At 41.2% G+C, this 575,046-nt stretch overlaps 1 protein-coding gene and 1 non-coding gene across 4 annotated transcripts; both read right to left on the reverse strand.

Annotated features, from left to right (window-relative positions):
• Positions 1–555: 555 nt before the first annotated feature.
• Positions 556–468,419, reverse strand: SLC35F1 (solute carrier family 35 member F1). Of its 3 annotated transcripts, none has more exons than XM_088840587.1 (8): positions 468,195–468,419; positions 194,994–195,169; positions 112,926–113,053; positions 84,467–84,626; positions 77,333–77,489; positions 75,080–75,132; positions 66,549–66,703; positions 556–644 (listed from the first exon to the last, which is right to left on the reverse strand). In XM_088840587.1, the coding sequence occupies exons 1-8, from the start codon at positions 468,359–468,361 to the stop codon at positions 639–641; spliced, it is 1,002 nt and encodes a 333-aa protein (XP_088696713.1). In that variant the 5' UTR covers positions 468,362–468,419; the 3' UTR covers positions 556–638. The 3 variants fall into 3 exon arrangements, with proteins under 3 accessions (XP_088696713.1, XP_055289602.1, XP_055289603.1); XM_055433627.2 differs by lacking the exon at positions 556–644 and adding an exon at positions 25,103–28,424; XM_055433628.2 differs by lacking the exons at positions 556–644; positions 468,195–468,419 and adding exons at positions 25,103–28,424; positions 204,777–205,142.
• A 25,173-nt stretch (positions 468,420–493,592) lies between these two features.
• Positions 493,593–493,665, reverse strand: TRNAE-CUC (transfer RNA glutamic acid (anticodon CUC)). The gene has a single exon. It is a non-coding gene; the product is annotated as a tRNA-Glu (tRNA).
• Between the last annotated feature and the right edge of the window lie 81,381 nt (positions 493,666–575,046).

Here is a 575,046-nt window from a genome sequence, read left to right on the forward strand (position 1 = left end):
TTCATGTATGGATGTGAGAGTTGGATCATAAAGTAAGCTGAGTGCCGAAGAATTGATGCTTCTGAACTGTGGTATTGGAGAAGACTCTTGAGAGTCCCTTGGACTGCAGGAGGATCCAACCAGTCCATCCTAAAGGAAATCAGTCCTGAATATTCATTGGAAGGACTGATGCTGAAGCTGAAACTCCAATACTTTGGCCACCTAATGTGAAGAACTGGCTCATTGGAAAACACCCTGATGCTAGGAAAGATTGAAGGCAGGAGGAAAAGGGGATGACAGAAGATGAGACAGTAGGATGACATCACGGACTCAAGTGGCAAGAATTTGAGTAAGCTCTGGGAGTTGGTGATGGACAGGGAAGCCTGACATGCTATAGTCCATGGGGTCGCAAAGAGTCGGACACAACTGAGTGACTGAACTGAGCTGACTGGGAACACTATTTCCTGGATCTTTTTGTCATGGTGCTTCAAGGCACTGTGTGTTGCCAATGACACAGAAAAGGGAAGAAGTGCATTTTCAATATCATTCTGAGGCCATTGTCCAGACTCCACTTACCTTGTGTTACTCTTGCAGTGGGTGTCTCACAGCAGGCAGCCAGTGGGAATTGTGAATCTAGGGGAGGAGCTGGTGCATTCTTCTCAGTCCTGGAACACAGGGGCAGACACCGTGAGACAGGTCAGGTGTGGGAGGGGCTGTGTGACTCCCACAGTAGACCAGTGGCAATGCCTGGTGGCCGTGGACTGCAGCTCCTCCATTCACTGGCCGAGAGAGCTCTGTCAAGCCGTGGGGTCTTTGGATGTCTCTTTTTCCCTCTCTCTACAGTAAAGATGAAAATTACCTGCCTTTTATCTTTTGGAACTATGATTTTCTCCAGGCATATGCCCAGGAGTGGGATTGCTGGGTCATTTCTCTTTTCACTTTCACACATTGGAGAAGGAAATGGCAACCCACTCCAGTGTTCTTGCCTGGAGAATCCTAGGGATGGCGGAGCCTGGTCGGCTGCCATCTATGGGGTCGCACAGAGTTGGACACGACTGAAGCGACTTAGCAGCAGCAACAGCAGCATGGTGGCTGTATTTTTAGTTTTGTAAGGAACCTCCATACTATTCTCCACAGTGGCTGTATCAGTTTACATTTCCACCACCATGCACCCCAATGTTCATTGTAGTGGTATTTATAACAAACCAGGACATGGAAGCAACCTAAGCGTCCATCAACAGAGGACTGGATAAAGATGTGGTACACATATATGGTGAAATATAACTCAGCCATAAAAAAGGAAGAAGATTGTGTCATTTGCAGAGGCATGGATGTACCTAGAGACTGTCATACAAGAGTGAAGTGGGTCAGAAAGAGAAAAACAAATACTGTGTGTTAATGCAGATATGTGGAATCTAGAAAAACGGTACAGGCAAACTTATTTGCAAAGCAGAAATAGAGACACAGACACAGAGAAGAAACATACGGACACCAAGAATAGAAGAAGAGGGTGGGACGAACTGGGAGATTGGGACTCACACACACACACACATATGAACTACTGTGTATAAAATAGATGACTAATGAGAACATACTGTATAGCTCAGGGAACTCTAATCAATGCTCTGTGGTGACCTAAATGGGAAGGAAATCCAAAAAAAGAGGGAATATATGTATCAGTGATTCCCAGGTTGTGCAGTGGCAAAGAATCCACTTGCAATGCAGGCGATGAAGGAGACATGGGTATGATCCCTGGGTCGGGAAGAGCTCCTGGAGAAGGAAATTGCAGTCCACTCCAGTATTCTTGTTCGAGAATCGCATAGGCAGAGGAGCCTGGCAAGCCAGTCCATGGGGTCACAAAGAGTTGGACACGGCTGAGCACAGCACCCTCGAACTCAGAGCCTGAGGGGACTGGTGCTGAAGATGGCTACAAATAGGCCCATGAGAAAGGAAAAAAAGAGGGACCATTGGGCCCTGGGATAGAAGGAGGAAAGCACCATTGTCCCCCCTCAGAATGGGCCTGGTAGCAGCCATTCAACCTACACAGAGAGCAGCCCATCTGCAGACTTCCTTTCCATGTCTGTTTTCCATCTCATTGCCCCGAAGGCAATTGGGTCTAATGTGAAAAATGTGGTCAGAGCTGGTGTCGCTGGACAGGAAGAGGCATCATTTTCACCAAGTCTGTGTGGGTGTGGAGATGGCAGAGGGTACCAGAACAGAGTTTGGGACCAAACTGTGTAAGTTTTACTAGCCAAGTTTATCAAAGAGTTATCTAACATTTCCTCTGAAAAATGGGGATGAAGGTACTATCTACCTTGTAGGGTTGTTATGAGGATTAAATGAGTTAAAAATTGAAGAACATTGAAGATATTGCCTGGAACATAGTAAGTGCCATGTAAATATTTATAACTGAAGAAGTTTATAGCAATTGTGAGTATGTGCATGCTAAGTCACTTCAGTCGTGTCTGACTCTTTGCAACCCTATGGACCGTAGCCCACCAAGCTCTTTTGTCCATGGTATTCTCCAGACAATAATACTGGAGTGGGTTGCCATGCCTTCCTCCAGGGCATCTTCCTGACCCAGGGATCAAACCTGCAACTCTTAATGTCTCCTGCATTGGCAGACTTGTTCTTTATCACTAGGCCACCTCGGAAGCCCATGTGAGTATAATACTATTACCCACCTGCAACCTTGGTTCTTTGGAGGAAGTTAGGGTGGAGACACTCACTAATGCACTCATGTTTCTGATTACACAGGATGTGGTTTTCAGAATCTGTAAAGATAGTGAATCATCTTTAAATAAAGATGGAGTGTGCGTGATTCACTGGTAAACAGTTAAGGTGTTTCCGAAACATGGAAACAGAAAAGGGAGAAGGATAGCTCTGTCAAGTGATAATGAACCAGACAGTTATAAAAAAACACAGAGGGCTTTCAAAAGGCAGTAAAGAAGAAAACACAGAAGAGGATTAATGAGAGGGAAGGATCAATGAGAGGAAGGATCAGTGAGTGGTCATGGCAGCTGGGAGAAGGAGTTGTTCGGCAAAGTGGCTTAAACCACTTTTGGACCCCGCAAGACAGAGCTGCACTCATGAGACGGTGGCATACACAGCAAGGAAGGCTTTCCCCCGCTTCCCTTCTCAACTCCCTGCCACGATGCCTTGATATTTTTAGCCTGTGGGGTTGGGATGATGAATGCCCAAGTGGAAATAGCGTTGGAAGGAGATTTTTCTTGGCAAAATGGCAGCAAAGGCTGCCAAGTATTTTCTAAGATGTAAACAAATCATCCACCTTCGTTGGGGAAAGATTAGCACGTTATTCCCGAGTCAGTGTAGGATTTTCACCTGCTTGCATTTGCAAGGCAAATTCCCCGCTATCATCATAAGCATTTACAACCATTAAGCAATCTATTACTCAGAGAAATCATTGGTGTCCCAGCTGCTAGAATCAAATAATTGGGCAGAAATTAGGAAATAAAAATTGCCTTCTCAATATGAACAAGTCGGAAGGCTACACTAGAGGTGGTACTAGTTTGTGGGTCTGAATTTTCTCTTGATTATGCAGCCAAGAGTACCTTGATGTATCTCTGCTTTTACAATTATGAGAGAAAGATGTGGGATTAAATGATATTTGAGATTCCTTCTTGCTCTGAATCCTACAATTCTAGGCTACTCTGAGAAGAAAGCAGCTCTGTCTTTATGATAAAAACCTTCCAGAATTTCTGCACCTCTTCTCCTCCCTTTTGAGATGTCCCTTTCCACCAGAAAGGTTATTGCTGAACCACAAAAGAAGGCATGATTCTTGGCCTCCGGAGAAGAAGAATTCAATCTGGGGCCAGTGGTGAGGCTTAATCGCTCAGACATTTTGTGTAATCAAGTTTTATTAAAGTATAAAAGAGAGAAAACTGCTGACATAGACATCAGGACGGGGCAGAAAGTATGCCCCCACCATTAGTCTTTAGCTGGATGTTATATAGTTACTAGTAGTCTGCTAATTAGAGAAAGTAAATTTCTCAAAACTCAGAGAATGGCACCAGGCCCCTCACCCACAACATGCATTTTGAGATAACATATGGCACCTGGCGAGTCATCCTGGGCTATAAAGCGATTGCCATGAATCTTGAAGAAAGGCAGGTTTCCAGTTAGTTTCATTAACATAGATTAGGAGAACAATGTATGAGTAAAACAAACAGGTTTGTCAAGTCAGTTCTGAGTCTATGGTGGAACGAACTTGAAGAAAGACATTTCAGTTCAGTTCAGTCGCTCAGTCGTGTCCGACTTTTTGCGATCCCATGAATCACAGCACGTCAGGCCTCCCTGTCCATCACCAACTCCTGGAGTCCACCCAAACTCATGTCCATTGAGTTGGTGATGTCATCCAACAGTATCATCCTCTGTTGTCCCCTTCTCCGCCTGCCCTCAAACTTTCCCAGCATCAGGGTCTTTTCAAATGAGTCAGCTCTTCGCATCAAGTGGCCAAAGTATTGGAGTTTCAGCTTCAACATCAGTCCTTCCAATGAACACCCAGGACTGATCTCCTTTAGGATGGACTGGTTGGATCTCCTTGCACTCCAAGGGACTCTCAAGAGTTTTCTCCAATACCACAGTTCAAAAGCATCAGTTCTTCAGGGCTCAGCTTTCTTTACAGTCCAAATCGCATGTCCATACATGACCACTGGGAAAACCATAGCCTTGACTAGATGGACCTTTGTTGGCAAAGTAAAGTATCTGCTTTTTAATATGCTATCTAGGGTCTGGAATATCTCCACTGGAGAAAGGATAGTCTACCCACTCCAGTATTCTTGGGCTTCCCTTGTGGCTCAGCTGGTAAAGAATCTGCCTGCAATGTGGGAGACCTGGGTTCGATCCCTGGGTTGGGAAGATCACCTGGAGAAGGGGATGGCTACCCACTCCAGTATTCTGGCCTGAAGAAAGACAGAGTCTAGGGTAAAACATCTGGTCCCATCACTTCACGGGAAATAGATGGAGAAACAGTGGAAACAGTGTCAGACTTTATTTTTCTGGGCTCCAAAATCACTGTGGATGCTGATTGCAGCCATGAAATTCAAAGACGCTTACTCCTTGGAAGGAAAGTTATGACCAACCTAGATACCATATTAAAAAGCAGAGACATTACTTCGCCAACCAAGGTCTATCTAGTCAAGGCTATGGTTTTTCCAGTGGTCATGTATGGATGTGAGAGCTGGACTGTGAAGAAAGCTGATCACCGAAGAATTGATGCTTTTGAACTGTGGTGCTGGAGAAGACTCTTGAAAGTCCCTTGGACTGCAAGGAGATCTAATTAGTCCATTCTAAAGGAGGTCAGTCCTGGGTGTTCATTGGAAGGACTGATGCTAAAGCTGAAACTCCAATACTTTGGCCACCTCATGCGAAGAGTTGACTCACTGGAAAAGACTCTAATGCTGGGAGGGATTGGGGGGGGGCAGGAGAAGAAGGGGATGACAGAGAATGAGATGGTTGGATGACATCACCGACTCAATGGACATGAGTTTGGGTGAACTCCGGGAGTTGGTGATGGACAGGGAGGCCTGGCGTGCTGTGATTCATGGGGTCGCAAAGACTCAGACACGACTGAGTGACTGAACTGAACTGAGAGTAAAACGTAGTTCATGAACATAGCTTAAGACAAACATTTCCATAAGAAAAACACGTTGGTTAGCTCAAGGTTTGAGAAAAGTTAAGTTCAGGTGGAACCAGTGTCATTATGGCAACACAGAACTTTAAGAAAAACCTCTTTTTAAATTTGTATAGAGAAGGGGAAAAAATATAACACTAGTAGTTTCTTTCCTCCTGCCACTTAGAGATAAAACAATGTCTGACACTTGCAGCCTATTTCCTCCACTTGGAGACCCCTGGCCTTCCTGCCTGTTACTCTCTCAATACCTTGCTGATTTCCATGATGGTGTGTGGACTCTTCCTCTCACCAGACCTCACAAGCTTGCCATGCTCTGGAATGTTCCCTGTTTGACATACTATCTCCATTTCTCTTAACTTCAGCTCAGCCCCAGCTCACCTGTCTTGCAGTTCCCTTCCCCAGAGTCATACTCTTGGCTAAATAGCTTTAAAAAATTATGTATGCAGAAAAGATTTCTCTTTTAGCAGAAGATATCTGACTTTCAGTATGGGCTTAACCCAAAGGAATGGTAGGGATTTCAGAGGCCACACATGATGGGGGAATAGCTTACTCCCAGAAACTTCAGGAATCCCAAATCACACTCATAACCATTTGCCAAAGTGTGAAGTCTACTTGTATGTTCAGGGAGTTCTACTGAAGAACCATATATCAATCACAGATATTTGTATTTTAAAAATTATTTATTTATTTATGGCTCTCCTGGATATTCATTGCTGAGTGCAGGCTTTCTTTAGTTGCTGGGCATGTACTTCTCATTGCGGTGGCTTCTCTTGCTGTGGAGAATGGGCTCTAGAGATCATGGGCTTCAGTAATTTTGGTGCCCTTGCCCAGCTGCCCTGTGGCATATGGAATCCTCCTGGATCTGGAATCGAACCCATGTGCCTGCACTGCCAGGTGGACTCCCAACCACTGAACCGCCAGGGAAATCCCAGATATTTCCATTCTATTGTTCTAGACTCTAGCTGGGTGAGAGGTATATGACAAAGGTAAATAGAAGCTTAAGTTTCAGTAGAGCTACAGAATTTTTTGATCTTAAAGGATAACTTTACAAATTTTTTTATTGTGGAAAAATATACATAATACACATAACATAAAATTTATCATTTTAACCATTTTCAAGTGAAAAATTCAGTAGCATTAGGTATATTCACACTGTTGTGACAGCAGTTTTATCCACAATTACTTATTTATTGGAAGCCATAAGTTTGAGTATGTAAAAGTAAGTTATAGTTCACACCATGGAGAGCTTAGCTTGTAGGGTTGACTTAACTGAACAAATAAACAAGATGTAAATTGGTCTAGAATTTTGAGTCAGTCTGTCTGCCTTCCTACCTTCCTTCTTTTCCTTTCTCTCTCTCTTCCTCCACTCCCACTCTGTTCCTAAAATGGTCTCAAGTGGATTATGAAACTACATACAATATAACAGGGTGAAGTAAATGAAAAACTGCTGGGGAACATAAGGGTCGGAAAGTGAGATGAAGCCATGTGTTAGGTTAGTTCAGAAGATGCATGCCTACGAGTCCTACAAACATGTTAGATAGAGACTTCAAAGTTTATTCTAACCCCCCAGAGCCAGTTTAGCAGAGGAATTTGATCCATTACAAGATTCACTGTATCCTGCCTGGGACATCCAAACATAAACAGGTGCTCAAAAGCACACAGCTTTTCTTGTTACCGAGATCAGAGGAAAGTTCTCCCGTGGGTTGTAATGGAGAGGGTGTGTGCGGTATAACGAACCACATCCATCCATACCATCTACACAGCACTGAATTACTATAGACTTATTAATAATCTTCAATGCAGACTAATGGCAGTGCCCGAAAGGTGGATTCAGTTAAAAAAAAAAACAAAAACATGGTTTCTTTGTTTGACTCTCTACTGACCGGGCCTAATAGAGGGATGGATTTTAGTGGGTCTATGGTGGACTGAGGTGTTGGTATGCATTGTCTTTAAGGTGGTCTCAGATAGCTGGGGTACCCGGACACATCCCCAAGTTGAATGCTTGTACTTCAACAACCACTTCTATTTACCTCAGATACCTTGCAAAAGTGATCACAGTCCATGGGCCTACAACACGAGAAAAGCAGGGAAGTACAATTTAAGGTTACTCTAGTTTGTGATGAGGAAGCCCCATCACCTATATCTAAGAGACTGCTGGGTTCTGAATATGTAAGTGGGAAGTGTGCTGTGCTAGTCCCAAAGAGGTATTAAACATAAACTAAAAGGAGGAGAACCAAATCACATGGCATTTTAGCTCAATGGACCAATCTATTTCTTCTCATCTTGAATCTCAGTAGAAGTGCTATCATGGTTTAAGTTCTCAGTTCAGTTCAGTCACTCAGTCATGTCCGACTCTTTGCAACCCCATGGAGGCTTCCCTGTCCATCACCAACTCCCAGAGCTTACTCAAACTCATATCCATGAAGTCGGTGATGCATCCAACAATTTCATCCTATGTCGTCTCCTTCTCCTCCCGCCTTCAATCTTTCCCAGCATCAGCATCTTTTCCAATGAGTCACTTCTTCCCATCAGGTGGCCAAAGTATTGGAGTTTCACCTTCAGCATCAGTCCTTCCAATGAATATTCAGGACTGATTTCCTTTCGGATTGACTGGTTTGATCTCCTTGCAGTCCAAGGGACTCTCAAGAGTCTTCTCCAATACCAAAGCTCAAAAAGCATCAATTCTTCAGCGATCAGCTTACTTTATGGTCCAACTGTCACATCCGTACATGATTACTGGAAAAACCATAGCTTTCAAGAGATGGGCCTTTGTCAGCAAAGTGATGTCTCTGCTTTTTAATATGTTGTCTAGGTTGGTCATAACTTTTCTCCCAAGGAGCAAGTGTCTTTTAATTTCATGGCTGCAGTCACCATCTGCAGTGATTTTGGAGTCTAAGGAAATAAAGTCTGTCACTGTTTTCATTGTTTCCCCATCTATTTGCCATGAAGTGATGGGAACAGATGCCATGATCTTAGTTTTCCGAATGTTGAATTTTAAGCCAACTTTTACATTCTCCTCTTTTACTTTTATCAAGAGGCTCTTTAATTCCTCTTCGCTTTCTTCCATAACAGTGGTGTTATCTGCATATCTGAGGTTATTGATATTTCTCCCAGCAGTCTTGATTCCAGCTTGTGCTGCATCCAGCCCGACATTTTGCATGATGTACTCTGCATATAAGTTAAATAAGCGGGGTGACAATATACAGCCTTGACGTACTCCTTTCCCAATTTGAACCAGTCTGTTGTTCCATGTCCAGTTCTAACTGTTGCTTCTTGACCTGCACACAGATGTCTCAGGAGGCAGGTCAGGTGGTCTGGTATTCCCATCTCTTTCAGAATTTGCCACAGTTTATTGTGATCCACACAGTCAAAGATTTTGGCATAGTCAATAAAGAAAAAGTTGATGTTTTTCTGGAACTCTCTTGTTACTTTGATCATCCAACGGATGTTGGCAATTTGATCTCTGGTTCCTCTGCCTTTTCTAAATCCAGCTTGAATATCTGGAAGTTCACAGTTCACGTATTACTGAAGCCTGGCTTGGAGAATTTTTTGAGCATTACTTTGCCAGCGTGTGAGATGAGTGCCATTGTGCCATAGTTTGAGCATTTTTTGACGTTGCCTTTCTTTGGGTTTGGAATGAAAACTAACCTTTTCCAGTCCTGTGGCCACTGCTGAGTTTTCCAAATTTGCTGGCATATTGATTGCAGCACTTTCACAGCATCATCTTTTAGGATTTGAAATAGCTCAACTGGAATTCCATCACCTCCACTAGCTTTGTATGTAGTGATGCTTTCTAAGGCCCACTTGATTTCGCATTTCAGGATGTCTGGCTCTAGGTGGGTGATCATACCATCATGGTAATCTGGGTTATGAAGATCTTTTCAGTATAATTCTTTTGTATATCTTACCACCTCTTCTTAATATCTTCTGCTTCTGTTAGGTCCATACCATTTCTGTCCTTTATTGAGCCCATCATTGCATGAAATATTCCCTTGGTATCTCTAATTTTCTTGAAGAGCTCTCTAGTCTTTCCCATTCTGTTGTTTTCCTCTATTTCTTTGCATTGATCACTGAGGAAGACTTTCTTATCTGTCCTTGCTATTCTTTGGAACTCTGCATTCAAATGGGTATATCTTTCCTTTTCTCCTTTGCATTTAGCTTCTCTTCTTTTCTCAGCTATTTGTAAGGCTTCCTCAGACAACCATTTTGCTTTTTTGCATTTATTTTTCTTGGGGATGGTCTTAATCATTGCCTCTTGTACAATGCCACGAACCTCTTTCTACAGTTCTTCAGGCACTCTATTAGAGCTAATCCCTTAAATCTATTTGTCACTCCCACTGTATAATTCTAAGGGATTTGATTTAGGTCATACCTGAATGATCTAGTGGTTTTCCCTACTTTCTTCAATTTCAGTCTGAATTTGGCAATAAGGAGTTCATGATCTGAACCTCAGTCAGCTCCCAGTCTTGTTTTTTGCTGACTATATAGAGCTTCTCCATCTTTGGCTGCAAAGAATATAATCAACCTGATTTCGGTATTGACCATCTGGTGATGTTCATGTGTAGAATCGTCTCTTGTGTTGTTGGAAGAGGGTGTTTGCTATGACCAGTGTGCTCTCTTGGCAAAACTCTGTTAGCTTTTGACCTGCTTCGTTTTGTACTCCAAGGCCTAATTTGACTGTTACTCTAGGTATCTCTTGACTTTCTACTTTTGCATTCCATTCCCTTATAATGAAAAGGCCACAGAGACTGAGCCAGAACTGTGTTTGAGTGTCTCCTGTGGAGGTATGGGTCAGCAGTGTCCTGCCACAGGGGCAAGGGCTCTGGGTGCAGCAGACCCGGGTATGACATAAGCCCTTTTGGAGGAGGTCGCCATTAACCCCACCACAGACCCACCAGAAGTTACACAGGACTGGGGAAACAGACTCTTGGAGGGCACAAACAGTCTTGTGTGCACCAGGACCCAAGAGAAAGGAGCAGTGACCCCACAAGAGACTGAGCCAGACTTGCCCAGGAGTGTCCAGAAGTCTCTGGTGGAGGCGTGGGTCAGTGGTGGCCTGCTGCAGGGTCGGGGCCACTGAGTGTGACAGTGTATGCCTGGGACCTTTTGAAGGAGGTCACCATTATCTTCATTACCTCCACCACAGTTTGGCCTCAGGTCAAACAACAGGGAGGGAACATAATTCTGTCCATCAACAGAAAACTGGATTAAAGATTTACTGAGCATGGCCCCACCCATCAGAATAAGACCCAGTTTCCCCCTCAGTCAGTCTCTCCCATCAGGAAGCTTCCATAAGCCTCTTATCCTTATCCATCTGAGGGCAGACAGAAAGAAAACCACAATCACAGAAAACTAATCAAACTGATCACATGGACCACAGCCTTGTCTAATTCAATGAAACTATGAGCCACGCCAGGTAGGGCCACCCAAGATGGATGGGTCATGGCAGAGAGTTCTGACAAAATGGACCCATTGGAGAAGAGAATGGCAAACCATGTCAGCATTCTTGCCTTGAGAACCCCATGAACAGTATAAAAAGCCAAAAACATAGGACACTGAAAGATGAACTTCCCAGGTCAGTAGGTGCCCAATATGCTACTGGAGATCAATGGAGAAATAACTCCAGAAAGAATGAAGAGATGGAGCCAAAGCAACAACAACACCCAGTTGTGGATGTGACTGGTGATGGAAGTAAAGTCTGATACTATAAAGAGCAATATTTTATAGGAACCTGGAATGTTAGGTCCACGAATCAAGGCAAATTGGAAGTGGTCAAACAGGAGATGACAAGAGTGAACATTGACATTTTAGGAATCATCGAACTAAAATGGACTGGAATGGGTGAATTTAATTCAGATGACCATTATATCTACTACTGTGGGGAAGACTCCCTTAGAATAAATGGAGTAGGCCTCAGTAAACAAAAGAGTCTGAAATGCAGTACTTGGATTGCAATCTCAAAAACGACAGAATGATCTCTGTTCATTTAAGTTGAAGTTGAATGGATCTACGAAGACCTACAAGACCTTCTAGAACTAACACCCATGGGACTGAAAGCTAAAGAAAAGTTTATGTCTCCAGAAAGTAATACAGAGGTCAGCCAACCATGCCTGACATACCTAACCATAATACACAGGCCAAAGAAATCTAACCTTGTAATAGGTCAAGAAGTATTTGAAATAGAACACTTAGTTAGCCAATAGATTTGTAATTTATGGACTTTAAAAAAATTAGATACCTTCTACTCTGGATTTAACTTGAGAGATTCACATCCACAGAGTTGATAAAGGCAAAACAAACAATCAAAATTAGGGTCCACATTGACAGTGGTCCTTAAACACCTCTAGGGGGCAGAAACTCATCCTGCAGAAGATCATGGTCAGTTTATGCTTAGTGACTGAGTGAAAAATCCTGGCCTGGAGAGCAAGCATCCCAAGAATCTGATGGTGTTTAGAACATGCTACCCCCAAAATATGGCACCTCGGTGTACTGAGTATTTCAAGTTGGAGGAATTTGAGGAATGGCAGGTGCAGGAAAGGCTTTCTGATTTTCCCCTGAAGTGAGTCATAAAACCCTCCTGCGAGAGCTGCCCTCCACTCTTCAGCAAACCCAGCATAGAAACACTCTGGTTGAACCAGTTTCTGGGTCTTCATTTTCTTATAAAGGTTCCCGTATCATGTAAAACTTCGATAAATTTGTCTGTTTTTCTCTTGTTAATCTGTCTTTCGTAATAGGGGTCCCTGAAGAAAACTTAGAAGCATAGAGAAAAAAGATATTTTTCCTCCCCTACAAATTATAACATGCAGCTATTGGCTGTAATTTGTAACGCTGGAAGAGCAACCCTCCCAAATATGAATTTAGACCTTTACTTCTAGGAACTTTCCTGCCATATTTACAAATATAACCCAGGCTACATATCTCCAGTTGATGGCTCCCTTTTCCCATGGTCTTCTCCTCTGTTTCTCTCTCTGTCTTCTCTTCTGTCTCTTATAAGGACATTTGTCACTGGATTAAGGGCCTCCCCAGGTAATCCAAGATGATTTTCTCTCAAGATCTTTAATTATATCTGCAAAGACCCTTTTCTCAAATCAGATCACATTCCCAGGTTCTGGTTGGCTGTATCTTTCAGAGGGCTTCCCAGGTGGCGCTAGGGGTAAAGAACCCACCTGCCAATGCAAGAGATGTAAGAGACAAGAACAAGTTCTATCCCTGGATCGGGAAGATCCCCTGGAGGAGGGGATGGCAACCCACTCCAGTATTCTTGCCTGGAGAATCCCATGGACAGAGAAGCCTGGCGGGCTATGGTCCACAGGGTCACAAATAGTCAGATGTAACTCAAGTGACAGCGCACACACATCTTTTGGAGGGACCACTATTTAACCCACCACAGCACCAGTTCGTCCCCTAGACCTAGGCCTCCAAGTCAACACTGAGCAGTGTCTGTTGGTGCCTAAGCTGATCTCCAGGCTAAGACTCATTGGTTGCTTGGATTCAAGGGCAGCTCCCAGAGGCTGTTCTTCTGCCTCTCTCTGCAGTCTCTGCTGCGTGGAAGGGTCAGGGAGGCAAAGCACTGGGAGCAGCATAGCTCATCCTGTCTTCATTCCCAACAGAGGTTTTTCATGCTCAACTTCCTGCAATGCAGCAAAGAAAGGAAAGCTCCTTATGTCCCAGTTTTTCTAAAGATACTCATTTCTGCTATTATTCACAGCCTTGAAAATTTCTCTTTAGTTCTTATTTCTATGACTGTTTCTTTTAGAGGATCTCCATGTTTATGATGGGAAGAAATTCACTTGGTATCTCAGGTGTTTTAGAATTTAATTCCAAACTTCCACTATTATTTCGTTTCACATTGTTTATAAGTCCAGTTTCTTTTTGACTTTTCAGCATGATAATGATACTGGCTTTCCTTCTCCTCGATTCCTGGGTCATGTTTTTTCTAATATTGAAACTAACTCTTAAAGAATGAGATTGACTGTAATGTGCATCCATATCCATTTTTTTTCCCAGAGTAAATTGCAATAGCCAATGTCTTACCATGCAATATCAAGTGTTTCTTATTCTTTCAGGAGGCAGAAGAGGATGTGGAAATAAATTATCATCAGCTCTTGACTATGGACCGCCTGCATTTCCCTGGTCTCTAGAAACTGTCAGGGGTGGCTTGAAGGAGGGAGAGGAATCAAAATGACCTTCAGCCAACTTGGCCCCTTGTGAGGCTCTCTGGAAAAATATTTGGGGAGGAAAAGCCTGGAATCATCGACTAACATGAAGTGTTTAGCATGTTCTGTGAATTTCACTCCTTCTGAGCTGTTCAGAACCCATCTGTTAGATGACAGTAAGGCATCATTTTGATAATCTAATTTTGAAAGTTTCTGAAAGACTCTAACATCAGAATGTGGGGAAATTATGAAGGACATTAGAAATTTTGAAAGTTTTGTCTGTTATTTATTTCCACGCATTCCTGGTTCACATGGGTCTTCCCAGGTGGCACTAGTGGTAAAGAACCAGCCTGCCAATGCTGGAGATGAAAGAGACGGGGGTTGGATCCCAGAATCATGAAGATCCCCTGGAGGAGGGCATGGCAACCCACTCCAGTATTCTTGCCTGGAGAATCCCATGGACAGAGGAGCCTGGCGGGCTACTGCTCAGATTGCTGCAAAGACTTGGATACGACTGAGGCTACTCAGCAGGCACGCAGGCACTGGTTCACTTGAGACTTGTTACTTTTATTTTTCTTCTGGAAGATCATTGTTTCCTGGCATGAAGTCAGAGTCTCTGGGGCTAACACTAAGGAATCACAAAAGTAATGAAAGTGCTTTTTAAAATTCACTTTTTAGAATTTTTATTTTTTTCAGAACCTTGTTTTTCAATAGGAGGGTGTGTTTATTTCATAATGAAAATCCAGCTGACAAACCCTCAACTACTTTTCCTCCATACTGCTAAAAGGTAGTCAAATTCAGTTCCTATAACTAGAAAATCTTGTTTCTCTGAGCTTTTTTTCTTCAGACTTTGTCACTGAGAGAAAGATTCAGGCCCAGCCTAATGGATATCAAACTGTCTATGGCAGGAGTGTAATGACTGGTCTTGAAAGAACATGCATGTTTCAGACATTGTTGTTTCCAGAAGGTATACTGTGCTGAGTGTCAAGGGAATCTGAAAGAGCTATTCAATAAGGATATTTCATATTATGTTCAAGAAAACTCCTAGCTATTTCAGTAAAATTTTACATTTTTTAAATTCAAAACTAAGTTGCAAGTTTAATATTGACAGGGTTCAGAACTTGCTACCCCAGAACATGCACGTTGATATGTTGAGTATTTTAAGCTGAAGGTGTATGAGATAAAGTCCGGAAGCAGGAGAGTCTGTCTGACCTCCCCCTGTGCTTCTCCCTCCTGTGAGACGTGCCCTCCTCACACCCCGGGGACAGAAACATGCTCATCTCTAAGATGGAGAGTGAAAAGTCCAAATAAATGGGACTTAGTAAGTTTCCCCAGCTTATTACATGTAGCTCATACCTCCTTTGTCCTACCATAATTCTCTACAACTGTCCACTCTTGGCCTAATCTAGCCTGAAAACACTCAGGTTTAACCATTTCTTTAATTCTTCATTTCTTGAGGAAGTCTCCCATGTCACGTAAAACTTACGTTAAATAAACTTCTATTCTTTTCTCTTGTTACCATGTCTTCATCAGTTTAACTTTCAGACTCAGCCAGGGACCCAAGGGAGTCAAGGAAAAGTTTTTCTTCCCCTATAATATCAAAGGTTAGTTCATGTTTTATTAAACAAATATTTGAGTTCATTGCCACCAGGCCCAAGATAAATAATTTTTTCTTTTTCTTTTTTTGAGTTAATGTTCTAGCTGAATCATTTCTCTAAGAGACAGTGTTCATCACCATTGTTGTCTAACTTCATATTTTCACACAGGAATTTTTACCACTTCCCTGAAGGCTGTTTTCTTTTTGTCCAGACTTGGATAAATGATCATGGATCCACAGTCCAAATCACTCATTCACTTTCCTATGTATCTGTGAAGGGGTTGAATACTTTTGAAAACAGTATTTCTCGTTTAAAAAAAAAAATTCTTCCCAGTGATTGTAAGTCAGGTTTTGTTTACAAAGGTCATACCAGGAGCATAAATGCTATTAAAATTCTGCCTCAGAGAATTAGAAACCTTCCCAATGAATTTCTTCCTCCTTAATCTGCTCACCTGATGTGAAGAGCCGACTCACCGGAAAAGACCCTGGTGCTGGGAAAGATTGGAGGCAGGAGAAGGAGATGACAGAGGACGAGATGGTTGGATGGCATCACCGACCTAATGGACGTGAAAGTGAATTCGCTCAGTCCTGTCCGACTCTTTGCGACCCTGTGGACTGTAACCTACCAGGCTCTTCCGTCCGTGGGATTCTCCAGGCAAGAGTACTGGAGTGGGTTGCCATTTCCTTCTCCAGGGATCTTCTTCCCAACTAAGGGATGGAACCCGGGTCTCCTGCATTGGAGGCAGACTCTTTAACCTCTGAGCCACCAGGGAAGCCAGTAAATCCAGGAGATGGTGAAGGACGGGAGAGCCTGGCATACTGTTGCAAAGTGTCATATACGACTTGGTGACTGAACAACACTAACCTGCTCAGAGCCCGTTTACGTTTGCCTCAAACAAGAACAACTACCTAATATTCTTTCTAGCCTTACAGAGTTTATACTTCAGGAGAGAATATGGTAATACAAGTACAACAAGATGTTAAATAGCAAGAGGTGTGATGAGAAACTAAACCAGGATAATAGAAGGATAAGACTGGGGTGAGGATGATCAAGGCAGGCCCTTCAGGGAGACAGCATATGAGGGGAAATCTTAAGGACAAGCACATCCAACAGATGGACATGAGGGCCTCGCGGTAGGAATAGGCTTGGTCAATTGGAGAAAGAGACAGGGTGTGGTGAGTGATGGGAGTAGGAAAACAGCGCTTGTAAAGCTTGGCAGGATCCAGGTCTGGTGAGTCTTGAGAACTATGCAAGGCAGTTGAGTTTTATTCTAACAGCTAATGGGAGAGAATAGAGGGATTTATGCAGAGAAATAACAGGAGGTAATTTACATTTTAAAAAGATTTGGCTGCACTGAGTCTTAGCTGGCACATGTGATCTTTCAGTGTGGCTTCTCTCTAGTTGTGTGCACTGGCTCTAGAGCTCGTGGGCTTAGCAGTTGTCCTGCAGCAAGTGGGATCTTAATTCCCAGACTAGGGATCAAACTTGCATGCCATGCATTGGAAGGCAGATTCTTAACCACTGGACCGCCAGGGACAGCCTGTAATTTACATTTCTAAAAGATTTCTTTAAGAGGGTTATAGAGAGAGATGGGAGAGCACTTGGATGGCAGTCTCCTCAGCAGAGGCTAGAGAGGGAGGGTGCTTGGACTGGGGCGGCAGGAGTAGCTGTGTTGAGGGGTCAGATTCAGAACACAAGTCATAGGATTTGACAAGATTTCCCGGTAGGGTGGTCGCGAATGTGGTGAAAGAACAAAATCGAGGCTGTCTCTGGGGTGTTTGGTTTGAGTAACTGGGGAGATGATGGGCTAATGAGATGCACAAGACTGGAGGAGAAGCATATTTGGGAAAACTAAGAGTTCTGTTGTGGACAAGTTAGATTGGAGAGTGTCAACCAAGAAATGATGAAGGCTGAAAATAAGAAAAAGAGTTTGTTTGCTGCCTTAAGAATTGAAATTCAGGAGGCACTTATTTGAAAAGTAACTCAAATTTGTTCTGAGAAAAATAGGAAATCGTGGGGTTTATAAAGGCAACTGACAAAGACGTTCCAGAGACACTACACAGGTTATTTTTACAGAACTATGATTGGTGCAGGCACTCAGTCACTTGGAAGCAGACTGGTTGCTAAGCTGTGATTTCTAAAGAGTAAATTAAAAAAAAAAAAAAAGTTCCAGAGGGCTTAGGAAGGCCAAGTCAAAAGTTTCTGTTGCATCCAAAGTAGATATAAGTTTCATATCCCTAATGGCCTCCTGGATTCATTCTAGATCCTGTGACATAAGTGACTCCATGTTGTTGTTAATCGTTCACAAGAGGCTCAGTGGATGCCCATGTGGAGGCATGGAGCAGGGAAGAAGAGATCTGGGGTAGGGCTGCAAAAGTGAGTTTTTAGCTTGAAGCTGGTGTTTAAAGCCATGTGAGTGAGTGCAGATAAAAAGGAGAAGCAAGCTAAAGGCAGAGCCGTGGGCAGCTCCAAGAAAAGGCTTTGTGGACGAGAAGGAGGATTCAGTGAAAGACACCAAAAAAGAGTGGCCTGTGAGCTGCGGGGATGCCAGGCTAGTGTGGTCCGCAAACTTAAAGTGAGAGAAGCATTTCAGGAAGAAGGGCATGGTGGGCTGTGTCAGGTCTCTGGAGAGGAGGGGCAGGAGGGGTACAGATAAGATGCCCCCCTGGGAGACGTGGGGGGCCTGCTGCCTTGGCAGGTAGGATGAGGCCTTTGGAGGAGAAGTCAAGGGCATTGCCCCTGATCTCACCCCCTTTCCACCTCCAGGGTGAGCTAGTATTTCTTCTGGTTTTGTTTATTCTTTTCTTCAGACCAGTGTTGCTGTTGGGATTACACAGGGTGAATCTGCCTGTCACCCATGTCCATATCAAAGGAGAGTCATGAATGTGGTTGGCACTGGTTTCTTAGGCTCACCAATTTCATCATTACAATGCAATCCATTCTCTATTTGGCTACAGAGTCACTTCATTCTTCCCCACGTGCTTCTGTTTACCGGATGCTTGTGAGTAGCTCCTCAAAGGCAGGATGAACTTGAACCCTTTTCTGATTTTCTTAAGAGACCTTGAGATATGACACTTATCAGTGAGCTTCATCTTCCCCTTGAAGATATTGCACTAATTACTGTAGCTTCAACATTATTCCCCAAGTATTGGGACAGTCTCCATCCATTGTCAATAACAGAGGACCAGGGATTGATTTTATAAAGGGAGCAACAGGGCTTCCCTTACAGATGCAAATAAAAAAGCTGGATTTCACCTGTTTGGGGGCTTTCATTTGTCTAACTTTAAAAGGCATTCAGGGGAACCCTGTCCTAAGCACAGCTCTAGTTGTATCCAGGAAGAAAGAATGTATTGTAACTACTTTGTTCTCAGGCATTGTCTCATTCTGAACCACATATGCCATGGGATGCTGGACAAAATCAATGTCTTTGGTCTTATTATTAGCTGCCCTTGGGCTTCCCAGAGAAATCTTGGAGGGCTGAATTCACAGCTTTGGTGGAGATTCACAGCTGGAATAAGATGTTCAAGCAAGGAACACGAAGAGGAATACATCCCTTTAATGTAAAAGTAGACTAGATCGAGTTGCAAAGGAGGAGAAAGGATTTTCAAATTTCCTTTCCTGGAGAAAACCACCATCTCAAGCTCGTAACAGGACATAATCTTAAAGCAAGTGGCTGAAAGGTGGTCTGGAGTTCCCATGTGGAACGTGGAGGTTTTGGAATCCCCTCTGGTGAGTTCAAATAGGAGCTTTATCTGGAGCAACCCTGGACTCATAGAAGGTGACCTAGATTACTTCATTTAATTTAGATTCTCTTACCATGTCTTGAGTTGGCCTCCTTGTAGGCACAGTTTTGCTGGCACCTGCTTTGCCACATTGTCTGAACATGTGAGATGAACTGCGTCTATCAAAAATCCTGTCTACAGCTGTCCATTTACTGCAAGTGGGTCAGTCAAGGGCAAAACCTGGGCTGGCGCGAAACATCTGACTTTAACTGAAACTTTCACTTAGTTAGATTCAGGGGACCTGAATTTATTGCCTTATTTTTTTATATATCATCTCCAACATTAATACTTTTATTTATTACTCTGTTCTTTAAGGATAAAGTATGTAAGAAAAAAAAAAAAGCTTTTAGTTCCTTGTAATCAGGATAGCAATGCATTATTTGTGATACATTATTATCTCCACATTATCTACTTGGTCATAACTTCCTCTCAAGGCTGTTACCTTGAGAACATTATGAATAAAAGAAGAGTGTAAAAAAAATTTTTTTTTAAATGCTGCTAGTGAGAATGCATTAAAGTAGCTAATAATCCCAATTGAAGAGAATAAGACTGACTCTGCAGGATGGATTGTATGAACCAACTCCACCAGCAGTAAAGCATTTCACAGTGTTTTACTAATGTGGGAATCTTGACGTATGGTGTTGACAGGTAAGGATGTTAGAAAAAGATAATAATCTTTAATTTAAAAAAACCATGATTTGATTTTAAAATCACTGTTATTTAGGACCCAGAATATTTTCATTTAATGACTATGCAGTGTGATAAAAAAATCCAATTCTATTCTATTTTTTAGAAATCAAATGTGCATACAGCCAAGACAGTATCTGAGATACTATCATTCCTGCTGTGTAGTTTTGTCCTTTTCTTAAATAATTTTGAAGGCAAAAGATCAAATACAATTGAATGCTAAAGTGAAGAAAACTATTTTCCTGAAATGCTCAAAGAAGGAATGCTCTGCAAGAATGAATTAGTGAAGCAGAAAGACCAAGCTGAGTAGATAGTAAGAGGTGTGGACACTGTGGTGAGGCCAAAACCCAGATACTGGCACAATCACATTAGAAGTAGATGGGAATTACATTGTACCCTGAACAAGAAGGGCTTCCCAGGTGGTGTTAGTGGTAAAGAACCCACCTGCCAAAGCAGGAGACTTAAGAGATGTGGGTTTGATTCCTGGGTCAGGTCGATCCCCTGGAGTAGGGCAGGGCAACCCACTCCAGTATTCTTGCCTGGAGAATCCCATGAACAGAGGAACGTGGCAGGCTACAGTTCCCCAGGGGCACAAAGAGTCAGACACGACTGTATTGATTTAGCATGCACCTCATTCTAAAAAAGAAATTCTACTTTTTCATGATAATGTAAATAATAAAACTTGCATTAGTACATAAAAGTCTTCCTTTACAATGTCGAGAAGCAAGGAAAGGAGACTGCGTTATGAACAGAAGCATTCCATTCAATAGACCACAGAAGAAATAGCAGAGGGGTGTTTTCACCTTGTTAACCCAGGAGTAGAGGGTGGTGGCCCTACAGAGCTCTGAGTGTTCTAAAGAGACTCTGGTGCCTCAGGACAGGCAGGGGCAAATTTTGCTTCAAAAATTTTTGAATCTCCAATTACCATGATTTCTTGTTCAATAGCTTTTATTTCCCTACATCTTTGCATCCCAGGGGCCACTGGACTGAGTGGTTTATATTGTGCCAATAAGGAGGGAAATAGCAGCTCCTCCACCTCCAAGTCAAGTTAGGTCTCTACTCAGTGCAGGTAGCTGTCTTCCCAAGGGTGGTGGCCTCACTAGTGACACTGACCTGCCACAGGTCTTTGGAGATTAGACAGTGGTGGCTAGTGGGTGTCTGGGAATAAGAAATCCCCCTATGGAAGCAGTGAGCTCTCAACTCTGACACAGCTGTTGCAGATGGTTTTGGGAGTCTCACTCACAGGCAAAGTCAGTCCCAAGGAACCCTCTTACACTTGTGTGCTGAATAGGAGTTGCAGAGGGAGAATTTCCCATCTGTGTATTCGCCTGGATGGATTCAATGCAAAGGCAGACAGTCAAGCTTGGGTATGTACTGGGTGCTTTTCCTTTCTTTTCCCTTTGGGACCCCACTTTCAGAGTTGGTTGGAAGTAGGAATCCTAAGAATTATTTATCCAAGCTGCCAAACAAGCTGCCCGGCGTGTTAATGGGAAGGATTTGCACTGATCTCTGATCCAGGTCTCCGGTGATCACAAAGCAGCCTCCTGAATGGAAGTACTGCACATTGTTGTTACCTACAGGATCGTGCCAGTGATGAACACGGCTATAGCTTCTCCAGGCTAAATGTCTTTTCTTCAGCTAGATTATCTCCACCCTTAGGTGTCGTAACATGACTTGAGATTCTGAACGGAGTGATCACCAATATTCTCGCTGGCTCTCAAGTTCTGTGTCTAAGCTTGTGACTGAAGTGAAAATGAATGTCACAGTTGTTTGGAGGGCATAATTATGAATTGAAAATTGAATGCCAAGTGAAGTCTCAGTGTTCAACTAGGACACAACGCTCCTCGCATGAAGTTGTCCTCTATTCCTGACAATTTTCCTTTTAATTAAAATGCAGCCTGATAGGCAGAATCATGGGGCCCATGAAGCACTTATGTGATTCACTCAACCATTTATATGCATGTATGACCTATTTAGCTTTTAAAATCCTATTCAGTGCCCCAAAAACGACATCAGAGAATTCAAACCAAAGCTCGCAGGGAGTCCCATAATGAGACTGTTTTGATTATTCCAGTGATTAGCCCATTTCTTCCCTCTTTAGTAATTTCATTTAGAAAACTAGTCATTTTAAGAACAACTAGATTTTCTTTATTGCTTTTCTAGTTTACTGTGAAATTGGCAAGTGGCCAACCATCTGTGAAACTGCAATCATCACTATTACTTAAACTTTATCAAACCTCTTGAGGTACTATGAAAGTAATTCTCCTTGCCTACAAAGACAAGGCCAAGAAAGGCAGGAATGAGACCTCACATTGCACAAAAGTAGGTATCACCCTATGTTTCCATCTTTTAGCCCCAAATCCCAGACATGGAGTTTGTGGACACTGCTGGGGGAAATGTCGGGTGCAGGAGGCTTTCGAGCCGCTGCCAAGAGGCCATGCACGCATTTATCTGCCATTCACCATTTCTTGAAATGATGGGTGTGTTGCCCTTGAATGTAATTTACTTCTGAATTATTCGTATCCTTTAGCCTTGCATATTTCTCTCTTGTTCTTTTACATTTTTACACATTTGGCAAGGACACAGTGGAGAAGATGTTCAAGAAATTACCACGGGAACTCCTCTCACTTCACTGCCCCTGGCCACAGATGTTTCCAAGGAGGAAGGCTGAACCCTAAGGTGAGAACCTAGGCCACGTCGGCTCTCCAGGAGTAAGAATCCAATAACGTTATCACCGCTGTAGGCAGGCGGTCATCCCGACGTTTTCCCTCAGACAGCGACATCTAGTGGCCGAGAGTCATAGCCATCTATGGTGCTGCCAAAGTTCCCAGGGGCAGGGAGGTAATGGTGGATGCCTCTTAACAGCCAGTGTAACCACACAGCCAGGTTCTTCTGCAACAGACTGGGTCTATGGACCTGTTGTCCAGGCATAATTATTAAAACTGCCTGCTTGACGGACTGGATAATGAATTACACAGCCTACTTACTGCCTGATTGTAGTGCTCTGATCTATTCAGTGACAGGATACATTTTTAGCTAGAGTCATCACTGTGGGATAATGAGTTTGGGAAGATTACTCCCCATTGTGTAAAGTAATATTTATTGTTATCCATTCTGAAATTATCCTTCAAGCATTATGGGATGGTTCCCAGCTCTAATGTTGAAGCCTGGTGAGCAAGCTCATTTTCATGCTTTTGTAGATTTATCTACACCAGGCCTTTGTCTACCCAGATGGACGCCCCTAATTTTAGTCTATCCCCAGGGACTGCCTCCCTCTGATCATTAGTTTCCCTTGTTAATCAGGCTGCAGTAGTGTTTGGAGGAGACTCGCCTGGCTGTCTAAAAAGTGACACGCAATGCCTTGTCCTTTCAGGCACTAATGAAAGGCCATCTGGTAGGTGTGGGGCTTTCCAGCTGTATTATAATTTTTTTTGAATTAAACATTTCTGACCACATAGAGAAAAAAGGGCAGAGACTGAGTAGGTGGCCCATAGTGAACCCTCTGTTTATGTATGCAGGAAAAAAAAGAGAAAAAAAGAAATCAAAGTAAAAAGGAAGAGAAGAAAAAAAGAACAGTGAACATAATTAAGAAGCAATGTTATGAATTCAAAGACACTATTTGCAAGGGAAAAACGAGCTTCACTGTGTTGTTTTTTATCCCAAAGTCAACCTGAAGGAACAGCCTAACATTTTAAAGGTTTGTTAAAAAATTCAAGGGTGATTTAAGTGAATCTCATAATTTCTGCTTTTCCAGGAATAGGAATTTTACCAAAAAAAAAGTACTTAACAGAAGTAGAAGGAAACAGGGGACCATTTTGTAATACATATCTCACCCTTGTACTTTCTGTTTGTGATTTAGGAGTAAGATTCCATTAAAAAAAAAAAAAAAAGATGTATGAGAGACTTCCCTGTTTTACATGGGGAACCTGAAAAGAGATTAGCTGGAGCTGATTCCAGTCCCGCCTTACTGCAGATGTTACAATCTGTCTTCCTATGAAACATCAGAGAATGTAACACTTAACAGGTCCTGTACTGAATCTGACATGTTTCTCTTTCTCTTCATGCTAATCATCACAAAAACCATTCAAGTACAGCCTTATCCTCCCTTTGTAAGAACTTCCAAGCATTTAGGAAACCGAGTTCCTTCTCTTAAAATTATAATTCATTGGGAACACAATCTAAACATGACATACATGTTTATTGTGTATACTATTTGGACTCTAATCATTTTGAATTGCTGGACATTTAGACACAGACTAGATTGAAGTTCAACTGTATTTCATCTTTGATCAAAGAGTTTACTAAATAAAAATAAACCATATTTTACAGAAAGAGTTATATTCCTCAAGGAAAAAGCTATTTTTAAACTGAGTCACATTGTTTTTGTTAAGTGCTGTTTCGTACTATACTATTTATAGAAGCATATCACAATGGATCTCTACTTAAGAGTCCTTTATAAAGGCTCTATGCAACTGTTCCTTTTTTCCTGCAAAATGAGTTTTTCTTTTAAAAAGATTTTAAATATATAACACGGACATACAGTCTTTCAGCTCATTTAATTTTTGAGATCTGATTATGAACATAAATGACAAAAAAGTGTAAATGTATATACCATCATCTCTAAGTATTTAAGAGTTATTGGATGACTACAGTTAGTGGTGGAGAAGGACATGGCAACCCACTCCAGTATTCTTGCCTGGGAAATCCCATGGACAGAGGAGCCTAGCAGGCTACACAGTCCATGGGGTCACAAGAGTGGGACATGACTTAGCGACTAAACAGCAACAACACTTAGTGGAGAAGTAACCATGACAATACTGGGTAAGTTCAGAGCAGAAACATAAACAGCCCTGCTTTATAAATGTTGTGCTCTTTCTTTATGCCTGGCATTGTGCCCAAGGCAGCGTACAAAGGACTTTCTTCTTTATTAGAAACGGTTTCTTGAGGGTCAATTTATAATTGCCCTACATATGTTTTAAATGTGGGTTTAGAGGTTGTAGCCTCTGTCTCCTTAAGTACCCATCAAATAATTAATTTTGCAAATTACAAGCATGTTTAATTTGGCTTTTTGAAGCTACAGCTCTGAGACCAACTGTGCCCTTCCTAATTTGGAAATATTTTCTCATTTTTATTTTGACATGTACCCTGCTATCTACTTTCGTTGCTATTTCTAGCATCCCATGAGAGCTGCTTCCCCGGTTGTCATAGAGCAGACAAACACTCAAGAAAACCAAGAACTTGGTGCTTTCATAAAGCATTTATTTTTATTTGAAAACATTATACAGGCATTACATTGCCACAGCCAGTCCATAGGGGAGCATGCAAATATAAAAAATGGAGAGTTTGTTCAACTTATTGGTGTCAATTTCCTTTTTTGGTTCATATTTTCCATTTGCAGTGTTGGGATTAGTGTGCTTTGTTATTTATGTGGCTTGACAGTAGAATCCTACCCATGGGGTAAAAATCTGTACTGGTAGCTAGCTGGGGACTACTAAGTGGTTACAAATCAAAAACAAACCCAAACGAACAATACTACACGCTTGTCAAAAGGTTAATAGCACAAGTTAGCAATATCTAAACTAAACATTGAACATTTTCATGGGACACAGTGGTACAAATTTTTCCATTGCTTGGTCTACCTGGTTGTGTATTTCAGAGTGTGGAGCTGTGGGAAGGTGTGACCAAGGTGAGTGCTAGCCCCAGTGCAAGTTGTCATGGAGTAAGTGAGGCCCACCACTTATCTCGAGCGAGATTTAGGAGAGCTATGGTTCCCTTACCCAACCAAATTCTATACAAATTTCTAAAGTCTCATTTGTGGAAGAGAGAGTTATGGTAGATTGAAAAGCTGAAATTCTTGCTGGTGTCTACTGAGGTTATGAAATTCCAGAAACTCAAACAGCTAGAGTTAATGACATCCTACTCCCATTTCCTACCCCATTCCCAAAGGGTTGATGTCTTAACACAGAAAAAGAGTTTGTTTCTTGCTATTGTCTTTTTTTCCCCCAAAAGGCCAATCTGGAACTCCTGATTCATGGGATGACTCTCGGACAATTCGAGTATGTTATCAGCCTTTCTAAATGGAGAAGAACCAACTCAGTGAGGCACCCCAGTGACATGAAAGACATGGGATGATAAAGGGCATACAGTGAATTCACCTTAACATTCACACTTGGTTTCCGTACAATTTGGAGTCAATTAAAATATCCTAGAAAACAATTCACATGGCAACCTGTAGCCATCCATTGATTGCAAACCTTTTTGAAATTAAAAAAAAAATCGCAGCCACTGAGTTGACTTAGAAATACTTTCATCCACTTATTTCTCTTAGGATTTTACTAAGTGTCTACAAATTAGTGTCATAAAAATGAACAAAAAAAGATGTAAATATTTGGCTGAAAATAAATACTAAAAATGCAATAAATCAAACAAATTATGCAAACCAAAGGAATGTAAACACAAAAATAAAACCACAGTCTTTAAAGGTCTTCAGATCTGAATGGACAAAATAGTCAGAGAAAGGTATTTAATTGGTTTGACAGGTAGCAGAGAGCAAACATTGGCAAAGTTCTTTTGATTTGATACAGCTTTAATGTTGATTTTTTTCACCAGAAATAAAACAGGCTTTTAAGCGGGCTGAATGGAGATGAGCATAAAATTTGCATATCAGGAACGATAACTTGTCGGCTCCAGCTCTGAGGCAGGACTACTGTCCCCAGGGTAGAGGGCAGACAGAGGTGCCCCATGGGTGCTGACTGACAGCGTGGGACACTTTTGCAGGTCTATTTAGGACTTGTTCAGGCTAGTACGGGAATCCGGACTAAGCTGCAATCTGTTCTCTACCTTACAGAGACCCCACTGGACTTTTGCTTTGCTTACTTAACTTGAACTGATTTGAATTGCCCAAAGTTTCATAAACATTTGTTTTCCCTTTACAAATCCTGTAACTCTATCGAGGATCTTTCTGAATGATACTGAAGCCAGCCAAACATAAAGACTATTGCATGTACTGATGGGGAGAAAGAGAATCTCCTGTAAATCACAGAGTTCTGTGGTGTTTCTTGATTTTCTGCATTTGAAGAAAGAGCTACTGTAAAGGCAACAAAATTAGATTAGTGACAGAGCCCTCAAAGCTTTATCAGGACCCTGGAATATTCTCTGTATCCATGAATGCTGTGTTGATACATTCTGCTATCGAATGGATGCCAAATATGACCAAAAATGCCAGACTTTTCATTGGTGAGATTTTTACTACTACACAATAGCCGTATCAGATGAGCTGTTGTCAGAGACTTTGCCACAGCAGCACCCTGACTTTGTTGGGAGGCCAGACAACCAATGATATCCCACAATCAAGATGATTTCCATGCCGGTATATTTCAAAAAGGGTGTCACACAAAAGGGCAGAGGACCATGGCTTTTTCCAATGCCTTGATTGATCTCCATATTATCACTAAAGAAATCTAGGGGGAAAAGGAAAATTAATTTTTTTTTTTGGAAGAGGGAACATAGGAAGGGGCAGAAAGATTTTTTTGAAAAAAAGATATTACCCTAAGCACAAGTGATATTACTCTGGGGTTTCCCATAAGCCACAGAAATGGAACATTCCTTATCCTGTTATTACAGGGACTTGATTAGCAGAATCATGTGTTGCAACAGAAAGGCAATGGCCTGGAGAAATCCGAGGTTGAAATATAAAAAGGCTAAAATGTTTGTTTTATATCTATTCCTAGAATAGAGAATTATATGGTCAGTTGCCACTCCCCACAAGGGTCACAGCACGAAATACATATTGAGCAGGCGATCCAACAGGTAACAGAGGGAACCATGAGCCCCCAGGTGCCTAGGATAAGGAAGCGTCACAGGGTGGGGCTCCTGTGGCATGCAGCACTCAGAGAAGGTGCACAAAAATAAAGTGTGATTCTTAAAAAGTGACTTGCCATAGAAAAGTGGGGGTGATGCTAACTACATGTGGGTCTGGCGAGAGTTCCCATCAGGAGTACAAAACCTCCTCCTGAAACTCACTATCATAACAGTAACCATAATCATATAAACAGTAATACTTGCTTTTGATTCAAACATTTTCACAGTAATTAACGTGGACGGGGGTGGTGGTGTGTGTGTGTGTGACCAGGATACACACTAGGTAGGCATCCCTCCAGGTGGATCAGAGCCTGCATCTCCAGGGATGTTTAGTGTGTGCCTCTTACAGGCTTTCGGATTTGCTACCTTGCAGTCCACCTCTGTAAACCGCACCTAATAAATACCTTTCTCTATGTACAAAACAGAGATGACGGGCGGACACACAGCCGTGGAGGTGTCCTCAGTGGTCAGGGAGGGTGTCATCCTAGGCCACGCGCACATGGGGCTCGTCTTCGGTCTCCTGGCCCAGGCTGGTGTAGGTGACCGAAGGCTCCACCTGAGCTGTGGCTGGTAAGTCCACGACGGGTCCCGAAGGGTTGCGGAACTGCTTGTAAACCCGGGGGTCCTGGGCTATGTACGTGGAGGTGGACGAGTACAGCACCAGCCCGAGGAGGATGGTGAAGAAAGACAGGAGATACAGTCCTGAAAACTGAACAACACAACAGCCAAGTCACTTAGCAGCCAGAGCCGAACTAGGTACACAGGCGTGAGAGGGAGAGAGACAGTGGGGCCGTTTTCTCTTGTGACAGGCAGCTTGATGCGTCCCCCAATGATCTTGATGGAAGATGAATGTTCTCTTCTACCCTGGCTTGGCCTTAATGATTCTCCTTATCTTTTTCCTTGATTCTGTGGCTGACACAGAGGAACATTTAGCTAATTGTCTCTAAAGCACCAGGCCGAGTTACCTGATGTGGGAGAGCTAGTTAATCACGAATTGAAATACATCAAGTTAAAAGCAAAAAACTCTCCAGGATCACTCAATAAAGAGTCGGTTGTTTGTGGCTTCATTAAACACAGAAGAAATATAGATACACCACTTAAGGTTGTAATGAAGCCATAAATGCCAAGTCCCTCACTGACACAGCGGCGGCAGGCACTTTCGTTTCACCTAAATCCAATTCAGACACTATTTGTCTTCTGAGTAGGAATTGTTATTGACTTTGGTAACTGTCTTTGCAAGATTAGATTATCCTTGGATAGAAAGAAATAGTATACCCTTTCATTCTGGCGCCACTAATCTAAAACCAAAACCAAACATGAATGAATATAGAGTGTTGTGTTTCTAAACTACTGCTTGACAACTCAGAGTTTTATGGGGAAAAAGAAAGAAAATATTGGTGTATACAACTTCTCTGAGAATTTGCATATTTTTTTTTAAAAAAAACTGTACCTTCTGGGCCTTCTTGAGTAGTTATTATGGAATTACTTGAGTGGTCAGTGGGAGAGAGGGAGGTAACACTATGAGTGTTGCCATGGCAACAGTGTGAGTGTCGCCATTTCTGTGGTTTCACGCATTCATTCACTCCTTCGTTCATCCACTAGTTTCTCCTGTGCCTTCTCTGTGTCAAACATGCAACTATGTGCTGAGGAAACAGAAACGAAAACATATTGTCCTTCCTACCAAAGACTGAATAGCCTCAGTGGAGAACCAGAGGTACAGATAGAAAAAAATCATACAATGCGCTTATGGCATGCTGGTTCTCATTGTAGCTGACGGCTGTTGTCCCAGTCTTGACCACATCCTGCATCGGTTACCCAGTCCAAGCTCGCTCTGCTCATTGCACTATAGGCTAATAAATCCGGGTGTTGAGATCTTGAAGCAAGGAATACAGCTTTGGAGAGCCAGCTGACCCAGAAGATGGCAGGCTAATGGCTTGAAATAACCATCTTGTCAGAGCCTGGATGCCAGGTTCTTCTATGGATCAGAGACGGAGGGGAGAGGCTAGGACACAAAGTAAAAATGACCATTTAATTCTTGCAAATGTCTCCTAGAATGGCAAGCCTCAGGCAGGGGGATGTGAGTTTCACTTCCTTACAGTCATTTCACTGGTGGTATGAAATGGAATATCTGCTATTCTATCAACAAACAAAGATGCCACAGCTATCTGCAATTACAGCTCTCCAAATGTGAACTTCTGAGCCACTCCAGTAAGCAGCAGATGAGGGGTGCAATTTCCCACACAAAGAACTCATGAAAGTCACAGTCCTTCACAGGTGGGTAGGGTCAGGCTGTCTCCCTGTGAACCAAACAAAGGCATCCTAGCCTAAGGGCCAGGAGGAGGAGGGGCAGGCAGAGCTCCCCGAGGCAGGCCTTAAGTATGCCTATAATAACAAAAGCAGCAAAATAAGAGTTAAAGTCACAGAAGCAGATCCAGTATGGATTTAAAATTAACCCTTCCCGGAAACTTCCAAACTCATTCTATGAGGCCACCATCACCCTAATCCCAAAACCTGGTAAAGACCTCACAGAAAAGAAAACTACAGGCCAATATCACTGATGAACATAGATGCAAAAATCCTTAACAAAATTCTAGCAATCAGAATCCAACAACACATTAAGAAGATCATACATCACGACCAAGTGGGCTTTATCCCAGGAATGCAAGGATTCTTCAATATCTGCAAATCAATCAACGTAATACACCACATTAACAAGCTGAAAAATAAAAATCATATGATTATCTCAATAGATGCAGAGAAAGCCTTCGACAAAATGCAACATCCATTTATGATAAAAACCCTCCAGAAAGTGGGAATAGAAGGGACATACCTCAACATAATAAAAGCTGTATATGACAAACCCACAGCAAACATTATCCTCAATGGTGAAAAACTGAAAGCATTTCCCCTAAAGTCAGGAACAAGACAAGGGTGCCCACTCTCACCACTACTATTCAACATAGTTCTGGAAGTTTTGGCTACAGCAATCAGAGCAGAAAAAGACATAAAAGGAATCCAAATTGGAAAAGAAGAAGTAAAACTTTCACTGTTCGCTGATGACATGATCCTCTACACAGAAAACCCTAAAGACTCTACCAGAAAACTACTAGAGCTAATCAATGAATACAGTAAGGTTGCAGGATATAAAATCAACACACAGAAATCCCTTGCATTCCTATACACTAATAATGAGAAAATAGAAAGAGAAATTAAGGAAACTATTCCATTCACTGTTGCAACGAAAAGAATTAAATACTTAGGAATATATCTACCTAAGGAAACAAAAGACTTGTACATAGAAAACTATAGAACACTAGTGAAAGTAATCAAAGAGGACACTCATAGATGGAGAAATATACCGTGTTCGTGGATTGGAAGAATAAATATTGTAAAAATGAGTATACTACCCAAAGTAATTTATACATTCAATGCAATCCTTATCAAGCTACCAATGATATTTTTCACAGAACTAGAACAAATAATCTCACAATTTGTATGGAAATACAAAAAACCTCGAATAGCCAAAGCAATCTTGAGGAAGAAGAATGGAACTGGGGGAATTAACCTGCTGGACTTCAGGCTCTACTACAAAGCCACAGTCATCAAGACAGTATGGTACTGGCATAAAGACAGAAATATAGATCAATGGAACAAAATAGAAAGCCCAGAGATAAATCCACGCACCTATGGACACCTTATCTTTGACAAAGGAGGCAAGAATATAAAATGGAGAAAAGACAGTCTCTTTAACAAGTGGTGCTGGGAAAACCGGTCAGCCACTTGTAAAAGAATGAAACTAGAACACTTCCTAACACCATATACCAAAATAAACTCAAAATGGATTAGAGAGCTAAATGTAAGACCAGAGTCTATAAAACTCCTAGAGGAGAACGTAGGCAAAACACTCTCCGACATAAATCACAGCAGGATCCTCCAAGACCCACCTCCCAGAATATTGGAAATAAAAGCAAAAATAAACAAATGGGACCTAATTAAAATCAAAAACTTCTGCACAGCAAAGGAAACTATAAGCAAGGTGAAAAGACAGCCTTCAGAATGGGAGAAAATAATAGCAAATGAAGCAACTGATAAAGGATTAATCTCCAAAATATACAAGCAGCTCCTGCAGCTCAATTCCAGCAAAATAAATGACCCAATCAAAAAATGGGCCAAAAACTAAACAGACATTTCTCTAAAGAAGACATAAAGATGGCTAACAAACACATGAAAAAATGCTCAACATCCCTCATAATCAGAGAAATGCAAATCCAAACCACAATGAGATACATTTCACACCAGTCAGAATGGCTGCTATCCAAAAGTCTACATGCAATAAATGCTGGAGAGGGTGTGGAGAGAAGGGAACCCTCTTACACTGTTGGTAGGAATGCAAACTAGTACAGCCACTATGGAGAACAGTGTGGAGATTCCTCAAAAAACTGGAAATAGAACTGCCATATGATCCAGCAATCACACTCTGGCACATACACACCGAGGAAACCAGAATTGAAAGAGACACATGTACTCCAATGTTCACTGCAGCACTGTTTATAATAGCCAGGACATGGAAGCAACCTAGATGTCCATCTGCAGACGAATGGGTAAGAAAGCTTTGGTACATATACACAATGGAGTATTACTCAGCCATTAAAAAGAATGCATTTCAATCAGTTCTAATGAGATGGGTGAAACTGGAGCCTATTATACAGAGTGAAGTAAGCCAGAAAGAAAAACACCAATACAGTATACTAACGCATATATATGGAATTTAGAAAGATGAAAATGATAACCCTGTATACGAGATAGCAAAAGAGACACAGATGTATAGAACAGTCTTTGGGACTCTGTGGGAGAGGGTGAGGGTGGAATGATTTGGGAGAATGGCATTGAAACATGTATGTTGTCATATGTGAAACGAATCACCAGTTCAGGGTCGATGCATGTTACAGGATGCTTGGGGCTGGTGTGCGGGGATGACCCAGAGGGAGGATAAAGGGAGGAGGGAGGTGGGAGCGGGGTTCAGGAGGGGGAACTCTTGTACACCCGGGGCGGATTCATGTAAATGTATGGCAAAACCAACCAATATAATATTGTAAAATAGCCTCCAATAAAAAAAAAGTACTCTCAAAAAAGAAAGAAAGGAAGAAAATTTTAAAAAAACAAATAAATAAAAGGAAGGAGAAAAAAAATAAAATTAACCCTTCCCAATTACACATCCCTTCCGAATTACACCTGACCTGCCTCTTGAGAAACCTGTATGCAGGTCAGGAAGCAACAGTCAGAACTGTACATGGAACAAGAGACTGGCTCCAAATAGGAAAAGGAGTACATCAAGGTTGTATATTGTCACCCTGCTTATTTAACTTATATGCAGAGTACATCATGAGGAATGCTGGGCTGGAAGAATCACGAGCTGGAATCAAGATTTCTGGGAGAAATATCAATAACCTCAGATATGCAGATGACACCACCCTTATGGCAGAAAGTGAAGAGGAACTAAAAAGCCTCTTGATGAAAATGAAAGAGGAGAGTGAAAAGGTTGGCTTGAAGCTCAACATTCAGAAAACCAAGGTCATGGCATCTGGTCCCATCACTTCATGGGAAACAGATGGGGAAACAGTGGAAATAGTGTCAGACTTTATTTTGGGGGGCTCCAAAATCACTGTGGATGCTGATTGCAGCCATGAAATTAAAAGACGCTTACTCCTTGGAAGGAAAGTTATGACCAACCTAGACAGTATATTAAAAAGCAGAGACATTACTTTGCCAACAAAGGTCCGTCTAGTCAAGGCTATGGTTTTTTCCGTGGTCATGTATGGATGTGAGAGTTGGACTGTGAAGAAAGCTGATCATCAAAGAATTGATGCTTTTGAACTGTGGTGCTGGAGAAGACTCTTGAGAGTCCCTTGGACTGCAAGGAGATCCAACCAGTCCATTCTAAAGGAGATCAATCCTGGGTGTTCATTGGAAGGACTGATGCTAAAGCTTAAACTCCAATACTTTGGCCATCTCATGCGATGAGCTGACTTACTGGAAAAGACTTTGATGCTGGGAAGGACTGGGGGCAGAAGGAGAAGGGGACGACAGAGAATGAGATGGCTGAATGGCATCACCGACTTGATGGACATGAGTTTGCGTGAACTCCGGGAGTTGGTGATGGATAGGGAGGCCTGGCGTGCTGTGATTCATGGGGTCGCAAAGAGTCGGACACGACTGAGCGACTGAACTTAACTGAATTACACATCCATTTGGAAAAAAGAATCAATTTGATTTTCCTTTTGGGGGGAGGGGTACCAATTACTTTATTTGAGGGAATGGTACTAAGGAAAGAACTTAAGTAGACATTTTGGTACAACTTATAGAAAAGTTGCAGTACAAATATGCATGTACTGCCTTGGTGACCAGGGACATCATCCCTGTGGCTGTAGGAAGCCAGGCTGAGGAGGTTTGGCTTTCATTATCACTGTTTCCCAGGGTGTGCTTGTCAAAGAGATACTCTGCCATGCCAGATGTGACTTTCCTATTTTATTTTTTCATGCTCATAGTCTAAAACAACCAGATTCCTTATGGCTCAGATGTTAAAGAATCTGCCCGAAATGCAGGAGACCCAGGTTTGATCCCTGGGTCGAGAAGAGTCCCTGGAAAAGGGAATGGCTACCCACTCCAGTATCCTTGCCTGGAGAATTCCATGGACAGAGGTGTCTGGTGGGCCAGTCTGGTTGTCTATGGGGTCACAAAGAATCAGACACTACTGAGTGACTAATACTCTCACTTTACTGAAACTAGGAGAAACTGGTAAAAAAAAAAAAATAAATTGGAAGCTGGAGGAAAATAGGAAAAGGATCCAGAGAGTCTATAAAGTTGCAATGTTATAATAAAGAGTTATAAGATGGCTCTGTGGTGTGTGTGCTCAGTTTTCTGATTCTTTGGGATCCCATGGACTGTAGCCTGCCAGGTTCCTCTGTCTATAGAATTTTCCAGGCAAGAATACTGGAGGGGGTTGCCATTTCCTACTCCAGGGGATTGTCCCGACTCAAAGATCGAACCGACATCTCTTGTGTCACCTGCATTGGCAGGAGGATTCTTTACCACTACGCCGCAATGTTCAATAATAGGAAAGGCCGTTTTGAAAGTGGCAGATAGAAAAATTATTTGTGTGGTTAAAAGTCCTTGCTGTAATATTTTGTTGTTTACCTTACTCTCTCTCTTAGCACCAGCAAGGTAGTTAAGACTAAAGATCACTTTTTGATTTTTTTCCAGAGCCCACATCACTGCCTTTAATTCCTTTATCAATCAGAGTCATATGATAATTCCTTTATCAATTACAGAAAATATGATAATACTTCCTCAGATGGCTTGTTTACTGGATTCAGCTTATAACAACTTCAGTTCAGTTCAGTTCAGGTGGTCAGTCATGTCCGACTCTTTGTGATCCCATGAATCGCAGGACGCCAGGCCTCCCTGTCCATCACCAACTCCCAGAGTTCACTCAAACTCATGTCCACAGAGTTGGTGATGCCATCCAGGCATCTCATCCTCTGTCGTCCCTGTCTCCTCCTGCCCCCAATCACTCCCAGCATCAAAGTCTTTTCCAGTGAGTCAACTCTTCGCATGAGGTGGCCAAAGTATTGGAGTTTCAGCTTTAGCATCAGTCCTTCCAATGAACACCCAGGATTGATCTCCCTTAGGATGGACTGGTTGGACCTCCTTACACTCCAAGGGACTCTCAAGAGTCCTCTCCAGCACCACAGTTCAAAAGCATCAATTCTTCGGAGATCAGCTTTCTTCACAGTCCAACTCTCACATACATGACCACCGGAAGAACCATAGCCTTGACTAGATGGACCTTTGTTGGCAAAGTAATGTCTCTGCTTTTTAATATACTATCTAGGTTGGTCATAACTTTCCTTCCAAGGAGTAAGTGTCTTTTAATTTCATGGCTTCAATCACCATCTGCAGTGATTTTGGAGCCCCCAAAAATAAAGTCTGACACTGTTTCCACTGTTTCCCCATCTATTTCCCATGAAGTGATGGGACCGGGTGCCATGATCTTAGTTTTCTGAATGTTGAGCTTTAAGCCAACTTTTTCACTCTCCTCTTTCATTTTCATCAAGAGGCTTTTTAGTTCTTCTTCACTTTCTGCCATAAGGGTGGTGTCATCTGCATATCTTAGGTTATTGATGTTTCTCCCAGGAATCTTGATTCCAGCTTGTGCTTCTTCCAGCCCAGCATTCCTCATGATGTACTCTGCATATAAGTTAAATAAGCAGGGTGACAAAATACAGCCTTGATGTATTCCTTTTCCTATTTGGAACCAGTCTGTTGTTCCATGTCCAGTTCTAACTGTTGCTTCCTGACCTGCATATCGGTTTCTCAAGAGGCAGGTCAGGTGGTCTGGTATTCCCATCTCTCTAAGAATTTTCCACAGATTATTGTGATCCACACAGTCAAAGGCTTTGGCATACTCAATAAAGCAGAAATAGATGTTTTTCTGGAACGCTCTTGCTTTTTCCATCATCCAGCGGATGTTGACAATTTGATCTCTGGTTCCTCTGCCTTTTCTAAAACCAGCTTGAACATCTGGAAGTTCCCGGTTCATTTATTGCTGAAGCCTGGCTTGGAGAATTTTGAGCGTGACTTTACTAGCGTGTGAGAGGAGTGCAATTGTGCGGTAGTTTGAGCATTCTTTGGCATTGCCTTTCTTTGGGATTGGATTGAAAACTGACCTTTTCCAGTCCTGTGGCTACTGCTGAGTTTTCCAAATTTGTTGGCATATTGAGTGCAGCACTTTCACAGCATCATCTTTTAGGATTTGAAATAGCTCAACTGGAATTCCATCACCTCCACTAGCTTTGTTTGTAGTGATGCTTTCAAAGGCCCACTTGACTTCACATTCCAGGATGTCTGGCTCAAGGTGAGTGATCACACCATAGTGATTATCTTGGTCGTGATGATCTTTTTTTGTACAGTTCTTCTGTGTGTAACAGCTTCACTAAACTTCATTAATTCAATTTTTCTGAATGAAAATATTCTTTTTCTTTATGAATTTGTTTAGAAAATAAGATGGTAGCAAAACAATATGCAGGTCAAGAAGAAACAGAAACCATGGACTGGTTCCAAATTGGGAAAGGAGTACTTCAAGCCTGTATATTGTCACCCTGCTTATTTAACTTATATGCAAAGTATATCATGCAAAATGCTAGGCTGGATGAAGCTCAAGCTGGAATCAAGACTGCCGAGAGAAATATCAATAACCTCAGATATGTAGATGACACCACACATATGGCAGAAAGTGAAGAGAAACTAAAAAGCCTCTTAATGATGGTGAAGAGGAGAGTGAAAAAGCTTGTTTAAAACCCAGCATTCAAAAAAGTAAGACCATGACATCTGGCCCCATCACTTCATGGCAAACAGATGCAGAAACAATGGAAACACTGACAGACTTTTTTCCTTGGGTTCCAAAATCACTGCGATGGTGACTGTAGCCATGAAATTAAAAGATACTTGCTCTTTGGAAGAAAAGCTATGACAAACCTAGACAGCATATTAAATAGCAGAGATACTACTTTGTTGACAAAGGTCCATCTACTCAAAGCTACGGTTTTTCCAGTAGTCATGCACGGATATGAGAGTTGGACCATAAAGTAGCTGACTGCCAGAGAATTGATGCTTTTGAACTGTGGTGTTGGAGAACATTCTTGAAAGTCCTTTGGACTGCAAGGAGATGCAACCAGTCAATCCTAAAGGAAATCAGTCCTGAATATTCATTGGAAGGACTGATGCAGAAGCGGACACTCCAATACTTTGGCCAAAGATGCGATGAGTTGACTCATTGGAAAAGACCCTGATGCTGGGAAAGATTGAAGGCAAGAGGAGAAGGGGATGACAGAGGATAAGATGGTTGGATGGCATCACTGACTCAAAGGACATGAGTTTGAGCAAGCTCTGGAAGTTGGTGATGGACAGGGAAGCCTGACATGCTGCAGTCCATGGGGTCGCAAAGAGTTGGACAGGACTGAGTGACTGCAGAGCTTCATCCTTTACTTGAAACTTTCCCAGATATCTCAGAAGATAAAGAATCTGCTTGTAATGCAGGAGACCCAGTTTGATCCCTGAGTTGGGAAGATCCCCTGGAGAAGGGAATGGCTACCCACTCCAGTATTCTTGCCTGGAGAATTCCATGGACAGAGGAGCCTAGTGGCCTACAGTCCGTGGGATTGCAGAGTCGGACACAACTGAGTGACTAACATTTTCACTTCACTTTCAACAAATAAAATGAGCTTGTTCCTAACAGTAGCAACATTTCAAATATTTTGATACTGACTTTCATTTTCAAAAAACCCTCATGCATCTCCAGTTTCAAGTGAGAAACTTGCAAGGGAGGTTTTGGGTGTGAGGCTGCCTCTGTTGCAGCAGATGTAGGCAGTGAGATTAAGAATGGGGCTCTGAGCTTAGAATTGCATTCTATCCACAAACCATATTCAAATCCTAGTTCCACTCCTCTCTTGTTACTTTGGACAAGTTTCTTTCCAGGTCCAAGTTCCTCAGTACAGTGGGGATAATAATTGGACCTACTATATAGAGTGGTTATAAGGATAAAATTAGGTAAAGCATGTGAAGCACTTATCCTAGTGCCTACATCACAGTGAGGATTCAATCTACATTGACTCCATTGTTAATATTATTCAATCTACACTGTCTCCATTGTTATCATCAATGACTGTATGTATTAGTGTTACCATATTTTTATATAATCATTGATTAAATTGCCTTTGTTTTATAGGCAGGACTACAGGACTGTGTCCTTCTTGACCAGTGTCAAGTGCAGAGTCTGGCATAGTGTGTGTGTTGTGAGTCATGTCCGACTCTTTGCAACCCCGTGGACTATAGCCCCAGGTTCCTCTGTTCATGGAATTCTCCAGGCAAGAATACTGAAGTGGGTTGCCATTTCCATATCTATTAAGTTTTATTTGCTCTTTGTTTACAGTTTGAATGAATTAATGCATTTAACTGAAGTTTCATACTAAAGAAAGAAACAATTCAAAAATCAGCCTGTACCAAAAGTGGATTTCAAATGTTTTAGCTTTCAACTCAATCCAACATTACTTCTCATACATAAAATGCTAAACAGAGACTCCTTGAAAGAGAAGTTGCAGTAATGATCCTTAATCATTGACCCCAAAAGTCATCATCTTCAAACCTGTCATCAATTAGGGGAGAGTGATAAGATGATGAATTGGGAGGGGCAATGCAGAAGGCAAGAGACTGGCAGAAGATTGTAGACTGCTGATCAGAGAGCTGACAGAGGAAGTTTCACAACTTGAGGTGAACAGTCTTTGGCAACTGAAATAATGTAGGGACAGGAAAGGATCTGATACAGGGTATGAGAAAGGTTTGGATTTCTCTCAATTTCTGATTTTGGTTCCTATATACTGACTTGATTAACATGATAAAGATTTTTATAGCCATTTTTTGTAAAACTAATGTCTTTGCCAGTGTTAAAAAAAATACTACTTGAACCAATCACTTTTGAGACATGGAACTATTAAATTGAATGATAAGTCCAATATAAAGAGTTTTTTTGGACACAGCTTTCAAATGGCAACACATATCTTACTTCCAATGTATTTCTATTTAATTCAAACAGAATTCACACTAAAATAGTTCAAAATACAGACAGAAAGGAATTTTATATGTCAGAGGTGTCTTGGAAGTCATCAAGAGGTTTTATTAATAGTCAGGAGAGAAAGTTTTCATTTAACACACAAGCTCAAAAAGGGATCAAAAAGGAAAGGATTATGATTAATCTGGATAAATATTGAATGTTAAAAAGAATTACAAAAAGGTTTGGTATTTTAAAAGGTAAGAAAAAGTTTCCTTTTCTTTTTTTCTTTATAGGTTGATTTTACCCCTATTAGGGGTACCTAATAGGATGACCCTCAGTTCTGGATGATGTACTTATCCTGAAAGAGTGTTAGTTTGTTTGTTTTTAAAAGCAGTCAAACAAACAAAAAGTCTGCATATTCTAGGCTGCTTTACTTGTTAACTTCAAAGAAATACTCATGCCTACTTCCCGGAAAGCCATCTCCCAGTGACAGATACGGTGAGTTTCAGGTGGAGGTTTGCTGCTTTCTGTGTGAATATGGGCTGCTGTTTGCAGTACACTCTGTAAGCCTCTCCAAGGTCAATCGTGGCCCATCAGAAGATACTGTGGTCCACATATGAGCATCAGAAAAGCTACTGTTTGCCTGCATTTTATCTGACTTGTAATTTTGAGAAGTTGCACAAGGATGCACCCTTTTTCACCACCATACTGCACATGCTGCTGACTTTCCTCTTGCCTTTTTCTATTTTGATAGGTCTCTTTGCTAACAAGGATCAGACAGTATTCGCTGTACATAAGGAGAATATCTGTGGTGTTGCTGAAAGCAATTTGACTGGAATAAGCCATTGTCCAGAACAGGTGCCTTGGAAGACTGGTGCCTTGGAAGACTGGTGATAAGGCTACACACACCTCTCTATCTTCAACTAGAGATGAAATCTCGCTTTTAGAAAATCACTTGTTAGCTAATGGGACATCTGGGCTTCCCTGGTGGTTCTGTGTTAATAAAACTGCCTGCCAAGGCAGGAGAAGTGAGTTTGATCCCTGGGTCAGGAAGATCCCCTAAAGAAGGAAATGGCAACCCACTCCAGTATCTTGCCTGAAAAATCCCATGGACAGAGGAGCCAGCGGGCAGTCCATAGGGTCGCAAAGAGTTGAACACAACTGAGCGACTAAAACACCAACAACAATGGGACATTCAGCGCATCAGTTAGGGACAGGCCACATTTTCATTTTAGTTTTAGTATTAAACATCTAAGTTGAGGTTTAATAATCAAATGACTTTAATGGGCCTAAAATCTATACCAATAGAAAACCACATGGTTTGAAAGCCATTTCAATGTACTTTTACAAATATACTGACTAGATTGTGGGAGGAAGAGGACAATTTTTAAGGAGGCATTCTTTTTATATTGACTGAAAGATGGCAGGGGTGAGCAGAGAGGAACATGGGCAACCCTCAGAGAGGTGTGCAGTAGGATATGCAGTGACCATGGGCTAACGCTCTACTTTTACTGGATGTGTGTACCAACTACCTCCAGGAGGACCTGGTTTTTCCTTCCTTCCTTGAGCATGAACGTCAAAAGATGTCTTTTACAATGTATGCCTCTTTGGAACATGGCTTTAACAAGGTTCCTGATGTTGGGCTCTGATTGTTTTTGTTCAATGACCCCACTTGGTCCTATTAATGATCAGAACTAATTGTGATTTAATAGGTAATGAAAAGCTAAAAGATTCTCTTAGCTCTTAAAGAGAGATATATGGTAGTTTTGTCTCCAAAAGCACAAAGATTCAACAGAAATAGAAAGGATCACTTGTGAGAGGTAGAGGAAAGACCTGGAAAAGAACAGTTGTTGGTGGTTTATTAGGAATGTGGGGTTCAGGGGAATGAGACTTGCAGCTCCTGCAGCTATCTGAGAAAAAGGAAAGATTTAGATTTAAATCCAATTTAGGTCTAACTTACAGAGGTGACTGTAGCTCAGATCATGAAATCCTTATTGCCAAATTCACACTTAAATTGAAGAAAGTGGGGAAAACCACTAGACCATTCAGGCATGACCTAAATCAAATCCCTTATGATTATACAGTGGAAGTGAGAAATAGATTTAAGGGATTAGATTTGATAGACAGAGTGCCTCATGAACTATGGACCGAGGTTTCTGACATTGTACAGGAGACAGGGATCAAGACCATCCCAAAGAAAAAGAAATGCAAAAAGCAAAATGGCTGTCTGAAGAGGCCTTACAAATAGCTATGAAAAGAAAAGACGTAAAAAGCAAAGGAGAAAAGGAAAAATATATGCATTGGAATGCAGAGTTCCAAAGAATAACAAGGAGAGATAAGAAAGCCTTCCTCAGCGATCAAAGCAAAGAAATAGAGGGAAACAATACAATGGGAAAGACTAGAGATCCCTTCAATAAAATTAGAGATTCCAAGGGAGCATTCATGCAAGGATGGGCTCAATAAAGGACAGAAATGGTAGGGACCTAACAGAAGCAGAAGATATTAAGAAGAGGTGGCAAGAATACACAGAAGAACCGTACAAAAAAGATCTTCATGACCCAGATAATCACAATGATGTGATCACTCACCTAGTGTCAGATATCTTGGAATGTGAAGTCAAGTGGGCCTTAGGAAGCATCACTACGAACAAAGCTAGTGGAGGTGATGGAATTCCAGTTGAGCTATTTCAAATCCTAAAAGATGATGCTGTGAAAGTGTTGTACTGAATATGTCAGCAAATTTGGGGAACTCAGCAGTGGCCACAGGACTGGAAAAGGTCAGTTTTCATTCCAATCCCAAAGAAAGGCAATGTCAAAGAATACTCAAACTGCTGCACAATTGCACTCATCTCACACGCTAGTAAAGTCATGCTCAAAATTCTCCAAGCCAGGCTTCAGCAATACATGAACCGTGAACTTCCAGATGTTCAAGCTGGTTTTAGAAAAGGCAGAGGAATCAGATCAAATTGCCAACATCCTCTGGATCATGGAAAAAGCAACAGCATTCCAGAAAAACATCTATTTCTGTTTCACTGACTATGCCAAAGCCTTTGACTGTGTGGATCACAATAAACTGTGGAAAATTCTGAAAGAGATGGGAATACCAGACCACCTGACCTGCCTCTTGAGAAACCTGTATACACGTCAGGAAGCAACAGTTAGAACTGGACATGGAACAACAGACTGGTTCCAAATTGGGAAAGGAGTACATCAAGGATGCATATTGTCACCCTGCTTATTTAACTTATATTCAGAGTGCATCATCAAGAACGCTGGGCTGGAAGAAGCACAAGCTGGAATCAAGATTGCCAGGAGAAATGTCAGTAACCTCAGATACGCAGATGACACCACCCTTATGGCAGAAAGTGAAGAACTAAAGAGCCTCTTGATGAAAGTGAAAGAGGAGAATGAAAAAGTTGGCTTAAAGCTCAACATTCAGAAAACTAAGATCATGGCATCCAGTCCCATCATGGCAAATAGATGGGGAAACAGTGGAAACAGTGTCAGACTTTATTTTGGGGGGCTCCAAAATCACTCCAGATGGTGACTGCAGCCACGAAATTAAAAGACGCTTACTCCTTGGAAGGGAAGTTATGACCAATCTAGACACATATTAAAAAGCAGAGACATTACTTTGCCTACAAAAGTCCGTCTAGTCAAGGATATGGTTTTTCCAGTGGTCATGTATGGATGTGAGAGTTGGACTGTGAAGAAAGCTGATCGCCGAAGAATTGATGCTTTTGAACTGTGGTGCTGGAGAAGACTCTTGAGAGTCCCTTGGACTGCAAGGAGATCCAACCAGTCCATCCCTAGGGAGACCAGTCCTGGGTGTTCACTGGAAGGACTGATGTTGAAGCTGAAACTCCAATACTTTGGCCACCTCATGCGATGAGTTGACTCACTGGAAAAGACCCTGATGCTGGGAGGGATTGGGGGCAGGAGGAGAAGGGGATGACAGAGGATGAGATGGTTGGATGGCATCACCAACTCAATGGGCATGAGTATGGGTAAACTCTGGGAGTTGGTGATGGACAGGGAGGCCTTGTGTGCTGCAGTTCATGGGGTCGAAAGTTGGACACGACTGAGTGACTGAACTGAACTGATAGAACTGAGGAAGCTTAGTGAAAATACAAGTGGAAAGAGGGAGAAAATAAGGTCCAGTTACAAAGACAAAAGATATAGGAAAAAAAATTTCTCAGTAGCTAGGGGGAAACAGGAATGAAAAACTTGGATTAGCCATCCCCCCATATAATTCTTTTCTATATTCACTGAGCATGTATTTTTTTCCTCTTTGTCTCAGTTTGAGTATGTACACACACAACACACATTCCTCGGAGCCACTATGGCTGACCTGATAGGTCCTGCCTTGTGAACTTTAAAAAAATTTTTTTTTTACTTTATTTTTATGATATAAAATATTTAATTAAAATCACAAAAGGCAAAAAATGAATGAAACATAAAAATAGGAACAAAAATCAAGGGCAAGGAATAGAAAATAGCAACAAACATGGCAGACAACAATTCAATTATATCAATAATCACTTTAAACATCAATGATCCAAATACATTCTGAACTTTTCTTGAGAGAAGCTGAGAGGCCTGAGAGAACATCATCCCTGAAGGCTTCTCATGTATGGCAGATGAGCAAAGGATAACACTTCCAAGCCTCCTGTGGTTCCAAGGCTACATATGAAGAGTGGAGGAAGGAAATAAAAAGTCAGTCAGTCAATTCAGTTCCTCAGTTGTGTCTAACTCTTTGTGACCTCATGGACTGCAGCACGCCAGGCTCTCCTGTCCATCACCAACTCCCGGAGTTCACTTAAACTCATGTCCATCGAGTCGGTGACACCATTCAACCATCTCCTCTGTCGTTCCCTTCTCTTCCCCCCTTCAATCTTTCCCAGCATCAGGGTCTTTTCAGATGAGTCAGCTCTTCGCATCAGGTGGCCAAAGATTTGGAGTTTCAGCTTCAACATCAGTCCTTCCAATGAACACCCAGGATTGATCTCCCTGAGGATGGACTGGTTGGATCTCCTTGCAGTCCAAGGGACTCTCAAGAGTCTTCTCCAGCACCACAGTTCAAAAGCATCAATTCTTCGGCACTCAGCTTTCTTTATAGTCCAATTCTCACATCCATACATGTCTACTGAAAAAACCATAGCTTTGACTAGACAGACATTGTTGGCAAAGTCATGTCTCTGCTTTTTAATATGCTGCCTAGATTGGTCATAACTTTTCTTCCAAGGAGCAAGTGTCTTTTAATTTCATGGTTGCAATCACCATCTGCAGTGGTTTTGGAGCCCCCCAGAATAAAGTCTGTCACTGTTTCCATTGTTTCCCCGTCTATTTGTCATGAAGTGATGGGACCAGATGCCATGATCTTAGGTTTCTGAATGTTGAGCTTCAAGCCAACTTTTTCACTCTCCTCTTTCACTTTCATCAAGAGGCTCTTTAGTTCTTCTTCACTTTCTGCCATAAGGGTGGTGTCATCTGCATATCTGAGGTTATTGATGTCTCTCCCAGGAATCTTGATTCCAGCTTGTGCTTCTTCCAGCCCAGCGTTCCTCATGATGTACTCTGCATATAAGTTAAATAAGCAGGGTGACAATATACAGCCTTGATGTACTCCTTTCCCAATTTGGAGCCAGTCTGTTGTTCCATGTCCAGTTCTAACTGTTGCTTCTTGACCTGTGTACAGATTTCTCAGGAGGTAGGTCAGGTAGTCTGGTATTCCCATCTCTTTAAGAATTTTCTACACTTTCTCATGATCCACACAGTCAAAGGCTTTGGCATAGTCAATAAAGCAGAAATAGATGTTTTTCTGGAATGCTGTTGCTTTTTTGGTGGTCCAGCGGATATTGGCAATTTGATCTCTGGTTCCTCTGCCTTTTCTAAATCAAGCTTGAACATCTGAACACGGTTCATGTACTGTTGAAGACTGGCTCAGAGAATTTGAGCATTACTTTGCTAGCATGTGAGATAAGTTCAATTGTGTGGTAGTGAGCATTCATAGCTCAAGGACATTACTGGTAAAACTTCAAAAGACAAGTTGCCTTGACCAAACAAAGGGGCTCTAGTGGATATGAGCCTATCATGGAAACATGAGTACGGTTAAGAGTTGAAATGGTTTGTCAACTGCGTAAGGAAGCTGCTCAGAAATGAATTCAAGGGTATTTCTAGGTCTTAGACACGGTTTCTGACATGGAGGTATTTCAGCTACACAAAGAATATGTGGCCACAATAATCATATCCTCTTTAGTTCTTATTCCTCTTTCAAAGAGATATAGATGTAACCTTTCCACATTAAAAAAAATTTTTTAATTGAATTTTTAAAAAACTTGTTTTTTGGGGGCCACACCATGAGGCATCTGGAATTTTAGTTCCCTGACAAGGGATTGAACCCACATCCCCTGCTCTGGAAGAATGGAGCCTTAACCCCTGGACCACCAGGAAAGCCCCCACTTTTCACATTTTAAACTCTTAATTAGAAAATACCTAGGATGGTAGACTCTGGGAATCTGCAAATTTAGCCGTTCCTTTAGAAGTCAATGCAACCATGGATAAATGGAATGATGGAGGTTACACACACAGGCTGGTAAAGGTGAGGTTTAATAGCTGCTGGGAAGAATTTCTGTGTATGGAGACTGGCCTGGCATTTCCAGCAGCAAGTTATGCCTGGGAAGAATTAGAGTTTTCATTAAATTTGTGAAACTGTCCTGAATGTCCTGCACATAAAGCACGGGCTCCTCTCCTAGCACTACCACTCTCTGTGATATGAAATGCATATAAAAAGATAAAGCTACTGGCACATCTAATTGAGCTCTCTAGACCAAAATACATAAATAAATAAATGAGCCCAATACTATTTCAAACAGAACCAGATTTCATAGTTCGGAGATCTTCGGTACCAGGGTAGTTTAAAGATTTATCAGTGACAAAGCTGGGCAAAATACCAATCAAAAGAATGAATCATAATTAAAGATAACGCTGCTGACGTGGAATTTTTAAGTCCCAATATTATGCATAGGTAAAATTGGGTTTTATAACTAAATTGCCTGAGGAGCCCAAGGTCTTAAGTCCCAACTTGAAATGTGGTTTGAAAGGGGGACACGGAGGACCACAGCTGACCTTCTGAGTGTCCTGGAGCAGGAAGGAGAGGATGGATTATCAATGACAACACGTCTCTTAGCAGCTGTGTGAATCTCAGGGGTCTATAGACCACACCTTGAACCTGGGAGTGGAATGGTGGGGAGAGAACCAGAGGCAGCTGGCCATTGCTGGGCAGGCTGCAAACTGTGTCCTCACTGGGATCCTGTGACAAAAGGCCCTGCCTGGTTCTGATCTATTGCTCCTGAGCCTGATCCAGCTGCTATTCAGGGCAAGGAAACTAGACAGACCTGCCTCCACAGAAACGCCAACATAAACACGCTGGTACTTGACCTCCTAATTTTGGCTCTGCCCTAACCTAACAAGATCACTTTTATTATTATTAAGGGCACTAAAAATGCAAAAGTTCTGCTTCTGGGTTTACTGAGCTGGAGATAAACTGCCCACAAACGCCCGAGCTTTTTCAGATTCTTCAGATCTGCCTCATTATTGCTTTGTCTCCTACTCTTGTCTCCTTTTATTTCTCCTCTTCTTCTTTTTTCTTCATTTTTTTAAAGGAAAAAAAAAAGGGCTAAATTTCTCTGGCTACATTTTGCAATATTTTTTATTCTAAGTCATAGTACAGAAAATATTAAATGTGGCATGGCGCACGACAGACACCAAAATTGGTTGTTTTTAGGGACTAAGAATACTGACCTCCAAGCCTGGTTCCACATGCTTTCTCCAATTGGGAGAAAAGAAATAATCCCAAATTCATGCTAATCTAATCAAGACAGAAAATAAGTTAATAAGTGCCTTAGTTAAAATGCCAAATGTTCTTTCAATCCATATCAGAAAACTAAGATATCACTAAGGTTTAAATATTTGGGAAACAAACTTACCCTCAAAGAATCTTATTGTTAAGGAGAGAAGCAGCAGCCAGGGCCCTTGCCTCTCCAAGGTCTGAGGCTGTCACTCATGGCAAGCCTATACCCCCACTGTAATCTGAGTTCAGTTTATGATGCCTTCTATTTGGTTTGCAAAACCAATTCATTTGGCAGTGTAATCTGTGCAGCCAATCACGTCTAAGGCCAATAAGGGTTCTTTTACACGCAAATCTCTTCCCCTGTGGGTAATTTCACACATGAGTACAGCAATAAGGAGCTAAAAATGGATTCCTGCCACTATCTCTTATATAACAAACAGACATTTTCACTTGGTTTGATGAAGTGATAGAAATCCTCGTTCACGCAGATTTCTATTATCTGCAGTCCAGCAAAAGAAGATCATCATAGCCAAGTTGGAAGTGGAATAAAAGGGGCAATAGTCTGTGGGTAATTGGACCATAAAGAAGGCTGAGCACCAAAGAATTGATGCTTTCGAACTATAATGCTGGAGAAGACTCTTGAGCCTCCCTTGGACAGCAAGGAGATCAACCAGTCAATCCTAAAGGAAATCAACCCTGAATATTCATTGAAAGGACTGATGCTGAAGTCCCAATACTTTAGCCACCTGATGCAAAGAGCCAAGTCATTGGAAACGACCCTGATGCTGGGAAAGATGGAAGGCAAAAGGAGAAGAGGGTAGCAGAGGATGAGATGGTTAGATAGCATCATCGACTCAGTGGACATGAATTTGAGCAAACTCTGGGGGATAGCGGAGGACAGGGCAGCCTGGTATGCTACAGTCCACGGGGGTCACAAAGAGTGGAACATGACTTAGGGACTGAAGAGCAACAAGGTTGTGGGAATGTTTAATTATAGGCTCTGTTACAACAAAGCTGTTTGACGGCTCATTAGGTCACCCCACCAGGTAAAGAACCACAGGGTCAGCTGAGATACTTGCTGAAACAAGTGGAATACAGAATGGATATTGGAAGAAGGTAGTTATAAGTTCCAGCTACAGTAATGCAATCAGTTACAGAAATAAGGACAGTAATTGTCATGAGTATTTACTCCTTATTTCATTTTAAATACGCTTGTCTCTGTGTGTGTGTCTGTATAAAATATTTTTGTTTTCTCCCTTCCCTTATCCCCTTATCAGATAAGATGTGTTGACTTTACATCTTAGTATTTAACTAACAGGATATCAAGAAGAGTGAACATTCCCCAAGTTGTTTGCATCCTCCTCTAGGGAAAAGGTTAGTGTGTTTTCAGTTGTGTGCAGGCTAGTTGTGTCACGTTGGGCAAAAGTATGACTTTGTTATTGTCTTTATGTTGAGATTACGTATGATTAAAGGAGATGTGTGTATATGGGGGCCAAGTTGAGAAGACACAGACTTGTGATAGTTAATTTTTACATGTCAGCTTGGCTAAGCCATAGTATCTAGATGTTGGTCAAACATCAGTCTAGACGTTGCTGTGAAGATATTTTCTAGATGGAATTAACATTTAAATTAGTAGACACTGATTAAAGTAGATTAACCCCCTTTATATGGATAGACTTCTTTCAGTCAGTTGATGTCTTGAGAGAAAAGACTGAGGTCACTGAGGAAGTAGAAATTGTATCTTTCGACTCAACCTACAACACCGACTCTTCCCCGGGACTCCAGCTTGCCAGCCTGCTCTTTAGATTTCAAGCTTGCCAACCTCTACAATGGCATGTGCCTCTTCCTTAAAATAAATCTATCTCTGTATCTCTCTAAATAGGAAGGTAGACAGAGAGGAATATGCAGAGATAGAAAGAAGGATAGATCCACAAACACACACAGACATCCTATTGTTTCCATTTCTCTGGAAAACCCCAATACAATTAACAATGCAAAAATTTGTTATACTTGAGAGTTGGACTGTGAAGAAAGCTGATCGCCGAAGAATTGATGCTTTTGAACTGTGGTGCTGGAGAAGACTCTTGAGAGTCCCTTGGACTGCAGGGAGATCCAACCAGTCCATTCTAAAGGAGATCAATCCTGGGTGTTCACTGGAAGGACTGATGCTAAAGCTGAAACTCCAATACTTTGGCCACCTCATGCGAAGAGTTGACTCACTGGAAAAGAGTCTTATGCTAGGAGGGATTGGGGGTGGGAGGAGACGGGGACGACAGAGAATGAGATGGCTGGATGGCAACACCGACTCGATGGACATGAGTTTGAGTGAACTCCAGGAGTTGGTGATGGACAGGGAGGCCTGGCGTGCTGTGGTTCATGGGGTCTCAAAGAGTTGGACACGACTGAGCGACTGAACTGAACTGAACTGAAAGGTCTAGATGCTGATGTGAATTTTTATAACAATTTATTCCCATGGTAAATTTTATAAATGGAGTGTTTAATGATATTTTCCAGGCAATATCAGGGCTCCCTGCTGGCTCAGTGATAAAGAATCCAGGTGCAATGCAAGAGATATGGGTTTGATCCCTGGGTTGGGAAGATCCCCTGGAGAAGGAAATGGCAACCTACTCTACTATTCTCACCTGGGAAACCCCATGGATAGAAGAGCCTGGTGGGTTACAATTTGGGGGGACGCAAGAGTCAGACATAACTTAGCAACTAAACCATCACTGCCAGGCAATATCAAGTGGCGATTCACAGTATGAGCTCTAGAGTCAGAATGTAGGGGTTTGCATATCTGTTTGACACTTCCTTGCTATGGTCTTGGACAAATTCTTTACTTCTCCACACCTCTGAGTTCTCATCAGTTAATGAAGGATAATAATAGTACCTCCCTGTTGTGAGCATTAAATTAAACACATATATAAAGCTTTTGGTGCAGTGCTTGGCACACAGCAAATGTTCAATAAATGTCAGCTATATTGTTATCTTTACATCAGAGGGAGTAAATGCTAAATCAAAGATAGATATAAAAACCTTCTTCAGTAGCTCTTTCTGAAAAGTTCAACAGGAATCAAGTTGAACTGCAAATGCATTTATAGAATTGGCAACTAAAAAGACGAGTGTGACAATCAATCCATATGGATAGAAGGCTTTTTTGGCAATGAAAATAATAACCCCCTGGCTTATAAGTTCAGTGTCTGGACTTATTTAAGTTTTCCTACAACGGTGATTACATAAGTCCTTATAAATTCCTATTCTGCTTTACCTTGTTTATTAATTGTGAGCAACTACTCCCCATTGACACAAATCATGTTTGAGCAGCCGTGAGTATGTGTAAGTTTAGCAGTTCACTTTGCTTCCTTATTATGTTAAGCTTTAAAGTGAACCCCAAATAACATCCACATCCTAATCCCTGGAATCTGTGACTCTTGGTTACCCTATTTGGAGAAAGGGTCTTTGCAGATGTGTTTGAGGATTTTGAGATGATAGATTAGCCTGGGTGCTATGGACTAAATTGTGCACTACCCCCCACCCCCAACAAATTTGTGTATTGAAGCCATGACCCTCAATGTGTCTGTATTCCAAGATGGGGCTTCTATTACGGTAAAAAGTGAAAGTGAAAGTCACTCAGTCGTGTCTGACTCTTTGCAACCCCATGGACTATAGTCTATGGAATTCTCCAGGCCAGAATACTGGAGCAGGTAGCCATTCCCTTCTCAGTTAAATGCAGTCATAAAGAAGAATTAGCGTCCATATGAGAAGTGATCAGAGAACTCTCTCTCACTGCCCCTACTCCTCCCACGTGTACACAGAGAGGAAAGGCGATGTAAGATGTGAGAAAGCAGTCATCTGTAAGCCAGGAAGAGAGCCCTCACCAGAAAGTGGACCCTGCTGGACCCTGATCTGGGACTTTCAGCCTTCAAAAGTGTGACAATAATTTTGCTGTTTTCTAAGCCTGTGGTATTTTGTCTGGTGGCTAGAGCATAGTAATACATACAAGTTATTCAGGTGGGCCATAAATACAATCACATGTATCTTATAAGAGGGAGCAGAGGGAGATTTCAGACTCACAGAGAAGAAGGGGATATGAAGACAGAGGAACAAGAGATTTGAAGATGCTGGCCTTAAAGACTGGAGTGACAGAGCCACAGGCCAAGGAATGCTGCCAGCCAGAGAAGCTAGACAGGAACACATTCTCCCCCAGAGCCTCAAGTTGGAACTTGGCTCTGCTGAACCTCAGTCTTGCCCTCAGGAAGCTGATTTTGAACATCAGACCCCAGAACTGTGAGAGAATAAATGTTTGTTTTAAGCCACCGAAGTTTGCAGTAATCTGTTACAGTAGTCCTAGGAAACTAACAGAGTCACTAATTAATTATTCATTTAATAACTGAGCTTAACTGTGATCTGAGATCCTAATTATTGCCTCACCATCCATCTATTCAAGAAATGCTTACTGAGTTCCTATTATGTGTCATGTGCTGGGAATGCGGTGACAAATACTATAAAATGGATATCACTCTGTTCTCAGTTTCCAGTCTGTTGTGGGAGACAGATTAAAACTAAGTTGAAGGAATTAATCTGCAATACAACTTTGGGAAATACTGGTGTTCCTGCAGAAACTCTTATATATTCTGGCTCCCCCACTTCCTCCTCAGAACAGTTTTCTCAGCATTTATCTGAGAGACTGTTTGCCAGACTTGAAGTCCTAAGAAAGTCTGCCAAATAAAATATAACTCTCAACTTTTAGGTTGTACCTCTTTTTTTTTCAACTGACAGAGCCATAGGACATAGGCATTCAGGAAAGTTATCATTTGACCTTTAAGTTGACCTTAGAGGTCAGGAGGAAACCTAAATTTTGCTCAAAATGCAATAAGAAAGACGTATTAAATGGTATTCAGAAGAAGAGAGCATGGTCTTGTTGGTATTTTAAAAGAAACACCCTGGCTTCCGGTGGGCCATTATCTGTAGAGTATGTCAACTAAAAAAAAAGCACAACCTAAAAGTTTAGAATTATATTTTATTTGGCAGACAAAACTGAGGATTGAGGCCTGGGATGCAGCTTCTCAGACTGCTCCAAGGGACTGCTCCAAAGAGGTAAGACAGGAGTCAGACACATAGGAGTGTGTGAAAAAAAGACCAGGTTGTCAGAACACCAAAAGATTACTATCAATTAAAGAAAAACAGACCTCTCAAGTCAAGGAATTTAGCACTTTTCTATTAATGGGAAGATGCAAGAGTATGGGCTCACTGAAATCTGCGTCTCCTCAGGGGGCAACATCAGGAATGGCTGCAGTGGTTGCATCCTGTTTCTGTCCTGAATTCCCTCAGGGCTCACTGTAAAGTGGGGTGGCTGTAAAGTGGCTGTAAAGTGGGGGCTGTAAAGTGATGGCTGCAACAGCCTTTGTTTGTGGGTGTGGCAGGTAGCATGTTTCATTGACAAGAGGAATCAGCGGAAGCAGAAAGACCAAGAGGCTACTGAAACGGCCTAAGTGAGAAATGGTTGTGTTCTGAACCAAGATGATGGCAGTGGAAACAGAAGGGACTCTATTTTGGAGGAGGATGGGCAGAATTTGTTGACGGAGTAAAGAAAGCCAGGGAGTGAAGAAAGAACTTGAGAATCTCAGTTATTGAAGCTGACTGTTCTGAGAGTATGTGATTCTCTTCTAAGCATGTCTCATGGTACTTTTATCCTCCTATTGTCGAGCATCATCTTTGTAAACAGAGAGGATTTACTCTAAACATCTATAGTGCTACTATACACCATGCGGTGTTGCAGGTAAAATTCCTGCCAACATTTAATCTATAAAGTTATCTCATTTCTCCCTTAGTCTACTTTCTTGCCACCTGAGAAGTGTTCTAAGAGGAGAACCATATTTAAGAAAGTATGCATGGGTGTGTGCAAAGTCACTTCAGTCATGTCAGACTCTCTGCGACCCTATGGATCGTAGCACGCCAGGCTCCTCTGTCCATGGGATTCTCCAGGCAAGAATACTGGAGTGGGTTGCCATGCCCTCTTCCAGGGGATCTTCCCAACCCAAGGATCAAACATGCATTTCTTACATCTCCTGCATTGGCAGCTGGGTTCTTTACCACTAGCACCACTTGGGAAGCTGTAGGAAACTATAATTCAAAACAATTATAAATTAAGATTTATAGTTACCAAGCAAAGCTGAAGTCTACTTTCTCCAAAGTATTTTCATGTATATCATCTCATTTGATTTTCAGAAAACTAGTCCCTCAGAGAAGCATGGAGCTCCATGATGAACAACTTGGAGCTGAGGAAGCGGGAGGTGTGAGAAGCTTTAGTAGAGAACCTGGGGTTCCATCTTGCAGTGACAGCTGACACAGTGCCCAGAGGTCTTGACATTCCACCCAATTCTCTTCCCATCTAACTGCACTGCAATGGTTAACTGCATTGCAACATAAATCTTTTTGTTTCTTCCACTCCGTATATCCAAGCTTCTAGGTTAATGAATTTAATAAATACATAAAGCATTTATGTACGAGAAGATGCAAGAGTCTTGATCACTGAAATCATTCATATCTCTTAATTCAACATATCTTAGAACAAGTTTAATAGATCATTGATGAATTTGGAAGCTGTTCTTTCTCAATTCAAAGAAATGAACAATCATCAAGAAATATCCCAGCTGCAGGAGGGGGAAATCTCTTGACAAAATGAAAAATGAACTTTCCTGCAACTGTATTGGGCTTCCCGGATGGCTCAGTGCTAAAGAATTTGCCTGACAATGCAGGAGATGTGGGTTCAATCCCTGGGTTGGGAAGATCCCCTCAAGAAGGAAATGGCGACCCACTCCAGTATTCTTGCCTTGAAAATCCCATGGGCAGAGGAGCCTGGTGGGCTAAAGTCCATGGGGTTGCAGAGAGGTGGACATGAGCAATCACACACTACCATATTGGAATTCCTCATTCCCTTCTCTCACTTGCACCTGGTGGAGGCAGGAGAGGCAGAAAAATGAAATAAATTTATCATAAAGAATATCTGGATGTGGCAACTGTCAAGGAAGAGATCTTTGATGGTTTTAATGGCTAATCAATTTTTTTTCTAAATAAGGAGGTTGGTACTGTTGACTGAAAGAAAATGCACTGCCTATAAGTTGAGACTTATGTTTTATTTGGTGAAATTTTCCGAGGACTTAAGCCCAAGAGAAAGGTCCTCAGGCAGCTATAAAAGGGAGTGTTCTGAAAAGTAAGGGAGCAACCAGGATATAGAGGCATTTTGCAAAAACAAATTGGGTAAACATCAAAAGATTTCTGCTAATTAAATAAAAAATAAACATCTCAGGTTAATGAATTTAATAAATACATAAAGCATTTATGTACGAGAAGATGCAAGAGTCTTGGTCACTGAAATCATTCCTTTGACATGCTCATTAACTATCTAGGGTCAGTATCCTGTTTTTCTCCATTCTGAATCCCCTTGAGGTACACAGTCTTGACTACAGTGGCTGATAGCTTGATGGCTGCAACATTCTTTGTTCACTGATAAGGCAGGTAACATTATTCATCCACATAACCTGATAAACAGCTGCCACCTTCTCTTACAGAGCCCTCAAAACTCACTTTTCAATTCCAAAATATCACTGAGAAGTATCGGCAGTATGGAAGAATATTTGGTTATTTCATCAGAAAATCTTATATAATTATTATTACATTTTCCCAGAATTGCATAATACTTGAAATCCATCAAGTGCTTATAAAAAATGTGACAGACATTTAACACTTGTTCTTTTTCCGCCTTTTAAAAAAATTAATTTATTTTTTATTGAAGGAAGATTGCTTTACAGAATTTTGCTGTTTTCTGTCAAACCTCAAGATGAATCAGCCATAGGTATACATATATCCCCTCCCTTTTGAAACTCCCTCCCATCTCCCTTCCCATCCCACCCCATTTTTCCCCTTTTAATTTAAACTTTGTACCTATTATTGGACATGTATACACTGCTATATTTAAAATGGACTCTGCTTGGATGGGAGGGAAGTCCAGGGGGAAATGGATATATGTGTATATATAGATGACTGAATTCCTTTGCTGTTCATGTGAAACTATCATAACATTGCTTGTTCATTGGCTATACCCCATTACAAAATTAAAGTTTTTAAAAATTAAGTTGTCTAAGATGTTGATTGCAGCCAGGAAATTAAAAGACGCTTACTCTTTGGAAGGAAAGTTATGACCAACCTTGATAATATATTAAAAAGCAGAGACATTACTTTGCCAACAAAGGTCCGTCTAGTCAAGGCTATGGTTTTTCCCGTGATCATGTATGGATGTGAGAGTTGGACTGTGAAGAAAGCTGATTGCCGAAGAATTGATGCTTTTGAACTGTGGTGTTGGAGAAGACTCTTGAGAGTCCCTTGTACCACAAGGAGATCCAACCAGTCCATTCTAAGGGAGATCGATCCTGGGTGTTCATTGGAAGGACTGATGCTAAAGCTGAAACTGCAATACTTTGGCCACCTCATGCGACGAGTTGACTCACTGGAAAAGACTCTGATGCTAGGAAAGGTTGGGGGCGGGAGGAGAAGGGGACGACAGAGAATGAGATGGCTGGATGGCATCACTGACTCTGTGGACATGAGTTTGGGTGAACTCTGGGAGTTGGTGATGGACAGGGAGGCCTGGCGTGCTGTGATTCATGGGGTCGCGGAGAGTCGGACACGACTGAGCGACTGAACTGAACTGAACCTTTAATGTTTTTTTGTAGAAGTAAGCCTGCACGCACGTGCGTAAGTTGCTTCAGTCGTGTTCGGCTCTTTGTGACGCTATGGACTGTAGCCTGCCAGGCTCCTCTCTCCATGGGATTCTCCAGGTAAGAGTACTGAAGTGGTTTGCTAGGCCCTTCTCTAAGGGATCTTCCAGACCCAGGGATCAACCCGCATCCCTTGAGTGTCCTGCATTGGCAGGCAGTTTCTTTACCACTAGTGCCACCTGGGAAGCCCAGAAGTAAGTCTATCATTGAATAAATAACTGCAAACACCTACCATGCCAGGCACTGTCCCAGACATCAGGGATGCAGCAGAGAAGGAGATGTGCATGGCCCCTGTCATGGGAGCTCAGTACTTACTTCCAACATAAGGTGGGACTTTGATTTAAAGTTGGGACTGGTTAGTGCACAAAGACAACACCAATACAATCCATAACCGCTGAGACTCCCAGAGCAATGGGAGACAGCTCCACGCCTGCTCAAAAGTGCCTGGTTCCATGAAACATAAAGAAGGAACCACATGTGACACTAGTAGCCAAAATTCACATTCAAGTTGTACTGAGTTACATTGCTAAAGGCCTGCAGAATGGTTTATAATGTATTTATTAAAGAAAAAAAAGTCTGAAATATATTTAAATAAGGAAGAAACTACATGTGTGACTAAGTTAGTGTTTGGCAATGTAAGAGTGAAGAGTTTTAGTTTTGTACAAAGAATGAAGTAAACAGAAACAGAGAAACCATTTAATTTGCCGTACATGTTTGTCAATTAACACCGAGAATAAGCCACTTATTAATATCAACATCTAATCAGTGTCTCATTGCAATTTTGTCCCATTTTTCAATAGCACTTTTGCAGTGACTATAGTCTACCTTCTTTAAGGTACCTGACGACCATCTACTGGAAAATATTCCTCATAAATGGACAAATTTCACTGTGGGCAGCCTGGACAACTGTGCATGCCAGTTTCCTGATATGAACAGTGATGAAACTGAGCCAAATAAGAGATTAATCAGGATAAGGAATTCAGAAAAGAAGAGCCGGCATTTCAGAGACTGGTGGCATAGCAAATGTAGTAAGTATGGAAATACTGCGTAGAGACTACATTGACAGAAATTAGCTATTAAAATAATTACAATATAAAAACAGTGAACAGAAGTCAGGAAATAAAGAAAGGATACCATGGATTATCTCTTACAGAGGGAAGTAAATAAAAACTCTCAAAACTTTAAGGATAGTCTTTTTTAAAAATCTCCCATCTATGGTAGCCCCTAAAGATGTGTAGAGTGATGTTTCAGCTTTAGTCAAGACAATGTCTGAGCCAATCTTTGTTCTTTATCTTAGTAAACTGATGCTCTGATTTCTGTGATCCATCCATGAGAGGTGGATCCATACAGGTCTGCTGACAAAATCAGGTGTCTGAGAATGCAGGAGGGGGCCATGGTATGCACCATGATGACAAACGCACCCCACACATTCTCCTGGAAGACAGCTAGCTGGTTTTTCCTGGCTATGCTCCAGTCCAACCACAAGCCTTTCCATTTGAAACTTCTGCATCACTATTAGCTCATTCTGTTCTTCCTTACAGCTTGTCCTGATGAGACAAGTTCAAAATATCTGCTTGTGATGTGGAGTTTATGAACAGATTCGTGTAGCAGGAATTTTGACTTCTGGTTACAATTTTGGATCTCCCTTACAATTTATCCCCAACTTCTCTAATCCTTTCAATATTTCTGGTAAATGGAAATAGCAAATATGCCAGAGACTGGCTATTTGCATACTAAACCACTTTTACTTTCTTCCCACACAAATAGTTTGACTACATTTCCCAGCCTCCCTTGCAATAAGAGTGTGGCCACATGACCGAGTTCCGGCCAATAGAATGAGGAGGAAGTTATGTAGCCCATAAAGTCTCTAGGCTATCTCACAGAGAGCCCTGAAGAGGACTGCAAGAGCCTAGCCCAGGAGCCCGCAAATTTTTTCTTAAGGGGCCAGACAGTAAATATTTTAGGATTGTCTCATACAGACCCTGTCACAACTCCTCAGTGCTGCTGTTATAGGCCAAAAGCAGCTATGAATAACATACAAAGAAATGGACATGGATATAGTCCAATAAAATTATATTTACAAAAATGGGAGGCTGGCTCACAGTTCATAGTTTTTGATCCTTGCTCCAGAGGATGGCAGAGCCACAAGATGGAAGGAACCTGGGTTCCTGAATGGCTGCCTGGTGAGCACTCCCTCCCACCCATGAAAGCACTTACTCTAATTCAGCAATATAGAAACGTCAGGAGACACTAAACTGAGTTTTTGGGCAGGCGGAAACCAAGTCTAAACATTCATTGCTCTCACTATTTGCTATTTCATGTGAAACACTTTGAGGCCTCAGTGATGCTGGTTTCTCCAATTCTCTACTCACCAGTCATAGTTAAAAAAAATACGAAGTCATAAAGGCTGTGTCGGTTTTTAAATCTACCATTTGCAATTGCATCAGGGATAATGAACTTAAAATTCACAGCCTTTTAAGATGCTGTTCTTACAAAAAGAAATATAACTGGTCACATATGTGGGTATTTTTCTAAATAAGATGTGCAGTATTGCTTTATGCTTATTGGCTGCAATGGGCTGGTGCTGCCTGCCCCGGCTTTGCAAGTGCAGTTCCATGACTGAAATTGCTTACTGTCGCCAAGGATCAACAGGGCTGCTTGGCTGCAGATTCAGATCCATGGCTAATGAAAGATTCCACTCTTGATGCAATCTCTGCAAACTCTGGCACTGAAACTCAGATGTTAAGGATGCTTGAAATTGCTGGTCTATTCAAGTTTCAGTAGTTTGGAATCTCATCCTTTGCATTAATCCGCCTGGTGATTTTTTGGTGTTCTTGTCACCTTTATTTATAAATAAAGAGTTAAGAACTGAAACAGTGCTTGGATCATAGCAGGCATAGAATACATAAACATTTGCTGAATGAAGTTCTTTTAAACTTAGTGCATAACAATATATTATTAAATTAGCCCTACATTCAGAGTTATTAAACTTTTCTCTCCAAGTCTCCTATAACAACAACAACAAAACCAGTAAGAGAAACTGGCACATGTTGGGGGGTAATTTTTAGTGGCTGACAGAGAGGGTCATTGAATCAGGGAGCTTGACACCTGTCCTCATAGGATGTAATCTGGATTGTTTGAATAGTCAGTTGACGATGTAAGAAACTTTTCTGATTATTTGTCAAAAATAACTCATGGCAGTTACAAAAAATTAAGCTGGTTTAAAAATGAGACTAAAACATACCGATAAAGTTCTAAACGTGTTTAAAAATGAGATTAAAAATGTGTTTAAAATGAGACTAAAACATACAGATAAACTTCTAAATGTGATTCATAGGAATCACATTACCCAGAATAAAGTGACCTTCTTGGATAAATGATTTTGAAAACTCTCCCTTTTTCAGTAGTGAATTTTTGGGTGGTATAAACATCTTCCTGATGTAAGTGTGTAAGTTTTATGAAGCCCTTACCTTCCTAAAATATTACCCTTGCACTAGAACCACCTGTGGCTTCATGCGGTTCCATTTGGGGAATGAAGTAAGCCAGTGGACTAAGTGGAGTATTTTTAAAGGGGACTTAGACTTTACAGTGTTCATTTTTTTTCTCTATCAGTTTTTATTTATTTTGATAAAGCTACAAAAATAGTCACCTCTTATGAAGCTACTCTCCAGTTTAACCATTATAGCAATTCTGTGGCAATATTAAGCCTTGATAAGATAATAGCAAAATGAAGTGAAGTAAGCCATTTTCTATTTTAAATATCAGACAAAAGGGAACATCCTGTATGTTCAACACTGGCTAGTTTTTTCCCTGAAGAATGTTCAGTACATAACGGCATATCATGAAAGAAGGATTGATATTTTAACATTTGAATTTTTTAAATTTATGGGTATCATATAAAAATTCTACTGTAATGAAAGAATCAAGGAAGTCAGTTGAAAATGACTAATATAATATTTTTTTAAAATTTTATGCATGAGACCCAATTCTGCCTTTTCAGATAAGGAATAAGAGAAATCTCAAAAAAAATTGTTTAAAGCTACATATCCAGTTACAAAATCTGACTGTTTAAGAGCAGCATCCTAAAAATGGAATGAGAGAGAGATTACTAATCCTGAACTATACTTTCACTCAGAGAAATACATCACCACTGGTCACCATTCAAAAATTATGTAATGCCTTCAAAAGCTCCCTAAGGAAAGTCTAATCACCGTGAAGTTTGGAGAGAATAAATAACTGGCTCAAAAACACTTAAATAATAAAGAGAAACCATGAGTTAAATCTAGGCTCCTTTGGCTTTGCAGCCCAAGCTCATTTTGCCACACCAGACTGCTGAACTCATGCTTGACACAGCAGACACTGAAGTAATCTTCCCACCCAATTCATTTTCTCACACCTAATGTAGTGTTTTATTTCTTAAAGTCACATATCAGCAGGCAACATAACTACTTTAAAAAGCAGCTGGGAAATTCAGCAAAGCACAGTGTGTATAGATAGGTGGAGGGTGGCTTCACTGCCCAGAATCGGCTTCTGAAGAGCACATTCACATGTCCCAGGTGGTCCAGCTTGAAGCCAATGTACCCTTATTTGTCTTGGGGTAAGTTATTAAAGGCCTCCTGCGGCAGGCAGAATCATGGTCAAAATGTTCACATCCTAATCCCTGAAAGCTGTGAATATATTACCTTACGTGGTAAAAGGGGCTTTGCATATGTGATGAAGTTAAGCATTTTGAGATGGTGACATTATTCTGGATTATCTGGGTGGGTCCAGTATAATCACTTGAGTCCTTATAAGGGACACAGGAATGGCAGAGTCAGATCTGAAGATGCTACAGTGCTGGATTTGAAGATGGAGGAAGGGGCCACGAGCCAAGGAATGCAGGTAACCTCCAGAAGCTGGAAAGGACAAGGAAACAGATTCTCCCCTAGAGTCTCCAGAAACCACACAGCTCTGCTAACTCTAGATTTCAACCCAGTGAGACTTCTGACATTCATTGAAGTAAAACTGTTAGTTGCTCAGTCATGTCCGGCTCTTTGTGACCACATGGACTGTAACCTGCCAGGCTCCTCTGTCCGTAGAATTCGCCAGGCAAGAACACTGGAGTAGGTTGCCATTCCCTTCTCCAGGGGATCTTCCCGATCTAGGGATCAAATGTAGGTCTCCTGCACTGCAGGCAGATTCTTTACTGTCTGAGCCACCAGGGAAGTCTCTGACCTCTAGTACTGTAAGCTAATAAATCTATGTTGTTTTTAGCTACTAAGTACATGCTAATTTGTTATAGCCATCATAGGGATACTCCTTCAATTTCAAAAGTGTTTTTGTGTTCAGTAAATAAAGGGATAGAGTTCATAACTGGTCAAGCTTTGACCTTGAAAAGCTATGACACCATCAACTTGAAAACTTCCCATGTGAATCTCTTCCTAGGTTTGGTTTTAGGGAATCTCTGAGGTCCAGCAGAGCTCATCTCCTGTAATTTCCAAGGATTGCTATGGAGTTACTGTTCTGGATTCCATAGTGTTGGTGTAATAAAGAAGAGAAACATGACCACTTCTCAAAAGTCTCATAAAATTAGAGTCTGAAAGAGCTCTACACCATGCAGACAGCCTAATTCAGAATTAAGTCCTTTGCTTTCTTGAGATGTGAGACTTTATTGCCCAGTCAGCACAAGAGACAGAGAAGCTGCAGACGGTGGACTGGTGGGCGGGGAAGGGAATGGATTTTTTCCAAGAATGGAAAGCAAGAAAAAAGCAAATAATCAATGTAGGGCAGGAGAGCTTCATTTAATTATTTAGTTCTGCCTGGGTAAGCAACATCTGTGAGCAAAAAGCCCTCCTCTCTCAACTGGTAGATATTTATGACCGGACCAGAGGTTGTTCAAAGACATCATGATGAGCTGAAAGAATAAACTTTAACTGCAGACTGTAGTAAAACTAAATGAGATCCCAGAGGTCACAGGTTAATCGTCAGAACTGAAGAATGAGTCCCCTCCACAGCAACCATCTTACATTCTTTTTTTTTTTTTAATTGGAGGCTAATTGCTTTACAATACTGTGGTGGGTTTTGCCATTCATTGACATGAATCAGCCATGGGCGTACATGTGTTCCCCATCCTGAACCCCCCTCCCACCCATCTCATATTCTTGTCCCACTTCCTCCAGTGAGGGGAACTCCCAAGACAGTTTATTCCACTTTCAGATGACTAACTGTTAACAAGGTCTCTTTCTGTTTCACTATAATCTTATAACCTTCACCCTCTGGTCCTGGTGCCACCTGCTTGCAGCCACATACAGTAATTCTGAACAAGTGACTCTCAATTCTGGTCACACACCAAGATCAATTGTTGTTCAGTCACTCAGTCATGTCTAACTCTTTGTGACCCATGGACTGCAGACCGCCAGACTTTCCTGTCCTTCACTATCTCCCAGAGTTCGCTCAAACTCATGTCCATGGAGTTGGTGATGTCATCCAACCATCTCAATTGGGGAGGGTCTTAAAAAATCTAATGCCCACGGTGCACTGCCAACCGCCAAAATATAGAATCAATGAGTGGGATCCAAACATCAGTATTTAAAAACCTCTCCAGGTGATTCCAATGTGTAATCAAGGTTGAGGGGTACTACTTTAAGCTCTCTTCAACACTACACTCTAAATAAAGACACCCTGACCTGAAATGAATCTTCTCTTCCTTAAGACTGTGACTTTCAACCATCTCCTTAGGGCAGACACTGTGAGGCAACGGGCAGTCATTACTAAACCCTGGAGAGGAGTGGTATCCGAAACCACCTGGGAAGACTTGGTGGCCCAAAGGCCATGGTGGGCTTGAACTGGTTCCTTTCGTGGTTTTAAAGTACGTGTGTATGTGTGCTAAGATGCTTCGGTCGTGTCTGGCTCTTTGAGACCCTATGGACTGTAGCCCAACAGGCTCCTCTGTCCATGGGATTCTCTAGGCAAGAATACTTGGGAGTGGGCTGCTATGCCCTCCTCCAGGGGATCTTCCCAACCCAGGGATTGAACCCGCATCTCTTAAGTCTCCTGCATTGGCAGGTGGGTTCTTTCCCACTAGCGCCACGTGGGAAGCCCCTTAAAGGTATAACAGATCAATTGGAACTCATCAATATTAAAAACTTTTGTGCTTCCAAGGACACTAACAAGAAAATGAAAAGATAGCCACAGAGTGGGAGAACCATAGGCCCATAATTGTATTCTTGGGTGTTTATTTCAGAGAAATGAAAACTGTTCACACAAGAAGTTATACATGAGTGTTCACAGCAGCTTTATATGTAATAGCCTCAAACAGAAAAAAACCCAGTCTTTCACTGAATTGGTGGTTAAATAAACTTCGGTATAACCATGCCATGGAATAGTACTCAGCAATAAAATAGAATGAGCTACTGGTATAGACATCTGGATGAATCTTCAGATGATTACGCTGAAAAATTATGCTGTGAAAAGAGTCGATCTCCAAAGGTTACATACTGTATTATTCCATTTACATGCCACTCTCGAAGTGACAAATTTTGAGAAATGGAGAATAAATTAGTGGTTTCAAGGTGTTAATGAGATGAGTGAGCACTAAGTAGGCATGGTTATAAAAAAGCAATAAGGACACTTGTGGGGATGGAAATGTTCTGTTTGTTAACTGGGTCAGTGTTAATATCCTGATACTATATCACAGTTTTGCAAGATGTCACCAATGAGTGAAACTAGATAAAGGGTAAATGGGAATTCTTGTATTATTTCTTAAAACTTGCAGATTCAAAATTGTGAATCTATAACTTTGTCTTGAAAGTTTGACTTTTAAAAAAACAACAGGAATGAATTTTAAGAGAAAACACCTATTGTGTTGAACCAATTTTGCCTTAAGGGAATTTATCTGTTAAACTGTAACCAAATACATGTGTATAGTGCAAAGCATTATTTTAAGAATTAAAAAACTTCTTTGACTCCTCCAAATTGGTGAATCTAGGAATATCATTTTCAGATAATACAGGTTCCCTTCTGATGGAATGATGAGAGGTACTACATGACTTCTTCCCCTGAGTTACTTCTCCTAAGTTAGCAGTAACATAAATGGTAAGTGGAGAAGATGGACTTGGAAGAACTAGAATTTACCTGGTTCATCAGCCTTCTCAGTTCCTGATGTTTATGTAGAGAGCCCCAAGTCTAACCAGATGAAGTGAAGTGTGAGGAGTGACAGACTCAAACAGGCACAAACACTATTCAGGTACCCCTTTCAGGAATTTGTTCTCACATTCAGAGAACATCAGCCTCACTGGCAGCAGACTCCCCTGGAAGATTGCCAGATGCTGATTCTGTGGCCCCGGGGCTACGGACCAGGAATCTGCATTTTTAGCAGTTTCCCCTGGTGAAAGCAGACTTTCTGAGCACTGCCATGAGGGATGCTGAGAGCTGAGCTGGATCTGGACTGCCCAAGAGCTGACCACAGTCCTGCATAAAAACAGTTTGCTTCAGTCATCTTCCTTTAAGGACGATGAAAGGGATTCTTCTAGTTCAAGAGTTTATAAAGAGGATTACAGGAAGAAGTGCTGAGATTGGAACTCATGGTGAGGAATGGATTAGATGTGGATGCTTAGTTGTAGAGGAGAGAAGAAAAACAGCAGCCACTGTGCTGTGCTGGTGAGACCCCAGCTTGGGGGTTGCTTGGGGGTGATTCTGAGAGAAAGAAGTCCTCCCAGCACTGTGGTGGGGAGCAGTGGGAGGAACATGCTGTGATTTTGCTTTTTACCCTTATGAGGACCAGGGCGCACTGATCGCACCATGCAGAGAAAACGAATTACCAACAATGTATCAATGCTATCCAACAATACACAGTTTCTTGAAGCTGTCATTGTTGCCTCAAGGCTGGGCAGAAGGTTCCATGTAGAGCAGAGACTCAGCTTTTTCTATCTGCTGCCACGGCCACTTTCTCCGCCTCTCCTCTTCCAGATCTGCTTCTGGTCCTCCCAGCTGCCAACCTTGTTGGTGACCTCCTTTCCATCTGTGTCTGCTCTTGCTGGTCTGTTTCTTGGCTATGATTTGCCTTAGCACGGTAATATTTCTGATGATTTGCTTCTGCTGCTTTGCCTCCAGACCTCTCAAGTATATACTCGCTCCAGCTCAACACTTCTCTGGGAACCTCCCAACCCAGTGTGAACTGATTGAAGATGCCCCGCCAACTAAGATGCCCCCTCTGCTGGCCAAACCCATGAGAAGATGATATTAATTATAATGACACTGATGAGGCACTTGGCTAGAAGTGGCCATAGCAATGCCTCTTTCCTTCTGCCTCTTCTTTCCTTTTGTCTGTCCTAGTTTGGTCTTATGTGTTGGATATCCATGCATGCTTGCTAAGTCACTTCAGTCGAGTCCTACTCTTTGTGAACCGATGGATTGTAGACCACCAGGCTCCTCTGTCCATGGGATTCTTCAGGTAAGAGTATTGGAATGGGTTGCCATTTTCTTCCCCAGGGGATCTTCCCAACCCAGGGATCAAACCCAAGTTTCTTACATCTCGTGCACTGGCAGGCAGGTTCTTTAAAACTAGCGCCACCTGGGAAGCCCTTGGATATCCCATACTTGTCCATTTTCACACTTGTCATAATCCCCACTGACTAATTATTGGACTAGTTAAGGAATGGCAAGTGGGTCTGTTCTCATATACCAGTTCTAGTCAGTTGTGAATGAATCAGTTAGTATAGCATTTAAAAGACAGCATCTGATAGCCTAGCTCGGGGGACCATAACCAGTCAGTCATGCCTGTCTTGGTTGAGGATACGGGTAGAGTCTTACACTTGAAGAGAGTGCTATCTTTGGACTAAATGATTTCTTCTTTCCTTTAGGGCTGATATATTAACTGCAACAGCTTCATAGTATCTCTTTGCATTCCTTTACTGAAACCCTAGTCTTTCAATAAAGAAACTATTTTGAATGCATTAGCATTTTCCATTCATATTTACTATGAAAATATATGCAAAATATAAACTGCAGGAATTGTGTCTTTTCTCCAAAGAGAATAAACTCCTCAGGTGCCTTTGGCAGAATCCATTTGGCAGTTATAGTTTGGGAACTGGATGTCTTCCAAGCTTCAGGTTGGAAAAGGAGTAAGCTTCTGGGGTGAACGATGTCAGAAAACGATGTCCCCCATTATTTGCAAGCCCTTCCCTCTATGGCTGTTTCTTATCTTTCATTATCAAATGTCATAGTTACTAGTCTCTCATAACAAAATGTTGCCTCTGTCTTATGTGAATGAAAGTTGCTCATTTGTGTCCAACTGTTTGCAACCCCATAGACTAGCCCAATAGGTTCCTCTGTCCGTGGAATTCTCTAGGCAAGAATACTGGAGTAGGTTGCCATTTCCTTCTCCAGGGGATCTTCCCAACCCAGGGATGGAACTCAGGTCTCCTGCATTGCAGGCAGCTGCTTTTCCATCTGAGACACTTGGAATGTAAACACCCAGGTCATGGGGGTCAGCACACAGAAGTGCCATCCTTCTTGATGCAAAATTGCAGAATTAGGGCAATTCCACTGCAGAGCATTCCTACCTATACGTGTTCTTTCCTACAGAGTATCATCTTCAGACAGGAGCAGTGACTCAACGTACCTTGTAATGGAAGAGAAACAACCCGCAGAACAAGCTGTACAGGTCTGCGGTGAGCAGGGAGAGGTTGACCGACGTGGCGCTGGTTTTCCTTATGACCACGGGCATGAAGCTGTAGAGACCAAACATGCAGGCACTAAAGCCGACGTAGAGCAGTCCTGGAGGGAGAGGAAAGACAGGTGACATCACAGCCTCCTCCGGGGCCTCGGGGGAGCCACAGTGGGTGAAGGGAGGGGAACAGCACCCCCCTCCATCTCACTCTCACACAGGAGTTTTTCTTTCACTCTATCAGCTGATGTTTTCTATTGGGTAATACATAGCTAAAACATAAAATAGGAAGTGAAAACGTGCATGTGGAACAAGAACTATATGCTTCTCACACACATCTGATGTTTCCCCTCTGCCGTGAAGGAGAGTGGCTACGATCAGAAATAGCGTCAAGGCTTCTAAATTTTATTTCTGGTTGTGCTGTAATTACTTCCTTGTACCCATGTCTTTTAAAACTTTTTCACTTCTTCTTTATTTGCAACATAGGAACAAAACTACTTGGTACCATGCATTGCTCACAACAGTGAATAACTGCCTAATCCTTAAAATGAAAGCGCTTACATGTCAAAGAGATGTGGACTAAGTCACAGTACTGAACTAAAGTCCTAACTGTGTGACCTTGGATAGATCACTTCACATGAGCTGTCAGTTTCTTCCAGATTTCTGAATCCTGCTTAGCACTACTCCTGAAACCAGAGTCCGATTCCACCATCACTTTCCCTAGCATATGTGGGCTCTCACACATAGGCTCTGCTCTTTTATAAATCAGTAAATTGCAGATCATCAAATAATTAAGTTTTGCAAAACAGAAAGATGAAAAAAAATGTCCTTTTGCTACACGATTAGTCCCTCAAACTCTGAAATTCTCTCTCTCGCTCTAATTATAACTCAATACACAATTGTTAATACTAACCCCATAAGTACATAATTTTGTTCAGTCCAAAACAGATTATGCCTTAATCTAGGGTTTGGTTCATCATTTCCTCGATGTTGATACAACACAAATGTGGAAAAATTATGCTTATTTCTCTACCTTAAAAGAATAAAGCATAGAATAAGCACAAGTATTACAACTCAGTGGATCTTTGGGCATTTTTATATAATATTAAATAAAAGATACAACCTATCCAAGGGAACCTTGATGACATGTCTGGTTTAGGCTATAGGCAGATCACTTTCTTTGAATCCTGTGAATTTTGGAAGATTTGGGAGGTACTGAATACCCAGTCCCTTTGACCATGAAGAACAGGGATCCCTCCAAAGAGAAATTTGGTTTTCCCATATGGAAAGTATTTAAGGTCACAAATTATTATTCTACATGTTTCTGATATTAAGTTTAAGGATAGCCATGTCCCATCCATATAAAAATATTAAGTAAGCAAACTCAGTACAACAGCCCCCTCTAGTGTGGTGGAAATGCCCTCAGAGGAAACTAGAATAATCACTTTTCTATTAATTGTTCAGTAAATTATACAAGTCCTCTTGTGGAAATTCTGTCACAGTCGTCAGATGGCTTTTGACTCTCTGTCTGAAGTTTTAATTCCCTAAATTGGTCAGTTTTCCTGTACTTGGGTTTCATGCTATTTATAATTCATTTTCCTTTTAAACAAGTTACTAAAAAGGCAATATTAAATAACCTATTATTAATACATGAAAAGACATAAAAATTAATTCAGTATTCCTTTAAGGAATCTGAGATGAACAGACTAGACCAGGGATAAGATATACCCTTAAATTAATCAACTAAAAGTAATCAAACTTGATTAAAATATAGTCCAGGAACCAGGCCCTCCCCCACCACTTTTTAAAATTTACATTATACACGACTGGGTTAGGAAGTTCAACAATCCTACCCTCCCATCACCTGACTAGTGTTGATATACTGTGAACTCTCACATGTGAGATCTGATGATGTATGTTCAATCATTCAACCATGTATTCACGGCGTACCTACTGTGTTCTGGGAACTCTGCTATGGGCTAGCATGCAATGGAAACAAGGATAGACAAGAAACTTAGAACTGATGTTATGCTAGGAAGCAAGAAAAGGGCTGCTTATGGGGACTTACAGGGGTAGTGCTTTTGGAAAGGTGGAAGCAGCATTGACCTTAAATGCTGAAGGACTAGAAGGAGATGGCCAGGGGAAAAGTAATTTAGGCAGGGAGACCTACAAATGAAAAGACCTTAATGGTTTACAGGAGCTGCAGGAGGCCAGAGTACCTGAGCAGGATGAGCAGACCGAGGCAGTGATAAGACAGGAGACTGGAAAGTTAGGCAGGGGTGGACTATGTGGGGCCTTGTAGGTCTTGGAAGGAAGTCAACATCTTGTTCTAGGTGTAATGGGAAGCCACTGAGGAATCTGTAGCAGAAGGCTAACTTGTAGTCTGATCTACCTTTCTAAAAGATGGCTTTAGATATGCATGGAGAAGGGACTGAAGGAGAGAAGTTCAGAGGAAACCAGTGAGGAGTACAGGGTCTCAGTCCAGGCAAGAGATGCTGGTGGCTTTTGCTCGGAGTGGCAGTGGACATGAAGGGAAGTGGCCGGTTTATGAAGGTTCAACATGCCCTGCTGGTAGACTGGATGTGTTGTTGTTGCTGTTTAGTTGCTAAGTTGTGACTGTTTTGTGACCCCACAGCCTGCCAGGCTCCTCTATCCATGGGATTTCCCAGCAAGAATACTGGCATGGGTTGCCATTTCCTACTCCAAGGGATCTTCCTGATCCAGAGATTGAACCCAAGTCTTCTGCATTGCATTGCAAAGTCTTGCAGGCAACTCTTCACCGCTGAGCCACTGGGGTAGCCTAAAATCTTTCTACTCAATTTTACAACCTTTCAGAATAGTTGTTCAGAACCACTTGTGTTCTCCCAAGACTTTCCTGGTGGTCCAGACTGGATGTAAGTAGTGAGAAAAAGGACAGCATCAGAGATACCCATGGGTTCATCTGGTGGTGGTGGTTTGGTCACTAAGTTGGTGTCCGACTCTTGCGACCCCGTGGACTGTAGCCTGACAGGCTCCTCTGTCCATGGGATTCTCCAGGCAAGAATAACTGGAGTGGGTTGCCATTTCCTTCTCCAGGGGATCTTCTCAACCTGGGAGTCGAGCCTGGGTCTCCTGCACTGTAGCAGTGCAGTTCTTTACGAACTGACCTACAATGGGTTCATGTGGATTCTGGCTAATTAGAAACTGACACTGAATTATGACACCATTTACTGAGTTGCAGAGAACTGAGGAGGAGGACCAGGTTTTCAGGGGAAATAAAAAGCTCCATTTTGAACATGTTAAGTTTGAGATGCTTGTGCATCATCCAAAAAGATTTGTCTGGTAGGGAGTGGATTTATAATTGGTAGCTCAGAGAGAAGAGTGTCTTTCCAAGCAAACTGATGAGCCAAGGAGTGGAGGAAAACAGACACATAGCAGAGTTCACTCTACTCATCAGGCTACTTTGAGATTTTCCAAGCGTAAATACTTAAACATCCTAAACTTATTCTTTAAAAATGCAGAAATTAAATTTAGGGGGATGGGAGTAAAATACAAACACCATCACATTTAATCACTTTGCTGGGTCAACCATCGGTTCTGTGTATGGATATCCAGTCAGCCAAATTAACACAAGATTGAGAGTGGGCATGTTGTGTTGCTGCAGTGTGCTGCTTTTTTGCTCTCAGATAAAAAATTAACTAGCTAATGGACATTAGCGATGCATCCAAAGGCCCAACTTGCTGTCCTTATGGGATTTTTCAAGCACTCGATCGACATGATCAAACAAACTGAATTACTTTTGACTGATAAACACATGGTGGGTACAATAACTACCTTTTCAGGCAAAGTATATGTATGATCGTTTCTTTTTGGAAATGTTTTCTCTCTCACTAAAGACAGGATTTGGTAACTCGTGTCCTCATATGCTAAAGAGATTTAAGCCAGAGAAACTAGGAAGAATACCATCAGCTAAGACTGACTAAGTACTTGTTATGTGTCACGTACTTTATGTACATTAATCTCCACAACAGTATAACACTATTGCTATTGTTACCCTCTTTACACACATGAGGCAATAGGCTCATTGAGTGTATTGGTTAATAAACACAGTCCACAGCAGGTTCAACAGAAGAAATACAATATGGGGTGCAAGTTATAAAGGAGTTTGAATGGGCAATGGGGAAAGATGGATGGTCAGACAACCCAGACATTAGCAATGGCAGTAAATTATTCATATCCCTGAGGCCAGAGAGGTCCAGGGAGAAGGCCATGTTATCAGAGGTCAGAAGTCAGGGAGGCCCAGCAAAGGTGTAATCAGAAGACACTCGGCCACTTCTAGAAACTTGACCTGAAACAGGGAGACATATCCTGGTCTCTTGCTTTCTCTCCTCCAATCTCCTTCTTCTGCCTCCCAGTGGCCAGTCTGCTGCTGCTGCTAAGTCACTTCAGTCGTGTCTGACTCTGTGTGACCCCAAAGACAGCATCCTACCAGGCTCCCATGTCCCTAGGATTCTCCAGGCAAGAACACTGGAGTGGGTTGCCATTTCCTTCTCCAATGCATGAAAGTGAAAAGTGAAAGTGAAGTCACTCAGTCACGTCCGACTCTTAGCGACCCCATGGACTGCAGCCCACCAGGCTCCTCTGTCCATGGGATTTTCCAGACAAGAGTACTGGAGTGGGGTGCCATTGCCTTCTCTGACTGGCCAATCTAGCAGAAGTCAATTAACATGCCAGCCTGGGAGGCACTGTTTGCATGGGTCAGTCTCTGCAGTGCAGAGCAGAGTAAGGGTAAGAAACAAATCTGTGAGTAGATAGGCAAAAGACAAGCTCACCTTCAGGTCACTCAGGCTGCCTGACTTTAAATTCTGAGTGCATACCACTAACCTATATTGTTTAATTATTATGAATTGTTTAATTATTGTGAAGAGAAATAGGACTTGGATGAAGCATTCTATTTATTTGACTGTAATGAGCATCTCATTTCATATGGGATACATACAGAATGCATTGTTATGCATGATATATCATGTGATATGGGATATATGTGTTTATTTGTAATGGATATTGTATATACATCTATATAGTATATGTCTGTGTTTGCTGCATATATTTTATCTCATCATTTTCTTTGGGATCCCACTGGTATTCTTTCACTTTCCTTTGACTAGACTAGATTTTTTAAAATATTTTTAATTCTTAAAAATAAAGGTGAGGTAAGATGATATCAGGACATATGTACTAAGGTGCCAGGCTGCAGGGCTGGCTCAGAGGGTGCAATTAGTCCCACCACAGGCAGCCAAGAGCCCAGTGAAGCAGCCTTAGTTCCCCAGCCTCCAGTTCAGCATCAGCAAAAAGAAAGGCTCTACTATTCTTAATGATATTTAAGGATTTTTTCTGCTTTGTGGTCCCATCACTGCATCTTCAGGGAAAGGTCAAACCTCTTCTGGCCTCCAGGACAAAATCAAAACCAAAGCAATCTTCGCTCATGGCAAGAAAAGTGAAGCCCCAGGGGCTTCCCTTGTAGCTCAGTCGGTAAAGAATCTGCCTGCAATGCAGGAATCTGCCTGCAGTGCAGGAGACTTAGGTTCAATTCCTGGGTCTGGAAGATCCCCTGGAGAAGGAAATGACAACCCACTCCAGTATTGTTGCCTGGAGAATCCCATGGACAGAGGAGCCGGGCAGGCTACAGTCCATGGGGTCGCAAGAGTCAGACATGACTTAGCAGCTAAAGCACCACCACCACCAGCACGCCACAAATCGCTTCTGGGTGACCCACCTCTCGCGTTCCCTTCCTTTGACAGTGGACTTGCACATCAGCTAACACTTGTCCTTCAACACAATGGCAAATGGGATAAAGGGAATGCTTAAGCTAATTATTAGATTTTGCATACACCTGCTCCACTGGAGACCATGTTAGCTCTATAAAGTCCTACATTTCACTTTAGTTTCATGATTACATAACCAGCCCCATTCTTTCTGTTCAGTAGAGTAAAATAAGGAAATAAAAACAAACAGCATCAAAGACTGTTATCTTCGTGCTTTTAATTACTCTTTGTATCTTGCAATTGGTCAATGTTATGACAAAATATCAGAAGCTGTTAAAAAATGCTTTCCGAATCCAGAAAATATAAAACATGTTTATTACCCCATTTGATCCATAGAACAAAAAATGCTTTTACTTTGGTAACATGGCAACCATAGGAGCTGTGCAAGAGACTGTGATGGGATCACTGGTCAGAGATAAAGAGAGTCTTGGATCTTGGTCTGTCAACTGAGGCATACTGATCAGAGCTTGGCACTCTAGGGTGACTTCCTACGGCATGTGGGTAGGCCTTGATGGGAAGTCCATCCCCCTGGGTATCTCTCTGCCTCCAGGGCCCATGAGTTGAAGTAGCTGCTATGCCATCTCCTGGTTTCCCAGAAAGAAAAGTGAAAGCCAAGCCGAAGCCCCGTGCCCTGTTTCCACTGTTTTCCCTTTTGTCTACATTTTTGTAAGCTGAGAGACAGCACGACAAGCCCGTCTCCTTGGCTTGCCATTCATTCATTCGCTCATTTAAAAATCACTTGTTCGTTAAATTTTATGTGCCTAGAACTGAACTAAGCACTAGAAGCTCGTAGTAGGTCGGGATGAGGTAGGAGGACAAAGATGACCCTTATCCGTGCTTCAGAAAGAAAAGATGAACGTTTGGTTCCTTTTCTAGACCATTTGAGACTCATTTCCAATCAGGAAAATGAAACAAATGGCTTTATAATGTGTTCCTTCTACACGGCCCTTCATCATCTTGGACCACAGGGAACTGACAGTTTCATGGCAATACGAGAGCTCAATGTGCTCTGATGACACATTTAACTAACACTGAATTATAACAGAGCCTTGGTGGACATGCACGTGGCATCTGCATAATTGGAGGACAAATTATTTTTTATTAGTGCTACTACTATTAATATAAAATTAATTTATACTCATGGACCACTGCATGTGAAATGTTACCAAGCACAGCTAACACTCTGGCTCTGAGACTCACAGAGGCCACGAGGCTGTAACCTGCAGCTGGCTTCCCTTCTCAGCCGCCTTCCTCTCCTCCCTACAATCCCTTCTCTTTATTGACTTTCATTTAATTGTGTCTTTTTACAGCAAAACTCGAGAGAAATTAAACGGCCGGACTGTGACAGACACAAGGGCTGGGGAGCCCTTGAAGTCACTAGAGAGACCCCCAGGGGAGTGGGGCATAGTTCTGAAGTGCCTGCTGTGTCTTCAGAGGGAATCTGTCAGCAGCAAGTCAACCCTGGAAGCTTCAGGGTCAGAGGCAGGTAAATGGTGCAGGGAACTTTATGTCTCTGTTCTTGTTCAGAGAAGCAGAATTTGACAGGAGCCATTCCCTTGTAGCTCAGTCGGTAAAGGATCTGCCTGCAATGCAGGAGACCTGAGTTCGTATTCCTGGGTCGGGAAGATCCCCTGGAGACGGAAATGGCAACCCACTCCAGTATTCTTGCCTGGAGAATCACCATGGACAGAGGAGCCTGGAGGACTACAGTCCATGGGGTCATAAGAGTCAGACATGACTTAGCAACTAAACCACCACCACCATCACCATTAGTTCTATGAAAGTGCATATAAGCTGGGATGGCTCGAACAGTACGCTTCAGAGTGGCAAACCACCTGTATTTTCACTTCCCATTTGCATTCATTGGGCACACATTTTCCAAGCACCCCCATAAGCCAACCTCCGTGCTCAGTGCTGGAACCCAAGTGTCTCGTTACAGACACTGGGGTGAGGTTTCAGGGCTCCTTCCCTGACATTTGAGGGTGGGAAATGTCACTCCCTTCCAAAGTTTGCTGAGTGATCATTATCAGAGCATCACCTAGTATCTTAACTCTTTGTCCTAATTTTTTTTTTTTTTAAGAGAAAAGTGACTTTCGAAACAAGTGGCACATAGCTGCCCTGGATGACTGTAAAGGAGCTCAAAGTGTGTCTGGAATTTTCCACTGAGTCCATTTGGAGATCAATTAACCATGTCTTTTGAGCAAACTGCTCCCTTCCGAAAAGGTTTTTATGGGTTCAGAATGCCCATTACATTGCTTTCTTTTGTACCTTTTTGTTAAGTTCAGTACTTTTTTCCTTTAGTAAAGTGTCACTTTTTAATGATCTCATCAGTTTTGTGTTTCTCAGCTAGAGCAAATTGCTGTCATTTGTGTCCCCCCAGCATCTCGGGGCATTTTTCTTTCTGGTTGGTCCTTAACCTAAAAACACACGTCTGTGTCTACACTAATGGCATCTTGACGATGATAATTGGCAGAGGCTCAATTAAGAAACATTATGAATCATACAGTTCAGTCTCCTCTAGTGGGTGAGAGTCCCCAAACTGACAAGGGTGGTTTCATTTTCTTTTGTCCCTTGCAGTCTAAGTCCTTTCCTGGTCAGTGCCCCACCACCACCCCAGTCACTCTCCAAAGGTTATTTTCCTGGGTTACTAAAAACAGCATCTCAGGTGAGCAAACCCCTTACCTATTTGCCAGTCCCAGGGCACCTTCAGCAGCTCCTTGTGCTCCATTATTGCTCTGCGGGTTGAAAGAAAGCAGAGCTGATGAGCAACGCGGCCAGCTTTTGTTGTTGTTGTTGTTCACTAACCAGATTTCTACAAATCGCGAAGCTATCAATTGAATTCCAAAAATAACTTTGGATCACACAGAGGCTAGTTTCATTAGGTAGCTCAGCCCAAGCTGGGTTCCTGCAGACCCACCACCGTCCTTCTCATCCAGTCTGCCTCCTAGCTTTCACTTCTCGCTCAGATGCTTTCTCAAAAGTACATGGCGAGGTTTGAAAATTTCTAGGCTTGCAGGTTTCATCAGTTTTCTGATTGAGCACTCTCCAGGGCCGTGTTTCTCAAACTTAAATGTACAAAAATACCACCTGGAGAGGGTGTTAAAAAAGGTTTCCTGGGGACCTCCCTGGGGGTCCAGTGGTTAACAATCTGCCTTGTAATGCAAGGGATGCAAGTTCAATCCCTGGCCAGAGAATTAAGATCCCACATGCAACTGAGCCTGTGCGCCACAAGGAAGAACCAATGCAGCCAAAATTAAAATAAATAATAAATCCCAAAAATGTCTGGAAAAAAAAAAACAGTTTCCTGGGCCCCATCCCTCCAGAGGCTGATTCAGTAGATCAGAGTAGGGCCCTCGGATGTGCATTTCTGACAAGTTCCCACATGCTGCTAGTTCTGCTGGTCAGAGAATTACACTCTGAGACCCACTGTTCTGAAAGAGGACCAGGAGGGGAGGATGGCACCCTCCACCTGCGTCACTTTGGTTTTATTGCTCCCGTAAGGTAACCTATTTGCCAAACACACTCGTACGCCTCTTCCACGATTTTGGCGGCAGTGTCTCTGAAGAGCTCCATCAGTTCTAATGGTCTATAACTGAAGCAAATGAGTGTTAGATTTCCGAAGATACTTTTTTTTTTGATTCAAGAATAATAATCCATAAAATGAGCCATCCATCTACAAAATGTTGGTTACGAACAGCTGAACTAGGCAATTTCTTTTCTTCTTACAAAGCTGAAGTGCCAAATTTAGAAACTTTAAAATGCCATCATGCTTTCAAAATGAATCCCAAATAAATCTGTCTCAGAGAGTCTTCCCATCTCCTGGCCCTGTTTGCTATGGAGTTCCCCACCTGTATCTCAGGACACCAAAATTTGGAGAATTCTTGGAAAGAGCCTATTTGCAAAACGGATTTAAAGTGATGCCAAAATAGCCTCCTTAAATAATTTCAGACACAGATGCAATGACAAAGAACCTGCTTGTAGAAAGTGATGTAGTGAAAATCAGAATTACTCGTTTTGCAGATAGGATTTGCTGAAATTAGACAAGAGGATATATTATGCTCCTTTATCTCTTACGTGAAGCTAAAATACATGGCCTTTGTTGATGAAAAATTAGGTTTTGCTTGACACTTATTCCATAGCAGCTTCTGAGCCCTAGTCAGTGATGACATATACTCCACTGCCAGAATTACTGAAAGCTCATTGTTTCTGACTTTTTGATGCTTAGTGAATGCCTGTGTTATATCTTGACCCATTTAAGGAAAATGGAAACACTAAGTTTCTAGTTTCTAAGAGATGAATTTTTGTTGTTGCTGATGTGTTTTTTTTTTTTTTTTTTTTGGCTGAGTGATGAGGCTTGAGAGATCTTATTCCCCAACCAGAGATTGAACACTGGCCATGGCAGTAAAAGTCCTAACTACTGGACTGCCAGGAAATTCCCTAAGAAATGAATTTGAAATGTGGTTTGCTCATGCAAACCCATGAGCAATAAAAGAACAATTATAAAAGGACAAATTTAAACTCTAAGTTTTCTAGTTGTGGTTACTAGTAAAAGACTAGTATACTAGTTGTCACTAGTAAACAGAATGCTGCTTTTTGGAAGTGAATCAAATCATGGCATTTACACTTCATTTTCCTATTTCTTTAAGTATTAATAAAACCTTATTGGCTGGTTTGGGAGAATCAATGTACTTTTAATGCTTTCTTATAAGTTATCTTCAAAGTTCATTACATAAATTCACTAAAAATTCATTTAGTTTGGAAGAAATTTATTAATAAAGATACTGAGTTTTCAGATTTCATGTGGGAGGTTGGTGACAGGTTTCTAACTCTGATTTTTAAAAAATAAAGAGAGCAGCCATAATCTAAGTGAAAAACATTTAAAAAATAAGCTCTAAGAGTGTCAACTGCTTGAATTTCTTGTTATTTTTTACTCACAACTGAATTCCACTGAAAAATGCCCCGAAGAGTCCAATCATTCCCAGGAATTCCACTCGGCTCAGAGTTCGGATGATGTATTCTTCCCAGACGTTAGAGATACCATACAGCGTGGCTCCTCCTAAGACCAGGAGATCCCCCACCAGCTTATTTTCCCCTAGGAACAGCAAAAGAAAAAGAAAGCTTTATTAAACCCTAACAAGATTTTGGCCCCAGCAAAATCAGCTTCCTGTGCTTATACTGAGGCTTCCCTGGTGGCTCAGACTGTAAAGAATCTGCTTGCAATGAGGGAGACCCGGGTTTGATCCCAGGGTTGGGAGGATCCCCTGGTGAAGGAAATAGCTACCCACTCCAATATTCTTGCCTGGAAAATTCATGGACAGAGGAGACTGGCCATCTCAAAGAGTCAAACACAGCTGAGGAACTAACACGCATGATTAGTCTATTCTGACATTTTTATAGAAGTTCTGTATTTTGCCTGCTGAGATTAAGTCTGTTTATGTGTGCTTCAGATATGTTGTGATGTAAAAAGGTTGCTATGTCTACCCAATAAAAATTCTTCCCTAGCTAAGAAAGGGACTAGTTTCTTCTGGATTGTACTGTCTCTGAAGAGTCCCATGTCTTCTGTCCATGGGTTGAAAAGTCCATAGTCTGAAATGGACTATGGGTTGAAATTTTCAACTCCCCTAAAGTAAGCAACAGAAGAGTGAAAATAAATGTAATTAATTATCACATCAATATTTTTCTTCTTTCATAAAAAGTATCTGTTTGTTCTAAAGTCAATTTTGGCTAGTTTTGGTTTATGTCCAATCTCTCATAAAATATGTACACAACTATTTCCTATAATTAGGCCAACTCTTTCTACTCCAGGAAGTGTGAAGCCAAGGAAGGAGAGTGGGAATCAGCAGCCAGAGGCCTCATAGTAAGTTTATACCCAAGGGGTCTTCAACTCTGACCTGTGACCGGCTCATAGGTCACAGGTCATAGGGTGCTCAGTAGATGTGAAGTTCTGGGGCAGAAGAGGTGCAAGCTGGGGAGGGGACTCTGTCCACCAAGATTCTAAAGGAGAGACTCACCCTAGAGTAGCCTTGCATTCCCAGCTTAGCTGGAAAAATCTAAAAGCGCAGAACCAGATTATCTCTCTATAGTTGGGAGCACTGTGCATGCTCCACAAAGAAGTTCCACATAAAATTATCTGGGTGGGGTTTGGGGAGAGATCTCATGCCTCTGTGGTCACCTCCAGGGATATTTACTCTAATTAGTGTCAATTTTTCTGAGACAAGTTCAACTCCTAGGAAAGATTGGAGAGAGAGAAGATAGCCTGAAAGGCCAGAGAGCTTGCTGGGGTCACTCTCAAGGGAATGGAGCTGAGAGTCTGGATCAGCAAGGGCTGGCAGCCCTCACTGGGCTCCTGGAGGGCAGATGACCCAAGAATGTGATGAGGTTCCAAGGAACCTCAGGGCTGTGTCCTGGGTGTGTTTTCTGGGGAAATTACTGTTTCTGTTACACAGTAACCTGATTAATCTCTTTTTAAAATTTATTTTCTATTTTTTTTAACATCCAAAGCATTTTGTATTGGGGTAGAGCTGATTAACAATGTTGTGATATATGTGGTGTATATATATATATATATATATATATATATATATGCATATATACACAAAGGAATATTCAGTTCAGTTCAGTTCAGTGGCTCAGTCATGTCTGACTCTCCACGACCCCATGAATCACAGCACGCCAGGCCTCCCTGTCCATCACCAACTCCCGGAGTTCACTCAAACTCATGTCCACAGAGTCGGTGATGCCATCCAGCCATCTCATTCTCTGTCGTCCCCTTCTCTTCCCACCCCCAACCTTTCCCAGCATCAGAGTCTCTTCCAGTGAGTCAACTCGTCACATGAGGTGGCCAAAGTATTGCAGTTTCAGCTTTAGCATCAGTCCTTCCAATGAACACCCAGGATTGATCTCCTTTAGAATGGACTGGTTGGATCTCCCTGCAGTATAAGGGACTCTCAAGAGTCTTCTCTAACACCACAGTTCAAAAGCATCAATTCTTCGGCGATCAGCTTTCTTCACAGTCCAACTCTCACATCCATACATGACCACAGGAAAAACCATAGCCTTGACTAGACGGACCTTTGTTGGCAAAGTAATGTCTCGGCTTTTTAATGGAATATTACTCAGCCATTAAAAAGAATGAAATAAGGCCATTTGCAGCAACATTGATGGACCTAGAGACTGTCTCCCGAGTAGAGTAAGCCAGACAGAGGAGAAATGTCATATGACATTCCTTATATGTGGAATCTAAAAATAAATGATACAAATGAACTTACAAAACAGAATAATCTTTTTTATGTGTCAACTAGAAAATCATGACAGAACTCATAATTTTAAGGAGTTCATTTGAGGAATAACAATAAGATAAAAAGCATACATTACTAAGATTATAAAATTATAATGAACATGATTCAGTCACTTTTCAATAAGAAATCATTTCAGAATCTTGTGGTGACATGGGGCCATTACTATGAATCTCAATTATTGTTTTATTAGTGAAGTGTGGAAATGCTGCTTGATAGAATTCTTGGTTAATGAAATTAATTTTATATGTATGGATTCAGGAAAGTTAAATTATAATGAAATATTTTAATAGAAATTAGAGAAACATCAGTCCAGCTTTTCAAAGTCTTAAAATGAGGCTGCACTGTTTCAATGAATAGTCCCACCAATCTTTTTCAAACTCCACATTCATTTCATTATGGTCTATTCTGTTAAGCCTTTGACTATGTGGCATCTACTCCCCAGTACTTTGAATTTTTCAGTCATAACTTTTGTTAATAATGATACAATGATTTGTAACTGCAAGTTCAGAAGTATTTCCTAAGTTATTGGGGACAAAATGATTAAATACTATCTATTAATATTTTACCAGTAAATATATTTATCAGTTTTTAAATCATTTGACAGGAGATACTTACACATAGAGCATGTGTGAAATTTTAGATGATTAAATATAATTGAACTAAACAGGACATGATTTTATCTAACCATATCATAAATGAAGTGTTTGATATAATACAATTTGTAGTTAACTGGAAATTATAACATGCCCTGTCAATGCAATAGATATTTAACATGGTTGAGTCAGTTTTTCTGAATGTTCACAGGGAAAAGTATATCTAGCAAATGTGTCATTTATGGGTGAAACCACAATGAGTGATAATGTTTTGCAGATTTGGGGTAAATGGACACACTTGAAATTATGAGAAGTCCGTTCAAGCCCATGTCTTCTTTGTCTCCTCTGAATTTCACACTCTTGTACCTGTGAGAGTCTGAGTAAGCTCCAGGAATTGGTGATGGACAGGGAAGCCTGGCGTACTGCAGTCCACGGGGACGCAGAGTCGGACATGACTGTGACGGAACTGAACTGAACTGTACCTGTGTGTGGCCCTCACTGCATTCTGCTTCATGTCTGTTATTTGTCACCTTGCATGTCTTCCCTTCTCCCTGTTTCCTTCCACAATATGGTTGAAGGGTCTACTGTGACTTACTGGGTTTTATATTCTGTGTGGTCCCTAGCACAGATTCTGGCGCATTGTAAGTCCTCAATAAATGCTTGAATGAGTTGAGCTGACAGAAAAGTTCTTTCTTTTTCCATCCCATGGTAGAGACGTTGAGTGGCGCCATCTTTCAGTTCAGGTAGACATGGATTCTAATTGCATTTCTATCACTTAATACTTGTTGAACATGGGCAAGCTACAGTCTTTCTGACTTGAGTTTCCTTATTTGAAAATGAGGTTATGGTGAGGATACTGTACAATAATGTCAATAAGATTTTAAAATGCAAAATAATGTAAAATGCCTGGTATATCATCTGGCACTTATTAAGTGTTCACTAAATGGTGGTTAAAAAGAGTGAATCAATCATTCTCTTTGAATCACCACCTGTCAGTTTGGATTGGCCATTTCTCATTTTGGATTGCTTCTTGGTTCTAAACAACCTAGTCATAACTGCTTTGCAGAATTTGTTTTCCTTATTAAAGTTTTCATTCAGTACTAGGAACACTATTTTTGGAGGGATACTTGTGTCTGTGTAGTAGAGAGAAAAGAGGGAATGTTATTTAAAATCACTACTTACCATTAGTTCAAGAATAAGTGGTGAATTATAGATAGCATCACTGTCACAATGGATATGAATTTGAGCAAACTCCAGGAGATAGTGGAGGACAGAAGAGCCTGGCGTGCTGCAGTCCATGGGGTGGCAAACTAGCGACTGAACAACAACATAGTATTCTAGAGTGTTGAAAGACTAGTAAAGAAATGTATGAAAATGAAGCCATCTCGTGAACATTTATGAGTTTTAAATGGAACCAATTGCTTTGTTTCTCTAAGACTCACTTGGCTTTAGCACAGAAAGTCATTCATCCTAATTTACTACAATAGTACAATTGAACAATTTTTTACAAGAGTCACAATTATGGAAAAATAAGTATTAAGTGGTGTAGCAGAACGATTTCACATCCTACGACACAATTTTGTAGTGGTGTGCCCTTACACAAGTTTCTCATCTTCCCTGAGTCATGATTTCTTCAACTGTAAAAGTCAGAATAAAAATACTTTCTTTGCCTAATTAGGAGGATAAAATGAGGATGCATAGGAAAGTACTTGGCACCAATAAAACTATCACCTTCTAAACTTATGATTAATTATCTAATTCTTTGAAAATATTTTTTCTCTTTTGAAATAAATATCTGGTAATAAAGAAAAGTATCATTATGTTATCTAACATCTTTGATAAGTGAACTATAAGATGCAATATAAATGTACTGTGATAGAAAGGAGATATTTTGAAGAGTAAGAAATACATTTTATGATAAGGATCTATTTTAATTGAGTTTTAATCTTAAACCTATTATTTTCTAACCTTCCCTTTTATTATATATTCATATGTTTTCCAAGGAAAGTAGAAATATCATGGAGAAACTTCTTTGGCCTTTTTACTAAGTCATTTTTACACCCTCCAACACCTATCACATTCTCAAGAGCCACTTTCTCACGTCTTTCCCGCGGGTATCAGTAAATGCAGAGCTGGTCTCTTAGAGGAGGCTTGTGAGGCTAGAGGAAGGTGGCAAAGAATGAACGCACATACTAGGCCCCCTGAGGTTCTCTGACAAACTTGGGAAAGACATCTCCTTTGAGTTCAGCCTGGGACCACCTGTAGTAGATGATCAGTTGTTCCCAAGACAAGCCTAGAACTGGAATGTGTTTCTGTTTCCGTCCCACTGTAGACCATTCCACAGGCTCCAAGGCAGTCTCCATGGCCAATATCAAGAGCTCTTGAGGACTGACCTACTGTATAGTACAGAGACCTCTGCTCAGGGTTATGTGTCAGCTTGGTGCGAGGGGAGTTTGGGGGGGAATGGATACATGCTACATGTATGGCTGAGCCCCTTTGCTGTGCACCAGAAACTGTTACAACATTGTTCATTGGTTATACCCCAATACAAAATCAAAGGTTTAAAAAATAAAAAGGTAACAGATCAAGTCAAGAAAAAAAGTCCTTGAGGACAAAATTTTAAAACTCCCAAGCTAAGGAGAACCATGGACTAGAAATAGAAAAGGGTCTAAGTCAGTCATCCTCTTTTCCTGCAAAAAGCTATTGATAGAATGATGATGATTTATATCGAGTTGAATGCCTGATTCAAGTTCTTGTGAGTGCTTGAAGGATTTTACAAAAGTTCTGGCCCTGGCTAATTAATGCAATTTAACCAACTCTTACAGTTTGGGTAACCAATGGAACATTTTTGATAATGATGCACACAAGGCTTATATTGTCTTCAAAACCAGTGTGTTATTTTCTTTTTTCAGAATATTTCATATGATAGCTTAAATTACTGCCTAATTTAATATTTTTAGAGACATAAGCATACTTGGGCACTATTATATGAGTATGGATGGTATTCGACAATGATAAAATTCAATTTTGTTAAAACTGGCCCTTCATATGTTACAACAGGAACGAGCTATAGGCCTTAAACAGTCACACCAACAGATAAAACACTGCTCCTGCACGTTTCATTCTTTTAAAAAATGACCACTTTAGAAAGACTCCCAAATGGACTTACTTTCTTTTCCTTAAATAGTACTAGTACTCCTTTTCTAACACTTCACTTGAAAAAAAAAAACAAAAAAACTTTTTTTTACAGGATTAGTGAATACAACCTAGGGAAATCAATTCAAGTCAGTTTAACATTCAGGTGTAAATGCTTAGATTTATCATGACAATTGTCTTCCTTGACTATGAGGCAAAATGATGGCCAGGGTCAATGGGGAGGGTTCAGCAGAGCAAAATTTTCATAAATAAGAGCACCAGCTGCTTAGTCAGTGCTTACACAGTTCAAGCAAAGCTGAGAAAAGGTAATTCAATTGTGACTTTATGACAACTAGCCACGTTGTATCAGACAAAAATAGTGTTTCATTGGTTCAAAGAGATGATCTACATTGGGATCATGATGGGAACAGAGCAAAAACTAGCCTTTTTACATAATACCTATCGATATCCCATTGAACACTATTTCATGGAACTGAATCTGGGAAGGAGATTGAACTTCACTCTCCCTCATAAAAATATCAAATATTCCTAATCTAGTCTTCGAAGTTTAAGTAACCACTTGTAGGCCTATATGACTAGCTTCACCCAGTAACTTGAAAGCTCAGTCTTTCTCTGACCTGGGAGAGAAGGGATAGGCAGGTGGGGGGTGGGGATGGTCACGGTGGCTCAGGAATGGCCTGACCCACTGAAACTGTCTCTAACAGCTGGTCTGGGGCAGGCAGCTTTAGCCTCCAGCACATGCTCCAAGTGGGTCATGACTCCCAGCTTTAAATACAGTCTGAATGTTTCTGAATTCCTATAGAATGGGCATGAAAGCTGTGTTTTGCTTCCTTTGTTCACTCAGGAAACATATCTGAAGCACCTCCTTTATGCCACTCTCCTGGGTATAAGGGAACAAACACGAGTAGGACACAGACACTAGGGCGCCCAGGTTCCTGGTTTGCAACATGAGCCACAAACGTCCCATGTCTTGCCTTGGGCTCACCCACAGCGGCAAGTAACCTGGCGGACTGGAGACTCACCTGCTCCCTGGTGCCTGCCCACGAGCACGTCCGCGCCCGCCATGCAGCCCATCCCCAGGATGCAGACAACGATGCCGATGAAATGCACAGCCTTGTACCGGATCAGCAGGAAGAACCAGGAGAGCAAGATCACCACTGGGATCACAAAGCAGTCCAGGAGCTATGGCAGGGAGGGAGGGAAACAACAGTAGGGAGTTCAGAGGGAAGCTTTCCATACAACGGAAACTGTTGGAAAAATGACTTCTCTCTGCAGAGAGGACATTTTCCCTGAATCTGAGTTTTGGGGAAGACCCAGAACTGATGCAATTAAAACAGACTCTGAAACAAATGACATGAACTTTACTTAAACCCAAGCCTTGAAGAAAAGCAGAGAAGGCGAATCAATAAGTCAGACTGGTGGTGAAGATTCTCCTGCCCCTATGGTGTCAGGGCAGCTCAGCTTTCATCTTCCTTAGCACCCAGGCTGACTCCATGGAGACACTCAAACTTGGAGAGAATAGACGGAGCCATTTTAGATGGTCCCAGAACTCCGGAAGCAGATGTGGGAATGGGAGGTGAAGGGGCAGTGGTCTTATACTAGTCTATAAACTATTAGGATCTAGACAGAAGTTGAACTTAATTTCTCCCAGAGCTTTCTCCCCACTACCAATAAAAATTACTTTAATCTGTTTAAATCTGTCACTCTTTATAGGAAAACAAAACCAAAATAAAAATATTAGCCTCAAAAGTTTACAAATACTTAAAAAATACTGTAAAAAAAGTAAAAAAGGAGAGAGAGAAAAGAAAGCAGAGTATTAAGAAATCTTTGATTTCATTTCTTCTATATTTTGCACAAATAGTGAGATTCCATCTGACAAGGAAATCCTAAGAGATGGTGGAGAGTTTGTCCCTGATCATGTAGTAAGAGAACATGATGAGATGAGAAGACCCCTGTGTCGGGAGCCAAAAGACCTGAATTTGACTACTAGATCCTTACTTCGAGCAGTATGACCTTGGGCAAACCACAAACTCAGGAAACCTCAATTTCCTATTAGTATAAGTGAAGACTATCTCTAAAGATCATTGTGAAGTTTGAAAATAACCCATGTGAAACCATTTTTAAAATTCTGAGGGCCCCAATTCCAGTCTATGCCCTGCTTTCAAACATGATGCTCTGGACTCCACAGAACTGGTTGTCTCCACCACGTTCTGGTAAGATGCAATGACCTCTGGACACTCCATGAGAGGCAGGGTCTCCGTTAGACTCATGGATGGCCCCCAGGACTCCAGACTCCATGTACTAAACAAGAAAAATGAGGAAATGGTGATCCGGTCTCATGGCCCAGTACAGCTCCTCTGCTGGAATTCTAAACAGGTCACCCTACCAGTAGCTAGACCCAGGGCAGTGGTCACGAATACCCCTTCCCTTTTACTGTCTATATCCCATGGATCACAAACCAACAGTCCTTCCCTCTTACTGTCTACATCCTGTGGATCGCCAAATTCTGCCAGCTCATCTTCTAAACAACCTCAAATCTACTCTTACCACTTCTGCCACGTAGACCGGACCAGCATCCTCTCCCATTGGAGCAAGCCCTTCCTTCCCACCTCAGGGTTTTCACTCATGCATCTCCTTCCTTCTGGAATGCTCAACCAATTCCTGAAGACCTGCCTCCTTCTTCAGACCCACACCTATATACTGCCTCCTCAAACAACCGCTAGGGTCCCTAGGCTAGGGCAGGTTCTAGTCAATGATTACCTTGCATTCTATACCTTTCCTTTACAGTGTCAATTATAATAATTCATAATTAATATGGAATTGTTGCCATAATGTCTGACTTCCCCACTAGTCTGGAGGTCCCTGAGAGCAGGACTACATTTCTAGCACCCAGAGTTCTGCTGGGCTCATGAGATGCATCCAATAATAGTTACTGAACAAATACATACAAGATTTATAATAATCAGTAACATCAAAATGGACTCTCCAAGATTCATTAAAAAGGTTGAAAAATGTTTGTATATTTCCTAAGCACCCCTGACCATCAGAATAGCTTTTTGGCACTGTAAACAATACTTGGGATCCTCACTGTCCATAAAGCTTTTTGTGACCTGGACAGATCCTCATGCTTTTCTGTGTTGCAGTCATCTCCTCTGCAGAATGGAGAAAGCAGTCAGAAGAGTAAGCTGTCCCTGAGGTTACTGGGAAATGATAATGCTGAGCTGTACCACGATGGACTAGGGGCTGAGCCCAGAGGTCACAGAACTCAGGGAGGGGATGAATACAGGGATGAAAGCTGGTAGGTTGGCACTCCAGTATACGGTCCCTCATTGCACAGTTAATTGTCAAGTTAATGATAACTACTTGATGTGATAAAATCAAGGCAAGTTTTACAATTGGCCTCAAATACCATTTATGAGGAAATTTGAGTTTGACAGTGAAAACTCTTCACTGGGCATAAAACAGTTGGTGTTTTGCTTTAGAAATTAAACACAATTGACTCAACAGTTAAAATATCTAGCTGCATGCTGCACAACTGGGATTTTATTATCTGGCTGGAAGCCCTCAGTCAGTGAAGCTGAAGGCTTCCATGCTTGAATGATGGAATCATTCAAGGCCACCATCCAGTCTTTTAGGAGGGCTCAAGTGAGCTTTTCTCGTTCTCAGTGTCATCAGAAATCCCAAAGCACTCGATTAGTCTTGGCATCTGTTCCCTTAATGAGCTGAGCTGAAATATCTGTACTTGTGTCAGTTGGTCCTATGGGTAGGGAGGACTTTTAGGAAGAAGAGAAGACAAAAGAATACTACAGTACATGCCAGGGTTTCTGGGACATTTCAGCTGGGAACCTTGGTGCCTAGCATACAGTAGGGATCAATAATGGGTGACTAATGACCCAAAGGATGGTTAGGCATTTGGTATCACTGACTGTCGGAAGGAACATTAGAGGTAATCCAGGCTGCTTCCGGCACTGGGAGTAGGACAGTTCTTCATTTTGCAGGACAGCCCCATGCTCTCTGCAGAGCATTTAGCATCCCTGGGCTCTGATCACTAAAAATGTTGTTGTTCAGTCTCTCAGTCTTATCCAACTCTTTGTGACCCCATGGACTGGGGTCCATTCTTCCCTGTCCTTCATCTCCCAGAGTTTGCTCAAACTCATGCTCATTGAGTCAGCCACCCAACCTCCTTATCCCCTTCTCCTTCCGCCTTTAATCCTTCCCAGCATCAGGGTCTTTTCCAATGAGTGGGCTCTTCACATCAGGTGGCCAAAGCACTGGAGCTTCAGTTTCAGCATCAGTCCTTCTAATGAATATTCAGGGTTGATTTCCTTTAGGATCGACTGGTTTGATCTCCTGCAGTCCAAGGCACTCTCAACAGTCTTCTCCAACACTACGGTTCAAAAACATCAATTCTTTGGCACTTAGCCTTTTTCATTGTCCAGCTCTCACATCCATACATGACAACTGGAAAAACCACAGCTTTTACTGTATGATCCTTTGTAGGCAAAATAATGTCTCTGCTTTTTGATATGCTGTCTGGATTTGTCATAGCTTTTCTTCCAAGGAGCAAGGGTCTTTCAATTTCATAGCTTCAATCACTGTCCACAGTGATTTTGGAGCCCAAGAAAATAAAATCTGTCATTGTTTCCATTGTTTTCCCATCTATGTGCCATGAAGTGATGGGACCAGATGCCATGATCTTAGTTTTCTGAATGTTGAATGATTCAGTTTTCTGAATGATTCTTAGTCTTCTGAATGAGTTTTAAGCCAGCCTTTTCACTCTCCTCTTTCACCTTCATCAAGAGGCTCTTTAATTCCTCTTCACTTTCTTTCATAAGGGTGGTATCATTATGGCAGAAATGTTGAGCAGCTAGTTGCAATTTTGGTATTCTTGCAGGAGATGAGCACAGGTCTTCTGCTCTGCCATCTTGATGCTCATGGAAAAGTGGAGACCACTAAAAATAAGTGCTCCTAAAAAAAAATTGTTCCCATACAGGTGGCACTAGTGGTAAAGAACCCACCTGCAGATGCAGGAGACATAAGAGAAGCAAGTTTGATCTCTGGGTGGGAGAGTTGACACATGGCAGTCCACTCCAGTGTTCTTCCTGGAGAATCCCATGGACAGAGGAGCCTGGCAGGCTACAATCCATAGGGTCACAAAGAGTTGGACATGACTGAAGTGACTTAGCACACAGCACACATTTACAAGCGTCCCTTGGAGGCAGTATCTCCCGTTTATAATCACAGAATCCTTTATTTAAAAACAGGTTTTAGAAGTTTCAACAAGTGAAGTGGTGTGCTCAAGGTCACTCAAATAGCTGATACCAGGGACAATCCTGTCCTGATTTTTTAAACTATATTTTAATGAAGGTTAGTGACAGAAACTGCTACAGGTGGGAGATCACACCACTGTATCTATAACTAGAGAGAGAAAAATAGATACATTTGGGAGCTGCTGTTAGTAAACAGGATATTATTTTTTAGCGATTTTTGTCTCCAACTTTTCCCCTGTGGCTTTATCGCATAAAACATACTGACAAAATAATTTTCCAATAGATTTCTGGCAGCTTAACTCCTTAGCAAAGTGGTTGTTAGAGTAAGAATAGAGAGCAGCATTGTAACATATGCTCACGACTGGGACTGTTAAAGCAGAAAAAGAAGTGAAAAACTAGTAGATTTACCTTTCTTTGCATACATTTCTATATCCAAAAGGAAATTATAAAATATCAGCACCAAAAAATAAACAAATGAATACTATTTCATAATCATCTTACAACTATGAAAAATCTCAAAGAACGTGAAGAACTTTAGAAAGAGAAATTCATTACCTCTTAGATTTATATAGTATCATTCCCCTCTAAAGATACAAGCTAGTTTTGCTCTTCTATGTCAGTAATCCTTAAGTGATACCTGCCAGTGAGGTCTACGACCCCAAGTTATCTGATTCTATTGATGAGGTACTGAGGCACACCATGCTTAGTGGCTGAGACAAATTCTCTGAAAGTCATTACGATAATACCAGGGTTATTATTTGAGCTTGGTAGTCTTAAATATTTCCTTAGGATAGATTTCTTGCTGGAAACTAGAGAGTTAAAGTTTGAGTTTCCCTTGTGGCTCAGATGATAAAGAATCTTACTACAATGTAGGTGGTCTGTGTTTGAACCGTGGGTTGGAAAGATCGCCTGGAGAAGGGAATGGCTACCCACTCCAGTATTCTTGCCTGGAGAATTCAATGGACAGAGGAGCCTGGCGGGCTACAGTCCATGGGATCACAGAGTCTGACATGACTGAGTGACTAACACACACACACAAAGTATACATTTTAAAAAACTATGGATGCATATTGCCTTTTTCTCCCAGGAAATTAGCGGCTACTTCAGTTCAGTTCAGCCACTCAGTCGTGTCTGACTCTTTGCGACCCCATGGACTGAAGCACGCCAGGCTTCCCTGTCCATCAGCAACACCCGGAGTTTGCTCAAACTCATATCCATCAAGTCAGTGATGCCATCCAAATATCTCATCCTCTGACATCCCCTTCTCCTCCTGCCTTCAATCTTTCCCAGCATCAGGGTCTTTTCCAGTGAGTCAGTTCTTCACATCAGGTGGCCAAAGTATTGGAGCTTCAGTTTCAGCATCAGTCCTTCCAATGAATATTCAGGACTGATCTCCTTCAGGATGGACTCCTTATTTGTTTTACTTACTTGTCGACTTACTACTTAAGTGGCTACTTACTTGTCCACAATTATCAGACAAATACAAACTAAGATGAAAGAATTGCTTTGCAAATTAAAAATAGGTATTCCCAGTTTGCACTTATAGATGTAAAAACTCAGCATGGCTTGTAACTTATCATCAAAATATGACCCTTAAATATCTTCAGAAAAGCTGAGAATAGCATTATGTTTTCACTCTGATAAAATGTCTATATTTAGAGGCTGTATTTTGGGTCTAAATTGCTCCATGTGCTGTTTTCTTCTTTAATGTTGGATGCTTGTGGTCATGTCTCCTCACCTTTGGATTCTATGTGGCAGAAAATAATAGCTTGATCAATTTGGAACGGTCAATTTTGTAGGTAAAAAAATGGCAATTTCAGTATTGACAATTTCACATAGTTCCCCTAAGAGATGCAAGGAACCAAGTAGAGATGAGACCCCCCCCCCCACTGTATTACCTTTAGACTTGGATTACAGAAGCAGTGCTGCCTATCTCCCACTCCAATTTTAATTTAGCCTAAAATTTCTTATGGGCTTCCCAGGTGACTCAGTGGGTAGAGAATCCACCTCCAACGAGGGGACACAGGAGACTTGGGTTTAGTCCTTGGGACGGGAAGTCCCCTGGAGGAGGGCATGGCAATCCACTCTAGTATCCTTGCCTGAAGAATCCCATGTACAGAGGAGTCTGGTGGGCGACAGTCCATGGGGGTCGCAAAGAGTTGGACATGACTGAAGCGACTGAGCATGCGTGCAAACTTTCTCGGGCAGATATCCTGGCGTAAAGGGTCCTCAAGTCTGGGACCCTGTCTCAGAGGTCCCTCCAGCAAAGAACGGTTGTTACCAATCCATAAAGAAGGCAAAAATGAAACAGTTTGAAGACAGCTTGTTTCCTCCTTTTTGTTTACCTTTAAGGCATAACAACACCACCAACTGGTAAAGTCCCCCATTGGATACTGAATTAGCTATTTCCCATCTGGGTTGGAGCAAGCCTTCTTGGGCAGAGAGGGCAGAGAGGAAGAGATTTCTTCCAGTGTCCCAGTATTGGCAGGGAATGGATGTCTCCCCTGTTCTCCTGGGTGGTATGATGGGGAGAAGAGCAAAGTCCCTCGACATTCCTTCACTACCACCACTTGGTTTGGGTGACATCTATCTTCATATAAAAGTTCTTGATTGAAAATCTACACATTATAGTATTAGGCGTAAAAACCTCTGGAAGAAGAAAATCAGCATCTATACAAATAAAATGTTCATAATGGCTATCTTTGAATAGGATCACTGAGTCTTCACACACACACACCCAAATTCTCTGTGGTTTCCAAATTTCCTCTCGTGTGCATATAGTACTTTCAAAATACATAAAACAACACCTGTTATGAGACTGTAAAAAATCTACGAGACTCAGATTAGTCTTTCTCTAAGGAAGCAAATGGTTTTAAAAAACAAAAAGTCATACAGAAATGCCCCAATACCCAACTGCTCCCATTCCAGGAGAGCATAATGAGGAGGTGACCTCATCCCTCTTTCTAATTCTCTCTGCCCAAAAGAGACTCCTCTGCCCGCCTTCAGCTCCTCATTAACGCTCCCCTCCGGCGATGCACAGGGCTCCGCGCTCTGCACATGGCCCAGCTGTCAGAGGCTAAACCTGAGGCAACTGGTAGGTGATTCCAGGAAAGAGAACATTTCCTCTCTCTCTGTCTCTGCTCCTAATTGGCAATCCTCCCATGTTTCTAAAAGTGATGTATATTATAAATTCATCTCTGGTGAGTAAAACTGAATCGTTAACAGGGAAGGATCTTAAAAAAGACAAACTTCAGTAACAGACACAACCAAAGTCCTCTTTTAGCTGACAGTCCAGCTGAAGAGAGCGGAATATAATTTGGGAAATGCACACTCACACGCAGTCAAGAACCATTTGATTCAGGGGCCTCGACATGCAGCCAGGCCAGAAGCATTTGAAAACTCAAATACAGTTCCAGGGAGCAGTATTTTTCATCTGGAACAGACTTCTCTGGTAGATACCCTGACCCCCTTCACCCACACCAGATTTTTTTTCTTTCCAGGACTATTGTATTCATAATATCTCGACCCTCACTAACCCCAAAACTTAGGACTTAATGTTTAGGTTTTACTGCCTTAAAATGTCCATAATGGATGAAGCCATGTTTCCGTCAAGTTGCCCAGGAGATCTGAACTAATAAAACATGTCATTATGACGACTATATGACAGTCGTTTTCCGGCAAATGTCCTATTTTCAGAATTTAGAAAGAGATTTTCACCAAACTATCTTTCTTGTTTCTATTGATAAGGATTTCAATGTGTGAATTTTACGTTTCTTTGTGTAATTCACCAGAACTTCCTACTTGTTAAAATATCTTATTTTACATTTTGGGCTTCAACTCTTAAAGACGAAAGACACTGCCACGCACTAAAAATCTGGGTGACCACTAGAGCATCTCTTTTGTTCAGGCATAGTCCCAATTCTTTGAGACTCCATGGACTGTAGCCTGTCAGACTCTTCTGTCCATGGAATTCTCTAGGCAAGAATACTGGACTGGGTAGCCATCTCCAGGGGATCTTCCCAACCTAGGGATCAAACCCTGGTCTCCTGCATTGCAGGCAGATTCATTTCTGTTTGAGCCACCAGGGAAGCCTGCATCTTCTGGTGGTCACCTAAAAATCTGGGACAAGCACCTAAAGATATAGGTAATTAGGAAGACACATGCTCTCTAGCTCTGCTGCATGGAAATCTTTCTTGGGTGAGAGTGGCGCTTTCCCACAGGAAAAACTCCCACAAGTGAGCATCACTAGAGCTTTAATCAGGTTTAAAAACAAGCTCTGACTGTCAAACTGGATTCTAAAAGCAGAAAGCAAGGAATTAACATTTCCTAAATGCCTACCATATACCATAGATATAAGGCCAGTTTTTCTTTTTCCCCATTTTACAGAGGAGGAAACAGAGTGCTAAAGATAACAGGTAACTTACTTGAAGCCCCATAAGAGTCAGAGCCAGAATGTGGTCCCAGGTCTGCCCTTCTCACACAGACTGAGCTTAAGCAGTCCAGGTCTAGGTGCAGTGCTGTGTTGAGTCGCTCAGTTGTGTCCGACTCTTGGTGACTCCATGGACTCTGTCCATGGAGATTATTCAGGCAAGAATACCGGAGAGGGTTGCCATGTCCTCCTCCAAGGGATCATCTCAACCCAGGGATCAAACCCAGGTCTCCTGCATTGCAGGCCGATTTTTTACCATCTGAGCCACCAGGGAAGCCCTCTAGGTGAAGTAGAAAGTACATAAGATCCAGTTCTTATAACAACAGTCTAGGCTGGCTCAGCCTCAACTTGATCGAGCAGGTTTGCATGCTCTCTCTATGTTGAGAGTACTCTAGGAGAGAGGCAGACTCCTAGAGTACTGAAAAAATAATCACTAGTTGTCTGCATTTTTCATACGAAAGAAGGTGAAGGGTATAAGAAAAGTGTATGAGAATCAGAACTGTTTCATTTTAGTGATGGGTTTCTGATACTGTGTAGCTATCTTGAGTGCTTTTGGAGAAGTGCTTGCCTTAAGTCATTCAAGCACTATGAACTCGTATTTCTTATTTATGGAATTCATGAACATAAAAACGTGGACAATAACATTAAAGAAAGTACACATTTCAAAGCACATATTGAAGGAAATGAACGTTTTCTGATAAAATATTAATTTCCCATTAATTTTGCATTACTTGTGATTCTTCCCAGCATTAAAACAGCAGGGAGAAACAATTTCAAAGCTAGAGGAAAGAATCTTGTACCTTTTGTGGTCTATCTCTAGGTCTAATTCAACTATTCCAGGTTTTATTTAGAAAAAGGTGAAGTCAGATTTTCATTACCTTATACTGGCCACTTGAACTGCAAGGAGATCCAACCAGTCCATTCTAAGGGAGATTAGTCCTGAGTGTTCACTGGAAGGACTGATTCTAAAGCTGAAACTCCAATACTTTGGCCACCTGATGCGAAGAGTTGACTCACTGGGAAAGACCCTGATGCTGGGAGGGATTGGGGGCAGGAGGAGAAGGGGACGACAGATGAGATGGCTGGATGGCATCACCGACTCGATGGACATGAGTTTGAGTGAGCTCCGGGAGTTGGTGATGGACAGGGAGGCCTGGAGTGCTACGATTCATGGGGTTGCAAAGAGTCGGACACGACTGAGCAACTGAACTGAACTGATACTTGTTACTGGGCTTCCTTGGTGGCTCAGACGGTAAAGAAGCTGCCTGCAATGCAGGAGACTCGGATTTCATCCCTGGGTTGGGAAGATCCCCCTGGAGATGGGAATGGCTACCCACTCCAGTATTCTTGCCTGGAGAATTCCACCAGAGGAGCCTGGTGGGCTACAGTCAGCAGGTATTTATTTACTGCTTACTGCATGCTCAGCATTGCTACAGGTGCTGGGCATGACCCAAACACTCTATATGGAGATTCAAGTAGACAGTTGTCAATAAACACCTGGGTCTTTCCTCCAGTTCACAGGCAGTGTCTTCCCCCAGGGGCCTGTCTGGCACTGAAGGAGATTCTGCCCTCGGTTCTTCAGGACCTTCCCTCCCTGCGTTCCTCCTGGGTCTTCATCCCTCCCTCGCTGCTGCCTGTTTTTCTTCACCATACAGACATGCCCCAGTCCCACCCTCAATGCCCAATTGCTCTGTAGCTATTTATCTTTCCCTCTTCACAGCCAGGCTTCCTGAAAAATTAATCTACAGTCTGTTTGTTGTATCTGGGCCCCATCCTTTCCTCAAGCTGAATCGATCCTGACAACGGCCTTTGCCATGATGACCAAAGTTTCACTGCAATTTCACTTTGAACTAACCCTTTCTGCAGCATTTGGCATTATTAACTACTGTGTCCTTGAGTCCCCTTCTTTCCTGTTTCTTGTCCCTCTTCCCTCTCTGGCACCTCCGTCTGACTTCTTGTGGACTCATTTTATTGTTTCTGTCCCTCGTCATTGGTGTGTTTGAGGTTCAGTCCTTAGCTCTCCCATTTCCATTTTCTAGGTACCCTTTGGTTCTCACCCAACCTTGACTTCCTTTCCTGCCAAACTGCTTGAGAAGAGTTGAATTCATCCATGGTCTCCATCTCTTTGAAATCCATTCAACCCCTCAACTCAGGGCAGTCTGGGTTCTGTTCCCCAAACACCATCAAAATTGCTCAGAAACACATCCCCGGTTTCTGAACCGGGCAGAGACATCGCAGTCCTTCCCTTACTCAGCACAGCATCTGACGTTCTCTCCTCCGCTGGCTCTCACCTGCCACGCCTGCCTCTGCCTCCCACTTCATCTCTCGTGCCTCATGTGTTCCTGGTCTGTGGGCCCCTAGATGTACTCTTCCTTCTCAAACGCTATACTCAGGACTTTGCACAGTATCTCATCTCAACTCTCCACATTTACCCTGCAAGAGTTCACCTATTTGTTCTGGCTTGAAAAGTCGTGTCTATACTGGTGACTCCCAGATCTGCATCTCCAATCTGGATCCACCTCTACACTCCAGAGCCATGCAACCTCCTGATGATCAGGTGTGGAGGTACCAGGAATGCCTACCACTCAGCATGGCTCACCCAGGTGCCCAGACTGCTCCTCCCTCACCTGAGTCTTCCCTGGGTGAATGGAACCACCAGGAACTTAGCATGTCTGGCGTTAGAGGGTCACTCCTTTCCTCTTGAGATAACAGTCTTGGCTTGCTTCCAGATTCTCCCCTTAGCACATTGGCCCCTTCTCAACCTACTTTCTTCCATTTATACTCACTCAGTCCACCGGTGATCTAATCGGACCATGACCTTCTATCGGAAATGACTCCAGATCCATAACTCCAATCCCACCTCTCTCCTGAACCAGAGACATAAACCCAGTTGCCTCTACTGAACTCTGCTTGGATGCTCACAGGAAGCTCAGACCTGCACAGCCAGACAGAACCCTTGACTTTCTGATCCACATCAGCTAGTCTCCAGTCTTGTTCAACTCATCACATGACACAACCTAGCAGCTCAGGCCATCAATTAAAGCATCATTTTTAACTTTTCCTTTTCTCTCAGACTTTCCCCATGACTCTTCCTTTTCTCCCAAACTTTCCCCATTCCTCCATTTAAACATTTAGAAAATCCTGATGGCTTTATCTTATCAACGCACCCGACTACCCCTAACCACCTCCATAGTTGGCTTCAAGTCCCCATTACCCATCAACTTCCTGTCTTTTTTTTTTTTTGCCACCTGCTTGACATGCAGAATCTTAGTTCCCAGACCAAAGACTGAACCCAAACACCCTGCAGTTGAAGCTCAGAGTTTTAACCACTGGATTGCCCAGGGAACTTCCCCCACCCCCACCATCAGCTTTCAGTTGTGGCCTCCTGACTTCTAAACAAATTCATTCTTCCTCCTATGTAATCAATCCTCCATGAGCAGCTACAGCCACAGCGACCTCAAAATACAAATCAGTTCATGTCAGTCCTCTGCTCTGAACACACTAATGATTGTCCTCAGAACAAAGCCAAACTCCTTTCCTTGACTTACACAGTCTTCTAGCATCTGGCCCCTCCCTCCTTCTCAGTGTCATCTCTTAACTACTATTAAATGCATTCATTCCTTCCATTTCTTAAATATGCATGCTCAGGACTGTCACCCTGGTACTGTTCCCCCCATATCTTTACATATCTCACTCCCCTGCATTCTAGAGGGAGAGACAGAGAATAAAAACTAAGTGTGACTTGGCAGGGAAGCATCAGGAGGGTAAGAGTCCTGTCTTATTCATGTCGAGCATCATGGAAAAGTGTATATAATATGTGCTATGCTCTGCTAACTTGCTTCAGTCGTGTCTGACTTTGCGACTTTATGGACTGTACCCCACCAGCCTCCTCTGTTCGTGGGATTCTCCAGGCAAGAGTACTGGAGTGGGCTGCCATGCCTTCCTTCAGGGGATCTTCCCAACCCAGGGATCGAACCCAGGTCTCTTACATTTCTTGCATTGGCAGTTGGGTTCTTTACTACTAGTGTCACCTGGGAAGCCCCATACTTATAATATAGGCTCAATAAATATTTGCAAAATATTTGAGTGACTAAAACAGATTGATCCTTCTTTTTCACCCACACATTAAATAAGTCACCAAGTCCTGTCTGTTTAGCCGCCTAAATATCTCTAGAATCTCTTGTCCTGTCCTGTCTGCCCCTTCCTCATTAGGACACGTGACTCTTTCTAAACTGTACATCTTGTCATGACATTCCTACACTAGCTACATTCAAGGTTAAGCCCCAACTCTCTGATGTGGCTTATAAGTCCCTTTGTGATTTGTCACCAGTTACCCCTTCATTCTCTTCTTTGACTATGTCCTTCTTCAAAACGCCTCCAAACTAAGACATTTTTAGTTCCTTAAGATGCTATGGTCTTCTCGTGTCTATTTCTCCCTGGCTCACTCAGTCTTCTTTCAGAGCTCAGACACTACTTCCTCCAGGAAGCTCTCTCTGATTTCCTAAGTAGAGATTAGACACTCCCTTCAGGGTCTCCCGGATAAAGAAATGGCCACCCACTCCAGTATTCTCGCCTAGAGAATCCCATGGACAGAGGAGCCTGGTGGGCTCCAGTCCATGGGCTCACAAAGAGTCAGACACGACTGAAGAGACTTAGCACAGCACATCAGGGTCTCCCACGGACCTCTGCATTATCAAATTGTACTTATCATGCTAAAACACAAGCACCTTCCATAAGGAGACGACTTCTCCTCCCTTGCACTCAGGTACCTCCTGCAGCTGGGACGGTGCTTAGTATACAGTAGGGTCCCTTAGGTAGTTTGTTAATTCCTTCCAAAATATTTATGGAGCATCTTTCAGATGCCAGCTGCTACACTGGGAAATAAAAAATCTAGGTAATAAAAAAAATCCCCCCCTCATGGGGGTTTGTAATCTTGCGTAAGAAGAGACAAACAAGGAATATATATTGTATGTCAATAATAAGAACTATGGAGAAAAAGAAAACAGAGGGGAGGGAGTGTTGAACGGGGCAGGATATTTCGATGTTTAACCAGTGGTCAGGGAAGAACTCGCTGACCCCTGAGCAAAGTCCAGAGGTGCTTATTCCATTTGCAGATAGTAAATGTTGAATGAAAGAATAAATTGTGAGTGAATAATTTTGATTTATCTGAGTCACTTAGGGGAGATTTGTTGCCGCTGAGGTAAAGGGTACTGTCTAAAGCTGCGATCTGACCTGATTTCAGTCAAGAGGAGCTGCAGCTGAGAGTCCTGTGCAGTTGCTAGTTGCCTCATCATTCTCTGGCCCAGATGGTATCTCAACTCCTAATCTGGTCACGAAGCCCCCTAACTTGATGGCCCCAGAAAATGCACAGGCACACTCTGTCTTCTGGTTCAAGGGCTCTTGAATTGGAAATGGCCCCAGCCTCGAAGACAGAAACAAGAGGGAAGACAGGAAGAAAAGGGACAAAAATAAATCCTGCTATTTTCTCATATGTTGGTGTTTTTATGAATTCTCATTGTCTGAGTCTTAAAAAGTCTGACAGCTTTAAGACTGCACCCTTCAGTCTGAAAGTGGCTCACAGGATTTTACTGACTCATGATTTACTAACAAACACATCCCTCCAAATGCATTGCCAAAGGAAGTAGGCTATGCATGCTTTTCCTTTAAGGGCAAGGCTGTGCTCTCACTTTAACCATCATTACAGGTAAATTTTGTACAGTGATTGAGTCAAAATGAGAAGTTCTCTAAAAGCAAGCAGGGGAATATGCTCAGGTGCATCTACGCATGACAGACAGCACCGAAGTGCTTCTCTAAGGAGCCCATCTAGGTGGCATTGAGGGCACTCTTTTCTCAAAGGATGAAAACACCAACACAGATGGGCAAGAGAAGCCTGCTTCGGCTTCCAAGCTCAGGCTCTTTTTGGAGAAAGCCCTGCAAAGTTCAACACCTTCAAATATGCTTGGGAGTGGGGGTGGGGGAGGAAGTAAATATTATCTCCAGCTGTATTTGTTTCCTATTGCGGCTGTAACAAATGACCATACATGCAGTGGCTTAAAACAATACAGATTCATTATCTTACAGTTCTGGTGATGATATCCCTCTAACAATAGAAAGTGAAGAGGAACTAAAGAGTCTCTCGAGGGTGAAAGAGGAAAAAGCTGGCCTGAAACTCAACATTCAAAAAACGAAGATCATGGCATCTGATCCCATCACTTCATTTCAAACAGAAGCAGAAAAAGTGGAAACAGTGACAGATTTTATTTTCTTGAGCTCCAAAATCACTGAGGACAGTGACTGCAGCCATGAAATTAAGACGCTTGCTCCCTGGAAGGAAAGCTATGACAGCATATTAAAAAGCAGAGATATCACTTTCCTGACAAAGGTCCATATAGTCAAAGCTATATGACTACTGTTTTCTCTAGTAGTCATGTACAGATGTGAGAGGCAGACCATGAGGAAGGCTGAGCACCAAAGAATTGACATTGCCTTTGAACTGTGATGCTGCGGTGAGTTCCTTGGACTGCCAGGAGATCAAACTAGTCAATCCTCAAGGAAATGAACCCTGAATATTCACTGAAAGGACTAATGCTGAAGCTAAAGCTCCAATCCTTGGCCACCTGGTGGTCAAAGAGCTGACTCATTGCAAAAGACCCTGATGTTAGGAAAGATTGAGGGCAGGGGAAAAAGGGGTGAGGAGGATGAGATGGTTGGACAGCATCACCAACTCAACGGGCATGAATTTGAGCAAACTTTGGAAGACAGTGGAGGACAGGGGAGCCTGGCATGCTGCAGTCCATCGGTTCACAAAGAGTCAGACATGACTTAGAGACTGAACAACACAGTTCTGAAGATCAGAAATACTAAAACAAAGGCAACGCCTGGCTTGTGTTCTCTCTGGAGACACTAGAGCAGAATCCCTTTCCCTGCCTTTTTTCTGGTCCTGGCTTCTGGTGGCTGCCTGCATGTCTCAGTTTGTGTCTCCTTCCTCCGTCTTCAAAGATAGGATTGTAGCATCTTCAAATCTCTCTCACTCTTTGACCTTTGATTCCACTGTCACAACTCCTCGCATCCCTGACCTCTGCTCCTTTCTTCAAAGAACTTCTGTGATTATGATGGGGCCACTCAGATAATTTGTAATAACCACATCATCCTAACTTCATTCATTTAATCACACCTGCAGAGTCCCCTTTGTGTTAAAACAGTGTAACATATTGTAAAGTAATGTATTTATGTATTACAGGGATTAGAACATCAATATCTTTGTGGGGCCTTTATTCTGCCACTATACCAGTTATGTTCATGCATAATGAAAAGTGTGTTTTGAAAATAATGAGGATTTTTTTTTAAGGAAAAGAAAATTGCTGCTTATTGAGCAGGGTGTGCAGTTGTTTACATACCTAATCTTCTTTAACACACTGGGATTCATTCATCTGAACATGGTTGTCATTCAAGGTAGTCATTCTGAAGGTCATGGGTGTATTTTAACGAAGTTCTTGTTGCTCAAGAACAGTTGGAACTCTTTGAAATTGCCTTCAGAGCACTCACTAGAATATCTTTAATGGAAGCAACTGCTCATTCTTTGAGATCAAGATTTATTTTTTGGAAAGAAGCAAAACACTAGATTAAGCTAGATAATACTTTCTAGACCCAAAAGGAGGATAAATTATTAAAGAAACCTGCATAACTCAAGATTGACTCTGACGGTTTTAAAAGAGAAATTATAACATGTTTTGAACACTGAGAGTCACATCAGAATAAGTATATAATAATAAAAGATAAGCACTTTGAATATTGATTTGAATGTATAAAGTTTTGCTATTTAATAGACTACTTTGTTTACATTGTGTACAGTAAAATATCATTATGTCAAGGACAGTTTTATTTGAAAAGTAAAGAGGATTTTTATATAAACAGATGTTTCTAATGAAACTATTTGGAGTTTGCTTACTCTTAACTCTCATGTTATGTTGCCTAATTATGGAAGCTATTTGTTACAAACTAGCTCTTTTCAAGCCCATTATCTTTCATATTGTGTTCTCTAATTAAATCTTTTATAGGCTATAGTATCGTGCTTTAAAATGATCCAAAACTAGATCATTGGTTTAAAAAAAATCCTCAAGTCCTGTGCCCAACCCAGGAAATCACTGACTTTCTCTTTCATCTGACTAATGATCTTTAAAATTTCAGGATCCACGTATGAGAAAATTATCAGTGATGTTATTTATAGAATTTTGCTTCAAGAAAGTTGGGAAGGATGACTTAAAACCATGATTCTAAATTCTTATGAAAAAATTTCTTATCTATAAAAATCACTTAAAAGGCCAAATGAATACATTCAGCCAATGAACATACCCTAACTGGCAAGATCTTAAAGCATGACTAATCGGAACATTCTGACTTTAGAAAATTTTAAATTAGCTTTTATCAAGGCTTATAAGTCATACGTTTCTGAAGTAAGAAAAATCTGAGTTTTAAAGTTGTTTTGCCATTAGAAAACTTGTGCACAATGCTAAACTTTCTTTCTATCTTGGTTTCTGTCTTCCCACACACACATGAATTCCTTACCATTGATTAAAAGTGCCCGTTCATACAGTCATTTGCCCACAGTTCTACCAGCTGTATTCTGTATCCACCATTCACGTTCAGAAGGTCTCAGGCAGGCAGTGGTTAACAGATGAACCACTGAGCATAAAGCAGCTTTGAGGGCAGCCAAGGCTGGACCTCCTGTGTCTTCTCAGCTGCTCTGTTCATCCTCATCCACCAAATATACCAGGCTGGGCAATCTGGCCACTAGCTCTGAAAAACATGAATATTTGTGTGTGGTGTAATACTGGACTATTGGGCTTCCCTGGTGGCTCAGTTGTAAAGGATTCGCTTGCCAATGCAGAAGACGTGGGTTCAGGCCCTGGATAGGGAGTATCTGGAGAAGGAAATGGCAACACACTCAAGGACTCTTGCCTTAAAAACCCCATGAACAGAAGAGCCTGGCGGGCTATAGTCCATGGGGTCGCAAAGAGTCGGCACACGACTAAGCGACCACCAACAACAATATTGGGCTATAGGAGTGCTTCACTTTTCACAGTCTCGGTATATGGGAAGAATACCTGAGGAAACAACTATGACTTATTACTCAGAGCACAACATGATTTTTCAGTTTACAAGAAATACTCCGTACATGTCCAAGTATGTTAAAAATATAAATTATTCATAGAAAGTTATTTGGAGGTTATTACTTCAGGAACATGTTCACTGCTGAAAAGGGGTACCATTGTACCATAGGAGAAATTTTTCTTGATTTTACACGTCAAGCAACAGCATTCCAGGGCTTTAAGGTTTGTTTAGCCTCTGGTACTGTGAAAACGTTCCAAATAGGATATTACCATATTTTCTTGTACAATTCCCCTTGATATTTTCACTCTCGAACAGAGCGGGTTAGGAGAACTTTGTTTGTACCTAGCAGCAATCTCATTAATCTTTATGGGATTTCACCTCTGCTGACTGGCAAATGGTCCCATCTGAGGTAACAGAGTCATCAGTCAGTGGCAAAGCTAATTGGAATGTGGATTTCCATAAACTTCTCCTTGGGTCTCAAGCAGGTTCTTTCCCCTAGATCGCTTTGCACGCAACTGTGAATTTTTTCATTGCTCTTCTTAAATTTTCTGTACAAGAGTAAGAGGGTAAGAGAGGATGGAGTGGTTTAGGCAACGTGTCTCTTTTAAACTTTTTTTTTCCTTAAACTGGATCAATGGACAGAATATGTGAAGTGAAAAATATGGGAGTAAAAAGAACTGGCATTTAATGAGCATCTACTACATTATGGAGGCGTTGCTAAAGCAGGGGCATCACTGATTGACTGACTGGCTGTCACATGGATCTCAGACAAGTCTGAGAATGTTAGGAGAGCAGAGACAGGTCTATTTATAGGAAAGACAGAGGAAATGTACAGAGAAAGGTGCTAGAGTCTGCTTAGGAGATGATGGCAGGATCAGGCAACACCAGGTGTTATTGTTCGTTGCATTATTTTTGCTTTAGAGCTGGTAGAGAAACATGGACTATAGGATGTTATATTTGCACACCCGCAACCACAGCAGGAGACTGGTTTTTAAACTTTTTTAAAATTTATTTTTAATTGGAGGATACATTGCTTAACAATGTTGTGCTGGTTTCCACCATACGACAGCATCAATAGTTGTTAAGTACACAAATGTCCCCTCCCTCTGGAACCTCGATTTGCAAATAAGAGGGGAAAGTCATGTCCCGAGAGAGAGAGAACAAACACGTGAGGTATTTCACTATTTTAGAATCCTCTACATAAGCCAGGGGGCTGACAATCATCAGGGATTCCAGTTGTCTAGTTTTACTGTTAGAGTCATGTTGTCAGTAAAGCCCACTGAAATGTGTCCTCCAGAGTCTTTCCTGAAAACCAGTGGATTCAGTCATTCCACCTCTGTAATCCCACAGTATTTTCTGTAGAGATCCATTTTGCTGCCTTTCGTGTAGTTTGTTTACAGATCTTTCTTCTAGTAAATGCTTTTGAACTGTGGTGTTGGAGAAGACTCTTGAGAGTCCCTTGGACTGCAAGGAGATCCAACCAGTCCATCCTAAAGGAGATCAGTCCTGGGTGTTCATTGGAAGGACTGCTGTTGAGGCTGAAACTCCAATATTTCGGCCCCCTCGTTCAAAGAGCTGACTCATTGGAAAAGACCCTGATGCTGGGAAAGATTGAGGGCAGGAAGAGAAGGGGACGACAGAGGATGAGATGGTTGGATGGCATCATTGACTCGATGGACATGGGTTTGGGTGAACTCTGGGAGTTGGTGATGGACAGGGAGGCCTGGCGTGCTGCGGTTTATGTGGTCGTAAACAGTCAGACACGATTGAGCGACTGAACTGAACTGAACTTCCAGTAAAATAGGATAAGATGTTTTGGAAATTTACTTTTCCCTCTTAAATTAGCCCCATCCACCTTCTAACTGTAAAACTGAGCCATGAGGAACTCAAGGGCAGGTGATTACAGAACAGAGAGGTCACTGATGAAAATGGTGGCTCAGTGGTAAAGAGCCCACCTGCCAGTGCAGGAGACGCAGGAGACGCGGGTTTGATCCCTGGGTTGGGATCCCTGGAGTAGGGAATGGCTACCCACTCCAGTATTCTTTATCTTTGGTAAATAAGTTTATTTATTTTAATTGCCACTCCAGTATTCTTACCTGGAAAATCCCATGGACAGAGGAGCCTGGCAGGCTACAGGCCATGGGGTTGCAAAGAGTCCGACATGACTGAGCACACAGCATGCAGGAGGTCACTGACGAGCTTTTAAACACAAAACGAATTCTCCTGATGCCTTTAGCAAGGAAGGGTCTAGAGAGTCAGGCGTGTGGAAGGAGAAGGGGTTCAAAATTCTATAATCTTCCTCCAACCTATCAGAATCCATACTACCAACTCCACTAGAGTTTTCTCCAGAATGTGGAAGGTTGCTGTTTCCTCTCTTAGTGCTGAGCCAGGAGGGCAGGTGTCCCAAACGGAGGGTGTGAGATGAAGAAGTCCACGCTAGAGTGAATGAGGGAGAGAGCGCTTGCCCTGCCCACCTGTGGAGATGGCCAGAGGAGAAGAAATTGACAGAGGAGAAATGGGTGCTGGATCATCTGTGCCCAGAGGGCCCCTCTCCAAACAGAGAGGGAGAAACAATGCTAGACAGTTCGATAGGAAACTGGAAGCAAAGCATCAGTTTCCTTTAGGGCAGCACCACACCAACTTGAAGAGGCCACACTGAGAATAAGCAGAGGTGGAATGTCATCGGTAGGAAACTCTGGCTCCCCAGCACCCTTCTCAAACCCTGTTTTGCCAGAAGTCAGAGTGCTCTGTGAAGAGGTGCAGGCTGGCTGACCTGGGGTGGGACAGGGGTTTCTCTGTGGCAGGAACCACCATGGCTGGAGACCAGACGCATTCACAGCCAGATACCCGGAGGTCCACAGCATCAAAGAGAATCAGGGGAGGCTCGAGAATGGGGGAGAGAGCAACAGAGGCCAGCAGAAGGCCAGGCACAGAACTGAGCCTCAGATCCACATCCAACCCAGCAAGTGCACACTTAACAACCGGCCGACTGCCCGAGGGTGGACCGCAGTCAAAGGACCAACAAGAGACCAAAGGTCACCCGAGAGACCCACGTGCCTTCTCAGAAATGCACAAGGGAGAGAGGAATTCCAAAAGCCTGAGCGTTTGCCCAAAAGCAACTAAAATATCCAAACAAAGCTTTTAAACTGGAAGAAACTGGCAAGTTTTACATCTAACCAGAATTTTCCCTCCATCCACTGTTATTTAGCTACCTCGAGGATACTTAGAAAAGGTTCACTATGAAGATTAGGGAACTCACCTGCTAATGCAGGAGATATAAGAGACACGAGTTTGATCCCTGGGTCGGATTCCCTGGAGGAACACGCATGGCAACCCACTCTAGTATTCTTACCTGGAGAATCCCATGCACAGAAGAGCCAGGCGGGCTACAGTCCATAGGGTCACAAAGAGTCAGACACAACTGAAGCGAACTGCACACATGCACACATGCACGCACAATTACTTTGAACATCTAAGCAGAGCATGAATGAATCTGCACCCGCAACACTTGGACTTCTTGAGAGCGAGGACAGTTTTGTCATCATCTTTACATCCCCAGAGCATGGTAGAATACTAAGATGTTTTAGAGTTCCATACTTGGGTCTTATATCAATAAATGCACTTCCTGACAGTAAAACTATTAAAGGTGACTTGTGCAGCTTGCCCAAAAGCTGGTCTTTAGAAATGAATCCTTTTATTCTTTAAACTTTTTATTGTATTTCATGCATTTTTGACATCTATATGTACATGATCTTGTGAAGAAGACAAAAATGAACTGTTTCCACATTTATTCAATACATCAGACATTTTTTCAGCACTTATTGTATATCAGGTACACAGGTCACACCTCAAGGACCTTACAGACTTAAAGGAGAAAGGAAATATAATATGTGAACAACTACCAAATAAAGTAGAAAGTGACAGTTACAATAAGGAAGACGAAGATGAAGAAGCAGAGTCAAGAGAGGACCTAATGCATGTTTCACTGTGAGCCTGGCTGTTGTGGCATGAAGCGGGAGGAAGGGAGAGAGATGCTCTCCTTACTTGCCAATGGAATTACCTGATGGCATCGGGGGACCAGCCCACTCGACCAGGGTAGAATATGAAAGCTCCCTTACTTGCCAATGGAATTACCTGATGGCATCGGGGGACCAGCCCACTCGACCAGGGTCAGTGGAGGTAGAATATGAACGCTCCCTTCATTAGAAGGCAGTTTGAAAGAACACATTTAAAGACAGGTTTAGGGATGGACATCGTATGGAACTAAAGACTGAAGGTAGTTTTAGCATGTCCTTCAATAATGTACAAGGGGCTCTCCCCGACATTAGGACAAAAGGCTGATCAAAAACTGTGCCACAACCAATGAAATGTTTCGATTTAGACTGCTACATATTTAAGTTATTTTTCCAATCATGAGAATAGGAAGTCTGGGTCTAAGAAATCTGTGAGTCAGAGTATCATGTTCCCTTTGGGGGTAAGAATGTTGCTTTTGAATGCTTTGCCTTTAAATGCACTTTAAAATAGCTCTTGAATAGTCATTAAACTGCCATACTCCTGCATCGGGGACAGGTAGAAACAGTGAGGATAAAGAAGGAAATACAGTCTTAAAAGCTGAGCTCATAATCGTAAACTCAAGCCCACGGGACATGTTTCTAATGTGCACAGGCGTGCTTTCTCTCTGCTCATCCACGGAGGTGGGAATTCAGGTTGGCTACAAATAAAAAGTCTATTTTGTGGCTTTCTCTCATGCGCCACAACTTCTTGACTATAGGACCACAGTTACACAAATCTCAGGGTGACAAGTACCTCTTTCCTGTGTCTGCACTGCGCTGAAGGCATGTTTTTCCTACCATCCTTCCACACTGTATTCTAATTGCTAACACAGCTGTCTATCATCCCACGGTACGGCTCGGGTGTGATCAGTGTCTGTGTCCCCAGCATCTAGCCACAGTGTTGGCATTTTTTTAATCAATAAAGGAATCTGTATGCCAAATCTATTCATTTGGCTTAAACTTTAGATTCCAGAGAGACATAAGAAGGTACAAACTACCCAGCCTCTCTATCACATACAACTTAATTCTTAGCCTACTGAAAATTCACAAAGAGGACCTAGAAAGAACTGAGACCTACAAAAAGCCATTGGTTTGGTAAAAAACTGTTGCGTGAGTATAGTGTAGTACGTTGTGCACGCAACACACGTAGATTGCACAATGAGTCCTAGGGTCAATGCACGCTGACCAGTGTATCACACTGCACACTGGAGAAGCTGGCTTTCATTCAGTATTAACCTCAGCTAACACACCCAAGGAGAGGATTGGGGCAGGAGGAAAATAACCAGGACTAGAAGGATTTCTTTCTTGTTCTTTGCTCATGGAAAACTGCTTAAAATTGTGAAGAGCTTGGACACATGCACTGTGTGAGGGAAAGGTTGTGTCGGAGATGCAGCCTTCTCAGCAATGGTTAGCAAGAGAAATGGAGATTGTTTCCCATGTGAGTTAATTTTAATTACCAAACTATCCTGTTTAAAGGGACCTTTTTTCTTATTTCACAGATATACTAGTTTCATCTGTTTGCATTTTAGTACTACACGGCTGAAGAAAGATGAATCATCTTTGGGTGAGAAGTTGTAAAGCTGGTATTTCTACTGAAATGGTTCATATAGTACAGTTATAAAAATAGCACAGCTTTTAGAATTTATCCAAATGTCATTGCTAATCTGTCTCAAAGTCATAATCTATTCCTTCTCTACAAGTCAAGAGATACAAATCCATAAATGTGTCTTTAGACTAAAACCCTTATAAATCCAATATGATGGTGTTACCATTTCTCGTTTGACTTTCTAATAAAGAAAACAGCTTGATTTCTTCACTTCAATGTCCATCTTTCATCATCTTTTTCCTGAATAAATGTTATCTCTTGCCATTGCTAACTTTCTTTATTTTCTTACTATAAAGGCAAACTGAAACATCTTTTTAAAAGCACAATGAAATATCACTGCATATCTCTTAGAATGACTAAAATAAAAAATAATGATAGTACTAAATGCTAGTGAGAGCAGGGAGAATTGGACCTCTGCTACACTGCTGGTGTGAGTGTAAAAGCGCGCAGCCACTCTGGACAGCTGTTCAACTGTTTCTAAAACCAAATAAATAGTCATTTCCCACATGATCCAGAAATTGCACTTCTGATCAGTCATCCCAGAGAAATGAGATCTTATGTTAATATAACACCTGCATATGAATGTCTTACTAGCTTTAAATGTAAAATCCCAAAGTTGGAAACAAAAGTCCTTCAACAGGTGATGGTTAAACAAACTCTGATATATTTATACCACTGAATACTACTCAAACTATGGATATATGCCATGATATTGATGGACTTAAGGGCATTATAGATTGTTGGACCATAAAGAGGACAGAGTGCCAAAGAACTGATGCTTTCAAACTACAGTGCTGGAGGAGACTCTTGAGAGTCCCTCAGACAGCAAGGAGATCAAACCAGTCAATCCTAAAGGAAATCAACCCTGATACTTATTGGAAGCACTGATGCTAAAGCTGAAGCTTTTATACTTTGACCACCTGATGCGAAAAACTGACTCACTGGAAAAAACAAACAAACAAACAAACAAATCCTGATGCTGGGAAAGACTGAAGGCAGAGGGAGGAAAGTGCGGCAGAAGATGAGATGGTTGGACGGCATCGTTGATTCGATGGACACTAACTTGGGCAAACTCTGGGAGATGGTGAGGGACAGGAAAGCCTGGCGTGCTGCAGTCCATGGGGTCACAAAGAGTCAGACATGATGTAGGGACTGAACAACAACAGGACATTATGCTTAGTGAAAAATGCCAATCTCTAAAGGCTAAAAAACTAGCATCATGGCATCCAGTTCCATCACTTCATGGCAAATAAAGGGGGAAAAGTGGAAGCAGCGATAGATTTTACTTTATTGGGCTCCAAAATCATTGCAGATGGTAAATGCAGCCATGAATTAAAAGATCTTGCTCCTTGGAAGGAAAGCTCTGACAAACCTAGACAGTATACTAAAAAGTAAAGAGATCACTTTGCCAACAAAGGTCTGTGTAGTCAAAACTATGGTTTTTCCAGTAGTCGTGTAGGGATGTGAGAGTTGGATAATAAAGAAGGCTGAGCGCTGAAGAACTGATGCTTTCTAATTATGGTGCTGGAGAAAACTCTTGAGTCCCTCAGACTGCAAGGAAACAAACCAGTCAATTCTAAAGGAAATAAACCCTGAACATTCATTGGAAAGGAAAGACAGATGCTGAAGCTGAAGCTCCAATACTTTGACCACCTGATACAAAGAGCTGACTCACTGAAAAAGACTTTGATGCTGGGAAAGATTGAGGGCAGGAAGAGAAGGGAGCAACAGAAGATGAGGTTGTTAGATAGCATCGCTGACTTACTAGACATGAATCTGAGCAAACTCCGGGAGATAGTAAAGGACAGAGGAGCCTGGTGTGCTACGGTCCAATAGGGTCACAAAGAGTTGGTCATGACTTAGCAATTCAATGACAACAAAAAGGTTAAATACCATAAAACTTCATTCTATGCATATTCTCCAGTTCACAAAATCACATCGGTGGAGAATAGTGTAGTGGTCGCTAGGGATAGGAACGAGGCTGGTGGAATGGGTGTCACTTCACAGGGGTTGCATGAGGGATTTCCTTTGTGGTAATGGAACAGTCCTGTATCCTGACTGTGATATTGGTTACATCAACCTACACGTGGATCAAACTGGGGACAGCTACAGAGAAGCCTGGTGGGTTACAGTCCATGGAGTCACAAAGAGTTGGACATGACTGAGTGACTAACACACACACACACACACGCACACACACAAGTGAAGAAAAAGAGATGAAAACTGTATCAGGTCTGTAGTCTAGTTAACAGTATTGTACCAATGTCAATATCCTGGTTTTGACATTATATGACAGTCATACAAAATGTCACCATTGAGAAAAAGCTGTGTGAACAGTTCAAAGCATCCTATGAAGTTCTGCAGGTCCCTGTGAGCTTAGAATCATTTCAGGAATATGTATTTTCCTCTCATGTTTCATGTACCAATTGCTTGTGACATTCACTCCTAAATTTGGTGGATGAACTGAAAGGGCAGCAGGATAAAACATGGAGAGGCTCTTCATCGCTGTTTCTAAGAGTCAGAAAACAAAAGTATTTGGTGTTCTGCCAGCTAGTAATGAGGACTGTCTTGTAGAAGCAGAAGTGCCTATAAAAATGGTGGCAGGGTCACATTCTATCATCTCTTTCCTCAGAAAATTTCATGGCTCTCTTACTTACAAAATTAAGCCAGACTTTTCATCCTGGCATTAAAGGCCTCCTCTTGTATGACCCCAACTTAACTTTCCAGCTCTGTCTTTCTTTATTCCCTCGTGAGCACCCGTTGCTTCAAGCTGTTCTCTGCACCACAGCCTGACTGCCTTTAAAACTCCAAAGTGGCTTCCCAGGGCACTTGGCTTATAGACTCAAACCTTTGTGCTGGCCGTCAAGACCTGTGGACGCTGGCCCCCGCCTCCCACCCCAGCCCCTTTTGTTTGCCACTCTTCTTCACTCTCCTCGCCCAGTCACAAGTCCTTGCTCACAACCTCATCCTCACCATGGTCCTTCTCCCCACAGAGCCTTGGGCATGCAGTCTTCTTTGCTTGCATCTCTTTCTTTCCCAATTAATCTTCCACTTCTCTCACAAATCTCACTCCATCAGCAATCCCTTAGAAAACGTTCCCCCCCCCTCCCCACTTTCCAGTTTAGGTCAGGTCATTCTGACAAATGTCCTTGTAGAACTGTGTTGATTTCTTTTAAAACCTTTATCCCTGACTATAACGATGTTGTTGCTGTTTAGTCGCTAAGGTGTCAAACTCTTCTGTGACCCTACGGACTGTAGCCCACCAGGCTCCTCTGTCCATGGGATTTTCCAGGCAAGAATACTGGAGTGCGTTGCCATTTCCTTCTCCAGGGGATCTTCCTAACCCAGGGATTGAACCCATGTCTCCTGCTTGGCAGGTCGATTCTTAACTGCTGAGACAATATATCCATTCACTTGGTTATTTGACCAAAGTTGCCTTTCCCATTTCCTGGAAGCTCCATAAGAATACAGAAAGTATCTATTCTGTTCTTTTGCTCACAGGTGTTCCCTCCCTAATACACTAACTTGAACACAGAAGTATTCAGTACTTATTTTTGAAGTGACCAAATGAATCAAACTGGAATAATTATTCTCCAATCATATTCCTCAGGTTTCCTGCCCCTAAGCTTTTGAAATACAAAATAGTACCAACATGGTTCCAAGAGCAAACGCCTTTTCTTTTGACCATTTATTATTATTTAATAGTTTTTTTTTTTTGTAGGAAGCAAAATGGTTCTAAAATTGTTAGATTCAACTTACTTTTTTACTTCCCCCATCCCTTGCTCAGTAAGTTATAATGAAGAGAAATGTATATCGGTAGCATTATTATTTTCTGCCTTTCTACAGAGATAAACTTTTTATAGAATGCTGCATTAAACGGGGTGTGAGACAGTTAATTTGAGAGAGGCGTTGGATGGATCAATGGTTGTGTATAACATGGGTTGAACAAAACACTTGAGGACAAGGGGAGCATTGTTAAAAACGTTGTCACTGTCCACAAAAGGAAACCGAAAAAAAAACATTTGTATAAATCCCCACCGAACTTAAGCAACCAGTAATTGGTTGTGAATTTTCAATGCTTAACAAAGAAAACAAAGGTCAACTGGATTTCCAAAGGGAGAAGTTTCCTTTTCATGCTCCCAAGCCAATTTGTGGAGAAGGCAATGGCAACCCACTCCAGTGTTCTTGCCTGGAGAATCCCAGGGACGGGGGAGCCTGTTGGGCTTCCGTCTATGGGGTCACACAGAGTCGGACACGACTGAAGTGACTTAGCAGCAGTAGCAAGCCGATTTGTAAGTTTCGATCCTGCACTAATGGGCCCAGTTCCAACATGAAGCCAGTGTCCGTCTTTTTTCTCCCACTATATATACCGGTATAGACGTTCCAGGGGACTCCACATGTGGGTGGAGAATGGCTGGGAATTTCTGTGCCCCAAAACACTGGAAATCAATGCAACTTAATTAAGTTCTTTAAATATTTTTGAGTGTCTATTATGTGCTGGGTTTCGTATGAGGTGCTAGAGATTCAAAGGTGAAGAAGATATCCTTCTTGCTGTGAAAGAACTCACAGCTTGGTGGAATAGGCGGAAATAGTCAAACAGCATTCCTAGGTAAGTCTGACTATGAAGACAGAGCTTTGAAACGTAGTGCTGGGAGCCTATGAGAGAGACCGAGGGTGTGTCATCACTGCGGGGCTTCTGGTGGTGGGTGGGACCTCGGCTGGGTTTGCAGCACTGTGGCTGTTTTCCCAGCACCCATCCACCTCACCTCTCCCTTAATGGGTAACAGTGGTTCTGGTGGTATACTAAAATCAAAGAAGAAAGAGATGTCCAATTACATGTGAATTAAGAAAAATTAAAAGAACACAGAAAGGTTAAGTTAATTTTTATACATTTGATTTCCTTCTCATTGCAAAATCTACAGACTAGTATTCAGATTCCCAAGTGACTAAACTGAAAGCAAACTACATCTATAAAATGATACGGAAAATAAGAAGAAAACAGAGCCGAGGTACCTGGATACTGGTCAGAGTCGTGTACTGGTAAGCCTTGACCACCAGATAGTTTGCTTCCAAGTCTATCAGTCCCAGGATCATGTATTTCCACCATCTTCGTCGTAAAATTGCCAGGAGGTTTTCCTCTCCTGCATTACAAAGTTAAAAAGAAATGGATTATGTTCTGAACACACTGAGAAACTATTTAGAGGATGCACCAACTCTGTGGACATGAGTCTGAGTGTACTCCAGGAGTTGGTGATGGACAGGGAGGCCTGGCATGCTGTGCTTCATGGGGTCGCGGAGAGTCGGACACGACTGAGCAACTGAACTGAACTGAACTAAACTGGATGACATCACCAACTCAATGGATGTGAGTTTGAGGAAACTCTGGGAGACGGTGAAGGACAGGGAAGCCTGGCATGCTGCAGTCCATAGGGTCACAAAGAGTTGGACATGACTTAGCAACTGAGCAACAAAAAAGCAATATAGTACATGTATATATTTTTTACCATACCTTATCAAATGTTTAATTAAACAAATACATGAGCGTGTTGAAGAATGATGTTTTTACTTAGTTTACTAGACTTTATGGTAGATTTCAGCCCTTCAAATTAGCTCCTATCCCAGAATAAGACAGGTTTTTAGTTCACGATGTGAACTAATTTTCTCATGAACATTTGAAAAAAAATTAGGTCAAGAAAAATGAAAAGGAAAAGTATTCAGAAAGGCTGCATAAACACATGAAATCCAAATCATCCTAAATGTCTGGATTGTGGTAAACTAGACAAAAACAGAAAGAACTGGTCAAGCGGAGAAAAGCCTGTGCTCTGCTGCAGATCTATAGTCAGGCTCCAGGATGCTACGAGGAGGGCTTGCTCAGCTCTGAACCTTCCATTCAGGTGGTGTGTGGGTGATGGGAAGACAGAGGAAGCTGGGGGTCACTCATGGACGAAGAAGAGTGCCATGGGCCTTGGCTTCAATGCTGCCGGCAACTGCAATCTTCACATCTTGCTTAAGCTGGTGGCATCAAAACAGTCTTTGAGCTGCTTAGTTCATCATCCTTATTCTTACATACTTCAGGCCTGAAACATAACTTTTCTTAAAGTAGGGCAATATGTTATTAATAATTATAGCTTTATGGGGCCAACTTGTGAGGTATTCTTAGAAGATGTGGAATATGCAAAAACCCTGAGTGAATGATGATTCTTGATACCAAAGAAACAATCTGAATATTTGGCCCACAGTATGCTTTCTCTTTGACTTCTTTGGTGGCTTAGTGGTAGAAAATCCTCCTGGCAGTGCAGGAGACGCAGGTTCAATCCCTGGATTGGGAACATGCAGAAGGAAATGACAACCTGCTCCTGTATTCTTACCTGGGACAGAGGAGCCTGGCAGGCTACAGTCCATGAGGTAGCAAAGGAGTCAGACATGACTTAGCTACTCATTAACAACAACAACATGCTTTCTCTTGCTTTTCTATGTGTGACCTTCCCTACATGGACTATTCTTATTCCAGCCTTCAAATGAAGAAGCAGCCTAGACTCTACTACCAGGAAGCCTTCCTGGATCTCTCACTTTGATCTTCCAAGAGTCAGTTGGGTATCCTTGCTATGGGTTCCTTTAACAGTCTTTCTTATGCCCAGATACAGTATTAACTCCCTGTATTATAATGGTCTGTTTTCTTGACTCTGTTACTCATTAGATTATTAATAATTTGAAGACAGTGGCACTGTCTCGGTCATCAGTCTAAGACCCAACTGTGCATGGTGAGTAGTCAATAAATAAGACAGTATCTATGAACACATTTCATGTTTAATTATCTCAGTAATGTTAAATAACACTGAAATTGAAATTTTTAATTTTTAACATATGTATACTATAAACATTCATGCTCCAGACAATGAAGATTGCTTTCTAGTTAGACTGTAGATAATAGCTGACATAAATTAATTTGGTGACCATTTTATGCATTAATACTCCATAGATAGGACATAAAAAGGTCAATGGCATATTGAGCCACAAAGCTGCAGTTCTAAGGTCACAAGTCATTGTCCCAGTTAATTTATACGATGAACAGAGAATTGCTAAACTCAGAGCACACCGGCCACATTTCAATATGTGACATTGAAAATCTAGGTCACCGTGCTGTTTGTTTCACCAATCAATACATATTCAAAGTGATAAAGATCCAAAGGGATGATTCGTTTCTTGCTGTTCTGGTGAAGAAGTTTGCAAGCAAAACACTAAACAAATGCTCCCAATTGTTTCATTTGAGCACCTGAAAATGTGCAACATGCTTGCTTAGCAAAATTATCCAGAAAGTCAAGAAAGCACTTTTTATTTTTTGCTGAGCAAAAAATGCAGCCCTTAAAAGGATTGCTTAGGGATTTATCTACATGACTGTCATTAACACTGATGAACGATAGGTCATTAAAATTCTTTCTAGAATAATGAAGATACATTCTGAAGAGCCTTTGTGCCAAAGTGCTTTGTAAACCTCATGAAATGGGGCCATCCATAAAAACACTAGCACAATTGGTAGTATATTAACATTTTGAAGAAAAAAGAATTTAAAAAAATTAACTGGGAGGAGTAATATAATCTATGGGTGGAAACTTTAGAATTATAATTTGGCATTTAAATGGGTCCTGTTATTATTTTATTATCAATATGTTCAAATATAAATAAAAAGCACAGAGAATAATACGATAAGGTAATCTTCAACCTGATTTAATCAGTGTTAAATGCTGCCATGTTTGTTTCAGAATTTTTTTATTTTGAGAAAGGAAATGCTGAGGTGATGAAACTGAAGTCCCCTTTGTGCTCCTGCCAGATTCCATTCCCTTCCCTCTTTCTTAAATTTCCATCTTGATACTGTTGTGTATCCTTCAAGTTCATGTTTCTGTTATACATTTTCTACACATGTATGCATTTCTTAAATAATTTTATGTATTTATTTTGGCTGTGCTGGGTCTTCGTTGCTGTCAGACTTTCCTCTAGTTGCAGTGAGTAGGCGCTACTGTCCACTTGTGGTGCGTGGGCTTCTCACTGTGCTGGCTTCTCCAGCCGCGGCTCCCAGGCTTTAGAGAACAGGCTCACCAGTTGCCGCGCACAGGCTTAGTTGCTACACCGCGTGTGGGATCTTCCTGGACCAGGGATCCAACCTGTGTCTCCTGCCCTGACAGGTGGATTCTTTACTGCTGAGCCTCTGGGAAAGCCCTACATATGCGTGTATTTAAGTGAAAGTTTATTGTATGTACTGTACATGTCATCCTTCTAGGGTTCTTTAAACTCAACATTTTTCTAGAAATATATCCCTATCTTATATGTAGAGAATAAATGTAACATCTTTCAAATATATATATATAATCATATATAATAATATCATATATAATATATATGATCCTATAAATGACATATATAATCATATGTAATAATAATAGATGTATAATCACAGTTTATGAATATGCCACAATTTATCCAGTTTCCCACCAATAGACACCTAAGTTGCTTTCAATTTTTCTCTGAAGAACATCCTTGTACATATGCATCTCTATAATTGGCTTAAGAGTTTAATTTTGTTTTCATTCTTTTTTTAAAGAAATGTGGAGTATGCGAGTGTTCACAAATGTGTAAAACATAGTTAAAGGTACCCTCCTAATTAAGTAATGTAGCATTCTGGCAGCAATAATTATGGCAATAATTGAGAATAGACAGAAATTATTAAACAGTCTTGGTCATATGAGTCATACCTTATTTCACTGAGCATCAACAGAATGATCAATGTGTTTTTATTTTTCATTTTTATAACAAATATTATACTAAATATCAGGTAGTGTCTATGTGCTTTACTTAATCCTTATAATAACCCTGTATAGTAGGTATTTCTATTAATTTTATTTACAGATGACAAAGCTGGGACCTGGAGGAGTTAAGTCACTTGCTGGAAAATTCAAACAGATGAGCCAGAATTTGAACTCATGACAATCTGGCATTAAGTTTCATAGTTATTGGTACTGCACTATTTTGCCTCACTAGTTTGTAATTATGGCAATGTCCCCAGGAGTCATTCATTTCTCATTAAAGGAGCTATCATGACCTGTTTGTCCAAACTTTCCTGCAGGGTGACCTGCGGCCAACTCCAGGGAAGTGCCCGTCACCTTGAAGCCGACATGCATGGCGCCCCCTGGCCTTGCCGAAGCCCAGCGGCCCAGCCCCGTGTCCACCCCCGAAGCTGCTTTGGGAAGTGCATGTGTCCCGTCACCATCAGTTCAGTGCCAAAATGTTGACGCCTCCCTGTCTAAATGCACGACAGTTTCCCTTGTGAAATGTAAAATAAGGCTTTAAATCAAATTTATGACTTAACAAAGTCTAATGATAAAAATTACTGTTACATGCTGTCCTGCTAGTTGAAGCCTCGGGCATAATAACAATGGTCGCACATCGAGTGGGGAGAGCGTGGCGGTGGTTAATAAATGCGAATGAAGGAAGAGGAAACCCCTGTGCAAAGAACTGCCACGTTCACGGCAGCGACTGGAAAACAGCAGGGCCTTGATTCATAGGACTCTTGCTCACCCCCAGTGGTGGTCTGAGCAGAGAATAAAAGGACTGCAAGACAGCACCCGAGGTGAATTCAGCAAAGGGAACAAAAAGCTTCATTATTCTCAGGGCTGCATTTTCATTAAGGGCCTTCATGGGTGGTGTGATCCTGCATGGTGTTTTTCAGGAAGAACAGAACTCAGCACTCACTGCACAGAGGGTCCACAGCAAGAGTGAAGCCCCTGCACAGGGGGAGAGACCCTTGCGTGAATAAACCCCTCCTCGGCTCACGGCTTGAAGCCATAATGCCATCTTCCTTTACCAGAACTCCAGGGGACAAGGTTAAATATTCATCAGTGAATTTGAAAAAAAGGAACGACTGACGATGGAAGTTTTAATTACTCACCTTTAAAAGATGAAATTTAGTATTAGGATGTAGAATTCAAAACCATTCTCTTTCCTCAGAAAAGTGAACCAAATAAATGTGCTAATAATAAGGTAATGGAAAAGGTTCACAAAAAGAACTGTAACCAATTGCACCTCATATTGTGACTCCGAGGGTAGGGATGGACTATAAAAAAAGACAAATAATGAATATTTAAAATTGCTTTGTATAGTGTCATTCATTTTTATTATTAGAGTCAGAGAATGAGATTAAGAAGAGCACAGAAGGCCATCCTTTACTGTTTTAGCTTAATAGCAAACAGACCTTGGTTTGGCCTCTGATGTACATTAGTAGTATAAGCTGGTTAACGGCTCTGAACCTTGATTCCTCTATTGTAAAATGGGGACTGTCACAAAAATTTAATAGGGCATTGTAGATTGAAAGCGGTATGAGTGTCATATTTAAGCTAATATCTAACGCCAGGTATGTGCACAAGATGAGCTAGCAAGTAATGGGGTCCTGGAATCCCTGAATCCTTGACCAGTCACACAGCACACACGTGCTCAGCAAGTGTGACGGGGACTGCGTGGAGGAACTCTCTTCATGTCTCATTAAGGCTGTGGTCGCACATCCTCTGTCTCTTACTCTTGTGATTGTGATGGATCACACTGCCGCCAGCATACGATGCTTGTTTGTCCAGACTAGAGGCAGGCTGAGGGTATGTCCTTGACCTTGATGCCTCTCCCCAGGGCCAGATCCTCGTCATGGCCCTCTGGATCTCACTACTTGATCTGGGAATGGAGGCCGTGGGAACATACCCTTCCCTTGAACTAGACCTGACTTTGTTTCCTGCGATGCTAGTCTGCCTTTCCAGAGTGGGAGTCTCTCAGGAGGTGTTTCCAAGGTGTTCCAAGGTGACCACATTGTCTGCCCGTGACAAGCAAAACACAGAAGAGGAAACCACACCAAAGGATTCAAAGAAAGCCAAGAGGAGAAGAGACACGGCCTCGGTTCCCACTTAACTCTTTCCACAGCCCTCTCACTCAAGCTCCCACTTAATCTGCACGTCCCAGGCTAAATGCTCCCTCTCGTGTGAAGCTTCCCCAGGTTCTCTGCTTACCGCTCAGCACTTACGTCTCTTTTTCACGTATCCTCAACTATGCCTAGCAGAGTGATTTAGACAAATTATTACTCAATGTAAGACCTTGTTATCAAGGTAAGATATCTGAATAACACTCTTAAAATCTATTCAATCATCTGGCTGTTTTTCAGAAATGCCTAACAAAGGTTTGGAAAAATGTCTAAAAGCAACTAAAAATGAATCATAATCACATAAGGTTCTGGTGGCCGTGACTTTAAAAGTCACACGTGTATAAAAATGATTGTATACAGGATAGGTTTTTTAACAGTAAGTTTATTTTTTTCAAAGTTACCTTTTTGCATCAACGAGTAAAACAAAGTATTCTAGCTCCAGTTACAAACACAAACCTTTCTGATGTAAGAACATGTACACATGGTGATATGAAAATCTCAACTTCTCAACATGTATCTTTCTATGTATATTACCCTTTTAAACATGAAACAGAGCTCTTAAATCTTAGAAACCTTTTTTTTCTGTTTTTTTTTAAAGCTGTCATCTTTTCTGAAGCTGAGACACACAATTTTATGTGGCATACATATACCCTCAATTCAGTTCAGTTCAGTTCAGTCGCTCAGTCGTGTCCGACTCTCCGCGACCCCATGAATCACAGCACGCCAGGCCTCCCTGTCCACCACCACCTCCCGGAGTTCACTCAAACTCATGTCCACAGAGTCGGTGATGCCATCCAGCCATCTCATTCTCAGTCGTCCCCTTTTCCTCCCGCCCCCAACCTTTCCCAGCATCAGAGTCTTTTCCAGTGAGTCAACTCGTCGCATGAGGTGGCCAAAGTATTGCAGTTTCAGCTTTAGCATCAGTCCTTCCAGTGAACACCCAGAATCGATCTCCCTTAGAATGGACTGGTTGGATGGATCTCCTTGCAGTACAAGGGACTCTCAAGAGTCTTCTCCAACACCACAGTTCAAAAGCATCAATTCTTCGGAGATCAGCTTTTTTCACAGTCCAACTCTCACATCCATACATGACCACGGGAAAAACCATAGCCTTGACTAGACGGATTTTGTTGGCAAAGTAATGTCTCTGCTTTTAAATATATTATCAAGGTTGGTCATAACTTTCCTTCCAAGGAGTAAGCGTCTTTTAATTTCATGGCTGTAATCAGCATCTGCAGTGATTTTGCAGCCCAAATGTTTTCTATTTCAAAGGATGTAGGGTATACCCTACATCCTTTGAAATAGAAAACATTCCTGTATTCTTGATATGTCATAGGAGAAAAAACACAATTGCTAACATTTTCTTCTTCATAATAATATAAGGCAGTATGAGTGTGCCTTATACTGATAGGAAGCCTACTTAGATTTTACCATAAAGGCTATTACAACAAATGGATCAATAAAGAGCTTTTCTGAAAGTTTGGGACATCTAAAACCACATACACGAAAACTGCACACTGACTATTAAACTCTGTTGACTACAATCTAGATGTTACAAGTTGCTCTACCTCTTAAATCCAAACAACTCCCCCAAAGTCCATTCAGAATTAAAAAACTATATATACATTTAAAGCATCCATTTAATATTCTTAGAACACACTGTAAAGAGTACAACCACTTGCATAGCTAAACACTGTTTAAGTACATGGCTAAGTACTGATCACTGGAAGAGAAACCTGAAAATATTAAAGATGTTCAGTTGTTGTATGATCAAATACAAACCAATATTATTGTCCCATGAACAATATTATTGTCCCATTATTGTCACATAGAAGGCTTTGGGTCACGCCTAGTGACTGGAGACTCAGATCTAGTGGGCTAGAGACTCTGCCAAATGGGCAGTCAATCATGCCTACATAATGGAGCTCCAATTAAAACCCAAACACAGAGGTTCCAGTGAGTTTCCATGATGGGCGATATATTGTCACACACTGGTTTTGGGAAAGTAACATGTCTTGTCTCCATTGGCAGATGACCATGGAAGCCCTGGATTTGGTACTTCTTTAGGACTCTGTCCCTTGGTTTATTCTAAATTGTATCTTTTTCCTGTAATAACTATAACCATGAATGTAAGAGCTTTCAGGGAGTTCTGTGAGGCATAGTAAATTTCAGAAACTGGCAGTGGTTTGGGGGACCACAGTTCCATCTGTGAACTTGCAATTGGCCTCAGGAGTGAGGGTGTTCTTGTGTGGACTCTAAACTTTCTCGTTTGGACTAAACTCTCACACTGGTATGAGATAAGCGTAGTGTTGAGGCCATGCCCCTAAAACTTTGCACTCGGTTTTCCTCAAACACAACTAAAGTTGTCCCTCAACTTGCTCAAGAACTTGAGTACAGTATTTGGCACATCTCAACAAAACCAGAATCCAGAATTCAAATTAAGGTCTGAATTCAAATTAAAGCGAGTGTCCTTTCCAGGTGATTTTAAACAATGTATGTGATTAGTTGTGGTCTTGAAAGAGTATTACAACTTTGCACTTTCAACCTACATTTTCCATCATTATAAAGATGTCACTTACAATGGGAAATACTGTTCATCAGCTAAAAATGGTTAATGATACTTTGACTGTATGTGTGTGGGGGGAGAGGAGATAGTGGATGCTTTGAAATTATTTAAAGCAGTCATAATGAAATGATGGACAAATATAAAACTATTTTCCTGTGGTGAGTCCACAGAGAGGAAAATGCATTTGTCCTTTTTAATGACAAGACTATTTTCCTTTTCTTCATCCCATTTTGTGAAAAGTGACCCTATTTGCCTTCTGAAGGTTTCCTGTAATTGGCTCTGATGTCTCCCGACATTAGCAGATGAATCTGTCAGCTCTGTGAATTTTGTTTTGAACAAAGAGCTGTGTAGTGGCTAATGACACACGATGTGAGGGGGAGAGGCCAGAGCAGCCTTGCCTCCGGACTCCTGCCACTTGCTGAGCATATTCAAAAGACAGCATGACAGAAGGTGCCAGGCTGAACTCTCGAGAGCTGACCTTGAGCTCTGACACGAGAGCATCTGTCATGATGGACACGTAGGTTAGACCCAACATGGGAAATTAGCAAGGGGAGCATCAGTGGGCCAGAAGCCTGGCTAAGCAGAAAGCTGGCGGCCTCCCCTTTCCTGTCCGTGCTCCCATCTCCCATCCCAAATGTCAAGCACAGATCTACCAAGGCCACTTCTGCTACCTGACATTTATTTTTCATTGAAAACCATTTGTCAGGACAAGGCCAGAGGCACCATATACTTACTCTCTCATTTAACTGCCACGCTCTATTCTAGGTTAAAAGCGTGGCATCAGAGAGACCTGTGTTAATGTACTGACTCTGTCACTTAACCAGCTGTGTCACCTTGAGAAAGTTTACTCATTTACAAAAGGGAAAGAACACTACTTAGTTGAAAGTGTTGCTGTACCAATTAAATGAGAAACTGTATGTAACGTTTCTGGCTTCCAGTAAATACTTGGTGAATGACAGTTTTGCTATTAACAGCCTTATGAAGAAGCTATTTTTCAGATCATGAAATCAGGTTTTGAAGTAGTTTAAGCAATTTGTCCAAGGTCTGTCCTGATTTTTACTGCAAAGCATTCACTATTCTAAGAAAGATGCTTTTTGTTTACAAGGTATGTTTAATGCAACAAATCAGAAATGTTTTTTATTTATATAATCTTTCTGAAATTACGTTCTTCTGAGCAATGCAATATGGTATGCAATGTATACTGTAAAAATACATAAAATACACATACATATATTTTGAAATATATTGCCATCTGAAAATATTGAAGAATATATTCATGGAATTAAAGAATTTCCACTCTACTAACCTAATGGAAATGAGCACCATAGTACCCAGATTATCATCTTAAAAGTTTCCACCAAAAGAAATAATAATCTTGGAGAAACGCTCGATTGCAGATCTGGGTCAGGAAATGTAATACAAGTCAAACCTGGGACATTTCCTTATACAAAAGAGCAAGGAAGCAATAAAAACTACTTGAGTTGTGTCAGAAGGACTCAGAGGCCAAATTGAAATGTCTTTCATATAAAAATAACGGAAATGGATTGAAATGCATTAGATACATTTAAATCCATGAGTTCATAAAGAATCCAAAAGCAACAGCAATAACAAGAATCACAACCAAACAAATTTAAAAAACTAACTGGTCACTATTAGAAGATAGCAGTAAACCAACTCATTATTTTGAAGATTGGTAAAGGGAAAGAATCAAGTTTTCTGCTTAAGGATTCTTATATGAACAATGCCACTAGGCAACTAATATTTAGTAGATGAAGGGAGATTGTTCTTTATGGTACTACTCTAGCTAATGAAGAGGAAATAGGAGAATTAGAATACCATTATTTTTGTACTCTCTAATGAACTAATGGATATATGCCTTGAAGGTTAACCTACTGGCATTTTAAAGAAAGAGGCAATGAATGTTTTATGTACTTCCAGATAGAGGAACAAAACACTCCCTATGGAAAAAAAGAAGAAACCAAACCTGATCGAGTCTCAGGATATAACTATATCAATTTCTCAAATATAGAGGTCACAAAAGTATGTGTTGTCACTTCTATATTTAAAATGAATGACCAGCAAGGACCTACTGTGTAGCACATGGAACTCTGCTCAGTGTTATGTGGCAGCCTGGATGGGAAGGGAGTTTGGATCCATGTATATGTTAGCTGAATCCCTTCACTGTTCACCTGAAACTATCACAACATTGTCAATCAGCTATCAGTTCAGTTCAGTTCAGTCACTCAGTCGTATCTGACTCTTTGCGACCCCATTAATCACAGCATGTCAGGCCTCCATATTCATCACCAACTCCCGGAGTTCACCCAAACTCACATCCATCGAGTCGGTGATGCCATCCAGCCATCTCATCCTTTGTTGTCCCTTTCTCCTCCTGCCCCCAATCCCTCCCAGCATCAGGGTCTTTTCCAATGAGTCAACTCTTTGCGTCAGGTGGCCAAAGTATTGGAGTTTCAGCCTCAGCATCAGTCCTTCTAATGAACACCCAAGACTGGTCTCCTTTAGGATGGACTGGTTGGACCTCCTTGCAGTCCAAGGGACTCCAAAACCACAGTTCAAAAACATCAATTCTTTGGCGCTCAGCTTCCTTCACAGTCCAACTCTCACATCCATACATGACCACTGGAAAAACCAGAGCCTTGACTAGACGGACCTCTGTTGACAAAGTAATATCTCTGCTTTTTAATATGCTATCTAGGTTGGTCATAACTTTCCTTCCAAGGAGTAAGCGTCTTTTAATTTCATGGCTGCAATCACCATCTACAGTGATTTTGGAGCCCAAAAAAATAAAGTGTGACATATTTTCCACTGTTTCCCCACCTATTTCTCATTACGTGATGGGACCAGATGCCATAATCTTAGTTTTCTGAATGTTGAGCTTTAAGCCAACTTTTTCACTCTCCTCTTTCACTTTCAACAAGAGGCTTTTTAGTTCCTCTTCACTTTCTGCCATATGTGTCATTTGCATATCTGAGGTTATTGATATACCCCAATACAAAACAAAAAGTTAAACACTTTTAAATTGCTCTAGAAAGATTCAATTAGCAAAAGTCCATATTGAAGGCAGAAAGAGAAGGGGACGACAGAGGATGAGATGGTTGGATGGCATCACCAACTCATTGGACATGAGTTGAGTAAACTCCGGGAGTTGGTGATGGACAGGGAGGTCTGGTGTGCTGCAGTCCATGGGGTCGCAAAGAGTCAGACACGACTGAGCGACTGAACTGAACTGATACTGTGGCATATACTGTAGGAGAGTTTACTCAGTTTGGCCTGGAGGATGGCAGGGACAGCAGCAACTGAGAATTTGTCACAAATGCAGACTCTCAGGCCAACCTGAGACTCAGAATCAACATTTGATCAATTTCCCAGGCAATTTTATGCATCATAGTTTGAGAAGCAGTGACTGTGTGGGCCACATGATTCTCAAACAAATAAATTGCAGTTAGAATGAAGTCTGTAGTTTAAAAGAACTCATGAAAAATATCACCCACATGCAATTTGCAGACATTATTTGCATCCTGATGCAAACAAACTGTGTATCTGTTAGACCATTAGAAACGTGAACACTGACAGGATATTTGGAATTATTGTTAATTTTACATATGCTCATGATATCATGCTTAAGTTATTTGTAAGCTTTTATCTTTTGGAAACACACACTGAAATTGACAGTTAGAGATGAACTGATATAATATCTGAGATTTAATTTAAAATCATACAGGAAGTGGGAAGTGGCAGGAGTTAAGGATAAAATAAGCCTGACTATAAGTTGAAATTTGTTGAAGCTGATATACTAGCTCATAGGTGTTCATTATACTATTCTGTCTACTTTCCTATACGTTTGAAAATGTTCATAATAAGAAAGTTATAAAGAGAAGTTCCACTGTGAAGAGAGTTTAGCTGGTAGACTAGCACTGGCTGAATGTCTGATTATCAATGGTGTCTGGGTGCCTGCAGCCCTTTAAAGCATGTTACTGGTGTAGTCATATTCCCCTTACAGTGTCTTTGAGTTACACGTGGTAATCCTCTTTGACAGTCAGAGAATGCAGAAGTTGGAATTCTGTGTCTCTCATGTCCTCATTTCAGTCTTGGAGGTCAAAAAGAACACTTGGTGACCCACCCAGCTGAAGTTCTGACAAGCACTTAATAGCTAGCTAAGCTTGTTCTCTTCCCTGCATCTGTGTTTGTGGCAGTGACACCCTTGTGCTAGTGGCCAAGATGTTCCCTGGCCTTGTTGCTTCCTTTACAGACAAAGTCTGTCTTTGTTTGGACCCCAAAAGCCCTCCAAGAGGATCTTTTGTTGGTACAACATAGCATCTGTTGGAGAAGGCAATGGCACCCCACTCCAGTACTCTTGCCTGGAAAATCCCATGGACAGAGGACCCTGGTAGGCTGCAGTCCATGGGGTCGCTAAGAGTCGGACACGACTGAGCGACTTCACTCTCACTTTTCCCTTTCAAGCATTGGAGAAGGAAATGGCAACCCACTCCACTCTTCTTGCCTGGAGAATCCCAGGGACGGGGGAGCAGGTGGGCTTCCATCTATGGGGTCACACAGAGTCGGACACGACTGAAGTGACTTAGCAGCAGCAGCGGCTGTACCAACCACTGAAGCTCTGTCAAGTTACAGATGGAGAAGTCTCTCAGGGTCGGGGGCGCTGTGTTCAGGCAGACAGATGTTGTAAGAGTGGAGCCCCTGAGTGCAGTAACACCAGACATAATTTTAAGAGATGGCATGATCTGAATCGTGACTAACAAGAACCAGGGGAGGAAACAATGGCAAAAAATAATCTAATGTCTATACCAAGCAAAGCCTCCTGTGTTGTTTGGCAAACACATTCAGAGCCACAGATATCAATCAGTTATTTCAGGTCACAGTGCAGGGAGGCTCCAGACTATGTCACCGTCCTTAACCTCAGACACAGGTCTGGAATAAGCCATTTGACAAGGCTAAAATATTTAGACGCCAAAAAACAAAACAGGATAGCCAGTGATTCATTTGTTTCTGTGTGCGTGCAAAGTCGTCGCTTCAGTCGTGTCTGACACTTTGCGACCCTATGGACTGTAGCCCACCAGGATCCTCAGTCCACGGGATTCTCAAGGCAAGAATACTGGAACGGGTTACCATGCCCTCCTCCAGGGATCTTCCTGACCTAGGGATCAAACCTGAGTCTCCTGCATTGCAGGCAGATTCTTTACCGCTGAGCTACCAGGGAAGCCCTCAGTCGTTTCTAAGATTATATAAATGTTTACTTCTTGATGAAATTGGATTTTTGCCATTTCTACCCCCTACATCCCCCCCACCCTGCCAGCTTTTCTAATCTGGCTCTTAACCTTGAGTGCACAGTGGAATCACTTAGGGAGCTTTTAAAATTGCCAGTTTCTGGGCTCTACCTCAATAATTCTCCTTACTCAGCAGGTCTGGGTAGGACCCAGGAATCTGCGTTTTAAAATGCTTCCCAGAGACTTCAGTGCTGCTTGTCATTGATTCCATTACATGTTGGCAATCTTGATCTAAACTAATATATAAACTGACCTATTCTTCCCTGAGGCATTTAATCTCCTGGGCTGACTACCTGATCAGCTGGTGACTAGAACCAACTGACAGGCTGGCTGATGTCTGTTTTAAATCTATCAACACCAAGGGGATGGAGGGGCTATTAATGGACACATGGAGCTTTGTCCTAAACCCTATCTTCTAAAAGAAAGAGCCCCAATTTCACCCACCTTGGCTTTTCCTCTGAATTCTTACAGGCCTTATGCATAGTTCTGTTGATTTGGGAACTTATATCATTTCTCATATTTTTAAATTTTGCAAGTGTGTATTTTTCCTGTCCTGAGATAGTATTAAACTTAAGGAAAGCAAAGCCTCCATTTTATACTTTTTTTTTCTGCTACATACCTTATTGTCTGCTTGACAAATATTTACTTTCTATTACAAACCAATCCAGAAATATATATATTATAGCACTATTCCATAGGACCTAAAACCTCTGTCTTGCTTATCTTCTATTACATTTTAGGATGATTTTAACTTTCCACAAATTTATTCATTTATTTATTGTGTGTCAACTATGGCACTAGTGAATCAGCTTGTATGCACTGCCAATGTTGATAAAACCTCATAATCCAAGTTAAAATTCATAGACATGTATACTTCTGAGGAAAAGGTCAATTTTACAATATTTTTTTCAAAACTACACAACAAATACAAACCCTAATGACTCCATACTAATTGTCTTGCTTGAAAACTGTTTCTGTTCTTGGATATGTGTCCACCCAATGAATGTAAACCTCTGAGAATTAAAAGAATAGTGTCTATGAATGTGTTCCAGAAATCACAGGCTATGCAATAGTTTTTAATACGGTGTTCTATTGGGACTTCCTAGGACATCAAGAAATAGCAAGAGCTTAAAAGTGAGTAAAAGAAAACTTCTCAGATTTCCAACCAGTAGTCTGGATCAGAAGGAGGAAGCATAGGCTAAAATTAGCCTCCCTAGTGTAAATCTGGAAGATAGTTCATTCAAGTAGTCCGTATTCACTCAAGTAGTCCCATCAACCTTGCTTTCTTCACTTTTCAAATCTTGAATCATATTCAAGACCAAAGGTGACGTCATCATCCTCCACACCCACCAAACCCAGTCTATTTTTAGATCTGACTTCAACGGAAACAGACACATCTTTTGTGAAGGTTATGGAGGTTGTCTGAAGGCTGCCTGAAGGTTTTGGGTATTCACTGCGCTGGGACATGAAGATGCTAACACAGCTAACCCCTCCGGAGGAAACTTGACCTTGAACAGGCGCAGTGTCAAAGGGCATTTAGAGTGTTTCTTCCCACTGGTCTTCTGAGTGCACCAGGCCAGTAAGCACCCTTCCTCCATTCTCCTTACTTAACCATTTTGCTGAGAGGCCTCTGCCACTCACATTTCTTCCTTGATAATGGAAACTTAGACCCGCCAACAGACTGATATAACCGCACCCAAATCCCAAGACTAGCATTCTACTTGAGAATAAAGCTTGGGCCATCTGTCTAGTCTGTGGACCTGCTGTCTGTACCCTGCCATCTGTCCTACAAGCTCCATCCAGGGCAGGAAAAACTAGACTTTTCTCTTGTCATCTCCGTGCTGCTCCAAGCATGAAGCTGACTTTAGCAAGTAAACAGATAAATAAATAATGCTTCAGGAAAGCAATAGAAAGAAAAATTTCCAAGAGAGGAATTTATTAAACTGACCTTGCAGTATCCTACAAGAGTTTAAATTAAGGTCCATTGTGATGTCACTGCTGTATTTTTGAACCTGAGGTCAGGAATGGAAAAAGCAGATGGGCACAGTTTCAGCAAGGAATATTTCAAATGCTGAGTTAGGATGAGATGATTCTTTTTCAGTAGTCATTTTTTTCTCCGTGTAGTAAAATATACATAAATTGACCATTTTAACTGTTTTAAGTGTACAGTTTTGTGGCATTAAGTACATTCACATTGTTGTGTAACCATCACCACCTCCAGAATTTTTTCATCACCCCATTCTTAAACTCCACCCCTGTTTAACAGTGATTCCCCACTTCCTTCTTCCACTGGCCACTGGTAATCATTGTTCTATTTCCTGTCTTTATGTATTCGACTACTTAGGTTCCTCATATAAATAGAATCATACATTACTTGTTCTTTTGTGTATGGCTTATTTCATTCAGCATAACATTTCAAGGTTCATCCCTGTTGTATTAATAGAAAGTACCCGAATGCCATTCCTTTTGAAGGCTGAGTAATATTTCATTACATGTATGTTCCACACTTTATCCATTCATCTCAGTGGACCCTTGGGTTGGGTCCACTTTTGGCTATTGTGAATAATGCTGCTGTGAACATTGGTTACAAGTATATGCTCAAGTCCCTGCTTTCAATTCTTTTGGATATATACGAGGAAGTGGAATAGAGGTAATGATTTTTCATAAATTCTCGACTCGTTAATCAAGTTATGTAATGAAGAAGCTATTACAGAGAACTCTTTTCGCGATTGTTTTGGCCCTTCTTTGTAGTCATCAACATTGGGTCTTTGAAATCACTGGGTCCTCAAGCCAGTTAGACAATCATTCAATTTTTATCACTTTGGAATCTAACTCAGTTTAAGAGCAGTCTATGTAAATGAGGATAGGCATGAGAGTGGGACTTACACATTATTACATTCAAGTTCTATAGGAATCCTGGATAGCTGTTATTTTGGGATTAAACTAAAGTTCACATATAAAATCACTTCACCCTTTATAAAATTTGAAATTTTGCAATTCTATATCCCTATGGAACCTCTGAAATCATGACTGTAATAAAGTGGTACTGTGTTAGTATTTCAAACTCTTCAAATAAAGACCATAAGGAAATCAATCCTACATTGTAAGTATATGATTGACAGTAAATGAATAATCTTCATCAATTCTTATAAGGACTTTCTTGTAAATAAACCACTATAGAAGCCTCTGACCCAATTAATTTCAACCATTTCCTGACTTTTAACTCTGCCAACATAAAACAATTAGAAAGCCCCCTGTTTCTTTTCTTCAACATTGTTTTCTAGAGATACTTACCTTCTTTACCTCCCATAAAACTTTTTAGTAGTAAAAATGATAAAATAAGAGTTCTAAAGACTATGGGATCTAGAATAATAACTGTGCATGCCAAACATCCAAAATCTTTCAATTCTTGAAATGAACAGTGTTTATATCCCTATGGAAAAAAAATTATGATATGAAATACACTTTAACATCTGTTACTTTTAAGTGATATGTCACTTTTAAGTGACAACCAAATTTCTTTGATAGGTGAGTGAGGAATCAAAAGTCCTTGTTTCTAACTCGGAATACACCGCATTCACACTGCTGTGATAATCAAGCTTTGCTGCTGCCTGTAATATTTGTCTAATATACTCTGAAATCCTGGAGCTTCTGACTGACAGAGTCATCACAAGCTAGAAAGTTGAAAAAATCTCAAATAAACAGGCCATTCTGAGTTAAAAATATTAACTGTATCACACAAAAATTTGGTATATTAGGCAAATAAATCAAGACACCTCACCTTGCTCAGTCTATCAGATCATTTCTGCCACTTCCCATTATAGGAGAAGCTCGTCAGCCTGGTTCCTATTGTGGCAAGAATTCACACTAAAATACTCATGAGTTCCTCTACCCTTCTGGCCCACCATTGTCTTGGTGTATCTGTTCCTAGCAACAAGACCATCTTATCTATGCAGGCAAATAACCTTTAATACATATTAGTTGAAAGTATTTCTTGGTCTTTCTTTTTTTAAAACTTTCAAAAATACCCTTTTGTCACATACATTTTAAACTGTATCTTTTTTTGACATATAAAACAATAAGCGAAGATTCACTGTGCAGTTTTCAAATCTCTCCTGCTTTATCTACCTCAATACCTTGCAGTCTGGCCAAATATAGAAATCCCTAAGGAACGGAACACATCTGAATGCCAATGGACACTGTGGCTGACGGTTTTTTTCCTGGCTTTTCAGTGACACCCACCATGTAGTACACCTTGAGTCAAGGACACCGGTGGCCAGACCCTGGAGGAACGCTAAGGCTCTCCTTTGCCTCCTGATTCTAGGGAAAATAGTTTAAGTAAGCTCCCTGGGGAGAGATTTTTGGACACATTTTGTTCACCAAATACTGAAGCTGTACCTTTCACTTACAATTTCAAGATGAGAGAGAAGGAACAAAAACTAAAGAACAAAAGTCACACATTCATAAAAAGAACTAAGGATGTTATTGCTTCTCTGTTTCCGCTCCCCTCCCCTCACTCCCCGTTTATACTTCTGTATTTTCTTTCTCTCTCACACACACAGGCAGTTTGCCATTTTTTGTCTCTCTGTAATTGCTTAGGGGTTTTTCCATCACATCGAACCTCGTTGCTCAGGGAAAAGGGAGCACAGACAAGGTGCAAAAGCATGTGGAAAGCCATTGAATTAGCTGAGGGAGCCAATCCAGGATCATCCTTCAAGGGCAGCGCACTTGTGAGTGTCATGTTTCAACATTTACCTTCAGAGGGAGTAAGCTGTATATGCTGTGGATTCAAACTCCTTTTGATGCCCCAGAAGATTTATGCATGTATGATGGATTCAATATTCAAGACCTCAGTCAATGGACACACATGGAACTTCTACTGAAGGTACAGACCTTGCAGGACAGTCTGCCTCATCAGTACCCTTCAAATTCCTCTCCTCTCACCTAGAGCACATATCAATTCTCTTTGCTTTCACTGATGAATTTGACCTTTCTAATTAGCTCTATGAAAAACACAAACTGTATTTGGATTCTGCCCCTTCTTCCAAAACTCATCCACCATCCCCTCTCTAGGCAGGGCAGAGGTGTGATTCTTTGACTTCTGATAGACAGCTTTCAGCTTACCATTCTTCACCTTGCTTCCCCCACTGCTGGCATCGGCAACAATAATTTGTATGTTCCATCCACTGTCATTGTGTGGAAGGAAAATAAAAATGAAGTTGGTTTTGCCAGGAGAGCTTTCTAAATGGAGCTGAGAGGCCACTGCAGAAGTGTGACTTATGCACATCTTGTCCGGGATGGAATCTGACCTTTTGGTGACTTATTGTCCTAATGAAGGCATCCAGAATATCTGCCAGAAATTCAAGATACTTATCAGACCCTTATCCTAAAATAACTTGTGACAGCTGATATACCTATTGAGTTCTTAACCTAAAATAACTTGTGACAGTCTATCTACTTATCAGACCCTTATCTTAAAACAATTTGTGACTGCCATGCATTATAGACAAATATTTCCTTTCTTGTATCAGAGTATAGCCTCATGGCTCTTGCCTTTAAAGCAAATTTTTTGGTTATGCCACGTGGCATGCAGGATCTTAATTCCCCAGCCAGGTATCGAACCTGTGCCCCCTGCAGCTCGAGTGGCCCATTGGGCCACCAGGGAAGTCTCACAGCTTTTGCCTTTTTAAGCCCCTGATTCTTTCTCTTCCCCAGAGCACTTAGTTTTACCCTAATCCATGTCTCCCAAATGCAATTCTTCCCAAATAAACTCTTTCCCTATTTGCAGCTTTCTGTGTTTCTCGACACCTATTATATCAGCTTAAAGTTCCTGTGGCATCTGCAGTGGAGAGACACCCCAGATGATGGTTTTCCACTGGATTTCCAGCCCAAGTATGATCCAATTTATCCACTTGGAATATCGATATTATAGAGAGATACTGGGAAAGCATAAAAAATGATGATGTACAGTCATGAAGAAATGGATAGAAGACACTTTGAGTGTAATCAGCAATTTTCCAGAAAATAGTGCAGAGCCAGACAAGGAGCTACTCTGAAGGTCTCCACCTACATGTCTCATGCAGGCTGGGCCTATGTACTGTGCAGCAGTGAACACTCCCCCGGTGTAAAGTCTCTGTCCTATACTGGTATTCTTTACTATACATAATAAATGTGCTACCCAAAAGAGTCAATGCAAAGGGATTTAAAAAAAATAGCATCACATTTTGTATCTTTGAGAAAGGGACCTACAATGAATCACTTTTTTAAAAAGAAATAATTCCTTTTTAAAGTGTCAATCACACTCTCATTTAATCTTTCATAAGTTGTGATTTTCTTGTTATGTTTTCATAGAGTGAAGCCCACCCACATGTAAGTTCATAACAACTGGAATAATTTCATATCATGTGCCTATTGAAAATATCTCTACATTGAGGCATGCCTAAGCCCATATGTACTGTTTACAAGAAGGACTTTTAAGTTCTAAAGCCACAAGATCATTTTGAAAAGGACTAAGACCCTGATGCTGGGAAAGACTGAGGGCAGGAGGAGAAGGGGACGACAGGGGATGAGATGGCTGAATGGCATTACCGACTCGATGGACATGTGTTTGAGTAGACTCCGGGAGTTGGTGATGGACAGGGAGGCCTGGTGTGCTGCAGTCCATGGGATCACAAGGAGTCAGACACGACTGAATGACTGAACTGAACTTAACTGATGCCTTATATACCTTTGTTATTTCCTATTGTACCAAATATAGTGTCTTATACATAGCAGTCAAGTAACACATATGTGTTGAAAGATGAAGGAATGTATCAAGCATCTTGAATCATAGATAGCAGTGGACTTGAAAAAATTTTTGGTTTTGACAAAATAAAAATACAGAAAAACAGTTGGCAGCATCAACATTATCGATAATGAAAAAATGGTAATTTTTAACATTTCCCAAATTACCTTCAAAACTATTTTAAGAACACAATCAAATAAAAACATTCCATATAAAGTTGAAGTCTTCACTTTCTTTCATGCCCAACACTATTTCTCCCATCCTCAGAAGGAAAAATAGGGAATTTATGAATTGCCTTCCAATCCATTTTTGTTTTTATACACATGTACATGCATATGCATACATACCCATAAATATCATAACTTAGTAAGAGTTATATAAAATTTAGAATACTGGTATCATACTCGAGTTACTCTGTATATCAATTTGCAACTTACTCATTTTCTATTCAACATTATATTTGTGAATTATCCATGTTTCATACAAATAAACCTGGGCATTTTTTCTGCTGAACAGCATGCTATATTTTATTTATTCATTCCCCTCGTTCTTAGACTCACAGACTGTTTTCAACATTTGTTACTATAAATAATGCTGCAATGAGCATGGATCTATGCCTGTGTCAAACTTTCCAGTTCCCAAGTTTACTGGTTCATGGAAAATGCATATTTTTTACATTCCTAGCTATAGCCTAATAATTTCCAAAATGTACCAATTTACACTCCACTTGCAGTGTGCTAGAGTTTTCCTTCTTCCCATCCTTGCCATATGAACCACACACATCTCACACGCTCATCTCTCAACAGACAAGGAGGATAAGCTCTCATCAAATTTATGTTTTGTGATCAAGACAATGAAAATCAATAATCCTTAAATGATGGCTAGTACAGTTTCCATAATTGCAACATGCTGTAGACTTGCTGATTTTAACACGGTGGGTTTTTTTTTTAATTGGAGTATAGTCGATTTATAAGATTGTGTTACTTTCCACTGTATGCAAAGTGAATATATATGTATATATATATATATATATCCACACTTTTTTAGATTCCTTTCCCATATACGTCATTGCACAGTATTGAGTAGAGTTCCCTGCTATACGTCCTTATTGTGCTAAGTCACTTCAGTTGTGTCCAATTCTTTGAGGTCCTATGGACTGCAGCCCACCAGTCTCCTCTGTCCATGGGATTCTCCAGGCAAGGATACTGGTTGGGTTGCCATGTCCTTCTCCAGGGGATCTTCCTGATCCAGGGATCAAACCTGTGTCTCTTATGTCTCCTACATTGGCAGGTGGGTTCTTTACCACTAGTCCCACCTGAGAAGCCCCAGGTCCTTACTAGTTATCTATTTTATATATAGTAGTGTGTGTATGACAGTCCCAATCTTCCAGTTTATCTCTTCCATCCAACACAGTGGGTTCTAATAAAGAGGTAGTAATTCTTCACTTTGGCCACCTCATGCGATGAGTTGACTCACTGGAAAAGACTCTGATGCTGGGAGGGATTGGGGGTGGGAGGAGAAGGGGACGACAGAGGATGAGATGGCTGGATGGCATCACCAACTCGATGGACATGAGTTTGAGTGAACTCCGGGAGTTGGTGATGGACAGGGAGGCCTGGCGTGCTGTGATTCATGGGGTCGCAAAGAGTCGGACGCGACTGAGCGACTGAACTGAACTGATGTCACATGCCCAGCTCTTGGTCAAAGGAAGACAGGGTGCCTTAAGGAAAGTTACACAGAGAATACATACATAGGAGAAGAGCTTATTCTCTGAAAGAAAAATAAGGCATACTCTAGCTAAAACAGAGGAGACTGGTGCAAAATAGCAAAGAGCTGCCACACGCAGTGGGCGGAACAAATATAGATCTTTAATGTCTACTATATGCCAAGAATGACCATCACAGTCAGGGCACCATGCTCCAGGAGGCTCCCACAAAGCTGCTGAGCCTGCAGACTATAGCTTGAGTGGGTCTGTGTGATTCTACCACTTGCAACACCTCATGGCACAGCCAGTGACCCCCCCAAGTATCCAAAAGTGTATGTTGTAAACAAGTGCATCTTTAAAACTGAGTGCACTCATGCCTTGCTCTGCAATGCTTTCCTCCTGTTAGACTTCCAATTCCTGCTAATGGTGTCAACAACGTCTCAAGCCCCAGAATCACCTTTGATGTTTCCCTCTTTCTCAGCTTGTCAGTTTGAATCCCTGCTCATTCTCTTTCTCTGCTTTCTCTTCGGCAATCACCACCTCTCTAACCTCCTGTGCTGATTCAAGTTAAGTCTTTTTATAGTTTCTCACCTAAACTATTATACTAGTCTCCTGGCTGATCTCCCCAGCTCTCTTTCTGAACCACTGGCTCCGCTATATAACAGCACTAGATTTACCCTTCCTGAATACACTGAGCAAAGAGCAGGACAAATCAAGGCAAGAGGGTGGTTTCATGTTGGGACAGAAAATGTCACGTGTCTACTGGCATTTACCTTTTCGGCTGCTCAATATTCATACATCCTTACATATTTTCTTGGCTTCCTTATATTTACACCCAAATAAAATTCACTCACTCTCCTCTTACAAAGGGAAACAACTAATGTCTCGTCCAGCTAAGGTCTTTTCTCGAGTGCTGAAATCACTGTTGCCAGCATTACACTTGGAATACACACTTGGTGGTGGCAGTTTAGTGCCTAAGTCGTGTCTGACTCTTGTGACCCCATGGACTGTAGCCCGCCAGGCTCTTCTGTCCATGGGATTCTCCAGGCAAGAATACTGAAGTGGGTTGCTACTTCCTTCTCCAGGGAATCTTCCCAACCCAGGAATCGAACCTGGGTCTCCTACATTGCAGGCAGATTCTTTACTGACTGAGCTACGTTAGAGCCGAGTCAAAAATTCCAGAGCAACAAGCAACCTCTCAGTACCTCTTAAAGGTCTGGCAACCTTCCTTTGAAAGACAGCTGACCACCCCTAACACGCTGACTTACACCATGAGGGAGAGCGAGAATAGGAAAACCATACAAGAGCCCTCACTTGAAACAGTGGAGAACTTTCTGCTTTGGTATCCAGATACTTCTGTTCAATCAGTGTAGCTGACTGCACTTCTGCCCTGGGAGGCACCTCTTGACCCTTGCCCTCCATAGTCCTCGGTTCTTCCCTCGGGGAGAACGTTTTTGTCCATTTTGCTCTGTGGCCACATTGGATGGACACATAAGGGAGGATACTTCCGTGATCTGTGTCTCGTGAGTAACCCCCTTCCTGGGACTGGTGGATGGCTGGAGGGTCAGACTATCAAGAATCAGGGCAGCGTGACATCCTTGCTTTTGTCATCAGGGCTGCAGACGGAATGTGGTATCTCCACCTCTTCCTCCTGTTTTCGTTGTGTCTTTTCACAACACACCTCAAAGCCCAATGTCCCAGGAGACAATGTCCCACTGGCTCCATTTTGGTCATACATCCACCCTTTCCCTCAAGTAAGAAATGGGGTTTCCAGAGACTCACAAGGCCTGGGTAGGAGGTGGAGGTACGACCTTCTGAGAAAAGTTGGGCTTCTGCTGAAACAGACTGAATGGATGCTGGTTGAGTACAAACAACAATGCTCACCCCGGAAGGCCGTATGATACATGGTTCTGGTTCTTTTAGAATCTGTGGATGCCTCCATATTGCATTCAGTGTGAGAAAATCAACAGTTAATACCCAAACCTGAGAATTATTTAGGTAATGTATCAACTAAGTTCTCACACTCCTTTCCACCTAGCTCTGCACGGTTCTGGCAAAGGTCAGACAAGGAATTTATAACAATGATGACCTGTTAATACTATGTGAGCTCCTAGCCCTGCAGGAATAAGCAACATGAACATATTAAAATGCCGTAGTCAGCATAACCCGAACTTGGCACCACTTCTCCTCCTCACGGTCCGTATGTTCTGGAGTTGTTCTTCAATTGATCAAATGTTAAGAACTGACATTTCATAATGATTTATGACAGTCACCTGCCCCTTCGGGGTCGCATTTATTTATTCATTCAGCAAATATTTATTGAGTGACTGATAAGATCGCACTACACTTATGGTTTATTGCAGGCACACAATGACTCTTTGATGAATTAATGACTGCAACGTGGGCAGTGTGAAATGAACTAGACTTAGGTCTTGCAAAAGATCTCATTTCACATTGCCCACATTGCAGGTATTAATTCATCAAAGTGTCATCTCTCTTCACACGTAATACCAGCTCATGCACAGCTGTAATTCAGGTAGAGTTTGGAGGCTAAAACTGAGGTAGATTTCTTAATCACAAGCAGAGAAAAGGCTCATTGGATAATGGATAGTACCCAGGGCAGGGCTTCCCAGGTGGTGCAGTGGTAAAAAAATATATCAATGCAGGAGGCTCAAGAGATGAGGGTTCAATTCCTGCATCAGGAAACTCCCCCAGAGGAGGAAATGGCAACCCACTTGAGGATGGACAGAGGAGCCTGGTGGGCTACAGTCCATGGGGTCATGAAGAGTCAGACATGACTGAGCATCCAGGGAAATCCAGAGTGAAAAGATGTAGAAATGGACAATTAGGTCCTAACACATAATTTGAGCCAGGTCAAGCTATTCAATACATAAAGCCAGCACTACCCTTCAGTTTCTCCAGCCTTTTTTAAAAATTTCTTTTAGTTTTATTCAAGCAAATTGGAATGACAAGGCTCTCAACTGGTAAGTATTCTAAACAGAGTTTTCATAGATCAGGTGTTAAAACCTTAACATGGAAAAATGTCTTTAATAGAAAATGAGGGACATGAACAATTTTAGTAAATCAGGTGGATAATTTTTAATTGCTAAAAATTATTGGAGAGTAACAGTAATAATCACTAAGCAGATCTGAGTTTAATTGTAAGAGAAGCACTGATAACTTGGCAGAAAACTTGGCCTGCCACTTTCTCCATTTTCAGCTAACCTGCGCGAGGTGGAAAAGCACATATTTGCATAATAAAATATGTTCCTTTTGTTCTTTTACTTGCTCCAACTAAATGTCTTAGAATGCCCTGCTATTGTTTCCACAGTTACAGAGAAGAGAGGTAACTTCCTTTTTTCATTAATCTTTATTGGCATATAGTTGCTTCACAATGCTGTGTTAGTTTCTGCTGTACAGTAAAGTGAATCAGCCATACGTTTACACATATCCTTTCATTTTTGGATTTTCTTCCCCTTCAGGTCACCACAGGAGACAACTAATTCACTTTTTACAGGCCACTAAAATGATCACTGCCATTACTAAGTTAATTTAGAAAAGCAAAAGTACAGATAAAACCTTTAAAAAAAAGGTTGATAATTGAAAAAAATACTAATCCCTGTTCACCAGGGTAATCAAATTACCTTAAATTATCTCTAAAGAATTTATAAACTCAAACTTGTGGTGTTTCTGGTTCTATGAGAGTCCAGCAATGTCCTATCAATATGGTCATTCTGGGAACCTAAATACTTAATAACCCAACTATAAAGGTAAGATTTACTACATCTACTTGTTAGAATATTTAATGGTTATTTTTTTAAAAGCCACTTTTAGAAAGGCTTTGTAAAACAATGTAAAATGATGAAATATTAAATGTACAAAAATCAGATGTGAAAACTGTAAACACAGTATGACTTCAATTATGTAAAATAAAAGCACAAAAGTTAAGTATAAAAAGGCTCTAAAAATGATGCCAAAATACTAACAGATGTGTTTGTGATCGGCACAGTGGGTGTTTTTTCTTTCTGGTTACAAGTATTCTCCTACTTTTCTTTAATAGGCATGAATTGATTTCATATTAAAAAGCACTTATTATTACATAAAAAAACTTGTGCACTCCAAATAATAAAAGGGTTACTTTAAAATAAATTCCTCTTCACAAGTTTGAACTCTGATAATTTTAAAAAGATTTATAAAGAAATCAGAGAATGATTTAATCTACCAACCAATAAATGTCTTGGTCAAAGGAAATTGCAAAGTCATTTGTCATTATTTTATGAGCATTCCTCACATTCAGGGGTAGGTTCTCATTTCATTATCCAGTGCTTCTGGATTAGAGAGAGAAAATTACTTTCCAGGGTCACATGAGTGGAACATAAAGAACTGGAGACCTCATCACAACCTGGCAAAGTGGAGGGTATAGGGAGATCATACAGGACGTGCTTAATTGTGTGCATGTGTGCATGCATGCGTGTGAGCATGTGTGTGTGTGTGTGTGTGCGCGCACACACACATACGCACACGTGCTCATCCTTCCCTTGATACCTTCACTTTTTTTCTAAGGACTTTATTGCCCTTCTTTAGGGGCCCTGGGCAGAAATCATCACCCTGATCCAAAAAGGTAAAAGTAAAGAATTGCTATTATCCCTTAAACTTAAGGGATTCCATTCATCCAGGTGGCTAATTCTATTAAATATTTAAATGTTAGTGGTATTTATGTCTAACAATTGGGGGGTTCAATTACGGGAATTTGAGGTGATGGTTAGCAGGCAATTTAGATGCAGGGGGTGAGGCAGGCTAGTTTCTTGCCCCGAAATGAGACTACCTTTCCAATTTGGAAAAACAAAGAACAGCTTCCGTTTTCATTAGGTACCTAGGAAGTTTCTGTTGACATTGTCTTTCAACTTTCTTTCTCTTTTGAACTTTACCTGTCCCTCCCCATCTGTGGGCCATCACCCCAACCCAAATTTCTACCCATATTAATGACCGCCATTTGCCTTTGAGCAGAACAGTAAATTTCACGTGTCTAGAGAAATGTAACCTTTGTGGTTTCTATACATGTATCTTCCCTAGAGGCTCATGTGGCAAAGAATCTGCGTGCAATGTGGGAGACCGAGGTTCAGTCCCTGGGTGAGGAAGATCCCCTGGAGAAGGGAATGGCTACCTACTCCAATATTCTTGCCTGGAGAATTCCATGAACAGAGGAGCCTGGTGGGCTACAGTCCACAGCATCGCAAAGAGTTTTACATGACCAAGCGACTAACATTTTCACTTTTTAAACTTCATACAAGTATCTTAGGTGCCTAGAACTCCAGGAATGGACTATAAATCATATTCAGCAGAAAATACCTCCTAAGTCTTACAAGTCATTACATATGAATATTTTAAAAGAAATTACTGCCTAAAATCAGTCAACTAACCAGTCAATAAAATTCTGACTCATTTAACTGATTTATTTTAAATATGCCTTTTTATTCTAACATAACTTAGGAATATTAATTTTGGTGAATTGACCCAATCTTTTCTCCTACAAAAGGCGGCAAATGTTCCCTGAGGTTCCCTCAGAGGTCTGTGCTCACATTCCCTTGTCATATATTCCTCCTTCCTTCTACAGGATGCTTATGCCTAGACTTATCCTTTATGGAAACACAGATCTAAGCATTTTTCTTACTTTACCCATTTATTTTACCTAAAGGATACTTCCTCTTCTGTTTCTCAATCAAGAGTCTTATTTAAAAGTGAAGGTGAGCACATGCCAAAACTTGTTATATGAATTGCTTTCAATTTTTAAAAATTTTTTAAAGAAAATAAGACAAATTGTTCAGAATATCAACTTCTTGGCTGCAACAAGTGATTAAATCCTGAGTCTTCTAAGTGCTAAGAGATTATATAGGGAAAATAAACATTTCTGTGCAAAAGCTGTGATCCTGCCAGATATGGTACAGATAATTCAGTTTGCCTTTTGGTCCCCTGAAAAGGATGGAAGTGCCGGGAGCCAGCGAGGGAAATCCTACCCATGGCAAAGGTCAACTGGGGAAGAGGCCTGACGGGCAAAGGCTAATCAGGACTCGAGGAACCCCCTGGACTTACCTGAGCATCTACCCCAAAGAAAACTGGAGTCTGACTGCCTTACTATCTTACGCCTCTTATCAAGTCCTCTAATACTTACGGGGGCTTCCCCCCAACCACCTTTCTCTGAAAACATTAATTCAGAGCTGTAGTTTAAAAGTTCTCCTTGGCTTAATAGGAGTGTTCCAATCCAAGCCCCTCTGATAGCTTTCTAACTTGCATGACAAGTTTGTCCGGGCTCTTACAACTATGAGTGTGACTGTTTATAGCCTCCCAGCCATGCAAGGACAGAAAGCCTAATATTCTAAAATACAGGAATCTGTTGAAGAAGTTAAAATCATTAGAATAGTACTAAAAAAGATTTCATTGTTGAATCAATGCTTGCTGCAGTTTCCTCTATCTATTGTATCCTTGGAAATATATTAATCACATATAGAGAATATAAGTAGTAGCCTTTGATTTAACCACATCAGATCTTAAGTTAATAAATTCCTTTCTTGCAGCTCACTACACCGGTGCCTTATAGGAATGTAACTTTGTTATGTGTCTAGCACCTAACTTTAGGAAAGTCACCTTAAAAGAATATAAGCCTTTTACTTGCTAACTAACCTATTGTTAGGAGAGAGGGCCATAAAACTGTTAGCAGGCCCCCTGGCCAGAAGATGATGTAAACCACCTAAAACTTTTATCACGAGACACACAAAAATAAGCCCTGATCCTGATAAGGGTCAAGACTGCTGACCCCACGTGATTTTGGCGTGACTCTATACCTCCCTCTTTCTGTTTCTAAAGCAGCACTGGAAAATAAAGTTTTGGGCCTTGCTCACTGAAGCTTGGTCTCCCCGTGTCATTCTTTCTCTTTTTCCGTCCTTTTCTCTATTCTCCTTTTTCTGGTTGAGATCCTTGGAGCGCTGGGCCCTCTGCGTTTACTTATCTGCCTGGGCTTCTAAGACCCACTCGAGGGGGTGCCCTGGTGGGGTGCCTCCAGTGATTCGAGAGGGCGCCTGCGGCCTACGTAAACAGAGCAAACCCCGTGCTGGGGTTTTATTGGTTTCCAGCATAAACCAAGGAATCATCAGCCCCTGTCTCTCTCTTTCTCTCTCTCTCTCTCTGACGCCGACGCCGTTCATCCCGAGGATACCCTGGGCCATATCGAGGCTGGTCCCCGATATGGAAGATATTCGGTTTGTTTACCAGCCAGCCTCTGTGACATAAAGAGTGGGAATGTCTCATCTCTTGTGGCCCTGCATGATTGATTGCAAGATTCTCAAACCGTGCTGGATTTTTTTTTTCTGTTTAAAAACATATAGAAATATAAGGTTAGAGTAGTCACATCATTCTTTGAGAATCCAGAAATGTTTTCTATAGCTTTGCTTAGAATGAGAATTCACAAATTCAAATTTTGATTTCATGTAAAAAGTTTTGTCTGTTGATGATGCCCTCCCACTGGGATAAGCCACAGATCATGGAAATAAGCTAAGAGAGGGATGGGTATGGTCCCTAAGTGCTTTCTACAAAATTGGCCCCTTATCAAAATTTTTTCTAAAGATGTTAACATAATGGCTAAGAGGATGACAAAAAAATTGTTAAAGGATACAGTGTGAAATCCAAGTCATCAAATAGGCAGAGAAAGGAATCAAAGAGTCGTAGATTTTTCTTTTTTATTGTGGCAAAAGTATTCTTGCCTGGAAAATTCCATGCAAAGAGGACCCTGGTGGGCTACAGTCCATGGGGTCACAAAGAGTCAAACACAACTGAGTGACTAACACACACACAAATACATGTAACATAAAATTAACAATTGTAACCATTTGTAATTGTATGATTCATTGCATTAAATATATTTACAATTCGTGCAGCCACGTGCTCTATATTACAAACTTTGTCATCATCCCCAGCATAAACTCTGTATCCATTGAATAGTAACTCCTCATTCTCCCTGCCCCCAACCCCTGGCAACTTCTATTCTGCTTTCTGCCTCTACAAATTTGCCTATTCTAGGTACCTCAGTTCCGTCTATGGGGTCACACATGACTGAAGTGACTTAGCAGCAGTGTAAGTGGAATCATATAATATGTGGCCTTTATGTCTGGTTTGTTTCACTTAGCATAATGTTTCCAAGGTCCACCCATGCTTTGGTATGTAGCATAATTTCATTTCTTTATGACTGAATAATATTCTATTGTGTGTATATATGTATATATATATATATATACACACATGACACTTTGTTTATTCATCAGTTGATGGACACTTGTTTCTACTTCTGGTTCTTGTGAATAATGCTACTGCTTTCAATTCTCTTGGATATATACCTCAGAAGTGGAAGAGCTAAGTCATACAGTAGTTCTAGATTTAAATTCTGCAGGAACTGCTCAATTGTTTTTCACAGTGACTACACCATTTTACTTTCCTATTAGCAATGCATGAGGATACCAATTTACCTATATCCTTGACAACGCTTATTTTGTTTTCTGTTTATTATATTCATTCTAGTAGATAAAATGAGATAACTAATCTAAGTTTTCATTTGCATTTCCCTAACAACCAATGGTATTCACTTTTTATGTATTTATTGACTGCTTATTTTCTTTCGATAAATATTTATTCAAGTTCTTTGCTCACTTCTGAATTGGATTTTTGTGTCATTTTTGTAGGTGGTTGTTTTTTAACGTGTTGCTTTACCCCTAACCAACAGCACAGGCACTGTCTTCTATCTACCTGAAGCCACCCATTAGCTTACACGCTACTTTAGAACTGCACACAGGTTTGCAGTGTCCTATGACCTTCCTTCCCAGCACTGTACGGTCTTTATGGAAAATGGGGAGTGCAGGTACACGTGCAGCAGGAAAGAAGGGGAACATCTTCAGGGGGGCCTGGATGTTGCAGGAGCCAAAAAATCTGACAAAGGAAGTAGAGATGAGAGGCAAGCATCCTTTTCACTCCACTGTGGCTTTCTTGCAACCAGGGTCATGTCATACTATCCATGGGATCCATTGCTTTTTGGATCTTCTTGCTGTTTTTCCTTGGTTCTAAAAGAGCCTTAATTTTTAATGGACCTAATCAGCTGGTGAATGGATGATGTGATGGAAAGTTTCTTCTCAATCTGGATTTCAAAAGTAGACAAAGGGGTCTGTGGTAGACAGTGGTAGGTTATTACAACGGTGGTCCCCAGTATCACGCCTTCCTAGGAGCACATCCTTGCACAGTCCCATCCACACTAGCTCTGGAGCAGCCAGGGGTCTGCCTTGGGTCATTAGCAAACATGACACAAGTAGAAGTCTGAATAGCACTTGTGCGTTCAGGTTTGCTCTTTTCAGGCTGTGGCTGGAAACTTGAGTTTGCCATGTGAACAAGCCCAAGTCCACCTACTGGAGAAACCATGGAGGAAAACAGAGTTGCTCCAACCAACAACCAGACGTGAGTGGAACCGTCTTAGATGGTCTAGCTTCTGTGGGGTCTTCGGGCACCTGCAGTCACACGATCAAGCACAGGTGAGCCTGGCCCAAGTCACTACTAACCCACAGAATCATGAGCAACAGCAGAATCATTGTTTTAAGCCAAAGTTTTGAGATAGTTTCTTATTCAGGAATGATAACTGGCACAGTCTTGCATTCACTATATTTAAAGAGTTACAAATCAATAAGAAATGGCCAAAACTCCAAAGAAAAATGGACAAGGCTTGAATAGGCATTTTACACATTTCACAAAAAAAGATAAATATAAACATACAAATAACCAATAGACATATGAAAAAGTGTTCAATCTTCATTATGCATCAGGGAAATGCAAATTAAAATGATACTGAGATCTTCAACAGATGACTAAAATTAAAAAGAAAGAAATAATTAAGTGTTGGTGAAGATCTAGATTGATAGTGATTCTCTTAGATTGTTGGTTTCCTGTGGGAGTGGAAATTGACACAATTACTTGGGAAACCTGCCTGTTTGTATTTACTAAAGATGAATATATACTTAGATAAGGCTCTGGAATTTCTGTTGAGTATCTACCCACAGGTGCTATTATATGTTTAACAACTACCCTTCTGGGAACAATAAAAAGAACAAGAAATAAAAGCCCCAATTTGTAGCAGTTGTTTATTTCCATCATATAAATATTCTCATTGTGTGATTTTAAGCTACAGCCTGACATCAGTGAGCACAAAATGGGAACAAATGGGAACAACTGGCTTTGTGAGCTGGTACAAGCTCGTTCCAGCTATTTCAAATCTTGAAAGATGATGCTGTGAAAGTGCTGCACTCAATATGCCAGCGAATTTGGAAAACTCAGCAGTAGCCACAGGACTGGAAAAGGTCAGTCTTCATTCCAATCCCAAAGAAAGGCAATGCCAAAGAATGCTCAAACTACTGCACAATTGCACTCATCTCACACGCTAGTAAAGTCATGCTCAAAATTCTCCAAGCCAGGCTTCAGCAATATGTGAACCGTGAACTCCCAGATGTTCAAGCAGGTTTTAGAAAAGGCAGAGGCACCAGAGATCAAATTGCCAACATCCGCTGGATCATGGAAAAAGCAAGAGAGTTCCAAAAAAACATCTATTTCTGCTTCTTTGACTATGCCAAAGCCTTTGACTGTGTGGATCACAATAAACTGTGGAAAATTCTGAAAGAGATGGGAATACCAGACCACCTGACCTGCCTCTTGAGAAACCTGTATGCAGGTCAGGAAGCAACAGTCAGAACTGGACATGGAACAACAGACTGGTTCCAAATAGGAAAAGGAGTGCGTCAAGGCTGTATATTGTCACCTTGCTTATTTAACTTATATGCAGAGTACATCATGAGGAACGCTGGGCTGGAAGAAGCACAAGCTGGAATCAAGATTGCTGGGAGAAATATCAATAACCTCAGATATGCAGATGACACCACCCTTATGGCAGAAAGTGAAGAGGAACTCAAAAGCCTCTTGATGAAAGTGAAAGAGGAGAGTGAATAGGTTGGCTTGAAGCTCAACATTCAGAAAACAAAGATCATGGCATCTGGTCCCATCACTTCATGGGAAATAGATGGAAAAACAGTGGAAACAGTGTCAAACTTTATTTTGGGGGGCTCCAAAATCACTGCAGATGCTGATTGCAGCCATGAAATTAAAAGACACTTGCTCCTTGGAAGGAAAGTTATGGCCAACCTTGATAGTATATTAAAAAGCAGAGACATTACTTTGCCAACAAAGGTCCGTCTAGTCAAGGCTATGGTTTTTCCCGTGGTCATGTATGGATGTGAGCATTGGACTGTGAAGAAAGCTGATCGCCGAAGAATTGATGCTTTTGAACTATGGTGTTGGAGAAGACTCTTGAGAGTCCCTTGGACTGCAAGGAGATCCAACCAGTCCATTCTAGAGGAGATCAATCCTGGGTGTTCATTGGAAGGACTGATGCTAAAGCTGAAACTCCAATACTTTGGCCACCTCATGTGACGAGTTGACTCACTGGAAAAGACTCTGATGCTGGGAAAGGTTGGGGGCAGGAGGAGAAGGGGACATCAGAGAATGAGATGGCTGGATGGCATCACTGACTCTGTGGACATGAGTTTGAGTGAACTCCGGGAGTTGGCGATGGAAAGGGAGGCCTGCGTGCTGTGATTCATGGGGTCGCAAAGAGTCGGACACGACTGAGCGACTCGACTAAACTGAACTGAACTGAACAAGCTAGTTCCAGAACACCAATGTATATACTCAACAGAGAGAGAAATAGGTACAAGAAAGCTTATAGCAGCAAAATACCTGAATGCCCATAGACAGTGGAATAAATTGTGGTGAATCCACACATTGAAAAACAATTTAGCATTAAGAAGGAATGAACTACAACTATATACAACAAATATGAATGTATTTTATAAATATAATGTTGACTGAAAGCAGTCAGACATAAAAGAGTATAAATGTTAATGATTCCATTTATACAAAGTTAAAAACCAGGTAAGATTAATTTATGTTGTTAGGATTGTGCTTAACTTTGAGAAGAGAACAGAGACTAAAAAAGTTATGATTTGAGTGGGGCTTCTGCTCTGGAAAGTGGGTAATACTCTGTTTCTTCATTTAGATGCTGATTACAGAGCTATGTAATACATTTGGAAAAATTCTTATAATTTACTGACTATTCTCTATGTATGTTATATGTCAACAAAGGATCAGAAAAGAAGAAAAAATGCTGCCCACTCAACAGATTCAATAGCTTCATGATAAGTCTATTTAGTAAGTAAACCACCTCTGAAGGCACATATAAGCTCAAGCCTAAAAGCTCTTAAATAGTTCAGAAAGACAAAAATAGAAGTTTTCTAGTGGTCATGAATCCAGAGAAGACGCTTTATTTGCCCAACTGTTATTATAAGGCAGGGGATGTTTTTTGAAGGGAAAATTTATCATCTCTGATTCCAAAGTAAGATGCTTCTGGGAATTCCCAGCGAGGTGACAGCAAAGCCTGCCATCTTTCCCCTGATCCAGGAAGCCTCCTGGATCTTGCACCTGCCTGTCTCTGCCTTGGCGTCCGGTCCCACCAGTTCCCTGGCTTTCAATGCTGCAGAAACACAGGTCTTCCCGCAGTTCCTCAAGTCCACCCACCCCTCTCCCTACCCTCCACCGCCTCACCTTCGTGTCTGCTGCTCCCTCTGCTGGGATCCTGTCCCCATGACTTGCTACTTCTCTCTCTCCCTCTTTTTCTTGCTTTTGGTCCATCTCAGCATCACTTCCTCAACACCTCTTCGAACCATCTGGTGTAAAATAGGCCCTCCATCATTATTAATCTCTATATGATATTCTTGTTTCTTTCTTTCATGGCATACACTACTTGTAGCAATTATCTTGATGACCTGTCTTCCTCACTAGCATATATGTGCCTTCTATGAAGGCAGAGTCTTTGTCAGTCCCATTCATGGCTATATTTCCTGAATGCTTGCACATTCAGTGTTGCAGAAATGCCTATTTGTTACATAAATAAATGAAGTCAGGAGTGGCTCTAAATTAATAGGAAAGAAACCAGGTCAAGGTGGAACACAGCAGACAAACAGCATGTGCTCCCTTAATATGGTTTCCAATGGACAATTTAGATTAGATGGGTACTCAGCTAGGAGTTGGAGAAAGAAATGGCAACCCACTCCAGTACCCTTGTCTGGAAAATCCCATGGACAGAGGAGCCTGGTAGGCTACAGTCCATGGGGTCGCAAAGAGTTGGACACAACTGAGTGACTTCACTCATTTCACTCACTCAGCTAGAAGTAACAGGGAGTTTGCAGTTATTTCTCCTCTAACGTCTCTCTGGGGACAGACTTGACTATAAGTCTTGGCAGGAAACAGATATGTCCCTCCCAAAGGCATGATTCCCTCCCCTTCACAGAGCAAGGTGTCCCTACAATAGCCTTGGACGCTTGTCTATTGCAAACAGAGACCTCACAGGGAGATGTTTAGAGGAGCCCTCCCAAAAGATGGGAGCATGTGAGAAAAGAAAGAGACTAGTATAAGCCACTTACAGAAGAGGCTGTGAGAATCTTCACTCTGTAAGCTCCTGCCTTGAGTTTTGGAGAGGCAGCTCCAAGGTCAGGCATCTCTCTGGCATTTGGTGTTCATTCTTTCACATGGCCCTTGACAGCAGAGGCTAACACAGGAGGACACAACTGCTCAAATGGGCTGTGCTTCACTTAAGGGACCCGCTACCCTGAATCCTGTGAATCTCAGAAAAAAGGTGGAGGAGGGCATGGAGACATGGCCCAGCTTAGGAGTGAAGAACAGGCATGAGCCAGAGAACTCCGAGCCCTGCCATGAAGGCTTGGCCACTGTGTGAGAGCAGCTGGGCTGACTTGTGCTGAACACAGTTTGCCAGAAATCAGTTAGCCACAGGTAGGAACAATGGCCTCTCTTTCCTCAAGGAAGTTGGTTCAGACTTTTTACTTCCTTGGGTTTTTATGCACAATTGTAATCAAAATCATTGATACCTCTACTTAGAACACTCTTCACCTACATTCTTTCATAGCTAGAATTTACCATTCAGGTCTCAGCTCAAATGTCATCTCCTCATTGAGGCCTCATTGAGGACTCAACCTACAGGAGCGTTTCCAGTCTCACATAAGCCACTCCATCACACAAGCCTATCTAATGACCTTCATAACATCTGTTATAACATGAAATCTATCTGTGTGATTTGTTTCTGCAGTTGTTTGTCCCCATTTACCAGATCATAAATTCCACAAGAACAGGAACTTTGTCATCATCATCACTTCAGTGTTTAAAACATCCAAAGAGCTCAATAAATTTATTCATTAAAATACTGGAGATTTAAAAAGTCATTCCATAATGTAAAATGGTACAGTCACTTTGGAAAAGTCTGACAGTTCTTCAAAAGATTACACATAAGTTACCAAATGACCCAGAATTCCACTCCTAGGTATATATCAAAGAGAAAAGAAAAACTTGTATATGGACATTTATAGCATAATTATGCATAATATACAAAAAGTAGAAACAATCCAAATTTTTATCATCTGATGAAGAGATAAAATATGATATATCCATATAGTGGAATATCATTTGGCAATAAAAAGGAATAAAGTGCTGACATATACTGTAAAATGGATGAAACTTTAAAATATTATGATCGATGAAGAAGCCATTCACAAAGACCCATATTATATTATTCCATTTTTCTATAAAATGTTCAATAGGCATGCCTATAGAGACAGAAAATTAGTATGTGTTTAGGGCTAGAGAGGTTGGCTGGAAGTGAGGAGTGATTGCTAATGGGTATAGGATTTCTTTGGGGGTGATGAAAATGTTCTAAAATTGACTATGGTGATGGCTATAAACCACTGAGTATATACTAGAAACCACTGAACCATATACTTTGAGTGAATTGGATGATAAATAAATTCTTATGTCAAAAAGCTAGTATTAGAAGTGTATGTTTAATAAAAAATATTTAACAATAAAAACTATCATAAAATCACTCAACCATACATGATACCTGAAAGTATTCATTCATTCAATCTTCCAATATGTATTCATCAGATGCTTTGCAGCAGGCTCATGGCAAAATGAGGGAGATATGCAGATGAACAACTATGATCTCTACTTTCAAGAACAAATAATCTACTGACTACTGTTTGCAGTTTTTGTGCCAACTCCCCACCTTATTTCTCATTCTGTAGGAGAAACCTGATTACAAAAAATGAGGTGGAGACTGCTATTTGTTGACTAAAATCTGCATCTTCTTTTTTCTCAGATTACATTTCCTAGCTTCCCTTGCAGTTGGGTGACCTTGTAACTAAGGGTTAGCTAAGAGTTTGTAAGGCTAAGGAACAGATCTTCCAAGTCGGATACATAACATCTTCTGCCTGCTCCTACAGGCATTTCCTCCCTTCCTTCAATGGAACGAAAATAAGCAAGCTGATCTTGGAAGCCACATGTTGCAAATGGCAAAGTCTTCACCAACTTGAGCCCCTGAATGACTCTGTGGAGGCAAACTTCCCAAGCTGACCCATAACGTCACTCTTATGCTAGGAAGAAACACACCACTAACACTAAAGCAAAGCTTAGTGTTACCCTAACAAACTCACTGGGGTATAATAATAAGATAGAAACACTGTAGGCTGTGAGGCCCTTTTCAATCCCTTAAAAATCTGGGCTTATATTACATTGATACTAAGTGATCATTTTATCAAGCTTTAATTAGACATGTGTTATTGCCTTTATTGAGGAGGGCATGGCAACCCACACAAGTATTCTTGCCTCGAGAATCCTCATGGTCAGAGGAGCCTGGTGGGCTGCTGTCCATGGGATCGCACAGAGTCGGACACGACTGAGCAGCTAAGCACAGCACAGCACATTGCCTTTATTACTTAACCCTGGTTTGGTTTTTTTCTGTTCCTTGAAACTCCCGCTATTCCTTGAAACTCCTGCAACCAGGTATCTGGAGTGACACTGGTATGGGAGAAGGTAGTTGTGCTTAAATACTGTGGTCCAGGTAGGTGATGCTAAAATATAAAGGCAAACAAACAAAATGCAATGGTATTCATAATTATCTAGAAAACACTGGGTTGATCCCCTAGCAAAAGCAGTGCCTCATCTAGCCTCCTTCATTTTTCTTCCTGATTTATTTTCCCACTATACCTTTCATTTTTTCCTGTTTTTTGACTAACCTTGATAGTAATTTAAACTCGTTTCCATTCATTTTATTATACTAGATGGTAAAAGACACTTAGGGGCAGATTTTAACTCAGGGATTGAAAACAAACTTTGATATTTGTTCAAATAAGCCCACTTTAGGAAGGCCAAGTTGCCATGAAAATATCATCAAGCATTTGAGAAAACAAGCAAACAGGGAAATGAACAAACAATAACAACTGTCCCAATGTCTATTCATTTGTGGGAAAAATTGAAAATCATTTCCCATTATAATTCCTTCACTTACTGCCAAGACCCAAATTCTTCCACCTGCACAGAAACAAGAGATTATAAAATTATGTAAACATGGGCAATTCTGCTTTTTGAATTACTTTTCCCACAGGTCACCAGGTGTTTAGCTCTGTGTTCTAACCATTGGGGGCTTCCCAAGTGGCTCAGCGGTAAAGAATCCACCTGCAATGCAGAAGACGCAGGAGACACGGGTTGGATCTCTGGGTCGGGAAGGTCCCTGGAGGAGGACATGGCAACCCACTCTAGTATTCTTGCATGGGAGAATTGCATGGGCAGAAGAGCCTGATGGGCTGAGGTCCAAGGGGTAACAAAGAGCCGGACACGACTGAAGCAACTTAGCACACACAACCATCAGAGGGTCAAGGGAAGAGGAGAAGGAACCTGGGAGAAAAAAAACATGGCCAGGACAACTGGCACCAAGGTTCCAGCTCTGGACACACTGACCAGAGTCCCTGTGCCTGAGACTTCCCAACAATAAATAAAGATTGAAAAGAGCAGCCAGGGATAGCTTTCAGCTAACACCAAAGAAGATGCCCAGAAAAAGCATGGGGGGAAATGAAAACTGATGCAGAAAATAGAGAAGATCATATCTGGTCCACACTCAAGGGCTTTGCTGCCGCTCTGGAGCTCTTATTGTTCACAGGACTTTCAAAACAGAAGGTTGACAGTACTTCCCTGGCGGTCCAGTGGTTAAGACTCTGTGCTTCCGATGGGTTTGATCCCTTGTCAGGGAACTAAGATCCTACAGGCTGCCCGGTGCAGGCAAAAAGGGAAAATTAAAAAAACAAACAAAATAGAAGGCTGTCGAAGCTACAGTTCCAGAGTGCTATGAAAGAGATGTTAGATGAGAAAGAGACAGGAATCTGAAGGGATGAGTTTTATGAGGTTTTAAAAAGTCATGATCTCCATCACAAATTGAAGCTTTTTATAAAAGCTGAGTAAGTTTTCCTGTGATCTGGGGGACCTAGCACTCACCTACACTGCTGGTGGGAGTGTGGATGGTACAATCTTTCTAGAGGACAATTTGGCACTATGTGTCAACCGCCTTAAAATACTAGCTAATTCTCCATCACTTCAGTTGTAAGGGATTCCCTGGTGGCTCAGACGGGTAAAGCGTCTGCCTGCAATGCAGGAGACCAGGGTTTGATTCCTGGGTCGGGAAGGTCCCCTGGAGAAGGAAATGGCAACCCACTCCAGTACTCTTGCCTGGAAAATCCCACGGATGGAGGAGGCTGGTGGGCTACAGTCCAATGGGTCGCAAAAAGTCGGACACGACTGAGCACCTTCACTTTTACTTTCAGTTGCAAACTCTGTGCTCTCTGATCGAGGTATTACATTTCTAGCAATTTATCCTAAATTTTAAAATGAAAGAAAACAGGGTTTTCTTGTTGGAATTTTCACAGTACAGTGCATTATATGGAAAATATGACATAACAGTGTGATTGTAGGGAAAAGTTTAGAGATTTTGAAACTTATTAGGTGTTCTGGTTATCCGTCTATCATTATCTGTGCTATTTAAGGGTACTATTTCACAATTCTGGAGAGAAGTTCACGTGTAAAAAACAAATAGTAATGCAAATAATTCCTGTTTATAAAAATACAAATCGTGTCTGGTGGAAAACAACTGATTATTTCACTGTGGATGCCGACCATTTTTTTTTTTTACCAGTTTTGCATCTATTTGTAAGTTTATTTCAGTATTCTTTATCTAACTCTAAACATCTGAGATAATTTGAGGTTTTTTAAACTGGTTGTAATAACTTCCTGGTTCTTCATTAATTAATGAGATAAAATCTTTGACATACATTTGTTTTAAACTTGTGTGGGAGTCATGATTTTACCCTCTTTAAAATGCACCCTTTACTATGGAGATTAGTTAAATATGGAGATTATATGATACATTCATATAATGGGATGCAACATAGTCTTAAAAGTTGTTGCTACAAAAGAACATTTGATACAGAAACAACAAGGCAAGCTGCAGAACTAATGTACAGTATATAAACACAGAACACGGGTTCTTCTCATATAAAAATGAAAATATACATATGTATAGATGGGGTTCAGGACACGCTACCCCAAAATAAAAATTTAAATATTTTTTTAAATTAAAAAAAAAAGAGGAGAAGGGGACAGCAGAGGATGAGATGGTTGGATGCCATCACCGATTCAAAGGACATGAGTTTGAGCAAACTGTGGGAGATGGTGAGGGACAGGGAATTCTGGCGTGCTGCAGTTCGTGGAGTCACAAAGAGTCGGACACAACTTAGCGACTAAACAACAACCACCTCAAAATATGGCACCTTGGTATTTTAAATATTTTAAGCTGATGGAGTTGAGAAAATAGCAGAAGCAGAAAGATCTTTCTGACACTCCCCGGCCGTCCTCCCCAGAAGCAGTCCTAAGACCCTCCTGTGACAGGTACCCTGACTGTACCCAGAGGAAAGGAGCCTCCTTAGCTCCAGGATGGAAGTGCTCAAAGAAGACTGAATACATAGGCCTTGCTAAACCTCCCCTTCGTCACTACACTTAGCTCCTATTCTTGCCCTATAATATTTCTCCACAACCTTCCACTCTTCACCAAACCTAGAATAAAACCACTCAACTCAGTTGTTTCTTCAGGTCTTCATTTCTTTATGAAGGCTCATGTAAAACTTGTATTGCAAGTGAAAGTATTAGTCTTTCAGTTTGCAACCCCATGGACTATAGCCTACCAGGCTCCTCTGTCTATGGGATTCTCCAGGCAAGAATAATGGAGTGGGTTGCTGTGCTCTTCTCCAGGGGATCTTCCCAATCCAGGGATATAGAACCTGCGTCTCTTGCATTGCAGGCAGATTCTTTACCATCTGAGCCACTAGAGAAGCTCCAGAAACTTGCTTTAAAGAAATTCACAGGCTTTTCTCCTATTAATCTGTCTCTGTCAATTTAATTTCCAGACCAACCGAGGGACCCTAAGAGGACTGAGGAAAAGTTTTTCCTTTCCTACTAAATATGTATGTGCGTGTATAAACATAAATGTGACAAAAGTGTTAATCGCTCAGTCGTGCCTGACTTTTTGCGACCCCATGGACTGCAGCCCACCAGGTTCCTCTGTCCATGAGATTTTCCAGGCAAGGATACTGGATTGGGTTGCCATTTCCTTCTCCAGGGGATCTTCCCAACCCAGGGATTGAACCCTGGTCTCCTGCACTGCAGGCAAATTCTTTACCGACTGAGCTACAAGGGAAGCCAGGTATATATTTCAGTTCTGGGGTAATATACATCAAGATAATAACAGGGATTATCTCTGGAAATGAAAGTAGAAGTATTTCATTCTTCTATACATGTATTTTCTTGTTTTTTTGAAATTACACTTTTACACCAAAAAACTGCATTTTAAAAAATGCAGTGGGATGGGCCAGACCATGTTTATCTTGTGCTGATTTATTTTCAGATTTAAAAACTCAATCCCTCATGTGTACATTTGCTCGGACAGTCCAGGTTTCTGCTTGATGTTGCCATATGAATAACAAGGGCCCCTTTCATTCTTTAAACTGTCCCAGTTTGAAATAAAAACAATTTATGATAATTTTACTTCTGTGATATAAGACCAGAAGATTTGAAGCATGTCATTCCTGACTGCAGGAAGTAAGCAGTATAAAGAGAAATTAGAATATCTGTAAGTAATTTCATAATTCATCAGTTCAAAATCTGAATTTTACCTAATCCAGAAAGATATTCTTGCAAAAAACACAGGATGCTTGCTTTCACAGATTGCACAATTGAATTCCAAGCTGATTTAATTGTCTGAATAAATGGGGCGAATGATCACAGCATTTCCTGCCATTTACATCTACTAACATTTACACTGGAGCAGAGTCCTCAAGTCAATTGAATATCTTAGCAGGAAAAGTGTTCCAGAAGAAAAATACCTATGATATAAAAACTGCTCTTAATAAAAGAAAAAAATTTTTTCCTGTGTAAATTTTACATAACTGCAAACAACGTACAGATTTTAGGACAGAGAAGAGACTTCAGATGTAAAGCAGCATTTATCTTGTCGGCACAGAGATTACAGTGATGCCTTTACAAATCCACCGCCAACTCCATCTGAGGCTCTCCCAGCGGGGAACCAGCCGGTTCAGAAAGTGAGCTTTTCAAATGTAAAGCAGGTTTTTTTTTTTCTTCCCTCTGCCTTCTTCCCTCTGAAAGGAGACAACTTAAAGTCTTAAAATTTCCACCCTGAATTGTTACAAAGCCATTTGTAAGGCCTGGGTACAGTCTGGACCTTAGACTATGGTCTTAATTCTGGTTGAAGCAGTACAAGGCGGGAGATCGATTTTTATAAGCTCAGAGTTGTATATTTTCCAGAATCCTCTTTCACCATATTAATATTACAGTGGAATCAGATAGGGAAACTTTTCCTTTATCTGAGAGATAGTGGAGTTGGTCTGATCCTCTGCTTTCTAAGCTAGATGTGGGAAACTTCATAATAAAGTAAAACCTCCTTTTGTTCATGTATTTTGTCATTAAGGCAGCACAAAGACTCCCTGAATTTTTTAAAAAGAGAAATATTCTAACATTATTAATTTTTCATATCATTTGGTTTCTAGACACTTGGAGAATCAAAGATATATCTTAGGTTATCTAATGAAAAAAAAAAGGAAGGGAGGGAGGGAGGCAGAGAGGGAAGGGAAGAAGTTTGAAAAGGAAAAGAAAAAAGAGAAAAAATGGGAGGGGCAAATAGCTGATTAAATCACTAAGCAAAATAACTAAGGCAGGCTGAGAAATTTTTTACACGCCACTGAGTTACCGTGCTCCGATAAATCACTGAAGGGATTTCAACCAGAAGCATAGTTTTTCTTGCTCTGTGATTGTCTTTGGCTGGACTTTAGTCAATGAAGACAGCTTGAAAGACAGTGGAAGCACAACAAATATAAAAGGAATTTTCATGAAGCAGAAGTGCCATCCCCAGGAAAGATTTAATTATTTTGTGGAAAGCCCAGCTGGGGTCCACAGCAGCAGATCTATCTCCCCTGAATCTGTGAGCCTGGGTCAAGTTCTAAGTGTTACTGGAGCATCACGGCTTAAGTTAAAGACAGTTGCACATAATGAAGCAACTGAGCCAGTATTAAATGCTTTGGTAAGAGCTGAGCTTTCAATGACTTATGTGAATTAAAGACTCTGTGCTGTGGTTCCAGAGGTGCTGGGCAATAGGGATTTATCCCGTTATCCTTGAAACAACTCTGTCTCTGGCCAACAGGGACTGGTGTCAGCGCCTTCCCAGTGTGGAGCTGGCGGATGATTTATAGGCCAAGAGGGAGAAGAGTGTCTCACTGCCTGTAACAAAGACTATTTTCAACTCTCTCAGTTGAGAAAATTCCTCTTTCTGGCTCAGACATCATGTAGATTAATACGCTTCCTAAAATTGCAGTGACTCATTAGGCTCTGTGCTTGGAATGGGCGGCAAGCTTTATTTGCACTTCTCTCTTCGAGAGGGCCGTTTCATCCCACAGCCTCCAGAGAAGTCCCTTCAGCCACCCACACACCAGACAACCAGAGGAAAACTGATTAAGGGGCTGTCAAGGAAAAAAACCCAAACAGAGAGAAGTGTAAACTCCTTTATGATTGAGAAGGCTTTCGTGACCAAAAGGTGAACTAGTGCAGAAAAAAATTCAGCTTCTTTTGGTCGTTGGATCTTTTTCACGGTATATGCTCAGAGAACTGCCTTTATGAGTTGGTTACAGTTTTCAGGCCTCTTCCCCCCCGCCCTTACATTTGGGGGAAGGGGGTTTGGCATTAATTGGAACACCTGTCAGTCTCAGCAAAGGTGGTGAAGAGAGACATGGAAACAAATACAGGCCCTGAGAATGAGAGCGCTCCATCTCAGAGAAAAGCAATTTCAGCCTTGGCTCTTCAGGGATGAAGAGAGAAGAGAGGTAATGTTCACATGTCTGCCTTGTACAGAGTGTTGGCACATAAATGATCTCATTTAACAGGTTTGACTCAGTGACAGAGAGCGGGGCCCATGAGCAAATCCCAACCTGTGCTCATCAGGGAAACATGAGATCTTTCCCAAAGACAGCTGGTTGAGATGGAAAGAGAGAGACAGCTGGGCACAGTAATGCGACCGATAGGAGAAAAAAGGGGAAATGTTGAGAGGGAAACGAGATTCTAGAGAAAATACTTGCTCAGCCACACCCAGCTTGAGAAGGTGCCCAAAGCCCTGGGAAGCTGGCTTTGGTTCCAGTTGTCCAGGAAACTCATCAAAAGTCCTCAGCAGTTCACCAGACAGGAAAAGTTGTATTTGGGGAGTGGGGAGAGCGCCCCAAGCTCATCATTTCCCTGGGGATAGATCTCTGTAGCCTCCTTTAGAGAATGTGGGCTGTCCGTCTCATTCACCTCTCCAGCCCTGGTACCTAGCTGGGCACCAGCAAAGAAAAGCAGTTCAATAAATGCTTATTGAATCAGTGCCATGAATAATTGAGCATAACACTTATCTGTCATTTGAAAAATTGGGGCAGACTCTCTCACAGTAAATTTACTCAATAGGAATGGCTAAAAAAGAGAAAACTGGAGACTGGGAAGAGGGAAGAAAGATGCAGTGACTTACAGGGTATGCTAGAAATAAATGGGCTTGCAAAGTGGTTTGGGGGCTTTGGATAGGATAGAGGCTGAAGGAAAGCATATTTTGATGCCCTGGAATTGTACTCCTGAGAACTGAGCTGGATTTAAATGAGGGGTGTTGGTCTTTTATTTCTGTTCACATGTATTGAGTGCCCTTTTCTGTGTGGGGCTTGAGGCTACGACAGAAAAAACTCTTCTTTTCTCCTCTCCTGGCATTCACATTCTAGATGTGAAGACTAACAAGACATATGCATCAAAAATAACTCTATATAGCCAAGATACAAGGTGGTGATGGTGGGTGTGTATGGTGTGTGTAATGTGTGTTTTTGTGTGTTGTGTATATGTGAGGTGTGTGTGTGTTTCTGTGTGTGTTAGAAAAGGCATCCCTGGCTCTGGACAGGTTGGCTCTGGGAGGCCAAGGAGTTCCATGACTATGTCTTCTGTGTTATGTCCCCTCGAATGAGACCATTGACAATAAAACTTAAGCCTCTTGACTTTGTACATGGTGGGAAAATGGCAGAATAGTCATATAAACACATCAAATCTTTTTTTGAAGGAGAGAACAAAGCAGAGTTGAATAAAAATATATATATATTTTTTTCCGGCAGGGAGAAGGATTTGAATCTATTCATTTTAGACACATTTTAGACATATTGCGTATGTCGAGTCCTAATACGCAATAGACTGTGTGTCTGTTGTAAATGAACGAGAGATCCTCCTTGATATCCTAGAACTTGAAACTTACAAACTTAGACCAGGGCTCACAAACTCAAGTGCCCACGGGCTGAGTAAACGGTGAGATGGTGGCCACCTGGAGATGTCCGTCGTGTCGAGGTGTGGGGGGTGAGCCACAGCAGCTCACTTCCTGGGACTGTTGCTGTTGGCCACGCAGACCCTCTGCTGCCAGTTTGTTCCTTCTGTGTTAGACAATTTTAGTAAACCATGACAAAAAGAATCATCAGGGTACTACCTGAAGCCCTAAAGGGGGTCCTCTACACTAAGTAGAGAATGCCTCCCTGAAGCATCTACATCAAAGTTACCATATGCACGAGAGAATGTCTTGTATTATTTGATTTTCTTTTCATGTTGACTTTTGTGGCTAGAATCTGTTTTGTGTTTTCCCTTCCTCCTCCTATTCCTTCCACTTATTCAAACTGAGAGCGGAGTTTCTATTTCATTACCTCAGAGAAAATATGACAGGGCCAATGCAGAATTAGCTTGCAAATATTTCTGGCTTTTATTTTCCCAAAGCTTCATACCTTAGGAGTAATTAGCAGATGAGGTAAAAAGAAGAAAAGATTTTCCAGTATATGCAGAACCTTGGATATCCACAGGACAAAATACCACTAATTTCATGCCCCAAGCAAGAAAGAAACACCTCCCAGGGTGGGAAGAGGTATGGGAAGGAAAGAAGAAACCATAATGGGCTTCAGAGCAGTAGGGATCCCAGCCTGGGATCCAGCCACTGCTGGTTCTTCTAGACAGAGGGGTCTGTAGACAGCTTAAAGGATACAGCTGTATCCCCAGGACAGCATCGGGAGCAGCTGGGAGCTGGTAAGAAGGGGCCATTCAGACAAGTAACTCAGTGGAGACTACATCTCCTGGTTACCCATGACTATAGAACCTCTGTACCATCCCTGACCTTGGAAAATATTTTGGAACCATGGCACAGCTCTAATGGGAGAGGAGAGCCCCAAGGGCAACTGAGGGAAGGTTTTCTTCCTCCTCATCGGTGGGCAGCTAAGGTAAAAATAGAGTGAGTTACAAAAGGTATGAAGACGTGTTATGTCCTCCAAATCTGAGGATGGGGCCTGAAACTGAAACCCACTAGAATTTTCAGTTACAGGCATCACACACTAACGTGTCCATGTTTTCATATTAAGTCGTTTGGAAATCTTCTTTTTGTGTGTGTGTGTGTGTGTCATACATCTTATTTAATTTACTTCTTTCCACATAGCTTTCACATTTCCATACTGAGATGGCAAAACCAGTTTTTGAAATGCACCATTGGAAACAAAATACAGATATGGAACGTAATATTCTTTTTTTGCCACTAAAGACAGTTCCTGCTGCTCCCTCCCTAAAACTTCAGCTGAAGGGTATTCTTGTCCTTTGAGGGACTGGGACGCAGGAGGAGTGGAGTTGGGGCATTTGTCGCCTTCTCAGAGCGAGGTCTCTGGATGTTGGTGAGAGAAGGCTTCACATGGTATATTATTCGCCTTTAACAGAGTCATTAAGAAGGATTCCATGCTGTGGTGAAGCTCGGGCACCCCTCAGACTGCATTTCCAGAAATTCTGACCCATGCATGGTAGGGTCAGGTACTGCATCATCTAGAAACACTTTTGAAAGCCATGTTCTTAATAAGTATTTTAGGACAAAGGCACAACAGTACTGCCATAGGCAAACCCTCCTATGCGGAGGTCCTCTCATGGTATATGGTACATGTTATATTGTGATCTGCTTTCGGCCTTTGTCAGGAAAATATCACATCCTAAAAAATTACTAGAAACTTCTCTTTTCTACGTGACCCAGAGGAATCTGAACCAATAATGAAGGTGAACCTCGTGCTGATGTGTGTGCAATTCCATAAGGTCTTTGCTGGAAGATTCACTCTCCCAAGATGGGTGTAGAGAGAGACAAATTTTTCTCTGTTCCTTGATACTGAAAGATTAGGGAAAAGAATGAAAGTTCAAAGAGAATATTTTTACCTCTTGCTTATAAGAAAAACATAAAATAAATGATTAAAAAAATCACACAAAAGAAAACAAACAGTAAAAGATCATAGTAGGAAGAAAGATGGATTTACAGTAATTTGCAAAATACTTCTATTAATTTTCAATTACTTGCAGAATAGGTTGTAGACCATAGGCCTACAGAGCCCTATTCCAGGAAGGCATCTCTAGAGAGTTTGGCTCTTCTTGAACTAACTAGATTGGGATTCTAGGTGACAAGAACTTGTTGGGAAGCACATGCTTTGGGTTCCAGGGACATATTTTAAAATGGGTGTTTTTTGATAGCCATTGTTATGTACCTGTCTCTACTCATAGTGTTGTCATTTCACAGGATCCATCCAATTTTTCTCTAAAAAGCAATTTCCTCTTTCATGCAGGTCTTAGCACTAAGAAAAATTTTGTTCTGACACTGTCACCCTCTGTCATCAATAATGGTTCTCAAATATCCAGGTGGAATTTACCTCTAATCTTAACTTTGAAGAGTGGAATTTTAACTTAAATTGTGACCACAAAACACACAAACACATGCTATCCAATCATTTGCTATCTATCACTATCTGTCATGGGTTTTAAAGCCACCAAATAAGCTTCAGAAAATAAAAGTCTTCACTGCTGGTGGTATTCAAGATATCTGGGGGGACCACAATTGATTGCAGCAACCTGAGCCATATAATTTCTCTTATTTTGAAACAGATTTTGAGAGAGGTGTTTTAAGTTTGAGAGTCAGACCAAAGAGAAATCCTTCCACGGAAAACATTTCCAAAAAGCAAGAATATGTGTTACGTCACTCATTTGAACAGAAGAACCACGAGAATCACCTAAGTTTTATGCAAATGGTCTTTAAGGATTAAATTTGGTCACAAAAGAGCAGAGCCAATAATAATAAATTACCAAATAATAATAAATAACCAAATTATTTTACATTACAGGGCTTTGATAAGTATAAAAGTATAATTTTGCTTCAAATGTTTTTATGCATATATTTATATATGAAAATAATGTCATTTCATAACAATAAATAATATAGAATGTCTACATCCATTTACCTCTTGTTTTCAAATTGCTTTTTTATGCCAGGATTTATTAATTCCTTGGGTTTATTTTATACTCTACTGAATTTCTTAATCCCCCAAAAAAGATAAGGAAAGAGACAGTAAAGGATATGTAGAGAAAATAATAAAATAGAAAACAAAGACATAAAGAGAGTATCATCCAAGTCAAAAGTTGTTTCTTTAAAAAACAATAGCAAACATATTTTACAATAATTCTTGATCTATCAGTTACTGAAAGCCACCTTAAAAATCTCCCATGTTGATGGATCAATTTTTATCTTATCTATTTTTAATCTATATCACTCAGTGCAGTTTAGTCACTCAGCCGTGTCTGACTCTTTGTGACCCTATGAACTGCAGCACGCCGGGCCTCCTTGTCCATCACCAACTCCCAGAGTCCACCCAAACCCATGTCCATTAAGTTGGTGATGCCATCCAACCATCTCATCCTCTGTCGTCCCATTCTCCTTCTGCCCTCAATCTTTCCCAGCATCAGTGTCTTTAACAATGAGTCAACTCTTCACATGAGTTGGCCAAAGTATTGGAGTTTCAGCTTCAACATCAGTCCTTCCAATGAACACCCTGGACTGATTTCCTTTAGGATGGACTGGTTGGATCTTCTCGCAGTCCAAGGGACTCTCAAGAGTCTTCTCGAACACCACAGTTCAAAAGCATCAATTCTTCTGAATTTATTCTAGGTCTTTGGTCCTACAGTCCATATTTGCTACATTCTAGGCTTTTACTTTTAAATTCATACAAGTGACCCATTAAAACCCATTTTCTAAAATCAGCCTCTAAACCACCAGGATGGTAAAGAACCTGTCTGCCAATGCAGAAGACATGAGAGACTTGCATTCAATTACTTAGTTGGGAAGATTCCCTGGAGGACGAAATGACAACCCAGTACAGTATCCTTTCCTGGAGAATATCATTGACAGAGGAGCATGGTGGGCTACAGTCATGGAGTTGCAAAAGTCAGACACAACTGAAGTGAACCAGCATGCAGCAGGAGGGTAAACAGCACAAGTGTATCAGACGGGTTGCTGGCTGACAACTGTGTCTGCCCTCTACAAATTCCCACAAATTTCCTGTAAGGTCAATTACACTGAACAAAGAAGAAAAAGTAAAAGTGTTAGTCACTCAGTCGTGTCCGAAAAGACTCTTCAGCTCAGTTCAGTTCAGTCCGTCAGTCGTGTCCGACTCTTTGTGACCCCATGAATCACAGCACACCAGGCCTCCCTGTCCATCATCAACTCCCGGAGTCCACCCAAACCCATGTCTATTAAGTTGGTGATGCCATCCAGCCATCTCATTCTCTGTCGTCCCCTTCTCCTCCTGCCCCCAATCCCTCCCAGCATCAGAGTCTTTTCCAGTGAGTCAACTCGTAGCATGAGGTGGCCAAAGTATCGGAGTTTCAGCTTTAGCATCAGTCCTTCCAATGAACACCCAGGATTGATCTCCTTTAGAATGGACTGAGTGGATGTCCTTGCAGTCCAAGGGACTCTCAAGAGTCTTCTCCAACACCACAGTTCAAAAGCATCAATTCTTTGGCGAACAGCTTTCTTCACCACTCTTATGGCAGAAAGTGAAGAGGAACTAAAAAGCCTCTTGACTGAAAGTGAAAGAGAAGAGTGAAAAAGTTGGCTTGAAGCTCAACATTCAGAAAACTAAGATCATGGCATCTGGTCCCATCACTTCATGGGAAATAGATGGGGAAATAGTGGAAACAGTGTCAGACTTTATTTTTTGGAGCTCCAAAATCACTGCGGATGCTGATTGCAGCCATGAAATTAAAAGACACTTACTCCTTGGAAGAAAAGTTATGACCAACCTAGATAGTATATTAAAAAGCAGAGACATTACTTTGCCAACCAAGGTCCGTCTAGTCAAGGCTATGGTTTTTCCCGTGGTCATGTATGGATGTGAGAGTTGGACTGTGAAGAAAGCTGAAAAGACTCTTATAACACTGTAAATCATAATCTTAGAGGTGCTGTTCTGGGAAAGATTTCTCAGAATATATGTCCTATGTCATGTTTACAAATTTAAAAAAGAAAAAGAAAGAAATCCTAATGTGGCCATTCTGAAAAGTATTCATTGTCTGGATTCTAGTAACATAAAAAGACATGTAGGCCCACCTTGCCAAAATACACTAAATAGAAGAGAAAAGACTAATTTATTTATAGGCTATAGAATTCTTGAGGGCTTTTCCAGGTGGCGCAGTGATAAAGAAACCACCTTCCAATGCAGGAGACACAGGAGACATGGGTTCGATCCCTGAGTCAGGAAGATCCCCTGGAGAAGGAAATGGCAACCCACCCCAATTTTCTTGCCTGGAAAATTCCATGGACAGAAGAGTCTGGTGGGCTACATCCATGGGATCACAAAGAGTTGGACATGATTGAGCACACACACACAGAATTCTTGAAGGTTAACCCATTCAACTATATCAATAGTATATCAATAGTAAAATTACCTCTTCACCTCCCCAAGGCTAAGAGGACAGGCTCTGATTACAGCTCTGAACACTAGATATACATTTAGAGGGGAAGTATAGAGTTACCTTTGTCCTGAAAACCTCTGAAATAAGCCTTACTCCTGTCTGTTTCTCCTTAGTCCCCAGGTATGGAAGGGCTATAAATGAATTTAACAACCACAACAAAAAAATTAGTTTAATCTCTGTCTAGAAAAGAGATGAATCCATTGGGTCACACAAGTTCCGCATTATAAAGTCTTCATTAAAATCTCTAGTAATGTGGAAGTAGTCTTTATATGGCTCCTCATAAAAATATCCTTAAGGGTTATTTTCAAAACTAGTTTGCTGTTTACCCAAGTTCAGTTTTAAGAGACTGCATTTCTGAACCACCATGGGCAAATCTGATTTTGTGTCAATCACAGACATGGGCTTTTAGAGCACAAATCTACTCGCTGAGGTACTGAAAAATCCTGGAAACAAGATAAGAGAGTTATCTTTGGGATAAATGTTACATCTGTCTTGTGATTGTCTGGGTTTCTTTATCAGTCCTGTCGTCTCTTCTAGTCGACTGTGATTAGGATGGTGTCCTCAATGAAGCTCAGTGCAGGGAATTTTCTTCGTTTCCAGGGTACAGTGGAATAAAAAGGTATCTGGTTTTACCTCATATGATTCTCCTTAAGCTACTTTTGATCCTTCTTTTATAAGCAAATGTTAGGTAATAGGCATCACGAGAAATAACATGCCAAAATTCACTTTCACTGTTAAAAAAATAATTCTAAAAGTAAATTCTTGTAACTAAGATGGTCAGCTGAATTGCACACAAACATAAAAGGACATGAAAGCTCTTTAAAAAAAATAGCTGTAGACACAATGAGGTACTATCTCATGCTGGTTAGAATGGCTGCTATCAAAAAGTCTACAAACAATAAATGCTGGAGAGGGTGTGGAGAAAAGGGAACCCTCTTACACTGTTGGTGGGAATGCAAACTACTACAGCCACTATGGAGAACAGTGTGGAGATTCCTTAAAAAACTGGAAATAGAACTGCCATACGACCCAGCAATCCCATTGCTGGGCATACACACCGAGGAAACCAGAATTGAAAGAGACACATGTACCCCAATGTTCATCGCAGCACTGTTTACAATAGCCAGGACATGGAAGCAACCTAGATGTCCACTTGCAGATGAATGGATAAGAAAATTATGGTACATATACACAATGGAGTATTACTCAGCTATTAAAAAGAACACATTTGAATCAGTTCTGATGAGGTGGATGAAACTGGAGCCTATTACACAGAGTAAAGAAAGTCAGAAAGAAAAACACCAATACAGTATATTAATGCATTTATATATAATTTAGAAAGATGGTAATGATGACCCTATATGCGAGACAGCAAGAGAGACACAGATGTGAAGTACAGACTTTTGGACTCTGGGAGAAAGCAAGGGTGAGACCATTTGAGAGAATAGCACTGAAACATGTATATTACCATATGTCAAATAGATGACCAGTCCAAGTTTGATGCCTGAAACAGGGCACTCAAAGCTGGTGCACTGAGACAATCCTGAGGGATGGGATGGGGAGGGAGGTGGGAAGGGGGTTCGGCATGGGGGACATATGTACATCCATGGCTGATTCGTGTCAATGTATGGCAAAAACCAGCACAATATTGTAAAGTAATTGGCCTCCAATTAAAATAAATAAATTTTTTTAAAAAGTAGCTGTAGAAACAGAAGGTCAAAATATATCCTTCCACACATGGGCCAACGGCTGGCTGTAAAAACAGGGCATTCTAACGAGAGAGGTGTGGAGGACGTGAGGCAGAGGGCTCCAGGTGAAGAATGGCGGCGGTTGGTAAGAGGACAGAAGAGCTGACATCCTCCAGAGGAGGGTCTAAAATCCACATCAGCAAGTCTTAGGAGGTGTTGATGTTTAGTGGGGCAGACATTCTAGAGGTTGGAACAGAAAGGACAGGAAGTGGTGATGGGGATCGGGATCACTGTGGTTTTCATTTTAGGGGTTACTGGAGTTGCAAGGTTGGAAAAGTTACTGTTGTAGGAGTGGTAGCATCCATACCTTACCAAAGTGAGCAGGGGAGAGTTCAACGTCCACCCAGCCCAGGACTGCAAGAAAAAAAGAGGTTTAACAGTGGGACATGGGAAGTAAAGAAGTAAATAGGAATAGGGACTGGCTTGATAGCACGTAATCAAGACATTGGGTTTCCCTCATAGCTCAGTGGGAAAGAATCCACCTGCCAATGCAGGAGATGAGGGTTCCATCCCTGGGTCAGGAAGATTCCCTGGAGAAGGAAATGGAATCTGGTCCAGCATTCTTGCCTGAAATATCTCATGGACAGAGGAGCTTGGCAGGCTACAGTCCATGGGGTTGTAAAAGAGTCAGATACCACTTAGCAACAAAACAAGACCAACAACACCCAACACACTGTCTTCTGGTCAAAGGCCAGTGTGGTCTATGTACCCATTCCCAAGCAGGCAGAGACCATTCTTCTCAGGGTTCATGGTAGATGTCAAAGAGACTTGGAAACTACAGTAACAAATTAAAAAATCACTCTCTAGAGATAATCAGAGGTTGGGAGTAGGTGGATGAAGAATTACTATTGTTTAACAGGTACACGGGGCTTCTGTTTGAGATGAAAAGGTCTGGAAATAAATAGTGATGGTGATGGCACAACAGCTGAATGTACTTAATGCCACTGAATTATACACTTTAAAATGGTTAAAGTGATAAACCCATGTTATATATTCTTCACCAAAATGAAAAGACCATTGCCTAGAGCAACGGAATGATTAATGAGGAAGATTCTAATTGAAGTAGGAATAGTGATTATTAAAAAAAAGACTGAGAATTATCTGAAATCTATAACCAATCTGCCACAGATCAATGAGGGGTTTAGAGGACAGTAAGAGAAAAGACTGGTCTGGATTAGAACAGAGATCATTCGCTGTCAAAGGTTTGGGCATTTTCCCATTTAAACTCAAGAGGAAAATTCTTAAAGAAATTCCAATCATCCTTTTCATTTTGAGTTTCCACAACGGACCATACAACTATCCCATTCTCTAGCTATAAGAGGCATAGAAGGGCTTACCTCCTTTACTTTCATTCAAGTAATTTACTTACATTCAGGTAAAATTTTGATTTAACAGGAGAAATGTAACAAAGTAAAATTTGCTTAAGACAGTGAAAGGATAGGGAGGCTTACTCAGAAAAGATGAACTTCTGTCAGTTATCCTATATTTAACAGTATCTAATGTACAGCTTCCATTTTTAGGAACGATGGAGAGATCAAAGAAGGTGTGCAATGAAAGCTTTGATAAGCATAGAAAAAAGGACCTATGAAGCAAGTTCTAAAATGTGTGCAGTAGTCTTTAATCAAAGATGGAAAGGTTTTAGTGATTTAATATGACTTAACGTGACTTTGAGGGATACAAGAGATAATTAGAAACAAGTGGGTTTATAACACAGTGGCAGAAATTCTGGTCAGGTATAAGAAAAAAAAACTTTAACAAGTTAAAAGTTATGGAAGTAGATGCTTGGGAAAATTCTTTTCTACAATAAGGACATAGGAATATGTAAGAAAATAAATCACTTTTTCATTTGGCATTATTTAGGTGCAGTGAGCTTTGAGTACAAAAGAGATCAAGTGCAGGTTAAAATTTTATTAAAAGCGTATTATTTAGAAAGAAGGAAGTGATTACTCTTTTCATTCTGAAGAGAGGGAAGTGGGCTTTTCTCTCTCAAAGGGAAAAGGAACAAATGGAAGATGATAAGAAATCAGAATAGAGGAAGGTTAACTTTTGAGGAACTGGAGAGATTTAGTCTAGAGAAAAATGTACAGGAAGTATGTTTCAAATAGTGCAAGAAGAACTTAATATTCTATTGCTGTTGTTGTTCAGTTGCTAAGTCATGTCTGACTCTTTGCAACCCCATGGACTGTAGCACGCCAGACCTCCCTGTCCCTTGCTATCTCCCAGAGTTTGCCCAAGTTCATGTCCACTGAGTTGGTGATGATATCCAATTATCTCATCCTTTGCCTATCTCTTCTCCTTTTGCCTTCAATCTTTCCCAGGAACAGGTTCTTTTCCAATGAGTCCCATGATATTCTTTCGGGCCACCCAAAATAGATTTCAGATAAAAGGGATCAGTGAAAAGGAAACAGGTTTTGATTCATCTTAAGGAAGAAATTTAATGGTCAGAGCTACCCAAAGATGGGATGAATTTCCTTGAATATAATGAGCTCAAAATAGTTAAGTATAAAAGATGTGGTACATACAGTGCTGTTGTTCAGTCACTGTCATTTCTCTTTGTGACCCCAAGGACTGCAGCATGCCAGGTTCCTCTGTCCTCTACCATCTCCCGGAGTTTGCATATATACAATGGGATATTATTCAGCCATAAAAAGGAACGGATTTAGGTCATTTGAGTGATGTCAGTGGACCTAGAGTCTGTCATTCAGAGTGAAGTAAGTCAGAAAGAAAAAAACAAAGATGGTGCATATATATGGAATCTAGAAAAATGGTACTGATGAAACTATTTGCAAGGCAGGAATGGAGATACAGAAGTAGAGAAAGGACTTGTGGACACAATGGGGGATGGAGAGGGTGGGACGAATTGAAAGAGTGGCACTGACATATGTCACTGCTGTGTGTAAAATAGATACCTAGTGGGAAGCTGCTGTATAAGCCAGGGAGCTCAGTTCAGTGCTCCGTGATGACCTAGAGGGGTGGGATGAGGGTGTGGGAGGCAGGCCCACGGGGCAGGGGCTACACATATAGCTAATTCACTGTCATACAGCAGAAACTAACACAACATTGTAAAGCAATCATACTCCAACAAAAATTTTTTTTAAAATACTTAAGTATACTCTGAGTCCCTGGATATTGAAGAAGTAGAGATTCTACAGTTGGAGTAGGTGACTCTTAAAGTTATCCATCAATACTTTTTTGTCCTTTAACAGCTTCACAATGAAAATGGTGAAAGTGAGGCTGCTTCATGTCATCAAACTGGAAGACATCGGAGTAATAACATGCGGAGTTAACAGAGTAAACTTGGAAGGAGGAAACCACATCTAACTTTTGCTTTCTTTTGTAACTCAGATAGGGCTTCCTAGGTGGTGCTAGCGGTAAAGAACTCGCCTGCCAATACAGGAGACTTAAGAGACTTGGGTTCAATCCCTGGGTTGAGAAGATCCCCTGGAGAAGGGCACGGCAATCCACTCCAATATTCTTGCCTGGAAAATCCCATGGACAGAGGAGCCTGGCAGGCTACACATTCACAGGGTCACAAAGAGTTGTACACAACTGAAGTGACTTCCCATATACACATGCGTAACTCGGATAATTACCTAAGTGTTGTTGTGGTAAACTCATTGGAAAATTTTAGTCTTTCTGATTTTATTTTTTAGTTAGAAAGAAATAAAATATTTCAAACTTGCACATTTAAGGTATTGAACTTCTTATTTTTATTGCCAATGAGGATTTACTTTAATAAAGAAGGGTTGACAAGGATGCTTGTTATGACTTTTCCCAACTCAAGTCTAAAAAACAAATCAAGGAAAGTGAGCCACATTGAGCTTTCCAGCAGATCTTGTATATCATTTCAGATTTGTCAACTTGAATCTGTGCTGTAAAAAGTCACTTCAGTCGTGTCAGACTCTTTGATATTCTATGGACTATTGCCCGCCAGGCTCCTCTGTCCATAAGATTCGCCTGGCAAGACTACCTGAGTGGACTGTCATTTCCTCCTCCAGAGGATCTCCCTGACCCAGGGATTGGACATAGTCTCTTATGTCTTCTGCATCGGCAGGCAGGTTCTTTACCACTAACGCCACATGGGAAGCCCAAATTTGAGTCTGTAGGAGGTAAGAAATCAGGGATTTTACTTTCCATACTTCTTACTGATTAAATTTCTATAAGACATTCATTGTTTTTATGATAAAAATAAACTGCAAAAATTAAAACATTTAAAGTTTGGCATTGCCGATGATATATCCCCAAACACAACAAATACAACAAGGTAAAGGCAGAGCTGACTGTGGTGTGACAGGTCTGGATCCAGTTTTGGCCCTGCTTCTTAATCAGTATATGCCTTTTATTTGCCTTCACTTTAAAAAGATAAAGTGAAAAAGATATAGAGACTTATAAGATAACAGGTTTTTGTTTTTTTTTTTTCCAGCACCTTAAAAAAGTTGGTCCATTTCCTTCTTGCATCTATTGTTTCTAGCAAGAGATGTTTTTCCCTTTTTGTAATGCATATTCTTTGTTTTGCCGCTTTTAAGATTTTCTCTTCTTTGGTCTTCCACAGTTTGACTATGATATAACCAGGTGTAGCTTTCTTTGGATTTATCCATTTGGAATTTCCTGAGCATCTTGGATCTATTTGATGTCGTTCAGGAAATTTGAAAAGTTCTCAGCTGTGATCTCTTCAAATATTTATTCTGCCCCGTTGTCTCTCTTCTCTTCATCTGGAGTCCAATTACATGGATAGTGGATGATTTCATTTTGTCCAGATAGTCAGTCTACTCTGTTTTTCTTTCTTCTTGTTTTCACTCATTTTCCCCTGTTCCATCTGGATATTGTCACTCAGCTATGTTCAAGTTCCCAGATTCTTTCCTTCTCTTCATCTGGAGTCCAATTACATGGATAGTGGATGATTTCATTTTGTCCAGATAGTCTACTCTGTTTTTCTTTCTTCTTGTTTTCACTCCTTTTCCCCTGTTCCATCTGGATATTGTTACTCAGCTATGTTCAAGTTCCCAGATTCTTTCCTTCACTTAATTCTGCAATCTTCACTCCTTATTTTGATTTTTTAAAAAAATCTCTAGCATTCCCACTTGACTATTTTTAAAGTAGTTTCCTGGTCTCTGATGAAAATCTCTATATCTTCATGAAATTGTTTACCTCTTCCACTAGATTTTTATCATACTTATTATTAACTTCTTGTCTGATAATTCCAGTATTGGTGACATCACTTCATGTCACTTTTATGACATCTGTGAGTCTGCTTCTATTGATTATTTTCTCTCTTGACCATGTGTGACATTTTTCTTCTTCACTTGTTCAGTGATTTTTTATTGTATCTGGACATTTTCTATGAAATAACAGTAGAGACTGAACTAAGTAATATTTACCTTCCAAAAGAGGATGTCCTTTTATGTCAGGCTACTTCTTTAGGGGGTTGAGACAATCTGACCAGTGGGAGTTGGCTTTCTTGTACCTTTAGTTTGACTTCATTCACTGCTGACTTCAAATGTTTGCAAGCAAGATCGCTACTACTCTTCTTCAAGACTTGGGGTCTGAGTACGGGCAAGGTTTTAGAGCTCTCTGCACTTTGTAACCAAGCAACCAACTATCTGAATCATTAAAAATATATCTTTGCATTATAGCTCAGCAGACTATTGTTCAGGTTGCTGGGGAATTATCTTTGCAATCCAGGAATGTAATAGGCTTTCTGCATTACAAAAAATTCTCTCTGTATGGAATGTCTCAGAGATTTCCCTCAGCTATCTTGCAGTGCCTCCAAGACCTACCTGGATGGTGATTGTATATAGTGCCTCAAGTTCATTTCTCTTAGTTCACCTGTACTGCTCCCTCCAACTTCAAAGGATAGCTGCTATGCCCCTGGTGAGGCTCCACAAATCTGAGGAATCTCTTTTAGCTCTCTTGCTACACCCATGTATACTACATGCCCAGCACTAGGCACAGATCCATGAAATACAGTTTGCAGGTACACACAGACCTTCTCTGTGTCCTGTGTCCAAGAACCTCTGAGGTCCTTGAGAAATAACCAGTTCACATGTGGCTAGTAAAACCTAAAGTTTTGGCTACTTTTTTCTTATCTCTCTGTGGAGTCCTTCTCTTGTAACTCTGCCATGAATGAGAGAGGCTGTGAGTTTTTTCTTTACAGTTCAATTCAGTTCAATCGCTCAGTTGTGTCTGACTCTTTGCGACCCCATAAATCACAGCACGCCAGGCCTCCCTGTCCATCACCAACTCCCAGAGTTCACTCAAACTCATGTCCATCGAGTTGGTGATGCCATCCAGCCATCTCATTCTCTGTCGTCCCCTTCTCCTCCCGCCCCCAATCCTTCCCAGCATCAGAGTCTTTTCCAGTGAGTCAACTCATCGCATGAGGTGGCCAAAGTATTGGAGTTTCGGCTTTAGCATCAGTCCTTCCAATGAACACCCAGGATTGTTCTGTAGAATGGACTGGTTGGATCTCCTTGCAGTCCAAGGGACTCTCAAGAGTCTTCTCCAGCACCACAGTTCAAAAGCATCAATTCTTCAGCGATCAGCTTTCTTCACAGTCCAACTCTCACATCCATACATGACCACTGGAAAAACCATAGCCTTGACTAGACGGACCTTTGTTGGCAAAGTAATGTCTCTGTTTTTTAATATACTATCTGCTACTGCTAAGTCATTTCAGTCGTGTACGACTCTGTGTGACCCCACAGACGGCAGTCCATATAGATATACTATCTATAGATATACTATCCTAGATATACTATCTAGGTTGGTCATAACTTTCCTTACAAGGAGTAAGAGTCTTTTCATTTCATGGCTGCAATCAGCATCTGCAGTGATTCAGGAACCCAAAAACATAAAGTCTGACACTGTTTCCACTGTTTCCCCACCTATTTGCCATGAAGAGATGGGATCAGATGCCATGATCTTTGTTTTCTGAATGTTGAGCCTCAAGCCAACATTTTCACTCTCCTCTTTCACTTTCATCAAAGGGTTTTTAGTTCTTCTTCACTTTCTGCCATAAGGGTGGTGTCATCTGCATATCTGAAGTTATTGATATTTCTCCCGGCAGTCTTGACTCCAGCTTGTGCTTCTTCCAGCCCAGCGTTCCTCATGATGTACTCTGCATATAAGTTAAATAAGCAGGGTGACAATATACAACCTTGACGTACTCCTTTTCCTATTTGGAACCAGTCTGTTGTTCCATGTCCAGTTCTAACTGTTGCTTCCTGACCTGCATACAAGTTTCTCAGGAGGCAGGTCAGGTGATCTGGTATTCCCATCTCTTTCAGAATTTTCCACAGTTTATTGTGATCCACACAGTCAAAAGCTTTGGCATAGTCAATGAAGCAGAAATAGATGTTTTTCTGGAACTCTTGTTTTCTCCATGATCCAGCAGATGTTGTCAATTTGATCTCTGGTTCCTCTGCCTTTTCTAAAACCTGCTTGAACATCTGGAAGTTCACGGTTCACATATTGCTGAAGCCTGGCTTGGAGAATTTTGAGCATGACTTTACTAGCGAGTGAAATGAGTGCAATTGTGCGGTAGTTTGAGCATTCTTTGGCATTGCCTTTCTTTGGGATTGGAATGAAGACTGATCTTTTCCAGTCCTCGGCCACTGCTGAGTTTTCCAAATTTGCTGGCATGTTGAGTGCAGCACTTTCACAGCATCATTCAGAAAAGACGGATTTTCTGGAGTTTATACATTTAGGTCTCTTTTCTTTCTTAGATTTCTGGTAAGTTCATAAAAACAGTGATGAGTGTGTGTGTATGCATGTGTCTGTGTTTGTATTGTTGTTGCTGTTAGCAGAGTGATACTCATGGTCTTTTGTGACTTCAGTTCAGTTCAGTTCAGTTCAGTCGCTCAGTCGTGTCCAACTCTCCGCGACCCCATGAATCACAGCACAGCAGGCCTCCCTGTCCATCACCAACTCCCGGAGTTCACTCGTAGCTATTTACTTTTTGAGAAGTTAATATCTCAAAGTCCCAGTTTCATTACCCATAAAATGACTTAAATGATGGTTACAAGGCCTATAGATGATGTACTTGTGTTACATATTCTTATTTCCTTTCTATTTCCCCTTTGGTGGCACTTGAAACCACCCAAGCATAGCTTGGTCATAAAATGTAACAAACTCATTGTGCACTATTTTTTTTCTTTCTCCCTCATTGAAGTGTGCTATTCTCTATCAGTGATTATCCATGTTGGATGAACTGGCATTTTACCTATTGCTTCAGAAAAATCTTACTCATCTTGGAATATACCAGCTTTATTCAGAGCCAGGAGCAAATAAAAAGGTCAACCCTAAAAAAGTCACATACAATTGAATACTGTCTCTTAAATATCAGCTAGATTGACATTTTAATAAACCTTGGAGTATACAAAGTGATCAATATATATTAGTAAACAATTTTTTATTTTAAAGTCATCCCCTTTTTTTTCAGGAATGAAATCTGAGTCACAGAGATATTAAGTTGACCTGCTTAAGGAAAGAACATAATCCTAGTAGAGACTATCCTTGAAAGTGATTTGACTGTCCTGAATCCCACAGCAGTCAACCAAACCATTCTGCTAATTTATACTAATTTTGGATTCCTGGAACCTACTTTCATGCCACATTCACTATTTTTTACAGAAGAGATAAGAAACATATATACTAAACTCACTTCCTTTCTTTGGCTTAAACATTAATAAAAATGCCACAAGAATTAAGAGAACCATATGTAAATGACACTGAGCTATAGAAACAGACAGCTTCTATTTAGTGATGGGCATATTCCTGCATTAATATTGGCTAAAATGTCTGTATTTCTCTGATCCATTCTTCCCAGACATATTAACACCAGTAAACCTCCTCTGGAATACAATATCCAAATGCTAGAAAATGCTCATGGGTTATCCCTCATATTCTGCTTTCTAAGCAAAAATAATCTTTTGTTTTTTGAATGGAGATTTTGATTAAGGGTTTCCCTGGTGGCTCAGAGGGTAAAGAATTTTCCCTCAGTGCGGAAGGCCTGGGTTCGATCCCTGGGTCAGGAAGATCCCCTGGAGCAGGGAATGGCTACCCAGTCCAGGATTCTTGCCTGGAAAATTCCATGGACAGAGGAGTCTGGCTGGCTACGGTCCAAGGGTCACAAAGAGTTGGACATGACTGAGCGACTAACACTTTCACCCTTTTCACTTCTCATTAAATCACAGCTAAAATACCTCCTTGGAAGGAAAGTTATGACCAACCTAGATAGCATATTAAAAAGCAGAGACATTACTTTGCCAACCAAAGTCCGCCTAGTCAAGGCTATGGTTTTTCCCGTGGTCATGTATAGATGTGATCATGTATAGATGTGAGAGTTGGACTGTGAAGAAAGCTGATCGCCGAAGAATTGATGCTTTTGAACTGTGGTGCTGGAGAAGACTCTTGAGAGTCCCTTGGACTGCAAGGAGATCCAACCAGTCTATTCTAGAGGAGATCAATCCTGGGTGTTCATTGGAAGGACTGATGCTAAAGCTGAAACTCCAATACTTTGGCCACCTCATGCGACAAGTTGACTCACTGGAAAAGAGTCTGATGTTGGGAAGGATTGGGGGCAGGAGGAGAAGGGGACGACAGAGAATGAGATGGCTGGATGGCATCACTGACTCGATGGACATGAGTTTGAGTGAACTCCGGGAGTTGGTGATGGACAGGGAGGCCTGGCGTGCTGTGATTCATGGGGTCGCAAAGAGTCGGACACGACTGAGCGTTGAACTGAACTGAACTGAACTGAAAATGACTCAGTTTACATGATGCCCTAAAGGATTATTACTGATGTAATTTATGTGATCACAAGCTGTGTTTACAGCTATAAAGAAAGCTAGGCTTGAGTAGTATTAATAGACCTACTAATTACATTACTATAAAAGGTTTATGGATGATATCAATTTCTATATTATTACTCCAATACTGTGGTGGTGGCATTCTTCCAGAAGCAGGTATCACAGGGCCCGTTTGTCCTCCCTTCTTTGCAATAATTCACGAGGACATGAAAACAAGAGACTGAGTTAAAGACAGAAGGAAAGTAGGCCACTGGGACTTACTCTTATACCAAGAACAGACTGTGGAGGGACCTTTATCATTTCATACTTTTACTCTAGGGTTTAAAAGTTATTTCATCTTTCCCATAAACATACGAAAGCACGCTCATCCACTGGTAATTGAGGAAATGAAATTTAAAGTATTCTCCTTTAAGAATGAAAAAAAAAACTTACTGATAATATCAAGTGTCAATAAATAAGTGGGAAAAGAGAGACTCTTAAATACCGTTAGTACACTTTTGAACTGGTATCACCTTTTAGAGGTGACAGATTCAGTAATATGTATCAATATTCAAAATGCCCTTGGCTCTCACTTGTATTTAAAGATATACTGACAACATTGTTTCCCACAAATAAATGGAATAATGCAAAATTGGAGTCAATCGGTATCACCATAAATTGTGAATTTATCAATACTATTGTAACAATTAAAAGTGAGAAGGTAAATGTACTTGTACTGAGATGGAAAATTTTCCAGGATATATTATTAAGTGAAAAAAACAAGTTTCAGGACAATATGTACAGTTCCTCACATTTACATGAAAAACACATTATAACTATGTATGTGAATGCATATGCATAAAAAAATTCTGTGAAAGGTGAAAAACAAAACTTTAACAAAGATTTCCTTGGAAGAAGAGAGTGGCATCTATGTGATGGGTGGGAAGCACTATCTCTCTCTTTTTTTTTTTAATATTATTTCTTTACTTACATTGTTTATGAATGCTTATAATATTTATATTCATGTATTACTTGAATACATGAATAAATACAAATAAATTTTGTAAATGTTTCTAACATTATCACCTCAAATACAGTCTCAGAGTCTTTTGAGTTTTCATGGCTTCTTCTTAGTATTTCACAGCTTTTATGAAGTAGGCATCTGCCTTAGATGTAATCCAACAAAAATCTTTGGTCAGAATATTTGTTATTAAGGAGATCTTCCAGTTTATTTTAACTGTCAGCCAAAATGAACCGATTTTAACTGGAATTTCTATATTAGGAGATGAACTGAATTCTTATTTTTTTGGAGTGGGGGGAGCCATGCAGCTTATGGGATCTTAGTTCCCAATTGAACTCAAACCACAGCAGTGAAAGAGCCAAGTCTTAACCACTGGACCACCAGGGAATTCTTTGAGTTATAAGTGATAATGCTGTGTGTGGAACACAGTAGGAACCAGTTATTTCTTTTGAAACTAGTACCTAAAATATTGAGTTTATTTATTTTTTTAAATATGAAGATCAGCATCTCCCACTCTAAAGTCCAAGACAACTTGGCTTGCACTTTAGAAGACACCCTATTCAGTGAACAAAAAAATTAGTTATTATATCTCTGGCCTCCTTTCCTCAAGGAGTGGGCTAATTAGAAAGCAGAAATTGCAACACTGTAGTATCTTGATTTTTAGTCTCTTTGAATTCTTATTAAAAGACTGTATTTTAGTTCATAAAATGAAGATGGGAAGAAAAAATGCTGATTTCAATGGATATAGAAAATAATCACCTTCTATTAACAAGTTCTTCCCCCAGTTGTTTTAAAACTTCTGATATCAATAAAAAAATCACACAAAAAAACAAGAGTTTACATGATTATCCTAAGCCTGGTTGACTGCTGCACTTTAATTTAGTACAAATAAAATTTTAAGGGAGGGATACATAGCTCAGTTGGTAAAGAATCTGCCTGGAATGCAGGAGACCTGGGTTCGATTCCTGGTTTGGGAAGATCCGCTGGAGAAGGAAATGGCAATCCACTCCAGTATTCTTGCCTGGAGAATCCCATGGAGAGAGGAGCCTGGTGGGCTGTAGTCCATGGGGTCGCAAGAATCGGATGCTAGCGACTAAACCACTACCACCGCCACGACAGTGATGAAGACGTGGCAGAGACAGGCAGAGAGCTGTTCGGGGGTTGTGGCAGAGGTCCAGCAGAGAAGGGATGAGTGGCCAGGGCTGGTGGGGATGGAAAGAGGGCATCTGAAGGAGTCTCGCCTGGCGTCTGGTACCCAGTAAGTTCAAGAAATATTTGTGAAATTTAACTGAATATATTCAGTCAATATATTCTACCATCAAATGAAACTTCAACCCCAGGGATGACAGGATGGGTGTGTTTAAACTTTAACCTTGGGAGCTGCGTAGATGCACATAGGATACCTGTGGTTGGAGATGCTTGCTAACGGGGAATATTCTTTTCTGGTTTTCACATGAAGCCGTGAATAAATAGATTTAAATCAGGGATTTTGGCACAAGATTAAGAGGATGCAATAATGATTTCTTCAAAGGAATCATAATCATTGCTGTGTTTAGTTGGATATATATCTGTGCTGCTGCTGCTACTGCTGCTAAGTCACTTCAGTCGTGTCTGACTCTGTGTGACCCCATAGATGGAAGCCCACCAGGCTCCGCCGTCCCTGGGATTCTCCAGGCAAGAACACTGGAGTGGGCTGCCATTTCCTTCTCCATATATCTGTGCTACTTTCTGGAAATGAATTGGGACTACTGCAAACTGTACATACTATAACTCTGTAGAATACTACCAAACAGTAACCTAACAATCTGAAAGTGATGTGGTTAATATGTGTTGAATGGAGCACATCACACACTAAGAAAATGAGATGAGCTAGTTGGTTGAAAGCAAGAGGTTGATGTTATGTCCTCTGTCCCCCTCTTCCACAAACACTAAAGATCCCAGTGAGTGGCTGGCAGCTTTTTTCCTCAGTCAGGTACTGGGATAAAGCCTGTGAACTCTGATATCCTACACTGTCTTATTACATTTCATAACATTAAATTGTTGTGATTTCTATTTTATGGGGGTTGTTAGAAACTTGGAAGCAGCTTAAATTCATATACCAGTAGTGCTAAAGGTACATTCCCCAGAACCAGAAAGGTAAAGGCCTCTTAAAAAGGATAAAGCCAGGAAAGTAAAGGACTATTTGCCACCCCACAGAGGGGTCACTTAAGTCAGGTAAAAAGATGTAAATCTGTGATAAACTGCCTGTAAGAGGAGAAGAGACCTTTGAGGGCCTTGGAAGTCACTAATAATAATGAAAATACCAAGTGCTCTAGCTCATAGAAGCCTAGCAGCCAGGAGGTTTCCACAGCCAAGTCTAAATAAAGGAAGTGAATGATGTCTGTGCTGTGTCCTCCCAGGAGGCAGAGTGGTGGTGGTGGCGGGGAGAGGGGAGGGTAGTGCAGGGACCCGGGAACAGCAGTGGCTCTTTTTGATGTAAAGTCAGGGTCCTAGAGCAAGGGGAGTGCATGATCAAGGAAAGGGCAAGGGAAGACCGTGAAACAGCAATGGATTGATTTTAACTGCTTGTACTGAATCCTTCTGCTGTGAATAACTGCGAAAGGGTGGCTGGATGGAGTGATAAAATGGATGGTAGAGAAGTGAATTCTTTTGTAATGGAGACTTGGTGGAGATAAGGGGAAGGGAGGCCCCCAGGTCTGTACCTTTGCAATGAAAGAGACTCTTTACCCTCCTCTCGTCTGTGAGCTCAGAAGAGGGTGTGAGAAGAGAGATCTTCTTCACTCAGGTACACTTCACACCTGGTAGTACAGCACCTTACAGAAAGAGGCCCTCAAAAACTGTTTGCTGGGACTTCTCTGGAGGTCCAGTGCTTAAAATTCCATGCTTCCAATGCAGGGGACACAGGTTTGATTCCTGATCAGGGAACTAAGCTCTCACATGCTGCACACATGTGCAGGCCAAAAAAAAAAAAAGAGGTATTGCAGACTTAATGAATGAAATTAAGGAAGGAATTAATACACAAAAGAGGAATTAAGTGATTCAGGAATGTAAGATAAATTTAGATATTGTTGTTGTTCAGTTGCTCAATGGTTTCTGACTCTGCGACTCCATGAACTACAGCACTCCAGGCTTCCTTGTCCTTCACTATCTCCCAGAGTCTGCTCAAACTCATGTCCAGTGAGTCGATGATGCCATCCACCTTCTCATTCTCTGTTGCCCCCTTCTCCTTTTGCCTTCAATCTTTCCCAGCATCAGGTCTTTTCCAATGAGTCAGCTCTTTGCATCAGGTGGCCAAAGTACTGGAGTTTCAGCTTCAGCATCGGTCCTTCCCATGAATATTCAGGATTGATTTCCTATAGGATTGACTGGTTTGATCTCATTGCTGTCCAAGGGACTCTCAAGAGTCTTCTCCAGCACCACAATTCAAAAGCATCAATTCCTCGGCATTCAGCCTTCTTTATGGTCCAACTCTCACATGACAGTTGAATAGATGTGATCAGGTCAGAGTGTTCTAGAAGTTTCTGTATAAACTAATCATGGGCAGAACTAAAACTATAAACCTCTGTAGGCCAGGGAAAGTCCACCTCCTTGGCTTGTACATCCTGTTCATTCCTTCAGTTAAGAGGCACTGAGTATGGGAACTGACTATCACTGACTTTCCCGTCAGGAATCTAAATCAGTTAACATATCTGATGCCAAAACAAGAGAAATCAGGGATTGAGACCTATTAGGTTTCCATATAGTAAATAACTTAGTTTTGAACAGTACTGAGGCTTCTGTATTTATGCCACTTATATAAGCTCTGCCTACACATTCCTCTGTGAAAAAGAAGTTACCAAGTTCCTTAACTTTATTTTTAGAAGTCGAGTTCTTTGCTTGCTCCTAAATGATCTAACTTACTTTCTTTTAGCCTGACAAAAGTTTAAAATCAATAGTTTGCTTAAAGCTGTGCTAAAATGGTGTGAGTTTAACACAGCACAGCTGGAAACTGTGACCTCAGTGAATGACATTCACTAAGCCCAAAGTTGAAATTGCTTGTAGGCATAGAACTTGCTGCTTTGAATTTGGTGAGGCCCCCCAGTTGTCCACTGAGTTTGTTCTTCCTGCTGAAAGATGGCCGAGCAATGGCTCCAGGTTCCATGATAGCCTCCCCGCTTCTGAGCTGGAAAACGACACGCTGGTGGCCACTTCTCTGGCTGTGTAGCCCCCAGTTTTTTGTGCTTTCTGGGTGTTTTGCAACTCTTTTTCATCTTGTGTTACTTTTATTTTTTCCGATCTCCACCCTGATTTTATTTTTCAACTTAAAAATAATATTCTTACCCTGTCAAAAAAATGGGAGTGACGGTCCTTTTAGTGAGCTCATATGAGGAAAATTATTTTCCCTGCAGTAGGTCATTAGTAATACTGGATCTCTGCTTATAGACTTCTCACTACGGTTTTCCTTGAAATAGCCTTAAAAGGGTTGTACTGCTCACTGATTATTCCACATAACTCACAGAGCTTTGGCATCTTTACTATAAAAGAGTGACCCAACTCACCCCCTAGGAATGCCTACTTTTGTAATGATAGGGTCTGCTGAAGCATGTACGGCCTTGGCCCTAAGAAGTGACTGCTTGATGGAAATTATCAGGGACAGAAACGCCATCTTCTCCTGGTTTTGGCCAAACCGCACTGTTATTTCCTTAACTTCTCTAGCCAGTATGTGCCTCAGTCAAACAGCCCAAATGGGAAGGTAATTTTCTCAGCTGCTTTTTGCTTTGCTTTCTGTATGTGTGTTCAATTAGCTGCAGTTCACAGATGCATTCTATGTGTTATGGAAGAAAAAACATTGGAAAAAATGTAGTCAAGCTTGGTTTACAACATACTTGATCTTGATTGGTGTCCTTGTGCTCTGAGCCTTTTCTTGAACAAAGGATAGATACTTGGAGTGGTTCTTCACAGATGTGGCATAAACATAATCTGGATCTTCTCTGTAGGGTCTGAATTTGTAATGACAGTTCTGCCTCAGTCCAGTGAATGGGGAGGAGGATAATAATATTCTCCTCTCCACTGCCTCCAATTTGTCTATCATTTTTGACTGCATGAGAAGGAAAGTGCTGGGTGAAAAGAGGAAACAGGAGAAGAGATAGGAAACACACAGGAAAACCACTGGGAGAGAAAAGGTGGGAAGTGATTCTATCCTGATATTTCACAGGCATATTCAAAGCTCTAGAATAAAATAAGCACTCATTTCTGGGGCAGGCATCTGCCAAGGGAATTGTCTTTTCTGCTCTTTCCTTCGGCAATCCTCCCACTGCTTCCAATCTCTCGTAGTTTGGACCATTTGATTGCAGTTATGCCTCAGAGTTGAAGCGGGGACTCTGTCTCCTTCTAAGCAGACTCTGGGGGCCCATGGTCTCTCTCAATGTGGCTTCCTCAAGCAGTAGGAGCCCTGTTCTGCATGCTGGGGGAGGAGGACTTGGGCTCAAGCATTTTAGAATTAGTCCTGCACCAGTGTAATAATTATATCAATGAATTCCCTCACTCACTATGGACACCATAGGGATAAGAAAGTATCTAAAATGTCTTTCCTTTTGGATCTCTCTATGAATCATACCAGTGCCTGCTCTGACATCCAATGACAAGTTAAGGACAACATAAGTGGTGGGGATATGACTCATGAATTTCAAGGTCCTCATGATAGAACAGATTCAAATTAAGGGGTACATGTGTAAAATCCCACTTTCTGGGGAGGAAATTACTCATTTATTAAGCAAATCTAATACCAATGATGGCAGATTATATTTGTTGAATGCTTTCTCTATGTCTGACACTGTGCTGGAAATTTCCCACATATATGACCTCATTTGGTCCACACGGAAACTGAAGGCAGCTACTATTATTATCCCGACTTATGAAAGGAAGAAATACAATACAAGCAAGTTAAACCAGGATGACTCAATGGTTCTTGAATTTTGATTGAACTGAGAAACAGAAAAAGTCTAGATCCTAATTATCTAAAGTTAGATTTAGATTTAGTGAACTTAAGTAATAATTTATGAATATGATTCTTAAGGGGAGACTTTTTCTTACACGTGACTAATTAGGCAGTTAAAGGTAAAAGAATGTAATATTCATGCTCTTTCATACAATGAAGTGTCAAACAGTAAAAAAAAAAAAAAAACTGGCAAAAATATAAACTCTGATCATTTTTCCTCTTATTTAGAAGTCATTTTCTTTATGTTTTTCCTTTTATAGGTCACTGAAGGGGCCTAGTCACTCCAACTTGTAGTTAGAACCCACCATTTGCAAGAATCACATATAAATTTGGTGAGTTACACATTCTTCCTGGTTCTCAAAAACTCAGAAGCGGAAACCAATGAAATCAGACACTCAAAAAATGCACGGACAGGGAACTCTGATCTAAAGATAATCATAAGACAATTCTACTCCTGGGAAAGAAAAAAAAAAAGTCCTCTTCATTGTTTTATTTTCTCCCCCTGCAAATTTCCTGCAGCCGACTGCAATAGTGTCTGCAAGATGGCTAACTGCTGAGTCTTTGATTTAATGAAAACTTTGGGAAAGCAATTCAATTCACTGCAGGGACTGCTTTGTTCTTCCATTATGATTCTTTTTTAATGAGAAAGATGATTGTAAGGATAAACTCTATTCCTCTGAATTTTTACACTAATTACATACAAAGCACTGTTTTGGCAGAAGGGGACTTATCTCCTTGAGGCAATATAGTTATCATCTTGTAACCACCCTTCAATCTCCCACAAGAATGCTGGAGCTCCGTGCCAGGAATGAGTATCGCTCTGTGCCAGCTCGCAGCATGGAGAGATGAACGCCTAAAGATTTCCAGAATTAACAGTCAACACAGACTCTGGCTAAAACAGGGAGACAATCCCTCCCTCCCAACTCATACAGTGTTTGGAAGCGAAGAAGCAGAAGGGTGTCTGTTAATGAAGTATTTGGCATGAGGAATGAGGGAGGGTCTTGCATATGTATGTCATTTTCCTTCCATCTAGAAGTCACTGATCGTGCTAAGTCATATTGAAAGTTCTGGCTGACGTATCACTTTATTTGAGAGTCAGTCACTTTCACACAAATAGAACATGCACTCTTAGATACTGTAAGTTTGATGAAGACTGTGGGAGACTTGATTCAGTGCAGACTGTCCCTGTAAGCACTGCGTGTGTATTAAATATATGTACTTTTACACTAGTTAATGGATCGTGAGCTTGATAAATAATAATTCGTGTCCCACTAGCAAGTTCTTTAGAGTAGGTACATTTTCTGGAGTAGAGGGGAAACTGTACTCATTCTTGCAGTCTGAAAGCATGCCGCAACGAAGGAGGACATTTTAATGGCCTTTCCTAATATCCGTAAGTGAGGGAAAAGCTACCCAGTGGGAACTCGAGTCCAGTGATATGCAGTTTCATCATGGCAGCCACGGGGTGAGAGTAGGCGGTCAATTCTTTCTCTTTTTTTCCCCCTTTGGTCAGGTATATTAAAGAATAATTTGTATGTGATAAAATTCACTTCTTTTAGTGTATAATTTGAAGAGTTCTGACCAACATATATAGTCATGTAACCTCTAAGCAATCAAGACATATAGAACATTTCCATTAGCTCCAAAGTTCCCTTGTGTCCCTTTGCAGTCAGTCACCCCCGCCCCCTGGTTCCCCACTCCAGCAATCATTGATCTACTTCCCGACCTTAAAGTTTTGCCTTTTCCAGAACTTCACATTACTATGCATTACGTAGTTATACAATGTATATGGTCCCATGTCTGCCTTCTTGCACATAGCATAATACTTTTGATTAATTACAAAAGTAATTAATACACATAAGTAATTAATACACATTAATAAGAGATTAATACACATAATTGCATGTATCAATAACATTGTCCTTCTATGGCAGAGTCATACTCTATTGTGGGAATTTACCACAATCCTTTCACGAGCTGATGAGCCCTTGGGTTGTTTATAGTTTTACCTTATGAATAAAACTGCAATGGACATTTGCACATAATATTTGTGGATATTATGTTTTCATTTCTCTTGGAAGAACAAGAGTGATGGGTCATATGGTAAGTGGGTATTTAACTTTATAAAGAAAGCACTAAGCCATTTTCCAAACTGTCCATATCATTTTGCATTTCCAGCAGCAGTATATGAGAGTTCCAGTTGCTTCACATACTGAGGAGCCATTTTGCTACAACTGGATTTTTATTTTCTCCTGTGATCTTCACTAACTATTTCCCAGCGTGGTTTGCAGAGGAGCCCCCACCCTTATCCCCTGCCCACCTTCTCTTCTCCCTTCCCTAGCAACACAAGTAAAATTCCCAGGGAGTATCCACTAAGGTTCATTTCAAAAGTCATTGAAGTACAACCTTTCTATTCTATTCTATTCTAAAACTTTCCAACATGTAAACATAAATACAACCTGACAATGAAGAGAAATGGAGGTCTGCCAAGTAGTTTCCCACAAGGAAGATGATTTAAGAGGCTCCAGTGAGTATTACCTCACCAGACTTAGGTAAGTGACAGTAATATTTCCCTCAGGACTCACAAGGGAGTTCTAATTCAGTATTTACATTTGCCAAATCCTTCCTTATCCAACTCTCTAAGAATCCCTTCTCCTCCATAATTTAGTCAAAGTTACCTACAGAATTGGAAACTGAACAAGCTATGTATGAGCAGAACTCAGGCTTCTATATACAGATGGCCAAGAAAAACATGAAAAGATGCTTAACATATTTAATGCTTAATGTCATGTTTAATATCACCTCACACTGGTCAGAATGGCCATAATCAAAAAGTCTACAAACAATAAATGCTGGAGAGGATGTGGAAAAAAAGGGAACTTTCCCACTGTTGGTGGGAATGTAAATTGATACAGCTACTATGGAGAACAGTATGTAGGTTCCTTAAAACACTAAAAATATACCTATCATATGATCCAGCAATCCCACTCCTAGGCATATATCTAGAGAAAACCATAATTTGAAAAGATACATGCACCCCAATGTTTGTGGCAGCACTATTTACAATAGCCAGGACATGGAAGCAATGAAAATGGCCATCAACAGAGGAACGGATAAAGAAGATATGGTACATATATACAATGGACTATCAGTCAGTCATAAGAAAGAATAATGCCATTTACAGCAACATGGATAAACCTAGAGATTATCATACTAAGTAAGTCAGTCAAAGACAAATATCATATGATATCACTTACGTGTAGAATCTAAAAAAAAAAACAAAAACAATACAATGAACTTATTTACAAAACAGAAACAGACTCACAAACCCTGAAAACAAATTTATGGTTACCAAAACGGAAACATGGGGTGAAGGATAAATTAGAAGGTTGGGATCAACAAATACATACAACTATATATAAAATTGTTGGAGAAGGCAATGGCAAGCCACTCCAGTACTCTTGCCTAGAAAATCCCATGTACGGGAGAGCCTGGTGGGTTGCAGTCCATGGGGTCGCTACGAGTCTGACGTGGCTGAGCGACTTCACTTTCACTTTTCACTTTCACACATTGGAGAAGGAAATGGCAACCCACTCCAGTGTTCTTGCCTGGAGAATCCCAGGGACGGGGGAGCCTGGTGGGCTTCCGTCTATGGGGTCACGCAGAGTTGGACACGACTGAAGTGACTTAGCAGCAGCATATATAAAATAGATAATCAACAAGGACCTACTGTATATCACAGGGGACTCTACTCAATATTCTGTGATAACCTATATGGGAAAATAATCTGAAAATGAATGGATATATATATATATACATACATATATCAGTTCAGTTCAGTCACTCAGTCGCGTCCAACTCTTTGTGACCCCATGGACTGAGGCACGCCAGGCCTCCCTGTCCATCATCAACTCCCGGAGTTTACTCAAACTCATGTCCATTGAGTCGGTGATACCATCCAACCATCTCATCCTCTGTTTTCCCTTTCTCCTCCCATCAACAATCTTTCCCAGCATTAGGGTCTTTTCAAATAAGTCAGTTCTTTGCATCAGGTGGCCAAAATATTGGAGTTTCAGCTTCAACATCAGTCCTTCCACTGAATACTCAGGACTGATTTCCTTTAGGATGGACTGGTTGGATCTCCTTGCAGTCAGTCCAAGGGACTCCTTGCAGTCAGTCCAAGGGACTCTCAAGAGTCTTCACCAACACCACAGTTCAAAAGCATCAGTTCTTTATAGCTCAGCTTTCTTTATAGTCCAACTCTCACATCCTACGTGACTACTGGAAAAACCATAGCTTTGACTAGATGGGCCTTTGTTGGCAAAGTAATGTCTCTGCTTTTTAATATGCTGTCTCAGTTCAGTACAGTTTAGTCACTCAGTTGTGTCCAACCCTTTGCGACCCCATGAACCGCAGCACGCCAGGTCTCCCTGTCCATCACCAACTACTGGAGTTTACCCAAACTCAAGTCCATTGAGTCGGTGATGCCATCTAACCATCTCATCCTCTGTCGTCCCCTTCTCCTCATGCCTTCAATATTTCCCAACATCAGGGTCTATTCAAATGAGTCAGTTCTTCGCATCAGGTGGCCAAAATATTGGAGTTTCAGCTTCAACATCAGTCCTTCCAATGAACACCCAGGACTGATTTCCTTTAGGATGGACTGGTTGCAGTCCAAGGGACTCTCAAGAGTCTTTTCCAACACCACAGTTCAAAAGCATCAATTCTTCTGCACTCAGTTTTCTTTATAGTCCAACTCTCACATCCACACATGACTACTGGAAAAACCATAGCCTTGACTAGACAGGCCTTTGTTGACAAAGTAATGTCTCTGCTTTTTAATATGCTGTCTAGGTTGGTCATAACTTTCCTTCCAAGAAGCAACAGTCTTTTAATTTCATTGCTGCAGTCACCATGTGCAGTGTTTATGGAGCCCCCAACAATAAAGTCTGTCACTGTTTCCATTGTTTCCCCATCTATTTGCCAGGAAGTGATATATATCACTTTGCCATACAATGGAAACTAATACAACATTGTAAATCAACTATACTCTCATATAAAATGAAAAATTTAAAACAAGAATTCAGGCTTCTGCTCTGAGAAAATCCTGGATCCCACTTTACCTCTTTTTCCTGTTCTGTCCTGTGTCTTGGACTTCCTATGGTAAGCACCAAAGAAAATTCCAACAAAGGCATGGGGCAAAGGTTCAAAGAGGCAGAGCTGTACAAACAGAAGTGGGGAGGTGAGATCTTCGGGGGACTCCAGTGTCTGACATACTGTGAAATACTGGACACCTAAGTTCCCCAGACACTGTTGCGGTTTTCATAAATGCCTATATTATTTTGTATGAAGTTCTAAATTTCTTTTAATTAGACAGGTATTTTTAATTTTGCAACATTGGTAATTGAGAAATTAGCTTACGTAATTATAAGAAGGATAGTGTTTCTGCAGGGAGCACATACGAAGCCTGTCTTACATTGGAAGCGGCAACTATCATCTTCCAGTTAGTGGAAGACGAGAATGGAACTAATTAGTTTAACTTCTGAGAATGTTCTTATAGAGTCTAGACTACTGGGCCATGAGCTGCATGTAGCTGTAGTGTATAGACAAGACTGTCATCTTTATATATTTCTCTCGCCAATCTGGCTAATCCAGTGCTTGTTGTTGCCCAGCTGCTAAGTCCTACCTGACTCTTTGGACTCTATAGACTGCCACATGCCAGGCTTCTCTGTCCTCAACTATCTCTTGGAGTCTGCTCAAATTCATGTCCATTGAGTCAGTGATGCTATCTAACTATCTTATCCTCTGTTGCCCCTTTCTCCTTTTGCCTTCAATCTTTCCCAGCATCAGGGTCTTTTCTAATGAGTCATCACGTCAGTGCTCTGGAAGGAAAAAGAAGACAGTGGGCAGAGGGGACCAGGAGAGGGTGAGTGCTCCATAGGCCTGAGCCAAATTCATTTCATCAGCCTCTCCACTGACAACTGAAATTAGAACCTAGACTTCCCGGAAATCTGTCTTAACGGTATTTAGTGTTCAAACCAAGAGTATTTCTCTTGAAGAACATGACATGAATTTACATTTCTGTCTTCTCTTTGGAAAAATTCAGACTACACACAGTGATATATTTGAGTGTGCTGTTAGTACTACTAGTAACTTGCTTCATTTTTCACACTCACACAAAGAAATATATAAAAGATTCAACAAATATTTTAATGTCTATGTAAGAATTTGCTAGAATTCATGCAATACTCATCAAACTGTTTCTAGCTACAAGCTTGTCTTTTATTCAGAACTAGAAGAGCTTATAAAAACCTCTCTCAGTGAAAAAGCAAAACTTGCAGAACCAGTCACCAGGAATATCTCTAATGATGCCCAATAGTGGCAAACTTTCTTCTCTTTCCAGGGTCTGTATCCAAAATGAAGCAGGCACTTCTGGTTCTATTCATGTTTTCATTACAGATACCCATTCTTTCCCCATCATCATGACATGAAGAGGAAACTAAGGGATGTAAATGTTTTCTTTTCACCCTCAACATCCTGCTCTTGCCTTGCAATCCTTACCTCCCTCATCACTGAGCAGCTTGTTGATGGGAAAACAAAAAGAAATTGGAGAGGAAAGAACTCAGAAAAATTGGCAGAAGAAAAGGAAGAAGGAATTATTGACTATTTAAAACTCCTATGGTTTATATGGATAACCAACAAGGACATACCATATAGCACACAGAACTCTGCTCAGTGTTATATGACAGCACGATAGGAGAAGGGTTTGGAGGAGAATGGATACATGTGTATGTATGGCTGAATCCCTTCACTGTTCACCTGAACTATTATGGCATTCTTAATTGGTTACACCCCAACACAAAACGAAAAGTCTAAAAGCTGAAAAAAATTTGTGCGGTTTATATATATTCAGAAGTTAAAAACTGCCAAGAGAAGAATCGTGGATAGCTATTGTTTAAGAACTACTGAAAGTGATTCTGGGAGGAAGCAGGATTCATATAATAACTGATAAAAGAAGCTTATGGAAAAAGTTTGATGACATAATTTTTCTTCAGAAGAAATGTATCTTGTTTCACCTATGTTTTAAAAGTTGCTCACATTTCTAGTTTCTACATCACAAATGCAAGAACTGTATGGTCTTCAGTTGTTCAAATGTGTGTGTTTAGTTGCTAAGTTATGTCCAACTCCATGACCCCATGGACTGTAGTTTGCCAGGTTCCTCCGTCCATGGGATTTCCCAGGCAAGTATACTGGAGTGGGTTGCTGTTTCCTTCTCCAGGGGATCTTCCCCACCTAGGGACTGAACCTGTGTCTCCTGCATTGGCAGGGAGAGTCTTTTCTGCTGAATCACCAGGGAAGAAGCCCTTAGTTGTTCATAGTCTGCTTTTTGTGTTTTTCTGTTTCCTGATTTCAGCTAGTATTACATAGGATTTTAAGAAAAAAGGATACACGAGGAAGAGGCTTCAAATCCATAAGTTTTGGCAGCATTACACTTTCTTAGTCATTTACCTGTGAGATAATATGCACATAGTTCTCTGCCCCTGGTTCTTGGCATAGAACCCTTGCAATTTCCTAAGTGATAAAAGCACTAGTGGCCTTCCCTGGTGGCTCAGTTGGTAACAAATCTGCCTGCAATGCAGGTGACCCTGGTTCAATTCCTGGGTTGGGAAGATCCCCTGGAGAAGGGATAGGCTACCCACTCCAGTATTCTTGGGCTTCCGTGGTGGGTCTACTGGTGAAGAATCCACCTGCATTGAGGGAGACTTGGTTTTGATCCCTGGGTTGGGAAGATCCCCTGGAGGAGGGCATGGTAACCCACTCCAGTATTCTTGCCTGGAGAATCCTAATGGATAGAGGAGCCTGGCAGACTGTAGTCCATGGGGTTGCAAAGAGTTGGACATGACTAAGCAACTAAGCACACATGCAAGAGCACTAGGAACATATTTTGTTCTATTTGGTCTTTGACCCTTGCTCCTGACACAGAGCTCCTATATCCCTTACAATTTCCAGGGAGATAGGAATTTTTTTCTTCTAATGAGTTGACTCTTGGTGGGCTCCTGGATGGGGCTGAAATATCAAGCTATGATTAGAAACTGGACTTTTCAGCCCTGCCTTCCCATTTTCCAGAGAGAGGAGAAGGGCTGGAAATGAAGTTAATGATCATGTCTACCTATTGAAGTCTCCATAAAAATTCCAAAAGCATGCAGTTTGGAGAATGCTGGGGTTGGTGAACATGTGACATGGAGGTTCTGAGACAGCTGTGCTAGAAACCACGCCCCCTTCCACCTACCTTGCCCTACTCACTTCTTCCATCCAAAAATACATCATATCCTTTTGTAATAAACTAGTAAACTTTAAGTAAGCTCTTTTCCTGAGTCCTGTGAGACACTCTAGTAAATTAACTAAATACCAGGAGGGTTGGTGGCAACTTCTGACCTATAGCAGGTAGGATAGAAGCACCAGTAATAACTTTCATCCACCTCCCGACAGAACTGTCAGAACTGTCAGAACATTGTAAGACACTCAGCTGGTGCCACAGAACTGCAGGGTGTGGGAAAGCCTCACACATCTGGTGTCAGAGAACTGCAGTGTGAGGGTAAAGGAGAAACACAAGAGGAAGAATACATTCTCCTTTACAGTTCCTCAAGCCCCACCTTGCCCATGTAGCCTGTGTTTGAATTGCAGGCATTACTTCAATCAACGGGTATATTTTAACTGTCAGAGTAGTTTCCCCAAAGTGGTTACAGCTAACTAAGTAACAGCTACCTAAATTTTATCCAAATTCTCAAATTTGATACAATCTTATTAGAACTAGTTTTTTGAAGTACATTTTTTCTACAGTGCTGTATTAATGAGGCTCTTTATGATAAATAGCAAGATGTTTAAAAATTTTAGAACCATCTGGAATAACAAAAACAACAACCGAGCTCCAATAAAGAAGGGCGAGCTTTAAAACCTGTTCTACAATATGCAATTTTAGGAGGACAGTCTTGGTAGGAATCAGTTTTTGGTTTTCTACAAATTTTGTAGGAATCAATTAATAACCAGGGGCAAATTCAAAACTCCAGCTTGAACTGGAGTTACACTGAAACTTACACTGGAGTCTGTTGCTTCAGAGTCTTTGATCATAGGTTCAATGCAAATTTGATGAAAAGAATTCACTTCAACTCAGAAGTCAAATTTCTATAAGACTTTGTAATGACATGGCCCTTAATGCTCTTGAAAGGCTTCTTGCATTTATCACATTGTGTTTACATGTGACAATCATACATTTTATGATTAAAGTGATAAAGATTGTTAGTTCTTGAGTCTAACCCCTTGCTGTTCTGTGGCCTAAGGTGGTATCAAATGACTAGAGTGGCCCTGCAGGATCAGTGTCGTCTGTGCTGGAAGAATTGAGAAGGCTGCATCTTGTTAAACCCTAACCTGCAGCCCTCCCAGGAGATTAGACAGGGAGCACCGGGAATGGAGGAGGAAATGTGGCCAAGACAGTGGTTCCCTCACACACACCACACTTTCCACCCTCTCCTCTTTGCTCTGTTCATCCCCTCTCACATCTTGAGGTGCATAATGAAAGAGATTATTATGTTGCTAGAACATAGCACTGAATCAGCCTATACAAAATTAATGTAATTACTATGTTGATTTCCAGATGTTAGCTTAATGCCGGTCTATTAACACTTCTAAAGATAAAGCTCAAAACAAACAAACATTCTGAGTAAACACCCAAATGAAGACATGCCAGCAAGTTTAGTGATAATCTGAGGCCATGGCAGATATCTCTGGATGGGGCATTTTAGAAGTTGATTCTCTCCATCATCAACCGTAATGACAGAATATTCTCAGGTCCTTTTCAGTCTGTTTCTTCCAAAGAGCCTCTGAATTCCTTGCTGCTTCTAGCCCCTGGCCTCTTTCCAGTCACCCCTCTGCCCTGCCCCCATGCCCATCCACTCTCGGCACCACATACAGCCATACCCTCTTGACCTCACTGCTGTGCGTCACTGGACCTCTCACCCAGGGCTGGTTTCTTATCCAGGGTTTTGAAATTCAAGGGGAAAAACCCTCCTTTTACTCAAACATGTCTCCCTCCCCACTTCCTTCCTCCCCTGGACTCCACATGGGTGGGCAGGGTGGGCCATGAAGGTGCCCAGCCTGGCCTCAGAGGGACGCCTACTCTTCTAGTTCCTACAGCATGTTCCTGATGCCAGGGGAGCCTCCGATTTCTCACTGATAAACTTTCGGATAATAATTCCTATTTCCTTGGTTTGAAGGAATAAAAGAGGTAATTCACATACATAGTGGCTGGCACATTATAAAGTCTCAATAAAATGTATTATTGTTAACTTTGGGTCTCTTTCTACAGTTAATTTTTTTTTAAGCTTTTATGTCTCTACCTGTAACTGTGAAATTATTCTGTTTCTTAGAATGGCTTACTTTTATTTTTTTCCCTGATGAGAGTTTTTGTTAAATCTCTGGGCTCCTAGAAAGCAAGAGTGACAAGAACCTGAAAACTAACTGCAGTTCATCATTTTATAGTCTAGAGCAGGGGATCCCTAGTCTCTGGGATCCAATACCTGGCAGTCTGAGATGGAGTTGATATAACAACAGAAATAAAGTGCACAATAAATGTCATGCACCTGAATCATCCCAAAACTATTCCCCAAGCAACTGTTGAGATAATGCATTTGTAGTGTTCAAAATCATACTGAGGAAATGTAGCTGAGACTCAGTCTCTTAACTTTCATAGCCTGAGGTTTTATTTGAAATTTTTTTCTTTAACTATGTTTACCCATGTTGAATTTTAAAAAACAAACACCAATAACACCAATTTTTGAGAAGTAAATGAAATTAGCTTCTCTAATACCTTAGACAATCCCAAGTTAAACTGGAAGTCAGTCCTAACTTGTTCATTTGTATTCTTCTTCTAAGATGAAATCTAGTCCTGGCCAAATCATTATAAAAAAGCAATATTATTCTGGATTACAATCCAAATAAGGAAATGTAAAAATACAATGCTGAGATATGATTTGTGACAAAGTTTCAAAAAAGTATGACTATTAGGATTACTGTATACAGCTATTCATGTATCTTTATTCATTATTAAGGTATATAATTATCTTCAAACCTATTATGGTTACTTTTCAGCGCATATTTTATAGTCGATAGCTACAGCTAATAATAGCAACATTATTGGCTATTTCTGGGCCATAGATAAGAGTGTTTATACCAGATTCAATGGTATAATCATATGTCTCTGAAATATACCCTCCAGAGATATACCACAAGGATTTCAACTGCAACTGCCCTTTAATAAGTTTTTCCTGCCTCAAGTCTTGAAGGATTTGTTCCATTGCCTTAGCTATTTTAAGTTTAGACAGAACATCTCACATGACTGTGGTAGCTGCTTTTTCTTTCTTTTCCCCTTTGTTATTACTAGAATTGTTTGTGTTTACTATTTTTATCTTCCTTTCCCAAAGACATATATTTGTCTGCAATCCCCTTGGATTTCTCAGGGCTAGCAGGTATTAGGGACAGCTTCATCAGGACTGTTTCAGGTTCCAGGGGAGCTGTCTATTTAGATTCACTGAGGGGTACAAGAAATGCTAACTGGAATTCAAGTAGTAAGCAACTGTACTTTTCAGCCTATACATGCATTTCTTACTTCCCGTTGAGTTCACATAATTCATGCTTCTTTGTGATTTATTCATTCATTTTGTTTGCCACATTATCACAAAGCAGAAGAGTGAGATTTGGGGTTTTGAATTGTATTATGATGCTGTAAGTGAAAAAAGTTAATCTGGTCATAGCTCATCACTCTTGAAGATACTGGTAAAAGAGAAACAGGTTTGGCATGCTTACCTTGTCTGACAGCTAGTGTGGTGGTATAGACCAAGAAGAGAAGAATGTAATTGAGGAAACTCTGGAAGACTGGTGTATTGGCATGGAAATCTTCTGACAGGTACTTGCTGGTCAAGCTAATTCCACAAATAAGGAGGGATAACACCTGGCCTAGAGCCACAGAGATTAACATCTCCCTGAGAAATAAAAAGAAACATAGTAAAGATCAGCAGGAAGTCCAATAGAACAATCACTTAAAATTTACTGAGTACTTATGCCATTCACTAGGCTACATGCAATAAACAGTGATTCTTTTAGTTCATCACAGCAATCCTACTGGGAAGGTGCAGTCATTACTGGGGTTGTGCAAAGGAAGGGGGCTTCCAGGTGGTGACAGTGGTGAAGAACCTGCCAGCCAACGCAGGAGACATGAGACACCGGTTGGATCCCTGGGTTGGGAAGATCCTATGGAAGGGCACACGGCAACTCACTCCCATATTCTTACCCTAAGAATCCCATGGACAGAAGAGCCTGGTGGGCTATAGTCCACTGGGTCGCAAAGAGTGAGACACGTCTAGAGTGACTTAGCATGCATGCAGAGGAAGAAACCAAAGTTTAGAAAGGTTAAGGAATTTGCTTACAGTCACATAATCAGTGACAAAGTTGGGAGTTGAGATCAAATCTCTCCAAGTGTTCCGGGCTTCTTCCCACTTCCCCTAGAGCTCCAGGGGAAATTAACGTTTTCCTGTTGCCACCATGGCATGAACAAATGTTCAGAAACCTGAGAGAGAACCCAAACACTGACCAGGAGGGACCATATTCCAACCTTGTCCTAAGGTTCTCATATCAAAAAGGGGAGACTCTTCTCTTTCATAGACTGAAATCTTGGCTCCAAGGACACTTAGAAGTAAATGTAAATCTAGGAGTATCTCCTCTCCATTCCCAGATTTTGAATCTCAGTTTGCTCTAACGAACACTATTAAGCACTAGTCTCTGCTCTCCTCTGCTCAAGTCGCAGTTGCTGATACATTAAAACTCTTATTCATAAAGGAAATTTAGTAGCTGAGGGGTGTAGTAAGAGATTTCAAATTTTGTAAATATTTTCAATGGCATTTTTATACGCACTGACTGTAAAGACTTCTCTAGCCGAGATTACCAGCAAGAGTCAGAGTTCACTTCGCATACAAATAAAATGCTCATGTGGGCTCTGTGGTCACATACACCTGTATCCTCTGACACAAGACGAATCCCTGGCTTCAGCAAAGCAGACTTCTGCTCTCACCAAGAGTCTCATCTGACTTTCCAGGTTTATTTATTTAGAGAAAAAGCAACATCGAATAAGCAAAGAGTCATATTTCTAAACAAAGAAACATTAGTTAGAGCATCTGCAGCATTATGTATTTCCTTCCCCATGGTGTACGTGAATCCATCTTTCGGGAAGGGAGTCTCCTGCACAGGGTCCTGGGTAGATACCTTTTTTGTGTTCCAATAAAACTTTAGTTACCAAAACAGGAGGTGAGCAGATGTGACACATGGGCCAGAGTTTTCTGACCCGGTATAGACTCTGGGCCTCAGCTGGGTAGATAACCTTGGTGGTATCTTTTAAAAAAAATGGCAAGTCCATCACTCATTCCATTTGCTTCCATGAGGAGGAAACACTGGCAAGGCATGTGGGCTCATGAAAAAGACTCTCCACAGGTTAGCTTGAAATCTATTGGTAGAGGCGCCTTGATAGATTGGTAGACTGCTCTGTTTCCAAGTACCGGCCCTGATTTCTCAATCCAGTCTTTATAAAGGAGTCAGAGATATTTTTAGACATATACGTTTTAAATCCTCCTGTACAGATGATACCCCATAGATGGCATCCTATAGAATGCAGTGAGCTATAAGGCCTATGTTACACTATCTAAAAAGATAGCTGCCAACACTGCCTCACATCTTTCTACACTCAAGCTGCTCCTCCCAAAGGGAGGTGGGTTCTATTTTCCTTTTCAGGAAGCTGAGCTTGTCTCGTGACTTACTTTGACCAACAGAAAGTAGAGGGAGAGATGTCAAGTGACTTCTGGGCCTAAGTCTTAAGAAGCTCTGTGGCTTCCATTTTCTGCCCTCCTAGGATACAACTTCCACGTACAGAACCCCGAGTTAGACCACTGAATACTGAGAGGCTGTGAGAAAAGGAAAGAGAGACCCAGCCAACCACTGCCGCCACAGCTAAGGCACCAGACACGTGCATGAGGATCGTGAATCCTCTGGCCCCCGTGGAGTGGTGCAAATCTGCGTCACGTGGAGCAGAGATCAACCTTCCCCAGAGATTGCTGCCCAACTGGAGAACTGTGAGAAAAAAATCAGTGGCAGTGCTTTCAGAGCATGAAGTTTTGGGTGGTTTGTTAAACAGCAGCAGCAGCTACTGAAACAAGGCCTTCGATGTCCCCTCTACCCTCTACTCCTACCACTGTGGAGCCCTGCCTCCTGCTTCCCCCATTTTATTCCCCCACAGAGCCAGGGCTCCAGCCCTACAGAGCTACTCGCACTTCAACAATGAGTCACGGTCTCTGCGTCAGCGTGTCTTCTCATGTGTTATTATTTCCAGAGTGTTCATCCCAACTTGTCAGTCTGACTCTCATTCACATTTGGCCCACATGTTATGTTATTCCCTTTAAGAAGTATTCTCTGCCCTCTCTTTCCCTGGGATGTATCTCCTTTACTTCTGTATCATTGTTCTATAATGACTGCTTTTACTGAGAAGTTGGTACAATGCTTTTCACTCTGTCTACAGCTGGGCAATGCCATTCAAAGGAAGTAGAAAATGAACACTTCAAAGACAGTAGGTAAAACTAGGCAACACCAAATGGTTTTGTTGAAATGAAAGGATGACTTTTTTTTAAGGCAGAAGTAAAGAGAAGTACCAGAATCAACTCAAGAGTTTTTAAGCCAGCCTAGGAAGTGTGATCAGAGAAGGCAATGGCACCCCACTCCAGTAGTCTTGCCTGGAAAATCCCATGGATGGAGAAGCCTGGTAGGCTGCAGTCCATGGGGTCGCTAAAAGTCGGACACAACTGAGCGACTTCACTTTTACTTTTCCCTTTCATGCATTGGAGAAGGAAATGGCAACCCACTCCAGTGTTCTTGCCTAGAGAATCCCAGGGACGGGGGAGCCTGGTGGGCTGCCGTCTGTGGGGTCGCACAGAGTCGGACATGACTGAAGCAACTTAGCAGCAGCAGCAGGAAGTATGATATCCATTAACAAAAATAGGAGTTGCAGGACTTCCTTGATGGTCCAGTGGCTAAGACTCCATTCTCCCAATGCAGGGGGTCTCGGTTAGATCCCTGGTCAGGGAACTAGGTCTCACATGCCACAACTAAAGATTCCACATGCCACAACTAAAGATTCCACATGCCACAGCTAAAGATCCTACATGACACAATGAAGATAGAAGATTCCTCATGCTGCAGCTAAGACCTGGTACAGGCAAATAAATTTTTAAAAAATGAATTGCAAAAAAATCATGATAAGGAGTTGTCTTTAGTGTAAAGATAATAAACATTTTTGGTATATTGAATCTGAGCTGCCAAATGAACTTCCAAATGATCCAGGAGTATTAGCATTCTGGGATCAGAGTTGAATAGGGAGGTCAACAAGGAAAAACATATGAAGTTATACACATAAACGTGGTGGCTAAAGCATTAGAAATGGATGCTATTACCACGGAAGGAAGGAGAGAAAATAGGAAGACCAAGGAAAAATCCTTAAAGAACCCCCAGGTTGGGTCTAGGGAAGAAACTAGAGGCATATCATTGGAGTTAGAAGCAGTCAGACCGGTGCTCTGTGAGGTGGGATGGGGTGGGAGGCGGGAAGGAGGTTCAGACAGAGGGGATTATGCATACCTATGGCTGATTCATGTTGATATATGGCAGAAACCAATACAATATTGTAAGGCAATTGTCCCCTGATTAAAAAAATTAAAAAATAAGCAGTTAGAAGTCTAAAGGGAAGACCACGATAGTTCTTAGTGTCAAGGAAACCAAGGGAATAGAGGCTTTTGTGGAAGAAACAGATGTACTATTGAATGTTGCTTAAAGGGCAGGATGAATGAGGACTGATAGGACATGATTTGAAAGTCACCATCAGCCTTTGTAAACCACTTTTGAGTGAAGAATACCAGAGCAACAGGGGTATCATGGAAAAGAAGGGAACGGAGAACTTCACAGAAGCACTGCTGGTAAAGAACCTGCCTGCCAACGCAGGAGACATAAGAAACACAGGTTCGATCGCTGGGTTAGGAAGATCCCCTGGAAGAGGGTATGGCAAGCCACTCCAGTATTCTTGCCTAGAGAATCCCATACACAGAGGAGTCTGGAGGGCTACAGTCCATAGGGTTGCAAAGAGTCAGACACGACTGAAGGGACTTAGTACACATACACACACACAGTTAGTGATACTAACTGGACAGGAAGTGATGAGAAACAAAGATGCTAACTTTGAAGAATTTTAAAGAATTCAAAGAATTATTTGCATAAGTTTGATCTAGTCACCACATAACGTAAAATGACAGTTAAAATAATAATGTGTAAAATTATTAAAAAATAATTTAGAGTGGATTCATGATTATCCTCCTCATTGAGTCATTCTTATTTGCATAATAACTTACATCCTTAATATGAGCTGTAGGGGAGAGCTACAACTCATATACCAGGGAGTGGGTACTGGCGCTGTGTATGTCTACTAGAGGATGCTGTGTATGGAGTGTGTCTCCTTGGGAAAGAAGGTCAACAACTATGGCTAGGACACAGTCATTCCTACACCTGCTTAAGCTACAACCATGGTATTTGAAACCTTGGCAATATCTTGAAAAAATCAGGCCATAAAAAACGACAGATTAATTACATAAAAGAATAAGATTTTAGACCTTCTAATGTGTATGTGCCAACACACTATAAAACAGCCTTCACATGCCATGCTCTATATATGCAAAGATGAATAAGACATAGTCCTTGTCACTGGGGAACTACTAAACCAAGATTTTGGAGCTTAGTTTCCAAGTAACTTACTATAAAATAGATGAAATAGAAATAACAATTCATATTTAATAAGTCCTTACTACATGCCAAGTCCTAGGCTTGGCATTTATACATACTGTTTTATTTAATCCTCACAAGAACCTTATAAGGCAGATATTGTCATGGTTCCATTTCATAGATAAGTAAACTGATGCACACAGAGGTGAGTAACCAGCCCAAGGTCACAGAGCTAGCAGGGGGAAGAGTCTGGATGGAAACTAAGTTGTATGATTCCAAATCCCAACTTACTAACAACTATGCCGCACCACTGTTATGCTGCCCTCACAAAGGGCACAGAGCACAGTGCTCAACCTGAGTGGCTGGCTTCGGGAAATATTCTGGGGCAGGTGAAGATAAAATAAGTCAGCCCAACTGACTGATTAAAGCTCTTCCACCAAAACATCTGTAATGTGTGCCTTTCAACAGGGGTCAACACAAGCCAATTCTTGTTTCCTCAGTCAAACAAAACAGCAAATCTACTGTATTCAATTTTTCCTTTTAATTAGTGGCCATGCTGTTCAGGTGCAGAAGATATGATTTGATAAAAATGCAAATTACGGTTTTATCCATCATGCCAATCAACATGACTTGCAAAACAAGGAGGAAAGGAAGGGACCTTTTATCAGATTAGTTCACCAATCCCTTTCCACGTGGAGGGAGCTCAATACTGTCACTACTGCAGTCTCCAAATCCATACTAAGTTACTAGAGTCACCAAAGCAAAATAAATAGGCAAATACATAAGAATACAAGTAAACCTAGATGTCGACACTCTGCGAATCCCAGTGCCCGCCCCCTCCACTGGCCCCATCGTCTTCCTCTCATGAAATTCTCTTCTGTCTTTTTTTAGCACAGAATGAATACTTCTGGGGATCTGTTTCTCAGAATGTCCTCTTACCAGCTTCTATGATTTAGGATCTCTTCACTTCATTTACTGTCACCTTAGCCCTCCTAACAATTTTTTCTCTGTACTATCCACTAGAGGAGATATGTGGTCCCTTCACCTAACTCTTCATAATTTTAAGGCACCATCATCTCCAGAAAGCCTCCCCTTGGCCACCCCTTGCTCACTAAAGCTGAGTTAAGTGTCTTCATCTGTATATTCCTAACTCTACTTGTGCTTCCCATTCTGTATAACTCATGAGCTTCTGAAATGCATTCTAATCATTTCTATATTCCTGGTTGCCTTGAGGACTGCTGAATGGGAAGGAGCTGCTGCTGCTGCTAAGTCGCTTCAGTCGTGTCCGACTCTTCTGCGATCCCATGGACTGTAGCTTGCCAGGCTCCTCTGTCCATGGGGTTTTCCAGGTAGGAGTACTGGAGTGGGTTGCCATTTCCTTCTCCAGGGGATCTTCCTGGCCCAGGGATCAAACCCACATTTCCTGCTTTGGCAGGCGGATTCTTTACCACTGAGCCACCTAGGGAAGCCCCAGGAAGGAGATAGATAATAAATACAGAAGACTGAATGAGCAAATTCACAAGTGAACAAATATCTATAAATGAAAAAGATCAGAAGAGTTGAAAGATGGCTGTTTATCTTATCTTGAAAAACTATTAGCTCCAAAAGACAAAAATACCTCATTTTTACTGTATTCCATCTGCCAGTTGGACAGTGAGATTAATAAACTCTTTTCTGCACAAGCCTGGTAAGGTGTTATCTTGCAAAAATAATGCTAAATATGGTGCGGGGTGGAATTTTGCACTGGGAGATGTTAGTTATTCACGTAGTTTATAGAATAGCACACCAGATGCATTCTAACATAGAATATAGAGTTCCTATAATTTTAGCAGCAGAAATGGAGAAGAGACTATGATACGCATTTTCTCGTCTTTGTTTATGCATTTAAAAGGACATCCTATCCACTTTAAATTCAGAATGACTAGACAATGAAAAATGCATGAGTCTCAGGAAAAACAGTGCTGTTGGAAGCTGAATACCTGTTATAATAGAGCTTGTATTCATAAAGACTGACATAAACCATTACCAAAAGCACTCTGTTCTGTTAAAGAAATAGACATTAGAATCTTGTGAATAAACCTGTGTTTTACAAAGTCAATATTCAAAATAATAAGATTTAAAATAAAACATAAGTTGAATCTCATTTTCTTACCTTAGAAGAATACATTAAAGAATACATTTCTTTAAAAAGGTATGAAAAATTTCAACACAGAGTTACATAAACATATTGCTTTGTAATTCTTGGCATGAGAATGAAACAATTATGTCATCATCTTGAATGCGAGCACATCCATCTTTATGTAGAGACATCATCATTCTGTTAACTATTCTCAGGCAAATCATGTAAGATCTGAGTCAGCATATGAACTCAGATATACAAACATAAGAACACTTACACTGTCTTGATGAAACACAATACCATTTGACCATGGGATGAATGTGTTCTACTGTGTTCTTTGACTAAATTCCTGTTTTCAGAAGTTAAGACATTGGCTTCTTGAAGCTCTTTGCTGAAAGGATTTACTCCTTTTGAGTATTAATTAGACTTCGCTGTAAGGAGATTTTTAGGCATGAAGCAAATACACATCTCCAGAGAATTAACATTAACTGGTGTTTCTTTGCCTCAGATTCTGCATTTGTGGAATTTAACTTATTCTCTGGTTCTGTCATGTCAGTTTTTTTGTTTTTGTTTTTTAGAAGAAACCAAGTAAGCACGAGCTAGAATCAAGACTGCAGGGAGAAATATCAATAACCTTAGATATGCAGATGACACCACCCTTATAGCAGAAAGCAAAGACGAACTAAAGAGCCTCTTCATGAAAATTAAAGAGGAGAGTAAAAGCTGGCGTAAAACTCAACATTCAAAAAAACTAAGATCATGGCATCTGGTCCCATCACTTCATGGCAAATAGATGGGAAACAATGGAAACAGTGACAGACTTTATTTTCTTGGGCTCCAAAATCACTGCAGATGGTGACTGCAGCCATGAAATTAAAAGACGCTTGCTCCTTGGAAGAAAAGCTATGAAAAACCTAGACAGCATTTTAAAAAGCAGAGATGCTACTTTGCCGACAAAGGTCTGTAGAGTTAAAGTTATGATTTTTTCCAGTAGTCGTGTATGGATGTGAGAGTTGGACCATAAAGAAAGCTGAGCACCAAAGAATTGATGCTTTTGAACTGTGGTGTTGGAGAAGACTCTTGAGAGTCCCTTGGACTGACTGCAAGGAGATCCAACCAGTCAATCCTAAAGGAGATCAGTCCTGAATATTAACTGGAAAGACTGAAGCTGAAGTTCCAATATTTTGGCCACCTGATGTGAAGAACTGACTCATTGGAAAAGACCCTGATGCTGGGAAAGACTGAAGGCCAGAGGAGAAGAGGACAACAGAGGATGAGATGGCTGGATGGCATCACTAACTCTATGGACATGAGTTTGAGCAAGCTCCAGGAGTTGGTGATGGACGGGGAGGCCTGGCGTGCTGCAATCCATGGGGTCACAAAGAGTTGGACACGACTGAGCGACTGAACTGAACTGAGATAAACCGTAAGGAAACCCTCATAAACGATCTTTCACTGACTCCGTGAGGTAGCAAGTATAGGAGGCATTTGAAGCTCTAGTGTAAGAGGATGAGTCAGAGACATGCGTGTGCATTAGATGCTGTGTGTCTAGAGAAGTGTGTAGAAGAGCGGAAAGCACAAAACAGGAAAGTGAAGCCCCTGGCTCTTGAGTTCCGCTGATTAAGATCCATGATCTCATGCATCTCCAACTCAGGGCTTGGATTCCTTTGTGCAAAGTAAGGGTATTTTAACTGATGAGTGTGTGATATGACTTGTGCTTGTGGGCATGCCAAGTCTCTTTAGCTGCGATCGACTATTTGTGATCTCATGGACTGTAGGCCGCCAGCCTCCTCTGTCCGTAGGATTCTCCAGGCAAGAATACTGGAGTGGGTTGCCATTCCCTTCTCGAGGGTATCTTCCTGACCCAGGGATTGAACCCGTATCCCTTATATCTCCTGCTTTGGCAGGTAGGTTCCTTTTTTACTAGTGTCACCTGGGAAGCCCTGAGACACTTATGTCCTCCTTCAAATCCTCTTGGTCTCATTATGTCCAAGGTCTCTCTCACTACCCTAGCTGCAGGGGTGGCTGCCATGAAAGACTATGAATAAACTGCAACCAACACTATTTCTGTGTGTCTTGTGCCTCCTACCCTGGAGATTCCAGGTTGATGCTGAGGGCCAGACCTTGTAGGAACCAATTTTGTGCCCACTCACCAGGGATTGGGAGGTGAGAGGGAATTATTGCACTTGAGCAATAGTAAACTAAAGCACAGTGCTTCGTGATAACCTAGAGAGGTGGGATGGGTACGAGGTGGGAGGGAGGTTTGAGAAGGAGGGAATATAAGTATACCTATGGCTGATTCAAGTTGATGTATGGCAGAGACTAACACAATATTATAAAGCAATTATCCTTCAATTAAAAAATTAAAAAAAAAATACCCTGTAAACTAAAGCACACAGACAGATCCTCCTTTCTCCTCCCCTCCTCCCAGGCAGACCATCCCTAGAAGCAATCACTTCTGCAAGCTCTCTGAAGATGGTCCTGGCTGACAAGGCGCTTTGTTAGGTATTCAGTGCCCCAGTACTGTCTCTCTCTCCTTCCCCTCCTTACTCCTGCCCCCTGGATTGCAGTCCTTAATAAAGTAACAGCACTTAAACCTCTGCTTTCTGGGGAACTCAGGCTAAGATAATCAGCTTTACATTTCCTTCGACTCTGTAATTGTGACTTACTTGCAGAAGACGCTGATGTGTACGAAATTCGTATCTTCGATCTTAAAGTCTATTCCTTTCGTGTATTTGATTAAACTCTTCGGGTAGCTGAGTTACCAGCCATGTTTACTCGTTTATTATGCACACACTCTGTGGGTTTGGGGATTAGCTGCAGAGAAACAGATCAGTCAATAGCATTTGCCAAGGCCTGCTGGGTACAGGGTATGAGAAAGGAATGCCTGGTCCCTGCCTCCAACAGGCACAGAAGGGCATGGAGCATAAACAAATGAAACTATCTGAATAAAGAACATAAAAATACCTATGGACTCCAGTAAGTCTATATAAAACTGGACTCCAGTAAGTCTATATAAAAGCTATTGCAAATAATTTGTCTTCAAAACTGGGCAAAGCAAATATGGAAAAAGTTTCACGAAGAGCATAGTTTTGAGACTTTTTCTAGGGGGTGGGTGTTTTAAATAATGGAAGAGGGGTACTTTTGTTAGTTTGAACTTGGCATGCTATCTCAGGAAAAAGAAGACTGCTGTTTCAGAAGCTGCTACATCAAATCACTGGGCTGGCTGGTAAGAATTCTGATAATAGTAGAGATGGAACGAGAGAAGTAAGAAGCAGAGGAACCTAAAGTGTAGGGCAGAGTTTTAATTCAGTAAGAATTGTTCTCTGGAATTTCTGAGCAAGGAATATGAAGCAAGATCCTGTCATAACATTCCCAAATTTTTCTGCTCATTCCATTAGTCAGAACCAAATCCTGCTTATATTACGGTGGGAAAGTTTCAATGAGGAGAAAGATTGGAAAGCCAGATGCTTCTGTAAGTTTGGCTCTCTGAAACGCCATAGTTCCATGGTACATTCACCCCGACCCAGTGTGACAGGCCTATCTTTACTTTCATCTCAACACTGCAAAGCTGCAGGCTTTTAATTTTTGCTCCTTCAAATCTTCAGCAGAGCTTTTTATGCACCTCTCAATACAGCTTGGGACGGGGGAGCCTGGTGGGCTGCCGTCTATGGGGTCGCATAGAGTTGGACACGACTGAAGCAACTTAGCAGCAGCAGCAATACAGCTCAGTTGGTAAAGAATCCACCTGCAATGCAGGAGATCATGGTTCAATTCCTGGGTAGGAAAGATCCACTGGAGAAGGGATAGGCTACCCACTCCAGTATTCTGGGGCTTCCCTGGTGGCTCAACTGGTAAAGAATATACCTGCAATGCAGGATTTTTGGTTTGATCTGGTTTTGATCTCTGCGTTGGGAAGATCCCCTAGAGAAGGGAAAGGCTACCCACTTCAGTATTCTGGTTTGGAGAATTCCATGGACTACAGTCCACGAGGTCGCAAAGAGTCGGACATGACTGAGCAACTTTCACTTTCAACATAATTTGCAGACTGTGCTTTAGTCTCTTACCATCTTGTTCTTCTGGTATAATACAGCCATCCTTACAGTGATAAAAAGAAGAGGAATTTATCCAGAAGTATAAGGATTTTGATCATTCATTAACAAGTAAGAAATAGCAACTGAGGTGCATTAAATAATTATTGGAGAAGGCAATGGTAACCAACTCCAGTACTCTTGCCTGGAAAATCTCATGGATGGAGGAGCCTGGTGGGCTGCAGTCCATGGGGTCGCCAAGAGTCGGCCACAACTGGGCGACTTCACTTTCACGTTTCACTTTCATGCACTGGAGAAGGAAATGACAAGCCACTCCAGTGTTCTTGCCTAGAGAATCCCAGGGACGGGGGAGCCTGGTGGGCTTTAATGGCATTTTAAAAATGATGGGTGGTATGACACTTAACTTCCTTTCCTCCCCCTAAATTTGGAAAGGTTATTTTCATGTTATGGTTGCTTAATTTTTTAATTGCTTGCTAACAATGTGTCAGGTAATATCTTAAGGCACACTGTATACGGAGAGCAAAGCCCATCCTTAATAAAACTAGAAGAAATGCATATTTTTTATTGTCTTGACAATCACAAATTGCAGCTAATATTTTTATTACATGTGATTCATTTCACTGTGTTTATTTTAGTTGGCCACATAGCTGATGGAGAAAGGTCAAATTAAGAATAAGAGAAATTTCAATTGAACACCATTTTTGGTTATTTATGATACACTGTGGTATTATCTCTGACTCTCAAATTTTGTGTGGGAATCATTTATAAGTCAACAATCCTCTTTGGGAAGCTTTGTTACTGAGATAATACAACTGCTAAATCCTTTAATCAGACTCACATTAACTGGGTGAAGTCAGGGACTACCATGAACCCCATCTGTCAGAAGAACATTTACTCCTCTATCAAAGAATCTCATATACCTTAAACTTTAAGGTGACCTTAAAAACGTCAACCATCCAAAGAAGTCAGCGACGAGAGACCACAGTTTGCATGACTCCACTTATATGACTTGTCCAGAATTGGAAAATCTACAGACAGGTAGCAGATTATTTGCTGTCAAGGGTTAGGGGGATGGGGAGATGAGAAGGTAATAATTAAAGGGTAAGGGGATTCTTTTCAAGATGGTGAAATGTTCTAAAATTGACTATGGTGTTAGTCACACATATCTGTCTACAAAATATTAATATTCTAAAAAAAAATTGAATTGTACACTTTAAATAGATAAATTGTATGCTATGTGAATTATATCTTAATAAGTTCAGTTCAGTTGCTCAGTCGTGTCCGACTCTTTGCGACCCCATGAATCACAGCACCCCAGGCCTCCCTGTCCATCACCAACTCCCGGAGTTCACTCAAACTCATGTCCATCGAGTTGGTGATGCCATCCAGGCATCTCATTCTTTGTCGTCCCCGTCTCCTCCCGCCCCCAATCCCTCCCAGCATCAGACTCTTTTCCAGTGAGTCAACTCGTTGCATGAGGTGGCCAAAATATTGGAGTTTCAGCTTTAGCATCAGTCCTTCCAATGAACACCGAGGATTGATCTCCTTTAGAATGGACTGGTTGGATCTCCTTGCAGTCCAAGGGACTCTTAAGAGTCTTCTCCAGCACCACAGTTCAAAAGCATCAATTCTTCGGTGATCAGCCTTCTTCACAGTCCAACTCTCACATCCATACATGACCACGGGAAAAACCATAGCCTTGACTAGATGGACCCTGGTTGGCAAAGTAATGTCTCTGCTTTTTAATATATTATCAAGGTTGGTCATAACTTTCCTTCCAAGGAGTAAGCGTCTTTTAATTTCATGGCTTCAGTCAGCATCTGCAGTGATTTTGGAGCCCAAAAAAATAAAGTCTGACACTGCTTCCACTGTTTCCCCATCTATTTCCCATGAAGTGATGGGACCAGATGCCATGATCTTTGTTTTCTGAAAGTTGAGCTTCAAGCCAACCTTTTCACTCTCCTCTTTCATTTTCATCAAGAGGCTTTTGAGTTCCTCTTCGCTTTCTGCCATAAGGGTGGTGTCATCTGCATATCTGAGGTTATTGATATTTCTCCCGGCAATATTGATTCCAGCTTGTGCTTCTTCCAGCCCAGCGTTCCTCATGATGTACTCTGCATATAAGTTAAATAAGCAGGGTGACAATATACAACCTTGAAAATAAAGCTGTTACTAAAAAGAATGAAAAAGGAAAAAGGAAGAGAGGAGGAAATAAAGCAGATAAGGAGAAAAAGATAAAGGAAAGAAAAAAAAAAACTTATACAGCAGATAAAAAAATGACCTAATGCAACCATCTAATTGACAAATTGAGAAACTCTACCAGGGTCAATTTGAATGTTAAAAATTAGTCAAACTTAATTATTTTTCCCCCACCAAATATAAATTAATGATGATATATTCTTCCTGGGTCCCAGGGGATCAACTTATATTTTCTTTTAGATGTGTATTCTCACTTTGGAGACAATGCACTTAAAAGATGGTTTTAATCCTTAGTTTTAAGGTAAAAACGTTTGTCATCTTCCTTCAGAGAACCTGCATGGTGTCATAAAATATATGAAAAAAGTATATGCTTTGTAATGCAAAGTGTACCTTAAAAGTATGTGCTTTTTAATATCATATAAAAAAGTTTATGTTTTGAAATGAATTTGGATCTTGACTCTACACTAACTAGTTGGGACTCATGTTTTTCATCTTTAAAATAGGGATAATATCCATAATACTATCACGAGGACTAAATGAGACAGTTGACATAAACTGCTTTCTACAGTACCTGGCTCATAAGAAATACTCAGAATAATAGCTCTTATTACATTTTAGCACACTTTGTAAGTACCAAATGTTCTTATGAATTACTTAAATCTATATGATTGCACTACGATACACTGAGAAAAAAAGTAGAGAAAATATTGCTAACATGCATCCCAGATTTATTTTTTCAAGTTCTGAATAATTAATTTATTCCTAAATATAGAAATTTTAAAGGATTACTGCTCTTCAGAAATTGGGGAAGAGGAGAAAACAAACAAGAAGAAACAGAAAAATGAACAAAAAAGAATGAAAAATATTTAAGGAATTTTACCTGACATGACTACTATGAAACTAACAGATCTTAGTTTTAAACAGGAATTTCTGACTTGAATTCTTACACTTCCTAACATCTTGGAGAATAAGAAATAAATTTCTGTATTTTTAGGCTAACTGTGTTGATGTCTTCTTTCTTAAAGTACTTTGACATTTTTCATTACAAAATGCTTTTAACTTTGCATTTTGAATTATGTTAGTGAACCCTGAGGCCAAATGGCAAACATTTAACTTTAAAATCTATTGAATAAATAAAAACAAAGAAAGTACACAAGTAGACTGGTGACTCACTTTCTTTAAAAATAAAGACCCATGTCAAACTCCAATATTTTATCACATATTTACCAAATTTGTATGCATGAAATGTAGTGTATTTTAAAGAGAGTAAATTGGGAAAATTAGATTCCACTAAGTGCTGAACTTCTTCACATACAATTAAAACCTGCTTGAAAAATGTATGATCAACTGAGATCATCAATTATGCCTTTTACTTGGAAGAACTTGCAGGGAACTCAGGATAAATAAATAGGGAAGCCATGCCTCATTTTTGAAGACAAATATATCTGGCTTTTGCTTTCAAGTCATAAAAGGATTCTCTGGGTGGAGACTGGCTGACATTTTCCCACCTCATTCTTTACATCAAAAGATGACTCCAACTGTCCCATCACAAGGATCTGGTAAAAATGCAGTAATTTCTTCTCAGTTCTCCTGACATACTACCTTGAAAAACAACTAAAAATTACATCAAAATCCAATGTTTGCAACATAAACTGGACAAAATTCATTCTAGAGGAAAAGGTATTCTGCAAGAACGAACACTATTAACCATAATTAAATATTATATACTTAAGAAATCTGACCTGTTGAAGTTTCTACTGTAGGGATGATTCTAAAAAAAAAAAAAAAAAAAAAACTATCAGTGCCACTTCTGCTTCAGGGTTAAAGAGGAAATGGCAATTAGAAGATCAGAAGGAAGGGATGTCCACAAATGGGAAATACCAAAAGGTTCTCAGCTGCCATTAAGATGGAAGAGGACAGAAGGACAGACCGGGGTGAGAAGTAGTGCAGAGACCTCCTGAGACCAAGCAATCGAAGGAGGATTTTTAAATTTTTAAGACTTGAGGTAGGAGTGGGGCTAATGGAAAATGAGAAAATAAGAATATTAAATTTTTTTTTTTTTTGAAATGAACAGAGGAAAATTTATGCGTCGAACCTGGACTGGTCACTTATGATAATATACATGCTACAGTTCCATTCTCCCCAATCATTCCACCTTCACCCTCTCCCACAGAATCCCAAAGACTGTTCTAAATGCCTATGTCTCTTTTGCAGTCTCTTATACAGGGTTCAGGTTACCATTTTTCTAAATTCCATATATATGCGTTAATATACGGTATTGATGTTCTTCAAGAATATTAAATTGAGGAATTTGGTCAAAGACAAGTTCGAGCTAAGTCACTTCAGTGATGTCTGACTCTCTGCAACCCTATGGACTCTAGCCCACCAGGCTCCTCTGTCCATGGGATTCTTCAGGCAAGAATACTGGAGTGGGTTATCTTTTCCTCCTCCAGGGGATCTTCCTGACCCAGGGATTGAACCCTTATCTCTTCTGTCTTCAGCATTGGCAGGCAGGTTCTTTATTACTAGCGCCCCCTAGGAAAGCCATTCAAAGACAACTCAGGATGTTCATGAGGTACAGAATATTTCAACTTTTTAAAAGGTACCAAGACTAAGCATTATGGTAAACGCGTCAAGCCAAACAGAAATACCAGGCAGATTACAAGCCAATGGTGCCATATTGTTTTTGTTCTGAGTGTTTTTATTCCCACTAAATTCATGTTCTATATAACAGAGATCAGTTTATTCTTGTAAGTGGAGTGGCTGCCGAAGTGAAGACTGAAAACCAGTCTCTGACCCTCAAGGCGTGTTCTTTAAGAACAAGGAGGAAAAGAAAAATGAAGGGCCACTTAGGTAAACATAAACTGTACACTCACCATTCTCCTCCTTGAGCTCACTGAGAAGTGCTGTTGAAGTCATGAGGTGTGCTCTGAGACAACCGACTTCATGAAATCCAGTCCCCAGAGTAGGAAGGGGTAGGGCGAGGTCCCTTCCTAACCTTCACCATGGCTTCAATGATGTGTGACCCTTTTACAATGAGGACTTCTGGGGGAAGAGTCATTCACTATCTCCAACAGAAACCATTTACAAACCACCTTTCCTTCCTTTTCAAGATTTAGGTAAATCCAAGCAATTTCAGATCTTTCACACATTTCACCTAGCTCACCTGTGTCACCTAGTAAAGCCTGCAGTGATGATTCTAAAGTGTCCAAGGAACAGAGCACATCCTATGAGTATGCAGCAAAATACCAAAGGAGACAAGGCTAAGATACTGTCTTTCCAATTCTTTTTAAAAAGGGAATGCCTTCATTTATTATTTTTTTTTAAAGTTCTACTAACAGGGAAATTATGTAAAACTTCAAGAGCTAAAAACAAACATTCCAATTTTAATTCTAACTTATTTTTGCTATAGGTGTATTTCCTACTCCCCCCCAACCCCATTTCTTTCAGCCTAACTTCTTGAAACCACCTAATGCTCCTTAGATAAAAGCTTCTGGATTCCAAGGGACAGTAAAGACTTGGAAAATATGCATCCTGGTAGCCCAATGTCTTTGGATATGCATGACAGCCTGAGACATATAGATAGAGAGACAGATATGATATATATATATGATAAAGTCGCCACAGTCGTGTCCAACTCTGTGACCCTATGGACTGTAGCCTGCCAGGCTCCCCTGTCCATGGGGTTTCCCAGGCAACAATACTGGAGTGGGTTGCCATTTCCTCCTCCAGGGGATTGTCCCTGACCCAGGGATCAAACTTGCATTTAAAATGTCTCCTGCATTGGCAGGAGAATTCTTTACCGCTAGTGCCACCTGGGATAAATGTGTGTGTATCTGTGTGTGTATACAGTTGTCCACTGAGGCCACTTAGGTTGTTTCCATATTGTGGCTATCTTGAATAATGCTGTAATGAACATGGAGTGCAGATATATCTTTGAGATACTGATTTCAATTCTTTTGAATATGTACTCAGTGTGGGATTGCTGGATCATATTGTGAAAGTGAAGTTGCTCAGTCGTGTCCGACCCTTAGCGACCCCACGGACTGCAGCCTACCAGGCTCCTCCGTCCATGGGATTTTCTAGGCAAGAGTACTGGAGTGGCTTGCCATTGCCTTCTCCGATGGCGATACTAACTAACAGCAATAAAGATGACAGTAAACACTGTTAGTGATAAGTACTTGTTATGCACTTACTACAGGGCCCGCCACTGTGCTAAACGCCTATAGATGTAACTCCTCTAATCCCCAGAAGTACCTCATAAGCTATTAATAGGTACTATCAGCCACACTCTACAGAGGAGGAAACCGAGGTTAAGTGACTTGCCCTGGGTCTCCAACCAGAAAGTGAAGAACCGCACTGAACCCCAGGTGGGCCAGCTCCGGGTGGGGTGGGGGTGCTCAACCACTGCATGCTGCCTCTCCAAGTGCAAACAGGCAACAGCAGGAACTAATCAAGCCCTGAACCATCCTCCCTCCTGTTTGTGTAACAGTCTCTGGTTAGACTTTCAAAGACAAGTGCAAACCTGAGATGTTATAAAGAAGAGCCTTTAAATGTACCTCGATGAAAGGCAGTTTTGCACACTGGTTAGGCTGCTCAGGGAGATTCTGGACTCTTGCCATTTCCAGCTCTGTCACCTTGGGCGAGTTATCTAACCTCTGTGCCCTATTTTCTCAGCTACATATTGTAGTTCCATTTTTAATTTCTTGAGGAGCCTCCACATTGTCATATGGTTTTCCAAAATGAAGGTACCAAGTTATATTCCTATCAACAGTGTACAAGAGTTCCCTTTTCTCTACATCCTTTCCGACACTTGTAATCTCTTATCTTTTTGATAATACACATTCAAACAGGTGTGAGGTGCTAGCTACCTCATTACGCTTTGATTTGCATTTCCTCCGTGATTAATAATGGTGAGCATGTTTTCATATGCCTACTGACCATTTGCATGTCTTCTTCAGAAAAGTGTCTATTCGGGTCTTTTGGACATTGTTTTAAAATTGGTTTTCACTTTTGTTTACTATTGAGTTATATGAGTTCCTTATATATTTTGGCTATTAATCCCCTTTTCCAGATACACAATCTGCAAATGTTTTCTCCCATTCTGCAGATTGCATTTTTCATTTTGTTGACTGTTTCCTTTATTGTGCAGAAGCTTTTTAGTGTGATGTAGTCCCACTTGTTTATTTTTGCTTCTGTTGCCTGTGCTTTTGGATTGACACCTTAAAGATTCGATAGTGACTGTGAAGGTGACTTGAATAGAGTCTGAATATCATTTTTTTCCTTTATTGATCTATTTGTGTGTGTGTGTGTAAAGGAAAACAAGGGAGGGGCTAAATAGGTCTCTGTTTCGGAAGTATAGTGAACTGATACCTCAAGAACCTGTCTTCCCAGTGCACACGCTGCCAAAGAGATTAAATTCAAATGAGTTGCGTGTGGCATGCATAATGATGGACACGTTCTGTTTCCCTTAGTGCTCCTGAGGACCAGTTAGTTTATGCATGAAATAGATTATTGTGGATAGGCTACTGCAGGGCTAAACAACTCCACTGCATCTTTAAAGTAAAAATAGCAAATAAAATGAATCAAGGTGCAACATCTACAATGATGTATGCATTCTACTGAATTTAACTGAATTCTAATTAAATTACTTGGAGCAAGATACATTAGATTATTTTTCAAGCATGTTTTAGATAAACCTATGTGAGAGTTGGACTGTGAAGAAAGCTGATCGCCGAAGAATTGAAGCTTTTGAACTGTGGTGCTGGAGAAGACTCTTGAGAGTCCCTTGGACTGCAGGAGATCCAACCAGTCCAACTAAAGGAGATCAATCCTGGGTGTTCATTGGAAGGACTGATGCTCAAGCTGAAACTCCAATACTTTGGCCACCTCATGCAACGAGTTGACTCACTGGAAAAGAGTCTGATGTTAGGAGGGATTGGGGGTGGGAGGAGACAGGGACGACAGAGAATGAGATGGGTGGATGGCATCACCGACTCGATGGACATGAGTTTGAGTGAACTCTGGGAGTTGGTGATGGACAGGGAGGCCTGGCGTGCTGTGGTTCATGGGGTCACAAAGAGTCGGACACGACTGAGCGAATGAACTGAATGAAGTTCTATGAGTAAGAAAGGCAGAATGGGCTTTGTTTAATGACTCAGTTGTTGATATATTCCCTTAGAGGGAATAAGAGGTCAGACTGACCTTGGGTCCTTTATTTCTTGAGTAAGACAGATATTACTTTAACTTCAGAAAGACTGGCTAAAAAGAGACTAGGGTTTACTTTATGTTGATAGTGAAATAACTTATTAAGGCGTTTAGATATATGGGTTTCCCCCAATATTTTTTCCTCTCAGCCTTTGAGTTCTCTGGCATAAGAACTCTTGGGAAGGAAAACAGAGGGCTAACTTGTTTCTTGAATCCCCTGGAGTGGATTGTATCAGCGGTAAGGAAGGCAGACTGCTAAAGAGAGGAGAGCATAGAAGTATCAAGCTGAGGGAAGAGTCCTCAAGACTAGGGTTGATTCTACAAATGAAGTGGACCCAGCGCTAGCCCCTGGGGAAGGGCCACTCTGGGGAGGGGAAGAGTGCAGACATCTGGGTGAACTGGCTTGGTAAACCATCAAGGGAAGTTTTGGTAAACCATCAAGGGAAGCTATATCCCAGGAACCAGGGCTCCTAGACTGAATTGATTCTTGTGCCCACAGTAGCATAAAACTCACAAAGCTCTGGGATTCCAAGGGACAGTGCAGGCTTGGAAAATCTGTATACTGGTAGTCCAGTGTATTCTGACATGCATGAGAGCCTGAGTCATCTATGTGGCCCTAAAGGAATGGATGGGATTATAAGCAGTGGGATGTTAGGGTTTGGGGTGAATTGTGAATGAGAAAAGGGAACCCCTCCTCTAAATGGCTGAGATAATTTTCTCTGAGTCCAGAGTCAAGAAACTTGGAGTCAGATTTAATTTGTTTTGTGGAACTTTGTGGAAGAGAAGGTCTCAATTTCTTCCACTCTTGGGAAACTTTACTTCCATTTTGGTTAGCTAAGAAGTCATTCACAAGCAAAGAACTTTGCTTCCCTAAAATGCCCTCTTTTCCTCCTTTTTTGGAAATGCTTGAAACTTATTTATGGGAAAGGATTACAGTTTCTTTAACTTTGGGAGACAGTGACAAGTAAAGACTGAGAGGATGGGGAAGGGACAGAAAAGAAAGGTTCATAAAGCCAAAAGACACTTAAATTAGGTGCTCAAGGATGAATGAGGAGCAGACAGGATCATGGGTAATAATGGCTAGAAAAACAGAGATATTCATATGACAGTTACTCATTTTTCTAAAACAACATATAAAATTAAAGGAGAATGGGTTAAGAACCTGTGAATATTACCTAGCCATGAATGGATGGATGTTGCTAACCTACATTCCAGCTCCATAGTCAATCTGAGGAAGGTGTGAAATGAAGCCTTCTGAAAAACAGAACATGATGGCTTCTGTGATACATATTTCACAAAATGTTTTCTTATGGAGTGTGCTCTTCTGTACATTCCCAATGCTATTGGAGCTGGGTCAGGGAGAGAGATGAGAGACGCAAGTTTTCTCACTAACTCACCCTTTCATGTTCGGCACACAAACCTTCGGTTCAGTTGACAATCTCAGAACACATCTGCAAGAATTTTCCCATGTGGTATTAATGGAAATCCCTGGAGTAGGAAATGGCAACCCACTCCAGTATTCTTAACTGGAAAATCCCATGGCCAGAGGAGCCTGATGGGCTACAGTCCATGGGGTCGCAAAGAGTCAAACACGACTGAGCACTCACGCAGTTGTGGAAATATTTATTGAAAGTATATGAGTGGAAGTAGAGCAAGACTTCTGAACTGCTTTGGGGTTTTCTAAGAACAAAAAGGGGAGGGATGAAAGTAGACGGGCTAATGAGAGAAACAAGGCTCCATCCTCTACTAGTGCAAAAATTCCTTCAAGATACAAACACTGTGATTCAACTATAATAAAATTAGAAACTAGAAGGAAAAAACGTTTCATTCCCATCAAGGCATGCATGTTAGCATAGAGACCTAAAAGCCTCAAATAGAGACACTCAGATAGATCAGAGGGTATTTTTTAATGAGCTTTGTTAAATGCTTCAGCACTATGGGGACAATTCTGTATCTACATCTTCAAAGATGAAACAAATACAGACATAGAACAGTGTGTTTAATGGGTTAATAACTATAGATTACACACAGGACAAGGATAAGGAGACATCTGAATTCTTCACAAATATTCTCAGGAAAATGTAGACTATTGTTAACAACAGGAGAATTATTAAAAAAAAAAAAAAAAAGGCCAACTTATAGCCCAGCGTAGCCAGCTAAGGGCAGGAAGTGGGGAAGAGATACGACCTGCTCACAAAATGGCATTGTGGGAGACACTGTAAGAGAGACAGTCTTTATACGGTGGTGTCTATTTGTCAAAGCCAATTCCTGCATTCAACGTGATGGCAATGACCTAAGGTCATTAGAACCTTAGGGGTTCTGATTCTCTGAATCATGGTCTTCCCTACAGCCCTACACAGAGTGGGAACCCAGGCAGCCCAGCCTGTTACAGGACCACTGGCAGAAGTGAGTATCCGGCTTCTGGGCCCATGAGGAAGATTTAATTCACCTCCCAACTATGGGAGACAGATGGTCGGCACCTGATGCTATTTTCCCTCTACAGAAACACTTGGAAGAGAATTAGTAAGGGAGTTGTGTTGGAGAGAAAGTGAATTTTGTACAGTGTATTTAGTTGTAGTGTCAGAAACTGCCCAAATGCGCTGTCCAAGCTCCAACTTCCCTTCACTCAATGGGCAGCAAAGGTCTTCAGAGGGTTTAAAAGCCAGCAGGTGTTTAATCTGGGCATGAAGAGATAGATGCTGAAGTCCAATTGGACTGTAAGCCAAGGGGGAAGTTCTGCTGGCCGGCAGAGCAACTGAGCCAAATGAAGAGTTTGGGCAGGTCCCACGCAACGACCAGCACAGATGGCTGGTACCAAACGCCTAAATAGTTCCAAAGGTGGAGATTTCACAGTGCTTCCATCCTCCCCTTTATTCCATATATGCCCTTCTGTCAAACAACATATACACTATTTCTGCTGTGGAAACATAATAGAGAGTTCAGGTAGCAATTGACATTTCTTGAATAGTATTTTAAAGAAAATGCTATGATTGACAGAGTTTATAAGCTGGAGAATAATTTTGAAGACTAGAAGGATTTTTAACTTTTCAGTTTATTATCATGCCAGTAATTAAGAGCCATACTTGAAACGTGGCTATTTTGAGTTTTAAATGCTCTCTGGTAAACTGGTATCCTGAGCACACTTATAGAATAAAGGCTGGGGTATGGGGCAGGACACTGCTCAAAGTGCCTAGCGTGGCCCATAGTTATATACATCACAGAGACACAGACGTAGAGAACAAACACATGTATACCAAGGGGGAATGGTGGGAGAATGGGATAAATTGGGAGATTAGGATTGACATATATACACTATTGATATCATGTATAAAACAGGTAACAATGAGAACCTACTGTATAGCCCAGGGAACTCAATGCTCTGTGGTGATCTAAATGGGAAGGAACCTCCCTTTCAAAAGGGTAAATCTGTATATCAGTCAGTCAATTCAGTCGCTCCGTCGTGTCCAACTCTTTGCGACCCCATGGACTGCAGCATGCCAGGCCTCCCTGTCCATCACCAACTCCCGGAGTTCACTCAAACTCATGTCCATTGAGTCAGTGATGTCATCCAACCATCTCATCCTTCGTCCTCTTCTCCTCCTGCCTTCAGTCCTTCTCAGCATCAGGGTCTTTTCCAACGAGTCAGCTCTTTGTATCAGGTGGCCAAAATATTGGAGTTTCAGCTTCAACATCAGTCCTTCCAATGAATATTCAGGACTGATCTCCTTTAGGATGGACTGGTTGAATCTCCTTGCAGTCCAAGGGACTCTCAAGAGTCTTCTCCAACACCATAGTTCAAAAGCATCAATTCTTCAGCTCTCAGCTTTCTTTATAGTCGAACTCTCACATCCATACATGACTACTGGAAAAACCATAGCCTTGACTAGATGGACCTTTGTTGGTAAAGTAATGTCTCTGCTTTTTAACATGCTGCCTAGGTTGGTCATAACTTTCCTTCCAAGGAGTAAGCATCTTTTAATTTCATGGCTGCAGTCACCATATACAGAGATTTTGGAGCCCCCCAAAAATAAAGTCTGACACTGTTTCTCCATCTATTTGCCATGAAGTGATGGGACCAGATGCCATGATCTTAGTTTTCTGAATGTTGAGCTTTAAGCCAACTTTTTCACTCTCCACTTTCACTTTCATCAACAGGCTCTTTAGTTCGTCTTCACTTACACACATACACACACACACACACGGATGATATAGCTCATTCACTTTGCTATACAGCAGAAACTAATACAACATTGTTAAGCAACTTTTGGACTTCCCTGGTGGCTCAAGCGGTAAAGAATCCACCTGCAATGCAGAAGACCTTGGTTTGCTCCCTGGGTTGGGAAGATTCCCTGGAGAGGGGAATGGCTTCCCACTCCAGTATTCTAGCTGGAGAATTCCATGGGCAGAGGAGCCTGGCGAGCTACAGTCCATGGAGTCACAAGGAGTCAGACATGACTGAGCGATTAACACACGTACACACACAAGCAACTATACTCCAATAAAAATTAATTTTAAAAAAAGAGACACGTTTGTGAAGTGATGGGGACTTTTACTGTTTAAATGGAAAGGAGAGGGGGAAAAACAAAATACACATCATAGGAAAGGGGCATTGTTTCCTCATAAGACCATAGAGAAATAACACTCTTGTCTTGATCTGTTCCTACTTGAGCTTCTCCATCTACTGATTTAGCCTTTGTATATGTAACTTCTATTACAAAGTAAGTTTTTGGAAGTCAAGATTCAAATTTTAATCCCTGGCTGAAAAGAATGAAAGGCAAAACTTGGAGAAGTGGAAGAAAGACAAGCAGGAGAAGAAAGAAGAGGAGGGAGGAGAGGAAGGGAGAGGGGGAAGTAGACCGGCTCCTGACGTTACTCCTGCTGCTCTATGGACGGAAGCAACGGCAGGTTTCTAAAACTGCAGTTCTGAGCCACTCTTCATGTGGGCACATCTTGGAGGGCATTTCTTTTGTGTGTCATTAGATCCTTCTAGTCCCTGGCTGCACACCCCAAGAGATGCCTACCTCACAGGGTCAAACTCAGAAAGCAGAGATAAATAGAATGTTGCTGCCCACATCAGGTCACCTTGCTCTATGTCTCTGTTTCAAATCATCTTGGGAAAGCTTTTCAACTTATAAAAAAAAATAAACATGGCATAACTCTTAAAAAAATTCACCTTGGGACTGTATTTATTAAACTCTGTATCATGTGGCCTCATTCTGGGACTCAGCACTATTTACTGACCAGCCTTCATCAACCATCTGCTGCTGTGAGCAGCTCATTTGCAGACCAACACGTTTCTCTTGGCTCTCATGCTCCCAAAATGCTGAATCAGAGCTGGAAACAGCCAAAAACATTCCTAATCCCCTGTCTCCAACTGGACTTGACAGATGACAAAGCAAGTGTCCCAAAGGCTGGGAGGAGAATTTCATAGTGAGCAATGAGATAACACATTATAAAATGCAGCCAAACTATTTTCCTCTCTGAAGCAAGACCTTGATCCTGTCTAACAATGTATTCTTCTTTAAGGCTCAATGACTGTCTTAAGCAGTTCACCTTTGAACATGGTATCAAGGGCTGTTTTCCTTTTTCGAGTGATGCAGTAATCTATTCCTCTTACTGATATATCTTTATTAACTTCAGCTTTTATAAGGCTTTGAATTTTGTTTTAAAGATCATTTATTTATTTGTTTATGACTGCGCTGGGTCTCAATTGCTGTGTGCAGGCTTCTCTCTAGCTAAAGAGCACAGGCTCTGTTACTCTGAGGCACATGGGATCCTAGTTCCCTGACCTGGGATGGAATCCACGTCCCCTGCATTGGAAGGTGGACTCCCATCCAGTGGGCCACCAGGGAAATCCCAAGGATTGCATTTTTAAATGTGGGTTGTGCTTCATCATCTACAGAAAGGAGATAGATAGATGGACGACACGTGACACATTGAGATTGCCTTGGTGGTCTCAGAAACTTAGAAAACAGAGCTATCAAGACCTGAGAAAGGGGTGGACAGGTGTTAACCAAGAAGGCTGTCCAGGGACAGAAAGGCCAATGACTCAAAGATGCAGAGCCCTAGATTTTTCAACAGGACCATGCTACGCATCTCCCAGGCATCAGGTGAGAACCACAGCAACATGGTCCTAGTTCCAGAGACTGTGATAAGCGAGGTCAGAGCAGATGTGCGTAATCACCTCTAGGAGTTACGTGATCTACCAGTAAATTGAAGAATCCCTTATTTTTGACATTTAGAAAATATATAAGCATCAACAACACCAATAACAAAATAATGTTCTAGATCTCTGCATTATAAGGTAAAGAGGGAAAAAAATAAAAATGCTTTTTCCTTGAGAGTTGAACGCTGTTTTCTGTAAATTTAACTCCAAAATGGAAATCAAGAGAAAACATTCTCCTCTCTGGTAACTCGGCATGTTGAAATGTTTCTTTGCAGTAAAAATTGGTCTATTTTATTCTATCAGTATGATTAACCTTTCTATAAACTTCTTCTAGGTGGAAATTCTTTTTTTCCTAGCCAGATATGTTGCCATTTACACACCTAAAAGATAGCTTTAGTAAAAAGGAATGACATTTTTTAAGAACCTAAAAATAGTTCTGTCACTTAATTTTGAAAAAAATAAACCTTCTAAGTCAAGGCAAGAGTTTTCTGCTCATTCATTTCAGTGATAATGCACGCTTTTGCAGCTGGGTTTTATCTTTTTTTTTTTTTCTTTCGTCTCTTTTTTTCTTTGCCATCAGGAGGTCTTGCCTACAGAGTTCTTTGGAACAGATCCTGCCCCCGCATCCAAAGGCAAATCACAGATTACCAGTTCTAGGAAAACATCATTTCAAGTGTAATGTAGAGATTTCTTGTTCAGATCAATGGTATAGCTACTGGATCTGTCCTTTGTAGAGATTCAAGTCCATTCTAGTCATGTGTGTGTGCGTGCTAAGTCACTTCAGTTGTATCCAACTCTTTGCGACCCCATGGACAGTAGCCCGCCAGACTCCTCTGTCCATGGGATTCTCCAGGCAAGAATATTGGCATTGGTTGCCATGCCATCCTCCAGGGGATCTTCCTGACCCAGGGATCAAACCTGCATCTCTTACATTTTTTGCATTGGCAGGCAGGTTCTTTACCACTAGCGCCACCTGGGAAGCCCCTATTCTAGTTATATTCAGATGCAAAACCCCCAAAGTGTATGGAGCTCTATGTCAACCTTTCTTCCCTCCACAGCAGGAACCACCTTCAGTCCCACAGGCCACTCTCAGGCCTTTTATCCCACCTCCATGCCTTCCTTTAGAGGCAGCATGGGCTCCTGTGTTGTCTTGACCACGCAAGAATTTCTGCTAATCCTGTTGATGCCAAGGAGATAGTGAAGTAATATGCCTCTCTTCTCCATTTCAAAATGTAGTGATAAAGGGAGTAGGGCAGAACTCAATAAAAGAAATGGTATAATAGTAGGACTTGACAAATTAGTGGAAGACAAGGTTGAGAGTTGGGGATTCCCAGGTGGCTGAGTGGTAAAGAATCTACCTGCCAAACAGGAGACGTGGGTTCGATCCCTGGGTCAGGAAGATCCTCTGGACAAGAAAATGGCAACCCAGTCCAGTATTCTTGCCTGGGAAACCCCAAGGACAGAAGAGCTTGGTGGGCTACAGTCCACGGAGTTGCAGAGATGGACACGACTCAGTGAGCAAACAGCAGCAGGGTTGAGAGCAGTCCTCCACATACCGCTCACATCACACCCTCTGCGCAAACATCTTGGAGTCGTCTGTGTGCCACAGAATGAAAGAGAATTAAATGTCTCTACTCAATTACTCTTTACTGAAAGAAACAAGTCATTTTGGATATTTCGGTTCTTATACAGCGATAATAAAATCACATCGCTAACTTTTAAGCACTTCAAAGGCATGCCACTCCAGTACTTTTGCCTAGAAAATCCCATGGACAGAGGAGCCTGGTGGGCTGCAGTCCATGGAGTCACTACGAGTCTTCACTTTCACTTTCACTTTCATGCATTGGAGAAGGAAATGGCAACCCACTCCAGTGTTCTTGCCTGGAAAATCCCAGGGACGGGGGAGCCTGGTGGGCTGCCGTCTATGCGGTTGCACAGAGTCGGACACGACTGAAGCGACTTAGCAGCAAGCACTTACTATGTACCAGGCACTAATCACACAATAAGCCCATAAGATAGTTAACTTCATCCTCTCCATTTTATAGGTGAAGAAACTGAGACACAAAGTGGTCAAGTGTCTGCCCTGATCACAAAGCTAGCAAGAAACAGAAATGTTAACTAAACAGTCAAATTCCAACTCCTGGATCCTTAGCCACAAACTATATGGCCATCCACAGACACATCACACAAGTGCTCACCAACCTATGTTACACTGCTTACCTGCATCTCTATCTTTTTTTTACTTCATTACTTTTCTTTTTCATATATTCTGCACCCACTAAATCTTCAATGTTATGATTTTTAGATCACTCTGTCCTGCTTAAGATTCTTCAAATAACAACTTTCCAAGAGCAAGGCCCAATCTTTTGAATTATTTACTAAATCTGTTTATCTAGTTTTTGAGGTCCTTACAAAATAGCATTCCTATAAAAGATGGATTATGTATCTGACACTTATGGAGTTTATGGAGTTTTCTTACAAGATTTAACTATATTTATGTGGTGTTACTTATTTCCTGAAAAGCTTATTTAAAAAAACAAAATCATTAGTTTTAGTATGACAATGAAATAATTCATCAGTAGGGTGATACACATTATTTATATCAGTATATAAATATATTGTAAATACTGATATTTTATATCAGTATTATATTTCCATGTGTGTAGTATATGATATTATAGCACAGAATATTAATATAACATAGCATAAATTCAACTGTTTTTGATTGCCAGAATGCAAAATTTAGTCACTGCATCAGTATGAGAAACTTTCATCAACTTATACTCATGAAAGTAGAAAAGGTTGAAAGCACCCATGTTTTAAAAAGGGGGCAAAACATGTCCTGCATTGCTGACAGTTTTATATACTCAGGTACAACTATATTCATATTCTTTGATGCTTCCAATAATCTATTTGAGACTGTATTATAAGGAAGTCATCCAAAAAGAAGGACAAACTAGACTTGTATCAGGATTATTATTCATAAAGACAAAAATTTGGAAATGACCTAAATGTTATTATAACTTAATGGTTCATTAAGTCACAGGGCATCAGTCTGATTGACTGGTAGGCAGCAGTTTTATACTACTGCCAAAAGATTACAGAGATATAAAAATGTTTAAAAAATAATGCCAAGTGAAAAACATTGTAATAAAAAGTGTTTAAAACCTCACAAAATTATTTTGTGCATATCAACAGAGTGATTTGCCTCTTTTCTGCTTTCCTTATATGTCATGGATTTGATGGGATGAATTAAAAAATTCTTACTAGTGGATATATCCTCCTCTATTAAGTTAATTGCAAAGTTACTCAAAATTGCAGGAAAAAAATATTATTGATGAAAGATGCATGTGTTTGAGGAAAGCAAAATACTGGAGCAATCAGCACCTATGCCAACTATGCCTAATCTCTGACTTTAGTAGGACAGTGACACTTTCACACTCCTGGTGTGATGGCAATGTTTGCTACCTTTCCATGATAAACATTCTATTAAGTTTAAACAGAAGATTGTAAAGTAACCAGAAATAATTGCATAAAAAAATTCTTATAGAAAACATAAAATATTTATAAAATCTCTATACTTTCCCTTTCCTTTGCTTGCTTTAGTTCTGTTACTTTCAATGATTTGTGATCTCTGAGCCCCTTACTGTAGTCTGCCTCAAATCCTTTCTGAATGCAGCACAGTGTAAATAGGTAAGAAATAATAATAACACTTCCTGCATATAAAGTACAGGCCATTCTCTGCAGGCAAAACTGTACATAAAACTGAAAAAATAACTTACTGCCGTAAGGAATATATCTTTCCACACTTTTCAACATTTGGTATCATATAATGTGATTGGCCAAGGATTGTGCCTTTGGTGTGAACCACCCAAAAAAGCTATGACCAACCTAGACAGCATATTAAAAAGCAGGGACATTATTTTGCCAACAAAGGTCCATGTAGTCAAAGCTATGGCTTTTCCAGTAGTCATGTATGGATGTCAGAGTTGGACCATAAAGAAAGCTGAGCACCGAAGAATTGATGATTTTGAATTGTGGTGTTGGAGAAGACTCTTGAAAGTCCCTTGGACTGCAAGGAGATCCAACCAGTCCATCCTACAGGAGATCAGTCCTGAATATTCATTGGAAGGACTGATGCTGAATCTGAAACTCCAATACTTTGGCCACCTGATGCGAAGAACTGACTCATTTGAAAAGACCCTGATGCTGGGAAAGATTGAGGGCAGGAGAAGGGGACGACAGAGGATGAGATGGTTAGATGGCATCACTTACTCGATGGACATGAGTTTGAGCAAGCTTCAGGAGTAGGTGATGCATCTCATGCTGGTCAGAATGGCTGCTATCAAACTACAAACAATAAATGCTGGAGAGGGTGCAGAGAAAAGGGAACTCTCTTACACTGTTGGTGGGAATGCCAACTAGTACAGCCACTATAGAGAACAGTGTGGAGATTCCTTAAACTGGAACTAGAACTGCCATACGACCCAGCAATCCCACTGCTGGGCATGAACACCGAGAAAACCAGAATTGAAAGAGACACGTGTACCTCAATGTTCATCTCAGCACCGTTTACAATAGCAGGACATGGAAGCAACCTAGATGTCCACTGGCAGATGAATGGGTAAGGAAGCTGTGGTACATATATACAGTGGAATATTACTCAGCTATTAAGAAGAATGCATTTGAATCCGTTCTAATGAGGGGGATGAAACTGGAGCCTATCTTACAGAGTGAAGTTAAGTCAGAAGGAAAAACACCAATACAGTGTATTAATGCATATATATGGAATTTAGAAAGATGGTAACAATGACCCTATATACGAGGCAGCAAAAGAGACACAGACGTAAAGAACAGATTTTTAGACTCTGTGGGAGAAGGTGACGGTGGGATGATTTGAGAGAATGGCATTGAAACATGTATATTATCATCTGTGAAACAGATCACCAGTCCAGGTTTGATGCATGAGACAGAGCGCTCAGGGCTGGTGCACTGGGATGACCCTGAGGGATGGGATGGGAAGGAAGGTGGGAGGGGGGTTCAGGATGGGGAACACACGTACACCCATGGCTGACTCACGTCAATGTATGGCAAAAACCTCTACAATACTGTAAAGCAATTAGTTCAGTTCAGTTCAGTTCAGTAGCTCAGTCGTGTCTGACTCTCCACGACCCCATGAATCACAGCACGCCAGGCCTCCCTGTCCATCACCAACTCCTGGAGTTCACTCAAACTCATGTCCACAGAGTCAGTGATGCCATCCAGCCATCTCATTCTCCGTCGTCCCCTTCTCCTCCCGCCCCCAACCCTTCCCAGCATCAGAGTCTTTTCCAGTGAGTCAACTCGTCGCATGAGGTGGCCAAAGTATTGCAGTTTCAGTTTTAGCATCAGTCTTTCCAATGAACACCTAGGATTGATCTCCTTTAGAATGGACTGGTTGGATCTGCTTGCAGTCCAAGGGACTCTCAAGAGTCTTCTGCAACACCACAGTTCAAAAGCATCAATTCGGCTCCGGCGGCGCAGACGCAAGAGACGCCCGGCTCCGGCGGCGCAGACGCAAGAGACGCCCGGCTCCAGCTCAACCGACCACGTGCAGAATCGTGGCTGAGATGAGCTACCCCGTGCCCAGGGTTAGGGCGGTGGCCGAGAGGAGCTGTACCACGTTCAGGAGGCGGTGGCTGCTTGGGCACCAGAGGGCCGAGAGGAACTGATCCACATTCAAAACAGGAGGGGCGGCCTTGAGGAGATACCCCTCGTCCAAGGTAAGGTACAGCGGCTGCACCTTGCTGGAGCAGCTGGGAAGAGATACTCCACGACCAAGTGGAATATAAGAATCCAGTGTTCTGGGGAGGAAGGAACAAGATGGCGGAGGGATAAGATGGCAAGACCACTTTCTCCCCCACAAATTCATCAAAAGAACATTTGAACGCGGAGTAAATTCCACAAAACAACTTCTGAATACTGGCAGAGGACATCAGGCTCCCAGAAAAGCAGCCCATTGTCTTCTAAAGGAGAGAGAAGAAATCCAGCTCCACCCTCCAGAACACCGACACATGCTTCCCTAACCAGGGAACCCGGACAAGTCACCCGTCCAACCCCACACACAGCAAAGAAACTACGTAATAAAGAGAACTCCACAAACTGCAAGAAGAGGGAAAGGCCACCCCAAGCAAAGCAATACAAGCAAGATGAAGAGGCAGAGAAATACCCAGCAAGTAAAGGAACAAGATAATTGCCCACCAACACAAACAAAAGAAGAAGATATAGGGAATTTACCTGATAAAGAATTTCAAATTTTGATGGTGAAAATGATTCAAAATCTTGAAAGCAAACTGGAGTTACAGATAAATAACCTGGAGAAAAGGATTGAGAAGATGGAAGAAAGATTTAATAAGGACTTAGAAGAAATAAAAAAGAGTCAATATACAATGAATAATCCAATAGATGAGATCAGAAACACTCTGGAGGGAACAAACAGTAGAATAACAGAGGGAGAAGACAGGATAAGCGAACTAGAAATAGAATTGTAGAAATAAATGAAACAGAGAGGAAAAAAGAAAAACGAATTAAAAGAAATGAGGACAATATTAGAGACCTCTGGGACAATGTTAAACGCTCCAACATTCGAATCATAGGAGTCCCAGAAGAAGAAGACAAAAAGAAAGACCATGAGAGAATACTTGAGGAGATAATAGTTGAAAACTTCCCTAAAATGGGGAAAGAAAGAATCACCCAAGTCCAAGAAACCCAGAGAGTCCCCAATAGGATAAACCCAAGGCGAAATACTCCAAGACACATATTAATCAAATTAACAAAGATCAAACACAAAGAACAAATATTAAAAGCAGCAAGGAAAAAGAAGCAAATAACACATAAGGGAATTCCCATAAGGATAACAGCTGATCTTTCAACAGAAACTCTTCAGGCCAGAAGGGAGTGGCAAGACATACTTAAAGTGATGAAAGAAAATACCCTACAGCCCAGATTACTATACCCAGCAAGGATCTCATTCAAATATGAAGGAGAAATCAAAAGCTTTACAGACAAGCAAAAGCTGAGGGAATTCAGCATCACCAAACCAGCTCTCCACCAAATGCTAAAGGATCTTCTATAGACAGGAAACACAGAAAGAGTGTATAAACTTGAACCCAAAGCAATAAAGAAAATGGCTACGGGATCGTACTTATCAATAATTACCTTAAACGTAAATGGGTTGAAATTTTCAAAAAGGCTAGGAAACAATTCTCATAGCCATCAATAGTTCAGTGTTGAGTTCATGAATAGTTTTTAAAGTTTGGGACAAACTGTAGTATTTGCTATTTGAAGTACTATTCGTAATTGGCATATTACGATGTAACATTGGTCTTCATTTCCAACTTAAAACGCCTAAAAATGCCTAACAGGTTTTTAGATTTGTGAATTTTAGTTGAAATGTATTTTACGATGTTACTAAACCTGCAGAAATATTGAAATATTTCAGAGAACTTATTCACTGTACATTTAATTTATTTATAAAAGTTATGAACTGTAAAAAAAAAGAAAAAAAGCATCAATTCTTCGGTGATCAGCTTTCTTCACAGTCCAACTCTCACATCCATACATGACCATGGGAAAAACCATAGCCTTGACTAGGCGGACCTTTGATGGCAAAGTAATGTCTCTGCTTTTTAATATACTATTTAGGTTGGTCATAACTTTCCTTCCAAGGAGTAAGCGTCTTTTAATTTCATGGCTGCAATCAGCATCTGCAGTGATTTTGGAGCCCCAAAAAATAAAGTCTGACACTGTCTCCACTGTTTTTCCATCTATTTCCCATGAAGTGATGGGACCAGATGCCATGATCTTTGTTTTCTGAATGTTGAGCTTCAAGCCAACCTTTTCACTCTCCTCTTTCACTTTCATCAAGAGGCTTTTGAGTTCCTCTTCACTTTCTGCCATAAGGGTAGTGTCATCTGCATATCTGAGGTTATTGATATTTCTCCCAGCAATCTTGATTCCAGCTTGTGTTTCTTCCAGCCCAGCATTCCTCATGATGTTCTCTGCATATAAGTTAAATAAGCAAGGTGACAATATACAGCCTTGACGCACTTCTTTTCCTATTTGGAACCAGTCTGTTGTTCCATGTACAGTTCTGACTGTAGCTTCCTGACCTGCATACAGGTTTCTCAAGAGGCAGGTCAGGAGGTCTGGTATTCCCATCTCTTGCAGAATGTTCCACAGTTTATTGTGATCCACACAGTCAACGGCTTTGGCATAGTCAATGAAGCAGAAATAGATGTTTTTCTGGAACTCTCTTGCTTTCTCCATGATCCAGCGGATGTTGGCAATTTGATCTCTGGTGCCTCTGCCTTTTCTAAAACCTGCTTGAACTTCTGGGAGTTCACGGTTTACATATTGCTGAAGCCTGGCTTGGAGAATTTTGAGCATGACTTTACTCGCCTGTGAGATGAGTGCAACTGTGCGGTAGTTTGAGCATTCTTTGGCATTGCCTTTCTTTGGGATTGGAATGAAGACTGACCTTTTCCAGTCCTGTGGCCACTGCTGAGTTTTCCAAATCTGCTGGCATACCGAGTGCAACACTTTCACAGCATCATCTTTCAAGACTTGAAATAGCTCAACTGGAATTCCATCACCTCCACAAGCTTTGTTCGTAGTGATGCTTTCTAAGGCCCACTTGACTTCACATTCCAAGAATTCTGGCTCTAGGTCAGTGATCACGTTATCGTGACTATCTTAGCCTCCAATTAATATAAATAAATAATTTTTTTTTTTTAAAAGGAGTTGGTGATGGACAGGGAAGCCTGGCGTGCTGTAGTCCATTGGGTTGCAAAGAGTCAGACCTGGCTGAGTGGCTGAACTGAACTGAACTGAATACCCTGTTGTTGGATTAATGGCTTCTTAGAAAGGCTCAGCATTCTGTAACAAAACAAACTCTCCATTGGTTTCTGAGAAGGGAACCATCTTTATTTCGCAGATAAAGAAACTGAAGCACACATTTACTAAGAAGCCTGTCTAGACTAATAGTAAGACCTAAAATTTATTGAAATAATTCTATGTGACAGGCATTGCATAGCACTTTACAGGTACTGAGTTGCTTAATTTTCACAACCACCCACTGAGGAAGGTGCTACTGTTAATTTCAGTATGCAGGTGAAGAAGTCAATAAAGGGAGGTTATTATTTGCTGCAGGTTCAAGGTAGGAAGATAAATAGTTCAAATTGCTCATAACAGAATGCTTAAAAAGTTCTAGAATTATAAAGTGTTTCAAAAATATCATGTAGTTTAGAAACCATAACCTACAGTATGTATCAGTTCAGTTCAGTTCAGTTCAGTTCAGTCGCTCAGTTGTGTCCGACTCTCCGCGACCCATGAATCACAGCACGCCAGGCCTCCCTGTCCATCACCAACTCCCGGAGTTCACTCAAACTCATGTCCACAGAGTCGGTGATGCCATCCAGCCATCTCATCCTCGGTCGTCCCCTTCTCCTCCTGCCCCCAACCCTTCCCAGCATCAGAGTCTTTTAAGTGAGTCAACTCGTCGCATGAGGTGGCCAAAGTATTGCAGTCTCACCTTTAGCATCAGTCCTTCCAATGAACACCCAGGACTGATCTCCTCTAGAATGGACTGGTTGGATCTCCTTGCAGTCCAAGGGACTCTCAAGAGTCTTCTCCAACACCACAGTTCAAAAGCATCAATTCTTCGGCGATCAGCTTTCTTCACAGTCCAATTCTCACATCCATACATGACCACGGGAAAAACCATAGCCTTGACTAGACGGACCTTTGATGGCAAAGTAATGTCTCTGCTTTTTAATATACTATTTAGGTTGGTCATAACTTTCCTTCCAAGGAGTAAGCGTCTTTTAATTTCATGGCTGCAATCAGCATCTGCAGTGATTTTGGAGCCCCCAAAAATAAAGTCTGACACTGTCTCCACTGTTTTTCCATCTATTTCCCATGAAGTGATGGGACCAGATGCCATGATCTTTGTTTTCTGAATGTTGAGCTTCAAGCCAACCTTTTCACTCTCCTCTTTCACTTTCATCAAGAGGCTTTTGAGTTCCTCTTCACTTTCTGCCATAAGGGTAGTGTCATCTGCATAGCTGAGGTTATTGATATTTCTCCCGGCAATCTTGATTCCAGCTTGTGCTTCTTCCAGCCCAGCGTTTCTCATGATGTACTCTGCATATAAGTTAAATAAACAAGGTGACAATATACAGCCTTGACGCACTCCTTTTCCTATTTGGAACCAGTCTGTTGTTCCATGTACAGTTCTGACTGTTGCTTCCTGACCTGCATACAGGTTTCTCAAGAGGCAGGTCAGGAGGTCTGGTATTCCCATCTCTTTCAGAATTCTCCACAGTTTACTGTGATCCACACAGTCAAAGGCTTTGGCATAGTCAATGAAGCAGAAATAGATGCTCTTCTGGAACTCTCTTGCTTTCTCCATGATCCAGCGGATGTTGGCAATTTGATCTCTGGTGCTTCTGCCTTTTCTAAAGCCTGCTTGAACATCTGGGAGTTCACGGTTCACATATTGCTGAAGCCTGGCTTGGAGAATTTTGAGCATCACTTTGCTAGCGTGTGAGATGAGTGCAATTGTGTGGTAGTTTGAGCATTCTTTGGCATTCCCTTTCTTTGGGATTGGAATGAAGACTGACCTTTTCCAGTCCTGTGTATAAGGGGATGGAAAGTTTGGAAAATTCATGGTGATACATCTAAGGCAAGCTCACAAGGAGAAATAAATTTAGGAAACTTACCTAATATTCTTCTATTCAGTAGAGAAATTTCCCAAACATCATACAACTCTTCTAGCTATTAGATTCCGCCCCATATCTTGCAGTATAGGATCCTATATTTACATGCATTATATGTAAATCTTCTCTTAAATACGTAGATTGTTCCTTTGTCAGCACTGACTTAATAGTCATCATATTTATCATCAAAATTAAGGCGGGGACTTTCATTTCCCTACTTTCTTTCCTATCTCTAATATCCCAGTTCCAGTCCATTTGCAGCAGATCCTACTGATTTGATTTCCAAAACATCTCTCAAGGCCACCCCTTATTCCCACCACCTCAGCAAATACCCTGATCCAAGCCACCAACCTTTCCCATCTAGACTCTGGGAATGCCACCAACCTCCCTGCTCCCATCATCCTCTCTCCACTCTCTTCAACCTCTCTTTTTTTTTTTCTTTTTGACATTTCTTTTTCTTTTTATTGGAGGATAATTACTTTTCATGGGTGTGAGGGTTGGATCATAAAGAAGACACAGTGCCGAAGAATTGGAGCTTTCAAACTGTGGTGCTGGAGAAGACTCTTAATAGTCCCTTGGACTCCAAGGAGATCAAACCAGCCAATCCTAAAGGAAATTAATCCTAAATATTCATTGAAAGGACTGATGCTGAAGCTGAAACTCCAATATGTTGGCCACCTGATGCAAAGAGTTGACTCACTGGAAAAGACTCGGAAGCTAGAAAAAATTGAGGGCAAGAGGTGAAGGGGGCAACAGAGGATGAGATGGTTGGATGGTATCACTGACTCAATGGACATGAGTTTGATCAAACTTCTGTAAATAGTGATGGACAGAGAAGCCTGGTATGCTGCTTGCAGTTCATGGCGTCACAGAGTCGGACATGACTTAGCAACTGAACAACGACAACAATTGATTTACAATATTGTGTTGGCCTCTCCCATACATCAACATGAATCAGCCACAGGTATACACACACCCCCTCCCTCCTGAACGCCCCTCCCATCTCCTACCTCATCACACCCCTCTGGGTTGCCACAGAGCACCGGGCTGAGCTCCCTGTGTCACTTGCTATTTATTTTACATATGGTACTTTGCCAACTAAGGTCCATCTAGTCAAGGCTATGGTTTTTCCAGTGGTCATGTATGGATGTGAGAGTTGGACTGTGAAGAAAGCTGATCGCCGAAGAATTGATGCTTTTGAACTGTGGTGCTGGAGAAGGCTCTTGAGAGTCCCTTGGACTGCAAGGAGATCCAACCAGTCCATTCTAAAGGAGATCAATCCTGGGTGTTCATTGGAAGGACTGATGCTGAAGCTGAAACTGCAATACTTTGGCCACCTCATGCGACGAGTTGACTCACTGGAAAAGACTCTGATGCTGGGAGGGATTGGGGGCGGGAGGAGAAGGGGACAAAAGAGGATGAGATGGCTGGATGGCATCACCGACTCTGTGGACATGAGTTTGTGTGAACTCTGGGAGTTGGTGATGGACAGGGAGGCCTGGCGTGCTGTGATTCATGGGGTCTCAAAGAGTCAGACACGACTGAGCGACTGAACTGAACTGAACTGAACTGAATGTATATGTTTCCATGCTATTTTCTCAATTCTTCCCTATAATACAGCTAAAGGAATCTTTAGGAAATGCAAACCACAATACGTTAACCCTTACACCTAACAAGCCTTTGATGCTCTGATTCCTCCTCCATTCTCACTCTGCTCCAGCCACTCTGGTCCCTGGATAGTGCCTCGGCCTTTACACCTTCTTTCTATTCCTATTGCTCAGAACATGCTCGCCCTGCTATTCTCGCCTTCATAAACCATCCCACGCAGCACCTCCTCAGAGAAGCCATTTTTCATCTCCTCCACCTAACCTGAGACTCTTTATTATTATTCTTTACCACCACTTACACTGATTTCCTTTACAGCACTAATCAAAGTCCGTAATTATTTGACTTACTCATTTGCTCACTTATTCTTCATGTATCTTCCCAACTAGACTTGGCTCTGTGAGGAAAGAGACTAGGCATCGGCTATGCACACTGTATCTTGCCTGTCCAGTTCCTTGCCCCTTACACGGAGACTGTTAATAAACAGTGGAAGAATGGATCAATAACAATCTAGTGAAATATTGGAAAGGGAGCAATAAGTGTGTTGAGCAGGTATTGCTTCATCATTTTCATGAAATACCCAAAGTTAAAACACTGACATTCAAAGATTTTTTTTTAAGTAACCTAATACAGCACTTATTATATGGCAGGCTCTTTTCTAAGTGCTTTGTATGAGTTTCTTCATCTAATCCTAACAACAGGCCTCTAAAGTGAGTGCTACTTGTGTCCTTTTTTTTAATGGATAAGACACCAGGTCCAGAAAAGAGAATCACTGCTCGTTAGTTAGTGAATGGAACATCACGGCTATCATCTTTAAAGGCTTAATGACTAACTATTCGGCCTTTCAAGGTAAAACTCCAACTGTATACCGTCCTGAATTTATCTTCTTAAAATGTTCTGATCTCATATTATTTCTAACTCAGGCAGGGTTTCCATGGCCAAATGCTAGCAAGAAATGTCTACTGCCCTAGAAATTAAGCCAAACAAGCTGGAAGAAAGAATAGAGATTATCCACATGGGCAGTAGCCCAAAAGCCACTCCAGGCCGTGGAACTGCCAGTCCTCCTCCTTCACTGGGGTGACTGGCTGAGAGTTGCTGTAATAATATTAATAAGGTCAGGTATTCAATATGCATTTTCTCCAAAATCTCATCAAAATCACAGATGTCATCTGGCTCGGCTTGCTCATCTCTGGTGCATTGGCAAACCCTTCCTCTTAGAAAGACGGAAAAGTAGAACCAGCTTGGGGTTCCATTTATGAGACTACTTGAGCACTGTGTTAGTGGGTTCTCATATTTTATGAATGCTAACAAAAAAGAGGAACTCTGGAGGAGTTCCTATGAAGCTTAATTCACACTGCCCAGGGAAGTCCATGAACACTCAAGTGAAAGTGAAGTAAAAGTCACTCAGTCATGACCAACTCTTTGCAACCCCATGGACTGTAGTCCATGGAATTCTCCAGGCCAGAATACTGGAGTGAGTAGCCTTTCCCTTCTTCAGGGGATCTTCCCAACCCAGGGATCTAACCCTGGTCTTCCTCATCGCAGGCAGATTCTTTACCAGCTAAGCCACAAGAGAACATTCAAGAGATGCTCACAAATAAACGGGTCAATTGGAGTCTAGTTCTTACTTCACATAAAACCTTCTCAAGGACAAATCATTTGCTCATTTTCACCTTTTAGAAAAATGTCAGTGAATAACTATATATCATATGTAAACTTATTAAATCTACAGTAAGTACGACAAACAAATTAGCTTTTAAAATATTCAAATTATATATATATGTAAATGTGTATATATATGTAGCCATATAAATACATACATATACACACATATACATTTGGTATCTTTGCCCAAATAATGTGTAAAGTTAAGATAGCATGGCGGGAAAAATGCTACACTCCCCATAACAAGAGATTTTAGTGAATAGTTTTAATCAATTTCAATAATCAGAAACAAAACCCAAGTGCTTAATTCTGAAAATACCCTTTTTTTCTATAAATAAATATGTTCTTTATTTTTGTTTTAACACACACACACATGCCTGCAAGTGTCTACTTATATATCTGTATATCTGAAGACACAGAAATTTGTGCAAATACTTTCTTCTACTTTCGAGATTCTAGAATATGGGAATATATATGGGAAGTTGAGCAGCAAGACACCCTTCCAGCATTTCTTTTGTCCATGGCTCCTGGTTGATCAAGTTTTGCTTGATTATAGTTTACTATTCATTCATTCTGTTGCTGTCTATTTTGCACATGGTGAAGAATACTGAGCTGCAGAAAGAAAGAGGTCAGGCACCATAAAGAATAGCATTTATAATTGTAACTGACAGTCATTTTTATAGTTAGGTTTTTAGTGGCACCCTGAGAATACATGGCATTTCTTATTGTGTGCTGAGACTAGATTTGAATAGATGCACTTGGGTGCTACCTAAGAGAAAGGGAGGAAAGGCATGTAAATAAGGATGTGGGTCTTTCATTAGGTTTAGAATCTTGAGATACCATTTCACACCAGTCAGAATGGCTGCTATCCAAAAGTCTACATGCAATAAATGCTGGAGAGGATGTGGAGAGAAAGGAACCCTCTTACACTGTTGGTGGGAATGCAAACTAGTACAGCCACTATGGAGAACAGTGTGGAGATTCCTCAAAAAATTGGAAATAGAACTGCCATATGATCCAGCAATCGCACTCCTGGGCATACACACCGAGGAAACCAGAATTGAAAGAGACACGTGTACTCCAATGTTCATTGCAGCACTGTTTATAATAGCCAGGACATGGAAGCAACCTAGATGTCCACCTGCAGACGAATGGATAAGAAAGCTTTGGTACATATACACAATGGAGTATTATTCAGCCATTAAAAAGAATACATTTGAATCAGTTCTAATGAGGTGGATGAAACTGGAGCCTATTATACAGAGTGAAGTAAGCCAGAAAGAAAAACACCAATACAGTATACTAACACATATATATGGAATTTAGAAAAATGCAAATGATAACCCTGTATACGAGACAGCAAAAGAGACACAGATGTATAGAACAGTCTTTGGGACTCTATGGGAGAGGGTGAGGGTGGGATGATTTGGGAGAATGCCATTGAAACACGTATGTTGTCATATGTGAAACGAATCACTAGTTCAGGGTCAATGCATGTTATAGGATGCTCGGGGCTGGCATGCGGGGATGACCCAGAGGGAGGATAAAGGGAGGAGGGAGGTGGGAGGGGGGTTCAGGAGGGGGAACTTATGTAAACCTGGGGCAAATTCATATCAATGTATGGCAAAACCAACCAATATAATATTGTAAAATAATTTGCCTCCAATAAAAAATAAATTAACTACAAAAAAAAAAAAAAAAGTGGTCTGACAGGTGACCTTGGGATGTCACCTGAAGCAGATCAAGTCAGCCTGGACTTGGGCTCATTTACAACACAGAGGTCTGAGCCCTCAGATAAGGGGAAGGCAGTGGAGGATTTTGTGCTTCCTTCCAGTGTGGGTATAACTGTTAATATTTTATTTCTCTCCTCTTTGAGGAGAGATAGGGATATGCAGGTCTAATACCATAGAGGGGATTCTTGGACTGGAGAGTGCCATTCAGAGAAAGAGAATGATTATCCCAGAATTTTCACGATTTTATCTTTTAAACCAAATCCAACAGATTTAACAGTTCTTGCCTTTTAGACTAGAGAGTAATTATACACTAATTTAAGATTGTGAGATCTCAAGAGATTGGGTGAGCTTAAGAATCACACAGTCCACCTCTTTCATTTTAGAGTCGAGGAAAATAAAACTCAGAGAGGCTAAGTGGATAATTCAAGGTCACAACTTCCTAGTGGCAAAGCCAAGCCTAGAGCCCAGATCCTCTGATTCTTAATCCAGATATCATTCCTTTACGTCTTCCAGAGTTCTTGGTCCCTGAGAAAATCAGAAATCCCCTAAGACTACAAATCCCTCAAGAGACAAATTCCACTCAAAATGCAGCTTTCTTCAGGTCTGTGATTTGGATTTCTGTTCAAGATGCATAAGTAAGGAAGTGTTAGTTGCTCAGTCATGTCCAACTCTCTGCAACTCCATAGACTGTAGCCCACCAGACTCTTCTATCCATGGGATTCTCCAGGAAAGAATACTGGAGTGGGTTGCCATGCCCTTCTCCAGGGGATCTTCCCAATTCAGGAATTGAACCCACATCTCTTAACATCTCCTGCATTGACAAACGCGTTCTTTACCACTAGCGACACCTGGGAAGCCCATTACAGAGGCCAATTTGCTGCGTGTAGAATGGATCAGTTACAACCACACCACTTCCCAAGACAGTGGTAGGCTTGGCCAATCACTGCTTAACCTGAGCTGACTAAACAGGCCCCCAAAGGTAAGATTACAAAGGGTTCCTTAGTCCATCTAAAAGTGAATGCTTCCAGAATCATCATTTTGACCCAGAGTTTCTAGAAACTCTCACCAATGGAACAAACACATACCTTCAGTTCAAGACAGTTGTTCTGAAGAATAGCGGGATGTTTTGACAATGGTAGGAGTTCATTAAAGGCTGCAAGATGTCAATTCAGAAATGCTTTTCATTTAAGTCTGAGGTTGTCATTCTGTTCAAGGAACACTAAGGGCTGCAAAGATCCCCTGAATCCACTGGCATTTTCCAAAGCTTCAGCTCAAAAAACAGCAAGGCACAAAAGGATCTCACTTTTTAAAAGTGCACACAGGCAATTTCTTTCCTTGTAATTTATTAAATATCTTATCTGTTAGTGTAGAACCCATCTCCATGGTAACTGTAAAAAAATATGTCATTTGGTATTGAATTTCTAGAAATAGTTTTATAATACCCACTAAATATTTTACCTTGGACTGTCAATTCTACCAAACAACAGTTAAGTGGTGAAGTAAAAGTCTAAGTTTTTCATTGAATTTTCCGGTTAATAAAGGCAAAAATGAGACTGTGTGTGTGTGTTAGACACCCGATTATTTTTCTTTAAATCTTCTGAGTAACTGCCTTACCCTCATTTTAATTGAACCCGGAGACGTAGCCAGAAAAGTGTTTCTCTTGGGGTTCTAACTTTAGTTTGTAGATAGGTATTTATTATACAAAATAAATGGAACATATAACAAGCAAAAAAGGGTGGGTATTGAGAATAAATCTTATTCAAACTACCAATTACCCACCATCTCATCACTGAAAATGAAAGCTGATCTTTTTTCCAGCTCTTAGATGACTTTGTTGCTGCCAACTAGCTGTCTAATTTCCTTCTCTCCAACTGGGGTCTCTATTTCTATCTAACTTCCTGCTTTTACCCCATAGCCTTGGACTCCCCAGTAGTTGATGAATGTTCCAAAATTTTCAGTGTTCTTTCCTGTGCTGTAGCCATTGCTGAGCCTCTATTAGGTGTTGGGTATCTTTTTTTTAAGCCAGCTCTTTATTATTTGGACGCCAATCAGCCAGGGACTGAATTAACTTCACTCTAGCTCTCTCTCTTTCTCCATTTCTTTTCTGCAGCCTGCCTTTTGGCCAGAGCATGGCTTGTTAGCTCCTTCATGAGAGAGTAAGGGGCAGGGGTAGGGTAGGTATAAAAGCCTGGAGACTCAAATAAGCTCGTTTTGTCATTTGCTGGCAGCTCTGGTTAAAAGTTTGGCAAGGGAGTATATTAAAAGCATACAATGAAAGTAAACTTGATCGTGTACCTCTCATTTACCCGGGCTCTTCCAGGCTCCCAGTGCTGGGGTTAAATTGGAAGCTGGCAGAACTGCACTTGATGTCTTATATTATGGAAGTGAAAATAAACTTTTTCTGACTTGGCAAAAGCTTGTTTCATGAGCAGCTTTACTTGGTACTGAGTCCTTTCCAATTAGCAAGCACAGGGCAATCGGCCATTGGAAATCAAGCTACCAGGCACTTTGTCACAGGCTCCCCACAGCTGAGTTTCAATGTACTAGCTGACAATGGAGTTTACGTTATTCTATTTCAATTTTTTTTTCTGAATTAAAAAAAGAAAAAAAGAGATGAGGGTACTGGAGTAAAGATGCTCTTATATATTAAACACGTAAAAATTCTGTGCTAAATTCTTCAATTAGAATAAATCATTATATCAGTATTTTGCCTCATTTGAGATATAAAAATAAAATTTCACTGGGCCATGAACTACCTTCTAAAAATAAAGGTACACTTCATTTTTATCAGTTTCCCATTTTCTGAGGGCAACTTTAATTTGAAAGAAAATATAACTTTGAAATGGAGGAATCTTTTTCTTGAAGGATTTGATGACAACGTTGGATTCTGAAAGACAATAACAGCTACTCAAACATAAAGTGTCAGAGGAACTTATTCTGATATCCCCAGTTGTACTATTAGTGCATCACCGACTCGATGGACATGAGTTTGAGTGAACTCCAGGAGTAGGTGATGGACAGGGAGGCCTGGCGTGCTGTGATTCATGGGGTCGCAAAGAGTCGGACACGACTGAGCGACTGAACTAACTAACTAACTAATTTTTACTTTACTGATACCTAAAAATCTGAGGATTGCATTTTCCCTTAAGTGTCCCACAGTGTGTCTAAGAGCCTTGCCCTCGACTGACCAAAAGACAAAAGGGAAAGAACATAGGAGAGCATAGCAAAGATAAATCTAGATACAAAGAAGGACTTCATACCTTTGACGGGAATATTAAGCATCAGAACATATCTCTAAGGAATGGCAGGACTAATGTCTTTAAAGACAAAATAATTTCTCATTTTTACAAATAACTTAAATGTGATTCTGTGCAATGAGCAAGGAGAGGGTGGCTCACTGAACTCATCCTCAAGGAGGCGGTATCTATACAGTGGCAAAGAATCTGGCCAGACAGTGCTGGGTTTAAATCCTTGTTCTGCAACTTACTAGATATGTCACCTTGATCAACACACATAACACTCACGGGCTTCAGTTCTCTCAACTATAAAATAAGGGTCATGATGTCACACATGGTTTTGTGAATATTAAATTAGATCAGTATTACTAAGGCCTTACCATGGTGTCTGTATCATCATGTATTTTCTAGAGGTAATAGTTAATTTTATTAAGGTCCCTTTCAACTTTCTAAAAATAGAGTGGTGTCACAGATTCTAATTTATGCCTCTGAATAGCTTCCCTGAATGAATAATAAAATAAAGCAGTGAATATCTCTGCATTAATGCTCATCATGGTCAATCGGGGTGTATGATGTGTGTGTCTGTGCATGTGTGCGTGTGTGTGTGTGTGCGCTCAGTCATGTCTGCCTCTTTGCAATGCTATGGAATGTAGCATTGGAATATAGCTACGGAATATAGCCTCCTCTGTCCATGAGATTTCCCAGGCAAGAATACTGGAGTGGGTTGCCATTTCCTCCTTTGGGGCATCTTCCCGACCCGGGGTAGAACCCACATCTCCTGAGGCTCCTGCAGTGCAGGCAGATTCTGCACCAAATCAGGGGATACACATAAGAAATAGGTGATAAAGCAAATCTATTTTTGCCTAATTCTTGGCTTTTTGATAGCTCATAACATTAAACTTCTTTGCATCGTTATTATTTTTATCTATTTTTGAATTGGTGCTCTACTTTAAAAAAAGCTTTGAGATCACTTAAAATTTATACATATGTATATATATATTATATTTTTGACAAAACAAACATTTAAACACAGGATTTAAAGGACAGCCGTTTAAAAAAAAAGAAAGAAAAGGTCATTATGCCAAGAACTAGAGACAATCATTGAGCTACTACAGTTAAGACTTAAGTTTAGGGAGCCCCCTGGTGGTCCACCGGTTAAGTCTCCACTTTCCAAAGCAAAGGGTGTGGGTTCAATCCCTGGTCGAGGAACTAACGTCCCACATGTTTCAGGGTGCAGCCGAAACCTAAAAAAATAAAGTGATTCTGCTATTTAAAAATTAAACTTTAAAAAAGACAAGTATAATATTGAGATTCCTGGCAGCCAAAGCAAAGGGCCTCTTTTATTGTTAAATTCTTAAGAGTCTTAACAGAATTAATTCTGTGTCTCTTCAGTGTTGAATCTTGTGAGGGGTTGTCAAGCCTTTCGTGAGGCTTCAGCTCACCCATCACTCTCCGCCATCAACTTTTTCCCATTCCCGTCTTTACTTCCAAAGTACAATGAAATAAGCATTTGAGATTGTGTTTGTTATTCTGATTTATCTCAAGAAAAGATGAAAACCTCCTGTATGCAGAAAACCTAACTCAACAAACTTATAAGGTCTGAACTATGTGCAAAAAAAGGTTGGTAAACCATAGGATAATACGTCCAAATGTTTCCCTTCTAAATTTAAATCGATAGATATAAAGGGAGTTCCTTACATTTGAGGGTATTGTAACCATGAGCATGCATATGTGAGGGAACTGTTTAACTGCTTTTAATACAAAGTAAGTTCTCAATTTCTTCTTGAATGAGTTAAATTTGGTTCTATATGATGAGCAGGTGGTTGGCTGAAGTGAGGTTTAAAGAGGTGGTAATTGTACATTGGAAGGACTGATGCTAAAGCTGAAGCTGCAATACTTTGGCCACCTCATGTGACGAGCTGACTCACTGGAAAAGACTCTGATGCTGAGAAAGGTTGGGGGCGGGAGGAGAAGGGGACGACCGAGAGTGAGATGGCGGGATGGCATCACCGACTCTGTGGACATGAGTTTGAGTGAACTCTGGGATTTGGTGATGGACAGGGAGGCCTGGCGTGCTGTGATTCATGGGGTCGCGGAGAGTCGGACACGACTGAGTGACTGAACTGAATTGAACTGAACTGAACTGAATTGTACAAAAGCAAGCAGATTTTCAGGAATGATCCAGATAGTGCAGGTTTCATAAGCCTGGTCTTGGCTAACTATTTGTAGCATCAATGCTTGTCACCAGACATGAAAGTTTTTTAAAAAATTCTTTTTTGCTCTGGATACAATTCTTCACATTCTTAAGAATTTCCAAGTAGCTCATCAAATTGTACCAACTGTCTATTCCATGCCAGGCACTGTGCACTGTGGGAGACCATCTGCATGTTTATCCCTGGTGTCAAGTTAGCCCAGAAGAAAAGAGGAGACGCTCTGAAATTTAGGGTATATCAGATCCAACCTGAACCTAGTGGCTGGAGTAGTCCTTTGTGCTGTGGCCAAAACCTGCTCCTTTTTCATGCCACTTGTCTTTTCTGGTTTCCATTTCAACAATTATCTTTTTCAGTATATAATCTTATTATTTTCACAAAAACTATCATAATTTTTGACCCCCTAATTTGTTTTATCTCTTTTATCTCCATCTGTTATTTACTCTATTATTATGCTCTGTACTGCAAAATCTAAGTTATTTATGCAATTTGAATTTGGTATCTACAAAAGTTCAGCTACAGTGATCTGAATGTCCCTCAAAAAATGTGTGCCTGTTATTTCATCTTGAAAAAAACAAGCACAATATTTTTCAGAGAAAATTTCTATTTCTTGGTAAACTGCCAAGATTATTGAGATTATGTTGGGTAATTCTCATGGGTACCTCACAATATACACAATGGAGCTGAATAAATATTATGTGGCAATGACTCCTAGTACAAAATTATTATGTAATAGCATATATTGTATTATTTGCATTTCTAGATATTTATCAAATAAGAATGAAAACATGATGCACAAAAACATATATGAGAATAACCATAAAATCATTATTTATAATAGCAAAAAAGAAAACAACTTTAATCTTCCTCAAGTGTTAAGTAAATAAAAAAATTGTTCTATCTCTATACCACAGAACAAAACTCTGCAATAAAGTAGTATGAGATATTAATACAACAATGTAGAAATCTTTAAATAATATCTAAAATAAAAAAATACTGTCATTGCTAAATTATTTTACAACATCTGGTACATAAGCATTCTCTTTTAAATCTTTAAAAGAGAATGCTTGTGCTATAATCCTTTTCTTCTAACATAAGGTTTAATGACCATGTTAAACTCTCTGTGCTTTGAGATCTATCACCACATAGCTTTGAAATATCTCTCACTTCAATATGTCTAAAAATTTCCTTATGTTACTTTGGAGGAACTTCTATCCAAAAAAAGGAATAGTTTAATGTCTCTTAGCTCAAGAGAAACCCATGCCTGGATCCTGTAGCAAAAATAAATGAATAAATAAAAATGCAAGCCATATCTATTCATGGAAGCTGCCATTTTCATCACAGGCTCTTGCGTCTGCACCCTACCAGGGGTATCAGTACATCATTGATGTGCAGTACACACCATTTAGTACACTGTGCAGCCAACCTGGGCAAGGAGGCTCATTAGCTCCCAGCTCTGCTCCTTCCTGAAGTGAATTCTCCTCTGTTTATCCACCAGATTTGTTAATTCCTCCACATAAATAAAATAAAAGGCATTCATGAGAACTCAGAGACTCCTGAATTCTTTAAAACAATTTTTTGAAGACAAATAATCCAATTTAAAAATTGGCACAAAATTTGAACAGACACAGCACAAGATAGACGAATGGCCAAGAAAGGTATAAAAAGATGCTCTACATCACTAGTCATCAGAGAAATTAAAATTAAAGCCACAATGAAATCCCACTACACCTCTACTAGAGTGGCTCAAGTTATAATAACTGATGACACCAAGTGTTAATGAGGATTCAGAGGAACTGGAATGCTCACAGGCTGCTGATATGAATACAAAATAGACAGTATAGCCACTTTGAAAAATATCATAAGGTTAAACAGACATCTCCCTGAGTGAAGCAGCAATTTGCATTTCTAGATATTTATCCAATAGGAATGAAAATAATGCACAAAAGTATATATTAGAATGTTCATAGAAGCATTCTTTATAACAGCAAATAAAGAAAATTATCCTTCAATAAAAAATTAATTAATTAAAAAAAGAAAACTTTAACCTCACTCAAGTGGCAAATAAATAAAAAATTTGTTCTATATCTATACTACAGAACAATACTCAGCAACAAAGAAGTAAGAGATATTGATACATGGAACAACATGGATGAATCTCAAAAACATGCTAAGAGAAAGAAGTCAGACACAAGTTAAGAACTCACTGAATGACTTCATTTATATGAAATTCCAGAAAAGGCAGAACTATAGTGACAGAGCAGATGGACAGCTATTTCCAACTGGGGGATTTCAAGGGGGAATTTTCTGCAAAGGTACAAAGAATCTTTAGGGTGTGCAACCATTCTGCAGATTGATTCTGGTATCAAACTGTACATTAACACTGACTGATTTGCTGTATGTGAATAATAATGTAAAACTTTTATTCTAGACTGCTGTTTTGACTCATCCTATTTATCAGAAACCGATAAAACTGACTCCAAGTTATTGACCCTTGTTACTAAGAAAATCAACTCTGATAATCTCAGACACCCTCTTAGTTCAGCACTGTTCCCTTGACATGCCCCATTCCTTTTCTTTTTCCTTCTGCTTTCAGAATGCAGTTGCTGCAAATATCCATGTGTTATTTTTTTCTCTCTTTGATCTATGTCATAAGCAACAAGGACAGTGTTCTCGGAGAAGCAAGCTATTCCACAAAAATGTGTATCCTCTCACTCAGGAAAATGTAGTAACAATTCTTTACAAGACTCTTTTTTGGAAATGTTTGTATTGATGAAGGTTATGATATTTAGAATCAAATTTATGCAAACAGGGGCTTCCACCAATGCAGGTCTTCCTGGTTGGGAAGACCCCTGGACAAGGAAATGGCAACCTACTCCAGGATTCTTGCCCAAGAAATCCCATGGACAGAGGAGCCTGGTGGCCTACAGTCCATGGAGTCACGAAGAGCTGGATACGACTTAGCAACTGAACACTAACAACATCTGCTTTTTAAAAAAAATCATGGGTCAAAAAATCTAGGCTGCACAAGGAATGAGCTAGTGGTCACAGACCACTTGGCATGAGCAAGTTTGAGAAATTGGTCACAAAGAGCAGAAAGTAAGAAAACAGTAAATGTTGCAGGGTCTCAACAGGGTCACCTCCCTTTAAGAACATTATTGCAAACACAACAGGAAGCAAGCAAGTTGAAAAGGGGAAATTGAAGTGACAGAGAGAAAGAAAATGAGAGGATGTAGTGTAGGTCCCTGTACATGAAATAAAGTCACTGGATGGTTTCCATCTTTTCAGTAAAACGGGATGCAAAGTCTTTTGAAAAGAAGGGGAAGAAAATGAGACTGAGAGTTTAAAGAAACATGGAGTGGAAAACAGATGAATGAGGAGATGTTTGAACAGACACAAGTGTCAACATAAAATTAAACATCTTGGATGGGTTGTCCATATGTCCTGTGTCTCTCCTGGTGGCTCCCATACAAAGAAAGCAGACAGCAGGTGATCTAGGTCTGAGAGTAAGGTTTAGTCCAGTCTTAGTGAAAAATCTAGGGAGAAAAGAGAATTTCAACTCCAGAAAAGAGCAGCATGAATGTAGCAAACACTAAAGACCCAGGGAAGCTGGATGGTTTAATGATGTGGGTAAAGCAGAAGATGCTTGGAGGGCTTGATAAAGAACAGAAAGGGAACAATCTCATCAATAACCCACATTTGATGGTATTTACCAATGCTTTTTATAAACATGATTTTATTTAATTACTACAATAACTCTGTTGTTGTTCAGTCACTCAGTCATGTCTGGCTCTCTGAGAAAGCATGGACTTCAGCACACCGGGTTTCCTGGTTCTTCACTATCTCCCGGCGTTTGCTCAAACTCATGCCCATCGAGTCAATACCCTATCTCCTAACTTTCAGATTAGTACTGATGAGGCTCTTCATTAGGCTCCTAAATAGGCTTAGAGACTCTCATGGCACCTAGGTCACCAGGCTCATATGATGAGGTTGGGATATGAAGCAGGTCTTCTATACCAAACAATCCTTCTCTTTCTTTGAACTCGACTGTCTTTTCTGGGTGTAGAGAGAGAAGCAGCAAGCGTCCTGTGACAGAGACTGTCATGTTCCTTGCCACAGCCTCAGCACCCAGCAATATTCACCAGCACAGAGCAGAGATTCAATGAACACAAGTGAACTGGGTAATTTACAAGAAAAACTGTTCTGGAAAGCATCTTGAAAACCACAGAAATATAAATGAATTAACCACCTCAAGCCACTCTTCCCTTGTAAAACATAAACCATCACACTCCTTTTTACCTCCACACTCTTCATTCTTTTCATTGGTTGCATTTTTTTAGTTGCACTGTTTGACACACACACCTTAAAATGTTCTCCTTTTGCTTTTAAAATAATGAGTCTTCAAAACTGTAACATATTAAAGCAATTTAGAATGGATCAACATAATAATGTATTTATCTTTTCCACTTGTTAGATGCTAAAGAACTATTTAAATACTATAAATTGTCAAGTCATTTTCATTTTGGTGTGTGTTGCTTACTCTATGAATCTCTGCTGCTGCTGCTGCTGCTGAGTCGCTTCAGTCGTGTCCGACTCTGTGCGACCCCATAGACGTCAGCCCACCAGGCTCCTCCGTCCCTGGGATTCTCCAGGCAAGAACACTGGAGTGGGTTGCCATTTCCTTCTCCACTATGAATCTCAGATGATTGTAAATATGACTTGAATCATATTACACTTATAGACATTATATTCCAACAATATGTATAGAATGCCCCCAGAAGGAAGGCTTCATTTCTATACATTTCTTCAAGATTTTCATTAACTTCAAAGTTGCAAAATGTTGACCACACTTGTACTCATTTTACAATCCAGTGGTCTTCAAACTGGGCTATGTGTCCCCACAGAAACTGTACAAAGCTTTGCAAGTACAGTCGGTTTGAAGACAACCCATTTGCAGAATATTAGCTTCCCTGTGTATGCTCCTCAGTGGATCTGCCTAAGACCTATGATTGAACAGTCAAGCAAGAGCTCCCTTCTCATCTCTTGTAAAATCTTCTTTCTCCCAGTTTACAACAGAAATGAATACCTCTCACAAATCCTGCATTTCAGTACGGCCAAGGGGACTTGAGGTATAAACAGAACTTGGGGACACTACACAGAGGGACAGTTTGAAACACAGTGTCCTCCAAGCCTTCTTTCATCAAGACATCAGATCTCTCAGTTGCATGAATTTATTTCAAGTATAAAAAGAAAATTTCCATGTATCTCCAACAGTTCAGCATTATATAGTCAAGTAAAGAAAAAGATATGGAAGGTAAGCTAATGCTTAATATTTGTTTTTCATTCAGACTTGAACAATAAACCTTTTACTTTTAAACATTTTTCATATTAACACTTTTATTGCATGCGTGCTGACTTGCTTCTGTCGTGTCTGACTCTTTGCAACCCTATGGACTGTAGCCCGCCAGGCTCTTCTGTCCATGGGATTCTCTAGGCAAGAATATTGGAGTGGGTTGCCATGCCCTTCTTCAGGGGATCTTCCCAACCCAGGGACTGAACCTCTATCTCTTATGTTTTGGGGATTGGCAAGCAGATTCTTCACCACTAGCACAACCTGGGAAGCCTAACACTTTTATTAACCTTAGCCAGATATTTCCTGGATATGATAAATCCATATTCATTTTTTACTTGGGTACAAGTCACCTTGCTCTGTCATTTTGTCAATCAGTTATTTGATAATTTATTCCTTACTACCATTTTTAAATTTATATTAAGTTAATAGAGTTATTTTGTGGTTAGGTGAAAATGCAAGAAGAAAACTTCAGAGGTTAGATTAAGAATTACCTGCACTGTCTTAGGGTCAGAGACACCTAGTGTGGTGCAAAGAGCCCCCCCTACTGGCCAGTTTCAGTATCTGTAGAATGTACTATTTACCTTAAGGACTGGTGGTGCAGCCCCAAAGAAAAAACTGATGTTAAATGTTGTGTGGATTGCAAAATACTATGAATAAAAGTATTTACATTCTCAAATAAATAGAAGAGAGTAAGATGTGATCATTAAAACCACCGCTTTGTCCTTGATTCCTCTTTCACCTGACTTTTTTTCCCTATTGGTACTACTAATTTTCCTTCTACTTCCATTTGTCAATCAACATATGCCAATTGCACACCTGCTCAGTGCACTTTCTTCCTCTCTAGCAACTTTAGAGCCTTATCTTCCTCTACAAATCTTCCTTTTATCTCCTTTCCTCCAGGTAGGTGATGGCTAGCTTTGACATCCCGAGCATAAATCTTTCTTCCTGGGGCACTGCGACAAGCTCAGCAGTGTATAATTAGGGATACAGCTGCACCCAAGAGGCTTGGCTGGACCAACCACAAGGTCTGGAACAAAGTTGTGTCTTGGAACACAATAAACAATGACCTTGATGAAGATGCTTAGGTCAAGGCTAGTCTCTTCAATTGCATAGGAGGAGAAGGGGACGACAGAGGATAAGATGGTTGGATGGCATCACCGACTCAATGGACATGAGTTTGAGCAAGTTCTGGGAGTTGGTGATGGACAGGGAAGTCTGATGTGCTGTAGTTCATGGGGTTGCAAAGAGTCAGACAGGACTGAGTGGCTGAACTATTATTCCCTGGTGGCTCAGATGGCAAAGCATCTGCCTGCAGTAAGGGAGACCTGGGTTCAATCCCTGGATTGGGAAGATTCCCTGGAGGGGGAAATGGCAACCCATTCTGGTATTCTTGCCTGGAGAATTCCATGGACAGAGGAGGCTGGTGAGCTATACAGTCCATGGGGTCGCAAAGAGTCAGACATGACTGAGCGACTGATCTTTTCCTTATTACACCTCTGTTTCATGAAAGTGGTGATATCTTAGTGGTGTTTTTCTAAACAGTCATTTTAGTCTTTCATGGTTAAAAATGTAATTCCATACAATGGCGCTGATAGTGTACTGTAATTATATGGAAATGGACTTCTAGTTATGACCCATCTTTTGATTAGAGGACAGCAAAGCACCTGCCAGAAAACAGAGCACATTGTAAATACTATTAGTTCCTGTTTTATGTCAATGCAGAACTGTGCTGGAAATAAAATCAGCTGATTGATGCTCGCCATTATCTGAAGCAGAAGCAGAGAGAGTCCCTCAGAGAGAATTGTGAGTTTAAGAGTCAACTAATAACTGAAGGCATCTGTTTCGGAAGAATAGTCTGGATCCTAACTTAGAAGTCTCTAAAATAAGTGCCAAGTGGCTTCCACATATTCTTGTTGTTAGATGTGCATGGCTATTAAATGCAGCAAATTGTGTGTCGCTTAAGCTACTCTACTTTTTAAAAAGGCAATCATTGTTCCACTGAATGAAGACAGTGGATATATTAAATAAACTATTTCCTCCCAACCCAGTGGTCATGATTCAATTTCATACAACAGGATGGCCTGTTTCAATACCTGAATCCTGTAAGCTGTGGAATGGAAAGGAAAAGCTATGAGGGAAAGACTTCAACAGTTGGTGTGAAAGGAGTGAGACCATGAATCACTGGAAGAAAATTAGGAGGCCAGACATCTTTGAGGCAAACCTGAAGAACACAAGTAATGGCAATATTTAAGAAATATAAGAAACCAGGAGAAAATAAACATGGTAATTCACTTGTGGGCTAAAATACTCCAACAATACTGACTAAACATAGGAAGCAAACCTGAAACATTATTGTGATGATGATGAAGTATTTATAGAGGGAAGGTAAGGTGTAATGGGTAAGTATTGGGCTCTGGAGTCCAGCGCAGCCAAATTGAAGCCTCAACTTTGCCACTTAGCAGCCTTGGCTAAGTTCTGCAGCAGCTTCTCTGAGATGTGGCTTCCCCATCAGAAGATCAGGGATGAAACTAGTACCTACGTCTTACAAAAACTAAATGATATAAGTATATAAAAGGGCTTAATGTAAGTTAGCTAATAGTAGTATTTTTACGTCATTATTTGTAGTATTAGGTATCACACTCTGCTGAGTAGAAACAAGCAAACAAGTCATTGAACACTGCAAATACATCATTTAACAGATGACACTCGAACTACGAAATATTAACAGTTATGGAACAGAAGAGAGACAACATATTTTAAGTAAGTAAAAAAATTATACAATATTATTAAAGCTGTTAATAACCTGGGCTGAGTCACTAAGGCAAGTTATGACATCTCCCTTCCCATGTATCTTTAAAAGTAGCCCAACTCTGATGTTTCTGGCATAGTTTCTGAGTTCTCTCCTGTCAGAAAGTGAGAGGATGGATCTACCAGTCTCTCAATGTTCCTTACAGGTTCTTTTCCTATTTCTTTGTGTGTGTGTGTGTGTGTGTATGTGTGTGAGCACGCGCACATTTGTCTCCCTAAGGATATCCTGATGATCAGTGCATTTCTTCTTAGGGATTTAGAAAGGTTTACATTGTTACATCTCAATAGAGGATTAGTTTCTTATGCCTCAGAATTACTATCTTCCTTCAATAAATAAATTGCTGAATATCTCCCATGTGTGGATTACTGGTATTCTATTTACCAATACACTATCCTGCATGATTTATTCCTACTCTAAGACGAAGTAACTTAGAATAATTCCTCTTTCTAATACACACTTCTCTCAAACTATTTTAGATCACCTTTAGTTTTTGTTTTTTCCCCCAAGAAAGGCTTGTATATTCTCCCAGTTCTTACATTCTATGTGCTAGATGTTGAAACCCTAATGAGATTTCATATCCAACTTAAGTGTGATCCTGAGCATTGTTTACTTAGAACACGGTACTTTCCTTTCAAGGTAGTGCAGAGAGAAAGTTTATGTATGAGCCTTGAACAGAATGCTGTCATACCTCTGGCGCTGGAAAGAATAAAGACAAGGGTTGTTTAGGAAAGATCCGTAGACGCATCAGTCAATGCTCTTGGAATTCTAAGAGCTAGCATTCCCACAGTCACTCACTCCTGCTTGCTTAGATTGTGGCCGAGGGCGTGGCACAGTCACCCATTTGGTGAAATTTGGCCATCCAAATTTCTCCATATGCTCCGCATCTGTTTATATCATCCATTTTCATTGGTGTAGGTAAGCCTCTTTAATCCAATTACTTCAAATATTCAGATTTTGTTATAAGGCTTTGCTTTACTTTTTCTTATCTGAATCTCATCTTTCCTCTGATATGTGAGTCTCATCTTTTCTCTCTTGTGATACTCCTACAATGAGAAGTTATTCCTACATGTGAAGTTCCATCTTAAATTAATCCATTCCTTTGACATTCTTCTTCATTAACTTTCACTGTGTTTTCTCAGTTTCTCTGACTTGAAATTCTGATAATATACCCAGCAGAAATACCTTCAAAGAAGCACAGGCTAAAGGACTTGAGAATGATTCAAAACAAAGAAAAGTAATAAGTATTACAATTTAATCTTATGAGAAGTTTAATTTTCCCAGCATGAGAAAATGATACATCCATAAAATGTCACTGTAACACAAGAAGCTAAACTCATTTCTCTGTCTGCAGCTTGATAAAAAAATTTTAATAGATAGTAACTGATTGATAGTTTTCAGCGTGGGGAAAACACAGTAAGAATGGAATCCAAAACAATTCCCCAACCCACGCTCTCATAATAACATGGTGCAAAAACAGACAAGGTATTTTAGGGAGACAACTGCTCTTGAGAAAAGATTTTCAAGCAATTCCCTTTGCTTTAATCATACATCCAAGGTGTTTTTACATATGTACGTTAAAAAGCACCTGCAAGCAGACTCCTAGCACTTTTAGCCTTTTGGGGGGTCTTCACCATCTATTATATATCATTGTTTTAAGCACTAGATCATAGCAACAAGCAAGACAGGCTCCATCCCCATCCTTACTGAACTTGCCATGTATTAGGGGAACCAGGAATAAATGATAAGCAAATAACATTAATTTCAGTTGATGATGAATGCTATAAAGAAAATGATATAAAGTGATGGTGGTGGTAAAAAGGCATTTTTGTGGAGGCTGAATGAAGAGAAGGACCATGTGTGGCAGAGGGAACGCACAGCCTGGTGGGTCCAAAGGGCTGCACACAGGGTAGTCAGTGAGCACGGAAAATGAGGAGCAGTGGCAGAACATAAAATGTGAGAGGGAGGCATAGCCCCTCTGTCAGAGAAACGACTTTGAATTTTATTCTCATCACAATAGGAATATTTCCACAGAGTTTTCAACAGGGGGCGTGATCTTGTAGTAAATGAGCTTATTTAAACTTTACAACAATTAGTCTACTTGTTAGTGTGTAGGGGTGGATTATAAGAGATCAAAAGAAACAACCAGTAAGACCAATTAGACAGCTCCCACTCCAGTACATGGAAGAGAGATGTCGCAGTGAAATTGAGCAGCGATCAGACTTAGCTCAACAGTGGATATAAAGCCAACAAGACTTGCTGATGGATCGCACGGCTGAGAAAGAAACCAAGGAACAAGGATGTCTGAGGACGTTGCCACGAGCAACTGGGTGGATGGCGGTGCCATCCAGAAAAAGAAAAATGAGAGTACATCATTGGGTTGGTATGGCGAGAGGAATCAAGATTTCTCTTGAGTTTACGTTCCTGTTGAAAGCAAAACACGGACTGCAATGAGAGACCAAGGAGAACTGACAGCTGTGATTTCTAGAGAAAACAGAAGGATCATTTACAAAGCTTGGGTGAAGGGGTCATTATTAGTTTTACAAAGGGTCTGCTCTCCTAGCCTACAGGAGGTGGCGCGGGGAGAGGATGTGTACTGAGTCATCACTTTTCAGACTTGATAACATCAGTCTTATCAAGACCTAGTTGCTGGCTCATGGCTGCTACTTTGTCCTTAAAGTACAAAGAAGAGAGATGGCATAACTGAGATTTGAGAAGACTGGAGATAATTTGAAATATTTATTGTGGCGTTTGGGAGAATGAATAGAAAAAGGAGGAGGTCTGTCAGGTAGCACTGAGGGTCTCTTTGAGGTTACAGCCCATGAATAGGTGGTCATATTATCTACTTTGATGTGTGATTCTTCTTTATCAGCACTGTACTGGCCAGAAATAGGCATGAACTAAGTATTAAAGTGTGTGCCTCTAGCGTTCAATCTCTTATCTAATGAGGGTTAATGAAAATACAGAGAAGAAAGGAAGTTAATGGTATCAGCTAGAGTCCTATTAGAAAAATAGACCTTTGAATCTAAGATAGTTAAGGATGCTATTCAAAGACACGTGGGCAAGGAGTAAAGAGGTCAGTGACCTGGAGGGAATGATGAAGTGGGAAGAACGTCAAAGAATGGGCACAGTGTGAGTAGTGGAGCAAACAAACGAGAACAAGAGGTTTCAGACAGAATGTAGAAGGTCAGAGCTATTTATGATGCCACTAAGTCCAGGGTGTGAGAGTTGGACTGTGAAGAAAGCTGATCGCCGAAGAATTGATGCTTTTGAACCGTGGTGTTGGAGAAGACTCTTGAGAGTCCCTTGGACTGCAAGGAGATCCAACCAGTCCATTCTAAAGGAGATCAATCCTGGGTGTTCATTGGAAGGACTGATGCTAAAGCTGAAACTGCAATACTTTGGCCACTTCATGCGACGAGTTGACTCACTGGAAAAGACTCTGATGCTGGGAAAGGTTGGGGGCGGGAGGAGAAGGGGACGACAGAGAATGAGATGGCTGGATGGCATCACCGACTCTGTGGACATGAGCTTGAGTGAACTCCAGGAGTTGGTGATGGACAGGGAGGCCTGGCGTGCTGTGATTCATGGGGTCGCAGAGAGTCGGACACGACTGAGCGACTGAACTGAATTGAACTGAACTAAAGTCCAGGGTAGACATAGGGTTCATTTCTAAGATGACAGAATGTCAAGGAAGAGGAGATTCACAGGTGAAGGATTTGAAGTCCATGGTGTTAAACGGGTCATCACTTATGTGGATACTGAAATTGCCCATCGAGGCCTTCTTGGAGATGGAGATGGAGACTGTAACACAATTATCCAAGTCTGCTATGGTTGAGCAGGATTAGGGAGGAGAAAACAGCAAGAAGGCGGGGGGAATCAGAGAATGGCATATTCACAAGAGAAGGGGTTAGGTTACAGTCGGATGTAACAAAGCAAACAGAGCACCTGAGCTGCTGCCTTACCCCAAAGAACCACAGATGCAAAATAATACTCAGCTACCCTTTGAGCAAAGTGGTGTCCTCAAGAGAAAGCCAGGCAGAGTGGAGGGAAGGCTTGGAGAACAGGTTGTGGAAATATGAGAGTGAAGGAGCAGCTCTGGAGGGTACAACAGAAGGACTCAAGAAGGGGAAGGAGCAAGGAGGTCCCTGTTGAAGACAAGGACGCTTAGAACACCACAGTCGTAGAGACTAGAGGGGCTGGACTTGAAGGGGAGCAGTCATTCTATGGGCTTAACACAGAGAAGACAGAACAGGTAGATTCAGTCTCAAGGATCTTTTTCCCTTGAAAGGGCACTAGGCAAATGGCTGGAGAGCACTGGGGTTTGTGTTACATTGGTCCAAAGCTTTGCAGCTCCTGCCTTCAGGAGCTATAGTGAGACTTTGCAGAATGATATATTTTCTTTATTTTCAGTTCTTTATTCATTAAGAAAAATCATCTTAGTCAGGGCCTTATGATTTCTCCCTTCTATGTATTTGCTTACAGAACAAAGTCTACAGCAGCTGAGCTTGAGAAATGAACCACAAACAACGAAAACAATGTTACTAAAACTTACAAAATTCCCCATATGTGAAGGAAGAAAGTAGCTAACATTTACTGAGCCCTTATCATGTATCTGACACTGTGCTTCATGCATTACCTGAAACTCATGAGAATCCTATGCTCCTGACCTTAGTATTTACATGTCATGGATGCTGTAAGGATGAGGGAGGTTAAATAATCTGCCCAAGAACTTACAGCCAATAGATGGTGAAGCCAAGATCTGATCCTGGGCAGTCTTATTCTAGAGCACTATGCCATATTACCTCTGAACCATGCCAGACATACAATCTAATCTCTAAATATACTTTGGAGTATTTAAATACAAGTACTTCAATAATGTTGAAAAAAAGGGGGTTTCAAGACTTTCTACTCCAAAATATGGCACACTGACATATTTAATGTTTTATGACAAAGGAGTTTCAGAAAACAGTAGAGAAAAGAAGGGCACTAATTCCCTGCCCACTGCCCTCCCCCACTGCCACCTCCTTGCCCTTCTCCCTTTTAACATAAAACCCTCCTGTTGAGAGGTGTCCTCCCTGGACCTAAAGGAAAGACACAGCCTCAAGATAAAGGGACTCCGAGAAGAACCCAACAAACAGGCCTTGCTCAGTTTCCCCAGTTTACTCCACCTCCCTCACACCCTGTGGCTGATCATACTGCTACATGACTGTGTCATGTGTGTGTTCAGTCGCTCAGTCATGTCCAGCTCTTTGCACCTCCACAGACTGCAGCCTGCCAGGCTCCTCTGCCCATGGAATTTTCCAGGCAAGAATACTGGAGTGGGTTGCCATTTCTTACTCCAGGGGATCTTCCCAACCCAGGGATTGAACCCATGTCTCTTGAGTCTCCGACATTGGCAGGTGGATTCTTTACCATTAGCACCACCTGGGAAGCCCACACGATTGCTGACTCTTCATCAATCCAAGCACAAATATCTCAGGTCTGTTTCTTTCATTTCCTTATGAGGCTTCAGTGTCAGGGAGAACTTATATTAAATAAATGTGATGCTTTTCTCTTGTTAATTTGAATTTGGAAATTCAAGGCAGGAAAAGACTCTTCTTGCCTTTGCTTAGCCGGTCCTTACAGAAGAAAGGAGAAAAGTCCAATATGATTCTGAACCAGCATGCATGGTGTTTAAAAGGCTACCTGGCCAGGAAGGAATACGCAGTATTTCTTCCGTGTGTCGAGATTTTCAGAGTAAGTTTACTAGGAGGCATCTGCTGATAAAACTAGTCATCTACTTTGAACTCTGAGGCTTTTTAAAGCGGCATTATTGGTTAAAAATAACTTCTGGCAGAACTAAATGATGGAAAACTAAAATGTTTGGTATAAAACGTTCAGTGTAAAAACCATTTCCAGGCTGCTGAACAATCATTTGAGTGTGGACAAGCTTCACTTGTAAACAAAGCGAGCTCAGATGCGCTGGGACATGACCTCTCTCTTCAAAGACCTGCTCTCTCTTGCAGAAGGACAGGAAAGGGTAGAGAGGCGCTGCTCACAGCTCTGGATAAGCTGTCTCCCTTCCCAGAGACAGGTGATGTTTCCCTGTGTGGTGACTCCCCTGCCATTTCTGGGGCAGCATGTTTGGCAAGTGGATTGAAAAGTGATCCCTACGACTTCCCAGACCTGGGATGGAGGGCAGCAGTCTGGGTGGGCACAATCTTGGGGAGGGGGCTGCTCCACCCACTTGACATGCAGACAGAATCAGCCTTCTGCTTGGGCAGCAGGCATCAGCGCAGGAGAGCCAGAGGGCATGCTGCCAACCAACAGATGAATGTTCTCAGCTGGACCTCACGACCCCGATACAGCAGGTCACTAAGTTGACAGCTCATAAGATAAACTAGGCATTGTGATAGTGTGATTTATGATAAGAAATATGTAGTTAGTCTCCATTCTTGATTCTCAGCACAGAGCTCCTAAATCCTTTGCAACTTCCTAAGAGACATTACTTTGCCAACAAAGGTCCATCTAGTCAAGGCTATGGTTTTTCCCGTGGTCATGTATGGATGTGAGAGTTGGACTGTGAAGAAAGCTGACTGCTGAAGAATTGATGCTTTTGAACTGTGGTGTTGGAGAAGACTCCTGAGAGTCCCTTGGACTGCAAGGAGATCCAACCAGTCCATCCTAAAGGCGATCAGTCCTGGGTGTTCACTGGAAGGACTGATGCTGAAGCTGAAACTCCAGTACTTTGGCCACCTCATGCGACGAGTTGACTCACTGGAAAAGTGTCTGATGCTAGGAAGGATTGAGGGTGGGAGGAGACGGGGATGACAGAGAATGAGATGGCTGGATGGCATCACCGACTCGATGGACATTAGTTTGGGTGAACTCCAGGAGTTGGTGATAGACAGGGAGGCCTGGCATGCTGTGATTCATGGGGTCGCAAAGAGTCAGACACGACTGGGCGACTGAACTGAACTGAACTGAACTGAAGGGATAAGAACTACAGAGTTATGTAGCACCTGGACAGGAGGGGAGTTTGGGGGAGAATGGATATGTGTGTGTGTATGGCTGAGTTTGTTTGCTGTTCACCTGAAACTATCACGACATTGTTAATTGGCTATACTTTAATTATGAAATAAAGGTTAAGAGTTGACTCACTGGAAAAGACTCTGATGCTGGGAGGGATTGGGGGCAGGAGGAGAAGGGGACGACAGAGAATGAGATGGCTGGATGGCATCACTGACTCGATGGACGTGAGTTTGAGTGAACTCCGGGAGTTGGTGATGGACAGGGAGGCCTGGCATGCTGTGATTCATGGGGTCGCGAAGAGTCGGACACGACTAAGCAACTGAACTGAACTTAACTGAAAGGGGCACCTTTTGTTTCCAGCTCCTGAAATAGCTCCAGAGCAATAAAGGTGAAATGAGGGATTTTTGTTATCCATAACTAGCTCCTTTCAACCACATCTGAGTTTATGTTAATGAGGTGACTTCTGAAAAGCCCTTAAGGATGGGGGCTGGCTACCAGGTTGTCAGGGGAGCCAATCACATGATTAGAGAACTGGAAATTTCAGTCCCATCCCTGACCTCTGGGGAGGGGAGGGAGGCTGGAAGATTGAGTTCCATCACCAACTGGCAATGATTTAATCAATCATAGAAAGTTTTAGAGAAAGGGGTTTGGAGAGCTTCAGGACTGCTGAACACATGGAGGTGCCGGGAGGGTGGTGCACACACAGACGGCAGGGGTGCTCCAAGGCCCTTCCCCACCCCTGACCTATGAGTCTCTTCCATCTAGGTGTTCATCTCTTTTACCATATCTTTTTATAGTAAACTGGTAAACATTCTGTGACCTTCTCTAGCACATTACCAAACCCAATAAAGGGGCTGTAGGAATCCTGATTTACAGCTGGTTGGTAGGAAGTATAGGTGACAACTTGGAACTTGCAATTAACATCCAAAGTCAGGGCCTTGTTGTGGGACAGAGATCGTAATGAAATTGAATCCCCCTAAAACCGAAATCCTTTGCCGAGTTCATGATTAACTTTTCTATCCAAAACTTCATTCCCTTTCTTTTCCTGCCCCTGTTCCCCTCAGGATTGTGGAATATTGAAGGAAAAAAGGGGATGGAAACAGTAGGACCCTCTGGGGACCTCCCACTTATAGAAACTCCTCTGTGCCCCCCATTTCTTGTTTGTAGATAAAAGCTTTAGTGTTCTAGGCCTTCCATGAGTTCCAATGAGCAGACTCAACAGTTACTAATTAGGGAAGTGAAGGAATGCAGAAACAAAGGAAAAGCAGTTAAGCAAGAAAAGTAATGACAGATCAAATATATATATGTGTATATATATATGTATACACTCAGTGATAAAATAGAGTGCTAGTTCCTCCTCAAGCAATATACGTAACAATCTGATTCTTATCTTTGAATTATTTTGCAGATAAGAAATTTGTCTGCCAGGTAGGGGTGGTGACTACATGCTGACCACAAGCACATAGACCTCAGGCTGGTTGAAACGAGAAGCATAACGACTAAGATCCCAGAAACACCACCTTGTTACCGCACCACCATCCAGTCAAAAAGAAGTCTACAAGCTGCAACCCTCACCCCAAAAGTTGCCTTTAAAATCCTCCCCTGACAGACAGTGAGTTGCCCGTCCTCCTTGCCTGGCAGCCTACAAATAAATGCTGTACTCCCCTTCACTACAGCCAGGTGTCAGTAGATCAGCTTTGCTGTGTCGTAGGCAAGCAGACTGCAGTTTGGCTTGGAAATGTTAGTTTGTGGATCTGATGCTAACACAAGGTAGATAGTATAAGAACTGAGTTGAATTGTAGGACACCCAGCTGGTGTCACAGAATTGCCTGATGTGTGGAACACCTTTCCAGACATTAGGTGTCAGAAGTGTGGTAGCAGTATTTGGGTAAAAGAAAATACACATCTGTTTTTCTAAGATATGCATCAACTTTTAAAGTCAATGATAACTTTTTGTGGCTTTAATTTTGCATTAGAAACTCATTAACTTGATATTCAATGTATTATTCTTAGGAGGGGGGCATCTACTGTGTTTCAGAAACTACAGATATGTTCACTTATTTAATCCTGAAAATCACCTTGGGATATAGACCTAAAGATTATCTCAATTTTACAGATGGGTAAATGGAGGTTCAGATTGGTAGAATAAACTGCCCTAGACTATTGAGCACCGAACAGGGGTACAAATGTAGGTCTAGGCAGATACAGAAGTCCATTTTCTTTTCACTGCCCCGGCATCATAGCCAGCTGTGTTAAATGGGAGTTTTCAAGACCTGCTCCTTTCAGGGAAACACTTCTTTTCCTGCCAAGCACTGGTTTTACCTCTGGCTGATGGGGCAGACCTAGGGAAGGAGAATTCAAAGAGGACAGGAGGCATCAAGCCTCAGATCCCACGGGTGAGTTCCTGAGGCACAGCAGTGGCTGCTTTCTCTTAATGTGAAGCAACTGACTTCAGCACCGCTTGTGCCATGACATAAAAGTTTCACTCAGATTCCACTGACATTTCTAATCCTCGCCCAGAGCTGTCACATTACAAACAAGCTGGTTGTAATTATTACAATATTAACCCATTCTTTTTTCTTAAAAAAAAAAAAAAAGGCGGAAAAAGTACTTGCTGTACATTGCTATCGGGTACCAGTTTATGTTGCTTAACCCAGAAGCACTGGACCTAAAGGGAGGAGTTTTAATAGTTTAAAAGCTGCCATAGTGACCATAAAATCCCATCTCTCTCAGATGTCTAGTTAGCGAGTGAAGAATAAAGACAGCACGGCTTCCCAGGCGGCACTAGTGGTAAAGAAACTGCTGGCTGATGCTGCAGACACAAGAGATGCGGGTTCAATCCCTGGGTTGGGAATATTCCCCGGAGGAGGGAATAGCAACCCACTCCAGTATTCTTCCCTGGAGAATCCCCATGGACGGAGAAGCCTGGCAGGTTACCGTCCATGGGGTCACAAAGAGTTTGACATGACTGAAGTGACTTAGCTCATTCACTTGCTTGCCAGTGAGAAGGCAAATCGATCAACATTACAAATGTCCACGATACTCAGATGTGTATATTCAGGCAAAATTAAACATTCCTTCACCTCTTCCTCCTTCCTAGTGGAAATCCTGATTCTATTCTTCAGATCTGATGGACTTCAGTTTCCGAGAAAAGAGAGCTGAACATAATAGGAAATCCCATGTTTTGAGTGAGCTAGAAACATGTGTGTAATGTGCATATTTTTTTATAACAGCCAGCCCTTTAAAATAAAAGGCTCCATCCATGCGTAACAGGCTTCCCTTCAGAGCTCACCCCTGCTTTTATTTATGTACCTCCTTACTATTTTCTCATCTGCTTGTTCTTATTTGTAGAGACAGATATTAATGGTGTACAGGCGGATTTTCATGGAAGATTGCCTCTTCTGATGTTTTACCCTCCCCGTCCCCCTTCCATCCCTCATTATTTTTCATTCTAGAGGTCTCCTGGAATCAGAACAGCTCGCTCGCTCTCTCTCCCTATTATCTGCAAGTACCTCAGTACAGTCTTTAGTTCCCAGATGTCCATTCTTTCAAAGACAGACTTGGTTAACTCTGGCATTTTCTCATTTACATGTGAACCAACCCCAATTCACAAGCACTGTAATTTACATGTGGGGTGTATAAAAGCTTCACAACTGTGGAGTTCTGTGGCCCTCAATTCACACAGCAGACACTCGCTGTCTTGCTAAGGAGTTTGTTTGGTTTGTCTGTGAGCTAGTTCACTGCAAATTGCTCCAGGGCTGTGGCACCAGCAGCCGCCGCAGCTTAGAGCTCTCTGGCTTTCTCCCAATTTAGACCCCCTCTCCAGTGTTACTTTTTCTGACTTAGTGCTTATTTGCAGAAATTCCAGGAGAAAATTCTTCCCCTTTCTATGACAGCGAGACGACTGCCTGGCCCAGAAATGGTGCTGCTGACCTAAAAAAATGCCATGAAAGTCACATCGGAGTAGGCAGCCCCATTCCACCACCTTGCTGGGCTCTGCTTCCATGTATTAAAGAATCTAGCTGGCCTTTGTCTCCAGTCCTGGGAGGCAATCTTTAAACCTTTGGAATTTCCCAAGTAAATGGGAGTGTGTTTGATATGCATGGTGGGTCCCTGGACCACACCTGAGAGTTCATGCTGAGGATGTGGTTCAAGCACGGAGCCTGGCCACACCAGAAAGACCAATCATGTCCAGGCTTTGAGCCCCTGATATCAGCGCTAACTCCATGGAGGGGAGAGGGGTTCGGGATTGGGTTCAGCCAGTGGCTGGTGATTCAATCTGTCATGTCTGCATCAGGAAGCATCAATAACAACTAGGTGAGCTGCCACGGTCGGTCGTGCTCTGAGTATTCTTACACTTTGATATGCGGAAGGAAACACATCCCAAAGATGATGGAAGCTTTTCATCTGAAACCCTCTTGGACTTCTCCCTATGTGCCTCTTCTTTTGGCTGGTTCTAATGTGTATGCTTTTGCTATAAAAATTTTTTAATCATTAGGTAGAGCACTTTCTTGAGTTCTGTGAGTCATTCCAGCAAATTAACAAGCCTGAGGGAGTTCATAGGGACCCCCTCATCTGGAGCCAGTCTGAAGTGAAGGTGGCTGTGGGACCCCCTTAACTAGGCCAGGCTGGTGTCTGAAGTGATAGCAGTCTTGTGGAATATGGTGCCCTTAACCTTGAGTTTGACTAATTCTGGGTAACTGTCTCAGTGGTCTATTTGGTTCAATACTTAAGAACAATTTTGTTAAGGTTCATGAAAGGCTCCAGCTCGGGTGATAAATACAAAATGGTCTGATATAATAGTTCAAAAAAAAGTCCAGGCTTTTGCCTTGGTACAAATCCTGTCTCTGTTACTTATACCTTGAGTGACCTTGGGCGAGTTATCTAAACCCTCTGTGCCTCAGGCACTTAATTTTATAAAGAGTATGATAGTAACAACTCCTACCGTACTGGACTGTAGTGAGGATAACTGTGTTATGCATGCAAAACGCACCAGGTTACTTATCACACTCAAACTAATACATTGCTTTTTCTATTAAAAATAACAAAGGAGCAAAAATATACCAATAGTTTTTAGACATTTAACCAAAGGTTGTTTCCATTGCCATTTTGAGAGCATGAGAGGAATAAGGATGGATACCTCTTTAATCCATCCAGGTGTGACCGGAACCCTAGCTATGTCCACTGCAGGCTGTACAAGGTGGGGATCCCCAGGGGCAGGTGGCACTGACAGTCTTGGTTCACAGCTGACCTGAGATATGCCCTTGGTCACCAGATCATTTCAGCCTGAGGTCACTGCCTCTAGTTCCCTGAGCAGGCAAGTCCATTCATATGAGAGACTGCATGACAGCATTTCAGTTCCAAGAATCAGCAGTCAGCACTAAGGGATTCTGGTGGTGGTTGAGGAAGAGCAGAGAGGTAGGCTGTCTCCTTGGTTATATGTCTTCCCTATTGGACAGCTGTCATATCTAGATCAGTAGTTCTCAAAACAGAGTCCCCCGGCTAATAGCATGAGACCCCACATATCAGAAGAGACCAATAACCTCTCTAAACAAGGCTTCCAAAAGATTCTGCTGCTCAAGTTTAAGAACCACTGCTCTTAGTGATTTTGTCAGAATATATGAGGCTGCCCTCAGATCGGAAAATCTTGGTCTGTCTGAGTGGCACTGCCACCCTCATCACCATCTTGCTGAAATCTCCCCTCTAACCTCTAGGGGATACGGTTCTGTCCCTCACACCATGAGCCTAATTCCCAGTGACCTCCTCTTCATCTAACTTCTCCAGCACCATTGCATTTCCCGATGCTGTCTTCTCCGTGGCCCTTATCACACCATCATCCATCATTCACAGGCAGTCCTGGAGGCGTGCACAAAGCAGGAACCCTAGAGAAGAAGCCAAGCCCGTGCTGAGAAAATAAAGGGACCTGGGTGGGGGAGGGAGGAACACACTGAGAAGGGGATGCCCCTTCCTTCTATTCTTCATATATTTTATTAATGAAATATAAGAATAAATATTGTCTTGTTTGATTTCTCCTTTGCCCTGATTAGTAAAAATAAAATTCCACCTCTAATCATTTTATCCAAAGGCATATTATGAGATACATTAGTTTAGTCATCAAATCAGGAATACATTGGAGAAGATACAGTCACTGGGGACTTCTCCCTTGAATGGAGAGCCATTCAAAGACGCTGCCTAAATAAAAAGAGGGAAGTATGCAAAAATACACAATATGGGAGTTAGGGAAAGAAGCAAAAAGTCATTAGAAGTGTAAAGAAAGGGAAGCTGATAGGAAAACAGCAGGTCTCCCTGTGTGGGGTGCTCTAATGATCTTTACTTCCAGCATACAGAGCACAAGGCCTACTGGCTGAAGGAACTGGATTGCCAGTGGAAAAATTGGATGATGAAAAACGCACTGGCTCTACCATCAGGAGACCTTGATTCTGATTTGGAAAAATGGGAGCAGTTGTTATCCAGTGGCAACTGGAAGCAGCTGTATGAATTTTAAAATCATCAAGACATAGCCTTAGCTTAGGTTTTCTTAATTTAGGCAAAGGATAATAGCCTTGTTGGGGACTTCCCAGGTGGTTCACTGGTAAAGAATCCTCCTGCTATACAGGAGACATGGGTTCAATCCCTGGATTGGGAAGATCCCCTGGAGAAGGAAATGGCAACCTGCTTCAATATTCTTGCCCGGGAAGTCCCATAGATAGAGAAGCCTAGCTGGCTGTATAGTTCATGGGGTTGCCAAAGAGTTGGACATGGCTTAGTGACTAAAACAACAGCCTTATATACCTCATAATATTATTGTGAAGATCAAAAATAGACATGGATATGAAAGTGCTGGACAACTTCCTATTATGAAGCAATAACATGAACCCCAGGAACACAGAGATTTTTGACTGATTCATTTGTTGCATCCTCAGCATCTAGAACCCTGTTGGCATATAATAGAGTATAGATACTTATGGAATGAACTGAAGTACTCTTGTTACTAATGAAGGGTATTGGCATTAGTGTGAATTTTCCATTCACACTGTGTGAGGTCAGAGCACACAGGGAACAAAGAGCCATAGTAATCTTATTTTTAGAAAGAAGACACCGGTATTTGGAAATAAACCTATTTATAAAAATTCTCCAAGCCAGGCTTCAGCAATATGTGAACCGTGAACTTCAGGATGTTCAAGCACATTTTAGAAAAGGCAGAGGAACCAGTGATCAAATTGCCAACATCCGCTGGATCATGCAGAAAGCAAGAGAGTTCCAGAAAAACATCTATTTCGGCTTCATTGACTATACCAAAGACTTTGACTGTGTGGATCACAATAAACTGTGGAACATTCTGAAAGAGATGGGAATCCAAGACCACCTGACCTGCCTCTTGAGAAACCTGTATGCAGGTCAGGAAGCAACAGTTAGAACTGGACATGGAACAAAAGACTAGTTCCAAATAGGAAAAGAAGTGAGTCAAGGTTGTATATTGTCACCCTGCTTATTTAACTTATATGCAGAGTGCATCATGAGGAACGCTGGGCTGGAAGAAGTACAAGCTGGAATCAAGATTGCTGGGAGAAATATCAATAACCTCAGATATGCAGATGACACCACCCTTATGGCAGAGAGTGAAGAGGAACTCAAAGGCCTCTTGATGAAAGTGAAAGAGGAGAGTGAAAAGGTTGGCTTGAAACTCAACATTCAGAAAACAAAGATCATGGCATCTGGTCCCATCACTTCATGGGAAATACAAGGGGAAACAGTAGAAACAGTGTCAGACTTTATTTTTGGGGGCTCCAAAATCACTGCAGATGCTGACTGCAGCCATGAAATTAAAAGACGCTTACTCCTTGGAAGGAAAGTTATGACCAACCTTGATAGCATATTAAAAAGCAGAGACATTACTTTGCCAACAAAGGTCTGTCTAGTCAAGGCTATGGTTTTTCCCGTGGTCATGTATGGATGTGAGAGTTGGACTGTGAAGAAAGCTGATCGCTGAAGAATTGATGCTTTTGAACTGTGGTGCTGGAGAAGACTCTTGAGAGTCCCTTGGACTGCAAGGAGATCCAACCAGTCCATTCTAAAGGAGATCAATCCTGGGTGTTCACTGGAAGGACTGATGCTAAAGCTGAAACTCCAATACTTTGGCCACCTCATGCAACGAGTTGACTCACTGGAAAAGAGTCTGATGCTGGGCGGGATTGGGGGCGGGAGGAGACGGGGACAAAAGAGAATGAGATGGCTGGATGGCATCACTAGCTCTATGGACATGAGTTTGCGTGAACTCCGGGAGTTGGTGATGGACAGGGAGGCCTGGCGTGCTGTGATTTATGGGGTGGCAAAGAGTCAGACACGACTGAGCGACTGAACTGAACTGAACTGACTGATAAATAGATGTGCGAACACCAGGAATTCCTAGACCACACCTATTCACTTAGAAAGACTGAAAACTTTATTCTAGAATAACTGCTAGATAACTGGTAATCATGGGACGATTATTACCGATTTAAGCTCAGTGCTGTTTTTAATGGAGAAGGCAATGGCACCCCACTCCAGTACTCTAGCCTGGAAAATACCATGGATGGAGGAGCCTGGTGGGCTGCAGTCCATGGGGTCACTAAGAGTTGGACACGACTGAGCGACTTCACTTTCACTTTTCACTTTCATGCATTGGAGAGGGAAATGGCAACCCACTCCAGTGTTCTTGCCTGGAGAATCCCAGGAACAGAGCCTGGTGGGCTGCTGTCTATGGGGTCGCACAGAGTTGGACACGACAGAAGCGACTTAGCAGCAGCAGCAGCAGCAGTTGTTTTTAATGGATTAGTGTCCTTTGTTTAATCTGTACAAAGATGACCACTGGGGCCTTATTAACTGCTGCAGCTAGTATCAGCAACAAGATAATTCTCTAAACGAGATTTGAGATTGAATATTCTCTCCTGTACAAAGCAATCTTCATAGAAAAAATATCGCTATCAGACTCAGTCAGGCTGTAACCTCGGACATCCCGCTGGTGACTGCTGACATTTAGACCAAATGGCTTCCATCGCCCTTGGGTCCAAAAGGAAAAGAGGCAGAGATATACGCACACCCCTGAGATATAACTTATTGGGAACCTTCTAAAAGAGAAGAAAACACGAAGCCTTTAATGCTCTGGCTCGGGACAAGTGGAAACGGGGTGGAGATGTTTTAAAAGGAAGGGAAAACCCCACTTGCCTCAGCCCCTCCATCTCTCCTTAGAAGCCCGCCTTCCTCCCTTGCTCTCTCTCCTCCTCATTCTGCCTCCTGCCCCTCCTTCCTTCCCTCCCTCCCTCCTGCCCTTCCTTCTTTCCTTCCACCTTCCTGCCTGCCTTCCTTCGTTCCACATTGATGAAGCTGTCCTGAAGGTAGTACAGTGTGGTCCAGGCTTAGGATAAAAGGAAGCTGGGACGTATGAAGCCACAGAGGGATGTGGGGTCCCGTGAGGGAGAACCATCTGAGTCAGCCTCAGAGTGTACCCTTACCCTGGGGCAACTGGAAGCAGTTGTATGAATTTTAAGAGAAGTGATCGCTTTGACTTTTCGAAGAAGCATCTGGGCTGCAACGAAAAACACAGAGAGAAGGGTAAAGAGAGGAAAAGGGGCCAGTTAAGAACAAAGTGAGAGATTTCTGAGATCCTGAACTAAAAAGAAGATAAAGAGATGCAGCAATTGCAAAACAGGCGGATTTGACAGAACAGTATGACCAGTTCTGTGTAGAACAAAAGAGAGAGGGAGTATTCTGCTTGAGCACAGAAATACAGACACAGGAGAAAAAGAAGCAGAATGGAGGTAGGGGAGAATGATACCATGAACAGTAGAACACATTTCCAATCACGGTTCTGCATTTTCCAGTAATGTTACCGCATGTCTACAGTTAGACGTTGAACAAACAGTTGAAAAGGAAAGTGAGTGATGTATCTTCCTTAGTTCACTGACAGTTTCTCAGTAAGAAAGTTCTAGAATGAAGAAAACTAGAGATGAAGTGTGATCCTGCACAGTCAACACAGGATTTTGAGAAACAACAAAGGCACATCTACTCTGCATTCTAAAGAGATTTTACAACAGTGCCTGGGTGACCAGGGGCTGTTCAGTGTGGAACCAGTCAAAGCTGAAGATCCAAGCACTTTGGAAACTCAGCCAAGAGAACTATGATTATTTATTTATAGCCTTGCCTTTTCCAAAAAAGAATTGCAGTAGTTAAAAGAGGCACCACGTCCACAAAGCCTTGTTTTACAAGTGGTTTTATTCCTTGTAACTTATATTCACTGCCTTCTGCCTTAACTAAAGAAACCTTATATATTCAGCTATAGGGTGTAAATTCTTAGGACAACATTTTAGGCTTACCTAAAAATATCTATGTCCATGGTATTAGCATGTATTAACATTTCATTATTTATTCAGTGTTTACCAACTGCAAATCTCAGTCCTGAATCAGCAACTCTCTTCACTGAAGGAAGAGGTTGAGTTTGGGACAGAGAAAGCTCAGAGAAAGAGGTTTTAGCAGCAATGTTCCAGTCTTTTATTGATTCAGTTCCTTCCTTTCCCCACTCCTGAGAGAGCACACGTGACCATGCCTCTCCCATGGCCTACATTCATATTTTCTTCTGTCAAAGTAAAATGAGTAAACTGGGGACCCAGGTCTAGGGTTTGGCACTGAATTGGTAATGATGAAGATCGGCTATGGAGCCATCTTAACCCTAAACACAAATGCTGAACTGTGTGTCCGTGACCTTCATCCGGTCCACAACTCCATTCCACACTCCTGGCCTTTCTACCTTTTCCTGCTTCTACTTCCTTCTTTCCTTCCTGCTGCTGCTGCTGCTGCCAAGTCGCTCCAGTCGTGTCCAACTCTGTGCGACCCCATAGACGGCAGCCCACTAGGCTCCTCTGTCCCTGGGATTCTCCAGGCAAGAACACTGGAGTGGGTTGCCATTTCCTTCTCCAATGCATGAAAGGGAAAAGTGAAAGTGAAGTCGCTCAGTCATGTCTGACTCTTAGCGACCCCATGGACTGCAGCCTACCAGGCTCCTCTGTCCTTGGGATTTTCCAGGCAAGAGTATTGGAGTGGGGTGCCATTGCCTTCTCCTCTTTCCTTCCTAGTTGCTTCTTTTTAACTCCAGCTCTCCATTTGCTCCTCCATATCAGCCTTCTATCAGCTTTGTTTCTTCTTGAGCCCCTGGGAAACTTACTGGTCATGTTTCGTTTGATGTTCCTTTTCCCTATGCCTCAAAGTTTTAGGCCCACTTTAGGCACTTATGCACACAGGGAGTTCAGCTTGGTGCTCTGTGATGACCTGGAGAGGTGGGAAGGGGAGGTGGGGTGGAAGGGAGATTCAAGAGGGAGGGGATATATGTATACACATAGCTAGCTGATTGACTTCAGAGTACAACATAAACTAACACAACAAGGTAAAGCAACTATATTCCAATAAAACTCAAACAAACAAATATGTAAGACTGAGTCAGATAAAAAGAAAAAAACCTGCACAGTACTTATTAATCACCAATCCCCATAGCTGTTTATCCAATGACAAATGGGCAGAAGAATACTAATAGCAAGTTTTTTAAAGCAAGTTCAGTTCAGTTCAGTTCAGTTCAGTCGCTCAGTCGTTTCCGACTCTCCGCGACCCCATGAATCACAGCACACCAGGCCTCCCTGTCCATCACCAACTCCCGGAGGTCACTCAAACTCACGTCCATCGAGTCGGTGATGCCATCCAGCCATCTCATTCTCTGTCGTCCCCTTCTCCTCCTGCCCCCAATCCCTCCCAGCATCAGAGTCTTTTCCAGTGAGTCAACTCTTCACATGAGGTGGCCAAAACATTCATCAAATACACTGTCCAATTTAATATGTACAATCACCCCATTGGGAAGAATCTACCACCTCCATTTCACAGATAAAGAACATGAGACTTTGCCAATGTGATAATGTGTCCCTGTTTACACAGCTAACCTCTAACCCCTGCTCCCTCATCCTTTGCCCAAAACCATGCTCTTTTTTCAATGAAGTATTCAGTGAACAGAACAAAGAGCATAAATTCAGATTAATGACAGATCTTTTGAGGGCATTAAGTGTTACCAAATAACTGTACCCTATTTCCCTGAAAAAACTGCTTTCTCTCTCTCCTTAAATTTTCAACACCACTTTCTCTGCTTTCTTCACTCTCAGCTAACAAACTTTGCTTCACATTTCACTGGAAAAATGAAAGCACTCTTGTAAGATCTGCATGGTTTACTTATCGTGTCCTTTACACACCTCAGGTATTTGGTCCTGTACATGCAGTCTTCCCTGGGCTTCCCTTGTGGCTCATCTGATAAAGAATCCGCCTGCAATCAGGAGACCTGGGTTTAATCCTTGGGTTGGGAAGATGCCCTGGAGAAGGGAAAGAATACCCACTCCAGTATTCTGGCCTGGAGAATTCCACGGACTGTACAGTCCATGGATTTGCAAAGAGTCGGACATGACTGAGCAACTTTCACTTCACTTCATGTGGTCTTCCCTAATGTTTGTATGGAAGGACATTCCCTGCTCTTATCAATGGCCAACTTTCCCTCCCTGTCCTGGACACCATCTTCTCTCACTTACTGGATGATTTTGCTCTTGAGAATATCCCTGCTCTCTGCTTTGCATCTTGATTTTCTCTCTGGATCATTCTCAACAGCACAGATGCATGCTATAACTGCCACCTTGAAAACACAACTGCAATGAAAGGCAACCCCTCCAAGCTATCACATGATTTCCCTCAAGTCCTCTAGAGGAAAACTTCAAAGACTCGGCTCCCCTCCACGCACCCACTGCAGGCTTTTGTCCCCACCTCTTCACTGAAAGTGCTATTGTCAAGTATAGCCACGGCCTTTGTCTTGTCAAACATAGTAGTCAGTTACCAGTCTTCTACTGACTCATCTTCTTAGTACTTCATCCCCCTGGCTTCCAGGATACCATCTTCTCCTGGTTTTCTCCTGCTTCACTGGATGTTCTTCCTGTGTGCTCACGAAAGACTAATGGGCCTTAGGTTTTGTTTCTTAGACTTCTCCTCTATGTCACTCGCTTGGTAACTCATCCAGGAGCCTTAATGACCAACTAGACATCATCACTTAGTTGGATATTAGCCATCTCACATTAACCAGTTCCAGACTAAATTCTGAATTTCTCCATCACCTCCATCTAAACCTGTTACTCATTTGGGTTAAAGACCCAATTCACTCATCCAGTTAAGACTAATCCACCCAATTACTTAAGGGTGAAGAATTCAAGTCACAACCTGTCATCTTTTACTTCTTTTTCTTTTTTCATCTCCCAAATCCAATCTCCTACCAAGTTCCATCAGTTCCTCCTTCAAACAGTATTCCATCTCTAGCCACTTCTGACCAGCCTTCTCGCTTGCACCCTAGTCCAGTCCCACCATCTCCTTTTGCCTGGACAACTGCAGTTATCTCCTGTTCAGTCTTTCTCCTTCCATGTGTGCCCTCCAGAGTCCACTCTCCACACAGTAGTCAGAGGGAAGATTTTAGAAACCAATTCTGTCAATCCCATTCTTATTTAAAACTCTGCTTTTCCATAGAATTAAACCAAAGTCCGTATGATACAGAAGGCAACACTTGATCTGGATTCTGCCAATTTTTCGTCTCCTCACACTTCAGACTCCAGCCCCACCTGCCTTCTAATCCAATCTTCAACTTTTCCAAGTCCATTCTTTCCTCGAGGTTTCACATATGCTGTTCCTTCTTTGGCATGCAGATTTTCCTCCAGGTATGTATCCTGTTGGCTCTTTATGTTTCATCATTGAAACTTCTGCTCAATTGTTATTTTTCTGGAGAGGCCTTTCCTGATATTTCATTTTAAAGTAGCATCTTACCACTTCAGCTTTATTTCCAGCACAGCTTTTATTACTATATGAATTTACACATAATCATTATTTAATAAGTTATTGTCTGTTTCTTTCCACCATGACATAAGCTCAACAAGGGCAGGGATTCTATCTCATCACCACTGCATCCATCATAGGCATTCAAAACCCATTTGTCATCAGTAAATGACAATACTGTCCTAGAAGAATTCACTTGGAACATCCTGGCTGGTTAAACAGGGGACACCATGAGTTTTCATAATGCCAAATGTTTCTAAAATTTATATACAACTTTGGGGTTAAAATATGCCAGCAGTTGTCCTAGAGAGATGCAATCCCTGCCAGGATTTTAATAACTATCTGGGTATCTTTGAGATCTAAACACCCACTCTCAGTCTCACATCAGAGTTAGTTCCTACTGCTCAAAGGCATGCAGAATTCAGACAGATTTTAAAGCATTCCAACTGATCAATCTGTTTCCAAGACATTACCAGCTGCTGCTTTAATCATTTATGGGACCATTACAGCTTTTAGGCTTCAAGTCAAGAATTGAGGCATTGTTTTTTGTTTTGGGAAATTGGCTTATGGACGAAGGACTTTCCTTCCCATTTTGCAAAGTCAAATTGCAGGCTGATGATTATCTGGGAGAGAACTATTAACAGAACACTCTGTAATCCACAGATGCCCCCCTAGGATCTAAATCTAGGGTAGGAGATTAATCTTTCACTGGAATTACAGGCATAAAAACATGTCCACAAGTCTTCCAAGTGTCTGTCTTTGAGCCAGTACTATTGCCCCCCCACCAAAAAAGTATATGTCAGGGAGCAGCTTGAGGCTTCTGCATGTATTGTTGATTTTGTTTTTTCACCTGGAGAATCTGCATTCAGTTCAGTTCAGTTCAGTCGCTCAGTCATTTCCGACTCTTTGAGACCCCATGAACCACAGCACGCCAGGCCTCCCTGTCCGTCACCAACTCCTGGAGTTCACCCAAACTCATGTCCATCGAGTTGGTGATGCCATCCAACCATCTCATTCTCTGTCGTCCCCTTCTCCTCCCGCCCCCAATCCCTCCCAGCATCAGAGTCTTTTCCAGTGAGTCAGCTCGTCGCATGAGGTGGCCAAAGTATTGGAGTTTCAGCTTCAATATGAGTCCTTCCAATGAACACCCAGGACTGATCTCCTTTAGAATGGACTGGTTGGATCTCCTTGCAGTCCAAGGGATCCTCAAGAGTCTTCTCCAACACCACAGTTCAATAGCATCAATTCTTCAGTGCTCAGCTTTCTTCAAGGTCAAACTCTCACATCCATACATGACCACTGGAAAAAACACAGTCTTGACTAGATGGACCTTTGTTGGCAAAGTAATGTCTCTGCTTTTTAACATGCTGTCTAGGTTGGTCATAACTTTCCTTCCAAGGAGTAAACGTCTTTTAATTTCATGGCTGCAATCACCATCTGCAGTGATTTTGGTCCAAAAAATAAAGTCTGACACTGTTTCCACTATTTCTCCATCTATATGCCATGAAGTTTTGGGACCAGATGCCATGATCTTAGTTTTCTGAATGTTGAGCTTTAAGCCAACTTTTTCACTCTGCTCTTTCACTTTCATCAAGAGACCTTTTAGTTCCCCTTCACTTTCTGCCATAAGGGTGGTGTCATCTGCATATCTGAGGTTATTGATATTTCTCCTGGCAATCCTGATTCCAGCTTGTGCTTCTTCCAGCCCAGCGTTGTTTACTATTACCACCACCCTGTTTTCCTGAGTGATATGCACACATAATATCACAAAAATGAGCAAAAGGATATAGAAATTAATGGTAGTGTTTAATGGCAAGAAAGTACTTTGGCTAATGAGTACCTAATGAGTAATGTCAAATGGGCCCAAGATGGTGGATCACTTATCTAAATGGTCAGCCCACGCTCTTTTGCTTTTTTTAGGCTTTGGGCACACAATAGAATGAGCCTTCTCATGGCTGCTTTTTTGGAACTCCAGAGACGGATAAAGTAAAACATTCTCAAGCAGCAGCTACAGTGAGACTCCTCACAACAGAACCGTTAAATTTCTCCATAACTCTGGCCCTCACCTCTAGTCCTTTCCATCTCAGTAAATGGTAACTCTGATCACTGAATGCTCAGACCAGTGTTCCGGGGACCCTTTCCATTCTACCCCTTCTTTCCCACACCCCTGTCTCTAATCCATCAGCAGGTCCTTCAGTTCTATCTCCCGGTCCTAGACAACCTCATTTCTTTCCTGGGTTTCTACAAGAGCTTATCAACCAATTTCTCTACTTCCACTCTGGCCCCCCAGATGTGCAATATTTGGTAGATCCATCTCTCTCTAACCCCCAGGGATGCTGCCAGTTCACAGGGTATCTTTACAAAAGCTGCAAAAAACAGTGTCCCTCGGGGTGGATGAAACTCTACAGATGCAGAGTTTGATAAATGTACGGTACTTTCATGCTAATTAGAAAAAGCCTTCCTTTCTGTGGGTTGACATAGCTGCATGCCGGAATGCATGAACTGATGAGGCTTAATCAGACTGGCTTCAGCGGCATTATCCCTTTGGCTGATGTCCTTGCTCAGTGCACAACATGCGCAACCAAACATAGTAGCTTTGCCGCTACTACCACCACAAACATTATTCTCTTTCAAGACATTCTATTTATTTCCAGGACAAAATGTATTGCAAGTGGTGCTCATTAATATTTTAATATGTAAAAGGTGACTGGGTGAAACGCAGTGGGAAAAAGAGGCTAAGAGATAAACTAGGAGGAAAGCTGCCTAATTGCTAGATTCAACAATTCTTTCAAACGAGCTCTTTCCGAGACAATACTTTTGTGACTGTGATCTGATAGTAACTTGCACAACTGATGACAGTGACCCTCTGTGGCCTGCCTTGCGTTATCTACTATTTATTGTAACAGGTGTCAGGGATGGAACATTTATAAACCATTGCCCCGTTCACCAAGGAACTATATTTTAATATAAGTACCTAGAAAAAATGTTGATAAAAGGGTAAGCCATCATTAATAATACATCTGAAACTCGTGCTAGGAACAAACAGTACTTTGGTAGTTCAGAAGGTGAGATCACCATGAAAAATTTATGGAAAGACATACATTTAATTAGGCTAAATAAGCAGCCATTAAAAATAACTATTAAGATAATCCAATGATTATTTTCTTCCTATCAATGATTTTTTATATAGTTCTTTTGAAAATATTTGTAACTATAAAATATAATTTTACAATTTGTTGCTTCAAATGCTAGTCTAAATCTATGATAAAATTCAAACCTATGTAATATTTGTTGAGTGGTTGCTGGGTACAAACCACATGCTTGGTGCTTTAGGGTGAATAAAGATGAATATGGTATCAGAATATTTCTACCAGATGCTCATCATCCTATATGAGCAAGAAGCATGCCTGCTAAGTCACTTCGGTCATGTTTGACTTTGCAACCCTACAGACTCTAGCCTGCCGAGCTCCTTTGTCCATGGGAATCTCCAGGCAAGAATACTGGAGGGGGTTTCCATTCCCTTCTCCAGGGGATCTTTCCGACCCAAGGACCCACCCTGGGTCTTCTGCACTCCAAGCAGATTCTTTACCACTGAGCCATCTTGGAAGCCCATGAGCAAGAAGGACTAGCTGCAAATCACACTAACACAATAGAAAAAGTAAATAACTATAAATGTTACCATACAGACAGGAGACTATGGCAACAGAGAGCAGGAAAACAGTGGGTGGTATCTGAGTTGAGCTTGATGGATAGGATTTTGATAGACGGAATTAGGGCAAAAGCATGTGTGCATGTTCAGTAACATCAATTGTGTCTGACTCTTTGCAACCCTATAGACTGTAGCCTGCCAGGCTCCTCTGCCCATGGGATTCTCCAGGCAAGAATACTGGAGTGGGTTGCCATTCCCTCCTCCAGGGGATCTTCCCAACTAAGGGATTGAACCTACATCTCCTGCGGCTCCTGCATTGCAAGCATAATCTTTGCAGCTTAGCCAAAGGGGAAGCCCTGAATGAAGGCACAGAAGGCATGTGTTCAGGCTGCTTTCTAGAAAGGAAGAGGAGAGTTAAATGAATTCAGTCCTGACACACTGGGCTGAGCCTTCTCAAAAGCAGATCAACAGAGATGAACTTAACATTTTGCTGACATTGCATTTATGAAAGGTAAACAGAAAGGAAAAATAACAACAACAACAAACAAGTACCATGGACCTAATTCTCATCTGTTAATGCCAACTAACAGAAGAACTGTAAAAAAAGATCTTCACGACCAAGATAATCACGATGGCATGATCACTCACCTAGAGCCAGACATCTTGGAATGTGAAGTCAAGTGGGCCTTTGAAAGCATCACTACGAACAAAGCTAGTGGAGGTGATGGAATTCCAGTTGAGCTATTTCAAATACTGAAAGATGATGCTATGAAAGTGCTGCACTCAATATGCCAGCAAATTTGGAAAACTCAGCAGTGGCCACAGGACTGGAAAAGGTCAGTTTTCATTCCAATCCCAAAGAAAGGCAATGCCAAAGAATGCTCAAACTACCGCACAATTGCACTCATCTCACACGCTAGTAAAGTCATGCTCAAAATTCTCCAAGCCAGACTTCAGCAATACGTGAACCATGAACTTCCAGATGTTCAAGCAGGTTTTAGAAAAGGCAGAGGCACCAGAGATCAAATTGCCAACATCCGCTGGATCATGGAGAAAGCAAGAGAGTTCCAGAAAAACATCTACTTCTGTTTCATTGACCATGCCAAAGACTTTGACTGTGTGGATCACAATAAACTGTGGAACATTCTGAAAGAGATGGGAATACCAGACCACCTTACCTGCCTCCTGAGAAACCTGTATGCAGGTCAGGAAGCAACAGTTAGAACTGGACATGGAGCAACAGACTGGTTCCAAATAAGAAAAGGAGTACGTCAAGGTTGTATATTGTCACCCTGCTCATTTAACTTTTATGCAGAATACATCATGAGGAACGCTGGGCTGGAAGAAGCACAAGCTGGAATCAAGATTGCCGGGAGAAATATCAATAACCTCAGATATGCAGATGACACCACCCTTATGGCAGAAAGTGAAGAGGAACTGAAAAAAGCCTCTTGGTGAAAGTGAAAGAGGAGAGTGAAAAGGTTGGCTTGAGGCTCAACATTCAGAAAACAAAGATCATGGCATCTGGTCCCATCACTTCATGGGAAATAGATGGAAAAACAGTGGAAACAGTGTCAGACTTTATGTTTTTGGGCTCCAAAATCACTGCGGATGCTGACTGCAGCCATGAAATTAAAAGATGCTTACTCCTTGGAAGGAAAGTTATGACCAACCTAGACAGCATATTAAAAAGCAGAGACATTACTTTGCCAACCAAGGTCCATCTAGTCAAGGCTATGGTTTTTCCCGTGGTCATGTACGGATGTGAGAGTTGGACTGTGAAGAAAGTTGATCGCCGAAGAATTGATGCTTTTGAACTGTGGTGCTGGAGAAGACTCTTGAGAGTCCCTTGGACTGCGAGGAGATCCAACCAGTCCATTCTAAAGGAGGTCGATCCTGGGTGTTCATTGGAAGGACTGATGCTAAAGCTGAAACTCCAATACTTTGGCCACCTCATGCGACGAGCTTACTCACTGGAAATGATTCTGATGCTGGGAGAGATTGGGGGCAGGAGGAGAAGGGGCCGACAGAGAATGAGATGGCTGGATGGCATCCCCGACTCGATGGACATGAGTTTGAGTGAACTCCGGGAGTTGGTGATGGACAGGGAGGCCTGGCGTGCTGTGATTCATGGGGTGGCAAAGAGTCGGACACGACTGAGCGACTGAACTGAACTGAATGCCAACTAAAGTGAAGAGAAGCTTGTTAGGGGCTGAACTGTGTCTCCCCTGCCCCGCCATTCGTTTGTTTGAGTGCTAATCCCTAACAACTCAGCAAGTGACTGAATTTGGATATTGGGTGCTTAAATGGGTAATGAAATTAAAATTAGTTCATTAACGGGAGGAAAATCCAATCTGACTGGTATTCTCCTAAGAGGAGAAAATTTGGACATAGATGGTGACAGAGGGGAGACCACATGAAGACACAGGGAGAAGATGGCCATCTAAAAGCCAAGGAGAGATGAATCCCAGTCGGGTTCTGGGCAGGACCGCCACGGCGTAGCGGGCCGGCTGCAGCTGGGAGGTGGAGGACCCTCGCTCGGTGCTCCATCCGGGGCTGGGCCCTGGGGGCAGTTTTAAACCAGAGAAATGATATGTATTCCCAGTACATTCTAAGTGGCCAATAGCAATGTCTGTAAATGCATCAGTGTTCCCAGGAAAAGTGTTTGTGTGTTCTTGTAGTACCAGGTGCTTCGACAGGAACTGATGACCCTCAATGATGTGGCTGGGGACTTCAGGGACAAGTGGGTTACCTGGACACTCTTTAAAGAGTCTTCTTCAGGGATACCACCCAGCACAGATACAAGAATGGGCTCTCAAAGGGATTTCGAAACCAAGTATAATCTCCCAGCTGGAGCAGAAAGAAGAAGCATGGGTCCTACCACTGCAAAATTTTGAGGCAAGGAAGATCCTGAGGGAAAGTCACACAGGCCGGTGGGATCTTTGCTCCCTGACCACGGATCCAACCTATGCTTCCTGCATTGGAAGGCAAAGTCTTAACCACTGGACTACAAAGAAAGTCCTACAATATGTGTTTTAATAAGCCCTCCAGGTGATTATTATGCAAGCCCAAGTTTGAGAACGACAGCTTTAAAAGATGGCTCTTCTACTAAAGGCAGCCACAGTACTATTATTGTTCCTACAAAAATTTAACAGGATTTTGTAATACTCCAAATACTAATACAAATACTGCAATCAGTGTTCACACTTCCCTAATTATCTAATTTTTTTTTAATTTTTATTTTTAATTTATATGCCTTTTGGTCGTGCTGCATGGTTTTCAGGATCTCAGTTCCCTGACCAGGGATTGAACCCCAGGCAGAGTCCTAACCCCTGGACTGGCAGGGAAATCCCTGTTTTTATTTTTCAGTTTGTTTGAATCAAAATCCAGATAAGATCTTTGCCTTCACTTGGTTGATATGTTCCTTACAGAAGCCTTCCCTCTTCTCTCTCTCCTTTCCTTGTATTTCATTTGTTGGGAATAAAAAAAACAAACCTGTCCTATAAGTGTCAAAAAAAATAAAATAAAAAAATAAAAGCCGAGGAGAGAAGCTGCAGAAAAACAACCCTGTGAACTCCTTGATTTTGACTTCTAGCCTCCAGAACTATAAGAAAATACACTCCCATTGTTTAAGCACTCCTCGGTCTGCAGGACCTTGTGTGGCAGCTCTAGCAAACTAATACAGGGCTGTAGCATCTCAGAGTTTCTGAGCATAGGGAGAAGGGAGAACAGTGAGACAGGCAGACCAGGTGTTACAGACAGGCTTTTATAGACGGCAGTTAAGTTCACAGTAGAGGCAGGCATGACACATTTTCTAAGACCATACAGTTCTGTGAGCCTGATGAGGAAGAAGCGGAAGAGACAGCAAAGAAACTGCATGGGCAAGCTCCACCTTGCCGCACCCCCTGCCCACTCCTGAGCCTGTATTTTAAAAGATATGTATGAAATACACACAGAAAGACATACAATCAAGGAAAGGTTTGTGACAAGTGCAAACTAGTCAGAAACCTGAGAAAGACCAGGAGGAATTGAGGCATCTAAAAATAAAACAGGGACTTCCCTTGTGGTCCAGTGGTTAAGAATCCCCTTCCAATGCAGGGGATGTGGGCTCAATCCCTGGTGGGGGAACTAAGATCCCACATGCCACAACAAAGAGCTTGAGGACTGCAACAAAGGATTCTGTGTGCCGCAACTAAGAGTCAGCGCAGTCAAAAATACATAAATAAATAACTCATTTAAAAAATAAATACATAAAAATAAAACATTAGAGCTGATGCCCCCAAACTAAGGGAGGCTGGAGCCCAGGCTAGGCAGATGCTTTCATGTGTCCAAACAGTAGCTGTACAGCAGAACCTTCTGTTCACCTCCTGCTTCGGTCTTTGTCAGCGAGGAGCTTCCATGGAAGAGACAGGAATGATTCTTGGTAAGATGAAATTGTCAAGGAAGGGAGGTGATGGATGATAAAAGAGCATGTGCTGCTCTACGACAGTTCAAGTATAAATCACATCTGGAGGTGACTGCAGAACTTGCCAATGGATGGCAGAACTGCTGACATTGACCTCTGAGAGAGCACAGAAAATGGAAGAGGGAGTCATGACAGGAGATGGGCATATGCTGACCCGACTGTCACCAAAAAGGAAGAAAAAGGGGTCAGCAAACTATGAACTGAACAGTTTGACAGCAGTCTTAGAAGAAATTTCCCAACTGGGTGGATTATGAGCATTTAAGAATGGGAAATTTGATCTTTAGCATAGATGTACCACAGAAAAAATTAAGAATTGTAGAATTTCAGGATTGGAAAGATCCTTCAGGGTGACTTAGCCCCTAAGTCCATCAAATGCTTAAGTTTCCACAAGTTTTGTGACTCAGCTTACATTTGAACACCTCCAGTGGTTAGAAACCCATTGCCTTTCAAGGCAACTCATTCACACAATCATAATGGACATAATTATATGAATTCATCCAGGGAAGTTATAAGATCAGTATATTAGTATTCAGCATGACATATTAGATAGCATATTAAAAAGAACAGACATCACTTTGCTGACAAAGGTCCATATAGTCAAAGCTATGGTTTTTCTAAGAGTCACATATGGATGTGAGAGTTGGGACCATAAAGAAGACTGACTGCCAAAGAACTGATGCTTTCAAACTGCGGTGCTGGAGAGAACTCTTGAGAGTCCCTTGGAGAGAAAGAAGATCAAATCAATCAATCCTAAAGGAAATAAACCCTGAATAATCTTTGGAAGGACTGATGCTGAAGCTGAAGCTCCAATACTTTGGCCACCTGATGCGAAGAGCTGACTCATTGGAAAAGACCCTGATGCTGGGAAAGACTGAGGGCAGGAGGTGAAGGGGATGACAGAGGATGAGATGGTTGGATGGCATCACTGACTCAATGGACATGCGTCTGAGCAAATTCCAGGAGATACTGAAGGACAGGGGATTCTGGAGTGCTACAGAGTACATCATGAGGAACGCTGGGCTGGAAGAAGCACAAGCTGGAATCAAGATTGCCGGGAGAAATATCAATAACCTCAGATATGCAGATGACACTACCCTTATGGCAGAAAGTGAAGAGGAACTCAAAAGGCTCTTGATGAAAGTGAAAGAGGAGAGTGAAAAGGTTGGCTTGAAGCTCAACATTCAGAAAACAAAGATCATGGCATCTGGTCCCATCACTTCATGGGAAATAGATGGAAAAACAGTGGAAACAGTGTCAGACTTTGTTTTTTTGGGCTCCAAAATCACTGCAGATGCTGATTGCAGCCATGAAATTAAAAGACGCTTGCTCCTTGGAAGGAAAGTTATGACAAACCTTGATAGTATATTAAAAAGCAGAGACATTACTTTGCCAACCAAGGTCCGTCTAGTCAAGGCAATGGTTTTTCCCGTGGTCATGTATGGATGTGAGAGTTGGACTGTGAAGAAGGCTGACCGCCGAAGAATCGATGCTTTTGAACTGTGGTGTTGGAGAAGACTCTTGAGAGTCCCTTATACTGCAAGGAGATCCAACCAGTCCATTCTAGAGGAGATCAATCCTGGATGTTCATTGGAGGGACTGATGCTAAAGCTGAAACTGCAATACTTTGGCCACCTCATGCGACGAGTTGACTCACTGGAAAAGACTCTGATGCTGGGAAAGGTTGGGGGCGGGAGGAGAAGGGAACGACGGAGAATGAGATGGCTGGATGGCATCACCGACTCTGTGGACATGAGTTTGAGTGAACTCCGGGAGTTGGTGATGGACAGGGAGGCCTGGCGTGCTGTGATTCATGGGGTCGCGGAGAGTCGGACACGACTGAGCGACTGAACTGAACTGAACTGAACTGAACAGTCCATGGGGTGGCAAAGAGTCAGACACAACTTAGCAACTGAACAACATCTTCTGTAATAGAAGTTGTTATGTAATGAATGTGTCCCTCCAAAATTCTTATGTTGAAGCTTTAATCCGCAATGAGAATGTATTAAGAGGCGGGGACTTTGGAAGATAATTCATTAAGATGAAGTCATGAGGGTAGAGCTCCCAAGATGGAATTAGCTGTTTTATAATAAGAGGAAGAGACATCAGAGCTCCCTTGCCACCATGGGAAGATATAGCAAAAAGGCAGCTGTCTACAAGCCGAAAAGAAAGCTTTCATCAGAATATAAAGCATTCACAAGAAAATATGGTGTTTAAGTAATTCTTTTTTTTTTTAATTTATTTTATTGGAGGCAAATTACCTTACATTAATATATTGGTTGGTTTTGCCATACATTGACATGAATCCGCCCCGGGTGTACATGTGCTCTCCCTCCCGATTAAGTAATTCTGTATCTCTTTCTGTAAAGAGAAAAACAGTACACATTAGAAAATACAGTGGGAATTCAAGAAATTCAGAGAACGGCTTTGTATTGTTTAGAATCTTTTAGAAATGTCTGTAAATGTATATGTGTAAAACTGCAGCTAAAATAAGAATCAACATCTATGACACCTTTTAAAGTATCTATTGCAGCTAAATATGAAAAACTAAATATGGTTTTAGACAAGGCAGAGGAACCAGAGATCAAATTGCCAACATCTGCTGAATCATCGTAAAAGCAAGAGAGTTCCAGAAAAACATCTATTTCTGCTTTCTTGACTATGCCAAAGCCTTTGATTGTGTGGATCACAAGAAACTGTGGAAAATTCTGAAAGAGATGGGAATACCAGGCCACCTGACCTGCCTCTTGAGAAACCTGTATGCAGGTCAGGAAGCAACAGTTAGAGCTGGACATGGGACAACAGACTGGTTCCAAATAGGAACAGGAGTACGTCAAGGCTGTATATTGTCACCCTGCTTATTTAACTTATATGCAGAGTACATCATGAGAAACACTGGGCTGGAGGAAGCATAAGCTGGAATCAAGATTGCTGGGAGAAATATCAATAACCTCAGATATGCAGATGACACCACCCTTACGGCAGAAAGAGAAGAGGAACTAAAGAGCCTCTTGATGAAAGTGAAAGAGGAGAGTGAAAAAGTTGGCTTAAGGCTCAACATTCAGAAAACTAAGATCATGGTATCCGGCCCCATCACTTCATGGGAAATAAATGGGGAAACAGTGGAAACAGTGTCAGACTTTATTTTTCTGGGCTCCAAAATCACTGCAGATGGTGACTGCAGCCATGAAATTAAAAGACACTTACTTCTTGAAAGGAAAGTTATGACCAACTTAGATAGCACAGATATTACTTTGCCAACAAAGGTCCATTTAGTCAAGGCTATGGTTTTTCCAGAGGTCATTTATGAATGTGAGAGTCGGACTGTGAAGAAAGCTGAGCGCTGAAGAATTGATGCTTTTGAACTGTGGGGTTGCAGAAGACTCTTGAGAGTCCCTTGGACTGCAAGGAGATCCAACCAGTCCATTCTAAAGGATATCAGTCCTGGGTGTTCACTGGAAGGCCTAATGTTGAATCTGAAACTCCAATAGTTTGGCCACCTGATGCAAAGAGCTGATGCATTTGAAAAAACCCTGATGCTGGGAAAGATTGAAGGCAGGAGGAGAAGGGAAGGACAGAGGATGAGATGGTTGGATGGCATCACCAACTCAATGGACATGAGTATGGTTAAACTCCGGGAGTTGGTGATGGACAGGGTGGCCTGGCATACTGTGGTCCATGGGGTTGCAAAGAGTCAGACACAACTGAGCAACTGAACTGAACTGAACTGATGGAAAACAAGTTGGGAAAGTATGTATGATTTATGTGGCTGAATTCCTTCATGTAATTTAAGAACTTTAAATTCCTTCTTTTTTTTCTTTCACACAGTTACAGGTCAAGGATAAAGGAAGAAAGGAAAGGGCCTGGGATCAAGAAGTTGAGCTTTGAAGCCGGACATAACTGTGCTGGAATCCTGGTTTTTATCAGCTGTGTGACCTGGGCAAGTTACTTAAACTGTCTAATGCTCAGCTTCTTCAGATACACAAAGGGGAAATCAAAGTATCTACTGCATCTGGATGTTATGAAATTAAATACACATACAAAGGACACCTATAACACAGCTAGTGCTCAAAAGACATTATCATTATGCAACCACATGTGAAGAGGCAGAAATGGCCAAAGCTCTAAAACCCATCCAAATAACCTCAGTGTAATTGGTGAAACCTTACAACAGCAGAGTGTTTGTATTCGTGGAGCTGAGAAAGATGCCTTTCATAACTTGAAGTGTCAATAATAACTGCCCTTAAATGATGCTAATTAGTTATAGCTGAATTGCAAATTATTGTTGATCTGTGCCAGAAGCCAAACATATACTGCCAAGAACCAATCAAGATCAACCACAGAACATTTTTAAAGGACACATCGTACAACAGAGAACCAAATACTAAATTATTTTTTGACCTTGACTTCTTAACAGTGACATGAGAGCATCACTCGATTTAGTAATATGGATCCCCTTAATTATTTGCTTTTAATATCAAAGGGAAGTACTTCAGGGGTGATTTTAATGATTTTTGAATTGAAAATATTTTCCTCATTTCTTTCCTTATAAGCATAACTAAATAGATTTTGGAAAGCTGTGGGCGTCTTAAGTTCAAGGTCATATTCTCAACAGAGGAACACATTTGCATGCAAATATATTGCAATAGCAAAATCCTTATTACTTTACCAGTTAGGTCAGCCCGTTTATCTTGGAAAGGTTTATAAAGTGTCTTTTTGTGTATCCGTCTACACATTTGTATACTTCATCAATTCAGTTTGATAATATTAAATGCGGGAAAATTTGGTTTCCATTTCAGCCACACATCCTTCCCAATGGACCATTAACTACATATAACCCAAAAAGAAACTTATTCTCCTTGCCCCAGGAATATCAGATGAGTGACTCCCCACAGACTACAAAATTGAGCAAATTCTAGAGCTTGGGACAGGCAAAGCAAAATCATTCAGTTTGTTTTCTAGAGGACAGTTGTTGGCTTTTCCCTGCCCAATAATTCTTTCCCCTTCCCTTCTTTGGGGAGTCAGTGTATTTCACTTTCAGGGTCCTGGGGGACATGCTTGTATCCCCAACTCCAAAGCAGATGTGTCACAGGCTGACCACTTGGCCACTTTCCTTCCCCAGGCCAGCAGGACAAATTCAGGGATGGGCCAATGATTCAGGCAAGGCCCTTCAGTGCCTTCCTGGAAATCTGAACTATGGATACCACAAGAGGGAGAGAGACACTCTTTCCTTTTGGATTACTTAGTGGAGTAAGTTTGAGACTGTCAGTCGACTGTCCTTGTCATTTGTAAAGTGCTTGCTTGAGAATGAAGCTAACAGAAAAACAGAGATGAAAGACAAAGAGAGTTCTACCACTTTTTGAGTTTCTGGACTCAGCTGTCCTAATTTTTGACCTCCCCTATATGTAAAAACAAACAAACAAAAAACTCCTTGCTGTTTGGAGTCGAGTTTCTGTTACCTGTAACCAAAAGACACCTGACCACAATTAAGGAAAGGCCAGACTTTACAGTTTTATCTTAATATTCAGTGCTTCTTTAATCTCTTAACTTCAAATTCTCCTCTTCTTTCATGGATAAACTCCAGGCCCTATTTGTTCCTATTGTTTTCTAAAACAGTTCCCCAAATTCTTCAAATTTCAGCAACTTCTATCACTAATTACTGGCATCTTATACATATAGTTTAAATAAGACATTTCCTAATGTCTTGATCAAGAATAAACTAAGCTTTTTTCTTATCTGTACAGAATGGTTTAGATCAGGGAATCTCACCTAGGACTGGCATATGAACCAGAAATATCTATTCTGTTTTTAAGAAAATTATGATTGCCTAAAACTAAGATCAAAAGCCTCTTGATGAAAGTGAAAGAGGACAGTGAAAAGGTTGGCTTGAAGCTCAACATTCAGAAAACAAAGATCATGGCATCTGGTCCCATCACTTCATGGGAAATAGATGGAAAAACAGTGGAAACAAGTGTCAGACTTTATTTTTTGGGGCTCCAAAATCACTGGAGATACTGATTGCAGCCATGAAATTAAAAGACGCTTGCTCCTTGGAAGGAAAGTTATGACCAACCTTGATAGTATATTAAAAAGCAGAGACATTACTTTGCCAACCAAGGTCCGTCTAGTCAAGGCAATGGTTTTTCCCGTGGTCATGTATGGATGTGAGAGTTGGACTGTAAAGAAAGCTGATCGCCGAAGAATCGATGCTTTTGAACTGTGGTGTTGGAGAAGACTCTTGAGAGTCCCTTATACTGCAAGGAGATCCAACCAGTCCATTCTAAAGGAGATCAATCCTGGATGTCCATTGGAAGGACTGATGCTAAAGCTGAAACTGCAATACTTTGGCGACCTCATGCGAAGAGTTGACTCACTGGAGGAGACTCTGATGCTGGAAAAGGTTGGGGGCGGGAGGAGAAGGGGACGACGGAGAATAAGATGGCTGGATGGCATCACCGACTCTGTGGACATGAGTTTGAGTGAACTCCGGGAGTTGGTGATGGACAGGGAGGCCTGGTGTGCTGTGATTCATGGGGTCGCGGAGAGTCGGACACGACTGAGCGACTGAACTGAACTGAACTGAACTGAAAACTAAGATCATGGCATCTGGTCCCATCACTTCATGGGAAATAGATGGGGAAACAGTGTCAGACTTTATTTTGGGGGGCTCCAAAATCACTGCAGATGGTGATTGCAGCCATGAAATTAAAAGACGTTTACTCCTAGGAAGGAAAGTTATGACCAACCTAGACAGCATATTAAAGAGCAGAGACATTACTTTGCCAACCAAGGTCTGTCTAGTCAAGGCTATGGTTTTTCCAGTGGTCATGTCTGGATGTGAGAGTTGGACTGTGAAGAAAGCTGAGTGCCGAAGAATTGATCTTTTTGAACTGTGGTGTTGGAGAAGACTCTTGAGAGTCCCTTGGACTGCAAGGAGATCCAACCAGTCCATCCTAAAGGAGATCAGATCTGGGTGTTCATTGGAAGGACTGATGATGAAACTGAAACTCCAATACTCATGTGAAGAGTTGACTCATTGGAAAAGACCCTGATGCTGGGAGGGATTGGGGGAAGGAGGAGAAGGGACGACAGAGGATGAGATGGCTGGATGGCATCACCGACTCAATGGACATGAGTTTGGGTAAACTCCGGGAGTTGGTGATGGACAGGGAGGCCTGGCGTGCTGCAATTCATTGTGTCGCAGGGTCGGACACAACTGAGCGACTGAACTGAAATGAAGACCCCAATCTCAATAAGCTATCTCTAAAGTTCAGAGATTGAGGTCCTGAAATGTATTTTTAAAAGCTTTGTGTTTCATATATGCTGCTGCTGCTGCTAAGTCACTTCAGTCGTGTCCGACTCTGTGTGACCCCATAGACGGAAGCCCACCAGGCTCCCCCGTCCCTGGGATTCTCCAGGCAAGAACACTGGAGTAGGTTGCCATTTCATATATAGCCCTGGCTTTATAATCACCTGTAACTATTTTAGACAGGTACCTTCTTTAAAAAAGAAAAATGGATGAAGTCAATGAGCCCTAAATCCAGTTAATCATCAGTATCATGGTGACTTCTTTAAAAAAAAAAAAAATTCTTAAGACAAATTCATAGAGATTTCAATCTAATGGGTCTTTTAGAAACTTTAATAGTGACCTGGGTGATTCTGATGACCATTCAGATATAAGAACTACTGGATTAAATGACAGAACTACTGATTCAACCCTCATGAATCTGTGTTCACAGTCATTTTGCAGACACGGAGCAAAGAGCCTGTGAAGGGGTAACACAGGCTGAGAGTTCCTGAGATCTGGGCGGCTCTGGCCCGATCAGCATTTATCTGTACAGTGACACGCTGAGCACGGACAAGCCGTGCTAAGGATCCAGCCAGGTCACGCCGTCCACAAAACAAAAACAGGTCTGGCTGTCTTTGTTTTTGTTGTTCAGTCACTCAATTGTGCCCAACTCTTTGCGACCCTGCGAACTGCAGCACACCAGGCTTCCTTGTCCTTCACTATCTCCTGGACTTTGCTCAAACTCATGTCCACTGACTCAGTGATGCCATCCAACCATCTCGTCCTCTGTCATCCCCTTCTCCTCCTTCCTTGAATCTTTCCCAGCATCAGGGTCTTTTCCAATGGGTTGGCTCTTCACATCAGGTGGCCAAAGTACTGGAGTTTCAGCTTCAGCATCAGTCCTTCCAATGAATATCCTGGGCTGATTTCCTTTAGGATTGACTGATTTGATCTCCTTGCTGTCCAAGGGACTCTCAAGAGTCTTCTCCGGCACCATAATACGAAAGCATCAGTTCTTTAGCACTCAGCCTTCGTTATGGTGCAACTCACATCCGTACATGACTACTGGATCAATCATAGCTTTGACTATATGGACCTTTGTCAGCAAAGTGATGTCTCTGCTTTATAATAAGCTGGCAGTCTTAAAGGAAATATAAGCTGAAAGCCAGCAGAAGCTCACAACTGTAGGTTTCATCATTCTAGTCTTTTCTCTGTATGCATTCTTGTGCGGGCACAAGTGTCGCTCTAACATCTCTACAAAGTGTATCCTAAATTTAAATGCTACTTCGGTGAGAAATTAGACTTTCTATTACTGAAAACTTCAGTAGCTCCCTGGACCAAATGGAAGTAAATCAGAGTAAAAGAGAGGATAAACAGCAGATTCTTTCTGAATCTCTGAGCTTGTGAAATTATCCATGATGAAATGGTGGCACTGAAGGAAGACCTTGGCTTACCAACTTCTCATATACAATGAATGAGCAAAAGGGGCTGGAAGTTCCTATTCCTAGGCAGACATTGGCAAAAATCAGCGGAATGGCACTGATGTGCTCTGAAGAACTGTTGATTTCTTCATTACCTTTTTCTCTCCTCACTGTCTGTTAACAGCCTTCCCTGCCTTACTGCCTTACTCTCCAAACTGAGGACAATGGAAATGCTGCCCAGGACCACTCACTGTTTCCTAGCAAGGGATGCATATTAGCTCTGTATACGCTAGAAACCTAAGCACACGAGGAAGGACTCCCGCTGTCTTCCCAATCTCTATTTCAATCAATCTGGAAGAGCTCCTGCATATGCAACAAGCACTTTCCTTTTCTTTTAAACCTGACTTAGCCTCTAATAGCTCAATTAAGTCACAGCAAAGCCATTAGAAATCAATAATCACACAAAACAATAGTCTGAACTTACTTCTGTAGTTCTTTTTACTATGCTGCCAATTTATTTTTCTTTAACTCTATCACATTACTGTAAGATATATGTATTAAAGCTTTAGCTAGGCTGTATTCTGATGTGACAATACTCACCATATCTGAAAACAGACCTACATGCATATGCTAATACGCCATTTAAAGCCTCTCTCCAGAACTCAGCAAGTCAAACGTGATCCCACTGGCCCCATACAGCAGTATGACATCACCAAATCAGAACCGAGCTTGTAAGACACAGGAGCAGAGCACAGGAGAGACACTAACCAGAAACTGGCCACATCAGTGGTGTTACTAAGTAATGGTGACAGCAGTTTTGATACTTATCACTGATGTATTTTTTCCTACCCTGCCATTTCTCCATTTACTGAACAGACGGCACTTAGTATACTTCAGAATTCAGTCAATACCATAAAGAGGAAAGATGTTAGAGCACAGCTTTAAGTTTCAGGCTAAATTTTTGAATGTTCAGAATGATACAACAGATTTGAAAGCCTGATTCTGTTAAAAAGAAGAGGCTTTCTAAATTCCAAAAGAGTTGCTTTACATATTAAAAGCTAAGTTTGAGATGTACATGCTTTACTGTAAGTCTTTTTTTTTATTTTTATTTTTATTGGAGGCTAATTATTTTACAATATTACATTGGTTGGTTTTGCCACACATTGACATGAATCTGCCCCGGGTGTACGTGAGTTCCCCCTCCTGAACCCCCCTCCCACTTCCCTCTTCCCCTTATCCTCCCTCTGGGTCATCCCCGCATACCAGCCCCGAGCATCCTGTAACATGCATCGACGCTGAGCTGGCAATTCGTTTCACATATGATAATATACATGTTTCAATGCCATTCTTCCAAACCATCCCACCCTCACCCTCTCCCACAGAGTCCCAAAGACTGTTCTATACATCTGTGTCTCTTTTGCTGTCTCGTATACAGGGTTATCATTTGCATATTTCTAAATTCCATATATATGCATTAGTATATTATATTGGTGTTTTTCTTTCTGGCTTCCTTCACTCTGTATAATAGGCTCCAGTTTCATCCACCTCATTAGAACTGATTCAAATGCAGTCTTTTTAATGGCTGAGTAATACTCCATCGTGTATATGTACCAAAGCTTTCTTATCCATTCGTCTGCAGATGGACATCTAGGTTGCTTCCATGTCCTGGCTATTATAAACAGTGCTGCAATGAACATTGGAGTACATGTGTCTCTTTCATTGTGGTTTCCTTGGTGTGTATTTCCAGGAGTGCGATTGCTGGGTCATATGGCAGTTCTATTTCCAGTTTTTTGAGGAATCTCCACACTGTTCTCCATAGTGGCTGTACTAGTTTGCATTCCCACCAACAGTGTAAGAGGGTTCCCTTCTCTCCACACCCTCTCCAGCATCTACTGCATGTAGACTTTTGGATAGCAGCCATTCTGACTGGTGTGAAATGGTATCTCATTGTGGTTTTGATTTGCATCTCTCTGATTATGAGGGATGTTGAGCATTTTTACATGTGAAAAATAAATGACCCAATCAAAAAATGGGCCAAAGAACTAAACAGACATTTCTCCAAAGAAGGCTTTACTGTAAGTCTTAACAAAGAAGGTCCGAGGATATGATGCAGGAAAAATTCTTGACAACAAGCAGTGGAAACAGAAAGCCCTCTGGTACTGAGGAACAAGACAAAGAGAGAAGGTGAAGATCAAGTGATGAGTGAGTGCCTAGGCTCACCTCCTCTCACAGCTGAAACCTCAAACCAGAGAGGCTGGAAGGAATCGCAGAGCATGGAAGTTGTTCCTTTATCCAGTGAATATTGTGCATCAACATTTAAGTCCCCAGTTCAGCCAGCACCAGTGAAGTACCACAGAAAAACAGCCAGGCCCACAGACTTGAGGACAGTCTCCCAAAGTCCTGCCTACCTCAGTGAAGTATGGAGGAAGAAGGTAAAAGTTCTCAGATCTCCAAAATTTGGTGATACCAAAAATCACTAAGATAAAAAGTAGACCCATCTCCAGCAATTCCACTCCTGGGTATATACCTAAAATAACTGAAAGCGGGGACTTAAATAGATACTTATACACTCCGGTTCATAGTAGCATTCTTCACAATACCTAAAATGCAGAAATAATTCAAATATCTATCAACAGATGAATAGGTAAATAAAATGTGGTATATACAAACAATGGAATAATATTTAGCCATAAAAAGAGATGAAATTCTGACACATGCTACCACTGGAGATACCATGCTAAGCAAAACAAACCAAACGCAGAAGGACAAATGTTATTTGATCTCACTTATATGAGGTACCTAGAAGAGCAAATGCATAGGGACAGAACATAGAAGTTACTAGGATCCAGTGGGGAGAGGAGAATGGGAATAATTATTTAAAAGGTGCAGAATTTATGTTTGAGATGGTGATAAAATTCTGGAAGTGAATAATGGGGATGGTTGCACAACACTGCAAGTGAACTCAATGCCGTTGAACTGTAGATTTGAAAATTGGTAAATTTTACATTATGTGTATTTTACCACTATAAAAAAATTGTTAAGTGGACCCTTAGTGGCCTGGCCAAAAGACTAGTAGTTACATAGTGTTCAAAGGTCATGGCAGAGACAATAGATTTCAGTGGTGAATGCCCATAAGTCATGCCAACAAACCAGCCCCAAACACCCATGACTTAAGCTGCTCATTGTTCAGGTTGCTGAAGAGCATTTTCATGGAGGCCAGCGAAGACTCAAAAGCCAGCAATAGGGCCAGAGGGACATTAGATGTCTCCCTATCAAGCTGCACCATGCTAAAAGGATACACAGGCTTCCTCCTGCACCCTGACACCACCTTGGGTTGAAGAAGCGCTGAAAGGAAGGGAAAAATGTGATAGAAAAAGGAAAAGAGTTCTGACAGAGCTGCTAAGCGCTGAATTGATTATTACCAAGTGATAAAGTTTTAACCAAGATTGTGTTAACTGAAAAAATTCAGTGTAATCCACCACCAGAATAATAAAGCTTCAAGGGGCTTTATTATAATATCAGTTTTATGATAAGATCAGCTTTATGATAAATCAGTTGTATAAATTTATCTATCTCTCTATCTATGCGAGTACCAGTCTCCTACAGAACCTGGTACGTGAGGCCTCAGTCTGACATATCAATAGGGTACATATTATTATTCCCTTCCTCCAATTTTCCAATGCATTCTTCTAAAAATTCTTACAATATTTTGTTGTTGTTCAGTCGCTCAGTCGTGTCTGACACTTTGTGACCCCATGAACTGCAGCACACCAGGCTTCCTTGTTGTTTACTATCTCCTGGAGCTTGCTAAAACTCATGTCCATTGAGTCGGTGATGCCATCCAACCATCTTGTCCTCTGTCGTCCCCTTCTCCTCTTGCCTTCCATCTTTCCCAGCATCAGAGTCTTTTTAATGAGTCAGCTCTTTGCATTAGATGGCCAAAGTATTGGAGCTTTGGCTTCAGCATTAGTCGTTCCAATGAATATTCAGGATTGATTTCCTTTAGGACTGACTGGTTGGATTTCCTTGCATTCCAAGGGACTCCTAAGAGTCTTCTCCAACACCACAGTTCAAAAGCATCAATTCTTTGGTGCTCAGCTTGCTTTATAATCCAACTTTCACATTCATACATGACTACTGGAAAAACCATAGCTTTGAATGAAACTTTGTCAGCAAAGTAACATTACAATATTAAACAACACAAATAAGACAGGTGAATCTGCTCCTGTTTCTGAATTGCTGCCCACAAATTCTACCCATTCTTCTTTTTATTAGTGTCCTCCAAGGATACTTTCCATCTCTTTGTTCCTTTACTACATTTAACTTCAGCTGTCCCTAGATTAGGACATACCTTTGGCCTTACATTCTTCCTATTAACTTTGGATAGAAATACAGAAAGAATGAATATTGGGCCTTTCTCTCATCCATGAATTTTAAAAGTACTCCACTGATTATGCCAGGCCTTTAAAGAGACATTACTGAAACGAGACACCATTTTAAAAAGAAGAAGAAAAGAAAAAAACTTTCCACTACTTTAGTTTTTGCAGGACATCAATTAATGAAAGACAACTGCCTTCTGACAATTTTTTTTTTTAACCTCAAGAGGCAGAACTTAAATTGACTACCACTGCAGGCTTAACCCTCTACTGAGAAAAACTTAGTGAGACAGAAAATTAAAACACAGCCTGCCTAGGTGAAAAATTGTGTAAGTAATACATTTATGACTGGATATAAAGATCTTTATACTGTAATGTCTTGCTGTTTCAGAGTTTTCTGGGAATTCTCTCCCTCTACTACTAAATGTAGTTAATTTATTTCCCAGTCTGCTGATTCTGCCTGTCACAGGACTCTCCAGGGGTAGCTGTATGCTCTAAATTGCCTTTGATATGCTGACAAAGCTTCAAAATAAAACTGTCTTAAGTCCTCAATCGGTCGTCCAGCATTTAGATTATATACTGCTTTGTTGAAGCTGAACTCTTATTATCACGTTCTACATTTACTATGAGTAAACTAAAGTCCCCAAAGTTTTATAAGATCTTCTATTGCTGCTGTTGCTGCTAAGTCATTTTAGTCATGTCCGACTCTGTGCAACCGCATAGATGGCAGCCCACCAGGTCCTCTGTCCCTAAAATTCTCCAGGCAAAAATACTGAAGTGATTTATAAAATCAATTAGACAAAAATATTTCTGCAAAAAATTGACAGAATTTTATCCATTCCATTTCCAGCAGTGACTCTATAAACTTCTGGCTGAAATTCTCAAAGGGCATCGTGCTCTCTCTCTTACAGATGAGTCAAACAGTTATGTCTATTTTTAGGCTTGGCAAAGTGATATGTTGGAAAACAGCAACATGACAACAGAGTTCAAGAGTTCCATGCGGCTCCTCTCCTGTTCAGTGCGTTCCCATCTACCTGTAACCTCGACCCACACACAGTCTCCCTGCAGAGCCTTCCCGGGACAACACTGCCTGAGCGCTCCTGGCCCTGCGCACTCTACACTGTATGTTTTTGAGTGTCTAACTTGTTGGTACCATTGCCTGGTTGCAGTGAAGAAAATGTTAGCATTTTATTTACAACCACTGAAAACTGGAAGATGTCAGTTTTCCAAAGACTAATCCATCAGCAAGATTTCAATTTTCAATTTAAAAATAAAGCATTTGGAAACACCAACATAGGTGAAGGAAGGAAAGGGCGCTTGAAAAATCATTCTAAAGTAAACAAAAAATGATTGCACAAAAATAGGCAAGAAGGTTTCAGAAAGAGAAAAGAGCTCATTCTGTATATAATAAATATGGTAAAGCTTGTAAGCCTGTAGTAACAAAAACAGTGTACCTATAGTTATATATTGTAGATAATAACAGTACACAATAAAGTGTGCGTGCTCAGTTGCTCAGCTGACTCTTTGAGACCCCATGGACTATAGCCTGCCAGGCTCCTCTGTCCATGGGATTGTGAAGGCAAGAATACTAGAGTGGATTGCCACTTCCTACTCCAGTGGGAAGTTGCCTACTTCCTATTCCTACTCCAAGGGATCTTTCTGATCCAGGGATCAAGCCCGCATCTCTTGGGTCTCCTACAGTGGCAAGCAGGTTCTTTACCACTGCGCTACCTGGGAAGTGAATAGGAGGAATAAGGAATACATTTCCAAAATTGAACAATTTTCTTTAGAAAAGTTTCAGAACCAAAAGAAAAAGAAAAGCTATAGAGAAAGTAGCTGGAAGGTCCATTCATAAAACTTATATTCTACTTACATGAACTTAATGCACATGTTTTTAACAACTATTCTTGGATTATTCACAAAAATCTCAATAAAGACATCATTTTAAACTCACCGTGAAGATATGAATTATTTAGCAAACAGTGTTGGAAACAACTGGCGAAAGTTCCCACCTCACACCTTAGATTAAAGGTTAGTTCTTACTGCATTAAATATTTCAGTGTAAAACCTGAGCATAAAAATACCATAAGAAAATACAGAAAACTACTTATATAATTTGGAAGTGGGAAACGTTTTCTAACCATAACACAAAAAGCCAAATCTATAAAGCATAAATCATAAACTGAAATAAGTACAGAGGCCAAACAGATAACATAAATGAGCAATTATCAGACTAGATAAAATCATTCTGCTTTTAGAAAAAAATTATATTCTCTTGCACATAAGAAAGTCATAAGCATGTATGTATAACATATGTTTTTAAGTCTATATACATTTAAGAACCACAATCAACTCCAAACAGCAACCAGGTTATTTCCAAAAGAAAAGTGATAATAGGTCAAAAATACTGTATTTGCATACCTCAACGACTAATGTGCAAACAAAAATACAGATGCAGTTTTAAATATTATATTTGTCAGGGGTTACTGCTATTTGTGCATCAGATTATAATATTTATCCCCTTAATATTTGCATTAGGCTCCCAGTGCATCTTGGTTTGCAGTTATGAAATGTTCTAGAAAAAAACTGGATGTGTGACCACAAAACCTGATGGACTATTTTGTAATGCTAAAAAGGTGCCAATATAAAATTAATTACAGCTTTTCTTTTGGAAACAACACTAGTTTCCATTTATCATGTAGATTTAAGCCCTTATTGGATTGCTATTAATATACTATGGCAATGCATGCAAAACCACTGGAGAAACTGAAACTCCTCTGAAGCAGAATTAGAAGTGAGAAATGTTCTGAGTCCCAGGGTTTTATTTTCTGACCATTTATATTCTTACCAACATAAAAAAGATCCTGACTGCAGGTTCAAGAATTCAACTAATTCAACCAAACTCTTACAGATTCAACATTCTCACTAAATAAGTACCATGTTGTAAAACCGAACATGCTTCCTCATCATTCATTCAGAAGGCAAACAGGGACAATGGGCTACAAGAGCACTGTATAGGAAAGGAAAGCTTTGGCACTTAGGTAGACCCTCTGCCCCACCCCACCTATCTACTTCTTAAATCTCAAAGTAACTGGATAATTAACAAATCACTCCTCTGTACTGTTGAGCCACCAGAACCTCAAACTTGGTTTCAATTATGAAGAAGATATGAACTGAGAAAAAGAGATTGCTAAATGACAAATGGTATCAGGTAAGTCAAGCTGATGATGCACTTCTGAGGAGGGCATGCCTGGGTACAGAGGTTTTTACAGAGCTGCTCCAACAGTCAGGCTAATTCAGTCAACTCTCCATCCGGCGAACATGACTCTATTGAGTTACACAACCTGAATGACCCTATTTCTTTCCCACAGGTAGGAATGGTATCTGTGCAAGCTTAAGATGATTGTAGTGAATTTGAAAGAAGCGTGACTGCCATGCGTTTGCCTTAAGGCTGTACACATATCAGGGAACACAAAGGATATACTTAGAGGCTGCAGTAGAAACAGGACTAGACCCAAGTTTCCCAATGTATGGTACAATGCTCATTCTTTACTGCAAGGCATAATTATAAAAACATGCTACAATAAGTGAAAAAAAAGATAGTCTATGAGGAAAAGCTAAAGGATATGGATTTACATGATCAGCAGGAAACATTTTTCAATTTTGACAAACAGCTCTTTCCTGAACTTGCTGACATCAGAACAATAAAATAGTGGGCCGTATTTCTTTCCTTAAATTTTAATATGATAAGTGATTTTTGTGTCATTCACATTATAAATCAATTTTAAATGTATGGGCCAATTTAACAACAAAAGGCTAGTTTGTCTTAGGTTAAATAAATAATTAGGTTGTAAATGGTGTTCTTAAAATACAACATAAGGCTGCAAGTAAAAATATACATTATTCATTATTCATTATTTAAATAATAAGGCAGGAAATTCCTTTTTAATATTGACACTGAAAATAATACTAACATATGTCTGTCCAAATATATGATATAAATTTAGTATTTATATATGATATAAATTCATGAATAAACCTCATTTTAATTTTAGGTTATATAGCTAAATATATGGAATTTTGTAACTGATTTACTCATATCTAAATTTATGAAAAAGCATTTTATTTATTCTTTGTTCCTTGCAATTTATGTAAAGTGAATAGATACTTTAACAATAAATAACAGTAAATAATCATCAAGTGCTAACTATGCGCCAAGCATAATACTCAGCTCTTTACAAACATTATCTTATTTTAATCATCATTGTCACCATTTGAGGTGGTTGTTATAAGCACACTCAATTTAAAGATAGGTAACTGTGAAGACGGAGAAGGCAATGGCAAGCCACTCCAGTACTCTTGCCTAGAAAATCCCATGGACAGAGGAGCCTGGTGGGCTGCAGTCCATGGGGTCACTACTAGTTGGACACGACTGAGCGACTTCACTTTCACTTTTCACTTTCATGCACTGGAGAAGGAAATGGCAACCCACTCCAGTGTTCTTGCCTGGAGAATCCCAGGGACGGCGGGGCCTGGTGGGCTGCCGTCTATGGGGTCGCACAGAGTCGGACATGACTGAAGCGACTTAGCAGCAGCAGCAGCAACTGTGAAGAAAGCTGATCGCCAAAGAATTGATGCTTTTGAACTGTGGTGTTGGAGAAGACTCTTGAGAGTCCCTTGGAGTGCAAGGAGATCCGACCAGTCCATTCTAAAGGAGATCAATCCTGGGTGTTCATTGGAAGGACTGATGCTAAAGCTGAAACCAATACTTTGGACACCTCATGCGACAAGCTGACTCACTGGAAAAGACTCTGATGCTAGGAAAGGTTGGGGGCGGGAGGAGAAGGGGACGACAGAGAATGAGATGGCTGGATGGCATCACCGACTCTGTGGACATGAGTTTGAGTGAACTCCGGGAGTTGGTGATGGACAGGGAGGCCTGGCGTGTTGTGATTCATGGGGTCGCGGAGAGTTGGACATGACTGAGCGACTGAACTGAACTGAACTGAACTTTGGTGAGTTTCAATCACTTTCAAAGGTCATTTCAAAGCTAGTAAAATCTAAGCTGTCTGACTACAAAGGCAGAATTCTTAAACTCTAGGGTACATTTTAGTTTTTTCCATAGAGAATAAGGGCTTCCCAGGTGGCTCAGGGGTAAAGAATCCTCCTGCCACTGCAGGAGATGCAGGTTTGACCCCCAGAGTAGAAAAAGGCAACCCACTCCAGTAGTCTTGCCTAGGAAATCCCATGGACAAAGGAGGCTGGCAGACTACAGTCAATGGATTAGCAAAGAATCAGACAGGACTTAGTGACTGAGCACACACACACATAGAGAATAAAATTCAAGGTGCAATTAAGTGCTTCTATTTCATGTCTCCATCTTCTCTGAGCCACTATCTATCAATGTGCTCTCCTCACCTTAGGTCAGTGGTTCAAAGATATTAGCAAAAATCCTCCTGAGAATCTTATCAAAAACAGAGCCTAAGACTGCGTTAAACATGAAGACTTGACCAGTGCAGCAAAAACCAGAGAGAAGCAACCCTGATTAAGGCTGAAAGATGGTGGGATAAGAAAAAGAAAAAAAAAAACCTCTTAATAGAATGTCTGACATGATGAAATTCTGTGAAAAAAAAAGGTAAAGATATCATAATAGGGAAAGAAATAAAGAAGAGTAATTAGAAACTCCAGAAAAGCAAGAGATTATACAGACAGGAAATGTTATCATAGTACACTACTGTGTGGGCAGTATTTACAAATATTGCTATTGTGACCAACAGCCATGGTGTAAGCAGTAATAATCAGTTTTTTAAAACAGAAAGTAATATCACCATATTGAGCAGTTGGGAGGTGGAAGATGAGTTAGTGTATAAAAATCTAAGTCTTTGTCTACCATAACAAGAAGTTAGTAGATGTTTACAATTTTCTTAAAATAGCAAAGGGGAAAGGCAATTTATTTAGAGAAATTGAATAAGTATCAGAAGAAACAGTTATAGCAATTTAAAAGAAATTACTTGGGAAGCAGGACTGAGTACCTGTGGTGAAGTAGGAATATGGTGCAATAGGATGCAACTGTAAACATTTGAGGGCTTCCCTCGTGGCCCAGTGGTTAAGAATCTGCCTGCCAATGCAGGAGACAGGGGTTGATCTCTGATCCAGGAAGATCCCACATTCACTGCGGTGGAGCAATGAAGTCCGTGCACCACATCTGTTGAACCTGGGCTCTGCAGCCCAGGAGCCACAGCTACTGAGCCCATGTGACGTAACCACTGAAGACCAAGCACCCTCCAGCCTGTGCTTGGAAACAAGAGAACCCCGCTCCGTGAGAAGCCTCTGCACTACAACTAGAAGGTAGCCCCACTCTCCCAAACTAGAGAAAAGCCCATGCAGCAATGAAGACACAGCACAGTCAAAAAATAAAATAAGTACATAAGTATTTAAAAAAATTTTTGATACTATTCAATTTTTAAAATATATACACACATGTGTGTGGGCAGGCATGTGCATGGACACCCTTTTCTCATGAGACTTGATGAGTTGCGGTATTTAACTCCTATCCAAGAGTATAGGGCTGACTGTCATTGATTAAAGTAGATTCCAGCTCCCTGACGCAAGATTTATGTTCCCATACCTACTCTGCCACAGAAGAAACATAAATGCCAGTCGGAAGTAAAACTCATTTGAAAAGATTTAGTGTAAGCTGCCTTTTCTCTGAAATTTGTCCTTACCTCTCTCTGAAGAGAGAAGTGGTTTTTTTCTTAAATCCTATTTTAGATTTCCTTAGCTTTTACTGCATAATTTATAATGCATCAATTAAGTTGTTCTTAATTAAATGAACATTCTTGCATAAATGATCTCATTTTGAGTAAGCAGCTAAATATGGGAAATCTGTTTTTTCAGACATAGAAGTAAGTGCTTTACATTGGGTACACTGTACTTTTTCCATCATTCAGAACTAGTAAATAAGTATAATTATTTCTGCTGCAAAGAATAGTTTAACAGCTAAATATTAGCTAGAGAAGCCAACAATGAGACTGGCTAATCATTGCTATGCCAATCTTTTGCTTTATTTTCATATGTATCTCATAAAGCTGTCAAAGTTGAGTGGCAAGCTGGAACTTGGAGAAAATGAGTCTTACTAGCCCAGGTGGTTTCAGTAGAAAGGGAATGTTAATAGAAAACATCTTATCTCTTTGGACCTGATCCTAAATACATTCCAAGGGGAAGGAGGCTGACAATAAAGGTATTAAATTAGACATCTTATTCCCCTCTCTCTCCCTTTCTTCTTCCATGACCCCTATCCGATTCGATGGACATGAGTTTGAGCAAGCTCCCAGAGTTGGTGACGGACAGGGAAGCCTGGTGTGCTGCAGTCCATGGGATCACTGAGAGTCAGACACGACTGAGCGACTGAACTGACTGACTGACTGATCCCTCCCTCTCCCCTCTTCCTCTTCTTTCTTTTCCCTTTTCTTCTTCTCCTCCCCCTCTTCCAAGGATATACTGGTCTTCAGGTGAAGAGCCACAAAAACTTTCATAATGTCCTTGGCCATTCTTAAGATGGAATCTGAGGATGTTGTCAAGACTAGGTTTGACATGTCTTACAAGGCAATTTTAAGGTTACTTTGACACGATGGGGAAATTATCAAAAACACGAGTGGGATCAAAGGAAGAGCTGCATATGATGCAAGTGAGATGACTAATTAATATCCACAAGTATTAAATGGCCTCAAGTATATATGATAAGTGACCACAAGTAAATACAAGTACTTTATGTACATGTACTTGAAATCATGACTAAAAACCTTGTCAAAGGGAAACTATTTTATAACATCCTTGTTCCTCTTATCTAGAGTAAGTCCCCTACATATGAACCTTCAAGATTCAAACTTACAAAGCTGCATACGGTCATTCCCATGTCCAGTCATGTAAGTTGGTTCACGTGTCTGGCATATATTGTCACATGCATGCATCCACTACAAGCGGCTGTGCTTTTGTGTACTTTGCTGTTTATAGGGTACAGTAGTACACTATCGTTATTTCAAGACCAGGATGTCTGGAAGCAAGTGCAGATGCATCAGTGATGTAGCTGGTACTGCAAAAGAACCGAAGTGATTCGTGACACAGGAAACACCAAGGGAATTTTCTTTATTTGAGGAGGTGCTGTTAGAAGTGAGGCACAGGGCCTGAACGTAGAACGGTACACGAAGGCTGAAGCAGCCATTCATGAATGGACAAGCGAAGGCATGCTCTCATCTTTGAAAGCTCACAACTTAAAGACTATGTTAGGGGACTTGGGCTTCCCCAGTGACTCGGCTGTAAAGAATCTGCCTGCAATGCAGGAGACCTGGGTTCAGTCCCTGGGTCAGGAAGATCCCCTGAAGGAGGTAATGGCAGCCCACTCCAGTATTCCTGCCTGGAGAATCTCATGGACTGAGGAGCCTGGCAGGCTACACAGTCCATAGCGTCGCAAAGAGTCGGACACGACTGAAGCGACTGAGCATGCACACACATGTCGGGGACTTGCTGTACTGGCTGAGCTGCACTCTCATGTGGAGCCTAAATTAGGGAGAAATGATTTCCAAGCTCACTTAGGTTGTGGGCAGAATTCATTTTCTTGTGATGTGTGGCTGAGGACACTGGCTTCTTACTGACTACCAGCTGGAGCTTGCCTTCAGGTGCCAGAAACCACCGGCAGTTCCCTGCCACTTATAGTTCAAGCAGTGATAAAAGAGGAAATTTCGTCTTTGTCCTTTAGATGTTCTGTTGACATCAAATAATGGAGACTTTCTTTTTGAAGATGCTGTGAATATATATTTCAACTGAGTTGCCCAGTCATTAAATGATTTAAATATTATAAATAAGCCAAATCCCAATGTTATAAAAATATTACTCTCAAAGCCTGTAACACTCTGCTGGATAAGACTCTCCAGGGTGTTTGCTAAAAGTGCACTTTCTAGGGCTCCACCCCATTCCCCCCAGGTTTCTTATTCAGTAAGTCTTCATGTTTAACAAGCACACCAGCTGAATCTAATTCAGATAATATAAGGATCACACTTTGGCAACCACTACTCCACAGGACATAAAGAAAAATAAACACATGTAGGTTTAAATGTCTTATTTTTGATAACAAACAAAATCTTCTAACAAAGCTGTAAAATTACATACAAGAGGAAAAAAATCCTTCAGTTACATTAGTGATGTTTCTTCTACTTCCAAAATCAGGCAAAAATGAATAGCTCAAATTAATAACATGAGTTGACAAAACAAAGATATTCTATGATGATAAATCACTATCTAATATTTATTATTCTGAATTATAACAATAAAATTCCACTAAATTGAATTAGCTAAAAAATGTCAACCAGGTTTATGTAAATCTTCCAATATGGAATCAGTTCGATCTTTTCTTTGCTCAATAGCAATACTTTTATTTTAAAAATTTTCTATTTCCTATTCAGAATGTCCTTTTGTTGTGAGCAGGGCCTGACTGAAGAAACACAATACAATATAAATCTGACAATCACTAAACATCAATGGCCCAAAAACCCTATAAAATCACGTTTGAAATTAATCCAGCTCTGTCTTTGAGTACCTCTTAATTTTTCTAGAAGATTACAGATTATTGGAATATAAATTCATGTTTAGTTTACTATCCTATACTGAAATATCTGAAGCAAGATATTTTTTTTCTGCTCTGCTTACCCGGGGATCTCTATGTGATACATGTAGTGGATACAGCACTAACCTAGAAGCTAGATGCACAGCTTCGATCTCTTTCTATCCCATTATCAGTCTCTAGTGAAGGATCATGCGGTAATTTAGGATTCTTCCCCATGGTAAATCCAACTAATTCAGGTAATATGGTGACCTTCCTCTCACTTTCACCCCAAATTAAATTAGCTGAGTGATTGTTCCCTAATACACCAATCAGTGGTGGAACCTTTCATTCCGTTTCCTGTGCTTTGAGTTATTCAATTCAGCACATCTAGATCAAGTAGCCAATAAGTACTAGACACTGAGGGGGATGGAAAATATACAGAAGATAGCACCCCTAAGCAACCAGGAAGAGAGAAAAGACATGACAACAGATAAGCAATATGTATGTGGGATAATGTAGGAAGTGGTAAATTCCTCAGAGCCGTTACAAAATTCAGAAAACAAGCTCAGAATCTGGCTTTATTATTTTTTCATAGAAAACTGGGTCTGAAATTTCTAGGCACTCTAGGGGTCTGACAAAATTCAAGGAGACCTGAGTCCTGCTAACAGAAGTTTTGCTCACTGGGTCAGCCAAAACCCAGCTCGGGTCACTCACATTTGTCTTTGACTCGCCCTCCTGTCGGCTGCACAACGGATGAGTGCTGTTTGACTGCCAGTTGCCCAGGTATACGGGGACCCTAGACAACTCTAGGTGTGATGGCTTCAGTAGATGTGCTGTGGTTTTGAATGTATCGACTACTATCTAGGTCAGGCTATGATGCAAAAGTAACCCCCCCAATTCTACAAGAGCCATTAAATTAAAATGATCAAAACCTGTAAAAAAGCTATTGAGTGTGCTTCCTCCAGCCTTGGCAGACATTTTCTTTGCATGATTTAATCATGGCACAATTATTACACAAAAGTGACATTTTTTTATAAAGTTGATATTAAGTTTTCAATAAAATTATTCCAAAATCATCCCAAGTTTCTTTTTAGATATTTGCTGAATACATCATCTGATCTCAGAGTGGAATCAAAAATACTGGAAGCATGAGACCACTGGATGGATAGTGAAAGATGAACGTTACGTGCATCAGTCACTTACAACAGCTGCTGCTGCTAAGTCGCTTCAGTCGTATCCGACTCTGTGCGACCCCACAGACGGCAGCCCACAGGATCCCCCGTCTAATCCTCAGTCGTTGTTTTGAGGAGAAGGAAGAATGACTTCATTGAGTGAGAACACTGCAGGCAGCAGCACACAAAGCTTGGATATAGGGGTGAGCTGGTGTGGGTGTGGTGGACGGCTTTTGACCCATTTCTGAATTTCAGAAACAATCAGCCTTTCATACAATGAATAACTGAGAAGTATGTCAAAAATACAGAGAAAAAAACGCACACATATTACATAATTTCCTTTAGGGACACTTTGCCTATTTGTCTGGTTCTGGATCCTTAACTACAGAATACTCCCAAAGGGGAGTCTTGAAAGGCAGTGAACTGGTGTAAGGATGGTAGCATTCACAGAAAGGAAAGAAATGAAATCTTTTTGCTAATTAAAATTTTCTCTCCTCTGTTTTCAAAATCTTCTATAATGGAGTAATAAACTTTACTCCACTGAAAACTTACAGTAGAAAAAATTTAGAATATTTCTGTGGACATTTGATGACAAACTAAATATGAAAAATGTATGGGAAGCTATAAGATAAACAAGAAAATTTATGGGAAGTTTCACCCAAAATAGATTCTGTTTCCTCCACTCCTGACTATAGACTGTAGCTCTCCAATCTTTTGGTGACTATGTGACAATATGACATGAAAATTTAGCTGCTTTTTAACTTACAATAGCCAAGACATAGAAGCAGCCTTCCAAGATGAACATGGAAGTGTCCATCAAGAGAAGAAGAATGGATAAAGAAGGTGTGGTGTGTGTATATATATATGTATGTGTGTGCAGGAATATCATATAGGAATATCACTCAGCCATAAAAAAGAATGAGATAATGCTATTTACAGCAACATAAATGGAACTAGAGAATATGATATTGCTTATATGTGGAATTTTGAAAAAATGACACAAATTATTTTATTTACAAAACAGAAGTAGACTCACAGATATAGAAAACAAACCTGGTTGCCAAAGGGAAAGAGGGAGGGAGGGATAAATTAGGAGTTTAGGATTAAAATATACACACTACCACATAAAAAATAGATGACCAAAAAGGACCTATTATATAGCAGAAGGGAACTATACTCAATATCTTGTAATAACCTATAATGAAAAAGAATCTAGAAAAGAATATATATATTCTGTGTGTATGTGTATGCATAAGGATCATTTTGCTCTTCACCTGAAACTAACACAACTTTGTAGATCAACTATATTTCAATAAAATTTTGAAAAATTAGCTGTTTTTTTTCTAAAACATAAACATGAGAAACAGGAGAGTTATAAGACATACCATACCCCCAAAATCCATGCATTAAAAGATAAAATGCTTTTTAAAAACACCCTAAGTCCCCTAAAAATTATTACATCTTGCTGTAAATTTTTTAATTAAGGAAAGTGTCAAATAGTATTGATGCAGTGAAACTTTAGGGGTCTGTGGGGTTTTTTTCTCACTTCTTATCAATTATTTGACACCATAAACAATCAATAATTTTATTAATTAAAATCAGAACATCTTTTATGTGATTTTTATGGGGTGAGGTTTTTCTTTCAGTACATTTTCATTTAGAACTGCTGTTTTGTATAAAAATCATAATATTCATGTTTAAAATATATTTTTAATTTTCAAAAATCTCATTCTGATTTTCCTATTAGATAAAGAGTTCAAGGGCTCTATTATCAGTTTTTAAAGGACATATTTTGCTCAGCTTAATGCAGTCAGTTGAGTATTTTGTTAGGCCAGTAAACTTGAAATAGAGACAAATAACAGGCATCACACAATTTCATTTAAATCTGTCTCTTTTTTAGATTTCATTCTGAGTATATGTGACCTCAGGAAATAATAGCCAATCAGCCCTCTGTTAACACTGACAAGAGATTTGGTTTCTTATAACTTTAAAGGTATTTTAACTGAAGTTTGGGCACGTTTTTGAAGTGACAAATTCTACAGACATTTAATCATTGGTAGGAAGCTCAGTCTTCAAAAAACACTCTCAGTTGTACAGATAGATTCTTTATTTCTAGGTACTTTTTCTAAAAATAAGAAAAGATTATGGATTTATTGGAAAACTATGAAGAGAAGTCCTAAGTCATACATACCATTAATAACGACATAAAAGACATAACAAATACATATACATACATAAATGTAATTATGTGTGTGTATGTATATAATATGTCTATGACTGCATCTTTATCTTTATATCTATACATAAATTGGTCTTAGGACAATCATCAAGCACTCAGTTTTTTAATGACGGCATTTGTTTAAAGCTATCAAGTAAGCTATCTTCAGGAGTTTATTCTTGATCTGGAATTCAGAAAAAGAAGCAAAACCCATCAAGAAAAAGCAATTTTAGAAGGATAAAAATTGGGGCCAAACAGGTTGTACAATCTATTTCCTCTAAAATAACCAACAGAAGGTCTGGCAGCCTGTCTTAAGTTATCAGCAGCTTCCCTTCATTAAATCTAATTGCTATGCTGTGACCATTCCAATTGATGGATACAAAAAGCAATTTCAAGTCCATGATGGTGGCCTCCAGCCTCTTTAGGGAGTAGATTTGGTCCATCCTGCTCCTTTTCATGTTCTCCTTAGTATGGGAAGGCAGTCGAGATTACTAATGCCTGTCCATTCTGTTACCATCACTTGGCCTAAACTTGTCGATAAGTCTATCAAGAAGACTTGCAGGATACCTGGAACTGTGAAATGCAAATAATTTTACTAGAGAGAGGGAAGAAGAAGAAGAAAAGTGAAAGAATGAACAAACGAGCGAGTGGCAGAACTACGGCGCCTGAGCTTGTGCTTAAGGACCACACACACTGCATTGTTCCAGCCTGGCTCAATCTCTTATTCTCTGTTCAACAATGGACAAGCCACTTAATTTACATGTCTGTAAAATGTGGAACAGAGGAGCACCTGTCTTCTTGTGAAAAGTAGGTGAGTTAATCCATGTTAGTTGCTGTCTCTGTTTTACTGAAAATCTTCAATTCAAGCTGGCAAAATTATACAGAATTTTGTCTTATTTCACAAAAATTTAGTAATTTAGTCTTTCTGTGATGCATTCATACGTTCACCTGTTTCATATTGTCTGATTTTAAGCCTCTTTTGCTTATGCAAGTTGACAAAATCTTATAAAGTGAGTCAAATGCTTAAGGTTTCTAAATATTTCAAGTAAATTTAAATAATAAATAACACTAGCCACTGCAAAGTAACAGGGAATGTGGATATCCTTTGTGTAGTGGTAGAGCAACAATTTTAAAATCATTTTAAAAATACATTATCATTGAATTTATCATTTAAAAGAAAACAATGACATCAGATATAGACTTGGATTTATACTCCCTAAAAATAGAAAATGTTATACATGATTAAACTCATTCATTAAAAGCCTGTCTACATGTATGCTGTGTTGAAGCAAAATACTTTATATGTTAAAATGTTCTAATAATATTTATCATTGATCAAGTGCCTACTATGGGGCAGGCACTTTATATTTGGCATTTTATCAATCTTCACAGTAACCCAATGGCACAGACACTATTCCCTGTTTACAGAAACAGAGAGGTTAAATCATACAGCTGCTAAGAAGGGGAGAACATGTGCAAGCTCAAGTTTAAAGTACTTGTTTTTCTTTGTTATGTTATTTGGTTTTTATCCTTATAATTTAAGATATTTCTCTCTAACCAAATATCATTATCTGTTCTGTTCTGTTCTGTTCTGTTCAGTCGCTCAGTCGTGTCCGACTCTTTGCGACCCCGTGGACTGTAGCCTACCAGGCTTCTCCGTCCATTATCTAGTCTTGTATAATTATATGCTTACCTCCCCTTTCAAATGTAAAGTATTTAAGAGTATAAACAATGTCTTTAATATGCAGCCCTAATGCTTATTTTCTAAACCTTATAGTACACAGTACAATGTTTTTTTCTTCCATGTCTCTAAACATGATATCCTTAGCATACAAGCATGCATGCTCAGTCACTACAATCGTGTCCAACTCTGCGATCCTGTGGACTGTAGCCTGTCAGGCTCCTCTGTCCATGGGATTCTCCAAGCAAGAATACTGGAGTGAGTTGCCATGCCCTCCTCCAAGGGATCCTCCCAATTCAGGGATTGAACCTGGATCTCCTGCATTGCAGGCAGATTCTTTACTGCTGAGCCACTGGGGAAGCTGATATCCTAAGACTAGTAATGCACTGATATCCTTAGACTGGCAGTGCATCTTTCAATCATTTGCCCCTGTGATTGTCATTAAGGCTCGCTACATAAGCTGGGTTTCTTCCTCTGGTATGGGGTAGAATTTTGTAACCCTTGGCTTGCTTAAGAGCGGTGTGCCCATAGTGGAAATGATGATTGTAAAACCAGCACATGACTCTCCATATTCTTTTTCTCCCTGCCTCAGCACTTGTGAAATCGTGGGTGAAGATGGCACCTACCACACCTGGGTTTCTGAGTAATTATGGTGCCAACTTGTAATGGACATGTTGAGGGAGCAGGATCCAAACATGGTTACTGTGAGCAACTGAGAATTTTGGAGTTGAATGTTAACACAGCAGAAACTAGCTTGTACTGACTGATACAGCATCTTAGAATCTCATCAAAAAGGTATTTACCTTAAGATTCCAATTTAACATCAGTTCGGTTCAGTTCAGTCACTCAGTCGTGTCCGACTCTTTGTGACCCCATGAATCACAGCACGCCAGGCCTCCCTGTCCATCACCAACTCCCGGAGTTCACTCAAACTCATGTCCATCGAGTCGGTGATGCCATCCAGCCATCTCATTCTCTGTCGTCCCCGTCTCCTCCCACCCCCAATCCCACCCAGCATCAGACTCTTTTCCAGTGAGTCAACTCGTCGCATGAGGTGGCCAAAGTATTGCAGTTTCAGCTTTAGCATCAGTCCTTCCAATGAACACCCAGGACTGATCTCCTTTAGAATGGACTGGTTGGATCTCCTTGCAGTCAAAGGGACTCTCAAGAGTCTTCTCCAACACCACAGTTCAAAAGCATCGATTCTTCGGCGATCAGCTTTCTTCACAGTCCAACTCTCACATCCATACATGACCACGGGAAAAACCATAGCCTTGACTAGACGGACCTTTGTCGGCAAAGTAATGTCTCTGCTTTTTAATATGCTTTCGAGGTTGGTCATAACTTTCCTTCCAAGGAGTAACCAATTTAACATAGAAGAGAATAAAGGACAGAAATTTTACCATAGTCTTTCATAAGTATTTGCAGTGCGAGAGTCCACAGAGTCACCCTTCACCTTCCTTAGGTTGTATTCTTCAGGCATTTCCCCGTTTTGTGCCACTGAGGCATAAGCATGAGGGTGAGGTTGGGAAGACACTGTGGACATTATACAGAAGCCATTCTCCTAAATAACATGATCTACTAGTTTCGTTGTTGTTGTAAGTGAATCTAAGGTTGACTCAAGTCCCAGCTAAGGGACATTCTCTATTCTGTTGCAGTGAGTATGACCGGTAACTCAAATGCGTGGAGTGAACTTTTCCTGGACTCAGTGATTAAATATTGTGGTGTATGCCTTCTCACATCCTGAATAACTAATTAAATTATATTCTTATAACTATGAATTGCAATAAATCATCTCACCAAGGTTAACTTCGTGACGTCTTTCATTATCCGAAGAATATTTTTAAATCCCCACAAATAATTTCAGTGAGAAATGAAATATTTTGTTATATCTTGAAAAGGTGATGAATAGCTTTTGGTACTGACAGTGAATTTCTCCAGATTCTATGTTCTGAAGTTGAGGTTTTCATTATATTTTCATTGTACTGAAACTAAATGAAAGCTGATCTTATTATAGAAAAAGAATTGTGTTCTATTTTAAGAACAGTTCTTGTAATTCCAATTTATTGTAACATCAGAGGCCAACAGGAAAACAGCAAAGTAAAGGTTTATTAGAAAGAAAAATATGATTATCAAGTCAAATAGCACTTCTAATAAGTTGACTATTTCAAGCTTCTTAGAGATCTCACAATAAAAGTTGCTTTGGAAAGTCCTAATACCTTGATGAATAATGTATTCTCTAAAAGAATACTTTTAACTTTATTTATACATTCCCCACCTTGTTTCATAAAAATCTCAAGGTGGCCTGCAGGAATGTATGCAGAGCAATGGGATTTAAAAAAAAAGAAATGAAGAAATGGGGTCTATGAAATACAAATGTATGGAAATAAGACAAGAATCAGACTAGCTGACAAGTTAAAACAATAATTTATAAGATGCACAGGCCCTATGTAATAAGCCACTATATATATATATATATATATTTATATATATATATATCCCGATTTAACAAGTCATTAGCTTCTAAACAACAGACATTCACACCTCAAATGTCTCTTCCTCCTGTGGTACACAGTTGTCTCCATGTCTCAGATTTTCCTGTGAAGAATCATTAACTTGTTTTACCAACACAATGTACTGGACACAACAACCAGACCTCTTCCACTCTTGATTTTTCCCAGAACCTTCAGGATTGAAATTTTTCCAGTACTCTACTTCCACCATAGCAACCTCTCACCATGTTTCAAAACCTCATTTAACAAAACATGGAGATTAAGGCAATAGCTTTTTGGCAAGTTAAACGCATATTAAATTAAGAAAAGGAATTTTTTTCTTTTTACTATACTTTGTTAGATGGTTAGTTACAACTTCACCTTTCAGCCTTACAACTCATCAGCTAGAATCCCACACTGTACAGCGTTCTCCTTAGAATTCCATAGCATCCCCTCCTCCTGCTAGGGGTGATCAAGGTCACTGCTGTCGTCAGAAGGATCCTCTAGGATTGGCACAAGTGTGATTTTATCCAGGTAGGATCTCATGTCCGTGTGGTCCCACCACCATCTAATCTCACTATCAAAGCCCATATTAAAGAACTTGAATGGTAAGTTACAAACATCTCTAACATGACACTGGTACAACAGTGCTGTAAATACTAATCAGACTAATTCAGTGCCTAATTTTATTTGCTCCTGCTAAATGGCTCATGCGATATGGCAACCTTAAAGGCAGCCTTCTCATACACTCTGGAGTTTAAATTTACACGAGGCAGAGGTAATCACTCCCAAATGCAATATCTCATTATCACCAAATCTATATGTGGAGAAAAAATCAGGACTGGCACACTTTGCACCTTTAATTTCTTACTACCCTGATTTGCTTGTTCTTTTTAAACTGCTATGACCAACAAGGTAAAAAGATTAAAGTTGTCCTGCTTGTCAGTGCTGCCAAACATGTTTTATAAACAAAACAAGGACAAAGCACTCCTTTTATTTTTGTTTTCCATTTCTCAAATGCAAAACTGGAACAATATAAAGACCAATTCTCTACTACCCTGGGGCATTAATCATCAAGACAGTGATCATCAAGCTCAAGGAAATTCCCATAAAAGCCTTTGTATAAATACAAACCATTTTTTTCTTCCACACTTGAACACACATACTCTTCTTAGGTTCACTGAACTAGAATACAAGGTATCAACTTCACCATTGATTATGATAGAGTTGCCTGTGGTTATTGTCTGTCTGAGAATGCAACCATATTTGAGTTGCAAAACTGACCTCTATCAAGCCTTTATAGATTGATTTAGTGTGGCTGAATATTCATAGATTCAAAGCGCCATCCAGAATATGAAAGAGGACTGCCTTCCTCTGGGAATTTATGATCAATTGAACAAAAATATGAAAATGACTTCTTTTATGTTTTGTTAATCTGAAATATTAAATAGAAGCTATGAGATTAGCACCGCTTTTCAGATGTATATCAATGTATCCATACTGAGTCAGGATTTATTTCTTAAGAGAAACAGTATTAATTTTTCATGAAAGAAGAAGGATGTTATAGCTAAAAGGGTGTAAAATGAACAAAACTGTTTAAGAATGCCACAAAAAGAAAATTATATATTTAAACTATATTTTAAGCAAAAGACATTTTAATAATAAAATAAACCCAAAATAATTTTGCATGTTAGAGATAACAGGTATAATATTAGTACTACTTAACATTTTCTGAGTTGACAGAAAACCCTTAAAACCTTGTTGCCCAATAAGAGGTAGCGCTCAGACCCCCTCTTTAAAGTGTTCTTAAGCCAGCACCTTAGGAATTTCTCCAGACTCCACCTGCACTGGAGGTTCCTGGTAATCTTGTCCTGTTTTGATGAAAATCAGAAATCTGAGGTTTCCCCTCATACTACCCTCTACTCCAGTATTCTTGCCTGGGAAATCCCATGGACTGAGGAACCAGGCGGGCTACAGTCCATGGGATCACAAGAGTTGGACATGACTTAGTGACTAAACCACCACCACACTACCACCACCCAGGTCCCATCCTTCAGATCAGCTCCTCAGTTCCATCTGGGCTTTTGGTTCCATCAGGTCTAGTTTCCTGGTCTCCCCTGCCTCCTTACTCTGCAAATTTCATAGAGAAGAGCTAACCCACGCCTTACCCTTAAGCTCCTTCCCATTTAGAAAGAGACTCTAGACAGAAATGAAAAGGCTGAGAACTGAGAACACACTCAGAAGATTAAGACCCATTTTGAGATCTTTAATCTCAAGGACAGTCCCAGGGATGAGGCTGCTGAGGAGGAGCTAAGTCATTCCAAAGAAAAAGTCATACAGATTCTCCTTTTTCTGGAAGCCACAAAAGTGGTTTCTCATAGGTGTGCCTCTGGCCCTGACTTCTGACTATGAACCAAAGTCTAGCCTTTCACGGATGCAAAGGCAAACTTGACCCTTGTTTGGAACCATCCCTCAGCCCACTTAGTTTGGTCACAGGTGTTGGTCAATAACCAAGGTACTGCTCCCTGCAGGGGCCTTCTTATCCAAGCTCGTTTTTTGGCTCAAGTCTCATCCATCACTTGCCTCTAACTTCGCTCACAAACTACAGCTCTGGCTCCAACGCTGGATGATAGGATGCTTTACCACCCAGCCTCAAGGCAACATTTCCAAGAATAACTTATTGGATTGAAGATGTCTCCCAGCATTTTACAAGATAACCAAGCATTATCACGATTCATGCTGTTATTTCCAATTCAATTTGAAAAATATAAAAAACTGTAGTCACTTTAAAAATAGATCCCTTCCTAAATGACAGTTCCTCTTAGAGTACACATGACAGGCCAACAGCAATGACTCTCAGAGGCATTCAATATCAAAGAGACTTTTCTTCCAAATGTTCACTATCCAGGTTCCTTAAATCAAAAGCTGACTACACAAAAAAGTTACCAACAATGACAAACAATGCTTGTATTGTAAACATTTAATCAATGAAGCCATTGATAAACCAACCAGAACTACATTACGATGCTTCATGGCTCATTGTTTAACCACAACGGCATCAAGAATACAAAATTTAAAGTAGAATCTAGTAACAAACATACCTCCAAACACCAATAAAGTAACATCTACTAATACTCCAAACTAGATGTTAACATCCAAACACTCTTTAAATACCCAGACGTATTCATCAATTGATCGAGAAGAATGGAAGATTGACTCACATGGCTAACCCAGCAGTGGGTTTCTCGCATACAGTTGGAAAAATGGAGCGTGCCAGCATGTTAAACCTGCTACCCATCAGTTCTAACAGACTAGGGTGAATCAGTGTCAGAGAGGAAATGAAGTGCCAGGTAATGTGAAATATCACCAGGGGGACAACTCCTGCAAAAATCTGCGTCATCTCTGATGCCAAGATGGCATGAAAAAAAGAATGCAAGACTCGGAAAAATGATCACCTCTCTCTAATCTCAGGATGTAATTGTGCCAAAAAGAGGGAATTATATTCCCAGATGGAAAACAATCTTTGTTATCCCTAAGTAAAACATTTCAATCACACAGTCAAAAACGTTCTTTAAAGGATTCTGAAATTGTAGTATGATATGTGAGTAAGGCAGTATCCTTTTTATTTCTGTTCACACAATGGACAGACACTTATTGCAGAGAATTCTATCACCATGCTGTCTTCCCCTGGCCAAATAAATTCTGTTCCCAGGGCTCCCTCTCTCTGAATGCCTCATTGTCTAGAAAGTGCTTTTTCTGCCCCCAAAGTCTTGCTTATTGCCTACCACTTGGAAAAAGTTATGATGACAGCTAGAAAGAAATCAAGACTCCAAAAGAGAACTCAAGGCATGGAAGTCAAGTCTCCAAAGATAAGGAAGGAGAAATGTTCAACAAACACAGGGAGTCATTCTCAGTCTTACTAATTATCAAAGAAATGTACATTAAAATAACAATGGAGTACTGTTGAGCATATATTAAAGTAGGAAAAAGGGAAAATTCTCAGTGCTATCAATATGGCATAACAGAAATATAACACTGTAAAAATAATGATGTATTAACTAGATTTTACTATTTTGGAACGTTATATGGTATTGTATATCCAGAATCATAAAAGTGTTTTCATATTTTGACCCAGTAATTAGAAAACTTATCCTAAAAAACTCTCAATCATAAAAATAATACTTGCATGAAGATGTTTATTACACATTCATCCGTTCTTCTCCTGAGTTCAGTAAATCATTACTTTTATGACCACTGCTTTAAACTCTTTATCAAGTACATTGCTTCTCTCCATTTCATTTAGTTCCTTTTCTGAGATCTTGTCTTGTTCTTTCGATTGGAACATATTCCTCTGTCTCCTCATCTTGACTAATTTTCTGTTTGTTTCTATGCTGCAGGAGACCAGGGTTCGATCCCTGGGTTGGGAAGATCCCCTGGAGGAGGGCACTGCAACCCACTCCGGTATTCTTGCCTGGAGAATTCCATGGACAGAGGAGCCTGGCGGGCGACAGTGCATAGGATCGCCAAGAGTTGAACACGAATGAGTGACTAACACACATGCACACAGCTGTATCAGCTCTCTCTCCTCATCTTGAAGAAATGGTCTTATTAAGAGATGCCCCATGGGGCTCAAAAGCGCAGTCCTGCCTGTCCACCAGAGCCAGGAGCTCAGAGGCTGGCCCCTCTGTGGGCTATGTGCACCCTACTCTCAGGGCAGGGTTGCAGCTGCCGTCCGGCACTGGCAGACAGAGCTGAGCTCCACTGGCGGTGAGACCCAGTTAAGGTGAGCTAAAAGGTTAGATGGAAAATTCCAAATTGGTGCCCAACAGCAACGATACTGGCAAGGTAGCCTGAGATGACATAACTGGCTCCTGCCAGTGTCTCAGTCCCCAGGGAAGCATCTTACCCGGTTCCTGCCCCTCCAGCACACACTGCAAAGTCAATATGTGGGTCCCCTTCATTAACGGTCTGCACACGTCTCAATCTGGTGCTTTTGCACTGATATGGGAGACTAGTGAGTCTGTGCATGAGCCCTTTGAGAACAGGATTTCTGTTCTCTGCAGTTCTATAGTTTTCCTGGTCATATGTCCTATTGGTTTTCAAAGGCAGGTGTTTGAGGGGGGCTCATCTTTCCTGAGCAGGATCTAGTTGTTGGGAGTGCCTAATGTGGAGCTCAAATCCTTTGCTCTTCAGGGAAAAGATTTGTATCTTTGTGGTTTCTCCCAGTTGTGGCTGGCCACAGCTGGAGTATGCTTTTTTCTTCCCTCATAGTGGCCATATTCCTGCCTTTCCTGCATGTCTTGATGCTGTCCAGGTTCTTTTCATCTAGTTTTCAAATGGAATTATTCCACATGTAGTGGTAGATTTATTGTGTCTGTGGGAGGAGGTGAGTTCAGGGTTTTCCAATGTTGTTGTCTTGAACTGTCTCATGCACGCCTGCATGTTCATGTGTGCTAAGTTGCTTCACTCGTGTCCAACTCTTTGGGACCCAATGGGACCCACCAGGCTCTTCTGTCCATGGGATTCTCCAGGCCTGAATAGGGGAGTGGGTTGCCCTGCCCTTCTCCAGGGGATCTTCTTGGCCCAGGGATCAAATCTACATCTCCTGTGTCTCCTGCATTGGAGTGGTAGTTACCACTACCTGGGATGCTCTCTCTCTGATAGTAACTATTTTTGTGCACCATTGATTTAGACAAGGTGCTTTGAGAAAAGGAAAAACATTCTTTTTGAACATAACAGAGTTTATGGTAAAGATTATGTCATCTAAATGTTCTCCTCCCTGCAAATACAAAATAGGAAAGGAATTTCTTTATTTTCTGAAAAAGATGTTAGTTGATATTCTGTACTAACCCAGGATAAACCAGTTTCTCATAAAATTCTAATTCTTGTGCCTGCCTCATATAATAAAAAGAACATTAATATTTAAATCCTTGGGTTTTTCATAACTATTCTCTTAAATAAGAAAAAACAATATACAGAAATAACTATAGACATTAATATATTTAATTGATAATAAACTTTTCCCTTAAACTTTATCTTTGTTTTTCTCACTGGTCAGATATGGAAATGATTTGAAAAGGAGACAATACTTGATAATGCTAGCTAATAACTTATATTAAATTCTCTACTGGTTTCCACTTATCGAGAAACATATTTTTCAGACTTCTTTTAAATTTACTCTTCAAGTACTTCCCACCTATAACTAACTTTGTTTTGGAGCATCCTTGTTCAATAGTAACTAGATACTGAATTTATTCACACAGCAGAAACTGAGGTAGTAATAGTTCAGACTCAACGATTTTGTTTCACTGCCTTAGCCTCCTGTTAGCATTTAGGGAATTCTGTTTTCTTTTTTTTAATTAAATTCTATTTTTTATTCTTTTCCATTTTAAATTCTGTTTTAATTATTTTAATGGTTTGAAATTGTGTGTGAACAGCATCTGGGGGAGGTAAAGTTGCATCTTGCACCATGGATTGTTTACAGGTAGTGTTCAGCACCAAATGTCTTTCATATTTACCAAATGGTAAGGGACAGAGGGAGGTAGTTGCACGTCATCTCTCCAAGCATCATATCTAGACTTGGGAAGGCTTGCTCTACTAGACAAATGGCCTCAGGCAGTATGTGAAACTGGACTTCCCAGATGACTCAGCGGTAAAGAATCTGCCTGTCAATACAGGAGACACAGGAGACGTGGGTTCTATCTCTGGGTCAGGAAGGTCCCCTGGAGGAGGAAACGGCAACCCGCTCCAGTATTCTTCCTTGGAGAATCCAATGGACAGAGGATCCTGGGGGCGCTACAGTCCGTAGGGTTGCAAAGAGCCAGACGTGAGTTAACACGAGCATGTACACACAATGCGTGAAATGAGAGGAGGCAGGGTCGATCTCCAGGAGTCACGAAGTATGGCAGACTGGAGACAGCCTGGGAGTGATGGGCTCTTGATAAAACTAGGAAGGCGGTTTGGATCCAAATCATGGCAAAGCAAAACGTTAGTGCTTGGTCCTGGACGAGAAGTATACTGAGACCATATATTTAGTTCCTGATCATCAACACTCTGTTCTCCTTGGCACCGTGATAAGCATCAAGATTATTTTCTCACATAAAACCTTCCCCGGCAAGACAAGCCATTAACACCCCAAATCGGCTGGCAAGCCACACTCAGAATCCTTCCCACACACCTCCATGATGATTCTGGCTCTTCCTGAGGTCTTCCTTCTCTACACCCCTATCACACTTTATGTTGTTTCAACCATAACTCTCAGCTCTTAATATCTGCCATCTATTATTCCTCATTTTTCCCATGTGTTATCTGGTTCCTCACCAATTCTGTGAATTACAAGGGACTGAGTATGGCTATATGATCAGCGAATGGCAAATTTGTACTTATTAATTTTTCTTCTAAAGACAACAGTTGGAAAATTCTCTTATTTATCTTTCTTTTTAAAACACACACCACATCACACTCATTACAATGTATAATTAGAAAATTACTCAATTATTCAGTGAGGTACTGCGCAACAGTCAAGTGCAAAGCTGTCAACAGGGCTGACTCTACAATGGGTCCTTGGAAAGAATCAATGCATATTAAATAGAGGAACAAAAGGAAACATACTTGAAGCTTCTTTTTTTGGAAAATTAAATAATACGTTTCTAAGAGAAACAGATTCATAATGATAATTAAATGGGTACAATTATTAAATAGGCAAAGCTTTTATAATAGTAAGATGTTGACAAACCAGACAATTAGGAAACTTAAAGTACATTTTAAATCCAGATTGCACAAATTCTTCACAAAAACAATCCCTTTAATGAAACGTGTACACTATTTTCTATAACTTAATTTGATAGTAGAAGGGGAAAATCTTCTAGATGTCAATGGACTCATCTGTTAAGTTTGTTACAGAACGAGGGATTGCCCTTTCACAGAGGTTCCATCGCTCAAGACATTTTCTTCATCCTCCAGCTGATCCTCAGTTTGATGCCTTTTCACTCTGCTTAGGATGTGGGCCAAGCTCCAGAAACAAGTTCCATAGTAATGACCTGGCTGACCCCATCCTCTCCTTCAGCTCCTGGTCCCTAAGCCCCTGGTCCAACTAGGATTCAATAGGGAATTTTTTTCAGTTTCTCAAGCCTTATGGTTTTCTCCAGCCCTCTAAATCCATTCTGTTCTATGGCTAAATGACTCTTTCTTTCCTTTCTTCCTCTGACTGGATAATTTCTGTTCTTCCTCAGCCTTAAGAAGTCTTCCCTGGTCCTGTGCCTTCCTCTCACACTCAAGGTTAGCTGCGTGTGTGCGAAATTGCTTCAGTCGTGTCCAACTCTCTATGACCCTATGAACTGTAGCCTGCCCAGGCTCCTCTGTCCATGGGATTTTCAAGGCAAGAATACTGCAGTGGGTTGCCATGCCCTCCTCCAGGGAATCTTCCTGACCCAGGATCAAACCCACATCTCTTTAGTCTCCTGCATTGACAGGCGGGTTCTTTACCACTCGAGCCCCCTGGAAAGCCCCAAGGTTAGCTGCTCCCCGCTTTCAGGCCTTCAGTATCTCTGGACTTCTATCACTGCACTGTTGCACTGTAATGCAATTGTCAGGCTTTTTGTTTTGTTCTGGTTTTTTACCTTTATCCCCTCAATACATGGAGAATTCTTTGAAAACAGCTACCATCTTGTTTATTGGTATGATTTCCAGTGCAGGTTGTAATTCTTAATTTTTAGAATTACTCACAGATAAGGTTTCTGAAGTTTGTAAACTTGTATTATTGTAAGAATGGACGTTGTGGTGGAAGACACCATGTGTATTTGCTAATAAAGTCCAGGAAAAAAAGAAACATTTGCTTTCAAAGAGGCACAGCTCAGTCTTTGAAGAATTCTTTATGAAGTCTGTCAGCCAACTTTATTTTTAATTGAAAAGAGTAAAAAGACAACTACAAAAAGTTCATATCTGCTAAATATTGCTCAAATGCTTCAAGTAAAACCTAATACTCTAGAAACACTTAGTAATTCCAGCCATTCCTCAAGGGCTCAAAGCCAATACAGAGAACACCAAATTTATGAGATGAATGCACAGATTTTATGTCTACAAACATAATTCCCTTTTTGAATTGAAGAGGATGTTATAAATTCTTTGTGTCTAACATTTGTAAAGATAAGAACAATAGAAGAAAAACTGCCACAACCCACCTTGACATGTCTATAATAGAACCACCCATCAGGCTGAATTGATGGGAGAGCAAAACAGCAGAGAGTTTCAGGAACTAAAATAGAACATTTTTTTGGGGGGGTGGCGGCAAAGCTTCTTGCCTTCCTGTATTCAGCTGAAAAAGTATGTGTGTAATAATTATTAGAATTTCTGAGAACGTATCTTTTCCTTTTTTTTTTTCAAAACTTCCTTATGAAAACTTGTTCAAGTCTCCAGATTTAGTTTAATAAGTGCCTTTTCTTCTAGGTCCCAGTTACTCTTGTATGCATGAAATACCTTGAGACTAAAACTAATGTCAGAGAAAAGTGTTTTTCAGCACTGAACTTTTATTTTGAAAACCATTTCATCACAGGATCACAGATTGAAGTGATCTAAAATCTTCAGTTCAGTTTTACATGGGACAAAGTCAGCTGCTGGTGGGACTTTGGTTTGCCCCTCCCCGTGAGCTTTAAGTCTGGGTGCAATCAGTGAAATTCAGGGCAATGAGCTGCAGGGGCTCAGCCAATTGGATTTACATCCTGGTTCCATTAACAGTTATTGGACAAGTCATAAACTATGTGTACCTCCATTTCCTCATCTAAAATGTGGGTCATGATGGCAGCCATCTCGTTTTTGTTCCTTTGAGAACTAAATAATACAACTCTTGGAAAACAGCATTAGATACTATCCAGATGACCAGTGGGCAAATATGGCCTATGGACATCTTTTATTTGATCATTTCAGGTAATAAGAAATTGGCTTAGTGGCCAATTTAAAAATCGAGGAATTTCCCACAAAAAGTAAGATTTCTGGCTTCTTGAAAAAGCAAAAGGTCAGGTAGCAGATACTGTCGGTGACCACCAATACACCCACTGCGTCTGCTATGGCTTACAGGGGCAATTCCCTTATTAACCAAAAGCTCCCCACTTCAAGCTATCTCCCTGCCTACAGTTATCATTGCCAGCCTCACAGTCCTCAAGAGGATGATTCTGGGTCATGCCATAAGCAGTCTCTCAGAAGGTTCTCAAGGCTGATTAAACCTCGGTTGCCCACATGCATTAATACACTTTAAAAAACAAAATTTTATTTTTTACAGCAGCTTTAAGTTCACAGCAAAATTGAGCAGAAACTGCAGCAAATTCCCTTACCCTCCCTGCCCCCACACGTGCAGAGCCGCCCCTTCTATCTATCAACACCCCCACCGGAGTGGTACCTTTGTTAAAATCAGTGAGCCTATACTAACAGATCATTATCATCCAAGTCTATAGCTTACACAGTGTTCACACTCCACGGTTTGTTTTCTCTGAGTCTGGACAAACATATATATATTACTAACAACATGTGTCCATCATTACAGCATCACACAGAGTAGTCTCCTCACCCTACAAAACCTTCTGTGTTAATGCATCTTTTATTAGCTTTCATCCCTCTCAGCTGCACTTCCCCTTTTCCTCACTATGCTTCCTGGGACCCACTCCCAAATAAACTAATAGCACCCAAATTCTGCTTCCCAGGTGGAGCAGTGATAAAGAATCACCTGCCAATACAAGAGACACAGGAGATGCAGGTTCAATTCCTGGGTTGGGGAGATGCCCTGGAGGAGGAAATGGCAACCCACTCCAGTATTCTTGCCTGCAGAATCCCATGGACAGAGCAGCCTGGCCAGTTATAGTCCACGGAGTCCCAAAGAGTTGGACACGACTGTGTGACTGGGCACACACACACACCCAAATTCTAATCTCAGGATCTGCTTCTGGACAGATCATGATCCTCTCTTCTAGATCAGCAACGCCTGGAGCTAATAAGCAGATGCAGCCCCCAGCTCCTCACAGACCCCACCACTCACACTACCCTGCACAAGCACTTTCCCTTGGCCCAGTGTGTCCACACAAATGACCTGCCTGTCTGTGGACCGCTGAGCATGCAATCCAAGAGCCAGACCAGCCCCTTAGTTTCACAGAGAAAGCCACTGAACACTAACAGAAGCAATGACTTGCCCAATTAGATAGAATATCAATCTGGGCTAGAACCCAAAATCTATGGCTCCAAGTCCTGGGCTCTCAGATGGCCCATCTTCCCTGAAGCAGATGCCACTTATCATCAGCTTAAGAAATTCCTGTTTCCTTGTTTATTAATATTTTCTTGTCTTCGTCAATTCCAATGCCCTCCTCTTCACTTGGATTTCAAGTGGATGAAGCTTGGGATTCCAGAGGAGAGAATATTCCTAGGCAGGAGAGGCTTCACGACTGAGCACCCACAGTCACCTCCCCACCCCTGCACTCCTGAGGGGATGCTGCTGATTCAAGCAGAAGAAAAGAGAAGGGTCAGATGGCAGCCCCAGAGACAGGACAGTGAGAGAGCAGATGAAGCTCTGGGAACCTGGAGGACAAAAGAGGGAGGAAAATGGATAGAAATTCTTTCCAATGAGATTAGAAAATCTAATTTGACTTCCTTCCTGTCTCAGAAATCCAACTGCAATAGAAAAATGTGGATAAAATCAATCTTGATATATCTTCAAATTGGAAAATTTGAGTCAGAGATCCTAGATAGAGGCCAAGTTCTATTCTCTAAATTGCTGTGTGACCTTTGGCAAGTAGCATTAACTCTCTGGGACTTTGTTTCCTCATCTGACAGATGGGTATAACGTTAATCCCTGCTTACTGGCTCTACTAACTCCAATCATATGTGAAGTACTCACAATATTCTAGGCACTATACTGGGAGCTTTATGTATATCTTCTGATTTATTCTCAATTTTGAGATTGGTTGTTATTGCTCTCATTTCTCCGATAAGGAAACTGAAGCTCGAAGGCTTAGCCACATACCCGCAGTCACAGCTGTGAAGGCTGTACCTGAAATTCAAGCCCAAGTTGATCAACTTCACAGCCTGTGCCCAGATCTCCATGCTGCTCTTTGAAAAAGCACTTTGTAATGAGTACTAACATTAAGAACCTCACATTTGAAGTATCATTAATCAATTTGAGAATAGACAGGAATGCAAAGGAGTCTCATTAATAGAACTGGTATTGGTTTCATGGTACCATGAAATTTTAGCCACTATCACATTTTGGTCACTTATTGGTGACATGCCACAGTTCAGTTCAGTTGCTTAGTTGTGTCTGACTCTTTGTGACTCCATGGACTGCAGCATACCAGGTTTCCCTGTCTATCACCAACTCCTGGAGCTTACTCAAACTCAAATCCATCAAGTTGGTGATGCCATCCAACCATCTCATCCTCTGCTGTCCCCTTTTCCTTCTGCCTTCAATCTTTCCCAGCATCAGGGTCTTTGCCAATGTGTCAGTTCTTCGCATCAGGTGGCCAAAGTATTGGATTTTCAGCTTCAGCATCAGTCCTTCCAATGAATATTCAGGATTGATTTCCTTTAGGATTGACTGGTTTGATCTCCTTGCAGTCCACGGGGCTCTCAAGAGTCTTTTCCAACACCACAGTTCAAAAGCATCAATTCTTCGGTGCTCAGCTTTCTTTATAATCCAACTCTCACATCCACACATGACTAGTGGAAAAACCATAGCTTTGACTAGATGGACCTTTGTCAGCAAAGTAATGGCTCTGCTTTTTAATATGCTGTCTAGGTTGAGAAGGCAATGGCTGGCCACTCCAGTACTCTTGCCTAGAAAATTCCATGGATGGAGGAGCCTGGTAGGCTGCAGTCCGTGGGGTCGCTAAGGGTCGGACACGACTGAGCGACTTCACTTTCACTTTTCACTTTCACACATTGAGAAGGAAATGGCAACCCACTCCAGTGTTCTTGCCTGGAGAATCCCAGGGATAGGGGAGCCTGGTGGGCTTCCGTCTATGGGGTCACACAGAGTCGGACACGACTGAAGTGACTTAGCAGCTTAGCAGCAGGTTGGTCATAGCTTTTCTTCCAAGGAGCAAGCGTCTTTTAATTTCATGGCTGCAATCACCATCTGCAGTGATTTTGGAGCCCAAGATAATAAAGTCTGTCACTGTTTCTACTGTTTCCCCATCTATTTGCCATGAAGTAATGGGACTGGATGCCACTACAAACAAAGCTAGTGGAGGCGATGGAATTATAGTCGAGCTGTTTCAAATCCTAAAAGACGATGTTGTTAAAGTGCTACACTCAATATGCCAGCACATTTGGAAAACTCTGCAGTGGCCGCAAGACTGGAAGAGGTCAGTTTTCATACCAATCCCAAAGAAGGACATGCCACAGTCATTACTGAATTTTGAGGAGAGTCAGATTGGAGACAAATCACATTTTACTTTGCAATGAACAGTGTATGAGAAGGTATTAAGTTAGTCCTAGTGTTAAAGATGTTATACTTTGCTTACAAAGCCAGTACACTTTCCAAAAGCACATGGGTCTGTAGATTCCTGCAGTATTGTAGGAAAATGCTCACAGACGTCTTTAAATGCCTATGCATTTGAAGTATTTGGCTTCAGATAATTCAGGTACTTTATAAAATAGCAGGTGAATGATTATCTTGTTGAGTCACAATGTCATGAAAAAAGTATCCTGTCCAACCACCTATTTTCTCATCCACTAACTGACCTGAGTATCAATCCCAGATAAAACAGATACCTGGGAAATGAACAAAGAATGACAATGTCAAGAGAATGAGAAAAATGAATCAGGCCATATGATTATAGCATCCTTCTGCAGTTCCTCCAATATATGTCTCACTAGAATAATGGAGAATCCCAGGGACGGGGGAGCCTGGTGGGCTTCCGTCTATGGGGTCACACAGAGTCGGATACGACTGAAGTGACTTAGCAGCAGCAGCAGCAGAATAAAATCATCAGCATCATCTCTAAGTATATATCTAGGCTGTTGGGGGTGGGCCCCATGCACTGAGACATTGCCCCTTCATCCTCCTTTTAGAAGCTCATATACACCCAGGCAGGAAATACCCAGTGAATTCCAAAGACATAGGAGTCAAGTGTGAGGGTTTTTGTGCAAACATGATTGGGAAGAGGAGGAATGTGAGAGGGGACTTCAGAAATAAAGACAAATAGCTGTGGGAGCTAAATGTCCAAAAGTAAATTTCTGGACTTCAAAGCTTCTCTATCAGTTCAGTTCAGTACACATCCATCAAGAGCTTCCTATAAGGCAGGCTCTGTGCTGTGCCCTTGCTACCCCTCGAGCCATAAGCAGCATCTATCTAGTGAACTCGATCTTAGACCTTCTTAACTCAGACAACTGACAAATTGCTATGTTTATAGCTCGCAGCCTAGGAACTATCACTTTCTTGTATGTTTTTCCTTCCTGGTGGCAAAGCATATCTTATTTCAAAATCTCTCGATGACGAGTGATGCAACCTATGATGGAAGACCCAATTCCAAAATGTGAAATTTCACCAGTTCTAATGTCACAAAGCCAATCCTTTGAGAGCAAATATGTCAGACAAGGAGTCGGTTCTCTGACAATTCATATTTTGCCTTGGAAAGAAATTGCATAACAAATAATTTGGAATTATTTTCTTGAAAAACTTTCTTCCTATCTAGTAGTGCATGCAAGACTTCATCTTGAAGTATTTATTTAAAACATATTGCTGTACTTTATAATAGTACAAAATTTATCACATGAAGGATGTTCACAAGCTTTCTTTCTCCAATAGCTCCTAGCTCCCTCTCTTTCTTCCAAAATTAGAAGGAGAACATCTTGTGGAAAGAAAGGTTGATTCTGCTTCATGATAAAGTGCCGAGAAAGAAAAGGGTGATACTGAGGAATAAAAAGAATTTAATTGAATGGGGAAGAGAAGAGTTTTGGGTGTGAAGAGAATGGACAAAAGGAGAAAGAGGATTTTTTTAAATGCAGTTGTGAGCTGTGTTGCTTTTCCCCCCTTCAAAAAAACCTGAGTAATTCTCAACTATCTGGGCTATTAAGGGTCAATTATTTTGGCTCTTCAGCTGTGCATCTGACCACACTGCCCACGAAGGCTGCACCAGGTGTGTCTGAAAGAGAAGCAAATGTTCGGGGTCTCCTGTCACAGCCTCTCAGCTGTTGGTGACTCAGAAAACACCGTCACTGATCCAACAGGAAAAGCCCTGGAGAAGAATTTCAGGCCACTCTCAAGGATGTAAAGAGTTCAGAAATGGAAGGAAAGGAAAGAACTGTTTAGAGACAAGAAGAATGATGGGAAGGCCAGGTGGCAGGGAAGGACATGAGAGGCAAAGGAGAGGAGGCCTGGACTGCAGCCCTAAATGTGGAGCCGAGGTTCCTCACACCCCGGAACAGCCCATCATGGCGATGGATGACGGGCAGAACGGAAGCTGCATGAGTCTCCTGTGCGTGAAGCATCGGGACCAAACTGAAGGGAACGCTGCTTTGTGGCTGCCCAAGGGCTTCCCTGTCACATCTGGGCAGGTGACAGGCCTGCACCCGGCGGGGGGCATCCTGGCAGCCCACAGCTTGTGGCCGGCTGCTGCATTCAGGGCAATCAGGAGAGCACGGACCATCCTCACTGCCCTCGTCTGTCAGTAATCACCACGGACTTGTCAAAACCAAGGGGAACAGGTCAAGCCTGTACACACAATGGAGAAAATCAGATTCTCCCCAAAGGCCTCTTGTAAAAGCAATTCTGAAAGCAGTGACAGGGGGGAAAAACAATTTTTTTCTGTCGACCTCAACAAAGGACTTTAGGATATTTCTTCACAATGCCTTTCTGGAAGAGCTGACAAAGGTCAGAAAGTGAAATTTATAAAAGTTCCAGAGCTGTACAACACATTTGAAGAAGTTTCAGAACAAAAGGAGGATTGAGTGTAAGCGAATATGTCTAACACCCTTGATTTCAGGTTTAGATAGAAATACCAATTAAATATGAAAACCTCTATGTTCATTCACTAATCTGTTAAATGGGGGCTTCCCTGGTGGCTCAGTGATGAAGAATCCGCTTGCAATTCAGGAGACCAGGGTTCGATCCCTGGTTCAGGAAGATCCCCTGGAGAAGGGAATGGCAACCCACTCCAGTATTCTTGCCTGGAGAATCCCATGAACAGAGGAGCCTAGCAGGTTATAGTCCATGGGGTGACAAAGAGTTGGACACAACTGAGCTACTAACACTTTCACTTCACTTTCTATCTGTTAAATATTTAATAATGTTTATACCTCTAGATACCAGGTAAACAGTTGAAAATAAGATAGACATGATCCCTCCCTCTTTTTTACCTGAAACCTTGAAGAGGTGCCATTTACATGCCACACAAAGCCATCACCTTCTCCTATACAAATCATACAAATCATAAAAAGAGTCCATTTAAGGAAAATACAAAGGCCCATTCAGAGTTCTCCTCTGTGAAAGAGCTGCTGATAAGACTCACTCTGTTTTCCTATCTCTTCTTTTAATTTATTTTTGATTGCAATATAATTGTTTCACAATGTTGTGTTAGTTTCTGCTGTATGACAATGTGAGTCATCTATATGTATATGTGCATCCCCTCCCTTTTGGGCCTTCCACCCATCCCCAACACCCTACCCCTCTAGGTCATCACAGAGCACCTAGCTGAGCTCTCCGTGCTGTATACCAGCTTCCGACTAGCTAGCTATTTTACACATTCACCCACTCTTTCTAATTCAAGAGTGAAGGTAGACACAAGTAGAAACCCAGGCTGGCACTTAACCAGTGAGCTTAGTTAATGTTCTGTTAGTGCTTAAAGGTCCAAAATAATAGGTAAGCAACTTGTAAGAAAGAGTCATCAATGTTACAATTCTATTTATTCTTTAAAATATGTATTTATTGAGCACCTCTTAGGAACAGGCCATGTGTGTATTGCTAAAGAGCATGCTGGAAAGTGAAATACATGTTCTCTCATGGCCACCATTCTGCCTACTGACTTAAGTCATCCTTATCCGTAGAACACTAACCACGCAGCATACATCACAGCAGACGCCAAGTACCAATTGAGCTGCAAACAAAATAAGCAACATGGGTATCTTGAGTATACTGCAGAAACTGCCAACATAACCTTTCCAAATGAAACTAATTATTTCTCCTTTTACCATGCTCCTCCTCTGTTTTCTATTTCAGTTAATGAAGGCAACTTTCACCCAAGCCAGCCTTCCAAAGCTTGCCTTTTCCCAAATGTTCCACATTTCAGTTGGTCACCAACACTGGTAGTTTCTAAGACAGAACTGTCCCTCAAGTCAGCCCCTCCTGTTCATTTTTTCTGTCACCTACATTCAGGAGCTTATCATCATCCATTTAGACTCTTCCACCAGACCAACATGACCTACCATCTTCTTTCTCTCCCTGTCTCAGAGCGTCCTCCATACTGCCAGCAGGTAACATTCTCCACATCTCTTTCCCCTGTAGCTCTGAAGTCTAAACTCCATGACGAGGCACGGGAGGCTCTGTACGACCTCCTGCAACTCAGTGCCCAAGTGTTTGGTGATTTCCATCACTGATCGGACCCACAATGTCTACTCCTCACATTCTGATGTCTCTGCATATTCACACACGGTCTGAAATAGCCTTCCTCAACTTCTGCTCACAAACTCCTCCTCATCCTTTGAATCTCTACTCAAGTAGAAGTAGTCGCTCTTCTTCTGCGCCCCCAGTCAACATGTTTCATTCTCATCAGTCATGGCATTCATCACGCTTAATCATAATTATCTGCTCATATGGCTATCATCTTCACTCAATAATGGGCTTTGCAATGGCAGGGATAATGTCTTACTTTGTATTTCTAATGCTTACCACAGTGCTTGATACATAGTGAATGTTCAATGAATAACATGGCAAGTTCTCAAAATATGAGTGGATGGATGTATAGGAAAGGGGAAAAGAAATAAATCCTATCAGAGCAGTCAGGAAAGACAAACTCATGAAACTCAGTAAACCTCAATAAATAAATTAAAGAATAAATTAAAAGGATACTATACTTATATACATCATAACCATGTGACTGAAGATTAAAAATAAACAAAAACTCTTGAAATTAGCTAAAGAAAATAAAATATTATATAAAGGAAGCATTCAGATAATTATGGAATTCTCATCAGAAACTATGGAGGTCAAAAGACAGTATGACAACATCTTTTAAGTGTTAAAAGGAAAAAGCTGCCAAACCAAAATTCTATATTCAAAAAATATATCATTCAGGGATAAAGGCAAGATAAAGACTTCTAGAAAACCCTAAGGAATCTAAAACAGAAATCTATTATACCTAATCAGTTGAGACAGGTTGCATAATATAATATCAATAAACAACAATCATTTTTTCTATACACTAGAAAAGAATAATCCAAAGATGAAATTAAGAAAATAATTCCATTTACAATAGATTCAAAAAGGGATAAACTTAACAAAAGAAAACACATGTAGGTTGAAAACTACAAAGCAATGTTGAAAGAAATTAAAGATCTAAGAAAATGGAAACACACCCCATGTTCTTTGATTGGAAGACATAATATCGTTAAAATGCTGCTGCTGCTGCTGCTAAGTCACTTCAGTCGTGTCCAACTCTGCGTGACCCCATAGACGGAAGCCCACCAGGCTCCCCCGTCCCTCATTAAAATGCAGTACTCCCCAAATCAATCTACAGAGTCAACACAATCCTGACCAAAGAAAGACATTTTTAGATAAAGAAAAACTGAAACAAATTTTGTCCTGAGTTCTGTTTTACAAGAAATGCTAAAGAAAGTTATTCAGACTGAAGAGAAAAATAGTATTAGAAGGAAACTTGGTTCTTCAATAACAATAATAACAAAAAAAAATTAGAAATTGAGAACTGTCTAGAAATATATTAAAGACTGGATTTCTTCACTTAAATTCTTTAAAATGATCTGCTTTACGTAAAAACTGAAACATTTTCCAATGGGTTTTCAAGTGTAGATTTAATACATATGACAACCATAATATTAAAAACATAGCAAAAGGGCATGGTCATGGGATCTATCTGACAGCAAGATTTCTATATTTTACCTGAAGTGGTACAATATTAACTCTAAGTAAACTGAAAAAATTTTAAGCAGTATAGCAAAAAATCAGAACATAGTTTAAAATTAAGTACCAAAACACACTCAAATAATCCAAAAGAAGGCAAAAAAGGGAACAAAAGAACCAAAAACAGAGTGATTAAAAAAAAATGGTAAAGCAATATCCAAAAAATACCTAATATTATGTTAAATGCTAATGCTCTAAAGTCCCTAATTAATAGGCAGAGACTGACAAAAAGTGGATAAAAAGCAAGACTCAACTAGATATCCTAAAAAAAAGCCATACTTTAAAAAGTAAAACAGAAAGATTGAATAAAAATGGATGGCAAAATATAATAAGCAAAAATTAATTATATGAAGACTATAGATGGTATATTCAGTTCAGTTCAGTTACTCAGTCGTGTCCGACTCTTTGCAACCCCATGAATCACAGCACGCCAGGCCTCCCTGTCCTTCACCAACTCCCGGAGTTCACTCAAACTCATGTCCATCGAGTCGGTGATGCCATCCAGCCATCTCATTCTCTGTCGTCCCCGTCTCCTCCCACCCCCAATCCCTCCCAGCATCAGATTCTTTTCCAGTGAGTCAACTCGTCGCATGAGGTGGCCAAAGTATTGCAGTTTCAGCTTTAGCATCAGTCCTTCCAATGAACACCCAGGATCGATCTCCTTTAGAATGGACTGGTTGGATCTCCTTGCATTCCAAGGGACTCTCAAGAGTCTTCTCCAGCACCACACTTCAAAAGCATCAATTCTTCAGCAATCAGCTTTCTTCACAGAAATGAAGCAGGGCAAAGGCTAATAGAGTTTTGCCAAGAGAACACACTGGTCATAGCAAACACCCTCTCCCAGATGGTATATTAATATCAGGTAAAATAGACAGCAAAACAAAATGCGCTTCCAGATATAAGGAGAAACATTTCATGATGATAAAAAAATTCATCCAGAAAAACAATTATAAACGTATTTGTGCTTGAAAATAGAGGTTCAAAATACACAAAACAAAGATTAACAGAATTAAAGTGAGAATCAAGTCACTCCAAAAAAATCACACTTAAAATTCATCTCTCAGCAACTAATAGACACCCCCCGTAAAAAAATCAGCAAAGACCTGAACAACACTATTAAAAAACTTGACCTTACTGACGTTTGTAGAATAGAACATCCTACAACTGCAGAACACACCCTATTTTTCAAGTGCACATGAGAATTTACCAAGATAGGCCATAAACGAGGTTTCACCACAAGTCTCCAGAAATTTAAAATAAATATACAAATATATTCTCTGTTCACAACTGAATTGAATCAGAAATTGCTAGTATTAAGGCACTGAAGAAAACCTTCACTGTCTGATAATTAAACCACATTTCTTAATAATATATGCATGATGATCACAAAGGACAGCATAAAATACTTTTAACTGAGTGACAATAAAAACCAAAATATATCAAAATTTGTGGGATATAGCTAAAGTAGTGCTTTTAAGAAAACAGAAATGCTAGTATTGGACAAGAAGAGAAAACTAAAATTAATAACTTAAGGTTCAACCTTAAGAAGCTAGAAAAATAAAAGCAAAGTAAACTCGAGAATGAAGGATATAACAAAGGTAAAAGCAGAAATAAATAGAACAGAAAACAAAAGAGAAAATGAACAAGGCTAGAAATTCATCCTTTAAAAAGATCAACAAAATTGACCAATTTCCAGCTACACTGATTAAGGAAAAAGAGAGAGCACAGAAAGCTCTAATAGGAAAGACTTATCAACACATATCTTATAGACATTCTAAGATAATAAGAAACTACTAAGAACAATTTTATGCCAACACAACTTAGATGAAATGGACAAATTTCTTGAAAGGGAAGCTGACACAAAAGAAACGGAAACTGAATCGCCTTGTTTCTATTAAAGAAACTGAACTCCTTATCAAAATTGCTCCCCAAAGAGAACTTCAGGTCCAAGTGGTTTTACTACTAAATTCTAAGAAACATTCAAGAAAGAAATAATACCAATCTTATACAAACTTTTGCAATTAGGAGCATGAGATACTGCTCAACTTGTTTTACAAGGTCAGTATAACCCAACACAAAATCCAAGTAAGAAGATTATAAATTATATCTTAATGAAGTAGTAAAATTTTTCTAAAACGTAGAGTCCTATTATTTTTATAATCCTGTAACAGTCTTGGACTACACACATGTGACTTTCGTTACAGAAGAGCCTCCAAGGACCCGATTATAATACAGCCTCCGGTAAAACATATAGTATAACATGTACTCTCTGGGTAATTTTTATAATGATTTTGTTCTATAGCAGAGAAAATACAACCTGCAGGTCAAATTCAGCTCAGGTTCATTTTTTTTTTTTTTGGTAATGCCTGCAGGCTAAGAATGATTCTTACATTTTAAAAGTGTTGTTTAAAAAAAAAAAAAGAAGTGACAGCATCTACATGTGGCCCGCAAAACCTAAGATATTTACTCTTTGACCTTTACACACAAAGTTTGCTATCCTTGTTAGAGTAACAAGCTTATGACAGGAAGTAAGTTTATCATTCTGCTCTCAGGAGGTGAGGGTAGCCAACAGTGCTTAGAGACCAGGACACCTGCCAGCCCTCCTGTCTTCTTCCCTACACTGAGCTTCCGCTCCCTATTGACTCATTCATTCATTCAACAAATAAGCGCATGTTCAGTCATATCCGACTCTTTGCAAACCTATGGACTGTAGTCCACCAGTCTCCTCTGTCCATGGGAATTCAGAGTTGGATATGACTGAGCGACAAACACTTTCACTTCACTTTCACATACATACACCATATTACTATATTTATCAGTTGTTAGTTTTGTTACTTTTATTTTTCACTTTTTTCCTTTCATTCTCCCCTCCAGCCTGCGCACCCCATTTTCTTTTTCTTAGTCAACTGACAGCAACTTTCAAACATCAACTCACTTCACACCTAAATCCTCAAGCATACATACCCTAAGAAAAAGGATATTCTCCTAGAAAAATCTCCATCTCATTATCAAACTCAAGAAGTTTAACATGATACAATATTATTAGCTTCTCTACCATGCATTTCCCAATAATTATTCATAATTATTTAATTTTTCCCAATTGCCCTAACTATATTGTGCATGTGTGTGTGTATTGTAAGTCCAAGATCCATTTAATAATCACATGTTGCATTTAGTTGTCAAGTCTCTTTAGTTTCTGAGCTAGTGCTCAGTCATTTCTGACTCTTTGTACCCCTTTGGACCAGCCAGGCTCCTCTGTCCATGGGATTCTCCAGGCAAGAATAATGGAATGGGTTACCATCTCCTTCTCCAGGGGAATCTTTCCAACCCAGGGATCAAACCCATGTCTCCTGTGTCTCCTGCATTGCAGGCAGATTCTCTACCCACTGAGCCATCGGGGAAGCCCAAATATGTCAGTTCAGTTCAGTTGTTCAGTCATGTCTGACTCTTTGCGACCCCATGGACTGCAGCACACCAGGCCTCCCTGTCCATCACCAGCTCCTGGAGTTCATTCAAACTCATGTCCATTGAGTCAGTGATGCCATCCAACCATCTCATCCTCTGTCGTCCCCTTCTCCTCCTGCCTTCAATTTTTCCCAGCATGAGGGTCTTTTCAGATGAGTCAATTCTTCGCATGAGGTGGCCAAATTATTGGAGTTTCAGCATCAGCATCAGTCCTTCCAATGAATATTCAGGACTGATTTCCTTTGTGTAGGGCCAGTCCTATTATTTATCAGTCACTACACCATTATATCTGCAATATAATGATGTACCAGATAAGCACACCTGCCCTCAATGTATCCACAGTTTCTACAGAAGAGGTCTCAGTGTTTATTCAATGAATGATTCAACAGTCCCAGCCCTGTCTTACCAGAGTCATGGGAGCAACAAGGATTAGATACGCCCATCTTTTTGCTGCTGGGGCTTACTTTACACTATGCACTGGATGTCATGCTTCTCTGAACCTGACATTTCTCATCATTATAATAAAAAGGTAATAATACATTTTAAAATAAAAGATGAAAAAATTAATGTGAATGTATACAGATACAAATATATTATTGTAGCCTTATCTTCCTCAATTCAGTGTCTCAAAATAGTCAGTCCTTCTCCCAAATGGAAGCTCCTTTGTAAATCTCACATTTAAAATAAAACTAACACAGTTGAACACTAGGGAAATATAATGCTGAGGAGGTCTTGTTAATGCATCCAAAAATAACATGCTATTTTAAAGTTAATGTAAAAATCTCAAGATCCAAAGGATATGCATCTTAATGTGCTAAAAAGCATTAGCTAACATTTACTTTGCCACTGATAATTATTTGGGTTCTAAATCCAGAAGGTGTAAGAAAGATTGTCAGAAAGAGTCAAGGGCAGCATTAATATGGCAGCATTAATATGGCAGCATTAATAAAAAATAAAATATAATTCAACAAAATGCAACTGAGAATATTTTTCTGGATAAAGTGGTAGAATCAATTATTTATTTAATGAAATAAAAAAATTTGGTGATCCATCAGAGGGAGTACATATTTGAGAGTGCTGAATGAGATGACCATGTTTATAAGGCAACATGGTGACCAAAATAACCAGAATGACTTGGAACTGGAGAAAAAAACACCAAAAAGAGAAACAAGACTAATGGCACATCACCTGCAAACTTCAGTTCCCAGTGGATAAATTCCAAAAGAAAAAAAAGCTAAATAGGAACAATTATAAGACTTAAGAACTTAATTCAAGGGAAGGGATTTTAAACTATGAAAAATACAGATTGAAAGAGTGAAGGTCAAGGAACTGAGTTGGCACCTGAAAGGTGTTTAATAAGTAAAGTCCTTTAAAGCCAATAGCTTTTCTATGTTATAGGAGAGCATGATGATAAATCACAGCCTAGGGAAAAGAAGTAGACTGAATAATATCAAAGAGTGTTTAAAGATACCCACAATAACCTTCCTAACAATCATTTTTATTACATTGGAGTCACTGGGAATTGTTACTGGGAGAGAAATATCCTATATTGCATATAAATTAATTGTATAAGGTCTGATCCCTGTTATTACTTTATAGACAAAGAGGGGAAGAGAAAAAGCAAAGGGAGGGATGGAAAGAGTAGGGGATATTTGAAGTTGCGGCATCTATTTCTACTCCACTTCACTGAGGCAGGAGCTTGTGACACCCTGATAAGTCCAGCCCCAGTAAATGATTAATGCTTATCATAGGACCTCAACAATTCTCTCCTTTTTGAGGACATCCTTAGCCAGACTGCAGTATCCTCTACTTAGCTTCTACTTGTTTCTCCAAAGCTGCACAAAATCACACCCTACTCAGAATAGATTAGAGCAGAAAGCATTCTGGCCAAGGCTCCTCCTATGGCCATGAGCCACTAGCCAAGATGAGAAGCAGCAAGGTAAGATACTGACCTGCTGACAGTGATGGGAAACACAGAACAAAAACCCCAGGCTAGAATATCCCACGTCAATGTCCCAGGCCCAGGAATTGCACACCATCAAAGCATTGCCTAAAATAATATCAGACACACATCTCTGACCATATCTTCGCCCACTCTCCCCTTCCAATTTGACTGTCCTTGTCACTCTGCAAACGTGTTAGACTGCTCTAGCCTCTGCAGCACTGCACTTGGAATGTGATTCCCCCAGAGGGAAGCATGGTTTGCTTTCTCACCTCCTCCTAATTTTTAATGTCATCCTTCCCTGAACACCCTTAAAATGGACTTCTTCCATATTCCATATACCCTTTCTCTACTTTTATCCAAAATACTTTTCACACTAAATGTCCACTAAAAAGTTTATTGACTTATTTTCTCTCTCCCCTCACTGGAAGAAAGGAGAGGGAGAAGGATGCAAAACCCAGTAAGTAGCAAAAGTTGGATAGTATAATCCTCTTCTTTAGAGCTCAGTCATGCACATTAACTAAGTGGTAAAGAATCCACTTGCCAACGCAGGAGATTTGGGTTCGATCCTTGGTGGGGGAAGATCCCCTGGAGAAGGAAATGGCAACCCACTCCAGTATTCTTGCCTGGAGAATCCCATGGACAGAGGAGCCTGGTAGGCTACAGTTCATGGGGTCACAAAAGAGTCAGACATGATTTAGAGACCAAACAACAATTCCCATTAGTATCTTGAAGGCTGCCAAGTATCACTAAAAAAAAATTAATCCTTTTCAGTAAAGAAATATTTTTAACTTTGTTAAACTTTTGTAAACAAACTATTTAGTCTTGTAGCATTGATTAATAGCTATCAGAACACACAAGCTGGGGAACACAGGTAAGAGATGGTGCCCCTGTTCACTTTCTCTTTCCTTCAAGGAAAAATGACCAAAGTCATTCTTCTAAATTAATATAATTGTCTTTTGTAGACCCTTACTCTTCTTGATCACTACCCTGTGTATCGAAAGCACTTCCTCAAGCATCTCCATCTATCTAATTACCACCTGCTCTGTTTCCTCTGCTAGTTCTCAATCTTTCGTTGTTTTCTCAGTGGTTTCTGATCCACTCTTCTATTTTTAACTAGATACACTTCAAAAGTTAAAGTTTCTTCTTCTGCTCTTCTTGTCCTCAGCTTGATCTTTTATTTTCACTCTTCACAGCTGTAATGATCTCATGACTCTAAACTAAATCCCAAATTATATTTCCAAAGACCAATTTAGACGGGGCCAATTGCTATCTTTTGCAAAAGAGCATAGTTTAAAAATCCAGCATCTTCATCCTCTTAAATTGGATTTTCATCCCCACCCCTCCCATTTCTGCCCCCTAGACATACCATTTTCCCTGTCGACAAAACTTTGAATGTTGGCTCTATCTTTACTATTTTCTCTTTCTTCTCTATATTCTTTCCCACCCCCACTATTCAGTGTTCTCACTCTTTCCATGGTTACTGTGTCCTTCTGGCCCCTCTCCATTCCCTATCCTGCTTTTCTTCCCCCTGTGGAATACAACCACAACCTGACCAACCCCTGCCTCAGTTGGGTGGCTCCACTATGATCCTTTCTAATTTGTCCTGTGTATGCAAGCCAGACTCCTTGAAATATAAGCTTCTCTCCCTCACCTAAATGCCTACTCCTCTGTGTTAACCATCTCAATTTCTCTTTGTATTCCACAGTCATGACCATCCCTCCAACTACTTATTTTCACTGATCTCACTAGACTCTTTCCAGAGCCTTTGAGTCTTTTGAAAAAGACTAAAAATGAAAGATAGAAAAAGTTTACAAATAAAGTCTCACTGATATTTACTACAGTGGAAAAGAAGAAAAAACAATACAAGAGATGGGAAACAGAGACATTTACCTCTGAAGGTGTGTTGTCTGCCAGTCCTTACATTACAATCAAATTATCATATGAGTTAACAGAATGGAGCCGGCCATAGTATACAAGAAAATTTAAAAGTCAGGCATATATTTTGGGGTTTGCCTTTGAATATGAAATCTGAGAATTAAAAAAAATATGAACATAAAACTGTAACTTTGTACCACATTAAACAACACTGAATCATAATGGACACAAAACTAAGTGTAATTCTACACCTAAAAGTAAAACTTCTAAAAGAAACAACAGGAAAAAATCTTTGTGATGTCTTTGAGTTGGGCAAAAAACTATCATAAAAGACATAAAAAGTGTGGGCCATAAAAGAAAATACATAAATTTGACTTTATCAAATCAAAAACTTTTGCTCTTTGAAAGATAATTATCATGTGACTAAAAAGACAAGCTACATACAGACTTGAAAGAAAAATTGCAACACACATATGTGATAAACAGCTTATGCCCAGATTACATGAAGAACTCCTACAATCCAATCAATAAGAAGATTTTTAGGTGGGGGAGGGGACAAAAGATTTGACAGTTATTTTGCCATAAAGGAGAAACAGGTGGTCAATAAGCACATGAGAAGATATTTATTATTATTAACTTATTAGGAAAGTGAGATACCACTAGTGAAATCGCTCAGTTGTGTCCGACTCTGCAACCTGGTGGACTGTAGCCCACCAGGCTCCTCCTTCCATGGGATTCTCCAGGCAAGAGTACTGGAGTGGGTTGCCTTTTCCTTCTCCAGGGGATCTTCCCAACCCAGGGATCTAACCCAGGTCTCCCGCATCGCGGACAGATGCAGGCAGACGCTTTAACCTCTGAGCCAACAGGGAAGCCCAACAGAGATACCACTACACACCAATAAGAAGGGTGAAAATTAAAAAGGCTCACTATCTCCAGTACTGGTGACAATGTGGAGTAACTAGAACTTTCATGCAACTGCTGCTGAGACTATAAAAAGCTACTACTTTTGTGCAACAGTTTGACAGTTTCCTACCAAGTTGAACAAATATTTGCCATATGATACAGCAATCCCATGCTGAGGTATTTATCACAGATGGGGAAAAAAAAAAAAAGAGATACATCCTTTTAAAGGCCTGCTCATGAATGCTTCTAGCAGCTTTTATATAACTGCCAAAACCTGGAAACAACCCAAATGTTGACCAGCTGTGTTGAATGGATAAACAAATAAAATGGAATACTCCCATGATAAAAAGGAATAAACTGTTGACATATGCACCAATAAGAACAAATCTCAATGCATTATTCTGAGTACAAGAAACCAGACACAAAAGGCTACATACTGTATGATTCTATACATATTCTATTTATTTCATTCTGGACAAAAGCAAAGACAGAAATCTAACCAGCAGTTGCCAGGGTCTGGCAGTGGGACTGACTACCATAGGGCACCAGAAAGTCTCCGCAGTGGGTGAATGCACTCTCTCTCTTCCCGCTGCGGTGGTTACACAACTGAATACTTTTGTCAAAACTCGCTGAGCTTCATACCTAAAAAGGGTGAATTTCACTGCATATAAGCTGTACCTCAATAAACCTGGCTTTTTAAAAAAATAATCAAGATGTTTTAAAAACCAGAAAAAAGAAGGTAATTTTTTTAAAATTTTTCTCATCCCAGCCTCCTTGCTAACTTCTGTCCCCAACCATCTTCATACTGAAAATATTTCTCAGTATCAGCTTAATGAAACATCTTTAAATCTTTTGAATGGCAAAATCAACGTTCAGAGTGGTTCTAAAAGTTACCTGTGGCAAACAAAATAGGAGTAAAAATTTTAAACTATAAAATTTCCACAACTCTGGGATTCACAACAGGGTATTCACAAAACAAGAAATTGAGCAGAACCTCAAATGTGATGTCAACATTCTTACTAAAACATCCTGAAGTCAGAATGACTTTTTCCTTTAACAAAAAGTCTTAAGCTAAACGTGAGCTCCGGAGAAGGCAATGGCAAGCCACTCCAGTACTATTGCCTAGAAAATCCCATGGATGGAGGAGCCTGGTAGGCTGCAGTCCGTGGGGTCGCTAAGGGTCGGACACGACTGAGCAACTTCACTTTCACTTTTCACTTTCACACATTGGAGAAGGAAATGGCAACCCACTCCAGTGTTCTTGCCTGGAGAATCCCAGGGACGGGGGAGCCTGGTGGACTTCCGTCTATGGGGTCGCACAGAGTTGGACACGACTGAAGTGACTTAGCAGCAAACGTGAGCTCCATCTATAAATGAAGTATAGCCACCCACTGTAAATTCACAATGAAAATAACCAGCAGTTCCAGTCACACTTTACTACTTGCCTGTCCCTGTAGTGACCATTATTTTCCCACCTCCAAGTACTGTTTGCTGTGTTCTGTGCACAGGTTGTGCTGTTCTTCCCATTTCGTCACATCTGAATCCTCGCTGTCCTTCAGGGTCCATTTCATGCTCTAAAAAGTTCAAGGTCCTTTTGAACATCCTCTTGATCAGTGGTGTGCTCTGCCTTTTGTGAACTGCCTGGCATCTCTCTTACAATTCCCCAGTTTCTGCATCAGACTTATGTGGGTACTGACATAATTGGTCTACTGGATCGCAAGCTGATGGATGTTGGAGCCTTGTGTGAGTCATCCTCAAACTTCCCACAGCACCTAGTACAGTGTCTTGAAGTAACAGGCACCCAGTAAACGTTTGTTGAATGACTGAATATTAAGAGTAGGTTGCATTTGATGTGATTGCAGAAAATGTGGTGCAAACACAGAAAATGGTCCACTTGAATTTTTTATTGACCTCTGTTTTGTGTCAAGGCAATAGACTTATTCTTATATAAGATATATTCTGGTGTCTTCTGAAAGTATAACACACTTATTTGAAAACTATCAGATAAAATATATACAAATTCAATGGAAAGAGTTCCCAAAAGCGAAAGCTAAAACACTTTGAGCAGCAAATGAAATAAAGTTGCTTGGGAATGTAACTAAAATTATAAAATATATATCCATGCTGACATAAATATATGATTGAATAAATAGAGGGAAGAGAACAATCTCCCATTGCAGAGGAATTCTAAATAACTTATACAGATCTGCTGCTATCAAAGAGGTGGAACTTAATCCCCACTCCTTATACAGGCTAAAGTGACTTCCTTCCAAAGAATATTGTATGAAAATGGGAGAGGGAGAAAGCTGACAATTACCACCTCAGCCAACTGATCAAGACTAAAATCAATGGTAAGTCAAGTTGAGAGTATGTATCTTTGACACAGTGTGATAGGAATGGCACGTTTCCTTCGCTAAACACATAATCCCAGTCCAAACATGAGAAAAACATCAGACAAATCTCAGTAAGTAACCTTGCACAAAATACCTGACCAATGCTCCTCAAAACTGTCAAGGTCATTAGAAACAAGGAAGGTATGAGAAACTGTCAGAGCCAGGAGGAGCCCAAAGAGACATGACAACTATGAGTACAAAAAACGTGTTCTCCAGCAGAGGACTTTGGAAAAGAAAACCAAGAAAATGGTGTTTAGTTCATATTAATGCATAATCATTGGTTTGTTAATTATAACATACTAGCGTAGAATGTTAACCATGAGGGAACTTAACTCTGTACTGTCCTTGAAAATTGCCTGTAAAGCTACAACTGTATAAAATGTAGCTTATTTTTTAAAAAATACACAAGTTTCAAATGTTAATAAGTTATACTCAAACAAAAAAATATTTCTAGGCAATAACGATCTAAGTAATATCACATGAGATTCACCCTGTAGAGAAACACTTCCCTGGACATACTGTAGTCCAGGATAAAAAGTGGCAGATAAAGTTTATGAAAACAAATTAGCTTAATACTTCTAATATCTATTCTAAAATTGTTTTATTTATAATTCAAAAATAATTGCTTCATTATTGCATATGATGTCCTTTAAGTTCACAAAGAAATGTGATTTTATACTGAAAGCAATACTGAAAAATGCATGACGTTATTTACAGAAATTCATTCTGTGGTAAGCTTTATCTAAAATAAATTCCACTTAAGGAGATCATTGATTTCTCTTTAATCCTTCCCCCTCTCACATAATGGGCTTCTCTGGTGGCTCAGATGGTAAAGAATCTGCCTGCAATGCAGGAGACTTGGGATCAATCCCTAGGTTGGAAGATCCCTTGGAGAAGGGAATGGCAACTCACTCCTGTATTCTTGACTCGAGAATCCCATGGACAGAGGAGCCTGGTGGGCTACAGTCCATGGGGTCAGACACAACTGAGTGACTAACACTTTGACTTTCTTCCAAATAATGGGACATTATATTTTGCTCTTAGAAAGAAAAGAAAGCTTCATGTCCTTAATCACAAACATCCTTACAAGACAAATTAGAAAGAAATTTGAAATTGGTAAGATCTTAGTCTTTTCCATTGTTGAAACTATCATCTGTTTACAAAAATCTTAACGAGCTTCCTGAATAAATTATTATCAATATTCGAGATACCGTGGTAGAAGGAACTGGGGGAGGGTTGTTTTCCCTGTAGTTAGTTGCTGTTTAGGACGGAAGATAACAGAGCATGTTGGGATATTGTAAGAGTTCCTCTAGTGTCTCTCAAGTCAATACCTTCCAGCTGACTGATGTGAAGCAAATCACAGCTCTGGGTCTCAGATTCCTCATTTATAAAATGAAAAGATTATAATTAACAATCACTTATCTCTAAATTCATTCTAGCTAAAAAAAAAAAAAAAAACTAAAGTCTGAGTATAATTTCACATTTGCCTTTCAAATAAGGATGGCGAGCCTGACTCCCAGGAACCCCACACCCTCTCAAGGGCAGGCTCTTTGAAATTAAGGGATATAGGGATGGGAGTTTATGTGTCTGCAATAGAAATTGTGCTGCAGAAACTAGGACTCATTGGGACCAGCATACTTAACTCAACTTTGATTTCAAAATTTGTTTCATGCATTGGTGGTTCAGTGGTAGAATTCTCACCTCCCCAAATTGTTTTTTTTGTTCCCTGGACTCTTCAAAAATGCTAGAGAGTAACCCCTCTTTCTTCAGCACAAGCAAGCCAGCATTCAGGTAGATTCATAGAGAAGGGAAAGAATGAAGAAGAAAGCTTCATATCTTCCAGAGAAAATAGAGGACTTGAGGAAAATTGTGCTTAAAATGATAACATTCAAATTAATGTTGCTTGAGAACTCATCGGGGCTGTCACAGAGCAGACACACAGTGATATAGGGCTTGAGGCCAGAGAGATCAGCTTTTCCATTTAAATAGGCAGAGATAAATAGTGAGGGTCAGCCCCCAAATATATCATGCCAGCAAACTTCCTCCATGTCCACAACCTCCTTAGCATCCATCACTTTTATTACCGTAGTTATTTATAGGTTTGACAAAAGAAGAGGAAGGAAAAGGATGTTCAAAGAGAAATATCCAGATTTTCACAGTGACTGTGTTCTCCTCAGTCTGTATAGTTTCCCCATTGCCAGGCCAGCTTCTTGAGCATGTGACGTGCACAGAAGGGCCCCCGGGTTGGCTCAATGCTTTCTCGCCACCATCTTGCATTTCATAATTTTTGAAGAAGGAGCTCAATATTTTCACTTTGCATGGTGTCCAGAAAAATATGTCGCTGGTCCTGACTACTGCCTTTTCAGACACCTTATCTTGATCTTCAGAAATTTCTACCTACACTTCTTTTCCTTACATAGAGCAGAGGCATTTTACTGCATACCTAACTGTCAGGGCTGATCCATGGAATTCTCCTGCCTATACAGTTTTCCCCCACTATCCCAAAGTAGAGGACTCCCATGAAAACTTTAGTAAGCCGAACTGGCATAAAGCAAAGAAGCAATTACCTTAGGTCATACCTTGCTAACAGATGCACAGATAGATTGAGATAAAGCCCAGATACAGACACAGTTCAAGGCTATGGTGCCAGGATGCTGAGATGCTGAGCGTAGTTCCCAGGGAAGGAGTTTGGTGGTGCCCGCCTCCCTGCTCAGGGTGTGCGCTGTCTCTATAACAGCTCATTGCAAAACAAGCACTAAAAGCAATTTTTGCTTTCTTCCTTTTTTGGTCAAAGCAAAAACCCTTTCAGGTTTCCTTCAGTTATCAAAAGCAGGTACTAACATAGTCTTTTGTGAAAGCAAAGTGGTATAAAGTGAACTTTCAGAAAAGTAGAGCATACCCATATACATTACAGCTTACCATTACTAGAAAAAATTGCTCAACTCAGTAGACTTGAGCCACCCACGTTCGTATTTTCCACTCTCTGCCCAACACTCTCCATTGTCCCACATTTCCCAGTCATCTATCTGTTCCCTTCACTCTCAACAACAACTTTACCAATTTCCTTAAAACCCTATCAAGCCTTTTATCCTCAGGTGAGACCTTCTCCTCTTCCTTCACTGATGTCCTGTAAATCTCTCAGATTCAACATTACCCAAGAGCAATCTTCATCCTCCCCATCTAAGTCTGCTCCTGTTTCAGGGACTATCATGGTTTTATTCTGCATTGCCCAAACAAGAAACTTGATAGTCATCTTCGACTCTTCTCCACATCAAAATTATTTCCAAGTTTTTCCATCTTAACATTTTTTGGATCTGTTCACATTTGTCCATCCATTTGCCATTGCTTTAATTAATACACCCATAACTATTTTCCTGGTTTACCATAACATCCTAGCTGGTCCCCATGTTTCCAGTCTAAATTTTCTTCCTGATCACCAAATGTATTTTTATGCTATAGTCTCAAAGATTTTGTAATAAAAATCTGATCATATTCTGTGATGTACTGAAAAAAAAAACCTGCCACACATTCTTCCCACTCCTGTCTGTATGACCATTGGCAAAGCAGTTCAGGCAATGCTCCTCAAAAGTGGAATCTATTTCTTTTCCTCCTGGATTGTGGGCCAGGCTTGTGACTTTGCTTTGACCAACAGAACGTGGGAGAAGTGTGATATGTGAGCGTTCTGAACTCATATCTCCAGAGGCCCTAGGGCCCTGCAGATTCCTGACATCACTCAGCATGCTCTGCACTGGCTGTTGAAGAAATGTCTCCCTGTATAACTATAGTGCTAGATGAAAAGTTGCACTGGTTCACCCGTTCCTAAAACAGTTCTCCCTTTTCAAAATCCCACATACAGTATCCCAGACCAGGACCATATGAGTTATCTTTGATCCTTTTCTCCTTTACCTTCCAATTCAATTTCTCTAAAATCTCATCCCTGCTTATTTCTAAAAGGTCCCTGAGCTGTCCTTTCCCCTCAATCCCCAGCGTCATGCTCTCCCCTGAGTCTAGATCCCTCACTGAATTACAGAGCAATGCCTTGGCTAGACTCTAAGCTCTAGTTTTGTGCCCTCCAAATATTTTAAGTTATAACATTCAGACTAACTTTCTTAACAAGTTTCCTTTTATTTCTCTCACACACACAAGTCATAATAATTCCGTATTTCCCATCTCATCAAGTCAATACACTTTTTGTCACTTTCAAGGGCTCTCCTATAATTTCTACCCTCAAGTCTATCAGTCTACCCAAACTTATTTCCTAAGCGGGGAGGGGAAGTGGAAGGGAGGTCCAGGAGAGAGGGAATCTATGTATACATACAGCTGATTCTTGTTGTTGTACAGCAGAAACTAACACATTGTAAAGCAATTATACTCCAATAAATAAATAAAAGGACTTCCCTGATGGTCCAGCAACTGACTCTGTGCTTTCAGTGCAAGGAGTGCAGGTTCAATCCCTGGTCAGGGAACTAAGATCCCACAAACCGCACAACCAAAACTAAATTAATTGAAAAAATAGAAAAAGAACAGGCCCAAAATGAAACAAACACAAATTTATTTCCGAGTAGTATTCCTTTGTGTGTCACCTCTTCATCACACAGTTGAATTCTCTCAGCTACACAGAAAGTGCTCAGCAGTAACCCCCTGCCCTGAGTCAGTCATGGACACTCATTCATCTATGCTTTGCCTTCTGCTAATCTGTTCTTCTGGAACCAACTCAAGTTCTACCTTTGTCAACTCCCTGGATCCTAAATCAAAGACAAGATGCTAATCCTTGCTTTGCCCAAAGTAGCTGTTTGAAGCCAGATTAATGACTTCTGTTTTCACAACTGTACTCTTAGGGGATTGAAGCTTCCAGCTGGAATATTTGAAAATTCACTAATACTTCCAAGGCTCTAATCCAGATCCAGCCCATTCTCCCCGGGCTTGCCCTTCTCCACCCTTGGCAAGCACTTGTGTTTCAAATATTTCCTTTGTAATCATATTCCTTCACTCTCCAATCACCTAGGACATTTTAGGGGTTGGGCACCATGTCATATTCTCATCAGGTAACCTGTGATGGCCTCACCCATAATTCACAATCTAACTAGTAGTTATGAGCAAATACCACACAGACCTTGCAGCCTATAAGAGGTGACTGGTGCTTACTTTTAGTTCAGTATAATAAGTGCAGCATACTATATCCTAATAATCAGGTCTCTGAGAAAGAGGGTATAACTGGAGGCACCATGATTATGGCTAGTTTATAAGGAGAAGAAACATCTCCTTTCACTGACTGTTCAAATGTACAAGAGGCCAGTCTCTGATATTGTTCCAGATGCTGTGACATTTGTCTAACACTTTTTAAAACACTCTTCACTGAAAAAAAAATTACAGTGATTTAGAGCCATCATGATAAAAGGTACAACACAAGCAGAAGGAATGTTTGGTTAAAATGATTTTTCACTGAAGACAAATAGCAACCAAATGGAACAACATCTCCACCATCTAACTATTAACATTACAGAAAAGTAGACCTATATTTTTCTCACTAGTGTTGCCCAAGGGGTTTAATCTGAAGAAAGGGAGTTAAAATGGATGTTATTAGAGTCACTGAGGATAATATATTACTCTATTATATAATATAAAACAAGGACTACCGGAAAGATATAAGGTATTACCCAATTTGGGTCTGAAAACTAAAAAACAATATTAAATTGTTAGAAGTTTCTCTCCCTCCTCCCTCTTCTCCAATCCATAATATAGCTACAAAAATGTTTCATCACATAGAAGGGTGTTAAATATCCACTGATAATTTAATTGAATACAACTATCCAGAGTAAAAAGAAATCTTTAACTTTCTTCAACTATCAATTTTCTGTATTAATATATTATTAATCTTTATTTATACTTATACAGAAGATGCATTCACATGATCAGACCACAAACACGTTTCATTATGTCACTGAAAATACCACATAAAGATTTTTTTACCTATTGTATAAAATATGTATGTACATATGGATAAAAGGACGTACTGACAATGTAAAATACCAAATATAACATATATTGAAGTAGATTCTAATATCAAGGTTTATTTAAATCTAGTCCCAGGAATTACTAAATCTTGGTTAGTTTCACATTATGGAAACCATGTTACAAATTTATACATGCAAAGCATTAAAACCACCATTTTTCAGGGTAAAAGAAAAATTTACCCTATGTGGAAAAAAGTTGCTATGTGGAAGCAGCAAATCCATTGATCTTGTTTGACCCAACACATTCAACTTAAAGAACTGAAATCGTTTTGACTGATTTTGAGTCTACTGTGATCATCCTCATCAAGCGCTATTGTCACAAAGCAAACTGGCATTCTCAGCCTGACATATGAATTGGAATTTCCTCAAACTGTCCAAGTTAAGAAAGTTAGGAAAGGTCAAACTAGAATGTGCATAGCACGGCCCAACAATACAAATTTGGACACCATGCAGCTGCGACCAGTTCCATTAGCCACACATCACCAGTCAGCTCCGTGGGGTCAACAGAGGAGCATGTGATTTTTCAGATGAGATTTTTCTACATAATATCACTCATTATAGTTATTCTTAAGAGAAAGATTCAAAGATGCCTATAAAACCTTATGCCTAAATCCCAAACATAAAACTCTTAGCTTACATCGAAAGGCAGATCTTTTCAAAGTTTTATTTATTTATTTATTTATTTATGGCTCTGTTGGGGCTTTGTTGCTGCACACGGGCTTTCTCTAGTTGCAGTGAGCAGGGACTATTCTCTAGTTGTGGTGCGCAGGCTTCTCATTGCAGTGGCTTCCCTTGTTGCAGAGCACAGGCTCTAGGGTGAGAGGGCTTTCAGTAGTGGCGGCATGTGGGCTCAGTATTTGCGGCTCCCAAGCTCGAGAGCACAAGCTCAGTAGTTGTGGCGCATGGGCTCAGTTGCTCCGAGGCCTGTGGGATCCTCATGGACCAGGGGTCCAACCTGTGTCTCCTGCACTGGCAGGCAGATTCTTTACCACGGAGCCACCAGGGAAGCCCAAAGGGCATATTTAAAATATCCCTATCTAAAGTAGTTTGGCATTAACAAAAATAATAATAACAAAAACAAAGACGTGTAGAATTTGCCCATCTACAAAGTGCTTTGGACTCTGGATAAAGCAATCACACCTACAAAGGAATCATTTACTCTGGTAATAACCCTGTAAGGTAAAAACCGTTATGCCCATTTTCAAATGATAAAGAGATGCTTAGAGAAATCGAGGGATTTATGGATCTGTTAAGTGACAGTGATAAAATTCCTCTCTTGATTGCAAGTCTAATACTCCTTCCACTTAAAGAATCCAGATTCTGATAATGACTACTTGGGAGACACGGAATGAATTGCTACTGTGACACTTTGGGTAAGAACTGAGGAGCTGTAAAAAGCAGTGTAGAGTAACGATAAGGCCCCTTGACTTCTCCGCATGTTTTAAAAAACTGATCTTATATCAAGTTGCCCTTTACTACAGTGCAGTCCCTCGCTTATTACGATGATCTTAGAAAACAAAATTAAAAGGAAACTTAACTTCGAGCACTTTATTTAATGAGCAGAGCTTACATAAGTACGCAGAAATAATACCCTGGAGCTACTTTATACAAGAGCCACAAAAGATCTACCACAGATGAGTGACAGAAACATAATTAGTATGAGTTCACGCAGTGGCCAAGTTGCTATTATTTAGAAGAGCCCTCTCTGCAAGTTGAACTTTTGCTACCAGTCACCAGCAAGTGAAGACCAAGAATAGAGGATCCTGCTGTGAATTCTGGGGGAGCATTGCTAAGAGGTCTCTAATGAGAAGCCACATTCCTATACTGGCTGGACTATGACTCCATAATGTGACCAAAAAAAAAAAAAAAGACAAAGGAGTACAGTTGTTTCTTGGGAAATTTCACAGCAATGCAAAGGCACCCAGTCTAGTAGGGGCTGACTGGCCCCTCCATCTACCCTCCAGATTGCATCCTGTTTGCAGTGTTACGCCAGGCTCAGCAAGGGCCCCAGGGATTCATCCTGTTGAGTCCATTGAATGTGGCCTGTGCCTATGTGACATGACATTCAAACACTGCGAGTTTATGTCAGTGTTAGAGGGAACCCAAATAAGCAAACGCCGAAGAAGTGATGCTTTTGAACAGTGGTGCTGGAGAAGACCCTTGGACAGCAAGGAGATCAAGCCAGTCAATCCTAAAGGAAACCAACTCTGAATATTCACTGGAAGGACTGATGCTGAAGCTCCAACACTTTGGCCACCTGATGCAAAGAGCTGACTCATTAGAAAAGACCCTGAATCTGGGAAAGACTGAAGGCAGGAGGAGAAGGGGACAACAGAGGATGAGATGGTTGGATGGCATCATCTACTTGATGCACGTGAGTTTGAGCAAACTCCAGGAGATACTGAAGGACAGGGAAGCCTGGCACGCTGCAGTCCATGGGGTGGCAAAGGGTCAGATACTACTTAGTGACTTAACAACTACAACTAAGCAAGATATTAATTCTATTTTTCCCTCTCCTAGACCGGATCTCAAAGCTATTTAACTTTTTCAGAAACAGCCAAAGGAGTAGAAGACAGGAGAGTCCACAGATTCTATTCTGGAAGCAATCCTGTGGGTTTCCAGGTTTAGCATAGGGGTGGGGAGACCCAGTCAGCACAATCCCCTCAGTATCTTAAAAGTCAGCTTCACATGAAGGAAAAACAACCTTGCAAATTTCACTGCAAGAGTCATCTAGAGGGATTTCCCTGGTGGTCCGGTGGCTAAGATTCCACGCCTGCAATGCAGGGGCCTGGGTTCGATTCCTGGTCAGGGAACCAGATCCCTCATGCCACATGTGTGGCGACTAAGATCCAGTGCAACCAAATAAATAAATATTTTTAAAAAAGAGTAGTCCCGAAGTTTAGGGTATTCTTTTTGTTGTTAATGGTGGTGGTAGAAGCTTTGAGGGGAGATTGTAGGGAAGAGGTGCGATGGCCTGGAGCAGTCCTTTTAGAAAATATTCATTCGAAGGCATGTCTTTTAACCTTGAAAGCAGCATGTGAGTCAAAAAAATCTCTTGGATAAGAAGAACCCAGGATACCAGTAAAGAATCTAGTGCTGATTAATTCAAGCATTAAGCAAACATTAACTACCCAACATGGTACAGGCACTGATTCCGCTGAATCATTTTCACACAATAGCTTGGAACCTCCATAAAAACAGAAGTTCTTGAACAAAGAATATTTGCAGTTTAACCCTAAAATGTTGATTTAAGAAATGAATTCTGTTCAGTCTAAAAGGAATAAGACACAAATCATTCTCTTTCCCTCCTACCTTTGCTGATGACCGAGGCTGGACAAAATAATGTTTTTAAAAATGTTTAAAAGCTTACAGAATTCAGATTTTTTTGTCTATGGGAAACGATATTACATAATGAATGATTTTTTTCTGTATTCAGCATGAAATAGTAAATATTAGGGATGCTTTTTACCCCAACGACTGAAATGACACAAAAGCAGCATGAGTGTTGATGGTTGTAGCTATAAAAACACTCACTCAAGACGGGCTATAGTCCCTGGGGTTGCAAAGAGTCAGACATGACTGAGCGACTAACACTTGGGAATTCAGGTTGTATATAAAGAAAAAGGCTTGAATTTAGGAAACTAAGTGTAAAGAGAAAACATTGAGACCACAAGCTTAATTGGAGTAAATGAGTGAAAAGTAAGAAGAGTGAGAAGTGCAAGTCAGCCTATGGATCAACCAGGACATGAAAAGACTCTTGTTTTAGAGTGGGAAGGAATTTCTAATTGGTCTAAGCCTGATCTACCTAATTATCATACACCAGCTAACTGATAAGGTGAATCTCAGAGGGTGGCTGGTGCTTAAGGCTCTTAAGATGTCCTCGTGCTTGTTCTTAGTCCGTTTTTATCATGTCTGTGATTTTTTTTATTGGAGGCTAATTATTTTACAATAATATATTGGTTGGTTTTGCCATACATTGACATGAATCTGCCTCAGGTGTACATGAGTTCCCCCTCCTGAACCCCCCTCCCACCTCCCTCCTCCCCTTATCTTCCCTCTGGGTCATCCCCGTGCACCAGCCCCGAGCATCCTGTAACATGCATCGACCCTGAACTGGTGATTCATTTCACATATGATAATATACGTGTTTCAATGCCATTCTCCCAAATCATCCCACCCTCACCCTCTCCCACAGAGTCCCAAAGACTGTTCTATACATCTGTGTCTCTTTTGCTGTCTCGTATACAGGGTTATCATTTCCATCTTTCTAAATTCCATATATATGCGTTAGTATACTGTATTGGTGTTTTTCTTTCCGGCTTACTTCACTCTGTATTATAGGCTCTAGTTTCATCCACCTCATTAGAACTGATTCAAATGCATTCTTTTTAATGGCTGAGTAATACTCCATTTGGAGAAGGAAATGGTAACCCACTCCAGTATTCTTGCCTGGAGAATCCCATGGATGGAGAAGCCTCGTAGGCTACAGTCCATGGGGTCGCAAAGAGTCGGACACGACTGAGTGACTGAACAGAATACTCCATTGTGTAAATGTACCAAAGCTTTCTTATCCATTCGTCTGCAGATGGACATCTAGGTTGCTTCCATGTCCTGGCTATTATAAACAGTGCTGCGATGAACACTGGAGTACACGTGTCTCTTTCAATTCTGGTTTCCTCGGTGTGTACGCCCAGGAGTGCGATTGCTGGATCATATGGCAGTTCTATTTCCAGTTTTTTGAGGAATCTCCACACTGTTCTCCATAGTGGCCGTACTAGTTTGCATTCCCACCAACAGTGTAAGAGGGTTCCCTTCTCTCCACACCCTCTCCAGCATTTATTGCATGTAGACTTTTGGGTAGCAGCCATTCTGACTGGCGTAAAATGGTTATCTCATTGTGGTTTTGATTTGCATTTCTCTGATTATGAGGGATGTTGAGCATTTTTTCACGTGTTTGTTAGCCATCTGTATGTCTTCTTTGGAGAAATGTCTGTTTAGTTCTTTGGCCCATTTTTTGATTGGGTCGTTTATTTTTCTGGAATTGAGCTGCAGGAGTTGCAGGGACCCACCATTTCTCATAGGCAATTATTAAGAGCTCAAATTAAGAGGAATTTCCACGAATTCCTCCCAAACTACTCCAACTCACAAAGAGTACATTCCTACCCTGAATCCTGAGAGCCCTCAAGCCATAGTGCGTGTTTCGGGGTCTTCATAATAGTAGGTAACATTTACTGAGCATCCACTCTGCATTAATGTGTTGTATACAATGCTTTATCTTGATCATACCTACAAGGGGCTTTGCTAATGGCTCAGTGGGTAAAGAACCCGCCCACAATGCAAGAAACACAGGACATGTGGGTTTGATCCCGGGGTGGGGAAGATCTCCTGGAGAAGGAAATGGCAACCCACTTCAGTATTCTTGCCTGGGAAATCCCATGGACAGAGGAGCCTGGCGGGCTACAAGCCATGGAATCACAAAAAGTCAGACACGACTGAGTGGCTAAGCATGCATGCACACACATTGCTTGGTTAGTAGTATTACAGTTACATGGTAGTAGTATTACATGGTTAGTAGTATTATGTTCATTTCACAAGTGAGGTAAATGAAACTCAGAGCTCAACTAACTTACTTAATATTTTCTTAGTTAATAAACGTTGATTCAAAGGATGCCACTTTTACACTAAGCAGCAATATCAGTCTTATTCTGTAGTCATTTTTGTCTTATAAGTCTAGACTATAAATTGCTCTTGTTCTCAATTCATGTAACACCAAACACAGTGTTAGGTGTATTGTGGATGCCTAACTATTTATATACACAATATATAATGTGACTGGAAAACCTCTACATAAGTGCAAAACAAATAATTCAATTTAATTTCACTTCGATGTTCAAATAGTTGGATGGATTTGCATATGGCCAATATAATAAATAAAGACTACAGGATGGTGAAACAACAGAATCAGTCAATTCAAAGAGAAAAAAATAGCAGAGTGGTTCTAAGATATCACATGAATCAAAGATGGATCCTGTTTTGTAATATTTGTTCATTTGTTTGTTTTTAGATTCCACGTGTAAGTGCATACACAATACTTGTCTTTCTCTGACTTATTTCACTTAGTATAATACTCTTCAGGTCCATCCATGTTGTTGCAAATAGCAAGATTTTGTTCTTTATTATGGCTAAGATTCCATTGTGTGTGAATGTACACCGCATCTTCTTTATCATTCATCTGTTGATGGATACCTAGGTTGCTCCCAAATCTTAGCTGGAATGGGTGAATTTAACTCAGATGACCATTATATCTACTACTGTGGGCAGGAATCCCTTAGAAGAAATAGAGTAGCCATCATGGTCAACAGAAGAGTCCGAAATGCAGTACTTGGATGCAATCTCAAAAACGACAGAATGATCTCTGTTCGTTTCCAAGGCAAACCATTCAGTATTACAGTAATCCAAGTCCATGCCCCAACCAGTAATGCTGAAGAAGCCGAAGGTGAACGGTTCTATGAAGACCTACAAGACCTTTTAGAACTAACACCCAAAAAAGATGTCCTTTTCATTATAGGGGACTGGAATGCAAAAGTAGGAAGTCAAGAAACACCTGGAGTAACAGGCAAATTTGGCCTTGGAGCACGGAATGAAGCAGGGCAAAGGCTAATAGAGTTTTGCCAAGATAACGCACTGGTCATAGCAAACACCCTCTTCCAACAACACAAGAGAAGACTCTACACATGGACATCACCAGATGGTCAACACTGAAATCAGATTGATTATATTCTTTGCAGCCAAAGATGAAGAACTCTATACAGTCAGCAAAAACAAGACCAGGAGCTGACTGTGGCTCAGATCATGAACTCCTTATTGCCAAATGCAGACTTAAATTGAAGAAAGTAGGGAAAACCACTAGACCATTCAGATATGACCTAAATCAAATCCCTTATGATTATACAGTGGAAGTGAGAAATAGATTTAAGGGACTAGATCTGATAGATAGAGTGCCTGATGAACTCTGGACGGAGGTTCGTGACATTGTACAGGAGACAGGGACCAAGACCATCCCCATGGAAAAGAAATGCAAAAAAGCAAAATGGCTGTCTGAGGAGGCCTTACAAATAGCTGTGAAAAGAAGAGAAGCGAAAAGCAAAGGAGAAAAGGAAAGATATAAGCATCTGAATGCAGAGTTCCAAAGAATAGCAAGGAGAGATAAGAAAGCCTTCCTCAGCAATCAGTGCAAAGAAATAGAGGAAAACAACAGAATAGGAAAAACAAGAGATCTCTTCAAGAAAATTAGAGATTCCAAGGGAACATTTCATGCAAAGATGGGCTCGATCAAGGACAGAAATGGTATGGACCTAATAGAAGCAGAAGATATTAAGAAGAGGTGGCAAGAATACACAGAAGAACTGTACAAAAAAGATCTTCACAATGAAGATAATCACGATGGCATGATCACTCACCTGGAGCCAGACATCTTGGAATGTGAAGTCAAGTGGGCCTCAGAGAACATCACTACGAACAAAGCTAGTGGAGGTGATGGAATTCCAATTGAGCTATTTCAAATCCTGAAAGATGATGCTGTGAAAGTGCTGCACTCAATATGCCAGCAAATTTGGAAAACTCAGCAGTGGCCACAGGACTGGAAAAGGTCAGTTTTCATTCCAATCCCAAAGAAAGGCAATGCCAAAGAATGCTCAAACTACCGCACAATTGCACTCATCTCACACTCTAGTAAAGTCATGCTCAAAATTCTCCGAGCCAGGCTTCAGCAATGTGTGAACCGTGAACTTCCAGATGTTCAAGCAGGTTTTAGAAAAGGCAGAGGCACCAGAGATCAAATTGCCAACATCCGCTGGATCATGGAGAAAGCAAGAGAGTTCCAGAAAAACATCTATTTCTGCTTCATTGACTATGCCAAAGCCTTTGACTGTGTGGATCACAATAAACTGTGGAACATTCTGAAAGAGATGGGAATACCAGACCACCTGACCTGTCTCTTGAGAAACCTGTATGCAGGTCAGGAAACAACAGTCAGAACTGGACATGGAACAACAGACTGGATCCAAATAGGAAAAGGAGTACGTCAAGGTTGTATACTGTCACCCTGCTTATTTAACTTATATGCAGAGTACATCATGAGGAATGCTGGGCTGGAAGAAGCACAAGCTGGAATCAAGATTGCCGGGAGAAATATCAATAACCTCAGATATGCAGATGACACCACCCTTATGGCAGAAAGTGAAGAGGAACTCAAAGGCCTCTTGATGAAAGTGAAAGAGGAGAGTGAAAAGGTTGGCTTGAAGCTCAACATTCAGAAAACAAAGATCATGGCATCTGGTCCCATCACTTCATGGGAAATAGATGGGGAACAGTGGAAACAGTGTCAGACTTTATTTTTGGGGGCTCCAAAATCACTGCAGATGCTGATTGCAGCCATGAAATTAAAAGATGCTTACTTCTTGGAAGGGAAGTTATGACCAGCCTAGATAGCATATTAAAAAGCAGAGACATTACTTTGCCAACCAAGGTCCGTCTAGTCAAGGCAATGGTTTTTCCCATGGTCATGTATGGATGTGAGAGATGGACTGTGAAGAAAGCTGATCGCCAAAGAATTGATGCTTTTGAACTGTGGTGTTGAAGAATACTCTTGAGAGTCCCTTGGACTGCAAGGAGATCCAACCAGTCCATTCTAAAGGAGATTGATCCTGGGTGTTCATTGGAAGGACTGATGCTAAAGCTGAAACTCCAATACTTTGGCCACCTCATGAGACGAGTTGACTCACTGGAAAAGAGTCTGATGCTAGGAGGGATTGGGGGTGGGAGGAGAAGGGCACGACAGAGAATGAGATGGCTGGATGTCATCACCGACTCGATAGACATGAGTTTGAGTGAACTCCGGGAGTTGGTGATGGACAGGGAGGCCTGGCGTGCTGTGATTCATGAGGTCGCAAAGAGTCGGACACGACTGAGCGACTGAACTGAACTGAAATCTTAGCTACTATAAATAATGCCGCCAAGAGCATCAGGGTGCATGAATCTCTTTAAATTAGTGTTCTCATTTTCCTCAGCTATGTAGCCAAGAGTGAAATTGCTAGATTATGTGGTACTTCTATTTTCAGCCTTGAGGAACCTCCATGCTGTTTTTCCAGATCGGCTGCACCAATTTACATTTCCACTAACAGTGCAAGAGGGTTCCTTTTCTCCACATCCTCATTAACACTTGGTACTTCTTGTCTTTCTGACGGTAGTCATTCTGGCAGATGTGAGGTGGTACCTCACTGTGGTTTTGATTTCCATTTCCCTGATGATCAGTGATGTTGAGGATCTTTTCACGTGCCTGTTGGCCAACTGTATTTCTTCTCCGGAAAAATCCTATCCAGGTCTTCTGACCAGTTTTTAATTGGATTATCTGTTATTGCTGGAGTTTTGTTTTGTTTTTTTATATTGAGTTTTGCAAAACAGAAACAGACTCACAGATACAGAGAACAAACCAGTAGTTGCCAGAGGTGAGGGAGATGAAGGGAATTAAGAGGCACACAGTTCCAATTATACAATAAATACTACAGGGCTACAAAGTACAGCACAGAGAATACAGTCAATGATATTATAATAAGTTTGTATGGTGTGTAATCTATAAAAATATAAAATCATTATGTTGTACCCCTGAAACAAATAAAATATTATGTCAACACCACTTCAGTTTAAAAAAATACTGATTCTGTGAGATTTTCTCATCTCAGCTGCCTATGCTGAACCTGGTCTCCTAATTGCATCTCTCCTGAGTATTAGCATAGCCTCACAGAAGGTGTGGGAGGTACTGAAAAAGAGAAATCACCTTCTTATTTACAGCCATATCCACCCCAGAAAATAATTACACAAATTTACTTTTAAAACACCTTTATTGATTTGGCTGACTTGAAAATATTACGCTTTTCCTTTACTCAGGGTAAAGGAAATATGCCTCCTCTGGGGGAAATTCAGGCTAAATAGAAATTATGATATCTCACCCCATCTGACCTTGTAATTCATACACTACAGATCAATGTTTAAAGGCCTGCTGCCCACTCCCCAAGAATGTCATATACACAGAAAGCTGGCACCTGGATAAGCTTCAAAGTCCCCACATGGGCACTGGGGTGAGCTCATCACATCAGGCTAAAAACCAGCCTTTGTTCACTGTGTCACATCTTGCCTTAGTAGGAGATGGCTTCCTCACAATCACGTCCATTCATGAGGGGAGAGCGCCGGGGTCCACGCTGAACAGCTCTCCATTGAGCTGCAGAAAACGGGGAAATAGCTGCCGTGTTTTCCCAGTGATGTTATTAATATTTAAGTGCTGTTTTCCGGGGGGCGAGGGGGAAGCATAAGAACCCGGCTCTAAGAAGGCTCTGACCTGTTTTCATGATCAGTGCTGCAGCAATGAACTAATTGCTCGAAAAGAAAAATAAATCACATCCATAGAAATTCCAAGTAACCACCAGAGAAGGCAAGCTTTAGCAAAAGATACTGCTTGCAAAACTTGAAGCTACCACTGAGGATGACATAAGATTTTAGATTTTAGAGAGCTTAACAGTTTGTAGTATTATAGAAGCACTTGTTTCTCTTTGGGTGGTTGAACATGTTATTAATGAAGGATGAAGTTAAGTAATAACACTGGTAAAATAGCACGTGTCTTTAGATGGAGAGCTCTTGCTGTATCTCTCCATTCTCACTGAATCACAGAAAGAAAATAAAGTGACGTGTAATCTCACTTCAGGGAGGTTAAGTGATGTGCCAGGAACTGCTTAGGAAGTTGGCAAGTAAAAATATGGACTGAAGCAGCAGGCTCCTTTAATAACTCAGGGTCCATACACCAAACTTGGCATCTCAGCCCAGGTTTCACAGTCAGGACTAAACTGACAACAGCTTGCTAATCCTTCCTGCGCCACCACCATGAAGACTCTCACACTCATGTATCCAAAGGGTCTTTTCCTTCCTTTTAGTTTATTTTGTTTTCTTACAATCATTTATTGCCCCCACATGCTATCTCCTGTGATAGGTCCAAGCTCAGAGCAAAGATCAATGAAATGACAGTTGCTAATGTAGCTCTAGTAAGAACCTGCTGGCCAATGCAGGAGACATAAAGAGACGCAGTTCGCCCCTGGGTGGGAAAGCTCCCTTGGAGGAGGGTGTGGCAACTCATTCCTGTTTTCTTTCCTGGACAGTCCCATGGACAGAGGAGCCTGGCAGGCTACAGTTCAAGGGGTCACAAAGAAGACAGGACTGAAGCGACTTAGCACACACACACAAGTTTATTAAAAAGCAAGAAGTATCACAAGTCTCATTAAATAAATCAGCATATATTTTCCTTTTTCCTCTCCTTATCTTTTGCCTCCTGCTTCTCCCTTTCTATCTTGGTCACTGATGTTTCAAGTAATAGGGTATCAGTTAAGATAATGTTAAGACACTTACAACAAGATGCTTTAATCCTTTCTTTCCGGATTTCTTTCCTTTTCTTAAAAGTCTATGCAACTTTTGTTAACAACATTAAAATAATTATCTTTTTTAAAGGATATGATACATATAAGGTGTTCATTTTGAAAATTCAGAGTACTTTTTTTCTCTTTCTGATGGGCCTAGAAGAAGCACAGACAAATAAAGATGTATGATATCTCTCACCCCTCCACCCCATGCTTTTTCTCTCTATTAAGAGTTTCTCGACCACAGCGCTATGGATATTTTGGACCAGGTAGTTCTGTGTTGTACAGGCTGTCCTGTGTATTGTAGGGTGTTTTGTATCATCCCCAGCCACTACCCACTAGGTGCCAATAGCAATCTCTACCCCCCAGGTTGTTTCAACCAAAAATGTCTTCAGTCCCAAAATGTCCCCCGACCCCAGGGGGGATTCAGGGAGCAGAATCAGCCTCAGTGGAGAAACACTCATCTAAATGATATTGCCTGGATGTCTGAGTGTTTGTATGAGTTGGAAAGGAAAGGAAGTTATTTTGAGTTTTTGTGCGTGTCACAGGTATGGATGGATGAAACTGGGAATCAGTAAGGTGAGAGATTATTTTTTTAATAATATCTACTCACCTTACATTGGCCTTGAGAGAACTGCTATGAACACCATAATACTGGTTAAAGAATTTTGAGTTTCTTGGGGGAAAAATAAAACAATAATAAAAAGCACTGAGGAGTAATATTTTCTACCCAAGTCCATTTTATGAACGGACTGAGTCGAACAGAACCATATGCTTCTTCTACCTCTTGCATGTGTTAATATGCCAACATTTTTTGGTATCGACTTAATGATAGGGACTAATAAGACAGTAAAAAAAAAAATGAGGATAAGCTACATTGTTGGAATATAATAAAACCACTTTTATTTTCCCTTATCTTTATCACAAGGCTGTATTCTTCAGCTCTGGAAATATATTCAAGAGCATTTTATAAACAACTAATTAATCCTTGCAGCACATTAATATTGAAAGACTCAGTATCATCTTTACTGAAGAGGCCGATGTGAAAGCAAGTGGCACTACCATTCTGAAAAAATACAAACTAATAAGAGGCTCTTGAAAAGATTTTTGTGTCAAGACATCACTAAATCTTGGATTCATTATTAGGTCCAGGATATAGAAACCTTCTTGGACCATAAAGGAAAATTTGTTGTGTCAGATTCCAGAATTTTAGCACACTGAACACTAAACTTCCTCTATTTGCTAGGAAAATTAAATTTAGTTAGGGAGGATATTTTCTAGTCAATTCCCACTTATACATCTGCATCTTATTTTTAAAAGAATCCCAAATGACAATAAAAGTATCACATATACAGGTGGTTTCCATCTTCAGAGGCCAACTGTAAACTAAGCAGTCAAGAAATGTCCAGGTGGTAACTTTCCTTGCATGCAAATTTCCTTCTAAGTAGAACAACAAAATTCCTTTATCTGGAAGCCAGATGCCTGAGACTAGGAAAATTTACTCTGAAGGAGGCATAGGTGGAACATAAATCTAAGAGAAAATATCTGAAAATACAGTTGGACAGATTTGGACAAAAAAAAAAAATCTTTAAAGAAAATGAGAATAAAATTTATACTAAGGAGCTGAGGTTGTCATTTTGAAAGTCATTTTACTGAATGAATAGTTATATGCACACGAGAAAATGGCAACAAAGGACGGAAGAGTAGAGGGTGTTAGCGTATTTTACAGAGCTGCAGCCACAAGAGGACTGCACTTAGAGAATTCAAATCTGCCTCGCCCTAATTAACTCTGTGACCCTAGGCAAAAGGGCCCAACTGCATTAGTGTGGGGCACAGAAATGAGAAGAGCAGATAAGAGATTCTGAGTTTCTTCACGCCTACTTTATTTTTTTAAAACAATTTCACTTAGCTGCCTCCAGATTCAAAAAGAGGGAGATATGCGACAAGGCTGGACAAGTTGGCACTTTGGAATTTCATTACTAATGCACCTCTGCCCACAGCCTGATCTCAGGTAGCTTTCATTCCTTGATGGGCTATCATTGCACTATCTGGACAATAAACAGAAAGTCTAATTTTAGAGAATAAAAGAATAAAATGATCTTTAGGACCTCTTCAGCCTGTCTAACCCCTCAGTCCCCTCTTCTTGAAGGCAGGAGCCAGGTCTGTTTTGTTCTTTGTCATATCCTGGGCATGAGCACCATGCCTTGCACACGATAGGCACTCAGAAAATATTTGCAGAATAAATGAACAATTCTGTGCTTTACATACAACACAATATAGCTCTTTAACTTGATTCGTTGGCTGTTAAGTGACTATGCCTATTTGTTGTTGTCATTGTTTAGTTGCTCATTCACGTACAACTCTTTTGCAGCCCCATGGACTGTAGCCCAACAGGCTCCCCTGACCACAGGATTCTCCAGGCAAGAATACTAGAGTGGGTTGCCATTTCCTTCTCCAGGGGATCTTCACAACACAGAGATTGAACCCGAGTCCCTTGCATCTCCTGCATTGCAGGGGAAATCTTAACCGTTGAGCCACCAAGGAAGCTATTAAATAACTATACCTACAGGAAATGATAAATGGCACTTCAGTACAGCTCATAACACATAGGTGGCAGGCATGTAGGATCTTAGTTCCCTGACCAGGGTTCAAACCCGTGCCTCCTGCATTACAAGCACGGAGTCTTGACCACTGCCAGGGAAGTCCTGACAACACATCTTCTTAAGGGTGATCAGTAGTTTAAGTTTTACAATGTGGCATGTTCAGTAATTATCAGAGTGCCATCTGAAATTCTTCATATAAGTCTTTGGTTCCTATTAACCGAGATGAAAACATTAGCAGAAGAGCTAAATTCTGAGGAAAACTACAAAGCCAACTCCAGAGGGAATTTGGACAGTGAAAGCAAAATATTAAAGATTGTTATTCCCCACAGAAACAGGCACACTTTTTAAACTGAGGCTGTTACCATCTGCAGTTGTCACTGGCCATCTGCTTAGGTCTAATCAGGTCTGTCACTAGCATTAAATATAAGTTTAAATTCTGCTCCTCTTAAGTAAATTCCAGAAAAGGTTCCCTTATCCTTTTCTGAACTGTGAGCTAAATTTTTATCCTTGGACTTTTTCAGCAGAACATGAAAATGCTCTCATAAGGTCAAGGCGATGGCCCATCCAGCCCAGCCTCCGGTGAATGCCAAATAAGGGTAGCAGTCTTGTAATTAACCTTCTCACAGTCTAGCCTCTGCTTCATTTTTACAAGTCTAACTTGGAACTAAATTAAATCTTGACCTTAACATATCAATGTCATACATGGGTATTGTAGGCAAAATATTAAAGCACCCACCAGAATACTGGCTTCCTGGCATGTACACCCATCTCTTCCCATGAGTGCATGTGACTGTGATGGGACAGTCACTCCCCTTAGGTTACAGTTACATGTGTATCATAGCAGAACAGAAGGGATTAGAAGTCAGAGAGACGCACCCCAGCTGTCTTAGAAGAAAGCAAATATCCATGCTGTGAAAAGGTCTATGGAGACTATAGGGAGTGGAGCCAGTCTCTAATTGCTGCAAGTGGTCCCTTCGGCCAACAGCTAACAATAAACAAGGACATCAATCCTGTCTTGTGGGAACTGAATTCTCAATCATACTCTGAGAAGAGGACTCTGCAGGTGATAACTTCAGCCTGATCTAGTGAAACCCTGAGCAGGGGACCCAGTTAACACATACCTGAACTACTGACCACAGAAATGTAAGATAATAAATGAGTACTGTTTTTAAGTCACTAAATTTATGGTCGTGTATTACATAGCAATATAATACAATAGGTAAAGAATCAGAAACACATTATAAACTCATGAGAATGAGTAAAGTTATAGGGGGGAGTTACATTCGGTGTACAATAGGAGAAAGGATGAGCTCCAGTTTACAATGGCTAAAGTGGCCTTTTGCACCAATAACAAATGGTATTACTCTAGAGTCACTACAAGCATGGGGGTCATAGCTGGTGGCTGGCCCAGCACAGGGTGCAGCACATAATACATGGTCAATGCACATGTGCTGTTGAATTAATAAATGTTGAATAAATAAGTTTATTAATAAATAAAAACTTCCCAGGTGGCACAGTTGGTAAAGAATCCACCTGTTGCTGCAGGAGACACAAGAGGCATGGGTTCAATCTCTGGGTCTGGCTGATCCCTTGGAGTAGAAAATGGCAACCCACTGCAGTATTTGGAAGGACTGAGGGTGAAGCTGAAGCTCCAATACTTTGGCCACCTGATGCGAAGAGCTGACTCATTGGAAAAAACCCTGATGCTGGGAAAGTCTGAAGGGAAAAAAGAGAAGGGGGCAGCAGAGGATGAAATGGTTAGATGGCATCACCCACTCAATGGACGTGAATCTGAGCAAACTCCAGGAGATAGTGAAGGACAGGGAAGCCTGGCGTGCTGCAGTGCATGGAGTCGCAAAGAGTCAGACACAACTTAGCGACAGAACAGCAACAATAAATAAAATGTCTCAAGAATTAAGCAAATAATGAACATATTTTTTGACAATTCAGTATACACTTCATAAATCTGCAGTGTCTTAAAGTTATTATCATGTTATCATACATGAAACAGAGTGGTTAAAGATCTATTCATCTCAGGAGTTACTTCTGGGGATGAATTGAGGGGGAGGTGGGTATGGAAGAAAATTTACTTTTTATTGTGTATACTTCATATCCTTGGAAATTTTCACAATTAAGTGTCAAATTTTTAATAATAATAGATATACTTTAACAATAAGAAAGTTCTATCTAAGAGCATGCCTGGAATCAAACACTTTATAAGATTTACAATTTCAAGAGGAAAATCTTTTCATTCTACTCTCACCATTTGGCCAGACATTTATAGTGCTGAGCCAGTCGTTGGGTCTGGACAGCATATCTGTGTGTGGGCCTCTTTTACAAACTGCTCTATGGATGCAAAGAAGCCATATCCTAAAAAAAAAAATTACACCCAAAGTGATTATAACAATAATTATAATTTTTTGAGCCTACTATGAGGTAGGCATTATGCTGAGACTTGATGGATTATCTCACAAATTTTCCCCTCAAGGAGCTTAAAATTTGAAGAAATCAAATATAATTGTAAAATAACTTTAATAATTAACACTTTCAGGCAGCATCTATGGGTCAGGATGGGCCAGGTATGTATACGGCAGAAGCAGCAACTGAAATTGAGAGGAAGTAGAAATGGAAACCCACTCCAGTGTTCTTGCTTGGAGAATCCCAGGGACGGGGGAGCCTGGTGGGCTTCCATCTATGGGGTCACACAGAGTCGGACACGACTGAAGTGACTTAGCAGCAGCAGCAGCAGCAGTGATTCCTACAGAGGGGACACAAAGGTGGCTTGGTGACAGAGCTGGGAGGAACACAGCAAGCTAACCCTGGCCAGATGAGAGGGTGAGTCTGGGGAGAAGGGAAGTTGAGGGTAGATGATTCGTTGGTTGTTGCTGTACCACGGGCTTGGGGAGTCAAGGGAGGAGGTTTACAGTTCATTCCAACACAAGTTGGAATTTATTTATTTATTTATTATATTTGGCAGAATACCATAAGTCAAAGAAAGATGATAAAGCTTTCTGAAGCCCAAGTGATTTAAGTCGATGAACTTGCCCGGGGTTAAGATAGTGAACAAACTGGAGGGGAGGGGAGGCAGGGAGTGCATTTAGAGGAACCTCACAGTGGACCCTGCACAGGAAAAGTGAAAAGGTTAGTCCCTCGGTCGTGTCCGACTCTTTGCGACCCCAGTCCAGGCTCCTCTGTCCGTGAGATTCTCCAGGCAAGAAAACTGGAGTGGGTTGCCATTTCCGTCTCCAGGGGATCTTCCTGACCCAGGGATCAAACTTGGGTCTCCCGCACTGCAGACAGATTCATTACCATCTGAGCCCCCAGGGAAGACTCAGGAAAGATGAGACTAAAATGGGGCAAAAATACCTGGTCTAGAGACTCCATGAAGAACAAATTCAAAGCAGAATTAGTGAACGGTTTAGAAAACAGCAGCGGTAATATACACACTGTGATATATAGACAATTGATACTACGTATAAAATAGACAACTAATAACCTACTGTATAACTCAGGGCATTCTACTCCATGCTCTGTGGTGCCTAAATGGTAAGGAAATCCAATAGAGAGGGAATATACACTTTACTGTACAGCAGAAACTAGCACAACATTACTAAGCAACTACATTTCAATAAAAATTGATTTTTAAAAAAAGACAGTTCAGTTCAGTTCAGTCGCTCAGTCGTGTCCGACTCTCCGCGACCCCATGAATCACAGCACGCCAGGCCTCCCTGTCCATCACCAACTCCCGGAGTTCACTCAAACTCATGTCCACAGAGTCAGTGATGCCATCCAGCCATCTCATTCTCCGTCGTCCCCTTCTCCTCCCGCCCCCAACCTTTCCCAGCATCAGAGTCTTTTCCAGTGAGTCAACTCGTCGCATGAGGTGGCCAAAGTATTGGAGTTTCAGCTTTAGCATCAGTCCCTCCAATGAACACCCAGGATTGATCTCCTTTAGAATGGACTGGTTGGATCTCCTTGCAGTATAAGGGACTCTCAAGAGTCTTCTCCAACACCACAGTTCAAAAGCATCGATTCTTCGGGGATCAGCTTTCTTCACAGTCCAATGCTCACATCCATACATGACCACGGGAAAAACCATAGCCTTGACTAGACGGACCTTGGTTGGCAAAGTAATGTCTCTGCTTTTTAATATACTATCAAGGTTGGTCATAACTTTCCTTCCAAGGAGTAAGCGTCTTTTAATTTCATGGCTGCAATCAGCATCTGCAGTGATTTTGGAGCCCCCAAAAATAAAGTCTGACACTGTTTCCACTGTTTTTCCATCTATTTCCCATGAAGTGATGGGACCAGATGCCATGATCTTTGTTTTCTGAATGTTGAGCTTCAAGCCAACCTTTTCACTCTCCTCTTTCACTTTCATCAATAGGCCTTTGAGTTCCTCTTCACTTTCTGCCATAAGGGTAGTGTCATCTGCATATCTGAGGTTACTGATATTTCTCCCAGCAATCTTGATTCCAGCTTGTGCTTCTTCCAGCCCAGCGTTCCTCATGATGTACTCTGCATATAAGTTAAATAAGCAAGGTGACAATATACAGCCTTGACGTACACCTTTTCCTATTTGGAACCAGTCTGTTGTTCCATGTCCAGTTCTAACTGTTGCTTCCTGACCTGCATACAGGTTTCTCAAGAGGCAGGTCAGGTGGTCTGGGATTCCCATCTCTTTCAGAATGTTCCACAGTTTATTGTGATCCACACAGTCAAAGGCTTTGGCATAGTCAATGAAGCAGAAATAGATGTTTTTCTGGAACTCTCTTGCTTTCTCCATGATCCAGCGGATGTTGGCAATTTGATCTCTGGTGCCTCTGCCTTTTCTAAAACCTGCTTGAACATCTGGGAGTTCACGGTTCACATATTGCTGAAGCCTGGCTTGGAGAATTTTGAGCATGACTTTACTAGTGTGTGTGATGAGTGCTATTGTGCGGTAGTTTGAGCATTCTTTCGCATTGCCTTTCTTTGGGATTGGAATGAAGACTGACCTCTTCCAGTCCTGTGGCCAGCGCTGAGTTTTCCAAATCTGCTGGCATACTGAGACAACATACCTTCAATCTATACAGGAGAAAAGTGGTTTCACTGACAAGGACAGGGAAAACACCTTTCAGTGGCTCCCAAGATTTCTAGAAGATCATCAAGCTCCTAAGCGTCACACTGAAGACTTCCCTGTGGCCAAGCCCCTCCTCTGGCTCTACTCCACAACTCGGCATCGGGCAGACGCACGCACGGGGACCACACCACCGTGGAGGACCACGCTGTTCCTCCACGCCTTTCCTGGCCATCTTCCAGTCACATTTACATCTTCCCTCCGTGTCAGCTGCTCTGGGAACTCCCCTCACACCCACCTGCCGAATGTAGATGACACCTCTCTAGTCGTGTGCTAACCCTTGTGAATAAACACCTCTGTCCTGATGTCCATCAAGTTGCTTAAACGTTCCATGTGTGTCTGTTTCTCCACGTTAGGCTCTGAGCTCCAGAGAGCAAGGACCGTATCTTATTTGATTTCGTATGCCCCCAGGAACTAGAACCAGCAGACACTCTAAATATTTCTTGGACAAATTTTGAATTGAGTTTACCTGGATTTCAGGTGATGATAGGAAAGAAGCTAGTACAATTTGAACTTTGTTTTCCAAATGAATGGTTAGCATATTTCATAAGGATTTAGGTTTCAGACAATCAGCAAAATACCTATAGTTTAAAAAACAACTTCAACTAAAACTCACTGTGATAAAATAGAAACTCGGGATGCTAAACAGAATCCCCAAAGTTTTGGCTGATATTACCTCCACAAGAACATCTAGAAGGACTACTCGATTTCAAGATCTGAAGTGAATAAAAATAAAAACTTCAAAACAGTACATTCTAGATATATGTGCGAGCACCATCTTTCAAGAAGAAATAAATGCTTTGCAAAAATGTAACAAATTAAAGGTGACCTGGTGCACATTTATCCAGACTGCCTACTGACTTTGCAGACTACAGAGACTTGTATACAGACACTGCCAAATAATAACAATGATGACAGCTTAGTGATTTACATTTTTAAAATTTTTAACTAATTTATTTTTTATTGAAGGATAATTGCTTTACAGAATTTTGCTGTTTTCTGTCAAACTTCAACATGAATCAGCCATAGGTATACATATACCCCCTCCCTTTTGAAGCTCCCTCCCCATCCCACCCCTCTAGGTTGATACACAGCTCCTGTTTGAGTTTCCTGAGCCGTACAGCAAATTCCCATTGGCTATCTATTTTACATATGGTAATGCAAGTTTCCATGTTACTCTTTCCATATATCTCACCCTCTCCTCCCCTCTCCCCATGTCCATAAGTCTATTCTCTTTGTATGTTTCTCCACTGTTGCCCTGGAAATAAATTCTTCAGTAGCATTTTTCTAGATTCCATATATATGTGTTAGAATACGGTATTTATCTTTCTCTTTCTGACTCACTTCACTCTGTATAATAGGTTCTAGGTTCATCCACCTCATTAAAACTGACTCAAATGTGTTCCTTTTTATGGCTGAGTAATATTTCACTGTGTATATGGACCACAGCTTCTTTATCCATTCATCTGTCGAAGGACATCTCGGTTGCTTCCATTTTCTAGCTATTGTAGATAGCGCTGCAATGAACAATGGGATACATGTGTCTCTTTCAATTTTGGTTTCCTCAGGGTATATGCCTAGGTGTGGGATTGCTGAGTCATATGGCGGTTTTATTCCTAGTTTTTTTTAAGGAATCTCCATACCATCTTCCATAGTGGCTGTATCAATTTACATTCCCACCAACAGTGCAAGAGTGCTCCCTTTTCTCTACACCTTTTCCAGAATTTATTATTTGTAGACTTTTTGATGAGGGCCATTCTGACTGGTGTGAGGTGATATCTCATTGTAGTTTTGATTAGAATTTCTCTAATAATGAGCGATGTTGAGCATCTTTTCATGTGCTTGTTAGCCATTTGTATGTCTTCTTTGAAGAAATATCTGTTTAGATCTTTTTCCCACTTTTTTACTGGGTTGTTTGTTTTTCTGGTATTGACTTGTACGAGCTGCTTGTATATTTCGGAAATTCATCCTTTGTCAGTTGTTTCATTTGCTGTTATTTTCTAGCGATTTACATTTTACAGTTACCTTCATATGCCTTCATCTGAGCCTCACACTGTCCCTGTGAGGTGGTCAAGACATCACCCTCCCCATTTTATGAATGTAGATGCTCAGGTTGAACAAGTCCTGAGCCTCTCCTCTACCTCACCTCCTGTATGGGAGCACTGACTTTGCTTTTCTCACTTCTATCTGCCAGACAGGGCAGATTCAGGTTCTGTGGGATGTGAAGCTTTAAACAACTTGGAATGCCTTCTTTAAGAAAAATAATTGCAAAGTCATTAATATAAAGTTAGGTGAGAATAGTAACATTAGGACTTTATGTATCTGAACTCACTTAATCTTCATAGTAATAAGCCCTATGATTATCTCCATTTTACAGATAAGAAAACTGAGTTATGATTTGGGTTTTCTCTAAGATATTCTCTCAACATCTGGAAAGCATGCATTTAGATTAATCCAGACTAAAGGTGCCTACCAGTGCCAAGACTTCTAACCAGAGGAGCATTGCATGTTCCCACTCTCAACCCAGATGGCTCCCTAGCCTCCTGGATGACACCCATCCAGGGACCACAGCCTCTGGGAGGTTGCCATGGGAACCATCCCAGAATCAACCAGAACATCCTGCATCATGGCCACTACATCCTATGATGTTATTGTGATGACTATAAAGTTCACTATGTCTACAGTGATGGAATCTCAGAATAAGCCCCTTTTCATTATTCTTTGGGTTTTTCATGGTTCTCAGTTTGCTGGAAGAGGTATCTTAACCTCTTCAGACATGCCTGAGCCTGCACACACACAGGGATTCAGCTATTTCAGCGAGAAGGAAATTTTGATGTGGTGGAGCCCTGAAAGATCATCCTAAACTATTTTATGCTGAGTTTCACCTGATATAAAAATAAACCTCTCTGGATGTCACTTAAAACAGTCTCACCACAGTTCACACATGGTTCTGTGTCCTTCTGAATGAATTAGTGTGTTGTATGTATGCTGGTCGGAGAAGGCAATGGCAAGCCACTCCAGTACTCTTGCCTGGAAAATCCCATGGATGGAGGAGCCTGGTAGGCTGCAGTCCATGGGGTCGCTATGGGTCGGACACGACTGAGCGACTTGACTTTCACTTTTCACTTTCACACATTGGAGAAGGAAATGGCAACCCACTCCAGTGTTCTTGCCTGGAGAATCCCAGGGATGGGGGAGCCTGGTGGGCTTCCATCTATGGGGTCACACAGAGTCGGACACGACTGAAGTGACTAGCAGCAGCAGCAGCATGTATGCTGGTAGATTTACTGGGTAGAATCTGGATATTGTGTGCAGAGGCGTCAACATTGCATAAGCCTCACTTCATAGCCATGGGGAAGTGTAAAGAGATGAAGCAATGCTGAAAAAGCCAAATAGGAAAAGGAGTACGTCAAGGTTGTATACTGTCACCCTGCTTATTTAACTTATATGCAGAGTACATCATGAGGAACGCTGGGCTGGAAGAAGCACAAGCTGGAATCAAGACTGTCGGGAGAAATATCAATAACCTCAGATATGCAGATGACACCACCCTTATGGCAGAAACTGAAGAGGAACTCAAAAGCCTCTCGATGAAAGTGAAAGAGGAGAGTGAAAAGGTTGGCTTGAAGCTCAACATTCAGAAAACAAAGATCATGGCATCTGGTCCCATCACTTCATGGGAAATAGATGGGGAAACAGTGGAAACAGTGTCAGACTTTATTTTGGGGGGCTCCAAAATCACTGCGGATGCTGATTGCAGCCATGAAATTAAAAGACGCTTACTCCTTGGAAGGAAAGTTATGACCAACCTAGATAGCATATTAAAAAGCAGAGACATTACTTTGCCAACCAAGGTCCATCTAGTCAAGGCTATGGTTTTTCCAGTGGTCATGTATGGATGTGAGAGTTGGACTGTGAAGAAAGCTGATCGCCAAAGAATTGATGCTTTTGAACTGTGGTGCTGGAGAAGACTCTTGAGAGTCCCTTGGACTGCAAGGAGATCCAACCAGTCCATTCTAAAGGAGATCGATCCTGGGTGTTCATTGGAAGGACTGATGCTAAAGCTGAAACTCCAATACTTTGGCCACCTCATGCGACGAATTGACTGACTAGAAAAGAGCCTGATGCTGGGAGGGATTGGGGGTGGGAGGAGACGGGGATGACAGAGAATGAGATGGCTGGATGGCATCACCGACTCGATGGACATGAGTTTGAGTGAACTCCGGGAGTTGGTGATGGACAGGGAGGCCTGGCATGCTGTGATTCATGGGGTCGCAAAGAGTCGGACACGACTGAGTGACTGAACTGAACTGAATATAAAACGGATTTAACAATACCATCTTTGGAGTTGTAGGAACAGCTGCCAAATATTTTTAAGTTCTCTGATACCACTTTATTCTTATCTCCTACTACTTTTCTTCCACATAGTTTAGCAATTCTTGCCTCATGAAAAATGTTATATTTTTTCATATGTCTTGTACAGCAATTAGTCACCTGAGATAGGTTTAATTAGATCTTGGAAAACCATTATTTAAATTGGAAAGAAAGAGATTCTTTTTATATAACACAACTGTGCAAGTTTTTGCATTTGCACTAATCTAACACTCTTGAATTGTAAAAAAAATTGCATTACAATCACTGCAGATTCAACACAAATGTTTTCTTTGAACTCTTCATTAAAAAATATAAGCACAAAGTTTTTATATTCTTATCTTAAATGTGAAGATTCCAGAAAAAAATCTTGTGGAGTATATAATTATATACACACTAAAAATATAAAGAAAATTGGTATGTGTGGTTTATTGTTTTTGTATGGTGTTTGGATAGTCTTTGTAATGTTCTCTCAGCCATGAAGAATACCTGTTTCTCCAAAATGGGAAATGGCATTAATGAACTTTCCTACATTGATATTTCATTTAAAATGTATTCAATGGTAATTTACCTCCTTTTGTGGAATATATAAAAACATGTACTCTCTTTTCTATACAAGACAATCTATCCAATCTATCAAAATGTCCAAATAAAAGTATTTGGTCATTTCTAAACCAGAACTTAAATACGTTTCCTTTTGTGTATGTGAAAAATATAAATTCATCATCCATCTACTATTTATTCAATAAATATTTATTGAGCACTGGCTATGTGTCATGTGTCAGGTTCTAGGCACCAGGTGTACCAGACAACTTCCCTTCACTGAACTTAAATTTGAATGGAATTCTCAAAGGTCATCACTGGTACTTAGCAAAACATTTGGTTTGTTGTTGTTCAGCCACTTAGTTGTGTCCATCTCTTTGTGATCCCATGGACTGCTGCACACCAGGCTTCCCTGTCCTTCACTATCTCCCAGAGTCTGCTCAAACTCATGTCCATTGAGTTGATGATGCCATCCAACCATCTTGTCCTCTGTCGTCCTCTTCCCCTCCTGCCCTCAATCTTTCCCAGCATTGGGGTCTTTTCCATTGAGTCAGCTCTTCGTATCAGATGGCTGAAGTATTAGAGCTTCAACATCAGTCCTTTCAATGAATAATCAGGGTTGATTTCCTTTAGGACTGACTGGTTGGATCTCCTTGCAGTCCAAGGGGCTCTCAAGAGTCTTCTCCAACACCACAGTTCAAAAGCATCAATTCTTCAGTGCTCAGCCTCCTTTATGGTCCAACTCTCACATCCATACACAACTACTGGAAAAACCATAGCTTTGACTATACAGGCCTTTGTGGGAAAAATGATGTCTCTGCTTTTTAATACACTGTCTAGGTTTATCACAGCTTTTCTTCCAAGAAGCAAGCATCTTTTAAATTTCATGGCTGCTTTTTCATTGAACTAGTACTTTTGTAACAATGTCTGACTAAGGAACTGCTCTAATTTCAAAAAGTTTAAATTTGCTTTGGCTAAAAGCTATGCACAACATGTAATTAAGGATAAAGATTACCATGGGGGGCCGTATGTCCAGGCAGTGTTTTGGGGATGGAGGAATAAAGAACGAAGATGATGCTGATGGGCTCCAGAAGAACTAAATGAATACTGGCTGTTCCCCAGCTCAAGCCAGGCATGTGGGAGGGCAGAGAGCATGTTCTGTGGATGGGCTCATCAGGCTAGTGGGCTGCTGGCACTTCTCTCCCAGGACAGTTCAAACTCCTGAGGCAGACTAGCAGGAAGAGAGAGTTCACAGATCCCGTGAGATAAACAGGGTTCTTGGCTTCTTTTGCATGAATGGCTGCATTATGTGCAGATGTTCAGTGCACTTCCATAAGCTTTTATGGATGAATAAGTAGCATCATTATGATGTGATTTGACCAAAAATGAAGTATGGCCCAAGGCCATCTGCAAAAATCCTATCATTCTCATATAGATTGTAGAAGGATGAAGCTAATGTAACTAAAATACTCTTCAGAAATACGGATGACTCCTGGAAAGACTATCAATTAATCTCAAAATAAGAAATCAAATTTCTCTCTGTACCATGCTAGCTTTAAAATTTTTTCACTACTTACTGTCTCTTCACTGCATTCAAAAACAATCTGAAACCATTCCATTAAAAATTGCTCTCACAGAAAAATACATGGAGCTGACTAGGAGATATTTCTAACATCTACAAAAGTCAGCAATTTCTCTCGGTCAAAAAGGCATATTGTGTGCTAAGTAATCAAATTTCCTAATTTGATTTCTCTGTGACCAAGGTCTTCATACCTGTCTGGCTGAGAAGACAACAGATTTTGTCTTTTTCAAACGCTAACTAGGGGAAAATGAGAGGTAAAGAGGAACACAGATGCAAAGAAGGAAAAAAGGGACTGTTTTGAGGAGTGGATGGGAAGTTCATACCTGCTCTGATGTCCAGCACACAGGGCCAGAAGATCAAAAGGAGAATGTAAAAAGATGATCCATTCAGCTGACTGTTTAGATCATCTTATCTCTCAACCCAAGAACTGAACACTTCAAATACAACTATGTTAAATAACTAGTAAGTGGAAATAAACACTACCTTGTATGAAACAGAAATCAGTCAGAGGAGGTAGAAGTTTAAAAAAAAAAAGGAGAAATAGATTTTTAATGCCTAGAAGAAAACCTACTTGGATTTTAGATCTTAGGATGCGAAGGGCTCTCTAAATAATGAATAAATTCAGAAATATAGATATAGTGATAAAATTTAAACATGTCTTTTTATATCAAATATGCCACAAATTTAAAGGCAAGAAAAACAGATAAAATATTTCCAACAAATATGAAAAAAAGGTTCAATATCCTTAATAGAGACAGAGTAGTTACAAAAATTTTGATAGTCATGAGAGAAAAATGTTTAAAGGACATGGGCAGAATGAAAAATTGGCGAATAAATATATGCAAACATTTATTCCACTACTAATCAAATAAGTGTAAAATAAAACAAGATATTATCTTCTCTATCAAGTGAGAAAGGTCGTTTATCATTCCTTTTAAAAATAATACCACTCTGGATTGTCAAAGGTACCAAGAGACAGATTTGCTGGCAAGCATATAAACCATACCTGTGTGTGTGTGCGTGTGTGTGTGTGTGTGCGTGTGTGTGTGTGTGCGCACTCGCGCGCTCGGTTGTGTCCAACTCTTTGCAACCTCATGGACTGTAGCCTGCAAGTCTCCTTCTTTCCATGGGATTTCCCAGGCAAGAATATTGGAGTCGATGGCCATTTCCTTCTCCAGGGGATCTTCCCAAATCAGGTATAGAATCTGCATCTCCTGTACTAGCAGGTGGGTTCTTTACTGCTGAGCCACCTGGGAAGCCCAAACCAGATCTAAGTTTAACACAAATAAAAATCAGAAATGGATTAAAAGATATATACAGCAGGCTGTTCAGAGAACCTTACTTAAGCAGATTTATAAAATCAGAACCTATCAGAGGCTCCTTCAATAGAGCCATGACTTACATATTGAAAGTTTCTTCAAAAACTTCTTAATGGCATGGGAATATCTTCATGATATGGTGAGTGAAAAATCAAGATAAAAAATTACATATTCAGCACCCAAACTGAACTATAAAATTTGCTCTTATCTATATAAGAAAACTCTAGAAGAATAAACACCAAAATAGAAAGAATGGTTATTTCTAGGTAGTAGGACAGAGAGGCAGCACTGGGTCACTCAGTAGGTGGCTAAGATACTATGAGAGCAGAGATAGTAAAAAAATGTTTTTCTGAAAAAAAAAATTTATGATTAAAAAGACAAAGAATTAGTCATCATGCAAAAATCGTAACATAGCTGGACTTCTTTGCATTTATTGCACTGTTTAGTATTGTTTTTATTTTGAAATATAGTGTGGGTTGAAGGTGCTATATTTGTCTATTTGTGTAATGTCTTGATCTGGTCCTAGCTACAAACGATTTTTATTTTCTTCTTTACATTTTCTGAAATTTTCAACAATTTCAACAATTGGAATGTGAACTCAATTTTCAAATCAGAAAAAAAATTAAAAATCACCAAGCCATTCATTTTATAAATGTATACCTTATTTTTGATATTTGGGAGACAATGCATTAACCCCCACAAATTGGCCAAATTTCACCAAGTCCTCGTCTTTGACCTAGAGCCAGACATCTTGGAATATGAAGTCAAGTGGACCTTAGTAAGCATCACTAGGAACAAAGCTAGTGGTGGTGATGGAATTCCAGTTGAGCTATTTCAAATCCTGAAAGATGATGCTGTGAAAGTGCTGCACTCAATATGCCAGCAAATTTGGAAAACTCAGCAGTGGCCACAGGACTGGAAAAGGTCAGTCTTCATTCCAATCCCAAAGAAAGGCAATGCCAAAGAATGCTCAAACTACCGCACAATAGCACTCATCTCACACGCTAGTAAAGTCATGCTCAAAATTCTCCAAGCCAGGCTTCAGCAATATGTGAACCGTGAACTCCCAGATGTTCAAGCAGGTTTTAGAAAAGGCAGAGGCACCAGAGATCAAATTGCCAACATCCGCTGGATCATGGAGAAAGCAAGAGAGTTCCAGAAAAACATCTATTTCTGCTTCATTGACTATGCCAAAGCCTTTGACTGTGTGGATCACAATAAACTGTGGAACATTCTGAAAGAGATGGGGATCCCAGACCACCTGACCTGCCTCTTGAGAAACCTGTATGCAGGTCAGGAAGCAACAGTCAGAACTGGACATGGAACAACAGACTGGTTCCAAATAGGAAAGGGAGTGTGTCAAGGCTGTATATTGTCACCCTGCTTATTTAACTTATATGCAGAGTACATCATGAGGAATGCTGGGCTGGAAGAAGCACAAGCTGGAATCAAGATTGCCAGGAGAAATATCAGTAACCTCAGATATGCAGATGACACTACCCTTATGGCAGAAAGTGAAGAGGAACTCAAAAGCCTCTTGATGAAAGTGAAAGAGGAGAGTGAAAAGGTTGGCTTGAAGCTCAACATTCAGAAAACAAAGATCATGGCATCTGGTCCCATCACTTCATGGGAAATAGATGGAAAAACAGTGGAAACAGTGTCAGACTTTATTTTTTTGGGCTCCAAAATCACTGCAGATGCTGATTGCAGCCATGAAATTAAAAGACGCTTACTCCTTGGAAGGAAAGTTATGATCAACCTTGATAATATATTAAAAAGCAGAGACATTACTTTGACAACAAAGGTCCGTCTAGTCAAGGCTATGGTTATTCCCATGGTCATGTATGGATGTGAGCATTGGACTGTGAAGAAAGCTGATCCCCGAAGAATTGATGCTTTTGAACTGTGGTGTTGGAGAAGACTCTTGAGAGTCCCTTGTACCGCAAGGAGATCCAACCAGTCCATTCTAAAGGAGATCAATCCTGGGTGTTCATTGGAAGGACTGATGCTAAAGCTGAAACTCCAATACTTTGGCCACCTCATGCGACGAGTTGACTCACTGGAAAAGACTCTGATGCTGGGAAGCGTTGGGGGCGGGAGGAGAAGGGGACGACGGAGAATGAGATGGCTGGATGGCATCACCGACTCTGTGGACATGAGTTTGAGTGAACTCCGGGAGTTGGTGATGGACAGGGAGGCCTGGCGTGCTGTGATTCATGGGGTCACGGAGAGTCGGACATGACTGAGTGACTGAACTGAACTGAACTGAACTACAGAATCAACAGCAGACCTGGTGGGCGGAACCACATCCCAACTGCAGCTAATAGAGAGACACCAGCTACCCTAGCTTGACCTGGAGTGCCTCCTATCCCTTCATCAACTCTTCTCCTATTAATATCACATACTTTTTAACACTTCGTGAAAATCAAGAACAGCTGTTAAAAGAATGAAAGCCAACTCTTTATCTTGTTTATATGTCTAGCAGGGCTCAACATATAGTAGGCACTTATAAACAGGGTCATTTTAAGAACGAATGAGCTGGTGTACATCTGATCACTCTGTAAACTACAAATTGTGGATGTGAATGCAACAAGTAATTGATGAGTTCCATAGCTGCACTATTTCATATAATGATGTCCTATTTCTTTTGTGAACTTGAAAATTATTGAAGCAATATACTCCTTCAGTTATATGGTGACTTTTTTAAGGTACCATTCCTTTATTATGCTACTGAGTTGAATAGCTTCCCATTTAGAGTATTCATGGCAGAATGTGAGCATAAGGAACCCATTTTTTCTGTATTACAAAATTTCCTTTGAAATATGGTTAAAATTGTATGGCTGTTAGCATAATTGATGCCATCTTGGACACATACAGTTCCTCCTGTCATTTCGTGGGTCCTACCCAAGTCTACACAGTGTGGTAAATCACACCTCTGTCATCAGAGTCTTTGTAGTTAATAGATAATCACGATGGCGTGATCACTCACCGGAGCCAGAATTTTGGAATGTGAAGCCAAGTGGGCCTTAGAGAGCATCACTACGAACAAAGCTAGTGGAGGTGATGGAATTCCAATTGAGCTATTTCAAATCCTGAAAGATGATGCTGTGAAAGTGCTGCACTCAATATGCCAGCAAATTTGGAAAACTCAGCAGTGGCCACAGGACAGGAAAAGGTCAGTCTTCATTCCAATTCCAAAGAAAGGCAATGCCAAAGAATGCTCAAACTACCGCACAATTGCACTCATCTCACACGCTAGTAAAGTCATGCTCAAAATTCTCCAAGCCAGGCTTCAGCAATATGTGAACCGTGAACTCCCAGATGTTCAAGCAGGTTTTAGAAAAGGCAGAGGCACCAGAGATCAAATTGCCAACATCCGCTGGATCATGGAGAAAGCAAGAGAGTTCCAGAAAAACATCTATTTCTGCTTCATTGACTATGCCAAAGCCTTTGACTGTGTGGATCACAATAAACTGTGGAACATTCTGAAAGACATGAGAATACCAGACCACCTAACCTGCCTCTTGAGAAACCTGTATGCAGGTCAGGAAGCAACAGTCAGAACTGGACATGGAACAACAGACTGGTTCCAAATAGGAAAAGGAGTACGTCAAGGCTGTATATTGTCACCCTGCTTATTTAACTTATATGCAGAGTACATCATGAGGAATGCTGGGCTGGAAGAAGCAGAAGCTGGAATCAAGATTGCCGGGAGAAATATCAGTAACCTCAGATATGCAGATGACACCACCCTTATGGCAGAAAATGAAGAGGAACTCAAAAGCCTCTTGATGAAGGTGAAAGAGGAGAGTAAAAAGTTTGGCTTGAAGCTCAACATTCAGAAAACAAAGATCATGGCATCTGGTCCCATCACTTCATGGGAAATAGATGGGGAAACAGTGGAAACAGTGTCAGACTTTATTTTTTTGGGCTCCAAAATCACTGCAGATGCTGATTGCAGCCATGAAATTAAAAGACGCTTACTCCTTGGAAGGAAAGTTATGACCAACCTTGATAGCATATTAAAAAGCAGAGACATTACTTTGCCAACAAAGGTCCGTCTAGTCAAGGCTATGGTTTTTCCCGTGGTCATGTATGGATGTGAGAGTTGGACTGTGAAGAAAGCTGATCGCCGAAGAATTGATGCTTTTGAACTGTGGTGTTGGAGAAGACTCTTGAGAGTCCCTTGGACTGCAAGGAGATCCAACCAGTCCATTCTAAAGGAGATTAATCCTGGGTGTTCATTGGAAGGACTGATGCTAAAGCTGAAACTCCAATACTTTGGCCACCTCATGCAACGAGTTGACTCACTGGAAAAGACTCTGATGCTAGGAAGGATTGGGGGCGGGAGGAGACGGGGACGACAGAGAATGAGATGGCTGGATGGCATCACCGACTCTGTGGACATGAGTTTGAGTGAACTCCGGGAGTTGGTGATGGACAGGGAGGCCTGGCGTGCTGTGGTTCATGGGGTCGTGGAGAGTTGGACACGACTGCGCAACTGAGCTGAACTGAACTGCATAATCGTTAGCACAAAGCGCCCTTCATGCTCAGTTAGTCCAAATACAATGAAGAAGACAGTATTCCCAGGGCCCACAGACTAGGTGTTGTTGTCATTCAGTCGCTAAGCTGTGTCCAATTCTTTGCAACCCACAAGTCAGGTTTCCCTGTTCTCCACTATCTCCCGGAGTCTGCTCAAGTTCACGTCCATTGAGCCAGTGATGCTATCTAACCATTTCATCCTCTGTCACCCCCTTCTTCTTTTGCCTTGGATTTTTCCCAACATTGGGGTCTTTTCCAATGAGTCGGCTTTTTGCATCAGGTGACCAAAGTATTGGAGCTTCAGACTAGGATTCATAAATCTGGACTTAGTAATACACATCCTGTTTCCTAGCATGAACCCTTACATCCTTGGTTAATAACTATAAAGTGGTTCAGTGGCCCCTCAGTGGTATGGAGTGCCGCTGTAAAATGCTTCTGGATGATTTCCTCTAGATCTCTATCCCACCCTATGAGTTAATTACCCTATAATAAACTGATCCATTGCTTATATGCACCTGCCTGCCTCATTTTTTGATCCCCAGATCCTTCTCACTTTTCATTCCCTCTATCCTCCAAAAATGAATACATTAATTGAATTATTTTAAGTTATCTTTTCACATAGAAGTAATGTGTGAGATTCTAGGCATAGCTACATCACAGAAAAAGTAACAGCTTTCTCAACACAGATAAATCTGATGAAAACTACAGTCATTAAAACAGTATGATACTGGCACAAAAGGGGCTTCCACATGCCGATGTAAGAGATGCAGTTTCGATCCCTGGGTCAGAAAGATCCCCTAGAGGAGGGCATGGCAACCCACTCCAGTGTTCTTGCCTGGGGAATCCCATGGGGAGAAGTGTCTGGTGAGCTACGGTCCATAGAGTCATGAAGAGTCAAACACTACATAAGCAAGTTAGCATGCATGCACTCACTGGCACAAAAATAGAAATATAGAGCAGAACACGATAGAAAGTTCAGAAACAAACACCTACAGTCAATTAATCTATGACAAAGAAGGCAAAACTACCCAATGGGAGAAAATTCCCTTCAATAAATGGTGCTGGGGAAACTGGACGGCTACCCATCTGGAAAAGAATGAAATTAGAACTTATTCTAACATCATACATAAAAATAAACTAAAAACAGATTAAAGATCCTACATGTAAGACCAGATACTATGAAACTCTTAGAGGAAAACATAGGCAGAACACTCTGTGACATAAATCACAGCAGTATCTTTTTGGACCCACCTCCCAGAGTAATGAAAATAAAAACAAAATAATAAAAGGGACCTAATTAAACTCAAAAGCTTTTGCACGGCAAAGGAAGCTATCTAGTGACTTCATCAGAAATTTACCACTGGTTCAGCCAGGGAAGAAACTCTACCTGGAGGAGAGAAGAAGGAGCATATGGTGCAAACTGCATATGGGAGGCTGTCTTCTACAACTACTCACACTTCCCACAGGCCTTCAGAATAAGACAGAAGTTCCTGAGTATCCATATCTGGTTAACTTTTTTAGACTGCAAAGTTCAGGATTCACAATTCTGCACTGAAAATCAGTAGAAGTACAATGAGATGAAGAATCTCACCTGCTTGCTTTTTTTTTTTCCAATAATTCAAGTGCCCTTAAAATGGACGCTATTCACTTAACCACTTTTAACCAAAGGAAATGAGAACTGTCTACTGCCAATTTGAAACAGATATTCCAGCAGAAAAAAAAAAAATTCTGAATTTAAGTGTTTCACTGTCACGATCATAGACTAAATTGGACTCCACTCCCAAAACCAAACCAAACAAACAAAAGAACAAGTTGAACAAAGCAGTTTGCAAAATAGAAAAAGCACTGCTTTGTAAGAAAATCAAGTTGGGGGCTTTGTTCTAGTAATCTTTACTGTTTTTTTATTCCTCTTCATAAAGCAAAGCTTTACTAGTGCTGTTAATATTTATCACCTTACTTTATTCTACCTATAAACCAGAACTACAAATTTGTATCCATATTCACTGAAGAAATGAAATCAACCCAACACTAAGTTTAGCCATTATTCCCAATATTAGTATCAGTTCAGTTCAGTTCAGTCGCTCAGTCGTGTCCGACTCTCCGCGACCCCATGAATCACAGCACGCCAGGCCTCCCTGTCCATCACCAACTCTCGGAGTTCACTCAAACTCATGTCCACAGAGTCGGTGATGCCATCCAGCCATCTCATTCTCCGTCGTCCCCTTCTCCTCCCGCCCCCAACCTTTCCCAGCATCAGAGTCTTTTCCAGTGAGTCAACTCTTCGCATGAGGTGGCCAAAGTATTGCAGTTTCAGCTTTAGCATCAGTCCCTCCAATGAACATCCAGGATTGATCTCCTTTAGAATGGACTGGTTGGATCTCCTCGCAGTATAAGGGACTCTCAAGAGTCTTCTCCAACACCACAGTTCAAAAGCATCGATTCTTCGGTGATCAGCTTTCTTTACAGTCCAACTCTTACATCCATACATGACCACGGGAAAAACCATTGCCTTGACTAGACGGACCTTTGTTGGCAAAGTAATGTCTCTGCTTTTTAATATACTATCAAGGTTGGTCATAACTTTCCTTCCAAGGAGCAAGCGTCTTTTAATTTCATGGCTGCAATCAGTACCTGCAGTGATTTTGGAGCCCAAAAATATACTTAACTTTAAATACCATACTTATTAGTTATAATTTTTAATTAATAATAAAGCAAATCATTTGTAAGGTCAGAAATTACAATCCAAGTTCCATTTTTTTAAACCTCTTCAGCAAACCAAAAGGGCTCCAAAATGTCCCACAATTAAATACCTGAGATAAATTTTCCTCAAAATAAAAACTACCAGTGAAAATCAGACCACAATTTACTTTGAGTGGGAGACCTTTTTCTCTTAGACATGCTACTTCACATGCAGAAGAATTTCAAATAATCTGACAGGCTACAAGTGGGAAGCATGTCCCCTACCAGTGTCAGTCTTTTAGAAAGCAGGATGCATGGTTTGACTGTATGAGAAGGCTTCCCATCTGGGAACAGAAAAAGGAATAAAATATGTTCAGACAGAAATTGTACAAGGATGCTGGTCCTGTAACTGCTGTGTCTTAGAGACAGAGCCCTGTCATATGCTAGAGGTGCTGGGGTTGTGGGGTGGGTGGAGGGTAGGGGTCCCTATGCAGTGACCTTTACAGAGATAACCAATAAGCAGTCACTGGCCATAAATCATCTTGAACTTGAGCTCATGTTGTCTTCTTGGGTATGAAGAACTTCTTTTCTACCTATTTTGCTATAGAGATTTCTAAGTGTGTTATATAATTCAGTGACATTAAGTACACTCACAATGTTGTATAACTATCACCACTTTCTGAACTTTTCATCATCCCAAAGGGAACTAACAACTCCCTGCTTCCTCCTCCTCTCAGCCCTAAGTCAGACATTGATAATAAATAGTAAGAAACCAACTTTACATTATGAAGCTATAACATTTATCTTCTTCAAGGGAAATCTTTTGTGTTGGCACATTACTCAGTATCATACAAGAAGTCAAACAGAGTTTATAGGCAGGATGGTCAATATTAATAACAGCTACATCTATCTCTGATATTCAAATAATACCACTGAAATAACTTTCACACTGTGGGCTTCTCTCCAAAGAAGCATCATCTCCGTTGAGGTGCTGGGCCTTGGAACTCAGTTCATTCACTCTGCACAGACACAAATAGAGCTGGGAGATTTAAGAATTTCACTTTATTCTATAGGTTTTCCTTTGGTCTTAAGACAGGTCTTCTATGGCTCAGAGAAATCCTTACATTTCTGATTTGAACTAAATTAAGAAATACAGAGTGGATTCTTACATTATATCACTCTAGATGGGTTTGCTGCTCTGGGACAGATGTGAGCTGACTACAAACAAAGAAATCCACCATCTTGCCTCCCACCTGGGGATAAAATAATAAGGTAGCGCTGAGTGATTCACACGAGATACTCATTGTCCGACCCTATGTTCATTCACTTAATAAGCACTGCTGGGGCACCTGCTGTGCCCTACACCTTGCCAGAGGGTTTGGGAACTAAGCAGTGATCCAGCCCACATGATCCGTGGCTACATGGCGCTGTTGGAGAGTGGTGTGTGTCCTCCGGAATGTCCTGGATGGAGGGAGTCTCACAGGGCTGTCCCTGCTGTGGAACTGGAAATCCTGGTCATTCCTTTTGGAATGTCCCACCACTGGACATTCAGACTCTGCACCTCAAGCTTCAAGCTTACTGAAATGAAAGCTATTTTTTCAGCTTTAGAAAGAGTACTGCCTGGACTGCAAAGGTTATAATTTTGCATTGCCAATGAAAATTGTCAGTCATTTAAAAGCCATAAAATAATGTGTTTTGGGGAAATGCCCTGGCATAAAATGAGTCACAAGCTTAATCTACATGTCTGGGAGAGGACAGCACTTTACTATCCAAGGACCTTTTACCTGCAGGCACAATAATTACTGAAGCAGTCATCTGCGTGTGTTCTTCCCAGATCCATTCCCTCTCTCTTTTGCCCTACTCCCACCCCATTTCTAAGCAGGCTTTGTGATGCCTTGCTGGGAGACTGGAAAGTGGAATAAGCTCAGATTCAAAGGCTGTGGTAAAACCTTAAATCCATGAAGAGATTGGGTTGGGTGTCCTGGATTGGGCCGGAAGAGAGAGAGCTTGAACATCTCTTGAGTGCAGAAAAATCAAAAGAATCTACTTAGAAACAGAATTAATGAGTGACTGTATCAAAGTCACTACAGATACATAGAAATACAAAATAATGAGTTTTATGTCTATACTGGTAGCAAATAAAAAATGTAATTTAACAAAGCTACCATTTATAATAATTTTAAAACCCATATGTATCATTTTATTAATTTTTGAGAGTTTGATATTGGAACTCCAACTAAAAATCTTAATCTATCTACTTAAAAAATAATTGTAATATACAGTGGAACTATATGAGACCTTGTTCTGTATTTTCCAAGTCTCCTGTAAATCTGTTATCATACCCTCATAATTTAAAAAAGAAAAAAACTCACATTTAATATTAAAACCTATAATTAATATGTAATGCCCTAGAACAAATCTAATGAAACGTATTTAAGACCTTACTACTGAAAACTATATATCTTTATTGAAAGCATTTTTAAAAGATTCAAATACCTTGTTCATGGATTGGAAGACTCAATGTTATAAAGACATCAGTTCTTACAAAATGAATTACAGATTCAAAGCAATCCCAATCAAAATCCCACTAGACTTCTTGATGGAAACTGAAAGGCTGGTTCTAAAATTGATATGCAAATGAACAGCCAAGGCAATCCTGATGAAGCAAGAGGAAAGGGGAAGGGAGAAGGGGAAGGAAGAAGAAAGCAGCAAGAAGACCTACATTATTTGATTGTAAACTTGTTATAAAATCACAGTCTTAAGACAGAAGAGAATTGACACAAGCATAGACAGATGAATGGACAGGACCCAGAACCAAATTCACACATATATAGCTTTCTGATTTTTGACAACAGTGCTCCAGTAGGACAGGGGAAAGTAAAAGTGAGAAAGCAGTTAGGTGTGAGGCACAGGCTTGTTCTTTTAACACGACTCCTTTTGTAAGGAGCATCACTTCTTTCCCAGTAGTTTATCTGAACAACCTTCCTCTGTGCTCCTTAGTATTCTGTGCATTTTAAAATCAACACACCTATCTAATTGTGGAAATCAATTCTTTACATGTCTGTATCTCCAGCACCCTACATGTTGCTGGACACAGAACGGGTAAGAAACTGAACTAGGGTAAGAGGTCCAATAGAAACTGCTAGAAATCACCTCCAGTGGTAGGAGTTACCATTGTTGTCAAGAACGAAAGCTCTTTAGAGCTGCTGGAAAGAAATGGCACCTCAGAAATACTTGACCCTTTGTCATCTTTAACAAGTGAGGTAAATAGAGAGATTCATCATCTTGCAAAACTCCAGGGTGAAAGGATAGACTAGCGATTTCTGACTAGTGAAGCTGTAAAACCAAACATGCTGTGCAGAGTGGGGTCAGCCATGCAGAGGTCAATTGCCCTCAGAAGCCAGCAGTAGACGTGATAGGGAACAAAGCTTGGAAGTAGGGCAGTGGGGTGAGCTGTTCCATCATTCAGTCACAAACATCCCAACTGCCTGGATGGCACAGCACATGGAGAAAATAAAACATACAAACACACACACACACAAACACACACACATACACACATACACAGATAATCTTAGAAAGTTTTCCTGAGTTAAGCAAGAAAAAGTAAAGCTAATATATAAATAGTCCATTCATTTTTGGTCTGACATTAGCAATTAGGACAGGTAGCAGATTCATTTCTGAGACTATGCCCAGACTGCCACTTCCTTTTCCTGAAAATTCTCCCTAACCCAAGATGTTAATGGCCATGTTTTGACTATGGGACCTATATAGCTGGCCACAGCTAATTGGCCCCAGATCCAAGCTAAACCAAATTGTCTCCTAGATACTGGGAACTGAGACACTGGTTAGTCTCTGGTGACCTGTGAGAAGGTCATGTTCCAAAATATAAATAGAGAAGCACAAAAGACTGGTCTGTGGAAGAAAAGCCTAAAGAAGACACTAGAAAGAATCGGAATCAAGAGACTCTGACCCAGTGAGAAAGAAAATGAAACACAGCTGCTTACCTTCAAACATTTCTAGCCCTGCTTCTCTGTGATACTCCATCATACCAAATGCCTTTGGATTCTATGAGATACCCCTGGATCATTTCTATGTTTACAATTTCCCCTTTTCACTCAAGCTGATGATGGAGTCTGCAACCACTCCCAGCAAACAAAGCAGGCCTTACTTGATGTCAGACACCAATTTAAATGCAGACATATTTACTTCAGTTTTTCTACAAATGTAAAGATACATTAAGAGAAAAGAAGGAAGTAGTTTTATGAACCATTTTCTTTCTTCACTAATTGAAAGACTTGAAAGTCGAAAGGAAATGAATCGATGGATAGAGGTGCTATTCACAGTTTCTTTGAAGATATTTTAACAACATTTGGAGCATATGACTTAAAATTCACATATAGAGACATTTATATCACTCAACTCCAGGTAGTCAACGGCCTCAGATGCTCCTTTGTGCTGTTTAATGACTGTCTTGAGATATTCCAATTTGAAATGTATAACATAACGACTTTCTAGTTGTTGCATTTTTCTACATGACAAACAACTCTGCACACAAGTTGAATTATACATTTGGAGAGTGTTTCTCAAGCACTTTCTCCTTCCATTACAAGTGCCCATTACAAGCGAATTGTGATTTGTCTAACGTTTGTTTTTAGCTAAGTATTACCATCAAAAATAGAGAAACTGAAATGATTACAATTACTGCTTAATTTTAAAAGCTCATGTTAAAAACATCAAATTCAAAGCACTAGTTTTACTCATGATATCCTCCTTCTGTGGTTCAACCATTCTTTTAGCTTCAGCCTATTCTCACATCTGTTTGTTTGCTCAGCATGTGCTATAGAAAGTCCATCAGATAAGCACTGAGGAAAAGGGGGGCAAACCACATTGCATTTTTATTCTCACATATATTCTCCCAAAGGCCTAGTCAACTGTAGAGTTTGGCAGATGACTTACTCAATTAAGGAAAAGATTTATCAAATTATGACCTATATTTATGCTCAGTTTTACTGTATAATCATGTGCATTCACCAACTCTTCCAATTAATGGTGACAGAATTAAGAAGCAGTGTGGAAGAGAGCAACACACTTGTAGAAAAGGAATGACTTGTTAGGCAATAATAGAGTCAATTTGCTGCTGCTGCTGCTGCTAAGTCACTTCAGTCGTGTCCGACTCTGTGTGACCCCATAGACGGAAGCCCACCAGGCTCCCCCGTCCCTGGGATTCTCCAGGCAAGAACACTGGAGTGGGTTGCCATTTCCTTCTCCAATGTGTGAAAGTGGAAAGTGAAAAGTGAAAGTGAAGTCGCTCAGTCGTGTCCGACCCTCAGCGACCCCACGGACTGCAGCCTACCAGGCTCCTCCATCCATGGGATTTTCTAGGCAATAGTACTGGAGTGGCTTGCCATTGCCTTCTCCGAGAGTCAATTTAGTATATGACAAAAGGCTTAGCACTTTCCCATCAGATGAACATGTATTAATTACTCTCAGCTCTGTCATCCCTTAGCTGTTTCACTCTGCTCAATTCACACACACTCTTAGGCCTCAATTTACTCATCTGTAGAAAGGAAACAGTAAACATACACACCAAATAGCATTGCTGTAAGGATTAGGTGGAACTAATGTAGATAAGCGTATGTGATCTAGAGTAGGGGTTGGCAGAGTTTTTAAGCACCAGATAGTAACGACCAGATGAAGTGAAAGTGAAAGTTCTAGTCGCTCATTCGTGTCCAACTCTTTGTGACCCCATGGATTGCAGCCCACCAGACTCCTCCTCTGTCCACGGAACTTTCCAGACAAGAATACTGGAGTGAGTTGCCATTTCTTTCTCCAGGGGATCTTCCTGACCCAGGGATAGAACCCAGGTCTCCTGCATTGCAGGAAGACTACCATCTGAGCCACCAGAGAAGGATCAGATAGTAAATACTTTAGGGTTTGTGGGTCACACAGTGTTTACAGCAACCACTCAGTTCATAACCACAAAAGCAGCGTTAGACAATATATATAAATATTTGGGCATGGCTGTGCTCCAAAACTTTACTTCTGGACAATAAAATTTGAACTTCATATAACTTTCACATCATGAAATATTTTTATTTTGATTTTTCAACCACTTAGAAATGTAAAAACTAGTCTTAACTTGTATTCAAGAACAGACAGAGAGCCTGCCCCACAGCCAACCCTGAAAAATAATATGATCACTGCCAATAACAATATACAAAAATGGAAGAGGGACTGTGTTACTGTCAGATAGAGATATTTTGGGGCAAATGTGCTTCTTTTTCGTACAGTTTGAACTGCAATTGGAAGGTAGATTATAACAGGAATTTCTGGATGGATGCCCATGAGATGATAGACTATATCTCTCAAAGAGTTCAAGAAGGATCAGAGAAGCCCAATCTTCCTACTAGAACTTCCAATTTAGTCTAATTTTATACGGCAACCTAGACATGGCAGTTAAATGGCCCTACATAGGTAATATTCAAAAATATCAAACCAGTCACAATAGAAAAAAGGTATCAATATGGATTTTATTTAAACACAGAGAAAAATGACCAATTTGGTTTCACTTTCTTATCTATACAATAAGTGGGTTTTACTATTTTATCTTTAAAGACCTTTCTATTCAGCAGCGGGATCAGAATGAGGAAAATTTTGTAGGCCAGAAAAAAAGTTGCTTGCCTGTCTAAAAGTCATAACCTGGATTCATAAGTGCTTCTGAATTTTTTAGGGCAGGTGAACCCAATAACCCACTGGGACTTGAGGAAATCCACTTTAGTAAAAGATTTCCCTAGTTGGATGAGCATCAGCAGTTAAGAACTGACAATTCTTCATCCATCAAAGAGTGAATCCACCATCTATGCAAAGGCGTGTGTTTGGGGTTGGATTTCAAGTCCTTAAGTTCTACTACCACCACTCCAGTGCTGGCTGTCCTCTGAGACCAAGGCAATTGCAATTACAAGCCTGCTGAGAGAAATGCAGTAGGGACCAAATTTACATTTTCATTTTCTTCTAAACTAAGTGTCCCAGAACAAGTCGCTCCAGTTTAATTAATGAAATCAAAAAAAGTAGATAGATGGAGAAGCATGCAAAATTTATATGCCACTACTTCGATAAGGTATTAGGGGGTAAGGCTGGATAACTGGGCTTCCCACGTGACTCAGTGGGTAAAGAATTCTCCTGCAATTCAGGAGACACCGGAGATACAGGTTCGATCCCTGGATGGAGAAGATCCCTTGGAGGAGGGTATGGCAACCCACTTCAGTATTCTTCCCTGGAGAATCACCTGGACAGAGCAGCCTGGTGAGGTACAGTCCAAAGTTTCGCCAAGAGTCAGTCAGGAGAGAAGCGACTGAGCACGCACACACACACACTGGATAATTAAGGCCTATAGTTGAGAACCTGAATGTGTCCTTAGGCATTTGGTCATGTCTGACCGTGACCCTTTGGACTGTAGCCCAGGGGATCCTCTGTCCAGGGGACTTTTCAGGCAAGAATACTGGAGTGGGTTGCTATTTCCTTCTCCAAGGGATCTTTCTGACCCAAGAATCGAATCTTCATCGCTGGTGTCTCCTGCATTGCAGGCAGATTCTTTGCCTACTGACCTATTAGAGAACCTGAAGACACAGAAAAATTAGTGAATGTATTTGTAGAGTGTCTCCCAGGTAACGTCTCAAAATCAAAAAGGTTACTTTGCTGATTTTTTTATTTTAAGGAGTGGTGATATATAGAAAACTCGGAGGAGAAAAAAAAATACCATCAGTTTTTGCTTCAGTTCCATGTTCATTCTCTTTGAACAGAAGTAGCCCAAGCACTAAACCAAGTCTTGACCAATTTCCATTCTGGGAAATTCTTGTTGATCATGTTCATACAGTTCCGCCAGCTGGAAGCACCTTCCAGTCACAGAGGAATCTATTCTAAGTCAGCTCCTCAGAGGTTCCCTTTGCCCATTGATACATGAATTTTGTTCCAGTTAAATGCCAAGTCATCACCCACATTATTCAGCACAGCTAATGTTCTGGGTGTTGTGGTCAAAGAAAATTGAAAAAGTTTCTGCCCTTCTGATTTTCATAATGTTTTATATGTAAGGAAATGGAAACTAACGGCCAGAAAGAAAGAACCTGCTTTTCTCTGAAATCATAGGCATTTTTATTTCTTGTATTACAAATGAAGGTTTCACTGCTAATCCAAATCCTCATTAAATATTGACTTCTTGGTCTCCTCTCCTGCATTTTGCATTTCAGTAATTTTCAAAGATATGCGCTGTCATCTCAGAAGGGAAAGCTAACAAGAAATATATGTCAGAAATACACAGAGTCAAGTCAGAGTGAAAATAACTTCCTTTTCCTATAACTGATTTTTAAGAGACAGAGCACATCATTGTGAAAAGAAATCAGAAAAGGCTAATTCATTTAGAAAGAAAAACAGAAATCTTAAATATATACTTCAGTACAAGTTTGAAAAGATAGATTTAGGGATTGTAATAGAGCAGAGGTTAAGTATGAATCTGCTATTTGGTTGTACCCTTAAAAGCATGACATAGAGCTTCTATCCTGAAAAACGTATATAATGCAGCACATGGCCTGTCAGACCCACATCAGTATCCTTTCTGCCTATCAGGTCACAGAGGTATCAGAGTTCCACCTGCCCCAAAAAGATGGCTTTCAAAAAGGACCCCAAACACTCAAAGGGAAAACAATACTGACAACAACTCTACAGGTTGGAGCTGTAGAGGGTAACGCAGGTGGAGTGTGAATGAACAAACATTTATTCAACCACTGTCATACTCTTTAGCAGAGGTTAGAACATTTAAAGTTTAAAGCAACAAAAAATAATAATAATAAAGTTTAAAGCAGACTATAAGAGTAAACATAACCATTAACCATAGTCCACTTCACGTGGCCTATTTCCTTTTCATCACTGCACAGTTCAGTGCTCTTATATACACTAGAAGCCCTTTGGTGACACCTAGGAACGAACAAGATAGAGGCATCTAAACGTTTAATGTCAATGATGCAGTCATTCCAGCGAGGCTGATGAATTTCCTCATGACTTTTGACTCTAGCTCTCAACTCCCAGCCTTACCTCACGTGCCCTTCGTGCTCCATCACCACCCCGATGGAAGCCCCGCCCCCGTCAGCCTCCCTGCAGTCTTTCTCTTGCTCGTCTTACTCGCCAACCGTAAATGTTCCAAGGATTCCGTTCTTGGGTTCATACATTTCATTCTCCCTGGGGGAGCTCTTCCAGGGCCACAGTTTTAACCAGGCCCCGTGTCTGTGTAACTACACCTGTGTTTGTACCACCGTCTCTCTTTTGCATCGCAGGCAGGCATTTCCAATGTCTTCATCTAGATGTTCCACCTCTAGTCCAAAACAGCCAAAATATAATTAGTACACTTCTTCCCCCATCTCTCATCCTTGGTTTCCTATATTATTTAACAGCAACTCAAAATACCTGGTTTCATTGGATCCCCCAGTGAGAGGGGATCTTCTTCTGCTCCTCTATGACTAAAGCTGTCTCAAATTCACCTCTTCTCTCCTTTACCAGGGTCTCTGCCTCTACTGCATGCTTTTATCATAGCCATAACTGGTCTTCTTACTTTCTGAATTGTGTTTCTACAGTTCAGAATTGCTGATGTCACTTTATTGCTTAAAATTATCCAGGCTTCCCTATTGCTACCAGATAACTCAGTACCTCACCCATCCCTGGGTCTCCATTTATATTTCTCCCCCTGACTTGAATGGTCTCTAGAACAACTGCTAAATCCTCCATTTCTCTCAGGTTTCACTCAGATGTCACCTACTTTGGTCACTAAGCATCATTCTTCAGTGCTCATATGATACTCCAAATATGTCTAATCAGCTTTCAGTACAAGATACTCTGACTATACTTTCCATGGGTATCCCTTTTTAAAGTCTGAGCTTCCTAAAGCTGAAGGGACAGCCACCAACATAGCGCTAGGGGTCCTCAACAATTGTCCAGTAAGTAGACAAATGAAAATGGAAACTCCTTTCTGTTCCACTTTTGCTTTTTCCTGAATCTTGTGATATTTCTAGAAAATGTAACATCTTCCACTGAGATATATAATCATTGAATTAGACATCTCAACAAATACAACACTAGAACCAGACATTCAACCTAATTCTTATAATTCTACAAGGTCATCAAGGACTCATGAAACGAGAATAATTAGGCTCTTCCCAAGAGTGTTCAGACCTTCCCAGCTGGCACAGCGGTAAAATATTTGCCTGCCAATGCTGGAGACACCGGTTTGATCCCTGGGTGGGGAAGATCCCCTGGAGAAGGAAATGGCAACCCACTCCAGTATTCTTGCCTGGAAAATTCCATGGGCAGAGAAGCCTGGCAGGCTACAGTCTACAGGGTTCCAAAGAGTTGAACATGACTGAGTGTGTGTGCATGCGTGCACGTGCACGCACACACACCCACACACACACACACACACACGGTGTTTAATGGTGTCAGGAGTTAAGCTGCCCTCCCCCATATTTCTTTCATGATGTACCTTCAAGAATCCCAGACTTCATAGGAGGCTTGAAGGTCACCTAGCCCATTTCATCATCTGCTCCTTGGTGCAAAGGTTTAGTCAGGTAGGTTTCTGGAGCTTCCCTCACACGTTTTTTCAAAATCAACAGAGATGCGAAAAGTGCTTCATAAACAGACACCGTCTTGCTGCTGCAATCACACAGTTGAGGCTTGGGACAACGTGCAGAGCAATTGGCCCCATCGCTGCCATACACACACGCACCAAGGTAAACCCATCCAGGGAGTTCAAAAGAATCTGAAGCTCCAATGTCAGCACAGGGGTAGAAGGAATTTCATAATTGTGCTACCAGCAACTTGTTACCACTGTGAAGGGAAAAAATTCCTGGTAAGTAATTTTTACTGGCAGAGCTAAGAGAAACATACATCAAACATTCCTGCCGAGATGTACGAAAAGCTCCATGTGCCATCATGCTGCGAAACAAAAGGCTCCAATATTGGAAACCACATCAACTGGATCCAATGGACACAAGTTAAAGGATCATGCAGCACATCCTGGAGGAAACAGAACTGGATTTTTTTCAGTTCTCTTACCGCAGACCCTCTTACATAACCTTGGGCTAAGAGCCTAAGAGAAGAAAAGAAATAATAACAGAATGCTAATGCCTCTGAGCTTCAAAAAGAGTGATTTAAGCAAGATTTTCTCTTTGTGATGTAAAGGCAGGGCACAGCAGGATTGGGAACATACCAGTGGGCTGATTTCTAGAGAACAAGCTGCGCTAGTGAAAGAAAAACAACTATTAATACTTTCCAGATGAGGGTAAGGTGCAATGAATGTAACTGAAATCTACTTCTGTTAGAAAAGGGGAAAACAGTGCAAGGCAAAACGAGTCTTCAAGCTTCGAAATTATTGCTATAAACAATTATTTTTAAGTATTATTTTTTAAAGAATTATTACAAAGTATAATTTTAGAGTATCAGTATGTCTCAAATACTGCGTGCAATATACAGAAAAATTATTCTTTGTTTATTTGAAATTCAAATTTAACAGGGCATTGTGTCTATTATGTATTTTTATTTGCTAAATCTGGCAATCCTAAATGAGAGAAATGAGGCCTTAATGGGAAATGGGGCCTTAAATGAGAGAATGAGAATTGACAACCTGATTCATAACACCCTAATGAAGTGGGTTTCTTGGCGCAGAGAACAGTATCAAGCTATCATGGGAGAGGGACTCTGTTAAAGGTGTGGAATATGGCAAGAGAGAACCACTGGTTTTAGCCAAGGAAAGATGACCTAGGTCTGAACCAAGCTGGGAGCCAGAGGAAGAGGCCTGGGAATGAAATACTGTTCAGAGAAAAGAAGTAAGATTTTTGCCATAAGCAAGTAGGTGCCATAGATAAAAGACACTAAGCCTACATCGACTGCTATTCATTGTGATGAGGATGGAACGGGACAGTGAGGCCAGCCAGAAGAAAAAGGCTAAGAGACATGATCCCCAGGCAGACCTGGACCCCACAGCATCTGGTCATCTGACGAGAGTGTTTGTTCTAGCAAAGTGGAGCAAGAGAGAGCCAGACAGCCAGAGAAAAAGAGACCCTTCTCACATAGTAACGTTCTCTGGAAGTAGAACCAAAGAGGAAACAGACCCTTATTTCTGCTCTCTGGTATTTCCAAAGCACAGGTAACCTCTTTAGTGCTTTGGAGAATATGGACCCAACAGAATAGGAAACCAAGTTCAACCTAGATAAGCATATCTAAAAAGGTAAGACAAGTAACTTACTCTGAAAAAATAAAAACACTAAACCATTCAGCTATACATTCACTCAACAAACATGTTTGAGTAGTACTGTGCATCGGAAAACAAACGAAAACAGTTTACAGTCAGCTAACTCACTGGAGCTACTGGTAACTGTGGCATCTTTAGAAAACATGACTAACGCTTCACAAATAAGTTGTGAAATTGAAAAGTGCCTTCTAGGGAAATAGAAGACTGTAATAAATGCTTGAATTAGCCTACCAGAAGAAGCTTTGATGCAATATGGAGCAAAATCTTCCCAAAATCCCAGTAAAATTCTAATCTACTCCAAAATTAGCATAACAATAAATCAGGGCTTTTTATCCCTCAATATTTATTATTTCAACTGAAAATGAAATTATACTCCTAGAAACAGATTAAACTCCTGGAAATCTTTTGCTGAATGAAGCTAAAATTTAAACCACAGTTTCTGAAAACCTTTCCCTATCATCAAAATACTTCAATAAAGAATCATCTAAATATTCTACACATTAAAAAAAAAATCAGTGACAGAAATCACACAGGTACTCAATAGATTTAAACACATAAAAACTGAAAACTGCGCAAATATTTTTCTTAAAGTCACAAGCAGTTGAATGGCAAAGTACAAACTGGGAAATACTCCAAATATAGCAGATGAATATATATCACCCTTACACTACTAAGAGCTTACACAAAAACAAAATTGTCCAAACCATGTAGACAAAAGGCATGAAAAGATAATTCACAGGAAAAAATGGTCAATCAATATAGAAAATAATTAACTTCACTAGCAATCAAACGAGTCCGAATCACATCAATCATTAACACTTTCACCTATCAAATTAGCTATTATTTTTTAAATTAAAATATCCAATATTAATGAAGGTATTTAGAGAGCATCAGATTCTCTACTATTGCACACATTTGTTAAAAAAAAGTAATTTAGCAATTTAGCAGTATATGTCAAAAGCCTTATAAATGACCACATTCTTCCACATATGAATTTCACTTCTAGGAATGTGTCTGAAGGAAGTCATCAGATGTTTCGTCATAGACTTATAACCAAAACTAACCACTCTCATTTATAGTAGATTAAAAGAAAGCATATAAATGTTCATTGCTGTTTAGTCGCTAAGTTGGGTCCAACTCTTTTGCGACCTCTTGGACTGTAGCCTGCCAGGCTCTGTCCATGGGATTCTCCAGGCAAGAATACAGGAGTAGGTTGTCATTTCCTTCTCCAGGGGATCTTCCTGACCCAGGGATCAAATCTTGTGTCTCCTGCATTGACAGGTGAATTCTTTACCAGCTGAGCTAACAGGGAAGCCCATGTAAATGTTCATGATTAAAAGAATAATTAAAATGGAATATTGGAGAGTCATTAAAATTACATTTTAAACAGTCTAAATGACCCTTGAAAATAACTGATAAAACTTAAGTTTTCCAAGCGTCATACAAAACTCTATTTTTATATCTAAATACAGCATAATCACAATTATATATGAAAAACATGGAAGAAAATATACCGATATGTCAAACTATGATTAATCAAGTTGTGAACGAGTAATTATTGTTTTAACATTTTTTATATCTTCTGAGGTTTCTACAATAAATGTGTACTTCTTAGGCAAATGGGAAAAACAGCAACTAGGTTTACCTAAAAAACTTTGATTTAAAATAACAAGGAAAACATTAATATGGATTAATTTAAGAACATGCACGGGCTTCCCTGGTGGCTCAGAGGTTAGAGCGTCTGCCTCCAATGCGGGAGACCCAGGTTCGATCCTTGGGTCGGGAAGATCCCCTGGAGAAGGAAATGGTATCCCACTCCAGTATTCTTGCCTGGAGAATCCCATGGACGGAGAAGCCTGGTCGCAAAGAGTCGGACACGACTGAGCGACTGAACGGAACGTAAGAACATGCACAAGGCTTAGGCTCATATATTAATATCTTGGTATTTACTAAAATACTTGCATTTATAGACTTATGGATTTCCTTATGTCTTGCAACTCTTTATTAACATCTCAACAATATAATAAAAATGGACAAGAATTAAACTGAACTAACAAAACCTTTATCAAAATCAATTTTCCCCTCAAAACTTAGTTTTTCACATTTATCTGACAAGTATGTAATAGGTTCTATTTGATTTCTTTACAACCTAAGAACTGTAAAATTTGAGATTATTTGCTAAAAGAAAAAGAAGCCAAGTCACAGTTTTCTTGTGACCAATGTGTCTCCAGTTTGAGTAAATTTATTCTTTTGCCACTTTAGGCATGAATATGAGTCAGCGCCCTCTTGTGAGCAAGGGACGAAATATTTTTTAAATATTGAGATCTGAAAGAGACAGTTGTATATTATTCACCATGGGAGAAAACATATGACTGTGCTCACTAGACAGAGACCATTCTGAAGTAAAAATCATCCCAGAATTCTTGATTATTTAGGTCCGCAATGTACAGCGCTTTTTGGAAAGGAAAGTGCCTAATGTTAAATAGGGCCTCTGTTGCTGTTCAGTCACTCAGTCATGTCTGACTCTAGGAGTCCATGGACTATAGTCCGCCAGGCTTCTCTGCCCATATTTCAGGCAAGAATACTGAAGTGGGTTGCCATTTCCTTCTCCAGGGGATTTTCCTGACCCAGGGATCGAACTTGCGCCTCCTTTGTCTCCTGCATTGAAGATGGATTCTTTACCCGCTGAGTCATTGGGGAAGCCCTACATACAGGGTTAGCTTGTCTTAAAATTCATAAGAGGCGATTCTGAGGTGTCCTGAGGGTCTGGACTCCAGCTTAGGAATTCAGTACGTGACAGCGTATTTGATTGATTTTACTTATTTATGTGAAAATGGATGACACTAAATGTGTACAAATTATTTTACTGGGAGCTGGTTTGCTGACAATATACTCTCCAGGCTTCACTCCCCATTTCAAGGTCAAGACTGTTTAGGATTATTGGTGTAGCAGGGTTATTTCTTCACAACTTTTATGACTGAACAAGTTAAGGTAAACAAAAGTTCCAGTCAGTCGAACTTTGTAGTCTAATCTGAAGAATCCAGAAATAAACGACAGAGTTGAAGTGATAGTTTCTTCCAGCTCTGCCAGGATAAACCAACTCCAGCGAATCTGAGTGTTGCTTTGGGATTTGCTCTAAATCACATGCAGCTTAGTCCCAGTGTCCAGCTTGGAGACCATGTGCTGGATGGTGTCACACACACTGAGGAGGTCACCTGCAGAGATTCTGCTCGTTTAAATCCTGGGTCTGCTACTTACCAGGTTTTAAACTTTGGGCAAATTGCTTAATCATTCTGTATCCAAGCTTCCTGATCTAGAAAAAAGGAATGGTTGTGGTATAGTCACTAAGTCATGTCGACTCTTGCGACCACGTGTACTGTATCCCGCCAGGCTCCTCTATCTATGGGATTCTCCAGACAAGAATACTGGAGTGGGTTGTCATTACCTTTTCTAGGGGATCTTCCCCACCCAGGGATCGAACCTGAGACTCCTGCTTTCCTGCATTGCAGGTGGATTCTTTACTCACTGAGCCACCAGGAAAGCTATAAAAAAAGGAATAATAATAATAATACACAGAATTCATCCTGGGAGTAAATTAGTTATTCCAGTAAGCACTTAGGACAGTATCTAGCACAAAGCATGTATTTAATAAATGTTGCTGCTGCTGCTGCTGCGTCACTTCAGTCGTGTCCGACTCTGTGTGACCCCATAGACAGAAGTCCACCAGGGTCCGCCGTCCCTGGGATTCTCCAGGCAAGAACACTGGAGTGGGTTGCCACTTCCTTCTCCAATGTGTGAAAGTGAAAAGTGAAAGTGAAGTCGCTCAGTCGTGTCCGACCCTTAGCGACCCCACGGACTGCAGCCCACCAGGCTCCTCCATCCATGGGATTTTCTAGGCAAGAGTACTGGAGTGGCTTGCCATTGCCTTCTCCGGCAATGGCAAGCCTAATAAATGTTAGGTCTTATTATTTAGTGACAGATTTTTTTGTTTAGTTTGAGATACTATTTTATTTTCCTAAATTAGCAATTTATGAAACATAATTGTATTTATATATCATAGGTGCTCAGTAGAATTTTGCTCAAGGGGTGTTAAGAATGATATTTCTAGTTAGTTCTTTACTCAAGTGGAATTTAATTTGGATCCTAAGTAGTATCAAGTCAAACTCTGAGGCAAAGCAGAAGTTTGCTTTGATTGTGAAAATTCAGAAAGATCCTTCTGGAGCCTCAGAATTTAATATTATAACTTTTTAATGCTGAGGCAACATAGAGTTCTCTGACTACTGCTCTTAGGAATTTTGGTCTAGGACCCATGTACATACTTCAGAATTATTTAGGACACAAAGGGCTTTTGCTAATGTGGATTATATCAATTCATACTTACCACAATAGAAATTAAAACTGAGAAATTTAAAAATGTTTATGTATTGTCAAAAATAACAAAATAAACCTATTGTGGGCTAGCATAAGTAACATATTTCTATGGAAAATAACTGAATTTTCCAAAGCAAAAAAAAAAAAAAATCAGTGAGTAGAGTGGCATTGTTTGTTTTTGCAAATCTTTTTAATGTCTGGCTTCATAGAAGACAGGTGGAGTAACATCTGCTTCTGCATCATCTGTTATAAAATTTGTAAGAGAATGAGAAGGCAAAAGACAAATAACATTTTAGTGTGATTAAGAAAATAGTTTTGACTGTGTGGAGCTTCTGAAAGGATCTGAGGGGCTCCCAAGGCCCCAAGACCATACTTTGATGGCCACCAATCCAAACCAAGTCCTTTAGGCATCCACAACCTCAGGGTTTGCAGCCCTCTGTTTATCAGCAGTAATGATCTCAACAGTTGGGAATATTTACTTCTTTCCATTGATGTACAGAAGAAAGTTGACAAAAGTGCTTTTCCATGTCATTCACACACTCTTCAGTGATAATATTCACCCTCAAAATAAATGAGAACATTAAATAGCTAGAAAAATATTTTTGATAAGGTTGAGACAAAAGATTTGATTAGAGCTAACTGCATTATAAATGCCTTTCCCCACATTTAAAGTTCTTTAACTGCAAATGCTTCCTCCTTGGAAGGAAAGTTAAGACCAACCTAGATAGCATATTAAAAAGTGCAGAGACATTGCTTTGCCAACCAAGGTCCGTCTAGTCAAGGCTATGGTTTTTCCAGTGGTTATGTATGGATGTGAGAGTTGGACTGTGAAGAAAGTTGAGCACTGAAGATTTGATGCTTTTGAACTGTGGTGTTGGAGAAGACTCTTGAGAGTCCCTTGGACTGCAAGGAGGTCCAACCTGTCCATCCTAAAGGAGATCAGTCATGGGTGTTCACTGGAAGGACTGATGCTAAAGCTGACACTCCAATACTTTGGCCACCTCATGCGATGAGTTGACTCACTGGAAAAGACTCTGATGCTGGGAAGGATTGGGAGCAGGAGGAGAAGGGGACGACAGAGAATGAGATGGCTGAATGGCATCACCGACTCGATGGACATGAGTTTGAGTGAACTCCAGGAGTTGATGATGGACAGGGAGGCCTGGCGTGCTGCGATTCATGAGGTCACAAAGAGTCAGACACCACTGAGTGACTGAACTGAACTGAACTGCAAATGGCAATTAAACTTTGACCTGGGAGTGGCAGGCAGCATCTTAGGGAAGGTTGTCAGTATTATTAAATTACAGACATGGGATCTGAAGTCTTGAGAAATTCTTTTCATTTAAATATGAGCTTCCCACTTTGGTGTGTTAGGATTAGCAGTACATCTCAACCTGTTGGTAAGCTGTGATGCTGTCATGTGCTGTTTTTATTATTTAGTCACTAAACTGTGTTGGGCTTTTCTGCAACCCCATGGACTACAGTCCCCCAAGCTCCTCCTTTCATGGATTATCCCAGGCAAGAATACTGGAGCAGGTTGCTATTTCTTTCTCCAGGGGAATAGAGACTTTCAGGGGAATCAGGGCTTCCTGAGCCAGGGATTGAATCTGCATCTTCTGCTTTGGCAGGCATCTTCTTTACCACAGAGCCACCAGGGAAGTCAGGTGTTGCCATAGCAAGGTACAATAAATAATCCCTAGATTAGAGTAATGGGAAATGTGATTTTGGTAGATGGTGGCTTAAACAACACAAATGTATGTTTTGGAAAGGAAAAAAATACATCAAAAGGTTCCAAGTGTCACTGAATCACTTTGCTGTACACCTGTAACCAATATAACACTGTAAATCAACTATCAGTTCAGTTCAGTCACTCAGTCGTGTCCGACTCTTTGCAACCCCATGAATCACAGCACGACAGGCCTCCCTGTCCATCACCAACTCCCGGAGTTCACTCAAACTCATGTCCATCGAGTCCATCCAGCCATCTTATCCTCTGTCGTCCCCTTCTCCTCCTGCCCCCAATCCCTCCCAGCATCAGAGTCTTTTCCAATGAGTCAACTCTTCGAATGAGGGGGCCAAAGTATTGGAGTTTCAGCTTTAGCATCAGTCCTTCCAATGAACACCCAGGACTGATCTCCTTTAGAATGGACTGGTTGGATCTCCTTGCAGTCCAAGGAACTCCCAATAGTCTTCTCCAATCAACTATACTTCAACTTAAAAAGTAAAAAGAATTTAAAACTCGACCAGAAAGGTTTAAGGATATCCCATGACATCATGAAAGGATGCCTGGGCAAGGAGGAGGTGAGAGAGCAGTTGAACATGGTAAGCAGAACCAAAACAAGTCCTATTTAGACCCAACCAAAGTGAGGCTCCTCCACGTGCGTGCATGTGTGTGTGCGTGTGTGCACATTCAGTCATTCAGTCGTGTCTGACTCTTTGCGACCCCATGGACTGTAGCCTGCCAGGCTCCTCTATTGGTGGGATTCTCCAGGCAAGAATACTGGAATGTACTGCCATTTCCTCCTGCAGGGGGAACACAACCTCCTTAGTGAGATTCCCTGTTTAAAACAGAACCCAGGACCTGTCATTTAAAAACACAGAAAATACTCAAGACTTGGCAAAAAGATCCTCACGGAGGATTTTTTTTTTTAATTTTTAGAAAGATTTTAGGAGTTTAAAAAGCATCAGTGAATATAGTTTCTTTGGTAGCATACACTTCTGTATTTTTTAATATCTCTCTTCTCCCTCTAAAATGGTATGTAATATACATAATTAGTTTAAGAATTAAAAGATTAATTTTATCCTGTATCAAATCATAACATTTTTTCTGTGATCATCTGAAGCCAAGATTAGAGTTACTAGCACAAAGACTCCCTAAAAGCACTATGCAGGGGCTTCCCTGGTGGTAAAGTGGTTAAGACTCTGCTCTCCCAATACAGGGGGCCAGGCTCCATCTCTGGTCAGGGAACTAGATCCCACATACTAAAGAACCCAAAAGCCACCACAAGGATGGAAGATCCCACCTGCCACAGCTAAGACCCAAAGTTGGCAAATAAATAAAGAATAAATAAAGTGGTATGCAGCCAAGAATCACTGAAAACAGTTCCTATTCAACAAGTACTGACCTTATTCCATAATTTACAGTGCTAAGAACTTTGCATACACTGTCTTATTAATCCTGACCACACGCCTAGCAGGTGAACTCTATTAGGTCTATTTTACAGATCCGCAATGATACACTTGTGCAGGCTACCGAACCTGTTGTTAAATATTCAGGAGTTTTGCAAGCCACAATCCTTGATAACTGGAAATCACCATAGCCGCAGCAGTAGAAATTGGCAAAAGCTACAAATCAGAGCTCCTCCCCTAACCCCCTCACCTCCCCTCTCCCCACCCTTCCCCGGCATGACCCTGAGCCACTTTACCAGCACAGCACCCATGAGACACTGAGGCGCAGAGATTTAAGATATTCGCCCAGATCACTGAGCCAGGAAGTCGTGCAGCCAGACTTGGAGCCCAGGTGCCCCGTGTCCCCCAGCATAAGTTGCCACCCGCTGTGCCTCTGGGCTTACCCGCATTATGCAAAGTGGGCAAGAGCGGCCTATCACAATTAAAGAGCTCCCGGCTGATCTAGAGCCCCACATCTCCGCATTTTCCAACATTTCTTCTCCAGCACATTATACCCTGAAGACACTTTGTCCTTTGATCACTCAGGAAGGCCCCCGTGAGGAGCCGCTGACAGGAGCTGGCAGCCTCCAGCGTTAGCTCTCGGGTGGGAGGAGAGTGGTGGGCGTGAACATCTTCTGAGCATTGTTGCCCTTCACATCCAAGCTTTGTTTGCCGAGAAAGAGAGCAGCATCTGAGCTCTGGGTGAGCAGATGATTATACAAGACCCCGTGGTTTTACATCAAAGAAGAGTGAATCTTAAAACCTTTTGTGCACTTGTGTGTGTGTGTGATGATGTTCAAGGTCCTGCATTTTAAAAAGCAGGGTTGGGCGGGGGATCATTTCAAGATGTAAGCATGCTGAAAGGGCTACAGAAACAATGGGGATTTTTAATAAGTGAAGGAGAAAACAACAATTCTCAGTGTTTTACAAAACACTACACCTGGATTTTGGTTTTTCTGTATTAAAATCCTGGGGGAATAATCCATGAGTGTTGTGGCCTCCTCACCCACACAACGTAGTGAAAATGGAGACTTGTAGACTCGGTGAGAGAGCAAACCGCCTTCCTATCTTGCCTCTTGTATGCGGTTACATCTTGGCTTGGCAATGGATTGATCATGAATTCTAAAAACATGTTACACATCAAGGCCTCCAAACCTCCAAATGGAAACTGAGGGCTTCCGTCCATAATACAAGAGTCAGTAAATATCCAAGAGGACAGAAACATAACTACAACACCCTCAATAGATTATCATCAGACACTCGTTCTCACATACAGGAGTAACAGTCACTACAGGCATTTATTCCATCTGCAAACGTCCTGCCAGCGCTGCTTTATCTCACGCTGGCTGAGACTCTTCTTCACATACCGTTATCTGTAATCAGTAAGACGAGGCATTACAGAGGAGACAGAAATGTAAAGGGGATACTGATTTTAGCTGCGTCAAATTAGAATTATAGAAAATGAGAGATGTCACGCGTTAGTACGGTCAATACTGGAAAGAAATCTCTCATTTTACAGTAGATTACTGGGAGAGATTAAATTAGTAGATGTTGGTTTGTATACCTAACACAAGACTTCAGACTAATTTTTAAAGAAACCCACAGTCGGGACTTTCTGGCGGTCCAGTTGTTAAAGACCCTGCATTTCCACTGCAGGGAGTGTGAGCTCGAACCCTGGTTGGGGAACTGAGATCCCACATGCTACATGTCACGGCCAAAATAAACAAACATTTAAAAATGATCAATAAATAAAATAGAGACTATTTTTTTTAAATAAACCAATAGTGGGATTAAGAAAAATGACAGTCAAGTCCCTCAGCAAACTCCGTGTAGCTGTGCCTTCTATGAACTGAGCACAAAGGGCCATGAGAGAAATGGAGAAGGAAGAAGCCAGACACAGACACGGGATTGAGAAGACCTGGAATCACTGCCCCTCTCGGCCTGACCCAACAATGCCGGAGCCTGACAACGGGCTCCCTTCTATTAATCAGCCCTTTGTCTGGCGGCCCGCGTGTCAGCTGGGAAGGAAGAGATCGCAAGGTTTCCACTTGGTTTTATTAAATGCTCTCATCCTGTGGCGATGACCAGAGTCTTGGTGTCCTGCCTGCAATTGTTCTGGTTTTCTGAATAGTCTCAGTGATAAAGCCGGGGAGAAATGTAGTCACAAGAACTGAATCTGCTAGAGATGCTTTCCTCACCCATTCATTGAGATTCTGTTGACTCATTTCCAAGTGTTTCATGGAGTTCCTTATAGGATTTCCCATTATAAATGAGCAGCCGCCTAAGTACTCAGGATAGGGGAAAAAAAAGAAAACACTAAGCCTACAGGAAATTTGCAATTCACAACACAGTCTGATCTTTCTTTGATTCCCTTGCATTATGTTAGTGAAGACCTGAAGCAGATATAAGGCCATGTTAAGTGACACCAAGTTAGCCAACAATGAGTGACTGGATGCAGGGTGTCATAGGTCATTTTTCTCTTCCTGAGTTCTTAAGTGAAACTAAAAAGCAAATTCTAAGGGCAAAGAGTGCTCAGTGCAGGAATGCAAGTTTTATACAGCTATGAAGTAGTAAGAAATAAATGATGCAGATTTTCCGAAATAAGCTCTAAAACTTTATCAAGCCTCATTTTCTCCCTGCCTCTCTGAGCACCTGACTTTTGTCCCTCTCCTGCCTGCACTAATAATTTGTCCCTTCTCCATGGAGCATCAGTTGTCACACAAGGTTTCTTTCCTGCAAGGATACTTCATCCATACCCCATCCACTTTCTCGGGGAATACATCAGGACTGCTTTCTTTTTCTTCCCTTCCCGTTCTATGTGAACTCCACAATATCAGAACAAATCAACTTCAGCTTTTCTAGCATCACGTAAGGAGTCTGAAAACGGATAGAATCAGATGTCTTATTTTACCATGAAATACGTTATAACTTAACTAACTTATAATTCACCCGCTGATCCTTCAAAGTAACCAAGCTGAGAATAAGCCTATACTATACATCATCTAGCCCGTAAGCTACCATGTCAGGTGGCAATGGTAGGTAACAGGGGTGAGAATTTAAGGTGCAAATACTTTTTTGCACAAATAACATTTAAAAATATTATCTTCAAGAGAACAACTGTCTAAACCATCCTCAAGGTAGTGGCAGTGTCTATTCAAGGCAGATATCAAGGAATGCATAAGAGAAAGAGAAAAGTATACGTAGTTGGTCGCTAAGCGTTGTCATCCCACCTGGACTGTCAGTTTCCTGAAGCATGAAGCACACCTGTCTTCTTTGCTTGGATCCCAGTACCTCCTGACGCCTTGCACACAATAGGAGCTGCTATTGCTAGTTTTCCACTGGACTGAACTAAATCATCCTTGAAAGACAATATGATTACAGTGGCAAGCATGTGGATTCAGAGTCAAAAATTCCCAGATTTGAATGCTGCTGTCAATTCTTAGTTATATATACTTTCAAGCAAATCTCTCACAACTTTAGTTTTACTTACTAAAAATGAAAATGGTAACATGGAATTAATAATCTGTGAAGAACATTGAGGAAGCTTGTCAAAGTATTTAACATATAGGAGGTGATCAAAAAGAATTGCTTAAATTTATAATTAGTGTTCATTAAATTATATAAATCCAGCATTATATATGATTTGAATCTCTCCTGTAATGTTTCTGAAAAACGTCTTGGTTCAGCAAACTATTCTTCAACTGCACATAGAAGAGGCATTTCAAATGCTGTCGTGATTTCTGTTTTTATTCCATGCATGTGTTGGCCAAAAGTTTTTTTATTAAGTCCTATTTTTATGTTAATACCTACATATTTACGTAGGAATCTATTTTACTTATTTTTCCTACATCTCAGGTATGGCAAGGTAGACCAGTTTCTAGACTCTAGAACTGCTTTCCTCCCCTCAGTTAGGATACATTGGAACCAAAATGGAAAACTCTTAGTTGTAGAATAATTCTAAGCACTTAGGAACTTTGCCTCAGCCCCGCAGGCAAGGATTTCGTTATTGAAATGTCAAAGGGCCCTTGTTACACGGAAGTCTCACTTACAAGTTCTGGATGCAGAGGAAAGAATTCAGTTCTGTGTACTTGTAGGAGCAGGGTGCTCAGCCCCCAAACTCAGCCTGGATAATAGAGCTGTTCAGCTGCCTCAGTCTTCCCTGTGGGCAATTCCTTATCCTGCTCAGAGTGCATTTCCATACCCATCTCCAGGCTTAGAATGCCAGGAAACAGCAAATATTCAGAGTGGTCACCTTGTGTCACACTGTTCTGTGTGTGCAAGCTCAGCAGTCAGTCGTGTCGGACTCTTTTGAGACCCCATGGACTGCAGACCACCAGGCTCCTCTGTCCATGGGATTTTCCAGGCAAGAGTACTGGAGTGGGTTGCCATTTCCTTCTCCAGGGGATCTTCCTGACCCAAGGATCGAATCCGAGTCTCCTGCATTGGCAGGCAAATTTTTTTACCACTGAGCCACCAGGGAAGTCACACTGTCAACAAAACATTATTATTTTTTTTTTAATTTGGCAATGCTGGGTCTTCAATGCTGCACATAGCCTTTCTCTTGTTGCAGAGAGCAGGAGCGCCTGTCTTAATTGTGGTGCACGGACTTCTCATTACGGTGGTTTCTCTTGTTGCAGTGTACGAGTTCTAGGGCCTGTGGGCTTCAGTAGTTGCTACACGTGGGCTCAGTCGCTGCGGCTCACAGGCTCCAGAGTGCAGGCTCAGTAGTTGGAGTACGTGCTTAATTGCCCCATGGTATGTGGGATCTTCCCAGACCGGGGATTGAACTAGTGTCTCCTGCTTTGCAAGGCAGATTCTTAACCACTGGACCACCAGGGAAGCCCTGTTCTACATAACATTATTGAGATCAGCCCAATAAGCCTCAGAACAGCCCTATGAATATACCCACTTTATGGATGAAGAAATGAATGCACAGAGTGGGTAAGTGATTTACCCAGGGTCACACAACAAGTGCAGAAGTCAAGATCTGAACCAAATAGTCTGCCTCTGAGGTCCATGTTCTAATTCCACTAAACTACCTCTCCAAGGTTGTGAATGATAAGTTAGCCTGAGATCAGAAATTCTAGAAACGTAGAGTTCTCCCAAAAGAAGGCATTTTTTTAACCACAGTCTTTCAGTGAAGCACTCTTTTCTGCTAAGAATTGTCCACAAAATGAGAGAAAAACTTAATTTTTAAACAGTATATATATATATATATATAAGCAGTCAATACCAAAAATTCATAACCCTATATAAACCTTTTAAATTTCTCAGTATATAATCTAAAGGAATAATGGATTATACAGCAAAACTATTTTTCATATGCCTCTGTCAAAGCTCACATCTAAAATTCAAGCTTTTTCGGATGATTGGTGGAATCTATTTTGAAGATTCTAATACATAGAAAGCACCACTACAATGCTTTACACCTTGATGCTCAACTTTTTTTTTCTTTACTTCTTGTGGCTGTCTCCAAAGCAGAGTACCAGGATAACATAGTTCAAGAATCACTAACCTCTGAAAATTGAATGTGAGCAAGATATTTCTATAAGGGGTGTAGAATAGCCAAAAAAAGAAGTTAGAGTCAAGAAATACTAAAATATTCACATGGGCAATTGGGGTCATTCTTTCTCTTGAAATGTTTGTTTGACCTAAAAATATGCCTGGAAAAGGTAGAAGAAAAAGGATGACATACTGGATGCAGAGGCAGAATCACAAATCATTCAGGGTACCTGAGCCCTGAGGAGAGGTGCTCACCATGCATGTATCTGAAGGAAAACCTCCCAGCCAGGACCAAGAAGGAAATCATTACCACAGGCTTAGAATATTGCCCATGGACAAAACTGAGGAAAATGTATGTCCCTATTCATCTTCTTCCCTTTTCCAGCTTTCATTTGGATGCTAAGAGTTATGACAAATGTCTGACTTGGAAGTTAGATATTTGCTTAAAATACTGAAAATATGTCCATTAAGGATGGGGTTTCCTTGCCTCCTTAATATCTGCTGAAATACCAACCCATCAACAGGGGCCTCGGTGACAACTGGCAAGTCCCAACACTTTCCAGTGAGGAATTAAAAGCTTCAGTTGCAGGCACTTTAAAATGGCCTCTGCAATGCCTCCAAACACCCAGCAGCTGGGTTGGGCAGTAGCCCAGATGGCCGAGTTGGGCAGTAGCCCGTTCATGAGGCCTGGATGCACTCGCACAAAGGAATAGTCATGCTTTCAACCTCGAGTTTTATCAATGAACTGACTAGATTCCAGGCCCTGTCCCCCCCGTTGCCTAGTAAAGAAGCACTCATTGAAGGTTTAATCACAGTTTCCCATCCACAATGAAGGGACCAGCATCCTTCACTGAGCAAGGCAGCCCAAGAGCACATCAAAAGACAGCATCATCGCTCTGCACTGCCCGATACCTGTTCTCTCTGACTGGGCAAGGCAAAGGGACCCAGGCTTGCTCTGGAAAAGCCCACAGTACCCCAGCTCTCTCCTGTCCAGAGGCACAGTGCACTCACACCAGTCACCGACTAGAGACAGAGCCTGGGGCGGCTGTGTTCTGTCTGCCAGGAAGACACCTTGCTTGTGAAATGGAGAACAGGCATCCGCGAACTACCCACAGGTGCCCAACACAGATGCAGAAAGGACACGTGAGAGTGGGCCCAGAAGCAGGGTCTGCATTCAGCTCTGCCTGGAGGCTCCTGACATTCCTGAAAAGCAGATTGTGCAGACCTCCCAAATGGCAAGACACCACTCTCCCCAGCAGCCAGAGCTCAGCCAGCCGGTTTAAGCCAGCACAGTTGCACTGGCAGCTGAAATTCCAGGGTTATAAAATGCTTTCCGGTCCTTAATTCTATGCCACTGTTTCTGCTTTTTATTACCTTCGACCATCCTCAAGCAGGGCACTTGAGAGTTGAGCAAGGTAACAGAGGCAGAAACTGAGTCAACGCAGGCTGAGGTGAATGCGCGAGCATGGGTAAGCCTGGACCAGAGTTCCACTGAGGTGAGGCCCCCACACGGTCCCTGCCATTCTCAAATCCTCTCTAGTTCCTGATTACTCTAAGTGCCTTTCTTTACCTTGGGTCTCTGGTGAAGTGGTGAGGTGGGAAAAATTCTTGGACCATTTTAGGGGCTTGGAAGTCTTGTCCGTAATTGTCAACTATGGAGCATCAAGACCAGAGCAAGTTCAATGCATGAAGCAGGGCACCCAAAGCTGGTGCTCTGGGACAACCCAGAGGGATAGAGTAGGGAGGGAGGTGGGATGGGGGTTCAGGATGGGGGGACACATGTATACCTGTGGCTGATTCATGCTGATGTAGAGCAAAAACCATCACAATGTTGTAATTATTCTCGAATTAAAATAACTAATTAAAAAATGAAAAATAAAAACCTGTCAAAAAAAAAAAAGAGACTCCCCTCATGATCCAAAGAAGCAATAAAGAACTTGAAACCAAGGATAATACAACCCACACTTGAAGAAGTTTCAGACCTCTAGCTTGTGCAAAGCTCCCCTCTATGTTGGCTGCTCAGGGTGTGGTCACCATAGGCTGGGAAGGTCCCGATTCCAAAATGCAGTCCATTCCATTCTCAGGCTACTTGTCATACTATGCTTTGAACAATACGCTCCAAGTATCACTTTGGAAATAATGTGTCTAGTTTGGGTAGGGAATAAATATTACAAAATGCAATTCAAGTACTAATTTTGCTGGCAGTTCCTAAAAGGTGCTTCTTCCGGGAACAGCAATTTAAAAATCACTTAAAAATCAAGAGGTATGAATCCTGAGATAATAAATAGCACAAGAATTCTACAATAGATTAAGTGGCATAAATGTCATGTTCAGATGTTAGTCAACCTAATGCTAAAAAATGTACTAGCTAGAAGAAAGAATCTTCTCATAATAAATTTTTTAAATGAAGTATTAGCCCCTAGGTGTTTGAAATAGTCTTGGACTGGATTGTGAAGCTTAATTTAATATTAAGGTTAATGGACAGTCCAAAATAAATTATAGATGAGTTAATATTTTTCAAAGAAGTACAATACAATATGTTTAACATTTCAAATTTTATACTGAGGTTGATATTAATAGTCACTGAGTTAGAAAACCTTGGGGTCATCACTGTATTTTGTGCACATTTAACCATTTGCATAGATGAGAAAACTGACGCACAGTGAGTCAGTCCGTGGTAAGGAGCCCTAGAACTCATGAATGCTAAGTCTGGATCAGGAGCCATCAGATCAAAGTATGGACCCATATATTCCTATATATTCCGATGTTGGGCTGCAGTAGAGCATACATCCAGTCAAAAGAATGATTTCTACCTGTCATCTTCACCCGCCATCTCCATCTGAACTTCTTCACTTGTGGTCTTTTAATTCTGCAGATTTAGCTTGAGCAACATAATATCTGTGGTTGCTGTTTAGTCACTGAGTTGTGTCCAGTTCATTTGAGACCCCACAGGCTGTAGCCAACCAGGCTGCTCTGTCCATGAGATTTCCGAGGCAAGAATACTGGAGTGGGTCACCATTTCCTTCTCCAGGAAGGATCTTTCCAACCCAGGGATCGAACCTGGGTCTTCTGCACTGCAGCTGATTCTTTAGCATCTGAGCAACCAGGAAAGCCCGTTAGGCCCTGGCTGACGCTTAAATTGAAAATAGCGACAACATATATTTGAAGAGGTTTTCTTGATGTCTCTATAAAAAGGATTTTCTTAGAGTTTGGTAAGTGGATTTGTATAAAGGAATTTCAGGAGTGCTCTATGTTGCTGTCTACTTAGAGATCTATGTATTTCTCAAAATGAACTATGTAAGAATTATACAAAATGGATTTTATATATGTACATGTGTATAAGTAAACAGACACAGTCATATAATATCTATAAACACATCCATATATAAATAACGATAAATTCAATAAAATTAAAGCACAGTTCTTAACAGTAATAAAATACCTAATGGTAAGGCTATCATGTGACAACTACATAAGAAAATTTTCACAAAAAATGTAAAAGTGAAAACATTTCCATTTGACTTTGAATTTTAGAATGGAAGGGATTTTTAGTTACCATTTATCCCATCCTCTGCCTTTTGTAGCCCAAATTGATGAGCAGAAGAGATACCAGTGAAAGTTATAAAATAGCATTTCTGCTAATAGTGAAAAACCAGAATAACAATAAAAATGCAAAAATAATAACAATTACTCTCTACAATAGTCTAGCATAATTTTACCCCCAAACAAATAAATATGCTCTACAAGTAGCTTTATAAACTGCATCCAGCAGAGCCTTGTACATGCAAACCTTTGTGAAGTAAGATTGAACCTCTATCCTGCCCACTTATCTCCACCTCAGCCAGACCAGCTACAATTGTGTCTAGTTTATCTATGAAGGTTCTGAGTAAGATTTTACTTGAAATTAGTTTTCTCTTGAAAACTAGAAACTAGATGATCTTAGTGAGTTCTGTAAACCAAATCTACAAAATAATCTTCAAAGTTTTCCCCCAAATTAACTTCTCCTTCAGTTCTCTTAGGTTAATGATAATAACCACAGGACCATTATTGACAGGCAAAATAGGATTTTCTCTTTTCCCAAGGATGATTAAACCAAAGCCCAAATCAATTGTCTCCTGGTAAAGCTTTTGATTTGTTTTTTGGGGTGTTTCTTTCTCTCCTTGGTAATTAAGAAGAACCAGCCTGTAGTTTGATAAGCAGCACAGGGAAAAGAAATATTGAGGGAGGCTACAGAGACTTTCTCCAGGGAACTGCATCAAAGGCAGAGCAATGGATTTACAGACACTGGCCAAGAGGGACAGAGGAGATTAATCAACCCAAGTTAATGCCAGGTGATTAGAAAAAAAGGGAAAAAAATCTGCTTAAATATTTTATTCCATAGGCCTGTACTTCACTAGTACTTCTGGAAAGAAGTGACTTCATCCTTCAGTGTTTCCAAACTATAGCCAAAGTGTTAGTCACTCAAGTTGTGTCCAACTCTTTGTGACCCCATGGACTGTAACTCGCCAGGCTACTCTGTCCATGGAGTTCTCCAGGCAAGAATACTGGAATGGCTTGCCATTTCCTTTTCCAGGAGATCTTCCCAACCCAGGGATAGAACCTGGGTCTCCTGCATTGCAGGCAGATTGTTGCCTGAGCCACCTCTTCGGTGTTCAGGAGGGAAGAAAAACAAGCTGCAGAAAGGACATGTAGAGATACCAGCAGCAGCAGTCCAATTGTCCAGTTCTCCAAAGAAAGAGATGATGGAGCAGTCCAATGAAAAACCTACCTAAAGCATTAACCTTCTCACAGCATCCACCATCTGGAGAGAATGCAGACACACACCATTGCTCTGCGTTCACACCACCCCAACCCCTGCAACACACCACACACACACACACACACACACACACACACACAAACACACAGGAGTGCCAGCAAAGGACTCAATCCGTCCATCGGAATGCAGATCACATCACAGAAGCTATTGTTCCGTCAAAAAAGAGAGAGAGACAGATTCATTCATTAAAGCTGCAGCAGATGGCTGCTCGGCAGAAGGGCACAGCACGAGGCCGGCCACCGGCTGGCAGCCACGCCATGGCCCAGGCAATGTTCACTCCCAGCTGCACTTTAAGGTTCCTTTCAGAAGCTCTGCATTCCACCGGCAGACATTTTGCCGGGAATCCTTTGGATTTAATGGACAACTTTAGGCACAGTCCGTTGGCAATCAGGACGAATCCATCTGCCTCCCTTGGTGTTGTCTTCCACCCGCCTTCTTCCACCACTGTCATTCTTTGGGCAACTGGGCAAGGACAGGCTGCTAGCAAAAAGAGCATTAGTGTGGGGTCCTTGAACATTGGCCTCGGTTTGAACACAGGTCTTTTCCCAGTCTCTTATCTCTAGCATATTCCTTGACCTACCCAAACAAAGATGCAAGTCTGTTTATTCTTTCAAAGAAACCAGAAATATGGAAAAAAGAAAAATTAAATCATGCCTCCAACTTGCAGAAGTGTTTTTTTACTCTTTCTTTTTGTGATTTTTATGTTTCCTTTGTTGTTTGATATTATATCTTATATGTACTTATAATTTTTGCCAGATCATTCAATTCCACTTAATCTGTTTGCTCATTTTTTCTTTATAAAAATAAAATCACACTGTTAAATTTCTATCAAATGAGCTTTTTCCCATCTTTAAGGCATGTCCATATTGTTATCAAGACAAAACTAAGACTTTTAATCTCCCCGGCAGAAAACTCTTTACTCTTTCTATCGTGCCTTTCATTTTTGTTGTTGTTTTCCTGAGACAGAGCAGATTAATCAAGCCCTTCATTCTGGACACACAGTTTCATTCCTAAATCTTAGGCCTTCGTAGCTTTGCTCCAAAGCTCCCTCAGTTCATTCTGGACAGATTCTGAGCTCTACACAAATCCTTAAAAAAAATCTTCTTTTTCATAGATCACATTCATGCGATTGAAATAAATTCCTTATGAAGAGAAATGTTCCTGTTCAGGTCTAAGAATAGAGCATCCAGACATAAGCGAGTAAGAAAGCAGTTCATTCAGATGTGCATGTCTCTGAGTTTTATTTTAGTTTGGACATATTTAAGAATGAATTCTTTGACTATATGTTAAAGAATTTGAAAAAAATCCTTTCCACTTCAGAAATATCTGAGACTATTTAAAAGTCCCTTATTTATCAACATTAATGTTGTTTCAACATCTGCTTCCTTCTGTGCCTTAATTGTAATTTAGGGAATTATAATTCTAACACTGCACATTTTCAAGTCAAAGGCTCTGAGCATGTTTATTGCTAATGTTTAAAGCTCATTTAAACTTTAAAAATTTTATCAGATGACTTTCCTATATCCACCATCTTAGTTTTTAATGGAAATCCTCTATTCTACTTGAATTTATAGCTATATGTGCCAGGAATCTTTGAAATAAGTCAAGGACCAGAGTCCTGCACATTGGTCCTTGAGTCACTCTACTGGAGAATGAGTCCCTTTGAAAGGAGAGACCTTTGTATGCCAAGGAGCTTACATGGCATCTGGCACAGAGTAGTCAATAAACGCTGCTCAATAAATGTTTCTTGAACAAAACTAGAAAAACCAATTGTCCTTAATGTAAAGAACCGGAGCAGTAGCAGAACACTGTAACCAAGAGCTCTGCCTCCAGAATCCAGCTAATGATGGCTCAAGCCTCGTGGCAGTGCATGCTCCGGGATATTAATGACCCTCACCAAGCACCCAAAGTCTAGAAGTCGGGAGGGTCTAGATGAAACGTCAGTTCAGCCATGCCCCCTGGAGACGTGTGGCCCCCAATTACCATATTATAGTCTAGGATCAAACTCCTTGCTAGGGAAGAATGTGACAGAGCTGGAGGAACCTCTCTACTACCTTATTAAAGAAGATGAATAATCCCTGGGTAGAAATAACACTCAGAAGAAAAAGAAAAACATGAGCAACACTGAATGAAGACCCAGTTGAAGGACTGGAAAAGGGAGACAGTAATATTGAAGGAAAAGCTACGCTGAGAGTTATTCCAAAAATGTGAGGCTCTGCCCAAGGAGGAAAAGGCCAGACCTGAAAATGGAGAAGCATTTCATTCCACAGAACGGTAAAGAATACATATTATCAAGTGCAAGGACCCCAATTATCTCCCAGAGAGAGATGTATGTTACTAAATGTGAACTGTGTGAATCTATGTCTAACGAGGAGGTGGACCACGTCCTAGGCCACCTACGCGACCATTCACAACTCATTCAGCAGAAACCTATAGCACAGGAAACCAAGAGCCCCAGCAACACAAGTAAACAGATACTATTTCCAAATCTTGTCCAACCTGAGGTGATTATTACAGGAGGGAAATCAGCACATGTGTGAACAGTAGGTTCCATAGATAGTGTTGAAGGATGGAAGTTTTTCTGAACCGTGGTTTACAATGCCAGGATCAAGGGCTCCTCACTGGGGTCAGATGGCATATCACATAAACCAAGCCTTAGGCAGAATGCTTGGAGAAGAAAACGGCAACACACTCCAGTATTCTTGCCTGGAGAATTCCTTGGACGAGCCTGGTGGAATACAGTCCATGGGGTTGGAAAGAGTTGGACACGACTAAGTGACTAACATTTTTGCCAACCTGATAAAGGGGCTTTAAACTCCAATTTGTGGAAAGAGGTGAAAAAAATCATCATAAAAAAATGAAGACCCTTGTCAAATCTGATAATGATGGAGGGTAACAGGTTTATTGTGAAGAAGAAGCGCTAAGTCATAAAGAAGTAGGTCCCTAATAATTCCAAGAGGAAAATAATAGGGTTAGGGTTAGGATGAACCAACTTACACTTTCAGCATCAGACAAACATAAATCTACTTTGGCTTTCGCACATACTATAAATCTACTTTGGCTTTGAGAAATCACTCAATCTCTCTATGCCTTAGGACACACATCAGCAAAAAAATGGATTTAATGGATTTACTGTATCACCCCAGGGGGTTATTGTGAGAATTCAGTGAGTAAATACATAAAAGGCATTAACAACAGTGCTGAGCACAGGCCTCAAAGATGGCTTTCATAACCCCACTCCTGTTAACCGTTTTGACTTTTCCTCCACATGCCTTCGAAACTGTACAAACTCTGCACTCCAGGCTTCAAGTTACCTTGCCCAGACATATACTACTTTCCTACTTAGAATATCCTTTGCCTCTTGTTCCCTGGAAAACTCTTATTGATCCTTCAAGACAAAGCTTGAGTATTACCTATTCTGAGAAGCACTCTTCAATTTTTTCCAGGAAGCTGGTTGCTCTCTCCCCAGAATTTCTTAAATAAATCTCCCCTCAACACTCGTGTCCACCTCAGCACACATCAGACTACATTATAACTGCTCATGCGCACTAGAATGGGAACTCTCACAAAAGGGAGTCAGCTTGTTTGGTACTTGTAAACTCACAACGAAGTGCAAAGCTTGATACATAATAGTAAAGTCGCTCAGCTGTGTCCAACTCTTTGCGACCCCATGGACTATACAGTCCGTGGAATTCTCCAGGCCAGAATACTGGAGTGGGTAGCCTTTCCCTTCTCCAGGGATCTTCCCAACCCAGGAATCGAACCCAAGCCTCCCGCATTGCAGGCGGATTCTTTACCAGCTGAGCCACAAGGGAAACCCAAGAATACTGAAGTGGGTAGCCTATCCCTTCTCCAGAGGATCTTCCTGACCCAGGAACTGAACCAGGGTCTCCTGCATTGCAGGTGGATTCTTTACCAACTGAGCTATCAGGGAAGCCCAATAGGTTCTGAAAAATGTTTGTTAAATAAATAAATGAAGGCCATGAAGACAAGTCTAGACCCTCACCCGAAACAAAGATGTTCTTATCCTCAAACATCAGAATAAAAGTACATAACTGAGAATCAAATTAGAGAGAAAAGCTAAACTCCAAGTATAAGAAAAAAATTTAGAGGGCAATGGACCCAATTCCAAGTAACAGAGTAGGTGCTGTTTACCTGGTATCCAGGATGTGCATGCATGGTAAGTCACTTCAGTCATGTCCGACTTTTTGTGACCCTATGGACTGTAGCCCACCAGGCTCCTCTGTCCATGGGATTCTCTAAGCAAGAATACTGGAGTGGGTTGCCATTTTCTACTTCAGGGGATCTTCCCAACCCAGGGATCAAACCAGGGCTCCTTATTTTTCCTGCATTGTCAGGCAGGTTCTTTACCACTTAGCACCACCTAGGAAGTCCAGTATCCAGGATATCAGAGCCTAAATTTTCTTTCAATACCAACTCAAACCCAAAGCAATTAGAATTGGTATACCTTCAAGAGCAAAGGCTGTGGAGTGGGGAATAAGTGTAATTGCTTCTTCATCCCCGACCACCACACAAACTTAGTTCTGCCACTTTATCCACTTTGGATTTGTCTTAGCTAAGCCCTGGCTTCCCCAGTAGTTCAGTGGTAAAGAATCTGCCTTTAAAGCAGGAGGAAACGCAAGAGATGCATTTTCGATCCCTGGGTTGGGAAGATCCCCTAGAGTAGAAAATGGCAACCTACTCCAGTATTCTTGCCTGGGAAATTATGAAAAGAGAAACCTGGCAGGCTACAGTCCATGGGGCCTCAAAGAGTTGGACTCGACAGCATGCACACACAAAGTCATGTCATTTATGAACAAATCTTCCTGGTTTTCCCCAACACCACTGGCCACTTTTCCAGTTTCCTTTACTGCCATTTGCTTCATAACCAGAAGAAATACTGAACAAATTAATCTACTAATATAAAATATGTTTACTTATACATCATGGATAACTGCTTCTTAGTCTGCTTTGCTGGTTCCTCTTTCCTCTTAGCTCATAATGTAGGAGTGAGCCCGGGTTCTGTCCACGGTCCTCTTCTCTTCTTCATCTATATCATTTCCTTGGAGATTTCACCCAGTACCGTGATTTTAAATATCAACTATGTGATCAGTCCCAAACATGTATGTCCAGCCAGTCTTTTCCCCTGCTCCAGACTCCTAGACTCAAAAGCATCATAACAACCAACCTGAATACTTAATACACCTTCCAAATACAACACTAAACTGCCGGTCGTTCCCTCACCCCTGCTCACTCACTACCTCCTCCCTATCACAGGTGACTGCAATTCTTTCTCTCCAGTTTCTCAGGCCAAAAGACCTAATGTCGTTTTTAGGTGGAAGACCTCCTTTCCTTCTTCCACACCTCACACCCAATCAGCCCAGAAATGCAGATGGCTCTCCCTTCAAAACATGAGCAGAATTTGACCACCTCTTGTCATCTACACAGCTGCCATCAGCTAGCACCTGGATTACTGCCCTCACCTCCTAAATGATCTCTCTGATTCTACTCTTGCCCACCTAGTACTGTCTCTTCTCAATGCAGCAGCCAGAACGATCTTTCACAAGACAGCTCTTATAGATCAGAACCCATCTTACCTTCGCTAAAAATCTCTCATTTCACTCAGAGAAAAGCCAAAGTCTTTACAATGGTCTGCAGCACGCTTCTCCAAGGATCAGTTCTGTTTTCATCTCTAGAACTTCTTTTCCCACTTTCCTCCCAATCCTCTCCAGCCTCCTTGGTCTCCTGCTATTTCTTGAACATCACAGGCACATAGACCATTAGCATTTGCACTGATTGTTCCCTCTGTCTGGGAAACTCTTCCCTAAACAAACGAGAGCTTGTTCCCTCCTATCCTTCAGGTCTTTGCTCAAAAGTCAGCTTCTCAGTCAGGCTTTCCCTGACCACCTTATTTCAATTTCATCATCATTGCCATACTTCACATCAGCCCTGCACTTTAGGTTTTACTTTATAGCCATTAACTTTATCCCACATATCATATACTTTACATATTTATCTTATTTTTGTATGACTTTCTCCAGAGGGATGTAAACTCCATGATATAAGAGCTTTCTGTCTACTTTGTTCACTACCTGTTCCCCCAAAACCTAAAAATGTGCTTGGTACAGAATAGGCACTCAAATAAACACCTGTTAAATGGATGAATGAACCAGGTCATTAAACAGCTTTCCTGCATTCCAGACTGGATTTTAACAATAAAAACAAATGACACTATTCTATCATTGCTTAAGAAGTCTTCCACAGTTGAAATTCAGTATCAGGTAATCTAAATAATCTTAGTGTCCAAAAAGAGTCAATAATTTTTAAGGATACTTGTCCCTACTTCTCTGGTAATGTCACAAAGCACAACATTTCCATTTAGCCACTAATGGTTTTCCTCTAGGTCAAATAATTTAGAAGAATTTACACAAAAGTTAACAAAGACCATTTTATATACACCTTGTGCATGCTAAAGCTGAAACTGCAATACTTTGGCCACCTCATGCGATGAGTTGACTCACTGGAAAAGACTCTGATGCTTGGAAAGGTTGGGGGCGGGAGGAGAAGGGGACGACGGAGAATAAGATGGCTGGATGGCATCACCGACTCTGTGGACATGAGTTTGAGTGTACTCCGGGAGTTGGTGATGGACAGGGAGGCCTGGCGTGCTGTGATTCATGGGGTCGCGGAGAGTCGGACACGACTTGAGCGACTGAACTGAACTGAACTGTGCATACGTGCTAAGTCACTTCAGTCATGTCCGACTCTTTGCAACCCTATGGATTATAGCCCACCAGGTTCCTCTGTCCATGGGATTCTCCAGGCAAGAACACTGGGGTAGGTTGCCACGCCCTCCTCCAGGGGGCCTTCCCGACCCAGGGATTGAGCCAGCATCTCATGTCTCCTGCACTGGCAGGCGGCTTCTTTACCACTAGTGTCACCTGGGAAGCTCATGTGCTTAAGAGGGCTATATTAGGGATATATATTATATCCTTAAAGAGGGATATATTATATGATCTTTCATACTTATCACAGAAAATTCAGTTTAAAAGGGGATAGTCATAATGATCTGAAGAAGACAGAACCAAATGTCATGTGACCTGAGTTCTCATCCAAGCTCCACCCCTTCAGCACTTTGTAAGGAGAGGCATTAATCTCTCAAAACCTGCGCTTACTCAGATTTCAACTGAGAAACACAGTATCAGCCCTTCTGTCATCTTACAGTGGTTGTGAGTTATCTGAATGGCACTTTGTAGACTGCTTTCACAGCATCATTTGATTTGTGATTATGGCATTGTTATTAAGAGACTAATTGTAAAATCTACATTTTTGGACTAACTGCAAACCCATTTATACTCTCCTCTTCTCTGATTCCAGAGAAGGCAATGGCAAGCCACTCCAGTACTCTTGCCTAGAAACTCCCATGGATGGAGGAGCCTGGTAAGCTGCAGTCCGTGGGGTCGCTAAGGGTCGGACACGACTGAGCAACTTCACTTTCACTTTTCACTTTCCACTTTCACACATTGGAGAAGGAAATGGCAACCCACTCCAGTGTTCTTGCCTGGAGAATCCCAGGGACAGGGGAGCCTCGTGGGTCTATGGGGTCTATGGAGTCTATGGGGTCACACAGAGTCGGACACGACTGAAGTGACTTAGCAGCAGCAGTAGCAGCTTCTCTGATTCAAATCTCAAATCTTTTCCAGAAAGTCTCAAAATGAGTCAGGACGTGGAAGTTAGGTGTGAGGAGAATGGAGGGAAATGGGTGTTACCAGGGAAACCATCCAGTTCATTTTCTTTTATTCTTGAACCAAAGTCAGAATAATGGAGCACAAGGAAAGAGTCAGAGTTCAGGCTCTTCAATTCTAAACTAACAACACTAACTGCAATTTCTTTCAAAAGTTTTTGTAACTCATGGAAAATGCTCATCATTTTGTTTTTATACTGGAGTATAATTGCTTTACAATGGTGTGTTAGTTTCTGCAGTACGACAACATGAATCTGCTATTTGTATGCATATATCCCCTCTCTCTTGAGCCTCCCTCCCACCCCTCCCCCATCTCACCCCTCTAGGTCATCACAGAGCACCAAACCGAGCTCCCCGTGTAATAGAGCAGCTTCCCACTAGCCATCTATTTCGCTCATGATAGTGTATACGTGTCAGCGCTACTCTCTCAGTTCCTCCCACTCTCCTCCTGCCTGCCCTGCATCCACAAGTCCATTCTCCACATTTGTGTCTCTGTTCCCACCCTGCAAACACATTAATTAATACCATTTTTCTAGACTCCATATATATGCATTAATACAGGACACTTGATTTTCTCTTTCTGACTCACATCACTCTGTACAACAGACTCTAGGTTCATCCACATCACAACAAATGACCCACTTCCATTCCTTTTTATGGCTGAGTAATATTCCTTTATCTCTGAACTACATGTTAACAACTATCATTTTCTCTCAGGACTATGGTCTCTCTCCTTGTGATGTTTCAGCTCTTCTGAGAGCCATCTCTAGAAGTTCATTTCTGAGGGACCATTATATCGAGCAACTCATCAGTCAGTCAGTCAGTCAGTTCAGTCGCTCAGTCGTGTCCGACTCTTTGCGACCCCATGAACCGCAGCACGCCAGACCTCCCTGACCATCACCAACTCCCAGAGTTCACTCAAACTCATGTCCATTGAGTCTCATACTTTTTCCAAAATTAAAAACACCTCTACATTATGAAAGGAAACGCTTGTTACTATACACAAGAGAAATATTTCCCATTACAATCCCACTGTGAAGACACAGCAACTCGAATAAACATGGCAAGGATGAGTCTCCTTAAACCTGCAGCACTAGAAGCAAATCTTTACTCATAGGTTTAAAAAACTAGAGAACAGGGGGAAAGGTTGCTGCTTCTAACTGTTAAGAAGTGATCATCAAAAATGCTTGCAACACTCTCTAAAGTGATCATGAGCAGTTAGCTTTTATTTTTCAGAAAAGCTGTGAAGAATATATTATCTATATATAAGCATATATCATACGAGTTACTCTCCCTAAAGAACCGTCTCCTCAAATGTAAAACGGGGCAATAAATACTGCCTACCTTGTGGGATTTTATGAGGATAACTGACATAATGTATGCAGCAAGTACTAAATAAATAGTAGTAGATTTGTGACTGTATGTGAAAAAAAAAATTAAAACAAGGAGAAATACACCCTCTGTTGTAGTAGATCTTTCCAAACAGGGCCAACCCCATCTATATGTGCCTCAAGGAGAGGCAGTAACATACCCTGACTGAGACTGAGCAAGTGCCAGATGACCCGTGGATGGGAGCCACGCTGGCCCCCAGAGCCCTGGCAGCTTGCCCACACTCTCTGCCAAGAGAGATTTCTCTGCACTGCGTTCCAACCTGCTGCAAATCTGCTGTACCTCATCAAAGACAGTTCCAGCTACATTTATGCAAGAATCCAGACCATTTAGAAGTATAGTAAAAACACTCAGATTAGACAGTGTAATTGAGATTAAGAGTAGGAACAGCTTCAGACAGAAATAAGAATCACATCTCGAAAACCGCTTACAAATTACTCTTTAAAACTGGAATCCTGTAAAGTTTAGTTAAATTTGCCTTGTTTGTATGCAGGCATTCTCTCTCCAGAACAGATGCATCCATAAAATGGCAGTAAAATAAGTTGAAACAAATCAACAAATACTTATCATGTGCTTACGTTTAGAATATATTCTCACCGTGTGTGTGTGTCTCGGTGCTAGAAGAGGTGGATTGCAAAAGTTGAAAACTTTTTGAAGAAAATAAAACAAAAATAACAACCAGTTTGTCAGGATGTCAAATTTTACTGTGTTTTTTTCTTCATTACATTTTGAACTTTCCAGTTATTCATAGCATTTTCCAATTATAGCATAGCTCTGAATTTCTGAGCCCAACAACGAATTTATGCTACATTTGACAATGAAGTAGGATATTTGCTCTCATAACTTTGTCCTCAGAGATGATTTGTCCCTTCTCTCACCCAAATCCTTTATAATATCCTTTTTAATGGACTTTGAATAGGCAATAATATATACAGACAGTAGACACGAAGCAAAGTGATAACCAATAGGAAAATTGGTCAAAGTTCAATTATAGAAAAAATTCGTCATAATTGCTCATGTTTTGTTTCTGAATAGCAAGCACAAACACAGAACAACAAGACTATCAAATATAATTGCAGAAAATTGTGTTGTGATGACTACTTATCTTCAAAAATAAATAGCAATGAAACCATCCATTTTTAGTGTATTTCTCATACCTGCAAAGCTAGACTTCACATCTCCATGAAGAGACATCGTCTATGGATGGTGAAGGAACATTCTCATGAAGGTATTGTTGCCAGAGTCCGTGCTTCCATGACCATGCTTAGAAGGTTGAAAATACCATCTTTATTTCAGATTTATGTGTATCAGACCACAAGAGAGGGAAGCAAAAAGGGGAACAGCTAGAGCCAGATGTGATGACAAGAAGTGATGTAAAAATAAAGGAACTTCTTGCAGAACCAACAAATCCATTGCTCTGACTGACACAACCGAGGCTTAGCAACATTTTTAGACCTGCAGTTGTGGAGAGCTTTTATTTGGTTTGATTCTGGTTAGTCGTCTTTGTGTTCATTGCCACAATCAAATGAAAAGGTTTTTCCTTGGCAAAACATTCAAAATAGAGCCAACTCTTTTGGTTGGGATTTAGGCAATTTCCATTACAAGATGACTTCAATGATCTCTGATCTACCACTGATGTATGCTTAAAGCCATGAAGGCCATTACACAAAATTTCACATTGACATCAACATCCATAGACTTGAATAAAAGAAAGTGAAAGTGTTAGTTGCTCAGTTCTGTTCAACTCTTCGCAACCCCATGAACTGTAGCCTGCCAGGTTCCTCTGTCCACGGAATTCTCCAGGCAAGAATACTGGAGTGGATTGCCATTCCCTTCTCCAGGGGAATCTTCCTAACCCAGGGATTGAACCCAGATCTCCTGCATTTCAGGAAGATTCTTTACCAGCTTAAGAAGTGGTATTAATTCATCTGTTCAATTTTCCATGACATTAAATATTTTTCAGATATTTTTACAATCCAGTGAAAGTTAGAGTACAGAATGTTAACAGTGCATCTGATAATATTACATATCTAGTTCAGGTAGAGGAGATAGCTGTGTCAGTCACCTAAATTCCAATTTGTAAGCTCCAATTCGTTGGAGACCATAGCAAATTAATATATTAGAAAACTACAACCACTTTTAAATTGGTTCAGAAAAATATGGTTTGGGCTACCTCCACAGATCTGGTCCCAACATGAAATATAAATCAGCTATTAAGATCTACTAAATAATTTGGTTAGAGATATACAAAGCACATTCAAATGGAATGTGAAATAAACTACCCTGTATTTTAGAAATCCATTAACAGGATCTACAGGACTCAATCCAAAAATGGATCAATAACAAGATTGGTGCATTTGATAGGAAAAGTTGTCTCAGAGGCACTTGACTATCGATTGTGCTAAAATTAAAAGAATTTGAGACTGGCATGGTATTTTGACAAAGGACAATTTGTGGAGACAAATTTTAATCATAAAATCAAATTTTAATCATGGACTAACTAAGAAAGAAACAAAAACTATCAGGTTTCTATTTCTTTCTAAATGAATACATTACTGGTAAGAATAAGTGGCTTAAAACAAAATTTACCATAGCTTCAGCCACACATGTCATCTTGCTAGTGACAATGATCTTGAAAAATCAGATTTAGTAGAAAAAACCAGCGTGAAACTGGCAATGGCTAACCATTGACAGAATTAAATCTTCCTATTAAAACCTCACTCATGACAGCATTTTACCAAGAAACTTGGCCTTATACTTCAATGATAGATACTATAATCATTATCATTTTAATATAGAAAAAAGAAAAAAACTGAATAATATATTATTAAATCATTGTTTTAAAAATTATACCAAATATAAGTGAGCCAATGAAATTAATTTCAGTAAAATAAAAATAAACTGAAAAATGAAATGAGCTGTTCTGAGTAGAATAGAGGTTGCTTCTAGAAAAGACTAAAATTAACTGGTGTTAGTTATTAAAGACTGAAATTCACAAACATGAAGTTATGAACATCCTCAGAGTCAAAAGATTCGGTATCAAACTGGCTGTGATCTCTTGACTACACACACAAAAATAAAACCTGTTTTTTTTCCTGAATATTTACTATATTTAAGTTTATAATAATCTCATAATTCATAGCAACAACACAATTAGATCCAAATTCTATAATGAGTAAAAGGGCTTGGTTGTCAGTGAAACCTGAGTTCAAATCCTTACCACACACTCTCTAGCTGTGTAACTGTAAATAACTGACCAGGTTCTGATGGCAAGTATCAATGTCTGTAAAAAGATGATACTTCAAAGTGTTGCTGCTGCTGCTGCTGCTAAGTCACTTCAGTCGTGTCCGACTCTGTGTGACCCCATAGACGGAAGCCCACCAGGCTCCCCCGTCCCTGGGATTCTCCAGGCAAGAACACTGGAGTGGGTTGCCATTTCCTTCTCCAATGTGTGAACGTGAAAAGTGAAAGTGAAAGTGAAGTCGTGTCCGACCCTTAGCGACCACACGGACTGCAGCCTACCAGGCTCCTCCATCCATGGGATTTTCTAGGCAAGAGTACTGGAGTGGCTTGCCATTGCCTTCTCCGTCAAAGTGTTGCAGAGAGGGCTAAATGATAATTTGTATAAAATAGGCCTGCACTGGCCTTTCTATTACTTTCTTCTTCTCCTTGATGCTTATGATCCTGAGAAAGAGGTATGCTTGGCACACAGTAAGAATTCAAATATAAGGTAACTATTTTGCAAATAATAAGATGATGATGAAGAAGAAAATCTGCTTAGCTAACTTCTAGAGGATCACCAATATCTACTGACAAATGTTAATTTTATGAGTATTTTCTAGATACGGATGGGGATTCCAGTTGAAAAAAAAAAGTCTGTTTTCATTCAGAAAAGCCTCAAGTAAATGAGAAACAGGGTAAAGTATATATATGATTGTTTAAATATAGGCTGTTTAAATCTTCAGTGGTACCTGAACAATTCATTCCATGGAATGAATTTGCTTCTGAATCAAAAGCTAATCTGTTGCAATGACATGATACTATACGTAGAAGATCCTAAAGATGCTACCAGAAAACTCCTAGAACTCATCAGTGAATTTGGTAGAGTTGCAGGTTACAAATTAATGCACAGAAATCTGTTGCATTTCTATATACTAACAATGAAAGATCAGAAAGAGAAACTCAAGAAGCAATTCCATTTACCACTGCATCAAAAAAAAAAAAAAGATACCTAGGAATAAAGCTACCTAAGGAGACAAAAGACCTGTACTCCAAAAGCTGTAACATGCTTATAAAAGAAATCAAAGAAGACATAAACAGATAGAAAGGTATACCATGTTTGTGGATTGGAAGAATCTATACTGTCAAAATGACTATACTAACCAATGCAATCTACAGATTCAATGCAATGCCAACCAAATTACAAATGGTATTTTTCACAGAACTAGAACAAAAAAATCTCAAAATCCGTATGGAGACACAAAAGACCCTGAAAACCAAAGCAATCTTGAAAAAGAAAAAGAGGAGCTAGAGGAAATTGGCTCCCTGCTTTCAGACTATACTACAAAGTTATAATCATCAAAACAGTAGGTGCTGGCACAAAAATAGAAATATAGATCAACAGGACAGGATAGAAAACCCAGAAATAAACCCATGCAGCTATGAATAATTAATCTATGTCAGAGAAGGCAAGACTACACAATGTTGGAAAAACAGTCTCTTCAACAAATGATGCTGGGAAAAATGAATAGGCACACATAAAAAAAAATGAAATTAGATCATTCCTTAACTCCATATACAAAAATAAGCTCAAAATGGGTTAAAGATCTAGATGTGAGACCAGAAACTATAAAATTCCTAGAGGAAAACATAGGCAGAATAGTCTCTGACATAAATCACAGCAAATCCTTTCTGATCCATCTCCCAGAATAATGGAAATAAAAGCAAACATAAACAAATGGGACCTACTTAAACTCAAAAGCTTTTGCACAGCCAAAGAAACAATAAACAAAATGAAAAGGCAGCCCACAGATTGGGAGAAAATATTTGCAAATGATGTGATGGATAAGGAATTAGTCTCAAAAATTTACAAACAGCTTACAATGCTTCAGTTCAGTTCAGTCACTCAGTTGTGTCCAACTCTTTGCGACCCCATGAATCACAGCACACCAGGCCTCCCTGTCCATCACCAACTCCTGGAGTTCACCCAAACTCATGTCCATCGAGTTGGTGATGCCATCCAACCATCTCATCCTCTGTCGTCCCCTTCTCCTCCTGCCCTCAATCTTTCCCAGCATCAGGGTCTTTTCAAATGAGTCAGCTCTTCGCATGAGGTGGCCAAAGTATTGGAGTTTCAGCTTCAACATCAGTCCTTCCAATGAACACCCAGGACTGATCTCCTTTAGAATGGACTGGTTGGATCTCCTTGCAGTCCAAGGGACTCTCAAGAGTCTTCTCCAACAACACAGTTCAAAAGTATCAGTTCTTCGGTGATCAATTTTCTTCACAGTCCAACTCTCACATCCATACATGACCATGGGAAAAACCATAGCCTTGACTAGACGGACCTTTGTCAACAAAGTAATGTCTCTGCTTTTTAATATGCTATCTAGGTTGGTCATAACTTTCCTTCCAAGGAGTAAGCATCTTTTAATTCCATGGCTGCAATCAGCATCCACAGTGATTTTGGAGCACAATACTTAATAGCATCAAAACAAACAACCCACTCAAAAACTGGGCAGAAGACTTGAATAGACATTTCTCCAAACAGGATATACAGATGGCCAACAGGCACATGAAAAGATGTTCAGCATCGCTACTTATTAGAGAAATACAAATCAAAACCACAATGAGGTAACACCTCACACCAGTCACAACAGCTATCATCATCCACAAACAACAAATACTAGAAAGGGCGTGAAGAGACGGGAACTCTCCTGCACTGTTGGTGGGACTGTAAATCGGTACTATGGAAAACAGTATGGAGGTTCCTTAAAAAGCTAGAAACAGAGCTACCATATGACCCTGCAATCCCACTCCTGGCATATATCCTGGGAAAAAAAATGGCCCAAAAAGTTACATGCACCCCAGTGTTCATTTAAACACTGTTTACAATAGCCAAGACATGGATAAAGAAGATGTGGTGTGTATATATATATATAAATGGAATATTACTCAGCCATTAAACAGAATGAAATAATGCCATCTGCAGCAACATGGATGGACCTAGAAAGTGTCATACTGATTGAAGTAAGTCAGTCAGAGAAGGAGAAATATCTTAGGACATCCCTCATACGTAGAATCTAAAAAGAAATGACACAAATGAACTTATTTACAAAACAGAGACACACAGACTTAGAAAATGAACTTATGGTTGCCGCAGGGGAAGGACAGTTAGGGACTTTGGGAAAGTCGTGTACACATTGCAATATTTCAAATGGATAACCAACAAAACTCTACTGTATAGCACATGGAACTCTGCTCAATGTTATGTGCCAGCCTGGATGAGAGGGGGTTCAGGGGAGAATGGATACATGTGTATGTGTGACTGAGTCTCTTTGCTGTTCATGTGAAACTATCACAACATTGTTAATTGGCTACACCCCAATACAAAATGGTTTTGGTGTTAAAAAAAATATTTTTAAGATGTACAATGATGTCTACTGAAAAAAGTACACACAACCCAAAAGTTTAAAAAAAATGGCAACTGCATTATTGGAAATCAAATCAATAAAGGCAAACAGAACACTGAATGAAAGAAAGAAAAGTCACTGGTTTAAAGACAAAGATTCATTTCACAACCAGATGAACCGCCCTTGACCTCCTATGATTCCTGGTTTATTTGAAGGGTCATTATCGTAGTAGATGTTGCTGCTTTTGCTACTGTTGTTGACTAGTTTAGACTTTAGGGTTTCATCAAGGACATTACTTCTATTCTGTAAACCTTCTTACCTTGATTATAGAAATAGAAGAGGGATGAAAACAGCTATAGCTTTACCCTGAATTTAAACAATGTGGTGAGACTAATTTGCTCCTACACGTTTTAAAACAGCAAAACATCTTTCTAATATGTTTTCTCATCTGCAGCATAAAAGCCTAAAAATAATTGATTCTAAATACAGATTTTCCCTCAAGAGGTACTAGAGCTTTTGCTTTAGAAAACACTTCCTTTAATATGGAATTTATAAATTAGAGAGATATGTCTAGATTCTTCAAACCAAACAGGAACAGCATAGCCAACATGTGATCACCAAGCCTTAAAACACTGAAGGAGAGAAATTGTGACCAGCGATCAAATTTGAATTTCAGCTCAGTGAGCACCATATGGGTACAAATGCAAATTGCCATTATTGTATTTCTAGGAAAAGTTTCAGGGGTGGAAACATAATCTAAAAAACCACAAAGGCAATAAATAGTGTCTTAGTATAGATGAAAGATCCCCAGTGAGCCTCGGAGATAAAACTCCATCCTCCACCAACACTTCATCAGAAACTGCCTAGTGCCTTCTGATGGGTGACAGAGGCTACATCCTTTTCCTGTCCCTCTGGGTATTCAACAAATGGATGTATGTGAGATCAAAAGCAATGAGCCTAGGAAAGAGCTCTTGACCCTTATGTATTTCTCTCCTCCGACTACACTCATTGTGAAATGAAAAATTATTTCCTTGCATACATCCTCCATGCCATTGCTCACTTGGTTAAATTGCCATGGCCATTTCCCAGCAGAGCTCTTTGATCAGCAGATACAGGGAAAAGAGCAACCTAAAGGAGCCCCCACCATGTGCTCCTGGTCTGGTCTGGCCTGAAGGCACATACGCATTCCTCTTCACTCATTCACACTTTCGTGCTGGGCTGCCTCCTGTGGGAACCTGCGTCAGGTTCCTCTGCCCTTTTGCCCCACCAAGGTAACACTGAGACGATGACTTGTACCCACTGAGCGTGCTTGGGCTTGCCTCTCTGAGCTAATTGAAAAGGAGAAGTCTCCTAATTTAAAAGTGGAAAAGGAAAATAATGTGAACATACACACAAACATTCAGGTACTTTAAAAATCACCTCCTCCCTACTTCTTTTCCTCTTCCATAAACTTCACAGTACGGTTATTTTTCCAGGTTTATACACTTCATGTGTGTGTGTGCTCAGTCGTGTCCGACTCTTTGCGACCCCATGGACTGTAACCCACCAGGGTCCTCTGTCCATGGGATTTTCCAGGCAAGAATACTGGAATAGGTTGCCATTTCCTCCTCCAGGGGATCTTCCTCACCCCGGAATTGAACCCAGGTCTCTAGCATCTCCTGCATTGCAGGAGGATTCTTTACCACTGTGCCCCCTGGGTTTATGCACTTTCAGTCCATTCTAACTGACACTTCGCAGGAAATTTATCGGGATGAAGGTCCTCTGTATTCTAATCTTTGAGCAACATTCAATGAGTGTCAGAAAATTTCACAGATGAATTGGGCATTATGGAGATTCAGGTCCAGAACACCCACGTAAACTCAGTGTACCGTAACTTGCTGTTTAAACATAAAAATACCACAGAAAGAGCTCCTGAGGAAAAGAAACAAATGGAAAAATTATACACGGTACTTGGCCAGGCTGACATAAGACTCAGATATGAGAAGTAGAGCTAAGGGTGAAAGGTGTTAGTCACTCAGTCATGTCTGACTCTTTGCGACCCCATGGACTGTAGTCCAGCAGGCTCCTCTGCCTATGGAATTCTCCAGGCAAGAATACTGGAGTGGGTTGCTGTTTCCTTCTCCAGGGCATCTTCCCCACCCCGGGATCGAACCCAGGTCTTCCGCATTGCAGGCAGATTCTTTACCATCTGAGCCACCAGGGAAGACCCTTGTTCTTTAAAGTACCTATTTGTATCCACTGATTTACATTAGGGCTAAAAAGTCTTCCTGAGGGAGGCAGGAACACACTTGATTCATGTCTCCATTTCGTGTTCAGGCATGTACAGCCACATCTGGCAGAACTTTGGAAGAAGGGAGGACACCAGGGCGTAGAAAGGACAGTGGAGACCTGCTTGCAGAAGAAAGTCCATTTTAAGGGCAAAAGTTGTCTAACATAGTAGGTCAAGGGCCTGAGGGTGGAGAAGAAAGGGAAGTGTGAGCACAGTATTCATAAGTTGGTATTGAAATCCAGGTAAACAAAGCTACCTGGTGATGTGGATAAATCTCAGGTAGGAAAAGAACTCTATGCGACATGGCAAAGCCATCATACTCAACTCTCCCATAGTGTGGGCCCAAGAACCGGTGTTCTGGGACCTTCTCAGCTGAGCATTACCGAGGGGTGGACTCATTGTCCATTCCACTCCTCACTAGTTGGCCAAGCTGCAGGAACAGGCTGGAGCTTATCAGAAGCCTTCATGACCTGGCAGGACGCTGCTCCTCCAGTTGGGTGAATGCCAGGGCAGCCAAGGAGTTGGGGGCTCCATGCAGGATGGATGAGGAGGCCGGCAGCAGGGGAGTCCTGACTGGGAAGCAACACTCGAAAGTTTACCAGGAGAAACTACAGCTTCTGTCAGAACAAGCTCAGATTTAGAAGAGTGAGACTCAGTTATTAATGTAAACCTCTTCTCGTGTGGTATTAACCAAAATCACGAGAGCTGACATTTTCTTCTGCTCCTATAAAACAGACATCCAACTTAATGTCAGTGAGATTTATTTCTCCATAATGCTTCTCAGATGACTTAGACTAACAGATTAGAAATTAGTATTTGGCAGAGATAAAGTGAAGTGAAGTGAAGTGAAATTCGTTCAGACGTGTCCGACTCTTTGTGACCCCATGGACTATACAAGTCCATGGAATTCTCCAGGCCAGAATATTGCACTGGGCAGCCCATGGCAGAGATAAGAACCTTTGAATTTCAACAAATCATCTTCTCCTCTAACTCCACCAAGTAAAAAAAGTTGAAGAGATAGGAAAGTTGAGGGATATTTTTGAGGCTTGCTTGATACCCAAGGCCTGATTTCCATAGACTTATATTTAAATTTTATGTCATGGATAATTGAACTAGTATCTAAAATGGTTCAGTGACCCACAGACAGGAAATTGTGTCTTCAAAGCACGTTTAGAGACCTAACTCTACTCTTCCAATCAGATCCATAAGAAACTAGAGGGTGGAGACAGTAGGAGATGTAACATGAGGCCATATTCAGGCCATGTTCTCAGGAAATTTCTCTTAAATTCAAGTTCATTCTGATTTTAAACAGCTCAAGATGGAGAAGTTAGAAACTGGCATCTTATTGCTTTTATTTAAAGTACTCACCATCTCTACAGATAAAAGCAGCAGTATTTTTCTGACTTCAATCCTTAAGTAACTCCTTTATGTTTCTGCAATATAGATGTTGGAAGAATTTTTGAGCTGTTCAGAGCTAGATGCCTGCTGTGTGCAGTATTTCTTGATTTATAATCTGTTTATTCAAATGAAAAACCCTAGGGAGAGTAGAATTATTTTTCTTAAGTAAATGTTTGATTGGTATGCCTTAAATTAGGATGGAATTTTTTTTAATGGTTGATAATGACACTAAATTGATCATTAATTTGTTTTTAGAAAGATGAAGTTTTTAAATAGTTATTCCTTCTAACATGGAGAAGAATCCGGTAACAGGAGGCTGTAGCATATGCCGAAATGTTTACCACACGGTTCCTCCAATGTAGATCCCATTTCTCATAACTTTCCCACCATCCTCATTTTCATGCGCACGAGAACATGGACAGAAAGCTGATGATCAGCATCGTGGAAGCAGTGCCAGTCTTCCGTAAGAGTGCGATATCCAGATGGACTTGGAGCCAGAAAGCAAGTAGGTCAGGTCCAGTATCTCTACTTACTTGGGACCCACTGGAAAGTTAAAGTCACTGAACCTGCTTCCTTCTCCTCCAAATGAAAACGACCCACTGCATTATAGGATCTCTATGAGAAGTAAATGAGATAATGAACCATAAAGTGCCCGGCATCACTGCTTTGATCCAAATGTTAGAGCACAGAAGGTATTCATATAGAAATATGATGAATAAAGTATATTTGAATAATTATGAAGATAAAAATAATCCACACAATAATAAATACAACCATTAACAATAATAAATTGGAATCTACTAATGTGTTCTTACAGATGCCTACACTGTGCTGTGCTTAGTTTGCTCAGTCATGTCCAACTCTGCGACCTCATGGACTGCAGCCAGGCTCCTCTGTCCTTGGGGATTCTCCAGGCAAGAATACTGGAGTGGGTTGCCGTACCCTCCTCCAGGGGAATCTTTCCAACCCAGGGATCGGACCCAGGTCTCCCACACTGCAGGCAAATTCTTTACCATCTGAGCCACCAGGGAAGCCCACAGATGCCTATATAAGTCATCAATAAAGAACTGCCTGTAAATCCTGCCTTAAAATCTGGAATCGAGACATTTTTGTCTGGAACATTCGAAAAATACAAAGTATTTTTTTTTAAGAACTGCATTATTTTTCTAATTAGAATAGTATGGAATTAGATCAAAATGACAGACTAAGACTTTATGCCTATCTACTCCCACCTCCATTTCCTAAAAATACCAGAAAATCTGTCTTTAAAAGGAATAAATTCACAACAGTGCTGGAAAACAAGAATGGGTGGAACTGATGGACTGAAATTTTGAGGACTTGCAGAAGTAAGGAAGAATGACAGAATCATACTTGATGGGGAAAACCACAGCCCAGATCACATGGAGGAACCATCAGTTGCAAAGGTGGGAGTAACTCCGGAACACTCAGAGCCCAGACGAGGCAGCAGGTGGGAGTCCCGGGCAGAGTGTCTCGGGAGCTAGCTGGTGAACGATCCAGGACACCGTACTCTCCCACCTTGCACAACTCCATTGCCACAAGCTGCAGTAGCTGCATTACCCACCCCGTGGCCTAGGCATCATATGAGGACAGGAGACTGGAGACGGACATGGACCGTCATCGCCAGAAAGAACAGCAAGTCCCCATTTCCAGAAGAGGAGCATTGAACACCACCCCTCGGCAGCACAGCTCCCCCTACCCAACAGAGAAGATGGATTCTGGTAAGAGTATTCACAGAGAAGCAAAGAATCTCCAATATAAAAATGAGCACACACAAAAATTACCAAATATTTCAAGAAAATCAACCCCTGAGACAGGGAACCAAACTCAATACAGGAAACCTCAAACATCTAAAGAAATAGACTTTAATAGAACAAACGGAAGATGACTTTGAAAGTAGTTGATCTGCACTATTTGTGGTTTCCATACTTGTGAATTCGCCCACTCGCTAAAATTAATTTGTAACCCCAAATCGATACTAGTTGCACTTTCAAGGTCAATCAGGACATGCACGGAGCATGGAAATTTTTGGCAGGTCTGATCTGCACATTCAAACAAGGTGAAAACAAGGCAACACTCTGCCTTCTTGCCTCAGCTCTCATACTGTAAACAGGTGTCTTTTCTGGGGGCATATTTAGTGCCATGGTTTTCACATTTTTTATGCTCAAGTCCATTATATAACTTACAACAGTTATATGACTTACAACAGTCAGCCCTCTATATCCTACAATTCTGCATCTGCCAACACAAAGAGCCGACTGTATGTTAAATAAGGTGCCTACAACAAAACGCACATTACAAAAGGTCATGGGTTGGTAAAGAATCCACTCAGTTGGTAAAGAAACCGCCTGCAATGCAGGAGACCCCAGTTTGAGTCCTGGGTCAGGAAGATTTGGCTGGAGAAGGGATAGCACAAGGGTTTCCCTTGTGGCTAAGCTGGTAAAGAATCCACCTGCAATGTGGGAGACCTAGGTTCAATCCCTGGGTTGGGAAGATGCCCTGGAGAAGGGAAAGGCTACCCATGCTAGTATTCTGGCCTGGAGAATTCCATGGACTATAGTCCATGGGGCCGCAAAGAGTCAGACATAACTGAGTGACTTTCACTTTCACTGTTTTACTTCACAGTTGAATAAAATGTTATGACCAGAAATTCACAGGCAGCACCTAATGCTGTATTTCCCATAGGATCAATGGTTCAATAGTCATTAATTCAGTGTTTTCTAATTCACTAAATCACAGCAAATTTAATAGATCATAACTAATGTGAATAATGAAAACTGATTGTACAATTAATACACTCATATGGGGTTTCCCGGGCTTCCCTTGTAGCTCAGCTGGTAAAGAATCTGCCTGTAATGCAAGAGACCCCAGTTTGATTCCTGGATCAGGAAGATCCTCTGGAGAAGGGAATAGCTACCCACTGCAGTATTCTTGGGCTTCTCTGGTGTTTCAGACAGTAAAAAAATCCACCTTCAAGGCATGAGACCTGGGTTCGATCCCTGGGTTGGGAAGATCCCCTGGAGGCACGGCAACCCACTCCAGTATCCTTGTCTGGAGAACCCCCATGGACAGAGGAGCCTGGCGGGCTACAGTCCATGGGGTTGCAAAGAGTCAGACACAACCGAGCAACTAAGCAGAACACAGCACAGCATGGGGCTTCCCAGGTGGCTCAGCAGTAAAGAATCTGCTTGCCAATGCAGGAGACGTGGGTTTGATCCCTGGGTGGGGAAGATCCCAAGGAGGAGGAAATGGCAACCCACTCCAGTTGTTCTTGCCCAGAAAATCCCATGGACAGTGGAACTTGGCAGGCTACAGTACATAGGGGTCACAAAGAGTAGGACATGACTTAGCAACTGAGCACACACATGAATAGGAAAGGCTACTGCACCTAAGAATAACATTAGACTGTATAAAAAAATAATTTGAGATTCTTAGGAAATGAATATGTGACTGTAGAAACTGCAAAATCAGTATATATACTGGATAGCAAAATGGACACTAGCTTTAGAATAAATTAGCAAGTTGGACTAAGCCAACATTCTCCCAAAGATACCACAAAGGGACCAAAAAATATGTAAAATGAGTAAGAGAAGTTTAGAATTAGAAGTATAAAAGTTCAGACATCTAGCTAGTAAGAGTTTCAGAACCAAAGAAGACAGAGAACAGAAACATTTCTCAAAATCAAAGAAACACACCTTTTCAAATTGCCAAAGCTTACTAAGTGCTCAGCAGGATGAATTTTAAAGTCGACAGGTGGGTACATTGTGGTAAAACTCAACACCAAGGATAAAGCTGATGCTGCTAAGTTGCGTCAGTCGTGTCCGACTCTGTGCGACCCCATAGATGGCAGCCCACCAGGCTCCCCCGTCCCTGGGATTCTCCAGGCAAGAACACTGGAGTGGGTTGCCATTTCCTTCTCCAATGCATGAAAGTGAAAAGTGAAAGTGAAGTCGCTCAGTCATGACCCCATGGACTGCAGCCTACCAGGCTCCTCCGTCTATGGGATTTTCCAGGCAAGAGTACTGGAGGGGTTGCCATTGCCTTCTCCCCAAGGATAAAGAGAGGCTCTTAAAAACTTTCAGAGAGAAAACTAGGTTTCCTGCAAAAGAAGAAGAATCATCTTAACCTCAGAATTCACAAGGAAAACACTAGATGCTAAAAGAAAATGGAATAATATCTTCAAAGTTCTGACAGTAAATAAATCTGAGCACCAAATCTAGGCTCAGCCAAATTAGCATCCAAGGAATTTTTGTATTTAATGCAAGGACTTTGAAAGTTTATCACTCATAAATCTACTCCCAAAGAACTATTAATGTACTTCAGCAAAACAAAAAATAAACTCATGAGGAAAACATGGGATACAACTTGACCATTATTAAGTACTATGTTTCCAAATAATTATATAGACATATATCTATATTTTACAGACTTCTTTAATGACCACTTATATTTTTTAAGTGGTGACTGCAAAAGTATTACAAGCCCGTGAGGGGTCCAGGGAGATAAACATTGGGAAACGGTAAAAAATGAAAGGAAAGCAAGTCACTGAATCCTACAGTAGGATATTTCATGGATTCTACAGGCCAGTGTCACCCCTGGGAAAAAACATTGCTCTCTTCTTGGAAAAGAATGCTTTGAAATCCCAAAGCTTAACAAGTTCAAGAGGAAGGCTAGGAAGGGGGAATAAAAAAGCAAAAGAGAATTTAAAGAGGGAAACAAGTCGCAGTCCTAAAGAAGTGATTTTTCCTGAAATCAGAGCAACAATTAGGAATGCTATCTAAAATTGTTGACTGCCAATTTTATGCTCAAACCCACCCCACCTCTCTAACTTAACTTTAAGGTAACTAGCACTGAAACTGTTATAATCCTGCTGCTGCTGCTGCTGCTGCTAAGTCACTTCAGTCGTGTCTGACTCTGTGTGACCCCATAGACGGAAGCCCACCAGGCTCCCCCGTCCCTGGGATTCTCCAGGCAAGAACACTGGAGTGGGTTGCCATTTCCTTCTCCAATGTGCGAAAGTGAAAAGTGAAAGTGAAGTCGCTCAGTCATGTCTGACTCGTAGCGACCCCATGGACTGCAGCCCACAAGGCTCCTCCGTCCATGGGATTTTCTAGGCAAGAGTACTGGAGTGGCTTGCCATTATCCTGAACTAAATTAGACCATTAATAGATGAGGAAGTAGTAATGAATCTGCCTGCCAGTGCAGGAGAGGCAAAAGACTCAGGTTCAGTTCCTGGGTGGGAAAGATCCCCTGCAGAAGGAAATGGCAACCCACTCCAGTATTCTTGCCTGAAAAATTCCATGGGCAAAGGAGCCTGAAGGGCTCCAGTCCATGGGGTAGCAAAGAATGGGACACAGCTGATTGCACACACACACAGACACTTCACTGAAGGACTAAGGCAAGGTGAAGTCGCTCAGTCACGTCCGACTCTTTGCAACCCCACAGACTGTAGCCTAACCAGGCTCTTCCATCCATGGGATTTTCCAGGCAAGAGTACTGGAATGGGTTGCCATTTTCTTCTCCAGAGGATCTTCCCGATCCAGAGATCGAAGCCAGGTCTCCCACAATGTAGGCAGATGCTTTACCATCTGAGCCACCAGGGAAGTTGGTATGGTACAAAATAGGTCAAGTTGAGAAAGGAGACACAAAATGTAAAGACATTCACCAGATGGGAAAACACATTAGAAGTCAAATTCATGCCCTCTCTGGAGACTTGTTTCCTCAATGCTGTGTACATTTAGATTCTGTGTGTGTGTGTGTGTGTGTGTGTGTTCGGTTCAGTTGTGCCCAACTGTTTGCAACCTCATGAACTGTAACCCACCAGGCTCCTCTGTCCATGGAGTTGTTCAGGCAAGAATACTGGAGTAGGTGGCCATTTCCTTCTCCGGGGATCTTTCTGTCCCAGGGATTGAACCTGGGCCTCCAGCACTGCAGGCAGATTCTTTACCACTGCACCGTCTGAGAAGTTCCATATTAAGACTAGGTCACAGAAACCACTATTTTCATTTGAGATTGGTCAAAAAGCTCGGCTACCTTATTGCATGTTTACCTAATTTTTTAGCCTTTTTTTTTTTAATAATTTTTTATTTATATTTTTGTGGCTGTGCTGGGCCTTCATTGCTGTGCAGGGTTTTTTTTTTCCCAGTAGCTGAGAGATGGGCCTACCCTCGAGTTGCGGTGGGCAAGCTTCTCATTGCGGTGTCCTCTCTTGTTGCCGAGCATGGCCTCTACAGCACAGGCTCAGTAGCTGTGGTGCACGGGCTTAGTTGCTCCTGGCACGTGGGATCATCCCAGATCAGGGATGGAACTTGTATCTCCTGTATTGCAGGCGGATTCTTTACCACTGAGTCATCAGGGAAGCCCTATTAGCCTGTTTTAAAATGCGTTTAAGAATCATATGATTTTCTAAGCGGCAGAGTCTCCCAATCTCTCAGACCTAGCACGGTTCTAGGCTGGGGCTGGCAGCCTGCCCAGGCACTGGTCGCACACTGGGTCCTCTCAGAACACTAGGGCTCTATGTGACCCTCAGTGCTTCCCACCAATGATGATGTGCTTTCACCAAATAAGGAAGACAATATATCTGAGGCACTTGGGGTTTTTTTTCTAGCAGTTAGATACGATGTTGTTCCCGAAACAAATCATATAAGGCAAAAGGAGTAATTTTACTGTCTAAAACACTCGAAAATTACTGCCTAGAGAAGAAACAAGGGCTTTGTAATAAACACAGATCTTGGTTTGAATATCAATTGTAGTACTGTCCGCACAACCTTGAACAACGTATTTAACTTCTCTGAACCTATTTCCTCATCTCTTGAAATGTAGTGGATACTGACTACCCATTTGGTAACTGATAACTTTCACAAGGCTGTTGTACAGATTAGAGCTGCATGGTACCAAGCACTTAGTAGATGCAGATAAAGTGCTGGTTCCTGTAACTAAAGGCATTATATCCACTAGCCACATGGTTAGTGGCAAATTTTGAGGATTGAGGGAGATAGCTTAGCTAACTTTTCAGGGATGTCTATTTGAACTATTTGGACATTCATAAGCTGTAGGGGTAATTTTTCCATAAAAAATTGATATTCGTGTAAATGAAATAAAATCTAACTGTGTTGGATCTGAAACACTGCAATTATTAAAATCAATTTTAAATTTCTCTCCCTTTCTATGCTTCCAATTTTGCTTCTTTATACATTACGGTTAGAAATTCTAGCATTAACTAAAATACTGAAAAAATAAGAAATCTCTTATTGTATTAAATGTGTTTAATTCAAGGGGTATTTCCTGGAGAGTAAAATCCATTCAATGGAACAAATTGGTAAGTGTTCTTGGTGTAGAATTTGTGCATAAATTACATGAGTGACTAAGTGAGTTTTCATGCCAGAGGGATCTATAAGGGCTACACAGAATTCTGTATCTTATTCCTTAGTCAAATATGAAAATTTTCATATCTTGAAATTTGTTTTATACAACAGTATCAGAAAAGAATCATTTTCATTTAAATGAAACCATCAAACATAACAGGTTTTCTTAAATTTTGTGTTTGATATTTACATCTCAACCAAATATTGTTGCAAAATAATAATTATAATTTTTATAGGAAATGAACTTTTTCCAAACCAAAAGCAACTCCACATTTTATTGAGGCCAGACTTCACTTTGACAAGTGACTTTTAAACTGTAATGTAAAAGTGACATAAACCTGCACGTGTATTATTGAGGCTTCTCTTTGTGACTACTAGTTCTATTTAAAATATATCCTTAATAATTATCAGATATTCCCTTATCAAAACTTGTATCCCCAATACTGTCACAGAATATCTTCTCAATATGATTACTTGAATTGTCCTAGCTAAAAACACCTGCAATATATTAACCTGCTTCCATTAACCTTTCTATAAGAAATCCTTTCAATCAGGGATGGCCCTGTACACCAGCCATACCAGAATGCATCACATTTCTGAAGGATAGACTGTCTTTGAAAGGATTGCAAGCTACAGGTCTCGACCCACAAGGAGTCGGCAAAAAGGCAAATCCTATTCTAGGTGCCAGATGGCACAGATCAACATAGCTTAAATTTTGGAAATCATCCTTGAGCTGCTTGCTCCCTTTGGAGCCCTTTTATCTGGAGTTCATGCATTTCCCTTCACAATGCTTTCCTCTGTCTCAGCAGATCCCTGCTCAATGGTCAACCCGCAAAATAATTTCCACTTTTGTTATTTCTATTGAATAGAAATCAGTGGTAAATTCCAGCTCAACTCAAAAGACCTAGGTCAGGACATGCAGAAGAGTGCCTGCCAAAGTAGTGGGGCCCTGAGCTCTGAGTTCTCCTCGCAGGGTCTTGGAAAGAGCACAGGCGATTCAGAATCTGAATGCAGAATATTCATAGAGTGATAGGCCCTGCCATGCCCAAGTGTATTTTGCAATTAGTTATCACAAGAGCCTTCTCTGTCAGTTAAAGAATGCCTTCCTGCCCCGCAACCTACTGGCACTCGCCAGTGGGAAGGGAGAAGGCAGGGCAACCAGAGCACAAAAGCAGCTTTCTCCCTCCTTTTTCCATGAAAGAGAAAAACATCCTTTTTTCTTCTTCCTGAAATTCCTCATAAACCAACATGCCCAGAGGGCAGTTCTAACCACTGTTTTAGGTGATTTACATGGATTTGTATTCACCATTCTTTTTTGAAGGTGATTAATTTCTATAGCAACCATTACATCGCAAGATATCTATGCTTATTCAGAAATATTGTGAGTGCAGTATATCTTCTTTAAAAGAAAATAATGCTTTAAAAATGGGAATTCCTTAAGTGTGATGTTGCTTTAAGACAACTGGCTACTCCAAAACAACACAATCTGGAGTGCTTTGGGGGCTTGCTTTGGTTGGAAGAGAGAAAACTAGAGAAAGAAGAATCTCAGTACTGAATATGGTACACATTAAAAAATGATTTAAGATATATATGTAACTATGTATGTATGTATATGGGGCTTCCCTGGTGGCTCAGTGGTAAAGATTCCACCTGCCAATGCAGGAGATGTGGGTTCGATCCCTGGGTTGGGAAGATCACTTGAAGAAATGTCAGCCCACTCCAGTATTCTCGCCTGGGAAATCACATGGACAGAGGAGCCTGGCGGGCTACAGTGCAAAGGGTCGCAAAGAGTCAGACATGACTTAGCAACTAAACAACAACAAATGTGTGTGTGTGTGTGTGTACACACATAGTATACACATGGTTTTTAGTGCCTTACAATGTATGCATGTCCAAGAGGCATTACAAGGAGCAAACAGTGGAAGAAAGGAACTGGTTATCATGAAGAAATAAGTGCTGTATCCTCATGTGTGACATATCTCAACATGCATCAGATTCACTTCACAAGCATCAGTAGATGTCTCTGTGCGATTCCTAGTTATGAAGCACAAAAAGCAGAAGTCAAACAAGTTCTGAGCTTTAGTGAAATCAACATAAGAAGTTGATTTTGTTACCACCTGTTCTCTAAGCAGTACCTCTGAGAGAGCCCAGCAGGAAAGTTAGGGAAGTTGAAGTACAGGGTATGGGCCAGGGGCCAGGGACAAACCGCTGGCTTGTCCAGCTCTGCAACCTCAGTCAAGTAGGTGTCCTGTCTCTTGGATCAGAAGAGCCTCCAAAGCTCACCTTTTCTGACCATGTCTAAAGAAGAACTTGGATTGACCTCCGTAAGTCCAAGTTTTAGAAGTGCCATGTGGTTTTTTCATTTCCCCGAAATGTCATATACATCTTGAAACATTACACCACGTAGAAAATTTTTAGAAATGAATGGTTTTGAATGTAATGGTTTTTCCAGAATAAAAGCCTCAATTTGTGTGAGATCTGATTCATCCAGCATTCTCCATCTTGGATTTGGGTATGGAAAATTAATTCATCTGAGCAGAGATCATAGGAGGCTTTAAAAAGGTGCTCTTTCATGCTGTCTTTGTAGATATACCATGATGGTTTAGATAGCCAACCCTAAAGTCAACCTGAATTCACATCTCAGCTTGGTTACTTGCTCTGATATCTGCGACTTTGTAATGCTTGGTTTCCTTTTCTGTGAAACAAATATAATGATAATTGAAAATGTATTAGGCAACAACAGTAAAAACAATAAGGATGTATTTCCCACCTCATCTGGAGGCACTTCTTTATCCATAGTTTCTTAGAATCCAACAGCAACAATGAAGCAGAAAACTGCCTCAAGAGTTCCTTTGTCTGCACCAACCATACAAAATGAAAGTGAAGTCGCTCAGTCGTGTCCGACTCTTTGCAACCCCATGGACTGTAGCCTATCAGGTTCCTCTGTCCATGGAATTTTCCAGGCAAGAGTACTGGAGTGGGTTGCCATTTCCTTCTCCACGGGATCTTCCTGACCCAGGGATCAAACCCGGGTCTCCCGCATTGCGGGCAGATGCTTTACCGTCTAAGCCAACCATAGCAAAGCTGCAGGTAGTTCTCATCCTCCCCAAGGTGGAAATGCAGAGAGAGAATTCCATAGAAGTCTGGGCAACCTCCACTCCCCCTTCCCCTCCCTCTCACAATTAATTACCTCTATCTGCAAGGTGAAATGGGGCTTCCCAGGTGGCTAGGTGGTAAAGAATCTTCCTGCCAATAGAGGAGATACAGATGTGGGTTCAATCCCCAGGTTGGGAAGATCCCTTGCAGAAGGAAATGACAACCCACTTCTGTATTCTTGCCTGGGAAATCCCATGGCCAGAGGAGCCTGGCAGCTGACAGTCCACAGGATCACAAAGAGTCAGAGGTGACTGAGAACATATGCACAAAGTGAAATTGCCCCCTGGGTGACTTGGGAGTATTTGGGACATAAAGATGATTAAATGATGTGCCAGGAATTGACTGTACCATACGAGAATGAACATAGGAGCGTTTAAGTCATTAGTCAACCATTAGCTTAGAGAGAAATGGCACACTCATCATGAAAGTAGATCTGTGTGACCTAAAGAAGAACATCTTTGGGGATCATCAAGATGAGCCAGCTGCAGGGACTTCCCTGGTGGTCCAGTGATTAAGACTTTGCCTTCCAATGCAGGGGGCACAGGTTCGATTCCTGGTGGGAGAGCTAAGATCCCACACGCCTTGCAACCAAAAAGCCAAAACTTAAAAGAAAAGCAATACTGCAACAAATTCAATAAAGACCATTAAAAATGGTCCACAAAAAAAAAAAAAATTAAAAGAAAAAAAAGACAAGCCAGTGGCAGCTTTATCATGCTGAATTCCTAAGACCAGGATCTTTAGAGAACAAACAGCCTCCTGTACACTAGTATTGTTTCTTGCTTGTGTGTATGTCTTTGCAACAGCTTGACGAGATATATACTAGTCTTGTTTGAACAAAAGGGGAAAGAACAAACTTATTTTGAAATATATCTCTTTACTTTTGCAATGCGAGTAAGAATAGACAGAACTTCTGACCTGTGATAGAGGCACATGATGAGCATAACTAAATCAAATGCTCACTGGGTTCAAACAGAACCTGGTAACCTTCTAGTAATCAAATAGCAACAGTACAGTTGGTACCTTGAACCACACGGTTTGAACTGCATGGGTCCGCTTATATACAGGTATTTTTCAATAGTAAATACTGCAGTGTTTGTTACACAATCCACTGCTAGCTGGATCTGAGAATGTGGAACCTTAGACGTGGAGGAATCGAGTACAAGGAGGGTTAGCTGAGCGTCACACGTGAATTTCCCACCACAAGGAGGGCTGGCACCCTAATCCCCGTGTTCTTCAAGGGTTAACTGTAATTGCAATAGCTGGTGTTTACTGAACACTAACCATGGGCCAGAAGCTTACAATACACCTTAAGATCTCTAAGGTATGTTGTTACAATCTTCATTTGATAAACGACGGTATTAGGTTTAGAAAGTGTCAGGCAGACTGACCCAGACCAGCGCCCTTAGCCCTGTTCCATGTTCTGGCCCTTTAAAAATGTACCCTGGAGAGGGCTCTGAGCGCAGCACACAACGGACGGTGTTACTCTGCAATGACTGAGATTCATTCATTTGCTCATAAGCACTTCGCTGAGTGCCCACTGCGACAGAAATCTGCGCCAGAACTGCAGGGAGTTCCTAAAAGAAATAAGATGGGGCTCTGCCCCCTAAGAGCTCACAGTTGAGAGGAAGATAAGACTGTCAGAAGGTAAGACAGGAATACAAACAACCAAATTTCAGGGTAGTCCTCGATGTGCAGTTAGAGAGGATGAGGCAATAGGAGCATTCAGCTGTACCATCTCCTTTCCTGAGACAGCCTTTGATGTTTAGGTACCTACTGGGAAGCTAATCTAGCATTAAAGCTTGAAAAGACCTTTGCCTGGGTCCTTTGCTTTGAATCAGAGGAAAAACAATTTAATTCTACATTTAAATCCTAAAGAGTTTAGGGCTGTCTTTCCTCTCAAATAGGCCAAGAAAGTCAAAAGAGTGCTCCCTCAAAGGGCCTCAAGGTACTTCTGCCCCTGTGTGTGTGCATGCGTGCTCAGTCACTTGAGTGGAGTTGATTCTTTGCAACCCTACAGACTGTAGGCCGCCAGGCTCCTCTGTCCATAGGACTCTCCCAGCAACAATCCTGGAGCGGGCTGCCTCCAGGGGATCTTCCTGACCCAGGGATTGAATCTCCGTCTCTTATGTCTCCTGCATTGGCAAGCAGGTTCTTTACCACTAGTGCCACCTGGGAAGCCCACTTCTGCTCCTGAGGAATATAAAACTGTCACACCCAGCCCAGTTCTAGGAGGTATCCTTTCCAAGGAGATGTCCACAGGGAACTGTCTTCAGAGGGAAGTCTGAACGCCACAGGGCCCTCCCACCTCACCTGTTCTATACAGCTATGCTTTCCATCATCCCACCCTGCTCCCGGATTCTCAGTCTGCCAGCCCAGAGTTAGATCGGAGAGTTAGGTGCATGTTTGGGACCTAGGATTTATACCTGAAACAGGCGCATCATCCAAGCAAGGCCAACACCATTTCCTGGAATTGTTATACAGCTATGGAAGAGCAACGCCCCTTTCTACAGTCCTTGCTGAGTCGGAGGGTGAGTCCTACCTTCCACATATTGAGAGCCTGTTAACAGAATAAGGCTAAGAGGAAATAAGCAGGGCCAAGAGATGGAGCAAAAGACAAAGTCCTGACAACATCCTTTTAGCTCCTGGGTCCAGCTGTTCCCAAAGCCAGTCACCTTAGACTTCCCAAGGATGAGTGAGAGACAACATATTGTATCCTCCAGTTAGGCTTCTGTCACTGGGAGGAAACCAAAAGGCATCAATTAACATTTGCCGTATAAAATGCTACACTATAGCATGGGCTTCAGAACTAAGCCCTACACGGTAATGCTAGGCCATCTGAGGGCTACAAACAACACCGTCACAATCATCAAAACCATCAATGTGACAGTTAATTGTATGTGTGAGCTTGGCTAGGTTATGATGCCCAGTTATCTGGTCTAACACTAGTCTAAGTGCTGCTAAGGGTATTCATAGATGTGATTGACATTTGTAATCAGTTGATTTTAAGTAAAGCAGATTACCCTTAACAAGGAGGGTGGGTCTCATTATTATCCAATCAAATGAAGGTCTTAAGAGCAAAAACTGAATTTTCCTGAAGAATTTTGTCTCAAGACTACAACAGAAATCCTGCCTGAGTTTTCAGCCTGCCTTACAGATTTTGGATTTGCCTGCCCCCCACAACTGGGTAGGTAGATTCCTTAAAACAAACATCGTGCTGGTCCAGTGGTTAAGAATCTGCCTGCCAATGCAGGGGACATGGGTTTGATCCCTGGTCCTGGAGGATTCCACATGCCATGGGGCAACAAAGTTTGTGTGCCATGCTCTAGAGCACGTGTTCCCAAACAAGAGGGGCCACTGCAATGAGAAGCCCACACACCACAACTGGAGAGAAGCCCCCACTCTGTGCCACTGGAGAAAGCCCACGCACAGCAACAAAGACCCAGGGCAGCCAAAAATAAAATAAATAAATTTTTAAAAATAAATAAATGAGAACATCTCTTGCAATATATAAAAATCAATATTTCTTTATTTTATAGTATTTAAAAATATATTTAACATACGTTAAATTTCCTGTTGGTTCTGTTTCTCTGGAGAGCCCAGACCGAAACAGTCATCACAACTTGCACAGCTGTTCCCCATCCCTTTGTGGTACCAGTCAGAACACGATCCATAACCGAGACAATGCACAGTCAGCTGGAAACAAGCCACTAGTGTATCTGATTGACTTCCACAACTTTTCTCCAGGAAGCAACACGTTTCCAGGCTAGTCCTTATCAAAGATCTAAGTACGGCATCTCACATGGGACATATAAACAGAGAGAAAACTAATATTTGTAGCTTCCACTTTATCCATCTCAGGTATAAATCTCATGTATGACTAGAAATTTATCCTGGGAAATAACTGTTCTGGAGACAGTTCTCATCTCAGAACTATGTGTTGTACAGGTGCCGAGGGATCCATTTTTCAAAGCATTAACTCATTGTGTTTTCACCAGTTGATTTGGAGGGGATTTGTTTTAAAGCAATGCACAGAGAATACTGATAAGCCCTTCCTAGCTAATATGTATTGACATCTAAAATTATAAGCCAAGGCTCTTGGTACAGGAATTGATTGAGAGGAAGCAATAAGCCATGCATTATTTCCAGGGATGCAGAGAAAACTTCCTTCACATACAGAAGACAGCAGTGTCTATCTGCCATCTCCCTCCTCCATGGCATTTCTGTCTCCTCTTATTGACTACCCATTCACTGTGGGGCCAGGTTCTGTGCTAAGCACTTCATGTACTTTTCCTTGGTTATTCTTTCCCACAATCCCCTTTCCTACTCAGAAAACACAAAGCAGCATGTTTCTGGAATGGAAGAGATGAAAGTTACTTATTCTGGGTAAAATGGAAGTAGAAGGAAACCCTGCCAAAAGCTTCTAAAAAGCTGCAACACCTGCAGACTAAAAATAGCTGTTCATGCAGCCCGAGGAAAGAATCTGTTCTTTTCTTTCAAACTCTGGCCTGAGAAATCTATCTCCATCAATCAGTTCATCAGCCATTGATCAGCTCCTCTAATTAGCTTCTCTAATGACTGTAAGAAAATACGAGGCTGCTTTGTAGGTGGCAAATGGAGGGAACTCAATCCGGCATGTGCCTAGACCTCAGGCAGAAATTCCGAGCCCAGAATATTGAAGTTTGGTAAAAGCACATCCATCTCTTCGTTCATTCATCCGACAAATGTTTGTTGACTACAATAGCTACTATATGGCAGCTGTTCTACATGATTAAAAAGAAAAAAAAAGTAGACAAAAGCCCCGACCCTAAAGAAATACACCTGCTTTCATCTAAACTTCCAGTTGCATCCTGCAGAATATTGTCACTGAAGAGAAACCATGGGTCTTCTGGAAGCCCTTGCTCCCAGCATCTCCCAGATCTCCCAGGACCAAATTAATGTCTCCCCCTGCCCTGAAAACTCAATACCCCTCCCTTCCTCTCAAAATAAGCATACTTTCTATTTATCCTTTTTCTTATCTTGATTTCTACTTCATCTCCATCCAAGAACAATGATTATTAGAAATCTGTTGTCTACACGATAAATATCAATCCTCCTCCCAAAGAAAATATGATAACACCGTAACTATACTTGCTTTGAGATTTTCATGTGACTCTCAAGTCCCCGACTACAAAGGGACTCAAGTAGAAAGCTCTTCCACTGCCTTGTTCTTCTGCCTCTTCCTTACACATTTATTCATAATTATAATGACTAACATGTTTCAGGCATGGTGTCAAGGACTATAAATATATATTCATATTTAAACTTCCTCCATGACCCTGTAAGGTAGGTGTTTTTATTGTAATTTCATAGATGATGAAACAAAAACTCAGTTTAGGCAACGTGCCTGAGATCATGCAATTGTCACACCAAATAAAATCGCATACACCTGCCATCAAACCCGATTCGCCTTCTTTATATAGTAATTACAATCAAAACCCATGGTTTTAGAAACTAAAGGTTAAGTGTATATCATAATGCCATATCTCACGTCTGCAACCATCTCCTAGCTTGAGACCAATCTTACAGTATTCAAATTCACTGTTGATACTGCAGGAGCTAGAGCTTATGAAAGTATACATTGGTCATATTATTCTTCTGCTTAGCGTCTCCAATGTAGATCAGTCCTCTTAAGTTGTGCATACACAACTTAAACTTCCAAAGCACCGCCTGATCTGAGCCCTACCTGCCACTCCAGCCTCTAACACCTTGCTACACTTCACACACGCCTGCTGCCTTCAGAACCAATTTCATTTCCCAGAATGCACCATGGTTCCACTCACACTTTTGTGATGTGTTGTTTCCTCTGCCTAAAACATCATTCCCTATAAACCCTCACCACACACCCACACGCCTCTCTTCACTCTACATCCTCCTCATTCTCCAGTCGTTCGCTTAGCTGGCACAGGCTCAGATGCCTTCCCCAGACCCTTATGTCAGGTGCCCCATGGGTCTCCACCATACTCCATGAGATCTTTCACATACACAGTGCTAAGCACTGGCCTGGCACAAAGCTGGCTCAGAACAGATGCTTATCAAACAAGGGAATAAATGGATGATGCGGTGGGGAGCCTACCATCCAGCACTTCCATCCAGGCCAGCCCGGGTTTATCAAAGGTACCACAGACTCCTATGGGTAATCAAGCCCACTCCTTCTGCTTCCTATGCAACCACATCTTGGGAAAACCAACCCTTTATACCACAGACTGGAGCAAACCAGGCTCTGCTCTTCCTTGGCAGAGATATCCAGAAAGAGATAAAAGACATGAAATGGCCCTGGCTGGTTTTCATCAAAGGTCATCAGTTTCAGAGTAAAGAACGAGAGATGTGTCCATCCGTTAAGGAAGAGCTCAATGTCAGGTCAAACAAAGAGCAACTCAAACTGGCCAAAATGGCTAGGATATTTATAATCTCATATAATGAAAGTCCAATGACTTGGGTAAGCTCCAAGCACACAGTAATTCAGTCAGTTTAATAATATCTTCAAGGACTCAGGTACTTTACTACTCTCCACTCCGCTCTCCTCGCCATCACTGACATCTGAAGGTTGGTTTCCTTCTTGGTCATAAGGTAATGGACAGTAACAGCCAGTAGCAAGATGGCTGCTTCTGTGTTCAAATTCAGCAGAGAAAGAGAAATCTCTTCCCTCACCATCAAATGGAAGTCTCTCCTTTTGTTCTGATTGGGTCAACCTGGGACCTATGCCGTTTGCCTTAAAACCAACAACAATCTGTGGGAGAATGCCAAGAACTCACTGGATTATGCAGACCATCTGGGGTTAGATGGATGCACTGGGAAAGACTGATGGCAGGAGGAGAAGGTGGCGACGGAGGATAAGACAGTTGGATGGCATCAACGACTCAATGGACATGAGTTTGAGGAAACTCTGGGAGACAGTGAAGGACAGGAAAGCCTAGCATGCTGCAGTCCATGGGGTCACAAAAAGTCAGACACGACTGAGTAACTGAACAACAATGAGGGACCCAAAACAGGACCCAGAACAAAATCTCCAACAAGGACTGAAAAGAAAGAGTATACTCATTGCCACGTTAACACAATTACTGTATTTTTCTCTTTCTATTTGCAAATGCTCCTGAAGATGTCACATGGAAATCCTCCCTATTCCTTTTGAAAGTGTGGTTGTATTTCTTCTTGCTGACGTTAGCTTCTCTTCGAGTTAATCATCTTCTTCTGCAGACATGCTTATGTTGAGTCAGCATTTAATATTTAGAGACTTACCGCTTACAGCAGCTATAGAAAACTGCTTCACTCAACCCTTCACAGAGGCAATACAAATGATATCAAGAATGTAAGCCAAATGACTTCATTACTCTTTTTTATGTACGCAGATCTTTGATAATATTATAAAGTGGAAGTTTCCATCACTCCACATCGGCAAAAACATCACATCCTAGTGATGCAACAAAGGCTGCAGAGAGGGAAAAAGAGGCTGTCACAGTTAGCAACCCTGTGAATCTGTCCTGCTTCCCAAAGTGTCACATTTGTGTGTTCTGAAAAAGGAGTGTAAAAGCCAACTAGTTTTCAGGAAAAAAAAAAAATGTATGCTAATGTCCCTTCTATTCCAGTGCAGATAACTTGTCAAGTTATCCTGAATTCATCTTTGCGGAGTTTATCTAAGTATACTGAGGTGTCCAAAAACTCCCTGGCTGAAACTCTAATCTAGCACACAGGATCTTTAACTTCTAAACTCTCTGCATGAGCTCCTTGCCCCCAGGATACAAGGACAGGGAACCACTGCCGAAATGGCTGAGCTGTCAGTTTATTCTGAGGGACCAACACTTAAAGAAGAAAGACTACACATATGCTTTAGAAATAAACAACATTTGATGTGTCAGTAGGCCTTTGGGTCTTGTTGTCATGTATAATCAAATATCGTAAGAGCTGTAGAGAGATTTAGTGACTGTTTATGTCAAACAACTTGTCAGAATTCTCACAGCTATCACACAGACACGTCCTCAAACACTTACTGACCAGTATGCCTCTGAAAGTCTTTGGGTGAAGCTGGTTCTGAGTCCACGGGTGGGGAGTTCTTGATACAGTTCAGAGACAGCAAAGTTGATCCTTGGTGGTCTCCCTCACTTGTGTGCTGTTCTCTACCCCAGCAGGCTTATAGCTCTCTAGCGCTACAATCTCCTACTCTGTACAAGCATACCAATGCCACATGTTCCAAAGCCACCTTTAAGCAGTGCTCCATTCTTTCCCGTGACTAAACTCAGCTCTTAAGAGGGAAGCAATCTAATTGATTAATTGAAATAATAACTGATTATAAAAAACACTGGCAAGCAGAGACCAAACTTCATATGTGTTTGCATCTCTTAACCACACTTAGAACTGCTTTCCTTGAAGGGGCTTCCCAGGTGGCACTAGTGGTAAAGAACCTGCCTGCCAATGCAGGTTAGATGTAAAACACACCAGTTTGATCCCTGGGTCGGGAAGATCCCCTGCGGAAGAAAATGGTAATCCATGCCAGTATTCTTGCCTGGAGAGTCCCCTGGACAGAGGATCCTGGCAGGCTATAGTTCATAGGGTCGCACAGAGTTGGACACAACTGAAGTGACTTAGCACGGCATGCCCTTGAAGCAGACACGCAAAGGATACAAATCTAATCTTGTTTAATTTTCCCAAGGTGATGTATTTAAAGAAGAAATGCAACTGTAATTTTGAACTGCTATAAATTGTTTAGGAAAATATTTATGAACAGAAATAAGATGTGTTCTCCCTTCGCCTCACTTGCTTTGAGCAGGAATTCTATCATAAAACTCTCCTACCTTTGCTTTCTCAAGACCACACTGTTAATTCATTACACAAGTATTATCAACATTATTATGCCCAAGGGCTATGCTGGGAGCTGGGCAAAAAGCACTAATCAAACCAGATGGATGACTTCCCTGCTGGTCCAGGGGTTAAGACTTCACCTTCCAGTGCAAGGCGTGTGGGTTTGATCGCTGGTTGGGAGCTAAGACCCCATATGCCTCAAGGCCAAGCAAACAAACAAAACAACATAAAACTAAAGCAATATTGTAACAAATTCAATAAAGACTTTAAAAATTGTCCACATAAACATATTAAAAAAAAACAGACATGGACCCTACTTTCATAGTGTTCTTAGCAATCAGTTTCCTCCTTTTTTCCTGGGATTTTTACCTGCCAGTGATGATGATGGTGTTGACGGTTGATATTAATACTGACGCTAATAATAATAATACAACTTTGAGTAGAACTCTCTATACATCAGATGCTATTCTAAGTGATAGATACAGTCTTTTAGTCCTCACAACAACCTAGAAAAAGAGAAGAAATTGTTTCCAAGATCAGAGCACTCAGGTACTACAGTAGGTAGCCTAGCCCTGTTCTTAACCACTGCTGCCTACAATGAGCTTGCAATGACTCCTATTTGCATTCCTACAACTGATGATCCCACAAGAAATTCCTTGGCAGAAAGAATTGAAAACTTTGGGGAGAAAGCGTTGAAAGAAATGTGAATTGAGTTGTAAAGTATAAGTAGGACCTATGTAGCACACCTAGTGTTTTCCTAACTGTCACCATTCAAATTACCCTTCTATACTTTTTCTATACTCCCTACCTTTCCATAGATCAATTTAAAAAAACTAAAATTTATTGAGTACCAACTCTATGCCAGGCACTACGGCACACATTATTTGAGAAAATAAAATCAGAGGACATCAATTTGCTAAAAATAACTTCTGTTTTGAAAGGGCCTCTAGCAGACCATTTGGCCCATCACTCAATGGGCTCAATATTTACTGAGCACTTACTTTATGCCAGGTTTTATGTAAGATGTTGAGTAAAGAACACCCTTCTGGTCCTACAACACATGGGGAGGGTTCAGACAAGTAAATAACATAGAATACAAAATGACAGGAAATAGCCAGCACATGGAATGGGACATGCAACCCAGACTTGAGGGTTGAGGGTCTGACGTCAAGGTTTACTGATGCATCGGTGCCTCTGTGTTTTGGCTGAAGAGTTACAATGTCTCACAGACTGAGCTGCTATATTAGTTCATCTTTGGACTGTTCTCTGAAGCATTCATAGCACTGCCGAGCAGCACCTGAAGACCGAGGATCAGGGTTCTAACATGCCATTCACAGCTTTACTTTATTCATCGCTTAAGTTCAAAATATTTCCACAGAGAGCATTAATAGTTCACCAAAATTGGAATTTTTGACATGGGATGAAGCAGTCAATTTTTAAAATTTTTTTTTACTTTGATTCATTCACATGTCACATGCTGTCTGGAACTTTTTTCTTCATTTGTTCACTTGCTAGCATTTCCCTAAGAAGGGACAGGGATTGATATTTTATGCTTTATGAAGCTAATTACTTCAATGGTTAAAATAGCAGAGAATATAAGAAATGCAAGGTTAGCTCTCTGAAAGCCTCCCCCATTTCTTTCTGTATTTCACTTGAAAATGTCTTTGCTTCTTGTATGTGTCTTACTCCCCTCCCACCCCCACCACTTGGAAGAGTGTGTGGTAAAGAATAGCAGACTGCAGAAAATTCTTTTTTAGTAAAAGAGTACATTATAGGCTCTGACTCCTTTACCTGCTACTCCAAGAATAACTAAAAAGGAAGAGGTTCCTAAATCCAGTGAACTGCTTCTTGCTGTGACAAGGGGAAAACAGGGAATGACGTTTTTGTTGTCGTACCTCAATTCACCAACCCACCGCCCAGGCAACTGCAGTCATGGCCCAACAGTCCATCCGCAGACACTCCCACCTGCACACTTTTCGTGTCTTTGACAAACTGACACCCAAAAGGAGCAGTCTGATATCCACTGCTATAAGTGCTTTGGATGGTGCTTTTCTTCTGTCATCTTCAAAGGCATACTCTCAGGTTACAATGCACTTTGGGGCTAAGCAGATAATAATTATGGTCTCTTCACACTGGATGCAGATGTGTCCATTATCAGCATTAGAGTTGAATATGATCAATTTTCTAAAACCAGTGCAGGAAGTACCTTATTGCCTACTATACTTCTTTAGGTTTGAACTGGGGAAGGTCAATCCAAAATGCATGGACCCCATTAGCGGCAGGAAATAGGAAGCATTAATGAAAAGAAGAACTAAAAAAAGAAGAAAAAAAATTAAATCAAGTCACCAGACTGGTCACCACTTGGAACTGAAGTGTTGTAATGAAACCATATGTGGCTCAGGGAAAGGGGAGGAGGGGGAGACAGAAGCTTTCTGTGCCGACCTGTTCCACAGTTGTATTCACACATTCAGATATAGCTAGCTCATAGGTAATTCCACACTGAATATTTTTGTTTTCTTAAGCAATATCAATTCAGTGTGGTTCCTAAATAAAAAGCCAACACATTAAAAATAAAGCATTCTCCTTGAACCAAATCTGAGCCAAAAAAAAAAAAGCATGGTAAGGAAAGTTGAAGGCTATCTTCAAAAAGGAAACAAAGTATTCCAAATAGAAAATTATTCTCTATCAATTTGTGTGTGTGTGTGTCAGAGAGAAACAGAGAAAGGTGGAAAGAGACAAACAGACGAATAGACAAAGATTCATTACAAATAATATCAAATATACATTATTTTGTGCTCAGTCGCTCAGTCATGTCTGATTCTTTGCAACCCATGGACTGTAGCCTGCCAGGCTCCTCTATCCATGGGATTTTCCCAGGCAAGAGTACTGGAGTGGGCTGCCATTTCCTCCTCTAGGGGATCTTACCAACCCAGGGATCAAACCCATGTCTTCTGCATTGGCAGGTGGATTCTTTACCACTGAGCCACCTGGGGATCCCACATTGTTTGGGAAATAATATATAAATCCATATATAATAGATGGGGATTCCCACATGGCACTAGTGGTAAAAACAAAACAAAACTGCCTGCCAATGCAGGAGACAGAAACAAAGTCAGGCTTCGATGGCAGGGTCAGAAAGATCCCCTGAGGAGGGCACGGCAACCCACTCCAGTATTCTTGCTTGGAGACTCCCAAGAACAGAGGAGCCTGGCAGGCTACAGTCCAAGGGACCGTAAAGAGTTGAACATGACTGAAGCAACTTAACACAAACACACACACACATATAATAGATATTATATTTAAGTATTTACATATTCCCAGAAAGATTCAGAAATGAAAAGTGAGAGAGAAAGAGGAGGCCAAGGCCCCATGGACCAAAGGCTTCATTTGTTGATCTTCTCTGGGAACTCATACTTCCAGAAACAGTAGCAAGCCTAGGTGTGCTTTGGCTACCCAAACTCTCCGTCAGCAGATGGGTCAGTACAAGCAAACACATGATCTCTGTAAATACTATGTCCTCCTATGCAAACTCAGCGTTAGAACAAGGTCCCTGACCCTACTCCTGACTCCTCCCCACTAGCCATCACTGAATGGCATAATCAGAATGTGAAACTCACCCCAGCACTCACTGGCTCATGGCAGTTTGGATTTGCTTAGGTTTTGTGGCGTTTCAGACTTCCTCCATAACTAGATGAAAAAACTGACCTGTGCATACTGATCACCACCTTCTAGACTGGCTTGAACACTGCCACTCATCAAGCTCGGCAGCACTGGAGGGACAACAGTTCATTCTGTGATGCTGTAAAGGTCGTTCCTGGCTTCCCTAGTGGTTCAGATGATAAAGAATCCACCTGCAATGCAGTTCGATCTCTAGGTCAGGAAGATCCTCTGGAAAAGGGAATGGCAACCCACTCCAGTATTCTTGCCTGGAGGATCCCCATGGACAGAGGAGCTTGGCAGGTTACAGTCCATTGGGTTGCAAAGAGTCAGACTCGGCTGAGCGACTAACACCAAGGTCTTTCCTAATTTTCTGACTCCTACACCCTGCAGGACAGTGCTCCCTCTTCCCATCCTCCATCCTCCCCACTTAGCATCCCCCACCCCCAGCCTCCCTGCTTTCCAGCCCTCACCTCACCCTGGGACTTTCCGCAGCCCCTCAGCGCCCAGCGGCCTTGGGAGCCGTGTGGAGGGCTATCTCTGGAGGAAAGGGCCCCTGTGTGAGGGCACAGTGTTTCTCCTGCCTGCGGCAGGATCCAGATAAGGACAGAGCCTCCAGCCAACCGCGTGTCACAAAGAGCTCCTCTGATCCGCGGGCATCTGGGCTTCCCCTCATTAGCACATTAAAGCTGCTCTGTCCCTTCCCTCTGAGCCGCTCTGTCTGTCCCACTGCCGGGCTCTATGGAGCCTTTTAGGCGCACGCTCATTGTGAAATCTGCCTGGTTCAAGAGGCACTAACCCTTTCCTGAAGCCTGTCAGACTCTCCTTAACAAACACAGGTACCTCCGAAGGAACCATCACTCTGAGAGGCGCGATCAGACGGCAGGACAGATGCCTTCTGCCAAGTCAGTCTTCCCCTAGAAGAACTTTTCTTAAAATAAAGCCAAAAGTGTTTTAAATCTATCAAGCTTTCAAAAAAAAAGGAATACATTGAAGTAAACAGATTTGTGCCTCATTCATGCATGGGTGGGTTCTACTTCAGACTCTCGACCGGGCTCGGGAGGAAAACCCCCCGGAGCCAGCCGCGCCTGCATCTCCAAGTCCTCCGCGTGCCGAGGGCGCCCATCAGCATTCATCCCGGGCTGGGACGGCGCGAGGCCACGAGAAGCCGGGTTCCCCATCCAATTTTGTGACCAAGATAACAGATGCATAGCGCTTGGCAGCTTTCCCAGCCCTCTCCCAGATGTTATTTCATTTAAAACTTCCCCAAATGCAATGAGAAATGGAGGGCTGGGATTATTTTAACCAGTTTACAAATGAGAATTTTGAGGCCACCCCCCACCCCGAAAAAAAAAAAAACACGAAGAGTTTCTGAGACAGAACATCTGACATTTCACATTCTGAAGGGGACGTCATCACTCCAGGGGCCCACAAAATCTCCAAGGGATGTTCAACCCCCTCTTCTCTCTCACACACACCCCACTCCCAAATATAAACAAGCCCCCAATCCTCCCCAGCTCCCCTAAATATGCTCTGCACTAATACCCTGACTTCTTCATAGCTGTCACCAGGGCCCAGGCATCTGTCCTGCCATCTGATCACGCCTCTCAGAGTGATGGTTCCTTCAGAGGTACCTTTCTGAGTTAACCCTTTCCAAGACACACTCTAAACATCAGTAGCTTCTTCCCATCCATCATACTCCTCACCCCTTCCCCACCACAAACGTTAAATACGCACATAAATCCTTAGATCCTACTCTACGTCTCTACCATAGCTCCTTTCTGACTCTCTGAAATGACTGCTTCCCACTTGTCTCTGTACAAACGCCCTATACCCCTTCCTCACCACCCAGCACCTTCAGTCTGAATTGATAGGATGAGCTCAGAGTTCACAGAAAAAGAAAAGCTACCATAGAGAACCCGTGAAAATTTGCTGTATGACTCAGGAAACTCAAACTGGGGCGCTGTAACAACCTATAGGGCTGGGAAAGGATGGGAGGTGGAAGGGAGGTTCAAGAGGCAGGAGACAGGTACACCCATGGCTAATTCATGCTGCTGGATGGCAGAAATCAAACCAACATTGTAAACCAATTATCCTTCAAATAAAATAAATTAATTAAAACCACAACAACAAAAAGCCACAAGACAGGAATCAGCTTTTATTCTCACCACCAAATCTACCCAATGATCTTCACTGATAACCATGCTCTACCTCTCCTCTCCTGGACCACGCAGTGTCCTGGCTGCGCGAAGCCTGCCCCCTCCCCGCACCTTGGCTCCTACCACCTCAGCCCTCCCAAGCCTTTCTCCTTCCTCCATCCCGCTCCTTCCTCCGTGGCTCCCTCTCCACTGCATCATATCATCAGCACACAGACCTTTTGCATGAGGTCCACTATGAACAGACTTCATTTACTCGGCTCCTAGTCAGAGCAGAGCTTCTCAAAAGTTCTGTTTAGAAACCCCCCACTCACACTCCCTCTCCAAATCATGCCTTTCAGACTTCCATTGGCACCACCAGCTGACGCTGTGCTTTCTGGCCCCCAAGGCCCTCTCTGTTCCTACCCTGCACCCCCTCAGAGCCTGAAGTAGAGCCGTGCCAGTGGTCCTGCCACTCATGCTGAGGCCCCGTGTAACCCTGACCCTCCTTTCTGTCACTCAGACCTAGAATCTGCTCTCTTTAACTTCAGGGTCCCTGAAAAGTAGCACTGTCCACTTGTAGCCTGTTTCACAGAACTGGGATGCTGCGCTGTACCCCTTCTCATCTCTAAATAGTTTCCCCATTCCAGGGGGTCCCTTTTAGGTGATTGGGTGGAGTCCTTGATACTTGACGCAACTGTTCTCAGGCCAGTCTGCTGCCTTCTCATCACCGACTGGGATACACAGATTTCCAGGGCCATGACAAGCATCGCCCTAAGATGCTATCCTGCCCCACGATCACACGTACTTCCAGAATCCAGACTCGATGTTGCTCCCCCTTGGATACTGAGCTGGAACCAATGCTTCTCAAATGATCTACTACAGAATATCAATTCTTTCTTTCAATTCACTGAAGACAATTCTTTTGAAAAGTGCACTTCAAAAAATCGACTGCTAGAAAAATAAAGCGGCAAAACAAAAAAATGAAAATACATGACTCAGTATTTTAATATTAGAAGAAAAGACATAAAAGTAATCTGTCAAGTTGCTATAGATATTTCGAAATGCATACTCCTGATCTGTGTCCTCATCTGGTTATACAGATTACACAATCTGTGAATCAGCACAGGGCCATGGACCACACTCTGAGTGGCTGGCTGCGGCCCTCAGGCTGACTCTCTAATTCAGGGTAACATTAGGTCTCTTCTGCCCTAGTGAGCAGATGCTTTCCTTGCAGCAAGTTTATAACCTTTCAACAAACAAGTATTAAACACTATGTTGCAGGCACTGTTGAGTACTTTCTCAAAAATAATCTGATCTAATTTTCCTCTCTCTGACCTCCACACTCTGTTCAAATCACAGCACTTCTGTCTCCATCCCATTTAGACCGCTATCTCCACTTCTCTAGATGGCTACAGTAGACACCTAACTGATCCCCCAAGCCCTAGCCCATCCCCTGTCCCTCTATCCTACAGATTTTACCCAGAATATCATATTCAGGCACATATCTGATTAAGTCCTTTCTCTATTCAAGAATCTAGAGAATGAAGTCTAACTCCTATAGGAGTGTATAAAGCTTTCCATTGTCTGACTCCATCCTACAATTCTAGCCTTACTTTACTGCCTTTTTACCTACACATAATACTGTCAAACTGAACACTTAATCCTCCTCCAACCTCTTTACTCTCTATTTGGTTCATCCTTTCTATCAACCCCCTTCTTGCACAACTTCCTATCTTACCCATCTGCTTTAATCAAATGTTTATGTTCCCCCCCAAACTTAGGCGTTAAAGCTTGACTCCCTGGTATGATGGTATTTGGAAGTGGAACTTTCGGGAGGTAATTAGATTTAGATGAGGTCACGAGGGTGAAGTCCCCATGATGAAATTAGCATCCTTATAAGAAGAGAAAGGATCTCTCTCTCTCTCCACCATATGTGGATACAAGAAGACAGCTGTCTGCAAGTCAAGAAGGCCCTCACCAAACACACAATCTGCCAGCACTCTGATCTCAGACATTTCAGCCTCCAAGAACTGTAAGAAATAAACGTCTGTGTTTAAACTACCCGGTCTGTGATATTTTGTTATATCCCCCCAACCTTAGACACCATCTTTCCATGCCAAGACAAATACCAAGCCTGAAGCCTCCTGCCCTGTCTCCAGCCTAGTCTCTCCTTCCTCTGTAGTCTTATAAAAGCACTTAGTTGCGTGACCATAAAGACTGGTTTCCATGTCTATAAAAAGATGATTTTGAGAATAACATGTAAAATTTCATAATATAAAATGTATGCTTTATAATGTAAAAATTTAAGAACCACTTGAACCACTATCTACATGCTCATTCAGACACTCTCATAGATTATATCAAATTCTATACTAAAGCAATCTAGTACTTCCAACTCATCCTCATGTTTTTGTCATATTTTATGTTTCTCTTACCTTGCAATGCACGAACATATGCCCAAGCTCCCTCAAAGCTGTGTATGCACCGTCAGAATGTTATTATTTCTAGGAAACTCTATTTTCTTGGGTTAAAATGGCAATGACCTGGATAGGCTCGCCCTGAAATGGCAGGATGAGATCCAAGTCTCTTCTCCTTTTCCTTCTAACACTTTGAAAGTAGATGAACATTAAGGGCTATCTTGTCTTTTTTTTTTTTAAGTCATGAGTGAAACAACTTCTATTGTATTCATCAAGAAAGATCTGCCTCTGACTCTTTGTACACTTCAAGTAATTTTACTATGGGTTCAGTCTCCCTTTTGAGTAGTTTTCCTACAGGAGAAACAGCTAAATTATGGGACTTTTAAAAAATAATCTCTCTTAGGTCAGCTTGAAAAAAATCTAATCATTTTGAGAAAAGATGTACGTTGTCTTTATTTCTACTTGACTTAAATTGTCCACTTCATGGATAATATTGGAAGGGTAACAAGAGAAACTCGAGAAATGCACTCAGGAGTTGACTTTAGTCCACACCTGTCTGGTTCATCACTGTGATCCAGCAGTACTCAGTTCAGTTCAGTTAAGTTCAGTCGCTCAGTCGAGTCCGACTCTCCGCGACCCCATGAATCACAGCACGCCAGGCCTCCCTGTCCAACACCAACTCCCGGAGTTCACTCAAACTCATGTCCACAGAGTCGGTGATGCCATCCAGCCATCTCATTCTCTGTCATCCCCTTCTCCTCCCACCCTCAACCTTTCCCAGCATCAGAGTCTTTTCCAGTGAGTCAACTCATTGCATGAGGTGGCCAAAGTACTGCAGTTTCAGCTTTAGCATCAGTCCTTCCAATGAATACCCAGGATTGATCTCCTTTAGAATGGACTGGTTGGATCTCCTTGCAGTACAAGGGACTCTCAAGAGTCTTCTCCAACACCACAGTTCAAAAGCATCAATTCTTCGGCGATCAGCTTTCTTCACAGTCCAACTCTCACATCCATACATGACCACGGGAAAAACCATAGCCTTGACTAGACGGACCTTGGTTGGCAAAGTAATGTCTCTGCTTTTTAATATACTATCAAGGTATATCATAACTTTCCTTCCAAGGAGTAAGCGTCTTTTAATTTCATGGCTGCAATCAGCATCCACAGTGATTTTGGAGCCCAAAAAAATAAAGTCTGACACTATCTCCACTGTTTTTCCATCTATTTCCCATGAAGTGATGGGACCAGATGCCATGATCTTTGTTTTCTGAATGTTGAGCTTCAAGCCAACCTTTTCACTCTCCTCTTTCACTTTCATCAAGAGGCTTTTGAGTTCCTCTTCACTTTCTGCCATAAGGGTAGTGTCATCTGCATATCTGAGGTTATTGATATTTCTCCCAGCAATCTTGATTCCAGCTTGTGCTTCTTTCAGCCCAGCGTTCCTCATGATGTACTCTGCATATAAGTTAAATAAGCAAGGTGACAATATACAGCCTTGACGCACTCCTTTTCCTATTTGGAACCAGTCTGTTGTTCCATGTACAGTTCTGACTGTTGCTTCCTGACCTGCATACAGGTTTCTCAAGAAGCAGGTCAGGTGGTCTGGCATTCCCATCGCTTTCAGAATTTTCCACAGTTTATTGTGATCCACACAGTCAAAGGCTTTGGCATAGTCAATGAAGCAGAAATAGATGTTTCTCTGGAACTCTCTTGCTTTCTCCATGATCCAGCGGATGTTGGCAATTTGATCTCTGGTTCCTCTGCCTTTTCTAAAACCTGCTTGAACATCTGGGAGCTCACGGTTCACATATTGCTGAAACCTGGCTTGGAGAATTTTGAGCATGACTTTACTAGTGTGTGAGATGAGTGCAGTTGTGAGGTAGTTTGAGCATTCTTTGGCATTCCCTTTCTTTGGGATTGGAATGAAGACTGACCTTTTCCAGTCCTGTGGCCACTGCTGAGTTTTTCAAATTTGCTGGCATATTGAGTGCAGCACTTTCACAGCATCATCTTTCAAGATTTGAAATAGCTCAACTGGAATTCCATCACCTCCACTAGCTTTGTTTGTAGTGATGCTTTCTAAGGCCCACTTGACTTCACATTCCAAGATGTCTGGCTCTAGGTCAGTGATCACGTTATCGTGACTATCTTGGTCGTGAAGATCTTTTTTGTACAGTTCTTCTGTGTATTCTTGCCACCTCTTCTTAATATCTTCTGCTTCTGTTAGGTCCATACCATTTCTGTCCTTTATCGAGCCCATCTTTGCATGAAATGTTCCCTTGGAACCTCTAATTTTCTTGAAGAGATCTCTTGTTTTTCCTATTCTGTTGTTTTCCTCTATTTCTTTGCATTGATCACTGAGGAAGGCTTTCTTATCTCTCCTTGCTATTCTTTGGAACTCTGCATTCAGATGCTTATATCTTTCCTTTTCTCCTTTGCTTTTTGCTTCTCTTCTTTTCACAGCTATTTGTAAGGCCTCCTCAGACAGCCATTTTGCCTTTTTGCATTTCAATATATAGTAAGCATTTAATAAAGATTCATTAAATAAATGACTGACTGATTAAATGAATGAAAGAACGGATGAGAAAAAAGAGAATGCAAACAAGTATTTGTTTACACAATGGATCAGAACCTTATACTAACTCCAAGCCAGGAATTAGTAGGAATTGGAGCCCTACCACTCCAAATCTGAATATAATTAGCATGATTTGGCTTTTAACCTCCTTTAAATGCATTTTCAGCTGTACTAAGTTTCCCTAATTAATTTGTTTAAAATGGCAGGAATTGATGGTTCATAATATCAGAACTTGCAAAATAGTATGTAGGGTACTTTTTAATCATCACAGTTACAAAGGTAAATTTTCCTGAGATAGTATTCAAAATTTAAATCCAATAGAAAACAATATTTTTAAAATTTTAGTAATAGTATATTTAAATCATGTTCATGTGGCCACTGACTGAGACGTCATTTTTCTAAGAAAACATTTTCTGAGACATTGATTTTAGTGTTTCACTTGCCATTTCCTGGGGAATTTCTTCTCAACTTTTGTGCGTTCAGCTAGTACCTGTTTAAAACAGAATAAGTTCAATATGGATCACATACAGGACAACTTATTTCTATGATTCTAGCATCTAGACATTTGGAAGCATACAATTCAGCATTAAACATAAAAATTCAGATTATAGATCACAATCATTCACTCTCAACGGCAGTACTCTGCCAAGTTTCCCAGTTAGATTTTAAGGTCCTTCAAGCTAAGACTCTCACACGCTAGTAAAGTCATGCTCAAAATTCTCTAAGCCAGGCTTCAGCAATATGTGAACTGTGAACTCCCAGATGTTCAAGCTGGATTTAGAAAAGGCAGAGGCACCAGAGATCAAATTGCCCACATCCACTGGATCATGGAGAAAGCAAGAGAGTTCCAGAGAAACATCTATTTCTGCTTCATTGACTATGCCAAAGCCTTTGACTGTGTGGATCACAATAAACTGTGGAAAATTCTGAAAGAGATGGGAATACCAGACCACCTGACCTGCCTCTTGAGAAGCCTATATGCAGGTTAGGAAGCAACAGTTAGAACTGGACATGGAACAACAGACTGGTTCCAAATAGGAAAAGGAGTACGTCAAGGCTGTATATTGTCACCCTGCTTATTAAACTTATATGCAGAGTACATCATGAGGAACGCTGGGCTGGAAGAAGCACAAGCTGGAATCAAGATTGCTGGAGAAGTATCAATAACCTCAGATATGCAGATGAAACCACCCTTATGGCAGAAAGTGAAGAAGAACTAAAGAGCCTCTTGATGAAAGTGAAAGAGGAGAGTGAAAAAGCTGGCTTGAAGCTCAACATTCAGAAAACTAAGATCATGGCATCTGGTCCCATCACTTCATGGGAGATAGATGGAAAAACAGTGGAAACAGTGTCAGACTTTATTTTTTTGGGCTCCAAAATCACTGTGGATGCTGACTGCAGCCATGAAATTAAAAGACGCTTACTCCTTGGAAGGAAAGTTATGACCAACCTAGATAGACAGTATATTAAAAAGCAGAGACATTACTTTGCCAACAAAGGTCCATCTAGTCAAGGCTATGGTTTTTCCAGTGGTCACGTGTGGATGTGAGAGTTGGACTGTGAAGAAAGCTGATCGCCGAAGAATTGATGCTTTTGAACTGTGGTGTTGGAGAAGACTCTTGGGAGTCCCTTGGATTGCAAGGAGATCCAACCAGTCCATTCTAAAGGAGATCAATCCTGGGTGTTCATTGGAAGGACTGATGCTAAAGCTGAAACTCCAATACTTTGGCCACCTCATGCGACGAGTTGACTCACTGGAAAAGACTCTGATGCTGGGAGGGATTGGGGGCAGGAGGAGAAGGGGACGACAGAGAATGAGATAGCTGGATGGCATCACCGACTCGATGAACATGAGTTTGGGTGAACACCGGGAGTTGGTGATGGACAGGGAGGCCTGGTGTGCTGTGATTTATGGGGTCGCAAAGAGTCGGACACGACTGAGCAACTGAACTGAACTGGAGCTAAGAATAATGTTTTGCTATGTATGTGTCCTCCAGAAAATGCCTCAACACACAGCAAGTGATTAAGGACAAATAAATGTACATATAATGAACAGAGTGAGAAGGCAATGAATGGAATGGAAGAAAATATTTGCAAATCATATATTTGATAATGGATTAATATCCTGAATATATAAAGAAGTCCTACAACTCAACAGCAACAACAAAATCCAATTTAAAAATGAGCAAGGTACTTGAATAGACATTATGACAAACACAGTGTGCTAAAAGGCAAAAACATCACTTGGCCGACAAAGGTCCATCTAGTCAAGGTTATGGTCTTTCCCGTAGTCATGTGTGGATGTGAGAGCTGAACAATAAAGAAGGCAGAGCGTCGAAGAATTGATGCTTTTTAATTGTGGTGCTGGAGAAGACCCTTGAGAGTCCCTTGGAAAGCAAGGAGATCAGACCAGTCAATCTTAAAGGAAATCAACCCCAAATACTCTTTGGAAGGACTGATGCTGAAGCTGAAGATCTAATATTTTGGCCACCTGATGCGAATGGCTGACTCGGAGAAGACCCTGATGCTGAGTAAGACTGAAGGCAGAAGGAGAAGAGGGCAATGGAGAATGAGATGGTTGGATGGCATCATCGGTTCAATGGACATGAACTTGGGCAAACTCTCAGAGACAGTGAGGGACAGGGAAGCCTGGTGTGGGGCAGTCAATGGGATCACAAAGAGTCAGACATGACTTGGCGACTGAATGACAACTTGAACAGACATTTCTTCAAAGATACACAAATAGCCAACAAGTTCATGAAAAGAAGCTCAACATCAGTGATTATTAAGGAAAATCAAAACACAGTGAGGTACCACTTCACACCCGTTAGGATGGCCACTATCAAAAACAAACAAGCACACAGTGTTGGCAGGATGTGCAGACACTGGAAAACGCAAAATGGTACCATTGTAATGAAAAATGGTTTGGAGGTTTCTCAAAATGTTAAAAAAATAAAAACAGAAATTTAGCAATCCAACTCCTGGGTATATAGCCTAAATTTTTGAAAAAAGGATTTTGAGGAGACATTTGCACATTCATTTTCACTGAAGCTTTATTCACAATAGCTAAGAATAGAAGCAACCTAAATGTCCCTCAGGGAGGCCTGGCGTGCTGTGATTCATGGGGTCGCGGAGAGTCGGACACGACTGAGCGACTGGACTGAACTGAACTGAACTGAAATGTCCCTCAACAAGTGAATAAAAATAGTGTGATATACACAGATACAGAGATACAGATACATAGATATTATTTAGCCTTAGGAAATTCTGCCTCTTGTGATAATGTGGATGAACCTTGAGAACATTATGCTAAATAAAATAAGCCAGTCACAAAAGACAAACACTGCATGATTCCATTTGTATGAGGTATCTATTAATAAAATAACCAAACTCTTAGAAACAGAAAGTAGAATGGCATTTGCCAGGGTCAGTGGGGAAGGGAAAAGAGGAGCTGTTGTTTAACAGATGCAGATTTTCAGTTTTGCAAGGTGAAAAAATTCTAGAGATCAGCGGCATAATAATACCCTTCAGCTAGGACTACTGTACTACACTTAAAAGTGGTTAAGATGGTCAATTTTATGTCAAGTGGTTTTGGCCCTTAATAAAAGAATAAATGAGTGTGTATTTATAGACGCTTAAGCCATAGTCAAGAAATATACCAAATAGTATGGGGTATTTTTCCAGGTGTTTATTGGAGTCTGACTTCCTAAGTATACATTTTTAGAAACATAATCAAGAATTAATGTGCTTGAACAAGGTACAGTGAATGCTCGCTGGCCTGAACTCGAATGAGAAAGCTAAGCTAAAACCTGGTGGCAGTACTTTCGCATGCTGCATTCTGCTTTTATGAGAAATGGCAATTAAGTAAGCCATTAATTAAATAAAGCCACAATTAAATAAGCCAAATAAGCTCTTGCATTAAGTAACTTAGAACTATATGGGCAGTCGAGTCAATTTGCTATCTCATCTACATCTATAGCTGCTGCTGCTGCTGCTAAGTCACATCAGTCGTGTCCGACTCTGTGTGACCCCATAGACGGCAGACCAACAGGCTCCTCTGTCGCTGGGATTCTCCAGGCAAGAGTACTGGAGTGGGTTGCCATTGCCTTCTCCGACATCTATAGCAGTGCATAGTAAAAACAGACATCTCTTAGTATATTCCTGTGACACTGAAAGATCTTGAGAGAGTAAATGGTCACAGAAAAATTACACAAAGATAGGTCCATTTTCTTCCACATTACTTCCTTGGAAATGCACCATCTTCATCCAGGGTAAACCAAAATTCCTCTAATATGAACATTCATTTTTCCAAGCTCTGTGCAAAAAAAAAAAAAAAATACACTGATCTTTTATTTTTATAATATTGTCCTTTAGTTAAAAATAAATGTGTCCTTCAGACATCTTGTGTTTACTACTGATCTCAGAAATGTCTGTTTTTAATCACACCATCCTGTTCCACTTGGAATACTTTGTATCAGTTATCCTCATTACTGGTTGGTCTTCCCCTTTCATTCTGACATCTGTTAGGAGAAGCAGCTTGAGGAGGAGCCTCTTTATCAATTTTTTAACAAAAACCAGTTGAGCTGGGAGGGATTGGGGGCGGGAGGAGACGGGGATGACAAAGAATGAGATGGATGGATGGCAACACCAACTCTATGGATATGAGTTTGAGTGAACTCCGGGAGTTGGTGATGGACAGGGAGGCCTGGCGTGCTGTGATTCATGGGGTCGCAGGGGAGTCGGACACGACTGAGTGACTGAACTGAACTGAAGAGATAATAGATGTCTTCATCAACTGCACTTAAAAGGACAAGCATAACCCTGTTCTTGGCAGGCACTCCGTGGGTTCACCATGTTCTCTCCACTTTATTTAATAACCCAGAAAAGCTATATATATATACTGTTTCATCACATACGGTAACTCCCCACGTGGATGTCAATTCTATGTAGGCTTGCTACCAAATCTTCCATGTATCCTTTAATGTTCTTTATAATTCAGAAAAGTTTCACATATTTGAAAATGAATGAAATATATCAAAATGTAACTTAGAAACCAGTTAGTTTTAAATCAGATGAGTGGATAGCCCAGAGTCATACTAGTGGTTCCATTCTAATGATTAAACATCCCCACCACAAGACTCAAAAAGGCAGAAACCCCTTCATAACTTGAGATAACCCAATTCTTCTCTTATTGGGGAGAAAATGGGTCAAAACTGGAAAGTCATGGTGATTATTATTAAGATCTGAAAATAATATTAAAGTGGGGAAAGATAAAACCACACACATGCAAAGCATAAAACAAGCCATTACTCATTTTTCACAAACATTTTATTAAGAAATAATTTTAGAGGAGAAAATCTTCAGATACTACACAGGTCAGTATCTACTCATATGTTTCTAAGAAATCTACTAGTATCAACAGTTTCTGTGAGAGGGTCATCAATTGTTGCCCTTCAAGTATTTTTTGTTTTTGTCATACCTTGCTTGCCTGTAGCAGGGTAATAAATGTTATTCCACACTCAAGAAACAAGCGAATAGGGGTTTGCCATAATTTTTTTCTTCTTTGAACCAAGACATTATTCTAAATCTTTGGGAATTAAAGAGGTAACAATTATATTAGCATCTAAATCATTTGGTATTTTTTGCACTGACAGAAGCAATTTTTATTAGGACAAGGGAGAAGCACATGACATATCCCATTAATTGGTTAAAAAAAAATTATCTACCACCTCCTCTTTCACCAAAATTATGGATACTATTATATTGTACTCTAATGTTCTACAGGGAGTAGTCAACCAGTGGGGGCTTCCCTGGTGGCTCAGATGGTAAAGAATCCGCCTGCAATGCAGGATACCTGGGTTTGATCCCTGGGTTGGGAAATCCCGTGGAGGAGGGTATGGCAACCCACCCCAGTATTCTTGCCAGGAGAATTCCATGGACAGAGGAGCCTGGCAGGCTACAGTCCATGGGGTCACAAAGAGTCAGAGATGACTGAGCGATTAAGCACAACACAGCACAGCAGTCAATCAGTGAGGCAACCCATGTGTCATATACGAAAGGCAACAATCCAACTCTACAGGCCTTTAATGAAAGGGGAAAAGGATTTGGAGCTACACTGTGAAAATAAAATGGTGCAGGACAATGCAAGGCAGATTGCATTAAGGTAACACTGCATTTTCCTTCTAAGATTCTTGAGAGCAAGTACCTTTAATTATTCATTGGTACTTCTCTCTTTACCTGTCTCTAGGTAGACAGGATATAGGTAACATATGTGTTTGCATTTCCTCCTCTGGGTTGGCAGGTAGCTATTATTACAGGCTGTGACCAGTGGCAGGCAGTTCACCAGGCTTACCAGCTTGCAATGCTCACACTTTGACCCTCCTCATCCCAGAACATCATCCTCAGTCTCTCAGCACCGCCTCTCTGCCCCAGTGGGATGCTCAGAGTACCTAACGGGGTGCAATGCCCCTCTCAGTCACTGAAAACACTCAGCTGGCCAGCTCACAGCAACAGAACACTGCCAGCAGTACATCTCCATGCCAGAAGTTAGAGGGATATTTTTCATATTGGCTCCAAGCTTCCAGATTTGCAATCTCACTTTCTGCTAGCAGCTAAACTGCTGCAGGCCAGGGTTAGATGAAAGGAAACAAAGTCCAGAAGACAATAGTTGATAGGACAAGACAGGTGAAGGAAATGCAAATATTAAGGAAAGAAGAAGAGGAAAAGAAGAAGAAAAAGGAGGAAAAAGTGATCTTTGGCTTTTAGAAAAATGAATAAGGATACTTGTGATATGACACCCCATGGGCCAGCCTTAAAGCCATTACTGGACTAGGGCAATACACCTGGAGGGTTCAAACCAGAGGGGAGCCATACTGAAGTGCTGGCACAGAATCTCAAAAATTCCACTCCCCACTTCATGCTCTTTTATTTAGAGCTCAACCATTCAGCAGTTACAACCAGTGCTGTCTCCTGTTGCCATAACCATGGAGCAAAAGTCAGGCCCGTCAGCATGCCAATGAAATTAATCCACCAGGATTTTTATACCTAAACTGATTTTTTTTTTTTAGTCTCCTTACCAAAGGCGCTCCTTCTCAAAAGAAATATTTTGTTATCCTTTAAGGATAAGGAAAGACCATTATTTAATGCCAAATATTACATGGAAAATTTTGCAAAACTATGAAAGACAACCAAATGTTTCAGTTGAAGTCTAGAGGCTATAATCCTAGGGTTCCATTCACAGATGCATGAGCCGTGGAATGTCATGGACTCAACCTTTCAGTCTAAGTTCCTCCTCTATAAAACTCATGCCGTAGATCACTGGAAGCTAATAAAACACAGCATTCCCCCCACAATGTCCCATGACTTCAATTCACTTGCTTACGATGTTCACACCACTGTCCCTTAGATAACAGAATTCTGCTGAACAACGAATTCATGTAAAGCTTTATACTTTCCCAAGTCTTGTCTTCTCTATTATCCCATCTATTTCTCAAAACTATGATTAAGAGACGTAAGACAAGTATAAAACACATTTCATAAGTGACGAAACCAGGGACCAAGATGAACAGCTCTGCCCCAAGCCACATGGCAAGTCAGCAGCAGAATGATGACAAAGTCCCCTCAACTCCTGCCTCAGTGATCTTGTTATTCTGGACTCTAAGATTCATGCAATACCATGAAATAACCTGCACAGAATCAATAATAACTTACAATCAAGCAAAGATAAATGAACTGGAGCACCAGGTTTTTCCCCCAGTTTGATGAGGGAAATTAATAATTAACATATTCTGCATAAAATTTTAAACATCGAATGCCAAGGCATTTATGATTCAAAAAAAAATCACAGATATTCATAAAGACTAGGAAGCCCGCCTAATATGTACTGAGCCAGCATCTTCTTGATTTATTCTGCTCATTATCTTTTAAATGTAGTATTTTGGAAGGTGTTATCCTAAGCTACCAATCAGAGGAAAGTAAAGACTTGAGTTTCTATCACCATCTCTTGTCTCATTTCACAGTGAATTTCTTCTCCTTTGATAATAAATGGGAAACACACAGAAGTACCCACAAGCTAATATATACCTTAAGTCTTCACAAGGGACTCTTGAATGGTTTGGGATTTCGTATAACTAAATTACACGATACTCGGAAAATACGGAGCTTTTTAGGTTTCTATTTCTGTATATATTTTGTGTTCCCACTAGCGCTCCCAGCCCCAAAGGGCTCGAGGTGAATCCCTTGTGGGACTCACAGCTACCCACAATAGCGCCCTACAAAAACCTGTATGAACAGAGCAACCTTCTGAGTTATTCCCAACAGATGCATTGAAAGGCACACAGGTACCCAAATAAAAACACACAAAATCAGTTCTCTATCTGAATTTTAAGGGTCAGCCCTTCAACCGTGTCAAGTTACTTTCATAGAATAAGTCCCTTTCGCATCACAGCCGACTCAGGGGCGCCAGAGGGGCCCCATTTCACATCAACCCGGGTTCCCATCCTGAACGCCTCATCCTTGCTCCTTCCACTGCGCAGATTCCAGCACTGGAGCCAGCCGCCAGCGTTCGCTTCCTCGGGCTTTGCAACACTCGGAGCCGCCTTCCTCACGCCCTTCCCGCAACATTTGTGCACTTTGCCGGGGTCTGACCCAGGCCCCTAATCTCCCCTCCCCGCTCCCGGCCAGGAAGAGTCGGAGCAGCAACTGGAGCACCGGGCGGCAGAAGTGGGTCCCCTCGACCGCCCGCGGGGGCCGCTGCCGCCGTGTCCCCATCTCCCGGCGAGGGGGTACGCGACCTCCCGGCAGACGCGAGGCCGGCACTTCCACGCCTTCCCCGCAGCCCCGCGCCTTCCCGTCCAGCCCGGCTCCTCTCGCCCCCGAGCGCAAAGCTGGGGCCAGGGTGGCAGAGGGAATCGAGGCGACGCGCGTGTGCGAGGGTGTGAGCGCGGACAACCGCAACCCGGCAGGCACCAGCCCGCCTCTCCCCGAACTCCTGCCTCGGACCAGCCGGCGCCCGGCGCTCCGCGGCGCCCCGCTCCGGGACAAAGCTGCCGCGCGGCCTCTCCGCCAGCGCGGGGCGCGTCGTCCTCCGCCCTCCCCGGTCTCCCCGCCGCAACTCCGTCCGTCCCAAAGGGCCTCGGGGCCGCCCGGGAGACGGAGGGGGCCCCCGGCCCCGCGCCCCCGCCGCCGCTCACCTGTTCAGCACTTTGCGGATCCTCTGGCGCACGCCGGCCCGGGAGGAGGCGGACAGGCTGCCGCCGCCGCCGCTGCCCTCGGCCGGCAGGTTCTCGATGGTGGTCACCACATGGTTCGGCGGGGCCGGCGGCGGCGGCGGGTGCGGCTGCGGCTCGGGCGGGATCATCGCGGCGGAGGCGGCGGCGCGGCGGCGATCAGAACGCGGCCGGGCGCATCGCGCGCCGGCTCCGGGCCCGGGAACGCGCGGAGGACCCGGCCGGGCGGCCGCGGCCCGGGGAGGCGGTGCTGCCGGCCAACCAGCGAGGCGGGGGAGGCCCCCGCGGCTACGGCCGCCGCCGCCCAGCCCGCGGCTCACTCCGCTCCGGTCCCGGGGCGCGCACCCTCGCTCCGCCGCCGCCGCCGCCGCCCGCCCCGGCTCTTCCCCAGCTGCGTCCCCCAAGTCGCGGCACGCCCCGCGAAGTGGCCGTGGAGGGTGTCGCGCGGGGGCGCCGAGCTGCCGGTCAGCTCAGGGGACCCCCGCGGGGAGAGAGAATGGGGCTCCGGCCTCGCCTTCTCTCCCGGTGCCCAGGTCGGCGCGGGGCGAGCGGCGACAGTGCTGCTGGCGCCGCCTCAGCGCGTTCCCCGGCTCGCTCGCAAAGCTGCCGTCTGTGTCTCTCGGAGTGAGAGCCCGGGAGTGAACCCGCAGAGCCGGGCGGGGGCGCCGCGGCGGCGGGGAAGGGGGCCGGGCGGGGCGCACGCGCTCTGTTCTCGCCAGAGGGCGCTCCGGAGGTGCCTCGCTGCCCCAGTGCTCCCGGCCCGTCCACCCGAGGCACCACTCGCGGCGCCGATTGTTGGGGGGTGGCGGGGGGTGGGTTATTTTGTTTAGGCTGGGAAGGGGAGGGAGCGCAGGGAGGGGGAAGCGGGTTCCCGGCCTGTGGGGCTGAGAATAGATCCTCCTCTTTAGTTGGCGGGGAATCCCCGCTCCTGCCGAGAAGCCCCAGAAACTAGCACCACCTTCCCGGGACAGCGACAGGATGCTGAGAAGCATGCCGCCCCGATGACAAACCCAAACTCGAGTGGGTATCCTCAACAATACACCTACGGTCACCATAATGGGCCTGGAGGAAACTGAAGGAGAAACAACGTCTCACGATCATTATGGGAACTGGAAAAAAGCCTAGAGGACCAACTCAGCGTCTCGGTTTCACAGCGTGGTGACAGACATGTAGGCAGATTTTGAGTTCCCTTCGTGCCTCTGAAACTTACTAGCAGAGACTTCCTAAGCCTTTTACTTGAATTCTGAGACACAGACTCCTTTGTGCAACGAGGCTACTTTGTGTCTCTCTCACCGTGGAGCTGTAAGAGTTAAATGAGGGGACCCACCAAGCAGGGGACCCTGACAACTTCTTTGGTGGTGGGTCGTGGTGCTCTACCTCGGATCTCCACTCTCCGAGGCAGAACCCCTGTGTACCTGGCTCGGAAATCTTACACCTGCATACCATATTGCCTCCAAAGGAAACTGATTCTCTGTCCCAAGCCTCTCTTAGACCTCTTGATCCAGATCCCAGTTAATAGTGGACTCCTTAAGAAAGAGATTTTTCACATTTTACTTTATCTAGATTCCCTGGATAGAGATTCTACAGTGAAAAATGATACACATTAATTTTTTTCCCATTTCATGGAGTGTTTGGACTTATTTGCCCTAGACAGGGAGAAGGCAATGGCACCCCACTCCAGTACTCTTGCCTGGAGAGTCCCATGGGCGGAGGAGCCTGGTGGGCTGCAGTTCATGGGGTCGCTAGGAGTTGGACACGACTGAGCAACTTCACTTTCACTTTTCACTTTCATGCATCGGAGAAGGAAATGGCAACCCACTCCAGTGTTTTTGCCTGGAGAATCCCAGGGACGGGAGCCTGGTGGGCTGCCATCTATGGGGTCGCACAGAGTCAGACACGACTGAAGTGACTTAGTAGCAGTAGCAGCCCTAGATAGACCTAGGTTAGATCCTTGGGTTGGGAAGATCCCCTGGAGAAGGGAATGGCTACCCACTCCTGTATTCTTGCCTAGAGAATCCCATGGACAGAGGAACCTGGCAGGCTACAGTCGATGGGGTTGCAGAGTGGGACAGGACTGAGCAACTAACACTTTCATATCTATGGAGAGATATGCTGATAGCACCACTGCCAAATGCACTGGAAACCAGCAAATAAAAAATACTGGTGATAGGATTTGCCACAGAAAAGGGGGTTGTAGAGAAAGCAACACTCAAGAAAGTAATGAATTAGAGTGTCATACTGAGTGAAGTCAGACAGAGAAGGTGAAATATCGTATGTCATCCTTTATATGTGGAATGGATAAAGAAATGATACAAATGTTTACCTACAAAACAGACTCACAGACTTTGAAAATGAGATTATGGTTGGAAGGAGTAGGGGGGAAGGGATAATTAGGGAGTTTTGGATGAACATATACACATACTATACTTAAAATGGATAACCAACAAGGACCCACTGTATAGCATGTGGAACTCTGCTCAGTGTTATGTGGCAGACTGGATGGGAAAGGAGTTTGGGGGAGAATGGATACATGTATATGTATGGCTGAGTCCCTTTGCTGTTCACCTGAAACTGTCATAGCATTCTTTGATAATCAGTTATACCCCAATATGGGCTTCCCTGGTGGCTCAGAGGTTAAAGCGTCTGCCTCCAATGCGGGAGACCCGGGTTTGATCCCTGGGTCGGGAAGATCCCCTGGAGAAGGAAACGGTAACCCACTCCAGTATTCTTGCCTGGAGAATCCCATGGACAGAGAAGCATGGTAGGCTACAGTCCACGGGGTCGCAAAGAGTCGGACACGACTGAGTGACGGAACGGAAAGAACGGATACCCCAATACAAAATAAATAGTTTAAAAGTAAAAAAGTTAATGTTTTTAAAAAAGGAATTAACTATCTGATTAACAGAGGGGAAATGGAAGAGAAGAGGATAAAAAGAAGATGAGATTCTTTTTTGTTGTTGTTAAAATGTAAGTTTCCGTTCCTTTAACAATATTGGGAGCCCTTTTTAAAAACCATGGAACATTTGAAGAAACAGTCATCTAAAAAAGCTGTCCAATCTACGCTTCAATTTATGTAAATTCCAGTTCCCACCTGAAATATCCCTAAGGTCTTTTTCTACCAAAATTAACTCAAATTAGAACATTTCCCCTTTTAAAATGAACACACTGTCCCATTCTTTCTCAACAGCCTTTCATTCTCAGATTTTTTTTCTGCCTCGGACACTCTGAAGAATTGTTACAAATAGGACCAGGGTTGTAACCTCAGGGGCATTAAGATTCTAATAGTTCATAATGAGCTTGCCCTTGGAAGACCCACCTAGTGCAGCAGACGTGAACAAAATGCACTTCAGCTGAAACAGGCAGAAAATCGTGGCTGGAGTCTCTGCATTAAAACAACATTTATGGTCATTTCAGGTGTCTGCCTAGAATGACTGGTTGCTTCCGTGCCCTCTTCCTTCACATTTGGCTTGCTTCCCTTTGACTGTTTTTGGCCTATCACAACTCGGTGCTGTGTCTGCCCTTTAATGTCAGCATTTGTGGCTGGTCATTCCTGTCAAGAGACCACTGAATACAAATAATCTAAATCTCCAGCGAGTCAGAAAGGGAGAAAACCAAGATGGGAGGGAGCAGGATGAGAGATGTAGGATTTCAGTCTTGCTATAAAGACCCCAAAGAAGCCTCCAGCCTTCTGTTTTTATTATTCTTTATGGTAAAGGGGATACAATGTCAGCTCCCCTTCTTATCCTACAATTCTGCGTTTCATAAGCATCACTTAAAAAGGAGCTGAATTGCATTTGAGAGACAGAAACAGGTACCAAAAGCGCAAAGGTCAAATGGTGTATCTAAATGGAATTAAACAGAAAGAATGTGGGAAGGTCTGCCTTTCCCTGCTGCCTCCTTGGCCTCAAAATCTATCCTCTGTGAGCTGTAAACAAACAGAAAAGGAACGAGGTCTGTTGGCTGGGGATGTATGTAGTTTTTCAGTGCTGGCACATGGATGTCAGGGTCATACTTGATTGCTCAGTTTACCTCTCTGGCCAGTTGTGGTTAGTGGCACATCACTATTGCAAAATTTTCATTCTATTCTTCACTTACATCTTCTAAGCCTCGCTTAAGACACACACATTTCTGTTGTTGCTTAGTCACTAAGTTGTGTCTGATTCTTTTGTGACTGTAGCCCCCAGGCTTCTCTGTCCATTGGTTTTCTCAGGCAAAAATACTGAAGTGGATTGCTATTACCTTCACCAGGGAATCTTCCCGACTCAGGGATTGAACCCACGTGTCTTATAATGGCAGGCAGATTCTTTACCACTGAGCCACCAGGCAAGCCCACATAAGCACTGCTGAATTCCTTCAGGAAGCACAAGTTAACTCTCAGCTACACCTTCTCTAACATTGATGATTTTGAAGATACTTCCACTCATGTAAGAAAGAGGAGAATTTCGTCTGTGATTCAGACCTCAGAATCACCAGGCATTTTGACCCATCTGTTTAGCATAGACCACACTTGTGTGTTTATCAGACAAAAACTTCAGAGTCATGCTCCAAAAGTAACTGATGATTCTCCCCCAGTTGCTCAACAGTTGTCTGGAATTGTTTGTGCTGCTGCAAATGCCCAGTGCCCATCTACTTTCCCTGCGCTGTTATGTCACTCTTTTCTTCCTCTCCTAAGTCTGGTTGAATCTACTCAACACACACTACTAAATGCGTGGCGTCTCAAATGATAGAGCTTCAGAGTTTCATTCATATAATTGAATTCATGCAGGAGAGAAGAAAGCAAACTGGTGGAAAATTTGTGGAGAGGGTAAAGGGAAAAGAATGGGTAGATCCTAACAGCAAGTAAAAAATAAAAATTTTAAAACTGTACGTAAGAACTCCAGTGATAACCAAGAGTTGTTCAGGCAGGAGGTGAAATGTAATCATAGTTCATTAATTGTCTAAACTCCGAATAGTGTTTGCTGAGCCATAACAGTGCAAACACTGCCTCTTGATCTAGTTAAATTTATAACTAAACCTGATTGATGAGAGGATGGAACGATGCATACGTATATTTACGGGCAGGAAAACAGAAAGCTAAACCCACAGCTTCCATAGTGAGAAATCAACCAATAAGAGAATCAACTAAAACAGTGGAAAGTGATTGCTTTTGGTGAAGGGAAAAAATGGTGGAAGGGAAAAAACAGAGGTTTTTGCTTAACACACCTTGTGGGATTGAATCTTGAAACTATGTGTACTGTGACCAATCCATGTTGATGATGGCAGAAATCAGCACAATACTGTAATTACCCTTCAGTTAAAAATAGAATAAAAAGACACAAACAATGTGAAGATATAAATTTGATAAAAAATAAACATTTTTCTCTAAAAAAAAAAGGGGGGGGAAATACAAAGTATAACCCTGACATTGTTTTTCCTCCACTGAATTCTTTGAGTTGTCAACACACCTACCTGAGCAAATGCAGCTCACAGGGGAAAGACGGGGTCTCTACCAAGAGCGGCAACAATTTCTTAGTTAAGCTAACAAATAATCGTCACAGTAAATCTAAATCTATAGGCAGATTCATTAATTTGCTAACTGTGCTTCTGTTCTCCAGAGAGATCTATTCTTTCCTCGTTGATAAACCTTCAATTTCTCAATAGATTAATTCAGCTACAATTCAACAAATTTCTTGCCTGCAAGGTTGACATAACATGGTAGAACATTAATAAACGGTGAGACGTCATTTTCTAGTTAATATCCTTTGACAACAAAGTGGGGAAGGCAGGAAGATGGCAAACATTTTTTTTCACTTGGCAAAGCAGAAGTTAAACGTGGTTTAGCTTATTCATTCAGCTGCATACAGTAGATTTGTCGTTACCCTTTAAGGCTGTGAACATGAGTGAGTTGTTAAAGTCAATGGAAATAAGTTATCTCATATCAGGTATTTTTCAACATTAAATTGTCAAATAGTGAAAAGGCAAATAGCCTACCTCCAACTCAATAACAACTTTTCTTTTATCTATAAATTCTTTTTTATTTTTAAAGCATTTCTACTTATTTTTCCCCATTAAAAAAAATATTTGTGATATTTTTGTTTACTCAGAAACCCAAGTGAGCTCCTAATTTTGTATTTAACTCCAGTTTTTTGTTTTGTGACTCACATATTCTCTACTTGGTAATAAACCTTACAGAGGCCCAAAACCTTACTGAGGGTCAATTTTTCTCCAGGATAATTTAGTTAGGGCTGACTTTGCAAGGTCATGAGACTCCATGAGCACTAGTTACTTGGGTATTGATTCAGTCCTAAAATAATGTCTCTGTCACCCAGCACTGAGGTGTTCAGCTCAGCAACAACAACAAACAGCATCAGTGTTCTATGTGGAACCAGTGTAAAGCTCACAGATTTCTGTGGGATCTCAAAATATGAGTATTACCTAGTCTTAGAAGCCAGCTAGTACTCCGAGGTCAGTACTGTCCTGAGAGCAACTAGTCCTACTGTCCTATTAGAACATATCCAACTACTAATAGCTGCCGCCAAGTCACTCCAGTCGTGTCCGACTCTGCGTGACCCCACAGACGGAAGCCCACCAGGCTCCCCCATCCCTGGGACTCTCCAGGCAAGAACACTGGAGTGGGTTGCCAAAAAACCCTTGATTCAAACTGGCTCACACAATAGGAAATATATTGTATAGTATAATGTTCTCATTACACAAGAGTTGGGCAGGAGCCAGAATCAGTTAATACAACGTCTCAAAGATATTACCATAGAACTGGATTCCATCCATCTTTCTCTACCAGCCTCAGTGAGTTGGTTCTGCCCTTAACTTGGTTCCTTCAGTGTTGCCAGAGACTGCATTTCTGGGTGTCAGATCCAAATATACCAACATCCAGAAAAGAAAGGAGCCATGTCTTCCAGAAACCCATAAGAAGATCTCTCCTACATGTTACTGACCATGACTACGTCCCCTACCAGCCCTAGACTATTAAGGCAAAAAGAGTGATGCGACCATGATTGGTTAAGACTAAATATCTGGGATTAAAGGTCATTTAGAAATCAAACACAAAAGCCACTAGCTGTACCTCTGACACTCTTTCTCCAGCTATTTTACTCTTTGACTTCCCAACCAAACTTTTTTGGTGTGTTCTCTAAGAAGAAACTTTATTCTATCGTTCCTTCTCAGTTATATTATCTATCAATTGTCTCTTCTCCCTCCTATGTATAAGTCATCTACCTTGTCTTGCAGATATTCAAACATACTTAAGCCTCTTCAATCTTAAAAAAGGCACCTTCTCTAGATTCCTCATCACCCTCCCATTTCTCATCATCCCCTCAAAGCCAAACTGTTGAATTCATTGATTCACTATTCCAGCTTTCTCACTTTTCCTTCGCTCCTCAATCAGTCTGGCTTCTGTCCAGTTCAGTTCAGTTCAGTTCAGTCGCTCAGTCGTGTCCGACTCTCCGCGACCCCATGAATCACAGCACGCCAGGCCTCCCTGTCCATCACCAACTCCCAGAGTTCACTCAAACTCATGTCCACAGAGTCGGTAATGCCATCCAGCCATCTCACTCTCTGTCGTCCCCTTCTCCTCCCGCCCCCAACCTTTCCCAGCATCAGACTCTTTTCCAGTGAGTCAACTCATCGCACGAGGTGGCCAAAGTATTGCAGTCTTCACATAAAAACTTTCACTGAGTTTATCAATGATTTTTATGTTGTAAAACTAAGCACATGTTTTAGTCCTCACCTTAGCCTTTGATGATACTAATTCTTTCTGTATAAAACTAGATTTCCCAGTGAATCCCATCATTACCCCCATGTTCCTGGTTTAATTCTAACCTAGTGGTGCCTTTTTAGTCTCTTCTATAAACTCACTCTCCCACACCCAGTCATCAAATGTCACAGTTCCTCAAGTCTCAGCCTCGAGACTTCTTCCTTGAGGTTACTTACAAAATCACAAGCTTTCTGAGTTGCAAGTCAACCCGCACACAATGATAGCCATATAACTTAAAATAATTGGGTAACTGGTTGCTCCATAACCTCTCCTTAGGCAATCTCATATGTTTTTATGACTTCAATTATCATCTATAGGAAATGACTTTCAAATCATTTTGACATGATTTTTCAGAACAAAGTCCTTCTCCAGAGCTTCTGACTACTATAGATTACTGCCTACTGTCTTTACTTTTTTATCCCACAAACATCTAGAACCCAAAATACTAAACTGAATTCGTTATCTTTCTCCTGAAATAACTTCACGAATTCAGTGAATGGCTATGATATTGTGATTTATAAGCAATATATTTTTTATGTATTTGATCTTCATGGCTCAAAATTCCTAAAACTCTTGGAATTTCATGAGTGTTATTGTTGTTCTCTTTACTGTAACCTTATAATCACTTCTGAACCTGAATTCTTCTGTCAGTGAAAAATGTAACAATTATGTCTGCAGTAAATAGTAAATTAAATGAGATAGCACATAAGAATTAATGACTACAAATGTAGAAAATACCAATAAATACATGTGAAACATATGGAAAGCCCTTCTCCATTCATAGCATGGTCTTCTAACGACATGTAAAGCTGAGATTCAGTTTCCCAAGCTGCAAGTCTGCCACTTCACACATGACAATCTCCACCTTCATGGTAATCAATAAACCAACAGCCATCAGATGTCACCTCTGCACCAGACAGCAGAGTGTCCAGGTGGTCTGTAGGCTTCTTACAAAGTACAGGAATGTCTCCCACATTCAAAGAGCTTAAATCTAAATGAATATAGAAGCACTTTAAGAGCTGAGTAGCCTTTCTCTTCTCCAGGGGATCTTCCCAACCGAGTGATCGAGCCCAGGTCTCCCGCATTGCAGACGGATTATTTATCAGCTGAGCCACAAGGGAAGCCCAAGTGTAGTCATCAATGAGGAAACTGTGACTGCCATCAGTAAGGCTCCAGACAAGCTCTGATAGTCAAGTCAAGGCCACCACCATCATTGGAAATAATGGTCCAACAGCAAACAGAGAGCCTCAAGGCAGCAGGGACATTTGACAACATACCACTGAAACTCTTAACACCTTCTCATGGACTAGAAGGATTTGAAATGGAGATGGGGAACCAGAGTTCCCATACTGACAATGGTCAAAGTCAAAGCTGGAAACTATGCCGCTGAATTATAGACTCACATTATCAAAATTTGAAATGTATGAGTACTAGTAATAGTTGGACTCATACTTGAGTGTATGTCATATTTGGTAAAAAGGCCCTTAAAAACACTTGAAATATAACTTGTATATGAATAATTCTTGGACCTTTTAGTTTCAGTTCTAACATGATATCTCCAAATTTCCACAAAAAATATTTATAAAGAACCATAAAGGGATATATAGATTTCTGAGGCTACAACCCGAAAACGATACTCAGTTGATGCTCAGATTTGAGAGGCATTTCCTCTAAGTGTACAACAGATCAAACTAACTATACAGAGGAGCCATATGATGCCCGCATGATCATAGGGAGTGAGACAACTGTACTACTCCCCACTGCTTAATCACTGGGTCAGAAAAACATCAATTGGGAAACCTGGCAACTTCCCATTTGCCCTGTGAGTGATGCTTCTTGAGAAGTCAGTCTCTTCTCCACCTCACTGTCCCTCAGAAGCTCTTTCTATTGTTTCTCAGGGATAGTTACTCCCAGAAAACAACCAGGCACAAAGAAGGAAGGGATACAGAGGTTGATATATGTGGAGGATCAGTTCTCATAGAGTTTTAAGGTAAGGGTGTCGTATTCAGAGAAGGCAATGGCAAGCCACTCGAGTACTCTTGCCTAGAAAATCCCATGGATGGAGGAGCCTGGTAGGCTGCAGTCCATGGGGTCCCTAAGGGTCGGACAAGACTGAGCGACCTCACTTTCACTTTTCACTTTCACACATTGGAGAAGGAAATGGCAACCCACTCCAGTGTTCTTGCCTGGAGAATCCCAGGGATGGGGGAGCCTGGTGGCCTTCCATCTATGGGGTCACACAGAGTCGGACACGACTGAAGTGACTTAGCAGCAGCAGCAGCAGTCGTATTGCTGAGGACAGCCGGCATGGGGATTGAAGTTCTTGCGTATGTGATTTACTCAGAGTGTTGGAAAGTCAGAAGGCAGAGTAAAGAGAAGACTCATGTCCGTTCAACAGAGCTGCAGTAGAAGAAAGCATGCTAAACATCTAAAAAGGGATTGGAATGAAGTGTTAACCAACTGTGTTTCTGAGAAAGTGCTCAAGAGCAGAGTTGAGCCAGCAATAACTGACAAACTCTGTAGTTGAAAATAATGAATTTAGATGGGCTTCCCTTGTGGCTCAGCTGGCAAAGAATCCACCTGCAATGTGGGAGACCTGGGTTTGATCCCTGGGTTGGGAAGATCCCCTGGAGAAGGGAAAGGCTACACACTCCATTATCCTGGCCTGGAGAATTCCATGGACTATACAGTCCATGGGATTGCAAAGATTCGGACTGAGCCACTTTCACTTTCTTCTTCTCAAAAGATAAGGGCTTTAAAAAAAAAAGTCCAATTCTCAGTTGGGATTATTAACGTCAAGCAGCAGAAATCAAATCTATCTTAAGAAAAATTGAAAAGTCACTGCAGGCATAGAGGAGAGGGGATATTTTTCACTCATTCATTTATTCATCCATTCAATGAGCCTTGATCAAACCTCTAGTACGCATCATACATATACACACACACCACATATATATACTTAGTATATGCTATATACATTGTATATACTAAATATATATACACTTTAGTAATAAGTTACATGTGTGTACACGTAAGTGTACATATATTTAGTATATACAATGTATATAACATATACAGTATATAAAAATATACTACACTGTCACTATACTACACTATATACATATAGATGTGTATACATATAAGTATGTATATGCATATGTGCGTGTGTTTGCGTACATATTTGTTATAATTCTAGATAGACTTACCCAGACCTCAGAAAACATTCTGCTGAGGAAGGTGATGAATCCTGGGGAAAAATAATTTCATCGTTACAGCACAAAGTTTCTGAAAGATGGATTCACATGGCAAAGATTTAGAGAGTGTTCTAATGGGGCATCTCAGACTTAAGAATGGTTAGCAGTATCACTAACTCCAGTCCTTTTTTCCCCATTATACTATACAGAAAGTCATATTTAGTGTAGTTTTAAACATTTTCCTATTTACAACATTTTTTTCTTTAGTTTTGCCAAATCCCAAAAGGATCAGATAACACAGTGGAAGTGTGGAGTAGGGAGGCACTGTGGGATCAGTCCTCACTTTGGTTCCAGGGAGAAGGAGTAACATTCTCTGAAACAGACTGTGCCCAGGAGTGTCATAAAGTGACTAGAAGCAAGGTGAGTAGTGGTCCATGGACAAGCAGGAGTAACAGGGGCTTCATGCGACACGGAGGAGCAACTGCTAGGCGGGAAATTCAAGAGGACGCAAAGACTTTTCTTCATTTCACAATATACACCAGACCCAGGTTTTTACTCCAGGGGCACTTTGGGCAAATAGATGAGACAGTTCCTCCTTTTAAAAGACCGTCCTACTTTCTGCAGGGTGTTTAGCATCCCCGCTACTGTTCACTAGATACCATAACTGAGCATAGATCTATTAAAATACTTCACTCCCAGTCACCACTTACTTCACAAGACTTCTATATAATAAGCTTTCTCCCCTCTGGGGTTTCATCAGTATCAAAGAGTCTGATCATCTTGTCAAAGCGTCAAGTTCCTATGTTACCATTGTTTACTTGCCAAGAACATCTAGAAAACATAGATAAGCCAATGATCAGTTATCTAAGTAAGTGACAGGGGGAGGACCACTGCATTAGAGCAGTCAAATCAGTACTATTACTGTAGAGAAGATAGGCAGGATCCTGCTGGGGGAGGGCAATTGTAATTGCTAATATCATCATTTTTTAAATAATTGGGGTATTTTTAAGAGGGAAAAGTCAAATCTTTTCAAATGGATTTTTTTTTTCAAGTGTTAAATACCTGTTGATTGACAAAAGAGCTTAACCAGATGTTGGCCCTGCGGCCTAATGAGATGGTTATGGAAATGTGCTCAGAGTGTCGATAGCACAGAGTCAGTTGGCGGGACATGTTAAGGGAAAGAGGGGTGAGGAGGATGAAAATAAAATGAAGAGGTTTAATATTCCTCCAATTATCTAACTGTTTCATCTTATTTCACATACGCACACACACACAGAGAGACACTCCACATCTTTTTCTCCCCACCAGGAGAAAAAATTCTGCTTTTAGAACTTCCAGAAAGAAATGGGTAAAAGAGATAGGTAGACCTTAAATGCTATAGAACCACCACTCTATTATGTTATGTTATGTTAGTTTTCTTTTTCTTCAGAAATAGCCATGAAAAATGTTCCCACTGTCCTCTTGAAAAGGCTTTTTGTTCAGTGAAGCCCTACTGGGACTTACGGGATTAATCAAAGGATCATATGGTTACCTCTTTTCTTAGAGAAAACACACGTGTTTGGGCAAACCAAAAGAAGGCAACTAGTAAAACGGAACAATGGAAACGCTTTGCTCCTTTATTCTGAAGGACATTTCATTCTGTGTCTGCAGAATGACACTAAAGCAGGCACCTCTGCAAGGCCCCAGTAGTTAGTGTACAATCTGCCCTGTGCACAAAGATGCTGCCGGCTCAGCAGCATCTCAGGTACTGCACGTGGACCCACTGGAGGGGAAACCCCCCAGGGCAAGTGATCTGTTCCCGATGGTGACTACTGTGGGCATGGATCCTATTTTCTGATAAGCTGCCGTAATCATTTCTGAAAGCAGGTGAGAGGGAATCAAAACGGAAAAGTGCTTACTGTTAGAATAGAGACCGTTGTACAGCATAAGGGTTTGCTCTTTCTGGAAAAGATGTGGAAAAAAACCAATAAAATGCTGCAGGCATGAAAGCAGATGTGAAGGTTCTGTCTTCTCAATATTAGACCCATGGACCTAAGTCACCTCAGTCTCAAAGTAAAGAGAAGCACTGGAATTCCAAGACACTCCAGAGATAATTTAATATATTGATTTATCAAATGCTCACAATTCTTGGGCCTCCAAATTATTTCTCAGTGATTACTGGGTAAGAATCTTTGTAACAATGAACATATATTAATACTTCATTTAATTTACATCTCTTTCTCCTTTCATAGACAAGGCAAAAAAAAATTACAGTCAATGATAGTCAAAAATCTTGCACTGAGCTTTCTCTCTTTCATAATTACTCAACTTTTCCTAGAAAGAGAACAATTAACTATATCAGGTTCAATAGAAATTTCTTTAATATTTGCCAGACTATGTTGATGAGTAAAAATGTTTAGATTGTACAAATACTGACATTCAATGAATTCTTTTATCTCCAACTAACATTAATCACACTAGGATGTGATTAATTTCATAAGAAATGACTATGAAGTAAAAAAAAAAATCTCCTGGTTTTACACTGCACTTTGGTTTTTAGAATAAGTCAATTGAAATATATTTCCAGTGATTATATTTGTAAAGGGTTTAATAATTTCCCACAAAATGCACAGGTATGCTTCTAATTTATTTACTTGGAGCAGTCCACAAGTAGATACCAAAGATTCATTACACATAATATTTACTACAAAAATTTGGATAATTTGGACTTAAAAAATAACATTTGTGGTTTCAGTTCAGTTCAGTTCAGTCGCTCAGTCGTGTCCGACTCTTAGCGACTCCATGAACCACAGCACGCCAGGCCTCCCTGTCCATCACCAACTCCCGGAGTTCACTCAAACTCATGTCCATCGAGTTGGTGATGCCATCCAGCCATCTCATTCTCTGTCGTTCCCGTCTCCTCCTACCCCCAATCGCTACCAGCATCAGAGTCTTTTCCAGTGAGTCAACTCGTCGCATGAGGTGGCCAAAGTATTGGAGTTTCAGCTTTAGCATCAGTCCTTCCAATGAACACCCAGGATTGATCTCCTCTAGAATGGACTGGTTGGATCTCCTTGCAGTCCAAGGGACTCTCAAGAGTCTTCTCCAGCACCACAGTTCAAAAGCATCAATTCTTCGGCGATCAGCTTTCTTCACAGTCCAACTCTCACATCCATACATGACCACGGGAAAAACCATAGCCTTGACTAGACGGACCTTGGTTGGCAAAGTAATGTCTCTGCTTTTTAATATGCTATCTAGGCTGATCATAACTTTCCTTCCAAGGAGTAAGCATCTTTGAATTTCATGGCTGCAATCAGCATCCGCAGTGATTTTGGAGCCCAGAAAAATAAAGTCTGACATTGTTTCGACTGTTTCCCCATCTATTTCCCATGAAGTGATGGGACCAGATGCCATGATCTTCGTTTTCTGAATGTTAAGCTTCAAGCCAACCTTTTCACTCTCCTCTTTCACTTTCATCAATAGGCCTTTGAGTTCCTCTTCACTTTCTGCCATAAGGGTGGTGTCATCTGCTTATCTGAGGTTATTGATATTTCTCCCAGCAATCTTGATTCCAGCTTGTGCTTCTTCCAGCCCAGCGTTCCTCATGATGTACTCTGCATATAAGTTAAATAAGCAGGGTGACAATATACAACCTTGACGTACTCCTTTTCCTATTTGGAACCAGTCTGTTGTTCCATGTACAGTTCTAACTGTTGCTTCCTGACCCCCATACAGATTTCTCAAGAGGCAGGTCAGGTGGTCTGGTAGTCCCATCTCTTTCAGAATGTTCCACAGTTTATTGTGATACACACAGTCAAAGGCTTTGGCATAGTCAATGAAGCAGAAATAGATGTTTCTCTGTAACTCTCTTGCTTTCTCCATAATCCAGCAGATGTTGGCAATTTGATCTCTGGTTCCTCTGCCTTTTCTAAAACCTGCTTGAACATCTGGAAGTTCACAATTCACATATTGCTGAAGCCTAGCTTGGAGAATTTTGAGCATGACTTTACTAGCGTGTGAGATGAGTGCAATTGTGCGGTAGTTTGAGCATTCTTTGGCATTGCCTTTCTTTGGGATTGGAATGAAGACTGATCTTTTCCAGTCCTGTGGCCATTGCTGAGTTTTCCAAATTTGCTGGCATATTGAGTGCAGCACTTTCACAGCATCATCTTTCAGGATTTGAAATAGCTCAACTGGAATTCCATCACCTCCACTAGCTTTGTTTGTAGTGATGCTTTCCAAGGCCCACTTGACTTCACATTCCAAGATGTCTGGCTCTAGGTCAGTGATCACGTTATCGTGACTATCTTGGTCGTGAAGATCTTTTTTGTACAGTTCTTCTGTGTATTCTTGCCACCTCTTCTTAATATCTTCTGCTTCTGTTAGGTCCATACCATTTCTGTCCTTTATCGAGCCCATCTTTGCATGAAATGTTCCCTTGATATCTCTAATTTTCTGGAAAAGATCTCTTGGCTTTCCTATTCTGTTGTTTTCCTCTATTTCTTTGCATTGATCGTTGAGGAAGGCTTTCTTATCTCTCCTTGCTATTCTTTGGAACTCTGCATTCAGATGCTTATATCTTTCCTTTCCTCCTTTACTTTTCGCTTCTCTTCTTTTCACAGCTATTTGTAAGGCCTCCTCAGACAGCCATTTTGCTTTTTTGCATTTCTTTTCCATGGGGATGATCTTGGTCCCTGTCTCCTGTACAGTGTCACGAACCTCCATCCAGAGTTCATCAGGCACTCTATCTATCAGATCTAGACCCTTAAATCTATTTCTTACTTCCACTGTATAATCATAAGGGATTTGATTTAGGTCATATCTGAATGGTCTAGTGGTTTTCCCTACTTTCTTCAATTTAAGTCTGAATTTGGCAATAAGCAGTTCATGATCTGAGCCACAGTCAGCTCCTGGTCTTGTTTTTGCTAACTGTATAGAGCTTCTCCATCTTTCGCTGCAAAGAATATAATCAATCTGATTTCGGTGTTGACCATCTGGTGATGTCCATGTGTAGAGTCTTCTCTTGTGTTGTTGGAAGAGGGTGTTTGCTATGACCAGTGCCTTCTCTTGGCAAAACTCTATTAGCCTTTACCCTGCTTCATTTCGTGCTCCAAGGCCAAATTTGCCTGTTACTCCAGGTGTTTCTTGACTTCCTACTTTTGCATTCCAGTCCCCTATAATGAAAAGGACATCTTTTTTGGGTGTTAGTTCTAAAAGGTCTTGTAGGTCTTCATAGAACTGTTCAACTTCGACTTCTTCAGCATTACTGGTTGGGGCATAGACTTGGATACTGTAATATTGAATGGTTTGCCTTGGAAACGAACAGAAATCATTCTGTCATTTTTAAGATTGCATCCAAGTACTGCATTTCGGACTCTTTTGTTGACCATGATGGCTACTCCATTTCTTCTAAGGGATTCCTGCCCACAGTAGTAGATATAATGGTCATCTGAGTTAAATTCACCCATCCCAGTCCATTTTAATTCACTGATTCCTAGAATGTCTGTGTTCACTCTTGCCATCTCCTGTTTGACCACTTCCAATTTGCCTTGATTCATGGACCTAACATTCCATGTTCCTATGCAATATTGCTCTTTACAGCACCAGACCTTCCTTCTATCATCGGTCACATCCACAACTGGGTATTTGTTTTGCTTTGGCTCCATCCCTTCATTCTTTCTGGAGTTATTTTTCCACTGATCTCCAGTAGCATACTGGGCACCTACCGACCTAGGGAATTCCTCATTCACTATCCTATCATTTTGCCTTTTTATACTGTTCATGGGGTTCTCAAGGCAAGTATCCTGAAGTGGTTTGCCATTCCCTTCTCCAGTGGACCACATTCTGTCAGACCTCTCCACCATGACCTGTCCGTCTTGGGTGGCCCCACACGGCATGGTTTAGCTTCATTGAGTTAGACAGGACTGTGGTCCATATGATCAGATCAACTAGTTTTTTGTGATTATGATTTCAGTGTGTCTCCCCTCTAATGCCCCCTCCCAATACCTACCCTCTTATTTGGATTTCACTTACCTTGGTCGTGGAGTATCTCTTCACAGCTGCTCCAGCGAAGTGCAGCTGCTGTACCTTACCTTGGCCCAACCATAACTGATCCTTGAATTTTAATCAACACAATGCATCATTAATATGGATGTCAGAGTTAAGCAAAGAAATTTAGTTAAGTGATTCTCGAATCTCAGTGATTGATTATTTAGGTTGCATTTTTTATAGAATCATTCCTTCTGCTTAAAAATAATATGAGCAATGTAGTATCAGCTACATTTTATAACTAAAATTAATCTGGTATCAATGGAAAAGTTTAGTTACAACACAATACAGAAGGCTCTTGGGTTTGTGTTTATTTTGTCTTTACTTGTCTCTCAACAAAAATTAGAATTAAACTCACAATGTTAACTTACTTCTTTTATGTGATTCATTCTGTCAGTAAAGATCTTTAATTTTGAGAACATTCAGTTATGTAAACAGCTGACTAGTATTATTTTTTACATGGAGTGAGACAACCACAAATACGCAACCAACTATTATAAAGACTATGCAATGAGGAAGAATAAAGAAGACCTAATGGAAAGGGAGCATTTTGGTAATTTTCTTCTTCCAAACTCACAGCCATAAAATAAAATTTTACTCCCATTTTGCTATATCCAAAACCAACCTCTTCCTTAGCAAGAGAAAGTCCAGAATTTGACCTACATCCCTAAATCTAGATATTTTAATCTAATCATTTTAAATGTTTTTTCACATGAGCAGCTGAGCTCTAAATATTGTCTTTGTAAATTCCAGCAAACTGATGAGTTTGCATATGGCTAATATTTGAGTTAATATTCTGCAGGGTCAGAGGTATTTGTGTTTGCCAAGTACTATCCTGTTCCAAAATTAGGCTAGCAAATTAAATATACTTCAGGTTGCCCGGAATGAAGTAGAATCCATTCTAAGTCTAACGGGATCTTCTGTTCTCTATCGGTTCTACAGCAACATTTCAAGGGCAGCTGGTCACAGTACAGAGCTCTGGAAGTCTTTAGAACTGAATTCCTTTTTGAAAAGGAGAAGTCATATACGAAAAGGCTTAAACTTTTTGAAACAATTCCAGTTACCCCAAGAGCAGGAAAGTAAAGCAGAAATACCAGAGATGGGTGTGCATAGGATTCTCCTACCAACTCACTCTGTAACCTGGGGTCCTGCAAATTTTCTAGTGTTTGTTTCTATTCAATACAGTGGATGAAGCTAACGTGAAGATACACACATACATAAAAATGCTAGACAAAATACATCAACTATTTTTTCATATAGTTACTAGAGTTCTAAAGTAAGATAAAGATGCCCACAGATACCAGAAACGATGAAGAAAGTGAAAATTGAAGAGGTGACAAAAGCTAAACAGTCCTGAGGAGTATCAGGAGACATGAGGTAAGAGGGCAGGATCTGCTGTCTGGCCGAAGATTGTGGTTGAGGCTGCAAACCCTGTGTTTAGTGTGGACTGAGCTCCCTGCTTAAAAGAATAAAGTCAGAAAGAAGAGCCCAGTCCATTAAACAGAGAGAAAAACTCTGTTCATATCATGGAAAGCAGGCTGGCAACACTGAGTGGTGAATAGGTTTGTCCTCAAGAAAATGATACGAAGAGCTGACTCATTGGAAAAGACCCTGATGCTGGGAAAGATTGAAGGCAGGAAGCAACGTGGGCGACACAGGATGAGATGGATAGCATTACTGATTCAATAGACGTGAGTCTGAGCAAACTATGGGGGATGGTGAAGGACAGGGAAGCCTGATCTGCTGCAGCCCGTGGGGTCTCCAAGACATGACTGAGTGAACAGCAAGAAACTGAAACCAAAATCTGTGCCTGTAAATTGGGTGAAATTTCTCATCACCGGCATGAAGTTTAGAAGCACACAGTTAGATTACTCATTTAAAAGGATAAGCCCAAATTTATTTATTTTCAGTGTGATACTCTGGGAACTTAAACATCTCCAAATAATAAACTCTACTCAGAACCTAGCTCATTGGTTACTTTCCCTGATAAGTGGCAAAGGGATGCTGAGTCCATAAACAGATTTAAGTAGTAGCTTCACAAGTTTAACAAGTTCATGACTGGGACCTTTTCAACAGGATAGAAATGAAGATGCATTCACTCCCCACTCTCAGCATGAAGGAAGGACTGGTCCTATTTTTGGTGCTATAGGAACCAGCCTTCCAGTGCACTGGAAGTTTGCACCATGGTTGCTTTCCAATATGGTAAGACTGAACACAACTTCTCTTTGACTGGGCTGCAATATTCTTTAAACTGCTCAGAATCTTCATCAGAGTTGTAGCATTTACCTGAATCCAAGAGGCTCTGGGGTGGTTAAGTATTTAATTCAACCAACTTACCCACCTATTGGGTCTTCCCTGGTGGCTCAGACAATAGAGAATCTGCCGACAATGCAGGAGATCCAGGTTTGATCCCTCGGTCAGGATGATCCCCAGGAGAAGGGAATGGTAACCCACTCCAGAATTCTTCCCTGGGAAACTCCAGGGACAGAGGAGCTAGTGGGTTACAGTCCACAGGGTTGCAAAGAGTCAGACATGACCTAGCGGCTAACACTTTCTTTTTGTTTCACCCATCTATTAAGCCTTGCAAGTGCCAAGGCACTGGATACTCCTGTGCCCCCGCAACAGTACCCCTCCCTGCACCAGCTTTTCTAGAACACACCGGGGAACTCTTTGCACCCATAAAGGAGAAAAATAAGTATCATTAAGTCTAGGAGCCACAGCTTTTCTTGGATTAACCTCCAAATTCTTAATAATGTACCACACACAGATTGACCATACAATTTATCATCCCCAAACCAGGACATGCGTGAGAGTGATTGTGAACTCTAACAGGCAGGGTCCTGGGAACAATGTGTGCTTGTGCAAACCAGTACGGTCCAAACACACCAGAATGCATGCTGCGTGGTCCAACTAGTATGAACACGGGGTTACTGATAATAATAATACGATGATAATAAGGCGCTTAGAAGAGAATGTGCCCCATGCCATTTCTGCATTGGCATTCGTGTCTGTGAAGCTGCTGTTTATATTTATCCTGTCTCACACTCCTTAAGTTTAGCCTTAGTTAAGGAAAGTTTTCTGCATGATGTAGCAAAATGCCATCCTCAATCACAGGCCCAAGGGACTGTTTCTGTTACTTATTTTCTGGTGAATGCTTTGTCACCAGCTTTCGATTTCATTTGCGAGAGCAACTTGTAAATATAACACCTTCGGAGAATGTCAAGCCTTTTCTGTTTCTGTCTTCTGAAATTCATCTATTTCTAGAGCTCTGTCTATAACCACCAGCTTCTCAGTCTAGTATTTAGCAACCCTTTGCACTGGTGTTGACGTGGGGTTCATGATGAACTGTGACTTTGGATGTGCGTGGCTGCTGCTGCCAGCATTTGGGAACTAAGCATCTGAGTCCTTGTGCCACATCACAAAAGAAACATTCTCCATCTTCAATATTTCCTCTTGGTCAGAAGCTTTTCTCAGATAGTCTCTGCAGCTAAAATAAATAAAATAAAATGTTATATCAGAATGATGCAGTTACATCCCTATTTAGCAACATAATGATTTTTTAAAATATCTTATATAATAATTTCACATATTCAGCACAGGTATTTAGGTTTAAACTTGGGTTATTTGGAAAACTCTGCAGTGGCCACAGGACTGGAAAAGGTCAGTCTTCATTCCAATCCCAAAGAAAGGCAAAGCCAAAGAATGCTCAAACTACCGCACAACTGCACTCATCTCTCACACTAGTAAAAAGTCATGCTCAAAATACTCCAAGCCAGGATTCAGCAATATGTGAACCATGAAATCCCAGATGTTCAAGTTGGTTTTAGAAAAGGCAGAGGAACCAGAGATCAAATTGCCAACATCCCCTGGATCATGGAGAAAGCAAGAGAGTTCCAGAGAAACATCTATTTCTGCTTCATTGACTATGCCAAAGCCTTTGACTGTGTGGATCACAATAAACTGTGGAACATTCTGAAAGTGATGGGAATACCAGACCACCTGACCTGCCTCTTGAGAAGCCTATATGCAGGTCAGGAAACAACAGTTAGAACTGGACATGGAACAACAGACTGGTTCCAAATAGGAAAAGGAGTATGTCGAGGTTGTATATTGTCACCCTGCTTATTTAACTTATATGCAGAGTACATCATGAGGAATGCTGGTCTGGAAGAAGCACAAGCTGGAATCAAGATTGCTGGGAGAAATATCAATAACCTCAGACATGCAGATGACACCACCCTTATGGCAGAAAGTGAAGAGGAACTCAAAAGCCTCTTGATGAAAGTGAAAGAGGAGAGTGAAAAAATTGGCTTGAAGTTCAACATTCAGAAAACGAAGATCATGGCATCTGGTCCCATCACTTCATGGGAAATAGATGGGGAAACAGTGGAAACAGTGTAGGACTTTATTTTTCTGGGCTCCAAAATCACTGTGGATTCTGATTGCAGCCATGAAAGTAAAAGATGCTTACTCCTTGGAAGGAAAGTTATGACCAACCTAGATAGCATATTAAAAAGCAGAGACATTACTTTGCCAACCAAGGTCCATCTAGTCAAGGCTATGGTTTTTCCCGTGGTCATGTATGGATGTGAGAGTTGGACTGTGAAGAAAGCTGATCGCCGAAGAATTGATGCTTTTGAACTGTGGTGTTGGAGAAGACTCTTGATAGTCCCTTAGACTGCAAGAAGATGCAACCAGTCCATCCTAAAGAGATCAATCCTGGGTGTTCATTGGAAGTTCTGATGCTAAAGCTGAAACTCCAACACTTTGGCCACCTCATGGGAAGAGTTGACTCACTGGAAAAGACTGATGCTGGGAGGGATTGGGGGCGGGAGGAGAAGGGGACGACAGAGAATGAGATGGCTGGATGGCATCACCGACTCGATGGAGGTGGATTGAGTGAACTCCGGGAGTTGGTAATGGACAGGGAGGTCTGGCGTGCTGTGATTCATGGGGTCTCAAAGAGTCGGACACGACTGAGCAACTGAACTGAATTGAACTGAACTGATAGATTCATGAATGTCTCTCAAGCCAGGATTTACATCTTCATTATTATACCTTTGTCATTTCACCACAATGTCTCCTCTAAAGGCAGAAAGTAAAGAGGAACTAAAGAGCCTCTGATCAGGGTAAAAGAGGAGAGTGAAAATAACTAGCTTAAAACTCAACATTCAAAAAACAAAGATTATGGCATCTGGTCCCATGACTTCAGGGCAAATAGAAGGGGAAAAAGTGGAAACAGTGACAGATTTTCTTTTCTTGGGCTCCAAAATCATTGCAGATGGTGGCTGCAGTCACAAAATTAAAAGATGCTAGGTCCTTGGAAGGAAAGCTATGACCAACCTAGACAGCATATTAAAAAGCAGAGATATCACTTTGCCAACAAAGGTCCATATAGTCAAAGCTGTGGTTTTCCCAAAAGTCCTGTATGGATGTGAGAATTGGACCATAGAGAAGGCTATGTGCCAAAGAATTGATGCTTTTGAATTGTGGTGCTGGAGAAGACTCTTGAGAGTCCCTTGGACTGTAAAAGAAGGTCAAAACAGTCAATCCTAAAGAAAATCAAGCCTGAATATTCATTGGAAGGACTGATGCTGAAGCTGAACCTCCAATACTTTGGCCACCTGATAGGAAGAACTGAGTCACTGGAAAAGCCCCTGATGCTGAGAAAGATTGAAGGCAAACGAAGAAGGGGTGGCAGAGGATGAGATGGTTGGATGGCATCACTGAGTCAATGGGCATGGATCTAAGCAAACTCCAGAAGACAGTGAAGGTCTGGGGTGCTGCAGTCCACGGGGTCACAAGGAGTCAGACACAACTTAGTGACTGAACAACAACAACACAATGTCTCAGTATCTTGTCTTGTGAAATGAAACCTTAACAATACTGTTATTCACTAGTTTTAATAAAACTGAGCTTTGAGACTACCATTTGGGGAGAAATTCTGACCAAGGAAACTCATTAATATGTCAACTACCATAAACACAAAAATTCAAAACTGAAAATGCATTTCTTTTAACTTCCTGGAATTTCCAAAAGATCTGCCCAGCTTTTCTGCTCATCTTTTACCTTGGAAAAGGGATCTCAGATCACCCACACCAAACAGAAAGCTGGGAGAAAGCTGAGCAGCCCAACCCAGAGCTTAACAGTTATTGTTCACTGGCTTTGTAATTTCCTTTCATGTGGAGCAAAGAACTTGCAAACAAAGTTGGCAGAGTTCTAACGCTCCAGCAGTGTTGGCACTGGGGAGGAAAATCATATCCAAATTCCACAGACAACTTGGTGCATGTTTATTCAAAGTGTACATAGACACAATTCTCGACAAAGTATTTTACCTGTGCAGTGTCTGTTTATAATTGCAGTAGCATTATGAACTGAATGAGTGTGTGCTCAATCGTGTCTGACACTTGCGACCCCACAGACTGTAACCCACAAGGCTCCTCTGTCCGTGAGATTTTCCAGACAAGAATACTGGAGTGGGTCGCCAGTTCCTCCTCTGGGGGATCTTCCCATATTATGAATTAGGCATTATCATTATCCCTATTTTAAAGATTAAGGAACTGAGATGTAGAAAGTTAAGTGACTAGCCAAAAGACACACTGCAAGTAAAGAGTAAAGCCTGCACTAGACCGAGAAGCAATTTACTCCAGATTTCATAGTATCACCATTTGTCTTAAGTGTATTACCCCCAATGCTCAACACTCCTACAACAGGAACACACGTAAGCAATGTGCTTTGGATGAAATGGTTACTAATATGATTATGCTGAGATGAGACTTTAAGAAACATTTGAGTCAGGAAGAAAAGTGATCTAGGCATTGAGAAAATAAGATTTGGTTTGCCTTTAGGTTATGATGAAGAAAATAGCTCTATAGATTTTTGAAACGTTATGCTAGTAATATGTGTAAGAAAAGATTTTCATTTATTTTCTTATTCAGTCAGCAAATTTTTTGAGTGTCTACTATACGCCAAGGACTGTTTTACATTCTGAACATATAGGTTGAAAAGAAATCAAGTCTATGACTTCAAAAAACTTAAATTCTAGAGAAGGAGCTGGATAATGCATACAAGTAGGCAAATAAAAATACAATTTCAGGCAGTAATTATCAAGAACTGTGAGTGGTCTGAGGTTGTACCCTATTTGCAAGCTAACAAGTTAGTCTGTCACAGCCTCATGGATGCTGACAGAAGACCTAAAATTATATAGCTAGCAAAGATTTTTTTAATGAAGCCCAAATAAAATTATTTTCAAATGAATGATAAAGTAAAAAATTTATCAGCCAGAGACCGGCACTAAAGGAAAAACCAAAGGGGTTCTTAAGCCAAAATAAAATATGATCCCAGTCCTAGGAGTTTGGGGCCGTGAAAATGCGAAAAGAAATAAAGACCAATTCTTTAAAAAGTAAATTTCTGCATAAATGAATACAAGTAGATACTGACTATAAAAAACAATAACGTCTTACAGGATTTAAAACATACGTGCAAGCAATATTATAAATCAACCACACTTCAATTTTTTTTAAAATGTGCAAATAAATCCACTGCAACAATCACACAAAAGCCAGTAGACAGTAAGCGGGTTGTGTTAGTCCATATCCTCCTCTAGGAAGCAGATGTCCGGACTGGAGTAGCCACGAAGCAGAAGATGTATGAAGTCAAAGCCTGTGAAGGGACATTGGGAGGGAGCTGGGAAAGGACAAGTTTGCCAGGTCAAACTGTACATTCCATGTCTTTCTCACATACACATGGAACATTTTCCAATACTGACAATGTATTAAGTCAAAAAACTTGTCAAATAATGGAAATCATTCAGAATGTTTGCTTGATACTATAATTAAACTAGAAGTCAATAACAATAATAAAAAAATCTCCCAAATGTTGGAAATGCATTAAGTAATGCATTTCTGAAAAATCCATGTTCAAAACAACATATTGGACATAAAACCTTTGAAAGGTAATGAAATATTACATATCAAAATGTATGGATATTTGTGGACATCAACTAGAGTTTTGAGGAAATTTTTTAGATACAAAGTGAAAGTAAGAAAAGAAAAACACAATGATTAAAATGTTTTCCCAAGAAGATAGAAAAACAACAGCAAATTAAATCCAAAGAAAATAGAAAAAAGGAAGTAATAGCAATAAAAACAGAAATTAATGTTAAAATACCCACAGGTTAATATATTACAAACAACTTTGTGTTTAAAACAGAATTGCAATATATGACAAAATTGACACATACATGAACTAGCTCTTCTTTGACAGCTGGAAATTGTGTCTAATCCCCTTTCCTGTTAAACTTGCAGTTTTTTAAATATTTATTTATTTAGCTGTCCCCAGTCTTAGTTGCCGCACACAAGATATTTAGCTGCAGCATGTAGAATTTAGTTCCCTGACCAGGGATCGAACCTGGGCCCCCTTCATTGAGAGTGAGGAGTCTTACCCACTAGACAACCAGGGAAGTCCCTTAAGCTTGTATTTTAATCCCACTTTCGCCACACAATTTTATCCTAAAATAAAATATTTCATGCTTCATATTTTATTCATCACCCCACCTTATTTCTCAGCAACACACACATACATACTCACATATGCATCTATATTTAGATACTGGGGCTTCCCTGGTAGCTCAGTGGTAAAAAACCCATCTGCCAATGCAGGAGACATAAGAGACGCAGGTTCCATTCCTGGGCCAGCAAGATCCCGTGGAGGAGGAAATGGCAACCCACTCCAGAATTCTGGCCTGGAAAATCCCACGGACGGAGGAGACTGGCAGTCCATGGAGTCACGAAGAGTCAGACACAACTGAAGTGACTTAGCACACATGCATGCATGTGCGTTATTATAGAATTCTCAGGACCTCCTCTCTGAGTCTCATGCACAGATCTCAATTAAGATTCCTTGGCCAGATCCAACAAGCTAATCTGAGGGTGAAGGACTCAGACAGGAGTTTTAGGTGGCAAGAAATAATATAAGTAAGGTACCTGCAAAAATATGTGGAACCAGAGAGTTATTTTTTAAAAATTTGTTTCCTCTCTCTCTTCTCAAAATCACTGGCTTAGGTTGTATCAGTAGTAGAATAAAAAATTGGATCTCTTGAATTTCTAGGTATTTTTAAAAGTTAGGTAGTTTATTTAAATACCTAAATAAACCAATGTCTATGTTTGTAACCACATCTTTACTTTGTCACTGTGGAATAATACTTTAAAAGCCTCTCTGGGTTCTAAATATTGAAACTTTTATTCCAACATAAAATTTTTGATGTTGTGCTTCAAACAAATGTTTGTTGGGTCCGAAAAAGTTTTTGTTTTTACTGAGTATTTCAAGCTTAATTATTATTTCTGTGGTCTGAAAACTGCTCCTGCAACCCTGAAGCACTTTCAAAGATCATAGAACATATAAACAAACAATAGTGACAATACAGCCCAAAGGCCACCCAATGTGGTTTGAGAATGAAACTCAGGTAAACAGTCATTTTTCTTTTCAGCTGCTGGGAAAAGAAGGAAATAATTTTTCATTTCACCCCCAGGGCTAGATTCCAACTGTTTAAAATATCCTTAGGAATTAAAATAAAAACACCATAGGCTCAAAAAATGAATCACAGAAAATAACAACAAAAATGAATCACAGGTAATTGCTGGGTGCTTCCAGTTTTGTTTTGTTTTTCCATTGTATACGTGCCTGGCTTTTTTGTCTATTAAGTTGACAACTTGCTCATTTGGATCTGATATGGAAAAAACGATTTACATAATGAGTGCAATAGAGTGAAAAAGATGCATCTGTATCATTACAAGCCCTTGATACCATACTACGGTGTTTCTATGGTGCATATCTCATGTATTAAGATGCTTTTCAAGATCTTGAAAGTGAAAGTCGCTCAGTCATGTCCAACTCTTTGTGACCCCATAGACTATACAGTCCATGGAATTCTCTAGGCCAGAATACTGGAGTGAGGATCCTTTCCTTTCTCCAGCGATCAAACCCAAGTCTCCTGCGTTGCAGGCGGATTCTTTACCAGCTGAACCACAAAGGAAGCCCAAGAATTCTGGAGTGAGTAGGTTATCCCCTCTCCAGTGGATCTTCCCGACCCAGAAAAACCAGGGTGTCCTGCATTGCAGGTGGATTCTTTACCAACTGAACTATCAGGGAAGCCCTTTTTCAAGATCTTGAAAGAATATCATTAAGCACTTCACTAGAAGTTGCTTCCATGTTTTATATGTTTGTGTAACACAGTGTCTCTTACTGGGAGGTGGGTGGTGATTTTGTCCCCTGGGGCACATTAGGCAACACCTGGAGACATTTTTGATCACTACAACTTGGGAAGGTTTATGCTATTGGCATCTAGTATGGAGAGGCCAACGATGCTGCTAATATCCTACAATGAACACGACACCTTCCACAACAAGAGTTACCAAACCCAAAATGCCATCAGTGCTGAGGTTGAGAAAGACGGTGTAAGCTCACATGTTTAAATTCTACCTATTTTTCTTATAATTCCATATTGTCATTTATATCTATTTCTCCCAAAATAAACAGAAGTGTTCACAAAATCAGGTTACTTTACTTGTATAGAAACATTATCAAAAAGATCACCAAAAGTAAATGCAGTATTTCCAAATTTTCAAGTTTATCAGTATTCTATGTGGGATAAAAATCTGTTCAAGAATACAGGAAAGGGCATATAGAAAAAGGAAACAACAATTAAAACAAAATTCGACTATGCTATCTGAATATAGAAAAGAATTACCATAAAATACATTTGAAATATTAATAATTTTTACTTCTTGATTCTTTAATCATGGTCCACTTTGTAACATCACTTCTTTCCTACTAAGAAATATTTTTTAAGTAAACAAAAATCAAGATGTGCTTATAAAATATACCTATTTATGAAGTTGCTCAGCCTCTATCCTTAATCAAAACTAACTTTCCACAACATTTTGACTAAAGATCTATAAAAATGGCACTCTAGCAAATGTGGTGCTAATAAAATTGATCAAATCTCCTGTCATTTCTGAAAATAAATACAGACAACTGAATCTCCTCTTTTTTGGTTTGTGAAAAGAAAGCTCTTTTAGAAAATATTATGTAGTCTGCAGAATATCTTGGAGTGTCCAAGCGTTAGGTTTAAATATCATACAGCCAGGAAGAGAGCAAACAGGAGAAAAGTTGAAAGACAGCACTGGAACTAAAGGGGAGACACAGCTGCACTGCCCCCACCAGTCTAATCCTGTGATCCCAAGTCAGAAACTTCACAGTATCCGACCCAAAAAAACTGGGCACCTCTGCCATCAGTCTCTTCAGGAGACCCTCTGTGCACAGCCACCACCCCAAAACCGTCTGCTTACCGCTCTCTCCAAATCAAGTGTAGGTGAGTCAACATGATGAAACCTAGGTAGCTTGGGGGACACTGCTGGCTAGAGAGTGTGGAGTGTAGATTTTAGCTTTACAGTCTTTATATTTCTAGAAGTCAAGTTAAAAGTGACTGGAGTGGGAGCTGAGTGAACCAAATTATATTATCAGCTACAGGCACCAAATTATTTTAAGATATATATTTTAAAAAGTATTTATTGTATAGCAATATAGTTAGTTAACTAGTATTCAGTTTTCAGTTCAGTTCAGTCACTCAGTCGTGTCCGACTCTTTGCGACCCCATGAATCACAGCATGCCAGGCCTCCCTGTCCATCACCAACTCCCGGAGTTCACTCAAACTCACCTCCATCAAGTCGGTGATGCCATCCAGCCACCTCACTCTCTGTCGTCCCCGTCTCCTCCCGCCCCCAATCCTTCTCAGTATGTTAGTTGCTCAGTCATGCCCAACACTTTGCTACCCCCACTGTAGTCCACTAGGCCCCTCTGTCCATGGAATTCTCCAGGCAAGAATATTGGAGTGGGTAGCCATTCCTTTCTCAAGGGGATCTTCTCGACCCAGGGATCAAACCTGGTTTCCTGCATTACAGACAGATTATTTTCTGTCTGAGCCATGAGTTCTAAAGCTATTCATAATCCTGTTTTTTTTTTTAATTGTTCGTCACCACTTTTCATGCTTGCATTCTTTCTACAGATGAGTTCTTTCCTAAAATATTGAGCTTAATTGCCATATCATTTATCTATTCTATCAAAAAGTATTGACTGTCTACTACGGAACAAGCATTATTCCATTCTGTGGACATAAACAGTGATTTTGAAAAGAAACATCTTTGCCCTCATGAAGTTCACATTCCAGTGGGAACTCAATAAATCAGTTAAGATTACGGTCAGCTGCCTACAATGAAAATGAAACTACCATTGACAGACTTTCAGCTTAGAATTTTTATCTAATTTTTATCTAATTTTGTTCATCTCAAAATGACATTTTAAATACTCAATAAAGCATTCTTTTAAAAAATGAAGCTAAGTTACAGAAGCTTCAACAAGACAGAAGTTTGCTCTTTTACAGAAAAGAAGTCTAAAACGTGAGAGACTGCAGAAGTAGCCTCTATACTCCACTCTTCTCACTGTCACCCCCCTTGTTTTATAACTTGCTGCTCCTCTCACTAAAGAGGTAGAAACCACTTCCTTGAATATGGGCTTGTTTATGACTTACTTCAGCCAATAGTATGAGGCAGAAGTGCTGGTGTTCCAGTTCCAAGCTTACACCTTCAGGGACCTTTCATGTTTCCACTGTCTCTTGTGTGCCTCCATCATGACTCGATAAGGACATGCTCCAGCTGCTCTGGTGGAGGATGAAAGGCAGACCAAGCAGAACTGAGTCAAAAATTGCCCCGCTCGAACCCAACCTAGATCAGCTAACCCTCTGCTGACCTCCAGAAGGTGGCCCAGCCTCAGACCAGCTGAATCCCACATATGTGTGAGAGAAAGGTCTTGTCACATGCTGCTGAGGTTTTGTGAACATTTCTTACTCAGTATTATTTTGGTGACAGAGAACTGATGTAGGAACAAAGCGATCTGAGCAAGTGAGAAAGCTCAGAAGTGTTAGGGACCCGTGCTCCTTTACTTTGATTTTGCTGCTCTGCATCCTCAATTTGTGGCTTCTATTTCATGAACCCAGGCTTCCCAGGTAGCGCTAGTAGTAAAGAACCCACCTGCCAATGCAGGAGACATAGGAAACTCGGGTTTGATCCCTGGGTTGGGAAGATCCCCTGGAGGAAGGCACAGCAGTCCACTCCAGTATTCTTGCGTAGAGAATCCCATGGACAGAGGAGCCTGGTGGGCCACAGTCCATAGGGCTGCAAAGAGTTGGACACAACTGAAGCAACTTGGCAAACAGCACATTTCATGACCGAATATTACTGCTTGGCCATCACATCCAAATTTTGGCCAGTGGGGAAAAAAGAAGAAATAAAGAAGGGGACAAATGCTCCTTTTAAGGAAATTTTCTGGAAGTTTTATATAGGAACTTATTAATAGTCACAGCCAGCTATAAGAGGTGAGGACCAGAAAGTGCAGTCTTCACTTCTATTGCCTGTGCCTCGGTAAGGATTGTAGACTCTATCACCAAGGAAAAAAGGCGGATCAATACTAGGGGACAGTTGGAAGCCACATGTGCCAATAAAACATCACTGACAGATGAAATATTATCTTTTTCTCCACTTTTATTCCCATTTAAGTCTCTTACCAAATGAAAGCAGTTTCCTAAACTTACCAAACATTTCTTTCTGGATAGATAGTGAAACCACAATACTTTATAATTAAAGAAATATTAATATTCACAAATCCAAAGTAGAATTTTTTCCTGTGGCATTTTACTTTTATGGAATTTAGCTTTTTTTTCAAGTGGACAGGACTTTGGGGGAATAATTCCAAGAGTGTCCAACTATCTAAATAATTCAGCCAGTGTTACCAAGTGTTAGGACAAAGAAGCATTCATTTTTGTCTTAAGTGGTCATCAAGCATAACAACAGATACCATATGGGGTGAACAGCTAGCCTTTTAAAAACTGGGGGGCTGGTGGGTATGGTGAAAGAACTAGATGCAGAAGAAGAATTGCTTCAGCACCTACAGGGCCATGGTTCAGCCCTGAACCGTAGAATTTGCCTGACAATATTCAACAATGTTTTAAGTAAGGAATTTAAATTTAGTAAGAGAATGCACACCAATAACTTAAACTATGCTAATTTAAACTATGCATTAATAATTCAAGCCATAATTTAAAATACAGTTTCCTTTTTCTTGGGTTCTCAATCCGAAATGAGATTCTAAATGCACTTGAGCAGAGCGATAGGTATTTTTAAGGATGATAAATGAAAGATACAGATTGACTTTGGATGTTTTACATGCACGCCTTGCCCACCTGTGCACCCACAGATACACACACACACAGCTAGAAATTGGAATCATTTCCTCCCCAACTCCATATCCCCTTTTAGAACCTGCTTTTATGTGCTTCTCTGAGAGAGGGTCTTCACAGTGTCTGCAAAGTGAGCCGCTGCTGCTGCTAAGTCGCTTCAGTTGTGTCCAACTCTGTGCAACCCCATGGACTGCAGCCTACCAGGCTCCTCCATCCATGGGATTTTCCAGGCAAGAGTACTGGAGTGGGGTGCCATTGCCTTCTCCAGCAAAGTGAGCAGTGGGGCAAAATACCGCCTGTAAATAACTGAAACCATGGTAGACCCCTAACCTCAGATGGGAAAATGGTGTGGTTCTCTCTTCCAGAAGTTTATAGTTGAAACTGAATAGCAGCTTTAAGCTCTTAGGTTGATAACCTGAAAGAATTATGGTGGAGCCATTTCCTATCAAAGCCCTGCTTAAGGATTGCATATCAGACATCAAAGAGAATGGAGAATGAAGCAAACAGGGAGAGTTACAAGAAACCACGATGCCCAAGAATCAGAGAAAGAGAAAGGAATTATCTGTCTGTTTCCGATGACTTTCCTGGCTTCAGTCCCTTATGGGGCCAAATCAACCAAACTACTTGCATCTGGGCCAAATGACTGCCTGCCTTCCTGTTACAAGCTCCTAGCGTCCAGTGTGCAAACTCCCGTCTAAAGTCAATCTCTCCACTTGTAAATTAAGTCACATCCTCTTACCTCTTAATCGAGGACATCATTCCAGATATTATCCTTAATTTCTCCTGCAACATCAACTTTTTTCTCAATACTAAATCATTTCCCCAGTGACAAAGCAGTACCTGGAACACAGTAGATGCCAAACAAGTATTTGTTGAAAGGACTCAACAAAAGGGGAAAAAGCACACTCTAGAGATCAGAGCTTCGGGGAAATAAATTGGCAATATCGCAATGAGAGAAGGGAGTTGGAAGCAGGATTGGGATGGGAGAATTTCACCACTGAGAAATATTTGGGAAAGTCACAGCACACTAAAAGATTGAGATTTAATCATAAGATTATAGAATGCTATTTCACTTCCAGGTATTATCACAACACCCACAGGGCTCCAGTTTAGTATCAGTGGATTGATTGCAGCTAAAAGAGCTGTGGGACACAGACTATATCTGAGGGCGAGGACTTAGGGAGGCCTCAAGTCAGGAAGGGAGACAAGAACAAGGGCACTAAAGAAATGTTAGGGCTCTGACACCTGTAGCAACAGCAAACACGAACACAGCCCAACGTCTAGCCCAGTTAATGTAAATCCACCCACTAAGGGCTCATTCATCTTAGTTCCTATTACTTGGTACAAACGTCCAAACTTCAAAAGTAGCCTAAAGAGAAAGGATGATTGAATGTGATGCAGAATCCTGAATGAGATTCTGGAATAAATAAGGACATTAGGGAAAATTAAGGAATTCTGAACAAAGCATGTACTTTAGATAATAATAATATACCAACATTGGTTCAGATGTTGGTATGTGAGATGTTAATGGCAGGGAGAACTGGGAAAAAATTATATGAGAACTCAGTATTATCCATGTAATTTTTCTGTAAATCTACAACTATTTTAAAATTGTGTTTAAAAATCATTTAAAAAACTGAACATCATTGCTAAGTAATCGTCACTCAGCACCATATTGCTTGCTTCTCTGTTCATTAAAAATATCCCTTCTGGGATCTGGAGATCATGAAGTGTCAACAACAGTTTTCACACAAAGTGAAACATATAGAGGCAAATGTGCAAATAACAGAAAATACTTAGTGTCTGTTTTTTTTTTTTTCCTTTTCCACATCAACAAGACACACATTAAGGCTGACAGTGTCACCTAGAAAAGAAAACCTACATTCCACTGCTATTCTAAAGCCTATTTAAGCTAGACTTGCAGGAGAAAAAAATCAAGAAAAATCATTAACATCTATGGCTGTTGGCTTTGACAGCTCTTGGCATATTCTGTTATTTCACAGAGAATGCTCTCTTTGGGGTAGAGAGTAGATGTAAGCATTTGTGTTGGATATTTGCAGCCCAGGGCAACAGGAGTGAATGTTCATGGAGAATTGTTTGGTTTCCATGCCAGGAAATGTTGTGCGTTCTCTGGCCTACCATGGGTTCATAGACCATAGCAACGCTTGAGCCTCCACTGTCCAAGTTACTTCTGTTTTTGTAGCTCTAACAAACATGTATTAAGTAGCTAAATATAAGGTTATAACAAAGGATGATTTTAAAAGTTTCTCCCCAAAAGTGATAGCTATAACGAAACATGTAACATTCTGTACTATAGAGTGATGTATGGGGGAGTGAATAAAGGAATTACAAAGTATGATTCCTAAAGTGTAATAGTGTCCATATTACTTAGAAAAAAAGAGCACAGAACCAAAATTTGAAAACAATGTAAAATCATATTCGCATATTATAAAGAGTAGCTCTAATGATCACCACCCAGGTATTCAGTTCAGTTCAGTCGCTCAGTCATGTCTGACTCTGCAACCCCATGGACTGCAGCACGCCAGGCTTCCCTGTCCATCATCAACTCCCCGAGCTTGCTCAAACTCAAGTCCACCAAGTCGGTGACGCCATCTAACCATCTCATCCTGTCATCGCCTCCTCCTTCTGCCTTCAATCTTCCCCAGCATCAGGGTCTTTTCCAGTACCCAGGTATTAGAGAAATGTATTTTCTGACTTTCTGATATACAAACTCTTTCCTGTCATTCTCTCCCTCCAACATTTCTCCCTTCAAATTGGTAACAAGCAGTGAGTACGTGCGTGCTGAGTCGCTTCAGTTTTGTCCAACTCTTTGTGACCCCATGGACTGTAGCCCCCCAGGCTCCTCTGTCCATGGGATTCTCCAGGCAAGGATACTGGAATGAGTTGCCACGCCCTCCTCCACCGGACCTTCCCTACCCAGGGATCGAACCCGCATTTCTTTTGTCTCCTGCATTGGCGGGTTCTTCATCACTAGTGCCACCTGGGAAGCTGGGTAGCCAGCAGAATTGACCCTAATAGCATTCCCATAAATATTTAAAAAGTTGTTGAAGTTCAGATATGTCCAAAATAGCATTTACTTGTAATTCATTTTGAAAACTTGGAACCAGTTAATTCTCTTCATGTCACACAGCCTAGTCATCCAAAATGCAAGCCTTAGGATCCTCCATCCTTCTCCCTGCCCTCATTTCCACCTAGCTGTCTGTTTCCATTCCTATCTCCTCACCTCTGAATTTCACCTTTACCTGTTCCTCTGTGCCCCTCGAATTCCCAAATCCTCTGTAAATAAACTCTTCTCCTTCCAGAATGTTTCCCACACTCTCTTAATTGTGAAGTCTTTTCTATTGGCTCTTTAGCAGGAGGAGCCTGGTAGTCTGCAGTCCGCGGGGTCGCTAAGGGTCGGACAAGACTGAGCGACTTCACTTTCACTTTTCACTTTCACACATTGGAGAAGGAAATGGCAACCCACTCCCGTGTTCTTGCCTGGAGAATCCCAGGGACAGGGGAGCCTGGTGGGCTTCCGTCTATGGGGTCACACAGAGTCGGACACAACTGAAGTGACTTAGCAGCAGCAGCAGGAGATGCAGACTTGATCCTGGGCCGGGAAGATCCTCTGGAGAAGAGAATGGCAACCTACTCCAATATTCTTGCCTGCAAAATCCCATGGGCAGAGAAGCCTGGTGGGCTACAGTTCATGGGGGTCACAGAGAGTCAGACACAACTGAGGGAGCAAGCAGGGACACACTTCTGTGCTCCCAAATTTATTTCTGAAATTTACTCTAGAGTTGATCACTCTGTCCTAATTCTGTTTCAGGTTAGTTTTTGCTTTCTAAGTCCCAGGAAAGGCCTTACTAAGCATTCAATAAGTGGTTAAAGGAACATTTAGTACATGTAAATTTATGTGGGGAAAATGTGCATGTGTGTGGTTTAGAAGAAGGCTTGATTGTATTTAGATTAGAGTTAATCAAGCAAAGCTGCAGCTGTCCAGAAGTGAGCTGGAGGATTCATCTTTGAAACTGAACTCAAATCATTTAAAATGGAAAAAAAAAAAAAAAAGGTGATTAAAATTTCCCTTTTTTCCCTCCAATCCTCCTAAGTCCATAAAGAAATTTAAGAGTATCATCAGATTGACAGCTTCTGTCTATGGACCTTCATATACTTACATATGCGTGAGGACAGGAGGCTGAGGTAAGAGCCCCCACACAGTCAGTAAGACGCAGTTCACACGTTGTTGGGAGGTGTCTGCATTGCTGCATGGCTAGAAAGAAAAAGGGGAACCAAAATATTAGTGGATGTCAGAGCTTCCTTGATTTCATTAACAAATCAACAAATATAAAAGCAAAATCATATTCTTTTCCTCTCCAGAATTTACATTTAGAACAGTGGATGTCCAGTGATAACTCAAAGAATTAAATAACTTAATTCATGTTAGTGGACATTTATAGCTCATACACTTTTCTGTATAAATGTTATCTAATTATTTTTTTAAACTGAAATAAATTTCCATGAATGAGGAAAACTCTTTTATACAAAAGCACAAATTAAATTTATCATTAATAATTATATATGTAGTAAAGCTCAGAGGAATTCTATATTAATAATTGAACTCCCAACAATTTCATTTCAGCACTACTTTTATTCAAATGACTTTGCTGTAGGAAATAACAATCAGTAATCATATTTACAAATAGGTTATGAGAATAATTCTGTGTTTCTTGGACCTCCTCTCTAAAGCTGCTGCTGCTGCTGCTAAGTCACTTCAGTCGTGTCCGACTCTGTGTGACCCCATAGACGGAAGCCCACCAGGCTCCCCTGTCCCTGGGATTCTCCAGGCAAGAACACTGGAGTGGGTTGCCATTTCCTTCTCCAATGTGTGAAAATGAAAAGTGAAAGTGAAGTCGCTCAGTCATGTCCGACCCTTAGCGACCACATGGACTGCAGCCTACCAGGCTCCTCCATCCATGGGATTTTCTAGGCAAGGGAAGTGCAGTGGCTTGCCATTGCCTTATCCGCTCTCTAAAGCAGAGATGCTTTGAAAGATACTTGTTACAGTGCATGAACTCAATACTTTATACCAGTCCCTCTCACTCACATAGCTTTCTGAGCCACTTGAGAAATAATGCAAAAGAGTAAGTTGCATTAGGGTTAAAATATCACCTTTATTAGTCTTTAAGTTGATATGAAAGAATGTGGTTTTTTAAGTGTTGAGCAACAATATGTTTCTAATACTGTACCACAGAATTAGATAGACTCACCCACCTGGTCTCAACAGGGCTGAAATTCACAGACCTTCCCAGAGGACAGTATGGAGGAGCAGACAAGAGTGTCTGTGTGTGTGTGTGTGTATATACACATGTACTTTCGTGGGCTGCTGCTGCTGCTAAGTCGCTTCAGTCATGTCCAACTCTGTGCAACCCCATAGACAGCAGCCCACCAGGCTCCGCCGTCCCTGGGATTCTCCAGGCAAGAACACTGGAGTGGGTTGCCATTTCCTTCTCCAATGTGTGAAAGTGAAGTCACTCAGTCATGTCCAACTAGTAGCAACCCCATGGACTGCAGCCCACCAGGCTCCTCTGTCCATGCGATTTTCTAGGCAAGAGTACTGGAGTGGCTTGCCATTGCCTTCTCCGACTTTCGTGGGCAGGCGCTCCTAAAAAGAAAGGAAGTGGAAGGAATGGGACTATATGTGTATCTGTGTCTGGTTCCTCCTCCCAAACTCCCTAATCAGGTAAGATTGAATGGGGAAGGGTAGAGAAAAAGAGTGATGATAAACAATAGTGACATCCAGATACTGGAATAAAAACTGAAAGATGCTGGAGTTACGCAAATCCATGTCCCCCAGCAAGGATGGACACATCAGGAGTTGGGAGCCACTGTTCCTCCGCTCCCCAAAGCTACTTAGTCATTTGCTGGTCTCTGACTTTGTCACTATTTTCAAAATCTCCTTCTCCACACTCTGTTGTTATAGGTATTATCTTTTTTTCCCAACTGGACTAAAAGCTTCATGAGGAAAAGGAATAAGGTATCTATACTTTGAGCTGTATTCTCAGCGTCTAATACAGAGCCTGGCATAGAGTAAGATGCTTGAGTATTATTTAGTGACTGAATGAATACCAGGCATAGCTCCACAAAATCTCAAAAGTAGTGCACAGGAGCTGCCGTTATTGCAGCAAAAAGACCAGATTGCTCCCTTTGTGTGTGAGCTAGTTAAACTTGGCTCCCGATGGATCTAATTACTCTCTCCTGTGTCCCCCTCACACACACACACACACACACAGTGAAATATTTATGATGGAAGAACAGAATCCCTGTTGAACACAGCTGTCTCATGACTGGGTGGCCAGAAGGACTTTTCAGCTAACAGACAGCAGAACACACGCTAAAGAATGGTGGGTTCTATCTGAGGTGATGGCATATGGGCCTGTTGAAGATATGAAAAAATTAAGCAAATGAAGAGAAAAAAATTTAACCAGGCAACAGCTTTTTCCATTTTTTTTCCTTTTATGTATATACATTATTTTTCAAATCATAACACTTTGGGAGCACAGCAGGGAGCCGCTGTAAGTATTTAACATTAAAATCTATTTGTGACATCTAACAATTGATTTTGCAGTCATGCAGATCTCAGCTCTGACCTCTTAACAAGTTACATGATCTTAGTTAAGTCACTTCATCTCCTAACGTTCAGTTTCTTATCTGGAAAATGACAAAACAACAAAGGCTACCTCACAGAGTGGCTGTTAAGAGTTCAACTGACAGAAGATGTGATGCATTTAAGAAAGTGCCTGAAACACAGCGAATAACTGATAGCCATTGTTATTTTAAATCTCCAAAAGCTTTGCATACTGTAAATCACTGAGTAACTGTAACAGATTATTATCATTACTATTATTGTAGGAAATTTCACTGCTGTTTCAAAAAAAAGGCAACAGCAAAATAGAGGCTGTTTTGTTCCCTATCTCAATTACACAGAGGCCAACAGCTGTGTATTAATGGCTGCCTCCTTCCCCGCTGGGATGTGCCTGCATTATAATAGAGAAGGTTACATCCTCATTAAGCATATAAGGTGTGTTGCGGAGCAGAAAGGCACACGTCAAATGTGCTCAGCTGTCCTCTATCACGTGTCACTTTGTCACGTTTAAGTCCAGAAATCCATATAAATTCATAACAATTTAGGTGTTGTGATTTTTTTTAATAACTTTTTTAAACATTTCTTTTAAAACTGGTTTTCATTTGATATCTCTGAGGTTAAATGCAGGACATTGTCATTGCCGTGTACTTCAATATATAACCTGTAATTAAGATTTCAACTGACTCTTGTTCTGAAGTACATTGCCTCTGCTTTGCATAATGCACAATGTATTCATTGTTGTGGCTTCCTTTGCATAAATCAATCTTATTAATAACTAATTCATCTTCTTGCTTTCCAGAGTCTTGAATCAAATTAATTCTCTGAAGGAGGAAGTGTCAGGACTCAGGCAGCTAGGGAGATCTGCGTATTTCTAGCTCCGTCTTTCAGAAAAAATTTGTACTACAGATGGTCATGTGATTTATTAGCAAATTTTAACTCTGGTGCCTCTTTGTTTCTCTAGGAAATAAGAACCAAGATTTGCATCTCCATGTGATGTGCAGAAAATTGGAGTAAAAGGGTTAAAGGAAAAGAGTAGGTATCAAAGCTGTGACAATGAATCACAGACAGTCAGTCAGTCAGTTCAGTCGCTCAGTCGTGTCCGACTCTCTGCGACCCCATGAATCACAGCACGCCAGGCCTCCCTGTCCATCATCAACTCCCGGAGTTCACTCAAACTCATGTCCACAGAGTCGGTGATGCCATCCAGCCATCTCATTCTCTGCCGTCCCCGTCTCCTCCCGCCCCCAACCTTTCCCAGCATCAGAGTCTTTTCCAGTGAGTCAACTCGTCGCATGAGGTGGCCAAAGTATTGGAGTTTCAGCCTTAGCATCAGTCCTTCCAATGAACACCGAGGACTGATCTCCTTTAGAATGGACTGGTTGGATCCCCTTGCAGTCGAAGGGACGCTCAAGAGTCTTCTCCAACACCACAGTTCAAAAGCATCAATTCTTCGGCGATCAGCTTTCTTCACAGTCCAACTCTCACATCCATACATGACCACGGGAAAAACCATAGCCTTGACTAGACGGACCTTTGTCGACAAAGTAATGTCTCTGCTTTTTAATATACTGTCTAGGTTGGTCATAACTTTCCTTCCAAGGAGTAAGCGTCTTTTAATTTCATGGCTGCAATCAGCATCTGCAGTGCTTTTGGAGCCCTGAATCACAGTGGATTCCCCCAATGATATTCTAGAGGGAATCTCAGTTTGAAAAGAAGAAAAGTGAATACTTTATCATTATGGAAACTTGAAGCATGAACATTTTATTCTGTGAGCATAAAGCTGAGGTGTCACCATGCTATTCAAAGTGGTAGACTTCCCCTAAGGAATAAGCTTGATGCTGGCCACTCCTACCCTAGCTGGTGCCACAGAATGAACCTGTGGGACCCAAATGTAGAAAGATTCCCCTAGCTGATCTTGTTTAGACCCAGTTAGGTCTGGTACTGCTGCTGCTGCTGCTGCTGCTAAGTCACTTCAGTTGTGTCCGACTCTGTGCGACCCCATAGACGGCAGCCCACCAGGCTCCCCCATCCCTGGGATTCTCCAGGCAAGAACACTGGAGTGGGCTGCCATTTCCTTCTCCAATGCATGAAAGTGAAAAGTGAAAGTGAAGTCGCTCAGTTGTGTCCGACTCATAGCGACCCCATGTACTGCAGCCTACCAGGCTCCTCCGTCCATGGGATTTTCCAGGCAAGAGTACTGGAGTGGGGTGCCATTGCCTTCTCCGTAGGTCTGGTGAGAGACCACAAAAAAATCCCTCAGAAAACAAGGTGAAAATTGCTGAGAAGGAGAGAGGGTCGCCCTCTTCATAAAGCTCCTTGGAAAGCTGATGATGACATCCCCAATCAAATAAGATAAGAATTTCTTAACAAGTCACCCTTTCTTATTCCCCACAGAAAATTATTATTCTGATCTCAACAACACGGTTGCTTCTTCCCAGCCAAGTCTACTGCAGACGTCAATTTTCCCTCCACCTAGAAAGTAACTTGCATTGTGTCAGTGTTCCTCAATCTCCTCTGTAGAGTTTACCAATAAAACAGCTCTGGATACAGAAATATATCATTTGCACAAAGTGCAAGCTAACTAAAAATCAGGGGAAAAAAAAGTTCCATACTAACACTTAGTACCTTCCTCTACTCCTATCTTCCACATTTATAGTGGACCAATAATGGAGTTTAAGGGAAGATTTTCTTTGAAATCTTAGAAATTTATCTAACAAACATTTATTAAGCTCCAATTGTGCCAGATTTGAACACTAGGAAGGCAAAATCAAATTCATTCATTTATGCATAAAAATGTTTTGAGTATTGAACTTCCACTTTGGGCTATGGTGGAGTAAGTGGTATTGGAATTATTTCTTACCAAGAACAACTCTAAACCAGTTTTTCAGGAATTGTACGATAGCAGTGGTTTGATGCTTGAAAGACAGGAAACACAATGTGAGCTGCACATTCACTACAGTTTTCTAACTTGGGGCAGTTTCCTGACCACCCAGAAACGTGGAACCTGGGAGGAGAATAAAGATCTCAGTGATCCGAGGAGGCAGAGTACTTGGAGGCTGCTGAGGTGGCTGGAATGCACATGTCACGGTAGAGCTAAGAGAAAGCAGTACAGAGGGGTCCCCAGATATTTACATGCTGAGTACCCTGGAGTACTTGTCTGAGTGCTGGACAGACATCAGCAACATGAGACTCCAAGGGGGTAGCAGAAAAGAAGCACTGGGTGTCAGAGGGCTGAATGGAAATATCCCAGGATGTTCTTGGAGGAATTGGAATCCAGCCATGCCAGAGCTGAGAGACCTTGCTGAGCATTGGGTTTTCAAGTACCACCCAGAAAGGCTTATGAGTAAGTAGCTGTCCCAAGAATAAAAGTCATGACTCAGGACAGGACAAAAGCAAAATATATCAAAAGGATTCACCAATAAATTGACCTGCTTGCCAGAACAAAATTTAATATAATTCTGACTCCTCACAATTTGTTACCTAAAATGTCCTGCAGATAGTACAAATTCCAAGCGATGGGGGAAGGAAAATGTGACCCACAATCGCACAAAAAAGCACACGATAGCTGCAGACTCCAAAATGATCCAGATGTTGGATTTAGCAGATAAAGGGTCTTAAAAGCTACTGTAAGTTTTGTTCAAGACAATATGGACAATGATAGAATAAATGGATGGAGAGTTCCAGCAGGCAAATGGAAAATATATTCTAAAAAGAACTAAATGGAAAAATACTTAGAAAAGAATTAAAATATAAAAAGAACTAAATCCTGAAAACAGAGAAATGGAATTACTCAAATTGAAAAACCAAAATAAAAAAATATTGGGGAAAAAATGAACAGAGTCTTAGTAACCTGTGGTATAGTATGACTTCCTTTGATGATTGAAGTCCAGGGGGAAGAGAAAAAGAATAAGGCAAAAAAATATATATTTTAAGACGTAATGGAAAAAATGTATCCAAACTGGATGACAAAATTAATTCACAGGTAACCTCCAAGCAGGATCACTGGGCCCTGTAAGTATCTAACTACTGAAAATCAAAGATTAAAATAAAATCTTAAAAAGTATCCAGAGGGAAAAAAAAGAAATATTACATATAGAGAAATAATTATAACAACTAACTCGTTAGAAAAGATTCAGAGGCCAGAAGAAAGTGGAACAAGATCTTTAAAGTGACAAGAAGTGTGTTAGTTTGCTGGGGTTGCCATAACAAAGTACCGTAGACTGGATGGCTTAAACAACAGAAAGTTATTGTCTCACAGTTCTGAAGCTAGAAGTTCACAATCAAGGGTGGGTTGGCTCCTTGACTGGGTCGATTGTCTCTGAGGACTATGCAGGGACGTCTGGTCCAGGTCTCTATTTCTGGCTTGCAGATACTGCCTTCTCCCGGGGCCTCTTCACCTTGTCTTCCCTCTGTGCTTGTCTATCTACATTCCCTCTTTAAGGACACCATACCACATTGGGGTGTGTGTTTTAGTCACTCAGTCATCTCCAAGTCTTTGCAACCCTGTGGGCTGTAGCCCGCCAGACTCCTCTGTCCGTGGGATTCTCCAGGCAAGAATACTGGAGTGGGTTGCCATTTCCTTCTCCAGGGGATCTTCCTGACCCAGGAGTTGAAGCCGGGTCTTCTTCATTGCAGGTAGATTCTTTCCCATCTGAGCCACCAGGGAGGCCCACCATATTGGATTCAGTCAGTTCAGTTCAGTTCAGTCGCTCAGTCGTGTCCAACTCTCCGCGACCCCATGAATTCACAGCACGCCAGGCCTCCCTGTCCATCATCAACTCCCGGAGTTCACTCAAACTCATGTCCACAGAGTCGGTGATGCCATCCAGCCATCTCATTCTCTGCCGTCCCTGTCTTCTCCCACCCCCAACCTTTCCCAGCATCAGAGTCTTTTCCAGTGAGTCAACTCGTCGCATGAGGTGGCCAAAGTATTGCAGTTTCAGCTTTAGCATCAGTCCTTCCAATGAACACCCAGGATTGATCTCCTCTAGAATGGACTGGTTGGATCTCCTTGCGGTACAAGGGACTCTCAAGAGTCTTCTCCAACAACACAGTTCAAAAGCATCAATTCTTCGACGATCAGCTTTCTTCACAGTCCAACTCTCACATCCATACATGACCACGGGAAAAACCATAGCCTTGACTAGACGGACCTTTGTTGACAAAGTAATGTCTCTGCTTTTTAATATACTATCTAGGTTGGTCATAACTTTCCTTCTAAGGAGTAAGCGTCTTTTAATTTCATGGCTGCAATCAGCATCTGCAGTGATTTTGGAGCCCAAAAAAATAAAGTCTGACACTTGTTCCACTGTTTTTCCATCTATTTCCCAGGCAGTGATGGCTTCCCTGATGACAGAATTTGACTTGATCACATTTGTAAAGACTCTATATCCAAATATGGTCAAGTACGCAGGATGAGAACTTCAACAAAGGAATTTGGAGAAGATAGGATGGGTGGAGAGACACACAAATCAATCAATAGCAAAAGAACGTTTAAAAAACCTTGCAAACTATAGTTATCTTTTTTCAAACTTTAAACTTTTTATTTTGTAACAGGGTATGGCCGATTAACAATGTTGTGGTAGTTTCATCACAATATTGTAAAGCAATTATCCTTCAAATAAAATTAATTAATTAAAAAAAACCCAGCAATTTTGTGGTAGTTTCAGGTGAACAGCAAAGGGACTAAGCCATACATATACATGTATCCATTCTCCCCCAAACCCCCCCTCCTATCCAGGCTGGCATGAAATACTGAGTAGCGTTCCATGTACTATACAATGGGTCCTTGTTGGTTATCCACTTTGAATATAGAAGTGTGTACATGACCTTCCCAAACTCCCTAACTATCCCTTCTGCCCCGCAACCATAAGTTCATTTTCTAAATCTGTGAGTCTCTTTCTGTCAAACCGTAATTCTATATCCAGTGAAAATATGCTTCAAAAATGAGGGTAAAATTAAGATGTGTGTGTGTGTTTTGTTTTGTTTCAGATAAAACTCAGGGAACTTTTCTGCAACCAGACCTTTATTTTCAGAAATGCTAAAGGAAGTTCTTTAGATTGAAGGGAAGTGCCACATAAAAAAGTCAGATCCACAAAAAGAAATGAAGAACTCCAGAAATGATCCATCCATACATAAATATGAGGCTATTTTCTTTTTTCCTAGTTTCTTTAAAAGATAATGTTTATAATATACATAGAAGAAAAATATCTGATGAGAGCACAAAAGAATCACACGGTTACAAGTCTCTTAAGTGATAAAGTGGTACGATGCTGGTTCTAAAAAGGCTGTGATAAAATAAGGATGCAAAGCAACCCCTGGAGCAACCCCTAAAAGAATACAACAGAGAGCTTAAAAGGAGGACCAATAGAATTGCAAACATGATAATAATAATTAAAACAAAGGAAGGCAAGAAAGGAAGGCTGTGGGGAGTGGGGAGGAATAGATCACTAAAAGCAGATGGGACAAACGGAAACCTAATGGAAAGCAGGGGCTTAAACCTCACTGTGGTAGATGGTACTTTCCATATATTGCCACAATAATATCTCCCACCTTCTGCACGGGTCTGTATTCATGTTCACTTTCCAAGCCTACTATAGTGCATGCCACAGACCAGGAGTCTTGCACAACAGAAACTTCTTTCCTCCTAGTTCTGGTCCAAGATCACCATGTCAGCAGGATTTCCTTCTGCGGCTTCTTTCCTTGGCTTGTGGATGCCAACTTCTCCCAGGGTATTCATGCTGTCTTCTTCCTCTCTGCGTGTCCCTGTCCTAACCTCTTCTTATAAGTGTTAGTTGCTCAGTCCTGTCCAACTCTTTGCAACCTCCATGGACTGTAGCCCCCTAGGCTCCTCTGTCCATGGAAATCTCCAGGCAAGAATACTAGAGTAGGTAGCCATTCCCTTCTCCAAAGAATCTTTCTGACCCAGGGATCAAACCCAGGTTGCCCGCATTGCAGGCAGATTCTTTACCATCTGAGCCACCAGGAAAGCCCTCTTATAAGGGGTACTGGTTATACTGCAATAGGGCACACTCACAAGATCACACTCTACCTTAGTCACCTCTTTAAAGGCCCTATCTGCAAATACCTTCACATTCTGAGGGGTTGGGGCTTAGGACTTTAACATATGAAGTTGAGGAAACAGCTTGGTCCACAATAGGGCCTTTGCCACTCACTTCAAGAGGCAGAGCTGTGGGCGGTGGCAGTGGCAAGAAGCGCATACTCAAGGTCCCATGACAAGGAGCAGAAGGGTGTAGCATGAGGAGGGGAAACGGCTGCTGAAAACAAGCTCGAGAGCATTTACCCAAGTGTATTCTGCAGAACTAGCATCTACTGTGTTCTCAACACCGCGCCACCTACAGAAGTTAATCATGAGAATAGCAATCGTAGTCATGTAAAAATCTTTTTACTGATAAAGCTGCTTGAATGTCTGCCAAAATGCTCAAGTTAACCCAAAGAGAGGCACTTTCAGAACATTAATGAGACCATGATGCCGCTGTCCTTTTGGATTTCTTTTGAATATTGTTATGACCTTTGATCTCCTGCCCTGCATCACCTTGCATAACCATTTCATTTTTTGATTCAATTTCATTTTTTGATTTTGGTGCCCAGGTTGTTGCATTTCATCTCTCAAAGTGTAACATGCTGATTTCCTCAAACGGAGATACCCCTTTGAGTGAAAAATTGGCAAAATGCTCTCTTTGTTGTGTGTATTAAAATTTATTTCAGTTTTAAAAATGGAAAAAAACTTTTAAAAGAGATAGATTTGTTTCTCCATCCCTTTCAATCTGGGTAGGTGCTGTTGCAGCTTTGACCAGTAGATTATGACAGAAGTTCTGATTTCAGGCATAGCCCTGATCTAACCTGACTGTGTGCTTCAATGCAATACTGCTATGCAGTATAAAGGATTGAACAACTGGGACTTCCCTGGCAGTCCAGTGGTTGAGGCTCCACTTGTTTCCTCTGCAGCAGCTGTGAATTCAATCCCTGGTCGGGGAAATTACGATCCCATAGGCCATAGCCTGGCCAAAAAGACTTTTTGAAAAAGGGGTGGGGGGTTGAACAGATAGACTTAACTCTGATAAACTTCAAAACCAGTATGTTGAAAGAAACCAGAAACAAAAGAATGCATACTCTATGATTTGGTTTGTGTGAAGTTCAAGAACAAGCTAAAGTAATTTAATGTGATAGAAATTAGAACAGCGATTCCCTCTGTTTGGGGGATAGTGGTTTGACTAGAAGGCCTCAGTGAAGGAAATGTGATGATGGTGATGGAAATATCTGTAGCTTGGTCGCTTGCATGAGTAAAGATATTTATTAAGACTTGTCGATTTATATGCTAAGATCTATAAACTTCACTGTTTGTATTAGTTTCCTATCTCTGCTGCAATGAATTGTTACCGGCTTACTGGCCTAAGACAGACAGATTTACTGTTTTATAATTCTGGGCATCAGAAGTCCAAACTAGGTATCACTGGCTTAAAACCAATGTGTCAGCAGGGTTTCTTCCTTCTTGACCTCTCAGGGAGAATCCATTTCTTGTCTTCTCCAGCTGCTAGAGGCTGCCCACATTCCTTGGTTTATGCTTCCCTTTTGTCTCCAAAGCCAGCAATAGCCATTCAAGGCTTCCTCATGCTGCATTGCTCTGACACTGGCCCCTCTTCCACTCTGAACCATTGTGATGATTTTGGGTGCCTCCAGATGATACAGGATAATTACCTCACCCTAAGTGAAGAGGAACTAAAAAGCCTCTTGATGAAAGTGAAAGAGGAGAGTGAAGAGGTTGGCTTGAAGCTCAACATTCAGAAAACAAAGATCATGGCATCTGGTCCCATCACTTCATGGGAAATAGATGGAAAAACAGTGGAAACAGTGTCAGACTTTATGTTTTTGGGCTCCAAAATCACTGCAGATGCTGACTGCAGCCATGAAATTAAAAGACGCTTACTCCTTAGAAGGAAAGTTATGACCAACCTTGATAGCATATTAAAAAGCAGAGACATTATTTTGCCAACAAATGTCCATCTAGTCAAGGCTATGGTTTTTCCAGTGATCATGTATGGATGTGAGAGTTGGACTGTGAAGAAAGCTGATCGCCGAAGAATTGATGCTTTTGAACTGTGGTGTTGGAGAAGACTCTTGAGAGTCCCTTGGACTGCAAGGAGATCCAACCAGTCCATTCTAAAGGAGAGCAATCCTGGGTGTTCATTGGAAGGACTGATGCTAAAGCTGAAACTGCAATACTTTGGCCACCTCATGCGACAAGTTGACTCACTGGAAAAGAGTCTGATGCTGGGAAAGGTTGGGGGCGGGAGGAGAAGGAGACGACAGAGAATGAGATGGCTGGATGGCATCACCGACTCTGTGGACATGAGTCTGAGTGAACTCCAGGAGTTGGTGATGGACAGGGAGGCCTGGCGTGCTGTGATTCATGGGGTCGCAGAGAGTCGGACACGACTGAGCGACTGAACTGAACTGAACTGAAAGTCAGCTTATTAGAGTTCTTAATCCCGTCCATGACCTTGATTCCCCTTGTCAAGTAGCATTCATTGATTCCAAAATTTCTATAGTGTGGTAGGCAAGATGATGTCCCCCTAAAAATGTCCATGGACCTAACCTTATAGAAATTTTACTTCAATAAAAACTGTTTTTGTAAAAGCTACTGAAAGCCTATTATATGCTAGTCATTCTTTCAGGTACTTAGATACGTATCTAGTTACATATTTATTTATCTTTGTCTGTCTCCCCTACTGGAACCTGAGCTTCTTGAAGTCAAAAAGGTTTTTCTGGTTTATTGTGATTAAAATAGTATCTAGCACATAGTTCAGTTCAGTTCAGTCGCTTAGTCGTGTCCGACTCTTTGCGACCCCATGAACCACAGCACGCCAGGCCTCCCTGTCCATCACCAACTCCCAGAGTTCACTCAAACTCATGTCCATCGAGTCGGTGCCGTCCCCGTCTCCTCCTACCCCTAAACCCTCCCAGCATCAGGATTCAATAAAAATTTGTTGAGTGAATGAATGTGAACTCAATGATACCTATTTTTGCTGATTTTATTGATATTGTTGATTGATTTATTGGCAGAGCATTACATAGACAAAAATCACAGAAATTAAGTTTGCAAACCTCATTAAAAATATTGTTTTCAATCACTAAATGTCAGTATTATAATAGAACACCACCATCACCTTACAGAACTGCCTAGACCTAGTGATAGGAAAAAGGGATAGAGTTATTCTTTGAAGGAGTCGGTCTCTTTTTCAGAAAATAGAATTTGCTCAGAAAATAATTTGGTTCAGGAGAAATACTCAAGGATTTATTTCCTAATATATACTTTGGTTATTTATGTTGTTATTCCTTATGAAGCTGAAATATATTATTTCAAACTAAAACATACGGTGTTTGAAATGTCACCAAAGAGAATATATTTCTCTTTTATTAAGTACTTTTCTAAGAGTTTGTAAAAATCACACCAGAAAACATTGTTTTGCACCATCATTTCTAATATTTTTAAACATTTGAAAGATTAGTCTTCAGAACTTCATATCTTCAAATATGAATACATTAAGTCTTTGAAAAATAAACCAAAGATGCTGCATTTGACTATATATGGAGGAGAATAAGTGTTTCTTCTTTCTGTTTCCCTACCGAGTTATTAGTGCTCCCTTAGGAAATAAACACAGCAATATGCAAATTTACCAACAGTGTCTGAACCTCCCCCTCACTCTGGTTTTTGTTTCCAATATTACTGCTAAAACTCTGAGTCTTTATAACACTGTCCATAAGAGAATAAATAATTCATTTCATTGAATAGACAGAGCAATTTTGATTACATCTAAGTTATAGAGTGATTCTAAAAGAATTAGCACATGTATACTGCAATGATCTATTTACTTCCAAAGATCTACTGATCCAAGATATCTTATTTTTATTTATTTAATTTTTAAAATTGAAGTACAGTTGGTTTAGAATATTTTATTATTTGCATATGTACACCATAATGATTCAACAGTTTTGCAGATTTTACTGCATTATAAGTTATTACAAGATAACAGCTATAAATTTCTGTGCTATACAATATATCCTTGTCACTTATCTATTTTATACATAGAAGTTTGTATCTCTTGATCCCACACTCCTAATTTGCCCCTCCGCCCTTCTAACTCCCCCTTGGTAACCACAAGTTTGTTTTCTGTATCTGAGTCTTTCTGTTTTGCTTATACATTTCTGTTATTTTTAGATTCCACATATAAGTGGAGCGGCAAGTGGTGGCTGTATGGCACTGGAGCAGAGATACCCCACATCCAAAGTCAGGAGGGGCGGCCGTGAGGAGATACCCCACATCCAAGGTAAGGAGCAGCAGCTGCACTTTGCTGGAGCAGCCATGAAGAGATACCCCATGTCCAAAGTAAGAGAAACCCCAGTAAGACGGTAGGCGCTGAGAGAGGGCATCAGAGGGCAGACAGACTGAAACCACAATCACAGAAAACTAGCCAATCTGATCACATGGGCCACAGCTGTGTCTAACTCAATGAAGCAAAGCCATGCCACGTGAGCCCACCCAAGACGGACGGGTCATGGTGGAGAGTTCTTACAGAATGTGGTCCACTGGAGAAGGGAATGGCAAATCACTTCAGTATTCTTGTCTTGAGGACTCCATGAATAGTATGAAAGGCAAAAAGATAGGACACTGAAAGATGAACTCCCCAGGTTAGTAGGTGCCAAGCGTCTGCCTCCAACGCGGGAGACCCAGGTTCGATCTCTGGGTCGGGAAGATCCCCTGGAGAAGGAAACGGTAACCCACTCCAGTATTCTTGCCTGGAGAATCCCATGAATGGAGAAGCCTGGTAGGCTACAGTCCATGGGGTCGCATAGAGTCGGACACAACTGAGCGATGGAACGGAACGGAATATACTAATGGAGATTAGTATTCAACTTCAGGGATTTGATTTAGGTCATTCCTGAATGGTCTGAAGGGATAGAGCCAAGAAAGAACAACACCCAGTTATGAATGTGACTGGTGATAGAAGCAAGGTCCAATGCTGTAAAGAGCAGCATTGCATAGGAACCTGAAATGTTAGGTCCATGAATCAAGGCAAATTGGAAGTGGTCAAACAGGAGATGGCAAGAGTGAACATCAACATTTTAGGAATCAGTGAACTAAAATGGACTGGAATGGGTGAATTTAACTCAGATGACCATTATATCTACTACTGTGTGCAAGAATCCCTTAAAAGAAATGGAGTAGCCATTGGAAACAGTCTGTTGTTCCATGTCCAGTTCTAACTGTTGCTTCCTGACCTGCATACAGATTTCTCAAGAGGCAGGTCAGGTGGTCTGGTATTCCCATCACTTTCAGAATTTTGGAAATGGAGTAGCCATAGTCAACAAGAGTCCTAAATGCAGTACTTGGATGCAATCTCAAAAAATACAGAATGATTTCTGTTCGTAACCGAGGCAAACCATTGAATATCACGGTAATCCAAGCCTATACCCCAACCAGTAACGCTGAAGAAGCTGAAGTTGAATGGTTCTATGAACACCTGCAAGACCTTTTAGAACTAACACCCAAAAAAGATGTCCTTTTCATCATAGGGGACTGGAATACAAAAGTAGGAAGTCAAGAAACACCTGGAGTAACAGGCAAGTTTGGCCTTGGAGCACGGAATGAAGCAGGGCAAAGGCTAATAGAGCTTTGCCAAGAGAACGCACTGGTCAGAGCAAACACCCTCTTCCAACAACACAAGAGAAGACTCTACACATGGACATCACCAGATGGTCAACACCGAAATCAGATTGATTATATTCTTTGCAGCCAAAGATGGAGAAGCTCTGTACAGTTAGCAAAAGCAAGACGAGGAGCTGACTGTGGCTCAGATCATGAACTCTTTATTGCCAAATTCAGACTTAAATTGAAGAAAGTGGGGAAAACCACTACACCATTCAGATATGACCTAAATCAAATCCCTTATGATTATACTGTGGAAGTGAGAAATAGATTTAAGGGACTAGATCTGATAGACAGAGTGCCTGATGAACTCTGGACAGAGGTTCGTGACATTGTACAGGAGACAGGGACCAAGACCATCCCCGTGGAAAAGAAATGCAAAAAAGCAAAATGGCTGTCTGAGGAGGCCTTATGAATAGCTGTGAAAAGAAGAAAAGTGAAAAACAAAGGAGAAAAGGAAAGATATTCCCATTTGAAAGCAGAGTTCCAAAGAACAGCAAGAAGAGATAAAAAAAAAAAGCCTTCCTCAGTGATCAGTGCAAAGAAATAGAGGAAAACAACAGAATGGGAAAGACTAGAGATCTCTTCAAGAAAATTAGAGATACCAAGGGACCATTTCATGCAAAGATGGGCTCGATAAAGGACAGAAATGGTAGGGACCTAACAGAAGCAGAAGATATTAAGAGATGGCAAGAATACACAGAAGAACTATACAAAAAACATCTTCACGACCAAGATAATCACAATGGTGTGATCACTCACCTAGAGCCAGACATCCTGGAATGTGAAGTCAAGTGGGCCTTAGGAAGCATCACTATGAACAAAGCTAGTGGAGGTGATGGAATTCCAGTTGCGCTATTTCAAATTCTAAAAGATGATGCTGTGAAAGTGCTGCACTCAATATGCCAGCAAGTTTGGGAAACTCAGCAGTGGCCACAAGACTGGAAAAGGTCAGTTTTCATTCCAATCCCAAAGAAAGGCAATGCCAAAGAATTGCCCTCATCTCACACACTAGCAAAGTAATGCTCAAAATTCTCCAAGCCAAGCTTCAGCAATACGTGAACCGTGAACTTCCAGATGTTCAAGCTGGATTTAGAAAAGGCAGAGGAACCAGAGATCAAATTGCCAACATCCGCTGGATCATCAAAAAAGCAAGAGAATTCCAGAAAAACATCTACTTCTGCTTTATTGACTATGCCAAGGCCATTGACTGTATGGATCACAATAAACTGTGGAAAATTCTGAAAGTGATGGGAATACCAGACCACCTGACCTGCTTCTTGAGAAATCTGTATGCAGGTCAGGAAGCAACAGTTAGAACTGGACATGGAACAACAGACTGGTTCCAAATAGGAAAAGGAGTACATCAAGGTTATATATTGTCACCCTGCTTATTTAACTTATATGCAGAGTACATCATGAGAAACACTGGGCTGGAAGAAGCACAAGCTGGAATCAAGATTGCCGGGAGAAATATCAACAACTTCAGATATACAGATGACACACCTTCATGGCAGAAAGTGAAGAAGAACTAAAGAGCCTCTTGATGAAAGTGAAAAAGGAGAGTGAAAAAGTTGGCTTAAAGCTCAACATTCAGAAAACTAATATCATGGCATCCAGTCCCATCACTTCATGGCAAATAGATGGGAAAACAGTGTCTGACTTTATTTTTGGGGGCTCCAAAATCACTGCAGATGGTGAATGCAGCTGTGAAATTAAAAGATGCTTACTCTTTGGGAGGAAAGTTATGACCAACCTAGCTGCTTCTGCTGCTGCTAAGTCACTTCATTTGTGTCCAACTCTATGCCACCCCATGGACAGCTGCCCAACAGGGCAGCATATTAAAAAACAGAGACATTACTTTGCCAACAAAGGTCCATCTAGTCAAGGCTATGGTTTTTCCAGTGGTCATGTATGGATGTGAGAATTGGACTGTGAAGAAAGCTGAGTGCCAAAGAATTGATGATTTTGAAATGTGATGTTGGAAGGCTCTTGAGAATCCCTTGGACTGTAAGGAGATCCAACCAGTCCATCCGAAGGGAGATCAGTCCTGGGTGTTCATTGGAAGGACTGATGCTGAAGCTGAAATTTCAATACTTTGGCCACCTGATGTGAAGAACTGACTCATTGGAAAAGACCCTGATGCTGGGAAAGTTTGAGGGCAGGAAGAGAAGGGGATGACAGAGGATGAGATGGTTGGGGGGCATCACCGACTCAATGGACATGAGTTTGAGTAAACTCCGGGAGTTGGTGATGGACAGGGAGGCCTGGCGTGCAGGTCCATGGGGTCACAACAGGTTGGTCATGATTGAGCAACTAAACTGAACTGAACTGATAAGTGTTCAGTTATTATTATTTGTCTTTCTCTGTCTGGCATTTCACTAAGCACAATATCATCTGGGTCCATCCACAGTGTTGCAAATGGCAGCATTTCTTCTTTTTTCATGACTGAAACACATGTACAGCACATCTTTATCCATTCATCTGTTGTTAAGGTTGCTTCGATGTCTTGACTATTGTAAATGATGCTGTACAAACATTGGGGTGCATATATCTTTGAAAATTAGTGTTTATATTTTTTCCATATATATATCCAAGAGTGGAATTACTGGATCATATATAGTAGTTCTGGGCTTCCCTGATGGCTCAGCGATAAAGAATCTGCCTGCAATGCAGGAAACACAGGAAACATGGATTTGATCCCTGGGTCAGGAAGATCCCCTAGAGGAGGAAATGGCAACCCATTCCAGTATTTTTGCCTAAAAAATCCCAAGGACAATGGAGCTGGTAGTCTACAATCCAAAGGGTCACAAAGAGTGGGACAAGGCTGAGAGACTGAGCATGCATGGTAATTCTATTTTCAGGTTTTTTGGAGAAACTCCATACTGTTTTCCATACTGGCTGCACCAATTTACATTCCCATAAACAGTGTACAAGGATTCCCTTTTTTCCACATCCTCTCCTATATTTGTTATTTGTGGACTTTTTGATAGTAGCCACTCTGACAGGCATGAAGTGACATCTCACTGTTATTTTGGTTTGCATTTCTCTAATCAATAGCAGTGATGAGCAAAAGATACCTTAGTTTTAAATCATTTTCTATGTTAAAAATTTATATGGAACATCAATCTCCCCAATATTAATGATCATCATAATTTAGATTGTTTTCTTTATAAACTTTTCTTTAAAAAAAAAAAAGTGTGTGTGTGTTCCTAAAGTTTTCTATGGAAAGAACAAGGGTTTTGATACAATGAGCATTTGAGATGGACTGAATGTTTCTATCTCCCCAAATTCATATGTTGAAGCCCTAAATTCTCACATTACATCCTCAGTGTGATGATATTTGGAGGTGGAAACTTTGGGAGATAATTAGGTTTAGATGAGGTCATAGAGCAGGAGTCTCCAGGATGGGATTAGTGCCCTCAATAAGGAGAAGAGACCAGAACCCTCTCTGTGCTACGTGAGGATACAGGACAAAGGCAGTTCAGTTCAGTCACTCAGTCACGTCTGACTCTTGTGACCCCATGGACTGCAGCACAACAAGGCTCTCTGTCCATCACCAACCCCGGGAGTTTACGCAAACTCATGTCCATTGAGTCGGTGATGCCATCCAGCCATCTCATGTCTTCCAACTTCAATCTTTGCCAGCATCAGGGTCTTTTCAGATGAGTCAGTTCTTCACATCAGGTGGCCAGAGTATTGCAGTTTCAGCTTCAGCATCAGTCCTTCCAATGAATATTCAGGACTGATCTCCTTAAGGATGGACTGGTTGGATCATCTTGCAGCCCAAGGGAGTCTCAAGAGTCTTCTCCAACACCACAGTTCAAAAGCATCAATTCTTCGGCAATCAGCTTTCTTTACAGTCCAGCTCTCACATCCATACATGACTATTTGAAAAACCATAGCCTTGATTAGACAGATATTTGTTGGCAAAGTAATGTCTCTGCTTTTTAATATGCTGTCTAAGTTGGTCATAAATTTTCTTCCAAGGAATAAGCGTCTTTTAATTTCATGGCTGCAGTCACCATCTGCAGTGATTTTGGAGCCCAAGAAAATAAAGTCTCTCACTTTTTCCCCATCTATTTGCCATGAAGTGATGGGACTGGATCCATGATATTAGTTTTCTGAATGTTGAGCTTTAAGTCAACATTTTCACTCTCCTCTTTCACTTTCATCAAGAGGCTCTTTAGTTCTTCTTTGCTTTCTTCCATAAGGGTGGTGTCATCTGCATATCTGAGGTTATTGATATTTCTCCCGGCAATCTTGATTCCAGCTTGTGCTTCCTCCAGCCCAGCCTTTCTCATGATGTACTCTGTATATAAGTTAAATAAGCCAGGTGACAATATACAGCCTTGACAGTCTCCATCCTTATTTGGAACCAAGCTGTTGTTCCATGTCCAGTGTCTAACTGTTGTTCCCTGACCTGCAAACAGGTTTCTCAAGAGGCAGGTCAGGTGGTCTGGTATTCCCATCACTTTCAGAATTTTCCGCAGTTTATTGTGATCCACACAGTCAATGGCCTTGGCATAGTCAGTAAAGCAGAAATAGATGTTTTTCTGGAATTCTCTTGCTTTTTTGATGATCCAATGGATGTTGGCAATTTAATCTCTGGTTCCTCTGCCTTTTCTAAATCCAGCTTGAACATCTGGAATTTTACAGTTCACGTATTGCTGAAGCTTGGCTTGGAGAATTTTGAGCATTACTTTGCTAGTATGTGAGATGAGTGCAATTGTGTGGTCATCTGAGCATTCTTTGGCATTGCTTTTCTTTGGGATTGGAATGAAAACTGACCTTTTCCAGTCCTGTGGCCACTGCTGACTTTCCCAAACTTGCTGGCATATTGAGTGCAGCACTTTCACAGCATCATCTTTTAGGATTTGAAATAGCGCAACTGGAATTCCATCACCTCCACTAGCTTTGTTTGTAGTGATGCTTCCTAAGGCCCACTTGACTTCACATTCCAGGATGTCTGGCTCTAGGTGAGTGATCACACCATTGTGATTATCTGGGTTGTAAAGATGTTTTTTGTATAGTTTTTCTGTGTATTCTTGCCACCTCTTCTTAATATCTTCTGCTTCTGTTAGGTCCCTACCATTTCTGTCCTTTATTGAGCCCATCTTTGCATGAAATGTTCCTTTGGTATCTCTAATTTTCTTGAAGAGATCTCTAGTCTTTCCCATTCTAATTTCTTTGCAGCCATAGATAGAGAAGCTCTGCAGCAAAAACAACACCAGGAGCTGAGGGGGGCTCAGATCATGAACTCCTTATCGCCAAATTCAGACTGAAATTGAAGAAAGTAGGGAAAACCACTAGACCATTCAGGTATGACCTAAATCAAATCCCTTACAGTAATACAGTGGAAGTGACAAATAGATTCAAGGGATTAGATCTGATAGACAAAGTGCCTGAAGAACTATGGACGGAGGTTGGTGACATTTTACAGGAGGCAGGGATCAAGACCATCCCACAGAAAAAGAAAGGCAAAAAGGTTGTCTGAGGAGGCCTTACAAATAGCTGTGAAAAGAAGAGAAGTGAAAGGCAAAGGAGAAAAGGAAAGATAAACCATTTGAATGCAGAGTTTCAAAGAACAGCAAGGAGAAATAAGAAAGCCTTCCTCAGTGATCAATGCAAAGAAATAGAGGAAAAGAATAGAATGGGAAAGATTAGAGATCTCTTCAAGCACAAACACAGCCATCTGCAAACCAGGAAGAGGTCCTCACCAGAAACCAAGTCTGCCAGCAACTCGATCTTAGATTTTCCAGCCTCTAGTAGTGTCAGAAATAAATGTCTGTTGCTTAAGCTACTTTGTCTATGGCATTATGTTATAGCAACCCAAGCTGACCAAGACGGCATCTTGGAGCCTTGAAGAAATGAAGAGCCAATGGAATTTGGTAGAGCTAGAATTCTAGAGGAAAGATACAGATATATTAAAAAGTGGTACTAATAATGAACTGCATGCAAATAAAGAAAACAAAAACATTGCAGAAATAACTTGCTAAAGAAGGAACTACAGAGTCTGTGGGTGGTTCTGTACATGACAAAATTAACCTTGGACTGGAAAATAGAACTGATCCGAAAAAAGCTACATGACATTGAAGAAGAAGTAATAATAGATCAAATATCGATAACAGAGAATTTTTAATTCATCATAAGAGATTGAAAAGCAAAACTAGTAAAAGACAAATATGCGTCTTTTAGCACATATCTTTGAAGCCCCCAAGAAGACCGGAGACAACCTAATACAACCTCTCAAAGTCCTGGAATAAATATAGACCAAGTGACAAAGTAATCAGACCTGGGAGTGGTGTGGGGTGTGAGTGAAAATGGGGTTGGGGTGGAGGAGCATCATAGAGAAGAAAGTGTTCTTTTAAAATGAAAAGATGGTCAAAGAGAGGAGAAAAAGCAAAAACGAACTAGATGTTAAGGCACAACCAGAAATTATGCAGAAACCAAAAGAAGGAATTCAAGGACAACATTGCAAAGAATGAAAATGCATGTTTTAAATTTCAAAGAAAGGTAACCAGTTTCAAACTTCGAGAGAATATTTCATAATCAGAGAGCAAAGGATGCAATCAGATTTAAAAGCAAAAAGCAATATGTCTTTAGTTGCTTAGAGCAGTTAGCATAATGCCTTGAATAAGAGGAGCACTCAGTTTTAAAAATGCATCCATTTGATATCCTTTTGGTCTTTACCTTGGGAAAAGGAAAATTTCTACTTTCAATTGCCTTTTGAAGGAAATAGATCAAAGATAACACATCAAATAACAGTAATAAACACTAATATTCTACATCTAATTAGGAAATATTAGGAAATAAAGTAGAGATAAAAAATAATCTGTGTTAAGCGTTTCTTTAAAAGATCTTCTTAATGGGGCCCATTTTTAAAGTCTTTACTGAATTTGTTATAATATTACTTCTGTTTTAGGTTTTTTGGCCACAAGGCATGTGACATCTTAGCTCACCAACCAGGGATGGAACTCACATCCGCAGCATTGGAAGGTGAAGTCTTAACCATTGGACCACCAGGGAAGTCCCTGTGCCAAGTTGGTGAAGAAGCTTGAGAGTTTAATCATAGACTCCTTGGCAAAAAGTGAAACTTAGAATCCATAAGATCTACTCATGATTGAGATCTGATAAATTGCCCTGAAAATTCATCTACATGAAAAACTCCAGAGGAGATTTTGGGTTCTAATGTCAGGGGATGTCATTTCCATACTGATGAATAAGGTCTTTGGACAAATGAGTAAACATCCAGTGGGGAAAATGGAACCTGGATTTTGTTAGCAAAATCCTTCCTGGCTAATCAAATGCCTCAGGGCACTTGAAGATATTCTTTTCAAACACTGATCCAATGAACATGTACAAAGTTCTTTTTTTAAATTAGTTAATTTACAATGTTATATTAATTCCTGCTGTACAGCAAAGTGATTTGGTGATACATATATATATACTTCTTCATACTGTTTTCCATTATGGTTCATCATCATTTAAGCAAGGTCCAACTGTGCTGTACAGTTGGACCTTGTTTAAAATGTACAAAGTTCTTAACTGCACATGTTACTAAACTCAGTTCCACATATACAGAGATTTTAATAGACAGATAAGACTTTTAATATAGCATAAGCAGGACCCTAAGGCACCAATCTGAGCCTCGAAACTTCTATCCATTTGTTCTTTCCTTCACATCTGATTTCTGCTTTGAACTCCACATCCCAAGTACCTCATCCCTTACCAAAAGGCATCTGAAATAGTTCTAAAACAACACATTGTCACCACTGCTAAGAGATTCAAAATGATGACCCTTTTAAAATCACAAGCCTGGAAATGAGACTTATGGAACGTCCAAATGAATAAGATAAAAAAGATAAAAATGAATTTCAAATAACTTGTTTTCTATGGGCACAACAATGCTTACATTAAAAAATGTCCTTCTGACTTCCAGACTAGGAATATGAAAAATTAAGTAGACTTGTATAGTTTGAGTCACTGATAATTAAATAACCCATTGACTGTCCCCATTCCTTCTGAACATCACTGAGGACAGTTTCAGTGCCTGACAACTCTCTGTCGTGGTTATCTTGAACCGTCCTCCTGCAGTTCAAGAACTCACAGTAATAAAGAATGATTGCACCGGGGAGGGATTGGGAGTCTGAGACTAGCGGATGCAAGCTATTGTATACAGCATGGATAAACAACAAGATCCTACATAGCACAGAGCATAGCACAGCACAGAGCATAGCATAGCACAGAGAACATATCCACTGTCCTATAACCACAATTGAAAAGAATATGATTTTGAAAGAAAATATATCTGAATTTCTTTGCTGTATACCAGAAATTAACCCAACATTGTAAATCACTGAAAATAACATATAGTCGCTCAATTGTGTTCGACTATTTGCCACCCCATGGACTGTAGCCCACCACACTTCTGTCCATGGAATTCTCCAGGCAAAAATACTGGAGTGGGTTGCCATTCCTTTCTCCAGTGGATCATCCCAACCCAGGGATCAAACCCAGGTCTCCTGCATTGTGGGCAGATTCTTTACTGTCTGAGCCACCAGGGGATTCAAATCAGCTAAGCGTCAATGATTTAAAAAAAAAAATAATGATTTCTTTGCATGAAGAAAAATCTCAACACCACGTTGGAGGCTCTTTACATATAGTTCATTAGTTTAATTTCATGTATTTACATGGTTTGATTTTGTTGATGGAAAAAATTATAGTGCATTTAAGAAGGACTGCTTCTCCAGTCTGAAATATTAATGAAGATACAGAACAGGATTGTTACATTCAGAGCAGGAACTCCCAAGTTTGACAGCAACAATTAGAGATCTCAGAACTGTACATTTCCTCCCCACCACCTGGCTGCCAGGCTGTATGTTGAATGAAAACAAGTTAGAATAAACTGTCACACAAAAATCATTTGTCTGCATGCAGGTACAGAAACAGTCATACAACCTGTTCTTTTAAGCTTAATAAACTTTTCTGTAAAGTACCCCTGGTATGGACTGAATGTGTCCCCCGACACTGAAAATTCATAGTTGAAGCCCTTAGCCCCAGAATGATGATATTTGGAGGTGGGGTTTAGGAGTAATTAGATTTACATGATCCACCGGTGATTCCCATGACGGGATTAGTGCCCTCCTAAAAAGAGAAAGAGACACCAGAGCTCTTCCTCTCTCTCTACATCCTCTGAGGACACAGCAACAAGGCAGTCACCAAGTTAAGAAGATGGTTCTCACCAGAACCCAGCTCACGCTGGCACCCTGACCTCAGACTGCCAGGCTTCCAGAGCTGTGAGATATAAAGGTCTGTTGTTTGAGACACCCAGTCTGTGGTATTTTGTTATTACAGCCCACGTTAACACAACTCGACTCAGAAAAGCATCGTGTAGGAAACTACAAAGCAGATCCAACAATATTTTGAAAACAGGGTCAATAAGCCTCTTAGTTCTCCATCGCAGGAGGCACAAATGACCTAAAGGAGCTCTTATGCTGCTGTGTCTACAAGATGTTTTCTGGGTGCTTGATTTGTTTGTTTTTTTGTAAAAGGATAAAGATTGGCTGTACAGTCATTCTGGATAACCATACACTTTAAACACTACTCATTTCTTCAGTGAGTATTTATTTGTAATTTCCTTTTGACTAAGAAAACCCACTGGTGCAGATTTAGATAACAACAGGTAACTAGTTACCTCTGAGATATGGACTCCTAATTAGCATTTTTTAAATGCTAATTAACCAGTCTTAAGTAGATTGCATTAATAAATTATGTACCATATATATATATATGTATATATATATAAAATAGAGGCCAAGCTACTTTCATTTGTTTACAAGGCTACCATTATATTAAAAATATGAAATTATAAATTTCTATATATTTCAATGAATGCTTTAATTTAATAAATAAGTTGTTTGATATAAAGTATATACAATAGATGGCTTCTCTTGTAGCTCAGCTGGTAAAGAATCCATCTGCAATGCAGGAGACCCCGGTTCGATTCCTGGGCCAGGAAGATCCCCTGCAGAAGGGAGAGGCTACCCACTCCAGTATTCTTGGGCTTCCCTGGTGGCTCAGATGGTTAAGAATCTGCCTGCAATGTAGGAGACCTGGGTTCAATCCCTGGGTTGGGAATATCCCCTGGAGGAGGGCATGGCAACCCACTCCAGTATTCTTGCCTGGAGAATCCCCATGGACAGAGGAGCCTGGCAGGCTGCAGTCCATCGGGTCACAAAGAGTTGGACATGACTGAGCGACTAAGCACAGAACAGCACATATACAATAGAACATTAATTCATAGTCAGTGTAGTCTAGGAACAGGACACAAGTAGAAGTTGGTAATAAATGGCTTCTTCTCAATGCTTCAACTACGTCTCACAAGAGTTGGACAGCCTGATATGGAAATGACATCAAAATCTGAAATAGAAGCCCTTCATGTGAAGAAAGATAGGCCTGGGTCGAACAACATGACCTGTAACTCAGAACCTAATGTGTAAAATCCTAATGGCTTGGAAGTTTTCCCCAAAGGGTCTGCCTAAATCAAGGTCACTGTGCTTTCAATCCCCTCTTCCTGCCTCCCACCTGAAGCCATTCCTGGCACTGCTCTAGGCTCAACTGTCAGGCACCTGTCTGACCACATATGTAATCTGACCCAGGATGGCATCTCTCATGTACATAAATGTCAGTACAGTTCAGTCACTCATTCGTGTCTGACTCTTTGCAACCCCATGTACTGCAGCACGCCAGCCTTCCCTGTCCATCACTAACTCCCAGAGCTTGCTCAAACTCAAGTCCATTGAGTCGGTGATGCCATCCAACCATCTCATCCTCTGTCATCTCCTTCTCCTCCTGCCTTCAGTCTTTCCCAGCATCAGGGTCTTTTCCAATGAGTCAGTTCTTCACATTAGGTGGCCAAGGTATTGAAGCTTCAGCTTCAGCATGAGTCCTTCCAGTGAATATTCAGGACTGATTTCCTTTAGGATTTACTGGTTTGATCTCCTTGCAAACCATAAATGTAGTCCTCTTTTTACCATTTTATTAACTAGATAAATGGTACATTCACTGCATTCAGGGCCAATCTGAAGATACCAGGTAATAAGGAAAACTTCACAAAAATTGGATGAATATTTTTCAGTTAATTCACAAGTGGAATGAGGTGGACATATTTTAATCACTGACCCTTTTTAATATGTGTAGTGGGTTGTTAATGAGTTGCCAACAACTAATCTCAAGTGAAGAAAACCCTTTAGGATTTGCTGTAACTAAGATGAAAGTAATCACATTTAAGTGTTAAGGAATAAATCTTTCTCACTTTTATAATTATCTCAACACATATGCCATTACGCTGTTAGTAATTAAGTTACAATGCTAGGGAATCATCTAAAAATGCAAGTAAATCCTCAACAATGACCTGGAACTCTACTTATTAATAAAACAATATCCAACACCAAATCTTACAGCAACAATAGTATTTACATGGGGTCTATTACCACAAATGTTCATTGGACTGTACCTATACACAGGTGATAAGAAATGAACGAGAAGAATGGAGGAAAAAGAAAATGAAACAGAGAAATAACACAAGTGAGATTTCAGCTATCCTCCAAAGTAAAGAGAGAATCTTCCTTATTCTCTATACCTGCTTCTACCCTCTTGCCCTTAATGCTCATTATGAAGCTCTACGTTTGGTCTCCCTGGTCTTTAAGAAGAGTTTACCCTTTCCTGGTGGCTCAGATGGTAAAGAATCTGCCTGCAATGTGAGGAGATCCAGGTTCGATCCCTGGGTTAGGAAGATATCTTGGAGAAGGGAATGGCTACCCACTGCAGTATTCTTGCTGGGGAAATCCCATGGGCCGATGAGCCTGGTGGACTACAGTCTGTGGTTCTCAAAGAGTTGGACACAACTGAGAGATTAACATTTTTAATGGAAAAGTAATATGTTTCTACTTCATAAAGCCTTGGGTTTCTTCTACTATGTCTGGCGTCTTGCAGCTGCACAGTCTAATTCAGAAGTTTAACTGGATTGACTTAAATCCTACCCAGGCTTACAGAGCAAATTTCCTCTGGTCACTGTCTGTCAGAGGGTTTAACTGTTGGGACTAGCAACATTCCTATATGACTTAACTCTGCCTTAAGACGTGCATTAGAACCCTTAGCAATTAATTCACCAACTAGCTCCATTTCTGGTTGAAACATGCCCAGAAAATGTATAGAGACTTATTTCCCCACTAAGCTAAATATATTATATTTTATGCCAGGTAGGTCTGCTACTCAATTCAGCTTTCGTTATGCTATGTTAAATTGGGTGAGACCAACAGTTGTGTAGATTACTTGGGGTCTCTCCTATCTAGACTATGTATGATGGGTAAGAACTTTGTATATGGGTTTTACTATTCAATATGTATAAGAGATTTTAAAAGAGTTTTATGAAACACTTTTCCTTGAATCAACATTAAAGGAAACACATATTCTCATGTATTCCCTTTGTGTGCAGGAGTCCCTTGCATTTCTATGAAATTAACACCATAGAGGCGCTGAATGCTCAGTCACTATTATACTGCACTCTCCCACCACATTGATAGCTGTGGACACATTGCTCCTTCCAGTAAGAGCAAGGTGAATGAGAAACAAACTGCCAGAAAATTAACCTTATAGGATGGCCCAGTCATTCCGCGTTAAAGCTGGTTGAAGCACTCTTTCAGACATAAACCTACCCAGGCAAAACCTCCTTCAGAGATTTCCAGTGCAGTAACAGCAATCTTGGGAATACAGAACTAACTAAAGGCACTCAATCTAGGTCTCTGTTTCAAAGGTCCATATGAGAAACAGCTTGAACAAGTCATTAACTTCAGTTAGATTTTTTAAACTCAAATTTGTCACAGAGATATATACAGAGGAAGACCAAACCAGGCACCCCCAGTTAATTTATGTGAGTATCTGTGTGTCCATGTTGCAAGGTAATATCTGTTCTGTATTCATAATAATTTAATCATATATCATAGTGATATCTCAGTCATTACCCTAGTTTCAGATTGTTTATATGACAAGAGAAGTAAACACAAAACAGAGACAAGTAAACTGGAACAGACGATGAAAAAAAAAATCTTTGACCTTTTTGTTTATATGTGGCTATTAGTTAACTCAATTGCATGTGGTGCAAATGGATGTTGATTTTAAATGCTAAATGTGTAGATCATAGTTAAAAAAAAGTGACATGACTCATTGATATAGAAATTAAATGTCAAATTCTCTTCAAATTTCCTGTTTTAAATTCTGTTCTGAATACTTGGAAGCAGCTAGACAGATTCCAAACCTCAGACATCTCATTTTCCAAGAGATGAAAAAAAAATCTAGGTTTGTATGCCCTCCTCCTATGTAAACATACATACTGAAGTCATGGGCAAGGAACCGAAAAAGATTTCCTATTAGCTGACACTGGAATTCACAGACTATGAGAATCAACACGACAGACCAGAAATCTTATTCAAGTGATGCTAAACATTCACTTTCAAATGCAGTATCCTGAATACTAAATGGCACACGCCAGTTCCACTAGATTTCCTCAGAGACAGCACCTCCTGCTGGTGTGCAGATGAAAGCAAAATTCAGCCCTGGCGTGAGGAGGAGCATAAAATTTTAAATGCTGTTTAAGATGAAGTGCTATTTATTTTAAAATAAAACAGCATTTTCAAGACTTGTTAGGGAGTTACGCCAGTGTTTGCACTACTAGCTGTGCATAAGTACATCCTACGTTTTCCTAGAGAGAAAGGAAATCTGCTAACTATCTATAGAATGGTAATGAACGTGCCCCTTCTGGACGGCAGAGCATAGACCAATCTTTCCTAATTCAACCAGGGAGGAAACTTTTTGGCTAACTGGAATGGTCATCCTTGAGACCCTTCTGCTTGCTTATGTAACAGGTAACCTGAGTGCTGGACCCATAAGAGCCAGTATTTATAAAGCATTTCTCATGGCGTCTGGCACTGTTGTATGTGTTTGTTATGTGTTAATCAATTTAATTCTCATAAGAACTTTATGAGGTAGATTCTACTATTATTGCCATGTTATAGGTAAGGAAACAGTGAGAGTGAAAGTTGCTCAGTTGTGTCCAACTCTTTGCGACCCCATGCAATAGTCCATGGAATTCTCCAGGCCAGAATACTGGAGTAGGTAGCCTTTCCCTTCTCCAGAGGATCTTCCCAACCCAAGGACCAAGCCCAGGTCTCCCACATTGCAGGAAGACTCTTTACCAGCTGAGCCATCAGAGAAGCCCAAGAGGCAGAGAGAACTTAAGTAAATTGTGGTGTGCTGTGCTTAGTCGCTCAGTTGTGTTCGACTGTTTGTGACTCCATGGACTATAGCCTGCCAGGCCCCTCTGTCTATGGGGATTCTCAAGGCAAGGAGAATGGAGTGGGTCGCCATGTCCTCCTCCAGGGGATCTTACTTGCCTAAGGTCAAACAGCAGAGTGTAGGGCGCAAACACATGAGATCTGGCTCCAGTCTCTACTCTTTCCCATTGCCTTGTTCTTGGGGATTCACACAGCAACTTCTGCTTTCTCAGTCCTGCCTCTGCAAATCTGTAACCAGCTCCCGTCTACACACAACCCATGCCCCACCTCCGCCTTGAATGAAATCCCAGGCAGGTCTCACAGCCTTTCTCCTAGAGAAGAAAGGTTTCCAGTAACTTCAAAGCAAAAGAACAGTCACCATTAAGTAAATAATAGATGAGGTACAATGTAATATTAGCTTTTAATGCTCTAAACAAGCATCTTCTGGCATCTAGCACCTGCCAGCTAGCGGCTGTCACAGGCATCGTGCTGCGGGGAGAGAGGCTTGGCGGGCTTCTCACCCCTTCTAGCTGGCTGTGGGCATTTGGAAGAGAAATGAAAGTAAATAAGAGAAGGTTGGAGGGGGGCACCCTCCAACAGTGAGCTAGCATTAGCTCCCCAGAACATGCTGATGTTTAAAGCCAACCTGGCCTCAGGAACAGACCTCTGAGCTCCTGGGGAACCCCCATCACTGGGCTGGCACCTGCAGTTCCCGGCATGGGTTATGCTTTCCTATTAGCTTCTTAAAACTCCCCTCTGGTTCTGACTTTCAGTAATATACTATGCTTTGCTATGCTGTGCTATGCTATGCTATGTCCCTTCAGTCATGTCCAGCCCTTTGTGACCCCATGAACTGTAGCCCGCCAGGCTCTCCTGTCTATGAGACTCTTCAAGCAAGAACACTGGAGTGGGTTGCCATGCTCTTCTCCAGGAGGTCTTCCCAATGCAGGGATCAAACCCATGTCCCATTACGTCTCCTGCACTGGAAGGTAAGTTCTTTACCACTAGTTCCACCTGGGAAGCCCCCTCTCAGTAATCCACCTGCATAATTTTTCTGTGTTAATCTCCCCTCCTCGCAGCCTTCTTGTGCCAAGTGCTGTCTGAAGACTCCAGGTCAGTTCTCTCTCAAGCCCATCATGGAAAGTATCCCTCTTTGTCCGTCACTGGTGGGATTGCTCTTTCCTAAACCGCAGCCTTCTGCTCTGTGGCCCCAGGCTGATTTCCAGCCTCCCTTTGCCAGGAGATGTGACCCAGCCCTTTGGGTCACGCTTCTGTTCTATCAGCTCCAGTTATACTTAAGAAAAGAATATGGAATGTGGAAGGCAAGAATCTATTTCCCTTTTTATCTTGAAAGGTACTGAGTATGCTCATTCGGTTCTAAGGAGATCAGTAAGCTTTGTGAGATATGGAGGTCTCTGTACAGTCAGATATCCATTTCCAGACACTATGGAGGACAAAGAGAATCCACCCAAACTGCCAGAAAGCAGTAAGCTATTTCCTGTCATGGTGAATTGCTGGCGCCATCACCACCGGCACACCTCCATCCGTACTTCTCTTCCTCTTTCCTGCTGTCCTAGAGAGAAACTCGAAAATCTCATACACTATTTGAATGGAAGTAGATGAAGAATCGGAGAAGGCAATGGCAAGCCACTCCAGTACTCTTGCCTAGAAAATCCCGTGGATGGAGGAGCCTGGTGGGCTGCAGTCCGTGGGGTCGCTAAGGGTCGGACACGACTGAGCGACTTCACTTTCACTTTTCACTTTCACACATTGGAGAAGGAAATGGCAACCCACTCCAGTGTTCTTGCCTGGAGAATCCCAGGGATGGGGGAGCCTGGTGGGCTTCCATCTGTGGGGTCACACAGAGTTGGACACGACTGAAGTGACTTAGCAGCAGCAGCAGCAGCAGATGAAGAATAGGGCTTCCCTGGTGGCTTAGACACTAAGGAGTCTGCCTGCAATGCAGGAGACCCAGGTTTCATCCCTGGGTCAGGAAGATCCCCTGGAGAAGGGAATGGCACCCCACTCCAGTGCTCTTGCCTGGGAAATCCCATGGACAGAGGAGCCTGGAGGGCTATAGTCCACAGGGTTGCAAAGAGTCAGACACAACTGAGCGACTAAGACTTTCACTTTTCAGATGAAGAATATATCACTAAGAGGGGAGAGCAACTGCTAAATACAGAGTATCCTGTGTTATCAAAATAATTTTTATCCTATTTCAATATTATGTTTATAGAAACTGGCTGCATGATATAATCAAATTACTTATCACCTGGACTTAACTGAAGACAGATAGACACTGAGTAAAAGATCCAGGCAGTTCTGAGAGTGACTTCTAAGAGAGCTGGGTTTTTAAGCATATTCAGAAAAAAAGAAAAAAGATCATGCCAGGGCAGCATCAAAGCCAGCTAGAGCTCTGACTTCATTACAAGGCCAGCTCCAAACCTGACAGCCAGATGGGGATCGAGGAGAACACTGAGAAAACAGCCTCAGGTACCTACTTCCCTGGGTCAAGAAGAGTCATAAACTTTACTTTTCCATATGTTCAATTGAGGTACCCAAGCTGTGAGTACGGAAACAAGTAAAGAGTCAGCTCTTCATTTTGAGCTATTTATGGAAAACCAAAGGGGTAGCTAATGCTGAGTGAGCAGGTGGATTTTAGTAAAATATTTCCCTGGCTGCTTTAACTTATGCAAAATCCAAACTGAAGAAAGCAACATAATGCTAATTAAAGCTGTAGCTCAGAGTTTGCCAAAACTGCTGGCTTTGATGAATGATCCTTTCAAAGACTCCCAAGCTCATAGACTATCTACCAGCCAGCATTTACCTCATTCAAAGACTCCCTAATCAAAGAGCCTTATTAAGTCACTAAGGGATAAATCCCAATTTATTTTAAAAGAATAGCAACAACAATTACTATTTAACATTTACTTGTGAAGACTCAAAATATTCTAGACATTCACACAAAATCTTTCAAAGGTGTAGAACCACTCTAGACTTTCTCTTTGAGTCACTGTTGAAGAAAATCCTAGTAACCTCTGCTCCCATCTGCTGATTTGGTGAAAGGAATAGCTGGTCTCTGTAAAGGTATTCAAGGCATTTGATCTAGTCATTGAAGACCAAATGATTGAGGGATCCAGGTACACTGAACTACTGGGGATTTTCAGATCAAGAGGGGGGAAAAAAGGACAATATGAGGCTATTTATTCTGAAACTTAGTGTATGCTCTGGTTACATTTAGTCCACCGGCCAAGTGTGGGAAACATCACAAATGTTCACCACAAGCAAGACTTTCCCAGTTTCTCTGCAGGTGTGGGGTCAAGTGACTAGTTCTAGCCAGTGAAATGTGAGCAGAAACCATCTGTTCCATTTCTGGGCCGAGGTGGTAGAAAGCCCACTGGTGTTTCTCCTGTCTTGTCTGTCTGCTTCTGCAGCAACAGAGGAGGTGTGTGGTCCAGATGATGCAACCACAATATGACTGAGTTCCTGTCCACCCAGATCCTTTTCCCCCCTGATTCTGGATTCCCTTCTCTCACCTGCATGCAACCATTATCTTGAAGTTGGTAATATCCTCCACACCTGTTTTTATAAGTTTACACCGTTTATATTTTTCCATAAACACATCATAATGTTTTGCATGGATTTAAACTTTAAACAGATGGAATCTTATTGGATAGGTTTATCAATGTGTGTGGTGCTTTTCAATTAATATTATGTGTTTGACATTTTCCCATGCTGTTACATGTAATTCTTTAAAGATTGAATGAACACACCCAATTTACTTATCTATTTTCCTCCTACTCATTTGGATAGTTTTTGCTGTAATAAACAATACTGCAATAATGGTATATATGCCCCCTGAGAACATGTACAAGAGTTTCTTAAGAATTTGCACTTCAAAATGCAGTCATCAGATTGAAGTATATGAATGACTGTTTACTTTAGATATTAGCATCATTAGTTTCCTTTTAGTTTTACCTTAGATATTGACAAATAAAAATGCCTAACACTTATAAAGTATTAGTGCTGGAGAAGGAACTATTTAAAGCTTGTCATTTAATCCTCACAAAAACTCAGTGAGGTCCTTTAGAACAGGGCCTTGTTTGATATAAGTAAGCTCTCATTACATTTGGCTATTTCTGTCATTTGTGGTTCACAGATGAAGCAGCTGAGATATGGGTATTTGAAGTAACTTGACCATGTCACATAACCAGCGAGGGAGACAGGCTTCCTCGAAAGTCCACACTTCTCAACACTAAGCTCTCCTCCCCTGGACTGCAAAGTCCTAGAAAAGAGTTCTTAGTTCTCCAAAGATTTGCAGAATTTGCTATATTAAGCATTTCTATTTTAAGGTGTTTTAAGATATTTGACTATTGGTTTTTTTTTCAAGTCCCTCACCAGAAATTAAGTGGTTTTTCACATGTTCACTGGCCAGTCAGGGGTTTTCTTTGGCCAGTGACTGGCTATTCACACGTTTCTTTTGCCCATTTTTATGTTGGGTTGTTGCCTTTTCCTTATTGATTCATTGGTGCTTTATCTGTATCCTAGAATTAATTCTTTGCCAAATATATTTATTTCAAAGATCTTTCCAGTCTGTAGATTGTAATTGAGCCCTTTAAATACCTTTTATAATGAAAAAGCTTTACAATGCTAATATAAATAACTTTATCAGCCTTTTTGTTTGTGCTTTTCAAGTCTTCTGTTCAGTCGCTAAGTCGGACTCTTTGTGACCCTGTGGCTGCAACATTTCAGGCTTCCCTGTCCTTCTCTATCTCCTGGAGTTTGCTCAGACTTAAGTCCACCAAGTAGGTGATGCCATCCAACCATCTCATTCTCTGTCACCCTCTTCTCCTCCTGCCTTCAATCATGTCTTTGCATTTATAAGACCCTTCCGTATACAGAGATAAAGATATTTATCTATTTTCTCTTCTAATAGCTTTAAAATTCTGTCCTTCGTAATTGTCTAATCTTCCTCGGATTTATCTTTGACTTTATCTAGCATTATTATATTATACAGACATTCTTTAATAAGACCCATCCTTTCTCTGCTGATTTATGATGGCATCCCTGTCATGTATCAAGTGCTCATATGAGTGTGGGCTTTTGCTGAACTCTATTTTCTACCAATCTGTTCCATTAATCTTTTTGTTTATCTCTGGAAAAAAGCACCACCTTGTGTACCCTAGCTTTATAATTTGTCCTTATAACTCAATTGCAAGCCTCTCCTTTTTGCCTTCCTGAAAATTGTCTTAGCTTCTCTTGGCCCTTTATACAAAAGGCCTCTTAGACTTTTTCATACGAATTTCAGGATCAGTTTGTCAAGTTTCATAAAAAACTCTATTGGAATTTTATTGGAATGTTATTGAGTTTGTAAGTTTTTTCAGGAAGGAAATAACATGAACTACAATATCAAGTCTTTCCATCTTATTAACAGAGTATATACCTCTATTCGTTCAGTTTTTTCTTTAGGTCCTTCAGTAATGCATTTTAATATTCTCCATGGATAAATTGCACATATTTTTCTGTTGCTCTTAGAATGATATTTTTTTCCTATTTCTATTCTTATTTGCTTATTGCTGATATGGTAATATAAATTATTTTTGTATGTTAATCTTTTACATAGCAAATTTGCTGAACTATTTTATTATATCTAATAATTTGTCTTTAAAGTCATTTGGATTTTCAGATTTATAATAGAGTACAATTTATATGGTAGCACCAGTGGTAAAAAAGAAAAGTCCACCTGTCAGTGCAGGAGACATGAGATGCGAGTTTGACCCCTTGGCCGGTAAGATCCCCTGAAGCAGGAAATGGCAACCCACTCCAGTATTTTGCCTGGAAAATTTCATGGATAAAGGAGCCTGGCGGGTTACGGTCCATGGGGTCGCAAAGGGTTGGATACGACTGAGTGACTGAGCATGCACATGCTCAATTTATATAGAAAATGTCTTTTTCTCATGCTTATACTCTGTGTCTTTTATGTCTTTTAACATTGGCTGGAACTTGCAATAAAGTCTTAGGCTCACACAGAGAGAGGGACATCCTCAAAGTCACCCACTGAGATAATGCCAGCTAACCCAATGTTGAAAACCCAAGTCATGTCTCTTTGTCACTCTATAAGCAATTTTTTCTGAAGGAGATTTTCCCCTTGGTCTTCTGTTAGATTATTAGATCAGTTTTAGATGACTACACAATTTTTAATTAAGTGGGGGGGGAAGACGCAATCACACAAACATGAAAACTGGATTGATTATGAAGTAGTAAACTCAAGATAGTACTTTTTTACATTTAAGTAGTCTCGGGAAAGCTTCATTACATGCTTCAAGTTACATTGCTTAGCAACAGCCCTTCAGAAATTTCAGTTATCAGCATGATCACTAAAAAGAGAATAAGCTGCAAAACTAATCTAAAAAATGAGATACATTTGCAGATAGAAATAAATGAGTAAATATCTAATTGTGTTTCAAAATATGGAATGGTCCTTTCCGAATCTATCATTTTTGAGGCATTACAATGCTAACTCTTCCCAGCATGGGTCATTTGCTTTCATTTTCTCCATTCGTATACAGCATTATATATGGAGACAGTGGCATTAATGTTTTGGTCTTCACTTTCCAAATTTGGGGACCGACCCCTTTTCCTTGACTTGAAAAACAGCAGGGGAGTCCAGTGTTTTGATTAGGGGAGTCCAGTGCTTCCCTTCCGGGGAGCTACTTTTGGAATAATGCTGGCATACCATTAGTATTCAAAACTGGAATGAAGAGAGCAAGATTGCATGTCTTAATCTTCCACGGATACAGCCTGGGGTGCATTGTGGAAGAAAGAGAATAAAGAGAGCCAGCTGGGTTTGCTTTTGTTATCATTTTAGTGGCCACTTTCTAGGAGTGTCACCTTTGGTTCCAAGGCACGAAGAGAAACAAGAACTCTCCCTGCCTCACATGAGCTACAGGTTTAATGAAAGAGTCAGTTCCTGAAACTCTCCCTACTAGGTTCAAGTGTTCTAGTGGATACATATCCAAAGTACCAGAGAAACAAAGAGGAGGCACCACCCAACTCAATAGGTTCTCTCCAAGAAGACTGGGGCTACAAGAGAAACTAACCCTCAATAAGCTGGATAAAGAATCCTTCAATAAGCAAGTAACTTCTACAAATACAAACCGCTGGTGCCCTTCAGTTCAGTTCAGTTCAGTCGCTCAGTTGTGTCTGACTCTTCGCGATACTATGAATCACAGCACGCCAGGCCTCCCTGTCCATCACCAACTCCCGGAGTTCACTCAAACTCATGTCCACAGAGTCGGTGATGCCATCCAGCCATCTCATTCTCTGTCGTCCCCGTCTCCTCCCACCCCCAACCTTTCCCAGCATCAGAGTCTTTTCCAGTGAGTCAACTCGTCACATGAGGTGTCCAAAGTATTGCAGTTTCAGCTTTAGCATCAGTCCTTCCAATGAACACCCAGGATCGATCTCCCTTAGAATGGACTGGTTGGATCTCCTTGCAGTCCAGGGGACTCTCAAGAGTCTTCTCCAGCACCACTGTTCAAAAGCATCAATTCTTCGGCGATCAGCTTTCTTCACAGTCCAACTCTCACATCCATACATGACCACGGGAAAAACCATAGCCTTGACTAGATGGACCTTGGTTGGCAAAGTAATGTCTCTGCTTTTTAATATACTATCAAGGTTGGTCATAACTTTCCTTCCAAGGAGTAAGCGTCTTTTAATTTCATGGCTGCAATCAGCATCTGCAGTGATTTAAAGTCTGACACAGTTTCCACTGTTTTTCCATCTATTTCCCATGAAGTGATGGAACCAGATGCCATGATCTTTGTTTTCTGAATGTTGAGCTTCAAGCCAACCTTTTCACTCTCCTCTTTCACTTTCATCAAGAGGCTTTTGAGTTCCTCTTCACTTTCTGCCATAAGGGTAGTGTCATCTGCATATCTGAGATTATTGATATTTCTCCCAGCAATCTTGATTCCAGCTTGTGCTTCTTCCAGCCCAGCGTTCCTCATGATGTACTCTGCATATAAGTTAAATAAGCAAGGTGACAATATACAGCCTTGACGCACTCCTTTTCCTATTTGGAACCAGTCGGTTGTTCCATGTACAGTTCTGACTGTTGCTTCCTGACCTGCATACAGGTTTCTCAAGAAGCAGGTCAGGTGGTCTGGTATTCCCATGTCTTTCAGAATTTTCCACAGTTTATTGTGATCCACACAGTCAAAGGCTTTGGCATAGTCAATGAAGCAGAAATAGATGTTTTTCTGGAACTCTCTTGCTTTCTCCATGATCCAGTGGATGTTGGCAATTTGATCTCTGGTTCCTCTGCCTTTTCTAAAACCTGCTTGAACATCTGGGAGTTCACGGTTCACATATTGCTGAAGCCTGGCTTGGAGAATTTTGAGCATGACTTTACTAGTGTGTGAGATGAGTGCAATTGTGCAGTAGTTTGAGCATTCTTTGGCATTGCCTTTCTTTGGGATTGGAATGAAGACTGACCTTTTCCAGTCCTGTGGCCACTGCTGAGTTTTCCAAATTTGCTGGCATATTGAGTGCAGCACTTTCACAGCATCATCTTTCAAGATTTGAAACAGCTCAACTGGAATTCCATCACCTCCACTAGCTTTGTTCGTAGTGATGCTTTCTAAGGCCCACTTGACTTCACATTCCAAGATGTCTGGCTCTAGGTCAGTGATCACGTTATCGTGACTATCTTGGTCGTGAAGATCTTTTTTGTACAGTTCTTCTGTGTGTTCTTGCCACCTCTTCTTAATATCTTCTGCTTCTGTTACGTCCCTACCATTTCTGTCCTTTATCGAGCCCATCTTTGCATGAAATGTTCCCTTGGAATCTCTAATTTTCTTGAAGAGATCTCTTGTCTTTCCTATTCTGTTGTTTTCCTCTATTTCTTTGCATTGATCACTGAGGAAGGCTTTCTTATCTCTCCTTGCTATTCTTTGGAACTCAGCATTCAGATGCTTATATCTTTCCTTTTCTCCTTTGCTTTTCGCTTCTCTTCTTTTCACAGCTATTTGTAAGGCCTCCTCAGACAGCCATTTCGCTATTTTGCATTTCTTTTCCATGGGGATGGTCTTGGTCCCTGACTCCTAAACAACATCACGAACCTCCGTCCAGAGTTCATCAGGCACTCTATCTATCAGATCTAGTCCCTTAAATCTATTTCTCACTTCCACTGTATAATCATAAGGGATTTGATTTAGGTCATACCTGAATGGTCTAGTGGTTTTCCCTACTTTCTTCAATTTAAGTCTGAATTTGGCAATAAGGAGTTCATGATCTGAGCCACAGTCAGCTTCTGGTCTTATTTTTGCTAACTGTATACAGCTTCTCCATCTTTGGCTGCAAAGAATATAATCAATCCGATTTCGGTGTTGACCATCTGGTGATGTCCATGTGTAGAGTCTTCTCTTGTGTTGTTGGAAGAGGGTGTTTGCTATGACCAGTGCGTTCTCTTCACAAAACTCTATTAGCCTTTGCCCTGCTTCATTCCGTGCTCCAAGGCCAAATTTGCCTGTTACTCCAGGTGTTTCTTGACTTCCTACTTTTGCATTCCAGTCCCCTATAATGAAAAGGACATCTTTTTTGGGTGTTAGTTCTAAAAGGTCTTGTAGGTCTTCATAGAACTGTTCAACTTCGGCTTCTTCAGCATTATTGGTTGGGACATAGGCCTGGATTACTGTAATATTGAATGGTTTGCCTTGGAAACGAACAGAAATCATTCTGTCGTTTTTAAGACTGCATCCAAGTACTGCATTTCGGACTCTTTTGTTGACCATGATGGCTACTCCGTTTCTTCTAAGGGATTCCTGCCCACAGTAGTAGATATAATGGTCATCTGAGTTAAATTCACCCATTCCAGTCCATTTTAATTCACTGATTCCTAGAATGTCTATGTTCACTTTTGCCATCTCCTGTTTGACCACTTCAATTTGCCTTGATTCATGGACCTAACGTTCCAGGTTCCTATGCAATATTGCTCTTTACAGCACCGGATCTTGCTTCTATCATCGGTCACATTCACAACTGGGTATCTGTTTTGCTTTTGCTCCATCCCTTTATTCCTTCTAGAGTTAGTTCTCCACTGAGCTCCAGTAGCATACTGGGCACCTACCGACCTGGGGAATTCCTCATTCAGTATCCTATCATTTTGCCCTTTGATACTGTTCATGGGGTTCTCAAGGCAAGTATACTGAAGTGGTTTGCCATTCCCTTCTCCAGTGGACCACATTTGGCTGTGGTCCATGTGATCAGATCGGCTAGTTTCCTGTGATTATGATTTCAGTTTGTCTGCCCTCTGATGCCCCCTCGCAATACCTACCATCTTATTTGGGTTTCTTTTACCTTGGTCATGGAAAATCTCTTCACAGCCACTCCAGGAAAGTGCAGCCGCTGTACCTTACCTTAGATGAGGGGTATCTCCTCAAGGCCGCCCCTCCTGACCTTGAACGTGGAGTAGCTCCTCTCGGCCCTCCTGCGCCCGCGCAGCCACCCCCTGTTGGACATGGGGCAGCTCCTCTCGGCCGCGCCTCTGTGCCTGGCCGGCGTCTCAGTGTCGTGGCTGGTGCCCTTACTATATAAAAACTCTTCCATGTAAAAGATTTTCTCCTATTGACAGTAGGCAAAGCACATGCTCAAGCAATTAACAAAATATGAGATACAAGTGGTCAATAAGCCAAGGAAAAGGTGTTCAGCCTCACTAGTCATTAGTTAAATATAGAACAAAATATCAATGATGTTATCTTGGAGATTGACAAGTATTCTAATGATTGTTACTTGGCAATAGCAAGGATATTGGGAAGAGTTTCCTCTCATTCATGGTATGGTGAAATGGTGAAAAGTTTCTCAGTCATGTCCCACTCTTTGCGACCCTATGGACTGTAGCCTAAAAGGCTCTTCCGTCCGTGAGATTTTCCAGGCAAGAATACTGGAGTGGGTTGCTGTTTCCTTCTCCAGGAGATCTTCCCAACCCAGGGATTGAACCTGGGTCTCCCGCGTTGTAGGCTTTACCACATTACCATCTGAGCCACCAGGGAAGTCCCCATTCATGGTATGCTGCTGCTGCTAAGTCGCTTCAGTCGTGTCCGACTCTGTGCGACCCCATAGACAGCAGCCGACCAGGCTCCACCATCCCTGGGATTCTCCAGGCAAGAACACTGGAGTGGGTTGCCATTTCCTTCTCCAATGTGTCAAAGTGAAAGTGAAGTCACTCAGTCTTGTCCGACTAGTAGCGACCCCATCCAGTCCGACCAGTAGGAGCCCATCAGGCTCCTCTGTCCGTGGGATTAGAAAGGCAAGAGTACTGGACTGGCTTGCCATTGCCTTCTCCGATTCATGGTATATAAGGGTGCAAATCAATATGAGAAATCTGCTGATGTGCAGTAAAATTTTTAAGTACTTTGAATACAGTCACTCCACTTCTTAAAATATATCTCAAAAAAATAATCAGACAAGTACATAAGGATGTAGGTACATAGAATGTCCCCTATAGATTTGTTTGCAACAGTTTTTTAAAAAGTTTTAAAATTCTTCCTTATTTGGTTAAATAAAGTATGGTATATGTACCCATTGGACAGTTAGGCATCTGTTTTAAAAAATGAAGTATGTAACTTTTAACTTGGAAAGATGTTCAAGATATATATTTTAAGTGACAAAAGCAGTTTATAAACAGTATGTTGAGTGAGATCCCATTTATACAAATATATTATGTATGCATAAGAAATGGGAAGTCTGTGCACAAAATAGTAGCTGTGCTCTGTAGGAGGCTAAGCTGACAGGAAACTTCCACACTATACATTTGAACATCTGAATGTGGAGTTTGAATTTGTGTCATGGAGCATATGTTACTTTTATACTCAAAACGAACAAGATAGATCTCTTAAAAGAGGGGAAGATGGCTTTACAAGTTTACAGGATGTTATTGTAATGGTATTTTGTATAAATTAGTTTTTAATTCATTTATTTTTAATTGAAGGATAATTGCTTTACAGTATTGGTTTGATTTCTGTCATCCATCACCTTGAATTAACAATAAATATACCTTATTATCGTATGTGAAACAAATCATCAGTTCAGGTTTGATGCATGAGACAGGGTGCTCAGGGCTGGTGCACTGGGATGACCCTGAGGGATAGGATGGGGAACACATGTACACCTGAGGTGGATTCATGTCAATGTATGGCAAAACCACTAATACTGTAAAGCAATTAGTCTCCAATTAAAATAAATAAATTTTAAAAAATAGATATACTTAAGTCCCATCCTTCTTGAAACTCCCTCCCACCTCCCACCCCATCCCACCCTTTTAGGTTGTTACAGAGCCCCAGTTGGAGTTCCCTGAGTCATACAGCAAATTTCCACTGCTATCTATTTTACATATGGTAGTGTATATGCTTCCATGCTACTCGCTCCATTCATTTGTGTAAATATTTTATTTTATGGAATATCATTAGTTTATAACTTTTTCTAAAACTTCTTATTAAAAATATACATCCAGTTAGGTTATTTGAGCAAAAACTCCAGCAACTTCACTGCCCATTCTTGACTGTAAAACATGACAAGGCTATCAACATACAAAAAGATTTTAGAGTGGTTAAATAGAGGTAACCAGCATCTTCCTCCAGGAAGCCTGCTTCCTTTTCTCCCAAAATATATAGTTTAAGGTTCCTGGTGAATTTATGTAATTCTACAAAATATTTTCATTGAAGAAGTGTGGCTCCATGTGTGGATGGTAACTTATAAGCTTACACTGTTAATCAGTCTGTATTTGAGAATTTTTCTTCCCACTTCAAGTAATTAGCCATTAGGACTAGCAAAACAGTTTTTGTGTCAAGCGTGCAGCAGATTTCAAGAATTTAAAAAAAAACAGGATGGCAAAGAAGCACTGTAGAGCTGATATAAAGAAAAAATATATAGCCATCCTTAAGATATCATTTGGATTTTTTTGTGACACTGTTTGGTTTTCAGGTTTGTTTGTCTGGGTAGAACCAGTTATTGAGGTTATGGCAGCAAGCATGACCCTGTCTGCAAGCAACTAAAAATAACATAACTGAAGATTCTCAATGTGGGAATCTCTGTTGCCCCTACACAATTGTGTGAATAAACTTGTTAACTGGAGATGCGCCAGGAACAAGAGCAGTCACATTCTGCTCCATCTTCTTCCAAAGAGACAGAAAATATCTATCAATGGAGTCAGACTCCTTTGCCGTTTATTATAAAACACAGACAAGTACAAAGAGTAAAGTTAGAAAAATTTGAGATCAACACTTAACCAGGAATTATCAACTAGCTCTTGTACTAAATTATCTTCTGACTAGGACATCAAACTGCACCCAGACGGAATTAGGATCAAAGCAACATAACAAATTAGCCTCTGCATTATTATCTTGCTTAGCAAGAAGTCTGAAGGTAGTCACTTTTGGGGTTGGGTCAGTGGATCAATGATGTAAGAGCTCTCCGTGTTCATCTCTGGGATTCTCTTGACCTCATGGTTGCAACATGGCTGCAACATCTCCAAGCATCACAACTCTACATGAAAAGTTCCAAAGCAGGAAGGATGGGGTGACTGTCCTTGAAGCAGAAAGGAAGATCTTTCCTAGAAGCCCCCACCTGACTTTTCGTGCCATTGGCTAGACCCCTAAACCAATTGTTGGCAAAGGAGAACAGGATTGTTCTAGTTGACTTAGTTCATTCACGCTTCATGATTCATCACACGTTATAGTCCAAATAAAATTGTATTCTATAAGCAAGGAGAAGAGGAAACAACCCTTGAGTAGGCCATCAGCAGTGTATGACATAGAAAAGAAAGATCACACACGAAGGGCCAGGCCGCCCTTTGACCATTCTGGTGTTCAAATCTTTCTTTACAGAATCTCTCCTAACAGCGATTCCTGGGAGTTCTAGCCCCAGAAACAGCACTAGTTTTATGGAGACTTTCCTAGAAAATTGTCCCCAAAGTCAAAATGTGCACTCTGTTGAAAAAGTAGAACGTATTCATCAGCAGTCTTTTAGAGTCTTCCATAACCACATTTGCCTTTGGGGAAAAATCTACGTATGAAACACACCCAGAGTACACTTAGGTTCCTTCATGCTCTTTCCTGAATGACCAGTCATCTCTGTGGCTGGCAGAAATAAATGGGCATTTTCTCCTCTAGTCCTGAATGCAGACCTCTGGGCTTGTATCTCAGGAGGAAAAGGCACAACATTCAATGACACAGCCTGGCCCTGGCCCTGGCCGTGGCCCAGGCGATCTTGCCAAAGTTTGGTGGACTTGGTTAAATCACGAATTTACACATCCATGTTTTTAAAAGGTATACCTACAAGCAAAACCATTTTGAAAAATTAGGAACATATTAGGGCTTCCCTGGTAGCTCAGATGGTAAAGCGTCTGCCTACAATGCAGGAGACCCAGGTTTGATCCCTGGGCCGGGAAGATCCCCTGAAAAAGGAAATGGCAACCCACTCCAGTATTCTTGCTTAGAGATTCTCATGGAAGGAGGAGCCTGGTAGGCTACAGTCCATGGGGTCACAAAGAGTTGGACACGACTGAGTGACTTCACTTTAGCTATTTTTGAGGGAGTTTGGAGGGGGTTTCAGGAAGGGGAGACACATGTATGCCTGTGGCTGATTCCTTTTGATATATGGTAAAAACCATCACAATATTGTAAAGTAATTATCCTCCAATTAAAATTAATTAATTAATTTTTAAAATAATAACTATTTTTTTAAATTGAATACTTACCATATGCCAGTCACCAGTCTAAGTGTTTTACCGATAGACATAGGTTATCTCACCTAATCCTGTAAAAGAATCTTCTAAAGCTGTTGCTGACATTTTACCCACACTCCAACAAGAAAACAGAACTACAAGCCATGTATGGAGGGGCTGGATTCACTCAGGTGTGTCTAACTAAAACTTGTGTGCATATCTGTCATACTTCCTTTTACTGCCAATGTGTGCAAAATCAAGACATCACCTCTAAACGACTCTTGTAACTGATCCTTGTAATCACAAAGACCCAACAAAGTGAAGCCTGTAAGCCCCCAGACCTGTCTGCCCTGTATCCTCACCAGCAGTTAGCAGACGCTCTTAGATTCTGGGTTTCTGGTCATCAGAATGTATGTGTGGCTCCACAGTCTGATGCTCGGCCAGGGAGATGGGTGCACAAATGTTTTAGAGATGAAGCATTAGAAAGATGACCCAGTCTTTGAATCCCAGAACCCTGTGATTTCAGTCAGGGTTGGTTTAGTCGCAGAGAATAGAAATCACTGTAGCGCATCTAAGCAGAAAGTTTAGGCACAGGAAATTTGGTATCTTCTGTATAACTGAGAAGAAGGGCTGGAGGAGAATCTTTCAATGGAGACTTCAGGAACGTTTCCTAGAACAGCTCGGCAGAACTGTTTGCTGGGGGACAGCATTCTATGCCGTAATAGGAAGTAAAGAGTACCAGCCAGGTTCAGTTAGGGAAAGAACCCCAAATTTCTCTTGACATTTCAAACAGAGGAAATTCAATACAGGTGTTGGTTACAACAGTGTTGGAAGGACTGGAAAGACAAAAAAAAGACTCTGTGTGTGCATGCATCAGTGTGTGCTAAGTCACTCCAGTTGTGTCTGACTCTTTGTGACCCCATGGACTGCAGCACGCCAGGCTTCCCTGTCCTTCCCTATCTCTCAAAGTTCACTCAAACTCATGGCCATTGAGTCAATGATGCCATCCAACCACCTCATCCTCTGTCATCCCCTTCTCTTCCTGTCTTCAATCTTTGCTAGCTTCAGTGTCTTTTCCAATGAGTCACTTCTTTGCATTAGGTGGCCAAAGTATTGCAGCTTCAGCATCAATCCTTCCAATGAACATTCAAGGTTGATTTCCTTTAGGATTGACTGGTTTACTCTCATTTCTGTCCAAGGGACTCTCAAGAGTCTTCTCCAGCACCACAGTTCAAAAGCATTAATTCTTCGATACTCAGCCCTCGTTGTCGTCCAACTCTCACATTCGTACATGACTACTAGAAAAAAACATAGCTCAGACTAGATGGACCTTTTCAACAGTATGAAAAGAGGGTGGATGGAACTCAGTTATTCTCTATCTCTGCCTTGCCAGTCTCCTGACACTGTTCGTGTTAAAAGAGACAGTGGTCTCCAAATGAAGTCACTTATCCTAAGTCCTATGGCACAAAACTGAAACTTAAGACTGACAGTTTTGGTTCTTCCAGAAATAAAATCATAAACTAGTCAATCAGGAATCATCTGATCAGCACTAGTGTCATCTGGTAACAGATGGACCCCTGCCTTCCCCTAAAGGAAAGTGACATTGCCACAACCAATCCACTTTTTCATAGTATAACTGCCTTGTTCTTGCTTCACTTTGCCCATAGAAATCTTTCATTTTGTACAGTTCCCCACAGTTCTTTTCTTTCTGCTAAATGAAACGATGCCTGATTCATGAACAGCTGAATAAAACCAATAAGATCTTTAGAATTTCCTCGGTTGAATTTTTTTTTTAACACCCGATGCTGGGAACGATTGAAGGGAGGAGAAGGGGATGACAGAGGATGAGATGGTTGGATGGCATCATTGACTTGATAGACATGAGTTTGAGCAACCTCCAGGAGTTGGTGATGGACAGGGAAGCCTGGCGTGCTACAGTCCACAGAGTCGCAAAGAGTCAGACATGACTGAGCGACTGAACTGATACTGATTGACCAAAACTAATTAGGCATGAGTTGGAGAGGGAATCTGCACAGGTAGTTTTTACAGTCTCTGGGCCCCCTCAACAGAGAGCACAAAAAGTCGGAGGAGTGGGAGCAAACAGGAAATGACCAACACCACTTTAAGGAATCAGAACATACCTGCTGTGCCTGTCAGCTCCCAAAACCTCCCACCACAGGGCCAGCGCTCTTGTGGGGCCCCATTCCTGTATTAGCTTTCTAGAGTTGCTGTAACAAACAATCACAAATTGGGTGGCTTAGGGACTTCTCCTGTGGCTCAATGGTTAAGACTCAGTGCTTCCAATGCAGGGGGTTTGCGTTCAATCCTTAGTCAGGGAGCTAAGACCCCACATGCCGTGTCTAAGACCCCATATGTCACGTGGCCAAAACAAATAAAGAAACAAGCAAATACATTGGGTAGATTAAAACAACAGAAATGTATCCTCTCAAAGGCCTAGAGGCCAGAAATCTGCAGTCAAGGTGTTGCAGGGTTAGTTCCTTCTGGAAGCTCTGAGGGGAAACCTGCTCTGTGACTCTCTCCAAGCTTCTGGTGACTACTGACCACCCTTGGCGTTCCTTGGCTTAAGGTTGTGTGCATGTGTGCTAAGTCATTCAGTCATGTCCAACTCTGTGCGACCGTATGGACTGAAGCCCACCAGGCTCCTCTGTCCCTGGGATTCTCCAGGCAAGAGTACTGGAGTGGGTTGCCATGTCCTTCTTCAGGTGATCTTCCCAACCCAGGGATCGAACACACATCTCTTACGTCTCCTGCATTAGCACTTTACCACTAGTGCCAAGCACTGAATAAGTGGTCCACACCATAACAATGTTAATAATTACTGTCATGATTATAATTATCATGTAAAATGAAAACCCAGTATTGAAACTATCTGAGACCATTATACGTCAAAAATAACCACTCTCAAATCATTATCAAAAAGTATTCCCAGCTCATATAAAGGTACTATTGATTCTTTCTTGTGATCATTATGATTGAAATCAGAGTTATGGAGAGACAGTATGTAAAATGGATAAACTTTTTTTTTTGTAAAAGCAAATATCACAGTGGAGGCCTGCCACTGCATCTGCTTATTGTCTTCTGAACTTAGCACCCTAAGAGTTAAACATGAATTAAAGGAAGCCTCCACAAAGATGACAGTGTTCTGTCATTGGTCATTTGTATTTTAAGGCCCCAGGAGCTAACGTTGTCTCCCAGGAAATAGATTCAGTGACATTTAGCTTTTTGACCTTTCAAAGAAAAGTGAAAGTGAAAGTCACTGGGTTGAGTCTGACTCTTTGCGACCCCATGGACTATACAGTCCATGGAATTTGTCAGGCCAGAATACTGGAGTGGGTAGCCTTTCCATTCTCCAGGGGATCTTCCCAACCCAGGGATCAAACCCAGGTCTCCCACATTGCAGACAGATTCTTTACCCTCTGAGCCACCAGGGAAACCCTTTGACCTTTCAAAGGAAATGACAAAATCCACCCCCAGAAGTCCCTCTCAACCTGATTCTCTGCTTTTGCTGATGTGAAGTTATTTCCCACAGCCATCATTGACAGACTGGAATGGGACCATTCTCTCACCCATAGACTGTTCATTTGTTCACATATTCATAAATAGTCATTAAGCATCTACCATGTGCTGGGCACTGGGGACACCCTGGTGAGCCAGACAGGCCTTGACTCACAGAGCTCACAGGACAGCAGGAAAGACAAGCAAGCAAATGAGGGAGTTGGGATGAATCTTAGTCCTCATCCTTGGTGGTGAAAAACACATACTTGTTTTGCAAATCAAACTGACAGTGAGATACCACCTCACACAAGTCAGAACGGCCATCATTAAAAAGTCGACAAGTAACAAATGTGCGAGAGGGTGTGGAGAAAAGAGTTTTCTATACTGTTGGTAGGAATATAAGTTAGTGCAGCCACTATATTTCCTCAAAAAACTAAAAATAGAATTACCATATGATCCAGCAATCCAACTTCTGGGCATATACCCAGACAAAACTATCATTCAAAAAGTTACGTGCATCCCTATGTTCATAGCATTATTCACAACAGCCAAAACATGGAAACAACCTAAATGTATATCGACATGAATGGATAAAGAGGGTGTGGTGCATATGTACAGTGGACTACTACTTAGATACAAAAAAAGAATAAAATAATGCCATTTGCAGCAACATGGATGCAACTAGAGATTATCATACAAAGTGAAGTAAGTCAGAAAGAGAAAGACAAATACCATATGATATCACTTATGTCTGGAATCTAAAATATGGCACAAATGAACCTATCTAGGAAACAGAAATAGACTCACAGACTTAGAGAACAGACTTGTGGTTGCCGAGAGGAAGGGGGTGGAGGAGGGAAGGGCTGGGAGTTTAGGATTACCGGGTGTAAACTAGTATAACAGGATGGATAAACAACAGGACCTGTTGTTTATATGTATAGCATGGGGAACTATATTCAATATCCTGTGATAAACCATAATGGAAAAGAACATAAAAAAAGAAAGTCTATATGTGTATAATTGAGCTACTTTGCCATACAGCAGAGATTACATGAACTATACTTCAATAAAAACAATTTTTTAAAAAATATACACTTCTGAATCTTAATGTGCAAACTAACCTACTTTCCATTTCAAGCTCCCACTACCCCAGAGTAGCAGAAACATCATCTCAGCCCATTCGAGGCCTCCTCTTTCCCCAGCTTGTATATAATTTTGGAGGTGGGTCTTATAAAGTGTTGAAGAGTCTCTAGGGAGGGGTTGGGAAGGGCAACTCTGTCCTTGAGGTCACCTGCAATTACCTGCCTGCTTGCATCTGCTGAGACATCCAACATTCCATCTGATGCTTGGCGTCAGTCACCAGTGACAAGTGGTGGTCATTTTCAAAGTGCCTGATAAGGAAACCCCAAACCGGCAAACGTGCCATTTTGTATAGTCCCTGTACTTGTAGAGACACACAGGCAGCCCTGACCAATCAATCACCTGGAGATGTTTGTTGAGGGCTCACCATATACCAGCATTGTCCAGCCGCTCTAGCTGAATTTGTAAAAAGATAAAATCTTGTAGCCAAAGTTCTTGCATTTGTAATTTAGGTGTAGAAATACTGCTAACAATCACTTAACTTTTATCTCACTGTTTCCACTGTGAGGTTCTGAGTAAAAGGAGTCAAAGATGACAGTAAGCAGAGAAAGGTTTCATTGAAAGGAGAAAAGCTGACCCCCAAAAGAGAAGGGTGCAAGAGGGACAGAATCAGCTTCTAGGAATTGGTTTCAGTGGACACCAGGTTGCAAGAGAATACAATGGCAAGTAGAGAAAATAAGGTGGGAAGGAGATGAGGACCGACTGGAAATAGAATTAGGGCCATGTCAGCTACTCCCGGTTGGCTTAGTGGTAAAAGAATCCACCTGCCAACACAGGAGAAATAAGAGATGCAGGTTCGATTCCTGGGTCGGAATCAGAGGAAATGGAAACCCACTCCAATATTCTTGCTTGGAAGATTTCCATGGGCAGAGGAGCCTGGCAGCCCATGGGGTCTCAGAGGGTTGAACAAGACTGAGTGACTGAACACACACAACTACGCCATCATTTGTGCGGAGAAGCCATTTGTTGGTATTGGATTGGCCAAAAAGTTGGTTCGAATTTTTGCATAACATCTTACAGGAAAACCTTAACAAACTTTTTGGCTAACCCAATACATTTTCCTTTGGTAAGCTAGAGACTATTTTATAAAACTCTCAACCCGGGGATATAGAAAAGAGAAGAATCCTCAGTAGAAAATGTAGTTGGTTAAATATTCCAACATATCAACAAAACTATCTGTAATATCTCATGCATGTCCACATACGCATATATGTGCGTAGAGTGCCCTCCGAAGAAGTTTATGAGAGAGAATCCACTGGGAACCACAGTGAAACTTTTCAGACAAAAAAAGTCAATACCAATAAAAAAGAAAATAAATACTAAATGTTGTGGCACTCCCTAGTCACAGTAAGATGTAACCTTGTATAGAAGAATAATCACAGGCTTCCCAAAGCAACCGTAATTGGATTGAAATCCAGGCTCCCCCCCCCAACTCTGTGGTCTGTTGGTCAAATCAAATTACTTAAGCTTTCTGAACCCCAGGGCACTTATCTAACAGGATGAAAATACTCTCTTCATCACTGGATTAGGATGGGAATTAAAACAGGATAGCACATGTAAAGCACTTAGTTCTGTTTTAGTACTCTGTGTGATCAGTGAGAGCCAATTTCCTGCATTCCTTAATATTATGAAATGAACCAACACCAGGCTTGCCATTGACAGCAGAGCACAAGGTCTAGTGGTGAAACCCAGTGCAAAGAGACAACTCGAGAATGGCCTGACACAGATACAAGTTCAGGAAACCCCAGCGAGGATCCAGGACAGAAGAGTTACTGTGCACTTCAATCACAAGCCAAAGGTAAATGACCACCAGGAGGTATTTGTCTAACAAAAATAAAATGCTCTGATACAATAAGCTTGAATTTCTATGTTAAGAATTTGAGAAATTCATTTTTTCCACTTGTTGTGAATCTTCTTTGGGGAGAAATGATGAGATGAAATAAAAATACAAGAGCTAGGGAGGAAAATTTTTAACCACACTTTGGACAATAATTTAAAAGACAATTCTGAAGAAAGAGTCCTTTTACTAGTGTGAGGGTTAATATGCTCCAAACAACTTTGCCTCCTCCGCTGACTAAAGGAGACGTCTTGCTTTATTACTCACAGATTGTGTTTTCCCCACATGTTGGCCACCACCCCCATGTCACCGGAGGCGTGGAAGCTTGAGTCTCTAGGAAGCGTAGCCTCTGTCTCTAATATTGATAGCTTAAACCAAATGGTTACAGGCAATGCAGGACCCAGAAAAACAAACTAAATTGCAATTTATGTCTAGAACATACTTTTGATGTAACAAAGTTACAGGGCAAAAGAGAGACATGTCAAAATAAATAATTTCATTTTACTGAAATGACTAAAAGAGAGGCAGGGTTTGAGAAGGCACTAAAAATACCAAACAAGAGGAATGTGAGACTGTAACTTTCAACCATTCTGCTGTTATTTCTACTCCAGGAAACAAAAGTCCAGAAAGGAGGATAGAGGAAAGGAACCTAAAAAAGATGGGTATGTTTTGGCAAAGCACAGAGAAATGTAGAGAGAGTCAGTCAAGATTCGTTAAGCATCCACGGGTACCAGGGGAAGGCAGCAGATGTTCACAGAGCCCTCCAATCGATTTTAAATTCTCAGGAACTCCTGAGGGACACTGGGTGTCTTGATACCGCCCCCAAACACTGAACAAAGACCAGGTAGTGTTCTCAGCGTTGCCAGTTTCAAGTCTTTTCAAATGATAAGCACGATCTACCCAGTAACGATGAACACGCCCAGTGTGCTCGTGGTCATCATTTACAGTCTTCCCGCTTGGGGTGATCAGTCCTCCGAAATTGTGAACACTTGCTGAGCTTCTCCTGAGTGCCAAGCACAAATCCAGACTGCCTTCAAGGGCTTCATGTTGCAGGGGAGAGCTAGAGAGGCAAACAGGGAGAGGACACAGTATCTCCTGGTAAGTGGAATGGAAGAGGCAGTCATGAGGATGAGACCGGGGGAAGTCCGCTTAACCCACAACTGCACACTGGGGATCTCAAGAAAGTCTTCCTAAAAGAAATGCATATCCGGTTTTTAAAGATAAGTAAGAGATTCTAACAAAGAGGTCAGGGTGAGTTGGTGATGATGACAATGGCCCAGGTAGCCTAGCGATGCTGTGGAAACAGACAAGACACAGTTAGCATGACTTTGGTAAAGACTCTGGCTGCAATGCAGGAGACATGGAGAAGCAGGTTTGATCCTTGGGTCGAGAAGGTCCCCTGAAGGAGGAAATGGCAAACCACTCCAGTATTCTTGCCTGGAAAATCCCATGGACAGAGCAGCCTGTGGTCACACACTTGGTAGAGGGCAAAGCTGTGTTTCAAAACCAGTTCTCTGATTCCAAAGCTTGTGCTTCTTTCAAGAATGATAGTGGGGCCGGGGATGAAGAGGAAGTTGTGAGCCACAGCCCACAGTCATTACTGAGTGTGGACAAGTGACCAGCTAAGACAGCGATGAAAAGGAGGAAGATGACAGGCCTGAGCTTTCAAAGAAAGGCTTGCGTGTGAGCATGCAGCCATGGTGCTTTTGCTATGATGCTGGGGATCTGGAGAGGGTCCTTCAGCCTCTGAGGCTCTGGTACAGAGGACAGTGTGTGGTGGTCAGGTTTTAAATAGAGTGTTGGAAAGAAATTATTGTGTTGCCTCCAAAGAAACTTGAGTCCAGATTTGAAGGCAGAAATGGGATTGGATGGTTCTATAAGCTGAACCAAACTCTGCAAATATCTGGAATCTCTAGGAAATAGACAGAGAAGAACTTAGGTTCTTTTGTTGTGGTTCAGTCACCAAGTCATATCCTACGCTCTGCGACCCCATGAACTGCAGCATGCCAGGCTTCCCAGTCCTTCACTACCTCCCAGAGTTTGCTCAAATTTCTATTGAATCAGTGATGCCATCCAACCATCTGTCATCCTCGTCTCCTCTTGCCCTTAATCTTTCCCAGAAGCAGGGTCTTTTCCAATGAGTTGGCTCTTTGCATCAGGTGGCCACAGTATTGGAGCTTCAGCTTCAGCATCAGTCCTTCCAATGAATACTCAGAGTTGATTTCCTTTAGGGTCTTTTTAGAAGTGGCCAGTTGTGGCCTAAATGATCACATTTCTGAGGGAGTGGAACAATAGCTTGAAAAATAAAAAAACAAAAGCAAAAATCAAGGAAGTTACTGTGCAGGCTCCATAAGGAGAAAAGGCTTAGACGCCTGGGGAAATCGTTCTCATCAGTGCAGATTTTTGAAGACTTTGCTGATGACCTCAGCCATCTTGATTGCCATCCTTTCGGTTCCTACAGTCCCTGGTTTTGTCTTCTATCATGCTGTATATTATTCATCACTGTATATTTGCCATTATGCAGTGCCTAAATAAATGGTCTATTCAGCCCGGCCAAGTACTAAGCGCACTGTAGGTGCCTAATAGGCATATCTTTCACTCTCTGGAGAAAGTGATAAAAGCTCTAAGTGTACCATTTTGTGTTTTTGTCATCTCTTAAGATACATTTCTATGGCTTATACATGGTCATCTTTTCCCTGAAAACTTAGGTCAATTAGGCAGGATGTGCTCTGAGAGAACTATGCAAGTTAACACAGAATCTCCAGGAAAGGTAACCTAAGCTTGGCCTCAATTCTGTCTACCATGCAGAGACAGCTGCGAGAAAGAGTACCACAGAGGAGGAACTGGGACCTGTGGACTCTGCACAGACCCAGGCTCTCAGACACGACCCAAAGTTAAGGAGAGGTTAGAGTTCACTTTCGTTATTTAGCCAAAGAGAAATGATTTGCTTTGCTAACGCAGAAATTGCTTTTTCCAAGAGCACTAAGCATGATTAATAACTCTATTTTCTGGATTTTGAAAATGGTGTATTTTTACGTTTTTTGGGGGGAGGGGCACATCATCTGGCATGCAGGATCTTAGCTCCCCAGCCAGGGGTCCAATCCACACCCCCTGCAGTGGCAGTGCAGAGTCTTAACCACTGGACCACCACAGAAGTCTTGATGGTGTATTTTTTAATCAAGAAGATGCATCTCCTTTTGAAGGACATGGCCAATGGGGGGCTTCAGGTCATTGACGGGCAGGTTATTTCTGAAAACTAGATTTCTACTCGTGAGGACTGGAGTTGAAGGAGAGAGAATTTAATAACAAATTTTCCTCGGGCTCACAATCCACTGTCCAGTTCCTAAATACCATGACATATCTGACCCACAAGTGTTACTGCTAAACTTCATCAAACAGATAAACATTATCAGTCTTCTAAATCTCAACAAAAATTAGCTGAACAGCCAAACAGGTCATCTTTACTCACCTTGGAGAGAAGCAGAGAAGTCCGCATTTATCTGCTTCCCACACGAGGTTCTTAATTATGTTCAGTCATTTGACAGAATGAACTAGAAGCTATTATAAGAGACAGAACCTGAACGGATCCAGGCAAAAGCTTATGGGAAATGTGTCTATTAAAAATAGAGTGTGCACACTTAGACCAGCTCAGGGAGATTTGCTTTTATTTTTAAACTCATGTTTTCACTTGTCGGTGTGCTTGACTCATCTGAACTAGGCTCTGGAGTTTAGTAACCCTGAGGCCAGTGCGGACAGAGCGAATGAGGGGTGAGTGGGGCTGACACCGGAGGGCTGGCTCGGGATTGCTCAGAAGTTTCTGCTTTATTCAAAACTGGGTGAGAAGCTGTGGGTGGGTCTTGAGAAGGGAGTGGGGTGATCTGACTTTATTTGTTTGACAATCACTCTCCTGCAGTGCAGAGGAGGGGCTCAAGGGTCAGGAGTGGCAGTGGGCAGGGGTGGGGTGGGGGGTGTTGCTGGGAGACTCTGGCAGGAGTGCAGCAGAGACAGACACACTGTTGGCTCCAGCCAAATGGCAGCGGTGGGAATGGAAGAATGGTTATGAGACCCAAGACAGAGGAAACGAGAGTCAATGTTGAATGTCTACATTTTTTTTCAAATGGAAGGAACCCACAGGATGAAGAATGAGGCATGGATGTATCATTTTTGTTCATTTTACTAAGATTTTTTCTCAAACTTGAAAATGTTTGTAATATTTTTCTCTTCCAAGTCCAATAAATACCATATTCTGACAACTCAAAATAGCAAATGAGCAAAAATTCATTTGTTCTGGTCTTTTTACAGCATTTCACGTATTGGAAAATAATTATGAAAAAGAATATTAAGTCTGGTGGAAGCACTGATTATTGTTCTGGAACTAATTCTACCTAACATGATTTAATAGGCTTCACAGAATTCTACAAACAACCAATTTAAATTAGACACACCAAGATTTAAATCCATAAATGCAGTTAGTTTAAAACATTGGTATTCAATTCAGTTCAGTCACTCAGTCGTGTCTGACTTTTTGCCACCCCATGGAATGCAGCACGCTAGGCCTCCCTGTCCATCACCAACTCCCAGAGTTTCCTCAAACTCATGCCCATTGAATCAGTGATGCCATCCAACCATCTCATCCTCTGTCATCCCCTTCTCCTCCCACCTTCAGTCTTTCCCAGCATCAGGGTCTTTTCCAGTGAGTCAGCTCTTTGCATCAGGTGGCCAAAGTATTGGAGTTTCAGCTTCAGCATCAGTCCTTCCAGTGAATATTCAGGACTGATTTCCCCCAGCATAGACTGGTTGGACCTCCTTGCAGTCCAAGGGACTCTCTAGAGTCTCCTCCAACGCCACATTGGTATTAGTTCCCTTTCAGTCCCATATCTACTCTTAAAATAAGTAAACATTAACAAATACCGTAAGTGACTATGACTCACAGTCCATAAATTTATATGAGTGTGTAAGAAATACCCATTTATCCTTTAAATGTACTTAAAATCAGCTCTGATCCCTCACTCCATGCAAACCGAGGGCAGTAGCTCTCAACAGTTTCCTTGACTTCCAATTTCTCTACTCCTATGGAAATCTCTCCTGCCCCGCCTTCAGCACTTAAAAAGCATTCTCTTCTCTTCTCTGTCCCTCCAAGTAATCAATTCAATATGGTCAGACTGGGACTTGCCTGGTGGTGCAATGGATAAAAATCTGCCTACCAATGCAGGGAACAGTGGGTTCAAGCCCTGGTCAGGGAAGATGCTGCTAAGCAACTAAGCCCATGCGCCAAAATTACTGAGCCCACACTCTAGAACCTGTGAGTTGAAAATGCTGAAGCCCCTGCATCAAGAACCCATGCTCTGCAATAAAAGAAGCCACCGCAATGAGAAGTCCATGTACTGCAATGGAGCACAGCCCTTGCTCACTGCAACTAGATAAAGCCCACGTGCAGCAATAAAAACCCAGCACAACCAAAAATAAATAAATAAAATTATTATTAAAAAAATGTCAGACTTTTTGCAAAACAAAAGCCAGAGTGTAAAGTTATTAAAGGTGACTTCAGTTTTCACCCCTAACAATGATCTTTCTTAAGGGCTGGACTTAGAGATTTCCTTTTAACAAATAGAATATCATAAAAGTGTTAGGACATTACAGTATAAAAAATGGTGAATTCTGTCTTGATTAAGTTACAGAAGAATGTGACTCCCACCTTGCTGGCACTCCCTGGCCCTCCTGTCTATCTGCTCTGATAGACACTAGCTGCCATGTTCTGAGCTCCTGTAGAGAGAAGTCTGTGTGGGAAGAAACTGGGATCAGTCTCCAGTTAACAGCCTGTGAAGAACTAAGGCCCTCAGCCCAACAACTATGAGGGAAGTGAATCCTGCCAACAACCACCCGGGAGATTGGAGCAGCAACTCCCCCTACTCCCCACTTCCTTGACAAAACCTGTAAGAGACTTTGGAGCAAAGCATGCAGATAAGCTGCACCCAGTTCTCGACCTCCAGAAACCAGGAGATATAAATGCTGTTGTTTTAAGCCACTAAGATTTGGTGGATTGACTTGTTATATGTTGATGACTAATACAAATTTCCAAGCATTTGTGATACCCTTGTCAAAGCGCGAAGTTCAGAGAGTCAGTGAGAGGGTCTTACACTGTTTGCACACTGTACCTACCAAATCTCCTATTCACTACAAGTATTTAAAATATTTATTGATGAATGATTGAATAAATATAAACAAAACAAAGGGACAGATACATCATACCCAAAGATCTTAAATAGGGCTTTTTGGTGTTCTTGTATTTTTTTAATAAATTTATTTAAAACATTTTTTTAAATTCATTTGGCTGTGCTGGATCTTAGTTGGGCACTTAGGATCTTTGTTGCCTCATGTGCGATCTTTGTTATGGTGTGCAGGATCTAGATCCCAGACTGGGGATCAAACCTGGGCCCTCAGGAGTGAAAGCACAGAGTGCTAACCACTGAACCACCAGGGAATTTCCTTTAATAAGGTCTTTGAGATAAATGATGATAAGTGGAAATGTATACCAGCATATAAGCAAAATGCCATGTTAAAAATGAAGTAATTAAATGATCATTATAAATTATCAATAAATAATAATAAGATGGTAACATTAGTTCTTTTAACATCTTCCAAGCTGCACTTGGAAGAAAGCCACCAGGGCTGATAAAGAGAAGTTTCTCTAAGTGACAGACAAACAATGGGAAGGGAACCTATGTTTTAGGTCAAGTCAGACTTGCCCTGTGGAAATGTGACTCTGGAATCAACCACATTCTTCATATATGTTTGACCCTAGAACAAAGTCTGTGCTACTAACAACAGTTAATGGCCCAGGGAGTAGTTGTCAGACGAAGAAAAATACACAATGCCCCATTAACTTTTAAATTTCAGATAAACACAAACAGCTTTTAACATAAGTATGTTTTTCCAGTAGTCATACAAAGATATGAGAGCTGGACCATAAAGAAGGCTGAGCGCCAAAGAATTGATGCTTTTGAACTGTGGTGCTGGAGAAGACTCTTGAGGGTCCCTTGGACTACAGGGAGATCCAACCAGTCCATTCTAAAGGAGATCAATCCTGGGTGTTCATTGTAAGGACTGATGCTGAAGCTGAAGCTCCAATACTTTGGCCACCTGATGTGAAGAACTGACTCATTGGAAAAGACCCCGATGCTGAGAAAGATCGAAGGCAGGAAGAGAAGGGGGCAACAGAGGAAGAGGTGGTAGGATAGCATCACCCCCTCGATGGACATGGGTTTGAGTGAACTCCAGGAGATAGTGAAGAACAGGGAGGCCTAGTGTGCTGCAGTCGATGGTGTCACAAAGAGACAGACAGAACCGAGCGATGGATCAACAACAAACGTTCCTGCAAATCAGCATTATCGACTTGGCAGAGAAGAGTGGAGTTTCCCAAGAGGGGGTAGACCAGTCAGTGAGGAGACCTGGAGGAGGGGTGCTGAGAGGGCTGGAGAGAAAGGTAGAGGATGAGGAGGCGTCTGTGGGGGACACTCTGAATAACTAAGTGGGGAGGCACCAGTGCTCCTTTGTGAAGCATGAGGCAGTCATTTATATTCAGATAAATATTTCACCTCTGATTTTGCTGCGCTTTGAGTTATTTACGTCAGTTCAGTTCAGTTCAGTCACTTAGTCATGTCCGACTCTTTGCGACCCCATGGACCACAGCATGCCAGGCCTGCCTGTCCATCACCAACTCCCGGAGCTTGCTCAAACTCATCTCCATTGAGTCGGTGATGCCATCCAACCGTCTCATCCTCTGTCGTCCCTTTCTCCTCTTGCCCTCAATCTTTCCCAGCATCAGGGTCTTTTCCAATGAGTCAGCTCTTCACATCAGGTGGCCAAAGTATTGGAGTTTCAGCTTCAACATCAGTCCTTCCAATGAACACCCAGGACTGATCTCCTCTAGAATGGACTGGTTGGATCTCGTTGGAGTCCAAGGGACTCTCAAGAGTCTTCTCCAACACCACAGTTCAAAAGCATCAATTCTTCGGCGATCAGCTTTCTTCACAGTCCAACTCTCACATCCATACATGACCACTGGAAAAACCATAGCCTTGACGAGATGGACCTTTGTTGGCAAAGTAATGTCTCTGCTTTTTAGTATGTTGTCTAGGTTGGTCATAACTTTCCTTCCAAGGAGTAAGTGTCTTTTAATTTCATGGCTGCAGTCACCATCTGCAGGGATTTTGGAGCCCAAAAAATATTTACTTCAGCCCACATCTAAGTGACACCATTCACATTCCATCCCGTTCCGTCGCTCAGTCGTGTCTGACTCTTTGCGACCCCGTGGACTGTAGCCTACCAGACTTCTCCATCCATGGGATTCTCCAGGCAAGAATACTGGAGCGGGTTACCGTTTCCTTCTCCAGGGGATCTTCCCGACCCAGGAATCGAACCGGGTCTCCCGCATTGGAGGCAGACGCTTTAACCTCTGAGCCACCAGGGAAGCCCCCATTCACATCAGATCAGATCAGTCGCTCAGTCGTGTCCGACTCTCCGCGACCCCATGAATCACAGCACGCCAGGCCTCCCTGTCCATCACCAACTCCTGGAGTACACTCAAACCCATGTCCACAGAGTCGGTGATGCCATCCAGCCATCTCATTCTCTGTCGTCCCCTTCTCCTCCCGCCCCCAACCTTTCCCAGCATCAGAGTCTTTTCCAGTGAGTCAACTCGTCGCATGAGGTGGCCAAAGTATTGCAGTCTCACCTTTAGCATCAGTCCCTCCAATGAACATCCAGGATTGATCTCCTTTAGAACGGACTGGTTGGATCTCCTTGCAGTACAAGGGACTCTCAAGAGTCTTCTCCAACACCACAGTTCAAAAGCATCGATTCTTCGGCGATCAGCCTTCTTCACAGTCCAACTCTCACATCCATACATGACAACGGGAAAAACCATTGCCTTGACAAGACAGACCTTGGTTGGCAAAGTAATGTCTCTGCTTTTTAATATACTATCAAGGTTGGTCATAACTTTCCTTCCAAGGAGGAAGCGTCTTTTAATTTCATGGCTGCAATCAGCATCTGCAGTGATTTTGGAGCCCAAAAAAATAAAGTCTGACACTGTTTCCACTGTTTTTCCATCTATTTCCCATGGAGTGATGGGACCAGATGCCATGATCTTTGTTTTCTGAATGTTGAGCTTCAAGCCAACCTTTTCACTCTCCTCTTTTACTTTCATCAAGAGGCTTTTGAGTTCCTCTTCACTTTCTGCCATAAGGGTAGTGTCATCTGCATATCTGAGGTTATTGATATTTCTCCCAGCAATCTTGATTCCAGCTTGTGCTTCTTCCAGCCCAGCATTCCTCATGATGTACTCTGCATATAAGTTAAATAAGCAAGGTGACAATATACAACCTTGACGTACACCTTTTCCTATTTGGAACCAGTCTGTTGTTCCATGTACAGTTCTGACTGTTGCTTCCTGACCTGCATACAGGTTTCTCAAGAGGCCATATGTACAGTTCAATATTTAACTGAACTAACTTGAATCAAATAGCTAAAGGGGATAATTAATGAATGGAAAAAATTAAAAAACCATATTTCGATTATACAACTTGGAAAGATTTAAATGAAAAACAAAAAAAGAATAGTTTCCTTAATTAATGCTTTTTTCTCTGAATCTGTAAAGGGCATAAGACACCTATACTTTTCTCAGTTATCAGCACACAGTTTTTCTCAAGAACCACATATTTAACAAAGCCTCGGGAAATGGAGCAACGTCCATCTACATCCCATGAACAGCACGTGCATTAGAGCCAAGAAAATCTTAGATAGGAAGACTTAACGAGAGGGCATCACCAGCACGGGTGCACCCTGATTGTGACCCGAGTGACGGTAGAAAAAAGCAGCAGAAATGTCTGGAGTACCCAGAAGGGGAACACAGTCCTAGGGCTGCAGAGAAACGAAACGTAGGCCGAAACAACAGAGGAAGTGTGTTAACTCCCCTGCGCTCCGTACATTTCCTGACTTCCTAGGTTGAATAAACCTGTAATGCGGATCTGGGCTGGGCTAAAAGGATTTCAGGAATTTTTATGGGGCTTCCCTGGTGGCTCAGTGGTGAAGAACCCACCTGCCAATGCAGGAGACACAGATTTGATCCCTGGTCTGGGAAGATCCCGCATGCCAAGCAGCAACCAAGCTCATGCACCGCAACTATTGAGCCCAAGCTCTTGAGCCCGGGAGCTGCAACAAGAGAAGCCACTGCAATGAAAAGCCCACACACTGACTAGAGAGTAGCCCCTACTCACCTCAACTAGAGAAAAGCCCGTGCAGCAACGAAGGCCCAGCACAGCCTATAAATAAATAAATAATTTTTTAAAAGTAAAGAGAGTATTTTAAAGAAAGCATTTTTACGAAGTAGTGCATTTCCAAGTCTGTGATATTTATTTGCATGAAATGATCTGAATGGGGGAGGGGTGGGTGGAGAACATCTGCTAGAGGAGCTCGCCCTAGGGGGCCTCAAGAGAGAGCGAGAGCCTGTGTCTGTCAACAGGAGGACGGGACTCAGAGCCCAGAGGAGAGAAAACGTACAAGGGCAAGAGCCAGCGAGACCTGGGCTATGCTTCCTGATGGAGCCTGGGGAATACACTCACCGCATCTGCAAAACTCTGTGATTTAATACATGCAAAGATGAGATCCACCTTTTTAGGACAGCCTAAATATGACCAGCCAACAAAGGTCGGTCTAGTCAAAGCTATGGTTTTTCCCGTGGTCATGTATGGATGTGAGAGTTGGACTGTGAAGAAAGCTGATCACCGAAGAATTGATGCTTTTGAACTGTGGTGTTGGAGAAGACTCTTGAGAGTCCCTTGGACTGCAAGGAGATCCAACCAGTCCATCCTAAAGGAGATCAGTCCTGGGTGTTCATTGGAAGGACTGATGTTGAAGCTGGCCACCTCAGGCGAAGAGCTGACTCACTGGAAAAGACCCTGATGCTAGGAGGGATTGGGGGCAGGAGGAGAAGAGGACGACAGAGAATGAGACGGTTGGATGGCATCACCAACTCTATGGACATGCATTTGGGTAAACTCTGGGAGCTGGTGATGGACAGGGAGGCCTGGCGTGCTGTGATTCATGGGGTCGCAAAGAGTTGGACCCGACTGAGCGACTGAACTGAACTGAACTTAAGCTCTTTAAAGATGAAAATAAGTAAATGAAGAAATTGGAGTTGGTGGAAAATTAGGCTAAAAATTATAATATAAAGGCAGGATTGATTCTCAGACTCAGTAGAAGTGAGGAACACTTCTAGGCATTCTAGTAATGAATGCTGAGGGAGAAACAGGATCTGCGGCCTGAACATGTACAAGAGGAGAAACATCAACCAGTAACTCAGTCTGACAACAAATTCTTCACTCTAGAAGCCCCGTACCTGAATAGTCTCAGGAGACACCAAAGGAAGTTTTTCAGTCCTATGAAGTAGGGGTGTATATGTCTAATAAATTTCTATATTCTGATAGAAGAATTCAGTTCAGTCGCTCAATCATGTTTGACTCTTTGTGACCCCATGGACTGCAGTATGCCAAGTTTCCCTGTCCATCACTGATTCCTGGAGTTTGCTCAAACTCATGTCCATCAAGTCAATGATGTCATCCAACTATTTCATTCTCTGCCATCCCCTTCTCTTCCTGCCTTCAATCTTTCCCAGCATCAGGGTCTTTTCCAATGAGTCAGTTCTTTGCATCAAGTGATGCTTTTGGTGAAGAATTAGGTTTTTCCTATTTCATGTAATATATGTAAGAGAAATGTGGTTTCTCCCAGTAAACTGCCCTTAAATCATGTGGTGGTGGTTTAGTCGCTAAGTCGTGTCCAACCCTTGTGACCCTGTGGAATGTAGTTTGCCAGGCTCCTCTGTCCATGGGATTCTCCAGGCAAGAATACTGGAATGGGTTGCCATTTCCTCCTCCAGGGGATCTTGCCGACCCAGGGATCAAATCCGGGTCTCCTGCATTGCAGGCAGATTCTTTACCAACTGAGCTACAGGGGAAGATTAAATCATGTATCTGGCTATGAAAATAAAACAAGAAAAATGAACCACAATGGATATGACTCCACCCCTAATGAAATAAAGAGGCATGAAGGCGACCCCAGAATTTTATTTCAGTTGACTGATTTGTCAAATGCCATTTTGACACAGTATCACTGGGAAAAATAAAGAATATGTTAATATTAACTCCACAAAGACTAGCATATTCAAACCTTGTTAGTTTTGGTCTGATAAAGATCACTAGGAAGTGACTCTGCTGCATGAAGAGCCACATATGCTTAATAACCACTTTGTTGAAATCTGCTGGTGCTGCAACTCTTTTCGAGAAACGGGATTTATAACAACAAGCCATGGATAGCAACAACATTACTGCATCAAAAATTGGCCCTTATTTCATCTATTTCTAAAGCAGGTTGAAGTGATGTCAGCAAGATGGTGCAACAGGAGTTTCCAGCACTGGTCACCTCACAGAAACATCAATTTGAACAACTCACAAAAATACCTGCACCAGAGCTAAGGATTCAGGTGAGAGATTACAGAGCCTGGACGGAACGAATAAGAAAGGATGCACTGAAGAAGGAAGGAAAGACAGTTTCACGTTTCACCCTTCACCCTGCCCCAAACCCAGGCAGCACGGCAGTCATCCGCCCACGGGGGAGGAGACTGAAGTCAACGTTGAGGTGGACCCAGTACCTGCTCTGGTCAACCAACAATTTGGCACCTGCAAGAGACTCATTTTAGCTTTAATGACACACGAAGCCTGAAAGTGAAGGGATGGAAAAACATATTCCATGTAAATGATAACCAAAAGAGAGAAAAGACTATACTTATGTTAGATGAGATAGCCTTTAAGTCAAAAAAGACAACATCACTGTGCAATGACAAAGGTGTCAATTCATCAAGAGGATATGACAATTGTAAATATATACGCACCCCAATATAGGAGAACATAAATATATAAAGCAAATATTAACAGGACTGAAGGACAAAATAGAAGGGAAGACAATAATTGTATAATTATATTCTTAATTTGATTACATCTGCAAAACCATTTTTCCAAATGTTAAGATAACATTTATATATTCCAGGGTTTAGGACTTGCTCTCTTTGGGTGGCCATTATTCAGCCTAGAACACCACCACAATCTGTTGCTAAATAGTATTTTTTAAATTTCCATTTCCTTGGCATGTTATATGAACACCAAAGACAAAAGTGCCCAGTAAAAGAAGAATGACACATTCAGCTTAAGGGGAAACTGAGTTCAAGGAAATGATGAACAGCAGTGTTTTAAAGTCTCCTTGAAAACAGAATGGCCAGATCATGTCAAGTCATACAGTGTTGTTGGTCTCTATTTATATCACAGATTTGGTTCCAGCAGACACTTTCAAACAGGGATTAAATTTGCCTAGGGACAGTCATTCATGTTATTTACTATTCCCCAAATACCCACTATGAGCAGGTTACTACTATGGGGTGGGAGATGGTATAACAAAAAAGGACAAAAGAAAATGACAATGAAACTATCACGCGCTTTCCTGTTGGCTCTGACGGTGAAGAATCTGCCTGCAATGCTGGAGACCTGGCTTCCATCCCTGGGTCAGGAAGATCCCCTGGAGCAGGGCATGGCAACCCACTCCAGTATTCCTGCCTGGAGAATCCCACAGACAGAGAAGCCTGGCAGGCTACAGTCCATGGAGTCACAAAGAGTGGGAGACGACTGAGCAACAAGCACAGCACAGATTTGTTTAAACTGTTATAAAAAAAAAAAAAATTAACAGAAACTTCAGTTGAATAGAGTCGGGAGACCAGAAGGGGGAGCTCTCACGCCCTGCAACAATAGCAGATCAAAGGAAAAGAAAGACTCCTTTCCTGACAAGGACTCAACCAGTAAAGAGCCATGGCCTCTGTTACCACAGTCCTACCAACTTCCTTTTGCCTCTCTGCATAAGCATTCTCCTTTCCTTGCTGTGGCGGGACTTGAACAAGGCTCACTGTGATTGCAGACTCAGAACTGCAATTCTCTGCTGATCCCACATAAATCTATCTTTGCTGGAGAAATATTTGTCACTCTATTTATTTCAGGTCAACACTGTCAATCAAAGAAAAAAAGAGTCATGCAAAACATTTTAAAATAAAAAATATTATACATATATAAACTCGATATAAGTAAAATTAAATATATACAATGAGTGCACGCGTGTGAAGTCACTTCAGCAGTGTCCAACTCTTCGCGACCCTTTGAACGATTGCCTGCCAGGCTCCTCTGTCCATGGGATTCTCCAGGCAAGAATACTGGAGTGGACTGCTGTGCCCTCCTCCAGGGGATCTTCCCAACCCAGGGATCAAAACTGCGTCTCTTATGTCTACCTGAATTGGCAGGTGGTTTCTTTACCACTAGAGTTCCACCTGGGAAGCCCATGCACATAAAATATAAAACCCTGGCTCTTCTAATATAAAAGTTGATTCTATATAATTGTTCATTTATAAAAATAATACACATTATTGAAAACTTAGAGAGCATGAATTTGGAAGTCTTCAGCAAACTGTCTCCACATCAATGCACAGACTTACCAATTAAGATATACCAATATATGTAAAAGGCTTAACCAACTACTTATGTTTTCCATATAATTTAATAAAGTAAAGTCCAAGCTTATGCTGCTACCAAGAGACATCCCTCAAAAAGGGTAAAACTAGAGAAATAGGCAGCAAAGACTAGGCAATTGCAAACAAAAGGAAAGCAGGGTTGTGAGCATAATATCCAACAAGGCTAATTCAGGCCCCAAAGCATTAATCAAAGATAAAGGACACTGTGTAACATTAAGTTCATAATTCATAATGAAAATATAGCAGTTTTCAGTATCTCTATACCAAATAATATCACGGCTCCCTTCATAAAGCAGAAACTTCAGAAGATGCAGAAACTGACAAGATAAATTAGTAATACATCATTATTAGTCCAAGACAGATAAAGCAAAAATAAATACATGTGAGTACATAAAAGACCTAAATATTAATAACACACTTAATAAAGTAGGTACTTATATGTACGAATGTATATAAAAATTTGTACTATATTAAACTATCTTCAAGAAACATGAAACATTTGAGAAAACTATGTATTATGTCAAAAAGAACATTTCAAAAAGTTGTATAAAGTAGGAAAACACAAATGATATTCTTTGATCACAATATAACAAAATTATAAGACAATAAACAAGTTTTTAAGAGCATAAATGTCACTTTACCAGGAGAATTTTAAAAACCACTTATTAAACAACTTACATAATAGAAAAAAAGACAAGCCAAAATTGCCAGATTTCTTTAAAAACATCACATTATCAGGATATGTTGGATACAACTAAATCAGTGATGAGTGGACAATTTAAAGCTTATAATACAGAGTATAAAATATATGTATATATCAAGAAAGATAAAGAATAAATATACTGCATTAAATACCCACTTCAAAAGCTATAAAAATAACAACAGAGAAAGCTGAAAGAATAAATGCAGTAATAAAGTACAAGTAAAAGTTTAGAAACAAAATGAAACAATAGAACTAACAAATTTAAAAGATGATTTTTAAAAATTAATCAACAAAATAAACGAGGGACTAGATAATCAAACGGAGAAGGCAATGGCAAGCCACTCCAGTACTCTTGCCTAGAAAATCCCATGGATGGAGGAGCCTGGTAGGCTGCAGTCCGTGGGGTCGCTAAGGGTCAGACACGACTGAGCGACTTCACTTTCACTTTTCACTTTCACACACTGGAGAAGGAAATGGCAACCCACTCCAGTGTTCTTGCCTGGAGAAACCCAGGGATGGGGGAGCCTGGTGGGCTTCCGTCTATGGGGTCACGCAGAGTCGGACACGACTGAAGTGACTTAGCAGCAGCAGATAATCAAAAAAGAAAACATAAATACATAGAAATGAAAAGGAAAAAATAACTTGGAAACAAAGGCTGTACTTAAAAAAGAAAACACTGAAACATGACTTAGTTCATGTCTTTCCAAACAAATTTGACAACTTGAATGAATATACTAGGAAAATATATTTTACCACATTTAGCATCTATTCAGATGGAAAATATAAACTTAAATTAAAACTTATCAAAGAACTAACCCCAGAACAAGCACCAGGTCTGGGTGGTTTCAGAGGGAAATTCTATCAAATCTTCAAAGAACAAATAATACCAACCCTATTAAACTGTTCTAAAAGAAGAAAAACATCCAGTGTGTCCTTGTAAAATATAACATTGATTCAAAAACCTGAATTATACTGCAAAGGACAGAAACCTTCAGACCTATTTATGAACATCGATGCAAAATTTGAATTAAAATATCAGCAAACAGAATCTAACAGTTCATTTTTTTTAAAAAAATAATAATGTATCTCAGTGTGGTTTATTCCAGGAATACAATGATGATATTAGGAAACCATCAGTATAACTCACCATATTAAAAGATCTAAGAAGTAAAAATCATATGATCTTCCCTATATATTCTAAAAAGTTTTGAACAAAATTTAGCATCCTGATTCTTGATTTAATATTTAATCAACTGTTTAAATAGGAAATGATAAATATTTATCATAATTTATACACCTAAACATAAACATATACATATGCTTAGCTTACAAATCAGCACCCGATAAGAGAGGAAACAGTAGAGGCATTCTCATTGAAGTCAGGCTCAAAGCACAGCAAAAAAAAGCAAAATGCGTGTCTGAGGAGGCCTTACAAATAGCTGTGAAAAGAAGAAAAGTGAAAAGCAAACAAGAAAAGGAAAGATATACCCATTTGAAAGCAGAGTTCCGAAGAATAGCGAGGAGAGATAAGAAAGTCTTCCTCAGCGATCAATGCAAAGAAATAGAGGAAAACAATAGAATGGGAAAGACTAGAGATCTCTTCAAGAAAATAGATACCAAGGGAACATTTCATGCAAAGATGGGCTCGGTAAAGGACAGAAATGGTAGGGACCTGACAGAAGCAGAAGATATTAAGAAGAGGTGGCAAGAATACACAGAAGATCTTCACAGAATACACAGAAAGATCTTCACAACCCAGATAATCATGATGGTATGCTCACTCACCTAGAGCCAGACATCCTGGAATGTGAAGTCAAGTGGGCCTTAGGAAGCATCACTATGAACAAAGCTAGTGGAGGTGATGGAATTCCAGTTGAGCTATTTCAAATCCTAAAAGATGATGCTGTGAAAGTGCTGCACTCAATATGCCAGCAAACCTGAGAAACTCAGCAGTGGCCACAGGACTGGAAAAGGTCAGTTTTCATTCCAATCCCAAAGAAAGGAAATGCCAAAGCAAGGAGATCCAACCAGTCCATCTGAAAGGAGATCAGTCCTGGGTGTTCATTAGAAGGACTGATGTTGAAGCTGAAACTCCAATACTTTGGCCACCTGATGCAAAGAGCTGACTCATTTGAAAAGACCCTGATGCTGGGAAAGATTGAGGGCAGGAGGAGAAGGGGACGACAGAGGATGAGATGGCTGGATGGCATCACTGACTCAATGGACATGAGTTTGGGTAGGCTCCAGGAGTTGGCGATGGACAGGGAGGCCTGGCGTGCTGCAGTTCATGGGGTCGCAAAGAGTCAGATGCAACTGAGCGACTGAACTGAACTGAACTGAACCCATTATCTCTACCACTTATTACATTGGAGTTACTAGCAAACATAATTAGAAAAAACAGTTAAAAGAATTGGAAAGGTGGAGGTAAAATTATCTCTATTTGGTGATGATACGATAGAATATCTAGAAAACCTAAGAAAAACAAAATTAAAACTACTATAAACAATATGAGAATTCAATGAGGTAAAATATAAAATCAACATACAAAAATCTATACAAAAGAAAGTGAAAGTTGCTCAGTTGTGTTTGACTCTTTGTGACCCCATGGACTATACAGTCCATGGAATTCTCCAGGCCAGAATACTGGAGTGGGTGTCCTTTCCCTTCTCCAGGGGATCTTCCCAACCCAGGGATTCAACCCAGCTCTCCTGCATTGCAGGCGGATTCTTTACCAGCTGAGCCACAGATACTTGCATGTGAACTTAGAAATCTGCAATACTTACATGAATAAAATTTTAAAATAATCCTGAAGGATTAAAAAACTCAAGAGTTAACTTAAACAAATGTATGATGTCCACTGGACCTGGTCAATTCAACACCATAAAAATATCAATTCTCTCCAAGTTAATATGTAAATTTAACCTGAAACAAAAATAACAAACAGAAGTTTGGATTAAAATAAGGTCTACACAAGGGAACTGACTGAAGTCTTTTAAATCTCCATTTATAGCCCCTCTTAAGCCTCTCTCCCTCCCCCCTCCACCCACACGAGGTCTCTCCAGTCAGACAGACCTCATGATGTGATAGTTCAGCGCTCTGAGAAAAAAGAGGAAGAAGCAAGATCTTTAAGATGCAGCCTTGCAAGCTGAGTGTCACTTCTGACACACACATTAACCATAGTCAGTCACAAGGTCAGCCCAGATTCAAGGAATAGGGAAATAACAGGGAAATAAGACTATCTCATTATGAAAAACTGGCAAAGTAACATAGCTAAAAAGTACATGGGAAAAAAAAAAAAAAGCACATGAAATGGAAACTACCCTTGTAGCCACCTTTGCAAACACAATCTACCATAAAATGCTAATTAAAAGCACAAAAAACATTTCCTGTCCATCATACTGCAAAAATCTAAGAGTTGACAGCCACAGACTTTAGGAAATAGGCAATCTCATACACTGCAAGTAGAACATGGCATAGGTCCTATGAAGAGGAATTTGGCAATAACTACCGTTTGACACAATAATCAATCACAATCTTACTTCTACCTGCATGAATAAAATACGTACACATGCTGGTTACCTTCACTTTTCTTCTTTTCCTGGGCCATAAGATTAAGTAGTAGGTAAGTTATGAATTTCTTTTAAAACAATTAAAAGCACCATCAACTTGATATGCTGAGCATCATGGCTGGTCTTGTATTCCATCTGGTAAGCTGAGGACTTCAGAGTGTAACTGATAAGGGCTGATTTTGCAAACTTAATATTCTGTGTATTTATATACAGATGAACGTCACTATTTTCATGTACACATTACATCTCATGAACACCCAAATACAAGCAGGTCTGTATCTCTATAATTATCCCTCAGAAAAGTCCAGTGTCCAGGACAAGCAAAATCTCTTCACAAGGAGCACTCTCAATTGTTTATTTGAATTGCAGGTAGTATCTGGGGAAATCACATTAGACTGAAGCCACTTCTATCACTGTTATTTTCAGAGGGCTAAAAAAGGTAAATTATTTAGAAACAAGAGGTAAAGAAATATAAAACCTATTTAGTTATTATTCTTGGAGATAGGATCACAAAAATTAGCATACAACGTATACACAGCATTTTAAAGATAATTTTTTGTATGGATAAGTCCCTTTGCTATCCACCTGAAATTATCACATGGTTAACTGGCTAGACCCCAATACAAAATATATATAATTTTTAATTTTTGGAGATAAATTACCTACAGGATGCATGAAATTGCTAACTTGTTTATACAATGAGTAATTTGAAGCATTCAGTTCAGTTCAGTTCAGTCGCTCAGTCGTGTCCGACTCTCTGCGACCCCATGAATCACAGCACGCCAGGCATTAGATTTCTTAAAATATCATACCTGTGTATAACACTATCTTTCAAAAAGCATGACTTTCTTTCAAATAAATTTAGACAAAAGCTGACAAGCTTTGGAAAACTGGTAAGTATCTCAAAATGTCAAAGATAAATGTAAAAATAATGAATAGAACTCATGAGTGGGAAAGTTAACATAGCATCATATAATTAGAATATGCATATACATGTTTCATCTCTAAACTATGATCTATGGATTCAAATATAAACAAATTGTTTGTTTCCCCCACAATTATGTACAGCATATTTTAGGCAACCCTTCTCAAAGAGTCTGAGACTCAGCACTACTGACATTTGAGGCAGGACAGTTGTTTGTTTTGAAGGCTGTCAGATGCACTGTAGCACTGCCAGCAGCAGCCTTGGCCTCTTAAGATACCAGGAGTACTCCTCTCCTCCCCAAGCTGTGACAAATAAAATTGTCTCCAGACATTATGAAATGTCCAGCAGTGGGCATAACCACTCCAGTTGGAATAACAACTACATTGGCTGCTACTGCTGCTAAGTCGCTTCAGTCGTGTCCGACTCTGTGCAACCCCATAGACGGCAGCCCACCAGGCTCCCCCGTCCCCGGGATTCTCCAGGCAAGAACACTGGAGTGGGTTGCCATTTCCTTCTCCAATGTGTGAAAGTGAAAAGTGAAAGTGAGGTCACTCAGTCATATCCGACTGGGTGACCCCATGGACTGCAGCCTACCAGGCTTCTCCATCCATGGGATTTTCTAGGCAAGAGTACTGGAGTGGCTTGCCATTGCCTTCTCCGCTACATTGGCTAGATACTGTCAAATCTCTCTAGTTGAGTCAAAGTCCACATTTTGATGTCCCATTTTCTAATTATCTGAAACCTAATTAGAATATAGGTTCCTCTCTGGGGAAAACAGTTGGTTACTATTACCATTACCCGTTACTT

The sequence above is a fragment of the Moschus berezovskii genome, chromosome 10 (genome assembly GCF_049115385.1).
Source record: "Moschus berezovskii isolate FMDL1 chromosome 10, NW_MosBer_1.0, whole genome shotgun sequence".
Taxonomy (NCBI): domain Eukaryota; kingdom Metazoa; phylum Chordata; class Mammalia; order Artiodactyla; family Moschidae; genus Moschus; species Moschus berezovskii.

What these genes read in the sequence shown, in the direction of transcription:
- SLC35F1 (XM_055433627.2), bottom strand. Translation starts at nt 468,361, where the DNA reads ATGATCCCGCCCGAGCCGCAGCCGCACCCGCCGCCGCCGCCGGCCCCG. An exon ending in CGACTCTGACCAGTATCCAG is followed by an intron (nt 84,627 to 112,925) that starts GTACCTCGGCTC and finishes TCCCTGCCATAG; the next exon opens with CTCCTGGACTGCTTTGTGAT. An exon ending in TTTTTCAGTGGAATTCAGTT is followed by an intron (nt 75,133 to 77,332) that starts GTGAGTAAAAAA and finishes TTCAACCCGCAG; the next exon opens with AGCAATAATGGAGCACAAGG.